The 576,716-nt window shown below is 43.0% G+C and overlaps 3 protein-coding genes and 1 pseudogene across 5 annotated transcripts; 3 read left to right on the forward strand and 1 right to left on the reverse strand.

Moving 5' to 3' along the window:
• Positions 1 to 44,277: 44,277 nt before the first annotated feature.
• Positions 44,278 to 45,261, forward strand: LOC141127950 (uncharacterized; annotated as a pseudogene).
• A 1,671-nt stretch (positions 45,262 to 46,932) lies between these two features.
• Positions 46,933 to 93,475, forward strand: HTRA3 (HtrA serine peptidase 3). Its single transcript, XM_073610765.1, has 9 exons — positions 46,933 to 48,286; positions 70,261 to 70,360; positions 76,564 to 76,786; positions 79,872 to 80,066; positions 82,491 to 82,523; positions 84,190 to 84,304; positions 86,607 to 86,655; positions 89,845 to 89,940; positions 90,955 to 93,475. Exons 1-9 carry the CDS (start codon positions 47,878 to 47,880, stop codon positions 91,118 to 91,120), a joined length of 1,386 nt encoding a protein of 461 aa, XP_073466866.1. The 5' UTR covers positions 46,933 to 47,877; the 3' UTR covers positions 91,121 to 93,475.
• Positions 93,476 to 121,915: 28,440 nt separating this feature from the next.
• ACOX3 (acyl-CoA oxidase 3, pristanoyl) lies at positions 121,916 to 317,377 on the reverse strand. 2 transcript variants are annotated; one of them, XM_073610777.1, is made up of 18 exons: positions 317,267 to 317,377; positions 284,990 to 285,158; positions 281,211 to 281,444; positions 281,044 to 281,118; positions 277,181 to 277,270; positions 273,961 to 274,104; positions 261,266 to 261,354; positions 234,444 to 234,540; positions 229,537 to 229,719; positions 227,200 to 227,322; positions 204,356 to 204,476; positions 199,958 to 200,080; positions 197,935 to 198,048; positions 155,298 to 155,413; positions 153,541 to 153,715; positions 137,228 to 137,295; positions 133,783 to 133,869; positions 121,916 to 131,539 (listed from the first exon to the last, which is right to left on the reverse strand). In XM_073610777.1, the coding sequence occupies exons 2-18, from the start codon at positions 285,149 to 285,151 to the stop codon at positions 131,420 to 131,422; spliced, it is 2,121 nt and encodes a 706-aa protein (XP_073466878.1). In that variant the 5' UTR covers positions 285,152 to 285,158; positions 317,267 to 317,377; the 3' UTR covers positions 121,916 to 131,419. The 2 variants fall into 2 exon arrangements, with proteins under 2 accessions (XP_073466878.1, XP_073466886.1); XM_073610785.1 differs by lacking the exon at positions 317,267 to 317,377 and adding an exon at positions 306,517 to 306,641.
• A 185-nt stretch (positions 317,378 to 317,562) lies between these two features.
• On the forward strand, positions 317,563 to 432,825 carry TRMT44 (tRNA methyltransferase 44 homolog). 2 transcript variants are annotated; one of them, XM_073610797.1, is made up of 12 exons: positions 317,563 to 318,013; positions 334,944 to 335,061; positions 348,721 to 348,940; positions 357,230 to 357,298; positions 365,161 to 365,268; positions 371,542 to 371,613; positions 379,119 to 379,225; positions 379,449 to 379,541; positions 386,275 to 386,458; positions 391,928 to 392,312; positions 407,743 to 407,859; positions 431,722 to 432,825. In XM_073610797.1, exons 1-12 carry the CDS (start codon positions 317,656 to 317,658, stop codon positions 431,970 to 431,972), a joined length of 2,082 nt encoding a protein of 693 aa, XP_073466898.1. In that variant the 5' UTR covers positions 317,563 to 317,655; the 3' UTR covers positions 431,973 to 432,825. The 2 variants fall into 2 exon arrangements, with proteins under 2 accessions (XP_073466898.1, XP_073466905.1); XM_073610804.1 differs by lacking the exon at positions 379,449 to 379,541 and having other exon boundaries at positions 317,564 to 318,013.
• The last annotated feature ends 143,891 nt before the right edge of the window (positions 432,826 to 576,716 follow it).

Below are 576,716 nucleotides of genomic sequence, written 5' to 3' on the forward strand. Positions count from 1 at the left end.
GGTGTCGTCTCATGGTGTATGACTTGTAGTGTTCCACAATTCCTTTGTTTAGACAAAATAGGGCCTAGAGATACCCTGAAAAGATTGAGGGAGTGAAATAAACTCCATTGGCCCCAGCAAGGTCAGTGCCAGCAATACCCCGAGCAAGTGTCAGGGCAAGTAATAACCCCCAGCAAGTGTCAAAGTAAGCAATAAATCCCAGCACAATGATAACCTCCAGAAAGTTTCAGGGCAAGCAATGACTTACACATAGGCCATGCATTTTGGGGTGGGGACCAGAAATCCAACTAGTCAAAGAGAAAAAGCACTGTGTGTCAGTCAGTCACAGCCAAGGTGCGATCTGTTACAGCCAGTCAGAGCCAAGCTGATCTGGTACCTTGTAGTCCTACAGACATGTGGACTGCTCCTACCTTGCTATGGCTGTGAAGCTAAAGCATTACCTGTAGTCCCATTGTCTGATGGACTGTTCTCACCTGACTCTTGCACTGGTCCGGTAGACTTATACCGCGTACACACAGTCGGACTTTCCGCCAACAAAACCGTGGACTTTTGTTCGAAGGATGTTGGCTCAAACTTGTCTTGCATACACAGGGTCACACAAATGTTGGCCAACAATTACGAACGTAGAAACGCTGTGATGTACAAGATGTACGACGAGCCGAGAAAAAGGAAGTTCAATAGCCAATGCGGCTCCTTCTGCTTGATTCAGAGCATGCGTGAACTTTTGTGTGACAGACTTGTGTACACACGACCGGACTTTCCGACAACAAGTTTTGTTGGCAGAACATTTGAGAACCTCCTCTCAAACATTTGTTGGCGGAAAGTCCGACAGCAAATGTTCGATGGAGCATACACACGGTCGGACTTTCTGACAACAAGCTCACATCCAACATTTCCCGTTGGAAAGTCCGACCGTGTGTACGCGGCATTAGACACCACCTGATTCCACCTGCTGTTTGATATAGGACTAGCCTCCGCCAAGTCTGGCAATCAGTTACTCTATTTAAGCTGTGCATAGATCAGCCTTCCTTGCCTAAACAATTTTTTTTTCTCACGTTGCTAAGCCCTGTACTTTGTGATGCCTTGGCCCTGGGAGTTCTGCTGTGCACTGTGCTTACCTATCCCTTAAAATCCAGCATGCAGAGCAGTACCCTGTACCTGGAAGTACCATTGTGCACTCTGCTCACCCTTCCCAAATAATCCTGCGTGCTGAGCAGTACCCAGTTCCTTGAAGTTCTGCGTTGCACTCTTATCACCTGTCCCTAGAAACCCTGCACATTCCTGAAACTTTGGAGCTGTCCAGTTCCCGAACTATTTTATTCACATCCCAGTGACCTGGTCATTATTTATATATAGTGGGGACACTAAAATCAGGCATTCAGGACAGGCCAATAGACCAATACACCACTTGGGTTGATGCTTTTTTTCCCTAACTCAGATGCACTGGTTACGTTTAGTACATTTGAAAAAAAAATCAGCCATAACACTTCAAATATTCTGTTGGAAATGTATTTGTACCATCCAGCACAGGAACTTTGACAAATCTGCGTAAATACCTCTAATGTCCAGTACACACAATAGGATTTTCCGCCAACAAATGTTGGATGTGAGCTTGTTGTCGGAAAGTCCGACCATGTGTATGCTCCATAGAACATTTGTTGTCAGAAATTCCGAGCTTGTGTACTTAAGTCCGACGCACAAAATTCCACGCATGCTCGGAATCAAGCAGAAGAGCCACACTGGCTATTGAACTTCATTTTTCTCAGCTCATCATACGTGTTGTACATCACCGCGTTCTTGACGTTCGGAATTTCCGACAACATTTGTGTAACCGTGTGTATGCAAGACAAGCTTGAGCCAACATCCTTCGGAAAAAAAATCCATGGTTTTGTTGTCGTGTGTACAGGGCATAAGAGTACACAACTTGCTATTACAGAAGTTTATTGGCATTAAGCTAATCATAACATAATAGATATTAATATTATATATAATGTTTTAAAAATGAGCCATGATATTAAAGAAAAAAAAATTTAAAAAAAGGTACTGTGTGCTTCTGCCATTTTTAGTAAAGAAAAATTAAAACTGTAAAAATGCATTATTTGTCAGCAAAGACCTGCCTTAAAACATTTGTCCACTAGAGAGCAGCAAAGGATTTTCCCTCTTGTATCTGGATTAAACCTCAGTTATATCTGCCACTCCAATTTTTGCAGAAAAGAGGGACCAGCAACAGAACGTGATACAATGGGAAGACACTCTATCAAATGTTAATTTTTGTGCTTATATTTACTCAATTGCCAAATGTTTAAACTGCAATATTTGCTAAAGAAAACTTCTAACAAACCAGAAAAATCAAGACGCAGTTAATGAGCAAAATGACCCATGCAAGCAAGGGGCTCAGTATACTACAATGCACTGTGCCTTTTTTTGTTGTTGCAAAATACAGTGGAATGTGGTCAGGGATGCTGTTAGAAATCATGGGGCCCTCTACAGTCTACCCTCCAAAAATATTAAATTATATTTTTGCCAAAATGCCACACAGCCTTGGCAGAAGTTGCACCCACCCCCATTCAACAATGTGATTAGCACTGCTATGCAAGCACCTCACAACCACGTGCAAAGCAGGGTTAAAGCAGGCGGTAACGAGGCAATATGCTTTGTCAAATACTAGCTGAAGAGTGATCCAAATGCTGACTGCTCTTCAGAGAGAAAAACACATTTGAACAACTCCTTATTTTTTCAAATTTTTTTTAGAATCTTAACTGCCCTGTTTGGGGGGCTTTGGTGAAATATCAGGGGCCCCCCTGTGTGAGCGCAGCAGCTGCCAGCAGGATAGGAGGGAAGCTAGTAGTGCTGCAGGCTAGGGGACCCACAGGGGGCCTGGACAGCAGAAGGATGCAGTGAAAAAAGGAGAAGCCGACAGCCGCTGCAGGGGGAGCTACAAGAGTCAGAAGTAAGGCAGTACAGCTGATCCTCCTGCTTGGCAAGTGCCCTGGCCCCGCTTTTGAACTGATGGGGCCTGGACCTCGTACAGGAGGGCTGGCTGTACTGCAATATCAGTGGCCCTGAATGTGATTGGCACAACAGTAGGCCTCTACTGGGACCTGTGTAGCCTGCCTGATATACACCCATATTAATTTAATTTTTCTTGTGTCTGATAGCTTCTGGGAAATACTCAACTTCAGCGACATATGGCATGCTTCTTTTTTGGGGGCCCATGTGCAGTGCATGTTCCCTTTCTCTATCCCAGCAATGCTGAACTGCTGGAGAGGGCAGCCTGTTGCGTGCACCAAGGAAAAAGATTGCACACTGCACACCGCCTGCTTTTGGAAAAGATGAGGCATCACCAGCACTTTGTTGCAAACTTATATATTACTTTATTAGTGCAATGTCACATCAGTCAAGCAAGCCAAGCCAACAATATACATGCTGTTTTTTTTCCATCTGTGTTCCATTGGGGAGATTTCCCTTCACTTCCTGTCCCACAGCCAAAACAGAAAGTGAGGAAATCCCTCCAAAGTGAGAAAATCTCTGATTGTCACCAGAACTGGTGTCCATCTTGAAAAAATTTCCCCTCTATTCCTGTTCTGGGGACAACCCAAAATTGGGGATATTCTTTTACTTTCACTTTTGCTAATAACGATAAACAGGACACATTGAGAGGGTGAATCTCACTGATGGGGCACAGGCAGCAATAAAAACCTGACAGGTGTTCTAATCCCTCTTCACTCTATCCAAAACTAAAAAAAAAAAGCTTTGTCTTTAGGTATATTTTAGAAAAGGGACGTAGCTGCAAAATGTTAGCTTGTTTGATTGAGTAGACATTGCACTTATAAAGAGTGTATATGTATACAATGGAGTGCTGGTGAAATCTCTTAATTTCCACTGTAGTTTGCACAGTGCCATCTACTGCAGTCATTAAGATCACCCATCTGTTTCCAAGGTTGAACACTAGAAGGAGTGCAGTCCTCATCCTCTGATTTATACTTTTGAAAAAGCGGTGCACTCACTAAAAAGAATAATAAACTGACGAGCGGGACAACCTTGTGGACCATACCTCTACCTTTCTACCCTTTTTCTTCTTTCTGTTTCCTTTTCTCCACCTTACGATTAAAGCTCATTATCAGAATTTATTTGACCTATATACACTCTACCTGTAAACAATATATATAGTAGGTATAAATCATTTAAATACCTACAAAAGTAACTAAGGAAATGATATATATCTTTAATTTAGGTTTACGTGAACCCAATGTTTAATATTTGAAATTTCATGATATTTACCTATATAAACCCTACTGTAAAACAATGAGCTTACTTTATAGATCCTTGTAAACTTACTTTATGTATCTTTATAATATTGTATACTCAATAAACTTCTTTTGACAAGGAAAAAGCGGTGCACTCAGCCATGACGCTGAGAACGAGGATCCAAGCTCTGCTGTGTCCCAGAAGCTATTAGGGACAAGCTAAGGTAAAGTTAAGGTAAACAATGGCTGGCCTCAGGGGTTCCAGCAGAGGTGTGTCAAGCACATTACACTATATTTTGCAAAAAAGGCACCACGGTGCATTGTAATATACTGACACTTTTGGCAGCTGCTGGCTCTCAATCCTGGCTGTTGTTGACATGACAGCTGGGGTCTGTACTGAACCACCAATCAGTGGTTCCCAACCATGCGATCATAGTAATCATATGCAGACTAAAGAATTCATTGATAAAAGCCTTCAGCCTGCAGATGAACACAATCATCCTCAGGTTGCAGTGTTGACGTGCATTGCCATATATTTAATATTGTAATTGTCAGATACAGTTACATTATTAAAAATAATAATATTATTTAAAATTGAAAAAAGTTGTTATTTTTCTTCACATTTTTGCACAGTTGTTAATCTATAATTAATACAGATTAGGATATTAAAAAAGTTTAATTCTCTCTTGAAAATTGTGTTTGTACGCCTATGTTAAAATTCTGTTTCTACTCAGGCTGTAGTATTAGCATATTTTTTTTTTCTGCTTGATACGTTGAGTTTAAATAATTTTAAAAACATTACTATGCGGTTGTTTTGCTGCATTACCAGAATGGCACACCCTCAGGTCTTCCATGTGCCAAGATAAATATTACAAAAATATTTCCAAAACATACTTTTCCTGAAGTCTGATGTCACTGTAATTTCACAATGCCAGCAGGAAACAGGTCTGAGAATATAGTAAACATGAGGTAATGCTAAGAGAGGATTGTCATGTCTATATTACCATGAACCCTGCCATGTACTCTATGTGGCTAACAACTGAGCTTATTCAGTAACCCAAAACTACAGTATCTCACAAAAGTGAGTACACCCCTCACATTTTTGTAAATATTTTATTATATCTTTTCATGTGACAACACTGAAGAAATGACACTTTGCTACAATGTAAAGTAGTGCGTGTACAGCTTGTATAACAGTGTAAATTTGCTGTCCCTTCAAAATAACTCAACACACGGCCATTAATGTCTAAACCGCTGGCAACAAAAGTGAGTACACCCCTAAGTGAAAATGTCCAAATTGGGCCCATTTAGCCATTTTCCCTCCCCGGTGTCATGTGACTCGTTAGTGTTACAAGGTCTCAGGTGTGAATGGGGAGCAGGTGTGTTACATAGTCGGTGAGGTTGAAAAAAGAAAGTTAAATTTGGTGTTATCGCTCTCACTCAAGATCAATATGGCACCTCATGGCAAAGAACTCTCTGAGGATCTGAAAAAAAAAAACTGTTGCTCTACATAAAGATGGCCTAGGCTATAAGAAGATTGCCAAGACCCTGAAACTGAGCTGCAGCACGGTGGCCAAGACCATACAGCAGTTTAGGAGGACAGGTTCCATTAAGAACAGGCCTTGCCATGGTTGACCAAAGAAGTTGAGTGCACATGTTCAGCGTCATATCCAGAGGTTGTCTTTGGGAAATGGACGTATGAGGGCTGCCAGCATTGCTGCAGAGGTTGAAGGGGTGGGGGGTCAGCCTGTCAGTGCTCAGACCATACGCCGCACACTGCATCAAATTGGTCTGCATGGCTGTCGTCCCAGAAGGAAGCCTCTTCTAAAGATGATGCACAAGAAAGCCCACAAATAGTTTGCTGAAGACAAGCAGACTAAGGACATGGATTACTGCAGGGGTGTCCAAACTTTTTTCAAAGAGGGCCAGATTTGATGAATTGAACGTGCGTGAGGGCCGCCAATTTTCCCTGACATTCTTTGAACCATTAAAATTCGGTCTTTGTGTTAGTTTGAGCACTAATACATTGCCCAACAAGAATTCTCTTGCCTTTGTGGCTGTGTGTGAGTAAAGAGATGATCTCGGGCGCGTTATTTGGATATACCGCATTTATTGGCGTATAACACGCATCTTCACTTTAAGAGGGAAGTTTCAGGAAAAAAACTTAAATTTTACATAAGGAACAATTAAGCAAAACAAGGGTCGGTGCCCATCTGCAGCCCCAGAATTGCCATGAATGCAGCACCACCATTGCCATCACACACCAGAACACAGTGCGGGAAAGGCTCTGTGCGTGTTTTCCGCACTTTATTTAAACACACTGCCCTTGTAATCTGCATGGGATATGGCTTAATGGCACCCCAAACGCAGATTGCAAACGCTGTGCATTTTTAAAAGTAGTGCAAGTACTACATTTTGCGTAGTCCATTCAAATGAATGGGCTGACAAAACGCACCGCATGGGAATCGCACGGAACGCACTCATTCTCTTGCGATCCTGGTGTGAAATTCTTAATGGTACCACCCACGCATCTGAAAATGCAGCACTTTTTCAGATACAGGAAACAAGCACTATGAGGTTTCCGTGCGGCTGCAATCTTAAAAAGGTGCAGGGACCTTTTTCTGCATTTCCTGCTGGTACAGTAGCCCATTCAAATGAATGGGTTGCTGTCCCTGTGCAAACATGGCACACAGGAATCTCATATATGTGAACCTAGCCTAAATCTTAAATATTGTTATGAAAGGCTTGCTTGCATTTCTGGCTAAAGTACATAATATCTAACAAATTTCTCATTAATTTAATTAAAATTGCCAGTAGCCTATCTTTAGATATCTTTAATGATGTGCAAATCATAGTTACATATGTGCTCTGTGGCTAATGAATGCTTGTCACCATGTTAAAAGCTTCACACGTTTGAGACAATAGAGTTTATGAAGAGTGGATCGCTGTAGCTGTTGAGTTGATGGGCACACTTGCTGCATTTGATGGGCAAAGTGGCTTCATATGATGGGCACAGTGCCTGTATATGATGGGCACAGTGGCTGCATTTGATGGGCACAGTGGCTGCATTTGCTGGGCACAGTGGCTGCAATTGATGACACAGTGGCTGCAATTGATGGCACAGTGGCTGCAATTGATGGCACAGTGGCTACATTTGATGGGCAAAGTGGCTGAATTTGGCACAACGAGGCTGCAATTGATGTTTTGTTTTTAAAGTATTTTTCAGAATTTTTCAGTTTGTTTGCGACCACCCCCCCCCCCCCCCCCCCCGCAAATATTTTGAGCACCAGCCGCCACTAGAACTCATTACAGTAAATTTGTGTCTATACGCCTGTCAAGGAGTTCCTGCTCTGAAGTTCAAATTAACCCTTCATGTTCAAGAGCATAGCTGCCAACTGTCCCTGATTTCGAGGGACTGTCCCTGATTTGGAGCAATGTCCCTTGGTCCCTCTTTCCCCCTCATTTGTCCCTCATTTTGGTCTGATCTATATAGTTGTATATAAAATGCACTTTTTATCTTTCAAAAGGTGTTTCCCAGTGCTAAATCTTTCATCCAATTTCTAAATTGCTGCATTTGTACATTTTAAAAGCCGATATAAAGGAATAGCAATGGTAAAAAAAAGCCCTTCTGGATTTAATTAACCTTTTTTTTGTTAATTCTCCTTTAAGGGGGTGCGGCAGGGGGCGTGTCCTATGCCTACATATGTTCGTCAGTAGGTGTCCCTTTTTCCCATCTGAAAATGTTGAGAGGTATGCAAGAGGCACCCTGAAGGAGCAAATCAGCATTAGTGTCCTCTGTTGCAGTTTTGTTAGTTGCTTTTGGAGTATCCCAAGGTTCATCCTTACCCCATTCAAGTTGATCCAGCAAATAAATTATAAAAAGACATGTGCATGGCCTGTTTTCTGACTCAAGTGACTGTGAACTACTGTGTGCCTGACTGCCATGTGCCTACCAGGTAATGCAACCAGGGACCAAAACAGCCAGACCAGTCCCAGGTCTGTGCTACTCTGTGTTCACATTAAAGATTAGAAAGCTGGTAGGCTGCCAGTTTACAGTAAGGAGGTGGAAGGAGGTTGAGTTGAGCTGCTGAAAGTGAAATTGCTTTTGATGTGACATTTTGGGAGTAATTATTCCACAGTGCCAGTGCCTGCAGCTACAGAGGTCAATAAGGACTTGGTTTAATATGTAAATATCCATATCCTTGCCACAAATGCATTCCAGTGCTAAAGTCTGAGATACAGAATCTGGGGAGTTTTCACAACTGCCCATAGTTAGTGATGCTCTTTTTATGTCAACCAACTTTTAGGTGGGTGCTAATTAGTTAGTTAGGATAAGTGTTAGGTTAATTGCCAGTGTTTTACTCTGTTTGTTTAGGCCTGGTTGGTTAATTTGGTTGGGGGATTTGACAGAGTAGAAAAAGGGGGGGTGTGACCACCTGCATTCTATCCTGAGAGATACCCTATCCGTCCAGTGAAAAGTTCTGGAAGGAAGGTGGGTTGGAGACAAGGGTGCAGGCAGTTTGTATGCACAGCCCTGGACCAATCATTAATTTGAGTGGGCAGGGGCGGGACACATATATAAACTGGGGTCACATGCTCCTGAGGGGAGGAAGGATGGGAAGTTTGGACGGAGAGGGAAGAAAAATGTAGTCAGCATGGAGCAGGCTTGAAGGCCTGGTTGTGCCGAGACCCCAGTGCTGGATAGCAGGAACTAAAACTGAAGGCCTGAGGGTTCAGAGACCTCAGTTCTGGATGGTTCAACAACACTAAATCCATTAAAAGAAACATCCCGGCTTGGATGATTCTAGCCATGCGAAGCGGGAAGTAGCTGCCAACAGGATGGAGTAGACCAGGATGTTATCCGGACTTTCCTGAACTGACCTGGGGAGGATCGCAGGCGGCAAGATGGGCAGGTGAGGCCTGGGACTTCCAACATCCATTACCAAGGTGCTTTTCAGAGGGGCATTGGTCAGTTCACTGAGGGAAAGGGACTTAGCTACTCTAAGGAATCAGAGACCAAGAGGCAACTCATATTTCCCGGGGAGATTATGGACCACACTACAAGCAAGCAAGCAAAAAAATAGAATAAAGTTCTGTTTAAATGTTACTAAACTGTCTGCTGATGTGATTCATGCAGGGGTGGAAGAACGGAATCAGTTAACAGAAAGGTATGAACACACCCAGCAGCTTCCAAGGGAGTAGTGAGCTACATATGGATAAGGGGAAATTCTGCCCTTTATTCAACATCTATGTTGAAGTAGGAACGGGGGTCAGTTTATATGGCCATAGTTATGTGTGTAGTAAGACTGATTTAGAATTTCAGCTAAGAATCATATTTCTTGTATTTCATGTTGAAGCTACTTGTGACTTCCCCATCAATTTGCTACATTCCTCTTTCTGTGCAAAAAGCTTGCTTGCTGACATCATTTAAGACAGATGAAGGAACCGCAAGAGCATACTGCAGAGAAACAAGTTTTGTATAAAGCTAAAAATATATATGGTTTTGCGGAACTTGTCTGAGTTAGGATGCATAGGTTGATTTTTAAAAGGTTAGAATGTCTGGTAAAACAGAAGTGTACCGCCTGTTCGCTTGTGACGCAATATGCTGCAAATATATATCTACACTGTATTCACTGTACCTGACACTCTTGACGTGTAGACACGAGTCAGGTCAGGAGTGTCCATTCTTTTCTGGCCAGAAAGATGGAATAAATCTCCCATACCAGAGTTCTTTGTCCAATAATGTCATTACCGATATTCTGCTACTTTAATGTGAGATATAAACCTAGCTATAGCTAGCTGAGTAACATTTAAATTTTGTGTTGTTGTTGTGTTTCCACTTACATGTGTCAGGCTAAAACTGGGTATACACTGATTGTTTTTTGTTTTTTTCTTTTAGCAGTGCTGAGTGAACAAAATAAAAATGAACATATCCCTGTATCCACACAAGGATGGATGGGGTGAGGTGGATGCAGGAATCTCCCCCGCTATGCTTTTTTATTCTGGGAATACTTAGCATACACTAATCAGCACTGGAGCGGATTGGCTGCAAGCCACTGATTGAGCAAGGTGTTCCAGCAGGACAGTTTGACAGAGCTGATCCATTGATCTGCTTTTATCAAACAGAGAGGGCTACACACAGATTGAAATTTGGCTGCCCGAATATCGATCCACATGTACCCAGCTTAAATGCTTTTATCGAACGCCTGGTGTCTTTCAAATCATGCAAGAGAAGCCTGTCCACCATAGAATGACTAGGAGGTGAGTAGGCATGTAATGAGGCACCAAAGACACGGTTTCTGGAGACTTCTAGGAATTGTGGGCTGAAAGCCGAATTTCTTCACAGTCTAGCTACAATTAAACTACAGAGTCCATGAGCAATCACCAAGGGGTGGGAGGAAATAAAATAAAAAGCCTGGGAAGACACAGGGAAGTAGGAGAGAGACTTTGCAAGAGGAAGGAGTGTATTTGAGCTTTTGTTGAGTGCCGTTTTGGAGTGGCCCGGGTTGAGCCGGAGAGTACAGAATAGCTGGAGAAGCTAAGAAAGAGACTGTTAGGCTGAACACTGTGAGTAAAGAACTGCTTTGGGGAGACCTTCCAACTGCAGGAGTGTGTCACATGCACCACTGACACATTTCCAGTCAAAGGGGCCTCCCATCATAGAACAACCGTCACTTCTCTGTATTGTCACAGAAGGACTGGTGAAAGGGTCGCTGGCCCACGCATTGTTGCTATCATTCAATTTTAATTATTGTTGCCAGCCAGCCCTATTAAGGGAATCTAACAGTGACATATATATCACCACAGCCTCACTGATTCAAGCTGCCATTCCTTGTTTGCCATTGTGGTTACTACAATCAGGTTGCTGAACTTTGCTCCCTGCTAGGCCGGAGTGCATCCACTTCTGCTCAAGCAATTCAAAGAGGGGGCTTTTGCTATGTAAGTTCAAACTCACCTTTTAAAGTGGAACACGCCTACCCCCCTTCTTAAAATGACTCTTGCCCACAACTCAATAGCTTAAAGTGACCCTTCCCAACAATTTCACATTTTAAAGTGAACTGTGCCAACCACTTTGCTTCTTAAAGGGAACTATCCTGATTCTTCCATATCTTAAAGGAACTGCATCTTTCATCGCGTGACAACATAAGGGCCCCAACTAAGCTGGCAGAAGAACTAAACTTCAGATTGTTTATACCCAGAGTTTTTTCTTTCAGAAGTATTGGTGTGCAGGAAGTCTAACAGATTTTGCCCGGGATTAAGCCTAGACTTTCCTGACTGAGAGCCTACAAGTGAGCTAGCCCATTCTATGCATGAAGGTAAAAAACCTTCTCTGTACAGCAGTCCCCCCAGCCCCCCCTAATACTTACTTGAGCCCCATCTTGATCCAGCTATGTGCACAAGTGCCTTGGCTCTCAGGGGACTCTCCCTTCTCATTGGCTGAGACAGCAGCGGGAGCCACTGGCTTCCGCTGCTCTAAATCACAGCAAGTGAGCCAATGAGGAGAGAGAGGAGGCGGGGCTGAGCCATGGCTCTGTGTGTGAATGGACACAAAGAGCCATGGCTCAGGAACGAGCCTGCTTGAGTGCCCCCTGTGACGGACTGTCTGGCACTCTGCCTGGGTGCCTCCACCAAACAGTGCTGCTTCCTCAGCGCTGGAACACAGGAACCAAGTATTATAGCTGGGAATTGCACCCAACAACTAGTCAACACTAGCTTAGGTGCAAACAAGAACTCTCTATATTGTAAATTCAAACATAATTTATACCACACAAAATCAGATAAGAGCTTGATCACATTATCCTAAACAATGCAAACCTGTAAAAGTAATATCATTAGTAAATCTAACAGTACATCTAATGAACAGCTAGCAGCTAACAGTAACCTAATTAAACAGTGGCCTAGTTAACAGTAAGCTAATCAACAACCAGGCACCCAGACCAGCTTTGATTAGACAGGGAGCCCACCCCAGACAATCCGGCAACAAGTCCACAGCCGTGGATACAAAAAGTACATTACACATGCTGTCTTTCAGGTGTTTGGCTTTCCACTAGAAAAGCCATCATAAGGAAAAACTCATACAATGTTCCAGCAGTCTAAAAATGTGGAGTTCTTTATCTTCATAGATTATGTGAAGGAGATTGTTGATAAAGGTTTCTATCCCAAGTGAAGCAGCTTCTCCAACCCAGTCTGCAAGAGGGCCACCATACTTCCTTTGACCATTAACCTATACAAGATTAATATTACACCTTTCCATCCACTCCAGAAAGGAAGCTTTGTCTTTATTCAAGAATTAGTCCAAGCCTCGCTCTCATTGTTTATCACGTTGTTGTCCATCATTAGAGAATGATCTGCTCTCTCCATGGGATTAGAGGCCAAACTGAGCTCTTTTCCATGCTCTGACTGGGAGAAGTAGAGAAAATCCCCGGTCTCCTCCATGGGCCATAATCAGTGTGTGGAATACTTGCCCCTAGTCCCCTCCAAAAGCCCCTGTCCCAGTGGGGTCTGTCAAACCCTCATTGCAAGCTGCTTGCTCTGGGGCCACTCGGCAGGAGGGAGCGGCCAAGAGCACCAGTGAGGGACCTGAGAAGGAAAGGATCGGAGCTGCTCTGTGCAAAACCATTGCACAGAGAAGGTGAGTCTGACATGTTTGTTATTTAAAGAAAAAAGAAAGCCTTTAATATCACTTTAAGAGCTAGCCAGTCTGGAGGAAAGAAGGAAAAGGGAAGAAATTATTGAAACAATCAAATACATCAAGGGGATGAATAAGGTTGAGGAGGGCAGTATTCAATATGAAACAAAGATCAAGAACACGGGGGACATGACCTCAAACTAGCAGAGGACAGTCCAAAATGAATCTTACAAAGTATTATTTTACCAAAAGGTTAGTTGATGTTTGGAGAATAAACTTCCAAGAGAGGTAGCGAGTCAATTAATAGTAAATGGATTCAAACATGCTTGGGACAAACACCTACACAAAAAAGTTAACTAAAAAAAGTTAAGTAAAAAAAAGAAAATGGGGCAGACTCAATGCTTGGTTTTTTGATGCTGTCACTATTTTATTTTTCCGGCAGCATGCAGACATGATGAGAGTGCTTCTTCTAAAAGTCAAACACTGATTATTACAAATGCTTATTTGAAAAAAAAAACCTTATTTGATTTTGTCACAATCATAGCAACACATTTTTAAAGTGGTGCAAATAAGAACCACTTGAATCTGTCACATATGCCATAAACTTGGAACAAAATTGTTTTGAGGCTTTCACAAATTAGTCGCAGCGTTTTAAAAAAACCATAACATCGGAAAAAGTGTCTTAAAACTTTATTCAATTGCCCTCTTGGAGCCTTTTCTGGAAATAAAAGCCTATCCCTCTAGCATAAAAAAAAAATCAATTTTAGTTCCACTCTAACCACTACTTTATCCGAAAAAAAAGGTTTTGCTTTTCATTATACTTTTTAAAAGTTGATATTTGTAGATCTGGTAACTTCAGCTTTCTATATTAGAGATTGCTTCGGCACACAGTAACCTCTACTTATTCTTTTATTCACCCTATGCTCAGCTTGAATTACCATATATATTACAGGCTTATTTACATTTTCCTGAATTGATCTATTTTTTGTCATATTATAGCTGCAAAAAAAGCAACACTGAATGTCTTAGGATGATGGGAGATTTAAAAAAGATGTATCATCAGATGAAAGCTGCACAGTTCAAATGAACTTGCATTGAATGAGTAACTTCCATCTGTTTTGCAGCAGCTTCTGAGCCTATGGAGTGAACTTTCTTCCTTTACCCATTAGACACATGTAGTGACTCATTCTTTCCATACACACTAAAAGTGCTTACTAGATCTGTGCTTATGGACGTGGTGAAGGAGCCTCCTAATTGACGCCATAACACAGAAAACACATGTACGATTTGAATATTTAATCGACCAATTCTCGTTCCACTCCCTGTTCTTAAGTGACATCTATGAGAGCCTACAGGCCAGAACTCTTTCTCACAGTTTCCAAAGTTTTCTGTTTATTTCCTAAGTAATAACTAAATTGTAGCAACTTGTGGTGGTATTATACAACATATGCTTCACTACATTTATACATTTAAAATAAAATAGAAATTAATATAAAGAGTGATGTAGCAATAAGTTATTGTTTTGTTAGCATGAAAGTGCATGGGAATGATTGGGCTCTGCTTATGTTCTGTGCTTCACGTGAAAAGAACAGCATTCCTGTTTTTCTGCACATTCGATTGGTATCTGTTACAGGTTTATTTAATTGCCCTGATTGGTTGACATCATTTAGGGAGGTGCATTTTGGAGGTTGATGGTACAGATGTCTTTATTTAGAAGAAAGTGGGGGGATGTACAGGCTTTTAGAGGATATCCCAATGGAATAGGACAGCAGAAGCAAGGATCAAATCTTAGATTGCAGCATAACATGCCAATCAAGATGTTCCTTCTGACTGTGTAAATTAATTCAATGGCCTATCCCACCCACCACTGATTTTTAAAAGGAAAGAGGGAATTCAGGTTTCAGGTTTAGACAAAATCACATTTTAATTGCTTGGCCTACCCAGTACTGGGCAGACTTTACATCTTATTAAGAAACAGAGAACTGTGTTTTCACTGGGCCAAGGATCAGGCTCTGAGACCAGTAGCTATAGCAGTAGAGAGACTCCCACTGACCAGCAAGATAGGTATACAAGCAGGTCACTTTAGCAGATGACACAGGCTCACCCGGGGTGCGGGTTCTAAGTACTAACCGGTATTCACCAGAGCTCATGATGGTGGAGATGGGTTTTGCTGCTTGATAGTAACAGGCCATGGTTCTCAGGATCTCCCCACCAGGAGGCAAGCTGGGGTCCAGTAGCAGATATAGCAGATTGGGATCAAGCAAAAGCATAGTCGGTAAACAAGCCAAAGGTCGGTAACAAGTGGTTGCAGGTTGGAATCAAGCAGAAGCATAGTCAATGAGCAAGCCAAAGGTCTATAGGTTGGTGGTGGTAGCGAAGGTACAGATGGCTGCAGGAATGACAAGAGTGAGTTATTGGCCTCAGAGAGCACAATAATCTGGCAAACAGGAAGTGCAGACGCATGGCTTAAATCAGGAGGAGCAAAAAGTTCATAGTTCAAGAGAAACAAGACATAAGGCAAGGTTGTCAAAGCAATCAGGTAGGGAGCTGTCCAGCATCTCAGGTGGCTAAACTAGAAGAGTTACCGCCAGACACAGCAGAGATCCTTGGTTCAGGCCCAGACCCTGACACCTGTTTATACCCCAAAACTTCTTAAATGTGAAAAAAAGTTAACCACTTCCCACCCAGCCTTTTGTCAAATGACAGCTGAGCGGAACCTTTGTCATTCACGGTGGACATCATATGACACCCTGCTGGAATGTGTCTCGCATGCACCTCATGGGCTGCAATGCAGTGCGATTTGTCACCGGCTGTGTCCACCGGACACACACACAGTCAATAACTGATCAGTGTACCGGCCCACTGCCAGTACCATATAATCTCTGTGACCAATCACAGAAGATGACATGACAACTATAAACAATGGATGGCTTTGATTCACGCAAGTCATTGAATACAATTGTCTTGCTAACTGTGATTGGTCACAGTGATCACATGGTACAGGCAGGGCCAATCACAGCCCATCTGTGCCATGTGATTAGCTGTGGTCAATCACAGCCAATCACAACAATACACACTGAATAATTTAATTTAATTCAGTAAAAATGTTTCCTTATACCAGTGAAAAAAAACAATTCTGATCACTTCCCCAGAGTAGTAAAATGTTACAATTGTAACTATGTTTTTCTCGTCAAAGTGTGTTGAAAAAAATCATTAAAAAAATGCAATAAGAAATAAAAAAATAAATTAAAAAAAAAAAATGATTTATTATTTTTATTTTTATACACCAGTCACCAGTCAGTGTCCCTGATAACACCGGTTATATGATGATGATGTTCTGCACTGGTGACATGTGTAAATAAAAAAGATTGTGAAAAAAATATTTCTTTAATTTAGTCATGTTCCAAAAAATTGTGACAAAAAAATATAGCTTCAAAAAACTCACCATGCCTCTTACTAAATACATTGAACTGTCTACCTTCCAAAAAGAGTAATTTGGGGGACATTTGTACTGTCTTGGCGTTTTCGGGCCTCGAGAAATGAGAGTGAGTACATCAGGATTGTTAAATCTTCAGATATATATACCATAGTTTGTGGACTATTTTCTCGAAAGAAATGTAACAGTATACATTTTGGTCTAAATTTATGAAGAAAGATTACTTAGTTGCAAAATTTTATAACAGAAATTAATAAAAATGCTTTTTTTTTTTTCAAAATTTTTCGGTCTTTTTTTTTTTTTTTAAGAAAAAATAAAAAACCCACTGGCAATTAACACCAATTGAAAGCCCTATTTGTGTGAAAAAAAAAAACTACAGATGGTTACAGTGTTGCATGACCGTGTAGTTGTCATTTTTCAAAGTACACTGAAAGCTGAAAATTGGCCTGGACAGGAAGAGGGTAAAAGAGACCAGTATTGAAGTGGTTAAAATGAACAATTATCCACCCCCCACCTGTTGGAGATTAAATGGCTGAGATGAACAAACTCACTTATGGGAAATTACTAACGGAAAGTGTGACCCATAAAAAAATGTAATTTTGATATGGTCTAGAGAGCAGCAGTTGGGTGGGGGCAGGATAGTCAATCCCCTTAATCCTGTTTCTTAAGGACTGATGTTTTTGGGGTGTGTGGATAGGGCGAGTATTGATCTAGCCTATTCTTCTGTTGTATGTATTTCCAGTGTGGACTCCTATGCAATTTTGTAATGCAACCTGCATGACATTTGTATGTGTGTATCTTTAAGTTAGGTTTAGACTTACTAAAATAATAAAATTACTTTCCTGCAAAATAAAATCTGATGGAAAAAAAAAAAAAAAGATTATCAGTACACTCTAATAATGAAACTTGGACTATGGGAAAAACAGCTATAAGTCAGGCATGCAAGACATGTATTTTGGATAGATTCACCATTGCTTATGAGCCCTCTCAACAAATGGACACTTTAAACTAAAGGCAGGGTGATCATATATTATTTTCTTTACTCCAGTTGATCAAAAGAAGGGGAAAGGACAGGGAAGTGGGACTTTGAGTGAAGCATATGATAACGATGAGGTGCAAATTTCAATTTAAAGTCCCAAGGGATGGAATATCGGCCTTACCAGGCCAGATGTCCATAAAGTCCCTAAACCTTTGCTTTTGCTGAAATATTAGATATAGGGGTGGAAGCATGTAACTACCCTTTTTTCTCCCTTTTTGCAATCTTGATCCTATGACTAATTTCCATTGATTAATTTCTATTGGCCCATACCGTATATTATAGTTATTTAACTACCTAACTCCTTTATTCTATTTTAATTTTAATATATTTTTCATGCTTGGTTTTGTACCCTACACCTCCGTATGTCATCACTGCCATATCCTGGTCCGTCTTGGCTGTGGATTGGGCCGTGTTGCTTGCCGTCCGGGCGTTCTCCTCCTCCGGGAGCTGTGACGTGCCTGATGGGCCTCCTCCCACCCTCGGCCCCTCTCATGCCTGGGGGGGTGGTGGCGCCGCCACCACACGTCAACGTCACGCATCCCGTGCTGGACGCCTGGCGCCCCGGTGCTCTGGCGCCCAGCGCGTGGTAGCCATGCTCGCGAGCAGTTCAGGGGAGTGGTGGTGGTGAGGGGTGAAGCGGTCATTGCCCGCCCTGCCTCCTCCCGCTTCCCCCGTAATCCTGTTACGCTGGCATGATGTCGGCGGCGTCCTCGCCGCGGCGCCTACTTGGGCGCCTTCCGGGTAGGTTCTGTCACTCAAGACTCCCTGCACACCCGCTCGCACGCCAGTCCAGGCTCTGTCTCTTCGGAACCTTTTCCATTCAATCAGGTACAGTCACTTCCACCACCGCCCCTGGTCTTTACCCTCACTCCTTTCACTGTTACCCACGGTCCCTTTTGGTTCACCCTTTTCAGTTGCACTCCACCTTGCTTCCAGCCCCCTTTGGCTGTCTACTTCACCTATACCTTCACTTCCTATCCTGGGTCTCTTACCCACTTCCTCACACTTGTCCCCCGGTACTAATTCCCTCACTCCCCTGCCTATTCCCACCCAGGTTGCCTTGTGTCCCTCTGCCTGCCATGGTTGTCGCCTGTGGGGCCGCTTCGGATGAGATGTCCGCCGTGGCTCCCGGTTGGGAGTATCATTTTGGATGGCTTTGTTGCACGGCACCACACCACCACCATACGAACCCAGTGAGTCCATTGATATTTAGATAGGGGGTTCCACCCCACTATTCTACATGTTTATTCACAGACCATCAATTGAACCAATCTTTTACCCCCAGATTCATCTTGTGCTTTCTCCTGACAAGTGACCTTCTAGTCACGAAATGCGTTGAGCTGCCACACGCTTCATTACCAATCAGTACCTTTGATACTATGTCTACCCTCTATACCCCCCTGTTTTGGATCTTGTGGTCATAGGCCGTGCAAGGATTATTATGTATTACCAATTTTTATCTTTACCTTTCTTGGTGAATTTTGGAGGTTTATTGCTTATTATACAATGTGATATGAACTTGTAACACTCTATGTTTTACACTATTATGCTATCAATGCTATGTATTGTATATTTGACATGTTTTATACTTGACTGTATCTCATGACAATCATTAAAACCCTCCAAATAATTTCACCATTTGCACCGCATCGTTATCATATGCTTCACTCAAAGTTCCACTTCCCCGTCCTCTCCCCTTCTTTAGATATACAATAGGGATGGAAATATGTGACCTTACCAGGCCACAATTTCAATTTAAAGTCCCAAGGGATGGAATATCGGCCTTACCAGGCCAGATGTCCATAAAGTCCCTACACCTTTGCTTTTACTCCAGTTGAGGTGTGGGATGTGTCTCATCTACAACAAGTAAAATGTGAGCTGCTGACATTAACAGTTTTAAGATTGATATGGATGTATCAGTATATTGATGGATCAATTGACTTGTAATTATCCTTTAGAAAGGAAACATGGTGGTTTTTAAGTATGTAATGGGGTGTTTATAAATTTTATCTAGTGGCAGATGTCCTTTAAAGAGTCAAGCCATGTATAATATTTCCACCGCACACACTCTTGGAGATGGCAAGAAGTAAATGGGTTCTGTAGCAACTACCAGCTGGAGAGCGGAAACACCACAAAGCAAATATCGCCAGCAAACCATCATATGCCTCACAAAGGGGTCATGCATGGCTCCGGAAAGGCTGCACCTCACCTCTATGATGTGAGCCTCTTGATAAACGTTTGGAGGATGGTAACTTGCAGAATTATGATTTGCTGGCGATATATCCTTTGACTTTGGGGGACCTTCAAGCATAAGAGAACCCTGGGAGATTGACTTGTTTCATGGTTTCTTGGGGCTTCAGAGGTGAGATGTCACATAATTAAAAAAATGTAATATGGCAGGGGGTCCTTGAAGGATAGGACAGGCTGGAGGGGCAGTCAGCTCCCGTGCATCTGATTGCAGTCAAATGCAGTCTAGGATCTAGGAACCCTATTTTTATTCTCCATTTATTTCTCAACATTTTACCCCAGTGGTACCCTTGAAGTAATTTTTAGGTCTTGGGAAACCTCTGCTAAAACCAATTGGTGGCTTAATGGGAAAAAATGCTTTTTACATTGGTGGCCATTGTGAAGAATGCCCTCTTACAGTGGTTGTCAGAATGACACCCTAACAGAAATCTAAAACGATTATTGGTGTCAGAAGAACCTTAGGAACTCTGGTTGAGAATGGTGGAACCAGAGGGTGCGTGTAGGTGTATCCTGCCCTCTACACCAAGTTGTGGGCGGGGCCACTCACCCTACACATGGGAATACCTTTCACCATGCACACACTCACCAATGCCCGGGATCAGGCAGAGACCATGTTCATGTGAAAGTCTAACATTAAGGCAGTTCCCGGCTTAGAGATGAGCCATGTCACTGTGTGCAGTAATAAAAGTAAAAAGTTCACCTTAAAGCATTGTCCCGTGTCACTACAAACTTTAGATGATGTATATTGTAATTAGGAGGGACGCTGCTGAGCCCTCTGGGCCAGCTCTGTTACTTCACTCCCACTAACAGAAAGGGGTCCCGCCATGCACCTAGCGCAAACTTCATGCGTGCTCTTGTTAACTCCTTTACTCTTGTACCCTGTGACCAGGTCACAGATCTCCGTCATTCGGGTTCAGTATTAGTTGCTACTGGAAACCGACCACTGGGGAGGGAGCAAGAACCTTTAACTCCCCCGCTACGGAAGGACGTGTCACCTACACCAGGTACCACACTTCATGATCAGTGTAATCAGTGTTACCAGATTGGGTAATCAGCCAGGCCAGAAGTCAGGAGCCCAAGTAGAGGAACAGCAAGCAGAGATAAGGAGCCAGAAGGGATGACAGCAAAGCCAGTCTTTAAACAGGTATGCAGGAGATGGTTTCTTGTGATGTGACCAAGGCGAAGGCAGGAATGAAGTGAGCTGGAGATCTTCAAGTAGGCGGGACTGACGAGCAGATCCACAACAGCTGGTTAACTGTGGAGAGAGATGAGAGCTGGCAATTAGCCAACTGCTGAGCGGCCAGCTCAGAGAAGGAAGGGCTGAGCCAGCCCATGACAAATATTTACACTTCAGGGCTCTAGTAGGAGATCCAACACAGTTTGGGTGGTGATTCCCCTTAAGTTGTCATCTTAAAAATAAGTGCATGTGGATGTGCTTTAATTTCAGTTCATTTTACCAGTAACATAATATTTGTAAAGTTATTAACACTTTCAGCACAGTTAATCAGCTTACTAGTCAGCATACCCTGGGGACCTTATAAAGCCTTATTAGCAGCAAGGAAGGCATGGCATTTGATAACATGAAAACCCAGAAATAGACTGACGCAAATTAAATCCACAGACAGAAACACCCAATATTGGTACCAGACCCTGAAAGCTATCTGCAATTTAAAATACTGTGTGCCTAATAAACATTTCTATAAAAATAATCCAAAATAAATCTTATGTGAGAGTTTAGTTTTTGGAGATTTTTGTAATCCTACTTTTACACAAGCTGCTCTGATGTTGACATGGAAATTAGTTTTCTGAAGTTGTCATCTTAAATTACTAGATATAAAATATAGTATGATCCAAAGTCTTTCCTTTTGGTCCTGTAGTGCTACCCCCCCAGGAGCTAATAAATAGAATGGGTCCTCTGTTCTTTGTCTCGATCTTCTCAAGAATCTCATGCATTCTGACACACCAGGCTAAGTGTACAAACATACAAGATCACAGGAAATCACTGAAAGTAATACTTAATATCCAATATTAGTGCTATGGGACCAGGCCTACTACCTGCCTGGAGTGGTGAGCTGAACTACGCTTCCTAAACTCATGCCACACACCGTTAACATTATAGAGACTGCTCTTACCTAGCAGCTCATATGTTACTCATCACCCACAATCCTAAAGGGATAGTGCACCACTGACAGAAGGGCCCCACTGAAAACCAGCTGCTATTGACCAATTAGGTGCCTTGTACATTAGTCAATTTCCGGGGTACCCCTTATTAGGTACCGTGAACCCACCAATTAAAGGGCTGCAAGCTCAGAGTGTACCCAAGATTACTAATATTGTGTTAGCTGATTCTGACTCTGCCCTTTACTAGTTACAAAATAAATCTTCTAGTGTGAGAGCTTATTTCTTGGAGATTTTTGGAATGCTAGTTTTACACAAGCTGCTGTGACATTGACACAGAAATTAGTGCTTTTATATTGTCATCTTAAATTACTAGATACAAATCAAGCATGATCCAAAGTGTGCAAATATACAATATCACAGGAAATCACTGAAATAATACAGTGGAACCTCGGATTACGAGCATAATCCATCCCAGGAGAATGCTTGTAATCCAAAGCACTTGCATATCAAAGCGAGTTTCCCCATAAAAGTCAATGGAAATGAAGATAATTCATTCTGCATTGACTTCTATTACACGCAATACTGCATGTGGCCAGAGGTGGGGGGCGCCGGAGAGCCTTGGAAATACTCAGGGACAGCTTGGCTGAACTCAGAAACCCTAGGAAAGGCTCGGAACGAAGTATTTCTGAGTGTTCTGAGTGTTTCCGAGTATTTCCAAGTGATTCAGAGTATTTCCGAACGGCTCCGAACCGTTCCAAGTGTCACCGGCGCCCCTGCACCTCTGGCCAAATGCGGTACTGCACACCACATCAGATTGAATTCTGCTCCTTTTGCGAGACAACACTCGCAGAGTCAGGGTTTTTTTAAAAAGTTGCCCGTCATTACCTTGTTACCTGCTTTACTCGTTAACCAAAGTTCCATTGTACTTAATACCCAATAGTAGTGCTATAAAACACTATACAACAGGCACCAAACCAGGTAGTGAGGGCCAACTAAATATATTATCTCCCAGTATGATTGGTAACTAGGCAAGCAAAAAAAGGATTAACAATCGTAATAACACAATTTAGCATACAAAGAGATTAATGCGCTGTACACACGGTCGGACATTGATCGGACATTCCGACAACAAAATCCATCGAATTTTTTCCGACGAATGTTGGCTCCAATTTGTCTTGTATACACACGGTCACACAAAGTTGTCGGAATTTCCGAACGCCAAGAACGCGGTGACGTACAACACGTACGACGGAACTATAAAAGGGCAGTTCAATACCAAGCGCGCCACCCTTCGGGCTCCTTTTGCTAATCTCGTGTTAGTAAAAGTTTTTTTAGTAAAAGCGTTTTTCTGCTGTTCAGTTTGTGCTTGTGGGTTTGTATCTGTTCTTCAGTGCGTGCAGTGAGTTCCCATTGATTTATCAGTGTGTTCTTGTCCGCTCGTTGCTGATTTTCAGGTCGCTCTTCACAGGCCTTGCTGTTCTTCAGTGCATTCTGTTACTCCGTTCTGACCAGCCGACCGTTTTGGGGTTTAGGGTTTGTCTTGTGTTGTGTCTTGCAGAGAAAATGGATGGCTTCAAGGATCACAACTTCCTCCCCCTGTTCATAGACAAGTACAGGGAGATGCCCTGTCTGTGGCAGGTCAATTACCCGCATTATAATCATAAACAAAAGAGGCAGGCAGCACTGGAGAAACTGCTGGAGTTGGTGAAGCCGGTGGTCCCCACGGCAACCATCCTCTATTTAAAAACCAAAATTGGTGGCCTAAGGAGCACTTATCTTAGGGAGTGCAAGAAGGTCCAGGATTCCCAGAGATCAGGAGCTGCAGCAGATGACATTTATGTCCCCAGGCTGTGGTACTATGAGAGACTTAGTTTTCTGTCAGACTAGACTGAAGTCAGGGAATCCCTCTCAACCCTACCTTCCACTCTTCCTTCCACCCTATCTTCCACCCCAGCTGAGGCTTCCGATGTCCAACCTGGGACTTCCAGCCAGAAAGAAGTGGAGGAGCCCAACTTGAGCCAGGTATAGCATTGTTCTACGGATTTCTTGGCAAAACATAAATGATGTTTACTAGACGTTATTATTGATCACTAATTACTGATTTAATACTTCCATACAGCGTGTATCATAAAAAGAGAAGGAGAAGGGGGGGGGAGGGAGAAGGAGAAGGGGGGGAGGTAGAAGGGGAAAGAATAGGGACACCCCCTCCTCAAATAAATGGGACTTTAGAGGAAAATACTGAGTATAGTAGGTGAAAATCAAACGATCTCCCTCCCCCCCCCCCCCTTCTCCTTCTCTTTTTATGATATACATTAACCAGGGATTGGAAAAATTATCTGAGATATCCCCTGATATAGTCCAACCATCTTCTTCTAATTCCATACAGCGTGTAAAAAAACTGAACATTTCCTCCTCCCCAGGGCCTATTTCCCCATCAGCCACAACCCACCTGGCCTAGCAGGCTACCCTTCTTGCAACCCCGATCCTGAGGTTTCTCTCTGCATCAAAAGCTTCTTCGATAAAGATAAGCTCTTGCCTTACAATGCCTTACTATCACATTTCCCTGATAGATCCATCCCTTTCTACACCTATCTCCAAATTAGACACTTCCTGAACAGCTCTAAAACTCTGACATCATGGCACAGAGATCTTACCCCTTTTGAAACACTATGCACCAAATCCGAACCCCAGAGAACCCCAGAGACACCTCATCTCCGCCGTATACTCTCTCATGTTCGCCAAATGTGACACCAAATGTAACAAAGTAAGTCAACAGTGGGAAACAGACATAACCTCAGTCCTCTAGGTAGAGGATTGGGAATGTGTTTTCTCCCACATCCACAAAGGATTTGAGGTGGTACAGAACCCCTATCAAGCTCCACAAATACTATCCTGCAACTTCCCCGCTTTGCTGGAGCTGTAATGCAAACTCTGGTTCATTACTACACACAGTAATTACTACACTGCCCGCTCATCCAACCCTATTGGAGAAAAGTGCACCGTCTCACTACAACTATCACATCCTACTCCCTAGATTACACAGCCACGCAGTATCTCCTTCACCACACTTCAATCCCCCAATTGGCGTATTGGAAGTCCTTGACCCTCCACTTAATCAATGAGGCCAAAATCCCAATGCATTGAAAAGACACAACCCCCCCAACAATAGCAGAATGGCTGCAACGTGAAAAACTTTGTAAATGAAGGATTTGGTACACCAGGCCCATGAGACCCCCACCAAATTCTGCAAAACCTGGGCATGCTGGCGGAACTTTACAGAATCAGCAGAATTCATCAGGCTTATGAAAGTTGAAAACCCTAATAGCGTACAGGAGTTTGACCCACGCTGGAATAAAGAACCTAGGAACATGGGAGCTTGTCTCTAGGCTCTTAGGACTATACTTGTCATACCGGACGAACATTGTTTATCGGGACTTACACCCTGACAACACCCTTAATATAACACATTTAGGGGAAGAGAATTGAGTACTGATCACCTGCCCAACACTACTTCTCTCCATCCCTCCTTGCTTCTTTTTTTCCCCTCTTCCCCAACACTACTTCCCTCCCACTTAGAGGGGCCTTTACGCGCCTTGCCATACCCAAGAATGTTGCCTCACCCATAGATCTAGGACCGGTCCCTCCCCAAGAAGGACCGTTTGATGTAATACAATTCTTGATATACTTGAGCTACTTATGGAAACAACGTTTTCAATACATTACTGGTTTCAGCCAATCTAAACGGCATTCAATGTTAAATTACAGTTACGATTACGGTAATGATTAAGCACATTTCTGTTGTGTGAAATGTGTCTACCTTAACCACTGCTGGTGTCCTCTGGTGTCATTTTGGATATTTTCATATTCCAATAAACTTTACTTGGAGCCCATGTGAGGTGCAGCCATTTCTTATTTTGACATTTTACCATGGAGGCGAGCCAGGGCTAGCACTCAGGTGTGTGTTCCAGTGGGCGTATTAGGAGCGGTAAGTTCTTTTCATTTCATATTGTGCTTGTACTTTGAAAAGCTTTAATAAAATTCTTTGAAATTAACCCCCTAAGGGAGTACAGGTCACTATCAGTATAAGGAATCCTGTGGGACAGTCAAGTGCAGCCAGCAGTGTGTGGAGAGCAACCACAAGCGCTGCCAGTGTAAGGCACAGGCAGAAGTTGAGGAGTACTCAAGTTTGTTCCAGTTACAGTTCACCAGGGGTATTCCGTGCTCCCTATTCCCATCCAAGTTCCTGTTCCAATACAAACCCTTAAAAGAACCCTTAGACTGTTTCCTGAGCCAGTGTAAGAATGAAGAAAATGCTGTGTGACTGGCTGTGTGTGCTACAAAGAGGGAAGTAGGACAAAATGCACTAGTTAGGGGGTGAACTATACTGAAATAGTTAATAATGTGTTCAGAGAAGTAGTAGTGAGACCTAGTAGTGAGACCTTTTCTAAAACCATGGAAAATAATAGCAGTATGAATGCTGATGCAGTGTTCCAGGTCACAGTCACATTAAGGTAGATGCAAACCCTAACTGGATGACATTTAGTTTGCTAAGCATTGAGGTGGATTTACTAAAGGCAAAGTTTCACTTTGCAAAGAATATCCAAGCACCTGCAAGGAAAAAACAAAACAGCATTATTGCTTGCGCATGATTGGATGATGGAAGTTAGCAGGGCTTCACCACGTTCGCTAAGCTATGGAGCAACTTCACTTGCAAAGTACACAGTCCAATTGCCTTAAGTAAATTCAATCCAGTGTCTAACATAAATAATTACCATGTTCTTTCTGCTCTATAAAATGTTTCTTTCTATAGTTTTTCATCCTCCCGATCTTCTCCTCCAATTTATTTCAGCCACGTTCTGTCTAGATGCACTCTCTCCAGTGTTGGCTGCACGTCATCGACCTGATGCCCAATAGTGACCTCGCCAGGGCAAAGTGTAAAAGCACAGCTACTAATAGTCTCAACCAGATGGTGGCACCAAAGGAGCACAATTTGAAGACAGTTGTCACCCAAGAACAAGAAGTGCCAGAACAAGGATCTTCACGGCAGGATCACCAGGTCTTCTATAAACCCCTTCTCATCAGCACCTGAGGACTATAGCTTCAATTGCTCAAAATACCAGAAAAAGCTTCTATTTTTTAAATTCATATGAATCAAATAATTTCATAGCAGTAGCCCTGCATTGGACTTCAAGGGCTAGTCCATTGCCGGAGCATATAGGAGTGCAATCTGCTGGGGAGCAGTGGATCGAGTAAGCAAAAGTGCTCTTATTGTTCCCTAAATTAGAATTTTTAGGTTTCCTGGATTTGGGCTTTAAACATAGCAAAGCATAGGGGAAAAGTAAAACACCACAAGCTGTGAATTTTGAAAGAGACTTACTTTATAGTCCACACCCACCTTTTGGCCATGCCCCACATATTCATAGGCGACATGCAATTCTGCTTTTTGTTTTTCTTAAACTTTTCAAGGTTTGCTTGATAGTAGCTTCCACTAGGATATAATACTTGCCTTTCCATGCTCCTTCACTGCTGCAGCCACTTAAACGCTCAGTGCAAGTTAAAATTCAATGTCTATGCATAAATAAAAAACAAACACAAGAGGGTGCCTCCATCTAGGTGTAGCGATTTAATTAAAAAGGCAAAAAAAACTATTAAAATGCACTCACTACATATAAAGTAGATCAAGGATTGTCATAGACCTATATAGACCTTCATAGGATCACCATGAGGCTGCAGAGCCTAGCAGGCATGTGGCTGGTTGAAGCAGAGTTCATGAAGGAAGTGCAGCGGTCAGACTTCAGGCTGGAACATAAGCATCAGCAGCTTCCAGAAGTGGCAAGATGGCTGTGGCTCCAAAACAGCACCTCTCTCGGCTGGGTGATGACAGGGAGTGGAGGGGATGTGGCTACATGTTCCAGGGAGGAAAGGAGGGCCCCTTTATCAAATCATAGGAAGGAGATTGGCCAAAGAACAAGTCTTTATATGCTGTGACGAGTGGGAGGCTTGTTCTTCAGACAATCTCCTTCCTATGGTTTGATGAATGGCCCTCCTTTCTGCCCTGAAACATGTAGCCACATCCCCTCCACTTCCTGTCTTCACCCTGCCGAGAGAGGTGCTGTTTTGGAGCCGCAGCCATCTTGCCACTTCTGGAAGCTACTGATGTTCCAGCCTGAAGTCTGACAGCTGCACTTCCTTCAAGAACAACCACATGCCTGCTGAGCTTTGCAGCCTCACGGTGATCCTATGAAGGTCTATATGGGTCTATGACAAGCCTTGATTAGTGGCGGCTGGTGCGCAAACTTTTTTTTTTGGGGGGGGGGGGCGCAAACAAACTGAAAAATACTGAAAAAAAACATCAATTGCAGCCTCACTGTGCCCATCGTCAGATGCAGCCACTGTGCCATCAATTGCAGCCACTGTGCCCATCAAATGCAGCCACTGTGCCCCATCAAATGCAGCCACTGTGCCCATCAAATGATGCAGCCACTGTGCCCATCAATTGCAGCCACTGTGCCCCATCATCTGCAGCCACTATGCCTATCATATGCAGCCACTGTGCCCATCAAATGCAGCCATTGTGCCCATCAAATGCAGCCACTGTGCCCATCATATGCAGCCAACTGTGCCCCATCAAATGCAGCCAACTGTGCCCCATCAAATGCAGTCACTGTGCCCCATCATATGCTGCCACTGTGCCCATCAAATGCAGCCATTGTGCCCCATCAAATGCAGCCTCACTGTGAAGCCCCCCCCATGCGCACGCTCGCTGTCTGACCGGCACTTACCCCATCTTGGTAGCAGGTGTGGGATGCTTCCCGTGCATCTCTTCTTCCCTGGGTGTCCAATAGGATCGCCTGTGCCTTCAGCCAATTAGGTGACGGGTATTGGACCCACGCTTCCTGATTTACAGAGAGGCGATTCAGTGTTAGGAAAGCAAATATTCATTTGCTTTTCTAAGACACCTGGGTGGGCTCCGAGCACAGTGCTCTGCTCTCCAAGTCCACCTTTTTTGAAGCCTGTTAGAGCCTATGGCTCTAATCAGGTGTTTCAAGAAAAAAAACCTGCCGCTGTAATTCAGGCTCCCGGCGCCCGAAAAGGGGCAAGTCGCCTGAATCTACGCATGAATCTATCCATTCTACATATAGGTGGGTGGTATGATAGAGGGGGCCGCGCCCGTGCGCCCTAATGGAAGGGCCGCCCCTGGCCTTGGTCTACTTTATATCTAGTGAGTGCATTTTAATGTTTTTTTTATGCCTTAAATTAAATCGCTATACCTATATGGCGGCCCCTTGTGTTTGTTTGTTTTTTATATTTGCATTAGGATCTCAAGATCTAATTTGAGAGGAGCTGCATCCATTTTACCCGGTGTTCCCTACCACTCTCTTGGCCCTTTTATGTGCCCCGTTCAATGACAGCTGGGTTCCAGTCAGCGCAATAGCTTATTCTTTTTTCTTTAATGTCTATGCATATACAGTTGTGCTGATAAGTTTACATACCCTGGCAGAATTTACAATTTCTTGGCCATTTTTCAGGGAATATAAATAACACAAAAACTTTTCTTTCACTCATGGTTAGTGTTTGGCTGAAGCCATTTATTATCAATCCACTGTGTTTACTCTTTTTAAATCATAATCACAACAGAAACTACCCAAATTACCCTGATCAAAAGTTTACATACCCTGGTGATTTTGGCCTGATAACATGCACACAAGTTGACACAAAGAAAGCAAAAAAATTGTCAAAGGATCTCCGGAAAAAGGTAGTTGAACTGTATAAAACAGGAAAGGGCTATAAAAGATATCCAAGGAATTTGGAATGACAATCAGCAGTGTTCAAACTCTAATCAAGAAGTGTAAAATGAGGAGTTCTGTTGAAACCAAACCACGGTCAGGTAGACCAACTAAAATTTCAGCCACAATTGCCAGGTAAATTGTTTGGGGTGCAAAGAAAAACCCACAAATAACTTCAGGTGAAACACAGGACTCTCTGAAAACATGTGGTGTGACTGTTTCAAGATGCACAATAAGGAGGCACTTGAAGAAAGATGGGCTGCATGGTCGTGTCGCCAGAAGAAAGCCATTACTACGCAAATACCACAAAGTATCCAGTTTAGAATACGCCAAGCAGCACAGAGTCAAGCCTCAAACCTTCTGGCACAAAGTCATTTGGAGTGATGAGACCAAAATGTTGCTTTTTGGCCACAACCATAAACACTACATTTGGAGAGGAGTCAACAAGGTACACCATTCCTACTGTGAGGTAGATCACTGATGTTTTGGGAATGTTTGAGCTACAAAGGCACAGGAAATTTGGTCAAAATTGATGGCAAGATGAATGCAGTATGCTATCAAAAAATACTGGCGGAAGATTTACATTCATCAGCCAGGAAGCTGCGCATGTACTTGGACATTCCAACATGACAATGATCCAAAACACAAGGCCAAGTCAACCTGTCATTGGCTACAGCAGAATAAAGTGAATGTTCTGGAGTGGCCATCTCAGTCTCCTGACCTCAATATCATTGACCCACTCTGGGGAGATAACAAACGTGCAGTTCATGCAAGACAGCCCACGATTTTACAGGAACTGGAGGCTTTTGCCAAGAGGAATGGGCAGCTTTACCATCTGAGAAGATAAACAGCCTCATCCACAAATACCACAAAAGACTTCAAGCTGTCATTGATGTTAAAGGGGGCAATACACGGTATTAAGAACTGGGGTATGTAAACTTTTGATCAGGGTCATTTGTGTAGTTTTTGTTGTGATTATGAATTAAAAAGAGTAAACACAGTTGATTGATAATAAATGGCTTCAGCCAAACACTAACCATGAGTGAAAGAAAAGTTTTTGTGTTATTCATATTCTCTACAAAATGGCCAAGAAATCATAAATTCTGCAGGGTATGTAAACTTGTGAGCACAACTGTACCTATTTCCCTCAGTGTCCTGGCTCTTGGCTGCTCAGTTGACAACTGGCTAGTAAAAGCGGGATTTGTTACAAATTTTATCAATGCAAAAAATAGATTGCATGGTTACAAGCAAAGCATAGTGTCTCATGTCCTCCTTGCCAGAAGCAATGCTGTGGTTTGGGATGGTGGGGAATGCAGGAAAGGTAAGTATAAATTCCATTTGATGCCTGCCTGCTATCAAGTGAACATGTAACTTTGTCTAATCCAGACAAAGTACAGGTTAACTTTATATTCTAATTACTAGTTTTCATGCTATTCAGGATTAACGCTGTCTGTAGTACTGAGAATCTAAAACCACAGGGAAGCCAGTAACCACTAGACACTTTGTGAGATGTTTGAACAGGCTGACATTTTATACCACCATATAAAGCAAACATGTCTACCATTTTAATTATACAGAGAGACATTTGGTCTTATTTATGAGAGAAGAGCTGCCCAACAGAGCTCTGGAAAAAATATACAGATCAATTCAGAGAGTTCTAAGGTCACTAACGCCATACTTGTTTCTGGTCAATGACGCAAGTATTGAAGGCACTTAATATTATCATCAGCATAATAGCCATCATCAGTGTAGCACCCTTCTATTTAGGTGCTATCTAGGTTAGGTCAATCTAATTCTTTAACCCCTCTGTAAACAGAATAGCAGCATGTGATTGCTTTTGTCTGCTCTGAGTTTCACTGGCTGTGGGTTTGACTGCTTTGCAATTTTCTGGAGAGTTATGGAAATTAGTGGGATGGGAGAGTCAAATCTACACTTGGAATATTTATGTGGCCCCAGCCAATCCCTGGGGGAGGGTGCCCAGTAGGTGGCTGTAAGAGTGCATAAATAGTTGGAGGCCTAGAGCAAAGGGGTTCTTATCCAGGAGGAGAAGTTTCCAGCCTAAAGAGGTGCCACCCTTCTGCACAATCCATCTCTGCTTTTTCATTTGCTCATCGAGGTCCCAGTTGTATTAGCTGGTCGGACTAATCTTCTAAAATTTTGCTGGAGCTGACTGAGGGATTTACCTGGGGATCTGGTCTGAAGAGCTCACAGGAGGGGCTGATATTGGAAGGGGGCATTTAAATATCCACTGGTCTGGAGTACAGACCAGTGAGTGAGATCCCAATGTCTGTGTGCTGCTGCTATCCCTCATACATCAGTTCCAGCCTATGTTGAAAGGTTGACATTCTTTTCCCTGTGTGGGTCAGCCCATTATTTGTTGCTACAAGGACTGAGCTAGGAATCTTTCAAAAAGATATCCCACAGTTACCCTGCACCCATCCAAGTTCACGTTTTATAAAGCATCAGAATAAAAGGTTACCCCTAGACTATTCATTGAGCCAGAAGAGTGACTGAAACTATGTGCCTGGCTGCAAATACCCTAGTTTGGGAAAGAAGGGAAATAATCTTGGGACCATTCAGTGGGCCTTTTCTGGGGTGAGCGCTACATCAGAATAAAAGCTAGTATAAACTAGTATTGTCATGCACAATGTAGGAGGTAAGTGTGTGTGGCACCCTCCTGGATATATGCTAGCTTAGGTAAATTTAGTTACTGGCTCACTGTAATCAGTTGAGCTGCATCTGATTGTTTTGGTCTGTTCTGTGTTTCACTGGCTGCAGGGTTGACTGCTTCTACCTGTCTGTCTGGAAAGGGTCTGGAAGATAGTGGGCTAGGAGAGTCAGATCAGCAGCTGAATATTTATGCAGCCCTGGCCAATCCCTGGGGAAAGGTGCCAAGATGGTGGCTGGGGAGTAGCATAAATACTCTAAAACCTGGAGCAGAGGGGTTCTTTTTCCTAGAGGAGGAGATTCTAGCCTAGAGGGCTGCTGCCCTCCCAGGCAGGCTTGCCATGTGTCTGCTGTTCATCGGGTCCCAGCTAGGCTAGAAGTGGGGCCTATTCTTCTGAAAGTTACTGGAGCTGACTTAGGGACTTTCATTTGGGGATCTGGGCTGGCATCACTGGAAAAGGTGTCCGGAAGGTATTGGAAGGAGGCAGGGGCGGACAGGGCCTGGGGGCTGGGATGCATTTGCCCCCCGGGCCGCTTTGATGGCATGTTAAAAAGCTGTGGTGGCACTATTTTTTTCTTTTTGGCTGCTTAACCTCAGAGGGCAGAAGCGATCACTGATGCTTTTCCTGTCAGTGCTAATACAGTTACTAGTTTTCCCGGGAGTCGGGCTGTATCTTCTTGTCGACTGTCTTGTCGCCACTGTCTTTCTAGCTCCTCCCTCAGTTGGCCACCTGTCCAATCCAATACTCTTCCCATTTGTTTCCGCCCAAACCCTGCCCACACTCCAGCCTCTTGCATTCCTGCATTCAACGCTCAGCCTACCTGTGGAGACCAGCCTGAAGCTTAATTGGCGAGTGAGCTATCTGCACCCTGCACAACCCCCCTCTCTCCTCTGGCCTCTTTTTGCTTTGCCTCTTCTTAATTTCCTTTTCATTTCTTACTCCCCCCTGTGGAAACTGGGGGGGGGGGGTTGTGCAGATTAGGGGAAGAGGGGATTGTGTAAACTGAGGGGGGATTGTGCAGACTTGGGGTAGGAGGGATTGGGCAGACTGGGGGGGTGCAGACTAGGGGTACGAGGGGTTGGGCAGACTGGGGGGGATTGTGCAGACTGGGGGTAGGAGGGATTGGGCAGATTGGGGGGGGAGATTGTGCAGACTGCACAGAGGAGGAAACTAAAACTCCCGGTCTTTGAGGCAGGCAGAGGCAGGGCATGCCAGGGAGTTGGGACGCATGTGACTGGCTCAGGCTGTGGGGCTGTATGCTGGCTGCAATAACTTGACCCCAGGACCAGGAGCATCACCCCCCCAGTGAGGCTGCACTGATGGACACTGGTGAGGCTGCATTGATGGGCACTGATCAGGCTGCATTGATGGGCACTGATCAGGCTGCATTGATGGGCACTGGTGAGGCTGCACTGATGGGCACTGGTGAGGCTACACTGATGGGCACTGGTGATGCTGCATTGATGGGCACTGGTGATGCTGCATTTAAGGGCACTGATCAGGCTGCATTAATGGACACTGATGAGGCTGAGCTGATGGACACTGATGAGGCTGCATTGATGGGCACTGGTGAGGCTGCATTGATGGGCACTGGTGAGGCTGCATTGATGGGTACTGGTGAGGTTGCATTGATGGGCACTGGTGAGGCTGAGCTGATGGGCACTGGTAAGGCTGCATTGATGGGCACTGGTAATGCTGCATTGATGGGCACTGGTGAGGCTGCATTGATGGGCACTGGTGCATTGATGGGCACTGGTGAGGCTGCATTGATGGGCACTGGTGAGGCTGCATTGATGGACACTAGTGAGGCTGCATTGATGGGCATTAATCAGGCAGCATTGATGGGCACTGGTAAGGCTGCATTGATGGGCACTGGTGAGGCTGCATTGATGGACACTGGTGAGGCTGCATTAATGGGCACTGGTGAGGCTGAGCTGATGGGCACTGGTGAGGCTGCATTGATGGACAATGGTGAGGCTACACTGATGGGCACTGATGAGGCTGAGCTGATGAGCACTGATGAGGCTGCATTGATGGGCACTGGTTAGGCTGCACTGATGTATTATTTATGTTAAACCTCCTTTGTTGCTATTAACATTAAAGTGCTACTAAACCTAAAAACGTTTTTTACCTTAATGCATTGTTTGCATAAAGGTAAAAAAACGTTTTCAGTTTCTGTGTGCCCCCCCCCTCCCCTGTGTATAAAGTAGGAGAGGAGCTGCATCTATTCTCCTCTCTTTTCCTCTTTACACAGCACTTGAGCAGCAGCAGGAGCCATTGGCTGTGGCTGCTGTCAATCAGATGCAGTGAAGAGGAAGTGGGGGGTGGGCCTAAGTCCCGCTGTGTAAGGCTATGGAGTGCAGCTCCATAGACACACACAGGTCGAGAGCGCGTATACTATTCTCTCCTCCCCATAGCCAGCGGCTGGCTATGGTAGTCCCTTAAAAGAATAGGAGGAGCCGAGATCGCCACCAAGGACCCCAGAAGAGAAGGATCGGGCTGCTCTGAGCAATACCACGGCAAAGAGCAGGTAAGTATAACATGTTTGTTATTTTGATTAAAAAAAACATTTTTTGACTTTAGTAACACTTTAAATGATGTTACCACATTGTATCATATTTGACTTGCTTCATAACATCAATGTCCATTATAAAACCAGGTGGGCATGGATGGTGAGCTGATTCGGTCCAATATCCAAGGAAATTACAGTAGTGAGTATGGACTGGAGAAAGAGATGCCTGAGACTGTGTGCTGTTGCTATCCCTTGTAGTGCTAGAGTCAGCATTGCTTAAAAGGGGACATTGTGTTTGGTGTAATGCTATAGCTCAGCCAGCTAACTGCTTGTGCAAGGACTCGGCTCACAATAATAGGAGGAAGATTAGTGTCCTCAAGTTGCTACTAGAGTTACTGGAGTATCCAACAGTTACTCTACTCCTATCCAAGTTTAAGTTCTGCAATAAAGCATCGGAAAAGCGTACCCATAGACTGTTCATTGAGCCAAAGGATTGATTATGACTGTGTGCCTGGCTGAGGGTGCAACTATGGGAAAAGACCCTAGGGACCTTAAACTGTGGGCTCCTGTGGGAGCGGTCGCCACGTGTGCCATAATGTGCACTTAATGGCAAGAGCCATTAGTGTATGCTGTGCATTTTGTGGTAAGAGTTCTGTGGATCCTTAAAGTTGTACTATAACATGTAATTACCTGAAGGTTAGGACCTGAGTATTCATGTCTGTTCACCTGTACTGAATTTGACATTCATTTACAGTATCTTTATCATGAATGAACTACTCCACAATGCCAGTCAATAAACCACCATGTGTTGAGTATAAAAAGCATAAATTGGTGCAATCAGCTGATCTCAGAGCACTGGTGGAGATTCTAGACATCATGGAAGACTTGGCAGGGAATTAAACTTCACCCCAGTTAAACTAGAAATCTGATTGAAATGAAATAACTGTTTATAGTGCTCTTTGTGCACATCAGTTTGCTATAGTTTTCCAATCCATTAACACTTCATTCTTGAAAGGGCTTTCCCTCAAATGGGCAAAATGTTTAAAATTATAAAATAATGGCATTATATGATCCTGATTCATCAGTTTCTATTTTCTGTGTTACTTAATGTAATTTAATAAGATGTCACAAGTTAAGAATTGGTTAGGGTGGGATGGTATACAGACATTTACAACATAAAACATCCATCTGCTGGAATGTCTTTAGCTACTAATAACTTCATTACAAGAAGAAAAGAATATGTAAATGATTACGTCATAGAGTGGATCGCCCAATATGCTCCTCTAGAGGGACCGCTTATTAGTCAGCTCTGCTCAGAAGCAATGGGCAGGATAGAAGTTTTTGTGTCTAAATATCTGGAAAAGGACACTGGATAAAATCTATTCTGGTTAGGTCATTCTAGGATTCCAGGCAGAAGATGATCTGCAAAATATGCAAATGTTAATGAGAACACCACCCTCATTTTTGGCAGTCTTTTCATTGGTATGATCAGAATTTTCCCAACCTCCATCTCAGACAGCTAGAACGATTGGCAAGCCTTTAGCCCCATTGCCTCCCCAATATGAATACACCATCCTTAAATATAACAATCCTTTTCTTTCTTTTACTCATTAAAGTTACTGTGCTGCTAGGTCTTCTATAGCTATGCTTAAAGGGGTTGTAAAGTATAAAATGTTTTTACCTTAATGCATTCCTTGAATTAAAGTAAAAAATGTTTAGGTGTCAGCATCGCCCCCTCACCCCCCCCCCTTTACTTACCCGAGACCTCATGCGATCCAGCACAATGCACATTTACAGATCTTTTCTCCCCTCACTTCTGGGTCTCGCTGGCTTTGTGGGAGCCCTTTGGCTCCCAGTGCTGTCAATCAAAGCCAGTGACGAGGAAGCAGGGAGCGTGGGCGAGTCTGTGTCAATGGACAATGGACAGCATGGGGGCACTGGCCAGAGAGGAGGGACCAGGAGTGCCACCGGGGGACCCAAAAAGAGAAGGTTCCCAGCCGCTCTGTGCGATTCCATTGCACAGAGAAGGTAAGTATCAATATGTTTGTTATTTAAAAAACAAAAAAAAGTACCTTTTCAACCCTTTTTAAAGTCTAAGTACGGCCAAAATAAAAAAACACAAAAACCAGTGCAAGGGACATAACTTACAGTCAGCAGGATGTGTTCCTTGTGCTGATACCTCTTCTGTTAGGGTATAGTCGGGTACTCTGGATGTGAGCCTTTGAGATCTCCCACAATTTATTTGACCTCTGTGCACTGGGAGATTATGGCAAAGGGGCAACATTGATGGAGGAAAGTTTTATCTAACAGAAGAGGCATTAGCACAAGGGACACATCCTACTGACTGTAAGTTATGCCCATTGATTGTGTTGATTTTAGCATTATTAATTTGGCCTTATACACACAGACATCTAATGGCTGCAAAGCTTTCTGATGTAAAATCCCTGGCACTTTCCTGCACCTGGGGAGCTGCATCCAGATAGCAAGTTTATGTGCTGCAAGTTTGAAAATGATTTGCTAAGCTATTGCTAGACTTGCCAGGCTTCACAAATTTGTTGCACAATTGCAGCAAGTCTGCACTGCATGACTCCATATCAACTTTCTTTGCAAACACTCTGCAAGTCTGCTACAAGTTCTGGTTCAGTTATGTTGTGTAATAGTCATCCCACCACAGGGAGTCACTGTGGCTGAATTTTCATGCTGTAGACTTGCAGAGCTCTTGCTGTAGACTCACCACTGCAACTTCACTCTTGCTAGAGACTTGCCACGCAAATTTGCTACAAATTGGAAAAGTGTCAACTAGAACTTGTGCTTCAAGTGCTCTGCAAGTGTACAACTTGCCACTGAAAATGTGCAGCAAGTAAACAGACTCACAATTCAACACTGCCAAAAACTTGTGGCAAGTTATCCTTGCTATCTGGGCAGGCACTGCGTACAGCCACCCATACAATGGCTATACTCATGTAAACACATCTTCTTCATTGGTATTAACAATGCAAGAGCATATGGCATATTTCCCTGAAAGTACCACTTTCATGTTTTGTCAAATATGCCGTCACATGCTCAGGTAAATGCTAATGCAGAAACCTTCTGAGTTTACAAGAGTATGGCTGCGTGCAGCATTTCACTTGAATGGGTGGCTGTGCAGGACAGAACAGAGTGTCAAAGTGAGGAGCTCCTCAGTGAGCTGATTCTCATTTCACTGTCCATCACAGGCTGGGGGTGCGGAAGATACCTGTATATGAACGCAGAGAAAAATCAGATCCCCTCCCCTGCCAGATATGACTGTGCTGTTTGGCAGAACTGTGCAAATTTTAGGATTAAATGGACAGAAACTCAAATATTTTGTCAGATAAAACTTCTCTCATAGATGTTATCTGTGTATTTAGCTGTTTTCATGAAGTTCAGTTTTAAGCCCTTGAGGTTGATTTGTGTTTATGTGTTTTTCAGTTTGTTTCAATTTGTTTCAGTAAACTTTTATTGAAGTTTTGCAAGTTACAAAACAACAGCTGACCACAAAGACAACAAAAGACTTGGTGTTGGCCAAGAGTGCAATCACATGGCGTGGTACATTAACCTCCTTAGCGGTATTTCTGAGTTTGGCTCGGGGTGAATTTTCAGTACCAAAAGTGGTAACCCCGGATCCGGGCAAAGTTACTTACCTTGTCCCCAGGATCCTGCGATGTCTCCCCGCTGTGTGTGCGAGCCATGTCTCCGCTCGATCTATCACAGTGCCTAGCTCTGTTCCCTGCAAGCGTTGCAGCGCACGGGGACGGAGCACAGCGCCAAATTCAAAAAGTTAAAAACACATTACACATACAGTATACTGTAATCTACCAGATTACATAATGTAAATAGATGACTCCCGCGCTGTCTATTAACCTAATCTAAGGGGCACTGCTGCAAACACCTGTGAATCTGATCCAAACAGAACAAATAGTAAATGGGTAAATGGTGATGTTTGAGCTGTGTGAAAAGAAATGTGTCCACTGGACACAGGAAAGTGATACTACTAATGTATGGAGAGTAGGTAATATAAAGTAATGACAAATAAAATCTCATAAACGTGATACAATCCTAGTGCATCAATTAACATAATCAAGTGAATAAAAATAACAAAAACGTAATGCACATAAAACTTGATAATTCCTGATAGCAAAACAAAAGCAAATCCAAGTCCAATAAATGTCAAGTCTAACAAATCAATACAGTCCAGTGAAAGAAAACATCCATATATAGAATAATACGGTGATAGGGGAAAACTCAAAAGCATCCGTGTAAAACTGTAATCAATGAGTCCCACCACCAGGAGGCACAAGTGCTGAAACGAAAATCTTCAGTGATGACACCTGTGTATCTGCAAGCAGCTCACCTTACTGCCGTAAGGTATACAGCATGGGCTGGTCACAGATGCAGATAAAGATGGCAGATGCAAAATGTGATAGTCCCCTCTTGGCTGTGTTAGGTTGCTTGACTGGTCTTAAAAGGCAGATTTTTAAAGCATATGGAGAAACATGAAAGATAAAATTCATAGCATAACTCTGTGAGATGGACGCAATGGGACAAGAGCAGATCAAAAAGTGATGCACTTACTTTTAAATAGGGAGCATAGGCGTCAATCTACGAACACCAAGTTCGCAAGCCCCTTGTATGTAGTCCTTAGTCTGCTCTTGCTCAAAAGCGATTCAAATAGGAACTCAATTGATGGTATTAAGCATATGGAAAGACAGATGCTCATAGCATAATCCCGCATATAGAATAATTTATTGTAATAAAAATCATAGAGAACAAACTCACATTTGTAATGACACGCAGTGTAAACATCCACGAGCGCCGAGCTCGTCTACTACAGTGAGAATGTGAATATGCCTAGTGCGCCAATCCCGACGCGTATCGTCACATCGCATGACTTCATCAGGGATCGTGATGAAGTCACGTGATGTGACGATACGAGTCGGGATTGGAGCACTAGGTATATTCACATTCTGACTGTAGGAGACAAGCTCGGCGCTTGTGGATGTTTGCACTGCGTTTCATTACAAATGTGAGTTTGTTCTCTATGAATTTTTATTACAATAAATTATTCTATATGCGGGATTATGTTATGACCATCTTTCTTTCCATATTCTTAATACCATCCATCGATTGGATTGCATGTTTGAATAGGTTTCCTCCAGGTACTTTTGTTTTCTTCCACACCCGAAACATGCTGGTAGCTTAATTGGTTCCTGTCCCAACTGGCCCTAGCATGTGTGTACAAATTGGCTTTGCATATGCATTATCATATTCTGCATGCTATTTCCAAGCCTGAGCAATTGGGGAGGGTAAAGGAAAGACCAGGCGACCTATCTTGTTAAAAAATTTGGCAAGAACATTACATGGAAAAAATGCTCTCCTGCATTTCAGACAGGGTGCCCAGAGAGTCGGCCCACAGAATTGCCACAAGCTGGATATGCCTGTATGGTTATAAAATATATGTACATTGGAAGAAAAATATATACCAAAATATAACCAACACTGTTATGAGATTACATGCAGTGGCTTGAAGAGTAAGGGCGCCTGCACATTGGCCGCAGCCTGAGTGCAGCACAGTGTGAAAATTGGTGTGTAAAGGTCCTGAGGGGGATCAACAGCGCAAAACACTAGTAACCCTCTGTGTAGATGGATAGAAGACAATCGGCAACTCCTTACATGCTCTTGAAATAAGTCCAAATTTATTGTAACCATATAAAAGATGAATATTTACAGCAGATATTAATGCTTTTCAGCCATAGTGGCCTTGTTCACTGCCCTCTGTGTAGGCATTAGGGAAATGACAAACACAGTCACAGTAGAAATACAAAAATGAATGCAGAGAATAAAGTGAATGGGTAGCCCAAGTACTAAACATCAACTAACTGATCTGACTAAATGGGTGATGCAGCCAAGCCAAAGGGGAAGGCACACCATCTAGATTGAAAACAGAAGAGGGGGGATACAGCGCAAACACTCCATGGTGTAGTAAATATTAAAACATAAAATTTTTAAATCAATATAACTGCACCTCACAAAAGTGACTAGGAGAAGGCGAATATTAGTAACTCCGATAGAATCAGGAAGCCGGCACTCTTAGATGAAATGCATCTAGCCTTGGCCACAGGCATGGGAAGGGGGAATGGAGCCAGGTACCAGTACTGATGTGGGATCTCTTTTACAGCATCTGAAACCCAGAAGTGCAGCTCCGAGCCTGGAAACCTTCTCTGCCTGCCGTAACTCCTTGCACATGCGCAGTAAGGACTGCGTTGCACATGGTTGCAGGTAGTTGCACCGTGGCTCCATCAAATTCAACATGTTGTGTTTGTGGCAGCACTGCCCGACAAATGTGACAGAGGGCATGTGTACAGCTTGGAGCAGCTGCATGCCCTTGTTCAGGTGGGCAGTCAGGGGGCAATAAAACTGTTGCTCAACCACCTGCTTTTACTGAAATTTGGCCACATGACTGAATGAACTCTTACTACATTTTCATCCAGTCTCCAACTTGTGAAATTTTTTATTTTAAAAAGTCTATTCTGACTCTGATTGTTGTGAAGCGCATAGGCGTGCGCACAGGGTGTGCCAGGGCACACCCTAATCGCCTTGTGTGGTGCATATTCCCCCCTGTTTAGACCACTGATATTTCATCCCAAAAAAAAGGTTACAAAAAAAAATAATTTAAAAACAATAAAAATAAAACTACTGACACTGTCCACTGCCCTACTGACACCATCAGTACATATACACATGCATTTGTATTTGAGCTTTGGGGTGCACACCCTAATGCAAGAGGCTCCGCACACCTATGGTGAAGCGACTATCCCTTGTGAGACCTCTATGCCTGGCCTGTATTAGATATAATCACTGAGGACAAACCTCATCAGATAGTTTGATCTCACCAAATACTGATTCCATCCACAAGATGCTGTTATTCTGAACATCAGGTTACAGCAGATGACAGGATGCAAACAGATGAATAGGTTGTAGTATTTATGCGGTCAAAAGATGATATTGTTTGTAGCTTACAATGCAGAATACATGTGCCCTGCTACATGTGGCTTGTTAGCTGCATCCATGACACAGGAAGTACAAACTCAGGAAAAAGGTTGGAGCATTACATACAAAGGAAGTGTGTCATAACATAAGGGAGAAAGAACATAAGAAACAAGTGCATTACCACAAAAGGTCACTAGATGGCAGCATGTTAACTAAATATAAAAGTCCATAGAAAATGGTTAAGGAACAATCTATATAAATTCTATGCCCCTTTGGGGCAGCACAAAGTCACTAAGGAAAAGTATTTGTGAAAGAAAGCTTTGATTTAACCCAAAGTTTTGTTTATTGAATTTCTGGTAGTTGGTGTTACGAGGGGGCATGGCACGGCCTTGTCCTCTATCCACAAACCTAATAAACAGTGTTCTTGTTGCTCACCTCAGAAAATCGGGAGTTATTCTCATAATAAACATAAATGTTTGTACTTGTCTCTTTGTATTGAAGAGACATACATAATCCTGTCTTGATACACCAAGGCACCTGATAATAAGCTGCTCTTATAGCACAGCTTGAATAATATTAATAAGTATTGGGCCTAGTTTGAGTGGTATATCTGGGTATTTAAAAAAAAAACATTTGGGATGACAACTGAGACTTTTCATAAGATGTGTCATTTACATCTATCATGAAAGCACATTTCCTGGTATTGTTCAGAACAGACAGAAACAAAGACACACTATCTGCTATTTGGTGATAAGTGTCACCCACTAGGCCCCAAGGCTGGCCAGAAAGGGATGCCATTGAAATTTCTAGATAAGGAATTTTGCAGATAAGAAGAGAATGTAAATGCTACTGTCCATATAAAACCATATACATGTTATATATATATATATATATATATATATATATATATATATATATATATATATATAATTTCTATGTGTTGTCATTCCTGCTGTATGTAGCACCAGCCTCTATACAATGTGAAGAAACACAGAGGCATAAAAACATATACTGTACATGTGAAATACACAATAGAATTATAACTCTACCCAACACACTACATTTTGTAGTAATCATTAATTTCCCTTAGGATGCAGGTTTCTGTGCTTTCCCATGCAGGCAATCTCATTTATGTTAATTGGGACTTACCAGTTGCACGGACAGAGCCACTGCTCCCAATATGACAGCCATGTGGATATGTATTGCAGTTGGTGTCTCCTGCTTTGAAAAGGGTTAATTGTACTGCCTATTTCCCAGGTGTTCATAATACAACCCCCTGTTGGTGGACCTTAAATACAAGGGGAGGCAACTTTATGGGAAGTCTCTCCGTGTATGGGAAGGAAATAGGGAGAATCTTACTGCCTTGTAATCGAACTTTGTGCTCTCCTCTCCTCTAATGGCGGGAACCCATTTGGGGTTCCTGAAGATGGACTTTGTGGTCAGATAGAATGGAGTTTCTAATTACTAACAAGGCATGGTCTACTATTGGGTAGGGGCATCGGGAGGCACCAGGGTTAGAGTGATGTTTTGAATATTACTTTGATGTTTGTTGGAACTCTAATGGAATTCCAGTTGTAATGTCTAACGAGCAGGGCCCTCTGATTCCTCCTGTATTGATTTGTATTGTAAGTGTACTGTCTGCCCTCATGTTGTAAAGCGCTGTGCAAACTGTTGGCACTATATAAATTCTGTTTATTATTAATAATAATAATAATAATGTAGGAATTCCTTCACTAAAGAGAAATTCATTGTAAAACGATATTTCCTTGGTCTGAAGTTATTCAAAAATCCACTAAAGGAGTGCATGCATGGTGTATTACAAAACATGGTCACACTAAGGTGAAAGACATAGTAAGAAGAAGATCAACGTATTACAGTACAAGTGTTAAATTATGGATAGCAGTCAGCCGGCCAGAAAGCTGAGGTGACTTGGCCTAGGTGACGGAGGTCCCTGGTAGGGAAGGAGCATGCATGCTTGAGTTCCTTCCCTAGCGATCGGTCGGTACCCTAGCTTGGGATGGATTGGGGTATGGGGTGTCCTAGGGATGTGATTTGAGAAGTCATGGAAGACTGACCGAAGCTTCAGGAAATAAAGCATGGTTTTGAGCTTCCTGTTGATTATCTGTTACTGTGTCATGTCATGGGGGATATGAAGAATGCGAAGAGTAGGAGCAAAGAGATTAATACAGATCTTTTGCTTACATGGGCTACCCAAGGTGATTGTCTCGGACAGGGGTAGTCAGTTTGTGTCCCGGTTCTGGCAAGCCTTTTGTGCACAGTTGGGAATTCAGCTTGCTTTGTCCTCTGCGTATCACCCGCAGTCTAATGGGGCTGCAGAACCAGCCAATCAGTCCTTGGAGCAATTCCTACGTTGCTATATTTCTGACCATCATAACAACTGGTCAGACCTATAACCGTTGGCAGAGTTTGCTCACAATAGTGCCTTGAATTCTGCTTTCTGATTGTCCCCGTTTATGGCAAATTATTGTTTCCAACCTTCCATGTTGCCTGACTTTCTACGTTAGAGGAGCATCTCCGTGGTTTTCGTTCCACTTGGGCACAAGTCCAGGAGGCTTTGCATTATGCTCATGATAGGTACAGACTCCATGCTGACCGCAGATGCCTGCCTGCGCCTTCCTACCAGGTTGGGGACAGGGTCTGGCTGTCATCTCGCAACCTCCGACTTTGTGTTCCGTCATTGAAGTTGGCACCTTGATTTATTGGGCCTTTCAGTATTCTTCGCAGGAGTGACCCGGTGGCTTACGCATTAGGCCTTCCTTCTAATATGCGTATTTCAAATGTATTTCATGTCTCCTTATTAAAACCTTTGGTCTGCAACCGCTTTACCACCTCGGTGCCACGTCCTCACCCTGTACAGGTTGAGAACCATGAGGAGTATGAAGTACAGTCCATTGTTGACTCCCGTAGGTTCCGTGGGCGCATACAGTACCTGGTGCATTGGAAAGGGTACGGTCCGGAGGAACGCTCTTGGGTCTCATCCTCGGACGTACATGCCCCTGTCCTCCTCTGTGATTTCCATAGACGTTTTTCCCTCAAGCCTGGTGGTCCTCCGAGGGGGAGGGGTCGTTGAGGAGGGAGTACTGTCAGGGCTAGCCTCAGCCCTTCCTTCTCTGAGCTGGCTGCTCAGCTGTTGGCTAATTGCCACCTCCCATCTCTCAGTTACTCAGCTGTTGATCCTGCTCATCAGTCCTGCCTACTTAAGTCGTCCAATCCATAGGAGCTCTGCCTTCGCCTTGGTCACATCACAAGAAACTATCTCCTGCGTTCCTGTTTAAAGACTGGCTTTGCTGACATCCCTTCTGGCTCCAGATCCTGCTTGCTGTTCCACTACATTGATCCTTGACTTCTGGCTTGGCTGACTATCCATTCCGGTTACTGAACTTTGGCTATGTTTTGACTATTTTTGTTCTTTTTACTTTTATTATTAAACAAGTGTGATTTAACTATACTTCTGTCTCGGTCTGATTTCATGGTTTCTGACAGATATACAGAGAAGGCCATCTGACTTCCAAGAACTATCAGTAGAACCTGGTAACAGCTGGTAAGTGGAGACCCAGTAGAATAGGTACTCAATAGGAACCTCTGAGCCTATGATCTGGTTCTGAGCAGGAAACAGATGTAGGTAATCCCAGTAGCAAAAGAAACTGGAAGGAGAAGAGGCAGAAATCATAGAGTGCAGGTAGTTTAGGTAGAAGGCAAAACATCTTCAGATGTTAGAGTTAGTGGTAGAAATGGAAGAAGCACCGGGTTTGCCCCAGAGCAACTAAAGATGTGCATCAGATATTTTCTGCAAAGTTTCTTCTAGGATGCAGCCCCAGGTTTGCTCCACTGGGAACAAGCAGAAGTGAAATTACACAACCAGAAGTGGGCATAGGTAGAGGTGAGAAAAACCCAATCTGAAGGCAAGATCAGACCCAAGCTAGGAATCAGGACTAAGTGTCACCAGAGTACTGAAGCAGGAGACAAGCCATGGTTGAGTGGTTGAGGATCAATGCATGAAGAAGTACACATTCCAAACTGAAAGCAAATGAGTCAAAGATAGAGATATCAAATCAGATGAAGATGGAGACTTTCCCTTTTTAATTGAATTGTTAAATTTTGGAAGAAAATTGAATAAAGAATAAAGTAAAAAATAAAAGAGATATCAAATCAGAGACATAAGCTAGGACAAGGCAAGAAAATAGTTTAGGTTTAAGAGGAATATGAAATCAGGTATAGTCAGATTATCTAGCAACATAGAAACATAGAAGGGTGATGGCAGGGAAAAGACCCAAGTGGTCCATCAAATCTGCTTAAAGTCTGTTCCAAGTATCAACTACTGGTAAAATAATACTTTCTATGGTAACTTTCATTCTGCTAGTTTATAGACATGCCCTTGTGATCTTGATCTTAGCTTCATATACTTCAAATACTGCCCTCCTGAACCTTATGCACACACTTAATATATCAAAAGGTTTCAATCATGTCTCCACTGTCCCTTGCATATTTCAGTATACAGTATATTCTATTCTTCTTCAATTGTTTACCATCTTATATTATTATCTTTAGAGAAAGCGGTGTATTATTTGCACTTTGGTAGTTTGATTTTCTATTTTCAATCTGTGTTATTTATTCTATGTTGTATTTTATTAGTATGGATGTTTTATTAGAGTATAGTTTTAATTTGTTTTATTTGTACTAATTTCTGTTATTGGTAATTTTATTGTTCTGTTCTGTGCTTTGTTGTGTTCATTATTGTGATCTTGTGTTGTCTTTGTTAAATGTAGCTGTATCACAATAATTTCCCTTTGGGATTATTCAATTACATCTGAACATCCTTTTTTGTGGAAATGTTCACAATATGTTGTATCGACTTTATTAAAATGTCTTGTCATAACGTAATGCAGACTTCTGACTTGCGGGTGATTTATCATGTAATTAATGTGTCAGCAGTTTGGTGTCCTGTCACTTCTTATATTTTCCTAAGATCAGTAGCTGTAATGTATTTTTTATCTGTTAACTCTGAGAAACAAACTGGTGGCTAAAATTCAAATGACAGAAGAGTCTGGTGTCACTGAGGCACACTGCTGGCATGAAGTAGGAAATGTCACTGTCATCCTCTCCATATAGTGAACGCCAGAGCAGGAGAATGGGTGGGGAGGAGGTGGTGAAGGCTGAGTTTTAAGAGATCCTACACATCACTGCTCCAGCCCACGTTACTCCCCTCGGCTTACACACAGCCTCTTACAAAACTCTGCAATAAAACATAAGTCACACTCAGATGCTTACTCTATACACTGTGCAATAGGATCCTAGCCATCCCTGCCTGACTCCAATGCAGAAAGAGCACAGCTGCAAGCAGCACCTTGGTACCCTGTATCATCATACTGGCTGCAGGGTATAGAAGATAGAGTGCCCACAGGAGTCAGATCCAGCCTGCTGAGTAGAGGGGGCAGACCTCAGTGACCACAGAGGAGGGAGCTCCAGCCTGCAGGGTACAGAGGATAGACATCAATGCCTATGTAGAGGTGAGCTCCAGCCTGCAGGGTAGATAGAATAGACCTCTGTGCCTACAGAGGAGGGAGCCCCAGCCTGAAGGGAAGAGAGGATAGACCTCAGTGCCATTAGAGGTGTGAGCTCCAGCCTGCAGGGTAGAGGGGATAGACCTAAGTGCCAATATAGAATAAGCTTCAAACTGTAAGATAGGATAGACAGACCTCAGTGCCCACAGAGGTGTGAGCTCAGTCCTGCAGAGCAGAAAAGATAGCTTTCAGCCCCCAAAGAAGAGGTAGTTCCAGTCTAGAGTGTAGACTGTAGAATAGTGTAGGGTGTAGAGACCTCAGTGCCCAAAGAGGAGTGAGCTCCAGTCTGCAGGATAGAGAGGATATATCTCAGTGTCTATAGTTGAGTGAGTGCCAACATTTAAGGTAAGAGGATAGACCTCAATGCCCAGTGTGATCCAGCCTGCAGAGTAGAGAGGATATACCTCAGTTCCTACAGAGCAGTGAGCTCCAACCTTTAATAAAGAGAGGATTGAGGGGATCTCAGTGTCTACAGGGAAGTGAGCTTAGCCTGCTGGGTACAGTGGATAGCCCTCAGTGTCCAGTGTGATCCAGCCTACAGAGTAGAGAGGATAGACCTCAGTGCCCAGTGTGATCCAGCCTGCCCACCCGGTGCCCAGCATGAAGGGGTCTACCAGCTGCCCACTCATGCTCATCCTTACTTCCCTCTCCCTCCTCCGTGGATCCTCAGCCTGTCCATCCCGCTGTGATGTCACGAGGTGCCCGAGCCCGGTCTGCCCCAGCGGGTACGTCCCCGATCGCTGCAACTGCTGCCTGATCTGCGCTGCGGGGGAAGGAGAACCATGTGGCCGGGAAGGAGACCCACCATGTGGGGATACTCTACACTGCAAGCCACCCACTGGCAAGAGGGGCACCAAGGGAACATGCCAGTGCAAGCATGACTACCAGGTGTGTGCCAATGATGGGCAGACATACGACAACCTGTGCCAACTGAAACTTGCAAGTCGGAGGGCGCTGCAGCAAGGGCACCCCCCAGTGGTGCAGGTGCACAAAGGAGCCTGCCAATCGGGTAAGGAGGGGCATGATATGTGGGGGGAGACCATGGACAGAATTATGAGGGGGTGCTGGTACTGATGTGTAAGACTGTGTAGAACTACATGTCTCTGCATACCTTGCGTGGCAATGTCATTTCTAAATTGAAGAGTTAGCCCAAGCTCTGGGGATCTGGTTTATGCATTGCTATCTTTACTTACTGTATATCGTCTACCTGTATATAAATCATATCACACCCAGGGTATTTTTTAGTGCAATGAATTATGATACATCCTTGCTGTATCTATATCACATTTTATTAGATTAGGAACTTTAAGGTGTATACATAGAATCTCTGTCTCCCTATTGGGGATATTTCTGTCCAAGTAACAAAATTTCATGCAACATTCTGAGTTGATGCCAGATCTGAAATTGTTCCAGTGGGGACACATATTTGAGTGATAACTGCCTGAAGCTGGCCATACACTAGTAGAATTTCAATCAAAATGTTCTCATTCATACTAGCGGTTGAGGGGCAGTAAAGCCCAGTGGTTAAGCCATGTTTTTTTGCCCCACAACTGCTCCCCCTTTAGCTGCAGAGCCAGCAGGTGCTTTGCTTTGTTGGCCACAGCAGGAATTATACCCCCTGTCAATTTTGGCAGGTGTAGCACCTGAGGAGGACAATCTATTCAAGTGAATAATGGGGTGCTCTGCAGGTGCCCCGCAACCACATGCAATGCAAGCAATTGAGGCACGCTACTGTGGGGTTCAAGGGGTTAAAGTAGGCGGTGTCGAATCCTCTCTGAAGAGCGACCTGAATGCGGATATTTACTTACAGTCCAAAGCACGTGTGAATGAGATGTTAACATTTGTTCAATTGTCTAATTGTTATTGGGTCAAATCAACCGCAGTGACGAGAACATTTTAAGCAGCAGAAACTTTTTCTCCTAATGGAAGAATTTCTAAAAGTGAATGTGTTTTTGGTTCAGGAATTTGAACGTTAAAAGCAAGCTAAATTTAAACGTACTTTAAATGACATTCGTCAAGTCATTGAAAGCACTGAGAATTGTCATACGTATGTCTGTATGAATTTTGGTATGTACGAAAATTTGCTGGTATATGGACCAGCTTAAAGCAGTATTAAACCTTAAAGTAAACATTTATTATATTGTAGCTTGTCAATTTTGAGATGTGATGGTTGCATTCGTTTTCTTTCTTTTATTTTCATCTGATGATCCTGCCAGTAAGTCTGTTTTTTTTCCAGCAGAACAAGCTCACCTGCAGATGTAGTAGTTAAAGTGTTGAGGCAAACCATTTACCACTGCCAGACGTGCTTACAAATTTACAATGATCAGCTTGTATTTATTTATGTAAAACCTTTATCCTAAAAGGAAACACAACTGTTTGCTGTACCTGCTTATAAAGTGTGAGCTGGAGTTTGGCTTCAGTTTATTAGTGGTTCTAAATCTACTAATACATTTACCCCCCCCCCCCCCCCCCGACTGCTGTCTGCTGTGCCTCCTATGCTCATTCCACAGTGCAGTTTTGGTAAGTGCTTTACCAAATCCCTTGACTAAATGAGCAGTTTGCCCTTGCAGTGAGGTCTTTTGGGTTTCTCAGAGTTCATCTTTTAATGCTTGTTTATGTCTGGTATGCACTATTACTTACCCAATCCTCTTATCCTGCAGGCTCCCTCCATTCTGGGTGGAAGGGGGGGGGGGGTGGGCACAAAAAGCACTATTACTTACCCTATGCTTTGCTCCTGCAGGCTCCCTCTTTGCTGCTAGACCACTCCCTTCAGCCTCCTCTCCCCTACGCTGCAGCGCTCGCATGCACCATGACGTCGTCAAATACAGCGCAGGGCCCATAGCCCTGAACTGGATGTAAGGACACCAAGGGACATTCCACAAGCTAGAGTGTAGGGGCTCAATGGCTGCCAGGGGAGGGGGATCAGGTAGGTAAAGCTGCTTTTTCTGGTCCCCTAGACATAAATGAGCATTTACTCTGGCAGTGCGAGGGCCCACTGCAAGGAAGGATTGCGCTCCAGATGTACAAAGCAACTGACACATTCTTTGCACATGAGAACGCATGACAATCCTGCGGTTAAAAAAAACGTATGAAGCTCAGAAAGGTGCATGAGCTTCTTTTCCATGTTTGTTGCGCCCTATGCACATAAAACACACATGCCTACATGACGGGACAGTAGTGTGAAGGGGGCTGATAATACGATCTGGTTTACAATGGATGGCCCATTATTATTACATGGGAAAGTGAGTTATTATACAGCGAGGACTGGAACTTGTTCCTGGCCGTCTTCCAGAAATTGTGTCTGGTTAGTGCAGACAGAGCCTCATTGTATAATATTAATGGCAGCACTCTGGGAATGGTAAACTGGATCCTAATTGCTGTTGTTGACTATGTAAGCAAATCATGTTATTCATGTTCAGACAGCACTGAGAGTGATCATAATACATGACCTGAAAAACAAAGCGACTTTCTTTTTATGACGTGAAGCTTAGAAGACACATGCTGCTAGAATACTGTAACAGTTTACAGAACAACACATGCCTAGTGCTTGTTTACATGGTGGAGAGCTATTAGTATGTCTTCCCAGACTGCCTCTAGATGGCCGTTATTATTATTATTATACGCGGGTCATAGACATTGGATGGCAGCTGGGCAGGAGGTACAATTCAAACACTAAGCAACAGTTTTTTTTTCTTAATTTTTCTAAAGTATAAATATGGGGATTGTCATTGATGACCTGTTAATGAAAATGCCTGTTGCCTGGCTTTTGTTATGACAAACAGGTTCTGTGGGGCTGATTTACTAAAATTGCAGAGTGCAAAATCTGGTACAGCTTTGCATGGTAGCCAATCAGCTTCTAACTTCAACTTGTTCAATTAAGCTGTGACGAAAAAAAATCTAGACGCTGATTGGTTTCTATGCACAGCTGCACCAGATTTTGTACTCTCCAATTTTAGTAAATCAACCCCAGTATGTCTAGATACTTGTTCTAAGTTAGTGACCCAAAGTTTTGGAACTGGAGGGTAGGCAAGACACTGGGTGCGCCATGAATACAGAGAGTGCTGTGCTCTCATCATCACATCATTACGGCCCGACAATTACAGCAGGAGAGCGCAACAGCAGGAGAGCGCAAACCTGGAAAGAAGACCCGGTGAAGATGGGAGTACCAGGAGCAGCGACAGTGCAGCGCTGGAGGGCCGCGTTTGTCAGGCAAGTCTGCCATAATATGCTAGTATGCGGGGCACACTAGGACATTATGGCATAAACTTGCAGGGTCCATTAACCTCTTTGCGCCGGCACCTCACAGCCCTTTAAGATATTTATGACACTGGGAGGCGGAGCTAAAGATCACGTGACCGCTGTGATTGGCTGTCATGACAGTCACATGATCTAGAAATGCCTGATCGCAAGCAGCTTTTGGTTAGGTGCTGGTAACTGTGCCAGGAGCACGCAAAACACTCACTCTCGGTACAGCTGTATTGACAGAAATTCACGCAAATATGTGGCTTGGCACCGAGAGGCCGCATATTTGCGTGCGACCAGTGCCAAAGGGTTAAAGCGGTTCTAAAGGCAGATTTTTTTTTTTTTTTATCTTAAAGCATTAAGATAAAAAACCTTCTGTGTTCAGCAGCCCCCCCCCCCCCATACTTACCTGAGCTCCCTCTTGACCCAGCTATGTTGCACGAAAGCCACGAAGTCCAGGGATACTTCTTCCTGATTGGCTGAAAGACAGCATTGGGGGCCATTGGCTCCTCTTGCTGTCAATCAAAGTCAATGAGCCAATGAGGAGAGAGAGGGGGTGGGAGCATGCCTCGGCTCCGTGTCTGAATGGACACACAAAGCAGTGGCTCGGCTCAGCTGCCTCTATAGCAAGCTGCTTGCTGTGGGGGCACTCGGCAGGAGGGAGGGGACAGGAGCACCGGCAAGGGACCCGAGAAGAGGAGAATCTGGGCTGCTCTGTGCAAAGCCACTGCACGGAAAAGGAAACTATGAAATGTTTGTTATTTTTAAACCAACAAAAAAAGAAAATAAGACTTTAGCATCACTTTAAGAAAAAACAAAACACAGGAGAATTTACTACCGCTTTAAAGTCCAGCTCCAGCCAAAACGTTATACTCTTGTTTACATGGATGGCAAGGGGATGGTAAAACAAGCATTTTTACTGCCCCCCCCTGACCTCCCAAACAAAACAATAACATATGACCCAGAGAGGGCTGTATGCATACTGTGGTCATGGCAAATTCAATGTGGCTTGTCGAGGGTGGGGATAACTCCACCAAAATATGGTTCACAACCCCTGAACTGCTTGGTTTTCCTAGTATGACATGGCCCAGCTATGGAAACCCATTGAAAGCTCACTCTCAGCCATGAGGCAGATCTCTCCAGGGTCCTGAAGAGCTGTAAATACCCAGAAAAGGGTGATAAGAAAGTCCAGTACTGCCTACTTGCTAGTTGGCAGTCTGTATGGAAAGCTGGTGCTTTAGCATGGAGCTTGAGATGGGGCTGTATGCTTTCTGTCTGCATTAACTTAATCTGGACTTGATTTGAAGTCAAGACCTTGTTTACAGTCTTTATCCAGGACTAATGTGCTTTACAGAGGTACTTTCAGGTCTATAAGGTGCCTGCCTGCACACCAGCACTTGTGTTACTGTTTACAATTTTGGGATCAGCTCCTATCAACTTTAAAGAGTAAGTTTACCTTCATCAAAAAGCATACTATGCTTTTACATATGCTTAAAGGCAGGGCCGCTAATAGGGGGGGGACCACCAGTCCTCTTGTAGAGGGCCCAAGCACACAGGGGGGCTCACACAGGGGGGGGATTAGTGATGGACGACAATCGTTTCTCATCCTCCAGCAGCTGAAAGCTGGTCTCTCCCCCTCTCCCTGCTGCCAGCTTTTATCTGCTGAGAAAAAGACAGTCGTCCCTCAGTAATCTCCCTCCCTGTGCACCCCCCCCCCCACAGCTCTGGCTCTAATGTTAGCTTAAAAATCGCTGCTTCTACAGGAGTTTTGTGCTCTGCCTGTAGAAGCAGCTCAGTGTTATCCTATGTGTCCATACACATTAGGACGATTAGAGGCATATTTTGAGCTCAACGTTTAGAGGCAGGAAAAAAAAAACCCTTTTGGTTTGCATTTCTGATTGGAGCTTACTCACTGATTGGGTGTCCGGGAGCCCGCATACATACAGGTGACTCCCACAATTTCATTGTATTGTAAGCGAAATATAGCTTCAGAATGGGTTCACAATGCAGACGGATGGCTGACAGCAGGGGGTCTGGTGCATCCCTGTTCTCCGTTTCAGGGACGAATCAGGACTGAATGTATGCCTGAATTCGGACCTGAAACGGAGCCAAAGACACACAGGACTCCTGTGCATTCCGCTCCACAGCCGCTCCGGAGATGTGTGAACCGGCTCCATTGAGAGCCAGTCACAATCTCCTGTCATGCAAATTGGATGCGGGGGAACCCAGCCTCAATATTTTCTTAGGGGGGGGGCCCTGTCCAGACTACTGGAATTTCTATCAGCAGCCCTGCGTATAGCAGACGTTCCAACCTACAAAAACTAATTTCAGGGAGGTGGCAAACTCATTTCAGGGAGGTGACACTTCGCGCCAGCGCCAACCCTGTCGGCTGGGCACACTTTAGGACATGGGGCACACAGCAGGGCATAGGGCACACATCAGGGCATGGGGCGAGTTGCGCATGTGCAGTAGGGAACCAGGAAGTGAAGCCACAAGGCTTCACTTCCTGATTTCCTTACCGAAGATGGCAGCGGCAGCACCTGAGGGACAGATTGGCTTCGGGTGCCGACATCGCGGGCGCCAAGGATAGATAAGTGTCCATATTTTAAAAGTCAGCAGCTGCAGTATTTGTAGCTGCTGACTTAAAAAAAAAAAAAAAACGTCGGAACTCCGCTTTAAAATCATCTACAGCCTGTGATAGCTCTGTTTAGTTTAGTTTTGTAGCCAGTTGATTTTGAATTGCTTGATCAGTTACGGTGACCATGAACTCATGGCTGCCCTCACTGGCTCCTAGTATTCACTGACCTTTTGCTTAAAGTATAAGCTCTTCTTTCCCAAAAGGCAGACTATGCTGCCCTATATAGGTGTAGCAACATAGTATGCTAAACCTACCTTCCAGCCTGAGCTCTCTTTCAGTTCAAATAATGTAGGCACAAACCACATTAAAGTGACTGAAAATGATCAAACAAATACAAGGAGATTTCCAGGCTCAAACTTATCAACCAGCCAGTGACCAACTGAATTTACCTTTCTAACATTATGCGTTCAAAACAGAGGTTTAGTCTGCACACTTGCAAATACATGTGTGAGCTACAGGTCCCGTTAAGGCACCCTATTTTCTGTAGTCCCTAACCCTGACTTTTGGGTCTCCACAATGAGAGCACATGCATTTTATGTTCTCATTCTTAATGTGGTCAGTTTTTAATAGGAAAGTAGAGGGGCAGGAACACCAGGGATTTCACACAAACAAAGCAATACAAAGAAAACAGGAGACTTTTTCATACAAGTACATGGTACAGCAGGCACATATCAGAAATAGGAAATGCTGGGGTAACAAATGCTTTCAAAATAGGCCTTCTTAAAATCTTCAGCAGCCTGTGGTTGCTTCGTCCCAAGTTATTGTAGGGATAGAGCTTCCATTGGGACAAGCACCCCCTAGTTCCATTGTAGGGAGCGCCAGCATGTTCCTTTGCATACTGTCTGCTTTTACCCATGATGAGCTCAATGGCTGCAACAGGAGAGAGTACACAGTGTGCATGTGTGGCCTGAAAAAACATGGTGGTATCCTCTACCGTTGCACCAGGGGACACTGGTCCAAACCGCTGTTCCATTCCTAAAGAAACTCAGGATGGAGCAACCACAGACTGCAGATGATTTAAAAAAATGTTTTTTTTTATATTGGGTTTGGCCTATATTCTTTAAACTGAAAGGGAGCCTAGGCTGAAAAGGTTTAGCACACTATGCTGCTATAACTGTACAGGGAAACATAGTCTGCTTTCATAGATCTCTCCAGGGGAGGATATTAGCATACACCAACAGGTGTTGGTCCACTGTGGATTGATGCATCTGATGCTGCGATGTATATGGCTTTCAGATTAGTCAAATGCTGTACCCTGGCTTATCCAACCTTCTAATTAAGCTGTGACCACTGATGCTAATTTAGCCATTGTGTGAACCTTATTCAATGGGAAAGTCATTCTATAGGACTCCATGTGCCCCTAGAGGCCCAATTATTTCGCTCTATATGCCAATTGTGGACCCTTTGTGTTCCTCGTAGTATTGTGTTATCCACTCAAGAAGATCTTTTGCAGGCGCCAGTGCATGCCCGGATCAGTGAAACCTGTTCCTATACCCCCCAAATGTGTGTCCTGAAGAAGCGATCAAGCGAAACGCATAGACGCACAGGGGCTCATGAATTCTCTGATGTCACACATCATTTTTCCATTTGGGTATATGTAATGTCCTCTCTATCTGGCCACTCCTTGGCTACTAGTGGACACATACCTCTATATATATTATAATTTTATATCTTATATGTTTACATGTTTATACTTAATAAAATACTTTTAAATTATACTATTGTTCCAATCTGCCTCTAAAGTCCGGCCAAGTGGGGGAAATAACTTTTTATTTTCCAAATGATCCATACAGATATGGCATATGAGTGATCTACCTTAAATTATTGGTAATAAATAGCTAACACTTTAGTGTCATTAAGCCCACATCATTAAAAACTTTTAATAAATGCTGTATTACAGGGCTCAAAATTTCAAGTCCTGAGCTACTAGCCAGGCCTTAAGAGTTACTCGCCACAAGTTGCCCCACCCAACCCTTACCCTGCTCCGCCCCTAAACACGCCACCATAAATAATCTTATGAAAGGACACTGTTAAATGTTTTATGTAGTATTAAGTTACAAAAATAAATATTAACAACAACAACTTTAACATAATAATATTAATATTAACATAAAGCATATCAGTACCCATTAGCGCAGGCTCACGAGTGCCCATCAGTGCAGCCTATCATTGTCCATTAGTGAAGCCTCATCAGTGTCCATCAGTGCCTATCAGAGCAGCCTATCATTACCTTATCAGTGCAGCATCATCAGTTGCCATCAAAGCCACCTCATCAGTGGCCGTCATTGCTACCTCATCAGTGGCACCTCATCAGTGCTGCTTCATCAGTGGCCATCAGTGCAGCCTCGCCAGTAGCCAGCAGTGCCTATCAGTGCAGCCTATCAGTGCCCATCAGTGCAGGATATCAGTGCTGTTTTATCAGTGCAGCCTCATCAGTGCAGCTTATCAGTGCACATCATTGCCGCGTCATTAGTAATCATCAGTGCCACCTCATCAGTGGCCATCAGTGCAGCCTATTAGTGCCCATCAGTGCAGCATATCAGTGCCCATCAGTAAAGCATATCAGTGCTGCCTTATCAGTGCAGCCCCATCAGTGCAGCTTATCAGTGCTGCCTCATCAGTGGCCATCAGTGCCACCTCATCAGTGCCCATCAGTACAGCCTTATGAGTGCCCATCAATGCAGCCTTATTAGTGCCCATCAATGCAGCCTATCAGGGTCCATCAGTGCAGCCTTATCAGTGTCCATAAGTGCAGCCTATCAGTGCAGCCTCATCAGTGGCCATTATTGCCACCTCATCAGTAGCCATCATTGCCACCTCATCAGTGGCCGTCATTGCTACCTCATCAGTGGCGCCTTATCAGTGCTGCTTCATCAGTGGCCATCAGTGCAGCCTCACCAGTGGCCAGCAGTGCCTATCAGTGCAGCCTATCAGTGCCCATCAGTGCAGGATATCAGTGCTGCTTTAACAGTGCAGCTTATCAGTGTCTATCATTGCTGCGTCATTAGTGACCATCAGTGCCACCTCATCAGTGACCATCAGTGCCACCTCATCAGTGGCCATCTGTGCAGTCTCAGCAGTGGCCATCAGTGCAGCCTATTAGTGCCCATCAGTGCAGCATATCAGTGCCCATCAGTAAAGCATATCAGTGCTGTCTTATCAGTGCAGCCCCATCAGTGCAGCTTATCAATGCTGCCTCATGAGTGGCCATCAGTGCACCCTCATCAGTGGCCATCAATGCCACCTCATCAGTACCCATCAGTGAAGCCTCATCAGTACCCATCAGTGCAGCCTTATTAGTGCCCATCAATGCAGCCTTATTAGTGCCATCAATGCAGCCTATCGGGGCCCATCAGTGCAGCCTTTCAGTGCCCATCAGTGCAGCCTATCAGTGCCCATCAGTACAGCCTCATCAGTGCCCATCAGTGCAGCCTATCAGCGTCCATCAGTGCTCATCAATGCAGACTATCACTGCATGGGGATCACAGGGAGGAATCGGGAGGACAGCTGGCCAGATCACACAGAGAAAGGATCTCCAGCTATGACACAGCTTGGATCTGAAACGCAAGCCGCAAAGTCCCATCTCCTGGACTGCATCCTAGAATAGACAGCTCACTGATTACATTTCCCAGCATTGAACCAGTGTACTGTCTATCACAGAAGCCAGTTCCGAAGGTGGGACTTTGTTTGACAGCGGCTGGCATTTTAGATCCAAGCTGTGACACAGCGGGAGATCCTCCCCCTGTGTGATTCAGCCGGCTCTCCTCCTGACAGTTTCCTGGCTGACCGTTTCTGGCAGAAGCAGTGCAGCCTTTTTTTGTTCATACTCACTATGGGATTAGTTTTCAGTATTCTGCAAAAAAACTGGTTGATCCTGCTGTTCTCTATCTCCCTTCTGTCCATGTCTCCACTGCAGTTGGGGATTTTGCAGATCAATGTTGGCAGCTAGTGCACATGCTGAGTTTTCCGTGTATTTTCTACCCTGAACAATTCCTCCCTGTCACATCTGAGCAGTCCATGTGACTATAGAGTCACACGTGTCGGCATATACACACATGTAAATGACAGCCCACTCCTTCCCTTATCCGTGCCCAATAACCAGCTAAACGCAATGGGGGTGGGATATTACATCTTGATTGATGGAGGCTTCACCTCCCTGTTATTCTAAGACACAGGCTGAAGGGGTGTGGCCCAGCCCACCCACACCATGTTATTTCCATAAAATAATAAAGATGTAATTTCAAATATATTTGTGTGATGATTTAAAACAGTTTACTGATATTAATTATTTATTTTTACTCTGTATTTCAAAAACAGTTTTTTTTTTTTAACATGTGACCAGCAGCAGGGGACTAGGAGCTCCTCTTGCTTATGTTTCCCTGTAGACAGGCTGCGAAAGATCTGGGTCATGTGACAGCTGTACATCGAATAGGAAAAGATGATTTTTTTTTTGTTTCTTTTTTAAAATTACAGTGCCATCATCCACATACAGGAAGAGAAGGGACAATGGAAATTAAACAGTGTGTGTTTGGTATCAATTTTAGTAAAATGTCTTTGAAAACTAGGTGCCAGAGAGGGCAGCCATGAGTTCATGGTCACCATAGCTAATCAAGCAGTTCCAAATCAACTGGCTAAACTAACCTCTGTCCTTTTTTCCTGTGCTTACATGGGGGAATGCCTTTTTTTGCGTGACAACAAACCACAATGTCTACTTTTCCTGTAAGCGTGCTAAGTCGTCCAGACTTAAAAATGGAAAATAAACATTAATCTTCCTAACCTTTCCTACAGTATATGAGTCGAAACACATAGTCAATGAACTATAGCTTCACATCTGCAGTTCCCCCGGTATAACCGGTAGCTGATGGGTTTATTGATGTTTGCACTGAGGCCCATAATATAGAATTTTATGGCCATGCGGTTATAAAACATGTGAAGGTGCCATACATCGAGGTGATGAGTGAATAGCACAGACATCTTTTCTTAGCTATGTCAATGTTCCTCCAGGGAGGGGTAGGCATATAGCTCATGCTATACCTATATATTTATTTACAACCATTAGCTGGTCAAGTGTTTTCTTAGGTGTCTCTGTAAAGATTTAGCAGAGTCTTTATAGGGATTCCGACATTCCTAGCCTCACTTTACGTAATGGCAAATTTACTTTTTTTTCTACAAATATTTTGCATAATTTTAGCATGAATGAGAACTACTACAGGCGATTTATAGGTCGTATTTTTCTTTGCCCTATTTTTAGCCTGCAACTTTAGATACCTATGGGTCATGGCAAATACAGGATTATTTAATAAAAAAGACAAGTATGAAAAGTACATAAACCCATAGCAGACAGCATACAAGCTCAATGTACAGTGGGAACGGAAAGTATTCAGACCCCCTTAAATTTTGCACTCTTTGTTATATTGCAGCCATTTGCTAAAATCATTTAAGTTCATTTTTTTCCTCATTAATGTACATACAGCACCCCATATTAACAGAAAAACACAGAATTGTTGACATTTTTGCAGATTTATTAAAAAAGAAAAACTGAAATATCACATGGTCCTAAGTATTCAGACCCTTTGCTGTGACACTCATATATTTAACTCAGGTGCTGTGCATTTCTTCTGATCATCCTTGAGATGGTTCTACACCTTCATTTGAGTCCAGCTGTGTTTGATTATACTGATTGGACTTGATTAGGAAAGCCACACACCTGTCTATATAAGACCTTATAGCTCACAGTGCATATCAGAGCAATTCTGTGTTTTTCTGTCAATATGGGGTGCTGTGTGTACATTCATGAGGAAAAAAATGAACTTAAATGATTTTAGCAAATGGCTGCAATATAACAAAGAGTGAAAAATGTAAGGGGCTCTGAATACTTTCCGTTCCCACTGTAAATATAGCAAAATTTAAACTCTAATCCATACCTTCTCTGTCCAAATATAAAAAAAAAAAAAAATGTCTTTGTACTTATTTTCTGGTCAGAATTTATCAAGCTTAAATTGATTGTAAACGATCACCTTGTAAAACAACCCATTCAGTGTAAAATAGAAATGAAATGCAAAACATGTTTGTTTAGACAAACATAAATAAGTGATCACATTCCCTCTGTTCTCAGCTGTATAAGAGCTGGGGGGAGGAGAAGCAGCAGCACACTGAGCTTCTCAGTTAATGGCGTTGCAGCGTGCATGCACGCACGGGGGGTACAGGACAAGTCTGGTTACTGGAAGAGAGCAAACTGTGCTCCCAGAATAGCTAGAGAACTGACCATGGTGTGCTCTCCTGCTTAGTGTGGTCAGTTTTCATTAGCAAAGCAAGGGTACTAGCAGGAACACCGGAGATTTCACAAAAAGGAAGCAATACATGAAGCAATACATGTACATGCAGTACATGATACAGCAGGCACATATCAGAAGTATAAAGTATCGGGGTAACAAATGATTTAAGGTATACAAACTAGTGCTTACACAATAACAAAATTGTTTGCTTTTAATGCACTTTAAGATGCCTTAAGTGTTCCTGCATCTTGATAAATCAGGAATGGCCTATTTTAAAAATGTATTTAAAGCGGAGTTCCACCCAAAAAAAAAAAAAACTACATTAAAAATCCTAAAAAAAAAAATAAAAAAACATTTGGATATTTTTTTTTTTTTACTTACCTCTAAATGCCTGTTGCTAGGTGGTCCCTCGTAGTCTGCCTCTTCCAGTGCCTGGGCTGGTGACATCACTTCCCCCTCGGTACAGGAAGGGCTCAGCTCTGCTCCCTCCCTCCTGTCAATCATCTGGGACCCATTACAGGTCCCAGGTGACTAAGCGGCCAATCACAGCGCGCGGCACCGTTCGCGCATGCGCAGTGGGTGCCAGGCTGTGAAGCCACAGCCCGGCGCCCACAGTTGCAATGCCGGCGGCACTGAACGGAGGGGGAGACGAGCGGGGCTTCGATCCCCCGCATCGCTGGACCCAGGGACAGGTAAATGTCCAATTAAAAGTCAGCAGCTGCAGTATTTGTACCTGCTGACTTTTAATTTTTTTATTTTTTTGACTGGACCTCCTCTTTAAGCATTTCAGTGGTTATATTTATATATTTTAAGGCATCACAATGTTATTTCACTGTTGTTCATCAGCTTTAATGTTGCATAAAATCCCTCTAAAACAAATAATAAGTGCGTTTTCTATTATTTGTTAATGAACCATGAGCTTTTAATGTTTCTATACTACACATTAAAGACAGAATGCTGTTTTATAAAACTTACCTATTTCCAACCAAGCCCCAACAAAACAATAAAGCAGCTGAAGAGCTTTAAAATAAGCCCTCACTGACCTCTGCAGTTGCAGGCACTGTGGGGAAATGTGACTTTTTTACAAAAGTTTTGTAAAAAGATTTTTCTGGCAGCCTGCCACCTTTAATGTAAATAAACAATACTTTAACCACTTCATGATGAAGATAAAACAATTCCTAATGCCTGAACACAATTTTGCAACTTTGACATGTGTTAGTAAAACTGTACATACAGTATCATCACAACTACTTGCGTATCTAGGTGACTTATACCCCATAAATGGTAATGGATATCTCCTGATTTATTACTAAGAAAAACTTGTGTAAAATATAAGAAAAATATCGTTTTTATATGAATAGCTGTATTTTTCTTGAGACTGCCATAATCTACCTCCAAAGAACTTAATGCCAAATCTCATCACAGGATGGTCTGTGGAGACTTCATGGGTAGAGCAGTGCCAACATCCTATGTCTACAAATTCTCAACGCTACACCAAAGGTGTGAAAAAAAATGGACTTTGTAGGCACCAATCATAAAATTAAATACAAATATTTTATTATACAGAAAATACAAAAAAACAAAAAACATACATATTTTAAAACATTGCAGTGTATTACAGAGCAATGACTAATACTCTCTCACATATACATCAAAGCATATAGAGGGGTAACCCTTAAAACAGGGGGGAAAAAAAGACCACCACCCTCTATTAGACATAAGAGACATCAAACTAGTATAACTCTACATGTTTCGCAATTGAATGCTTCTTCAGGAGCCTGTTTGAGTCATCTGTAAAAAGGGAAGGAGAGAGGACAAACACCAAAATACAAAAAGTTACTATACATTTGAAACCATATTAGTAAAGCGTCTCAGTCAGTATCCGTGAGCACCAATAGGGGGCCAGCCAATGAACCCAGCAACCAATCACATGCGGGGACGTGTCTGGTAACAAGGTTGTAATAGCAGTAACTCCCGGGAAGATGGTAGAATAAAGAATCTACCATCTTCCCGGGAGTTACTGCTGTTACAACCTTGTTACCAGACACGTCCCCGCATGTGATTGCTTGTCACCTTATGCTGGTTGGTTGCTAGGTTCATTGGCTGGCCCCCTATTGGTGCTCACGGATACTGTCTGAGACGCTTTACTAATATGTTTTCAAATGTATAGTAACTTTTTGTATTTTGGTGTTTGTCCTCTCTCCTTCCCTTTTTACAGATGACTCAAACAGGCTCCTGAAGAAGCATTCAATTGCGAAACATGTAGAGTTATACTAGTTTGATGTCTCTTATGTCTAATAGAGGGTGGTGGTCTTTTTTTTCCCCCCTGTTTCAAGGGTTACCCCTCTATATGCTTTGATGTATATGTGAGAGAGTATTAGTCATTGCTCTGTAATACACTGCAATGTTTTAAAATATGTATGTTTTTTGATTTTTTGTATTTTCTGTATAATAAAATATTTGTATTTAATTTTATGATTGGTGCCTACAAAGTCCATTTTTTTTTCACACCTTTGGTGTAGCGTTGAGAATTTGTACCTCCAAAGAACAACTCAAAATACATTTTCCTGCTCCTGACAATCACAGAAATATCACCTATGTATATGTTAGTTATTGTTTGTACCCGTATTAGGGCCGAGAAACAATAGTGCACATTTTGCCTGATTTATCCTACCTAAAACACACTGATACTAATTTAAAAAAAGCTTTTTTTTAAAAAATCCTACCTAAAATATGCTGACGTTGATCTTTGACCTTTGACCCTGACTGTAACTCTAACCCTGACACTAACTTTAATCAAACCTTCATCTAACTTTTTTTCATTTTATTATAATTTCTTTTAAACACACTTTTGATACAATGTATCTTTCTCTCCATTCAGATGAGAAAGCACACACGGGGACGGGCTTTATAGTGATTGGTCACTGTCATAGCCAATCAAAGACTTTTCACATTGATCAAGGCTTTCCCTTTCCCGATCGATAGTACAGGACCCAGGGGCTCTTGCCTAGGACCCAGTCCCTGTGCTAGGAGAGCACCGTGCAGCACGCTCCCAACACAAAAACATTTACACATATATGTAGCCTCACAAAGAAGATCCACTTTAGTGATGCTTCATATATGTGTACACGTGGTGGTAAGGGGGGTTAAACAAGGTGATTAGCCCTGGTATGAATGACAGCAGTGGAAATCAGTTGGATCCTGCAGCTGTTTTTCCACCTGTGAGCAAAGCTGTGGCCACTAAGCCTGTTTACTTCAATGACAGGTCATCGTCAGGGTGAATTTGATTTAAATCAACTCAATTTAAAGCATAATTTTTAAAGAGCAACTGTCATCTCTGTCCCATAGCGGCTCCTCCTTTGACCCGCTGTTGACTCACCGACAGTCTCATTCACTTTAATGGGATGGCTGGTGATGGGGATGTGACACAACAAGGTGAGGGACATGGCGGGAGCAGATGAGTGGATGCCCGCTAACAGGCGCTGACATGATGGATCTGAAATGACAGGTGCTCTTTAAATGTAAGGACTCATTCTTGCTGGTAGTTAGAATCTTTAATATTTGCAAACAAAATGAAGGTTTCCTATTTAGTATAATAAGCTGGCAGGTTAGTAAATATTCCCAAACTGGGTCTCTTTTTATACGGCCTGTTGCTATTTTGCTCCTCAAGGGAGGAATAAAGCACTTCAAGCTTTGTGCAGAAAGATCACAAGGTTTGTAAGCTGCTTAGGTGGTTTCACTTTCTTTTTTTTACTGCTTGCCCTTTCTCCTCACAATTAGAGCCTGGTACAGATGCATTTCTCTTCAAACAATCATACAGTTTGTGATGTACATAGATTTACAAAACAATGGGATAGAGGAATATTCCTGAACTTTGTTTTATCTCATGGTTACTGTGAAATTGTGTGAATGTATCAATGCAGTGCATGTTATCTCAGCTTGCAGAGCTTGGATTTATTGAATGAGTTTACCAAAAATGAAAATATTTCATAATATACAGCCTCATGCTACATAACTAAGCTCCATTTCATGCTGAAAAAACTAAATGATTAATGTATCTTAATTAGAAAACTATCTTTGGATGGATTTTTTACTCCAAAAGTATTTGATTAAAATGAATTTGATAAAAATAAAAAAATCTGATTTAAATAAATAAAAAAAAAAAAAAAACAATTTTTATCCTCCCTGGTAAGCGGCAGCCACCACAGCTACAGTATCTGTTGTTGTCCTCACAGCCAGTGTTTACCTGCAGTGATCACTGCTGGACACTAACCATTCACAGGTGGCAAAAGCAGCTGCAGGAATCTGCAGGAAGGTTTTTGCATCTGTCATTTGCATCGGGGCTAGTTGCCTGTGCGAATGTAGCATTAGCAACTGAATAAAACCCAACTTCAAAGCCTCTCTTGTGATCTTTGAGTTTTAAAAAGTTTTTTTTAAGATTTGGATAGAGTGGTAAAGGGTTATAACCCTTGTCAGTTTTTATTACTGCCTGTGCCCCAGTTAGAGAGATTTGCCTTTCTAATTGTCCCAATCACCATTGTCACCAGGGATGAAAGTGAAGCTAACTCCAAAATGTTGCTTTCTCACCAAAACAGGAACAGCTGTCTATATACTTTAATTACTCCAGAGTGCCTGCCGCTACAGAGGTCAGTGAGGCTCTATTATTGCTTGTTACAAATATGTACACATTTGAAAGCAATATTGATTGATATATATATATATATATATATATATATATATATATATATATATATTACAGTTGTGATCAAAAGTTTGCCTACCCTGGTAGAAATTGTAAGCCATTTATTATCACATAGTTTTTTTGCTCCTCTTAAAATCATAATGATAACAGAAATCACCCAAATGGCCCTGATGAAACGTTTACATACCCTGGAATGTTTGGCCTTGGTAGAGACACAGAAGGTGGCACACACAGGTTAAAATGGCTATTAAAGGTTAATTTCCCACATTTGTGGCTTTTTAAATCGCAATTAGTGTCTGTGTATAAATAGTTAATGAGTTGGTTAAGTCTCACATGGATGCACTAAACAGGCTAGATACTAAGCCATGGGGAGCAGAAAAGAACAGTCAAAAGACCTGCGTAGCAAGGTAATGAAACTTTACAAAGATGGAAAAGGGTACAAAAAGATATCCAGAGCCTTGAATATGCCAGTCAGTACTGTTCAACCATTTAATAAGAAGTGGAAAATTTGGGGATCTCTAGATACCAAGCCAAGGTCAGGTAGATCAAGAAAGATTTCAGCCACAACTGCCATAGGAACTGTTCGGGTTACAAAGAAAAACCCACAGGTAACCCCAAGAGAAATACAGGCTGCTCTGGAAAAAGATGGTGTGTTTGTTTTTAAGGAGCACAATACGATGATATTTGAACAAAAAAGAGCTGCATGGTCAAGTTGCCAGAAAGAAGCCATTACTGCACAAGTTCCACAAAAAAGCCCGGTTATAATATGCCCAACAACACCTTGACATGCCTCATTGGGCTTTTTTGTGGCACTGGCGCAGTAAAGGCGGAAGCCATGGCAGCCATGGCAGCTCAACCATGCAGCTCTTTTTTGTTCAAGTATTGTTGAATTGTGCTCCTTAAAAACAACCACACCATCTTTTTGGAGAGCAGCCTGTATTTCTCCTGAGGTTACCTGTGGGTTTTTCTTTGTATCCTGGGCAATTCTTCTGCCAGTTGTGGCTGCAATCTTTCTTGGTCTACCTGACCTTGGCTTGGTATCAAAGGAGCCCCGAATTTTCCACTTCTTAATAAGGGATTAGACATACTAACTGGCATATTCAAGGCTTTGGATATCTTTTTATATCCTTTTCCATCTTTATAAAGGTCCATTACTTTGTTACGCAGGTCTTTTGGCTGTTCTTTTCTACTTCCGCATGGCTCAGTGTCTAGCCTGCTTAGGGCATCTATGTGAGAGATAACAAACTCATTGACTATTTATACACAGGCACTAATTGTGATTTAAAAAGCCACAAATGTGGGAAATTAACCTTTAATTGGCATTTTAACCTGTGTGTGCCACCTTCTGTGTCTGTACCAATGCCAAACATTCCAGGGTATGTAAACTTTTGATCAGGGCCATTTGGGTGATTTCATTATGATTTAAAAAGAATCCAAAAAACTATGTTATAATAAATGGCAGTCACATTTTCAATATTAATACCAAAATTTCACAATTTCTGCCAGGGTATGCAAACTTTTTAGCACAACTGTATATACAATATATATATATATATATATATATATATATATATATATATATATATATATGGAATTGGTGTACTTGGAAAAGAAGGGACTAAATACTTACCTTTCTCGTAGCCAGGGTCAGTTTGGGGGGGGTTTATTAAGGTACTCATAGACCAAATATTATTGTTGTCCTGTCTAGTCAATAGTTGGTTAGATCAGGACACAATCATAACTCTGTACACAGAAGGGTTGGTTGTTCATGAGGTTTTTTCCGATCTATGCTATTTGTTCCAGATAAAACTAGCACCGTAGGTGTCTTCATTTGGCATGAACATGCAGACTCGGCTGGTGCAGTTGTGGAGATTTTTGTCATAGTTTTAAACCCCCCAAAAAAATCTACCATCTAAAATTATGCATGTTTTACTTTTTTTGCTACTGTAGTTGAGAGACAAATACTAACTGAGTTGTGTGTTTTTCTTCCAAAGTATGTACATAAAGCATATTCCAATTCATAAACCAATTTATTTCATCCACGAGTGCTGTGTATTGCATGCCATCAAGTACAATACCAATTGATATTTTATATCAATTCAAAGTATTAGCATACCAGTTCATCTCTGCCGAATGCTTGACATTGTCAGTGGAATAGCTTGTTCATCTAATCACTTGGCATTGGGCCAGGATACCATTCCTTCTCAATCCAGCCCAAGCATATTGTCTTCTCATTCTATACAAATCCCTAGTGTAGGTGCATCTGGTATATTCAAAAAGAACCACTCGTGATGTCATCTCAAGACAGTCTTCTCTATCTAAGCAAAATATAGTTACAAAATTACAGTTTCATGAAAACTCTGAATATTTGGAAATTGGAAAATGAGTTATATTACAAGAGCATTATGAGGAGGACATTCAAATATTTGTTCTGTATGCCAGTTGTGGGGATAATTATGACACCCATGACAAGCCCAGGGGTGGGAAATGAATAAACAGACTTGGAGTACATGTTGCCATAGCTTATGATTTTGTTTTCTCTAGCAATATTGTTTATAAAATGCCAGATTTTGGAACAAATTATGATAAAATAGTAATAGATAGGTTGTGTTGTTCAGGCTAATGAGTTGCTGGCATGTATCACCAAAAAAGACAAAACTATTTAGATGTTTGTAAAATGGGCATATCTGGTATTAGTGATCCTAGTTTTTCCTTAAAGGTGCCTGAACATCCTTGGATGTAGGAGGTCAAGGCAAGTTGTTGACATTCGTTTTCATATGTTTTTCTCTATGACAACATATTCTTTGCATTGTGCAATGCTTACATTTAAAGGATAAGTAAAGCACCTCTAAGCACACATATGGGAACTTCCGCTGACTACCATTCTAAATATAGTAAAACTATTACTGTGGTGAATATTACAGAACTTACTACAATTGATTGATTGGATTTATTTCTGAAGTGACAACAGCTTTTTCAGCGCTTAACAGAGCCATTCATTACTGTTCCTGTGCCTAATATAGTATATAACTTGGATATTTCCAGGATGTGTGTACTTGGAATTTGTATTTTTAACTCTGAGCAACAGAAGTGATTGCAATAAGGATAGATGGGAAGTACCCTGAAGATTAGAGCCAAATATTCAAAAGTTCAAACAATCTTAATGGATTGGTAATTGTTGTACAAACACGGCCAATGCCAATGGAGTTCTTCCCCTTCTTCGGGGCTAAAAGCTTAAGACCAATATCTATTGTGCAAAGCTGGATGGGATGGTGATGGGATGTCTTCAGTGGTGTGGAGCTATTGCTGTGTTCAAACTACCTCTTCTTAGCCCTGAAGAGGAGGGCAGAAAACCCTGTAAAATGTTAGTTGTATTTGTACATATGGTAACCAATAAATGAACGTTTGTAAGCAATTGACAATTTTGTCTGAATAAGGCATAATTTCATGCTATCATCTTAAACTTTTTGGAGCATATTTTTTTTTTACTTATTAAAACAAGAAAGAATAGTAGATAAACCACGTACAGTATTTATTACTGATCTTTCTGGTGCTTTTTTGGGGAATTTTCTTTCAAAGTTCCTTATTTTTCAATAAAATAATATTTTTTATGAGTAATTGTCAGTATTATATCAAAGTGACTGTAGGGGTTGCATTTACCATTGGTCTCCCCCTTACCTTTATCCTTGAGTTCAGGGCCCTGGAGTGATATTTCAGTTATAGGCAAAGAATCATATAAAGAGTCATTCCCTAGCTTCTTGTATGCCTTGAGGACTCAAGTGATACGATCTTCCTGCCATAGTTCCTGGCTCTATTTCTGTTGACCTTGAGTTCTTGATGATAAAAAAATAAAGCAAAAATGCAAAAGAAAGTGTTAAAAAAACACAAACAAGTGTCTAGGCACATAAATGATAGCCCAAATAGGTAAAGGAAATAGTCAAGCTGAGGCAGCTGCTCTTCCCAACTCATGGACCAATGAGACGAACAAAAAAGACCAACAAGGGAAGACAGCGCTGGACCCCAGTAATAAAATAAGACCAGGCCTCTGGTAAATAAAAAACAAATCTTTTATTCCATAAAGGTGTGGGACTGGAGTGCCGTTTATACAGCAGCCTGAGTAACATTGGGGTAGACCAGAACTCTAATCACCTGGAGGCTGGGGCCGCGTGGATGACAGGAAGGCTCAGATCGAACACAGCTGGGAAGCAGGGTGACATGACACATCAACACTACAGACAGGAGGATCCAGAAGTGCAGTCTTAGTTTATTACTGGGGTCCAGCGCTGTCTTGCCTTTGTTGGTCTTTTTTAAAAGAAAATGTTAGACTAACAAGTAAAGGCTATGGCATGCATACAGACCTTAATACTAAGGTGCCAAAATTTTGTAAGCCCTGTTTAAGAGAAATATTCAGAAAATTGCTTTTTGATTTTTGCTTTCCAGCATCAACCAAAAATCAAAATATGGCCTTCGGTTAGACTAACCATTGACCACTGGTATGTCGTGATCTGCCCAGTAGCTCTTTGACATGGACCAATTTGTATTTTTGGTTTAGAGGAACCTTAAATACTAATATTGAATTTTTTTTAATCTTCTTGAAAATTTCAATGTTAAGATGATACGGGTGGTTAGGAACCACACAAAACTTCATTGCTCTGCATGTTTGGGAAGCTTGTTACATAAACACCACAGTCTGATTTCAAGTGGACCTTTCATGTGGTCATCCACAAGTAAATATATTTAACCGCAGTGCGTCGGGACACAGAAGAGGCTATAAAACAAGTCTGGGACATAGAGTTGTGTCTGGAATTCTCTGTATACCATAGAGCTGAAGCAATAAGGATCTGTGTCAATACACTTTGTAAGTAAATAAGAGCATCGTTGGTGGAACAAATTACGTCAAAGTCTCCTTCAAAGCTCTTTAAATCTTATATTATTTTTATCACAGATTGCTTATTTTGAGAATAATGGGGTCAGCCAAGAATATGACTTTGCATGAGCTTAGTAGTCAAAGTCTAAAGCCAGAAGTTAAAGCTTGAAAACTGTAATTAACTTAATCCTGACTGTGTTTAGGAGGATTCATCATGGAATGTTCCTACTAACATACCCAATTTTTTCTGCCAGTATAGGTCACCAACATCCCAACAGTCCGAGGTACAAATTTAACTTCATTGCTGATGTGGTAGAGAAGATTGCCCCAGCTGTTGTTCACATTGAACTTTTTTTGAGGTAACATCAACTGTTAATTTTTCAGACATAATGTGAAAAAGTTGTAGAATTTCTCTTTGTATAGAGTGAGGACCTTGTATTATCACATCTTTACTGTGTGCCCTGTTGATGTTTACAGGTCCTTGAGCCCATTTTGGGGAAGCTTGTGCCCTTCAGTGTTTTTTGCAGCACAGGGAGGATGTCAAATATACCAATTCTGCTTGTACACTGCTTGGGGGAAACTTTCAAAACCACAAAGTGGACATAGAATGACCACGACTAAGGACTTCAGCCAACAGACATATTGTGAAAGAATGCATCTCAATGAGATGCACTGCTTGCACTAGAACAGGGCATGGTTATGATTTATAAAAAAGCTTACCCAATTCATAAACAATTATTAGCCTAAGAAGAAAGAAAATAGTGTTTGTGAGAGAGGAGAGGATTTTGAAAAAGTAAAATTTTAAGGTTTCTGATTGGCAAAACAAGATTAAATGGTGGGTATTGGCAGCTCGTCTCTTCCATTGGTCTTATATGTGTTTCCAACCAAAGTTATGGTATGTTATGGTATGTCAAATTTGAAATGGAATCCAGTGTCATCCATTCCAAGAAAGGTACTCGCTCTTCTCCAAAAAAAATATATATATTTCATAGTAGGGTATTGGAAGGAAGATTATGGGGGGAACTTTCATGTTCGGGTGAAGGGAAGCTTTTAAAGGACTTAATCCAATCACCATCAACATCTACACATTCCATGGTAATTATATTAAGGTGTTTTAAGGTCTGGATATAAATGACAGGGTATCTTCTTGTAAATTGTTGGAACTGAACAAGTAGCTTGGATATGCTAAGAAACATCTTTAACTTTACATAACACATCCAGCTGAATGTGACTGACTACTACCAGCTACTATTATGACAATTGGAAGGTATTTTTAAGCACCCATACCCCCCCATGCAAAAAAAGCAGAATTGAACCAAAAAGTTCTACGATCTGAAAAGCATCAATACCAGCAGGGTTTTTTAGCAATGAGCTCTGACTTTCATATACTGTCCCTGCGTGTACTGTACTCCCCATATACCTCAAACCCCACGATCATGTTGAATGCAGGCTGTTACTGTCTTCTGTAAATGGAGACCTGTTCACAATTTGCCTGAGACTGAATTCTGGAACTTCACATATTTGTTTATATAAAGTACATTCAGTCTCTGAGAGACTAGGAGTCAAAGCCATCTACTGCTGTTGAAAGACTGACTGCTGTCTCTTTATATTTTTTAGGTTGCTATATCAACTCATATTGTCTAAATAAGACTACACAAAGGCAAACCCACAAAACACAAACCAATCTAAAAAATGTAACCTGTTTACTGTTACTCGCGTAACTATTGCAAAATTTATGAAACCTAACAGCCGCAATAGAAGCTGAGAGTTTGTTTATTTTTTTAGGACCAGGCTGATAACTGTTCTTCCATCTCTCATGTTAATTATGAACTCTGAAGTGCTCAACTTTGAGCATTTCAAGACTCAGAGCTCTAAGTTCCTTGATCACATTTCTCAGTGCAGGGGATGTCTTCATTAAGAGTAATTGTTCCTCTAAAAGTGCTATTACATAGAGTGCTTATCTGCTTCCTTGAGATAGCAATAATGTTAAGTACAAAAATTAAAAAATGCAAAAAAAACGCTTGTATACCGAACACACGTCCACATAAACAACAACACCTGTTGGAATGAAAGAAATACGTCTAGGGCCATCATTTAATGTTCATTTTTAATTGATGATGTGTAAAGGGCTTTAAAGGTTCGCCCTTCGACAAAACTTTGGGCGGCAATTTTTTCACGGATGTATGCAAAATTTGGTATCTATTTATTCATCTTTTATTTTTTATTTGAACATTCTATTGTGTTTATGTGCACTAAAATTAATTTTTACTGAAAGTATAGGTGGAATAAATAGATGCAATAATATCATACAACTTACAAAATTGCTTTTACAAAATTGTTTAACATATTGGTATTTCGAGTGTGTTTTTGTCAAAAAATACACATTTTAGTATGTGTGTGCAAAATAAAAAAAAGGCCCTGTCAGCAAAATAATAGACCATAAATAACTTTAAACCACCATCATTTACCCTTCCTTCTTAACTACAACTCAGTATGCTGAAATGGCAAGATCAATATGTATTATTTTTGCACTTATCAAACACACAGAGTTCATTAGGGTTTACATACCCTTTAATGTTATTTACTTGAGGAGTTGTTACATTTTCATAAGTGTGATTAGCTGATTTAGGTTTTATTAGGATGGAGATGCAAATGCCCTTTGTCTTTGATTTAGTACAATGAGATTGTTTGCAATATATCCAACATTGCTCATTCTAGAATGGGCACACTTTTGCAAGTTTACTATTTTTGTTTCTTTATTTATGTAGGGCTTATATTGACAAGCATTGTTTGAATGCATTTGAACATTGGGCAACTTAAAGTGTGTGCATTTAAATGCAAGATCCAGCAAAAGATTCTTTTGGGTTGCTTTATCAACAACCTTTATTATCCTAAAGCTGAAATCCAGGCAGGGAAGCCACACGGCATGGGACCCGGAGGCCAGCTGCAGTCACTGTAGTGTAGTAGAGGTGCCTATCCAGCTTCCAGAGGGATTGGCTTCATATAGAAAATGCATACTTACATTGGGCAAGGCTGGACCAATGTAACTATGCAAAAATATCCATATCTGGAATTCATCCTTATTAGGTTTGCTGATTTTTTTCTCTAGATACAGTTTATTGACACTTGAAACACAAATTAAACTACGCATTGTTCAAATGTAAAAATGCAGAAAGAGATTTTACAGTCCTGGAAACAAGCAGCCTTCCAGGGAAAAGAAATCCCAGAAAGTATTCATCAGATGAAATTATTCCTGGAGATGGGGTACAGTTAGCAACCAGGTCATCCAGTGAATTGATACATTTCTGTTTTGATGAATGAATTTGTTATGCACAGTAACATGGCCAGGTGCTATACAGTATAATATGTCTTTTTGTAAGAGTTAGAAATGTTTTGAAAAGCATGAACAGAGATAAATTATTTAAACCTGGCAGCAAAGGATGCAGTCTACACCACAGTGGTAGAATAAAATGATTATCTGGCATTATTATGGGGAGCCAGATACGAGATTGGTTTCACTCATTAAAAATTTGAAGCCACAGAATAACTGTGTTGAATCTGTTTAAGAGAAAACGCAGCAAGTCATTTTTATTCTGCAGAAAGTGTCTGTGCCAAGATAAATTATGGCCTCCCGCAGCTATAAAAATTCTTCAGTTCTTACCATTTAGTGGGACCTGCTCAACCATTTATAAATCTGGGTCCAGGAATGCTGTGACCTGAAATGACTCGAAACTAGATCAAGGAGAAGAGAGACTGAGCTCTCAATGGACTTCATAGCGTTCATTAAAACATCAACCTTGTTTATTAAAGGGGGATTACTAGGCTGCTGGGTGGCAGAAATGAGGGCTGCACAAAAAGGGCTCTTTAAGGGTTATTCAGGTAATAGAGCAAGAAGTGACTCATAACAAAAAGTCAGATATGGATAACAGGTCAGTCCTAATTAAACTGTAATGTCACATTTTGGCAGATGCTGGACAGTTAAACTATCAAATATTTACTTTCGCTTACTGGTATTTTAGTGGCAAGATGTCTGCAAACCTTCCATGGCTATTGATAGGGGGAACCACTGTCCTTGGTGAATTTTTAACTTGTTTAACATTATAAAGAATGTACCAATAAGTCTTAAAAATAATAAAGATAATTGCAAAAAAAAGTTGTCTACCTCAAAACTGCAAAATATTACCCATGCCCACTTTGCATTCAAAAGCAGTTTCTTGCCTATATATTCATTAAATGAAGGGTTGTAATGCAATCTTTGAGGGCTCATTTCCAATTTTGCTGTGCAATAACGCACATACGTTAATGAATGTAACAATATCTGAAAGATGATGCTGTGCTGTGGTTCAAATATAGCTGCTAGCACACAAAGGGTCGATATTCAGGCCGAAACAAATTCATACAATTATTAAAAAAAGGAAAATCTATGACATAAAGTGCAAAAACATATCACAGGTCTGTAAAGTGCTTCCCTATCAAAATAAGTGTCCATAAAAATCCCAACACTTCCGTGAGTCACGAATCCTCCACCAACACAAAAAATCAAATGCCTCTGTGTACATGTTATTGATCTCTCTGTGTATGAATCTTCAAGCCACCACCACACCACCACCTTACAGAGTGAACACTCACCAAAAGGAGATGCTACAATACATGTAGCAATTACAACATGTTTCTCACATCAAGTTAATCCCAGGCAATGTGTATATCAATCCTTGGTCCTCTCCTTTCAGTAGTGCCTAAAGTCTGGTCTTGGCTGTGTTAAATAAAGCTTAACCAGGAACCAACAGATCGCAAAAATAGTGTAGTATTTATTGTAATGTTGGATATATACAAAACTTCTAGTGTAAACAGCTGACCGAGGCTATTAAAAACAAGTACAATTCACATAGAGAGCCGCTGCAATCCTGGGTCATGCAGCCCCGTGACGTCAGCACAGAGTCTCCGCCCCAATGCGTTTCATCCACTTGGACGTTCTCAAGAGGGCTTCAAGTGCTAATTTCCACCATGAATGTATTGTTGCTCATTAATGTGCGGTACATCAGGAAGGATGTGCTGGAACTGGAGATAGTCCAGAGAAGGGCAACAAAACTAATAAAGGGACTGGAGGACATTAGTTATGATGAAAGGTTATGAGCAATGAACTTATTCTCTCTGGAGAAGAGACGTTTAAGAGGGGGTATGATTTCAATGTAATAAATACCGTACTGGTGACTCCACAATAGGGATAAAACTTTTTTGCGAAAGGGAATTTTATAAGACACGCGGCCATTCACTAAAATTAGAAGAAAAGCGATTTAACCTTAAACTGCATCGAGGGTTCTTTACTGTAAGAGCAGTTAGGTTGTGGAATTCTCTTCCACAGGCACTGGTTTCAGCGGGGAGCATCAATAATTAAAAAAAACTATTAGATAAGCACCTGAACGACCATAACATATAGGGATATACAATGTAATATTAACATAAAAGCACACACAGAGGTTGGACTTGATGGACTTTTTTCAACCTGCCTACTATGTAACTATACTTTTTTTTGCAGTGCAAGGTAGGTGCGTTACCTTAGTGCATTGGGGTGCACTGCAGCGCTGCAGCGCATGTAACATGCAACACATGTAACTTACCGCAATACAAAAGTGTAGACTGCCCTTAAGGTCAAGTAATACCTTGTAGCTGTTCACACTTTGATGAAAATGGAACAATAGGGAAAATAAAAATGATGAATAATGCAGCCTTTCAATAACATTAACACAATGGGGGTTATTTACGAAAGGCAAATCCACTTTGCACTGAAAGTGCACTTGGCAGTGCAGTCGCTCTAAATCTAAGGGGTAGATCTGAAATGAGGGGAAGCTCTGCTGATTTTATCATCCAATCACGTGCAAGCTAAAATGCTGTTTTTTATTTTCCTTGCATGTCCCCCTCGGATCTACATCTACAGCGACTTTACTTCCAAGTGCACTTGCAGTGCAAAGTGGATTTTCCTTTAGTAAATAACCCCCAATAGCTTTTGTTTTTCAGAGCCCCACCCCCATGTAATATTTTCATTACCTATTGATTCTGTCATCAATAGATTCATTATTTTTCCACTTTAAATAAAAAGTCAAGCTGTCCAGAAAAAGTGACAGACAGGGATTGGGACAAGCCATATGACACTGGTAGTGTTGCTTATAATAGTTAGTCTTTATATGTGGCTTCAATTTTTTCCCCTACAAATGCTGTAACTACTTAGAGACTATTGGCTTTAGTTTTTATGTTGATTACTTAAATGCTATTTAATACTACATGTCCACGTAAGAATGCCCTATTCATGGGGTGACAGTGGTTTCATGTGATTTCACTGTGGAACAAACAACGTTGTCACCCTGCTAGAGGAAGTAGAAACATAACAGATCTACTGGTGGGATCGACAGGTACTAAAACAATGTGTTGGTACTAAAATTGCTGTGTTAATGGTAGTGACAGCATGTATGTAATTTTTTATTTTTCCAGCAGTTCTGCTTTGAGGGTTTCAAACTTGCTTCACCTCCCCAATTTGTAGTAAACTACTTTCCTTATTTTTCTCCAGGCATCCGCTATTTGGACGTAACGTACCCTTGTCCAGTGGATCAGGTTTTATCATTTCAGATTTGGGGTTAATTGTGACCAATGCCCATGTGGTGTCAAGCAGTAATACTGTATCGGGTAGGCAGCACTTAAAGGTACAGCTGCATAATGGGGACACCTATGAAGCAACAATAAAGGATATTGATAAAAAATCTGACATTGCTACAATCAAGATTTATTCAAAAGTGAGTATAAGCTACATATAGGCAACACTTCAGTAAGACTTGTTCGGTGAGAAATATGGAAGCTGTCATTACTGAACATTTTTTAAAAATGCTAGTTGTCTGGCTCCCTCTGGTTTCAGTATTTAATGATTCGCGGATTAGACAAATATACAAATAACTTCTTATCGTCACACTTGTTCCTGGTCAGTGGCTACAGAAGCTATAGAATCAATAGTTTTTTTGGGCAAGTTTGTAGTTTGAAAAAGGAATGTTATAAATGGCAATGCAGGTTTATTGTAATGCTTCTCTTAATGTGTTTCATGGACAACGCTTGCCACGCACAGTTATCTTTTTAATGCAATTTTTTTCACACAAGTTACCAATCTGTAAAAACAAATAGGAGTCATTATTTTATAGCCTGAGGACATAGCATGGCACTAGGCAGGTAACATGGAGCATTTGTCAGACTTATGCCGTGTACACACAATCAGAATTTCTGACAACAAAACCGTGGATTTTTTTCCGAAAGATGTTGGCTCAAACTTGTCTTGCATACACACGGTCAAACAAATGTTGTTGGAAATTCTGAACGTGAGAACGTGGTGACGTACAAAACGTACGATGAGCCGAGAAAAAGGAAGTTCAATAGCCAGTGCGGCTCCTTCTGCTTGATTCCGAGCATGCGTGAGCTTTTGTGCAACGGACTTGTGTACACACGATCGGGCTTTCCGACAACAAGTGAAGGTGGCTGAAAATTTGAGAACCTGCTCTCAAACATTTGTGGCCAGAAATTCCAACAGCAAATGTTCGATGGAGCATACACATGGTCGGACTTTTCGACAACAAGCTCACATCTAACATTTCCCGTCGGAAAGTGCGACCGTGTGCGCGGCTTAAGTCTAGGTTCACATCTATGTGCTATGAGGTTGATGCATTTTTCAGGCACGTTTTGCCATGTGTTTTGTGTTTTTAAATCCACGTTTTTGGTGCATTTTTGCAGTTTTCATGCATTTTAAGTTTTTGTGTTGTGTTTTTTTTTCCTTTAAAGTGGTTGTAAACCCTCTGGGACCACTTTAACCTACAGATAAGCCTAGATTAAGGCTTACCTGTAGGTGCAAGAAATATCTCCTTAATCTACACGGTTAAGGAGATATTTTACAAAAACCGGGCATCGCTGTCTACAGCGCATGCGCGCCGTAGACAACGGCGCAGGCACACTGAGCATGTTGTTAGTGAAGGCGAACATGCCATCACTGACGGCCCCGCATGCATGCGTCGGAGTGGCGTCATCGCGGCTCCAGCCAGTCACAGCGCCGGAGCCGCGATATCCGAAAGTCACTCTGGGATAGATGGCAACGGCGGAGGAGGCGAACAAAGGTTGCTTCGGGGGCTTCGATCTGAGGTAAGTTGCCATGCATACTAGCTCATTATGACTTTGCCTTGCAGAGTGTATTTTTTTTTTTTTAGGCTTTACTTCCTCTTTAAAAACACTGTATATAGCTGGTTGCCAAGGAGCAGGCCAGGAAGCCAGCTGCCTTCACCTTAACAACCGATGAGTCATCAGCTGACTCATCAGCATACCAGACCTACGGGTCTGGTATGAATTTGGAGGGGACCCCCACGCCAAAATGAAAAAAAAAGGCATGGGGTCCCCCTAAATCCATACCCGAAACTTATCCGAGCATGCAGCCCGGCAGGTCAGGAAAGGGAGGGGATGAGCGAGCGCCCCCCCCCCACTCCTGAACCATACCAGGCCACATGCCCTCAACATGGGGGGGTGCCCTGTACTTCACCCCAAAGCAGCTTGTCCCCATGCTGATGGGGACAAGGGCTTCTACCCCACAACCATGAACTGTGGTTGTGGGGGTCTGCGAGCAGGGAGCTTATCAGAATCTGGAAGCCCCCTTTAAAATGCCCCCCATGTGAATGAGCATGGGGTACATTGTACCCCTACTCATTCACTAAAAAAAGCGTCACATAGAGAAAAAAAACATAAACACAGGTTTTTGACAATTCCTTTATTAAAAAATCTAAAAATAATACCAACTGATATAGATCCATTGTCAATCACGCTGCCCACCGGACCCGAAAAAAAAGGAAAAAGCTCTGCACTCATCGAAGGCTAACCACCGACTGATGGGAACCCCGCTAACAGCTGACAACTCATTGATTGTTAACGATGCAGGAGCCGGCTTCCCAGCCCGCTCCTTAGCAACCAGCTATATACAGTGTTTTTAAAGGGGGTACCCCCCACCACAAAACACATAAAAAATGCAACACTTGCATTTCTGGTGCAACTCCATTGAAGTTTATTACATGCAAAACACAATCTGCTTCGGAAAAGGTTGCAGTTGATGTATATTATAGGTGCATTTTGCATTTTTCAATACACACTTTGGTTCCATGGAAGTCTATGGAACCAAAGACACAACCTGCTGGTCCGTGGCCTTTTCCATAAAATGTGAACATGACCCATAGGAAACCATGTTAAATGGACTGCAGTTTGTTTCTGCAAAACTGAAAAAGCATTAAAAAATGCATAGGTGTGAACCAGGCCTAAATGGACTGTAGTGCATTTCTGCAAATTGCAAAATGCACCAAAAAAACACACGAGTGTGAACGTAGGGTAACTTAACATTACTATGGGATTGAGATTGACTTGCAGCTCTGTGATTGACTGATGAAAAATATTTGCTACTGTCCGTGTTCTGTGTTGTGTTAAGAAATGACTGGGATATTTGATGCTGGAACATTTTCATTTTGAAATAATATACATTTAGCCTCATGTAGTAGCAGAGCTGGGACTTTCTTCAGCAGTTTTGCATGCCATGTCTACAGTTTCAGAATAGCAATAAGCAAAATTTAGATATTTCTCAAGGGAGTTCCTGATACTACAACCAAAACTCATCTGGATACATAATAAATACGGTTATTTGCCAAACTTAGATCTAGTGTCAGTTGGCTGTGTTATTCATGGTGTGCCTATGCTCTATGTAATAGAGATTTTTTTTTTTGTAGAAATCTAATGTAAATTTGTTCAGATACAGGAGTATGTACATTGTTCCTTATCTATATAAACAAATGTAACACTTGTATTCCACTTTAGAAAAAGCTACCAGTCCTAACACTTGGCCATTCAGCAGATCTAAGGCCTGGAGAGTTTGCTGTGGCTATCGGGAGCCCATTTGCCTTACAGAACACAGTGACCACGGGAATAGTGAGCACAGCTCAGAGAGATGGAAGGGAGCTGGGCTTGAGAGACTCTGATATGGATTATGTGCAGACTGATGCCATCATTAATGTAAGTTAACTTCCTAAACCTCTTTTGTAGATGAAAGTTGCTTGTGTTCTTTATGCTGTGGACCAGGGGCGTTGCTAGGTCTACAAAAGATCTGGGGCTAGAACCCATAGCAGCGTAGTAAAGAAAGTCCGCTTGGGCGGGCATACACATGTATATACAGTAATACACGTGTGTGTGTGTATATATATCCCCAGAGAGCCCCCCACTTACATCAGGGTCCCCAGAGAGTCCCCCCTTACATCAGGGTCCCCAGAGAGCCCCCCTTATATCAGGGTCCCCAGAGAGCCCCCCTTACATCCGGGTCCCCAGAGAGCCTCCTCCTTACATCAGAGTCATCAGAGAGCCTCCCCCTTTCATCAGGGTACCCAGAGGGCCCACTATTTACATCAGGGTTCCCAGAGAGCCCCCCCTTACATTAGGGTCCCCAGAGAGCTTCCCCCTTAAATCTGGGTCCTTAGAGAGCCTCTGCCTTAAAATCAGGGACCCCAAAGAGCCTCTCCCTTGAATCAGGGTCCCCAGAGAGCCCCCCACTTACATAAGGGTCCCCCAGAGAGCCTCTCCTCCCTTTTGGGGACCCCTGCAGAGACTCTGGGCTATTGGCCCTAGATTCGGGGCTATAGCCCCAAAAGCCACCCCCTAGCGACGCCCCTGCTGTGGACCAACATGTTAGTAAGTAGAGTATAGATTTCTGGTTGTTTGGACCCTAGATATCAGTTTCCCAGTTGCTTTGAGACTTACAATACTAATTTCATAGTGCAACTTTAATACATTAGCATTTGTTACCTGATAGCGATAACATCTACTGCAATGCTCTGTAAAGTACATGGAAACATTCAATCAGCTCCTGTTCTGAAAAATAGCTTACCAAGTAATGCCCCACCACATTCATTCAAGCACACTCATACACTCGTACACTAGTCAACCTAAGATTATGGATCATGGAGGTAAAGCAGAGCACCCAGAGAAAACCCATGCAAACATCAACTAGACAGAGCCCTACTAGAGTTCAAATGTGGTATCAAATTATACAAGACAAGAAAGCTTACCACTTGCCTCTTTAAACACTAAGGGAATCCATAAACATCATATGGTGACCTCATTTAGATTTTGGATGAAATTATAACTTGTGGAACTTCACAGTCCTCACCAAAAAATGCTAGTTTGGTTTTCTACACCAAATTTGCCATTCTAAAGGAATGTTTCTTGCTTCATTGAAATTTAATACATATGTCTGACCTTTCAATTTAGAAAGGAAAATATTAAAGTCCAACCTCACTGACATAATCATAAACAACATGGAAGCAGCTCAGCTGGCTAGGCAATCATTGTCCCAACCTCAGCAGACAGTGCTCGGCAGTGCTTCTCCCAAAGTGCATCCATGATTCCTGATTTTGGCTGAAATGCATTAGAAGAGGAAACCTTTGTTGTAGCTTGATGTGTCAATAAATATCGTTCTATACATTTGTTGCAATTATGTAATGCCTTTGTTTATATATTTACTTTGTTATTAATATTTTAAAGTATATCTATAGCCCAAACTTTTTTTTTTTTTTTCATTTTGTATAGAGTGGGAAATGGTTAGAAAAACCTGTATTTTTTTTTAACCAGCTGTATCCCAATCAATAGATATGCCTTCATTTTTTTCCCTCTAGACACAACAATCTAGAAGGGAATATCCCATTGCCTCTTGGAGGATCAGGAAGGAATATTTTTCCGCTGCTGGAGCAAATTGGATCATGCTTTGCTAGGGTTTTTTTTGTGTTACTCTGGGTCAACTGTGTTTTTTTTTTTCATTTTTTTTATTGGTTGAACTAGATGGACTTATGCCTTTTTTTCCAACCAGACTAACTATGTAACACAAAGTGATCCAAAATCTTCTTTGTGACACTTGCCACCAGAACAACTATCCACAATGGTAGATTTCCTTTCAATACCTGTTTTGGTGTCACCTCAAATTTTCAGTCCCAGCAACAACAGTCACCAATGTGGTAGTAAAAACTTAACTCTATCAAAAACTGAAAAAAAGTTTTGTCTTTGGATACACTTTATTTATACTGAGTGTATGTACACATACGCTTTGCATACTCAAGGTTCCCATTCAAAACTGGGAACAACCACAAGTAAATTAGGAAAAAGTTAGGATGTTATGAACTACCTACAGGCTTGCACCAGTCTTTTCATGGAAACCATGGGGATACTCTCTGTGTACCTTTCTTTTCAAATATTTATTGAGAATAATCCAATAAAAGAAATCATACAATGAGTTTGTAATTAAACAAGGTGTACAAATATGTGAAGTTAGGCTTCTCAATATCTTTGTGTAACTTTATGCACTTACACTGATTGTTAGAAGATACTTTTTGGCAACAAGCATTTAGGCAAGCACATTAATTTGTATGCTAAAATGTTTTTGCTTTTTTATAGTATGGAAATTCTGGGGGTCCTTTAGTAAATTTGGTGAGTGTATTTACATATTTATTGTACTGAATGATAAAGTGTAGAATGAGTCGTGTGTGTGGACATTTTAATTTTTATTCAGTTTGATGTACTGTATGGCGTGATTGTTCTGTATCAAAACTGCAATATAGTTGGACATTGATGGAGCACTTATGAAATGTAGGGAAATGTCAGGCAATGTTTTCTGGGAAACTCAGTAAATGTTTCTCCCTTTTTAAAGGTAGGTACACTATGGCTGAAAGTTTGTAGGCACCTGACCATCAAACCTATATGAGCTTCTTAGATGTCTCATTCCAAAATCATGGACAGTAGCATGGATTCCCTGTAGAATGAGAGGATTTTGGGACTTTATATGAGGCATGGGTAGGTGCCTCCATCCCTATTTCAGATACATACCAAGGGGAATTTGGGACCTTGTATGAGGCAATCGGAATGCAGAGGTGAGAATAAAAGGGTTTTAATTGTAACATAGTAAAAAATGAATTGCATATATACATACACAACTGTATTTGCACAAAATGTAGGCATAAATAGGACTGCATATAAATATCATATGTCATAATAAGTACATAATAATAATGAAGTTAAATGGATATTATACAATGGCATAGCCTGTAGGTACCAGGTAGCTAGCCCAACACTGCATCTGTGATCGTAATGATGTAAAAGGGTAAATACATAACGGGTGGATTGTACCATCGGATGTGACTTATAGCTCAACGCGTTTCATGAATACCTTTCACTCATCAAGAGCAGATACATTATATTACCAAAGCAGCAGTGAATACGGCATGTGGTAACCTGTACGAGGTGCATAGGAGGCATAGATCTCGCCGCGGGGGCTGAGGTGGCGTGCATATGGGGTTGCAGCAACAGATGGTGTGGGAAAGTACATAAGTGCATGTAGGGTGTCCATGTGGCAGGGGAGGTGATGTAGCTCGTCAAATGGGGTATCCAAGGGCTGCATCCAATGCAATACCAGTGAAGAATTTGTTGGTATGCAGGAAACCCCAGGAGGAGACCGGCCGTGCATTCCGATTGCTTCATACAAAGTCCCAAATTCCCCTTGGTAAGTAGCATGGGTTCCCTTCCCTCCTTCTTTTTGTAGCTGTAACACCCCAGGAAAGGTTGACTCAAGATTTTGGAGCATGTATGCAAACATTATTATCTAATTAGCCAAAAAAGCATTTGTAAGATCAGGTAATGATGTTGAACAAGAGAACCTGGCTCTCAGCCTAAACATTCAAATTCACCCCCAAGCGGTTCAGTGGGGCTATGGTCAGGACTTTGTGCAGGTTACTCAAGTTCCTCCACATCACACCCCCAGCTTTGTCCACGGGGCACATACATTCTGAAACAGAAAACTGCCTTTACCAAACTGTTGTTACAAGGCTGCAGGCACAGAGTTGTCTAAAATGCCTTTATATGCAATAGCCTTAACAGTTCCTTCAGTGTAAACACCTGAACTCAATATTTTGGAGGGGTGTTCACATACTTTGGCGATATAGTGAAGGTGTGATGGTCAGTTGTCCATATACTTTTATTTATATAGTGTAGTCCTTGGCAGCCATGTAATATTCCTCACCCTGCCATCGGCCTATATAGACTATTTATTCTCATCTATGAGGATGTAGTGATATCATTATGTCCTTGTTTATCTCTACAGGATGGAGAAGTGATTGGTATCAATACTCTAAAAGTTGCAGCTGGAATCTCTTTTGCAATTCCCTCTGACCGCATCACAAAATTCATGACTGATACACATGACAAAAAATTTAAAGGTAAAAGAAAAAAAATGCTTCTAGAAAATTGGTTGTTGAAACTGTTGTAGAAGCCCTTAGCAACAGAACTGAACACTGAACATAATGTTTATTGCTATTCTAAATTTAGCCTTCACCCAAAACTGTTCTTTTACATGTGGGTGAGACTAGTGGGAGACTTTTCTTCAAAGTATACTTTTTTTTGTTCTGCTCTGAGGGTCAGATTCTACTGCACCCCCCTTCTGTGTGTTTAAGGATTCCATTTTAAGGTCAATGAGGTGACAAACTGTATATTTCTAACATGGTGAGGGTTGCCAGAGTTAGTTGACAAAGTTGGACCTTCATATAAGGCCAGAATTCTTATGCCCCGTACACACGGTCAGACTTTGTTCGGACATTCTGACAACAAAATCCTAGGATTTTTTCCGACGGATGTTGGCTCAAACTTGTCTTGCATACACACGGTCACACAAAGTTGTCGGAAAATTTGATCGCTCTAAACGCGGTGACGTAAAACACGTACGTCGGGACTATAAACGGGGCAGTGGCCAATAGCTTTCATCTCTTTATTTATTCTGAGCATGCGTGGCACTTTGTCCGTCGGATTTGTGTACACACAATCGGAAATTCCGACAACGGATTTTGTTGTCGGAAAATTTTATATCCTGCTCTCAAACTTTGTGTGTCGGAAAATCCGATGGAAAATGTGTGATGGAGCCTACACACGGTCGGAATTTCCGACAACAAGGTCCTATCACACATTTTCCGTCGGAAAATCCGACCGTGTGTATGGGGCATAAGATGCTGTCTCACTATCTCCACATTAAACCCCGCTCACTGCCACCATTGCATGCTTCCTGCTACTATGTTATCTACAGAAACAGCACACAAATGTAGATGATTTTACGTTCTTGTACTCTGGGTTTTATTTAAAGAAAAGCTGTGAATAATAATTCCCTTTAATAAAAGTATTATTGTAGATTCTTTTGACACTTCTCAGAGGCCCTCCTCACCTTTAGCTATGATTTACACACAATTGTTTGTATGTGGCCAGAGATGGTAATAATACAAGAAGAAAGTAAACACAAATGTTCAATATGTTTCTTTGATGAGGCTCTGTTCTGCTGTCCTTTGAACAAACCCAAAAGTTCCTATTGGAACTTGTGGGCACAAACCAGGATTTGTAGTGGATCTGGTTAGTCTTTGGAGAACATCCAATTGCTCAATTAACCAATCTGCACAGTAAACTGGTAAAGGAGTATTTTGGACCCCTATCCAGCTCACTGCTATGCTACAAAGTGTGCAAGTGGTCACTTCTCCCATTCATTCTTCTGTATAGGACACAATCCTTCTTTCATCCTTGCCAAGCAAAGACAAATGGACCAATAGGTGATTGCATTTTATAATGGTGGAATGGCACACCTACATCAGCAATGGTGTTTGAGGGATGTGAACTTTAGAAGGCAGTACAGGTGGGAGGGATACTTGTACTTTAAAGGCTAAGCAAGAAGGGGTCCAAAGAATGCTTTTATCAGGGGCGACAGCAGCAATCAGCAGTGAACACTCTGAAAGACAAAATTGCAAGTATGGATTTACTAGATCATCAGAAGAGCAAAGCCACAAACATTGCTCATCACCAGTAAATGTAGCCCTGCCTATACTATTTTCCCAGGACATATACCAGCAGGAGGTAGCTAATTTGACCATAAATAAAGTTGAGATCCTCATTCTTTGCTTCTACTGAAGGGTACTCTCTGAAAAAAAAGTAAAAAGAATCCCACATACAGGCTATACATATTGCCAGCCACCCAAAATTAAATTAATCATTATTATTATACAGGATTTAGAGCCGACAGTGTACACAGCGCTTTAAATAATAGTTTAGATTGAAGATCTTCTTTAGGATAACATATCCCTTGTCTGTGTTTAATAGTCAAACAGCAACAATCTGATGTTTAAAGCTCAAACCATACATTCAGTATTGCTCCATGATGACCTTCACTATAAACACAAGACTTTTATTGAATAATGTAAATTGAGCACATTGCACAATAAGGCAAATATTTGTCAGTGATGTACATATTATAGTATATGTTAATCTGCTGTATATTTTCCCAGTGCAAAGGACGCAGTTTGCACGTTGTAACATTTCTGATTTTGCTCTCTATTTGTTTATGTTATGTCTGAGAGACACGGGGTGGGAGACAAGGGATCTGAAGGAAGTCAACAATGTTCTTATAAAATCCAATTCCTGTATTTATTCTATTGTGGTCTAATATTAATATCCCCAATCTAACCGTCTTGTCGCTGTTTGTTTCTTCAGACGGGAAGAAGCGTTTCATCGGGATAAAGATGCTGACTATAACTCCTACGTAAGTCAAGAAGAGGAAATTGTCTACATGCCAAAAATGTTTTTTATTGCCTGACATGGAGAGGTTTGAGCTGCAGTGTTTGAAATTTTTACAAAATACATTTCTGGCTAGAGCCTGTGTACACACAGAAAGGATTAATGTTTTGGAAGGAACATAAATTGCTTTTGGTTTTTATCTTCTTTTTAGTTGCCATGTGAACTTTGAGATTTTTTTATTACTATTAGACATGAATACGTGTAAGATTTCTTTTTGACAATGGGAAATGTTGCCCTTTCCTTAAAGCTGTACTCAAAGCAAATGGCTATATACCAATTTAAAGTGGAACTAAACTTCCTCAATAAACATTAACTATTTTTAAAGTGGTTGTAAAGCCTTAAGGTTCTATGCATTAAGGTGCAAAGCCTCCTGTGCTGCAGACCCCCCCCCCCTTTTTCTTACCTGAGCCCATCCGATCCAGCGATGTGCACGAGCGCAGCGGCTTCAGCCACTGTTGCTCTCCTTATTGAACAGATTGTTAGCAGCAGGAGCCATTGGCTCCTGCTGCTGTCAATCAAAAGCTGTGACACAGGAGTGGGGAGCAGGTCCGAGTCCCGCTGTCTGTGTCAATGGATGCAACGGGACTTAGGAGCGAGCCCGTACGGGTGCCCCCCATGGAAAGCGACACTCCATGGGGGCACCTGATGAAGAGGAGGGGCCTGGAGCGCCAGCAGGGGACCTCTGAAGAAGAGGATCGAGAATGCTCTGTGCAAAACCTTTGCACAGAGCAGGTAAGTACAGGCATGTCAAAACCAGTGAAAATTAACTATGTATACCAAAATGCATATGTAGCAAAATTCACAGTAGCGCAACAATAACACCTAATTAATTCAGTGTTCAATGCAAAAATGTAATGATTGAATATATATATAATATTCCATGTGCAAAGAACATATAAAAAATATAAAAGATAATAAAATTAAAATGTCATAAAAATAAAAACAAAACAAGCATCCAATAGCAGTCCTCTTTAAACAACGAAAAAAATGTAATGATATTCCCAGTGATATCCTAATTAAGAAAGTAAGGTATCCACCACCATATGTGTCACATCAGACCCGCTCCCATCAGGTGGAAACTCACCAAATTGATTTGCCTACCACTCTCATGGTTAGGCTAGTAAGCCATAAGAATCAGTTGTTCAAAGATTCCTTAACCGCTTACAGACCGCAAGATTTGGCTGCTTAATGACCAGGCCATTTTTTGCGATACGGCACTGCATCACTTTAACTGACAATTACGTGGTCGTGCAACTTTCTTTTGATGGCATTTGATCACCTCTGCGTTTTTTTATTTTTTTGCGCGATAAAAAAAAAAAGTGAGACAATTTTGAAAAAAAACATTTTTTACTTTTTGCTATAATAAATATCCCCAAAAATGTTTTTAAAAAACACATTTCTTCATCAGTTTAGGCTGATATATATTCTTCTACATATTTTTGGTAAAAAAATTGCAATAAGCGTATATTGATTGGTTTGCGCAAAAGTTATAGTGTCTACAAACTATGGGATAGATTTATGGCATTTTTATGGCTTTTTTTTTTTTTTACTAGTAATTAGCGATGATCTGCGATTTTTAGCAGTACTGCGACATTGCTACGGACAGATCGGACTATTTTAAGATATTTTTGTGACCATTGACATTTATACAGCGATCAGTGCTATAAAAATGCACTGATTACTGTGTGAATGTCACTGGCAGTGAAGGGGTTAACCTTAGGGGCCGATCAAGGGGTTAAATGTGTGTTCCCTCAGTGTGTTCTAACTGTATGGGAATAGGACTGACTAGGGGAGGAGACATACTTTGTAGGAAAAAACGATATGTCTCCTCTCCCCTGACAGCACAGGGATTCGTGTGTTTAAACACACAAGTCCCTGTGCTGGCTCTCATGCACGCGATCGCGCATGGCCGGCGATGGTCGTGCCCGCCGGCCACGTGCATCGGGCCCCCCAGGCGTGTGTGTGGCCGCTAAAGGGAAGGATGTACCCATACGGGATTTTGCCCAGGAGAGCCATTGTGCCGCAGTGAATCTGCGTGAGCCGGTTGTGAACCGGTTAATAAGCCAATCCACTTCTCCACAATTCCAACAGGGCATCGTCATGATGAAAAGTCGTGTACAAGGAAGACACATCCGCCGCTTTTGTTTTGTTTTTCTTTTTGGACATTTTAATTTTATTATCTTTTATTTCTTTTATATTTTCTTTGCACATGGAATATTATAAATATTCGATCATTACATTTTTGTATTGAACACTGAATTAATTAGGTGTTATTGTTGCGCTACTGTGAATTTACCTATATATGCATTTTGGTATATATATTTCATTTTAACTGTTTTTGATATTTATGTTTGTAAGTAGCAGCATTGGTTATCATTTTTTCTTTGTTATTTGGAGCACGGGAGATCACTATTATATACTAAGTATAGGCATGTTTGTTATTTAAAACAAAAACAAAGTGAATGTCTACAACCACTTTACTCCGTATGCTGAAGGTATATCATATTTACCGGTACTTTGTTTTAATGCTAGGGGCTGTTTTTCAAAGTGATTTCTCAACAAAATAAAGATATATACTGTATATTAGCAATTAATATATAAAACTACTAACAGGTGTAAAGCATTTATAGGTACACATCCACAGCAACTTTCGGTGCCTCCACTCTGCCCGAATGTAGCACCATTCTGTACAGCATTTCTTGGTAATGTCAAAGTTTGCCTGTTCCTCCCTGCCTCCCATATATTGCTATTGGAAAGTGAGACATTTTGAAGAAGTGAGCTGGTAAACCCTGACACTACCAGGATGTGTTGGGTCTGTGTGTAATCAGAACACCCCTATATTTAAGTGGAGTTGGGGCACTGAATGCTAAAGCAGGAATGTATACCTGTAGGTGGCTCTTACTACCTAAACAGTAATGCCTTATTACAAAAAAAAACAATGTGCCCACCTCCAAAAATGTATTTTGTATTTTAATGGCAAGATATTTTGTATTTTTTGACAATGGCAATATGTATCTTTCACTCCAACAAACAAAATTATTGATAAAAAGCCAAAGTGCGCTCATGCCCTCACCATAATTTGGTGTACAAATAAAATAAAGAATAATCATATTAAGGATGAAGGGCTAATAATATTCTACTGCTTTGGTTTTAGACTTGTTCAAGAACTAAAACTAAACAATCCAGATTTTCCTGATGTTAGCAGTGGAATATATGTCCATGAAGTGGTGCCTAATTCACCAGCTCAGAGGTAAGAATCCAAAACTATGTTGTGATGGCTCATTTAGAAACATGGCCTGAGTCTAAAATTGGGTTAATTAAAAACCCCATTGCAGTTAGAACTTTTTTCTTATTTGTGATAGAACTGGAAAGTGGTAAACCTTTGGCGGGTTTTTATTGCTGTTCTGTTTTCCCACTAGGAAGATTTTTCTCTCTTTCCTTTTACAGTGACACTGTAAAAGGAAGTGAAGTGGATGGTGGTGATTGAGTAACTTAAATGCCTCTCAATTTTTGCACTCTACCATTTGGCAAGAATTGATATGGGATTATATGTCCTGTTATTATAGTCTTCTGTCAGAGATCTATGATGATAACATTGGAAAGGCTCTTGCCTACTCCCAATATAGGCTGCTAGCACAAGATGGGTAGAGGATCCTTCACTACTTCTGCACTGTTCAGATTAGTAAGGGAAGATTTTTATTTTTTTTTGACAGGGTGATAAGGAAGATATTTCTTGGCTAATCATGTACCTGATTATAATAAATGCCATGACATACACTGTAGATTCTCTTCCTTGAAACTGTGAAACTGGAGGATGTTTGGTCAGGTGGTACCACTACTAGCAGTAGGCATCACTGAAAACTAAGGCAAGACTGAGGTCTAAAGCTGTCTGTAATGGAATTTATCTTTGTACCCTCCTTCGTGAACCACCTAGTATATCAGCCACAATAAACCACTTTTGAATGCATTGATATGGTGTCTTCTCCATGTAATGCTGTACCTGAGTCAGTGTTGGGACTGATCATAAAGTATATTCAGAAAGTTTTGATTAGTGATATGAGTATTGTTATGTGCTTTCTAAATAATTATTTAGCTCTTTGGATCACTGGAAACTAGTAAACACCATAACCCAACCTTGTGGTCTAACGACAACATTATAGGGTGTTCTCAATAGAAAGACTGATAAAGGCTAGGTAGGCCTATCAACTATTACAAATGATGAAGTTTATAGTTTAGTGATTAACCCATTTTATCATTTCATCAGGGGTGGGATCAAAGACGGGGACATCGTTGTGAAGGTTAATGGGCGACCACTGATGACATCTACTGATTTGCACACTGCTGTAATGAATGAATCACCTTTACTACTTGAAGTTAGAAGAGGGAATGATGACCTTCTGTTTAACATAGAACCTGACGTTTCCATGTAATGAAAAAAGAAATAAAACATTTATACAAGTCAGAACATTAAGCTCACAAAGTCAATATCCACCTAGATGTTCTTTTGAGAAGCATAAGACATGTTTTCCACTGAAACACTCGGAAATACAGCTGATGCCAACTATGGAAGGACACTGTCTGGCAAGAGAACTGTCTTTTTCTGGTTTTTATTCAATGGACATGGAGTAGTTGCAGTAAATGTTCTGCACAACAACAAAAAATACCTCTTATGGAGTCAGTGACTATATTCCTCCTGGTGGGTTAATTGACAATTTGAGCTGTGTCTGTACTGTACGTCATGAACGAAGAACTTGCAGGTCAGTTGAAAATTTCAAAGTTTTTTTTTATCATAAAAGGTACAGAGACAACTAAGGAGTAGAAGAAGTGTGGATACATATGACTTTCCTTAGGCTGTAGAATAGATGTTTTCTATAAAAAAAATATATAAACACCACTGTACAAAATTAAGCAAAACACCAAAATATAACATTACATAAAACATCTTTAATTCAATCCAATAGATAGATGTTAGTATACCAACTGGTTACAAGACCTAGTCTTTAAGACATGCAAAGCAAAAAATATGCTTGTTTTAATGCCCTCTCCGCAGCAACATACGTTCACCTTTCCTTCTCTTACCCGCTGGTACAGGTGTGACAAAACATATGACTCACTCCTCTTCCTCTCATATCACAATGTTGGTGAAAGACGATTGACATGATATTCGAGGATGGGGAGAGGAGTCCTTAGCCCCATGTAGCCCCAAATTCAGAAACGTGAAACGTACACAAGGTTTAGTCTATACAATATCCCACCTTTTAAATGCTACCACTCCAGTGGCCCTCCATTAAGTTTAGCAGAAAGAAAATACCTTTTTTTGCTATGTGGTCATGTGATCAAAAAGCTCCATCTCTTCTATGTAATGTAGAGGTACAACAATGGAGCTGAATTGAAAAGAGCATTGATGCCACCCAGTTGCATTCACTGCTTTAGGCATTGCCGGAGAGAATGGGTGTTCCCTCTGACCAGCCGAACATTTGCACAGAAGAGATGGAGCTGTGCATAGAAAGACAAAAAATATTTTTGCTAAAATGTATGCAGGACAATGGGGAGCACTGGGGAGACAGAATTTAAAAGGCGGTGTGTTGTATTGCCAAACTTCTACTTCCTCTCTCTTGGTGGCTGAATGGATCAAAGAAAGGTGCATTTGTGTTGCTGGTTCATCTTCTGACTGGGCGATAGTGATCTACAAAGTATTGTATATCTTATTTAAAAAAAACTTTTAGAAAAAAGAAACAACTATTTGTTTTATTCTTTAACACAATACCACAAAGTCTTTATTGATTTAGCCTAGAAATGGCTGCCTCCTCTGTTTTGCAGGCAACACAAATAGTTTAACTAGTACATATTGCCTATCCCTTAGAATTTTGTAAAATCATGTGAATCAGGATATCAAAGGACAAGTATTCTATTGTTAACCCTCTTATAAAAATTTCTAAGAAAAGTTACTACCCTGAGTAATGAATATAACAGGTATTAAAAATAAGAATCAAAAATAGCTACTGTACCCTCATAAACTTTGGATGACCAAATGTGGAAGCACTCTTCATGTGACAACTGTTAAATGGAAGCTTTAGCGTCCATGCACACTGGGCTTAAAAATCGCTGCTTCTACAGGAGTTTTGCGCCTTTGCCTGTAGAAGCAGCTCAATTTTATCCTATGTGTCCATGTACATTAGGATGATTAGAGGCATATTTTGAGATCAGCATGTAGAGGCAGAAAAAAAAAACTCACTCTGGTTTACATTTTTGAAAGGAGTTTACTGGCAGAAAAAAAAGCTAAATGCTCCTAAACATCTGTACAAAAACAATCAGAAAACAAAATAGAAACGTTTATCACTTCTATGGCTAGCCATACCTTTAGAAAAAATAAAATGGCATTTTTAGATCTGGCCAATCCACCCAACCCCACATGTGTTAATCTGAGCTTAACGATCTAATAATTAGTATTAGCGCTATTTTTGTAATCTACTGATGTGATTATTGGTGCACTTGGGTAAAATTTCTACAGCTATCAGGTCCACTTTAAATAAATAGGTACTTTGGACCATATGCTATTGAAATTCCATCAGAATCTAGTCTTTCTAGAATATATTGCATAATTCTTATAGAATTAATGACTTATAAATGCGCAGTAAACACATCTTGTGCAAAGTCATATGGGTACCCATCAGTGCCTTGATCCACAGGAAAATCCTTCTACTTTATGCAGGTAATTTACTATGTATTTTGTGTACTGTATATATTTCTGCTGTAAAAAAATAAAGTTTATATACTGTATAAAAGTTTGTCATGTGATTTTTTGAAAACCATGTTTTTCACTGTAAGTATTGTTAGATGTCAAATTTAGGATGCAGATGGCCAGATTACTGACACAGGCTGGTGTGGATCCAGTGTGTCACCAGTTGTAGACATAAAGCAAAAGTCTAAGCAAAAGTCTAAAGGGAGTTTTCTTGTCCCTAGGAACCTCTAGCATTGGAATTAATGCAAAGCTGTTTGGCACTGCCAAGTTGCAGCCCTGATGTCTGCCCCACTCAATAGAGTTGAAGAACTTACAGGGAACCGGGCATAGTCCTCATGCAAGCCAAGGTCATGGTTGAGGCATAGTCGTAGTATATAGACAATGGCCAGCCATAGAAAATGAACCAGAAAAAGCAAAAAACTTTATTATGGTATAAGGTCAAGGTATCAGAAACCAAAACGCAGGATTAGTCCATACCAGGATAACATATAAAGATATGAGATGCAGTACATAGGTTGTATGACCAAACTCAGACATTATAAAACTGGAACCTTTGCTAAGGTAGGGTGCAAGTTCACTGAACTGACAGATGATATCTGCCATACAGCATTTGTGCCAGGATCAGGTGTAAGTGTACATCAAAGAGCATACAGTACCTGAAATCACAAAAAAGACACACGGAGAAGGAGTTGAGTTGCCACACAAGATGTCAGCACTTTTTTTGCAGTACTTTTTGAAAGCTACAAGTTATTTTTTCTTAAACTCTAAGTGCTATTCAGAACAGCCAAGCACTTTTTCATTTAAAATGGCAAATAGCATTTCCCCATGATAACAAAAAAAAAGAAAAAGAAAACATACTGCTTTTGTTTTTTCCTGATTTACAAGAACTGGAGAAAGTAAAATGAGTAACAACTCCACTTTTGTTCCAGCTTTCTCTTCTCTCAGTTTGTGAGGGTGTTGGCTGTTGAAGAGCTGTTCTGCTTTTCCACTGAAAGAAAAGGATGCAAATGCAATACATTGTATTTAGTGTTTTCAGAGGCTCCTTGTCTCATAACATCCTGTTTTTGATGAGATCAGTGGTCATCAGCAATAATAAGAAAAAAAATCATACGTAAATAGCACATGAGTTGGGCAGAATTAATGAGGTCTTTGTTACATGTCCTATAAGTGTAAATTACAACTTGGTTTGGTAACGATTAAAAAAATTTTCACAAGTAACCCACTGGGTGCTGTGGTTTTCCTTCCATCCTCTACATTAGGGGTCTTGCTGGCCACATCTGGCATGTTAGAAGGTTTTACCCATCCCCCAGCTAGGTTCAGTGGTGTATCCTCAATGTTCACTGATTGAAAATTAAGGTCCGCAGGGAATTTCTACGGTCTCTGCTTCTAATCTAAGGGTGGATTCTGATGGGGAACCTGATGTAAGGAGGAACTCTGATGGGGACTCTGACATAAGGGGGGCTCTAATGGGGAACTTGATGTTTAGGGGGGTCGCTAATGAGAAACCTGATGTACAGGGGCTCTAAAGGGAACAATGATGTAAGGGCGGACTCAGATAGGGCACCTGATGTAAGGGGGACTCTGACAGGAATTTTTTTGATCTGTAAATCTGTTAAATATATAATGTGGCCTTCATAGTAAAAATGTTGGAGACCCCCGCTCTACATCATTGCAAGATGCAGGGGTCAGTGGAAGAGACCATTTTTTTTTTTTTGGGGAGGTTTGCAGTGTTTTTTTTCCTAAACTTTGATTGGCACTTTCCAAACTAATGTAACTGTAGTGTAATGGCAGACAACAAAAACCTACGACGTTGTATTTCTGTGAAACAAGTACTGTTCATTGAGTCCACATTCCCTTTAATAGTTATACACACGTTGAAAGCAAGAATAAATAGTAGATGTATCTGGCTAATTCTTCAAAGCATGGCATATCTGTCCATTTTAACAGCAGGCACAGACATAGTATAGTTTCCAATTATAATAAAGTAGGTAGGACACCAGCAATTTAACCTAATCGTAGAGTACAGGACACAGGCTGGATATTCATAGACTTTGGATTATAGGCTGCTACCTTCAAGTGATTGGACACTGACAAAGCTTTTGGACATGCCCCCTTTGGGCATAACCCTATAACCATACCCCACTCAATGAGACCCCAATTTTTCTGCTAGTGTCCTTAGGTGATGGACCTCCTCTCCCCTCTCCCTTCTCCCTGGTCTCCCTGGTAGTATGATTATGTCAGATTTTTAACCTCAAAGCGGTACATCGTTTTGCATAGAAATTTGGTGTTTTATATTATAGCCCTGTAATTCTTAGTAATAACACACTTAAATCTCTCCAAACAAGAGTCTAGTAGACATCCCAGGTATGATAAAGTTTGAAACATGAAATCATAAATTATAATATAATAAATAACTATAAATAATTATAAATAATAATAATAATATAATAATAATAATAAAATTAATTTCCCCATGAATCACTATCGCTCAATTCTGCAAGTGTTCTAATTTACTATCGCTGTTTTCAAGCTTGTCTAAAACCACTTTTGATGTAAAGGGACACTTTTTGGTTGCCATGGACAATCTCAAGTTTCCAGGCAGAAAGAACAGTATATATAATATAAAACTGCATGCAGGGCACTGGACAAAGCAATATGGACAAAAGGGAGGTGAAATGATTTGATGCAGTAATGTAATCTGTAAGATTACAGTGTACTGTATGTGTTATGGTTTTAGTACTTTTTGAATTTGCTGTCAGGCTCCGCCCCCATGCATTGTGACGCTAGCAGGGAACGGAGCCCGGCATGCAGAGCATCCGGCAAGGGACATCGCAGGATCCTGGTGACAAGGTAAGTAACCTGGACCGGGATTCTGCAATGCAATTCCGAGTGTGGCTAGGGGTTACTGCTAATGGTAGTGAAATTTAACCCCGAGCCACACTCTGGAATACCGCCAGGAAGGGTTAATCAACTCTTCACCGCCTTCCACCATAACAATAGAAGCAATGCATCCAGATCAGTGTAACCCATAAGTGTGCACAGCCTATTGCATTAGGGTGTGCACCCCAAAGTTGAAACACATTTGTGTGTGTATATAGTTATATATAGATATATAGATCTAATATAGATCTAATTTGATGCAGTGTGCGGCATATGGTCTGAGCACTGACAGGCTGACCCCACATCCCTTCAACCTCTGCAGCAATGCTGGCAGCACTCATACGTCTATTTCCCAAAGACAACCTCTGGATATGACACTGAGCACATGCACTCAACTTCTTTGGTCAACCATGGCGAGGCCTGTTCTGAGTGGAACCTGTCCTGTTAAACCACTGTATGGTCTTGGCCACCGTGCTGCAGCTCAGTTTCAGGGTCTTGGCAATCTTCTTATAGCCTAGACCAGGGGTCTCAAACTGGTGGCCCTCCAGCTGTTGCAAAACTACAAGTCCCATGAGGCATTGCAAGGCTGACAGTTACAAGCATGACTCCCACAGGCAGAGGCATGATGGAAATTGTAGTTTTGCAACAGCTGGAGGGCCACCAGTTTGAGACCATCTTTATGTAGAGCAACAATTCTTTTTTTCAGATCTTCAGAGAGTTCTTTGCTATGAGGTGCCGTGTTGAACTTCCAGTGACCAGTATGGGAGAGTGAGAGCGATAACACCAAATTTAACACACCTGCTCCCCATTCACACCTGAGACCTTGTAACAATAACGAGTCACATGACACCGGGAAGGGAAAACGGATAATTAGGCCCAATTTGGACATTTTTACTTAGGGGTGTACTCACTTTTGTTACCAGTGGTTTAGACATTAATGGCTGCATGTTGAGTAATTTTGAGGGGACAGCAAGTCTACTTTACATTGTAGCAAAGTGTAATATCTTCAGTGTTGTCACATAAAAAGATATAAATAAAATTTACAAAAGTGTAAAGGGTGTACTCACTTTTGTGAGATACTGTATTTATATATCTATATATATATAGATATATAAATATATGAATACAATATATTACAGAAACACACAGTCTTACGGGTGATTAGGGTGTGCCAGGGACACCTGGTATGCCCCTGCGCCGCCTATGGTGAAACCTCAGTAATACCTTGGCAACTGGACCGGAACCCCATGATATGAGGATGGTGTGTAATGTTGCTTCAGGCACTGGATTCTGCTTGGGTGCTCACCTCAGCACTGCGTGCATCAGGAAAGTTAGCCATTTGTAAGGTAGTACATCTCCCAGCTGCGCTGTGATTCTGTCTACACCTAAAGTACACAGTATTGACATAGGGTTCAGTGAGAGGAACCACAGTGCACAGTGGTGGACCAAGATTTCGACATACCTGGAAGTGTCAAATGCCAAGATTCTGCTTGAGGCCATAGCTCATGATGATGGAACCAAGAACTTGCTGCCCACCAAAGAGGTAAGTAATAAGAATCTTCTTCTGCAGGCTGTTTGCTTTCCCATTTTAATGTAGGCTGACAAACAGGGATTGCCCTGGAAATCAGGGACAACGGGCTACAAATCTTTACTTCTTATAAAGCTTGCAGCATCAATGTTAGAACAAAGTTTTGCAACAGTCGTGGGTTTGTGGGGTGCAGCCACCCTAGCAGTTGAAGGAGTCTGTGCCTTTTCTACATAAACAGTTAAAGGTCGGAAAAGTCACACCACGTTCTTTCATGCAGCTGTCTTCTACCACAGCTGTGCAAACATCTGCAGACATGAATGAAAAGGTTATGGTGAGAGGAGACATATAAACAAACTGAGTTTAGCCAAGGTGCAGAATAGATGTATTACTCATTCTTCCTATTCTTCCTTCATTCATCAGTTTGGTTGCAGGATGTGCACCAAGTAATGTGCATCACATTTACAGGATTACTGTTAAATGGGTGGGCAATCCTTCTTTAACCACTTCATGACCACCCAAAGTAGATTTACATCACTCTTCATTAAGTAGGCTGCCATTTTTAAAGCTGGACTCCAGCCAAACAGCTAAATACCCATATAAAGTACATACAAGGTTGCTGTTTTACATGCCAAATTATTTGTTTTACTGTTCATAAAGTGCTGAGATTAACACAGCTCTGCCTCACAGCATAGCCCTGTAGGGCAGGGCAGGAGTCCTGATTTTTCTTTGCTGAAGTTAGGCAGCATTTACAGGTCTAGTCCATCCCCCAGCAGGTGACTGGACAGTGAAAGGAGAAGCAGCAGACTGATTAGCTAGTTATTCTGTCACTCTGCTTTCTAATCCTATCAGCATGTCCCTTGTTAGCACATAAACACTGCAACCAATTGGCTCCTTGTACTGCTTCTTCTGCCCCCAGTCTGAGCTCTGCTATACATGAACTGCAGGAGGATGATACCAGGTCAAATTTAGGTGCGTACAATGCTTGCATTAAAAATATATTTTAGTTTTGTGTTAATGGTCACAGAGCTGCATTATGTAACTTTTATATCTGGCAGGCATTTAGCTTTATTAGCCAAAACTTCCTTAAAGAGGAACTGCAGTCTGCTCACATAATTTGTAATAAAAACATCTTTGCCATTCTGAAGCTTCCCTCCAACCACTTTGCATATTATTTTATATATACTGTGATTCTGTACTTGCCAAATATGCTTCAGAAATCTCCCTCCACTGAGTCTGGCTGCAATCATTTTAACTGTGGGCAGCTGAAGCTGCTGCCTGTTCACTTCCTGGATTTACACACACACACAGAGGCACACCTCCTTGTTCTTTTTTTTCCCATGATCGTTTAATCCTTAAATATCTAAGTGTAGGGGTGTGGTTCGGACATGTTCAGGTGAAGATGTATAGCACCTGAGCTCCCGGACTTCCAGCAGCCTCACTAACCACATCAAACAGCAGCAGTATGTCGGCTAAACGCCGGACAAGAAACTCTTGTAAGACCCCTAAGAGCGGTGGATCTAGGAACGAGATCCAGCATTTTTTTCCCACTACACAGAGGCATAATCCCGGGACTAAGATGGCAAAAGTACGCTGTCAAGCATCTGGGGTACGCCGGTACCTCAGATGTCTTCGCTTTCCTCAGTCAGCTCAGATGGAGCTTTGGATGTCCCCCGGACACCGGGGACAGAAGGAGAGTCCCCTGCCTGGTATACAGGTGGGCTACCATCACGGCCGGTTGAGGAAGACACTCATACAGGCACTCCCTATGAGGGAAGATATAGAAACACTTATTAATCGAGTGGAGGATGCCCATCGTAGGGAGTTTCAGCTGATTCAAACAAAGGTGCAGGTATTGACAGAATGTCTCACAGCAGATGAGATGGTAACCTAAGCTCTGGGCAGCGGGTAGCAGCCCTGGAAAGAGATTGAGACTTTCAAGAGATACGGCTATAATGTTGCAGTTGCATTTGGAGGACTTGGAGGACCGGAGCCGTCAGAGTAACTTGCGGCTCCGAGGCCTCCCTGAAACCACAGGACAGGAGAATTCATGGGATATAGCTACAGCTATCCTGGGTAAGGTCCTGGGTGACATCACAATGGCCAGCTTGTAACTAGATAGAGCTCACAGAGTGCTGGGACCTAAATCTTTGGATCCAAAACGCCCCCAGGATGTGGTTTGTTGCTTTCTTTATTATAAGCATAATGAGGCTATTCTTTGGAAGGCTTGGGAGGCAGGCATGGTGTACTTTGAAGGAACATAGATTAAAATACTACCAGATGTCTCCTGAGCCACTCTGCAGCACAGAGCTTTTCTTCGCCCAATATTGGAGTGAATACATCAGTTGGGACATACCTATAGATGGGGATTTCCTATATCGGTTACGGTATGGAAAGGATCTTCCTTATTTACACTTCACTCGCACCGACCTACAGGATTTTTTTCCTTTTTGGAGACTGAAACTTCCCTGGTTACTAACTGGCTTCAAATATTCCCCTTTGGATGCCAGGCCGTACAGGAGCCAGATTCCCTCAGTATGATCTACATACATGTCCACTTAGAGCTCGATGTTGGTCAGGAACAACGGTTCCGGAGGGGCTGCGGGAGTCTGGACTACCTACAGGTCTGTAGTTCTATGAAATCATCTAGACTATATATGGACCATGTTGTTTAAATACTAAATACCCTATAGTCACATTGTGTGGAAATGCTTAATCCCAATAGACTGTTACTGGAGCTTGTATCATCATCATTTAGGAAACAATATCTAGGAATTAACCACTTCAGCCCTGGAAGGAATTGCTCCCTTCCTGACCAGGCCATTTTTTGTGATACAGCACTGCGTTGCTTTAACTGACAATTGCGCGGTCGTGTGATGTGGTACCCAAACAAAATTGATGTCCTTTTTTCCCCACAAATAGAGCTCTCTTTTGGTGGTGCTTGATCACCTCTGTGGTTTTTATTTTTTGCGCTATAAACAAAAGAAGAACGACAATTTGAAAAAATATATATATATATTTTTTGCTATAATAAATATTCCCCAATTTTTTTTTAAAAGCAAATTTCTTCATCAATAAATAAAGAAGCTGCGCTAAAAAAGATAAAAATAAGTCCAAAAAATATGAATATCCAATGGAAGCACTTAGAGTCTTGTAATCACCATAGTGTACACACACAAACAAGGTAAAGTGCCTGGCCACCGTAGCTGTAGATTAAGCTTACCAGACAGCAAGCTTTAAAGGCGGATGGCTTTTAGCCCAGCCCAGGCCTCTAAGCTTGCAGATGATCACAATAGGAATGATGACTCGGATGATGGAAATCACTCACTTATTCCGGCTATGGTATCCATTCTCTCAGTATATATCCCAGAAGACAAAAGAACTGGCCATAGTGTAATACATTCAAGATAGCTTTAATAAAATATAGTATTACACTTACAGTTAAGAAGTAGTAATATCACATGTATAAAAAAGCTGGCAGGCATAAAAACAAACGGAGCCCGTCCTCCTCATCCAAACGCGTGGTAGCGGCACTACGTGCCTTCCTCCAGACGCGTTTCGTCATCAGCAGACGTCAATGGAGAACCATTAACAACGTCTGCTGATGATGAAATGCGTTTCGTCATCAGCAGACGTTGTCAATGGGGAGCCATTAACAACATCTGGATAGGACATCTGGATATCCTTTCAGTGGAGCCCTGATCCAACAAGCGCTTTGTGACCCCCCTGAATAAGGGTGGTCGCTGACTTTCTGGTAAGACTTTTTACCTCACCCCTATTTTATCCTTTTTTCCCTTTCTTCCCTTATCCTTTGGCCCCCCCTTTTTTTTTGTATCTTGTTTTTTTGAATAAAGAGAAAGGTTGGGCAGTCAGTTTTATGCTTTACTTAGTTACATAGTTAGTCAGGTTGAAAAAAGACACAAGTCCATCTAGTTCAACCATAAAAATAAATAAATAAATAAATAAATAAATAAATAAATAAAATAAAAAATATCATACAATCCCATATACTGTTCCCAATCCTATACCCACAGTTGATCCAGAGGAAGGCGAAAAAACCCCTAGAAAAGCAGGATCCAATTTGCTACAGCAGGGGAAAAAATTCCTTCCTGATCCCAGAGAGGCAATCAGATTTTCCCTGGATCAGCTTTACCTATAATTGTTAGTACCCATTTATATTATGTACATTTAGGAAAGAATCCAGGCCTTTCTTAAAGCAATCTACTGAGCTGGCCAGAACCACCTCTGGAGGGAGTCTATCCCACGTTTTCACAGCTCTTATGCCCCGTACACACGATCGGATTTTCCAACGGAAAATGTTCAATGGGAGCTTGTTGTCGGAAATTCCGACCGGGTGTAGGCTCCATCGGACATTTTCCATCAGAATTTCCGTCACACAAAATTTGAGATCTGGAAGCCTTTGTAACCCAAGGCAGGCATCAATTATTTTACAGTCAAAAATGGTGGCCTGAGGAGTCCTTATAATAATGAGCACAATCCGGTCCAGGACTACAAGAGATCAGGAACAGCAGCAGATGACATATATGTCCCCAGGCTGTGGTCTTACAACAGCCTGCGTCTTTTGTCAGACCAGACTGAACCCAGGCCATCACTTTCTTGTCTTCCTTCCATGCTTCCTTCCACGTGTGCTTCCAGGCTGTGGCTCTGGTGTTGTAGTTGTGACAGGAGGTGGAGGAGGAGGACCATGGTTGAACTCACAAAATGACTTTGGCTTGTGAGTTCGCCTCAACCCCTTGTTTAGGGCTTATAAGCTAACTTCCTCATATAAGAGGCGTTGACCCTCCTCCATTTCCTGCATTTTGCAGGCTGCCATGTAGGCATAGTCCTCTTGAATATTGGGGGGGGGGGTTCTGAGGGCCGCAGTAGCCTTCCGAAATAGGCCAAGTGTTGCCTCCTCCAGGTTACTCCCCTTCCTGGGCCTTTTTTTTTGGAAGGCGGAGGAGAGGGACCTGGGATTCGGGCAGGCTACTGGGCCCGGACACCTCCTGGCTGCCACTTACTCCTGCCACCTCCTGGTTGCCACTTTCCACAGTGTCCTCCTGGCTGAGACTTTCCTGTGTATGAAAAAGGGACATAGTTTTAGTTTTTGGTTCATCAATTACACACAATTTTCAGCTCATGACTGTTGCAAATTGAATGTTAATAAATAGATAAGACTATCATTCTGACCCCAGCAGTTTTCATTCTTACCCCAATCATTTGTGGCCACTACTGTCTATTGATATGTAAAACACTTTGTAAAATCAGAAATTACTGATCAATAATAACATCTAGTTAACATCATTAATTATTTGACAAGAAATATGTTGAACAATGCTATACCTGGCTCAAGCTGGGCTCCTTCACATCTTCCTGGCTGAAAGGCCCAGGTTGGACGTCGGAAGCCTCAACTGAGGTGGAAGGAAGCCTTGAAGGAAGACTGGAGAGTGCTGGCCTGGGTTCAGTCTGGTCTGCCAGAAAATGCAGTCTGTCATAGTACCACAGCCTGGGTACATAAATGTCATCTGCTGCAGCTCCTGATCTCTGGGAATCCTGGACCTTCTCGCACTCCCTATTATAAGTGCTCCTCATGCCACCAATTAGGGCCTTCAAATAGGGGATGTCTGCTGTGGGGATCACTGGCTTCCCAAATTCCAGCAATTGATCCAGCGCTGCCTTCCTCTTTGTTTGATTGTTAGAAAAGGGGTGGTTTACCTGCCGCACACAGGGCAGCTCCCTGTACATATCAATGAATATGGGGATAAAGTCCTGATCATTCAATAGATCCATTTTCTCTGCAAGACACAACACAAGACAAACCCTAATGTCAGGCTAAACTCTCCTAATCTTGTCCCAATATAGGCCTCAATCTATAAGTAGTATAGGCCACTGATGCACCAATTTAAAATTGTACTTTCGTTCTAACGATCAGCGATTCCTATACTCCTTCCTCTTCTCACAGATCGTACATACAACGCACGCCCCTTGTCTATCGGCGCAGTGGGAAAGCACATGGCGGAGAAAGAGCAAGTGCATGCAGAGGAGAGCAGCAACAATGAAAGCCTGGAGCCTCGAATGTCCCGATACCCGGAGGAGATTTAAGACCTCAAAAATGCCCTTTATAGAGATGGTGAAGATGGTGGACATCTTGAAGAGGGCCGACTATGATGGGTAGCATGGACCCTCCCCAAACCCAAATGTCAGAAAGGCCAAGATCATGGCTAAAGTTGTGAAAAGTCTGCACAGGAATTTTGGGGTACAACGATCCAAGGATCAGTTGAGGAAATGCTGGTCAGGCCTGAAATTGAGTACAGAGAGACCTGTGTTCCTATTATTATTATTACTTGCATGCTGCTCCATGTGCTTTTCTTTACTGTTGTACAGGTTAAAATGGCAACTTTCAGGTTCGTGGGCACAGTAATCGTTCGTAGTAAACATTGTTCGTTCGCCCACTAATACAATGTTTTTGGCAGCTACAGGTTAACTACATTTGTTCAGGCCTATTTCTATTAAAAGAAGTTTATGACATTGCTGTCTAGATGGGTTTGTACTAGAATGAAATGCAAACTTGATTCAGTGTAAGGAGAGGACACTCAGCAGCTGTTTACACATCTGGACTCAGGAGCACTAGTGTGGGACAGCAGAACAAACTTTTTAGGGTGTCCCACACAGGTGCTCCAGTGGATACTAGGGGTGTCTCCATGTGTGAAAATTGTACAAAAAAGGTAAGTATTCCAGCTTTAGAAAGGGAAAAAAAATGTCTTCAGCTTGGAACTCTGCCAAAAAAGACAATTGTAGGACACTTCCAAGCAATGTTTCATATTACTATTTCTGTCCTCAAATATCTGTGTGCTAAGTATACATTTTTTTATTCACATAGGGGAGAAAAGACTCAGGACATCTGAGGACACCAGGGACCCCCCACCTCCAAAAGAAAAGCAAATCCCCACACCACAACGAGAAGATGTGGAGGAATGAGAGGTTTATGAAGTGGGTGAAATAGTGACCACAACAGGTGAGTGTCTGAGACCACAGCTTCAGGTAATAGATGGATGCCTGCATATTTATAATACATGGCGTGTTTTTTAATTTTAGGTGAAGTGAATGTTGTGGAAGAAGATTCACATTTCACAAGTGCTAGTGCACCTGTCCTCATCGGGGAGATCATGGTGTGCAATCGTAATTTACAAAAGATCAAGGAAGACATCAATGATATTGAAAAAAGACTCAAAAACATCATTGATGTTTTAGGGCAAATCTAAAAAACACCTAAAGTCTTCATTTTTTTATATTTTTCACCAATTTTTTAAGTATCTTGAAAGCCAAATTTTGAAGATGCACACAATGTGTCAACATGTGCTATCTGCCATCACGGGATATCAATGTACGCGTTTGGTGGGCGCAACCCCTTGCTCGCAACTAAAGTAGCTGAGAGGAAGGGGTTGCACCACCGAAACATGTCCATTGATCCCCTATGATGGGAGCTAGCACATGTTGACATTAGGCATAAGATCAGGAGGGAAATCCCCATTTTGACTCTCAATATGTGCGCATCTTCAAACTTTGGCTTTTTACAGAGGTGACATCACCTCATCTAATGAAGGCAAGATCAACACAGTTTGGACATACTAATGTCTGATCTTGCCTTCATTTTTTCAAAGTTGAACTTTGTAAGTTCCTGAGCTGGGTATTGTTTTATGGTTTTAAACATGCCTATTTAACACAAAGTTAAACACAGACGTACAGAGCATGCGTGCTCCTTTCACTAGACCTTGGCCTTGGGAAAGGAGCGCGTATGTTCTGTACGAGCTTTGCTCATGCTCTGAAACACGTTGTGCTTTTCCCCTCACCCCTGTGACGTCACACGCCTAGTGGCGCTGCACTCCAAGCTGATTCCATCAGACTTACCCGGAACAACACAGGACTTGCTGGCCTTTTGGCAAACAAACTGCCTCCTGCTACAGCCAAATATTTCAATACTTTGATTCATCAGTCCAGAGCACCTGCTACCATTTTTCTGCACCCCAGCTCCATGTTTTTGTGCATAGGACGTGGAAACAATTCTAAGCGACTCAACATAGAGTTATTTGCAGTTTCATAAGAAGGGAGTATAGCACTTCTCTTACTAGGAGGCTGGCTGATAGCTCAGGTATCTGGCTACAGGGATTTCCAGAAAGGCTCCAACAAGGGGCAAGGTTGAAGGTTGTTTTCCTAATAACTCATTTGGCATCAAGTTTGGGTCACATGAGAGGACTACCCCCAGGTGGGTTCTTCTGGGCTGCGCTAGGCACTTGGGATAGGGTCAATGCATTACTCATGGGGTACCTTTACTCTTTATGATTTTCATCAGTACCCTGGAACAAGGCTGAGGCTGCCGGGGGGAATACTTGACCTTAAGGCGGGCTTCTACTTTTAGAGATTAACGTACACCGTGTACCCTTGCACTGTAACTGCTCTCCAGTTAACTCTCAGGTCCCCATGACAATGTACACCTTTTCTGTAACTTGCATTTAGGAGGGACATGCTGAGCCTTGTCCACATCCACCTGTCTGGCGCATTACCGCTACCTCACTCACAGTAACAGTACGGGGTTCCACTGTGCACCTAGCATGGGCTCCATGTGTGCACTTTACTTCCTTTAACTCTTCTGTACCTGTTACAGGCTTGGGACCTCTGTGGCGTGAGTCTGCTCTAGTTGCTATTAGACACAGACTGCTCATGAAGAGAGTGCCGACAACAATTCCCTCCTGCATGAGGCTATTCCACCTGCCACATGCACACACTTCACGACAGGCTGCTTAGTATATATCACTCATGTAACCACTTGTATCTGCACACTACATCCACTTTAGTACTGAATATCTTCATATCCCAAAGTACCTCAGTGTCCCAAACTGTAAAAAGGTGTCAGTTACTTGCATTACAGCCCTTGAATAACTTCAGTCCAGGCTGGAACAAGGTTTCAAAGCTTTACTTAGAAAAGTGCAAAGACATCTCAGAGTCCAACATGAAAGAACAATATTGCTCCTACATCCCTTATTCTAACTAAGGCTTTGTGCTGCCCTGGCATACCTGCAAAAAGGTAGAGTCCATGTACGATCAAGAGATCCAAAAATGGCATTTTCCAGTGTTGGTTTCTTCGCGGATGAATCCCAGGGTCTAATGACCTTCTACATCATGGCAGTAGCAAGCAACACTCTACCACTCCTCCTGGGTGCAGTTCCTCGATCTTCTCCCTCATTTGTCTCTTACGGATTCTGTGCTCAGGGGGGACCTTCTGCTCCAGACCACTGTCCCTATGGTATATAACAGGACCAGTGGGTCAGACATAACCCACCAAAACCCGCCAAAACGAAAGAACCGGGAAAGGCATTAACCTTTATCCTCCTGCAGGACAGCACCCAACTGACATAATTTTAACCCGCTTACAAGGGTATGATTGGAGGAATCTTTGGTCTGGAGATTCATGTGGCTGAAGACAATGCCACCCCACTGGAAGTGCACTACAGGGCTGGCATAATGTCCACCACAGTAAATAGGGCTTGAGCAGCAGCAGCTGGATGCTCTTGCTGGATGCTCTACTGGCTGCCCACACAACAGACATAGCAATGAAAGACCCAGTGACCCATTGTATGTGGTCTCTCTGAGCAAAGAATGGCAGGAGGGGCTAGAAATTATATCCCCTGGGTGTGTCCAGATGTTTGGGGAATGATGTGAGCCCAGAGATTCTGTTGAATGGAGATAAAGGAGCCTACGCTCAGCACTGAGGAAGGTGAGTAAAGGGGAACTCTACTACAGTGTCATCCTCTATAAAGTAGATGGCAAAACAGAGGGTCATAATTAGGATCTTACCAAGTGGAGTGAGACAAGGAGAGGAGAAAGTTTACCTCATCCATGTGCTGCTACACCTTCCAGTCACAAGCTGGGACTGTTCATGACCAAGCTCTATTGCTTTAACTTTAGTATAGAAAAGTGATGCCAGATTCTGACAGTGCCGTCTGGCAGGGATATCTGGATTTAAAAACACATAATTGGCAGGCTATAGTTCACACTTACACATTTTGACTATGAATGAAGTGGTTTGTCTTCTCTTACAATTTTGGGCTACTTTATATGATGATATTTATGATGTTAAAAGCAAAGGTGGGAGCAAACATTCCTGACCTTCAGAATACAGATACAACTGTCCTTTAATATATTGCATAATACCCTTACAAAATGCTATAATTCAGTTGTCTGTTTTATGTTTCGTAATATTGAATTATCTCTCTGAAAAGCTCTTAACCTTAAATTGGAAATTTATATATTTTATATTATGCATACAGAGTTATTCAAAACTCCTGCTGGGAATATTTATGTATGTCAACACTAGAGCTGATTATCCATAGAATGTTTACGGAAATCAGATAAAACCTATTAAATTTAATTGAATTTTACATGGTCAAGAAACATTCTTTTTTTTATAAATATTGAAAAACTGATAATACTATTTTTGTTTTAAAATATCTTCTTCTCATGCTATTTCTGTTGGATGTGAAATAGTATGATAAAATATGACAGTTAAGCTGGCTAGAGATCGGTCTTTTTTTGTTGGTCAGCCAGAGGGCCAATAAAAAAAAGCTAAAAGATTCCCCCATCTACACAAGCTAGGTGGATAGAGGAATTCTCTACCCTGTGTTATTGTATTCTGACAGTGGGGACTCCTCCTGCAGCTGATTGGCTTCTGCTGCTGACTGAATGAAAATTTTCAGCAAAAGTTCTTGTGTCAAGTGGGAAAAGTCATAGTCCATGCTGAACTGGCCAAATTTCGATCCACGGCCAACTTTAGGCTTCAAGCACACTGGCTGTTTTTACCACTGATACTAGGGGCATATGACAATATTTTTTTTCAGCCTCTAAACACTGTGTCCATGCACATATGAGAATTTAGAAGAGTTTAGAGGCAGAAAAAAAATAAGACTACCAGCGTGTCTAGTAGCAACAGCGTTTTGGCAGAAAAAATGCTTGACACATGTAAATATGTGTAAACGCATTTAAGCGCACGTTAATGATAGGCACATTTAGTGCTTGAGCATTAATTCATTTCAATGGACAGAATAAATTATTTATCTGGGCAAAAATTAACACCCAAGCTTTTGAGATGACAAAAAGCGTACACATGTGTACAAACGTGTTTTTTTCTACCAAAATGCCTGTGGCAGGAGAAAAGGCATCTAGGAGAGCTCGGTAAACGCCCTGTGTGCATGGGGCCTTAGACTGATACACATGGCCTTGAATGTGAACATGGCTTTTGCCCACCGTCAAATGGTAGATGTGATTACCTGCTTGTCATTATAAATCATGCCACTGTGCTGTTTTTCAAGGGTTACTTGAGGGTAAAAATATTGAGAAAGGCTGCATTATATTGTAAGTTCCTACACAACAAATGTGAATGATCCTAGGTCAGTGATGGCGAACCTTGGCACCCCAGATGTTTTGGTACTACATTTCCCATGATGCTCATGCACTCTGCAGTGTAGTAGAGCATCATAAATGAATGAATGAATGAATGAATGAATGAAAGATTTGTATAGCGCTAACAAATGCGAACTGAATCGCCACAAAGCGCTTTCCGTCCTGTGTTGTCCAGCTCCTTAGAAGAGGTAGGTCATTGGAAATGTAGTTCCAAAACATCTGGGGTGCCAAGATTCGCCATCACTGTCCTAGGTACTCAGTAAAACACTGCCTAGAACATTTTGGACTTAAGGAGAATGTGAACATAAGAACACACCACCATCTATACACAGTTACATAGTACATAGTAGGTGAGGTTGAAAAAACACACAAGTCCATCAAGTCCAACCTATGTGTGATTATGTGTCAGTATTACATTGTATATCCCTGTATGTTGTGGTCATTCAGGTGCTTATCTAATAGTTTCTTGAAGCTATCGATGCTCTCCGCTGAGACCACCGCCTGTGGAAGGGAATTCCACATCCTTGCCGCTCTTACAGTAAAGAACCCTCTATGTAGTTTAAGGTTAAACCTCTTTGGAAAGACTGCGCCAATACATCTGGTCAGGTCTCCTTTATCTCCAAACTGTGGCCTACGGTCCAAATGCAGTCCTTTATCTGGCCCTTGGGGTACTATTTCTCTAATATAGGGCTCTATTCTTCTCACTAACACCAACGATGAAGCACTATTCCCTCCACCGATACCAATGATGTGGAACTATTCCTCCCACTAATACCAATGATGGGGAACTATTCCTCCAACTAATACCAATGATGGGGCATTGTTTATTCCCACTAACCATGGACCATTTTCTACTTCCAATGGTCAGAGTCTGGCCCCACTAAGTCTGAAGGACAGTAAACTTACAGTTTGTTTGGAAAGAATGGCCTGAAAATATGTCTCTCTGCTGCCGTACACACGAGCAGAATTTTCGAGCCGAGAAAATGAAGTTCAATGCTTCTGTGCATGCGTCGAATTGTTTCCAAGCATGCGTGATTTTTTGCGCATCCGAATTGCATACAGACGAACCCATTTTCGAATAGGAACTTTTTCTGACCGAAAAATAGAGAACCTGCTCACAATCTTTTGCTGGCTGGAATTCTGCCAGCAAAAGTCGGATGGAGCAAATACACGGTCAGAATTTCTGACCAAAAGCTCACATCCGACTTTTGCTGGCACAATTTCTGATCGTGTGTATGGGGCATTCAACGGTATTACTTCATTATGTGTACATTGAGAACTTATCATAAAAAATACCAGTTTAAAGCTGAATTCTAGGCAGAAATAAAACACAGAAATTGATGAAGCACTGTCAACATGAATATATCATTACATGTATTTTTAAATGCAAGCAGTGTAAGTACCTGACTTTGACCTGATGCAAGCATGCTTATAGGAAAAAAGAAGCGTGACAGAGAGAGAGATGAACTCCCCACTGTGTTGCCTCTCCTTTTACTGTCTAGTCACAGGCTGGTGTTGGTCATCAGCATTCTTGAATCCATCCACTGTTATCACTCTTGAATCCATCCACTATTAGCAACTCATGAGATCAGAAATATATAATTCATTTTAGAGTGTGAGTGATAACATCATTCGTTGTGAGTTATTTTTCCTGGTAATCTCATTGGAATGAAGGCAGATGCTTTTCATCTTGAGCTGTCTGCCCACCAACATGCAGAACAAAAGTACTAAATATTAAATTACGATATATGAAAAGGCAAGGCTACCCTCAAATACAATGGTTTTGAATAAGAGCATTTTCCCAATCATAGAAGGACTAGACAGGGATGTCCCATGTCCCTCATATTGTTCATACTCCTTTTAAAGCCTCTAGTAATGTGCATTTGTTAAAGGCCTGGAGCACGGAGGCATCACACATACATTTTGCTATGCTTTACACAACCCCATGTTTTGTTGCTTAATCTTATGGCCATTCCTTCCTTAATGCAATTAAGATTAATTTTTTGCCAAAGTAGCTTTACAAGTACTCCTTATACTGATTCCAACTAACATCCTGAGATGTATAACAAGACACTGGTCACCGCCCACACCCATAACTGGCCTTCACAGTAAGGAGCACATGGAGGGCATATACATACAAGAAAAAGACAATTCCATAGCTCAACTCACCAACCAGTCTGCTGACCAACCAAATTTACCTGTCTAACCGTATGTTAAAAGCAGGGGTTTAGTTAGCACACATTTGCAAACGCATGTGAAAGCTGCAAGGCCTCGTCAAGGCACCCTGTATTACTTGCAGTCCTAACACTAAATTTATAAGTGTCTCCACAGTGGAAGCACATGCATTGAATGGATAGGTGTGAGACAGGTGAGCCAGGAGGCCGCCCTAGCCCCCTTAAAGGGACAGGACACACACTGGACACCCAGCAGTAGCAGCAGAGGCGTCCAGTGTGTCCCCGACCCAAATATACAAACGGTAACAAGACACTGGTCACCGCCCACACCCATAACTGGCCTTCACAGTAAGGAGCACATGGAGGGCATATACATACAAGAAAAAGACAATTCCATAGCTCAACTCACCAACCAGTCTGCTGACCAACCAAATTTACCTGTCTAACCGTATGTTAAAGGCAGGGGTTTAGTTAGCACACATTTGCAAACGCATGTGAAAGCTGCAAGGCCTCGTCAAGGCACCCTGTATTACTTGCAGTCCTAACACTAAATTTATAAGTGTCTCCACAGTGGAAGCACATGCATTGAATGGATAGGTGTGAGACAGGTGAGCCAGGAGGCCGCCCTAGCCCCCTTAAAGGGACAGGACACACACTGGACACCCAGCAGTAGCAGCAGAGGCGTCCAGTGTGTCCCCGACCCAAATATACAAACGGTAACAAGACACTGGTCACCGCCCACACCCATAACTGGCCTTCACAGTAAGGAGCACATGGAGGGCATATACATACAAGAAAAAGACAATTCCATAGCTCAACTCACCAACCAGTCTGCTGACCAACCAAATTTACCTGTCTAACCGTATGTTAAAAGCAGGGGTTTAGTTAGCACACATTTGCAAACGCATGTGAAAGCTGCAAGGCCTCGTCAAGGCACCCTGTATTACTTGCAGTCCTAACACTAAATTTATAAGTGTCTCCACAGTGGAAGCACATGCATTGAATGGATAGGTGTGAGACAGGTGAGCCAGGAGGCCGCCCTAGCCCCCTTAAAGGGACAGGACACACACTGGACACCCAGCAGTAGCAGCAGAGGCGTCCAGTGTGTCCCCGACCCAAATATACAAACGGTAACAAGACACTGGTCACCGCCCACACCCATAACTGGCCTTCACAGTAAGGAGCACATGGAGGGCATATACATACAAGAAAAAGACAATTCCATAGCTCAACTCACCAACCAGTCTGCTGACCAACCAAATTTACCTGTCTAACCGTATGTTAAAAGCAGGGGTTTAGTTAGCACACATTTGCAAACGCATGTGAAAGCTGCAAGGCCTCGTCAAGGCACCCTGTATTACTTGCAGTCCTAACACTAAATTTATAAGTGTCTCCACAGTGGAAGCACATGCATTGAATGGATAGGTGTGAGACAGGTGAGCCAGGAGGCCGCCCTAGCCCCCTTAAAGGGACAGGACACACACTGGACACCCAGCAGTAGCAGCAGAGGCGTCCAGTGTGTCCCCGACCCAAATATACAAACGGTAACAAGACACTGGTCACCGCCCACACCCATAACTGGCCTTCACAGTAAGGAGCACATGGAGGGCATATACATACAAGAAAAAGACAATTCCATAGCTCAACTCACCAACCAGTCTGCTGACCAACCAAATTTACCTGTCTAACCGTATGTTAAAAGCAGGGGTTTAGTTAGCACACATTTGCAAACGCATGTGAAAGCTGCAAGGCCTCGTCAAGGCACCCTGTATTACTTGCAGTCCTAACACTAAATTTATAAGTGTCTCCACAGTGGAAGCACATGCATTGAATGGATAGGTGTGAGACAGGTGAGCCAGGAGGCCGCCCTAGCCCCCTTAAAGGGACAGGACACACACTGGACACCCAGCAGTAGCAGCAGAGGCGTCCAGTGTGTCCCCGACCCAAATATACAAACGGTAACAAGACACTGGTCACCGCCCACACCCATAACTGGCCTTCACAGTAAGGAGCACATGGAGGGCATATACATACAAGAAAAAGACAATTCCATAGCTCAACTCACCAACCAGTCTGCTGACCAACCAAATTTACCTGTCTAACCGTATGTTAAAAGCAGGGGTTTAGTTAGCACACATTTGCAAACGCATGTGAAAGCTGCAAGGCCTCGTCAAGGCACCCTGTATTACTTGCAGTCCTAACACTAAATTTATAAGTGTCTCCACAGTGGAAGCACATGCATTGAATGGATAGGTGTGAGACAGGTGAGCCAGGAGGCCGCCCTAGCCCCCTTAAAGGGACAGGACACACACTGGACACCCAGCAGTAGCAGCAGAGGCGTCCAGTGTGTCCCCGACCCAAATATACAAACGGTAACAAGACACTGGTCACCGCCCACACCCATAACTGGCCTTCACAGTAAGGAGCACATGGAGGGCATATACATACAAGAAAAAGACAATTCCATAGCTCAACTCACCAACCAGTCTGCTGACCAACCAAATTTACCTGTCTAACCGTATGTTAAAAGCAGGGGTTTAGTTAGCACACTGGTTGGTGAGTTGAGCTATGGAATTGTCTTTTTCTTGTATGTATATGCCCTCCATGTGCTCCTTACTGTGTAATTTTAATGATTGGCCATGTGTCTTGTTAAACTCCCTTCCGTGAAAATTTTTTATCCCTATTGTGGGGTCACCAGTATGGTATTTATAAATTGAAATCATATCCCCTCTCAAGCGTCTCTTCTCCAGAGAGAAAAAGTTCAGTGCTCGCAACCTTTCCTCATAACTAATGTCCTCCAGACCCTTTATTAGCTTTGTTGCCCTTCTTTGTACTCGCTCCATTTCAAGTACATCCTTCCTGAGGACTGGTGCTCAGAACTGGACAGCATACTCCAGGTACGGCCGGACCAGAGTCTTGTAGAATGGGAGAATGATTGCTTTATCCCTGGAGTTAATCCCTTTTTTAATGCATGCCCATATTCGATTTGCTTTGTTAGCAGCAGCTTGGCATTGCGTGCCATTGCTGAGCCTATCATCTACTAGGACCCCCAGGTCCTTTTCCATCTCTAGATTCCCCCAGAGGTTCTCCCCCCAGTGTATAGATTGCATTCATATTTTTGCCACCCAAATGCATTATTTTACATTTTTCTACTTTAAACCTCATTTGCCATGTAGTTGCCCACCCCATTAATTTGTTCAGATCTTCTTGCAAGGTTTCCACATCCTGCGGAGAAGTTATTGCCCTGTTTAGCCAATGTAGGTGGTCATTCACACTTGCAGGAAAAGAAAAGTTTCATCCCATAACTCAATGTATTTTAGGGGCTACACCACAAAAGACACAATGTACTATATTTGGTGGACCTGTCCCATAGTGCAAAAACTATAGATACATGTGTACCACCTTATTAGAACACTATTGGACCGAAGTCTGCACAAAGAAACTTGGGAAGACCTTCTACACAAACCCATTATCATTCTCTCCCAGCCCAAACATAAGCTGATTTTCTTCATCTTTTGTAGATGAAGGAATTTGCCCACCCTTAGATATAATGACATTTTACAAAGACTTACGATGGGTACCATGTTATATGAAAACATGTCAGGACTCTCATGACAAATGTTTGAAAATTTGATCCCCCTGGATAGCTTACTCTTGACCAGCTGATGGGTATGGGTCCCCCTTCTAGCTCTCCACCGTCCTATCCATCCTTAAAGTGCAGAAAGGGGGAATTCAGTTCTCCTTTCACATACTGCACTGCCCCCCCCCCCCCTTTTTTTTGCTCATACTACCTCTCCTCTCTTTATTCTTTTTCTCTTTCTCTATTTTTTCTTTTTTCTGTTTTATATAATGTTAGCTATGCAACTTGCCATTAACTACTCTTTAATCCCACACTGTTCAGATCTTCGTCTATATCTAAACCTAATGCATTAATAGATCTGCATATGGAGGTTGGAAACATAGTACCCCACCCCTATATTTTTTTATGCAAACTGGGATATGCATTAAAATGTAGACCTGTCACATTTAATTATCAAGTGCTTCAATATTTCATTGCATGAATCTAAAAGTGATGTAGGATACCCCTTTATATTTTCAAGAGTAAAAAATGTATTAAATTAATCATGCTAAATCTTGAACAGACCTCCTATATTTGTGACTCAGAGCACTGTATCAAATCTTCTTCACGATTCAATAGTGACATTAATGAAACCACAGATATTGACATTATCTCTATGATCTGGCACCTGGCTAATGTTTATGGCTGAGTCGTACAGTCCCGCTGTGCTCACTGGTACAAAGCAGTACAGAGAGTATTCATTCCTTCATGATTCAGTATCTGGACTCAGTCCAGCTGTCAAACATCAGCATAGAGACTGAAACACACTGATGACAAATGATCCGCAGTAATTGTGCAGTCACTCAACATTATTGGGCTGATTCAAAGGTACACAATTCAAAATTCAAAATTAAAAAGAAACCATGAAATGCATACAGAGCCAGAGCTTCTGCTATTCAGCAAGAAATTTCTATAGTGGAACAGACCTCTACGCTGCTTAAAGTGAAATCAAACCCTTATATAGTTTTCAGCCAAGGAAACTGCCATCTTGGCCTCTGATCTTCAACTGCCATGATGGTGCACATCATGTGATCAGTTATGACACCAGCCATTGGATGGTTTGACAGTTTGGTTGAAAGCCCAAAGAAATGTGACAGTTACATTTCTGGCATGTGTCGGGATGTAACTGTTTTTTGAAACTGTTAAATGGATGGGTTTAGTTCTGCTTAAGGCCCCTTTCACACTGGAGCGGTGGGTGCGTCGGCGGTAAAGCGCCGATATTTTTAGCAGCACTTTACTGTCAATTTTGCGGGGCTATTAGGCCGCTAGCGGGGCACTTTTACCCCCCCCCCCCACTAGCGGCCGAGAAAGGGTTAAAACCACTGCAGCAGCTCTATGCCGGCAGTATAGCCGTGCTGCCCTATTGATTTTAATGGGCAGGAGCGGTTTAGGAGCGGTGTATACACTGCTCCTTCATCGCTCCAAAGATGCTGCTAGCAGGACTTTTTTTAGCGTCCTGCCAGCGCACTGCTCCAGTGAGAAAGCCCTCGGGGTTTTCACATTGAAGAGACAGCAGCGGCTCTTTCAGGGCGCTTTGCAGGCACTATAGCGCCTGCAAAGCCCCCCAGTGTGAAAGGGATCTTAGAGACACCCTGATTCTTGTAACATTCTGTTTTAAGAACATCAGTTAAAGAGCTATGATTATGTGCATGGTGGGTACTCCCAGCACAATACCCTCCCTTACCGTCCTTAATAAGTGACACATTTGCTTCTCCCTACTTCATCGAGATATGCATTTAGCCTGGTAAGTGGTGTAATGCTTCTACATAAAGATGGCAACCACCCCCAAACTATAACTAACCTTTGCAGTAAGGTTCACATGGAAGGGCAATAAGCATCACGAATAGACAAAATTTCCCAGCACGACTACCAGTCAGCTTGCAAAAAAAACGCCAAAAAACAAATTGACCCTGGCTAACAATTCACGTTAATAACAGAAGTTTTAGTTGCACACATTTGCAAATACATGTGGAAACCGCAGTGCTCACACCAAGGCCCCACTGTATACTGTGGTCCTAACTCTATATTTTTGAGAGTCTCTGGAAAGTTTGTATTCAGGAGTAGGATCCACTACTATTCAAAATGTTTAAAGTAGAACTATAGGCATTTTTTTTTTTCATTTTGGATAGAATAAGGGAGGGTTATAACCCGTCACATTTTTTTTTCACCCTCTGTGTTAGCCAAACAGGAAGTAAGAGGAAATGTCTGCAAATTAAGGGAATGCATTGGGGCCCCCATGGTCACCAGAACTAGATTTCCCCTCTATTACTTTTCAGGGGACAACCATAAATGTTGGATTTTCTTTAGTTTCACTTTCAATGATAATGGTAAACAGGACAAATAGAGAGGGTGAATCTCTTTAACCAATTGCCAACCGTATAATGTACATATACAATTGCAAGGCAGCTCTGCTGTGCCGGATCACGTACTAGGTACACTCCGGGCAGGGGGGTGCGCATGTGCGCCACCGAGAGCCCGCTCTCGCTAAGATTATACACAGTGCGAGCTGATCTGAGGGTACCGTGGACTTGATGTCTGCCGACACCCGCTGACTGTTAGGCAGAGAGCCAGAACGGCGATCTGCCTATGTAAACAAGGCAGATCGCCGTTCTGACAGGAGGGAAGGCATGGATCCTGTGTCTCTGCAAAGCAGGGACTAGGATTCATGTCTTCCCCTTGTAAAAGCACCTCCCACAGCACACTAAAACACTGGCAAGGAACACAGTTAACCCTTTATCACCCCTGATGTTTAACCCCCTCCCAGGCAGTGTCATTAGTACAGTGACAGTGCATATTTTCAGCACTGATCACTGTTTTAGTGTCACTGGTTCCTAAAAAGTGTCAGTTAGGGTCTGACTGTCCACCGTAATATTGCAGTCCCCCTATAAGTTGCTGATCGCCGCTATTACTAGTAAAAATAAATAAATAAAAATATCCCATAGTTTGTAGACGCTATAACTTTTGCGCAAACCAATCAATATACGCGTATTGGTATTTTTTTTTACCAAAAATATGTAGCAAAATACATATTGGCCTACATTCATGAAATTTTTTTCTATTTTCTTTATTGGATAAAAGCAGAAAGTAAAAAATATTTTTTTTTTTTTTTTTTTTTTTAATTGTCTGCCTTTTTTTGCTTATAGCGCACCAAAAAGTAAAAAAAATGTTTTATTTGGGTACAGTGTTGCATGATCATGCAATTGTCAGTTAACCACGGAAGGATTTACCCCCTTAATAACCAGGCCATTTTTTGCAATAAGACAATGCGTTACGTTAGCTGACAATTGTGCGGTCGTGCGACGCTGTACTCAAACAAAATTGATGTCTTTTTTTTCCCCACAAATAGAGCTTTCTTTTGGTGGTATTTGATGACCTCTGCGGCTTTTATTTTTTGCGCTATAAACAAAAAAAGGCTGCCAATTTTGAAAAAAACAATATTTTTACTTTCTGCTATAATAAATATCCCCTAAAAAAATCTGAAAAAAATGTATTCATCAGTTTAGGTCAATATGTATTCTGTTACATATTTTTGGTAAAAAAAAAAAAAAAATCGCAAAAGGCGTATATTGATTGGTTTGTGCAAAAGTTATAGCGTCTACAAAATAGGGGAATGATCTAAGGAATTTTTTTTTTTTTTTACTAGTAATGGCGGCGATCTGCGATTTTTAGCAGGACTGCAGAAGTGGACGAATCTGACCCTAAGTGACACTTTCTGATGACCAGTGACACCATTACAGTGATCAGTGCTATAAATATGCACTGACTCCTGTATAAATGGCACTGGCAGGGAAGGGGTTAACACTAGGGGTGATCAAAGGGTTAAGTGTTCCCTAAGGAGATGCTTTCTAACTGTCAGGGGGACAGACTGACTGGGAGTATAGAGAGATCGCTGTTCCTGATCACTAGGAACAGCTGATCTCTCTTTCCTCTCCTGTAAGAATGGGGATCCGCCTTGTTTACATAGGCAGATCCCGTAGTGCACAAACCGACGTACCCGTACGGCGATTCTCGCAGTTGAGCCACCTTGCCACAGTATAACTATGGTGGCTGGTCGGCAAGTGGTTAAAGTAATGCAGTGTCCTGTGTCAAAAAATAGGCTGATCAGAAAGGTAGTAAATCTTCCAGAGGTCAAGTGGTTAATGGGGGTACAGAGCGCAATAAAAACTGACAGGTGTTCTAATCCCTCTCCACTCCATTCAAAACTAAAAAAAAGTGTTGCACTTAGTTATATTTTAAGATGAGACTGTGTAGGGTGGCCATTTACAATAGTGAGGACAGGTAATCTCATTGGAATTAAGGCAGATGCTGTTCATCTTGAGCTGTCTGCCCACCAACATGCAGGACAAAAGTAAGTGCTGGAGCAAGAATCAGTAACAGTCATTCTGAATGGTCATTCTGCGCTGTGCTGCCTAAACATTGTTGATGTTACATTTCCCCTTGGTCCTGAATGAGTCATGGTCTAGGCAGTGGCGATGGCGCATACGGCCATGTCCATTTACATGCTACATGTGTAAACATTTGCACACACATGAGCACCGCATAAAAAACAGTCAAAATCGGACTGTGGACGCAGAATTTTTTGCTTTAGTTTCATGCGGCTCATTGCTATACATACTGTTTATAATGCAGCTGTGTGAATGGGATAATAGCATACAAAAAATACTGTGTTCTTATCCGTATAAAACTGTACACAGTACAGAACACAGCGTTTTTTATGCCTGCTGTGTACAATGGGGAAGGCATGTCTGCTCATTATATATGCATGCATTAATGAAAATATGAACCAGCATATGAAAACTGTCCATTCAAATATAAATGGCCCTTTCTGGGGATCCTGTCACTTTATAGAAAGCAATTCTTGGAAACCAATCTGTGAGCGAATCAGATGCGTTCCCATAGAAGAATATGTGCCTGCAATTCGCACCACACTGCCTAGAAAACGCACACGTTTTTTGGGCAATGCGGAGTGTGAATGCAACGCACATATGTGAACCAGACTGTTTGAAAGTAATAGATTTTAAAATGTTCTGCGAATTGGATGCGGTGGAATCCGCATCCAATTCACACAGGTGTGAACCCAGCCTCAAAGCAGGTATGAATCTGCCTGGTATCGTTTTTCATATCACACTTTCTGTATGTGGGAGACAGCAAGTAGCCTGCAGTGGAGGTGGGAGAATCACAAGGAGAAGTTTTCAGTTAACCATATTCCAAACAAAAGGGAGTAGGGTGGACAGGAACTGTACAGGAATGCCTATGAGAGCAAGAGAAAGATTCCTGGTACAGGTCAGATGTTCTCCCTCTATGCAAACCAAGGGTTAACACGCAATGTGACTCCAATATCCCCTAAAGGCTAACCAAACCCAAAAACCAAAATGTAATATATTGCAGACTACCTGTCCCTAGATGTGGTGGCTGCAGTAGTTTTCCTTTTTCAGGCCAATAACATTTTTAACGCCTACAGAAAATTCTTAGCTGGCTAGAAATGCGGTGTCCATTTACCGTCCTACAAATTGAACTGAAAACATAAACAAACAATGTTATCTTACCTCTATAAACCACTAATCTGCTCATCCCGGACATAATAGACATGAACAAAGACAGACTGTACAAGGTGTACGAGGGTTGTCGGAGAAGTTCACGGTCCGACATGAAAGAAGTGACCACACAGACATGAAACTGGGGCTGAAAATGGCGCATGCGTGCTATACGGTTTTTATCCGGTCTTTGCAAACAGTTGGCACCCTCTGTAGTCAAGTTGAAAATGGAGAAAGTGGAAGAAGGCAGCTCAGAGTGTTCCATCAGTGGTCAAAGTGATGGCAACAGTCTTCTGGGATTCCGAAGGTTTGCAGCATCAGTGCAGAAGACTGATGCCATCACTTTGCCCACTGATGATACACTTAGAGCCGCCTTCTTCCACTTTCTCCATTTTCAACTAAACTACAGGAAGTGCCAACTGTCTGCATGGAGCTCATGAAAAACCGTATAGCGTGCATGCACCATTTTTACAGCTGAACATCTGGAAGAGTGGCTTGGTGCAGTGATAAAGTTTCATGTCTGTGTGGTCACTCCTTTTTATGTCGGGCCCTGAACTTTTCAGAATACCTTCGAAATCCAGCCTTCGAAAGAACCATGGCTCCCTCCAAGGATACAGTGGAATGGATGAGAGTTGTCACTCTAGCACAGGATGTGTGTTATTTGCAGGATTACCAGGTGAAAACCAAGGGAAAAAAATAAAAATAAAACAAATGCAGGAACTTCATCTAAGGAAAGGTAAGATGAAATCTACTACAGTTTTATGTTAGGTTTAGATGTACTTTAATGCAAACACAATTCACATTTATTAGAAATATATTTTATTAACAAATTAGGTAACAATAGAAGACTTGGTGTATTCCACAACAAAAAAAGCACATTTCACTGTTTTATTGGTTATATTTTAATGTCCTCTTGGAACATAAAACAGGGCTTTGGTACTTCCAGCAGTCTGGCTCAGTTTTAGGGACATTTACACACAGTTGAGTTGTCCTCATATATGGAAAATGCAAGGATAGAATTTCTGAAACAACCAACCAGATTTTAACTGACATTTTCTGTGGTCCAAGTGAACTTTTGACCAGAGGGATCCTTGGAAACAGCAGAAACACAGCACGATGCAATGTATCCTATGAAAACCGGTTAAAGTATATTACATTGCACATGACGTAATGCATACATTCGCTTTTAAATGCCTAGGTAGGACCTGGTCCAAGTCTATTATGTAATAGTTTGCTTACAAATGCAGTAAAGATCTCTAAACAAAAGAGTAATAAAAGCAAACACACACACAAACCATTTTATTGTAAATTATAAAGATTTATTATGGAATGGACTATAATTATGGACAGAATTAGAAATCACATTTGTTTTCTAAACATACATTATGCACAATAAGTAGACTGACAACTCTTAACTGTTCACTGTGGTTTTCAGGATGGAGTTAGGTATAGGAATGCAGCCTGAAGAATGAGGTCACATGACGTAGTCCTAAAACACATTTTTGGGGCCCCCACATTGCTTTACACTATATGCATTCAATAATTCAATTACCATACATTCAATAATGTTCCACTGAGAAATGGAAAATAGTAATCTGAAAGTGCAATAAATTGATAAACTGATATCAAAGATTTCAACATATAAAAAGTTGTGTACATCTGGTTTACTGAATAGAACTGTAAATTCAAATCCCACTACATGCATGAAGTTTGTCTTGTCTACGTGAATTTCTTGCCCATGTACAGTTGTTTGGTTTCCTCCCACAAATCAAAAATGTCAGTAGCTTAACTGGTTTCTTCGTGTGCCTGTGTGATTGAGTCATTGGACTGAGAGATCCTCTGGGGTGGGACTAATGTAATTCGTTTACATGTGCTCCAGAATATGCTGGTGCTATTTCTCTATATTTAAATTTAGGATAAAGCGGGGAAAGGTTGGAACCTCTGTTGTATTTTTTTGTTTGTCTCTCCACTCCACTTATCCAGGTAAACACAAAGAAAATACACATAAATGTCCCTCTAATCTCTAACAGAAACAAATCAAAACCCCTGTGAGGTTCTAAACCTTCCTAACTTTTTAATGATTTTTGTGTTTCTGTTTGAAAGTTTTTATACCAAATCTTAGCAATGGGAATAGAGAAAGCATCAAGTACCAAGCTGAGAATCTGACCCTTCCACACTCTGACCAAAACAAAAAAAAAAGAAATGTTGTCTGGAGTTCATTTTGAAAGGGAATATTTCAGTTCCATTAGTAATTTGCCTAGTTGGCCAAATATGAAGTAGATGTATCGTACAACACTGAATCATTTCCCATTCATACCCCACCCAGTGTAAAAATTTAAACAGCAGTCAATTGTTACTTATTAGCATAATATGTAATGGCTTGAATGTTGGCAGTGAGCTGCATGGAACCATTCATAGCCAATCAGTAGTCAGTACTTCCAGCAGGCTGTATCTCATAAGCACAGTGAGCAATCTATCTGTCATTTTACAGTGCACAATGTTTTACCGTACCAAGGAGCAATAATTCTGATCAAATAATTAGATTCACAAATCCGCCATATGGAATTTATGACCAATAGTTTATAACCATAGGAATTGCACTTGTCTTTGTTATATAAGCCCTCATGCTAAACATACTGAAAGTGTATTTAGATGTCTAGAAGGTGTTATGGCTGCATTTGTTTACTTTTTTAAACTACCGTACATACTCGAGTATAAGCCGACTTTTACAGCTCATTTTTATGCTGAAAAAGCCCCCTCGGCTTATAGACGAGTGAGGGTCTCCCGCTGTGTCATGCAGTCTTAACTGTTCGGCGGCCGGCCACTGTAACAAAGCCCCGCCTCCTCCTTGTCTGTGATAGATGGAACACTGATACAATGCTGAAAAACTGAATCAGTGTTCCCTCTATCACGGACCAGGAGGCGGGGCTTTGTTACAGTGGACGGCCGCCGAACTAAGACTGCAGTTTTGTGACACAGCGGGAGACACCTGCTGTTTGTAATCAAAGGTACAGGTGGGCATAGTGAGGCTGCAAATGGGCACAGTGAGGCTGCAGATGGGCACAGTGAGGCTGCAGATGGGCACAGTGAGGCTGCAGATGGGCACTGATGATACAGGTGGGCAGAGTGAGGCTGCAGAGGGGCAAAGTGAGGCTGCAAATGGGCACAGTGAGGCTGCAAATGGGCACAGTGAGGCTGCAGATGGACATTGTTTACCAGTAGCTGCTGCATTTCCAACCCTAGGCTTATATTCGAGTCAATACATTTTCCCAGTTTTTTGTGGTAAAATTAGGTGCTTCCGCTTATATTTGGGTTGGCTTATACTCGAGTATATACAATATTTGTTTTTTTATTTTTACCTGGTGATCATACCAGTAACATACTTTCTCTCCTAGGGTAAAAATGTTACTATGGGGGAGCAGCATTTTCTTCCTAGGCTGTTCTCCTGCAGACACCTTCTCCACTTCTCATCTCCATTATATAGGATGGGGAGATGTTCTGTAGTTCCACAGAACACAACTGGGAAGGTTGATAACATTTTTTGGGTTTTCAGCTTAGTGGACAGTAAAGCTGGCCATGAATTATGCAATTTTCTTGCCTTCAACCACCGGCTAAAGGAAAGAAAATTGTTTGATTCTCTCATCAGCACAGTCAGTGTTGTTGGGGGAATCCCTCTCGCTGCGCTATTGTAATCTGATAGCGAGAGGTTTCACTATCATTGGGATACAATTAACTGCTGGTGGCTATAGCTGCCAGCAGTGATCGTACCAAAATAAAAAAAAGCCAGCAGGCTTGTTGTACTGAAGTCGATCGAAAGACTGACTTCAGTAAAACCAGCCTGCCCATAGATGGAACAAAATTCAGCTGGTTCCTGCTGAACCAGTCAAATTTCGCTCGTCTGTGGCCAGCTTAAGTGACAAGGACACTGCATTTCTGGCAGGATCAGAAAACGTACATAGCCTGAAACGAATGCCATCTCATTTAAGGACTGGAAAGCTGCAATATGGCACATGTACAGTATGTCCTTGGATTCACATATACTTGAAGTTTGCAATAGTAGACGTTCCCTTTAAACAGAATAGGTCACAGCAACTTGTATTGCTTGTTATTATAACAAAGTGAAACAAGCAGTTTATCCCTGAGACCATCTTACTAGAATAAGTGTTTCAGGAGAACAATGTACCGTCTGTTCTAAGATTATGATAGGACTGATTCATGGCAATCTTATCTCTGCACTAAGTCATACCCTGTGCTTTTTAAAAAGATATTTGTATTCCTACATCAAACCATTTGATAAATAATATTATCAATATTTGTTCAAGAACACAGAGATGCTGAGACAAAAACTTCCAATTATCCTATTCATTTGCCCTCGAAAAATATAAATCAGCTTGTTTGTCTTTGGCACATATAAGTAAGGTTAACCATATACTGCCTTTTGAAAGAAAATTGACTGATTCCTCCACTGGCCGTCTATTGTACTCAGACAGCAGCAGCACCTGCAGCTGCCTGAATACCTGAACAGTGACTGCGTCTGATTGGATACAGTCGATGTTCGGTTGACAATTTCCTACCCAAATCATTTGATTTTCAATCGAGTTCTGTCTAGCCAGGTGATGCCAAAAGGGCCAAGAAAACAAACAACAGAGGGCGCACCAGCTTAATGCATTATCCCAGGGGGACTTTATTAAATAAAGGTCAAAAACATCCTCACAAACAGTGAAGATGTACAGCATATCAAGCCACCATCTCGTGGCACGGTGGATAGTGGGACCCCAAATAGTCCAACGCCAAGAAGACGAAGTCTGGGATCCAAAAATGGCCTAAGGATTTTGAAGGTAAACCCTCTTCATCAGAGCCCACAGCTCAAATTTCAGCAGGAATGAGCGAAAATTTGAGGTCAGCTTAAAGTGTTACTAAACCCACAACAGTAAAATCAGTCTTTATATGCAGTAAAGCATGCTTGTTATACTCACTGTGGAACCTAAGGGGTTAATCCTGTACAATGTGTAAAAAGGCTGTTTGATCCTGTCTTCTCTGATCCTCCCCCTTCTTGCATTGCCCCTAAAACATGTCCGAATAAGACAGAGCTACTGGAGTCAGGCTGCACATGCTCAGTTGGGTGTGTATTGCTAGAGAGTTTTTTTTTTTTGGGAGAGCGCATGTGATCAGCTCAGGGCCAATCAGCACTGTCCAGACAGAAAGTCAGGGGTCCTGCATCCTGATAGGTCAGCCAGTGCAGTATGAAAACTCCTCCTACAAGATTTAACTAGGCACTCATAGAATTCACAAGACTGATATATACTGCTGATGAGAAAAGGTATTTAGCAGTTTATATTTACCAAAATAATTACATTTCCATGTTCTGTGTACCTGATATAGTGAATGCAGGGTCCTGGGCTTAATAACACTTTAAATCAGTGATTTTCTGAAGTTTGCATTCGCCACTGTGTATTTGAGCTTTGTATTTATACTGCCAGTAGACAGCAGGGATCCCACAGTAATGCCCACAAACCAAACACTATCTCCTAATCACGTGATCACTCAGACTCTGGCATGGTTGCCAGCAAAAACGGGGTTAAAACAGGTGGGGAGGAAGCTCCTCACCATCTGTCAGTAGCCTCCGAAAAAGGAAAGGGAAGCATGCTGATGGGAGGAGAAAGCAGAGTGATAGAGAGATGATCCATCACTGTGCTGCTTCTCTTTTCACAGTCCAGGACAACCTGGGCTCAGAAGAAGTGATTTGAATGATGTCAACGATTAGACTGAGGACATCTAGCCACAGAGAAAACTACTGTGGGGGAAATCAATGGATTGAAGATGAATATTACAGAAAAATCTGGTTTTGTTATTATTTCTTTAATGGCCGATTTATTTTATCTTGTTATTTTTGGTTGGATGTCTGCTTTAAACTTACAGAAGGGATACTATGATCACTTACATACTGTATGTACTTAGCTTGTATGCATGTAACATGGGAAATATAACTAAAATTATGTGAGCATGAGATTTCTTAAAAAAAAGTTCCTGGCAGTCAAGGTGTTACCCCTGTGATGTTCACACTGTGACATTTCATGTACACAGCTCCTTGCTGCAGTGTAGTTGTACTAGATAGATTATATTATGAGGCGTTAGACACATGCAGTTACATTCATTTGTACAAATTCTAGTACTGAAACAATCTGAAGTTCAGCACATTTTGTGACTGTGATTCATCAGATAATAAGTCAAGCATGAAACAAAAGTACCTGCCAGTAAAGTAATTAAAAGCTGGCATTGATACTGAGCGGATATGGATAAACAGACTAAATGTAATGTTTCTTTTTCCAAGGTAATTCCCAATAAAATATCTTTAAAGGAGAAGTACAGTCAATGCTTGTTTGGTTGTACTTTTGTGGATCACAGGAGAGCTGCACTCCTGTGACCAGTTTTCAGCCAACAGTGGGCTAAAGCCCCCTTTCATCTGATGTCACAGAGGCAGTCTAGGCTGGGGAAAGATTGTACCATATGATCAGGAACCTACCAGGAGTCTGGACTGGTACCTAGCTCAACCTCTCAGTGAGCCCCTGAGAGGCTGAGCTGGCAGAACAGAGAGTGGTGACTGACATTGCATTTTAGTGTAAATATGAGATGTGAGGTCTTTTTGACCCCAGATCTCTTATCTAAGAGGTCCTGTCATGCTTTTTTATATTACAAGGGATGTTTACATTCCTTGTAATAGGAATAAAAGTGACACCATTTTTTTATTTTTTTTTTAAAAGAACAGTGTAAAAAAAATAAAATAAAAAGTATCGCGTGCAGAAGCGAATGCATGCGTGAGTAGCGCCCGCATATGAAAACGGTGGTCAAACCACACATGTGAGGTATCACCGTGATCGTTAGAGTGAGAGCAATAATTCTAGCCATAGACCTCCTCTGTAACTCAAAACATGCAACCTGTAATTTTTTTTAAACGTCGCATATGGAGATTTTTAAGGATAAAAGTTTGTCGCCATTCCACGAGCGGGTGCAATTTTGAAGGGTGAGTAATTTTCTAGCAAAAAAAAATGATTTTAACTTGTAAACAACAAGTTTGAAAAATAGGCCCGGTCTTAAAGTGGTTAAAGCACCACTGGTCCAAGCTGTCCAATAAAAATGCTGCAGTGGAGGCACTCCTCTCACTGCAGTGTCATAGAAGGGGGCATGTGTCTAAAAGACAAAATTCTCCCTTCCAGCCCAGCCCTATTAACTACATGGAAAAAACATGGGTTTATGGGTATGAGGTTTGCCTATAATCCCATGTTTTTCTCACACAGTTAAGAGGGACAATCTGCTGCAGCTGAAAATGTACTTTTTAAATCAAGCTAAATAACATATTATTATGCTATATGTTATAACATTATAATTTAATATGTATCTATTTACTGTGAAATTACTGGTTTGAAGTTATAAATTCAAACGTCGGTAATTTGTCCGTTAAGCCCCCTGCTTGAGTACAGTTTTTGAAAATATAGCAAATTATCTTAAAAACAATATATAATAATTATTTGTATATTATTTACTTATGGTATATGCCAATTCTGACACTTCTCTCCTACATGTAAAAATCATCATTTTTTTGCTAGAAAATTACTCAAAACCCCCAATCATACCCCCAATCATTATTTTATATATATATATATATATATATATATATATATATATATATATATATATATATATTTGGCAGACACCCTAGGGAATAAAATGGTGGTCATTGCAACTTTTTATGTCACACGGTATCTGCGCAGCAATTTTTCAAACGCTTTTTTTTGGTTAAAAAAAGCGGTTTCAGAAATAAAAAAAAATACATGGTTTCCAGCATCAACAAAAAGGGTGACTGAAAAACATCTTAAAAGGACAGCGTTTGTAAATATTTTCGTTTATTGAGTATAATTAGTAGAACTGCAATCGCCTACATAATGAGAACCGAATACGTAACTTGTGAATATGTAACCTGTGTGTATCTGGCTCGGACACTAGCCAGTGGCTCACCAGCCACCGACCTCACCACACGTCCCTGCTGCTATTTCATTTATTCCCTCACCCATCCTATACTATGCCTCCAATTTTTCATTGAGGAACATTGCAGTAGGCAGAATTCCACTCTCACATGCTTCTGTTTCCTCTGCTTCTGCCTTTGGTGCTGTGCTGCTCTTTTATTTCCTTCCCGACCCCTCCACACGGTATACCTCTGAATTTTCATTGAAGATCATTACAGCAGGTACACTTCCTGTCTGTGGATGCTCAGCCCCCCCACTGACTATTCTAGACACTAGGATAACTCCTGTAATAAAAAGTGTCACCCACAACTGGTGTGTTCTATGTGGTACACACAACTTCCACAAGGCCAGTTTCATCTGTATGTGAAAGCGTTACAACAAAGTCAGCCCCCCCCCATGCGCACTGAATACTAACTAGAACTTGTAATGTAAATTGTTGTGTTGCTCTTTATGTGTAATTGTGTTGTGGTTTCTCAGTGAGTACAACTGACTTGCAATGTCCCTTGCTGTATTGAACGATAATGTATGCTGCATTATTCACCTCTACAAGATCAGTAAGAACTACGGATGGAGGGCTCAGACTATGTCTTATGCTGTGCAATGTAATCTGGACTGCAAACACATGTAGCACAAAGAGTCCAGCTTACTGTCTTGCACTATTTACATTTAGGCAGGGTTCATATTTTTACATTTCAGGAACACGCATTCCGTTTTGCAGGGCACCCTGCTAAAGCGTTTTGTGTCCCAAAACACATGGTACCAAGGTATCATCCATTTTGGTGCAGCACACTTTTAAAAAAAAGGGTCATACACTTTTTTGTGCACTTTTTGAGCGTAGAGAAACCCAACATCACACCTGCATACAAGTGATTGGAGCCTTAGGGAAAGCTCTGTGTATTAGTTTAGATAAGCATGATGTCTGTTAAACGTCAACCACTGTTGAACAAGAGGAAAAGAACAAGAATGGCATGTGACCTCATTTTTAAGGTAGAAACCCATAGATAAATGTTAAAATAAGGGAAGAATCTGTATTGCATGCATGGGGAAATCATAGACAGTAATTGTATTTTTTTTAAATATAGTGAGAAGAAAAGTCAGGATGGGCAGGAAGGTTATTTTAATAAAGATAAGATGAAAAATCCTTCTCCTTCTATTATTCTGTCCCCTTTATATTTATGGGCCAAATATATGGAGACCATTCCTGAAATGACTTATTCCTCCACCCCAGGCTTGTCACATTCTCTTTGCTTTTAGGCCATACCAATGTCTGCTGCATCATGAAAAAAATATTATACTTCAGAGACGAAGGATTTTCATACCTTGGAGCTCTGTGTGAAGATAAAGGAAGAGCGCGCTACAAAGGATTTACATGTAGTGATCAGCACTTCTAAAAACTTAGACTTGACAACTGCAGCGGGGGAATGGAAATATATGTCCATTTAAAATAAAGATATAAATTATGTTCTGACATTTCCAGAACTTAAAACATTTAAAGGAAATCTACAGAAATAAGAAAAAAAAATCTCAGGCTGATTTGTAACATATTGTATGAATTAAATAGTAGTTGTTTTTAGTCTTTTACTTTTAATGACAGTGGCAGTTGGTGAGTCATATGGCACATTCACCTACCAACTGCTACATGATGGCACATGGGAGGGGTGAGGCACACAAAGCCAGGAGGACAGAATTAGCAGAGAAATAATTGAAATCATTCTGCATTGTCTGTAGCTCCTAGTCACATTCTAATAGTCCTATCTCCAGTGCATTTTATACAAATGGACATCCTCTGATTAATATGGACAGAATCAATCTAATACTTACTGCCCATTGAGCAGTAGGATATCCAAATGGTGCTGCTAAATAGAGATAAAATGTCACTCCTCTTGTATTATAGAGTATTGTTATAGCTCCAACAGTTTTCACAGCACTTCAAAATATAAATGGCGACAGTATAGTTACAATCCAATATAAGACCAGAGCGTTAGATTGTAAGCTCTCATGAGCAGGGCCCTCCTAACGGGAGGGGTAAGTGATACAAAAGGTATACTGTGAGGGGATAAGTTGATGGAGAAAGTCAACTTCAATTATTAGGTAGGTGTGGGATAGGCTGCCCTAAAGGGTTTTGTTTTCAGGGACTGCCTAAAGTATGTAGGAGATAGGTATATAAATTGTTGTAGGGAGTTCAAGAAAATGGGAGAGGTTCGGGAGAAGTCCGGGAGGGAAGCATGGGATGAGATGAAGAGGGAGCTAGAGAGCAGGAATTCTTAGGAGGAGAAAAGAGGTTGGTTTGGTGATATTTTGAGACCAGAGTTCTGGATGGGTTTGTATGTGGTTTTCTATTTGCTAGGCAAAAAGGAGCCAGTTGAGGGATTGGCAGAGAGGGGTGGTGGAAACTGAGCAGCTGGTAAAGTGGATGAGTCTGGCAGCAGCGTTCATTATGGGGAATAGGCTGTGTAGAGGCAGGTTAATGTGGAGGGAGTTACAATAGTCGAGACAGAATCAAGGGGTTAAAACTTTACAGTGCACAGAAGGCATATTCAATAAACAAAGCTTTAGGAGCAGAATGCAGAACAACCAATCAGAATCCATCTTGCACTGATCTGTTTTCAGTTAGGTGTATTCTGATTGGTTGGTGTGAAATCCATCTTGCTCTTGATTTCTTGCCCTGTTTATTAAAGCCCATAGTTTGTGCATGACGGACTATTTTAGATATTATCATTTTGACACATTGTACCCTTATTGGATGCAACATTCCTTGGCATACACACACACACATCAGCTCACAGCTGAGATCTCAGTCTGCCAATTACAGGTTTATCAGCGCAAAAATCTGTCCACCAAGATGGCCGCTCCAGCACTTTCTCTCCCTGCAGAACTGCGGACCAGAGGTTCTTGTACAGCTGCAAAACATCACCAGAGTTAGACTGTAAACAGATGTCATACAAGAAAAAGCCACAGCTCAAGTGATACCTTTTACTGGCTGTCCAGCAGTTTATGGAGGGATTGCTCAATATGCACAGTCCAGATGAAGTATAAGTTTATTTTAAAAAAGATCATCCAAGATGCTCATATAATTAGGTATCATGGTTAATGTCATCTAAATAGCTAAAAATAGGTATATTTTGTATTTGTCAACAGTGTATTGTTCTGGAAAATAATCATTTTGCTCGTTATCACTCAGGAATTAACCCCCACAAAGTCTGACTGTTTACAAACATGCTGAAAATAGTTGGTCTAATTGTAAATAATACAAACACAAAGTGCATAAAAGCCAAAAGGGCTGGTTCACACTGGAACATGTGCGTTCAAACGTTTACATTCCTGTGCGGTCCAGCTTTGACAGCCCATCCATTTGAAAAGGGGCTGCAAAACAACTGGAATGCAGAAAAAGCACTACTTTATCAGATTGCACTGCACCAAACTGCATGGTACTGCAGTACCTTGTGACTTGGTGTCTGGAAACACGCTGCAATTGCGAGATGCATTTGGTGTGCCATTAATAAGTATGTCACAGTCAGGCTCGGAGACTAGTAGCTATAGCAATAGAGAAGCTTCCACTGACCAGCTGAAAAAGTACACAACCAGGTCGCAATGGCAGATGACATGAGTTCACACGAGGTGCCGAGTCTAAGTACTAACCAGTATTCACCAGAGCTCCTGATGGTGGAGATGGGTTTTGTTGTGTGTTAATACCAGGCTGCGGTCCTCTGGATCCCCCCACCAGGAGGTGAGCAAGCCAGGGTCCAGCAGCAGATACAGAAGGTAGGGTTCAAACATACAGAAAAAACACAGGGGATGGTGGCGCTGTTACTTGGTATTAGATAATAATAAATGTCCATCAAACATGTCCTTGTAATAAAATTCTCAGTGCAGGATGAAAAGGGTAAAAACTAAAGGGAAGGGTTAAAACATAGTCAGTGTAGATAGTAAATAAGCCAAAGGCTGGTAACAAGCGGTTGTAGGCTGGGATCGAACAGAAGCATAGTCGCGGAACAAGCCAGAAGGTCAGCAACGAGTAGTAGTGGAGATAAGGACAACTGCAGGTATGCAAAGAAGCAAGCTATCGGCTGGAGAGAGCAAAATAATTTGGCAAACAGGAAGTGTAAAAACATGGCTTGGGAGGAGCAAAGTGTTCAAAGTTCAAGAGAAAAAAAAACACAAGGCAAGGTTGTCTAAGGCAGGGGTCTCCAAACTTTCTAAACAAAGGGCCAGTTTACTGTCCTTCAGACTTTGAGGGGGCCGGACTGTGGCCAGTGTAAGTAGAAATGCCCTGGTTTTATTAGGAGTAAGCAATGCCCCATCATTAGCATTGGTGGGAAGAATAATGCCCCATTGTTGGTATCAGGGGAAAGAATAATGTTCCATCATTGGAACCATTCCAAATCCATTGGAAGTAGTAGTGCACTATCATTGGTGTCAGTGGGAGGAATATTTCCCCAAGGGCCAGATAAAAGCAAGCAAAGGGCCGCAGTTTGGAGACCACTGGTCTAAGGAATCAGGCAGGGAGCTGCCCAGCATCCCTGTTGGCACACCAAGAAGAGCTACTGCTGGACACAGCAGAGGTCGCGGGTTCAGATCTCAGTCCTGACAAATTAATTGGCACCTGCGCACAGCTTGCAAAGGCAGTGTGTTCACTTGTGGTGCAGGAAACATGCATGAAACCTGCGTTACCTGTACCATGTTAGTGTGAATGGGCCCTTAAGATTCAGATTCAAGCTTTCTTTGCCCAGCTGTGATATTCTAGTGTACATTGGAATCTGATTTATTGGTATGGGTTGTCTGAAACAGCTCTTCCCACCAACAGTTAGGATTAATTAGGGCTTGGGCTATGCTTGTGACTTTGGCTGTGCTCTGGATCTTATTAGGACATCATCCTACTGAAATACACAGCGTGTAGCAAAAACAGCCAAACATATGTGTACACAGTGGAATTGCTGCTCACTGGGTTTAGTGGACCTTACAAGTGGTAGGTGGGGTTCTCTGGGTCCATACTGAGCGCAGCCTGATGCAGGCGAGATTCTGACACCCTCCTTAAAAGATGGCTATCCCAATCTTGTGAATATAGCCCATATTCACAACTATTTTTGTTCACCTTTGTAGAAAAGAAGCACATATTCTACCAAATGCTGTGTAATAAATATACCTCTCCATCCGCTCTGGCAATCGGTACATTTAAAATGAAGTCTGGAGGTGCGATGGCATCCACTAGAGACACTGCATCATCTTTCAACTGTGTGAGAAGGACAAAAAAGTTGGCAGGGGATTCTACTTTCCATAGTAACAAAGACATAACATAGCAGGAGTAAACGGTTGCTACAAATGAAACATAAATTGTAATGTGAGCGCTCACACTTGCAGAGCTCTATTAGGGGGATCACAGAAGTCTGTTTTATTGTCTCAATGCCAATCATCTGCCTTTTAAACACAGATTTTCCATATGTCATCCCTTGTTATGGGAGAGAACTATCCTCACCACTTGTTAGCTGTAAAACCATAGGTAGCAGTATAATTATACAAGAGGACTGTCTGATTAGTGTGTGTGCATGGTATTTCATGCTGTTGTTTATTGCAACATCTCTACCTCTTTTACATGTATTTATTTTATTTATTACAGGTACTTACATAGCGCCGTCAATTTACACAGCACTCTACATATACATTGTACATTCACATCAGTTTCACCCTCAAGGAGCTTACAACCTAAGGTCCCTAACTCACATTCATACATATGCTAGGGCCAATTTTAGACAGGATCCGATTAACCTACCAGCATGTCTTTGGAGTGTGGAAGGAAACCAAAGTACCCGGAGGAAACCCACGCAGGCCCAGGGTGAACATGCAAACTCTATGCAGATGCTGTCATAGTTCGGATTCTAACCAGCGATCCTTTTTGCTGCTAGGTGAAAGTGCTAACTACTACACCACTGTGCTGCCCACATTCAGTAAACGGTTTCTCACACGGTTTCTCTGCACACCGGGATAGATGCTAATTCAGAGTGAATCTGGCAATTTAAAATAATCTGTTTTTGGTTATACGTAATATCCTGGACTCTCATTAGAAGTGTAGTGTTTACGTATGTAGAATCCATTCAGAATAAAAGGTTAATCTGCAGCAAGCTGGAGGAATAAACTGTACATATACTGTAAATGTTGTTGAACTGTAGATGAAAGGACAATGCATGATGTAGGTTTAATAGCACTAACAACAGTTTTTGTTTTCTAAACCCCCCCTGCAACATGGATTTATTACCTGTCAGGCTTTATTCACTTGGGTACAAAGACTTGTACCTTGGTGCAGAGAGCTGTGTTCATGCGCCAGGGGAACGGCAGGTGCTCCAGGAAACCGCATGCAGTCAAAATCAATAACAACCTGACAAAGCATCTGTAGGGATCTTCCCGCACATGCCAGTGTTTACATCTGTACAGGGACAGACACATAGCTTTGGATGCAGTAAACCCTGTATAGATGTACACACTGTTGTTTGTGGGAAGATCCATGCAGCTGTTGCATCTCTCAGGCTGTCATTGATTTTGACAGTCTGGCTGTACAGAACACCTGTCATTTCCTGGGTGTATAACATGACCATTTGCACAGGGGTTTGGGTCCAGTCCGCACTGCTAGACTGTTCCCTGCTGCCTCTTCTCCCCTGCACACCCCTGTGCATAGGCTCTAAGGCTCTCTGACATAATCAAAACTAATGCAGAGCCCGGAGCCCTGCATTTGACGTGAGGACGCTGAGAGACAGATCACTGCTGGACCTCAGGGAAGAGCTGTTTGTGGAGGATCAGGTAAATAAAAGTGCTTTTTGCGTCCCCCAAATTAAATGACCAGTTAACCCTTGCAGTGTAGGTGCAGCTCCACTGCAAAGGAGGACTTTTTACTTCTCCAGAGTTTAGTTTTAATACTAGTGACAGGCTGCATCATGATGACATATTTTATTTTCCCATTGCTACACTAGAACATCTGGCTTTTATCAGCAGATAGAACTGTACTTGTGTGCAGCACTAGACTAAAGTATAACTAAAGGCAAAACTTTTTTTAGTTTTGGACAGAGTGGAGATGGATTAGGACACCTAGGTTTTTATTGCTGTCTGTGTCACAGTAGGGAGATTCACCGTTTCTATTTGTCCTGGTTACCATAAAGGTTGAAAGTAAAAGAAAATCTCAAATTTTGGGTTGTCCCTAGAAAAGTGATAGAGGGGAGATCTTCCAATGGGGACACTAGTTCTAGTGACCTGGGGGTCCCCAAGAAATTCCCTTAATTTTCAGGGATTTGCTATTACTTCCTGTTTGGCTATAGAACAGGAAGTGAAGGGAAATCTCCTCAATGAGGCAAAAATGGCAAAAAATAACCCTTACAGGGGTTTTAACCCTCCCTTACTCTATCCAAAATGAAAAAAATGCCTATAGTTCTACTTTTGGTTAGCTATATATGGCTCAAATTTTGGATGATTCCTGCTAAATTGAATGAAATATGAGGCATAGGTGGCCCTGCAAGCTCCAGAAAATTTGATTTAAAAATCAACTAGGCTGGGTGGAAAACTATCAGCCGAACAGTGATTGTAAAGCTGGCCATGGATGTGCATTGCAAACCTTACATTTACTATTATATGAGATCTCAGACCTGTAAACAAACCTCTCAAAGACATTTTGCTGAAACCTTACTTTTATTTATGAAATGTGCAAAAAAAAGTAAAAAAAAGGCTAATAACAGTCATTCCCAGCAAAATGGAAAATACGTGCAACTTTCCCCTGCTTGTTCTCGGTGGTTGGTTCCTCATTACTTTTTAGAAGTATTTGAACTTCAAAGTGAACCTGTCATGTACATTAAACTGGTAATGTAATAGTTTTTCTAATGAGTGGGTAGTAAAAAGCATATTTCATAGTTAGCACTCTCTATAAAGCTTTAGATTTAGGCCTGAGATTGCGCTCTCCTATACCACCCGCTGTCCCTCTATCCAGTGCAGATGTTTCTTCACTGCAGGTGTGGTATAATGATTTTCTTTGGGGCATTTAAAGTTTGCTGATGATCTCAGTTATTCAGTGCAAGCTGGAAAGAGAAGCAAAGCCAGAAAAGAGCATGAGGGACCAGAATTTAGAACTAGGGAGATGATGTTGGCCCCTATAAAATTTTAGGAAACAATGAAGAAAATAGTGCCTCCATTGCAGGACAATCAATAGAAAAGACTCTGTGGAGGACACAGATTAACCTAGCTTGAAGTTACTGACTAGGTATTTTCAATTTTCATTGTCTGATATGACTGGCCATCATACTAATTAAAGTAGTAAACAAGGAAAATCCTGTAGATGGGACAATTTCATGGGAATGGTAGCTGCTGCTAGGAACAATGCTTGCAAGTAGAAACTACGGATGGGATAATTTTTCACAATAAATTGGTTGCAAGATACTGTATATGATAATATGCTAAGTGTAGTACCGTAACTCATACCAACCAATCATCTTTTACTGTTCTGATTCAAAACAAAATTTCACTACTATACGTTACTGCGCTTTTTTGGTCATTGCTGCTCTTTGCACAGTATAACTGAATAACTCTACTCCCTTATGATATTATTTAATTTGTACCTCTGTGCACAGTTCCAGGACAGCATCTTGTATGATTTTCCCTGGCCGTTCCCCAGCACAGTATCCTCCTGTAAGAAAGGCATCATTTAACCATTATGAAAAGCCAAGCTAATACTAGAAACAGTTATCATAAACAACTCCTTAACCAGTTCCGGACCAGCCGCCGCAGTTATACTGTGGCAGGTTGGCTCGGCTGGGCAAAGCGTCGTAGCTGTACGGTGGCCGCAACGACCGGATTTGCTTCTGAACCGATTAGTCCCCAGGCCCAGGTCAATGGTTTCTGGCCTGGACCTGGTGATCGGTTCTGGCGAATGAAATCCTCGGCTGCCTGTGTAAGTGTAAACACAGCCAGGGGAAGTGATGTCATCTCCCCTCGTGGAACTCTTTTCCGTTCCAGAGAGAGGAGAGAAGACATTTCACAGTAAGTTGCACCAACACTACACTGACACAGTACACATAGGCACACTTGTCACCCCCCGATCATCCCCCCCAGTTAACCCCTTCACTCCTTGTCACTGTGTCACCCAGTGCAGTGTTCATATTTTTTTTTTTGATCACTGTACTGGTATCCATAGGCGTGCGCACAGGGTGTGCCAGGTGTGCCTGGGCACACCCTAATCGCCTTGTGTGGTGCATATTCCCCCCTGTTTAGACCACTGATATTTCATCCCCCAAAAAAAGTTACAAAATAAAATAATTTATTTAAAAATAAAATAAAACTAATGACACTGTCCACTGCCCTACTGACACCATCAGTACATATACACATGCATATGTATTTGAGCTTTGGGGTGCACACCCTAATGTAAGAGGCTGCGCACACCTATGCTGGTATCATTTGTGACAATAATCATTTGTAACAATAAGTACTTGGTGGTAGGCCCAGATAGGTCTAGGGACCCCCCCTAAACCCTCCTAATCAAGGTTTAACCCCTTGATCACCCTCTGTCACCAATGATCACCATACTAGTGTCACGGGTGACACGGGTTAGCTAGTTATTTCTTTATAGCATCAGGGCACCCGCCATATATTACCTAAATAAAGGTTTAACCCCCTGATCACCCGGCAGGTGATATCACACACCATACACCTCCCTTAGTAGTATAGTATCTGAAGGGATCAATATCTGATCAGATCTATACTAGCGTCCTCAGTAGTTTAGGGTTCCCAAAAATGCAGCGTTAGCGGGATCAGCCCAGATACCTGCTAGTACCTGCGTTTAGCCCCTCCGCCCAGCCCAGCACAACCAAGTGCAGTATCAATAGATCACTGTCACTTACAAAACACATAACTGCAGCATTCGCAGAGTCAGGCCTGCTCCCTGTGAACGCTAACAGTTTTTTTGGTAGTGTTTGAATCAGTCGCTGACAGTCGGGTGCTTTTTTTCCTGTGAGTCTCACTAGTGTACCAGTAAATTTAGAGGCCACAATGTCCAATCAAAGGTGCACTAGTGAAGAGGTCTACACGTTTCTGAGCCTGACAGATGAGAATGAAGTCACTCATCTGTCCGATTCTGGCTCAGAATACAAACCAGTAGAGAGCAGCGGCACCCTGACAGATTGCTCTGACAACGGAGTAGTGGTACCTGTCAAGGTCAGGTGTACCCAACCCCGTTCTTCTGCTGTTGTTGAGAAGAATCGCAGGGCTCTCGCATGGAGCAGAGAGGCAGTACTAGCGCCGCTCATCTTTCTGGTGAACTGGCAAGCACCAGCGGCCTAGTACATCCTGGTCGTACATCCAGCACTGCAGTAACACTTGGTGACGTGGCGAGTCCCATAAGTGCAGTTCAAGCTGGTGAGGTGGCTTGCACAAGTAGTGTCCTGCAGACACCAAAAAGAAGACAAACACAGGCCCATTGAGCCCATAGCGCCCTTCCTGCTGCATTTGCCAATTCGAATTAGGAGCCCACCACTTCTGCAGCACCCGTACTTCCACCATTCACTGGCTAACCCGGAATTCAGGTGGAAACAGTTGATTTTACATCACTTGATTTTTATTTGCTGTTTTTCAAGGAAGATCTCTATAGATCTATTGTGGACCAAAGCAATTTGTATGCTGGTCAATTCATCACCTCTAATCCCCAGTTGACCCTTGCCAGAGACTGGAAGCCGAATTTAAGACATTCCTGGGCCTATCCCTCCTCATGGGCATAGTTAGAAAAAGTGAGTTGCAGTCATATCGGTCCACTGACCCAATTTACCATATGCCAGTGTTCTCTGCCTCCATGGCTAGGACACAATACGAGCAGATCTTGCGGTTCATGCATTTCAATGACCCTGGATGCGATCGACTCCGCACAATTCGGCCCCTCGTAAACCACTTCAACCAGCAGTTTTGCAGCCTTGTTTACTCCCGATCAAGTTGTCTGCGTTGATGAGTCCCTGATTAAGTTTTCTGGCCGCTTGCCTATCAAACAGTATCTTCCCAGCAAGCATGCCAGTTATGGGGTCAAGATGTATAAGCTCTGTGACAGGGCAACAAGCTATACATATAGTTTTATGGTTTATGAGGGAAAAGATAGTCACATGGAGCCGGAGAACTGCCCATACTACATAGGGAGCGCTGGTAAGATTGTGTGGGACATGGTGGCACCCTTATTTGGAAAGGGGTAACACTTGTATGTGGACAATTTTTTACACAAGCGTGCCACCTTTTTGATTGTGGAATTGGCGCATGTGGCACTATGCAATCTAATCGTCGGGGCTTCCCCCAACGGCTTGTAGAGTTCCGACTTAGACGGGGGGGGAGAGCCTGCTTGAGATGTAATAATTTGTTAGCAGTGAAGTGGAGGGAGGGATTTACGGAATGTTTTTGTTCTGTCCTCCCTTCACGCAGATATGACAGTCCAAATTCCTATGGTGACTGGTGTTGTGGAGAAACCCCTCTGTGTCCACGAATACAACCTTAACATGGGAGGGGTGGACCTCAACGACTAGTTGTTGGCGCCGTACCTAATTGCTCGTAAGGTCAGACGCTGGTATAAAAAAGTGTCTGTATTTATTCTAATTGGCTCTGCTGAATGCTTTTGCGCTATACAAAGCTTCAGGACGAACTGGATCCTTCCTAAAATTCCAGGAAGAGATCGTTACAGCCCTTTTGTTTCCAGACGGTGCTATGCCCAACCTTCCCAACGCAAATGCAGTGAGCTGGCTGCATGAGAGGCATTTTCCGTATGTCCTCCCTAGTACCCCTGCCCAAAGAAAACCCCAAAGAAGATGTCGTGTCTGCAGAAAGTGCGGATTTAGCGTGACACCCGCTTTTTTTGTCCCTCCTCTCCTGACCAACCTGGTCTGTGCATTGGTGACTGTTTCAAACGCTACCACACACTAGTGGAGTATTAGCGTAGGGTACAGCACTACACAGTCCTAGGGCACACTTTCACAGGGTCTCAAAAGATGAGATGGCCATCACATTTTGAAAGACCCTAATCTGGAACATTTACAGTTTGTATAAAAGTGCAAAAAAAACAAAAAAAAAAAAAAACAAAAAAAAAAACACAAAAAATAAATAAAAAGCCAAAAATAGTTGTGGTTTTATTTTTCTTCTCTCTCTATTGTTCTCTCTCTTATGTTTGCTCTCTATTGTTCTATATCTATTATTCTTTCTCTATTGTTCCTGTATTTTAGAACTGTAATGTTTTATTTTTAAATTAATTTTTTTTTATTTTGTTACAATGTTTTATTTTTACTGTTTTATTGTATTTGTTTTGCAGGTATGGTAGGTCTTACTGGTATACTGTAATGTTACTTTGTTTTATTGTTAACCATCATTTGCTTAGCAGGTATGCCATTCAGCTGCAGCATGGGTTTATTTATTCTGACAGCAACAGCTTTGCTCCCACCATACGTAAAGCCGTGACTCCAGCGATGTAGGAGGTGATTTCACCATCACAGTTAAAAAAAAGAGCATATATGCCGAAGCATGGGGGGAGGGGTGGAGAAGCGATTTGCTCCTAACATTAGGCGCGGAATGCACCCATGCTTCAGCATATATTTTTTAGGCACAGATTGAGTTAAAAAAATGTTTTATTTTTACTATGTTTTATTGTATTTGCTTTGCAGGTATGGTATGTCTTACTGTTATACTGTAATGTTACTTTGTTTTTATTGTTAACCATGATTTGCTTAACAGGTACGCCATTCAGCTGCAGCACCAATTTATTTATCTTGACAGCAACAGCGTTTGCTCTTACAATATGTAAATCAGTGACTCCAGCGCTGTAGGAGGTGATTTCACCACCACAGTTAAGAAAAATAAATGGTGCATGTATGCCCATCATTAGAAGTGGGTGGATGAAGGGCAGTATTCTAATGGTGGGCATACACACCGATCAATCTCTTTTTTTCGTTCAGCCCACAGGCTGCATGAAAAAAAAGAACATTACAATATATGCCCAACAACGACCAGCAACATAATGGTATGTTGCTGGACTTTGAGTGGTTATACCAGAATGATGCATGCAGGTTTAGGTATCATCTTGGCATCATTTTTTTCAGCCAGCGGTTGGCTTTCATGTAAAAGCAATCCTAGTGGCTAATTAGCCTCTAGACTGCTTTTACAAGCAGTGGGAGGGAAGTCCCTCCGTCTTCCATGGTTTTCTTGGGCTCTCCTGTCTCAACAGGGAACAGTGCATGCAGCCGGTGGTTCCGCCAGCTGACCAACGAGCTGGTCAGAGACCAGAATGGCTCCAATCATCTCTATGGTCTAAGAAACCGGAAGCTACGAGCATTTCATGACTTAGTTTTCGCCGGATATAAACAGTGCCATTGGGAAATTGGGAAAGCATTTTATCACACCGATTTTGGTGTGGTCAGATGCTTGAGGGCAGAGGAGAATTTTTTCAAATAAGAGTACCTGTCACTACCTATTGCTATCATAGGGGATATTTACATTACCTGAGATAACCATAAAAATGATTAAAAAAAAAAAAATGAAAGGAAAGGAACAGTTTAAAAATAAAATAAAAAAGCAAAATTAAATAATAATAATAAAAAAAAAGCACTCCTGCTTGAGGTATCGAGGTCAGATCGAGGGCAGTAATTTTAGCAGTAGACTCCCTCTGTAAATCTAAAGTGGTAACCTGTAAAGGATTTTAAAAATGTATGTAGTTTGTCGCCGCTGCACGTTTGTGCGCAATTTTAAAGCATGTCATGTTTGGTATCGATGTACTCGGCATAAGATCATCTTTTTTATTCCGTCAAACATTTGAGCAATATAGCGTGTTTTAGTGCATTAAAATTAAAAAAAAAGTGTTTTTTTCCCCCCAAAAAATAGCATTTGAAAAATCGCTGCGCAAATACTGTGTGAAAAAAAATTGCAACACCCACCATTTTAATCCGTAGGGCCTTTGCTTTAAAAAAATATATATAATGTTTGGGGGTTCAAAGTAATTTTCTAGCAAAAAAAATTGGATTTTTATAACAACTTACCTGTAAAATCCTTTTCTTGGAGTACATCATGGGACACAGAGCCTAAGTAATAACTTAATGGGTATATAGGCACCTTCAGGTGATGGACACTGGTATACCCAATACCCAATAAAAATCCTATTTTATTTATCGTACATCATGTGACACGGAGCCTAAGTAATAACTTAATGGGTATATAGGCACCTTCAGGTGATGGACACTGGTATACTTAATACCCAATAAAAATCTTATTTTCTTTATCGTACATCATAGGACACGGAGCCTAAGTAACAATTTAATGGGACGTCCCATAGCAATGCTATTTGAGGGGAGGGAGACGCAGGCGATATCCTCATACTTCCTTACATCCACTTGATAAACAGAACAGATCTGAGCCATGGAGGCCTGGTGACATACTGCCCAAGAAGCACTAACCGACCTGGTAGAGTGCGCTTTGACTTGAAAAGGGGGAATCTTACCCCTTAAATTATAAGTCTGAATTATAACTTGCCGAATCCACTTAGCGACAGTGGATTTCCATGCTGCCTGTCCTTTCTTAGGACCCTCTGGAAGAATAAATAAGACATCAGTCTTCCGAATCTGAGCAGTTGTCTTTAAATAGACTTTGACCGCTCTCACCACATCAAGACAATGTAGTGACTTTTCTTTCCTGGAACATGGTTTTGGAAAAAACGATGGCAGGATAATGTCTTGGTTCAGGTGGAAACCTGAGACCACTTTTGGTAAAAAACCTGGACGAGGGCGCAACACCACTCTGTCCTCATGAATAATCAAATATGGCTCTTTACAAGAAAGAGCAGCCAATTCCGAAACCCTTCTTGCTGAGGATATAGCAACCAAAAATACCAACTCCCTTGTCAGAAGGACTAATGCCGCGTACACACGACCGGACTTTTCGGCATCAAAGGTTCAACGGAACAAATCCGTCAGACAATTTGATCGTGTGTGGGCTTCATCTGACCTTCATCGGACCTTTCCTGGCGAAAAATCTGACGGACTTTAGAAATAGAACATGTTTCAAATCTTTCCGATGGACTCGAGTCCTATCGAAAAAAATGTTCATCTGTATGCTAGTCCGACGGACCCAAAACGATGCAAGGGCAGCTATTGGCTACTGGCTATGAACTTCCCTATTCTAGTCCGATCGTACATCATCACATTCAAAACGATCGGACTTTGGTGGGATCATGTGTAGGCAAGTCTGTTTCGTCGGAACTCCGTTGCAAAGTATTTCGGAGTTCAGTCCGACAAGAAGTCCGCTCGTGTGTACACGGCATTAGGGAATATGTTGTATCGGTTCAAATGGCTGTTTAATAACACTGACAAAACTAAGTTCAAGTCCCAAGGGTTCAAAGAAGGCTTGACTGGCGGATTAAGCCGCATCACCCTTTGCATAAAAACCCCCGGACTAAAGAATGTGTAGCTAGCGGTCTTTGAAATAAGACCGATAAAGCTGACACTTGGCCTTTAATAGTACTTAAGGCCAACTTCATCTCTACCCCTAATTGTAGAAAGGCAAGAATTCTGCCTATGATATATCCCCGAGGGTGCCAATCTTTGGATTCACACCAAGAAACATAAGCCCTCCAGACTCTATAATATATAGTTCTGGAAGCTGGCTTCCTTGCATTAATCAAGGTAGAGTTAACTGACCCGGAAAGCCCAAGTTTCTTCAGAATGTGGGTTTCAATAGCCAAGCCGTTAAATTTAGTGTTCGTAAGGTAGGATGGAATATCGGCCCCTGTGAGAGTAGGTCTGGCCGTAGTGGAAGGGACCATGGATCTTCCACTGCCATCTTTACGATTTCTGAATACCATGACCTTCTGGGCCATGCAGGTGTTACCAGAATTACTGGCTTTCTTTCCAGCTTGATCCTGCAATGAAGTCGAGGCAGAAACTGAATAGGGAAACGCATAGATCAGTGAGAACTGATCCCACGTGGTCACCAACACATCTGTTCCGCATGCGAGTGGATCCCTTGTCCTGGACACAAAGTTGACTAGCTTCATATTGAATCTGGACGCTAGAAGATCTACGTCCGGAGACCCCCATCTTTGCCAAACAGCCCGAAAAATGTCAGGGTGAAGAGACCATTTCCCCTGGAATAACTGCTGGTGACTCAAGTAGTCCGCCTGCCAATTCTCTACTTCTAGAATGAAGACTGCTGATAGGCCCAAGTTAGAATATGGTTCACCTCTCTCTGCGCTGAGAGACTCTTGGTGCCCCCTTGGTGATTGATATAGGCCACAGCTGTGGCATTGTGGGATTGGATCCTGACTGGACAATCCCGTAACCTGGAAGTCCAGGCCTTCAGAGCCAGACGCACTGCCCGAATCTCTAAGATATTGACGGGCAAGGTTCTTTCAGCTCTTGACCACTGTCCCTGGACAGTTGTCCTCTCTAGTACTGCTTTCCCGGCCTGAAAGGCTGGCATCTGTCATTACCACTTTCCAGATAACAGGTCTGAAGGATTTTCCTTTCAGCAGATTCTGGGTCAGTAATTGTTTTGTTCCAAGTAGACAGGATACTGTTTTGCAACAGTCTTGAATGGAACTGGGCATAGGGAACCGCTTCGAATAAAGCCACCATCTTTCCTAGCAACCTCATGCAAAGGTGAATGGAGGGATTGCCTTTTGACCTGACCATCCATACCAGCTCTCTTTCGGAGTTGATCTTTGCCTGAGGCAAGAACACCTTTTTGTGGGCTGTGTCTATGATCAGACCCAAGTACTCCAGCCTTTTTATTGGTTTTCAGGAAGATTTTTCTAGGTTGAGAATCCAACCCAAACTTTCCAGGTAACTGGTTGTAATGTGCACACTTTGCTCTAAACGAGCCACCGACTGGTCTATTAGCAATAGATCATCTAAGTACACCAAGACTGTTATGCCCTGTGCCCTTAACCTGGCTAGAGGTGGGGCCAGGACTTTTGTTAACACCCGGGTTGCTGTAGCTAGCCCGAAGAGCAAGGCTACAAATTGGAAATGCTGCTGTTCTACCTCGAACCGCAGAAACCTTTGGTGAGCGGGAAATATAGGAACATGCAGATATGCATCCCTGTTGTCGATAGACGCCAGAAGCTCTCCTCCTAGTAGGATAGAAACTACTGACCTGACCGTCTCCATGCAAAAGGATCGGATCTTCAGGAACCGATGGAGATTCTTTAGATCTAGAATGGGTCTGACATCTCCATTAGGTTTTGGTACTGTGAAAAGGTTTGAATAAAACCCCAAACCTTGCTTTTCTGTGGGGATTTGCATGATCACCCCTGAGCCATTAATTGCTCTAGTGCCCGAAACAGAGATAGCCTTTTTCCTGGATCTTTGGGAACGTTTGACCTCAGGAAACGATACGGTGGAAAGTCCCGAAATTCCAGCTTGTAACCCAGAGTTACCGTGGAAATGACCCATCTGTCCTGAATTTCCTGTTGCCAGACTTCTGAAAACTGCAGAAGTCTTCCCCCCACCCTGGTGAGAGGGGGTGCCTCTGCATGATGAGGCTTTAGGATTCTGCTTTGCAGGTTTCTGGCCCAAGGACTTCTTTCTAGCCTGGGCCTGACCCTGAGGTTTTCCTCTAGAGTCTGACGGCAGAGGCAGTCGCCACTGCCTAGAGGCAGAAGCCCCTGGCACAGGAGAAAGAGCACGTTTAAATGAGGGGCATTTATACTTTCTTTTGACAAGGCAAAAGAGTACTTTTCCCACTAGAAATTGTTTGGATGTATTTGTCCAAATCATCCCCAAATAGCCGATCCCCATGAAAAGGAAACCCAGTCAGGAGCTTTTTACATGGTGCTTCGGCTGACCAATTTTTTAACCACAGGATTCTAGCATAAGCGTAAGGCGGGATGCCTGGTGAATAGAATCTTTAATGGCATCTATGGCTATAATGCTTTTGGTAATTCGGCCAATTCCTGGGCCTGTTGTGCAGGAACTTCTTTAAGGGCCTTTAAGGGCCTGTCTAAATTGGTTTTTTTAGGGATTGACAGACGCCTATTGCAGCGACTGCAGGCTGAGTAACGGCACCCGCCAAGGAAAAAAAAAATCGGATTTTAACAGGAATTCCAACCTCTAATCTGTTGGATCCTTAAGCATTTATGCATTGTCTACTGGCCAAGTTAGACTTTTATTCACACTGGAAATTGCAGCGTCAACTGCTAGTACCTTTCATTTTTTGGTGAATTTCTCCTCCGTGGGATAGAGAACTGAAAATCTCTTTGGAGGAAGAAAATGCCGGTGATCCCATTCAGCATAAATAAGCTGTTCTAGTAATGCATGGACAGGAAACGCATGCAAAGGCTGCAAAGGTTTTAAGGAACCCAAGGAAGAAATCAAGCTTTCAGCTGACTCCGTTAAGGGTAGCATGAAAGTAGAACGAACCATCTCCGTAAGAGATTGTATCAGTAACTTCTCAAAAGGTTCATCTACCGTTGTTTCCATCACAGAGGAGTCATCGGTTTGTCTTTCCTCCTGATCGCCTGAGGGTAACACCTCATCCTGTGCCCACTGTTCCCCTTGCAAAGGGTCTAAGGTGGGGGAGGGGGATCTAGCATGCTTCCTATCCATTTGAATGGAGGATGCGATTAAAGCCGCTAACTTTTCTTTCAGGCCCTGCAGGGTGGAGGAAAAGACATCTTCAGTCACGTATACAGGGGCTGAGATGTGAGAAGCAGCTGCACCGCCAATTTGTTCCAATGGCTCACCCTGGCTTGCCATAATTGGTATTTCAGGCGAGGATAACAATGTGGAGACACGACTGGAGTTCCTAACGCCTGGGGATGAAATCTTTGTTTTTTTGGTATGCATAGTCCTAAGCACAAAAGCAAAGGCACTATAAAATTGCACTAATTGCTGAACATAGTCAAGACGGAATGATGCCGCTATTAAGTTCAGCCTAGTGCTGGTAAAAAATGTCCTTCCTGTATTAGGAATGCCACTTGCAGCCCTTACGCGCCCCATCGCTCCTGTGTCCCGTGTGCAGCCTGCTTGCTCCTCCTCACTATCAGCCGAGGAGAGATTGCTTCAGCTGATTCTTAAGTGTGCTGTTTTTTTGTGCATCCTCGTGGATGTTACACGGCGCCGTGCCTAGGCCCCGCCCCCTTCGTAAACCCGCCCCCTCCTTTCGTTTGAAAAATATTCTCGCGCACGGGCGGCTTTTGGGTCTGCAGACCCAACACAAGGAGGGGGGAAGAGGCAGAGCCCATGACACCAGCCAGCAGAAGAAAACAACAGTTGAAGCAAAATTCGTGACCTCCACACCCCCCACGGCCTGGGGGGTATTACAAGGTGGGTAGACCGCTGATGTTTCCCTAACCCTCTGGTCCCTTCAGGGGGGGAGAAAAAAGCATCGGCAGATCTCTTACCTGAGAGGAATCCCCCTGTGCAAGCTGCTGTGGCCACACACAGACTGACAGTGAGCTTTACAGTGAAAACAACAGATTAAGCTATGTGCATAGACTCCCGCTAGTGGAGAATTAAGGCATGACAAAATTTTTTTCCTTAAACAAGAAATCATAGGTGGACTTTTTAGTTCCTAAATTTCTTCCCTTACCTTATTCCCTTATAAGGATTTAACAGTCAATCCAACCTTCACCCATCACAGCGGACTGCGTTTAGCAAACCTTCAAGGACTGAGTCCCTTTTTATCGGGGTTCCACTCCCTTGGACCTGTAAAAGCACCCCGCCAGGAAAAGCTTTTAGGTAATCTAGCATGACCAAAGCCCTGGGTCCCGGGGTCCAGCCCTGCAAAGAGGCGTTACAGGCAAAACCTTGCGCTTCATATACAAGGCCTGGGTACCATCCACTTTGGCCTCAGTGGCACTTTGGATGGATCCGGTCTATGGAGGCTATTTAAATCCAGCAAGGATCCCTCCTGGAGCTCTTTAGAGCACATCTTCACTCGTGACCAACACCTTAGACACTGGCAAAAAAACTGAGGTACACCTGGAAGGAGGAGGGGTTATATAGGGGAGTGAACTTCCTGTATTGGGTATACCAGTGTCATATACAAGGCCTGGGTACCATCCACTTTGGCCTCAGTGGCACTTTGGATGGATCCGGTCTATGGAGGCTATTTAAATCCAGCAAGGATCCCTCCTGGAGCTCTTTAGAGCACATCTTCACTCGTGACCAACACCTTAGACACTGGCAAAAAAACTGAGGTACACCTGGAAGGAGGAGGGGTTATATAGGGAAGTGAACTTCCTGTATTGGGTATACCAGTGTCCATCACCTGAAGGTGCCTATATACCCATTAAGTTATTACTTAGGCTCTGTGTCCCATGATATACGATAAAGAAATGGTGATTTCACTTCCTCACTACCTATCACAGTTACAGAGGCTCTGAAATGTCAAGATAGCAAAAAACCCCCACAAATTACCCCATTTTGGAAAGTAGACACCCCAAGGTATTTGCTAAGAGGCATGGTGAGTATTTTACAGCTCTCATTTGTTTTTGAAAATGAGGTAAAGAAAAATGTATTTTTTTTTCTTTTTTTCAATTTCCAAAACTTTGTGACAAAAAGCAAGATCTGCAAATTACTTAACATGCTTCTCAGGAAACAGCTTGGGGTGTCTACTTTCCAAAATGGGGTAATTTGGGGGGTGGGGTTTGTGCTATCTGGGCATTTCATGGACTCCGAAACTGATAGGTAGTGAGGAGTGAAATAAAAAATTTATGCCTTAGAAATCCTGAAGGCGATGCTTGGTTTTTGGGGTCCTGTACGCAGCTAGGTTCCCAAAAAGTCCCACACATGTGGTATCTCTATACTCAGGAGAAGCAGCAGAATGTATTTTGGGGTGTAATTCCACATATAACCATGGCAACCGTGACCGTGACAACATTGTGTAATTTTTATAAATGTTTTGTCATTTTTCAATCACTTGTGACAAAAAAAAAATATGCAATGAGCTCAACGTGCCTCTCGGCAATTTCCTTGGGGTGTCTACTTTCCAAAATGGGGTCATTTGGGGGGGGGGGGGGGGGTTGTACTGCCCTGCCATTTTAGCACCTCAAAAAATGAGATAGGCAGTCATAAACTAAAAGCTGTGTAAATTCCAGAAAATGTACCCTAGTTTGTAGATGCTATAACTTTTGCGTAAAATAATAAATATACGCTTACTGACATTTTTTTTTACCAAAGACATGTGGCTGAATACATTTTGGCCTAAATGTATGACTTTATTGGATTTTTCTTATAACAAAAAGTAGAAAATATCATTTTTTTTTCAAAATTCTCTGTTTTTTTATGTTTATATCGCAAAAAATAAAAATTGCAGAGGCAATCAAATACCAACAAAAGAAAGCTCTATTTGTGTTTGGGTACAACATTGCATGACCGCGCAATTACAAGTTAAAGCAGCGCAGTGCCAAATTGTAAAAAGTGCTCTGGTCATCGAGCAGCCAAATCTTCTGGGGCTGAAGTGGTTAAAGTCTAGCTCTGGGCTTACTTTTACTTTAAATAGCTAGGCCCAACAAACTCATTACTTTACAAATAGATGTGTCCACTGTCAGCAATGTATAAACTGTACGTAGCATCAGCTACATGCAGCTACATGCAGAATACAGAGGTCTTTTTCAGTAGCGGTGCAGGGACATCCTGCCTGCTTCTGGAGCAAGATTTCATCAGGCTGAGTGCTGCTCAGCCATTCATAGCAAGCCTTGTATTTTGTATCAATGAATCCAAGTCTTCAAGGCTGCAAGACTGTAAGTCCCCGCAATGCTGCCGGAACACAGTGCTGCATATTGTATGTGCCTGATGCTACCTACAGTTTTACAGCACTGACAGTGGGCACCACTATTAGTAAAGGAAATAGTTTGTTTAGGCAGGCTTGGTCCAAACAAACTATTTCACATAAAAGTAAACCTTGAGTTAGGCTTTAAAGGACACCTTTCATGAGCAAAACATTGGGTCTGTTGGTCAGGGAATCCCTGTGAGATGTCTGACGCGTGGGCATTCCCATGGTGTTTTGCATACAATGGCGACCAGGCATGCGCATGCACGCGCACATCCACAGTTACCGCAGGTGCCAGCCGACCTATTTAAAGGATGCTCATGACCATGCTTAGTGCTGGCCGATCTAGAGCTGTTCCTGTGTCCTGCTTGAATTCTGTGTTTAATCTCTGTTGTTGACTTGGCTTATTAGTGACCTGACCCTGGATACGGCTTTCTCTTCTGTCCACCTGTTCCTAACCTCAGTTCTGCTCTTGACTACGTTCCTGCCTATGCTTCTGTACCTTGTTGCCCGCTCACTGCCCTGGCTACCCCTGTGACCACGTTTTTGTTTCCAATTTGGCTCCATATTGCTTCTGAGTGCCTGCCCCGGCTGTCAGCTACATCAGCTGTAATCATTACAACAAGTTCATGTCATAAGCTTGCTGGGAGCCCTGACAAGTCACACGATCAGAACCTGTGGTGCATACGGACCTCGATTGGCTCATCCTGTACAGCCTCTGTTTCTGATCTGGTGTCCTGCCAGACCTGCAGGCCTGCATTTCCTACTGCAAGTTCTACTATTAACAACTGCCAGAACTTGTATTCCTCCTGTCCCTCGGCACCATCTGCTCCACCTTCAGTGGGGCCTGAGCTGGGGATACAAGAGGCCAACCTCGTCATTTCATTCTCCTACCAAATACGTGACACTGCCATTGTTAACCTCTTCTGAAAATGCCAGTTCCTTGCCTGTCATGGTGAACAAATGGCTTCACCAACCATCTGAGCCACTGACCTGAAAGAACTGCAGTGAGTATGCTCAGAGCAATGTCAGGACAACCTACATCTGCATAGTTGCTCCACATCATCATCAGCACGGCAGCAAAGCAAAAAGAAAATAGCAGGAGCCAACCATAGCAAAGGCAGCCTATATAATCCTTTCATGACAGATTTCCTTCAACGATTGGTTGCTGTGGGATAGTGCACACCACTAATCTTTAGCCCTAATTTAGCTTGTAAAAAAAGTTATCACTTTACTAATTTGCACTGACAAATGTTTATATATTTCAGAATATCTTAAATAAACCAAAGATCACAGCTTAAGTCATTGACTTGTAACAAAAAATTCAGTCTCCAGCTCAGAAAATGTAAGTGTAAGATTTGTCCTATCCTACTAGGGACTATGTAATTGTTTTACACAACACTTTTATAGCACATTAAAAAAATTGCTGTAACACAATCTGCCTGAATACTTCCATTCTACGGATTCCTGTAAATGCACAGCATATCAAATCTTTAAGTTTAGGAACTTCTTCACCCTCTCATATGCAGATGTGCATGGGAGTGTGTATATGGTATTGTTTTTGTTAGCACACCTACGAGTACACAATGAACCAGTTGGCATTTACTGTATATGTAAAAACGCATATATAAACAAACCCAGCCACATCATAAACAATAGCAGTGTGCTAGTTACCTTGTCTTTTTAAACATTTTGGATATAATATGATGAATATCATGATCCTGCCAATTGCAGTAGGGTGGTGGAGCACTATGTCTAGTAGCATGTCTTATATAAAGTAGCTCAGAGCAGTACTAGGGTATTACAGTAAATCTATGAACTACAGACCTCACCAAATTACATACGAAAAAGAGGCTGAAGCAATTAGGATAATATGTAAAAAACATGTCTTATTCACCCATCATTGTGAAGTTTTAGACCTTTACAAACTTCCCCAACCCACAAGACATGGGGATAGAGATACTGGCCAGACTGGATCCTATAGTCAATAATTATCATTCCCAACAATATCATACTGGCACAAAGGATGTCTGCTGAAACCACAGGCTAACATGTTCATTATAACAGTTCAATTATACTCTTCGCTAAAAGTATTCAAGTACTGATATGGTCATACATAGCACCTAGAGCAGTGGAGGTCAATGTATGATGCATAGGGAGCCTCAACTGCAACCCCTGACATCACTACGGGATTGCACATAATATTCGGCGTATATACTGCTAAAGAAAACTGTAAACTACAGAATGTATTGTATAAGAGATGGTCAGAAAGAGGGCACATGCTATAGAAGTGATTAGAGACTTGGAGTATACTGCAGTGTATAGTCAGAGATTGGGGACATGTTAATGAAACTGCAAGAGTTTATTGTCTTTACAGCCCCTTTACAAATTAGGGTTTCCACTCCTGACTGTTGGGTTTCAAGGGCCACACAGCAAGTAACCAAGGGCTGCATGCAGTTCCTTGATTGCAGGTTGGGCAACAGGGACCCAGAAGCTCCTTCAAAAGATTCTTTTCCAGGGGTGGGTAGTGGTGGCTGCGCAACTACTCACCATGGTGATGTAAACATTAATCTACAGTTCTCAGTATCTGTTTGAAGGATGCCACGGTGAAGGCTGTTCTAGGGGTTTGGTTTGGGGTGAGAGGGGAGTGTAATATGCCCCTTCTATTCCCAGGCTTATCCTCACAGCAGCGTGAAGATGAGCAGGGATTAGCCTGTTAAAATGGTAGCCAAACTGAGCATATATCATTTTAAGTACAGCTAGTGTGAGGGTCTAATCTTATTTTAGGGATGATTCAGTTACAAAGATATAGTCATTGCTGCACTGGATGTGTCCAACCACAGGCCCCAAACTTTCAGAAATTTATTAGGGTGGCCTCACTCTCACTAATGGCTTGGCTGCCAAGAGATGGTGTGGGGGTACAGTTTTTTCCCCCAATCCTTGGCTATAGCTTTTCTGGCAAAAAAGTATAGGTCAAAATGAGTGCACTCTCCATTAGTTGGAGCAAGGTCTGTTACCGAACCCAGTAGGCAGAATTTACATTATATTATTCTTACCTTGATAGAGTACCCTTACTATTTTACTCTTACCCTGATAGAGTACCTCAACATTTCACTCTTACTCCAATAGACTACCTCAACCATTTAACTCTTACCCTGATAGAGGACTGCCATGTGTTTGCTTAGGGACCACAGGCCATACAGAGTGCACAGCTTCCTCAGGACAGGCTGCAGGGAGATGGGAGTGCTGGAGTCATGGGTGTAATCATAGTATCTCTGTAGTACTGTGTGTTCGATGAATGCCAGGGCCAATGATCGACAGTAATAGACCTAAAAGAAAAAAAAAACAACACCAGTTTGAATGGTCTTGCTGTAATTGGTGAGAACATTCTAAATCACAAGTCATGTAAAAAGCGAAGTACAACTATTTGCATAGGACATCTAAAAAGACAAATAAATATCAACCTTGGGTGTAATCTTTGAGATGTACTGTATAAAATGGGAAATGAAACATGCAAGGCCAATATAGTTTATATGGAAATGCAGTTATTGTAACTTGTGTAACATGTGTCATGAATGGAAATGCTCTGAATAAAGTTAGAAGTCTTACATAATTTGGTTCAAGAAATGATACAGCTGAAAATATATTGCAATAAGATTAAGACACAAACAGTGCAAAGTAAATGCCAGTAGGACATCCACACTGCCTGCACAGCCTGTCTTGCTGTACAAAGAACCCAAATGGATATGAAGGAGCAGCCACATATCGGGCTGTAAGGATAGACAACCCACTTTCAAATCCTGATCAGGAGGTGCCTCTTTATAAGGACCAGATCCCCAAAAGAATTAAATGTTTAAAGCTATACTCTAGTCAGACATGAAAATGTTGTAGTTCAACTGACTCAGTAAGGAAAACCTACCTTCTGAACAGGCTAATCCCGAAGCAGAGGAATTTGGGTAACCCCTGAAATTTAACTAAAAAGAAAGAATGGATATTACTATATCTGATCGTCTTTCTAATCCATCCCTTTGGCAAACCTTTATCTATTGCCCTTAAAATAGAACATACTCCAGGTATAAAGTGCAGGAATTTTTTTTGACCGATTCTCAATCAAATGCAGGGAATGTTCAAATAAGCTCACTAACTTGGTGAAGCAGCTTCCAGAACAAACAAGCCTCCCTCAAAGGTACCAGAAAATAACTAAAATTTTGAGCAGACAGGAATGGGCACTAAACCATGAGGTAAAAAATTCCAAAATTATTAAAAAAAAAAATCGACAAATCAACTATAAAAATACATTTTGGGGGCGACAACACTTCTGTTTCATCAGAGCTTAGAACAAAGGAATGAAGTCTTGAAAGGGCTCAAACAATAACTTTAGGTACTGCGGCCTGACCACAGTGTATGCCCGGAGTTTAAATAGACTATCAGAGTGAATGTAGTTACTTAAACTAGATCCCTCTAGTTCTAATTTGACGTTTGGGTCCTTTCAGCTTTTCATTTCTATGTCCCAAGCTCTAATGAATATGGAGTGCTGCTGCCCTCCAAAACACGTTAGCTGTCTTTTATGGCTGAATTGTAAACTATTAAAATCTTTGTGGACTCTTTCACCGTATGGTGTGGCACTCTTGTGTATATTTATATTTTGTGGCATTTGGACATGGCAATTAAAGCAAGAGACGGCACAACATAGGTAGGTAAATATGTGGTGTCATCAGCGTACATGTTGCAGTAGAGAAGGATACCAAGGGACCAATTCAAGAATTATGAAGGAGAACATGAGAGGGTAGTATCTGTAATGTAATTACAAAGTTTGCGATAGCAGAGGGTAGTCAATAGTGTCAAATCCTGACGAAAAAAAAAGAAGAAACCAGGACAAGGAGGGATAAGAATATTCACACTAGCTACTACCTGACTATTGTTTCTTGCATCAAAATCATTGGTGGCTTTCTGCTTCTCTTGCTGGAGTTTATGATAACTCTCCCGAAGAAGGTAGCACACCAGCCACCTGTAAGCTGCCAAAGGAACTAGAAAATAAGAACACAAATCGTTATAAATCGACAAATAATATGTAAATCTATAGGAAAAAACTGTAATTTTTGATAATGCTACACAAAACCTTTAGGGTTCGTTCACATGCTGATCGCACTGCCACTGGTGTACACTGGGAGCAAATGGTTTTGGTGCACCAATCGTTTTCTTTTTTTTTTCTATCTTTTTAAATGTGCATCTTTTATTAAAATTGTGCCTTCTGATCTTGACATCCTTGTTCAGGGAATATCTAATGGGGCGAAAACTGCTCCTGCTTTCTTACCCTGCCCCATGTACCCCTGGTGGAGACTACAAGTGACTATGTCAACAAACATTGTGCAGACACAGTCCACTGTTGACATTATTGGGAAGCCACTTCAGATTAGAGCAATAATGCATAGCTGACACTGGAGCAAGTGCATGTAGACAGGAAGGGCCTAAAAGAGGCTGCTGGAGATCAGCAGCATGAAAACTGATAAAAGTATAATATGAAAAAAAAACCTGTTTGTGATACAGTTATTTAGCAAACTAAATTTCATCCAGGTAAAGGTTTAGCTCTATAGTAAAGACAAATTCCAGCCTAAACAGAACATTCTGTTGCTTGGACACTTCTAGGGTGAGTGTCAACTATGGATTCTTTGTTTCTCGCAAATGAAGATGGCAAGGTCACCCCTATATAGTTGTGGCTCTGTTCTGTATACAATCCCAAAGGTGTAAATCTCTGTGAGCTGGTGTGTCGCTCAGCCTGATGCATAGGTCAGGAACTATAGCTGGTGAGTGTTTTTTTCTACCTTTAGCAGCCCCTATTTCCTTAAGGCAAGCGCAGGTCTATGGCTTGCTGTCAAGTCTTAGTTCACAATGCTATAGTTTCTGCCCAAACGGCACCCTGACTTAGTGTAGAGAACAGGCAAGGGTACATGTAGTCTAGGCTGGTCAGGCAAGGGTCGAAGGGCTGAAGCTGGTTGCATAATGCAGAGAAGGTCAGGGCAGGCAAGGGACAAGTGTGATCCAGTAAACAGTTCTGAGGTCAGGGCAGGTAGCAGGAAAGCGTAATCCAGTAAACAAATCTGAAGTCTGGGCAGGTAGCCAGCAATCATAATCTAGTAAACGGTCCAAGTCAAGGCATTTTTATTGATAGGGCAATTGTAGTCCAGTAAACCGCCTAAGGTCAACGGTGGCAGCAATCTGAAAGAGTAATCCAAGTTCAAGGCAGATGTTCCCAACAAGGAAATCCATGACAGATTGACAGGCAGGCACACACAAGGTACAACTGGTAGAGAACCGGGAATCAAGAAGCTATCACAAGCCCAGAACGCTGGGTTTCTGATGCTCAAATAGAGGGCTGCAGCACTCCAGCCAGTCAGTCTAGAGAGGTAGGCACCAGGACCCTGTGGAGGAGGTGCCGCGCCACCGGCCAATGAAGGAAATGACGCCCACAGATCTGGACCCACTGCACCACAACAGAGATGCCAGCCAGCCAGGGAGAAGACTACTTCTGACTCCTGTCATAAAAAATAGAGCCCAGGCAGCAGGCAACAGAGTAGGGTCATGAGCCTGACTCATGCTCCTGACAGCTGCACATTCCGATTATTTGTTGATTCTGTAAAAGAAAGGATTTATTGCAGAATGTAAATTTCCTTTTAGTTTCACGACAAGCACACTTGGTTCACAATTGGGAATTCTTGTATTTTACCCCTGAAAAAAAAAAGAAATAAGCAACCAGCCAGACTAAAAGTCTCTATATTGAGGCTGAATATTGCAGCAAAAGCAGTTTTTTTGTATTTTGTGCAAAATCTGGTACAGCTCTGCATAGAAACCAATCAGCTTCCAGTTATTTTTGTCAAAGCTTAACTGAACAATCTGAAGTTAGAAGCTGATTGGCTACCATGCACAGCTGCACTAGATTTTCCATTCTCAATGTTTTTTTATATTGCTAGTAAGCATAAGCAGGCTTTGTCAGATATGGTTGACTACAAACTATAGACCCTTTACATTCTCTGATAAAGTCATACACATACAATTTACATGGTAGCCAGAAACCATGTTATTTTTGCTTAGAATGTAAGTGACATTAATGGAGTTTCGAGTAATGTTTTTATTCATGGCACAAAAGGGTGCCTGCTTTTTACTTAAAATAGCAGTGTTATTTGGTAATGCTGATGTGTGCCCTTTTGATTTATTAGAAGAGTGATTTTTTATGATGGGCCCCATTAAAGTTTGCCTTGTGTAGACACAATGAGTGAGTCACATGCAATGTTTACATCTTGACTCCTTTGACTTCAGCTCTGAACTTTATTTTTCTACTAAGTATAATCGGTTTTTAGGATTAAATCTGTAGCGTGGAATGACTTGTTAACATCTGTGATTCCTTAAATAAATGTTAGAGAAAATGATAGTCGCAGTGTATGCCGATCTCCTATATGTGAACTAGCACTTCAAGGAACACCAAACTGTTCATATTATAGAGGTATTAATCATCATTAATTGAAAAATGGAAAAGTATGGAAAAATAGTTCTGGCCTACTGAGGTACTATTTGTGAAAGAGCATATTCTATTAATAAGTAGAACTGTAAATAGTAATTTGATCATTTATACAGTACAAACATATTCTTTATAAGTTCAAAGAAACAGTGGAAGGTTTACAACAATCCCTGTTGAGTTTGCAGTATTATGCCTCTAATGGAAAAGCAACACAAGGTCTCATTGATTTTGGCTGCCCATGCTATCTGGCAGGTGTGCCTGGATCACAAGACTTACTGAACAGAATAATACATCTTACATCAGGTAAGACACATATTTATTTCACTGAGTATGTGGCAGTTTGCCAGGAGTTATGAATGCTTGTGAATATTTCTGAACTATCCTCAATGCATAAATCTACTGATACCAGGTTTTTTTGGGTCCCAGAGAGGGGAAAATAGGTGGCGGGTTGATTCACTGATTCGTTTATAACTGTTTCCCCTTTATTGGGTTATTGCACATTTTGTGAACAAGAATGAGAAGAACTGTGACTCTCTTACAACCTTTAACCTCATGGGAGATCGGTGCACAAAAGATATTTTATACAGAGCAAAACATTATTTCTCATCTGCATAATACACTAACATCAAACACGGATAAACTGTAGATGTATAACTGAAAAAACCTTAAAGTGTCATTGAACCAGTCTATGAAAAACTCTCATGACAGGTTACATAACAGAGTGTGCATACTCACAAAGCCACTAATGCATTCATTTTGTGTAGAGTGAAATATACCGGGTTGATCCTGCCTTCAGCTATCCCTCCCATCTTTTCTGTGTCTCCACTGCAGACTGAGATCACTGTATTAGTGTCACGAGTGGAGCCAGATGGTGTTAGCATCAGTTAGCATCAATCCCTGACAGTGTCAGATTGCCCACCACATATTCACTAATACATTTTAATCCTTTGATTGTCAGTAACACTACCACACACACACACTATACACATTGGTGTATTTAGACTTTGTGCTGTCCTAGGCCTAACTAAACTTGTGCACCCCCTAATTTAAATATGACCCACCCCTTCCTGTTAATGCCACATCTCTTCCTGTTTAGAATCTACCCTGTCATCTTTGAGGGAGGAGGACAGAGAGGGACGCTGTGGGAGAAGGACAGAGGGAGGCCGTGGGATGAGGGCAGAGGGACGCCGTGGGAGGAGGACAAAGGGACGTCATGAAAGGAGGCCAGAGGGATGCCGTGGGAGGAGGACAGAGAGGGACGCCGTGGGAGGAGGACAGAGAGGGATGCTGTGGGAGGAGGACAGAGAGGGACGCCGTGGGAGGAGGACAGAGAGGGACGCCGTGGGAGGAGGACAGAGAGGGACACCGACGGGAGGAGGACAGAGAGGGACGCCATGGGATAAGGAGAGAGGGACGCCGTGGGAGGAGGACAGAGAGGGGACGCCATGGGAGGAGGACAGAGAGGGACGCCATGGGAGGAGGACAGAAAGGGACGCCATGGGAGGAGGACAGAAAGGGACGCCATGGGAGGAGGACAGAAAGGGACGCCATGGGAGGAGAACAGAAAGGGACGCCATGGGAGGAGGACAGAAAGGGACGCCATGGGAGGAGGACAGAAAGGGACGCCATGGGAGGAGGACAGAAAGGGATGCCATGGGAGGAGGACAGAAAGGGACGCCGTGGGATAAGGACAGAGGGACGCCGTGGGATAAGGACAGAGGGACGCCGTGGGAGGAGGACAGAGAAGCGCCGTGGGATAAGGACAGAGGGACGCCGTGGGAGGAGAACAGAGGGATGCCATGGGAGGAGGACAGACAGACGCCATGGGAGGAAGACAGAGAGGGACGCCGTGGGAGAAGGACAGAGGGAGGCCGTGGGAGGAGGACAAAGGGACGCCATGAAAGCCAAATGGGTATGAACACTGACTGTGAGAAAGGCCTACTCAACCAAAATAAAGGTTAACTTCACTAATTCTCTTGTGGCTATATGAGAGCAAATTCTACCAGCAATATTTGAACATCGGGAAGGCCTTCAGGGAAGAGTAATGGTTAATATGAAGTTACCCAAATGACCAACTTCATCCCAATTCCTTGGGTTTCTAATGAGTTATTGGATAGGTTGAGATCTCACATGTTGGGTCTATGTGTCAGGGAAATTGTAGATATAGGATATTTGAAGGAAGTGAAGAAAAACAAATTACAAAACTGACCACCATCACTAGGACACAGAATGATAGGAAATCCAAAATTTCACAGCTGTCAGTGGAATAAGGAATTATCCCTTCGAGGATACCTGTGACAACTGTCTATGAGGAAATTTCATCTCAAAGTGCATATATGTAAACTCATCTCCTATTGTGTTTCTGTACTGAAAATAAAGGGTAATCATACTAACAATACATAGACAGCAAAAGAAAAAGGTTTTGGCTTAAATGTATTTTAACATTACGCCTGAGGTTATTTTTTTAACAGATATGTATATAGATAAAAAGCAGAAATATGTCAGAAGCTGCCATGATTTTTTTTCTGGAGTGTAGAGGTGAAATATCACTTTTAATAAAGTAAAATAAAAAAAGCAACTCCAAAAGATAAAATACAGTTATTCATAAGACTTGTTATTTCGCCTCTTTAAAAATCATGAATTTAACAGTCTGAGAGGCTAGGAAAAATCATCAAAATTATTCTGGCAAAGAAGGTCACAGAATGAAAAACCATCAGCACATAACAGGTTATAGGAAATAATAGAATGCAAAAAAATACAAAAGGAAAAAAGAATTTAAAAAAATATCTAAGATATTGGTAAGTGCAGCTCCCCAGCTGATGGCCAACTAGCTATGGCTGGTTCATAGATTAGTGTTAGAACTGTAACAAGTAATGTGCTAATGGAGAATTTTACATAATTACATATGATTATATAAAGCACATAATAAAAAAAAAAACATTCCACAGGCTTTACTAACTGCAGAAAACTGAATAAAATGGCAACTAAGTTTGTGAAAGAAACCTGAAGAGGTTGGATAGCTTCATCAATTTTTATAACACTGTTGAAATAAAAACATATAAAGAATTTATAAAAAAGTCAGAGCTTATTCGGTCCAAGTTTTTTTTTTTATTGTCAGCACTGCCTGTGCAAGCGTTCCAGTGATGTCATTGCAGAAGTCAACAAACTAAGTGCTATACAATATGGTCACTAGAATGTAATGAAATTAGGCTCCCAGAGTTTCCATCAAAACAAAATAATAAGGATGCACAGAAGTTGCAGTGTTAACCGTGAAAATGTGACGTGATTTAATATGACTTGACATGAGCCTTTATATGTATAAAACACGCCTATAAAGTTTAGTGTGGGGTGCTGTCATCTCTGCTTTGTACATTATGTAATCCCAATGTTTTCTCGAGAGCAAATACAGGTTCTTTGTTTAAGCTGTGTGGTAAGAGCTGTGAGTTACTAAGTATATGGATTAAAATATTTCCTTTATGAAATTATTTGGGGTAACCTTAGATTTATACTAGGGATTTGTTTAAGTACAAAATGGAATAATTATATCAAACGTTCAGCAGACCATAGCGACCAGCACACATAATTATGATTGCGTTGCATGGGTTACAGTTCACTAGCTTTTGCCACATTACATATAAATCCAAATACAGATGTATGACTGCTATATTTAATGTACATATTTACATTTAATATATACCTTTTTTTATTTACCTCTTCAATCTAGTCCAGTGATGTTATCCTTCTCCTCTGGCATTGATAATGGGTGGATGTTAGGTTCTGCAGAAAGAGGCACCATGTAATGACGTGGTACTACTCTCTGCAGCATTTTCTTGTGGACCCATGGTGGCTGGATGATGTAATCCCAGGGGGTGGCCCCTTGATGCCCTGGGCTTACAGAATATGTGCTAAATGACACTAGGCATCATTCAACCCAGATTAGAAACAATATCTATTAGTGGTGGAAAACACCTACTCCAGTGGACGGTCCAGAGGTAGGGTTAGTATTACATTGTGAGTGGAATTTTTTATTTTTTTTTTTTCATCTGTGTTACATTTTGGAATTTTCCTTTACTGTGCATTACTATCCTAAACAGATAAGGGAAATGAGGGATATGCCCTCTTAGACAGCTGCCTCTAGATGAAGAGTTTGCATTGGGCGATTTCATCTCATTTAGTGTTGTTCTGGTGACAACTCTGAATTTTGAAATTTCCATCACTGTTCGTACCAGTGAAAATGGTGACCAGGACAAAAATAAAAGGTGACAGTAATTAAAACTTGCACCAAAATTAAAGAAGCACCAGACCAACTGATAAAAATGAATGCATTTATTGGTTTGCTTTCCTATGTGAATCTATCTAGGGGTGTAAATTGCTCAACTAGGAGAGTTGCTGGCCAGCAGCATCTGTGTGAGTAATGAAGATAATGCCTTACATTGATTGCTCACACGTTAGATTGCCTATGTGGACCCCAATATGCACTGGATGTTTTTTAGTTCAAACCAATAAATTTATTTGAACTGGCGTTCCTTCTGTTGGTGCATGTTTTTTTCTGGTAACCTGCTGGGTACCCACTGGAGGGTAGCCCTGTTTGTTGTGAACAGCCTAACCTGAGGCAGTGAGCTCTTTGAATGTTTTTGTCCTCTGACTACTTTCTATGAACTCACATCAAAGTCCCAGCATCTCTTAGATGCTTTTTTTCTCATTGGCGCAACCTAACTTGACAAGGGTACAAACCCTTCCATACTCTATCCGAAAAAAAAAAAAAGAATGTTGGGTTCTAGATACACGTTATTGTTAACTGAACTCTTTTTAGCTTTCTCTCCATCTGTCTTAGGAGGACACAACAGCAATAAATATGCTTTTTCTTTATAATTTGGGGTAAAAATAGAACAGCTGATATGTGTCCCTGTTGGAGATGTGCCTTCACGTCCTGTTCTAGTGACAATGTTTTCATTATAAAAAAAATGAGGATATTTCTCCCCAACAAAGCTACAGACAGCAAGCTGATAGAGGTAGAAGCTGTAATAAATGATAACTGAATTCAAAATAATTTCCTAACAGAAGGGCACAATCCTATACATATGGTGGGACTGTCTGATACTGCAACCTTTTTGGTCATCGGTCAGTAAACATGTCTCTGATGGTCTCGGTGTAGACCTCCCCGATTCCCTGATGCAGTTCTTGCTCCACATCCCCCCATGCCTGTATTTCGCTTTAAACAAAGTGCTCTACCCCACCTTTTCAACGCGGCTAAACACCTTATACCAATGTACTGGAAAAGCTCACGCATTCCAAATGAGACGGAGTGGATTGTAAAGTTGGGGGAGATCATGGCGGTGGAGGAGTGGCTCGCCACTTGTAGTGGTACTCAGAAAAGGTTTGACGCCACCTGGGCATCCTGCAGAGACCACATCTCGTACACAGCCTCAGCCTCTTTTAGCTTGGATATTGCCTTGCCAGCTCTGGTTGACCCCCAAATTAAACAACTGGTCCTGGCGAACCAAAATTCCACGAAAACAACCATGGTTGCTGTTAATAATTAAGTATTGGGATCCCCTACTCTATTCCTGTAGGAGGAGTGGTTATGTCCACAGGGACCAATTGTCCAGGACTTAGGGGAACCCTTATAGATCTTACAGTGTTGATATTGCTCACTGTCTTCGTTAATATTTTTCTGTATGTAAAATGATGACTATTTTTCATGGTTTTATTTCATATTTTATAATTTTACATATGTTTTGTATAGCTGAAAACTTTAAATAAAGGTTATTACTAAAAAAATAATAATTTCCTAACAGAAAAATATATTTTTAGTCTAATATACAGTATATTGCAGACCACCGTGTTACCCATGGTCTTACTATAAAATTGTACAGGTGGTAGTGGCACAACATAGGAAGAGACTGATGCTGCCAGCCAGAACGGAGACTGATGTTTCACTTGACCACACTATGCCTCTATAAAGAAACCTCCATGTGAGTCTTTTAATGTATCTTGTTCATTAAAATTATACAGTTTTACTTAAATGACGCCTTTTTTCTCTGTTTCCTTTTTTACTACAAAATTGTATCTGTCAATGCTTGTATGTAAAACTCAGACTATAGTTTTTTTTAAAAAAAAACATGCCTTTATAAAGAGTAACCAAAGGTACAAGGCCTTCTGCCGAACATAAAATTCAGTTATCTACACGAGTACTGTCTTATCCAAAGATCCCAGCAGTCATGGATTTTTTTATGTTTACCCAACACTGTATATATGCCATATTCTGCTTACTTGGGTATGAGGCATCTACATGTATGATAACAACTAAAATTGTTAACCTGGCTGCAAATAAAATATGCATGACAATGGTTCTCAACAACAGAGAGAAGCACTCTACATCCATGCTAAGAATTACCATTTTCAGAGTGAGTTTAATAATGTGGCTTGTTTTTCCAGAAATGAGTCGAAACACCATATTCCAAAAGCTCAGATGGGGACAGGTCCAAATCATATGTTGTAGGGTACCCATTTGACCACATTCTCCTTATATTTTAACTAATACATTATACTTACTGATATGATCTTTGTACAAATGTATAATGTGGGGAAGTGTGTTACTATAAATGTATTCATAAGGCTGAAGAACCCCGTGAATCTGTCAGAAGTACTCCTTGGGGTACAGAATCCACTGTTTGAAAAACTGCACTCTAAAATATCACAAGATCCAAAAAACAGTCAGTAACTACATCACACAATGCTACTGAGCTCACTTCAAACATTACAATATTACACTCCACCCTTCCATGTATATTTGACTGCTATGACAGATCCTTCAGCTTTGCCAAATATTTATTCTACCTCACAGCACGTCAATTATTTTTCCAACTAAAAAGTGTAATCCAACTCTTTAAATGTTATTAAAATCATTGGACATACATGCTCTAGAATGAAAGCTGGATTAAACACAAAATGTATTCTTTTTTAGGCCTTCCATGTGTTTTGCATTGAGAGAATCAGTTGCGATCCTTGGCACAAGCTCATGCATTTGGTTTACAGAACTGAACATAAAAGAACTGGGCCATTTTCCCATTCTAGTAGAGACAGCAAAGGCATATTTTGACCCAACATTAACTTTGAAGGAAAGAGATAAACTATGAAGAACACTATACAATACAAATGGACTTTGCTTGAAAAAGCACCTTGATAGTGTTGAGAGTCATATACCTGTACACTCCCTGGCCACTTTATTAGGTACACCTGTTCAATTGCTTGGTAACACAATATGCTAATCACCCAACCACATGGCAGCAACTCAATGCATTTAGGCATCTAGACATAGTGAATACGACTTGCTGAAGTTCAAACCGAGCATCAGACTGGGGAAGAAAAGGGGATTTAAGTGTCTTTGAATGTGGCATGGTTGTTGGTGCCAGACTGGCTGGCCTGAGTATTTCAAAAACTGCTTATCTATTTTTCCACGCACAACCATCTCTAGGATCTACAGAGAATGGTCCAAAAAAGAGAAAATATCCAGTGAGAAGCAGTTGTGTGGAGGAAAACGCCTTGTTGATGTCAGAGGTCAGAGGAGAATGGGCAGACTGGTTTGAGATGATAGAAATACAACAGTAACTCTAATAACCACTCGTTACAAATAAAAGTATGCAGAATGCTATCTCTGAATGCACAAAACATCTAACCTTTGAAGCAGATAGGCTACAGGGGCAGAAGACCACACCAGGTGCCACTCCTCTCAGCTAAGAACAGGAAACTAAGCCTACAATTTGCACAGGATCACCGAAATTGGACAATAGAAGATTGGAAACATGTTGCCTAGTCTGATGAGTCTTGATTTCAGCTGCGACATTCAGATGGTAGGGTCAGAATTTGTTGTAAACAATATGAAAGCATGGATCCATCCTGCCTTGTATCAGTGGTTCAGACTGGTGGTGTAATGGTGTGGGGAATATTTTAGTGGCACACTTTGGGACCCTTAGTACCAGTTGAGCATCGTTTGAATGCCACGGCCTACCTGAGTATTGTGGCTGACCATGTCCGTCTCTTTATGACTACAGTGTACCCATCTTCTGATGGCTCCTTCCAGCAGGATAACATACCATGTCACAAAGCTCAAATCATCTCACCACTGGACAATGAGGTCACTGTACTCCAATGGCTTCCACAGTCACCAGATCTCAATCCAACAGAGCACCTTTGCGATGTGGTGCAAGAGGAGAGTCACATCATAAAAGTGCAGCCGACAAATCTGCAGCAACTGAGTAATGCTATCATATCAATATGAACCAAAATCTCTGAGGAATGTTTCCAACACCTTGTTGAATCTATGCCAAGAAGAATTAAGGAGGTTCTGAAGGCAAAAGGGGGTCCAACCCTGTACTAGCTAGGTGTGCCTAATAAAAGTGGTAGGTGAGTGTGTATACAGTGCCTTGAAAAAGTATTCATACCCCTTGAAATTTTCCACATTTTGTCATGTTACAACCAAAAACATAAATGTATTTTATTGCGATTTCATGTGATAGACCAACACAAAGTGGCACATAATTGTGAAGTGGAAGAAAAATGATAAATGGTTTTCAAACATTTTTACAAATAAATATCTGAAAAGTTTGAGGTGCATTTGTATTCAGTCCCCTTTACTCTGATACCCCTAACTAAAATCTAGTGGAGCAAATTGCCTTCAGAGGTCACCTAATTAGTAAATAGAGTACACCTCTGTGTAATTTAATCTCAGTATAAAAACAGCTGTTCCGTGAAGCCTTCAGAGGTTTGTTAGAGAACCTTAGAGAACAAACAGCATCATGAAGGCCAAGGAACACACCAAACAGGTCAGGGATAAAGCTGTGGAGAAGTTTAAAGCAGGGTTAGGTTATAAAAAAATATCCCAAGCTTTGAACATCTCACAGAGCACTGTTCAATCCATCATCTGAAAATGGAAAGAGTATGGCACAACTGCAAACCTAATAAGACATGGCCGTCCACCTAAACTGACAGGCCGGGCAAGGAGAGCATTAATCAGAGAAGCAGCCAAGAGGCCCATGGTAACTCTGGAGGAGCTGCAGAGATCCAAAGCTCAGGTGGGAAAATCTGTCCACAGGATAACTATTAGTCGTGCTCTCCACAAATCTGGCCTTTATGGAAGAGTGGCAAGAAGAAAGCCATTGTTGAAAGAAAACCATAAGAAGTCCCGTTTGCAGTTTGTGAGAAGCCATGTGGGGGACACAGCAAACATGTGGAAGAAGGTGCTCTGGTCAGATGAGACCAAAATTGAACTTTTTGGCCCTAAAGCAAAATGCTATGTGTGGCCGAAAACTAACACTGCACATCACCCTGAACACACCATCCCCACTGTGAAACATGGTGGTGACACCATCATGTTGTAGGGATGCTTTTCTTCAGCAGGGACAGGGAAGATGGTCAGAGTTGATGGGAAGATGGAGGGAACCAAATAGAGGGCAACCTTAGAAGAAAACCTATCGGAGTCTGCAAAAGACTTGAGACTGGGGCAGAGGTTCACCTTCCAGCAGGACAACAACCATAAACATACAGCCAGAGCTACAACGAAATGGTTTAGCTCAAAGCATATTCATGTTAGAATGGCCCAGTCAAAATCCTGACCTAAATCCAATTGAGAATTTGTGGCAAGACTTGAAAATTGCTGTTCACAGACGCTCTGCATCCAATCTGACAGAGCTTGAGCTATTTTGCAAAGAAGAATGGGCGAAAATGTCACTCTTTAGATGTGCAAAACTGGTAGAGACATCCCCAAAAAGACTTGCAGCTGTAATTGCAGTGAAAGGTGGTTCTACAAAGTATTGACTCAGGGGGGCTGAATACAAATGCACGCCACACTTTTCATACATTTATTCGTAAAAAAGAAAAAAAAAATTGTAATTTATCATTTTCCTTCCACTTCACAATTATGTGCCACTTTGTGTTGGTCTATCACATAAACTCCCAATAAAATACATTTACATTTTTGGTTGTAACATGACAAAATGTGGAAAATTTCAAGGGGTATGAATACTTTTTCAAGGCACTGTATATATATATATATATATATATATATATATATATATATATATATATTTGAAGGGCTAGGCCTATGGGACCTCTGTTTTTTGTGTCCTGTAGAAACTAGATTTAAATAACAATTCCTTTTGTTATTAAATTGCCTTTTCTTCTTATGCTGTGCATTTTGGCTGGCTATAAGTTAATGAGCTGCTTCCCACTTGTTCCCTTGATAAAGAAAGTGTAGCTGCTTGTTGATTTACAACTGTCAGCTCATTAAAGCCCAAATCCACTCAAAATTATATTTTGGCTTTTGCTTGTTTTCTGTCAAGGCTGTTTTTTTTTCTCTCTTAATCTAGCAGTAAGATATCCCAGCCAAAATTCACAATTTTTGCCAAACTGCCATGGCAATTACAAGGCTGATGATTTCTCCATAAGATATTACAAACAAATGTGAAATCCAGAATCCAACATTCAAGCTTGATGCTGCAAACACTGCAAATAAGTAATTCTAGCAAATAATAATAGCTTTTTTGCTTGCTTATGGGTTTGTCAGCTTTTTACGGGCTAAGTTTACCTTAGGAACATGTTAAAAGTTCCATCCCTATTTAGAGTGGAATATGTAATATTCCCGATACCCCATTCCCCATGACAGCGGTTGGGCGTTTTCCTCCCTGCACCCACTGTCACTTTTTAAAAAGAGCGTGGCTGTGAGGGGCTCCGCCACACAGCTACATCATTCATTCACAGATTCCTGTGAATTAATAAACTTCAAGTACTGTCTGCCACCACCGGGGTGAAGAGCGCTCTTGTAGTCCACTGAAATGTCCTCCAGCTTTCAAGCAGAAAGCCCATGCAGAGGTACAGGCTGAAAGCTGGAGGACATGTCTGCAGGAGCCCAAATTGCACCCGTGATTTACTGACCATCTACTGATCGCGGGTGCAATGCTTTCCAGGCTCCTGCAGGAAAAAAATAATAAATGAACATTTTTTTCCTGCAAAATATAAGCACTTGTTATTTCTTCTGTAAAGGTGAACTTCTCCTTTGAGTTTTATTTGTGCCAATAGAAAAAGACAGAATCGGGTTCCATATTTGAACAATGAAAAATAAAGTTTGGTTAATGGCTGTGGACTGCACACTCCTGTTTTAATAGACCACTATCTAGAGATGTTTGGTATCACTTCAGCTAGGTCAAAAGATATCAGAATATAGCTTACATACTGGAAAGTACCGTATTTCAAACAATAAGCACTTGGCATTGCTGTAAAGTAAACCTTTTTAATGTTTTTTAAAAACTTGAAACTATTTTGATGTCCCAGGGAATCCCTGTCAAAAATATTAACATACACTATTTTGTCAAAAGTTTCGGGACACCTGCCTTTACATACGCATCTTAATCCGCAGGGTTCAGTATTGAGTTGGCCCACCCTTTGCAGCTATAACAGCTTAATCTCTTCTGGGAAGGCTGTCCACAAGGTTTAGGAGTGTGTCTATGAGATTGTTTGACCATTCTTCCAGAAGCGCATTTGTGAGGTCAGGCACTGATGTTGGACGACAAGGCCTGACGCACAGTCTCTGCTCAAATTCATCCCAAAGATGTTCTGTCGGGTTGAGGTCAGGACTCTGTGCAGGCCAGTTAAGTTCCCCCAACCCAAACTCGCTTATGCATGTCTTTCTGGACCTTGATTTGTGCACTGTTGCAGTCATGTTGGAACAGGAAGGGGCCATCCCCAAACTGTTCCCACAAAGTTGGGAGCATGAAATTGTCCAAAATGTCTTCCTTTGCTGATGCCTTAAGATTTCCCTTCACTGGAACTAAGGGGCCAAGCCCAACCCCTGAAAAACAACCCCACACCATAACCCCCCCCTCCACTAAACTTTACACTTTGCACAATGAAGTCTGGCAAGTACCGTTCACCTGGCAACTGCCAAACCCAGACATATCCATCGGATTGCCAGACAGAGAAGCGTGATTTGTCACTCCAGAGAACACGTCTCTGCTCTAGATTCCAGTGGCGGCATTCTTTACACCACTGCATCCTAGGCTTGGAAACCCATTCCATGAAGCTCTCTACACAATGTTGTTGTACTAATCTGAAGGCCACATGAAGTTTGGAGGTCTGTAGCTGTTGACTCTGCAGACAGTTGGTGACTTCTGCACACTGTGAGCTTCAGCACACGCTGACCCCGCTCTATCATTTTACGTGGCTGAGTTGCTGTTGTTCCCAGGTGCTTCCACTTTGTTATAATACCACTAACAGTTGACAGTGGAATGTTTAGTAGGAAGGAAATTGCACAGATGGACTTATTGTACAGTTGGCAACCTATCACAGTACCACACTTGAATTCACTGAGCTCCTAAAGAGCGACACATTCTTTTAATAATGGTTGTAGAAGCAGTCGGCATGCTTGGGTGCTTGATTTTATACACCAGTGGCTATGGAGATGATTGGAACACATGGAGCCAATGATTTGGAGGGGTGTCCCAATACTTTTGGCAATATAATGTATGTAAAAGTAGCAAATATAATGGCCAAAAAGATACTTAGAAATTGAAAATTGTAGTTCCCCCTCTCATTTCTGCTTAGTGGAGAAATGCCCCCTTATACAGTACTAGTGGTCAGAGAGTAGAACACACTCACATCATGAATCGGGGGGAAGACTGCCCCCTTACAGACAGATGAAAAAGCTCATTAAAGAATAATTCCTGGCATCAATATGTTATGCTCACTGAACTGCAACTTTATTTATAGCATTTGTTTTTTCTGGATTTTTGGTTGATATTCTGTTTCTATCATTTACAATACACATATGACAAAAATTATATCCCTTCATTTCTAAGTGGACAAACTAACACAATCTAATAATCAAATAATTATTTTCCCCACTGTATATATATATATATATATATATATATATATACACACACACACATCACATACAGTATCTCACAAAAGTGAGTACACCCTTCACATTTTTGTAAATATTTTATTCTATCTTTTCATGTGACAACACTGAAGAAATGACACTTTGCTACAATGTAAAGTAGTGAGTGTACAGCTTGTACAACAGTGTAAATTTGCTGTCCCCTCAAAATAACTCAACACACAGCCATTAATGTCTAAACTGCTGGCAACAAAAGTGAGTGAATATGTCCAAATTGGGCCAAAAGTGTCAATATTTTCCAGCACTGCCTTAACCCTCTTGGGTATGGAGTTCACCAGAGCTTCACAGGTTGCCACTGGAGTCCTCTTCCACTCCTCCATGAAGACATCTCGGAGCTGGTGGATGTTAGAGACATTGTGCTCCTCCATCTTCCATTTGAGGATGCCCCACAGATGTTAAATAGGGTTTAGGTCTGGAGACATACTTGGCCAGTCCACCACCTTTAGCCTCAGCTTCTTTAGCAAGTCAGTGGTCGTCTTGGAGGTGTGTTTGGGGTCCTTATGTTGGAATACTGGTCTGGGGTCCAGTCTCCGAAGGGAGGGGATCATGCTCTGCTTCAGTATGTCACAGTACATGTTGTAATTCATGGTTCCCTCAATGAACTGTAGCTCCCCAGTGTCAGTAGCACTCATGCAGCCCCAGGCCATGACACTCCCACCACCATGCTTGACTGTAGGCAAGACACACTTGTCTTTGTACTCCTCACCTGGTTGCCGCCACACACGCTTGACACCATATGAACCAAGTAAGTTTATCTTGGTCTCATCAGACCACAGGACATGGTTCCAGTAATCTATGTCCTTAGTCTGCTTGTCTTCAGCAAACTGTTTGCAGGCTTTCTTGTGCATCATCTTTAGAAGAGGCTTCCTTCTGGGACGACAGCCATGCAGACAAATTTGATGCAGTGTGCGGGGTATGGTCTGAGCACTGACAGGCTGACCCCCCCCCACCCCTTCAACCTCTGCAGCAATGCTGACAGCACTCATACATCTATTTCACAAAGACAACCTCATGATATGATGCTGAGCATGTGCACTCAACTGCTTTGGTGGACCATGGTGAGGCCTGTTCTGAGTGGAACCTGTCCTGTTAAACCGCTGTATGGTCTTGGCCACTGTACTGCAGCTCAGTTTCAGGGTCTTAACAATCTTCTTATAGCCTAGGCTACCTTTATATAGAGCAACAATTCTTTTTTTCAGATCCTTTACAATCACTTTAAGGCAGAAACTGTGGTCCATTCGCTATTTATATAGTATGGTAGGGATCGGCCTAAATAAATCTGGTACTATCTGAGCTGTTTTATCCATTTGAAGCTTAATTACATAATCAACATTACAATAAACATGTCTGAAGACGTGATCTTTCATATTGCAAAAATTTAAACAAAGTATTTTAATTAAACTTTCTTAGGGTCCTCTATCAAAATGACCGAAAACATTAAGAAAAAGGGTCAATCCAAATTTACCAGGTTGTTCATGGGCATACATTGATTTGATAAATGTAATAGACACATTAGAGATGACTGCAAACCTACAATTAACTTCCAGGAAGAGAAAGAAAAATATTGGAGCCTTTTTTTTAAGGGGGGTGGGGGGAGATAAAGAACATCTGGTGTTAATTCATCGCAGTTGTTCCCATGACTCACAGCTGTGCCCTGCCTCACTTACATTGTTTGCAAATAAACTTTGATTGCTTGAAAAAGAAATGTTGTGTAATTTTCCCAAGTACTGTAAAAAAAAAAAAAAAAAAAAAAAAAAGCGTTTGTCGTTCTATGTCTGATGTTCACAAAGCTGTAAAATGCATGAATTCAAAGCACCGTGTACAAATCACTGACTTCATTTAAGTTAGCTAGGGAGGTACAAGGAGGGCCAGTTATAATATTATGGAAAGCGGACAGCTTTTGATAAGCAGCTCCAGACATTGCTTAGTGTCTTTTGGCGTTTAAAATATCATTATGCTTTCTGCAAGAGAGTCTGACTGTCTTATAAAGTTTTTGAGACTCCGTATATAAAAATCCAAAATTGTCTTTTGATAACTGGCACAGAATAACTTGAATGAAGGGATTATTTTATACCCATAAATTGTCAAAACCTGATTTTCATTTCAGATTGAGTAGTACAAACATGTTATAATCACGACAGAGAACCTTAGGCGATTTCAATCAGAGGAAGCTAAATCCAGTAGTATCAATTTCTGAAAGTCTTAAAGCGTAACATGACTGTGCACGTTTCTAGCTTCATTTTTTATGCGTTTCTTCAGCAGTTGGGATTTTTCAGCATACACCTGCTATGGAAGATTTAACCACTTGCCGACCGCACTATAGAAGTTTTACTGCTACAGGGCCACTGCACTGTGCAGGATCAAGTGTATATATATATATTATATATATATATATAATATATATATTATATATATATATATATATATATATATATATATATATATATATATATATATGTGTATACCGTATTTATCTGCGTATAACACGCACAGGCGTATAACGCGCACATTCATTTTAAGAGGGAAATTTCAGAAAAAAACTTAAATTTTAAATAAGGAACTTTGAAGCAAAATAAGGGTCAGTGCCCATCTGCAGCCTCACAAGTGCCATCAATGCAGCCTGATTAATGCCCACCTGCAGCCTCACAAGTGCCATCAATGCAGCCTTATTAGTCCACATCAATGCAGCAGCCTCACCATTGCCATCAATGCAGCAGCCTCACCATTGCCATCAATGCAGCAGCCTCGCCATTGCCATCAATGCAGCAGCCTCGCCATTGCCATCTATTGACTTCCTATTACAGAGGCCGCCAAGTAAACAGGAGATTCTCACTGTATGTAATCTGACGGCACTCGTCCCGTTCCGCCCCCCCCCCATTGCCTCCAAGGCAGCTGGAATTGAAGTATTGGTGTATAACACGCACACGCTATTTGCACCCGATTTTCATGGTGAAAAAGTGAGTGTTATACGCCAATAAATACAGTATATATGTATATATATATATATACACACAGTGGGGCAAAAAAGTATTTAGTCAGCCACCAATTGTGCAAGTTCTCCCACTTAAAAAGATGAGAGAGGCCTGTAATTGTCATCATAGGTATACCTCAACTATGGGAGACAAAATGTGGAAACAAATCCAGACAATCACATTTTTTTGAAAGAATTTATTTTGCAAACTATGGTGGAAAATAAGTATTTGGTCACCTACAAACAAGCAAGTTTTCTGGCTCTCACAGATCTGTATCGTCTTCTTTAAGAGGCTCCTCTGTCCTCCACTCATTACCTGTATTAATGGCACCTGTTTGAACTTGTTATCAGTATAAAAGACACCTGTCCACAAGCTCAAACAGTCACACTCCAAACTTCACTATGGTGAAGACCAAAGAGCTGTCGAAGGACACCAGAAACAAAATTGTAGACCTGCACCAGGCTGGGAAGACTGAATCTGCAATAGGCAAGCAGCTTGGTGTGAAGAAATCAACTGTGGGAGCAAGAATTAGAAAATGGAAGACATACAAGACCACTGATAATCTCCCTCGATCTGGGGCTCCACGCAAGATCTCACCCCGTGGGGTCAAAATGATCACAAGAACGGTGAGGAAAAATCCCAGAACTACACGGGGGGACCTAGTGAATGATCTACAGAGAGCTGGGACCAACGTAACAAAGGCTACCATCAGTAACACACTACTCAGACTCAGACTCAGGGACTCAGATCCTGCAGTGCCAGACGTGTCCCCCTGCATAAGCCAGTACATGTCCGGGCCTGTCTGAGGTTTGCTAGAGAGCATTTGGATGATCCAGAAGAGGATTGGGAGAATGTCATATGGTCAGATGAAACCAAAGTAGAACTGTTTGGTAGAAACACAACTCGTCGTGTTTGGAGGAGAGAGAATGCTGAGTTGCAACCAAAGAACACCATACCTACTGTGAAGCATGGGGGTGGCAACATCATGCTTTGGGGCTGTTTCTCTACAAAGGGAACAGGACTACTGATCCATGTACATGAAAGAATGAATGGGGCCATGTATCGTAAGATTTTGAGTGCAAACCTCCTCCCGTCAGCAAGGGCATTGAAGATGAAACGTGGCTGAGTCTTTTAGCATGACAATGATCCCAAACACACCGCCCGGGCAACAAAGGAGTGGCTTCGTAAGAAGCATTTCAAGGTCCTGGAGTGGCCTAGCCAGTCTCCAGATCTCAAACCCCATAGAAAACCTTTGGAGGGAGTTGAAAGTCCGTGTAGCCCAGCGACAGCTCCAAAACATCACTGCTCTAGAGGAGATCTGCATGGAGGAGTGGGCCAACATACCAGCAACAGTGTGTGACAACCTTGTGAAGACTTACAGAAAACGTTTGACCTCTGTCATTGCCAACAAAGGATATATAACAAAGTATTGAGATGAACTTTTGATATTGACCAAATACTTATTTTCCACCATAATTTACAAATAAATTATTTCCAAATTAGACAATGTGATTGTCTGGATTTGTTGAGGTATACCTATGATGACAATTACAGGCCTCTCTCATCTTTTTAAGTGGGAGAACTTGCACAATTGGTGGCTGACTAAATACTTTTTTGCCCCACTGTATATATATATATATATATATATACACACACACACACACACACACGTGACCCTGCACTTTTGGGTATCAGGCGCAAGTGCGCACCGCCAGCGGCTCGCTCCCGCAGACCTGATGTCTGCCGGCACCCATTGATTGTTCGGTACACAGGCAGAATGGCAGATCGCTGTTCTGTCAGAAGGGAAGGTATTGATCACGTGTTACAGGAACATAGATCAATGCCTTCACCTAGTAAAAGCACCTCCCCCTTGTTAGAAAACACTGGTTAGGTACACATTTAACCCTTTGATCGCCCCTGATGTTAACCCCTTCCCAGCCAGTGTCATTAGCACAGTGACAGTGCATAGGTTTAGCACTGATCACTGTGTCACTGGTCCCCAAAAAGTTTCAAAAGTGTCAGTTAGGTGTCCGCAGTCTCGCTATAAGTCGCTGTTCGCCGCCAATACTAGTAAGAAATAATAAAAAAAAAAAATTCCATAAATATATCCCATAGTTTGTAGACGCTATAACTTTAGCGCAAACCAATCAATATACGCTTATTGGGGTTTTTTATACTAAAAATATGTAGCAGAATACATATTGGCCTAAACTGATAAAGAAATTGGATTTTTTTAGTTGATATGTTTTATAGCAGAAAGTAAAACATATTGTTTTTTTTTTCAAAATTGTCGGTCTTTTTTTGTTTATAGTGCAAAAGATAAAAACTGCAGTGGTGATCAAATACCACCAAAAAAAGCTCTATTTGTGGGGAAAAAAGGACATACATTTTATTTGGGAACAGCATCGCATGAACACGAAATTGTCAGTTAAAGAAACAGTGCCGTATTGTAAAAAATACGGTGATGAAGGGTGGTCATGAAGGGTGGTATATCTTCCAGAGGTCAAGGGGTTAAAGTGTCCATTTTTCAGGAAAAAAAATTAGAAGACTAATTTCTGTATCTGTTGGAGTGTTGAGGTTATCCATGAAAACTGATAAATCTTCAGTATCCAGGTGTCTTTCTGATGGCAGTTAGTTTCCTAAGTTTAGAGCCTGCCTTCCGAAACCTTTCATTGGGATGACGGCACATGTGCAGTAACTGCCGGTAAACAGAAAGTGGTTGTAAACCTATACATATACCCAGTGAAGAGACTGGGATCAGGTGATACACAAAGAATGAAAAAAAAAACCTCTACATAAGGTGTATCTGTTTATCTACAGCCATATTCCCCTTACATTCATTCAAAGTGCAGAATTTACACAGGATCTCTCAGTTCTGAAAAGCAGGGGGCAGACAGCTGAAGCTACATCAGTGAGGAGTACTCTGAGAGTTGATTGGAGGAAAGGGACATGCCCCCTTTCACACAGCACACATGAACAGAGAAGAGGCTGTCAATCAGCTAAAGCTCCCTCCCTTGTCACCTTTTTTCTCTTGGTGTCAGGAAAACTGGTCAGAAGTGACTTATGCTTATAGCAGAGGAATGAGGAAGCAGGCAGAAATGACACATAGTGTTCTGGATTGAGAGAAATACACATTATAAAGGGATATGCTTTCTTTGTATATTCACATCTGAGATTTACAACCACTTTAAAGGAGAACTAAACCATCCTATCCTTTTTAGCCAAGGAGGCTGCCATCTTAGCCCCTGGTTGATCTGCAACTGCCATGGTGCTGCACATGTGATCAGTTATGACTCCAGTCATTTGATGGTTTGACAGTTTGGTTGAAAGCACAAGCAAATGTGACAGCTAGCATTCCTGGCATGCTGGGCATGTAACTATTTTTTTTTAAATGGTTAAAGGGGTTGTAAACCCTCGTGTTTTTTCAGCTTAATGCATCCAATGCATTAAGCTGAAAAAACTTCTGACACTGACCGGCCCCCCAGCCCCCCTGAGCTCACCTGAGTCCTTCGTTCCCTCTGCGAAGACACGCTCACCTTCTCTGCCCGGGGTTCTCTGCTCTTGATTGGATAGATTGATAGCAGTGCAGCCATTGGCTCCCGCTGCTGTCAATCAAATCCAATGATGCGGAGGCAGGGCCAAGTCCAGCATTTTGTGTCTATAGACGCAAATGCTGGACTCAGGAGCGCAACTGCAAGGCAATCCCCAGGGAGAGTGCTTCTCCCAGGGGGTTTACTAATGCGAGGAGGAGCCCCGAGCACCGCCAGGGGACCCCAGAAGACGAGGTGCGGGGCCACAAAAAACAAAACAAAAAACAAAGCTTTACTGTCACTTTAAATTGATGGGTTTAGTTCTGCTTTAAATGGGGCCATACCCTTCCTGCTCAGAACTGGCCAATGTAGGGGAAGATTTAGCGTATTGAGGCAGTATCTACCAAAGAAGGCAGAACATAGATGATGTAATTTTCTCCAGGCTGTGTGTGTGTGTGTGGGGGGGGGGTGTGCTATCCCTGCCTGGAGCACACAGTCACTATTGCTAGCAGCTGTAGCTGCTAGCAAAAATCGCATGCTGAAATGCTAAAAATCTGACATGCTGGTTATACCCAAGTCAACCGATGGATCGACTTGGTACAATCAGCCTGCCCATAGATGGATCAAATCCCAGAAGCTCCCTGCTGAACTGGCCGTGATTCGATCCATAAATGGATGGCTTAAAGTGGTTGTTAAGCCACTATATTCAATTTATACCACCCTCTCTGTTTAACAATGCTGTGTGCCTCTGTGTCTGATAAAAATAAGCAGTTTTATACCTGATTTCAGAGCGCTGCTCGGCACTCATTTGACCGGCCGCCTCTCTGCTCTCCCCGTCTGACAGCTGCAGCAGGCGGGGCAGAGAAACCCCTGCTGATGTCAGTCAGGAGGGGAGGAGAAGAGAGGCGGCCTTTCACGTGAGCGCTGTGTGGTGCTCCAAATTTAGGTACAGAACAGCTAATTTTTATAAGGCACAGACACAGCATTATTAAAAAGAGAGAATGGTATGAAACGTTTAATGTAACTTCAGCAGCAGGAGGGGAGGGGAGGGGTGGGCACCTGCACAGAGCTGACAGGCAGGGAGGGAGGACAGAGGAGAGACAGGAACGCTGTGGATGATGGAGGCACGTAAACTGACCACGGTGTCAGGGCTCAGCAGCTATGATAAACTGTGGTCAGTTTACAGGGGGGAGGGTATAGCCAGGCAGGATGAGCCAGGTATTTCAGGTGACACAATGGGCCTTTAACCACTTCATCCCCGGAATATTTTACCCCCTTCCTGACCAGAGCACTTTTTGCCATTCGGCACTCCGTTGCTTTAACTGACAATTGCGCTGTCGTGTGACGTTGCATCCAAACAAAATTGATGTCCTTTTTTCCCACAAATAGATCTTTCTTTTGGTGGTATTTGATCATCTCTGCGGTTTTTATTTTTCGCGCTATAAACAAAAAAAAGAGCGACAATTTTGAAAAAAAAAAAAAAAAAAACACAATATTTTGTTCTTTTGCTATAATAAATATCCCCATTTTTTTTTTTTTTTTTTAACCACTTGCCGACCGCCTCACGCATATATACGTGAGCAGAGCGGCACGGGCAGGCAAAATCACGTACCTGGTACGTGATTGCCTTCCCGCGGGCGGGGGGTCCGATCGGACCCCCCCCCCGGTGCCATCGGCGGTCGGCGTTTGGCTGGGAGAGTTGAGAGACGAGGGGGAGACCATCCGATCGTGGCCCCCCCCTCGCGATCGCTCCCAGCCAATGAGAAACATCCCCTGCCTCTGTATAGTACACAGAGGCAGAGGATGTGATGTCATCTCTCCTCGGCTGGCCAGTTTCCGTTCCAGCACCGAGGAGAGAAGACATGTAAGTGCACCAACACTCACACAACACAGTAGAACATGCCAGGCACACTAAACACCCCCGATCCCCCCCCCGATCGCCCCCCGATCCCCCCCAATCACCCCCCCCCCCCCTGTCACAAACTGACACCAAGCAGGTTTTTTTGTTTTGTTTTGTTTTTTTCCTGATTACTGCATGGTGTCAGTTTGTGACAGTTAGCAGTGGTAGGACAGTTAGTATTAGCCCCCTGTAGGTCTAGGGTACCCCCCTAACCCCCCCTAATAAAGTTTTAACCCCTTGATCACCCCCTGTCACCAGTGTCGCTAAGCGATCATTTTTCTGATCGCTGTATTAGTGTCGCTGGTGACGCTAGTTAGGAACGTAAATATTTAGGTTCGCTGTCAGCGTTTTATAGCGACAGGGACCCCCATATACTACCGAATAAATGTTTTAACCCCTTGATTGCCCCCTAGTTAACCCTTTCACCACTGATCACCGTATAACCGTTACGGGTGACGCAGGTTAGTTCGTTTATTTTTTTTAGTGTCAGGGCACCCGCCGTTTATTACCGAATAAAGGTTTAGCCCCCTGATCGCCCGGCGGTGATATGCGTCGCCCCAGGCAGCGTCAGATTAGCGCCAGTACCGCGAACACCCACGCACGCACCGTACACGCACCGTACACCTCCCTTAGTGGTATAGTATCTGAACACATCAATATCTGATCCGATCAGATCTATACTAGCGTCCCCAGCAGTTTAGGGTTCCCAAAAACGCAGTGTTAGCGGGATCAGCCCAGATACCTGCTAGCACCTGCGTTTTGCCCCTCCGCCCAGCCCACCCAAGTGCAGTATCGATCGATCACTGTCACTTACAAAACACTAAACGCATAACTGCAGCGTTCGCAGAGTCAGGCCTGATCCCTGCGATCGCTAACAGTTTTTTTGGTAGCATTTTGGTGAACTGGCAAGCACCAGCCCCAAGCAGCGTCAGATTAGCGCCAGTACCACTAACACCCACGCACGCACCGTACACCTCCCTTAGTGGTATAGTATCTGATCGGATCAATATCTGATCCGATCAGATCTATACTAGCGTCCCCAGCAGTTTAGGGTTCCCAAAAACGCAGTGTTAGTGGGATCAGCCCAGATACCTGCTAGCACCTGCGTTTTGCCCCTCCGCCCGGCCCAGCCCAGCCCACCCAAGTGCAGTATCGATCGATCACTGTCACTTTTTTTTGTAGCGTTTTGGTGAACTGGCAAGCGCCAGCGGCCTAGTACACCCCGGTCGTAGTCATACCAGCACTGCAGTAACACTTGGTGACGTGGCGAGTCCCATAAGTGCAGTTCAAGCTGGTGAGGTGGCAAGCACAAGTAGTGTCCCGCTGCCACCAAAAAGACAAACATAGGCCTGTCATGCCCATAATGCCCTTCCTGCTGCATTCGCCAATCCTAATTGGGAACCCACCACTTCTGCAGCGCCCGTACTTCCCCCATTCACATCCCCAACCAAATGCAGTCGGCTGCATGAGAGGCATTTATATGTCCTCCCGAGTACCCCTACCCAACGAACCCCCCCAAAAAAGATGTGTCTGCAGCAAGCGCGTATATAGACGTGACACCCGCTATTATTGTCCCTCCTGTCCTGATAATCCTGGTCTTTGCATTGGTGAATGTTTTGAACGCTACCATTCACTAGTTGAGTATTAGCGTAGGGTACAGCATTGCACAGACTAGGCACACTTTCACAGGGTCTCCCAAGATGCCATCGCATTTTGAGAGACCCGAACCTGGAACCGGTTACAGTTATAAAAGTTACAGTTACAAAAAAAAAGTGTAAAAAAAAAAAAAAAAACACAAACAAAAATAAAAAAAAATAGTTGTCGTTTTATTGTTCTCTCTCTCTCTATTCTCTCTCTGGTGTTCTGCTCTTTTTTTACTGTATTCTATTCTGCAATGTTTTATTGTTATTATGTTTTATCATGTTTGCTTTTCAGGTATGCAATTTTTTATACTTAACCGTTTACTGTGCTTTATTGTTAACCATTTTTTTGTCTTCAGGTACGCCATTCACGACTTTGAGTGGTTATACCAGAATGATGCCTGCAGGTTTAGGTATCATCTTGGTATCATTCTTTTCAGCCAGCGGTCGGCTTTCATGTAAAAGCAATCCTAGTGGCTAATTAGCCTCTAGACTGCTTTTACAAGCAGTGGGAGGGAATGCCCCCCCCCCCACCGTCTTCCGTGTTTTTCACTGGCTCTCCTGTCTCAACAGGGAACCTGAGAATGCAGCCGGTGATTCAGCCAGCTGACCATAGAGCTGATCAGAGACCAGAGTGGCTCCAAACATCTCTATGGCCTAAGAAACCGGAAGCTACGAGCATTTTAGGACTTAGATTTCGCCGGATGTAAACAGCGCCATTGGGAAATTGGGAAAGCATTTTATCACACCGATCTTGGTGTGGTCAGATGCTTTGAGGGCAGAGGAGAAATCTAGGGTCTAATAGACCCCAATTTTTTCAAAAAAGAGTACCTGTCACTACCTATTGCTATCATAGGGGATATTTACATTCCCTGAGATAACAATAAAAATGATTTAAAAAAAAATATGAAAGGAACAGTTTAAAAATAAGATAAAAAAGCAAAAAAATAATAAAGAAAAAAAAAAAAAAAAAAAAAAAAAAAGCACCCCTGTCCCCCCTGCTCTCGCGCTAAGGCGAACGCAAGCGTCGGTCTGGCGTCAAATGTAAACAGCAATTGCACCATGCATGTGAGGTATCACCGCGAAGGTCAGATCGAGGGCAGTAATTTTAGCAGTAGACCTCCTCTGTAAATCTAAAGTGGTAACCTGTAAAGGCTTTTAAAGGCTTTTAAAAATGTATTAATTTTGTTGCCACTGCACGTTTGTGCGCAATTGTAAAGCATGTCATGTTTGGTATCCATGTACTCGGCCTAAGATCATCTTTTTTATTTCATCAAACATTTGGGCAATATAGTGTGTTTTAGTGCATTAAAATTTAAAAAAGTGTGTTTTTTCCACAAAAAATGCGTTTGAAAAATCGCTGCGCAATTACTGTGTGAAAAAAAAAAATGAAACACCCACCATTTTAATCTGTAGGGCATTTGCTTTAAAATAATATATAATGTTTGGGGGTTCAAAGTAATTTTCTTGCAAAAAAAAATAATTTTTTCATGTAATCAAAAAGTGTCAGAAAGGGCTTTGTCTTCAAGTGGTTAGAAGAGTGGGTGATGTGTGACATAAGCTTCTAAATGTTGTGCATAAAATGCCAGGACAGTTCAAACCCCCCCAAATGACCCCATTTTGGAAAGTAGACACCCCAAGCTATTTGCTGAGAGGCATGTCGAGTCCATGGAATATTTTATATTGTGACACAAGTTGCGGGAAAGAGACAAATTTTTTTTTTTTTTTTTTTTTTTTTGCACAAAGTTGTCACTAAATGTTATATTGCTCAAACACGCCATGGGGATTTGTGAAATTACACCCCAAAATAAATTCTGTTGCTTCTCCTGAGTACGGGGATACCACATGTGTGGGACTTTTTGGGAGCCTAGCCGCGTACGGGACCCCGAAAACCAAGAACCGCCTTCAGGCTTTCTAAGGCCGTAAATTTTTGATTTCACTCTTCAATGCCTATCACAGTTTCGGAGGCCATGGAAAGCCCAGGTGGCACAAAACCCCCCCAAATGACCCCATTTTGGAAAGTAGACACCCCAAGCTATTTGCTGAGAGGTATAGTGAGTATTTTGCAGACCTCACTTTTTGTCACAAGGTTTTGAAAATTGAAAAAAGAAAAAAAAAAAATTTTTTTTCTGGTCTTTCTTCATTTTCAAAAACAAATGAGAGCTGCAAAATACTCACCATGCCTCTCAGCAAATAGCTTGGGGTGTCTACTTTCCAAAATGGGGTCATTTGGGGGGGGGTTGTGCCATCTTGGCATTTTATGGCCTTCAAAACTGTGATAGGTAGTGAGGAGTGAAATCAAAAATTTATGCCCTTAGAAATCCTGAAGGTGGTGCTGGGTTTTCGGGGCCCCGTACGTGGCTAGGCTCCCAAAAAGTGCCACACATGTGGTATCCCCGTACTCAGGAGAAGCAGCTGAATGTATTTTGGGGTGCAATTCCACATATGCCCATGGCCTATGTGAGCAATATATCATTTAGTGACAACTTTTTGTAAATTTTTTTTTTTTTTTTTTTTTTTTGTCATTATTCAATCACTTGGGACAAAAAAAATAAATATTCAATGGGCTCAACATGCCTCTCAGCAATTTCCTTGGGGTGTCTACTTTCCAAAATGGGGTCATTTGGGGGGGGTTTGTACTGCCCTGCCATTTTAGCACCTCAAGAAATGACATAGGCAGTCATAAACTAAAAGCTGTGTAAATTCCAGAAAATGTACCCTAGTTTGTAGACGCTATAACTTTTGCGCAAACCAATAAATATACGCTTATTGACATTTTTTTTACCAAAGACATGTGGCCGAATACATTTTGGCCTAAATGTATGACTAAAATTTAGTTTATTGGATTTTTTTTATAACAAAAAGTAGAAAATATCATTTTTTTTCAAAATTTTCAGTCTTTTTCCGTTTATAGCGCAAAAAATAAAAACGGCAGAGGTGATCAAATACCATCAAAAGAAAGCTCTATTTGTGGGAAGAAAAGGACGCAAATTTCGTTTGGGTAGAGCATTGCATGACCGCGCAATTAGCAGTTAAAGCGACGCAGTGCCGAATTGTAAAAAGTGCTCTGGTCAGGAAGGGGGTAAATCCTTCCGGGGCTGAAGTGGTTAAAAAGCGAATTTTTTCTCAGTTTAGATCGATAAGTATTCTTCTACATATTTTTGGTAAAAAAAAAAAAACAAAAATCGCAATAAGTGTATATTGATTGGTTTGCGCAAAAGTTATAGCGTCTACAAAATAGGGGATAGATTTATAGCATTTTTATAATTTTTTTTTTTTACTAGTGATGGCAGCGATCTACGATTTTTATAGTGACTGCGACATTATGGCAGACACATCGGACAATTTTGACACGTTTTTGGGACCACTGGCATTAATACAGCGATCAGTGTTATAAAAATGCATTGATTACTGTAAAAATGTCCCTGGCAGTGAAGGGGTTAACACTTGGGGGCGATCTAGGTGTTAACTGTGTTCCCTGGGAGGTGATTCTAACTGAAGGGGGAGGGGACTGACCAGAGGAAGTGATGGATCATGGTTCCTAGCTAATAGGAACACACGATCTGTCACTCCTGTCAGAACAGGGAAGTGTGTGTTTACGCACACTCCTCCCTGTTCTGCGTTTCCTGCTCACGATTGCTCGTGGCCGGCGGTCATCGCGACCGTCGGCCACGAGCATCGGCACCTCCACTGTGCAGCACGCGTGTGCCTGCTATCCAGGCCCCGCGAGCCGACATATAGCTACGACGGCTCGCGCAAGGGAGCCACCCTGCCGCAGTGTAACTGCGGCGGCTGGTCGGGAATTTGTTAAAGGGCATGCTTTAAAGGAACAGGATCAATTTTTTTTCTTTTTTTTAGGTTAACAAACACTTTAAGATAGATAGTGTTCAAATCTAGTACAACTGATGAGATGATATCTGCTCTCTAAAGTACAGACAGCATTAATTATGGTAAGTACAGCTTCCCAGCCCCCCCTCATAACATCGAAAACTAGAACTTTTCTCTGCTTTATGTTCCAGAAGAGGAAATCCTAAAAAAGTAAAACAGCAATTTTTATCTTTATTTTTTAAGTTCTGCTATGTTAATGAGACATGCTTCAAGTTATTATCCCAATCTGTCTGCAAAAGTGGAAATACCCTTTAGGAGTGGGCTCCAGGATAAGAAAAAGTGGAACCAAATGAAAGCATGTATGTGTTCAGATAAGCTAATCCGGTCTTTCTACTTTGTGTGTATACTTTATTTATTTTGTTAATATGTTTTAATAAAACACATTAGCCCAGCAGTATGAAATATCTAAATAATACAACTTAATATTGACACCCATGTGTGTAAAGAATATGAACTGCATATGGCAGATTTCCAGTATAAATAAATCTTTTTTGCAGCTTTAAACTATTTAATATCTGAAAATATAAACAAATTAAGTGAAATTCATCATCATCCTAAAGTTAAAAGTTTGTTTATAATGCCTAGCAACGTATGACAGGCATGAGACGGAAACGCAAGCCGTGGCATCGGATACGGTGCCGAAGAGTATGAGACCAGACAGTCAGGGTGTGGAACTAACAGTTGCTCCTCAAGAGTCACCGGGGAATTGTTTACTTTGGCTTTTCCATAGTATATCAGACTGACCTACATTCTAGACATACTTATGTTAATGGTCACATTGTTCGGGAACTGTGGAGGTACAAGATGTAGTGTATCCACCCAGAAAACACAGCTGGATACAGGCACGTTTTTCCTTGTCAGTGGTCCCTTGTGTCCTCGACAGATTGTTCATTACTTAATATTTAAGCAATATTTGGGGCACACTACTGTGTAGAGGAGAAAGAATGCCCTAGATCCGGTACAAAAGATGGACAGTAATCTATGGAAGGTGTGCATAGCAGTTCATGTAAAGCAATGTAAGATTAGCTAACTAGGACCAATTTACGTACACTATTCCATTCCTAGCCCCCCCCCCCCAGCATATATGTATCATTTGACAACATAAAACATAAAAAATATCACTTAGTTCATTTATGTATCTTTTTAAAAACGCCATAGTATTATTATTCAGTTCAGCTAGAGGTATAGTAATTGCCTGAACTTTTTTTGCAATATGATCTTGAAATAAAAAAAACTTACTTGCCGGTTTCCCTTAGTGAAGAGGCCGGCGCCTGCACCTGAAGCCGACTTAAACATTGGCTTGGGGTGCCGACATTGCTGGATCCCTGGACAGGTAAGTGTCCTTTTGTAGCTGCAGTATTTGTAGCTGCTGACTTAACTTTTTTTTGCCCAGACTGGAGCTCCTCTTTAACTACTTCCTGACCAGCTGGTTGGCTCTCCTGCGCAAATGGCCGTCATTGTACGTCGGGCGCATGCATGGCGATCTGTGGGCATGTGCGCGTGCCCATTCGCTAGCGAGGAGCCAATCAGCGCGTCGCTCCACAGAGAGGCAGAATAGGGATCTTCCAGTGTAAACAAACAGATCCCCGTTCTTTCAGGGGAGTAGAGTGAGATTGTCTGTTCCTAGTGATTAGGAATAGCGATCTCTCTTTACTCCCCGTCAGTCCCCTCCCCCCACAGTTAGAAAGCACCTCCCTAGGAAACATTTAACCCTTTGATCGCCCCTGGTGTTAACCCCGTCCCAGCCAGTGTCATTTATACAGTAATCAGTGCATTTTTATAGCACTGATTGCTATATAATTGTGACTGGTCCCAAAAAAATGTGAAAGTGTCCAATCTGTACACCACAATGTCGCAGTCCTGCTAAAAATCACAGATCACTGCCATTACTAGTAAAAAAAAAAAAAAATAAATAAAAATGCCATAAATCTATCCCCTATTTTGTAGACGTGGTAACTTTTGCGCAAACCAATCAATATATGCTAATTGGGATTTTTGTTTATCAAAAATATGAAGAAGAATACATATTGGCCTAAACTTATGAAGAAATTTTTTTTTTTTTTTTGGATATTTATTATAGCAAAAAGTAAAAAAATATTGTTTTTTTTTTCAAAATTGTCGCTCTTTTTTTTGTTTATAGCACAAAAAATAAAAACCACAGAGGTGATCAAATACCACCAAAAGAAAATACCACCAAAATAAAGCTCTATTTGGATAGGGATGGCTGAGTATGGATGGGGATGACTGAGCATGGATGGGATGGCCAAGTATGGATGGGGATGACTGAGCATGAATGGGGATGGCTGAGTATGGATGGATGGATGAGGCAGGAATGGGCACAGAGCAGTACTGTGGGCACTACAGATCCAGCCCACAGTGCTATTGTACCTGATCTCTAACCCTCTCCTCTCACACTGTACCAATCAGTACAGAGAGGGGAGAGCTAAACCGCGCATTCGCCGGGTTGTTTACAACCGATCGCTCCATTATTTGATGGAGCAATCTCGTTGTAAATGGCCGCTGTCATCAGCCATTTACTGTGATCCGTGATGTGGACCCTGCGGTCACGGATATTCCCGAGTGCGTGCGTGAACGCGATTCTGGGAGGAGGTCATAGTACGCCTTCCCAGCGTTATCGAGCTGCAATGTAGCCGTCATTCGGCTATGGTGCAGTTGTTAACTGGTTAAAGCTTAAGTGCAGCCAAAATCACAAACAGAAAAATTGGCATAAGGTATATAACTTACATCAGTAGGATGTGTCCCTTGTGAAGATTCCTGTTTTGTTAGTGAAAATTATCCTTCATCTTGTCCCCCTTCATTCGTTCGGCCGCTGTAATCCTCCACTGTGGCAGGGGTTAATACAACTATTGGGGTGTCACAGGCTCTCAGTGAGACACCCCGGCTTTGCTCGATCATTCCACCCAGTTGCTCCATTCATAGAAGCCATATTACTTATGATCTAAGAGGACAACTGAATGATTGATAGCATCACCCCCTCCATTCATAGATCCTGTTTCAGGGGAAGGGGGGCATGAAGAGAAATCAGCACAAGGGACACATCCTAATGTCCCTTGTGCTGATTTTTCTGTTTGTAGTTTTGGCTGCACTTAGGATTTTCCGTCCTATCCATGTATTTTTTCAGACTGATGTTGGCTCAAACTTGTCTTGCATACACACGGTAACACAAATCTTGTTGGAAATTCCGAACGTCAAGAATGCGGTGACGTACAACACATACAACGAGCCGAGAAAAATGAAGTTCAATAGCCAGTGCGGCTCTTCTGCTTGATTCTGAGCATGCGTGGAACTTTGTGCGTTGGAATTGTGTACACACAATCGAAATTTACGACAACGGATTTTGTTGTCGGAAATTTTGAGAACCAGTTCTCAAATTTTGTGTGACGGAAATTCCGAAGGAAAATGTCAGATGGAGCCTACACACGGTCGGAACAAGCTCCCATAGAACATTTTCCGTCGGAAAATCCTATCGTGTATATGGGGCATAAGGCCAACTTTTTTTAGTTCAGGTGTTTCCTGTGAATGTGAAGGGTACTTTTTATGCTACCTGTTAGAAAATTACACACTTCTAACCTTCTGGCAAAAGTCTGTGGAAGGCATTTTTCTGTTCCCCTGTGCAGTTTTCCATGCCACTGTGCACAAAGCCAGCTCCATAAAGACATGGTTTAATGAGTCTGATGTGGAGGAACCTGAGTGGGCTGCACAGAGCCCTGATTTCACTCTACTGAACACCTTTGGAATTAATTGGAATGCCAATTATGAGCCAGAACTTCCCATCCAATATCAGCACAGGACCCAACATAAATTCTTTAATCTGAATCAGCACAAATTTCACATATACACTCCAAAATCTTGTAGAAAGTCTCCCCAGAAGTGTGGAGGCTGTTATAGCAGCAAAGGGGGCTGGGGCAATTCCATATCGATACCCATGGGTTTGGAATGGGATATCCAACTATCCACAAACATTTGGCTATATACTGTAATAGGCCTCATAGGTGAGAAAAGGGAGGTACTTAAGTTAGTATTGCCAGTAGGTAATTTTTACCTCTAGTCTAAAGACAAAGCAGGAGATTAGTTAGTTGAAGTGCTAAATGCTCTGCAATACACTGTCATCCTCCTGATACAATGCAGCCATAAACGCAAAACAGGTCTAGGTGGATCAAAATGCATTACACAGACCAGATACAATTGCAGGTCTAGTTCTGTAAATGTTTAGGCGTGCTGGCCTAAATGGAATCCATATCGAGACAATTTTGTTTTTATTTCCAAATTTTATACAACTGATGTTTTATATATACATTGTCAGGTATAGAGGGGATACAGGCATCCGCAAAAGTTTATCATATTAAAGTCCGCTTTATTGCTCTGAAAACAAAAAACAAACACAGGCTTTTCATTTGGCTTCAATGCAAACACAGGTAGCAGCTTCTAGTCTGTGCAAGACACAGTCTTTAAACAGAGGTAGACACGTGCGCAACACAAATGAAAAATATAACAGAGCAGCCTTACCAACTAAAAAAGTCCAAGACACACACATCTTTCAGTGAGCCCAGTCAGTTTATACCGGGATCCAGTCTTCATACAGCTCTATGCAATTTACGCAACAGGAGCTCATCTGTTTAATAGGTAGGGTTGCAGGGGATGTATATGCTCTCCACAATTAACCAACATATATTTATATTTATTTATAATATACAGCTTTGAAAAGAATTTATAAAAAAGAGAAAATGACAGAAGCAGTTTGCTTTCAGACTATCTCTCACTAAATGAAAATACGTGGAAAACCATACAGAGCAAAGCAGGGGTGGAGAAAGTAACTTTTCTGACTTTTTTAGTTGCATGTATAGTATGAGCTTGGTCAAATGTGCTCTGCAATCAACATGTGTTTTTTCTAGTAAAGCTTTAAAGTTAGCCTGGTACACATCTAAAATAGAGCACAGAACTCTTCCTGCTGGCTGGAAACAAAAGAATTTTAGAACTCATCCTAAAATTCTGTTCTCTAAGTTCTCAGAGTTACACAACTGGATTGATTATGTGTGTGGGTTTATACTAGCACACACCCAATGAATCCATCCAGCTGTGTCTCTAAACAATAAAGAAAAGTAAATACGAAATATTTATAGGCATTATTTTTTTATGTACCTGAATAAAAAATGAAAGCATGTTTTTAACAAATGTTTTTTAGTACTGAGCATAAAGAAGAAATACTGTATACACAAAGACACTATACATTAGCTTTAATCCTTTCCAGTTGGTGGGAGCTGGCCCTTCAAAGTTTGCAACATTGAAGGCGTCAGTCAAAATGATCAGGAGCCCAACCCATCCGCTTCCTTTTGTAAATAATGACCAGGAACTATCTGTGACATCGCGGTTACTGTGCAAAGTGAGCATGTACCCAGCACAAACAGGTGGTGCCGTCTGTATACATATATATCCACTATATTGTCAAAAGTATTGGGTTGTTTGCCTTTACATGCACATGAACTTTAATGGCATCCCAGTCTTAGTCCGTAGGGTTCAATATTGAGTTGACCCACCCTTTGCAGCTATACCAGCTTTAGCTCTTCTGAGAAGGCTGTCCACAAGGTTTAGGAATGTGTCTATGGGAATGTTTGACCATTCTTCCAGAAGCGCATTTGTGGGAGATGTAGGGGAAACCGAGGTGGTCGGCGTCCATCTTCAGCTCCAGTCGGCCACGCCCCCCCCAGAAGCGCATTTGTGAGGTCAGGCACTGATGTTGGACAAGAAGGCCTGGCTCGCAGTCTCCACTCTAATTCATCCCAAAAGTGTTCTATCGTGTTGAGTTTGTGGCTCTGTGCTGGCCAGTCAAGTTCCTCCACCCCAAACTTGCTCATCCACACTATATTGCAAAAAGTATTGGGCCACACCTCCAAATAATTTGGTGGACGGGAGATTATGGTGTTGGGTTGTTTTTCAGGGATTGGACTTAGCCCTTTAGTTCCAGTGAAGGGAACTGTAAAGGTGTCAGCATAGCAAGATATTTTGGACAATTTCATGCTCCCAACTTTGTGTGAACAGTTTGGGGATGGCCCCTTCCTGTTCCAACATGACTGCACACAAGTGTACAAAAGCAAGGTCCATAAAGACATGGATGAGCGAATTCGGGCTGGAGGAACTTGACTGATCTGCACAGAGTCCTGACCTCAACCCAATAGAACACCTTTAGAGTGGAGACTGTGAGCCAGGCCTTCTTGTCCAACATTAGTGCTTGACCTCACAAATGTGCTTCTGAAAGAATGGTCGAACATTCTCATAGACCCACTCCTAAACCTTGTGGACAGCCTTCCCAGAAGAGTTGAAGCTGTTATATCTGCAAAGGGTGGGTCAACTCAATATTGAACCTACGGACTAAGACTGGAATGCCATTAACCAGTTACCAACCGGCCCATAGTCAAATGACAGCTACAGGGTGGTTGGATAACTCTGGGAGGGCAAACACTGACGTCCTCCCAGAAAACTACTCCCGCGTTCCCCCCCGGGGGCGCGCACATGGGAACATCCATGTTTGCCGGTTTCACGGGACCCGGCGCAGCACAGATCGCTGTACAGGGCCAATGACAGCGGCCCTTTACCATGTGATCGCTCCCGTCCAATGACGGAGAGATCACAAATGTAAACAATGCTGGGTCATCAGGAGTTCATTACTCTCCTCTTCTCACACCGATGAAGCGTGAGAGGAGAGGAGAGCTATACGGTGCCAATCTGTGAGTTTTTTATATATATCTGTGCCCAGCAGTGCCCAACAGTGCCACAGCAGTGCCCAACAGTGCCACAACAGTGTCATCTGTGCCACATCTGTGCCACCAGAGCCACACCAGTGCCACTACAGTGCACACCAGTGCCACCTGGGCCGACCAGTGCTCATCTGTGCCACCTGTGCCCTTCAGAGCTCACCTGTGCTCATCAGTGCTCATCTGCGCCACTGCAGTGCCACATCAGTTCCAGCCTGTGCCCACCAGTGCCACCTCTGTGCCACCAGAGCCACACCAGTGCAACCAGAGCCACACCAGTGCCACTACAGTGCACACCAGTGCCACCTGTGCCCATCAGTGCTCATCTGCACCACTGCAGTGTCACATCAATGCCGTCTGTGTCCACCAGTGCCACCAGAGTCACACCAGTGCAACCAGAGCCACACCAGTGCCACTACAGTGCACACCACTGCTCATCTGCGCCACATCAGCCTTACCAGCCACCAAAAAATGGCAAAAAAATATTTTACGACTGAGGAGGCCTACCAGCGTCTAAGCATGACTGATGAGAGCAGCGGGGAGCTCTCTGAGTCTCAGTCCCATTCGGATTCGGCCTATGAACCCGTGACAAGCAGTGGGTCTGATACAGAATCGGAAGAGGAACGTGTGCCCGTGAAAAGAAGCATTTCTGGCATGGAGCAGCAGCCTACTACCAGCAGCAGCGCAGGGTCATCCACCTCGAACGCAGTGCTGTCCACCTCAAGAGCAGTGTCGTCCACCTCAAGCGCAGTGCCACTGCAACAAAGGCCAGGCACCTGTAGGGTGTCATCTCAGCCCCAAAGGGATAGGGGCCATGCCAGCCTTCCCTATGCCCTTCAAAACCCCCTATTGCTTCCCCCTAATTACGGAGCAGCAAATATTCCCCCTTTCATCACCCAGCCAAGTGTCTAGGTGAACACCAATGATTTTGTCATGCTTGATTTTTTTCATTTGATTTTCACCGAAGACATACTATTGTCCACTGTGGCCCAGTACAACCTCTATGCACAGCAGTACATAGTAAGCAAACCTGCTGGCTCTAGATATGCCCAACCCTTTGAGTGGAGAGAGCTTACCATAGAGGAATTAAAAATGTTCTTAAGCCTAACTTTTAATATGGGACTCACAAAAAAAAAAAAAAAGAAATGAACTCATACTCATACTCACCAACCCCATCTACCACATGCCACTCTTCTCATCGATTATGCCAAGATCAAGATACCTTATGATTTTGCGCTTCCTCCACTACAATGACAACACCCAGTGCCCTCCCCGAAATGACCCAACTTTTGCCAAATTATTTAAAATTCGGCCACTCCTAAATTATTTCTCTGAAAAATTTCCCCAGTTATAAACTCCCGAACAGAATATCTCCGTTGATGAGTCCCTTGTAAAATTCTCAGGCAGGCTTGGCATCAAACAGTTTATGCCCAGCAAAAGGGCCCAATATGGGGTTAAAATGTGTAAACTTTGTGACCGAGCCACAGGGTACATTTACGCCTTCCGGGTGTATGAAGGGAAGGACTCCCAACTGCATCCCCCTGAATGTCCAGAGTATATTGGAGCCAGCGGCAAAGTTGTCTGGGAGCTTGTTTATCCACTCCTTAGAAAGGGCTTCCCGCAAAAACTGGTTAATGAAAGGCTATGACGAGGGGAGACCACGTCTTTGCGGAGCCAGGAGCTATTTGCTGTCAAGTGGAGGGACAAACGAAACGTTCACATGCTCATGCCAATTCATAATGACACCTACGTGGAAGTCTCCAGAAGAAACGGCCCAGTCCAGAAACCAGCTTGTATCTATGACTATAATTTGTTTATGGGGGAGTGGACTTCAATGATCAGATGATTGAACCCTACCTTTCCACAAGAAAATCCTGTCATTGGTATAAAAAAGTGTCCATTTATTTTTTCAGTTTGGCCATGTATAACACTTGTTATTTACCAAAAATCTACTGAGACCCCCATATCTTATCTGCACTACCAGGAACAAGTAATCTCCACCCTTTTGTACCCTGTACCCTGAAAGCCCACCAGAAAATATTCGCTCTGATTCCGTGAGCAGACTCCACGAACGCTACTTTCCTGACAAAATCCCCCCCAGCCCCCCCCCCCCCCCTTGAAATGAAATGACAAATAAAAAACCCAGAGGTGATCAAATACCACCAAAAGAAAGCTCTATTTGTGTGAAAAAAGGGACACAAATTTCATATGGGTACAATGTTGCATGACTGAGTAACTGTCATTCAAAATGTGAGGGCACCGAAAGCTGAAAATTGGTCTGGTTAGGAAGGGGGTTTAAGTGCCCAGTGGTTCAAGTTTATGTGCATGTAAAGGCAGGTGTCCCAATACTTTTGACAATATAGTGTATACAGTATATGGCAGCTCAACATTAAAGCTCACCACCATGCTGCAATGTATGTGTATGGCTGGCATAAGGGGTTAAATGCTGGAAAAAGCAGGCTCCAGAGACTCAGAGCTTTGTTTTTGATAATAATCCACAGGATTGTTTTCTGCCAATGGATTGTCTCTGTGATGTATAATCTATAAGACTACATTTCACTTCTGATTTTCCTTTCATACAGCACGGCTCATTTTTCAGAATATGCAACATGACCATATGTATAAATGACAGCTACAGAAGCAAAACAATATCGGATGTGAAGATTTCTAAATGGTAATGGGCAGCATAGTCTGTGAGACATCAGGGTTGATTTATCAAAAGAAAACAGACTGTTCAATTTGCACGGGAACTTGCCCCAGAGCTTAGTGAATGAGATGGAGCTGTGCTGACATCCAATCAAGTGCAAACAAAATTGCTGTTTTTTTTTTCTATTTTTCTTGCAGGTGATTAGGTATCCCTTCCAAATGAAGCTTCTTCACATTCACTAAGCTCTGGGGCAAAGTTCATTGCAAAGTACAACTTCCCATGCAGAGTGAACAGACTGTTTGCCTTTAGTAAACCAAATCCACCATATGAGAAAATGTAGGCAAGTGCTTGCAAATGGCCATGAGAAGAAAATTTACAAGTGTATGAGGCAGAATACAGAAATTAAGGTCAAATTTGGATTTTAAATTTGCCATGTGTTATATTGAACATGCAGCCAAAACACTTGCTAGAAACTGAAAACATAACTTGGATCAGTAACTGTTTTCATCAGCGCTATGTGAAAATAGATGGAACACCTTCAAAGTATTCCGGAGCTCTCAGGCTGACTATAGAAAACTGTAAAAGGGAATGCATTTCACTCCACACATTATTCTGCAATGTAAAAGCAGCTGCTCTGGCAGCAATGCCCTTTCAAGTGCAAAAAAGAAACAATACTAGATGTAGGTTTGTTTTAACTTGAAAGAATTTTACTATTTGAGAAAACTTCTGTAGTCCAGAAACCACCCAAACGTACCATATGAAGAAGATATTTTGGCCAAGTATCTGAAGAAGTGAAATTCAACCATCTTTTTAAAATTAGGGCCAACGTGGCAGTGTCTAGATACTAAGCTACATATTTTCCAAAACGTCATTGCCTATATATTCATTTTTATATCTCTAAGAAATTATAAAATATAAATAGACAGGAAAAAGAGTGTTTTCATACAAGTTATTGTAATGGCAGAATACTATCATTTACCACCTCCTGGCAGCTGGAAATACCAGTTTCCCCTGCAGCATGCTGTAGTTCCTCCTACTTAATAGTACATCCTGCAGTGATTTACAAACCAGTGGGATTAAGCACAGCATGTGGCAGGGAAACAGGTATTCTACATACCCAAAATTGTAAAATACTTAAAGTAGTCAGAGAGCAGCAAAGACATGACCACCGGAGAGATAAGTATAGTCACGCTTTTTTTTTAGCAGGTATACTTTTATACACAAGTGACCCTGGCATTGAAACTGTGTAAACAATATACTTTGATGTCAGAGGATGCTATCAACAGTATACTAAATACTTTTTTGCAGCAGGCACTTGATAAGGGTGAAGTTTATATAATTATATTTTATAGTGAATAAACCATTTGTTTTCTAACAATTACTTTTTTCATGGAAAAGTATATGTATACATGAAACATGTTACAGAACAAGCTATGCATGTTTATCTAATACCCACTAGGACAAAGCCCCAGGAAAAATGTTATATACTGATCAACCATAACTTTATGACCACCAAACTAATATTGAGTAGGTCCCACTGTTGCCACCAAAACAACCCTGACATGTCAAGGCATGGACTCCACTAGACCTCTGAAGGTATGCTGTGGTATCTGACACCAAGCCCTCAATAGAAGATCCTTTAAGTCCAGCAAGTTTTGAGATGGGGCATCCATGGATCAAACTTGTTTTTTCCAGCACATCACATAGATGCTTGATTGGATTGAGATCTGGAAAATTTAAAGTCGTCACCTCCAACTCTTTGTTGTGTTCCTCAAACCATTTTTGTAATGTGGCAGGGCGCATAATTCTGCTAAAAGAGGCCGCTGCCGTCAGGAAATACAGTTTCCAGGGTAAACAACAATGTTTAGGTAGGCGACTCGTGTCAAGGTAATATCCACATGAATTGAAGGAGCCAAGGTTTCCCAACAGAACATTGCCCAAAGTATCACACTGCCTCCACCGGCTTGTCTTCTTTCTATATAGTGCATCCTGGTGCTATGTCTAGCACAGGTAAATGATGCACATGCACCTGGCCATCCACATGTTGTGAAAGTAATTCATCAGACCAGGCCACCTTCTTTCTTTGCTCCATGGTCCAGTTATGATGCCCCCCTGTTAGATGCTTGTGGCTGTAGACAAAGGTCAACATGGGCACCCTGACTAGTCTATGGCTACGCAGTCCCATATACAACAAACTGCAATGCCCATTTTTTTCTGCTTCCAACACATCGACATCAGGGACAACATATTTACTTGCTGACTAATATATTCCAACTTTCTGATGCCATTGTAAAAAGATAATCAATGTTATTCACTTTATCAGTCAGTGGTCATAAAGTTAAGGCTGATCTCGGTGTAATCGTTTAATCTCACACACTCATAAAATGCCGAAGGACAAACAATGTATGTGGATTGTGGTATTTATATAGCTTCCACACCTCTGAAATGTAGACCACTAATAATAAGTATAACAATCACAATGACACACAACTACAGCCCTAAAATAATCTATGAGTGGTCCAGTGAGTGTTGTAAATGAGATGTAAAATCTCAGTTCAAGTCATTGAAGGTTAGTACATAAATGCATTAGTAGCATATGCCTTCTAAGTTTTGTCTTTGCTTATATTTCCACAATATTTTTTTAATCGAAGCATGATCGTATAATTATCAATTACCTTTATTTACTGGCAAAACTGGGAGCACCCCTAAAGAAGCATGGCTACCTGCACGCACCAGGAGAATTAAACATGGCAACTTTGCTTCAATTTTGGAAACATTAAACAGATTTCGATTAAAAGCTTGGCTACATGGAATTGAAGACTCCACTGCTAACTGCCACTGCCCAATCCCAATAACTGCTGTGCACCAAATGCTATTCTCATGCATACAAAAAAATCAATTATGATACAAAACAGTACAGCACTTTATCTATATAAATACTTAAAATTCAATATAAACACATCTAATCAATTATGATGATCTCTCCAATCGTGCCAAATCATTTCACACCAAATTGAAGTTTGTATTTCACTTTACTCCTGTTATGTTTCCACCATCAGAACTGTGCCACCGTCTACGTTCATTCCAGTTGAATTTTGAGTATTTATATAGAGTAAGCGTTGCACTGTTTTGGATTATAATTACACTTGCAGTTTATATTGTTTACATTGGTTTTATGAGGCCAAATGATAAAAACCAATTGAAAATGCCATTTGACTGGCATTATGATGTCTTTGATTGATTTCCCCTCCAATTCTCCAGTAGGCTGTAGAGTGTAGAGATGTAAAGTTGATGGAAACCTTCGAAATTTACCAACAAAAAATGGTGGACATTAGGGTGTCTGCAAATGTGATTGAATTCTTATGATGTGTTAACGGCTGAAATAATTAATTCATACCTTTACCTTGAAAAAAAAAACAAATCTGTGCACATAAACTAAAGTCTTTGCAAAGACTGGGTGTTGCAAATGAGATCTAAGGGTGGCCATAGCCTCCTGGGAGTCAGATGAAAAATTATTCAGCCAAACAGTGACTGCATCCTATCAGATGCAGTCACGGTTTGGGCATTCGGGCAGCCACAGGTGCTGCAGCTGCTGAATACAAAAGCTAGAAGTAGAGTTTCCTCATCCATGGTGTTTAGCATGGATGATAAATCCATCCATGGTCTGAACAAGAGAAAAATCAAGCCTTGTACTTAAGATTACTTAAGTAATAAACAACTAGTAAGCAATTACCTGTACATTCCAGACATTCTCTAGCTGTGCGTGCTGTGAACTTGTTAGATAGAATGTTCTTAAACTCATTGAGGAAGTGTATAGATCCAAGAGGGGATTCACAGGGAATGTTACCTGTTAACATAAAGGATAAATACTGAGTACTACGGATGCAATGATCTAACATAGCTCATAATATATTCAATTCCATTTTTGCATTTATAGTCTCTGGCAAGCTGCAGACTTTTCTTGGTCTACCTCTTGAAATGGGTGCAACACTTCTCTTTAAAGAGGATCTTCAACTTAGAAAAAAAAGGTAAAAGTCAATTTTAATAATAGGACACTTACCTATCCAGGGATCCAGCTCTCCTCATCCGGGTCAGTTCTTCTTCAGTCTTTGGGTCCCCCAGCGCCGGTATGTTTGCTAATGGAAGCCGGCTGTGAATCTTTCCAGCCGGCTTCCCACTGCAAATGCGCAAGTACTGTGTGAATAGTCCAGCAGCCTTTTCAGACCTGTGATGTGTCGCAGAAGGCTGCTGGCAAAGAGAGAGAGAGAGGGGCAAACTTCTGCTCAGATCGTCTAGGTGGCAGCGGGTACCTTTCAAAACTAGGTGCCCTCCCCTCCAAAAAATGAAGATGTGCAAAATGTGGCGTGGTGGTGGGGGGCAGGTGAGAGGACATAAAGCGGAACTTTCCCTTTAGGCTGAAGTTACGCTTTAAGTGACTTTGTAGTTTACAGTAATAGCAAATATAATACTATAAGAAAAGCTGAAAATGTAGGCGCCATAATTGATACTTCACATTATGAAACATTCTGGGTATTTTCAGTTTCATTACTGTTAAAAGGGAAAGATAGATTAAGAAAGTGGTGCAAGTCTTTTCACACGGCTTTAAAACTAAATTTCTTCTTCCACTTTATTGAATTCTATTCTGGCCTTTTTGCCTCTCCAAAATAATAAAAGTTACAGATAAAGTGTATGTCAGAGCAAAATACAAACAAAACATAGTACATCTGTCTAATACTTTCAGCTTTTCGCTTAAAGACTTTAAAAAAATACAGAAAAATATCTGTTGATGTGGCAGAAATCCAGTGTGCTCTGAATTCCCCATATAAGCCGTAAACACAATGTGGGAGATTTACTAAAACTGATTAGTACATTAGTTGATCTTTTTCTTAGCCAAACAATGCTGCTGCAGTCAAGACTCCAAGGAGCCCACCTACACGCTCTGTAGGAAACAGGGCTCTTGGAAGATGTAGCTCTGGGGTCATGCCTATGTCCATAGGAACTGAAATATCAGCAGAAGACCCTGCAAGACATTTTCAATCTTAAAAGTGATATCACGATAAGTATAAGAATCTGTTTCTTGCTACGGGTAATAATAAATAAATTGCTGGGACATGCTAGAGGGGTTGAAAGATGTTTGGGGGTTAGTTTGTTTATGCCTGGACATACAGTACACTTTAATGCCCCGTACACACGGTCGGATTTTCCGACGGAAAATCTGTGATAGGATCTTGTCGGAAATTCCGACCGTGTGTAGGCTCCATCACACATTTTCCATCGGATTTTCCGACACACAAAGTTTGAGAGCAGGCTATAAAATTTTCCGACAACAAAATCCGTTGTCGGAAATTCCGATCGTGTGTACACAAATCCGACGGACAAAGTGCCACGCATGCTCAGAATAAATAAAGAGATGAAAGCTATTGGCCACTGCCCCGTTTATAGTCCCGACGTACGTGTTTTACGTCACCGCGTTGAGAATGATTGGATTTTCCACAACTTTGTGTGACCGTGTGTATGCAAGACAAGTTTGAGCCAACGTCCGTTGGAAAAAATCCTAGGATTTTGTTGTCGGAATGTTTGATCAATGTCCGACCGTGTGTACGGGGCATAACTCTACTGCAATGCAGCCTCCCAGAAATGCCATGCTGGAGACCACACACAAAAGTAACAGGGTTTTCCATAATACTCTAAAACAAACCTTCTGATTGCATTGAATGGAAAACAATTATTTCAGCATGAACATTACAGATACCTACCTTCATGTATGGAGTGGACAATACTTAGTAAATAATTGCTGGTTTGTTGAAGTAGGACATTGTTGTCCCCTTCATATGTGCAGTTTGGATCATTGTCATTGCGGATGTCACCTAATCGGTTCACTGTAATAAAACAAATTTATGAGAGTAAAAACATTTATCATGAGAAAGGTTTCAGAAATTCTCCTGGCTATATGTATAAGGGAGGATCATGTTCACTAGGCTAATAGTAAACTCTGGCATCAGCAAATTTCCAGAATTCAGTACTTTCCAACAGCTCTAAAAAATCCATCACTACAATAGCGAGTCTGTCACTTCTGAATTATCTTATTCATAAATTATTTTAATGCAAGTTAGGATCAAAAGAAAGAAAAATAGTACCGTGTCAAAAATAAAATGCATAAGTAAAGAAGGTAAGAACTACTGTCTAAGACTTTAAATTATATGTATCAGTGGCCAAATAAAACATATAAAAGCTGAAATTGCAGAATATAAATATACCGTATATCTGAAAAAAAGGGCATAAAAGAAAAGGTCTGGTATGTGACAGTACCACTGGACTTCAGTGTGAAAATGTGTGTGAGCCTCCCATCTTCTGTTTGTACATTAGAAGTGTTAGTTTGTTAGAACTGTTTGTGGATGATATTCTTGGTTTAGGAAGGAATTCAATAATGAATGAAGCTCTCCACATCTGTCCCCCAGGACTGAATAGACATCCACCAGCTGTATATACTGATTTTTTATGTGCTTTGGATAAAAAAATGGTTATGTCAACTCAAAAAGGTAGATGTCAACTCAAAAAATTAAAAATTTGCCATGTTTAAGGGAACATCTAGTAATAACTGTGCTTCAAGGATAAGTGCGCTTTTGCAAAAATAAATAAATAAATAAATAAAATGCACATTTTTGCAGGTAAAAAAACATGCATTTGTTATTTGTTTTTGTTAGGGATCTGTAAAGCATTGCACCCGCGATCAGCAGATTATAGGTGTAATGCCACGGTCCTGCAGACTGTCTGTGTAGCTGCCCGTCCCTCTAATACGAGCAGGCAGTTACACTCTGACAAGAAGCTCAATGAACTTCCAAGAGCGATCAACAGTGCCATGGTAGTTCTTTGAGAACTAGAAGCCGACAGCCACAAAGGCAGACAGGACTTGTAGTTTTTCCTTTCACAGAATACTGTGAATGAATGACATGGCCAGGTGGGCGGAGCCCCACCTGGCCAAGTCTTTTTAGTTTGTGACAGCTAGTGTGTGTGTGTGTGTTTGTGGGGGGAGGTGATGGCCGATGCATTTGTTACATGTTGTAATATGGGTGTAACATGTTACAAAAGGTGAACTTATCTTTTAAACAAGAAGTATAACCAAAGCTTTTTGGACCCTTCTTCTCCTATGGATCACAGGAGTGCAGTTCATCCTTTTCCTCCAACAGTGGGCTAAAGTCCACTGTCAGCTGACGTCACTCAACCAGTCCAGGCTCTGGACCGGCAGCTGGCTCATTCTCTCAGCGAGCTGCTGTGGGACTGAGCCAGCTGCTCCTGCACAGCCTGGCACGCCAGTGAGCGCTGGAGGGGCAGAGCAGAGAGTGGTGACTGACAGTGACGCCTCTCTGCTCAGAATGGAGGGGAGAACTGAGAGATCAGCAGTGTTTGATTGCTCAGTTCTCAGTACAGGGGGACAGATTTTTTTTTTTACACGTATCGAGATTTTTTGTTAATAAATGTTCATTTAGGAGGTGGTTGCATTATGTTTCTTTACTGATAGCGCCCATCCTCTTAATATATTATGTAAGATAATAATTTTTGAATCTTTCATTTTTCTTCTTTTGATTTTTGATCAGGGACAGTATCTTGAGGGTCCACTACTTGAGTGTGTTTCTTTGGATGCTGCATTTACCTAGATAAATATAATTTTTTTTTTTTTCTCTTTTAACCACTTTAGCCCCGGAAGATTTGGCTGCTCAATGACCAGGCTATTTTTTGTGATACGTCACTGCGTCGCTTTAACTGACAATTGCGCAGTCGTGCAACGCTGTAACCAAACAAAATTGACGTCCTTTTTTTCCCCACAAATAGAGCTTTATTTTGGTGGCATTTGATCATCTCTGCAGTTTTTATTTTTTGCACTATAAAACATAAAAAAAAAAAAGACAATTTTGAAAAAAAACCACAATATTTTGTACTTTTTGCTATAATAAATATCCCCAATTTCTTTTAAAAAAAAAGCTATTTTTTTTTCTCAGTTTAGGCCAATATGTATTCTTCTACATACAGTATTTTTGGTAATAAAATTTGCACTAACCGTATATTGGTTGGTTTGCACAAAAGTTATAGCGTCCACAAAATAGGGGATAGATTTATGGCATTTTTATTATTATATTTTTTTTACTAGTAATAGCGGCGATCTGCGAATTTTATTGTGACTGCGACATTATGGCGGACAGATTGGACACATTTTTGAGACGATTGACAATTATACAGCGATCAGTGCTATAAAAATGCACTTACTGTATAAATATCACTTGTAGGGAAGGGGTTAACACTAGAGGCGATCAAGGGGTTAGCTTTGTTCCCTGACTGTGTGTTCTAACTAGGGGGGAGGGGACTGGATATAGGAGATGACAGATTGTGGTTCCCAGCTATTAGGAACTCACGATCTGCATCTCCTATCCTCACAGAACAGGGATTTGTGTGTTTACACACACACGTCCCTGTTCTACCTCTCGTGGCCGCGATTGCTCGTGACCGCCGGTCAGGAGCATCGGCACCTACGCAGTGCAGCGCGCATGCGCCTGCTATCCCGCTTAAAGGAGCCGACCTACAGCTATGATGGTTCGTGGGATCATACCGACCTGCCGCAGTATAATGATAGGGGCTGGTCGGCAAGTGGTTAAAATGTACCCCTAAAGGTCAAGGACCTGACTGCAGGGTCTGGCAGGGTCCCTAAATTCTAAGACCCCATACACACTATACAGCTTTTGTTATCTGATTTCCTTTAGATTTACCAAAACCATATAGTGCAAGGGCCTCTCTGATTGCATGTACTTCGATGTACATCGGCAGAATGGCACGGCTGGGCAAATGGGCGTACAGATAAGTCCCATTGCGTGCGCGCCGGCGGCGCGCGGCGGCTGGAGGCTCCGTGAGTCGGGTCGCGGGTCCCGCGGACTCGATTGCCGTGGGGATACCCGCGATCACCTCACGGAGAGGACGAACGGGGAGATGCGGATGTAAACAGCATCTCCCCATTCTGCTAGTGAAAGTGTCATTCGATCTCGGCTCCCTGTCATCGAGAGCAGAGATCAGTGACGTGTCACAGCTAGCCCATCCCCCCTACAGTTAGAAAACACTCCCTAGTACTGACTTAACCCCTCCCCGCCCCCTAGTGGTTAACCTCTTTACTGCCAGTGTCATTTACACATGTGTCAAAAATGTCCGATGTGTCCGCCATAATGTCGCAATCACAATAAAAATCGCTGATCGCTGCCATTACTAGTAAAAAAAAATTATTAATAAAAATGCCATAAAACTATCCCCTATTTTGTAAACGTTATAACTTTTGCGCAAACCAATCAATAAACGCTTATTGCGATTTTTTTTTACCAAAAATATGTAGAAGAATACGTATCGGCCTAAACTGAGGAAAAAAAAAATTTTTTTTAATTATTTTTTGGGGATATTTATTACAGCAAAAAGTAAAAAATAATGCGTTTTTTTCAAAATTGTCGCTATTTTTTTGTTTATAGCACAAAAAATAAAAACCGCAGAGGTGATCAAATACCACCAAAAGAAAGCTCTATTTGTGAAAAATAAAGGATGTCAATTTTGTTTGGGAGCCATGCCGCACGACCGCGCAACAGTTAAAGCAACGCAGTGCCGAATCGCAAAAAACTCACTGGTCAGGAAGGGGGTAAATTCTTCCAGGGCTGAAGTGGTTAAGGTTTGACCTCATATTATATGGTTTTGGTAAATCTGAAGGAAAAAATCTACAGAAAATTGTATAGTGTGTATCCAGCTTTAGACTGGCTGAACAGAAACAGGTTACGATTTTTTTTTATATATGAAGTTCAACCATGTATTTAGCCTGAAATTCCCAGCACAAACTCATCTGATATACAAACTAAAATAGAGATTTCAAAGACAGATGTTTCCACTTTCCATATCCCCTGCAGCAATAGTCGGTAACTAAATATTGTTTGTTATGAAAAAAAAAAACAAAAAAAAAAATTTGTCTTATCAGTCAGCTATCAAGTGGACCTGACTTTCTGGAAACAGGTTTCTTAATCCCTAATAATTTCCTGGAATTTTTCTAGACTGACTGATTATTGGGTGGATATAAAACAGTGGTGTGATATCTAAGCATCATTTTTTTGACAGTAATCCTCTTTCTGGTCACTTACTAGCTAGAAAGCCATGACCTCCACATGCTTCTCGGCATTCCTGTGCCCCCTGCTGTGCAGTCCATGAGGCCAGGGGCTTACCGGCACAGGACAGAGCATGGATCTCCTTGCCAAGTTCAGCCTGAAATCAACAATACACATGATAAAATCACAGAAAACATTCTGTCCTTCATTTAAACCACAACTTTAAACAATGCTGGCCAAGGTCGTAGATCATTTTTTTTCCTGGGGGTGGAGAATAGTTAGGCAGCGCACACAGCGAGCTGTGGTGAACTGTGGGTATGGCAAAATTGTGCCAACAGTGGAAGGGCTTAAAACTTGAACGTACTCGCTCTGCATATGGTAACATTTGCAACTGTACCCAAAAAAACATCCTTCAATTACTATGCCACAAAATGTATCATTATTGGAAATTTCATCTGTGGAGGTGTATTGCCCCAGGCTCTCCTCAGATTGAACTTTGTTTTTAATTGCTACTGCACTCACCAAACATCTTAGAAACACTCATGTCCTTTCTGTCAGTTTGGCTTTTCTTTGTTTTTATTTCTCTTTGATTTTTATTTATGCTCGTTATATAATTTGTTGATTTTTAATGAAACGTGCGGACTATGACTGTCATGCACCCAGCATTAAAGACAACTCTGTATTACCATTGGTCATAGTTGAAAAAGGAGGTGGGGCCTCTGAAATGTGTTGTACACGCCCCTCCACTCCCCTGATGCTTGCTACCTTGGTTCAGGGAACCTGTAGACGCCGTTGCCTTTCCATCTCTCTGGCGGGTCCCGAATTTCGTGCATGACAGCTACTTGCCGGTTGCACTGCACAGCTCTCCTATTGTTCCAATGTCGTTTACCTAGATGTAAGTGTATACCTGTGCTTTGTAATAAATGGATACATGCTTTTATTAATATGTGCACTGTGTACAATATAGCAGTGGTAAGAGCGTAGTGGTCAGGAGAACGAAGTACACAACATAATGTACGAGGGTTCTTCAAAAAGTTTTTTGCATTTTTTTAACTCTATTAAACATAAATTGCAGAAACTTTTTGAAGACCCCTTGGATGTAGATTGCACAGAATTACTGTATTATGTTTTTTTTTTCTTAATGAGTTTTGACTGTTGTATTGTTTTGCTATGCTGCCCTTCAGAGCTGGTACCTCCTGAGAGTTAAGGGTTAACTCTGCTGGTCAGGTTTTCCCATGCTTTTTGGGTGCTACTGCCCTCTACTGGAGCCACTGTATAGGTAGAGGGAACTGCCTCCATGATAGATAGGTTGCTCCATGCATGGGAAGGGAACAGGAGCTGTGCTAAGTATGTGATTGCCACCTTGCATGATATCATACCTTGGCAGGAACCCAGTTAGGGTTCCAAGGACATGGTCTTGTCTTATCCATCTAAGGACTGAAAGGACTCTAAGGACTTTCTTCTATTTACAAGGTATGACTACCTCAATGGGCAGGGGCACCAAAGAACACTGAAAAGGCACTTTGTGGAAAGGGTTTATGAAGAAGCTCTAATTGTTTATATATACCTCAACAACTTGAGAAACTTCAAGCTCAAGAAACATTTTCTTTGACTTTGTCTCATCTGAAGTTACTGAAGGATACAAATAAACGGGTACATGCATGCATGGAGTATCACACATATGGTTCACACCAGGGGACAAAATAATACAAGAGAAGATGCAGTACACAGGACTAACACGCAGTGGAGATATTCATGTAAGGCTCTATTGCCATTGCCAAGGACTACAGTACTGGTGTCTAGGTGCATAAAGCAGCCAGCCAGTCGGAAAACGGAGGTGACCTGGCATAGGTGGCTGAAGGTCCTGGTGGTGAAGGAGCTTGTGTTTTAAGGCTTCTTCCCTAGTGACTGGTACCCCAGCCTTGGGTCTTATTTGCGGTACGGGGCATTCTAGGGACCCAGCCTGTATGTCACAGAAGGTGGAGTAAGGCCTCAAGGAAAATAAGCATTGGTTATGTACAGAGTCAAGCTTCCTGGGATTGAAATTTAACAGCTGTGCTGGTTGGGTCCAGTACCTGCTCGGTGGCACTGGCTCAGAAATACTGCATGAAAGAGAGAAGTGTAATATTAACTGTTATTCATAGTGTACTGAGTATAAAGAGTTAAGGAACTACGCCACAGCTTACAAGGAGTTAACCAAAGTCTGTGTGGAGAAGTGCCTCTTAAATGGACAGTAATGCCTTAAAGGCATATCCGTACATGGACTGTCAGCCTCTAGGAGCACTAGCGAGCATTCCTCCCTATCCCCAGTCTGGACATCGCCCCCACACACAGCATTCAATAGTACGAAATGTACAGAGCAAAGGGGTACCTAACACACAGAGCGCATTGGTCAGGAGTGCATAACCAGTACAGATCTTCCCCTTAGAATAGCTCCACCTCTGTAGAGTTCAATCCTTCCCTTAGTACAGCTCTCCGCAATATGGATATCCCCTAGAATCCCTGCACGATACAGCTCCCCCTAGTACAGATAACGCACCCCTCCCCATACAGATTACCCATCGCTAGTACTGTTCCCATAAGTACAGATCTCCCTTCCCCATTTGTACAGCTGTTTTTCAGCAGAACAAGCTCTCCTTCAAGTTTATCAATTTAGAGTCTTCAAACAAACCATTTGCCACTGACAGAGGTGCTTACAATGATCAGTTTTTATTCATTAAGGTAAAACCTTTATCCCAAAAGAAGAAAAAACTATTGATGTAACTGCTTGTGTAAATGCAGTGTGAGCAGGAGTTTGGCTTCAATTGGTTAGTGTATTTAAATCTGCTAGTATATCTAACCCTCTCCTCCCCCCAGGCTGACAATACTGCTGTTTGCTGTGCCCCCTGTGCTCCTTCATTCCAGAGCGTAGGCACTATAATACAAAAGGGGTGTTACAGGTCAGATCACCAGGTGAAAACAGATGTGATAAAAGCCTTAAAAAAAGAAAACTGATGCAGCCACCACATCTAAGTATTGGTAAGCTGCAACACATTACATGTTTGGTTTTAGGGATTAATACCTCTTTAAGCTTATAAAGATAACATAATTTAAAAATAGCTGTGTAAAAATAGATTTGAGTTTATTTTTAAATTCTCTTTAAAGCAAAAATTCCACAGCAACATAGCCAAGTGCAAACAATTTGTAAACTAAATTGAGACATTTTAAGACAAAAGTAATGTGGAAGAAGACTCAAAGGAAAATTGGATTTAGAATTCAGACAGCTAAAAACAGACTTTGGCACATTCTGGAGAAGAACAAATTCAGACGCTTTTTAACAGAAACAGTCTATGAACCTGATAGTGTCCTGAATATGCTGTGTTTAGAGGGCATTGCCAACATCGGGACATGGGGCCAGTGATACTGTTGTTTTTTTTAAGAAGTTAGTGTTACTAAACCCAGGACCCTGCAATCACTATATCTGGTCTCCCACAGTACACAGAACATGGAAATGCAATTATTTTAGTAAATATAAACTGCTAAATAACTTTTCTCATCAGCAGTATATAGATGCCTTGTGACTTTTCTTAGTGTCTGGTAAAGCTTGTTCTATAAAGTCTGCAGGGCCCCTGACCCTATGTCTGGACAGTGCTGATTTGCCCTGTGCTGATCACATGCATTCTCCCAAAAAAAAAAAACCTCTCTAGCCATACACACCAAACTGAGCATGCACAGCCTGACTTCAAACACTCTGTCATATCCAGACATGTTTTGGTGTCAGTGGAAGAAGGGGAGGATCTGTTCATATAGGATCAAACAGCCTTTTTTTTTTTTTTTTTTTTTTAACAAAAGCAAGCTTTATTGTTGAATTTAGGACATTTATACATCGACAGTACTTAAAATTGCATGTCAAGAGTTGGTCGAGAAAAAGAGGCAAAAAAATAAGGAGTAGGGGGGCGTAATACATTGCTTATACATATGTATGCTTGTTGAAGAAAGATACAACGTCACATCAAATCATGCACGATTACAGCAACATCAATAGCAATTCCTATCGGATAGAGTGGTCATAAATAGCAGTCCCTTCCCTTGGTTTAGAAGAGTATGGTAAGCTAATCCGTACAGGTGCTTGTCTTATCTAGCCATATATCCCATACTTTATGGAATTTAGTTGGGCAGCCTCTGTTTTTGTACATCACCTTTTTATATGGTAGTACTATATTAACTTCTCTGATCCAGGCTTGTAGAGTAGGGGGTTCTGCTCTCATCCAGTGCTTGGCTATTAGTTTCCTAGCACTAAATAGTGATTCGCTTAGGAGTGTAATCAGGGATCTGTCTGTGATGGCGTCTGGGAGTAACCCAAGAAGGCATGGCCTAGGGTCAAGTTGAACTGGTGATCCCATGTGGTCGTGAAGGAATTTTATGATTTGTGCCCAGTAGCTTTGTATTTCTGGGCATGACCAGAGTAAGTGGAAAAATGAACACGGGTTGCTGGAGCATCTTGGGCAGTGTGGGTCCTGATGTGGGGAAAATTTAGCAATTCTGGATGGTGTTAGGTATGCTTTGTGTATTATATACAGCTGGGTTAATCGGTCAGAAATTTTAGGTGACGTGATTTTAACGTTTGATAGTATATCTTCCCAGTCAGAGATGTCTATAGGCCCCACATCATCCTCCCATCTAATTCTTGCCGTGTCCACGATTCGTGCTACCGATTTGGTACGGAGTGTATTGCAGAGGTTGGATATGAGCTTTTCTGGGTTTGTCCCTGTGATTATGTCTACAAGTGGTAGTACTTAGGGGTTGGGAAGCCCGTGCCCGAACTGGGTTTGGAGCGCGTGCCTCAGCTGTGTGTAGCTAAATTGCATCTGGGGGGAGATCAAATTCCTCGCAAAGTGTCTGGAAGCTTCTTATTCCAAAGACAGTAGTAATCTGGAACAAGAACACTATTCCCTTGGCTGCCCATCTAGTGGCACCTGGTAGAGAGATCAATTCCCTCAGTTGGGGGTTGTGCCATAAGGGTGTGTGCGAGTGATAGTAGTCAGCTCCAGATAGTTTAACTGCTTTTTCCCACACATGTCTATGCTGAGATAGTAATAGGTCTCGGTCTTTACGTTTGTTATGTTTACTGGCTTTCCTGAATATCACCTGTAATGGGGAGTGCATATCGCCGTTTGGTCTTTTGCATATTAAGGCTTGGTATCTAGTCTCGTCGGTTTTATGGATATGGTAAAAGTGCGAAAGTTGTGCCGCAACGTAGTATGTGTATAAGTCCGGTAGGGCCGCACCTCCCGAGGTGGTTGGGTTTTTGAGTATGTTCCAGGCTAGCTTATGTCTGTTGGGCCCCCATATAAAGGAGTTAACTATTTTGTCAAGAGATCTAAAGATACTAAGAGGGATGAGTACCGGGGAGTTCCAGAATATATATAGGAATTTTGGGAGCAGTATCATCTTAAATAAGTTGATCCTGCCTGATATGCCCAGGGGGAGTCTTGCCCAAGTTTGTGTACGGGATTTTAAGTGTAGAAATAATAGTTCAATATTGTTGATAATGTAATCTAGCGGGTCTTTGGTAATCTCCACTCCCAAGTACTTAATAGAGGAAACTCTCTGCAAGGGGAGTGAAGCTGCAATTTGTGGCGGGGGCGATACGTCAAGAGGGAGGATTTGGGATTTGGACCAGTTCATGTTTAGGCCTGAGTGTTTTCCGAATTGTTCAATGGTCAGTAAAGCTGCTTGAAGGGATGGGCCCGTGTCCTCTAGGTAGAGGAGCATGTCGTCTGCATATAGACTTAACGTCTCAGTCAGAGATCCTATGCGCAACCCACGTATGTCCGGGTTTGTCCAAAGGGTAATGGCAAGGGGCTCCACCGCAAGGGCGTACAACAGCAGGGACAATGGGCACCCCTGACGAGTTCCCCTTTTCAGAGGAAAGGGGTCAGACATCCATCCGTTCACCACAACCCGGGCCATAGGGGAGCAATACAGCAGTTGTACCCATTTTATGAAGTTTGGGCCGAACCCAAATCCTTTTAGACATTCCCATAGGTAACCCTACTTCACAGAGTCGAACGCCTTTGCGGCATCGAGGGTCACGATCGCTCTATCTCCCATGTGGTCATGTTCCGCCTGGACGCTCATGTGAAGGCGTCTTAAATTCATGGCTGTGTTTTTCCCCGGCATGAACCCCGTCTGGTCAGAGTGAATAAGCGTAAGGATGCTGTTATTGAGGCGCATAGCTAGTATTTTAGCTAATATTTTAATATCGGCTTGAAGAAGCGAGATTGGGCGGTAGGATTCAGGTAGGCGGGGATCTTTTCCTGATTTGGGAATTACTATAATTACCGCTTGGGGGAGGGTTTCAGGAAAGGTCTCAGTGTCAAAAATATGTTGGTATAGTGCCAGTAATTCAGGGGTCAGAATCTCCGAGTATGTTGCATAGAAGTCTAATGGAATGCCATCGCCTCCAGGCGCCTTAGCAGGGGCAAGGGATGCTATGGCAAGAGCTATTTCATCTACTGTGAGAGGAGATTCCAGTTCTTCCACTTGGGATTCTGAGAGTTGTGGGAGGGGGATGTTCTGAAGGAAGGTCCTGGTTTCCTGAGGGGTAACCTCAACCTTGGAGGAGTATAGATCGAGAAAGCTTCATTATGTGGGCCAGCCAGGGTTACCGTTACTGGGGGGTGTGACTCTTGTCGGGCTAAATATGCTAGTAACTTCCCTGCTCGCTCTCCCTGCTCAAATGAACGCTGTTTCAGAAAGAAAAGTTTCTGTTTAACTTTCTCGTAGTGAAGTTGGTCCAATAGGCGGGTGTGGAGTTTGAGTGCGGCTGCCCTGTCAGGGGAGGGGTCATTTTGAAATTCCCTTGTCAGTACGTCTGCTTTGGCTGAGGCTTGGTGAAGAGTTAAGTTAGAGGAGGTTTTAATTCTGCGAATTCGTGAAGATAGGATAGTGCGGACACTCTTTGTATATGTCTTCTTGGTCTTTCAACAGTGATAACCAGAAGGGATGGAGACGCCACGCAGGGGGTCCCATTTTCGGGTTGAGCTGTAAGGTCGCCCAACATGGAGAGTGGTCAGATAGGGTTCTAGTATGGTAGCCCGAGTCCGAAAGGCGGGGAAGCAATGTGTTGGACACCAAAATCAAATCGATTCGGGACATAGTGGAGTGGGTTGCTGAAAAGCATGAATATGCCTGAGAGGTGGGATGTTTGTAACGCCATGTATCTGTCAGTGAGAATTCTTGTAGTGTCCGTCCAAGTCGAGTAGTGTCAGGGAGGGTTGTGTTTGGGTTTGTCTGTGTTTTATCTTTTTGGGGGTTTGGGACCATATTAAAGTCGCCCAACCATATGGCTGGTATGTTGGGATGTTGTGCCATGTATAATAGGCCTTCCGTGACTAGATTAGATTTGTATGGTGGGGGTATATAAAATGCCATTATGAGGTATTGTGAGCCATTTAAGGTGCAGTGTAGGAAGATAAATCTGCCTTGGAGGTCAGTGCGTATGGTGATGACTGCAAAGGAAGTGGTTTTGGCTACGAGGATTGATACCCCCCTCGAGTGTGGAGAGTGGGTGGCATGAAATGGCCATCCTATCAATGGTCGCTTCAATGCGAGTTGAAGTTGGCCAGTGATATGTGTTTCGACTAAGATTGTTATATCTGCACGGTATGTTTTAAGGCAGGCAAAGACTGCAGCACGTTTAATTTTATCACGGATCCCACGGATATTCCAAGTGAGAAATTTTAGGTTAGCCATAATGGTATGGTGTTTGATTGTATTTGGAGGGGCATGTGCAGGGTATTTACATGGGCCTGAGCCATCACTCTCCACACTGAAGCAGGTCCACCCCCACCCCACGTCCTGACTGATTGCCTGTACATGTTCTCATAACGTTAGTCCTCAAGTTATAACACGTATTCTTCATCTTAACTTTTGCTTTAACATTTCCCTTGCCCTCCCTCCCTGCCCTCAGTCGCCCCAACTTGACTGGGGCTTGCATCCCAAAACGTGTGCAACATATATAAACTATTTCTTGCAAGTTACTTGGCATAGAAAGAAAAATTTCTTGAAAAAACAAAACCAGGTGCACATTGAACCAATCAATTGCGGCAGCTGTCTATAGGACAGTGCCAGTATTGATATGACGGTCTCCCGTCGAGGACGAACAGATTCTGGATATAAATTCAGCGATAGAGTAACGCTGCTACGTTTTCGCTCCAACGTGGCGTTTAGAAAAATGAAGATCAGCACATTTCGAATTAGCCTAATGTGGCTGTGTGAAGTGTGTGTTCTTTCCCCTGTGCACCTCCATAGCATGGTGCAAGTTCGAGAAGAAGTTCAGGAGGGCAGGAGGAGAAGGCGCTGGCACAGTAATTCCGGGTGTATGGCTCTTCACGCGGGAAGTTAACAACAGCAGAGGGAGAGTTCCCCGGGGGGAGGGGAGAAAGTAGAAACGAGGAGCAATGGGGGAGAAAGGAGAACATGTGTATATGAGCTCATGGCAGTTCAGCAGTGAAGAGGGGCATAATAGGAAGTTCCAGTCAGCAGAAGGGGCCTTGGTGCCTCGTTGTTATCTGCCATGACCGCAGCATTGTGGGTGGTTTAGGATCGGTATACATTTTGTAATGGTCACTTGCGGCACAGGTAAAATGGGTAAAGGGCATGTAGAAAATTAAGAGGAAGCACTTACGGTAAACGGCCGGTATGTGTTTCAGGCAGGTCGATTTCTTTGTGCGTCCAGGTGGTCTACCCATGTCGAGGCCTGACCAGGGTCTTCAAAAAAATGCACTCGATCCTCTCCTACTATGCGCAGGCGAGCCGGGAAGAGCATCGAATATTTAATGTGCAGTGCTCTCAGGCGGCACTTGGTGTCAGAGAAGCGCGCCCTCTGCCTCTGGACCTCCGCCGAGAAATCCGGGAACGCTGAGATGAAGCCAGATCGAAATGGAATGTTACCCTTTAGTCTGGCTAGTCGCAGAACCGCGTCCCGGTCTCTGAAGTTTAGCAGCTTTGCAATGAAAGTACGTGGGGGTGCACCCTCAGGCGGGCGACGAGCCGGCATGCGGTGGGCACACTCCACCACAAACGTAGTCGAGAAAGCATCCCTGCCATACGCTGTGATTAAAAGCTGCTCCAGGAAGGTGGCTGGGTCCGTGCCCTCGGAGCCCTCCGGTAATCCAATAAACCGGAGATTGGACCGGCGGGCACGGTTCTCCAGATCGTCATGCTTTTGGGCTAGTTGTTGTATCTGGCGTTGTAATTCGTCTTGTGAGTGCTGCATGGGGTGTAATATGTCCTCCGCCTGCCCAATCCTAGTTTCAGCCTTGGTTACTCGCTCCCGGAGTTTGGTCATATCATGCCTAATTAGTGATATATCCACCTTCACCTCCTCTATCTTTGAGGTCAGTGTGGATTGGCATAGAGAGATTGCCTCCAGTACCTTTGCTGTGCCATCCGGCTCGGGCTCCAAGTGTGAGGCCGCGTGAGGTGCTGCCGAGGCGCCATCTTGTCCCTCCGGGTCTCGCTCCGTCCGTCTGTAGCGGTCGAGAGATGTGGAGGCCGCGCTTCTTTTCGGCGGGGACATGGTGATCTGAGGTCGCAGCGTTGGATCCCACAAAGACAGGGGGATAAGACAAATTTTTAGGGTGCAGGATGTGTAGAAAAGGATCTGCCACGAGCGGAGCTACAGACACGCACGTCTGCTCACATCGCTGTCCAGGCCACGACCCGATCAAACAGCCTTTTTACACAATGTGGATGATTAACCCCTTAGGTTCCACAGTAAGTATAACAAGCATGTTTTACTGCATATATAGACTGATTTTACTGTTGTGGCTTTAGCAGCCACAACAGAATGACCCACTCTTAGCTTTAAGAGTGGGTCATTCATTATAGATAATGTATAGTCTTTTTTTTTTTTATACGAGAACCCCTAACGGGGCTTTAAAGCAGCCAATTCAGTTTTATTAGTACAAAAAACAGGAAAAGGGAGGGGAGAGAAGGAAAGAAAAGGGGGGAAAGTGGGGTTAGGGGTGATGGAGGGGAGGGTGAATTGGAAGGGTGGAAAAAGGGTGTGTGACAGAGAGGGACAGGGGGGGAAAAAGGGGAAATGTGTAGGGGCTGGAGTGAAAAGAAACCATATTAGACAAACGTGCACAGTACAATCATCAAACAGTGAAAGTGACAAACGATGTGAAAATGCAAAGGTAGTGTCGGAGCTAATTACCTAATTCAGCAGAACTGAACAATAAAACTGAAATGTTCTGGATACTGAAAAATTAAGATATAAGTAAATCATGACAGGGTCAGCAATGATTTAAAAGGACCAAGTCACTAAAGAAATATCACAGTCATTCCGTGTGTGCTTACCAGTATTTGCTGTCAGTCTGTGTAGCCTGTCTCCAGATTAGAAAAGATCCAATAAATATCCTCTGAGAATTCCCATATTTATAGGAAGTGCCAATTGGCTAACTCCCTTCAGGTGTCAGTATGCCTTGCGTCCTCCCCCCTCCCCCTCCACTGGGGTTAAAGAGCAGCCCCGCTGTGCGCCCTAGTGTGATCCCCCCGGCGTTCCGGAAAGGAAGACACCTTCGGGCGTCCCCGTCACCCAAAATAAAATAATCCACGATGCTTAAACTGAACGCAGAAACGTCAGAATTCCTATAATAGGTAATTATGTGATCCAGGCAATTTTAGTAGATGGTGCACATATATAAGTTTGGTACTGTTGGATTTGTCTGACACATGTTGACCTTTTCACAGTGGACAACCATCCTCTGAAGAGGACCCGGGAAGGGTCGAAACGCGTCAGAATTTACGTATACAACTTCTTTTGTTCCACATATATGTACTGTATTACCCTCATTTATAGGCAATATCTGTTGCTACTTATTTTAAGGATCTAACATTTAAGACAACCTTGGTCGCCCTTTAATGCATTGTGCCTGGCACTTGGTTTAACTGTATGCTTTGTTCACTGTAATGGTATGTCAGATTCAGGTCATGTCTTGACTCGAATAGTCAGTACTTATCCTCAGCGATTTTTATAATATGCCATTTATATATTTTTTGTACTTAAAAAACTGAATTTTTTCAACTATTGATATTGTACTTCATTGGCTGCTTTAAAGCCCCGTTAGGGGGTTCTCGTATAATTTTTTGCACTTTATGGGGTGTGCGGCCCACCTGTCTACACTCATGTGAGTGCCCATGTTGTTTGTTATGTATAGTCTTTTTTATTTAATTTTAGCCCCTGCTTATAAAAGAGGTCAGTTTGATGTAAATAATTGTAGTGCTAACACCCCCTCACCACCACCAGCCGTTCCTGGTTCGCCCTATTCCTGCATGGCAGGAAACATGCATTTCCAACTTGCATCCAGACATAAGAAATCCGTCTATGGGATTGTTTTATTAGGGAAACAACTTGGACAGGGTATAGGGATTATGGGATGCCCAACATGACTTAAAGAACAGATGAGGACAAATTTCCTTTCCTATGCACAAGAATGAAGATCCTGGACTGTACTCCCTCCGGAATAAATGCAGTCTCTATGGATCAGTGATAGGATTTTTGATGGATCAGGAGCTCTCGGTTCCCTTTGGAAAAATAGCACAAAGTTGCAAACTGTATGCAGAGGTATCCTGTCTCCTTTGTAGAACTTCACCCAGTCTGATGCTTGTGGATACTACCAGCTCACCTGGCTGAAGAACTCCCCAAGACAAGGGATCAGGATTTAATACAACACTGTCCTTGGAAAGTATGCTACCTCTGGCAGTCTTTCCCCTTGTATGGCCAAGGTACTCACACTGTCTTTTGATCCCTGCTGCACTGGGCAAGACTCCTGTTCAGGCCTCCAACTGACCAGATCTTCCCATCCCAGCCCAGATGTCCAAAGGTAATGGAGACTCCTCTTTTAGGCTTCCTCTCCTTCCTTTCCTCAGATACTGTCTGAAGGCAGAGCCTCTGACCCAGGCTTTCCTCTCAGGCCACACGACAGCAACCTCAGCATTCCATCTTCCACCCGCATCTCTGCTGCTCAGGCTCCACCATATTTATGGGCTGGTTCAGCCATCTGCCAGGCCTCCTGCCCGGGGATTGGCCCAAACTCCCATCAACATTCAGACCCAGCCTCTTCACCTCCGCCCACTAGCTTCTAGAAGTTTCCAGTTACCTCCAGAACCAGGAGGAGGTGATATGGTACTGGTCTGCAGAGCCTTCTAGCCTGACCTGAATCTGAACCCTGACCCAATAAACAGACTCACAAAATGTATTTGTAAAAAATGTGTAGCACCAAAACAAGATGACAATAAACAATGAGCGAACAAAAACCAAGTCCAAAATAGTTAAAATAAAGTCCTCACAGCTGTAAATGAAGAGAACTCATGCACAATATTTACTTTTAGATGCTGCCCCAGGCGTTTCCTATGGACAGAAGCAAAGTAGGCCTCACGATATCTGCTTTCGGAGAGAGCCTCGGCCTGGGCAAACCCTCTGTGGGAGATGCAAAAGCCCATTATCCAGAGTTAACCAGAGTTTGTGGCTTCCTTTCTGATGTTTGCCAAACAGGGTACGAGAACAGTTGCCGATTACACCATTGAGTTCGGTACTTTGGCAGCAGAGGTTGCTTGGAATAATGAGGCCCTCATGGCTGCTTTTTCTCATGGTCTGTTGAATCACATCAGAGATGAAATAGCAGCCCGAGACATACCCACGGAGCTGGAGAAGTTGATCACATTTGCCATCCTCATTGACTCCAAACTCGGAGAGAGACCCTCTTATGTAGCACTTGCGGAAGCCTCCTGTACATTTGGCTCCGAGCTTTGGAGTCCCACCCTTGCCTCCCATACCTCCTGGTACCGAGTCTGCAAGTGCGGTAGAACCCATGCAGTTGGGCTTCACACATCTCTCTGCAGATGAGAGGGCCTTTAAGAGGAGGGAGAGATTGTGCCTTTATTGTGGCCAGGCAGGTCACTTTTTGAAGTCTATTCCTACCCGTCTGGGAAACGCCCGCACCTTGATGTCCTGTAGGGGACAGACCTTAGGTGGCGTTTTTTCGTCCCCAGTTATCCAGAAGGTTAATCCCCTGGTACCGGTTACCCTTTCTTGGTCTGAGTCGTCCATCGAGATACTGGCTCTACACGACTCTGGGGCTGCAGGGCTGTTCGTAGATGGTGCCTTTGTGTCCAAGCACTTGATTCCGCTGCAGCTTCATGCCACTCCACTTGTCATTGTGGCTATTGATGGGAGACCTCCACAGCCTGCCCATGTGACTCATGAGACTGTTCCGTTGACCATGGTCGTAGGGGCTCTTCACCATGAGATAATCCAATTCCAAGTCATTTCCTTACCTAATTTTCCGGTGGTTATTGGTTATCCTTGGTTACAGAAGCACAACCCCTTTTTTGATTGGCCTCATGCTGAGGTTCTTTCCTGGTTGCCACAATGCAGGGAGACATGTTTTTTAAAGTGGCTAAGGTCTTGTGCACCCCTTCTCTCTCCACCCGGCCAGAGGAGTTTTATAAATTTTGCGATGTCTTTGACAAAAGGTCAAGCCGGTTGTTTGCCTCCGCACCGGTGGTATGATTGCGCAACTGACTTTCAACCTGTTGCCATACACCCTCGTGGTCGGGTCTGTCTTGGAGGACAAAGCCATGGAGGAGTATGTGGCTGATGCTCTTTCTCGAGGATTCATCCGCAGATCCTCCTCTCCTGCTGGTGCTGGTTTCTTCTTTGTGAAAAAGAAGAATGGTGAACTGAGACCTTGTATTGATTATAGGGGTCTCAATCACTTAACGATTAAGAACGCGTATCCGATTCCTTTGATTACGGAGTTATTTGACCGCCTCAAGGGAGCAAAGGTTTTTATGAAGCTTGATTTGCAAGGGGAATACAATCTCGTGAGGCTGAAGGAGGGAGACAAATGGAAAACTGCGTTTAATACCAGAACAGGCCATTATGAATACATCGTTAAGCTGTTTGGTCTTTGCATTGCTCTGGCAGTTTTCCAGGAATTTATCAATGATGTCCTCGGAGATTTGTTGCAGCTATGTGTGGTGGTTTATCTTGACGATATTCTCATATTTTCCAAGTCCCTAGAGAGCCATCACACAGATGTCCGCCGTGTGCTGCAGAGGTTGAGAGATAATAACCTGTATTGCAAATTGGAGAAGTGCAAGTTTCTTTGTGAACAGGTTAAATTCCTGAGTTATGTCATTTCCACTGCTGGTTTTTCTATGGACCCAGAGAAACTTTCGGCAGTACTACAGTGGCCCTGACCTGTGGGTTTACGACCATTGCAGCGTTTTCTTGGCTTTGCCAATTATTATCGGAAGTTTATTTGTAACTTCTTGTCTCTGGTCAATCAAACCCCTGACTGATATGACCAGAAAGGACAATAACCCACAGAATTGGTCTCCAGACTCCATTAATGCCTTTGAGAGACTCAAGGCTGCCTTTGTTTCTGCTCCTGTTTTGGTACATCCTGATCCTACGGTACCTTTCATCCTTGAGGTTGATGCATTTGAGACTGGAGTTGGTGCCCTGCTGTCTCAACTGCCTACCTCTGAGAGCGCTATGCATCCTTGTGGCTACTTTTCCAGGATATTATCTCCTGCGGAATGCAATTATGAGATTGGGGACAGAGACTCCATTTTCCCTCATTAAAACTGGCACCACGGCATTTCCGTAGTCTCCGTAGGATTAACCCAGTGGCTTACGCTTTAGACTTTCCTTCTAATGTGCGGATTTCAAATGTATTTCATGTCTCCTTATTAAAATCTTTGGTACGCAACCTTTCACCACTTTGGTACCATGTCCCCTCCCAGTTCAGGTTGAAAACCATGGGGAATATGAGATGCAATCTATCATTGATTCCTGTAGCTACCGTGGGCGCATACAGTACCTGGTTCATTGGAAGGGGTAAGCTCTTGGGTCTCATCCTCTGACGTACATGCTCCTGTCCTCTTCCGTTCCTTTTGTGGACATTTTCCCCTCAAACCTGATGGTCCTCCGAGGGAGAAGGGTCGTTGAGGAGGGGGTACTGTCAGGGCTGGGCTCAGCCCTTCCTTCTCAGAGCTCTGTGCTCAGCTAACGGTTAATTGCCAAAGACTCTTCCTTCCACAGTGACTCCCCTGGTCTTCGTTTCCTGCTCGTCAACTAGAGCTGCTATTTATATAAACTCCTTGGATCCGATCTTCTGTGCCTTACTCTTGGTCAACATATCCGAACTCTCTCTGCTGTGTTTTCCTGTGAAAGACTTTTGCTTGGCTTACTTCCCTTCTGGTTCCTGATCCTGTTTGCTGCACCCGACTTCGCTGATCTCTGGACTCCTGTTTCTCTGGCTTGCTCTTACTACCCGTCCTGGTTACCGAACTCTGGCTATGTTTTGACTACGCTTGCTCTGTTTATACCATTTTATTAAATAGTTTTACTGCACTTCTGTCTCAGTCTGATTCACGGTTCCTGAAAATAAGTCATGCTAGCGTTCAAAATAAATTAGGCTCCTTTATCAGACGTCTGAAAAACATTCATGTTGCTGACGACAACTAATGTGATTTGACAGCTGATATTTTCATATCACTGGGATTAGAGTAAGTGATCCACATTTTTTCAAACATTATCAGCTATTACCAAGTTCACTGGAATATACCGAGACATGTAGATAGTTAAGTCTTGCCTACCTTGTTTTTCTCCCTGCTAAGGCATGTTGACTCAAATTATACTGTAATGCAAACTGAAACACAGTTTGGTATGTGGTTAAATCTAATTGCACACTTGGGTTGATGGATCATTTTCTAAATGTATCTATTCAAGAAAAACTGCAACCTTATTTGGTAGTCATCGAGTTACTTTGACATGTTTATTAAAACCACACGCTAAAGAGAAAGCTTGCAGAATTCATTGTATCTCATAGAAATTCTATTCTCTCAATATGATCATTTACGTGCATAATGTATACAAAGAACACTGGAATACAGGGCCACAACTGATAAACCTGTGTTTTAATCTGAAAGGTTGAATAAGTCATTGGGCACCAAATACCAAGATTTCACTTACTTTAAAACAAATGTGCAGACCTAGGACTTTAAGAGCAGATATCTCATTAATAGAATCTGGATACAAGGGGGTGTGGGGGTTGGGCAGTGAGCAAGAAACTCACACCCGCTCCCCTTCTGAACCATTGCAGGCCATATGACTTCAACACTGGAAGGCCACCTCGATCTACTATCACAAATAAATTATCAAACGAGGGTCCATTGGTGGCACCATGGGCACTCATTACCCCTAATAGTACAACAATGCCATAACTGGATACTAATATTTCTAGGTAAAGTTGATCCAGGTAATATCTGATTGCTTCTTGGTGGATTAGGAAGGACTTTTTTTCTACCGGTGGAGCAAATTGGATCATGCTTTACTGAGGTTTTTTGCCTTCCTCTGGATCAACTGTTGTTATTGGATAGTGTATATGGAAGTTTTGGTTTTAGAGTGTGTTGATTTCCTTTTTTTTCTCTGTTGGTTGAACTGGATGGACTTATGGGCACCATCAGACGCTGATATATAAAAAAAAATACAAAACTATTGTAGCAAGGTCCCAGGCCTTCTTTAGTCTAATGAGAACCTCTGAGAGTTAGGGATAGCTAACATCCTTCTTTGTAAAGTGGGTTACAAGGCAAGGTGGGTGTAGTGCAAGATAGATTCATGGGCACCAGACACTTCTTGAATGCAAAGAGATTTATTGTCTCTTAAAGCGGGGTTTCCATTTTAAAAAAAAAATTAAAAGTCAGCAGCTACATATACTGCAGCTGCTGACTTTTAATAATTGAACACTTACCTGTCCCAGGGTCCAGCGATGCGGGGGTTAAAAGCCCTGCTCATCTGCCCTTCCGCTCGGCAGCACCGGCATTTTAACTGTGGGCGCCCGGCTGTGGCTTCACAGCCAGGCACCCACTGCGCATGCACGAGCCACGCCGCGTGCCGTCACTGGCCGTGCAATCATCTGGGACTGGTCACGTGTCTCAGATCATTGACAAGAGGGAGGGGGGAGAGGCGATCTCCCTTCCTGCGCCGAGGGAAGTGACATCAGGAGCCCAGGCACTGAAGGAGGCAGACTACAAGGGACCCCCTAGCAACAAGCATTTAGAGGGGAGTAAAAAAAAAAAAAAAAAATCTCCAAATGTTTTTTTTTATTTTTTTTAAGCACATTACTAATTTTTTTACTTTAAACAGAACTGTGGGAGAGAGGATCCAGGGCCAGGACACCCTTTAGTAGTTGCAATGTTTATTAGCAGACTCCGAGACTTCTATAGGTAGACTGCCATGCAGGGAAAGACACCCAGCCGGACACCACATTTGCATGTGTAGACACGATGTCTCCTATGGCTACAATCTTGAACAGTTTCTAACAAAGGTTGCAATGAACACTTTCACTTCTCCTACAATAACTTCTTGTAGGTTCTCAACCCACTGAGCTCCCAGTCTCTCTCACTAGACTTGCTGGTTCACGGCCACTGAACCCCGAGAGCTCTTCCAGTCGTCTTACTTAGTATCTTCCTCAAGCGTCACCCCCGATTCCCTGCTGGGTCCCTGGCTTGGCACTTCAGATACTCCTCAACATCACCCCACTGGCTGGGTCCCTGACTTGGCACCTGCTGAAGTTTTCTGATGCTTCACCATCACCAGTTGGTGAGAACACTGCACCGATACTTGCTTTAGCTACTCACTGTGGTCCCTGGCAATAAGGTGGTTGGTCCCTTAGTGGCGACAGCTTCCCCTCTACCTCCGACCACGACGGTTCTCCAGTTGACAGAACTGTCACTTCTGGTTGGACTGCAAGCCGCAGTCCCAACCCTATGCTGTTCTCTTGCTTCTGGATAGGCCCTCAGACAGCCTAGCAGCCATATGTACCCGGGATAGGCCCAAACTCCGGCCTAGCAGCCCGGGCAGCCAAGAACACGTCCACCCAGACAGCCGTCCAGGTGGCACAGAATCCTGATCACCTGACGCCACCCAAATATATAGGTTCTCCCAGCAGGCTAAGGGGCCAAGAAAACCCCTGCCCATTGGCTGAGACACCCCATATACTCCTAATCTGTCCTTGCATCACCCTGGTATTATCTAATGTCACCAGGTTCCCGGCCACCCAGCGACAGAAGAGAGAAGTGCAGCAATTCCAGACTTAGGGTAAGATCAATTGATCCCTAACAATTGGCCAAGGCAACTATACCTGGCAGGTAAATTTACTAGCAGCCCTGCATCAGGGTGCTACACTATATTTATGCACAGTAAATTCTTAAGGCCATAACATATTAAATCACAGCAGCATTCTGCACCCTATGTGGATGAGGGTAGTGGCCAGGTACACATGTAACAATGTGATAATTGCACACTGATTGGCTACCATGCACAGCTGCACCAGATTTTGCACGCTCCAGTTTTATTAAATCAACCCCACCACTTCCTTCTCTTAATACCTTCATTTTTATACTACATTGCAGTAGAAAATGTCCTGTCTGTTGCGCCTTTGATGTGGTTGGATGTGATAGGGTCTGGGATTAAAAGTACCATTTCAGTGTTTGCAGATGACATCAAGATATGCAGTGGAATAATGGCAAATGGGGTTTAATGTTGATAAATGTAACGGTATGCACTTGGGGGCCAAGACTATGCATGTATCATACATACTAGGGAAGTACAACTGGGGGGGATCCATAGTGGAGAAGGATCTGGGGGGTTTGGTAGATCATAAGCTTAATAATAGCATGTAATGCTGCGTAGTATGGTATGGACTCCAGAGAGAGAGATATAATTTTGCCCCTGTACAAATCATTAGTAAGACCTCATCTGGAATATGCAGTTTAGTTTTGGGCACCAGTTCTCAAAAAGGATATGGGGGAACTGGAGAAAGTGCAGAGAAGGGCAACCAAACTGATAAGAGGCATGGAGGAGCTCCGCTATGAGGAAAGATTAGAGAAACTGAATTTATTCTCTCTTGAAGAGGAGCTTAAGGGGGGATATGATCAACATGTACAAATACATAAGTGGTCCATATAGTGAACTTGGTGTTGAGTTATTCACTTTAAGGTCATCACAGAGGACAAGGGGCACTCTTTACGTCTAGCGAAAAAAAAAGATTTAAATCTCCAAATACGGAAAGGTTTCTTCACAGTAAGAGCTGTGAATACAGTGCCTTGAAAAAGTATTCATGCCCCTTGAAATTTTGTCATGTTACAACCAAAAACGTAAATGTATTTTATTAGGATTTTATGTGATAGACCAACACAAAGTGGCACAAAATTGTGAAGTGGAAGGAAAATGATAAATGGTTTTCATCATTTTTTACAAATAAATATGTGAAAAGTGTGGCATGCATTTGTATTCAGCCCCATGTACTCTGATACCCCTAACTAAAATCTAGTGGAACCAATTGCTTTCAGAAGTCACCTAATTAGTAAAAAGAGTCCACCTGTGTGTAATGCAATCTCAGTATAAATACAGCTGTTCTGTGAATTTTTTTTCCCCGCTGTAGCAAATTGGATCATGCTTTGCTGGGGTTTTTCACCTTCCTCTGGATCAACTGTGGGTGAAGAATTGTGTATATGGGATTGTATGATTTTTATTTTTTTATTGGTTGAATTAGATGGAATTTGTTCAACCTAACTATGTAACTATGTTTCCAGTAAAAAGTGCACTAAATAAAGTGTAATGGGAAAGTATGTAAAACTTTTCACAGATCATCCTTCCAGTTGCAGCCTCTCACCTTGCCACAAAGTGTCTTGACTTGTTGCAAGTTACAAAAAGGAGTAGTAGAGCCTAAGTTTATGAAACAGTAACATATGGTGTAGGTACCATAAATCCCGAGATTGTATAGTGGTTGTTGCAAGTTACAATGTCAAAGTCTAATCACTGGGGGAGAGGAGACTAAGGAAATGCTTGCCCTTGCCAGCAGCAGACTGATGATATTATTCTCCCAGTTTGCCCCTCTAAGCTTTTTGCTTATTAGGTAAATACAGATGTGTGCTGAGACCTGTCTTCTGTGCTGAACCACTTTTTGCTGCATGTGCATCCACCTCGGAACTGTGTGCAGGCAGTCAATAGAAGTGGATGCAGGTGGAGCAGCTTGCACAACCACGGTCGCATGTCAAAATATGACATGTGGGCATGAGAGGGTGCACAGATCCAACCGCAGACACTGTGGGGTTAAAACTAGAGGTTGCAAAATCTGGTGCAGCTATGCATGGTAGCCAATCAGCTTCTAACTTCAGATTGATTAAGCTTTGACAACGAAACCTGGAAGCTGATTAATTAATATGCAGAGCTGCACCAGATTTTGCATTCTCCAGTTTTAGCAAAGCACCCACTTCTGTCCGCATGTCAGATTTTGACACATGACTGTGTCCGTGCTTCTGCATCTGCATCCACATCTTTGGGCTGCCTGAACACAGGAACAAGGTGGATGCACACACAGTGAAAAGCGGATCAGCATGGGAGCCCTAAGTTGTAAAAGGTACAACTCTTCCCAAAAGCATACGGTTTGTGTATCTGGTAACACGCCAGCAATTACTCAGCCATCAGGTCCAGGTTATTGGTACTTCTCAATGAATCTGTGATTGCAGTATGACTAAATTATTTTTCCAGGGATATACACTGACATTTTCCAGCTTAAAATTGTTACCATTTAAGTATATAGTTGTGGTTACTTTGACAACACACTCAGGAGTATTCACCACTGATTACTGGGATTTAGATTTAATCTCACTTGATAAAGAACCTGAGAATGATCCAAAAACCTGTCAATGTACTGTATGCACCACACTAACCATTTACAGCACTAGAAGGTTCCTGCTTTCCAGGTACAAGACACCAAGAGGAAGGCAGAGAACATTATAGTGTCACACACATAGGTATCATCACCGGACGTTTCCTAATGAAATGATAGCGAATACACATCTAGATCATTTCACAAGAACAAGCAGATACCAATTCACCAACAGGATTATAGGACACTAAAAAAGACAAAGAGAAGGACAGCTGAAGACAGACAAGGACTAAAGCAGCCCATAGATTATGCCATTTTTTTTTCCTTCCATTTGCTCGATTCTGACTGTGTTGATGGAGGAATTCCTCCTGCAGCGCTATTGTGTTCTGCCGGCGGGGAGCCTTCCCTGTCGGCAGAACACATGGATCACTTCTGGCGGCTATACCTGCCGGCAGTGGTTGCATGAAAAAAATTTGACAAGCTGGTTGTACAGAAGGAGATTGATGGATCGACTTCAATACAACCAGCCTGCCCATAGATGGATTGAATCTCGGGCGAACCCTGCTGAACCAGCCGAGATGCGATCCATCTATGGCTGGCTTTATATGTTATCAAGAAAGGCTGTTTTGGGCCTCATTTACAAGGGAGTTCTGTCCATACACCCATGCAAAGAGCCATCTTTACCTGTATGGGAGCCAGGGCTGTTATTAGAAATCATGGGGCCCCATACTGCCTACCTGACAGGGCCCCGCTACCCCCCGGCCACAGAGAATCAATTTATGTTTTCGCTAAAAATACACTAAAATCATTATTATATGACATGTTTAACGGCCCCCTCTTCTACTGTCCATCCTGAAACATCCCCTTGTGTGCCCGCAGCAGCTGCCAGCAGGAGAGGAGGGAAGCCAGTCGAATTGTAGGGAAGAGGGTGCCTGGAAAGCAAAAGGATGGGGGCACGGATGCTAGAACTGATCGCCCTGCAGCACAGCTGGAGGGAGGGAGCGGAAGAAAAGCTGGCAACGCTGCAGGGGAAGACAGACGAGGATTGGGGTCTACAGTAAGGTAGCACAACTGGCCCTCCTGCTCAGCAGGTGCCCGGGCCCCCTTTGGAACTGATGGGGCCTGGGCCCAGTACAGGAGGGCTGGCTGTACTGCCTTATCAGCAGCCCTCTCGGGAGACAAAAGTGTTCCGCACAGTCGGGTGCAGAAAGCTTGTTAAAATCAATGAAAAGTGAATGGTTGCACAAATGTCCAAGCACATCTCCAAGTGTGCATACATGTGGGACCGATGCACAGATCAGACCACAGACAGACAGTACATCGGTCCTGTGCGGATATCCACTCGGGGATGTGCAGCTTTCCACTTGTCACTGATATTAACAGGCTTATGTTTGGGTAATGGCCCTTATCTTTGTAGTCAGGAAAATCTAAATATGACAGAATTACAATTCCAACCAGCAGATGATGCTCCAGGTTCATTTTTGAATATTTATTAGACTATCGTTTGTTGCTTTAATAAAAAAAATACTGCTAACATAACTCAAGGTAATTTTTTTACACACCCCTAAATGAGTCAGGAGTGACTAGTCCCCTCCACTTTCAGATGGGCCATATGGAGTTTTAATTCAAGAGAGACTGTCTGAAGGAAAACAGCTTCTGTTGTACCTTCTCTTTAGAATCCTGCACTGTTCTGAGTATCCTGTGTCATAAGTGCACCTGTATAAAATGGTTCTGACACTTCCTGGAACTTCTGGATATAAAGGACCATAGGAAAGTGCCTGAGCTTAGCAACAAAAGCAGCCTAGCAGCTAGGCCCAAGCACTGTCACTGCTTCCCCCTGGTTGATTCTTGTGCTGGCTGCGGCTCAGGAAGCAATGGCAAGGGAGTATAGGCAAAGTGAGTAAAAGGGAATTTTGGGAATTGGTGGTGACTTTGCAGAGATAATGTCATTTTGCTTTCCATGGGCAAGGTGACTGTGTCTAAATAATTAAATAACCCAATTTAGGTAAAATCATGCTTTAAAAAGAGAATTAAGGACAGATGATTACATTATAAATGCACACGATATTGTTTGTTCAAGGGAGTAAGGAATTAGGGTCAGAATACTTTAAGGCATTAACAGTTTATTATATAGTACCTTACCTGTCTGGGGCTCCTGTCTTTCATGAGGACCCCAATCTGAAGCTCGATTAAATTCATGAAGAAGCTCTTCGAGAAATAATCCAGAGCATAGGCAGCCGCCAGGTAAGGGATCAATCTCCATTGCTATAATTAAAAAAAAAAAATACAACAGATATACACCATGACATTAATAGGTACGTGCAATAAATAGGATGCGTGTAGTCCTTAAAGTGTTACTAAATCCAGGAGCCAGCATTCACTATATCTGGTCTCCCACAGCACACAGAACATGGAATTGCAATTATTTTAGTAAATATAAACTGCTAGATACCTTTTCTCCTCAGCAGTATATAGCAGTGTGGTGACTTTTAGTCGTGCCTGGTTAAAGCTTGTAGGAGGAGTTTTCATACTGCACTGGCTGTCCTAACAGGATGCAGGGCCCCTGATCCTCTGTCTGGACATGCTGATTGGCCCTGTGCTGATCACATGCACTCTCCCAAGAAAAAAAAAAAAACTCTAGCAATACACACCAAACTGAGCATGTGCAGAGTGACTCCACTAACTCTGTCTTATCCGAACATGTTTTGGGGGCAATGCAAGAAGGGGAGGATCTGAGCATATAGGATCAAACAGCCTTTTTACACAATGCAGGGATTAACCCTTTAGGTTGCACAGTGAGTATAACAAGCATGCTTTACTGCATATACACTCTGATTTTACTGTTGTGGGTTTAGTAACACTTCAAAGGGATATTCTATTTTATGTTTGAGACTCTCGATAGTTAAAATATTACAATTCTTTGGCCATAGATTGAATTTCAGCTTATTCAGCCAAGGGTGTCTCTGCAAGCAACACTTGGCTTGACAAAAGTCAATTTAAAAATCAACTGAGCCCTGTGGAAAATTATCAGATGCAGTCTCTGCTGAAGCATTCAGGCATCTGTGGGTGCCGTGGTTGCCTGAATACAAAAGCCAACATTGGAGATTCCTCTATCCACACTGTTAGCATGGCTGGGGGAATCGACTGATCTCTTCTCGTTCAGCCTGCCATGTATAAGGCTGGTCATAGAAAACTGGGAGAAGACAGCATAAACAATGTTATCTCTCTTTAATAACTACTAGTCCCATCAATCCATGATGTGATGGAGATGGACAATGGCATACATGTTTAAATTTGAGCATGTGTGAGAACTATGGTTTCTTCCAGCTCACAGTGGGAAGGTTTAATTAACAAAGGCAGCAATGTCAATCAAGATAGCAGTGGCTAGGACTTGGTCCGGCCAGGTGTAGACTGACAAGCTACAGGCTTGTGAATCAGCAGTGACAATGGTAACAGCCATGCTTCTTGCACCTTTTTTCATTCCACTATAATGCAGGCCTGGGCAGCCTAGATAAGAGTGGCAACTCTACTCTGAATTTAGGAGTAGTGCAGCATTGTTGTCACCCCATCACAGAAGAGCTCAGACTGGGAGAGAAAGAATCAGAACTAGGAGTCAGTTATGCTGCGGTGTAATGAGCAGGTTGAAGAGACCGCAGAGTGATAAATAAGCTCACCAGTGTGCTGCTTCATTACCCAATCACAAGCTGGGGCAGGGAGAAGACATATAAATGTTAATGAACTGCAAAAGAAAAAAAATGAGGTCTCCTATCCCACCATACAGGGCTGTGCTATGTGGCAGAGCTGTGTCAGAAGTGGATGGACAGAACTACAAATCCTTTGCCAGTTAAAACAGCCTGCCTAAATGTATATCCTTTGTGTATTTACTGTAGTTGTTTGCCTGGAGCTCAGATTTAAAACAATAAGATTCTAACTGCTATCTACAAAGAAAATCATCCTGTAAACATCTTTTTCTCTACACAGTATGAGACAAATGCATGTTTGCCCGTATCGACCTATTCGATTGTATATGTTATTTTAGTTTATCTGTTGTGATTGGATGTTATTGACTGCACATACAGTTTTCTTCTCTCTTGCTTTAGTAATAGACACATAGCTGGAAAATTCTGTAAAACAATAAAGAGAGGGCGCCCCAACCTTGCGCATTGCCCAAGTAATATTTATTAAAATCAAAAGGAAGGAAACATACACCCAAGCAAGTGGAATATAAAGACATATCAGAGTCCACAATGGACAAAAAGCAACCAGGTCACCAGGACTGTGCAAGGCTGTAATGCGCAAGGCTGATGCGACCTCTCTTTATTCTTTTACAGTGTTTCCATTGGGTATTCCCTAACCCTTGGAGGGCAGCAAGGCCTGTGCATGTACTGGGAGCCATAGGAATTCCAGGCTTCTTCCATTGCCATCGCACTACTGTTGAGTGCAGGAGATTGTGTTTGACTGTGATAGCTGGATAATTACCTGTAACTGATACTCAAGAACTGGTATTTCTTCCTTTTCCGTTGGTCCAAACTGACGCCGGGTTGCAGAGAATCGGATAGCGATGGACACAGCGAGTTTTAAATTCACCACTGTCATTCCAATGATTGAGACTCTGCCACTGGAAAGTGTACCGAGAGATGCTCCAAGACGCTGCTTTGGATCCTAAAGGAGGACACACAACAAACAGATGTAGAATGCATAACGTTATAGTGAACCTGACATGGCCCAACACATTTTACAGGCTTATTTTACACGGCAGCGATAAAAGTTAGCGGATGAGACGTGGTTTTACCACCCCCAACTGCCCAGCCGTAAGTTAATATGGCCATTGGCCATGCTAGTACACAACAGGTTGTGCATGGTGGTCAAGTATCACCTCGTCAATGTATGGTAGCCACTGCTCTACTACTCTCAACATTATCAAAGCTCCACAAAGATCCCAACAAAAACTCTAAATATGGCTTTAAGGTCCGGTTCACACTGATGCGACAATCGCTCTGACTTTGGAGCACTTGTCGCATCAGAAGTCGGACCCCATTCTGTGCAATGGAACCATTCTAATCAGTGCGACTTGAGTCACTCTGACTTAGAAAAAGGTTCCTACTACTTTTGGTCTGACTTGCATTGACTTTTGTTACAGAAGTCACATGCCAGCTGTGCCAAAGTCACTCGACTTTGGCACAACTGGCATGCGACTTCTGTAACAAAAGTCAATGCAAGTCATCCCAAAGTCGGACCAAAAGTAGTGCAGAAACCTTTTACTAAGTCGGGTGCAGTGTGAACCTGGCCTCAGTCTGTTTCTGAAAGCTTAGAAACAATAAGTGTTTAGATTAGAAGGCTGGCAGGATCCCAAGATCATGCTATCCAGAGCAAATAGCTGAGATTTCAGTGCATCTGTTGTGAACATTGAATTTCACCATAATGCAGAAAACTTGCTTTACCCGCTTTATCAGAACATGTAAATAATTTAATGTGCATATTTGTGCACAGGCTCACTTTAAAGCAGTGTTAATATTTATATTTAGTTTTAGTCATAGTCTTTTGACTAAAATGACATTTTTAGTTTTAGTCGTATTTCAATCATTCAAATCATTTTAGTGGCCTAAAATCTCCAGTACATTTTAGTTGACTGGAATTTAATGGGTTTGATAAAATTGCAATTCATTATTTAAGAATTTCTCTAGAATTGCCAAACTCATTATATGCTAGTAAAAATCTAATAACATGTAATTATTTATGGTATTAAGCTGGGTTCACACATATGCAGCCGCAGTTTTAGTGCGGCAGTCCAGTGCGGTTCTGTTCACCAATTTAGGTGCGATTCAGGTGCACATTTTTACCTGAAATCGCACCTGAACCGGACCCAAAAACGCACAGGCCTCTTTTTAAAACTGCAGCCACCCCGCACACGTGTGAACTGGCTCCATTGAAAGCCAGTCCAATTCACAAGTTATGCGAATTGGAAGCGGTTAAAAATGCATCTAATTTGCATATTTGTGAACCCGGCCTTAAGGTTTGAACATGCACTACAGGACACAGATTTAGCCGTTGTGATATATAACGTCTTTATAATAAAACCAAGTTTCATAAACAAACAAAAATATTGTTTTTTGACAAACAGAAGTGCAACTTTAAAATATAGAAAAATATATCAAAAAACGGTAAACTCCATTGGCTGTAATGCTATTCCAATATTACCTGAATATATTACCAACATTACATTTTAAGAAAAAAAAAAAAAGAAAAGCCTTTTTCTTAATTTCTTTTTCTTTCAGCAGCTTAGTAGATGCTCCCCACTTCTTATGTGGTAGTACAAAACATGTTTAAACCTTAAAGAGGAACTGCAGTCTGCTCAAATAATTTGTAATAAAAACATCTTTGCCATTCTGAAGCTTCCCTCCAACCACTTTGCATATTATTTTATATATTCTGTGATTCTGTACTTGCCAAATATGCTGCAGAAATCTCCCTCCACTAAGTCTGACTGCAACCATTTTAACTGTGGGCAGCTGAAGCTGCTGCCTGTTCACTTCCTGGATTTACACAGACGCACAGAGGCACACCTCCTGCTCTGCAGCTTTCATTGGCCCTCTTATGAGTCATCCCCCCTCCCTTCCTGGCAAACTCTCAGGAGAGAGAGAGCTGTGCATGATGTCATAAGCCTAGGCTAATGACCAGACAAGAAACAGGAAGTGGGCTGTATAAGGTATTTAGTGGCAGAAAAAAAATATTTTTACTATTCAAAGTTAAAACAACAAGGGCAGAAGATTTAATAGATGGAAAGATGAAAAAATGACTGAAGTTCTGTTTTAAGACCCCTTTCACACTGAGGCCGTTTTCAGGCATTTTAGTGCTAGAAATAGCACCTGTAAAATGCCTGAAAACTGCCTCCCATTCATTGCAATGAGTGCTTTCACACTGGGGCGGTGCGCTTGCGGGACGTTAGAAAAAGTCCTGCAAGCAGTATCTTTGGGGCGGTTTAGGAGCGGTGTATACTGCGCTTCCAAAATGCCCCTGCCCATTGAAATGAATGGGTAGCGCTTCCTAAGCGCCACAACACAGGAGTTTTTAACCCCTTCTTTGGGGTTAAAAGTGCCCTGCTAGCGGCCGAAAAGCGGAGCGCAGAAGCGCCGCTTAAACAGTGTTAAAGCGCTGCTAAAGCGAGCAACGATTTACCGCTAATGGTCGGCGCTTTCAGTTTGAAAGCAGCCTAAAAGAGAAGTATGGGTTTAGGGGTTTTTCCTCCATTGTACTTACCTAGGTGGATGCTGCATCTGTCCCCTGCCGCTTCTGCACTGAAAAATGAGCGATCGAACATCTCTGATGGCTCGGTTCTCACAGCTCCCCAAGCAGAGAGAAGCTGACAGTCAATCAGCAGCTCTCCGCTCTGCTCCTACGTGCTCATTGGAGCGCGGAGCTGTGGAGGGGCAGGGAGTGGCTGTCTCAGGCTCTCAGCGGGTCGCTGAGAGGCTGAGACGGGTGTCAGTCCAGGCACCTGGCGAATCCAGACTTCCATTGTCGGGATTGACTGATTTCTGTAATTTTCTGCTGAAAACGGGTCACAGGAGTACAAAACAATTTGCACTCCTGTGACCCATAGGAGAAGTCCAGCCAAACGAGCTTTGGCTGGACTTCTCCTTTAATGGCTGGACTTTTCCTTTAATGTGCTATTAATATAGACTGGGGATGGAGTTGTGTTGCTGATTTAGAAAAGGCCAGCAGAGGGTTCCAAAGCAATAGTGTGAATGATTGTAATATGTGGAACTTCATAGGAAAGGGAAAGGATTGATGGGAGCCTGCGTCTCTCAGCCAATACAGCTTGCCGATAGAGTCAGGGGGAGCTCTGAGGAAAGCGGAAGTTCAGATGGGTAAAAGTCCCTCCCACACATTTTCATCTGTGTTTTGTTCCATGACGAAAATTGGAATTAGTTTTCCTCAATTGACTTGATTCTAATTTTATTTTCGTTAAGTTTTTGTCACTGAAAACCTGCAGCTGATGAAAACTATACGTAAAATATTTTTGCCGCCAAAACTAACACTGCTTTAACTACTTGCTGCTCGCCCACCGTCAAATGATGGAGGAGCGGTGCAGCTCTCGTTCTGGGACGTCATATGATGGCGTTCCAGAACTGCCGCTCGGGGGCGTGCGGCGCGGCGTTTGCGGCCGCACCGTGTTGCTAGGACACGGCGCGACCCCGATCTGTGTAAAGAGCCCTCTTTAACCATGTGATCGGCTGTGTCCAATCAGAGCCAGCCACATGTAAACAAGGAGATGCTGGTAATCAGCTATCCTCGCCTCACACTGACAGAGTGTGAGGACAGGAGAGCCGATCAGCGGCATCTCCTCACAGGGGGACATCTAGGGATGTAATCAGGGCACTGATCGATTACAATATAGCCATACAGTGTCACAAAACAGTGCCCACCAATGCCAGCATATAGTGCCCACCAGTGGCAGCAATCAGTGCCCACCACTGCCCACAAGTGCCACCAATCAGTGCCCATTAGCGATGCCAGTCAGTGCCGCCTATCTGTGCTGCCCATCAATGCCCATCACTGCTGTCGATCAATGCCCATCAGTGCCACCCATCAATGCCTATCAGTGCCCATCTGTACCGCCTATCCGTGCCCACCAGTGCCGACTATCAGTGCCCATCAGTGCCACCCAACAGTGCCCATAAGTGCGGAATATTAGTGCCTCCTCATCAGTGCCGCCTCATCAATGGCCACCATTTCAGCCTATCAGTGCCCAACAGTGCCACCTCATCAGCGCACATCAGTGAAGGGGAAAATTAATTAGTTACCAAATTTACTGACAGAAAAAAAAGTAAAAAAACTTTTTTTTTCAAAATTTTTGGTCTTTTTTTTTGTAAACAATAAAAAAACCCAGCAGTGATTAAATACCACCAAAAGAAAGCTCTATTTGTGTGAAGAAAATGATAAAAAATTAGTATGGGTACAATGTAGCATGACCGCGCAATTGTCATTCAAAGTGCGACAGCGCTGAAAGCTGAAAAATGGCCTGGGCAGGATGGGGGTGTAAGTGCCCGGTAGGCAAGTGGTTAAAGAGAGGTGTATTACAAAGGTTTATCATGAGATGGCTGCAAAACCCTGCCACCCTAGTTCCACCCTGGTCCACCCTGAGAACCTTAGAATTGTATGTATATTTTGGGGGATTGGGAATATTATGTAATTTATATACTTTAGGAATGTCATGTATATGGTGATCTTGGAATGTCATGTTGTCATTTTGTGTCTTTTTTTCTAAAAATTCAATAAAAATATTTTAAACACAAAGTTTTGTCATATGATGCCATTGATAAACTTTACAAACAATAAAAAAGATGGAAAATGGGCAAGGACCTATAAAAATGTAGAACTTTTACCTTATATCTACTTGTGTAGGTCCCGCTAGAAGTAATGTCTCCAGTGCTATTTAGAAGGTTTTCCTGTGGTATCCGAACATTGTGAAACATTGCAAACCTGTGGAAAATGAATAGATTACACATAGTTTTGGTCTCATTAGGATAACAAATAGTAGGCCCTAAAAATATCCAGTTTTATAAAAGCCCTAGATCAGGGAAGGGTACGTTGTTGTACATACTCATTTGTGAACAAGTAGGAAAACCCATTTCATAATTGTTCAGCTATGCAGAAATAATGTTTGGGTCTCTGTGATGAGAATAACAGGTAGAGTTACTACTTAAACTTGTAGAACAACAGACATTTTTTAGGCCATGTTCACACTTGTTTTGACACGAAAGTCACACGACTTTTGCTTTGACTTTGCTCTATGACTTTGGTCCAACTTCCATGCAACTTTAATGAACAGGATCCGATTTTGATCCGACTTAGAGATGAGTGTGACTGGTCCTTTCACCAATCAAAACAATTCCTTTGGTTCCGCAATGGATGAAACCTCACGTCAAATTTATCACAAAAAAAAAAAAGGCATGCCCCCCCCAAGACCATACTAGACCCTTATGGATTTTAAGGGGAATCCCATGCCAAAATGAAAAAAAAAAATCCATACCAGACCCTTATCCCAGCATGCAGCCTGGCAGGTCAGGAGAGGGGGGACGACGACGAGCGAGCGCCCTCCCCCCTGAACCATACAGGATACATGCCCTCAACATAGGGGGGGTGCTTTGGGGCAGGGGGGCTCTGCCCCAAAGCACAAGGACCTCTTCCCCACAACCCTGGGCTGTGGTTGTAGGGGTCTGTGGGCAGGGGGCTTATCGGAAGGGTCTGCACAAACCGGATACAACCAGCCCTTTGAGGGAAATCATACTGCTGATGCAACCTGCGATGAAATTGAGTTTGACACCCCTGGTCTATATGACAAAATATTTACTCTGTGACTTCATTTGGGCTTTAATCTTAAATTTACCGGTACTTAAAAGAAGTTGTCCTTTATTGTGTTCCCCCTCAGTGTGACCCACAGAACGAAAATGCTTACCTTCAACCCTGCTCCACATTGCAAAACAGTCCCAGCCGTGTCCTGTACCTACTGTACATAAGACCACTTGCCCCATTTATAACTATGACTAGGACTTTACTCCTCTGAACACTCTAGAGATAAATAAATCCATGGTACATACACAGTAGTTGGAGGTATGCATCTGGGGCTTTTGTTCATCAAATTGTGTGCAGCAATGTGCAGGACCATACAGTGAAAAATCTCTGGATCAAGGCTGTATTCTGCTCTGTGGGTTACACTGAGAGGGAAGCAGAAAAGGATAACTTTCCAAATTGTGAAATTGGGGGGGGGTTAGGGTAGTGGGAAATATGCCTTATACATTGGTGGTCAGCAGGTAGAATGTCCCATTTACAAAAGTCAAAAAGAGAATTGGCATCTTGCTACTGACTTTGCCAAAAGGTGTTAGTCCTAGAAATATGCAGGAGCCATCAAATGGGAGGTCAATTAGCCACAGCTGAAGGGATTCCTAGCAACCACTGGAGGAACCATGGTTGTAGGAGATTGCTGGTATAGCCTGCTAATATATCATTATATCATATACAGTTGTGCTCATAAAGTTTACATACCCTGGCAGAATTTATTATTTCTTAGCCATTTTTCAGAGAATATGAATGATGACACAAAAACTTTTCTTTCACTCATGGTTAGTGTTTGGCTGAAGCCAATTACTATCAAAAAACTGTGTTTACTCAATTAAAATTATAATGACAACAGAAACTACCCAAATGACCCTGATCAAAAGTTTACATACCCCAGTTCTTAATACCATGTATTTCCTCCTTTAACATCAATGACAGTTGAAGTCTTTTGTGGTATTTGTGGATGAGGCTCTTTATCTTCTTAGATGGTAAAGCTGCCCATTCCTCTTGGCAAAAAGCCTCCAGTTCCTGTAAATTCTTGAACTGCACGTTTGAGATCACCCCAGAGTGGCTCAATGATATTGAGGTCAGGAGACTGAGATGGCCACTCCAGAACCTTCACTTTATTCTGCTGTAGGCCATGAAAGGTCGACTTGGCCTTGTGTTTTGGATAATTTTCATATTGGAATGTTCAAGTACGTCCCATGTACTGTTTTCTAGTTGATGAATGCAAATGTTCCTCCAGTATTTTTTGATAACATACTGCATTCATCTTGCCATCAATTTTGACCAAATTTCCTGTGCCTTTGTAGCTCACACATCCCCAAAACATCAGCGATCCACCTCCGTGTTTCACAGTAGGAATGGTGTACCTTTCATCATAGGCCTTGTTGACTCCTCTACAAATGAAGAGTTTATGATTGTGGACAAAAAGCTCAATTTTGGTCTCATCACTCCAAATGGCTTTGTGCCAGAAGGTTTGAGGCTTGTCTCTGTGCTGTTTGCGTATTGTAAGCGGGATACCTTGTGGCAGTTGCATAGTAATGGCTTTCTTCTGGCGACTCGACCATGCAGCCCATCTTTATTCAAGTGTCTCCTTATTGTGCATCTTGAAACAGCCACACCACATGTTTTCAGAAAGTTCTGTATTTCATCTGAAGTCATTTGTGGGTTTTTCTTTGCATCCCGAATAATTTTCCAGGCAGTTGTGGCTGAAATTTTAGTTGGTCTACCTGGCCGTGGTTTGGTTTCAATAAAATCCCTCATTTTACTTCTTGATTAGAGTTTAAACACTGCTGATTGGCATTCTCAATTCCTTGAATATCTTTTTATATCCCTTTCCTGTTTTATACAGTTCAACTACCTTTTGCCACAGATCCTTTGACAATTCTTTTGCTTTCCCCATGACTCAGAATCCAGAAACGTCAGTGCAGCACTGGATGAAAGATGCAAGGGTCTGTCAGGAGTCCAGAAACTCATTGACCTTTTATACACATACACTAATAATAAGCAAACAGATCACAGGTGAATATGGTTACCTTTAATAGCCATTCAAACCCCTTTGTGTTAACTTGTGTGCATGTTATCAGGCCAAAATCACCAGGGTATGTAAACTTTTGATCAGGGTCATTTGGGTAGTTTCTGTTGCGATTATGATTTAAAAAGAGTAAACACAGTTGATTGATAATAAATGGCTTCAACTAAACACTAACCATGAGTGAAAGAAGTTTGTGTTATCATTCATATTCTCTGAAAAATGGACAAGAAATCATAAATTCTGCCAGGGTATGTAAACTTATGAGCACAACTGTACATGGCATCTCTTTGATTTCAACCCCACTTCCAAAAGCAGAAAAACCTTGGCATTATGCCCCAGCACTTAATGCTCTCTACCCATGAGCTGAACATATCTAGCAGCAGTAGGGCGATGGCTTTCTCCAGTAATGCAAATATTATTTTATAAGTGTAGAAAAGAAATCAAACTGACAAGTGTGTGGGTAACGTTATCTAAAATAAAAACCTTGGCTATACTTCTCATTTCTCGGCTTTCACTTCGAGGAAAAGCTGTCTGTTTGTATTATTTTGGCATCCACGTGTTTCAAAGTTTGTAGAATATTTACTGCAATTATAAATATTTATGCGGCCACCAGAGTGAATTCATCCATGGATACATTATTTCTAACCACCCGAGCAGAGAGCTTTTGTATTAGGAAGCCGATAGCTGAAATCGCCATAAACAGAGTGAAGTTATGTTACACCAGTACATCCCTCTCCGGTAAGTCAGCTGACTTGTGTTCATTTTTGGAACAAGATAAACTGTCAGATCAGACACATGCCAAAATAGTATGTGCTACAAATACTAGCTTTATAGTGGAATTTCAGCCTAATAATAACTATGCTTTAACCGCTTGCCGACCAGCTGCCGCAGTTTTACTGCAGCAAAATGGCACGGCTGGGCGAAACAACGTTACCCTACGTCGCTTCGACTTTTGGCCTCTAGGGGCGCACGTGTCGTCGGAGGCAAGTGCCCTCAGCGTGTGCCCGGAGCCGATGCAAGTGCCCGGCCAAGGATGACCCCAGGGCTCCCGCGATCACTCGTGACAGAGAGAGAACCGGAAATCTGTGTGTGTAAACGCACAGGTCCCGGTTCTTTCAGGGGAGTAGAGACAGATTATGTGTTCATACTAAGTATAAATACTGATCTCTCTCTCCTCCTAGACAGTCCCATCCCCCCCTACAGTTAGAACACACCTAGGGAACACAGTTAACCCCTTGATCGCCCCCTAGTGTAAACCCCTTCCCTGCCATTGACATTTATACAGTAATCAGTGCATTTTTATAGCACAGATCGCTGTATAATTGTCAATGGTCCCAAAATAGTGTCAAAAGTGTCCGATATGTCCGCCGCAATATCGCAGTCCTGATAAAAAAAAAAAATTGCAGATTGCCGCCATTACTATAAAAAAAAAAAAAAAAAATAATAATAATAATAAAGATGCCAAAAATCTATCCCCTAGTTTGTAGATGCTATAACTTTTGCACAAACCAATCAATATACGCTTATTGCGATTTTTTTTTACCAAAAATATGTGGAAGAATACATATCGGCCTAAACTGAGGAAAAAAATGTGTTTTTTTGATAAAAAATGTGGGATATTTATTATAGCAAAAAAGTAAAAGATTGTGTTTTTTTCAAAATTGTCGCTCTTCTTTTGTTTATATTGCAAAAAATAAAAACCGCAGAGGTGATCAAATACCACCAAAAAAAAGGACGTCAATTTTGTTTGGGTGCAATGTCACACGACCGCATAATTGTCAGTTAAAGCGACGCAGTGCCGTATCGCAAAAAATGGCCTGGTCATTGAGCAGCCAAATCTTCCGAGGCTGTAGTGGTTAAAATCGCTAAAGTATCATGTATAGATTTATTGAAGCAGCCTGATATCATCAGCCACTGGAGTCCCCAAAATACATTACCAAAAGTATTGGGACGCCTGCCTTTACACGCACATGAACTTTAATGGCATCCCATGCTTAGTCCGTAGGGTTCAATATTGAGTTGGCCCACCCTTTGCGGCTATAACAGCTTCAACTCTTCTGGGAAGGCTGTCCACAAGGTTTATGAGTGTGTCTATGGGGTTGTTTGACCATTCTTCTAGAAGCGAATTTGTGAGGTCAGGCACTGATGTTGGATGAGAAGGCCTGGCTCGCAGTCTCTGCACTAATTCATCCCAAAGGTGTTCTATCATGTTGAGGTCAGGACTCTGTGCAGGCCAGTCAAGTTCCTCCACCCCAAACTTGCTCATCCACACTTTAGTGCCAAAAGTATTGGGCCACCCCTCCCTCCAAATCATTTTGATTATGGTGTCGGGTTGTTTTTCAGGGATCGGGCTTGGCCCCTTAGTCAGCATACCAAGACATTTTGGAAAAATTCATGCTCCCAACTTTGTGGGAACAGTTTAGGGATGGCCCCTTCCTGTTTCAACATGACTGCGCACCAGTGCACAAAGCAAGGTCCATAAAGACATGGATGAGTGAGTTTGGGGTGGAGGAACTTGACTGCCCTGCACAGAGTCCTGACCTCAACCCGACAGAACACCTTTGGGATGAATTAGAGCAGAGACTGCGAGCCATCACTGCCTGACCTCACAAATGCGCTTCTGGAAGAATGGTCAAACATTCCCATAGACACACTCCTAAACCTTGTGGACAGCCTTCCCAGAGAAGTTGAAGCTGTTATAGCTGCAAAGGGTGGGCCAATGCAAGTGCGTGTAAAGGCAGGCGTCTCAATACTTTTGGTAACATAGTGTATATAAGATGCCAATGTGTGGTTCAACCAGCAAAAACATGAAACAAAATTATATTTGTTTTGTAGAATTTGCCCTTTGTTACCCAGGGATGGAACTGTCATTGTTAAAACCAGGCAGCAGCTTTACGCCAATATACAAAGGACTGGACTGCTGAAACGCATAGTGTAGACTTTTACTGATCCCTATGCAGATATGTGTGCAGAAAAGTGAGATACTTAGCAGACTGGGTGAAGAAATAATGTAAGAAACCTGAATGACTGATGATTTTAGAAACAGTAGGTGACACCTGCATTTATCAGTATACAGTAACTGTTTAATATTATTCCCATGCTATATAAAGGCCGTTTAAAAGTGTTTTAATGTCAGCTTACTAAGTTGAGTTATACTTACTAAGTATATTTCCTGTATATGTTTACTAGAGGAGAGAATACAATTAAAGTGTATATACAGTACAGCCAAAACTTTTTGCTGTAGTTTTGGATAGAGCAATGGTTCCAACCCTGGTAAGTTTATCTTTTAGTTGTTTGTGACCTTTCCGGAAGATTTCCCCTCAATTCCTGTCCTGGAGACACAACAGGGAGTTGTAGGAAATCTCTACAAGAGAATTTCCTCTCCTAAGCCAGGCATCCATGGGTCGAAATTTGTCCGGTTCAGCAGGGACTGGCTGAATTTTGATCCATGTATGGGCAGGCTGGTTTTGTACAAGTCGATAATTATCAATCGATTTGTGTACAACCAGCCGGTCGGGTTTTTCCCACATGATCAGTTCCGCCGGCTACAGCCAGCAACACTGATCATTGTATTCTGACATTGGGTCCCGCTGTCAGAATAAAATGCCACAGTGGGAGCGATTCCACCATCCACCTCAAATACGTGGATGGGGAATTGGATCTTTATTTTCCGTTCAACCTGAATTACTGGAAATGTGTTTCTTCCTTACAGTTCAGATGTCACTAAGGCCCTTTTCACATTAAGGCGCTTCTAAACTGCCCTTAAAACACTGAGCGCATTTTGAGTCGCTTTTTGGGCGCTTCCTATTCATTTCTATGGAGAGGAATGTTTTTAAGGCGCTTTTTTTTTTTTTTTTTTTTAGCTCTCCAAACATGCCCCTGAGATGCTGCATGCCCAAATTTTTTCACCGCATTGCCAGTGCACCTCCCCAGTGTGAAAGCATTCATTGATTTTAATGGGAAGCATTTTTCGTGAGCTTTTCAGGCGCTTTTTTTTAACAAAAACGAAAAACTCCTCAGTGTGAAAGGGCTCTAAGGACAGTCCAAGCGGGGATGTGGCCATGGTCAGGAACAAATATTCAAATGTCCGCAATGAACCTGACAACAAAGTTCTAGAAATGTAATAGTCATTTAGATACAAACAGTGCTTAATGGAAACTCTATATAAGTAAAAATGTTTAAAATGTGGAACACGGCGTATTCCACGTCTACTGTTTTTCATTCCAGGAACATTTATTTTTCTAGATCTTCCTGTATAGGAGAATCAAGAGTTTCAAAAGCAGAACTATGCAGTTCAAGCCCTTGCTGGCTGTGTGAAGGGTTTACGACCCAGTCAAATACGTTCTAATAAAAATAAATGAAATACGTGCTACAGCATGACCCGTGATACCTGCTCTGACCATAAAGAGACAGTAAACAAATAGAAGTCAGACTGGAAATAGATGTTTAGCATGTATGAAAATTATCAGTAAAATGAAAACATAGCAAAGATGCTTCTGACTACAGATGAACTTCAGCTAAATTGCTTTTGCTGCTAAATTATTCATTTCTCCAATGTGAATTTTTTGTAACAAAATTATTCTACTCCTTTTTTTATTTAGTGTGTTTTTTTGGGGGGTGTATTTTTTGCTAGAAAAATTACTTAGAACCCCAAAACATTACATAGATTTTTTTTTTTAGCAAAGACCCTAGAGAATAAAATGCAAGTCATTGCAATATTTTATGTCACACTGTATTTGCGCAGCGGTCTTTCAAACGCAATTTTTTTTAGAAAAAATACACTTTCATGAATAAAAAAAAAAAAAAAAACAATAGTAAAGTTAGTCCAATTTTTTTGTATAATGTGAAATGTTACGTTAATGATGTTACGAGTAAATAGATACCCAACATATCATGCTTTAAAATTGCGCACACTCATGGAATGGTGACAAACTACAGTACTTAAAAATTTCCATAGGCGACACTTTAAAAATGTTTTAAAGAGGAAGTAAACCCTAATGGGTTTACTTCCTCTTTGTTTCCCTGCAAAGGTAAAGCATAATGGGCTACTATGCGTGCCCATTATGTGTCACTTACCTGACACAGGAGCCTACGATGTCACCGCTGTCCCCTCTGCTACGGAGCGTCCATCTTCTTTCCGGGTACCGTCGATCTGGTGCTGTGATTGGCCGGAGCCGCGATGACGTCACTCCCGTGCATGCACACGGGAGCCGCCACTAATGGCATATCGCCGCTAGCAGCGGCATGCTCAGTGCGCCTGCGCGCCGATGTCTACGGCACATACGCCGTAGACAGCGGTGCCTGTCTTTTTGCAAATATCTCCTAAACCGTGTAGGTTTAGGAGATATTTCTTGGACCTACAGGTAAGCTTTAATCTAGGCTTACCTGTAGGTCAAAGTGGTCTGTAAGGGTTTACAACCACTTTAACGAGTTACAGATGAGGTCTAGTGCTAGAATTATTACTACTGTAGTACTCCGTATTACCATCGCACACATTCCTGGATAAAGCTCTAAAAGATTTGGGTGCTGCAGGGAAAAACTACCATCTGGAAACTGGTTCAGAAAGTCACAATAAGGATATTTGCCAGCACACCATGAATCGAAGAGTAGCATCCAAACTGATTTTTTATTGAAGTACGATCACATCACATATCGGGTAGTGCAACATTTCAGAGTTACTCAGGACCCTATCAATCAGTTTGGACGCCACTTGTCGATCCAAAAATCAGTTTGGACGCCACTTGTCGATCCATGGTGTGCTGGCAAATACCCTCATTCTAGAATTATTGCTCTCACTCCAACGATCGTGGCGATACCTCACATGTGTGGTTTGAATACTGTTTACATTTGCGGCCGCAACTTACATATGCATTCACTTCTGTGCGAGAGCACGGAGGGATGGGGCGCTTTAAAAAAAATTCTTATTTATTTATTTGTTTATTTTTTACATGGTTCCTTTACATTTTTTTGGATCACTTTTACTCCTGTCGCAAGGAATGTAAACATCCCTTGTAACAGTGATAGTCATGTGTCAGGTATTTTTTTGGAGGGATCCCAAATCCCTCTCCTTTGCACTTAAAAGCATTGGCTGTTTTGAATACTGTTTTTTGTTTAATCTGGTGCCTTTAAGTGTTACTAGATCTGAGACCCGATCAAAGCCAATACTGGCTTTGTTCGGGTCTCTGGCCAGCCGCCGGATGTGATGGCTGGTTGCTTGGGCCTCCCGGGGGGGGGGGGGGGGGGGGCCTGGGTGTAGCCGCATCAGTTGTGATCACAAGCAAGCCGACTGTCGGCTCTAAAAAACAGTACCAGGGTGATGCCTGCAGCTGGCATCACCCCGGTACAACCCCTTGAAGCAGAATGACGTACAGGTATGTGATTTTGCGGCAAGTGGTTAATTTCGCTTTTGGCCTAATGCACACTGGACACCAGGGGGGAGATTTACTAAAACTGGAGTGTGGAAAATCTGGTGCAGCTCTGCATAGAAACAGCAATCAGCTAATAGGCTTTATTGTCAAAGCTTAATTGAAAAAGCTGAAGTTAGAAGTTGATTTGATACCATGGGGAGCTGCACCAGGTTCCGAGTGATCCTGTTTTAGTAAATCAACCCCTTAGTCCCTGTGTATGAGATTTCATCGTTTTTTGGGGAGGCAGAAGGCAAAGGCGCATTGTCTAGCTCTGCTTCCGGTTACATGTAAAGTTATAGTTGCATTTCCCTGCTTAGTATCAGGTTTTGAATAAGCCAGGCAGGCAAAGCATAAACAATAGTGCCCCCACTAATCAATATAATGGCTCCAGGAACCCCCCCCCCACTCCAATATGTAACAGCAAAGATAATCCCTACAATTTACCAAACAGTATCAGTATTTTGCGCCTTAGGCAAGACCAGCTACTTGCACTTCTCCAGCCATGAAAAAAATAAAACTTCTACATTTTTATTAAAGGGGAAGTAAACAGGGGGGCGTGGAGTAGGTCTTCTATCGTGGTGATATCTGAAAATTCTGTCTCCATCGGGTCTCGGTCTTCAGATAGATCATGATTTAGCCCAAGACAACCACAAAGGCCGCTAATCAACTCGCCAAATTCCATCGGCAAGACAAGGACCAACAGGCCGAAGATGGCGCCGGCGCCTCCTCTGACTCAGAGCAACACGTGGCGGATACTGCCAAAGTACTGGAGGCTATAGCTGCATTGCAGAGCACTCTCACAGCGAAAATAGATGGAGTAAAAATCGACACCTCGCTTGTACGTCAGTACCTATCCAAGATGTTATGCACCCCTTACAACATGCCACCAAAGGAGTACAGAGGCAACTACAACAATTAAGCGCCAAGCATGGAAAATCGCCTTCGCAGAGGCAATCTCCGGTTTATTGGGCTCCCAGAGAGGGCAGAAGGTAATGACTCTGAATTTCTGGAGAACCTCCTTATTAATACCTATGGAAAAGATGCGTTCTCCGTTCTCCGTCAGGGATAGCGATAAAATGAGATGCCTTACTAGAGAAAAAGGCAACATCCCTATTGGAAACGTTCCCTTGGCAGTTTTCCTGGACTTTTCTAATGAGGTACATCGGCGGAGATCACAGTTTCAGGAAGTCAAACGGCACATGTGCGCCGTACATCTTAAGTAGGCCATGTTATTCCCTTCAAGGCTGCGGGCGGAGGAGGATGGTCGGTACAGTTCTTCGAGGACCCGGATATGGCCTCTGCCTGGCTGGATCGACGCAACCGCCCTGCTTAGCCATTCGTCACTCTCGTTATTCTGTGAGTACGTGTTGACAGACTACTTGAAATTTCCTCCCCTTGTTTGGAGGCCATGTAGTCTTCCTAATAAACTTGTTCACAGAGGGACCTTGTGTACCTAAATGGGACATTGACTCCTATCCTTTCTATTGCTTACTCATATGGAATATAAACTTGAACTGTTTTGATGCCTTGGATCCTTTAATACATACTCAGTTCTCAGGAGACTCTGATGCCAGACGATTCCTGTTCATTTCCCCTGTACTGTTGCAAGTGACCCCCCACAGGAGTTTTGTGGGGGGCTGATCTCCCTTCACTATCTCACCACGCATTGATCAGTGGAAAAGTCGCCCCCTTAGTGGTGTTCTCTTTCTTTTCTCCTAAACTTTGGCTCGGAGTTACATCACTGTTTACAATTTTTGACTCACACTCCTATAACGCAAGCTGTATACCTCCGGCATGCTCCTCTTGCCGGATGACCAATCAACTACTTTGTTTTAGGGACTATATGCTCTCACCAGGTTGGGGGGGGGGGGGGTGAAGAGCGTGGAGGGATGGGTACTGTTCAGGTTGAACAACTGAGGTTTGGTTAGTTTTGTTTTTTTTCTTTTCTATGTTTATCGTTTGATCGCACATGGTGATTCAAGACAGTACTTATTATATTACATATTAGAATCTATATTTCTAATGGTATATGTTTACAACTGTGTTGCTGCCCTGCTGCTCCAACTTGATAAAAATTCTTCTATATGGTATGCTCATACCAAATGACGTCTCCTAAATTCTAGACATGGAATGTCGGGAGTGTGCAAAACAAAATTAAGCGTACAGTAGCCCTTACATTCCTTAGGTCACAAAAAGCTAACATTATAGTCTTGGTCGAGACCCATGTTACGGGACACTTACAAGCTGCCCTAAAGCACCCCTGGATAGGATGGGCTTACCATAGTATACGCATTTGTCTAGAGGGGTATCTATCCCCTTTGTAAAATCTGCTCCATTTGAATTTATATCATTACAGTTGGACCAGCAGGGTAGATTTATATTCCTGCATGCTACATTGGGTGGAATTCCACTTTTACTGTTGGTCGGCTATGTCCCCCTCCATACAGTTCAGAAGTTATTACCAAAGGATTAGCCTTCATGGCCCAATACCCAACAATCCCGGCTGTGTGGATGGGTGACTTTATTATGACTATGACCCCTGCTCTAGACCGTGCTGTACAAACTGAAATGCACACTGACTTACCATGACATACCTGTTTACAGAGGTGGGGGACTCGAGTCACATGACTTGACTCGAGTCACCTGTTTGAGGACTTGCGACTTGCTTGACAAAATTAAATAAATGACTCGACTTGACTTTGACTTGTCACTAATGACTTGCGACTTGACTTTGACTTGGGCTATTTGACTTGCAATGACTTGGCACCACCAGTGCTGTGTCTTGGCCTAGGCAAAAGCCGCCCCCCCCACAAAAGAAAGCTCCCCCCGAGTCCCGGCTTCGGGGTAGATCAGTATTTTGACTTAATTTGTGACTTGACCAAAATAAATGACTTGACTTGACTTGCTTGACTTCTAGCATGGACTCGACTTGACTTGCTTGCTTTTCGCCACAGCAACTTGGGACTTGCTTGTGACTTGAAGGTTAAGACTTGAGACTTGCTTGTGACTTGCACATGTGTGACTTACTCCCATCACTGCCTGTTTATAATCGCACACTGAATAAATTTGCATTGGTTGATGTCTGGAGGTACAAGCATCCTACCACTAGAACGTATACCTGTCATTCCACCAGCCATAACCCTATGTCTCGAATAGATTTGATTTTAATCTCCAAGGCCTTTTTACCTAAAGTGACAGGGATGGGTTTTGCCACTAGAATCTTATCTGACCATTCCCCCTCCTGGATGACGGCCTCATTGTTAGTGTCATCCCCTACTCCCTTGTGGAGACTTAATCCCTACTGGCCGTCAATCTTGCCAGACCGAAACTGAAATCAAGTTCTTTGACAATCAACCAGGGTACATCTACATGTGACATAGTGTGAGACTCATTTAAATTGCATGCGCGCATGATTTTATCCACACGGATAAATAGGTCCAATCGTTTCTCTAAACGAATAATTCTGAAGTCGTCGGATAAATTACAAGAACTGGAAGAGGCATTTAATGGACACCCTTCCCATGAAAACCTTGACAGAGTTAAACTGCAAGCCCGAGATGTCACACGGTTATATACAGAAAAGGCCAGACAACGGCTTTTCTTTTGTAAGCAAAAAGTTTTCGAAAATGGTGAGCGTTCTGGAAAACTGTTGGCCTACCTAGCCCACTTAGATAACAAACCGCCAGTAGTCGTTTCCTTACTGGATTCAGGTGGAAATATTCCTACTGACCCCCCCAAAGTGGCTGCCAAACTTAAAAGTTTTTATAATACTCTTTATACATCACAGAGTCTACATTCCCCACAAGACATAAGGGACTACCTCCAAACTATACAGTTTCCCCATCTCACGGCTGATCAACTGAAAATGCTAGAAGCACCCATCACAACAGATGACATTACTACTGCATTGTCACAATTAGCCAAATCCAAAGCTCCAGGTCTAACCCTAGAATTTTATACTGTGTACTCAAATTCTCATTCTCAAATTGAGAGCCCTATATGAATTTATATCCTCCCATCTTCTATGCAGGAAGCTCAAATTATAGTTCTCCCCAAACCAGGTAAAGATCCCCACTATCCTGATTCATACCACCCAATTTCATTGCTGCAAGTTGACATTAAAATCCTGGCCCAAATTCTTTCTGCCCGGTTAAATAAAATAATAATCTCCCTAGTCCACCACGATCAAATCGGGTTTATGCCTGGGAAAAATACCGCTATGAACATCAGGCGTTTGTTCATCAACATCCAGGATTCACACGAGAACTCTGGGACTAGGGTCATAGTGGCTTTGGATGCAGCCAAAGCCTTTGATTCGGTTGAATGGCAATACCTCTGGGAATGTTTGCAAAGCTTTGGATTCAGCCCTAAATTTATTAAATGGGTACAGCTCCTATATCAGTCACCTAAAACCTGGGTATACATTAACGGATGGTTATCGGATCAATTTCCCCTAGAGAGGAGCACACGTCAGGGGGGTCCCCTTTCTCCTCTATTATTTGCCCTGGCGGCTGAATCGTTGGTTTTTGCCATCAGAGCAGAACCTAAAATATATGGCCTTAAAGTGGATACTAATTTAGAAAAAATCGGCCTTTATGCAGACGACACTATTCTCTACCTAGCTGACCCAGGACCTTCTTTACAAGCAGCACTATATTATAGAGAATTTGGGTAAATTTTCCGAGTTACGCATTAACTGGGACAAATCCCAAATTCTACCCCTCGATCAATTTCCCCCATCTCCTATACACCCCTGTTTACCTTTATCATTAACAATCAAATATCTGGGAGTGGAGGTTACTAGGCATGTTAGAGACTATATTCATCTTAATATGGAACCCTTATTTACCTTAGTTAGCCACTTCAGCCCTGGAAGGTTTTACCCCCTTCCTGACTAGAGCACTTTTTACAATTTTGGCACTGCGTTGCTTTAACTGGTAATTGCGCAGTAATCCAATGCTGTACCCAAACAAAATTTGTGTCCTTTTTTCCCTACAAATAGAGCTTTCTTTTGGTGCTATTTGATCACCTCTGTGGTTTTTATTTTTTGCGCTATACACAAAAAAATGAGTGACATTTTTAAAAAAACAACAATATTTTTTACTTTTTGCTATAATAAATATCCCCAAAAGTGTTTTTAAAAAACACATTTCTTCATCAGTTTAGACCAATATATATTCTTCTACATATTTTTGGTAAAATGAAAAAAATAAATAAATAAACAAAAAATCGCAACAAGCATTGATTGGTCTGCGCAAAAGTTATAGCGTCTACAAACTATGGGAAAGATTTATGGAATTTTTATTATTTTTTTTTATTTTTTACTAGCAATGGTGGTGATCTGCGATTTTTAGCGGTATTGTGACAGACAGATCAGACACTTTTGACACATTTTTGGGACCAATGACATTTATACAGCGATCAGTGCTATAAAAATGCACTGATTACTGTGTAAATTACATTGGTAGGGAAGGGGTTAACACTAGGGGGCGATCAAGGAATAGATGTGTGTTCTAACTGTATGGGGATAGGACTGAGTCAGAGAGGAGACATGTTGCTGTTCCTACATAGTAGGAGCAAACGACATGTCTCCTCTACTCTGACAGCACAGGGATTTGTGTGTTTACACACACAAATCCCTGTGCTGGGGTATGGCCGCCGACGATCGCGACCGTTGGTCACGTGCATCGGGTCCCCCGCCGTGCAGCGGGCGCCCCCTCTGGCGGCTCTTAAAGGAACCCCGTATATATACGGGGTTTCACGCAGTGGCCGCAGTATATGTAAGCGAGCCGGTCGGGAACCAGTTAAGGGTAAAACACAAACATGGGCTAGATTACCACTGGGGGTAATGGGACGTACAAGTCTAATCAAGATGATACTCCTCCCTAAGATCTTATATATGATGTGGCATGCTCCTCTCTACATACCCCTAAAATTCTTTAAGACGATGGAACCTATTCTAAACTCATTTGTATGGGGGCATAGACACAAATTAGCATGGCCACTCCTTAAAAACCCTAAAACCCTAGGAGGAACCACCCTACCTGACCTACAAGACTATTACCTAGCCTCTCATTTTTACTATTTTAATAAATCAGAGCTACAACGTTGCCAATTTATGCTTTGCTATGGCTCCAGTCATTCAGCCCATACTCCTCTTCAAGCCATTTTACGTGGGAAAATATATCAATGAAATCCTCGTTATATTGATGGAATGCTTTCGCATCACCATCATATATGGGAATTAGCCTTAAAAAAGCTCAACATCGGTCAAATTCACTCCCACACCCCTCTACTGTTTAACAACCATATGCCGGAACTGCTCACCATTCCGGACCCTATATTATTGGCTGCATATGGCATAGTCTACTTATACCAGGTCATGACTACCTCAGGGCCTAAAACATTCCAGACACTTAAAGACAAATTTTCCCTTCCCAACCATTTACTTTTCAGATATCTACAGCTCCGCCATGCGCTACAGACCCAATTCAGGAATTTAAATGTCTCCCTGGTCACCCACCCTGTCCTGGATATTATTCTAGGTACGGAACCTTCCAAGCTTATTTCTAATCTGTACTCCACTATCCATCTTCCCACTGTCACGGCATTGGCTTATAAAGCTAAGACCGCACAGGAACTTGATATTGGGGCTATTGAAGATAAAGACTGGGGGGAAATTCTGAAGGGTACTAAAACAGCATTCCCCAAAATGTTGGATAGACTAATGCCTCGTACACGCGATGTGACTTTCTGACAACAAAACCATGGATTTTTTTCTGAAGGATGTTGGCTCAAACGTGTCTTGCATACACACGGTCACACAAATGTTTGCCCAAAATTCCGAACCTGACAACGTGGTGACGTACAAGACGAACGACGAGCCGAGAAAAAGGAAGTTCAATAGTCAGTGCGGCTCCTTCTGCTTGATTCCGAGCATGCGTGACCTTTTGTGCGACGGACTTATGCACACACAGTCGGAATTTCCGACAACAAAGTGAAATTGGCGGAAAATTTGAGAAGCTGCGCTCAAACATTTGTGTGCGGAAATTCCGACAGCAAATGTTCGATGGAGCATACACGCGGTCGGACTTTCCGACAACAAGCTCACATCCAACATTTCCCGTCGGAAAGTCCAACCGTGTGTACGCGGCATAACACAATTATATATTATACATAGAACTTACCTGACACCACAAAGGCTGGCTCGTTTCCAACCAATATGAAGTCCACTATGTCCACAATGTGCTTCAAAACCTGGCACGTTTTACCACTTGATATGGAACTGCCCAGCTATACAAACATACTGGCTTCAGGTGATCCATTTCCTGCATGACAAGATGGGCTCCCCTGCTGTACTAGACCCGAAACTATACCTGCTGGGCTTACTGCCGGACGCAGACGTAGATACATTTTTTGCTACTTTTATGTATGAAACCCTCTTCTTGGCACAGAAGGCATTGGCCCGGAACTGGATGCAGGCACTACCACCCACAATCCAGAGATGGAAAAAAGAGGTTAATGACACTCTCCCATTTTAGAAACTGATCTATACTCATAGAAGTTGTCCACTTTAATACTCCAGAGTGTGAGATAGGTGGTTAGGTGATGGTGAAACCTGCACTTAAATACTGTACATATTTAGGTTGGGAATATTACCCCCCCCCCCCCAGTGATAATACGCTGGATAAATATTAGACTACTCCTTTTGTTTTAAGCTATAACATGATCACTGAAGTCAAAAACCATGTATTACCTTATCTTATTACCATATCTACAAGTTTCTATATTTTTGACAATTGTTTCTAAGAATGCTGTAAAAAAGTGCCTTCTTTCAATAAAGTTGGTTTTTCCAAAAAAAAAAAAAAAAAAGGGGTAAACTCTGAATTTATTTTTTTACCCTTCCCTGCAAAGTAAAGGCATAATGTACTAGTATGCATTGCATACTAGCACATTGTGTGACACTTACCTGCAAACAAAGCCCGCTTCGTCCCCGCTGCAGGCTGCATCCATCTTCGTCCGTCTTCCTTCCGTGGCCGCAGACTCCAGCCGTGTGACTGGCCGGAGCCACGTGACGTCCCTCCCGCGCATGCGGCGGGAGCCGCCGGTAACGGCACGCGCTCCTGAAGAAATGGCACAGGTGGCCGTTCCTTCATCGGCGCAGTGTACAGTACATATCACCTAAACGTGAGCCGTTTAGGAGATATTTACAGTACCTATAGGTAAGTCTTATTCCAGGCTTACCTATAGGTACAAAGTATACAGGGGGGGGGTATACAACCTCTTTAATGTTTTTTTCTTATTTCACTGTATGCTCTTATAAAAATATATACCATTATATTAAAAAAGCATGTGATTTGCAGTCCAAACTCGTAAATTTCTTAACATATCGGCAAATGCAACCTGTGCAGGGATGCTTTCTCACCTCCTTGCCAATGTTATGTCTGTGTGGAGATTGACTGGGGAGTTGGGAGGAAGCAATGTTTTGCCTGCAGCACCGCTTGTGTGGCATCTAAAAGGCTGGATACCCCTTCTTCATGGATTGGCTGAAGTTTGCAGGAGACGGCTTTGTCTTCAGCTAACATCATCTAGTCTTGCAAGTGGTATGCAGAACGTTGGTGCAGTGTGTGGGGAAGCCAGCAGAGTGTTAGGAAGCCGGCGGAGATTAGGGAAACCAAAGGCTGGGACTGTGCCCTAGGCAGCTGCCTAGTTCACCTAGCTGTAGCTCTGGCTCCGCCTAGTATTGTATTTCAATAGAGTGGCACTATGGTTTTCAAAGTAACACCTTGATGGATAAACAGCATAGTGTAGAGTGAGAAGCCAAGATTTGTATCCAGGGAGCCAATACCTTTAGGCCTCTTACACACAAACTAAGGGTCGGTCCACATCGGAAATGTGCGATTCACATCAGGAATGTGCGATTCACATGCGGATCAGTAAGGTGCTATTCGAGCCCATACATTTCATACAGTGAACATGCTCTACTCCTTTACTAGACCAACCAATTTGTCCTATTTACCATTATCATTGAAAGTAAAGAAAAATGCCAAATTTTGGGTTGTGCCCAGAAAAGTAATAAAGAGGAAATCTTCCAATGGGAACACTAGTTCTAGTGACCTGGGGGTAATCAAGCGATCCCCTTAATTCCTTAATTTGCAGGGATTTCCTCCCACTTCCTGTTTGGCTATGGGACAGGAAGTGAAGGGAAATCTCCAAAATTAGAGACAGATTGTAAAAAACAAAAAAACAAAAAAAAAACTGACAAGGGTCATAACCCTTCCTTACTCTATCCAAAATAAAAAAAATAAAAAAAAAAATAAAAAAAAAATTTGCCACTAGTTCTACTTTAACACTGGTTCTGCCTAGCAGAAAGTTAAATATTATGGGAGTTTTTAACATGAGGTAATATTCAGTCCAACTATAATTAAAGCAATACACTGAGATTATAGGTCACATTCCCACACACAGGGGAATGAGAAAACATATGGTATAATAATTTTCAGACGCTTAGTAACTAGAGCACCTGAGGCAAGCTATGGAGCCCATAAAAACATACACAGAATTCAGAGGGATTCAGTCAGGCTGTCAATATTGTGTATTAAAAATTAACATTAACTCCAATGGATCTTATGTAGACATATAAACAGCAGTTGTCACATTGAAGAGTTAATATGCCTTAATGTGATAATTTACTAGTGAAAAGGGTACGTAAATTCTAATTTCACAGACCAATTGTGCTCAGCAGGAATATTTTAGAGCTGATTTCATGGCAAACTGTCTGTAAATGCTACTTTTCTTGTATCATTATAAATCTTGGTTAGGAATGTAAATACTGTGAGATTCATACTAGTGGGTGGATGTTATGGGCTGTGCAATGCATGCCTGCTGATGGCTGTATATACAGTATGTATATATATATATATACATATACACACACACACACACACACTCACCAGCCACTTTATTAGGTACACCTGTTCAATTAGAATTGCATGGTAACTCAGATTGCTAATCAGCCAATCACATGGCAGCAACGCAATGCATTTAGGCATCTAGACGTTGTGAGGAGAACATGCTGAAGTTCAAACCGAGCATCAGAATGGGGAAGAAAGGATTTAACAGACTTTGAACGTGGCATGGATGTTGTTGCCAGATGGGCTGGTCTGGGTATTTTAAAAACTGCTGATCTACTGGGATGAGATGATAGAAAAGCAACAGTAACTCAAATAACAATTAATTACAACCAAGGTATGCATTCTCTGAAAGCACAACACTTTGAACCTTGAAGCAGATGGGCTTCAGCAGCAGAAGACCACACCGGGTGCCACTCCTATCAGCTAAGAACAGAAAATTGAGGCTACAGTTCGCAAAGGCTCACCAAAATTGGACCATAGAAAATTAACAATTTTTTTATTTAGATAAAGCCTGGTGTCTTTTTCGTAGACTTTGGATAGAAGTAACAAAAATTGGCCTTTGGTTGTTGGTGGTGCCTATACACTGTAACCTTCTAGTTCGGTGGTTCTCAACTCCTGTCCTCAGGACCCACTAACAGGCCAGATTTTAAGGCTACTTTCACACTGTGGTGCTCAAAAAATGCCTGTAAAACGTCTAGCGCTATTCTGATGTTTTAGTCGCGTTTTACCGCGATGGAGCTAAAATTAGCGCTAACCCACATGCGTTTTTAGGGTGTTTATCAAACGTTTGATTTAGCTTACAACCACACCCCCCTACATCACATCCTGTGCACTTTCTGGAATTTCGTGGGTGAAGAGTGAGAACACAGAGAAGATGGAGTTTTCTGAGCTGCTGTTGCTGTTCGCGCTAATGTACTGGGAAAATATCCTTAACCACTTCAGCCCAGACGGTTTTACCCCCTTCCTGACCAGAGCGCTTTTTACAATTTGGCACTGCATCGCTTTAAATGGTAATTGCGCAGTTATGCAATACTACGCCCAAACGAAATTTGTATCCTTATTTTTCCACAAATAGAGCTTTCTTTTGGTGCTATTTGATCACCTCTACGGTTTTTATTTTTTGCGCTACGAACAAAAAAAGAGCAACAATTTTGAAAAAAAAAACAATAATTTTTACTTTTTGCTATAATAAATATCCCCAAAAATGTTTTTAAAAAACAAATTTCTTCATCAGTTTAGGCCAATATATATTCTTCTACATATTTTTGGTAAAAAAAAAAAAAAGGGGGGTTAAATGTGTGTTCCCTCAGTGTGGTCTAACTGTATGGAGATAGGACTGAGTAGGAGAGGAGACATATCGCTGTTCCTACTTACTAGGAACAAACGACATGTCTCCTCTCCTCTGATAGCGCAGGTAATTGTGTGTTTACACACACAAATCCCCGTGCTGGCGCTCATGCACGCGATCGCGACCGCCGGCCACGCGCTTCGGTTCCCCCGCCGTGCAGCGGGCGTGCGCCCTCTGGCGGCTCTTAAAGGAAACCCGGTACGGGGTTTTGCGCAGGGGTGTCATTCTGCCCCAATAAATGGACGTGAGCCGGTCGGGAACCAGTTGAACAGAGGCAGCAACGTCGATATAGGGTTCATCCCATCCTACAATCCCACGGCTCAAGCAGAAAATTTGTCTTGCTTTATCAAGACTTGAGAGAGCACCCTATGAAGTTCAAAAATTACACACAGATGAGCATTGCAACGTAAGTCAAAATCCCTGTCTACCCAATCATAATCACCCAACCTCAACCCTAATCCCAGCCTATCTAGTCCCAATCGCCCAACCACAACCCTAATCCCAGCCTATCTAGTCCCAATCCCCTAATCCTAATCCCAACCTATCTAGTCCAATTGCCCAACCACAACCCTAATCCCAGCCTATCTAGTCCCAATCCCCTAACCCCAGCCTACCTAGTCCCAATAACTTAACCCTAACTCTAATCTGTGCCTATCTAGTCCCAATCACCCAACCCTAACCCTTGCCTTTCTAGTCCCAATCACCCAACCACAATCCTAATTCCAGTCTATCTAGTCCCAATCCCCTAACACTAATCCCAGCCTACCTAGTCCCAATCACCCAACCCTAACCCTTGCCTATCTTGTCCCAATCCCCTAACCCTAATCCCAGCCTATCTAGTCCCAATCCCCTAACCCTAATCCCAGCCTACCTAGTCCAAATCACCCAAACCTAACTCTAATTCCTGCCTATATAGTCTCAATCACCCAACCACAACCCTAATCCCAACCTACGTAGTCCCAATCACCTAACCCTAATCCGTGCTTATCTAGTCCCAATCCCCTAACCCTAATCCCAGCCTATCTAGTCCCAATTACCCAACCACAATCTAATTCCAGCCTATCTAGTCCCAATCCCCTAACCCTAATCCCAGCCTACCTAATCCCAATCACCCAACCCTAATCTGTGCCTATCTAGTCCCAATCCCCTAACCCTAATCCCAGCCTACCTAGTCCCAATCCCCTAACCCCAGCCTATCTAGTCCCAATCACCCAACCACAACCCTAAGTATTACCTTGGGGAGATGCAAACTAGAATACTGCAATCAATGAGCAGCAAATTATTTTACCTGTGATGTATTTCAGTTAGCTTGCAAACCTGGCCTGTTAGTGGGTCCTGAGGACGGGAGTTGAGAACCACTGTTCTAGAGGTAATCTTGATGAAAGCAAGAATTGTCCTTGCTGTAAAAAAAATTGAAATTTGACGCCCGTGTCACACAGTTGCGGAAAAATTGGTCTTTGGGAGTTGGTGGTGCCTTCACTCCGTAACATTCTGTAGCGCTCCAGTTGTTCAGGAACTACAATTCCTATCATGCCTAGTCATGTCTGTGAATTTCAGAGTTTTACAATGGCTCATGAGATGTGTAGTTCTACAACAGCTGGAGGGCCGTAGTTTGGAGATCCGTGTTCTAGAGGTACTCTTGATGAAAGCAAGAATAGGCCTTGCTGTAAAAAAAAATGTAATTTGATGCACCTGTCAAACAGGTGCGGAAAATTGGTCCTTGGGTGTTAATTGTGCCCATGAAACCTATGTCAAAAACTTACTTCAAGATGAAATCAACACCCACAAAGTTAGGCAGTCTAGACAGTCTTGCAGAGATTGGAGTTCCCAATAACACTTAATTAGAGACATCGGCATCAGGGGCTTGATAGCTGCTTCTAATACAGGACTGATTCCTTTTGCCAAATGTCAGATCTTTTATCTGTCACAAAACCTCCGGCAGCACTGCCCGTTCGGAAAGCATGCTGGATGCAGACAGCCCAGCAGCTCAATTGCATACTAGGCAAGTTCTGGCCAGTTGTCTATTCTCATGAAATCCAGTGGATCAACTACTGGAAAGCTCTCCATGTCTATTTCCACCCCTAGATAATCTGCTACCATATGATGCAGACGCTGCTGATGGGATGTGGAAGCTGACAGCCCTTGGCGCTGAGGACTAAGACAATTTTGAAATGCATCACTGAGGTGACCCCCCTCTCAACCGCTCCTCCGCTGACCAACAGAAGCTTGAAAAATAGCTTTTCCATGAGACTGTTACTTACCAGAGTCTGAAAAGGCGTTACATAAAACTCCTCTTTAAGGTGTCCTGGAGTTATTTCATCTTCTGCACCCTCTGTGGGGACGGGATGAGTTCTGACACTTTCCCCTTGTACCGGTGGTGAAGGAGGGTTGCCCTTCTCCTTGATGCCAGGAAATCTTGGGTCCTTTCACAGGCTTTAAAGAATCATGGAGCCCATGCACCGCAAGAGTCCTTGGGTTCATTGAGGATTACACTATCTGGAACTGCCTCTTCCCAGCCATGTACTCCAAAGGTTTCTGAGGACTGAAAACCATCTCCTAAAGGTTGATGTATATCATCCTCTGCTTCAATGCCTCCAAAACTTCCAGAATCCGCCTCCTCTTCCCTCTCCTCTTGTGTGTTCTGTGGTGTCGCAAGAATGGTGTCTGCATAAAGCGGGCCTTGAGAGGAAAGGAAGTCCTCCTCTTCCTCCCACTGCTCTGTCTTCAGTGCCCTGCCCATAATGCCACACAGAGTATGCTGCAGCAGGAACACAAGAGGGATTGTGTAACTGATGCATGCACTGTCAAGGCTCACCATCCTTGTTGCCTCCTCAAATGGTGACAGTACAGTGCATGCATCCTTTATCAGCAGCCATTGGCATGGAGAAAAAAAGCCGAGCTGCCCTGAGCCCCTCCTTGAGCCATAGTCACACAGGACTCGTTGATGGCCTTCTGCTACATGTGCAGCCATTACAGCATTGACAAAGTTGAGTTCCACCTGGGGGGCATGTGACAAATCAGGCGGCTTATGGGCAGGTGGAATTCCTACTGAATTTCAGCCAACCAAACACTGGCTGTGTATGACCGCCTGGAATGGCTACAGGCTCTTCTGGCCTGCTTTAGAAGATCTTGCAAACTTGGATACCTGTTTAAGAAATGCTGCACCAAATTCAGGACATGTGCCAGACATGGCACATGTGTCAACTTTCCTTGTCGAAGGGCAGACAGAAGGTTCGTCCCATTATCACACACCACCATTCCTGGCTCAAGCTTCCATGGAGTGAACCACCTCTGGGCCTGGGCCTGCCCCTGGAGAGCTGAAAGAATCTCTGCTCTGATGTGGCTCCTGTCCCCTTGACAGACCAGCTGAAGCACTGCATGGCTTCTGCTAGCCTGACTTGTTAAATAGCCCCTTGAACGGTTTCCTCTGTTTTTTCCCCCACACTCCAAAGAAGATGCTGGTAGGTTAATTAGTTCCTGTCTAAATTAGTTCTAGTATGTATACACATGCACGTTAGATAGGGACTGTATGTAAAGGGTAGATATGTAAACTGCACTATAAAAAAAATAACTGTAAAAATGAAAAAGCCTCCGAAACGTACAAAGCCCACAATGGTGACTCCTTCAGACTACACTGTATATTCACTTGAGATAAGGAGTAAAGGAGAAGCTGGTGCTGAAATTTAATATAATGTAATGGCGCCATCTAGCGGTTAAACAAGGAACAGACACAGTAACTAGGAATGGATCAATATTTATAAACAAAAAACTTACTTGCAGTATATTACCAAATTATAATGGGGAGTATTTATGCTTCATGACAAGTTACTGTATTTAGAATTTAAAGTATTTTAAAATAATGTAAATGATTCAGTTCAGATTCAAGCAATAAGTATATATGCCTAAGACAATCCCCGGGTTCTAATTAATCTCCACTCTATCCAAGACAAAAGAAAAAGCTTTGCCTTAGGTTATAGTTTAAAATACATACTGTATACCACTGGGAACAACAGCAACTCAGCCCCGAAGTAGTAGACCATGTAAAATGACAGAGCAGGGTCAGCGCATGCGATGCGCAGAAGTCGCCAACTGTCTGCAAAGTCAATAGCTACAGACCACAAAACTTCATGTGGTCTTCAGATTAGCACAACAACAGTGCGTAAAGAGCTTCATGGAAAGGGTTTCCATGGCCGAGCAGCTGCATACAAGCCTTACATCACCAAGTGCATTGCAAAGCGTCAGATGCAGTGGTGTAAAGTATGCTGCCACTGGCTTCTAGAGAAGTAGAGACGTGTTCTCTGGAGTGACGAATCACAGATGGATGAGTCTGGGTTTGGCGGTTGCCAAGAGAATGGTACTTGCCTGAGTGCATTGTGCCAAGTGTAAAATTTGGTGGAGGGGGGATTATGGTGTGGGGTTGTCTTTCAGGGGTTGGTCTTGGCTCCTTAGTTCCAGCGAAGGGAATTCTTAGAGGAAGTAACCCCTGATGGGTTTTTTCTTTCCCTGCAAAGTAAAGGCATAATGTGCTAGTGTGCATCGCATACTAACACATTATGTGACACTTACCGCGCATCCATCTTTGCCCATCTTCCTTCCAGAGCAGCGAACTCCAGCTGTCACACTGGCTGGAGCCGCGTGACGTCACATGCGCGCGGGAGCCAACGTTAACAGCACAGGCTTCTGAAGAAAAACGGCACAAGCGGCCGTTCCTTCAGAGCGCATGTGCGATTACATCATCAGCGCAGTATACAGTAAATACCTCCTAAATGGCGCACATTTAGGAGATATTTACAGTACCTATAGGTAAGTCCTTTTCTAGGCTTACCTATACGTACAAAGTATACAGGAAGGTTTACTTCCTCTTTAAGGCGTCAGCATACCAAGACATTTTGGACATTTCATGCTCCCAACTTTGTGGGAACAGTTTGGGGATGGCCCCTTCCCATTCCAACATGACTGCGCACCAGTGCACAAAGCAAGGTCCATAAAGACATGGATGAGCGAGTTTGGGGTGGAGGAACATGACTGGCCTGCAGAGAGTCCTGACCTCAACCCGCTAGAACACCTTTGGGATGAACTAGAGCAGAGACTGCGAGCCAGGCCTTCTTGTCCAACATCAGTGCCTGATCTCACAAATGCGCTTCTGGAAGAGTGATCAAACATTCCCATAGACACACTCCTAAACCTTGTGGACAGCCTTCCCAGAAGAGTTGAAGCTGTTATAGCTGCAAAGGGTGGGCCAACCCAATATTGAACCCTACGGGCTAAGACTGGGATGCCATTAAAGTTCATGTGCGTGTAAAGGCAGGCGTCCCAATACTTTTGGCAATATATCTATATATACACTCAAACATACAGTATATCTGTTCGGGGGCCCTTAAAAACCTTTAGCATCGAATTTTCTTTGAGGTAGGTAACCACCCTCAACCCTACCTATTTGCTTTGGCTTGGGACACACATACTAGGGCCAATTTAGGTTAATTTGGTCATGTCTAACAGTATGCCTTTGGAGTGTGGGTGGAAACCGGTGTGCCCAAAAGAAACCCATGCAAACAGAGGGAGAACATGCAAACTCCAAGCAGATAATGTCCTGACCGAGACTCAAAACAAGGACCCCAGTGCCTGCACAACCACTGTGCCACCCCACTCAGTGTTGTAACCCATGTAGAGCTATGCCGCAGGCCCACTTCTCAGATCTTGCTGACCTCCTATGATTGACTTGATACGACAATATCCGGTTATTGTGCTTGCTGCATAGTGATTTATGAATGGCTATGCAGAGGGAGTATTATGCACTGCAAACATGTTCACACTGTTGACTGATATAAAAAGCAGCAGAGTGAGTACTGGCCTTTCCTCTCCCAGTCAGAGCACTACTGCGCAGAGGACTGCAGGGAACTGACATCAAGACAAGTTCACATATTTATGATGGTTATATGTAAAAATACACTACATGTTTTAATAAATGCATACAATAATTGTTTTGTTCCATCAGTCTAGATATAACTTCAGATTTCACTGGCAGGTTTAATTGTTTTCACAGTGAGAGCCTGGCTGGTTCTTCTGCCCAATAGACAGCTCAGCATTCAGACACCTTGATAAATGAGGTTGAGTGTGGAGAATACATATATCCATTTCTCAATACTCAGGCATTGTCACTCACCCGTTGTCTAATCCATTTTGACCCAGTTTCTTGCCAATGTCACCAACCATCACTCCTGGCATCGGAAGCAGAGTTTTAGGGTCACGTATCTGTTTATGACACAAAAAACAAATTGTCTACATATTTAAAAATTGATTGAGGTGCAGGTTTCAAAAATATTACATTTAAAACGAACCTACTAACAAGAGACTGGAAGTGTCATCTCAGTTCTTCTTTATAAAGGTGCAACCAAAATGGTAGACTTAGGTCACCACATTATAAAGTTTATGAAACCACAATAACACGTTTCATTTTAAATCAGCTAAATGCATCTAGATGGATTTAAAAAAGGTACACAAAGTCTTAAGCCTCATGCAAACTGGGAATCAAAAATGGCGGAACAAAGGCCAAACACGCATAAATGCGCGTTATTGCTAGATGCTAGGCTTGTCCACACGCATTTTAATGTATTAAATAAATGTATTTTCTGGCCAATAGAATGCATTACAACTAAACGCTCAAAGACACATAAACGCACCTGAACATACATTAACATGCATGCAAAATGCGGCTTTAGGCAGGTTTTTAAGCTGTGTTTTCCTACCCTGGAGCAAAGGCGTCCAGGAAAGAAAAGTAAAATGTCCTGTGTGCATGAGGACTTAAGCAGCCCATAGACCATGGGTGGAAGGAAAAAAAAATGACTTGATTCCTCCATCAACACAGTCAGTGTTCATGGAGGGAATGGCTCCTGCAGCTCCGTACCATCCCCTTGTCAGAACACAATAGCTCAGCAGGGGACAGCTTAAGTTGAGCCTGATGTTAGTACAGCGGCTCCAACTTAAGCTGTCAGGTTTTTTTTTTTCGTTCAACCTGCTAGGTTGAAAAAAAAAAACCTGATAGTGAGTACTAGGCTTAACTTAGCAGGGGGCAGGTTGAACCTCTGGCACAGAGGCCATTGCTTCCAAACAAAGAGAAAGGATTCTTCCTTGAAGCATTCTGGCAGAATCCAGGCTTTTCAAAACAGGCTATGGCTGCTTTCTTAAAGAGGAGTTCCCATTAAAAAAAAAAAAATTAAAAGTCAGCAGCTACAAATACTGCAGCTGCTGACTTTTAATAATCGGACACTTACTTGTCCCACGGTCCAGCGATGCGGGGGGCAGAAGCTCAGCTCATCTCCCCCTCCGTTCGGCGGCGCCGGCATTGCAACTGTGGGCGCCCCACTGTGGCTTCACAGCCGGGCACCTACTGCGCATGCGTGAGCGGCGCCGCGATTGGCCGCTCAGTCATCTGGGACCTGTAATGTGTCCCAGATGATTGACAAGAGGGAGGGGGCAGAGCTGAGCCCTTCCTACGCCGAGGGGAAGTGATGTCCCCAGCCCAGGCACTGAAGGAGGCAGACTACGAGGGACCCCCTAGCAACAGCCATTTAGGAGGTGAGTAAAAAAAAAAAAAATTCCCAATTTTTTTTTTTAGGAACATTCATGCTTTTTTTTTTTTTTTTCGGTGGAACACCACTTTAAGAAATCAGACTGTAAGACTTTGCATAATGTTTTATGCACCTAGAATACATTTATGTAATTTAAACTGAAAGTTCACTTCCGTTTTATTAAACAGGTCCAAACACAAGGTCAAAGCTAAGTAGAGCAGAGAGCAATGATGAAGTGCCATCAGAATTCAATTTAGTAGAGTGAAATAAATGGACTATGGCTGTGAGGTTGTGCTGAAGGGTTACTGCACTTATCCTTACTAAAATAAGTCTGAAAAGCTGTGCAATTCTCCCCAATTCTCTGTACTTATTCATTAATCCTTCTTGAAGGACATAACACTATCGGTTAGATCCATGTTTATTATTTATTTCAAAAAGCAATGTGCAAGAGATTTTCCATTTTGTAACTTTGTCATACAGCCTTTCTCTAAGTCGCTGCAACTTCAACAAACTAATAAATAAAATCATACTATAAGGAAGGCCTAAAGCCTAAGTTTAGTCAAAAATCTTTATTTTTTAAATCAGGGATTATAGTTAAAATCAGTGCACACTGTCCCCCGTGTTGCTGGCTGCTGCTTTAGCTGAAATCCAAAGTCCTCTGATCCCCCTACTCCCGCAGTTGTAATCTTCTGATGCTGCGGGAGTTAATATGAGCCGAGGGACCTGTCACAGGCACTGTCAATAGTGCTGACTATGCCGCCTTTTCCGCCCCCCTCCTCCATTCAGAGATGCTGTACTATAGCTTCCATGAAAGAAAAGCGGACTGCGAGACTGCTATAGTACAGCAATACAGCTTCTATGAATGGGATACCCCCACAGTACCAGAAGATCATGATTGTGGGAGTAGGTAGGAATCAGAGGACTTCAGATTTCAGCAGTCAGCAACACAAGGGACACTTTGCATTAAACGTTAGTACTGCCCCTTGTGCTGATTTTATTTTTCTACATTTTTTAGTAAACTTAGACTTTATTGTGGACTGATTTTTAAAAATGCACACTTCACATAGTTCAATAAAGTAAATGTCAGCATTAACAAACTATTATAAGTCATTTTAAATGTAATGTGCAGCACTACTAAGCAAGAAGCAGTGTCTATAATAGGCAACTAGAGCTGTCACCCGTTCTCAAATACTCTTATGCCCCGTACACACGGTCGGATTTTCCAACGGAAAATGTGTGATAGGACCTTGTTGTCAGAAATTCCGACCGTGTGTAGGCTCCATCACACATTTTCCATCGGAATTTCCGATACACAAAGTTTGAGAGCAGGCTATAAAATTTTCCGACAACAAAATCCGTTGTCGGAATTTCCGATCATGTGTGCACAAATCCGACGCACAAAGTGCCACGCATGCTCAGAATAAATAAAGAGATGAAAGCTATTGGCTACTGCCCCGTTTATAGTCCCGACGTATGTGTTTTACGTCACCGCGTTCAGAACGATTGGATTTTCCGATAACTTTGTGTGACCGTGTGTATGCAAGACAAGTTTGAGCCAACATCCGTCGGAAAAAGTCCATGGATTTTGTTGTTGGAATGTCCGAACAAAGTCCGACCGTGTGTACGGGGCATAACAGTAGTTGGTAGTGCTGAATAAAGACATTAGTCCAGCCCGTTCAAGCTGTGTGGAAGTGTGCAAGTTCATGTCAATAATCATTTCCCATATCCCTGAATATTGTGTTCACCAAGATGCTTGCCCAAGAGTTTTTTTTTTTTTTAAAAACAATTAATACTTCTTGCTGACACCGATTGTGGAAGGGTGTTCCACATCCTGACGGCCCTGACAGTGAAAACCGCCTACACAGCTTAAGCTTAATAGCAAACTACGTATATATGGTGCAAATGTTTAAAGTGTATGTAAAGCCAAATCATTTTCTTTCTTTTTGTCTGAGTCACTTTGAGATTTCCCTTCACTTCCTGTCCCAACGACACATGATGAAGTAAGAGCAGATCTTTCTGTAAAGTCTGAAAGGGGTTGTAAAGCCAGAAGGTTTTTTATCCTAATGCATTCTATGCATTAAGATAAAAAGCCTTCTGTGTGCAGCAGCCCCCCCCCAACACTTACCTGTCTGTCCAGCAATGTCCATGAGTGTCTCGGCCTTCCGAGATTCTCTTTCCTGATTGGCTGAGACACAGCCGCGCCATTGGCTCCCACTGCTGTCAATCACAGTCAGCTAGCTAATCAGGGAAGAGAGGAGACGGTGCCGGGTCGGGGCTCCGTGTCTGAGTGGACACAGGGAGCTGTGACTCGGCTCAGGTGCCCCCATAGGAAGCTGCTTGCTGTGGGGGCACTGAACAGGAGGGAGGGGCCAGGAGCACCGAAGAGAGACTCGAGAAGAGGAGGACCCAACTGCATAAACATGTTTTTTTTTTTAATAGAAAAAAAACGAGCCTTTACAATCACCCTTTCCTTCCCTCCACATCAATACTGACACGGCAGATAAGGTACATGGGCACAGTGAGGCTTGCAATGGGCACAGTGAAGCTTGCAATGGGCACAGTGAGGCATGCAATGGGCACAGTGAGGTTGAAAATGGGCACAGTGAAACTGAAGATGGGAACGGTGAGGGTGCAGATGGGCATTGTTGACCCTCTTTTCAACTTACAGTAGCTGCTTCATTCTCACCCTAGGCTTATACTCGAGTCAATAAGTTTTCCCAGTTTTTTGTGGTAAAATTAGGTGCCTCGACTTATATTCGGGTCGGCTTATACTCAAGTATATACGATACATTTATTAAATGTTTGCATTGAGGCCTGCATATTATTGTAGCCATGATCAGTATGTTCTGGATGCAATGCCCAGGCTCCATCATTGTTTACATCCCAGCCCTAGGTCTGTATTGGGGTACAGACCTACCATTATGGGGCTGGAAGAAAGAAGCAATTAACATCACCACATTTATGTTCCTTTGAGATCTGTGAGTACCCCTGCTTTGGTGGCAGATGGGGCTTGTAGTCATCTGTAATGAATAAAGACATGTGTGCTGGAAGAGCCATGCTAAACTAAAAATAAGCAGACCACTGTAGGGAGAAGCACCCTGTGATTCAGGGATTGGGGAGTGCAACCACGTTTCATGTTAGGCCTCCTTCACATTGGTGTACTACAGCGTGCAGGGCTGTATTTACCTGCATTAGGACACACAGGTATTCAATGCATCCCTGTGCAGACAGTCCCAGTTATGTCAGTTGGTACACAGCTGCTGCTTCTAATCATCTAATCATGCGGGTGTGGGTGCATTGTTCTGAACACAGACTGCCTGCGTTTGGGGGCCCTGCACTCGTACCCACACAGATGTCGAATTGGAAGCAGCGGATGTGACCGTGCAGCTGCTGCATCCCAATTAACATGAGTTGGACTGTCTGCATGGAACACCTATGCATCCCTTTGCTGGAAAACATGGCCCTCACACAAGTGTACACTGTAGTACACTCATGATTTACACTCTAACTATGGGTGTAACATGAAACATGGTCAGAAAGATGGAGTATGCTTTTAAAATTCAGTTGCTTTAGAATGTATGTAAAAAACTAAGGCTGCAATAAAATAAAATAAAAAATGGAATGTAACACCAACTGTCAAAAAACATTTAAAAAGGTAACTGACAATGCTAAGGCAATCAGGGGATCAGCTGTCATCTAAAGAGTGACAGATAGTGGCCTTTCCTCTGACTGCACACACACTCTAGCTTCTCATTGTGCTGTGTGTAAAAATATATATATTGTACATTTACAGTATCTCACAAAAGTCAGTACACCCCTCACATTTAAAAAAAAATGTATTATATCTTTTCATGTGACAACACTGAAGAAATTACACTTTGCTATGCTTACAATGTAAAGTAGTGAGTGTACAGCTTGTATAACAGTGTAAATTTGCTGTCCCCTCAAAATAACTCAACACACACAATTAATGTCTAAACCACCGGCAACAAAAGTGAATACATCCCTAAGTGAAAATGTCCAAATTGGGCCCAAAGTGTCAATATTTTGTGTGGCCACCATTATTTTCCAGCACTGCCTTAACTCCCTTGGGCATGGAGTTAACCAGAGCTTCACAGGTTGCCACTTGAGTCCTCTTCCACTCCTCCATGACAACATTGCAGAGCTGGTGGGGTTTAGGTCTGAAGACATGCTTGGCCAGTCCATCACCTTTACTCTCAGCTTCTTTAGCAAGGCAGTGGTCATCTTGGAGGTGTGTTTGGGGTCGTTATGTTGGAATACTGCCCTGCGGCCCAGTCTTCGAAGAAAGGGCATCATGCTCTGCTTCAGTATGTCACAGTACATGTTGGCATTCATGGTTCCCTCAATTCACTGTAGCTCCCCAGTGCCAGCAGCACTCATGCAGCCCCAGACCATGACACTCCCACCACCATGCTTGACTGTAGGCAAGACACACTTGTCTTTGTACTCCTCACCTGGTTGCCCCCTGCCCACCCTTGACACCATCTGAACCAAATTAATTTATCTTGGTCTCATCAGACCACAGGACATGTTTCAGTAATCCATGTCCTTAGTCTGCTTGTCTTCAGCAAACTGTTTGTGGGCTTTCTTGTGCATCATCTTTAGAAGAGGCTTCCTTCTGGGATGATAGCCATACAGACTAATTTGATGCAGTGTGCGGTGTATGGTCTGAGCACTGACAGGCTGATCCTCCACCCCTTCAACCTCTGCAGCAATGCTGGCAGCACTCATACGTCTATTTCCCAAAGACAACCTCTGGATATGACGCTGAGCACGTACACTCAACTTCTTTGGTCGACCACGGCAAGGCCTGTTCTGAGTGGAATCTGTCCTGTTAAACCGCTGTATGGTCTTGCCCACCGTGCTGCAGCTCAGTTTCAGGGTCTTGGCAATCTTCTTATAGCCTAGGCCATCTTTATGTAGAGCAACAATTCTTTTTTTCAGATCCTCAGAAAGTTCTTTGCCACGAGTTGCTGTTGAACTTCTAGTGACCAGTATGAGAGAGTGAGAGCGATAACACCAAATTTAACACACCTGCTCCCCATTCAAACCTGAGACTTTGTAACACTAACAAGTCACATGATACAAGAGAGGGAAAATGGCTAATTGGGCCCAATTTGGACATTTTCACTTAGGGCTGTACTCACTTTTGTTGCCAGCAGTTTAGACATTAATAGCTGTGTGTTGAGGGACAGCAAATTTACACTGTTATACAAGCTGTACACTCACTACTTTACATTGCAGCAAAGTGTATTTTCTTCAGTGTTGTCACATGAAAAGATATAATAACATTTTTAAAAAAAAGGGGTGTACTGACTTTTGTGAGATACTGTACATGAGTGCCTGTCCTCAAGGAGCTTACAATCTATGGTCCCTAACTCACATTCACACATACACATAATAGGGCCAATTTAAACAGGAGCCAATTAACCTATCAACATATCTTTGGAGTGTGGGAGGAAACCAGAGTACCTGGAAGAAACCCACGCAGATAATGGGAGAATATGCAAACTCCAGGCGGGTAGTTTCGTGGTTGGAGTTTGAACCGGTGATCCTAGTTGCCTATCCTAGATCCTATCCATTTAATGTATTTTATGGATGTTATTTACCTTTAAAAGCCTCCCATCAGACTGCTGATGAGTGCCCCATCTTGGAAAGATGTCAGCAGGCCCAGCAGACTACTCAGAGCTGTCCTTCAAGTGACAATCAATACTATACTCAGCAGCTACATTAAAAGAGGTCATGTAGGGAGGTGAAGGAATTGGTGGAGATGGGCCAGCACAGACAGTAATTAGATACTGCCAAATTTGCCAGTAAGCCCAGAGGAAATGTTGCAAGTAAATACAAATCTGTTTATAGGAAAAAAACACTGAAAATAAGCATTTAATGCACTTGATATTTCTGTAGTTTTACCCGTAATTTAAAGTGGCGATATGTTCTCTTTAAATACCATTCTATTGCAAAGTTTTTTTTTTTTTTGCCACAATGTAGTACAACAAGCACTTATGTCACTTATGTCAAGAAAATACATCCAGTAAAAAGAATAGGGTAAAAGATTCACTGCAGCTTGAATCCTATTATAGGCTATACAAGTGTGAGAAGCAGCATGGCGGCAGCATACCTGTGGCTGGGATTTAGAGGAAGGTTAATTGCCGTGACTGCTGTCAGCCAAACAGCACCGGGGACACAAACTGTGTGGCTTAATTAAGCAAATAAACATTTCACAAGCCATTTGCTTTAATTGCTTTTGTAATTAAAAATTTAGGAATAAAATATAAAGCTTATGCTGCATTATAAAAAAAAAAAAAAAAAAAAAAAAAAATCACATTTAAAGAAGGGCTCTACTAAAACACAACTTATATCTATACTGCAAACCTAACATAAGCCAGGTGTAATTTTGTTTAAAACATCAGTGACTCTAAAGTTTCATTCACACCGTCATAAAAAAACACATATACAAGTGTTTTTTTAATTACAGATCTGAATACAGCTGCGTTGTTTTCAATGGAGCTATTCACAGAGGTGCATAAACATGAGGTGTTCTCAGATCCTTAAAGTGGATGTAAACCCTCACATACACCCAGTGAAGTGAACAGCTTAAGATGATACACAGAGATGAACAAATCTCCCTACATAAGTTTTACATGTACAGGTATATCTTCTGTCTTTCCCTTTCTATATTCTTTAGAATGTGAACATCATGGTAGAATTTTTACTTCCTCTTTCAGCTGTGGGAGTGGAGTCTTGTCATACACTGTGTGAGAGCTGATTGGAGGAAAGGCACACACACAACCCTCCACATAGGCAGAGCAAGGAAGATACATGCAGAGCTGTGCTGTGAATAGACCAGCTCTCTGCTAATCTATTTATAGCAGCCTTCCCAGCACAAATTTCCAGCTGCTTTTATCTCCTGTGTCAGAGAACTTGTCAGAAGTTATCATGCTGATAAGAGAATAACGGAGCAGCAGAAAGACACGGGACTCAGGGCTTTGGAGAGAGAAAAGTAAAGCCCAGGTCAGATTTCATGAATCAAGTTTACATCCACTTTAAGGCTGCAAAACGCAGTGCGATTGACAAAATCAACCTATGCAATCCCATTTATGTATGGGAAAAAAATGACAAATGAATGGCTCAAATTGCACCACATCGCATGTGATTTGCACAGTAATGTGGTGTGATTCCTGTGCAAATCACATGTGATGTGTCACACCGCATATATGTGAACCGAGACTAACACAGATTGCAAAAAGAACATGTGCTTACACGTATATACTCATGCATACGCGTTTGTAAGTGTGTAAATTAAATTTAAACAAGGGGGGAAAAAAATGATCATAAAAAACAAGTTATGCATTGGTCTTTACGCTTTTAAACTTATGTATACACAAGTATTTTACTGGTCATTACGCAGAAACGTTTCGCTTAGAAAACACGTGTACTAACACCAGTAACTTTATTACAGCTGTGTGAATGAGGCATAAAGCTGGCCATACACTGATTGAATTTGGGCTGGTTCCTAATTAACTAGGAGAAATTTGCTTAGAGGGTGGTACAATCTGCCCCCTCCTGTCCAATACCCTTCAACTGGAAAACTGAAAGAGCAGATGTCCAGGTGTTCTGACAGCTGCCACCAGTGGCTGTCAGAATTCAATAACCCAACAGGGAGATCTGTCCATCCACACTATATAAAGGGATAGAGGAATCTTTTTTTTTGTACTAGCCAGGCAACTAGCATCTTCAGAAGGGGATTGGCAATGGACCCCATGAGTCTCTCAAGAAAGGCTTTTGTTAAATTAGCACAGGAACAGGCCACAAATTATGAGTTCTACATACACTCACTGAGCAAATTAATAGGAACACTATACAGTACTAATGCTGGGTAGGTCCTCCCTTTGCTCTTAAAACAGCCTCAGTTCTCCGTGGCATGGATTCCACAACATTCATGAATCATTTTTTGAGATTCTGGTCCATGTTGACATTGCACAATTACAGTTTGTTCGCTGCACATTCATGCTGCAAATCTCCCATTCTAAAACACCCCAAAGGATGACAGGAGTGGAACCCAACATGGTCCTCAGCTCTTGTAGCCCATCCACCTGAAAGGTTGAATGCGTTGTAAATTCTGAGATGTTTTTCTGCTCACCACAAAGTTAGGAGGGTTATACGAATTACCATAGCCTTTCTAGGCCATTTTAAGGTGTTTCCATCCACCAAACTGAAGCTCACTTGATGTTTTTTGCTTTGAACACCACTTGGAGTAAACTCTAAAGGCTCTTGTGCCAGGATCTGAATCCCGGGTTTACTGCTGTACCTGGCATTGGCTCTTCCTAATCACAGCTCTGGATAGCTTCTTGTCTGATCCTTTAGTCCAGGGGTCCCCAACCCCTGGGCCACGGACTGGTACAGGTCCGTGGCCCATTGTTGACCAGGCCGCACAGTGGGAGGTGAGCATCAACAACGGTCCAGACAGGGCTATCACAGGTTGCGGTCACCGCTCACCTCCTGCTTTGTGGGCATGCCTGTGTCTTCTCTCCCAGCTCTCCTGGCGATCTGCATGGAGAGTGAGAGTCTTTTCATATTAACAAGCAGGTAATCACCCTATTTTTAATATGATAAATTGCAGCATCTCCTGCCCCTTGCCATGCTAATAGGGTGACATCATCTGTGGGGCAGGAGACCCTGGAGAAGACACAAAGGTTGAATCCTGCCTCTGCCCTGCAAAAGGTAGGAGTAAAAGGGAGCACTGTGATTGAAGAGAAAAGGGGATTGGAATGACTGAAAGGGACAGTGTGATTGGAGGGGGGGGTGATGTAAAGGGCCACTTTGATATAAAGGGGACTGCACTCTAAAGGGGCACTGTAATCTTACGGTACCCCTTTACAGTGCAGTTCCTTTTACTGCTTATCACAGTGCCCATTTACAGTGCAGTCCCCTACCGATCACAGCCCCCCCCTTTACAGTGCAGTACATGTTACATTAATGTTAAGGGGACTGCACTGTAAAGGGGCATTGTAATGTAAAGGGGACTGCAATGTAAAATGGGGAGTGTGACGTGGGGAACTGAGGGCACTGTGGGACTGCTTTAAAGGGCAACTGTGTACACTGATTTAAATGAGGGACTGTGCTGTAAAAGGAGGCTGTGCTGGGGGTCTGAGGATCCACTCCGTGAATATCCAGTCACCTCCCCGAACCCTGGAAAAATTGTCTGTCACTAAATCGGTCCCTGGTGCAAAAAAGGAAAAGTTTGGGGACTGCTGCTGCATAACCAGTGAAGTGATACACAGAGATGAAATAAAGAAAAATCCTCCTACACAAGTTGTACCTGTTTATCTGCAGTCTTCTCTTCTCTACATCCGTTCAAAGTCCAGAATTTATAAAGATTGTCTGAACTGTCAGAAAAAGGGGACGAAGAGCTGAAATTACACTCTTCAGAGCTCAGCGAGGAGAGCTCTGACAGCTAATTGGAGGGAAGGGACATCCCCCCCCCCCCCTTCACACATCACACAGGAACAGACCTGAGGCTGTCAATCAGCTGGAGGTTCCTCTCCCCTGTCACCTTTTTTCTCTTTGCGTCAGGAAAACTTGTCAGAAGTGACTCATGCTTATGGCAGAGGAATGAAGCAGCAGACAAAAATGTCACTTAGTGCTCTTAATTGAGACAAGTACACACTATAGAGGGATATGCTTTGTTCATAATTCATGTCTGAGGTTTAGAACCACTTTAAGCCATTTCTCTGCACTTCCTGTTTGCCAGATTCTTGTGCTTTTGCCACCAAGTTACTCTTCTTGCTTCTGCTACACACCACTTATGTACGGGCCCTTGGCTGTCAATGCATTCTTTGTTGCTCTCCATTTCAAACCTGAAACTTTAGACTACGGATGTTAACCCTTTAATCTCCGACTATGCTTCTGCCTTGCTTCCATACTGCTACCACTATTTGTGCATCAAACTTGGCCTGTTTATAATCACAAATGTGTCTGTGGTTTCAGCTACTGAACCCGGAGCCTGATCCTGGATTGTGACTTGTTGGGCGTGAAAATTCCTGAAGACTAGCGATTATAAAACTCATACCAGTCAATCTGGCACCAACAATCACTAGGATTCCATTTTCCCCCATTCTGGTGTTTGATGTGAATATTAACTACTGAGCACTTTTACCCCCTTCCTTGCCAGGCCAATTTTCAGCTTTCGACGCTATTGCACTTTGAATGACAATTGCGCAGTCATGCAATGTTGTACCCAAACAACATTTTCTATCATTTTTTGAGACACGTAGAGCTTTCTTTTACTGGTATTTTATCACCACTGGGTTTTTTATTTTTTGCTAAAAAAACAAAAAAAAAGACCAACATTTTTGAAAAAAATGTTTTTCTTAGTTTCTGTTATAAAATTTTGTAAATAAGTAATTTTTCTCCTTCACTGATGTGTGCTGATGAGGTAGCACTAATATGCAGCACTGATAGGTGGCACTGATAGGCAGGCTCTGATGGGCACTGAAATGCAGCATTGACTGGCATCAATGATGGGCACTGATTGGCATCACTGCTGGGCACTGTTGGGACTGCACTGATGATCAGTGCCCTGATTCTCTGTGCAGATCTCCCCTGTGAGGAAATTCCACTGATCGTCGCTCCTCTCCTCACACTCTGTCAGTGTGAGGACAGGAATGCTGTTAACCGGCATTTCCTTGTTTACATTTAATTAGCTGTAATTGGACACGTGGCTGTAACGCTGATCACGTGGCTAAAGAGCCTCGTCATCGGCTCTTTGCTGAGACTGGTGATGCGCCATGTCCCAGGGACAGAGTGCACCACCAATCGCCGAACAAGCGCCCCTATGGGTGCACAAGCACAGCGAGAGTGGGAAGATGTCATATGACATCGTCCCAGAACAAGAGAACCACCTTGCGCCCATCATTTCACTATACGGTGGGTGGGAGGTGGTTAAATAAAGCAGGAGCAGAGCAAGGTGAGATTACTGTTTTTAGTAAATTATTAATGGAAGTATATATAGGGAGAATTTGTAGGTCTGTGATAGAAGCACTCTGCCTTAAAAGACGAGCTCTCACACTGTCACAGATGTGTTGGGGATTGGGCAATGTCTTCCCAACAATGTCCTAGACAGCAGAAAAACCTGACATTGGTTTCACACATATTCCACTGAACTTAAAAATAAGTAAAAATAAGAACTTTTTTGTATCTGCTTCATTTAGCAATAAAAAAGATGTTATCTATAAAATTAAAAATGTGAAAAGGGAAGTTCCCTCACCTGCATGACAAAGGAGTGTAATCCATGGCACTGTCCATCTGATGTGTACAGCTGAGCATACACCACAGCATGGGTGGCAGTCTTCCCCATATTACCTACCCAGAATTTAGCTGCTTCAAAATCTGGGGAGTTTATTATAAATTCCTGGAAAAGAAAATAGAGTTAAAATACATGACATAACAACTTAACATTATTGTTTAAAAAAAAAAAAACAAAAAAAAAAAAAACACCACAATTATTGTATTCAGTTCTCAAAATTGTTATTCAAGGCAGAAGAAACCCACCCATTTAAAGTGACACTAAAGCCTATGTTTTTTTCCGTAATTTTGGTGTAATACATTATGTTATGCCTCTTGATGGGGTTGATTTACTAAAACTGGGGAGTGCAAAATCTGGTGCAGCTCTGCATGGTAGCCAATCAGCTTCCAGTTTTTTTTGTTGTTGTTAAAGCTTAATTGAACAAGCTGACGTTAGAAGCTGATTGGTTTCTATGCACAACTGCACCAGATTTGGCACTCTCCAGTTTTAGTAAATTAACCCTGATACAAACATATTTCTTCCACCTTATAAAGGCAGTGGCTTTTCCTATTCACTTGAAAAAAAACACGACAATTATTGTATTCAGTTCTCAAAATTGTTATTCAAGGCAGAAGAAACTCACCAATTTAAAGTGACACTAAAGCCAATCAGCTGCCAGTTTTTTTTTTTGTTAACGCTTAATTGAACAAGCTGAAGTTAGAAGCTGATTGGTCTCTATGCACAACTGCACCAGATTTGGCACTCTCCAGTTTTAGTAAATTAACATATTTCTTCTCAGCACTGCTGCTTGGGTGTTTGGTGATGCTTTCTTTCAGTTTCCATGGTGTAACTCTTGCGTGCACACTCCATTCACTACCATTACCTGGAGTGGCTAGCCACTCCTCTTCCCCCCTCCTGTGTCCTTCAGTGCGCATGCTCCTGCCGTCTCCTGTCTCCTTGGGGGTTCTAAAATCAGCCAGGAGAGAGCAGCGGAGAACATGGAGATTAAGTGTTGGGCACACACTAGGGGAATTAAAAATTACTGGAGCATGTTTTACTGCTTGTTAGCAATACATTATTTAAAAAAAAAATGGAGCTTTTGGTATTACATTAAGGGCTTTTTTACATGGGCAATCAGGGGGCAGTTGATCTGCGGTTTTATCGCCCCCTGTCCACCCACCTGACAATACAAAGGACAGTACATCGCAACAGTCGCAATGCTTTACGGCCGTTGCAGTTTTAATTCAGGCTGCAGAGTTTGACAGATGGCACTGCCTGTCAAACTCGCCCTCTAAGATTAATGGGGCTACAAACATTAGTGTGCATCTAAATGCCTGAAAAAAATGTAATGTATTGCAACTTACTAGTCCTTAGATGTGGTGGCTACATTAGTTATCTTTTATCGGGTTATGAATATGTTCTGCGTGTTCAGATACACACCTGTTGATTCTACCGGAAATGTAGTGTCCTTGAAACCTCCTGTGCACTGAACTGTCAAACAATATTAATACACTTTCCTGTGGTATTCTGTAAACTACAGGACACTTCACCCTTATAGGGTGAATAATGGTGAAAAGGGGAGGTGTTCTGTGCTAGGGTGACAATGCTGCTCCTCTTTAGATACAGAAGAGGGAGTGTAGTCACCCTTACAAAGAAAATGTGTTATCTGCAGCAGTGGTCATCAACCATGTCCTCAGGGCCCACTAACAAGCCAGGTTTGCAAGATAACTGAAATACATCACAGGTGATATCATTTGCTGCTCAGTGATTGCAGTATTCTAGTCTGCATCTCCCCAAGGTAATACATAAAACCTGGCCTGTTAGTGGGTCCTGAGGACAGGGTTGATGACCACTGATCTGCAGGATTACCAGGCAAAATTAAAGGGAAAAAATATGGAAAAAATGCAGCAATCACATATAAAGACTGGTAAGCTGTAATATATATTACAATTCTATTCTTGGGTCTAAAAATGCCTTAAATGGCTAGGGAACAAACTACAACACTGCCAATGTGGCCTGAGCAGCTGCAGCACAGTTTTTCCTAAACAAAACTGGTTTGCATCACCGGAATGAAAGATGTATTTAGCTGTGATCCTACAGTTACTCTTTATTGATGTCATACAAAGTACAGGAGAAATGTGAAGAGAGAAGCCAATCAAAGCAATTCTTATAGAATTTGACTATATTTAACTAAAATCTGGTTGTTTTGGTTATTGTACTTTTTACAACTTAAATTTTTGCACTGCATTATTAAATAGACCCTGTCAGGGAAAAGCAACAATGTCTGTGTAAGCCCCCCAACCTATCCTACTGAAACTCATCTTTCCAGCAACCCCCTGCCACATGCAACCTCTACCTTCACATTAGGGAGGGAGTTCACCACCATTCCTTCAAGGCTCAGACACCAGCCAACATTAGATATTTTGGTGGAAGGATTGATGGGGCAATGCTGGAGAAGTGACAAGGTAAAGTAACAGTCTTTAAACAAGCCAGTGAATTTTTAGGCACTGCTTACACTTAAAGTATATTGTATGTGTAGTGGTTGTGTATATATTTTCTTTCTTTATTATGGGCAGGACTTAAAAAACAACATTTAGGAAAAAAAAAAGTTTTTTCTTTTGGTTAAGGAATTATAAAATATTGCATATGATCTGCTTTGCTGTTGATGCTTTGATGTAAAAAAAGATTTTTTGTTACAGAGTTCAGTAACTCAACCTATACACACACAAATAAATGACTCCCTGCTGGAACTCATCAGACAGATGTGTCTGAAAGAAGACAATTACTGCTTTCCATTTTAAAAACCTATAGTGCTCTGGGTATTAGCTGCATACATAATTTTCTTTCTTGACCTACAACCCATGAAAAGTCTCTTTTGCAAAAGAAAAAAAAAAAAAAAAAAAGAAACACCTTTTCCCCTTATGCTCTTAGCAATTTTGAATTTTCTCATGCACCCTGCTCCAGACATGCAGTAATGCGATAATAGAGCTGGGTGCGGTGGACGATGTATCTCCTGTACACATCCACCCAATGGAGAGGCACCCAAAGAGGAGCAATGCAAGACGTGAAAGAAGCAGTTGGGAAGTGGTAGTGAATGAAGCGGTGACTGCACAAGACAATTACTAAAGAACCTGAGCCAAAACCATTATATTTCCTTTTAACGCCAAAGTCAGCAGTTTGTTGAAAATCTCCTTCCGCGTACCTTTGTTGAAGCATCGAAGTTTGCAGTTGTGCGGATAGCCTTTGTATTGCTGCCATGGCTCAATTCTGTGAGTGCAAAGCATCCAAAAATCTAAATTAAAGCAATCGATTATTAGTGTAAAATCTAAGAAATATCATAAACAACAATTTAAATCCATAGCTTAAGCAGGAAAATTAATAATGAAAATGTAAAAGTTTTCGTGAGCAGGGCCAGGATAACAGGTGGCAGGGAGGGGCGGATACCCTGGGTGCAGTGCAGTGGTTTACTGTAGATATAGGGGCGCTCCTTTTGTTATAAGGCTGACAGGAGTAATGACAACAGCATCACTACTCCTGTCTGCCCAGAGTTGGGAGCAGCAACTCCTCCCTCCTGCCAGTGCAATGCTCCTGTATAAACAAGGTGGCGGTGTTCACAGACACAGAGGAGCTGCACCAGCAGAAAGGATGAGTGGGAGAGAGAGCACAGCCCGCACCACGGATCGCTGAAGTCCCCAGGAGAGCTCAGCGAGTGAAGGAGAAAGCCATGAGCGGAGGAGAGAGCCATCAACACAAGCATGTGCTCCATGTTAAAACCAAGCTGCACAGTGATTTTGACAAGCAATTGACTGCTAGGCGTAGGATACCCTAAGCTTGCACATCATAAATGGGGGGCAATTTGGCATCTTTGCCCTGGGCGCTAGATGACCTTGTCCCGGCACTGCTTGTGAGATACGGGTATTGCTCATATATGACCTGTTAAACAGTTTGTAGAGAAGGAAGTTTTAGTGGGGAGGGACAATAAAGAGTGATATGGTCTCACAATCTGCAATGCTCTATCCCTGTTCCGCAGTCATTTTTCAGCATTTATCCACAGTCCAGTTCAGTGGTATCCAGACAAAAAGGAACAAGAAAAAAGCTATAACAAACTGTCCACTTTTCAGTGTTGGTAGGGCCTTCCACCCCTTGCACGGTTTCCCCAGACACTGGCCAAAACTTGTCTTCCCAATCATACTAGCATGACCATATTGTGAAGTTTGGTTCAATTCTAACCTTGGAACCTTACATCTTCCTGTGGCTCTGTGCCCAAAATGCATACTAGAGCTGCATTAGCCACGCAACAGAGTATTACCAGGGTCTGATATACAGTATTAGGCTGCAGTTGGGATTTTTGGACACACACACCAGGGTCAATTTAGACATAAGTCAATTAAAAGAGAAGTAAGGGAATGTTTTTTTTTTTTTGTAGAATCATACTTACCTAGCTGGATGCAGCATTGCATCTGTCCCCCAAAGGTTTTAACACAGCCGGTCGCTCAGTTCTCACAGCTCCGTGAGCAGAGAGCTGGTTAATGTCAGTCACTGGTTCTCTGTCTGCTCCCCTTCCCACCGCGCTCACTGGAGCGCTGAACTGTGGAGGGGGCAGGAGCAGTCGGCTCAGGCACTCAGCGGATCTCTCATATGGTCGCGAACTTCCCCGAGCCTGGTCCGGCTCTGTGAGGACAACAGACAGCGGACTTCCGCCCACTGTCTGCTGAAAACGGGTGACAGGAGTGCAGAACGAACTGCACACCTGTGATCCACAGGAGAAATGATGCCAATCAAGCTCTGGCTGTACATCTCCTTTAACCTGCCAGGACTTCTTTGGAGTGTGAGTGGAAACCAGTGTACCCAGAGGAACTCGTACAAGTCGAGAGATAACATCCAAACTTTATGCAGATAGTTTCCTTGCTGAGATTAAAACCAAAGATCCCATTGCTGAAGGAATAACCACTAAACCACTGTGCCTCTACACCCACTTTTATAAAATGAAAAAAAATGGTGTGCACCGGCATGGAATGCGTGACTGATGGAAAACCCTTTCCGAGAGATGTTGATTTAACAACTTACAGTCCAAGTTATCTAACGTGATGCAGATTTACCTATTCCTATTTGTTTAATCACAATTGTGTATATTACTGCTTATCACAAGACAAGATGTACCATTTCTGAGAGATGTTGATTTACCAGCTTACAGTTTTAGTTTACTAATTTGATGAGAGATGAGGCAGCTGGCCTTTCTACGACACAACTGACAGGGACATGGGATTTCCTGCCAGCAGCACCTGTGGAGTTCAAAACAAACTTCTCCAGCTGAAGTGCAACTGGACAGAGGGTCCAAGACCTCTGCCCCACCCCCTGCAGTGAATGGACTCAGGAGAAAATGAAGTCATCCTCACTCCAAAGTGGGAGTCCAGGAGTCTGCGAGATGGCACAACCAGCTCATCTCTCCAGCGGCAGATCAACAATCTGGGAGTGGCGAAAGATGTCCTCCCTCCCCAACAGCCAGCCAACGGCAGATACTCAGTTCAGGAGAGAAGGTAGCCGTCCTTCCTCCCTAGCAGCAGACCCACAGTCTGGGAGTGGAGGGAGCCAGCTGCCCTCCCAAACAGTTAGCCCTGCTGGCATCAGGGCAGAGTGCTACCAACCTCTGCCCAGCACCGACAACAACTCTGGAGTTCAAGGAAGCCGGGCCAGTCGACCCCTCTCCCCAGCAGCAGACCGATACCCAGAACGGTAAAGACCACCTGACTGAAGCTCTGGCAGCCAGACAGAGATTCCACGACCTCTGACCCACACCTATGGATGACAACTATTCCCTGCAGACCATAATGGAGATCATATGGACCGACCATGTGGGTTCACTTTGCCCGACTAACGCATGCTCAGACTAGGTGGAGGTGTGGGACCTTGTTAGTATAATTTGATGGGGGGGAAAATGTGAAAGACCCAACCTGGACAGAGGCTTTTAGAGGGGACTGCAGGATAGCCTCTTGCCTACTAACTATGGGCCCATGCTTTCAGGGGAACACTATTCTTTGGGAGATGTGTGCCTGGGGGACCCTTGAAATGGTCTTGCTTTGGATTTAGGTTTATGTTTCCCCAAAACACACAGACTGGGAACTGTAGGACCCACATACATATTTGGGGTCTCTAGGCCCAAACCAGCAGTGACTAATTCAGACTGATACTCAAAGCAGATGTTAATAACATCAGCTCAATGCAACCTGATGCTGGGGGTCTCCTGATTTAATCTGTTTAAGGTGTTATGTGTTAATTGTCTACAACAACAATATTGGGCCCACGGGACTTTTAATGAGCCACACCTCAAACATGTATATAAAAAAAAAAGTAGGAAAATGTATTGACATACATTTAAAAACAACACATAATGCAAGAATTGATAAATACAAATACATAAGTAATACTCAATATTGAAACCTTTACATAGAATCTATACAGTCCGTATTAATATCCAACATCATGTGAGCATGTATATGTGTATGTATATGACCATATATGTATATATATTATTGTGCACATTGTACACTGGCTCCCTCCTCTCCTCACATGCTGTACTAATCGTCGTGAGGAGCAGAACCGGAGATGCTCTGGTTTGTTTACGAGTTATGACGTGGTAAAGGGCCGCTGTCATTGGCCCTTTACCCCGATCTGTGACACACCGGGTCTAGGAGATGGACATTCATGAGTGTGCGATTCTGGGAGCACCTTATAGTACGCCCTCCCAGAGTTATCCGACCGCACTGTAGCCATTTTTGGGCTATGGCCCGGTCGGCAAGTGGTCCCATAAATGAAAATGTGACCAATGAGATCTTCTCTGAATCCAAAGTACAGAAATGGACGGGTTATTACTGCAATGCAATGTGTGAACAAGTCCTTAGCTTTCAAATAATGGAAGAGGCGGTATTCAGATTGTAAAGTCATAATTGTGGCACACAGAGCAGCAATGTCTTGGGAACACTGCTGTATGCCTTGAAGGTGTTAAATGTTATTTAAATATTTCCATAATGTAGGAGCAGATTTGTATGACATCACAGATGAACCTACCTCCATACGCCTTATTTGATTTAGGAAGGTCTGGTGCTTCTCAGAGCCGCCACTTCCAACAGCACCCGCAAACACCTGAGATACAAACAAAGCAAATCACTGACACTTGTGCAAGAACAACATTAATTGGGAGACAGGCCTTGGTGGGGTCATAGTATAAGAAGTACCTGAGTATTCAGGAAATATTTAGCAGCAAGGGACCAGTCGTACATGCCCAGGCAGTTTATAAGCACCAGAAGTTTCTGAGGTTTCTCCATGGTCTCCTCGAAGGTCAGGAAATCATACTCGAAGATCTTCCTGCAGCGCAGAAATGTCAGCTCTCTGTACTCCTCCAGACCAAGCTCCTCTCCAGGTTGGCGATGGAAAAGTGGATCATTCTCCAGTGTGGAGAAGATTTTTTTCTGGAAACAGAATGCAACATTCATTGTATCACATATACAGAAGTGCAGGATTTAATTTAAACTGAATATATGATTTCCAAATGCAGTGTAAAGCAATGAGGTTCACTTTAGTCCAGACCTCCACAGATACATATACTTACCTTCCTTTTCCTCCCACACTTCTCTGTTCAACCACCATAAGTGAAAGAAAGGTGCACACTACAAGATGCTACAGCTGTAGCTTAATCACTTGAGATCCAAAAGATTTTACTCCCTTCACGACCAGGCCATTTTTTGCTATTTAGCACTGCACTACTTTAACTGGTAATTGCGCAGTCATGCAACGCTTTACCCAAACAAAATTTATATAATTTTTTTCACACAAATATAGCTGTCTTTTGGTGGTATTTGAGCACCACCTGTTTTTTTTTTTTTTTCCTCAACAATCGAAAAAAGACTGAAAATTTAGAAAATAAAATGTTTTTTACTTTCTGCTATAAAACATATCAAAATAAAAAACAAAAATTCAAATTTCTTCATAAATTTTGGACAAAATGTATTCTGCTACATATCTTTGATAAAAAAAATCCCAATAAGTGTATATTGATTGGTTTGCGTGAAAGTTACAGCTGTACATCTACAAACTATGGAATATACAGTGCCTTGAAAAAGTATTCCTACCCCTTAAAATTTTCCACATTTTGTCATGTACCAACAAAAACATAAATGTATTTTATTGGGATTTTATGTGATAGACCAACACAAAGTGGCACATAATTGTGAAGTGGAAGAAAAATGATAAATGGTTTTCAATTTTTTTTACAAATAAATATGTAAAAAGTGTGGCGTGCATTTGTATTCAGCCCCCCTGAGTCAATACTTTGTAGAACCACCTTTCACTGCAATTACAGCTGCAAGTCTTTTTGGGGATGTCTCTACCAGCTTTGCAGATCTAGAGAGTGACACTTTTGCCCATTCTTCTTTGCAAATTAGCTCAGCCTCTGTCAGATTGGATGGAGAGCATCTGAACAGAAATTTTCAAGTCTTGCCACAGATTCTCAATTGGATTTAGGTCTGGATTTTGACTGGGCCATCCTAACACATGAATATGCTTTGATCTAATCCATTCCATTGTAGCTCTGGCTGTATGTTTAGGGTCGTTGTCCTGCTGGAAGGTGAACCTCTTCCCCAGTCTCAAGTGTTTTGGAGACTCTAACAGGCTTTCTTCTAACATTGCCCTATATTTGGCTCCATCCATTTTCCCACCAACTCTGACCATCTTCCCTGTCCCTACTGAAGAAAAGCATCCCCACAACATGATGCTGCCACTACCATGTTTCGTGGCGGGGATGGTGTGTTCAGAGTGATGTGCAGTGTTAGTTTTCTGCCACACATGGCGTTTTGCTTTTAGGCCAAAAAGTTCAATTTTGGTCTCATCTGACCAGAGCACCTTCTTCCACATGTTTGCTGTGTCCCCCACATGGCTTCTCGTAAACTGCAAATGAGACTTCTTATGGCTTTCTTTTCAAAAATGGCTTTCTTTTTGCCACTCTTCCATAAAAGGCCAGATTTGTGGAGTGCATGACTAATAGTTGTCCTATGGACAGATTCTCCCACCTGAGCTGTGGATCTCTGTAGCTCCTCCAGAGTTACCATGGGCCTCTTGGCTGCTTCTCTGATGAATGCTCTCCTTGCCCAGCCTGTCAGTTTAGGTGGATGGCCATGTCTTGGTAGGTTTGCAGTTGTGCCATACTCTTTCCATTTTCGGATGATGGATTGAACAGTGCTCCGTGAGATGTTCAAAGCTTGGGATATTTTTTTATAACCTAACCCTGCTTTAAACTTCTCCACGACTTTATCCCTGACCTGTCTGGCGTGTTCCTTGGCTTTCATGATGCTGTTTGTTCACTAAGGTTCTCTAACAAACCTCTGAGGGCTTCACAGAACAGCTGTATTTATACTGAGATTAAATTACACACTGGTGGACTCTATTTACTAATTATGTGACCTCTGAAGGCAATTGGTTCCACTAGACTTTAGTTAGGGGTATCAGAGTAAAGGGGGCTGAATACAAATGCACGCCACACTTTTCAGATATTTATATGTAAAAAATTTGGAAAACCATTTATCATTTTCCTTCCACTTCACAATTATGTGCCAATTTGTGCTGGTCTATCACATAAAATCCAATAAAATACCTTTAGGTTTTTGGTTGTAAAATGGCAAAATGTGGAAAGGGGTATGTACATCATACATTAAGGCACTGTATACTGTAATATATATATATATATATATATATATATATATATATATATATATATATATATATTTTTATACTACTAATGGTGGTGATCAGTGTCTTATAATGGGACTGCGATAGCGCAGAGGGCAATCTGAGACTGATGCTGGGGGGGGACTGACTAACTGCAACTGACATCACCAGTGACATTAACATAGTGATCAGTAATAATATCATACACTGTCACTGTACTAATGACACTGGCTGGGAAGGGGTTAACATCTAGGGTGATCAAGGTGTTAAATGTGTGCCTAATGCCCCGTACACACGGTCGGACTTTGTTCGGACATTCCGACAACAAAATCCATGGATTTTTTTCGACAGATGTTGGCTCAAACTTGTCTTGCATACACACGGTCACACAAAGTTGTCGGAAAATCCGATCGTTCTGAACGCGGTGACGTAAAACACGTACGTCGGAACTATAACCGGGGCAGTGGCCAATAGCTTTCATCTCTTTATTTATTCTGAGCATGCGTGGCACTTTGTCCGTCGGATTTGTGTACACACGATCGGAATTTCCGACAACGGATTTTGTTGTCGGAAAATTTTATCTCCTGCTCTCCAACTTTGTGTGTCGGAAAATCCGATGGAAAATGTCCGATGGAGCCCACACACGGTCGGAATTTCCGACAACACGCTCCGATCGGACATTTTCCATCGGAAAATCCGACCGTGTGTACGGGGCATTAGTATGTGTAATGTGTATAATGTGTGCTGCTTTTACAAATAGAGTTTTTTATCACTATAAGCTGGGACTTGCTGACAGGTTCCCGCTGTGTACAATCAATCAATTTAGGGCTCACGCATGGGTGCCCCCCCCCCGAAGCAGGCAGGAACGTTGCTTTGCCTGTGTTGGGCCACCTGTCCACAGTACACTGCACGCGGGCGGTCCACAAGTGGTTAAAAATGTCACTAGCCTGTTAATAAAGGGGGAGGGATAAAACAGGGAAGGTAAAGTATAAATTGATTAAGCTTCAGCTTTAATTGATTGCAACAAATAAAAGCCATGTGTCAGAAGGTTTGCCCTGAATAATGTGCATGTTGAAATAATAAAGAATACAAAGAAAATGAAGTAAGTTAATTCATGCATATTATCTAATATGTCTTTGGGCTTTTGCTAACTTAATTCTACTTAGTATTACAGCCTGGAGCTCTCCTTTAATGTAAGTGCTGAAGTTAACTACCTTTCACTTTTCTCTGCAAATGTAATTGAATGTAATTGACAATACTTAGGACCGCTAGGGAACTCTCTTTAATAACTTACTTTAAAAGCAATAATGTCTTCATCATCCAGAAACATCACCATATCCTTCCAGTTGAAGGAGGCCTTTCTTCTGTATCCCGAGAGTGGTCCATTAGGCAGATCTGGCAACAGGTTTTTAATGGATGTTGCTGGTGGGGCATCACAGTTTTTGGCAGCAATCATTGTAAGTCTGCTTAAGAAAACAGCGTAATGTTATTCTTTTTTTATTACACAGGAAGAAACATACTACAATGCTATACACAAAATGAATCAGTCTTCAAACTGAAAAAAAGAGGGAGGGGTTCAAAGTTTATACCAGTCTGCTTTAAAGCTCATCTCTAGCTAAAATGTTTTATCATGCTTTGAATAGAGCAACGAATAAAGCTGAATTTTGAGCTAGACAGATATTGTCAAAATAAAAGCTTTAAAGCCCACACACTGCTCATATGGATGGCTGAGGCCTCATAGACATATCTCAGTCTCTAGTCATGATCAGTAGCCAGAGGGACACCTCCCGATCATGTGACTACCATGACAGCCAATCACAGTGATCAGAATGTCCATCCTGCCCCCCGAGCGTAAAGGCCCAATTAAAAAGGGACGATGGGAAGGGGTTAACCAGCACACAGGTACCACTTTCTATTATGTAAAGTTGATAAGCAAGTGAAATACATGTTTTTAGTGGATATTGATTTACATAAAACTTAGCAATAGCTTTTATGGTATTATGTAAGTGTATAGGTAATCACTTCTGTGTACACTGTATGCACAATTATTTGGAAAGTTGCATTTTTGATGATTCATTTCATTATTGAACAATTACAGTGCTCTTGGTCAATCCGAAATATTAATAAACTTCAAACCTTCAAATTTAAGGAAGTAAAAGTAGGGGGGCGTGGCCTGACGAGGCATGTGAGCAGACCTGCTGCACGGAGCTCCCGCTGAGAATCCTGCCTAATATCCTTTCCTCACCACCGAAATCGCCCGTTTTTGCCCTAAAGAGCTTCCTGATACCTCCTGGAGACACCCGGTACTGACAGGTGATCGTTTAGTGCTGATGATGACCCGGGGGAACCGAATGGAGACCGAGGCCTGGGAGTCCCAAGCTGACCAAGATGGCGCCGGCCGTTCTCAGCCTCCTAAAGCACAGCGCGGCCTGGAAAAGAAATCCGAACAGGGGGGTAAGTCCAGTAAACTCCCTAAAGGCAAGGAACAACCCAGGGACATGCTTTATTATACCCAAAAGCTGGCCGGACATTCTACTTCTCATATACCTGACTCCCCCCAGCCTAACAGGGAAGATACAAGCATGCTAGATGACACAGTGCCATTAGATCTGCAGCAGGATCTCATGTCTGACCCATCTGACTCCCCCTCAGAAGACAGTATACAGCCTTCTTTGAGTGAAATCCTGCATGCTGTGCATAAATGTACTGCCTCAGTTGATGATTTGAAGGAGAAATTTGGGGGTCTGAAAGAAACAGTATCCCTTATGCGCCAAGATCTGCAAAAAATCAGGGAAAGAACCACAGCAGTGGAGGGCCGGGTGAGCGACGTGGAGGACCAGTTGCCCCCCCTTAACAGAGATGTCAGGATGGCCACACAAAACGCCTTTCAAGCCCTTAATAAAACTGACGAAATCGAGAACCGTCTGCGACGCAACAATGTGCGCATAGTGGGACTCCCTGAAAAAGTGGAAGGACGTGACCCCACTACTTTCATTGAGGAATGGCTGCAGGAAGTCTTTGGCAAAGAAGCTTTCTCTCCCATCTACACAGTGGAAAGGGCCCATAGAGTGCCCCCACGCCCTCTCCCCCCTGGGAACCCCCCAAGATCAATGCTGGCCAGGCTCCTGAATTACAAGGACCGTGAGGTGATACTGAGACTGGCCAGGGAAAAAGGCAGCATTAAACACAATGGCACTAAAGTATCCTTTTACCCGGACTTCTCCGCCGAGGTACAACGCAGGAGGTCAAAATTTATGGAAGTGAAAAAGAGGCTACAAAGGCTGCAGCTATCCTATGCAATGATGTTCCCGGCTAAGTTGAGAGTAGCGGCAAACGGACAGAACCACTTTTTTGAAAATGCGCAAGATGCAACATCCTGGTTAGACCTGAATGAGCAAGCTATACGCCACCAGGGTCGAGATGAAGGAGCCGGTTAAACCAGAGAAGACAGAAGAAATGCGAGAAAAAGCAGGGCGTCCATTTTCCTGTTCATGTTTTTCATTCAGAAGAGGAACTTTACCAATTGCTTACGCAGCGAGTGACTACCACTGGAAATATTGTTATATTTTTTTCAACCAGTTATTTCCACTTGCAGCACAGACCCTCACAGGGGAAGTCACTGTGCAGAAAAAGTAGAAGATGTTTGAAGCCATGGGATACATGGCTAATGCTGTATTGCCCTGTTGGCATTCACAATCAAGACAGACCACGTAGCCCGCAGTTTCGGGACGGTTCTGGAGGTATGCGCCACAGCGTGGCAGGACCCAGGGCCCTCAACACAGTCTGTTCCTACTCTTGTTTTGTTTTTTTTCACTGTTTTGCCGCGCAGTTGCGCGAGATTATCCACCCTTCAAGAACACCTAGCTTCCATTGGGACAATTTTTCAATGAAAAAATGTTTTTTGATGAATCACATTCTAATTCTCATGGGTAACCATATAACCAGATCAGCTCTGACTTCCAGAAGAATATCCTTTAAATGTATCTTTGAATATTTGCAATGGAATCCACGCCCATAGTATCATGGAATGTGCGCGGAGTGAATGACCCCTTAAAAAGGGTCATGATCTCCTCTGGTTTGCGCAAATTCCATCCGGCTATTATTGCCCTCCAGGAGACACATCTCCTGGGGGATAATGTGGGCTGCCTGCAGTATGCCTGGGTGGGCAAATCTTATCACTCCACTCACACCGCCTACTCTCGTGGGGTGAGCGTATTGATACACAAAGCTCTGGCATACCAGGAACTGGACTCACTGGTGGATGGTGCTGGTAGATATGTTTTCATTTACTGTAAAGTGTACACCTTAACACTGATTATAGCCTTTATATATATCCCACCCCCGTTCTCACGGGAGGTGCTACAGCTTTTGTTGATGTACCTGGCGGGCAAACCTGATGTCCCACTGTTAATCATGGGAGACCTTAACTGCTACCTTGACCCAAAATTGGATAGGCACCCCCCAGTCCATTCTCCTGGAGGTGGGAGGGGCACGGCGCTCAGCCGCTTAGTTACGGAACTGGGCTGGACAGATTTCTGGCGCATCCGTAACCCTAATACAAAGCAGTTTTCATGCTTCTCCAAAACTCACGGATCCCTATCCCGTATAGACCTTAGTATAGGCACTCCTAATTTGCTAGAATATATCTCTAAGATAGAATACTTCCCTCGGGGAGTATCTGACCATTCACCTGTGGCTGTGTGGCTGAGTGCCCAACCCCCTACCTCACTACCTAAGGCGCCATGGAAACTCAATGCCTTCTGGCTGAAATTATTTAACTCCCCAGAACGAATTTCTAGTCAAATAGAATTATTTTTCAACTCTCATAAACACTTAACAGATACAATTCAAACCTGGGAAGCCTTTAAGGCCTACCTCAGGGGAATATTTATTGCTGAAATAGCCATGGTCAAGAGAAATTCCTCGGTACTATTGGAACAGGTTGGAGATCAGGTGCGCCAGTTGGAGCTTGCCTATGTTACTGACCCCACGGAGTCTGCGAGGGAGGCGTGGATTTCGGCCCAGGATTCACTGGACCGCTTGAGATCCTCCGCCGCAGAACGCAAAAGGTTCTTTAGCAAACAGGCATTCTATGAAGAAGGGGAAAAAACGGGACGCCTACTGGCAAAAATAGCCAGGTCCCAGCAGCTGTCTCCAGCGGTTGGAGCAATTCGCACGGCCAGTGGAAGGGTGGTTAATGGCCTGGATCAGGTTCTATCAGAGCTAGCATCCTTCTACAAGGATCTCTATGTAGCGAGGGATGATTACACTGAGAATGAGCTAGAGGCATACCTTGCAGGGATTGATCTGCCCTCTCTATCTGAGGAGGCTAGGCAATCACTGGAAGCACCCCTGACATTGGATGAGCTACAACATGCGGCATGTTCCTTCCCTACGTGCAAGGCTCCTGGGGAGGACGGTATCCCCATGGAGGTTTTCACCCAGTATGGTGAGTGGATAATGCCACAACTACTGGAAGTGTTTAATGACTCGCTTAAAAAAGGCAATTTGCCGACCTCCATGACTAGAGCCAATATAATTTTATTGTTGAAACCTGGTAAGGATCCGGTTGACCCGGGCTCGTACAGGCCTATTTCACTATTGCAAAGTGATGTTAAAATACTGGCTAAGGCCCTGGCGCTTAGGGTCAACCGGATCATTGAATCCATAATACATCCCGACCAGGCTGGATTTATGCCGCATAAGTCCACTGCCACCAACCTCAGACGCCTATTTTTAAATATGCAGCTGCAGCCAGATAATAAAGGAAGCAGGGCACTGCTCTCCTTGGACGCCAATAAGGCGTTTGACAGTGTAGGTTGGAGATACCTGTGGGCGGTACTATCAAAGCTGGGGTTTGGAAGTCGGTTTATAGCATGGGTCAAACTGTTATATGCTTCCCCAAAGGCGACTATTAGGATGTCAGGTAGGATGTCACATGCATTTGCTCTGGGCAGGGGCACAAGGCAGGGATGCCCCCTGTCCCCCCTGCTCTTTGCCATCGCTATCGAGCCGCTGGCGGCTGCGGTAAGAGCAAGTCAGCAGATTACGGGCTTTAAATATGGGGACCTCCACGAAAAGATTATGCTGTACGCTGACGACATGATGCTTTTCCTGGGGGATACCACAACGTCCTTAGCGGAGGTGACAAGAATCATCACTGGGTTCGGCTATTTTTCTGGCCTGACAATTAACTGGTCTAAGTCGGCTTTGATGTTGCTAGACGAGGGGGGTGAGGTGAATCTACCGGATTCCTGCTCGGTTCCGGTAACGTCATCATTTAAATACCTAGGCATACAAATTTCACCTAAAATAACAGAATACTGCCCCCTAAACATATACCCCTTGCTATCCAGATTTAGAGACAAAATCAACACATGGAACAGGCTCAAAATGTCACTAGCGGGCAAAGCAAACTTAATAAAAATGATTTTAATGCCGCAATTACTTTACTTTTTACACAACTCCCCAATAGTAATACACTTAAAGATTTTTAGGGTGGTTAACACTCTCTTCCGCAAATTGCTGTGGAATTCAGGCACACCAAGAATTAAGCTGGAACAGCTACAAAACCCTAAGGACAGCGGAGGGCTGGCAGTACCCAACCCTTGGTTGTACTACATAGCAGCTCAGTTGCAGCAGTTGGTGGGCTCCATGAACCGGGACCCTCCTGGCTCATCGGCGCAGTTAATGCTGATTGGGACAGGAGCGGAAACAATCCCGCTAGGCCTTGAGGCACAACTGTTTCACAAATCCAATAAACTAACGCCCACTCTTACTTTAATACAGAAAGTCTGGAACAAGGGAAGACAGCTGCAGGAGGTAACAGGCTTCACAGAATACAGCCCAATATGGGGGAATCTTTCATACGTAGAGCTAGCAAAGCTGCAACAGGGCCCCAGATGGCGCTCATTTGGTGTTATCCTTTTATCACACATATTTAGCAATGGCAGGCTGCTGACGTTCTCAGAGCTACAAAATAAATACAACCTCCCAAATAACATGTATTATTCATATATCCAACTCAAACATGCGGTGGACACACAAGGTAGTGCTACTCCCTGGACATTGTCCAACACCCCTATCTTTCATCTGATACAGTCCAGCACAGAAACTAAAGGTTTCATTTCATATTGCTATCAAATGCTACTGATGCAACTCTTGAAAGCACACCCGACCAGGGCACCATCCCTATGGGAGCAAGATGTAGGCCCAATTACGGGAGAGCAATGGGAAGAAATCTTACAGTCTATTAATATATGCTCTCTCAACGTGGCCCAGAAGGTATCCCAACTATATATAATACTTAGAGTGCATTACACCCCACTTAAACTATACAAGATGGGTAGGAGGACTGATCCTTTATGTGGCAGATGCGAGCGGCACCAGGGGGACCTCATCCACCTACTGTGGAGATGTCCGAAGCTCCATAGGTATTGGAGTGGGGTCATGGAAACACTCAACCGAGTGTTCCAGACCACCATTCCCCTTGACCCAATTCACTGCATCCTAGGAGTCCTAGAGGATACGGTCCCGGAAGAGATGACTAGAATAGCACTCACTAGGGCACTGTTCCAGGCACGCAAGCTTATACTGCTTGGCTGGAAATCGACCTCTCCACCTTCAGTGAGATCATGGATTACTCATATGGGCAACACTTTGATTATGGAAAAGCACATTTACCAACACAGAGGCAGCCCCAATAGATTCGAGAGGATCTGGGCACCATGGTTAGACACCCCTGGATTGAGTCCTAGGGAGCTGGTAATGTCAAGACTATTGCAATGTCTCGGGGGGGGCCCATGAGGTTTTATTGATGGTTAGTGACCATAAAGTAATAGAGCATTGAAATATTTCAGGATGATTGGAATGTAATAGTAAATAATGGTATGTTGTTGCACGATGTATGTACAATGGAAGCTATGTATGGAAATTTGTTCAATAAACACCTTTTTGATTTAAAAAAAAAAAAAAAAGGAAGTAAAAGTAAGGTTTTGGCTTTCTTAGGAGAATGTCTATGTGCGCACAATTATTGGGCAACTCTTATGCCCTGTACACACGGTCGGACATTGATCGGACATTCAGACAACAAAATCCATGGATTTTTTCCGACGGATGTTGGCTCAAACTTGTCTTGCATACACACGGTCGCACAAAGTTGTCGGAAAATCCGATCGTTCTGAACACGGTGACGTAAAATACGTACGTCTGGACTATAAATGGAGCAGTAGCCAATAGCTTTCGTCTCTTAATTGATTCTGAGCATGCGTGGCACTTTGTGCGTCGGAATTGTCCACACACGGTCGGAATTTACGCGAACTGATTTTGTTGTCGGAAAACTTTATAGCCTGCTCTCAAACTTTGTGTGCTGGAAATTCCAATGGAAAAAGTCCGATGGAGCTCACACATGGTCGGAATTTCCGACAACAAGCTCTGATCGCACATATTCCGTCTGAAAGTCCGACCGTTTGTACAGGGCATTAGTGTGCAGAATTATTATGCAACCAAACCTCCTTTCACAAAGGGCAGATCCATTTTGACGGACTCCGCTTTGCTTAGCGGAGATCGCTCCATTCATCCCCACTGAGCAGGCAGATGACAGGTCTGTTTCCACTCACTGTGCTGAGATGGACCTGCCAGAGTCCCGTTCTATGGGGAGATCAGATGAACACAGACTACCTGTCCATTTTCATCCGATCCGCCAGAAGGACGGTAAAAAGGACCATCATCCATCTGGATTTGGCGGAAAGGATCGGATATTGGCGGATGTCAGCGGACATGTGTCCACTGACATCATCTGCTCCATAGGGCTCAATGGGTTGTCCAATCAGGTCCGCCAGACGGACGGTAAATAGGACCATCATCCTTCTGGATTTGGCAGAAAGGATCGGATATGGGCGGATGTCAGCGGACATGTGTCCACTAACATCCAACGCTCCATAAGGCTCAATGGATTGTCCAATCAGGTCCACCTGAAAAACGTGTGAAAGGGCCCTTAATGAAGAACGAAAATTTCCCATCTCACTTGTTTATTTTCATCTGTTAGAAAGTGAGACTATTAAACAACACAAAATTTACAGATAAACATAAAAAAAAAAAATCAGTGAGAAATATAGCCATCCTTTTTTTCAATAACAGTCATGCGCCTTCCATTCATGGAGTCTGACAGTTTCTTGATTTGATGACAATTAACTTTTTGTGCAGCAGCAACCACAGCCTCCCAGACACTGTCCAGAAAAGTGTACTGTTTTCCTTCACTGTAAATCTCCCGTTTAAGAAGGGCCCCCAATTTCTCAATAGGGTTTAGGTCAGGTGAGGAAGGGGACCATGTCATTCTTTCATCTTTAAGGCCTTTACTGGCTAGTCACACAGTGGAGTACTTTGATGCATGTGATGGAGCATTGTCCTGCATAAATATCACGGTCTTCTTGAAAGATGCAGACTTTTTCCTGTACCACTGCTTGAAGAAAGTGTCTTCTAAAAACTGGCAGTAGGTTTGGAAGTTAATTTTGAGTCCATCTTCAACCACAAAAAGGTCCAACTAGCTTATCTTTAATAATAACAGAATAATAGCCAGCCCATACCAGTACCCCGCCTGCACCTTGCAGGCATCTGAGTGGAAGTGGAGCTCTGTGCCTGTTACTGATCTACCCACAGGCCCATCTATCTGGTTCGTCAAGAGTCACTCTCATCTCATCAGTCCATAAAACCTTTGAAAAATCTGTCCTCAGATATTCCTTGGCCCAGTCTTGATGTTTCAACTTGTGTGTCTTGTTCAGTGGTGGTCAGGTTTCAGCCCTCCTTACCTTGGCCATGTCTCTTGAGCGCTGAACACCTTGTACTTCTGGGCACTCCAGGTAGGTGGCAGTTCTGGAATATGACAGCACTGGAGGATAATGGGTTCCTAGTAGCTTCACGTTTGATTCTTTTCAAATCTTTGGCAGTTAATTTGAGTTTTTTTCTCAATATGTTTCTTGTGACCCTGCTGACTATTTGCATCAAAATGTTTGATGGTTCTGGGATTACGCCCCAATAACTTAGTAATTTCAAGAGTGCTGCATCCCTCTGTATGACTTTTTATAATTTTTAACTTTTCAGAGTCAGTTAAATCTTTTTTGTCCCATTTTGGGAAAAGAAGCCGCCTATTATGCACACCTTGATATAGGTTGATCTGCTTAGGCCACATCCTCCCTCATTACACAAATACACATCACCTGATATGCATTAATACAATATTTTTTTTTTATTGGATGTGTTTTATAGCAGAAAGTAAAAAAAATTGCTTTATTTTCAGAATTGTCAGTCTTTTTGTTGATAGCGCAAAAAAATAAAAAACACAGAGGTGATCAAATACCACCAAAAGAAAGTGGAAGGAAAATTATAAATGGTTTTCCAAATTTTTTACAAATAAATATATGAAAAGTGTGGCGTGCATTTGTATTCAGCCCCCTTTACTCTGATAGAGAAAAGAGGATGATGGCGCAAAAACCAACTGGGTAATGAATAAAAACGAATAGACAATAATAAAAAATGAATAATCACAATAAATATGGATGGAGATAAAATTCAGTGGAAATAAAAACAGTTACAGTTCCAATTTCAGATACACTGACGGCTGCAACCCTGAGAGTGGAAGCACAACTCTAAAAAACAAAATAGGTTACCATTAACCTGCCTCATTAGTTCAGCCTACAGCCAGCCCCTTTTTGCTATTTAAACAGCTTAGCTCATTTCCTCCTTGCCCTTGCTTGGTCTATGATCTCTAATGCCGCGTACACACGGTCGGACTTTTCGTCTACAAAAGTCCGACAGATGCCGACGGACAAAATACGGCTGACAATCCGATCGTGTGTGGGCTTCCCTGGACTTTCAGCGGACTTTTCCAGCCGCAAATCTGACGGACTTTAGATTTGAAACATGCTTCAAATCTTTACGTCGTAACTACGCCGGACCCAGAAATCCGCTCGTCTGTATGCTAGTCCGACGGACAAAAACCCACGCTAGGGCAGCTATTGGCTACTGGCTATCAACTTCCTTATTTTAGTCCGGTGTACGTCATCACGTACGAATCCGTTGGACTTTTGTGTGATCGTATGTAGGCAAGTCCGTTCGTTAGAAAGTCTGCCGCAAGTCTGCCAAAATCCGTCGAAAGTCTGTCGGACAGGCTGTCGGACTTTTGTAGCCGAAAAGTCCGACTGTGTGTACAAGGCATTAGACCCCTTTCACACTGAAGCGTTGCAAAAACGGCAGATAAAATGCCGGTCGTTTCTGCTGCGCTTTTGCAGCGATTTTGAGGCGCTAGCGGTGCGCTTTTTAATTTCAGTGGGCAGGGGCATTTTTTGAGGCGCTTTTTAACTGTCATTTTTGCCATTTCATTAAAGGTGTGATTTCTGTCTCCGTCTAATTTATGGTTCCTGACAAGGACTAATTATTTGCCGGTTTGTAATTATCAGTAGCCTTGAACCTATCAACAACTTACCCAACACCAACCATAAAAAAAAGGTACATATGCAAACCATCAATATTGATTTATTATTAGTATGTGGGTGATAACATCATGATCAGGGTGGGCTGTATTGCTAAAGTCTACAGGCTAAGGCAGCAATGAATTAGGAGTATCAAAACAAAATGTGTGCAAGTCTCATAGCTTGTCTTTCTTAGAAAGCAGCCACAGCCACAGGAGTAGAAAAGTCTGTCTCCTGCCAGCGAGTGTTCATTTCCTCAAAAAAAATATTTTCGTCATAGCTTTCGGCAGCTGCATGATTTCAATGACAAAAACTAAACGAAAATAAAATTCAGTTTCAATTCAGATGACTAAAATATGACTAAAACTAAAATGGCATTTTAGTCAAAAGACTAATGCTGCGTACACACAATCGGACATTCCGACAACAAAATCCTGGATTTATTAACGATGGATGTTGGCTCAAACTTGTCTTGCATACACACGGTCGCACAAATGTTGTCGGAAGTTCCGAACGTCAAGAACGCGGTGACGTACAACACGTACGACGAGCTGAGAAAAATGTTCAATAGCCAGTGCAGCTCTTCTGCTTGATTCCGAGCATGCGTGGAATTTTGTGCGTTGGAATTGTGTACACACGATCTGAATTTTCGACAACGGATTTTGTTATCGGAAAATTTGAGAACCAGCTCTCAAATTTTTGTTGGCAGGATTCCCAACAACAAGCTCACATCGAACATTTGTTGTCGGAAATTGCGTGTGTACGTGGCATTAGACTAAAACTAAATCAAAATTTGACGTCAAAATTACCAGTGGTCAAAAAGTAATATTCTTGTTTATTTACGAAATTTTATTTTATTTATAAATATGTTACTTGAAGCTTGTTTTCATTATTAACAGAGAACTTTTAAAGTTTTTATATTCAGGTAAAATGTGCAATGGCATTACAGCCAATAGAGTTTACAGTTTGTTTGTTTTTTAATATTTTATAGTTGCACGTCTGTTTGTCAAAAAGCATTATTGTTGTTTGTTTATGTTAGTGGAGATGACTAAAATATGACTAAAACTAAAATGCCATTTAAGGGCATATTCACACTTGACTACATTTCTAACACTTAGTGATTGCAAAGTCTAATTTTTTTTCCTTTAAAATTAAAAAACATGTTATACTTACCTGCTCTGTTGCAGGGGATTTGTACAGAGTAGCCCGGATCCTCCTCTTCTCGGGTCCCTCTTCTGTGATCCTGGCCCCTCCCTCCTGTTCAGTGCCCCCACAGCAAGCAGCTTACTATGGGGGCATCCGAGCCGAGCCACAGCTCCCTGTATCCATTCAGACACAGAGCTCCAGAGCGGTGCAAGTTTAGGAGATATTTACAGTACCAACAGGTAAGCCTTATTACAATGCCTTGAAAAAGTATTCATACCCCTTGAAATGTTCCATATTTTGTCATGTTACAGCCAAAAACGTAAATGTATTTTATGTCATAGACCAACACAAAGTGGCACATAATTGTGAAGTGGAAGGAAAATTATAAACGGCTTTCCAAATTTTTTACAAATAAATAAATATCTGAAAAGTGTGGCGTGCATTTGTATTCAGCCCCCTTTACTCTGATAGAGAAAAGAGAAAAGAAGATGATGGCGCAAAAACCAACTGGGTAATGAATAAAAACGAATAGACAATAATAAAAAATGAATAATCACAATAAATATGGATGGGGATAAAAGTCAGTGGAAATAAAAACAGTTCCAGTTCCAATTTCAGATACACTGACGACTCTAACCCTGAGAGTGGAAGCACAATGCTAAAAAACAAAATAGGACAAAGACAAGGTGCGCCAGACTCAGTGCAGTATTAAAGTATTCATTTAATAGGGCAACACAAGCCAAATGGCTACTCACAAAAAGGAAATGATATCAGGCACATGAGTAAAGCGTCTGGGGGTCAGGGTCACTTTGCGCTCTGAGCTGCTGTCCGTGTGGTAAGAAGCTGGCTTGGTCACAGTTGGATGGTATGCCGCTGGAGGATAAAGTGGCGGCGAAGTGGCGGTGAGGCCTCTGTGAATGGCCGGGAGCTTGGAAAGCCAGTACACTGCAGTTCTCTATGGAAGGCATGACAACCGGAACCCGGAACTGGAAGTGCGTGTCAGCATGGAACAAGATCTGATGAAACAGTGGAGACTGTGAAACGCGTCATCTGATTGGCCACCGAAAAACGTAACTTCCGGTTCGCGTAGCTTGTGCTCCACACACTTCCGGTTCCGGGTTCCGGTTGTCGTGTTTTCCATAGAGAACTGTGACCAAGCCAGCTTCTTACCACATGGACAGCAGCTCGGACCGCAGAGTGACCCTGACCCCCGGACCCTTTACTCATGTGCCTGATATCATTTCCTTTTTGTGAGTAGCCATTTGGCTTGTGTTGTGTCTTATTAAATGAATACTTTAATACTACACTGAGTCTGGCGCACCTTGTCTTTGTCCTATTTCCTTTACTCTGATACCCCTAACTAAAATCTAGTGGAACCAATTGCCTTCAGAAGTCACCTAATTAGTAAATAGAGTCCACCAGTGTGTAATTTAATCTTAGTATAAGTACAGCTGTTCTGTGAAGCCCTCAGAGGTTTGTTAGAGAACCTTAGTGAACAAATAGCATCATAAAAGCCAAGGAACCCACCAGATAGGTCAGGGATAAAGCTGAGGAGAAGTTTAAAGCAGGGTTAGGATATAAAAAGAATCCCAAGCGTTGAATATCTCACGGAGCACTGTTCAATCCATCATCCAAAAATGAAGAGTATGGCACAACGGCAAACCTACCAAAACATGGCCGTCCACCTAAACTGACAGGCCGGGCAAGGAGAGCATTAATCAGAGAGGCAGCCAAGAGGCCCATGGTGACTTTGGAGGAGCTACAGAGATCCACAGCTCAGGTGGGAGAATCTGTCTACAGGACAACTATTAGTTGTGCACTTCACAAATTGGCCTTTATGGAAGAGTGGCAAGAAGAAAGCCATTGTTGAAAGAAAGCCATAAGTCCCATTTGCAGTTTGCAAGAAGCCATGTGGGGGACACAGCAAACATGTGGAAGAAGGTGGCCTAAAAGCAAAACGCTATCTGTGGCGGTTTAGATCAAAGCATATTCTTATGTTAGAATGGCCCAGTCAAAGTCCAGACTTAAATACAATTGAGGATCTGTGACAAAACTTGAAAATTGCTGTTCACAGATGCTCTCCATGCAATCTGACAGAGCTTGAGCTATTTTGCAAAGCAGATTGGCAAAAACGTTACTCTCTAGATCTGCAAAGCTGGTAGAGACATCCCCAAAAAAGACTTGCAGCTGTAATTGCAGTGAAAGGAGGTTCTACAAAGTATTTACTTAGGGGGGTTGAATACAAATCCATGCCACACTTTTCACATATTTATTTGTAAAAAATGTTTAAAACCATTTATCATTTTCCTTCTACTTTGTGTTGGTCTATCACATAAAATCCCAATAAAATACATTTAAATTTTTGGTTGTAACATGACAAAATGTAGAGAATTTCAAGTGGTATGAATTTTTCAAGGCACTGTATAGGCTTACCTATAGGTAACAATTAATAGGTATTAATTAATACCTTAATTAATAGGTACAATTAAAGAGGAAGATTTTATTTCCTCTTTAACAAACACTCCTTTAGCAATAGTATGGGCGTTAGACACGTGTTAATAAACTTTAGTATTGGCGATAGACTGTTGTTTTACAAGTGTTAATGAAGAGTTAAAAACACTCCCCAAACGCCCTATGGGCAGTTTTGAAGCGTTTGATGAGCGTTAAGGAGCACTAAAACTGCTCCACAAGCGGCTATTCCATTACAGGAAATAAACTAATCGTAACGCCCCACAACCGCACCGCAAACGCCAGCCAGAGCACTTGCGAAGCGTTACCATAGACTTGAATGGGAGGCTTTGAAAGCCTTCAAACGCCTCCTGACTAAACATGAGGCTTCAATTTTGAAGTGATGCCACGCTAACGTTTCATGTTTCGATAGTCAAGTCAAACTTCATTGTCATTCCACTACATGCAAAGACATACAGTAGAACAAATTATTGTGTCTCACAGGACCACGGTACTACATACTAAATTAAAACAGAATTATAAATATACAAAAATAAAACACAACGAAGAACTTAAAAGTAGGAAATTATTGACCTATACACATCTGGGAACTATAGAACTGTACATACAGTATCTCACAAAAGTGAGTACACCCCTCAAATCTTTATAAATATTTTATTATATCTTTTTTTATGTGACAACACTGAAGAAATGACACTTTGCTACAATGTAAAGTAGCGAGTGTACAGCTTGTATAACTGTAAATTTTCTCTCCCCCCTCAAAATAACTCAACACACAGTCATTAATGTCTAAACTGCTGGCAACAAAAGTGAGTACACCCCTAAGTGAAAATGTACAAAATTGGGCCTTAAGTGTCAATATTTTGTGTGGCCACCATTATTTTCCAGCACTGCCTTAACCCTCTTGGGCATGGAGTTCACCAGAGCTTCACAGGTTGCCACTGGAGTCCTCTTCCACTCCTCCATGGAGACATCACGGAGCTGGTGGATGTTAGAGACCTTGCACTCCTCCACCTTCTGTTTGAGGATGCCCCACAGACGCTCAATAGGGTTGAGGTCTGGAGACATGCTTGGCCAGGCCATCACCTTTACCCTCAGCTTCTTTAGCAAGGCAGTGATCGTTTTGGAGGTGTGTTTGGGGTCATTATCATGTTGGAAAACTGCCCTGCAACCCAGTCTCCGAAGGGGGGGGATCATGCTTTGCTTCAGAATGTTACAGTACATGTTGCTATTCATGGTTCCCTTAATGAACCGTAGCTCCCCAGTACCGGCAGCACTCATGCAGCCCCAGACCATGACACTCCCACCACCATGCTTGACTGTAGGCAAGACACACTTGTCTTTGTACTTCTCACCTGGTTGCCACCACAAACGCTTGACACCATCTAAACCAAATAAGTTTATCTTGGTCTCATCAGACCACAGGGCATGGTTCCAGTAATCCATGTCCTTAGTCTGCTTCAGCAAACTGACTTGTGTATCATCTTTAGAAGAGGCTTCCTTCTGGGATGACAGCCATGCAGACCAATTTGATGCAGTGTGCAGCGTATGGTCTGAGCACTGACAGGCTGACCCCCACCCCTTCAACCTCTGGAGCAATGCTGGCAGCACTCATATGTCTATTTCCCAAAGACAACCTCTGAATATGACACTGAGCACATGCACCAACTTCTTTGGCTGAGGCGATGACACCAAATTTAACACACCTGCTCCCCATTCACACCCAAGACCTTGTAACACTAATGAGTCACATGACACTGGGGAGGGAAAATGGCTAATTGGGCCCAATTTGGAAATTTTCACTTAGGGGTGTACTCACTTTTGTTGACAGTGGTTTAGATATTAATGGCTGTGTGTTGAGTTATTTTGAGGGGACAGCAAATTTACACTGTTATACAAGCTGAACACTCACTACTTTATATTGTAGCAAAGTGTCATTTCTTCAGTGTTGTCAAATGAAAAGATATAATAAAATATTCACAAAAATGTGAGGGGTGTACTCACTTTTGTGAGATACTGTATACCAGGAATCTTCAAACTACGGCCCTCCAGCTGTTGCAGAACTACACATCCCATGAGGCAATGTAAAATTCTGACATTCACAGACATGGCTAGGCATGATGGGAATTGTAGTTCCTGAACAACTGGAGGGCCGTAGTTTGAAGACCCCTGCTGTATACTCTGAATAAATAACTACCGTATATATAAGATTTACAATATTACTGTACATGAGATTGTGGAAGAGGGATATTTCAGGGCAGTCAGTGCAAGATGATTTATAGTGTACTGCCTCAAGCACTACATATTTCTTGTTGATTTTTTGTAGCAGCAAGTGTTTGTAAAAGTGTCTAGTGCATATGGAAGAGTAAGTAAAAAAAAGGAGGGGAAGTGAGATGTTCCTGGTCACGGTATATGGGTTGTAAAAAGGGTTTCAGAGGGGATTAGAGTTGAGGGCTCTCAAAGCCTGGAGGAAAAAGCTGTTGAGCAGTCTGACAGACCGGGTTTTGATACTCCGGTACCTTCTACCTGATGGGCAGAGCTGAAAGAGACTGTGGGAGGGATGGGTGGGATCCTTCATGATTTACTGGAGCATCGTGTGATAATATGAACAGCCCTAACCTTAACCCAGCCCCTCAAACGCCTGCTTTTAATGCCAGTGTGAACTTAGCCTTAGTCAAAAGACTATGACTAAAACTAAATCGAAATGTGACATCTAAATTAACACTGCTGCCAGCATACTGTAGAGAAGTATACTTGCTCTCTGTGTGGAAGCAGTGGTCTCTCTGCAGAGGTCCAACACATTCTCTGCTAAGTCAGACCTAACGCCCTGCAATCGGCAAACACATGCTTCCTTATGATTAGAAAGCTCTAGCTTGGACCCAGGGGGTGTGCTGGACTTATGCTTCCACATAGAGAGCAAGGGTTTTGCTGCATGAAAATTCATTAGAAGTAGAAATCCCATTCTTCCATTTAAGGGTGCTTTACATCTACTGTGCTGCAGTTTAGAGTGAGTGAAAGAGAAACCATAGGGATTCATTCACACCTACTTGTGTACATTGCCACACATGTTTCAAAACACATGGAACAATGCAAATCCAGTTTTAGACCTGGTTTACACTGGTGCGGCTTTGAAATCGCGCTACTTTAGTGCGATTTCAAAGCCGCAGATCAGTGCAATTTGCGCCACCGACTTCATTGCGGCTTGCAAATTCATTTAAAGCAGAGCTCCACCCAAAAAGGGGAAGTTCGCTTGAAGGTCTCCTCCCTGACTCCTGTTTGTGAAACAGAGCTTGTTCTGTGACTTTGGGACAAGTCACAGAGTGCAGCGCCGCTCATGCATGTGCAGTAGGCACCCGGCTGTGAAGCCACAAGCTGTCACAGCCCGGTGCCCATAGTAAAGATGCTGGTGCTACCCAGCGAGGACATGGAGAGGACACGGCAAGGGTGAGTGCACTGCTGGATCATGGGACAGGTGAGTGGCTGTTTAGTAAAAGTCAGCAGCTAAACTTTTTGTAGCTGCTGACTTTTAATAAACACAAAAATGACTGGAACTTCTGTGTAACAGAAGTCTATGCAAGCTGCAATGAAATCAGCAAAAGTAGTGCAGAAGCCTTTTTCATAATCGGTGCGCGCCGAGTCATATGAACGTTTCCATTACCGGCAATGGGGTGGGACTTGTAATGCGATTTGGAACTGTCAAATTGCATGACAAATTACACTGGTATGTGTTTTAATGTATATCAACACATATTGTATACACAAGGTAGCCATTTCTTTCAACTGGAGTGGTTCATAAGGCGCACTGCAGAAAAAAGTTCTAAAAAAGTCTATTTTTTGATGCATTGACAAACATCAAGGAACTCATTGTTGTAATTTTACACTCATTTTCATGTACTGTCATCACATTATTATTATTATTCACGATTTATATAGCGCCAACAGTTTACGCAGCGCTTTACAATATAAAAGGGAGACAATACAGTTATAATACAATACAATACAATACAATAGGATTAAGAGGGCCCTGCTCAGAAGAGCTTACAATCTAATAGGGTGGGGCAGGTGGTACAAAAGGTTGTAACTGTGGGGAATGAGCTGGTGGAAGTGGTAGGAGATTAGTTGGAGACGTGATAGGCTTTCCTGAAGAGATGAGTTTTCAGGGATTGCCTGAAGGTAGCAAGAGTAGGGGATAGCCGGATAGATGGAGGTAGCGAGTTCCAGAGGATGGGAGAGGCTCTGGAGAAATCCTGGAGACGAGCATGGGAGGAGGAGATGAGGGAGCTTGAAAGCAGGAGGTCTTGAGAAGAGCGGAGAGGTCGATTTGGGTGATATTTGGAGACAAGATTAGTGATGTAGCTTGGGGCAGAGTTGTGAATGGCTTTGTATGTTGTGGTTAGAATTTTGAATTTAATTCGCTGGGTGATTGGGAGCCAGTGTAGGGATTGAAGTAGAGGGTTGGCAGACACTGAGCGGTTGGTAAGGTGGATAAGTCTGGCAGCAGCATTCATGATAGACTGAAGAGGGGATAGCCTATGGAGCGGTAGGCCAATGAGAAGGGAGTTGCAATAGTCAAGGCGAGAGATAACAAGGGAGTGAATGAGGAGCTTGGTGGTTTCATTTGTTAAAAAGGGCGAATTTTAGAGATGTTACAGAGGTGAAGTCTACAAACTTTTGACAGTGATTGGATTTGAGGCTGAAATGACAAGTCAGAATCTAGGATTACACCTAGTACCCTGGCGTGAGGGGAGGGACTGATGGTTGCATTGTTGATTTTGATGGAAAAGTCATGGAGGGGGGCACGGGCGGGGGGGAATATTAATAGCTCAGTTTTAGAGAGATTTAGTTTAAGGAAGTGGTGCGACATCCATGCTGATATGTCAGTTAGTAAGTTAGTAATGCGAGAGGAGACTGAAGGAGTGAGGTGAGGAGTAGACAGATAGATTAGGGTGTCATCAGCGTATAAGTGGTATTGGAAGCCATGGGCAGTTATTAGGTGACCAAGGGAGGAGGTGTAGATAGAGAAGAGAAGGGGTCCAAGAACCGAGCCTTGGGGGACCCCCACAGAAAGGGGCAATGGAGAGGAGGAGAACAATGTGCAATAAAAACAATTCACAACGTGGCATTTAAGGCTGCATTCACACTACAGCCTTTTGAATCACGGGCAAGAGGTGTCATTCATTTGAATGACACCTCAAATCGCGGTTGGGTCTGCCATGATTGTCGCGCGATAAAACGTGCTGCAATCACGGCAACCCACATCGCGGGACACATGTCGCCCAAAAATAGTTCAGGAGCTACTTTGGGGCGACATGCGTCCCGCGATTGCAGCACGTTTTAGTGTGCGACAATCGTGGCAGACCTGAACTGCGATTTGAGGTGTCATTCAAGTAAATGGCATCTCGAATGCGAGTCCCGCATTTTGCCATTCACACCTCGACGCTGTGAAATCACGGGCAGATCCGTGGTAAATCTGCCCGCGATTCAAAACGCTGTAGTGTGAATGCAGCCTAATGTAACGTATACACGACCGGACTTTCTGGGAAACTAGGTCCGCCGGCCTTCCCGCCGGCCTTCCAACGGAGTTACGGCGGACTTTCCGAATGAACGGACTTGCCCACACACGGACAAGTCCGTTCATTTTGAACGTGACTCGGGTACGGCGGCACTAGAAAAGGAAGTCAATCTCGCCGCTATTATCGGCGAGATTGACACCTTGCAAGCCCCATCGCAGGGCATACCAGGCCCTTAGGTCTGGTATGGATTGTAAGGGGAACCCCCTACGCCGAAAAAACGGCGTGGTGTCCCGCCCAAAATCCATACCAGACCCCTATCCGAGCACGCAGCCCGGCCGGTCAGGTAAGGGGGTGGGGACGAGCGAGCGCCCCCCCCCTCTTGAACCGTACCAGGCCGCATGCCCTCAACATGGGGGGGGTGGGTGCTTTGGGGGAGGGGGGCGCCCTGCGGGCCCCCCACCCCAAAGCACCTTGTCCACATGTTGATGAGGACAAGGGCCTCTTCCCAACAACCCTGGCCGTTGGTTGTTGGGGTCTGCGGGCGGGGGGCGTTTTAAGGGACGTGGTCACCAGGTGATGTTGGCCACGCCCCCTTAAAACGTCATAGTCCCAGCATGCCCAGGGACTGTGACGTCTTAAGGGGACGGGGTCACCGCCTATATAAGTCATAGCGGAGCGCTCAGAGAGCATTACAGCCAGAGAGAGCGTCGTATCAACATCGGAAGAAGAGAAGAGGGAAGAAGACTAGAAGGCAGAAGGCAGAAGTCCGGGCCACCGCTAGCAAAAGAGCGGCAGAAGATAGCGGAGGAGCCGGCAGAAGAACCGGACGCCTGGGGAAGAGGCCGGAGAGACCCCTGAAGTCAGAAGAAGACCCCCGGAGCTGGAAGAAGACCCCCGGAGCTGTCTAATAAATTACTTAAAAAAATTGTGTAGTGTGTTTTTTTATTGACACTTTTTCCCTAGGTGAATGGGTAGGGGTACCATGTACCCCATACTCATTCACACAGGGTGGGGGGCCGGGATCTGGGGGCCCCCTTATTAAAGGGGGCTCCCGGATTCCGATAAGCCCCCCGCCCGCAGACCCTGAAACCAACGGACAGGGTTGTCGGGAAGAGGCCCTTCTCCTCATCAACACGGGGACAAGGTGCTTTGGGGGAGGGGGGGCGCCCTGCTCCCCCAAAGCACCCCCCCCCCCCATGTTGCGGGCATGCGGCCTGGTACGATTCAGGAGGGGGGCGCCCCCTTTCCTGACCGGCCAGGCTGCGTGCTCGGATACGGGTCTGGTATGGATTTTGGGGGGACCCCACGCCGTTTTTTCCATACCAGACCTAAGGGCCTGAAATTTGGTATTTGTTTTTCCTATTGCAGCAAGCGCGAGATCCAGTACCCTGCCCTTGCGTCGTATCTGGTCCGTCGGACCAGCATACAAACGAACGGGCTTTCCGTCAGGAACGGAGTCCGGCAGAGTTACGACGTAAAGATTTGAAGCAAGTTTCAAATCTAAAGTCCGTCAGATTTCCGACCGAAACGGTCTGTCGGAAGTCCGATGCAGCCCACACACGGTCGGATTGTCCGCCGGATTCGGTCCGTCGGACCAGTCTGGTCGGAGAGTCCGCCCGTGTGTACGCGGCATAATTGTTAACAATTACTCAAAGCCTATAGGTAGATGTGAAATATGAAGTGAATGCCAGATGATTTAAGTTTATGTCTGAATGGGGCATAACACAGGCGTACTACAGAATGCCCTGAATGCACCCACACAAATGTCAAATCGGAAACTGTGCCAGTGTCTCTGTCTGTGTCTGTGCAGCCACTGTATCCCAACAGACATGAATGGGGCTGCCTGCATAAGGATGCAGGGAACACCTGTGCATCCCCATGAAGGTAAACACAGCCCTCACATGGGTGTTTGCTGTAGTATGCCTGTGTGAATCACCCCTAAGAAACATATTGCAAGGTAGAAAGCAAAACTGCTTGGAGTCCTAAAAACATTTGCACATGCAATATTATTAATGCTATATTTTCCCCTTAAATTTCAGAGAGAAAAAAAAAATTCTTATGCACTAAATGTACAAAAATCTATCATGTTTGTTCCCTGTAGATCTTGTGTTGACATACGTTAGAGAAGCAGTACGACGTGTCATTGGAGCAAGAACTTTGTCATACAACTTCATATCATACGATTTAATAGAAAAACAAGCAAGAGCCATAAATAACATTATACTTACTAATAAGGGCTTTCTAGAATTGACAGACAGCAGTCCGGCAGGAGCTGAATACACGCAGATATCAGGAGCACAGCACCACAATGATTACTCTTCACCTGAATATTATTTGCTGACAATGATCATATTGATAAAGCCTGGACTTAGGACTCTATCACTGTACGGGTTAAAAGTCCTTCCCCACTTCTCCAAACTGAGACAGATTGATTCATTTACATAGATTTGCTGAGATAGCTGTGAATATTAATGTGCACATGAAAAAATAAAAGCAGCATAACCTAGCTGCACAGAGAATGCAATGGAAGCATGAATATTTAAATAATAAATATTTTATTATAACCTACATTAAAACATACTTGTGATTTTCCCATGCAGAAAAAGTAACCCCCCCCCCCCCCCCCAATCCAGTGGTGAAGCATTGGTTGTCAGCAAGTAATTTGTGCTCCCTAACCGCCTAACCGTGGACTTTTATATACCCCCACCCCGATCACACTACCAGATACACCCCCCTACTCTGATCACACCCCCAAATACCCCCCCACTCTGATCACCCTCAGATATCCACCCACTCTGATCACACCCCCAGATACCCCCCCCACTCTGATCACACCCCCAGATACCCCCCCCCACTCTGATCACACCCCCAGATACCTCCCCACTCTGATCACCTCCAGATACCCCCACCCACTCTGATCACACCCCCAGATACCCCCATCCTGATCACACCCCCAGATACCCGTCCCCCCACTCTGATCACACCCCCAGAAACCCCCTCATCACACCCCCCAGATACCCCTCCCCCCACTCTGATCACACCCCCAGATACCCCCCCCACTCTGATCACACCCCCAGATACCTCCCCACTCTGATCACCTCCAGATACCCCCACCCACTCTGATCACACCCCCAGATACCCCCATCCTGATCACACCCCCAGATACCCGTCCCCCCACTCTGATCACACCCCCAGAAACCCCCTCATCACACCCCCCAGATACCCCTCCCCCCACTCTGATCACACCCCCAGAAACTCCCCCATCACATCCCCAGATACCCCTCCCCCCACCCTGATCACAACCTCCAGATACCCACACTCTGATCACACCCCCAGATTACCCTCCACACTGATCATATCCCCCAGATACCCCCTCCCCATCCCACACACACACACAATCCCCCCCCCACATCCCACCGGTCCTGCAGCACCAGGGACAGGAGGATTAGCTGTGTCCCGTACAGGCAGGAAAATATCTCCAGCAGGAGTTCCGGTGGTGGCGGCAGCTGCAGCAACCAGTGGGGAGCTTCCTCCACCCTGACCTCCTCCTCCACCGGCACCCCTGGCCTGGCCCCCTCCACCCTCAAACCCCCCCCCCCCCACACACAGAGCGCTCACTTCCTGCACACACTCTGGATCAGGATCCGCGGTTGCCTGGGCTGCCTCATGGAGACACCGGCCCTGTCTGGGCTATTCTAAATGTTGCGCCTGGAGCGACTGCATAGGCTTCCCCCTCCCCATGCTACACCACTGACCACTTCATTTCCAGCAGTGTATACAGACAGTAACTTTCCTCCCCATCCATTCTATTCTATATATAACTTTTCCTCCCCGTCCATTCTCAGACATCCCAACCTGCAAAAACTCATTTCAGGGAGGTGACGCGCCCCCCCCACAATTAAATGCAGCCTGATCAGTACCAATTAATGTTTTCCATTTTTTGACATACACAGGCATTTTGTGTGTTTTATTTTTCTTTTTTACTAGTAAGGCTGCTTTCACACTGAGGCGCTTTACAGGCGCTATAGCGCTAAAAATAGCGCCTGTAAAAAGCCTCTCCTCTCACTGCAGTGTGAAAGCCCAAGGACTTTCACACTGAAGCTGTGCGCTTGCAGGACAGTAAAAAAAGTCCTGCAAGCAGCATCTTTGCAGCGCTGTAGGAGCGGTGTATACACTGCTCCTAAAGTGCCCCTGCCCATTGAAGTCAATGGGCAACGCCGCCAAACCACCGGCAAAGCACCGCTGCAGCGGCGCTTTGTGGGCGGTTTTAACCCTTTTTCGGCCGCTAGCAGGGGTTAAAAGCACCCCGCTAGTGGCCGAATATCGCCGCTAAAACGACGGTAAAGCACCGCTAAAAATAGCGACGCTTTACCTCGACGCCGCCAACGCCTCAGTGTGAAATCACAACTAAATGTTTTTTTGAATGAGTACTGTCTGCATTAGAGAGAAGGGAGAGTGTAAAACTAAGTGCTGGAACATGGAAGCTTCAAGTTAAATTTGCAATAAAATGTATAATGTCATATTATGTTCTCCTCCCCAGCAATCAGCTCTTCACAGAGGAATCTGCTAGGACTGCCATTGTAACATCAAACATTATAAAGACTTTTGGCATAATCTACGGAAAACTTCTATTTGCAATATACATTCGCAAACAGTGGCCTACCTTAGGGTGTAGGTAGGACATGAAGAACCTCAAGTAGAGCAAACTGGGGATGCTCAAAAATCACATTCCAATTCACCTGCATAGACAAGCAGCCCCCGGTGCCAGGTAGGGAGAAGTGCATGTCTAGAGGGAAGCCAGGGGTGCTGTCTATGTGATAACACTGAGAAGGGAAGCGGCAGCATGTCAGCTCAGTAACATTCCGCCGCTTGGGCTGCTCTGCCTTTCTGAGTGACAGGCTCAATCGGGAGATCGGTGTCCGTGAGCCAGCATCCAAATGCGGGAGACTTGAGATGTCTGCATTCTATTCAGTCAACACAGGTGGCAATTCCCTCAGCACCTCCACCATTCATAAAACGTTGTATATTTATTTCAATGAGTACAAGGTGTTCTCTGATTGGACAAGGTTGTGTGTGTGTGTGGGACTGGGTGATGTCACAACATCCATATTGTCCAATTAGAGAATGAATTGTATTCATTGAAGAAAAATACAAGGTATTCTATGAATGGAGGAGGTGTCGAGCGACCCTCTCTGGTCAGAGGGAAAGCTGTTTGCACAGAACTTGGAAGATAGTCGCTGTCACTGTATGCAGCACCAGTTACTAGAGTGATATACAGCATCCTCAGTGGCCCTCCAGATATCACACACTACATGCATATTGTACTTATAACAAGCCAAGCTGGCCAAATGTAAGTATGCAAAAAAAAAAAAAAATCTTTCTGGAGTTCAGATTTAAACACTGATTACTGAAAGATGTAGCAAAAGGTCCGGCAGACCCCTCTCCTCATGGTCAGCTGAAGCCGAGCAACGAGTACTAAGTTAGGGGCTCTCCTGAAGAGAGACCCCCCCCCCAAGGCTGAGGAGGAATGAACCTAACGGTCGCACATCCTCCCGATAGATTTCAGGGTAGGTGGAGGACCCACACCCTTCATCCAGAGTGAAAAATGGAACACAAATAAGTGTAGGTGACATACATGTAGAGAGGGTCCTGGTCTTACAGGTATACTACCCTAAGAAGCCATATTAGGCCTGATTCACACCTAGGCATTTTTAGTGCATTTTGCAGATTTGCACTACAGAACGTGTTCCATAGGAAACCACGATAAATGGACTGTAGTGCAAATCTGCAAAATGCACTAAAAATGCCTAGGTGTGAATCAGGCCTTACAGTACACTTTTACAAGACAAGGCACTTGCTCCGAAAGTACTGCTTAGGCTCTGTTCACACCTATATATGGTACTTTGTTTGTGCGCACACTGTTACGTACATGGGGTGCCAATAACGATAAATGGCACCGCTGTGCTTTTGCAAAATGGCTGCGCATTTTTGTGCTTTCCAGGAAAGCATGCACATTTGTACACATTCTCACAAAGCACAAATGTGAACCTGGCCTTAGACTGGGATTCCTATGATAACTGCATCAGACTAGAAAAAGGGATTTAGAGTGGTTCTTAAAGCAGCACTTTACCTATAAAAACTTTATAAAAGAAAAAAAAATAATAATGTTCTTTAGCCACTTCAGCCCCGGGAAGCATTTACCCCCTTCCTGACCAGAGCACTTTTGCGATTCGACACTGCTTCGCTTTAACTGACAATTGCGCGGTCGTGCGACGTGGCTCCCAAACACTATTGACGTCCTTTTTTTCCCACAAATAGAGCTTTCTTTTGGTGGTATTTGATCACCTCTACGTTTTTTATTTTTTGCGCTATAAACAAAAAAAGAGCGACAATTGTGAAAAAAAAGCATTATTTTTTACTTTTTGCTATAATAAATATCCCCCAAAAATATATAATTTTTTTTTTTCCTCAGTTAAGGCCGATACGTATTCTTCTACATGTTTGTGGGAAAAAAAAAAAATCGCAACAAGCGTTTATTGATTGGTTTGCGCAAAAGTAATAGCGTCTGCAAAATAGGGGATAGTTTTATGGCATTTTTATTAATATTTTATTTTTTAACTAGTAATGGCGGCGATCAGCGATTTTTATCGTGACTGCGACATTATTGCGGACACGTTGGACAATTTTGACACATTTTTGGGACCATTGGCATTAATACAGCGATCAATGCTATAAAATTGCATTGATTACTGTAAAAATGTCACTGGCAGTGAAGGGGTTAACCACTAGGGGGCGGGGAGGGGTTAAGTGATTGTAACTGTGGGGGGGGGATAGGCTAGCAGTGACATGACACTGATCGCTGCTCCCAATGACAGGGAGCAGACGATCGGTGTCTTGTCACTAGGCAGAACGGGGAGATGCTGTTTACATCGGCATCTCCCCGTTCTTTAGCTCCGTGACACGATCGCGGGTATCCCAGCGGTGATCGAGTCCGTGGGTCCCGCAGGATGGTCACGGAGCTTGCGGCAGGCGCGCATGCGCGTGCACGGCGAGAAATTCAAAGTAACGTACAGGTACGTTACTTTGCCCAGCCGTGCCATTCTGCCGACGTATATGTGCTGACAGCGGTTGGCAAGTGGTTAGCAAGGAACATACATTCTACATCAATAATTATGTTACCAAAATTAGTGTGTGATGTAAATTGGAGGCTGCCATTTTTCTGAAGCACAGAGGCCCCAAACAGCAGTAAATCATAAAGTGGAACTAAACCCATCGATTTAACAGTTTCAAAAAAGTTACTTTCCTGGAATGCCGGGATTGCTAACTGTCAACATTTTATTATGTGCTCAACCAAATCGTCAAAGCATCAAATGGCTGGTATCATAACTGATCACATGTGCAGCGCCATGGTAGTTGCAGATCAAACAGGAGCAGCTTCCATGACTGTAAAGATAGGAGAGTTTAATTCCGCTTTAAGCCTGTAAAAATATCGGCCTCTACAAATTCGGCAATGCCTAAAAATAGAGAGCAACTGAGCATGTGCAGAGCAGGGTGAGACAGCATATTACTGGATTTTAAACAGAGTTTCTTTTTACCTTAAAGCGGTGTTCCAGCATCCCCCCCGGGAGCTGCTCACTTTTAATATCCATTGATGTCGATGCCCCAGCTGATGTTTCTATCTGCACTTGGGTGCTGCCGCCGTATCTGAATGGCCTGACGGCGGGGGAGGAGGAGGGGGCAGAACTTCTGACGTACCTCGCCGCGGCAAGTTCTGACAGAAGTGGGGACAGGGTACCTGTCAAAAACAGGGGGTTGAGAAGACAGATAAGTGGAGCTTCCACTTTTGGGTGGAACTCCGCTTTAAAGCGGGGGTTCACCCACACCGCCAAAAAAAAAAAATATTAAAAGCCAGCAGCTACAAATACTGCAGCTGCTGACTTTTAATACATGGCCACTTACCTGTCCCAGGGTCCAGCGATGTCGGCAGAACCCCCTCGGTTCTCGGCAGCTGCCGCCGCCATCCTAGGTGAGGGAATCAGGAAGTGAAGCGTTGCGGCTTCACTTCCCGGTTCCCTACTGCGCATGCGCGAGTCGCGCTGCGTGTCCCTAGTGGTCCCCGCTCTCTCCTGGGAGCTGTGTGTTCCCAGCAGACAGCGCGGTCGGGACGGGAAGAGGCATAGACTCCCATGGGAGTCTATGCCGGAAGTAGGTGCAAATACCTGTCTTAGACAGGTATCTGGGGGGGAGGGTTCCGAAAAGCAGAAGTTCCATTTTTGTGTGGAACTCTGCTTTAATGCATTCCTTGCATTAAGGTAAAAAAAAAACTCCCCACTAACTGTACCCCCAACACTTACCTGAGCCTGTCAGTGATCTAGTGCCTGGATGCAGCTCTTCCTTCTTCCTGGTCTCACAGAGGATTCTGAGAGTAGCAGGGGCCATTGGCTCCAGCTGCTGTGAATCAAATCCTGTTGATCCAGGGAAAATCCGGTTGCCTCTTGGGGGATCAGGAAGGAATTTTTTCCCCTGCTGTAGCTAATTGGATCATGCTTTGCTGGGGTTTTTCGCCTTCCTCTGGATTAACTGTGGGTGAAGGATTGTGTATATGGGATTGTATTTATTTTTTTTGGTTGAACTAGATCACAGCTGTCAAACACAAGGCCTGTCAGCCAAATCCAGCCCGCCAGACCTCGCTAAGTGGGCTGACACCCGTTAGTTTTTCTCACTGCCAAGTCTCCCAAGAGTAAACATCCTCCTCCACAGTCCCGCAAGCGGCGCCAGCTTGTGTCAGCGCCCGTCGGCCTCCAAGGAGACAAGAATAAGCCTCCCCTGCTCTCCCTCCTCAGTCCCTTCAGTGGCGTCGGCTTTTTGTGAGCTGAACCCAGCATTGCTGTCAGGAAACTCCACCACTGACAGCTATGCCGGGCCGACAGGCTATGTTTTCTTTTTTTTTTTTTTTGTTTATTTCAGCAGGCTGAATCCTGAGGGTGGGCTTTTTGAGGGCTGTGGAGGAAGATGCATGGTAGTGGGATGGGAGGAATGTGATGGTTGCAGAGGTCAGAACCCAGGAGGAGGGGTGGAAAGGTTATGTTGCACACTGTGCATAGCGCGCTCCTGAACCCGGCACTCTGTACGCGGCCCACTCCTGATCCTAGCACTCTGTACGCGGCCCACTCCTGATCCTAGCACTCTGTACGCGGCCCGCTCCTGAACCTGGCACTCTGTACGCCGCCCGCTCCTGAACCCGGCACTCTGTACGCGGCCCGCTCCTGAACCTAGCACTCTGTACGCGGCCCGCTCCTGAACCCAGCACTCTGTACGCGGCCCACTCCTGATCCTAGCACTCTGTACGCGGCCCACTACTGAACCCGGCACTCTGTACGCGGCCCGCTCCTGAACCTGGCACTCTGTACGCGGCCCGCTCCTGAACCCAGCACTCTGTACGCGGCCCGCTCCTGAACCCAGCACTCTGTACGCGGCCCGCTCCTGAACCCAGCACTCTGTACGCAGCCCACTCCTGAACCCAGCACTCTGTACGCGGCCCGCTCCTGAACCCAGCACTCTGTACGCGGCCCGCTCCTGAACCCAGCACTCTGTACGCGGCCCGCTCCTGAACCCGGCACTCTGTACGCAGCCCGCTCCTGAACCCGGCCTGCTCCTGAACCCGGCACTCTGTACACCGTGAGCTCCTGAACCCGGCACTCTGTATGCAGCCCGCTCCTGAACCCGGCACTCTGTACACTGTGAGCTCCTGAACCCGGCACTCTGTATGCAGCCCGCTCCTGAACCTGGCACTCTGTACACCGTGAGCTCCTGAACCCGGCACTCTGTATGCAGCCCGCTCCTGAACCCGGCACTCTGTACGCAACGCGCTCCTGAATCTGGCACTCTGTACGCAGCGCGCTCCTGAACCCAGCACTCTGTACGCAGCACGCTACTGAACTCGGCACTCTGTACGCAGCGCGCTCCTGAACTCGGCACTCTGTACGCAGCGCACCCCTAGAGTAGATACATAGTCCTACAGATATAACCAGCCTTTTGAGGGCAACCATACTGTTGATGCGGCCCCCGATGAATTTGAGTTTGACACCCCTGAACTAGATGGACTTGCGCCTTTTTTCAACCTGACTATGTAGGGAGGGAGTGGGAGACGGGGCCGAGCCATACTGTGTGTGTCTATGGACTCACACAGCCCAGCTTGAGAGCAAGCCTGCATGAGTGCCCCCTGCACACAGGAGAGGAGGAGTGGACAGCGCCAGCATGGCACTCCAGAAGTGGAGATAAGGGACCGCTCTGTGCAAAACCATTGTTGTTAAGCCACTGTACTATAAACATCCCATCCTCTGTTAGCTATCATTATCTATCCCAGTGTCTGTGCTGCAAAAAAAAAAAACAATGCAGATTATACCTTATAGTAGAGCATCTCCCGTGGCTCACGTGACTCCTCGGCTCTCCTCTGCCCGGCTGACAACTATAGTAGTGGGCAAGGCCGAGCACTGCTTCTGATGTCAGCCAGGGAGGAGAGAGATCTGAGGAGTCACGTGAGCCTCAGGAGACACTCTGCTATAAGGTATAATTTGCATTTTTTTTTTGCAGCACAGACACTGGGATAGATAATGTTAGCTAACATTACTACATTGTAGTACAGTTATGAAAGCAGCAGGAAGGGAAGGGACGGGGAGCATAGTGGCACAGACTAGCTGACAGGCTGGGAGGGGAGGGGGGAGATAGGACAGAGGAGAGACAGGAGAACTGCAGATGATCTAGGCACGTAAACTGACCACGGTGTCAGGGCTCAGCAGCCATGATATATTGTGGTCAGTTTACAGGGGGGAGGGTATAGCCAGGCAGGATCAGCCAAGTTTTGTAGGTGATAGAAGGGGCCAAATAACACATCACAAACACTGTGCTGTTATGCATGCTTTAAGGGAACAGGATCTGTTTTTTTTTTTTTGGGGGGGGGAGTCCACCTAAAAAAAGATTATTAAAAGCTAGCAGCTACAAATACTGCACCTGCTGACTTTTAATAAATGGACACTTACCTGTCCTGGAGTCCAGCGATGTCGGCAGCCAAAGCCGATCAATCGCTCGGCTCTCGGCTGCTGCCGCCGCCATTCTCTGTGAGGGAATCAGGAAGTGGAGTGTTGCGGCTTCACTTCCCGGTTCCCTACTGCGCATGCCCGAGTCGCGCTGCGCGTCCTAAGTGGTCTTCGCTATCTCCTGAGACCTGTGTGTTTCCCAGGAGACAGTGGGGGGGGCGTCTATTCCAGGAAGTGGGTGCAAATACCAGTAGTAGACAGGTATCTGCACCCCCCTCCCCCCTGAAACAGAATCAGATGAGTGGAAGTTCCACTTTTGGATGGAACTCCGCTTTAACTGTAATGTATGCACCGCTAAGCTAGAATATGCATAAGACCTAAATTATAAAAAATGTCTGCTCTTAATGTGATATCTATCCTGCCAGGAATCCAGTTCAGACTTAATGGCTTTTTTATTTTCTGCTAAGGTTGCAAAGGTTCCAGCTGTGTGATGTGGAACAGTGCACAAAGAAAAGCTGAATTCCTGCCCAATGTAACTGTGCATAGTTACATTGGGCTGGATTTACTAAAGGCAAACAGACTGTGCATTCTCATTCTGCAAGCGCATTTGCTCCAAAGTTTAGTAAATGAGCAGAAGCTCTGCTGACCTCCATCATCCAATCATGTGCAAGCAAGAATGAAGGGTTTTTTTATGAGTATTCTTTGCAAAGTGAAACTTCAACACTTTTACTAAGCTCTGGTGGAAAATGCTCTTGCAGAGCGCAATTGCACTTGCAAAGTGTACAATCTGTTTGCCTTTAGTAAATCAACTCCGTTGCTCCAGCTTAGACCTGTGTAGGTACACATATTCCATACCCTGCCAATCGCTGTGGAAGCCGCCATTACTACAGTGATCGCCTCTGTCTTCCGAGTCCCATGCCAAGCAGCTGCCCTGATGCATAGTAACTGCGGGGGGGGCCACGCTGTTGGAATGGGTGACATTCAGACAATGCCCTGTATATTACTCAATGAATGAAAAGCATTCTCTGATTGGATAAGGTGGAGATTGTGACATTACTGCCCCCTCAATGTGAATCCCAACCTGGACACTACCTGCTTGGAGTTTGCATGTTCTCCCTGTGGCCAGGTGGGTTTCCACCGGGTGCTCCGACTTCCTCCAACACACCAAAGACATATACTGGGAGGTTAATTAGCTCTAGAGATGGGCTCCGGTGTTCTGCCGAGAATTCCTCTCGGCGGATAAGGACCCCCTCTACTGCGCAGGCGCAGCGCTTGCACAGAAGGAGCCGGCGGAAATAGCCGAAGCCAAGTAGAATAGAAATCAGCTGTACACGACGCCTGTAAGAGGGCCCCTCGCGGGTTCGCTTTGCTCGCCACGCTTTGGGCACGGCCTTGCTGCGCTCGGCACTTTTTTATTCTCCCTCTAGGTCCACTTGGATGGTGGGGCTTGAACCTGGACCCAGGGCGCAGGCGCCGTGTACAGCCGATTGAAATTTTTCAGCTTCGGCTATTTTCGGCGGCTCCTAGTCATTCGTACTGTGCAGGCGCAGCGCCTGCGCAGTACAGGGGGGTCCTTATCCGCCGGGGGAACTTTCTCGGCAAGACACCGGCATGTTTGAAACCCCACGTGGAAGCTGACATTGCCCGCGGCTAATCACAGGCAGTGAGACATTTCCCGATGTGTGCAGCTGCGTGTTTCGAACACGCCTGAGCCCATCTCAAATTGGCTCCTGTTTAAAATGGCCCTAGTATGTGTATGATGTGACAAGGTATATGTCAAGTGCTCCATTCATTGTCAGCTCTATATACATCTGTGACTATACGAAAAAGTACCTGTAAATACAAACATTTTTGCAGCAGTGGCGATTTGAGAAGTAGCTTCTGATTGGCTGCTCTGAGTTTTAGCACTTTACCTTTCTGCACCCTCCCCCATACTACTCACCCGTACACAACACAACCTCTGCCAGTACCAGTCAGCTGCTAGGACCTGACTCCACGGATAGTTCCTGTAGGCGGAGCCTAGTCCGCCATCTTTGATAAGGGAAACAGTACAATCACCAATCGTTTTTTTGCAGGTCTTTAATTATTTATTTCTCATTTGCGTTTCAAACGCTTCTGTACACAATGTTACATAAATTTACAGCGAGTTTATTAAGGACTGTGTGGTTGCGTGATATTACTATGGTAATGGGCATCATCACCATGCGCCTGCTGAGGGAGAATGCGCGGCGGCCATCTTTGTGTAGACCAAATGTTCTTATTCCTAGAGTGAGCTCTGTATTGGAGACTGACAGGCGCACAAGTTACCTCTCAGCGCCGGTGGTGTTCGGCATGCCGGAGTTGAGCCGTGTGTGTGTGCGGGATGCCGGGGGCTCGGTGCTCCCGGGCGGGTTCTGGGCGGCGGTGTCGGTGTGGCTGGAGAAGGCTCAGGTGCTGAATAAGAGGCTGTGCGGATCGTGTATAGAGCGGAGCTGGAGGAAGGAAGAGGAGGAAGGGGATGGGACTCTGCTGGAGCTGCTCCCCCTACTGGCCGGGCTGAGCTGCCCCGGAGGAGATGAGGAGGTGCTGAGAGCCATCAGAGCCAATGAGGAGCCAGGAGATGGCAGGCTCCTCCTCCTGAGGACCCTCATCCCCAAATCCAACCCCCATTACACCTCCACGGACCCCCAGAGGGAGCTCGTCATCAAAGGTCAGCGGTGTCCCCCCGTGTGTAATGGTGTCACCCACTCTGCCATCCAATCACAGGCAGGCTTGGGGTTCTTTTGGTTGAGGTCTTCAACGTTCAGGGCAGTCCATCACGATGCCCATTGATATTCAATACAGAAGTCCTCAATGCAGTGTCCATTATCGTGTCCAGAGGTTTCATTGGTGTGACTTAGAGCTGCACGATTCTGGCTAAAATTAGAATCACGATTTTTTTTTTTTTTTTAGCTTAGAATAAAGATCACGATTCTCGCGGTGTAACATCTTTCACATTATACAAAAAAATTGGGCTAACTTTACTGTTTATTTTTATTCATTAAAGTGTATTTTTTTTTAAATTGCGTTTGAAAGACCGCTGTGCAAATACAGTGTGATGTAAAATATTGCAACAACCTCCATTTTATTCTCTAGGGTCTCTGCTTAAAAAAAAAAAAATCATGTTTGGGTGTTCCAAGTAACTTTCTAGCAGAAAATAATGATTTTTTACTTGTAATCAAGAAATGTCAGAAAAGGTTTGGTCTTTAACTGGTTAAACTTCCTTCATTTACACGCTGGTGTTCTTTCGCATGTTGTAATAAAACTTGGCAGGCTGCCCAGATTTTTTTTTTTTTTCAGCAGTGAGAACTCTCTGCACTTATTAGAATCGTGACATGCTTATTTGAAGATCGGGAAGAGAAAAAGATAGCGATTTTGGTTCTTGCAGCTCCTAGTGTGACTCCAGATGAAGTGTGTGTGTGCATTTTGTTGCAGCGTGCTTCACTTTGACACACCAAGGCAGGATTGATCCCTTTCTTTTTTGCATTTTTTTTTTTTTTTTTGGTAGTGGATATTCTGTTCTGATCCCTTTCACCCCCGACACCGAGGCTGTGTCCACATCTAGTGATATTAAACGCATTGGGCAGCCCACTGATTTCAATAGGCCACCCTACGAGTGGCAAAGTATTTTACCACATTCCGGTTTGCACTTTTTTTTTTTGATACGTTTTGTTGCACTTTTTTTGTGCACGGCATTTGCTTCCCATGTGCGGGTTGCCATTAACACTTAATGGCATCGCAAGCGAGACACGTGTTCCAGGAATGCGCATGGAAACGTGTGTTCCCACAATCCACAGATGTGAACGGAGCCTGAGCTGCTAAGATTTGATTGATACCAATATAATTTTTAAGCACTTCAGCCCCGGAGGATTTTACCCCCTTCCTGACCAGGCCATTTTTAGTGATTCGGCACTGCGACGCTTTAACCGACAATTGCGCAGTCGTGCGACATTGCACCCAAACAAAATTGACGTCCTTTTTTTTTCCCCACAAATAGAGCTTCCTTTTGGTGGTATTTGATCATCTCTGTGGTTTTTATTTTTTACGCTATAAACAAAAAAAGACCGACAATTTTGAAAAAAACACTAAAATTTTGTACTTTTTGCTATAATATCCCCAATTTTTTTTTCTTAAAGCACATTTTTTCTCAGTTTAAGGCCGACTTATTGTACTCTTTCTTAAGGTATGACTTACTGTATTCTTCTACATATTTTTGATAAAAAAAAAAAAACGCAAATAAGCGTGTATTGATTGGTTTTGCAAAAGTTATAGCGTCTACAAAATAGGGGATAGTTTTATAGCATTTTTTTTTTATTATTTTTTTTTTTTTTACTAGTAATGGTGGTGATTCTTTTTTTTTTTTTAATCAGGACTACGACATTATGGCGGACACTTTTGACACATTTTTGGGACCATTGTCATTTATACAGCTATCAGTGCTATAAAAATGCACTGATTACTGTATAAATGATAAATGTCAACTGGCAGGGAAGGGGTTAACATTAGGGGGCGATCAATGGGTTAACTGTGTTCCCTCATGTGTGTTCTAACTGAAGGGGGATGGGAGTGACTAGAGGGGATGACAGATCGTGGTCCCTAGCTATTAGGAACACACGATCTGTCACTCCTCACAAAACAGAACAGGGATTTGTGTGTTTACATTACACACATACTCGTCCCTGTTCTGCCTCTCATGCTTGCGATGCTCGTGGCTGACTGTCAGCCACGAGCATCGGCACCCCCCGCAGTGCAGCGGGCGCATGCGTGCGCCTGCTATCCCGATCCCGCGAGCCGACGTATAGCTACGACGGTTTGCAGGATCGTGCCGACCTGCCGCAGTTAAATGACAGCGGCTGGTCGGCAAGCTGTTAAAGTGTTCACCTTTTTAGGCCCCTTTCATGCGGGCTGTCCGATGAGCTCCGCCTGTCAGTTTTTCAAGTGGATCTGTTCGGACGCTCCATTTTCCCCTATGGAGAGCCGGGTGTCAGTGGTGACACATCCACTGACGTCCGCCGATATTCGAACCGATCCTGTCCACCACATGCAGACGGATGGTGGTCCTATTTACCACCCATCAATCGGATGAAAAGGACAGACGGTCCGTTTTTCACCCAGTTTCCCCATAGAGGACGGTGGGACTATGCCTGTGTCAGCACAGTGAGCAGAGACGGACCTGTCATCCACTGGCTCAGTGAGGATCAACGGATCGATCCCCGGCTGAACTAGTGGAGTCCATCCAACGGAGGCGCCCGTGTGAAAGGGGCATTGGGTTCTGTTCACATCTGCACATTCCAGGAATGCACACAGAAATGTGCGCTCATGCGTGCGCCGTGCTTGCAGTGTCATTCATTGTTAATGGCACCCAAGACACGGCAAACAGACGCGCACAAAATTGCACAACAAATGTGACTGCGCACAGCAACACGTGCAAAATTGAACTTTGCAAAAGGCTATGTGAGCTACATCGCTGTGTGTAAGGAACCCCACCCATTGTATTGAATGGGCTGCCCTTCTGTATGCCAAACAAATATGGGTCAGCATGGGCACCCTGACTGCAGGTACACAGCCCCATACACTGTGTACAGTACTGCGTGTTCTGACACCTTTCTATTGGAAACCAGCATTAACTTTTTCAGCAATTTGGGCTATTGGGGTTTGGGCTACAGCAACTCTTCTATTGGACGCGGGTCTGCCTTGGCCGCCCATGACCCCCATCGCCAGTTTACTGGTTTTCCTTCCTTGGATTACGATTGGTAGATCTGACCATCGCAGACCAGGAACATCCTGTAAGAGCTGCAGTGTTGGAGTTGCTCTGAACCAGTCATCTAGCCATTACAATTTGGCCTTTGTCATAGTCTCTCAAATCCTTACGCTTGCCAGTTTTCTTTTTTTTTTTTTTTCTTTCTGCTTTCAACTTAACTTCGGGGACAACATGTTCACTTGCTGCCTAATGTATCCCACCGATTTTCAGGTGCCATTTGTTACAAGATAATCAATGTAATTCACTTGAGGCTGGGATCACATTATTGCCGCATGTGGCTCACAGCAGGGGTCCGGTGCGTCACCGTTCCAAGTCCGATTTCAACCCGAACTTTTGTCTGAATTTGGACCTGAAACAGGCCAAAAGACACACAGGACCCCTGTGCAAATTCGCACCGGAGCCGCTCTGGAGATATGTGAAACAGTTCCATAGAGAGCCGGTCAAAATCTCCTGCTATTCCCGCATCCAATTCACAATAGCGTGAACACAACCTTAAGGCATATATATCGCATAACATGGGAATCAGACCAACTTTCAATGGAGCCGGTTCATACATATCCGGGCCGGCCGCTGTCTGTTTCTAAAAAGGGTCCTGTGCAATTTTGGTTCCGGTGTAGGTGCAAATTCAAGTAAAATTTTGCACCAGAACCAGTGAACAAAACCACACCAGACTGCAAACCGCAGCCGGACGTGTGTGAACCTAGCCTGTCAGCGATCATAATGTTATGGCTGATTGGTGTATATGTGTGTGTGCTTATGTTGCCACCAATTTCATATCTGTATATTGTATTCACTGAGAAACACATCTAGTAGGTTTTTGGAATTTATCTAAACTCCCCACAGATACCGCCACATCCTTTCTGCTCTAACAGTAAAGAACCCCTTACTCAGTTTAACTGGTTCCCGACCGTGTCACACAGATATACTGCGGCACAATGGCTCTCCTGGGCGAAATCCCGTACGGGTACGTTCTACCCTTTTTTGGCCAACAGAAGGTATGCACGAGCGCCAGCACGGGGATTTGTGTGCGTAAACGCACAAATCCCTGTGCTGTCAAAGGAGAGGAGCCATATAGTTGTTCCTACTTGGTAGGAACAAACGATATGTCTCCTCTCCTAGTCAATCCTATCCCCATACAGTTAGAACACACTGAGGGAACATGCCATTAACCCCCTTGATCGCACCCTAGTGTTAACCCCTTCCCTGCCAATTTTTATAGCACTGATCGCTGTATAAATGCCAATGGTCCCAAAAAAAGTGTAAAAAGTCTCCGATCTGTCCGTCGCAGTACCACTAAAAATCATAGATCACCGCCATTACCAGTAAAAAAAAAAAAAAAATAAATAAAAATGCCATAAAAATTCCATAAATCTTTCCTATAGTTTGTAGACGCTATAACTTTTGCGCAAACCAATCAATATACGCTTATTGCGATATTTTTGGTAAAAAAAAAAATGTAGAAGAATAAATATTGGCCTAAACTGATGAAGAAATGTGTTTTTTTTTTTTTTTTAATTTTTGGGGGGATATTTATTATAGCAAAAAGTAAAAAATATTGTTTTTTGTTTTTTTTCAAAGTTGTCGCTCTCTCTTTTTTTTTTTTTTTTTTTTGTTTATAGCACAAAAAATAACAGCAGAGGTGATCAAATACCACGAAAAGGAAGCTCTATTTGTGGGGAAAAAACAGGGCGCAAATTTTGTTTGGGTACAGTGTCTGTCTGAAAGACCACGCAATTGTCGGTTAAAGCGGCGCAATGCCAAATTGTAAAAAGTGCTCTGGTCAGGAAAGGGGTAAAATCTTCCGGGGCTGAAGTGGTTAACCACTTCAGCCCCGGAAGTATTTACCCCCTTAATAACCAGGCCATTTTTTGCGATACTTTAACTGAAAAATGTGCAGTCATGCAACGCTCTACCCAAATAAAGTTGATGTCCTTTTTTTTTTTTTTTTTTTTTTTTCCCCGCAAATAGAGCTGGTGGTATTTGATCACCACTGCGGTTTTTATTTTTTGCAATATAAACAAAAAAAGACCTCCAATTTTGAAAAAAAAAATTTTTTGCTTTCTGCTATGATACATATCCAAAAAAAAATAAATACATAAAAAAAAAAAAAACAACTTTCTTCATCAATTTAGGCCAATATGTATTCTTCTACATATTTTTGGTAAAAAAAATCCCAATGAGCATATATTGATTGGTTTGCGCAAAAGTTAGTGTCTGCAAACTATGAGATATTTTTATTAGTAATGGCGGTGTTTTTTAGCGAGACTGCAACATTGCAGTGGACAAATCTGACCCTAAGTGACACATTTTGGGGACCAGTAAGGCTCGGTTCACACTAGAGGCGGCACGACTTGCAGGTCGCCTCACCGAGGCGACCTGCACACTACAGGGGCGGCGACTTGCAAAACGACTTCTATATAGAAGTCTATGCAAGTCGCCCCCAAAGTAGTACAGGAACCTTTTTCTAAGTCGGAGCGACTTGCGTCGCTAGAACGGTTCCATTGTACAGAACGGGACGCTACTTGTCAGGCGACTAGGTCACCTGACAAGTCGTCCTAGTGTGAACCGGCACTAACGCTAATAGTGATCAGTGCTATAAAAATGCACTGATTACTGTATAAATGACACTAGCAGGGAAAGGGTTTTCCAGGGGCGATCAAAGGGTTAACCTTGAGTTCCCTCAGTGTGTTTCTAAAGCCCCATACACACTATTAGAATTTTCTGCAGATTTTTGCCTTCAGATTTATCAAAACCATATAATATGAGGTCAAGCCTTAAGATTTTCAATTTGTATGCAATCAGGTAGGCCCTTTCACTAAATGGTTTTGGTAAATCTGAAGGCAAAAATCAGCAGAAAATCTAATAGTGGGTATGAGGTCTTACTGTGTGGGGGAAGTGCTGACAGAAGAACACGGAGAACGCTCTTCCTGATCACTATGAACAGCAGATCTCCATGTTGTCACCTGTCAGAACGGGGATCCGCCTTGTTTACATAGGCAGATCCCCGCTCTGCCTCTCAGTACCACGATTGCGGGTGGCCAGCGGACACGCACCTCAGCTCTTCCTCCGCCCACACTATCTATTGCAGGAAACCACATACAGGTACGTTGTTTGGCGCAATAGAGCCGCTCTGCCGCAGTATGTGGGCGGTCTTTAAGTGGAACTTTAGTCAGAAAATGAAGTCCTGCTAGATCACTTCATACTGCTCCACTCCAAAGATGCTGCTAGCAGGACTTTTTTTCCCGTCCTGCTAGCGCACCGCTCCAGTGTGAAAGCCCTCGGCTGTTTCAGGTCGGTTTGCAGGTGCTATATTTAGCGCAATAGCGCCTGCAAACCGCCCCAGTGTGAAAGGGGTCTAACAGCCAAGGAAGCGTCTTCTGTTTGAGCTGCAACTGCCATGGTGCTGCACACGTGATGCACATGATCAGTTATGACACCAGCCATTTGATGTTTTGACAGTTTGGTTGCGGACACAAGCAAATGGGACAGTTAGCAATTCCAGCATTCCGGAGTTTAACTCTTTTTTGAAACCGTTAAATCAATGGGTTTAGTTCCGCTTTATGATTAAGGCTGGGCTTACACTAAATTTGCACGCAGCTCACAGCAGGGGCCCGGCGCATCCCTGTTCTTCATTTTAGGGGACCTGAATTCAGACCTGAAACGGAGCCAAAGACGCACAGGACCCCTGTGTGATTCGCTCCGCAGCCGCCACGGAGATGTGTGCACCGGCTCCTTTGGGAGCCGGGCACACTCTCCTGTCACGTGAATTGGATGCAGGGAAACCCGCATCCAGTTCGCACTAGTGTGAACCCAGCCTAAGGCTCAATTCACATCTATGCATGTTGTTTTTGAGCATTTCTGCAGTGCTTTTTGCTGTGCTTTCTGTGTTTTTACGCCGCAATTTGCGGTTTTTTTTTTTTTTTTTAAGGGTTTTTTTGGGGGGGGGGGATTTGTTGTTGGGCAGATTTAAAAGCGCAAATTGTGGCAAAAACACATTACATGCTTATCTGCAGCTTCTCCATTGCAATCAAGTGAACCAAAAAAGCAACGTTTTGCATTTAAAAAAGTCCCTGACCTTTCCAAAAACGCAGAGGCACAAAAATGCATTGATGTGAACATGTTCCATAGGTTCCCATGTTAAAAAAAAAAAAAATGTCCTGGATTTCTACAATTTAAAGCATGAAAAAACGCATTAGTGTTAATCAAGCCTAACTGCTGTTCAGGGGCTCTGAGCAGCAGTAAATAATAAAGCGGCAGCCTCCAGTAAGAAGAAACAGGAGCAATGCTGGAGGCAATTTACAGCACACATTAATTTTGCTAGTATAATTATTAATGTAGAATGTATGTTCCTTGCTAAAGAACATTGTTTTTTTTTTATCCAGTTTTTATGGGTAAAGTTCCGCTTTAAGTTTGTCCAGTTTAGTTTTGTGGCCACGTGTCCTCTCCAGAGACCTTAGATTAAATCGTTTTCTCCCAACATTACACCGATGTAAATGTCAGAGACCGATACATGAATTTTATTGGAGGCATGGTACGGGGTGGCACTGAGGTGTCACTGTCCTAATCGTGGACACTGCTGTCCTCAGTGCATCTTCAACCCCCGGCAGCACAGAATCATTAGTTGCTTGGACTCCATCGGCTGTGCAACCGACAGTGTCATAGCAACAGTTACGCTACCCTGGCCCTATTCTGCTGCTAGCTGGAAGATTCCTGCCATTACCTGGTATTTGGGTAATGATGCCAGAAAACATCCCAGCCCCCTTGTTTACATTTATCTCTGGACCGGGGAATCCCCTGGCTGTCTGATTAATGGTATGGGAAACAAGATATATAAAATATATATAGTGTATATACGTATGTGTGTGTGTGTGTGTGTGTGTGTGTGTGTATATATATATATATATATATATATATATATATATATATATATATATATATATATATATATATATATATATATATGTACATACATATACACACACAGTGGGGACGGAAAGTATTCAGACCCCCTTAAATTTTTCACTCTTTGCCATTTGCTAAAATCATTTACATTCATTTTTTTTCCTCGTTAGTGTACACACAGCACCCCATATTGACAGAAAAACACAGAATTGTTGACGTTTTTGCAGATTTATTAAAAAAGAAAAATGGAAATATCACATGGTCCTAAGTATTCAGACCCTTTGCTGTGACACTCATATATTTAACTCAGGTGCTGTCCATTTCTTCTGATCATCCTTGAGATGGTTCTACACCTTCATTTGAGTCCAGCTGTGTTTGATTATACCGATTGGACTTGATTAGGAAAGCCACACACCTCTCTATATAAGACCTTACAGCTCACAGTGCATGTCAGAGCAAATGAGAATCATGAGGTCAAAAGAACTGCCTGAAGAACTCAGAGACAGAATTGTGGCAAGACACAGATCTGGCCAAGGTTACAAAAACATTTCTGCTGCACTTAAGTTTTCTAAGAGCACAGTGGCCTCCATAATCCTTAAATGGAAGACGTTTGGGACGACCAGAGCCCTTCCTAGAGCTGGCCATCTGGCCAAACTGAGCTATCGGGGGAGAAGAGCCTTGTCGAGAGAGGTAAAGAAGAACCCAAAGATCACTGTGGCTGAGCTCCAGAGATGCAGTCGGGAGATGGGAGAAAGTTGTAGAAAGTCAACCATCCCTGCAGCCCTCCACCAGTCGGGGCTTTATGGCAGAGTGGCCCGACGGAAGCCTCTTCTCAGTGCAAGACACATGAAAGCCCGCATGGAGTTTGCTAAAAAAACACCCGAAGGACTCCAAGATGATGAGAAATAAGATTCTCTGGTCTGATGAGACCAAGATAGAACTTTTTGGCCTTAATTCTAAGCGGTATGTGTGGAGAAAACCAGGCACTGCTCATCACCTGTCCAATACAGTCCCAACAGCGAAGCATGGTGGTGGCAACATCATGCTGTGGGGGTGTTTTTCAGCTGCAGGGACAGGCCGACTGGGTGCAATGGAGGGAAAGATGAATGCGGCCAAGTACAGGGATATCCTGGATGAAAGCCTTCTCCAGAGTGCTCAGGACCTCAGACTGGGCCGAAGGTTTACCTTCCAACAAGAAAATGACCCTAAGTACACAGCTAAAATAACGAAGGAGTGGCTTCACAACAACTCTGCGCCTGTTCTTGAATGGCCCAGCCAGAGCCCTGACTTAAACCCAATTGAGCATCTCTGGAGAGACCTAAAAATGGCTGTCCACCAACGTTTACCATCCAACCTGACAGAACTGGAGAGGATCTGCAAGGAGGAATGGCAGAGGATCCCCAAATCCAGGTGTGAAAAACTTGTTGCATCTTTCCCAAAAAGACTCATGGCTGTATTAGATCAAAAGGGTGCTTTTACTAAATACTGAGCAAAGGGTCTGAATACTTAGGATACTGTGATATTTCTATATAATACCATTTCTTTTAATGTTGATACGGAGGAATGACAAGGAGCAACATTGTGTATGAAGGTGATCTGAGATATCTAAAAGTCTGAAATGGTTACCAGTTCAGTTTTGTCTTCAGCAAGTGAAATGTATGCTCAGTCAGATTCAGGTCAGGTGATTGACTTGGCCTTTGCATAACATTCCACTTCTTTCCCTTAAAAAAGTCTTTGGTTGCTTTCGCAGTATGCTTCGGGTCATTGTCCATCTGCACTGTGAAGCGCTGTCCAATGATTTCTGAAGCATTTTGCTGAATATGAGCAGATAATATTGCCCGAAAGACTTCAGAATTCATCCTGCTGCTTTTGTCGGCAGTCACACCATCAATAAATACAAGAGAACCAGTTCCATTGGCAGCCATACATGCCCACGCCATGACACTACCACCACCATGCTTCACTGATGAGGTGGTATGCTTGGATCATGAGCAGTTCCTTTCCTTCTCCATACTCTTCTCTTCCCATCACTCTGGTACAAGTTGATCTTGGTCTCATCTGTCCATAGGATGTTGTTCCAGAACTGTGAAGGCTTTTTAGATGTTGTTTGACAAACTCTAATCTGGCCTTCCTGTTTTTAAGGCTCACCAATGGTTTACATCTTGTGGTGAACCCTCTGTATTCACTCTGGTGAAGTCTTCTCTTGATTGTTGACTTTGACACACATACACCTACCTCCTGGATAGTGTTCTTGATCTGGCCAACTGTTGTGAAGGGTGTTCTCTTCACCAGGGAAAGAATTCTTCGGTCATCCACCACAGTTGTTTTCCCATGGTCTTCCGGGTCTTTTGGTGTTGCTGAGCTCACCTGTGCGTATTTTCTTTTTAAGGATGTTCCAAACAGTTGATTTGGCCGCACCTAATGTTTTTGCTATCTCTCTGATGGGTTTGTTTTGTTTTTTTCAGCCTAATGATGGCTTGCTTCACTGATGGTGACAGCTCTTTGGATCTCATATTGAGAGTTGACAGCAACAGATTCCAAATGCAAATAGCACACTTGAAATGAACTCTGGACCTTTTATCTGCTCCTTGTAAATGGGATAATGAGGGAATCATACACCTGGCCATGGAACAGCTGAGCAGCCACTTGTCCCATTACTTTTGGTCTCTTAAAAAGTGGGAGGCACATATACAAACTGTTGTAATTCCTACACCGTTCACCTGATTTGGATGTAAATATCCTCAAATTAAAGCTGAAAATCTGCAGTTAAAACCCATCTTGTTCATTTCATTTCAAATCCATTGTGGTGTATAGAGCCAAAAAGATTAGAATTGTGTCGTTGTCCCAATATTTATGGACCTGACTGTATATAGAACAGGCAGCTGATCACTGCCTGTGAATTTCACTTACTCTTTCTGTTTCTTCAGAATCCATCCTGCAATCTGTAGTGACGTCAGCAGTGCCCGCGCAGTCCATAGCTTCTTTAACGATGCGCTATGTGTGCCGTTTCATTATCCTCTGCATGCCAGGTTATTTACTTGCATTGAGAATGGCACAGAGGAAGCCTCACAATATTGTACTCTCCTCCTCTTCTTCCTGGTTATCCCCTTGTGACTGTATAAGACGTCGCACACGGGGATTGAAGCATAGCTTAGAGATAGAGGCTTGGTTTAGACACGAACGCACATGCGTGAAGTTTAGACAGGGAAGAAAAGATGGGCGGAAATATACGTCCACACAAGAGCCAGCAATCACTAGTAAAGATGGCGGCGGCCAATACAGGAAAGAAGAGAAAAGGAGATGCAAGGGCCTGCAGGAGGCGCGGTGTCTGTGTGCCCGGGGTCTGCTGGCATGGCTCTGGTGGCTGGGCGGGTGCCGCTGCATGTCCCGCTTGTCGGTTCCGGTGATGCGGCTTACTGTGGGGGCATGACGTTAGTGGTTCCAAGCGCCTGGAACACATGAAACTAGGGGGGCCGGTCTGTAGACCAGTCCTTCCAGTTCCAGCCCTCGTTGATGACGCTGAGGACCGGAGAATTTAAAAACCAGATGGTTTCTCAGTACCCCGCTGCATTCTCTGCCAAGATGGAGGAGAGACCGACAGCTACGGCGGAAGCAGGTGCCCCAAGCACCAGTCAGGCCCAGGCAAGAGGGGTACAGTGGTGCCTTTTATTCTGATCCATATGGGCTTATGTTTTGCTGTTTTGGATCCTTCCTGCGGGGAGCCTCTAGCTGCATGGTCAGAGGTTACTTCACTCGGACCCTGCAGTATGGACTAGGTGATTGCAGTTGGGATTACACTGCTCGGGGCACTGTTTCCTTTCTGTCTGGTGGTGGTCTAGCTGTGCACTAGGGGTTGGTAAATTGTGTTGGGGGTCCTAGGTGAGTTTAATTTTTTTCTCATTTCAAGAAAAAGCGTTAGGAAAGTCCAAACATTCAAATACACCAAGTCAGAGGAAATGTCCCTCCTGCAAGAACCCCCTTAGAGATTCATGGCAGAAGGCAATGTGCAGGTCCTGTATTAAGGATTTGGTTGAAGAGGAAACGTCCCAGCAATACAAGTACTTGTTCTCTTCAGTACAGGAACTTACTAACTCACTGGGTTCAGTCAAGTCCGTGCTGGTACAGAGCCCGGCAGTCCAGGTTGAGCCCCAGCATCCACCATCCAGCCCGAGGGCATCCTCCTCCAGAGAAGTGGAGGTCATGGACTCAGGGGATGAGAGGGCAAGTACTCTTCCCTCCCTCAGGGATTCAGATGAGGAGGAGGAAGACTATAGCTGAGCCTCTAAGTACAAGCTATCTTTGGAGGAAGTGGACGACCTTCTGCGAGCAATCTACACCCTCGAAATCCAGGAGGAGAAGGTGCAACTGTCAGATCACGACAAAATGTACCAAGGATTAGATGACACTAAACATAGTGTTCCCAGTCCATAGAATCCTCTGGGAGACGGTGCAGAAGGAACGGAAGGACCCTTGAAGAGGCCCCTTCTTTTCCAAGACCCTTAGGAGAAGGTTTCCCTTCGAAGATAAGGAATCAGAGGTATGGAATAATAAACCACGAATAGATGCCGCATTCTCGTATGTTTCCCAGCGCACAGACCTAGCATTCGAGGACATGGGTGTGCTGAAGGATGCAATGGATAAAAGAGCAGACTCTCCTGAAAAAAGCATGGGATTCCACATCCGTCAGCCTCAAACCTGCTATGGCTTCCACGGTTGTTGCAAGGAACCTTGAATGCTGGGCAGAGAAGCTGAAAAGCCACGTAGAGGCAGGCACATCACGGAAAGATCTTTTGGAGTCCTTTCCATTGATACTGAAGGCAGTAAAGTACATGGCTGATGCATCTACCGAATGAGTTAAGATGTCAGCAAGGTCGTCAGAGCTGGTGAATTCAGCCAGACGTACTTTATGGCTAAAAACTTGGTCGGGTGACCCAGCTTCCAAGATTAAGCTGTGTGGCCTACCTTTCTCGGGTGATCTTCTTTTTGGTCCAGACCTTGAAACAGTCTTGGACAGGTCAGCTGACAAGACAAAGGCTTTCCCTTCCAAGAAGAAACAACTGATCAAAAAGAATTTTCGTGCTGTTCGACAGCCCCACAAAAATAGGGCTCGAGACCACAAGAGTCGCTGGGTTTCCCAAAGGGGTAAGGAAAGAGGAGGAGTTCTCTTCAGATCTCCCCCAGACCAGCCCCCTAAAAACAAATGACAGTCTTACCCCAGTAGGGGGAAGATTGTCTGTCTGCCTTTCACCTACAGTGGAACAAAACTACAAGCCTGTTCGCTCCCAGAGATGACAGTCTTTAGTTTTCAGAGCCACCCCGAACAGATTCTATGTTACGGCCTTGCCAAGGGATCAGGAAAAAGCTTCCACAATGATGAGCCTGCTGCAGGATCTGATTCAACAGGAGGCGATTATCCAGGTCCCAAAAAATCAGGAAAGCAGAGGCTTCTATTCCCACATCTTTTTGGTGAAAAAGCCTTCAGGGAAGTATTGGTTGATTCTGAACTTAAAGATCCTGAACAGATCGATCCGCCACAAACATTTCAGAATGGACACGATCAATTCAATTACGAAATTACTGACTCTCAAGACTGTTTCATGGCATCCCTAGATCTAAGGTAAGCCTACTTGCATGTCCCGATAACTAAGGCTTCCCAATGCTTTCTATGTCTGGCCCTAAACTTGGGGACTTCAGTCTGGCATCTCCAATTCAGAGCTATATATTGGCAGAAGCTCTGGAACCTTTGAAGCTAAGAGGGATTTCAGTCATCCCATATCTGGATAACCTGTTGTTTTTTGCAGACTCCAAAGAACAAGTCTTGACAAATCTCCAGGTGTTTCAGGCTCACCTCAAAGACTTAGGGTGGCTCTTGAATCTAGAAAAATCAATTCTAGAGCCCACACAGGAGATGAAGCTCCTATGCTATACTATAAACTCAGTGCTTGAAAGTTTTTCTGCTACAGGAGAAGATGGAGAAGATCCAATCTGCAGTGAGACGGGTTCAGACCAATCTCTCAGTATCAGTCAGATCAGCCATGGCATTCTTGGGCCTTCTCACGGCTTCAATCCCAGCTATTCAGTGGGCCAGATTACATTCCAGACCCCTCCAGATGAATATCTTACAAAGATCGTCACACCAAGATTCCCTAGAAAAACAGATCAAACTTACCTCCAAACGTAAAACAGGCGCTCTGGTGGAGGAATTCAACCAGCCTGGCAAAGGGTCTTTTCTGGGTTTTTCCCCTAGACAAGCGTCTTAACAGACGCGAGTTCTTGGGGCTGGGGAGCCCACCTGGACGGGGGCCTGGTCCAAAGCGGAAGCCCGAAAGTCCTCAAATTGGTGGGAACTGAAGGAGATTTTTCTTTGTCTCCTAGCCTTTCAACAAGTGGTAAGGGGACAACATATTCAGGTTCTCTCAGACATTACAACTGCAGTAGCTTGTGTTTGAAACAAGGAGGAACCAGGAGCAGAGGGCTCCTAGAACTGGCCAGTCAGCTACTTACCTGGGCAGAACAGAATGTGGCCTCGTTGTCAGCAGTCCTTCTGAAGGGATCCCAGAATCTCCTAGCAGACCTATTAAGCAGAAGGAGACTGGTGGAAGCAGAGTGGAGTCTGAACCAAGAAGTTTTCTTGATGATTTCCAAAGCTTGGGGGCAACCTCAAATAGATCTGTTCACCAGCCAACAGAACTCAAAAGTGCAGAAGTTCTTCTCTTTCCACCAAGAAGACCAGGCAGTGGGCATAGATGCTCTTGCCCATCCATGGCATTACCAGCTGTGCTACGCCTTTCCCCCCTTTCCCCTGATACCACTGGTTCTAAGGAAATTCAGGGAGGAAAATACCAATCTGATCCTGGTCACTCCCTTCTGGCCAAAAAGACCCTAGTTCGCGACACTACTAAACCTGGCTGCAGAACCTCCATGGAAGCTGCCGCCCAAAAAGGACCTGCTAACGCAGGGGTCGGTGAACCATCCGGAAGCAGACCGACTATCTAACTGCTTGATGTCTGAGGAAGACCTCCTGAAAGCCAAGGGACTGTCTGATAAATTAGTGAAGACCCTACTTTCCAGTAGAAAAGAGTTAACTCAGGCCATATAACTGACAGTTTGGAAAAAATTAAATTCCTGGTGCACTTCTAAGGGCCTCCAGGTCAAACGTTTAGTGTCAGTCTTAGAAATTCTCCATGATGAAATGGAGAAGGGGCTGGCAGCCAGCACCCTGAAAACCCAGGTGGCGGCTCTATCTTTTTTTATTTTATTTTTTTTTTAGCGGACTCCAGAGAAGTCTTAATTTCAAGATTTTTTAGGGCACTTGCACAAAATAGGCCAGTAGCCTTTAAAGTTTTTCCCAGTTGGGATTTGTCTGTTGTTTTTACAGGGTCTCACGGGAGCTCCGTTTGAAGACTTACAGGAAGCATCCTTACAGAACTTGGTTCTTAAAACAATTTTTCAGATAGCCATCACGTCAGCAAGAAGAGTCAGCGAGCTTCAGGCCCTGGCATTCACAGAACCCGTTCTAAAGGTTTTTTTTCAGACAGAGTGATCCTCAGAGCGTTTCTACCCAAGGTTTCTTCGACCTTTCACTGCTCACAGGAAATAATCCTGCTCGTTTTCTCTTCAGTTTCTGCCAATCCAGGAGAAGAAGCTTTTTACACACTGGACGTGAGGAGATGTCTGCTACACTTTCTAAGTCACCAAAGAATTCAGAAAGTCAGACTCTCTCTTTGTGATATTCTCAGGCTCACGTAAAGGGGAGAAAGCTTCCAAAAGCACGCTGGGCAGATGGCTTAGATTGGCAACCACGGAGGCCTACAAAGCAAAGGGAAAAATACCCCCTCAGGTATTGCTGGTCATTCTACGAGATCAATGGCGGTTTCCTGGGCCGAAAGGGCCAGTGCTACGCCTGAACAAATTTGGAAGGCTGCCACTTGGTCCAACTACTCGACATTTCTCCAACATTATAGGTTGGACTTACTGTCTGCCGCAGATCAAGGCTTTGGCAGGAAGGTACTGAAGGCATGGTCCCACCCTAGTGTAAGTTTCTCGGTTATCCTCTCCAAGGTTGTCATGAAAGGCAATTTGAGAAAGACTTAGTTAGACTTACTGGTCACTGTATTTCCAAGAGCCTTTCAGGACAACCACTACTTCCCTCCCTTGTTTATTTTAGAAGTGGTTTAAGTGTCTATCATGGATGTTTAGTGGTTTTCAGTGCTTTGTTTTCCAGTATGTCAGAGACCACACAATAACTGAAGCCATGGTGGAAGAGGAGGGATTTAAAGGCTGCATGTGTTTCCTGTAAAATGGGCGGAGCTGCTCTCTCTCCAAGGTTGTCCTAAAAGCCTCTTAGAAATACCATCATTGGTAAGTCTAAGTATTTTCTTAACTGTGCCTATTTACAAGTTGTTCTGCTGTAAATTAGCAGAAATATGCTAGGCCTTCTTGGTCCCTTTTTCATAGCTTGCCGTGTAGAACTTGTCGGTTGAGTGACAGTCTCTCGTTGTTGTATTCCCCATGTTAATGACTAATCATCCCTCCAGCACAGGTGGGGATGGGGAACATCCTCTGAGATTTAGGATGCAAAGGCGACCGGTCTCCAGCTACGCCAAGCCACATGCATATGAAAGTTTATTCACATCTCATTTGTGATCCCAAATATACCTTTTGCAGAAAAGGTTGAAATCCACCATATGTTTCACGGGAGGTGTAATATTCCATGCTTATGAACAAATTCCTAATCCCTATAGAATGCTTGTTTTCACCGGCTGATATAACGCATAACTGTTATACATGCAGACAGTGCTCCTGATTTTTTCTTTGCTCACACCAAGACAATTGAATGTTTTGAAATGCAAATAAAGGTGCTCCGCAGTGATAAACTGGAAGGTAAGTGAAATAATAGAAGATAAGTCATGTACATGTTTTCTGTCTTCCTCTCCAGATGCCTCCAGCAGAGTGGTGACATTTATACCCCTGGAAGAGTCAAGCCAGGGACATATTCAGGTCAAGAAAAACAACATTTATCAAATCCGTCTCGCACACGTCGCGGATGATGAATGGTGAGCAGAGCGGCGAGAGTTTTCTGCGCTGCATATATTAGCATTAAGTCCCAATCTCTGCTGCATGATGTATGGCATGCTTTCCTCACCAAGGTGGTCACTGGAAGCTTTTCATTTCTTAATAGTACTGGTTTATTCTCTCCTTTTTTCATATGCAGTTTTCTGTCACATGCAATGTCACCACTAACTTCTATGTATTGACTAGTTTATTAGCAGTGTGACAATATTTCACCTGTTATGTACAGCACTGAACCAATGAATGCCCCCAAAGAGGATTACCGCTCATAGCCAAACTGCTAAATACACAGAGAAGCTTGTTTCATGTGGCATTCCAGTAGTCCATTTTTGACCCAAAATTACATGGATTAAAAAGGGACTGCAAATGTATCCCTGTATGTGGTCAGACTTCAGCAAACGTGTGCTTGCTTGTATCCGTCCACATGTAGGTCTGTCAGGTTTGTTAGACTGAACACAATGAGTTTGCTTTCAGATCCACGTTTACTAACCTGACCGGATGTGGATAGATATAGGCAGACGCACATCTAAGTACATCTGGCCACCCATAGGGATTACATGGGTCCATTTTAAATCAGAACAGACACAAACAGGTTAGTCAGCATAGCTCAAGGGTACTGAATAAAAATTCACGGATGTCCGATCAGTAAAATGTTCTTCCAGCCAAGGTCCAAAGGGCATATTTGTGCAATCCTTTACATCACAGCCCCCCGCCTCTTCGATCACAATCCCATTCTTAAATCCGTGTCCTCTGTCCCCCTTCCATATCACAGTCCACCACCACCCCCTTTACATCACAGTTCCCCATTTCATGTCAGTTTCCCCTTCACAGGGGTGTCTTCTGCCTCCCTTCACATCACTCCCCTTTCCCCCCACAGCGGTGTCCTCTGTTCCCCTTTCGCATCACCCCCCCCCCCCCTACATGGGTGTTCTCTCCCCCATCACATCACCCCACCCACAGCGGTGTCCTTCTCTTCCCCATCACATCGCCCCCCCCCCCCCTACAACCACGTCCTCTGCCCCTCCACAGCGGTGTCCTCTGTCCCCCTTTCACATCAACACCCCCCCCCCCCACAGGGGTGTTCTCTCCCCCATCACATCCCCCACCCCCCCCACAGCGGTGTCCTTCTCTTCCCCATCACATCACCCCCCCCCCCACAGCGGTGTCCTTCTCTTCCCCATCACATCACCCCCCCCCCACAACCACATCCTCTGCCCCTCCGCAGCGGTGTCCTCTGTCCCCCTTTCACATCAACCCCCCCCCCCCCACAAGGGTGTCCTTCTCTTCCCCATCACATCACCCCCCCCCCCCCACAGCGGTGTCCTTCTCTTCCCCATCACATCACCCCCCCACAACCTCATCCTCTGCCCCTCCACAGCGGTGTCCTCTATCCCCCTTTCACATCAAAACCCCCCCCACACACACACACAACCATGTCCTCTGCACCCTGCCACAGCGGTGTCCTTCTCTTCCCCATCACCCCCCCCCACAACCACATCCTCTGCCCCTCCACAGCGGTGTGCTCTGTCCCCCTTTCACATCACATCCCCCACAACCATGTCCTCTGCGCCCTTCCACAGCGGTGTCCTTCTCTTCCCCATCACATCACCCCCCCACAACCTCGTCCTCTGCCCCTCCACAGCGGTGTCCTCTGTCCCCCATTCGCATCACCCTCCCTCCCACAGCCGAGTTATCTGCCCCCTTCACAGCGGTGTCTTTTGTCCCCCCATTACATCCCCCCCCCATGATCACGTGCTCTGCCCCACTTCACAGCGGTGTCCTCTGTCCCTCTCTCACATCACCCCCCACAGTGGTGTCCTTCTCTCCCCATCACATCATCGCCCCCCTCCGCGGCAGTGTCTTCTGTCCCCCTTTACACACTCCCCCTCAACATCGGTGTCCTCTGCCTCCTTTCACATCATCCTCCCCACAGTGGAGTCCTTGTCTCCCCCATCGCATCACCCTTCCACAGTCACTTTTTCTGCCCCCTTCACATTGCCCCCGTGTAGTGGCGTTCTTCTCTCTAATTTCACATCGCACCCCCCCCTTCAGCAATGTCCTCTGCCTCCCTTCACTCTGCTACTACCTTATTCTTGTACACAGAGTTGAAAGCAGGGTGCTGGAGTAATCTTTTCATATTACCAAGTTGGTGATCGGTTGCTAGGACCGCCCTGCTTGTACGAGACGAGAATATTTGTACGAATATGCGTACGAAAATTCTTTGTACATTCAATGAATGGATGAATGTTGCAGTATGGGAAGAAGGCAAGCTGGTGCAGGCAGTGGGTTGCTTTGGGCAATGTTCTGCTGGGAAACCTCAGGTCCTGCCATTAATGTGGATATTACTTGTGTTTTTATCAAAGAATACAAGGCTTCCACCCACCTTTCCACCCCAGCTAATTAGAGGAGGCCTTGTATTCATTAATAAAAATACAAGGCTTCCTGTGAATGGCTGAGAACAGCCAATGGAAAGGCTGCCGAGATGCTGCTGGAACACAGTGTCACTAAAACCCCCTTTGCACTGGGGCGGGCGTTGACGGTAAAATGCAGCTAGTTTTAGCGGCGCTTTACCGTCATTTTAGCGGCGCTTTTCGGCCGCTAGTAGGGCGCTTTTAACCCCTGCTAGGGGCCGAATAAAGGGTTAAATGTGCCTGTGTAGAGCCGCTGCTGAAGCAATTTGCAGGCGCTTCAGCAGCAGTGCCCATTCATTTCAGTGGGAAGGAGCGGTGTATACACCGCTCCCCCACCGCCCGAAAGATTCTGCTTGCAGGACTTTTTCTAACATCCTGCCAGCGCATCGCCCCAGTGTGGAAGCACTCGAGCTTTAACACTGGGACTGCAGGGGAGGTGTTTTTCAGGCGCTATTTTTAGCCCAAAAGCACCTGAAAAATGCCCCAGTGTGAAAGGGGTCTTACTGATACTACATACAATGCTTGCAACAGATGCTAAACGGCCAAACACACCCCATTGTGTTTGGCTGGTTAGTGGGCATGGAGGAGGAGGGAGGGAGTGAACTGTCATTTTCCACTGTGTATACACCCTCATGTGTGACTCTAGTCACGTGGGCTGCTCAGATTTAATAGGGAGGAAATGCTCAGCATAGAAACTCACTAAAAACTGAGCATGTGCAGAGCTACCACCACAGCTGCAAAATCTAGATGAATTGGGGACATGAACAAAAGGGGGAGATAGAAAGCAGCAGGATCAACCAGTGTTTTTGCATAATACAGAAAACAAATCTCACAGCAAGTATGAACAGCATTTAATACACTAATTATTGACTGTTTTATTATGATGTGGGTTTAGAGATACTTTAAGACCCCTTTCACACTGAAAGTGTTTTCCAGGCGCTTTTGGGCTAAAAATAGCGACTGTAAAGCACCTTAAAAACGCCTCCCCTGCAGCCCCAGTGTGAAAGCCCGAGTGCTTTCACGCTGGGGTGGTGCGCTTGCAGGATGTTAGAAAAAGTCCTGCAAGCAGCATCTTTTGGGCGGTGCGGGAGCGGTGTGTACACCACTCCTCCACCTCCCCTACCATTGGAATCAATGGGCACCGCTGCCAAAGCGTTTCGGCAGCGGCGCTTTGCGGGTGCTTTTAACCCCTTATTTGGCTGCTAGCGGGCGAAAAGCGCCGCTAAAATTAAAAAATTTTAAATTTGTCGCGCTTTACCGCTAAAGCCCGCCTCCCCGCCCCAGTGTGAGAGTAGCCTAACTGCTAATTTGGGTGATAATTGCTGCTGTCCCTCTGCATTTTTCTTTATCTTCTTTCATAATTTGGAGTGCTTTTTGTTTGTGCATCTGAAATACTTCTGTAGGTATAAGGTTTTAGGCATAGTCCATCTTTTATGCAAAAATGTTATAAACACACTAACCACACCAAATATGTGCTTTTATTATTTTTTTCATTTTCATCCTGCAAAGCATTACAACCACAATTAGTGCATTATGTGTGCAATGCATAGACTTCTACATTTACATCCCAGCTCCAGGTCTGTACTGAGGTGCAGGCCTTCTGTTATGGGGCTGGAGGAATAAAACAATTGGCACAAATGCAGTATCATCACTGTTGTGTTGGCGGATTGAACACCCTAAATATGGGTGTAACATGAAACATGGTCCCAAAGATGAACTATACCTTTAACTAATAGAACAGAGTTATATCCATCTACAGCAAAAGCAGTGTATACACTTTCTTTTCATTGCATTATGGTTTTAGTTTTTTTTACTTTGTTTTTTTAAGCAATTTAAAAAAAAAAAAAAAAAGTTTTATTAAGCATATTTTAACAACAAATAATGCGAGTAAATTATTGACAAAAAACATCTACATCGGTAAAGCTAGTTACAATTTAAACTTCGTATGGATACGAATTATAGCTGAAACTTATCAAATATGAAGGAACAATTTTTCGCATATACTGTATGTTAGATTTTTAAATCCTTTGGTGGGTAACACAGATCTCATGTATATGTTTCAGCTATGTATTTAGGTGTTTGCCTGGAGTTCGGTCACACCGATTGCGGCTTTGAAATCGTGCAGCTTCACCTGAAATCGCACGATTCCTAAGCCGCATATTAGTGCAACTTGGAAGACATATGTGCGACTTCATGCACAGATGTCTATACAAGTCGCATTTGAAACTTGCAAAAAGTAGTGCAAGAATTACTTTCAAAATTGGTGCAACTCCCATGGAGTCGGAGTCACGACGATTTGACCGCTTCCATTGCGCAAAATAGGGTGCGACATGTCATGCTATTTGAAACTATCAAATTGTATGACAAGTCACACCAGTGTCCCTGGGGGCTAAAAGATGATGGCAAGTGGCTTGCTAGGGAGGGGACAGGAGTGGCAGCGGAGGATCGGGGCTGTTAGGAGCAGGTAAGTATAACATGTTTGTTATTTTTACCCCTTCACGCTGACTGTAAGCAAATATGCGGCCTCAGTTTTTGAAGGGGTTGTAAAGGAGTAATGCATGCAACTGCACGCATCACCCCGATACCGTGTTTTTTTTAGATTAAACGGTCGACTTTCTTGGGATAACAATGAATGCAGCTGGCAGACACTTGGCTGTTATCCCAAGGAGCCATGGCTCACCCGGGCTCTCCTGTCCCACCCGGAGGACTGAGCGACCAGCCGACTCGCCCGCGGCTGGCCGGAGACCCGAACAAAGCCTGAAACGGCTTCGATCGGGTCTCGGATCTAGTAACCCAGAAGCGATGTCATGACATCACTTCCAGTTTACTGAAGGCGCCAAATTTTAAAAAATGACAGACAAACTTGGCATTTTAAGTGCAAAGGAGTGATTTTTAGAGTCTTATTAGACCCCAGATCTTTCCATAAAGAGTACCTGTCACTGACTATTGCTGTCATAAGGGATGTTTACATCCCTTGTGACAGCAAATAAAGTAATCAGAATTTTTTTTTTTTTTTTTTTTAAAGAGACAGTGTAAAAATAAAATAAGAAAAAATATTAATTTTAAGTACCCTGTCCTTCCGTGCTCTTGCGCATATGTAAGTCGAACCCGCAAATGTAAACTGTGTTCAAACCACACATGTGAGGTATCGCTACAATCATTAGAGCAAGAGCAATAATTCTGGCACAGGACCTCCTCTGTACCTCTAAACTGGTAACCTGTAGACATTTTTAAACATTGCCTATGGAGATTTTTAAGTACCGTATTTTGCTGCCATTCCACAAGTGTGTGCAATTTCAAAGCATGTCATGTTGGGTACCTATTTACTCAGCGTAATGTCATCTTTCGCATTCTACAACAAAATCGGGCTAACTTTACTGTTTTTTTTCATAAATTAAAAAAAAAAAAAAAAAAGTGTTTTTTTGCCAAAAAAATAGCGTTTGGGGCTGCACAAATACCATGTGACATATCGCCATTTTATCCTCTGGGGTCTCTGCTAAAAAATATATATGTAATGTTTGGGGGTTCTAACGTAATTTTTTTAGGAAAACAAATGTCAGCAACAAATTTCAGAAAAATACTTGGGCATGAAGGGGTTAAAATTTATTTTTTGCCTCTTTAAAATGACTTTATTGGCCCCTTTTTTATTTTTAAGAACACACCGTGCGCACAAATAACCGTGACGGAGCTCTTTCTGTTTTGCATTGCTTTCTAAAGGAACTTTGATTAAATTACTTTGTTTTGTACATTTCTTAAAATACAAACTGTTCAGCATGAAAGTAATCCCCATTATCGGCTCTTTTTAAACCCTCTTTGGTACGTCTTTGAATCTCTGTAGCCACATTATTCTGAAGCATTGCTTGTTCATCAGTATAATTCATTAGAATGTTTATCTCCCTGGAAGGAAATGCATTCATTGGCACTTGCCGTAATCGAGTTTCTCTTTACTTTGTTGAAATTTAAATTACATTCACGCGCTGTTATTTTGTTATCAGACATTTTATCTTGTCTTTTGTAAGTCATTAGGGCTGTTTTTTTCACATTTAAATTGCATGCTTTATGAGGAATTGGGCACTTCTAATGCTCCCTGCGTATCTGCTCTGGTTTTCTGTAAGTTGTTGATTAACGGGATGCAGCCAGACAGGTTAAGTTTTTTTAATTAACCCCTAGATGTGCATTACCAGCAGAACAACTGCTTTTTATTTTTATGAGTATTTGAGGTTTACTTTATTAATATAGCAGACAGTGTTTGTAGACCTGTCAAGAAACCCATCTTCAGCTTGACATCTTTATTACCTGCAGAGTAGAAAATAGCCTTTGTAAATCTGACCAGTTTACTAAACCTAACCCTTACTTGACATGTAAATAGTCGTTTAAAAATTGTCACCATAATTAAAGTGACCTTTGCTATTCCTTATGCCATCCCATCATACCTATGCATTGAGGCTGTTACATGATCTTTATTCCCCTTCTTGCCTATAGCTTTCTAGCAATTGCTACACCACAACTGTAACACACTTTATATCTTCCGTAGTCGGATAATTGTGAAGTAGAAGGAATAAGTGATTTTTCAATTTTTTTTTTTTTACAAATCAGTATGTGAAAAGTGTGGCCTGCATTTGTATTCAGCCCCCTTTACTCTGATACCCCTAACTAAAATCTAGTGGAACCAATTGCCTTCAATTAGTAAATGGAGTCCACCTGTGTGTAATTTAATCTCAGTATAAATACAGCTGTTCTGTGAAGGTTTGTTAAAGAACCTTGGTGAGAAAACAGCATCACAAAGGCCAAGGAACACACCAGGCAGGTCAGGGATAAGGCTGTGCAGAACTTTAAAGCAGGGTTAGGTTATAAAAAAATATCCCAAACTTTGAACATCTCAGGGAGCACTGTTCAATCCATTGTCCGAAAATGGAAAGAGTATGGCGCAACTGCAAACCTACCAAGACATGGCCGTCCACCTAAACTGACAGGCCAGGCAAGGAGAGTATTAATTAGAGAAGCAGCCAAGAGGTCCATGGTAACTCTGATGGAGCTGCAGAGATCCACAGCTCAGGTGGGAGAATCTGTCCACAGGACAACTATTAATTGTGTACTCCACAATTTTGGCCTTTATGGAAGAGTGGCAAGAAGAAAGTCAATGCTGAAGGCAAGCCATAAGAGATCTCGTTTGCAGTTTGCGAGAAGCCATGTGGGAGACACAGCAAATATGTGGAAGAAGGTGCTCTGGTCAGATGAGACCAAAATTGAACTTTTCTTACATTTTCTGATTTCTTACATCACAGGACACAGAGCCGGTTATTATAATAACTACTTGGGTTATACGTCACCTATATATGAATGGACACTGGTAGATCAATCGGAACAATCAAACAGGAAGTCCTCCCCTAAATAACCCCTCCTACACAGGAAGCACATCATTTTTTTTCGCCAGTGTCTGTAAGGTGGTGGTCACTGATGTGATGCATGTCCTCTTGGAGCATACTTGGAGGTCTGGACGGTTCTATTAAGAATCATGGACTTCAATCGGATCCATTGGAAAAAGCTATCAGCCAAAATGGATGGTATTCGAGCCTCATTGGAAGGAGAGAAGATTCCTCAAGGCTTTGCCTGTAATGCAGCCTTATGGCGCTGGACCCTGCATAATGGAGCCCTGTGCAGTGTTTGTTCTGACCAAGGTGCATTCCTGCAGGGTGCTATACAGGTCCAGGGGAGTGGACCCCACATTAAGGGGGACCCAGTCTCTCAAGGTCTTTTATGACAAAGCTCCCCGTGATTGGTGAAGATTGAACTCCTGCTATGTTCAGAGTCCTGCAACAGGAATGGTAAGTCTGCATTTGTTTGCAGTTTCTCTTTAAAAAAAAAAAAAAAAAGAGAGATCTAACTGTCTGTTGTCCTGTGTATCACTGGGGGCAATGTGCTGTTTACCTCTTAGTTTTGTGGGCTGCGGTTTCTCCTCCAGCCACTAGAGGGTGCAGGCTCGCTCAGTATGGCCTATTTTTATATAGGCAGGAAGTGGAAGGGCAGCCATGTTGCCATGTGGTCAACAGGTCAGCAGGGCCTCTGGAGACATGACAGCATCCCATGGATACTAACAAAGTGTGAGTACTTACTATGGGAGAACAGTGTGCACAAGTCATGATTTATATGCTGCATATTTACTGCTTACTCCGGGGGGGGGGATTCAACTGTAAGTCAATACACCCCTGGACAGAAAGTGTCTTTTTTTTTTTTTACTGCTCAGAAGGCAGGTGCAGTGTAGTATACATGCTTGCAAACTTGTTGCTTAAAGGCATGTTTAAATATACACGTGTTTGGAAAAAACATGGGCATGGGAGCACTTTAAGGAATTGTCTCCAGTATAGTGTGCGTTTTGTTCTTCTTTTTTTTTTTTTTTGCTGTTCTGAAACAACATAGAGACTGCATTGGATGCATATGTGCTTGGCTAAATCCTACAGGACTAGTATGGGGCCAACTGCAGTTAAGCAGGTGCATGCTTGCAAACTAGCTAAAACGCACGGTTGCTGAAATGCATGGTTGCTGAAACACACGGTTGCTAAAGATACATGTTCGCATAAGGATACATGTCTGCACAAAAATACATGTTTGCATAAATATCCATGGCTATACATGATTGCCTAAAGATACATGGTTGCGTAAGCATGTATGTTTATACATGTTTGCATAAATACACATGGTTATTCATGGTTGCATAAAGATACGTCTGCATAGATGTGTGTTGTATAATGTTGCATAAACACATTTCATAAACGCATGCTTTCTTATTGCGTAAGTGCATGTTTCCATGAGCACGTATTGTATAAATGCGTGTTTACAGGGATGCACACTTTAATGTTTTGACTAAATGCATAGTTGCACATGCTTACATGCTTCCATAATTGCATGTTGCTTAACCACTTCAATACCAGGCACTTAGACACCTTCCCGCCCAGCCCAATTTTCACCTTTCAGTGCTGTTGCAATTTGAATGACAATTGCGCGATCATGCTACACTGTACCCAAACAAATTTTTTATCATTTTGTTCCCACAAATAGAGCTTTCTTTTGGTGGTATTTGATCACCTCTGCGGTTTTTATTTTTTGCGCAACAAATAAAAAAAGACCGAAAATTTCGAAAAAAAACAAGTTTTTCTTTGTTTCTGTTAAATTTTTTTGTAAATAAGTACGCTTTCTCCTTCAATAATGGGCACTGATATGGCTGCACTGATGGGCACTGATACGGCGGCACTGATGGGCACCGATGAGGTGGCACCAATGAGGTGGCACTGATGAGGTGGCACTAACGGGCACTGATGATGGGCACTGATAGGCGGCACTGATGGGCACTGATAGGTGGCACTGATAGGTGGCACTGGTATGCGGCACTGATGGGCACTCATAGGTGGCACCGATGGGCACACATAGGCGGCACTGATGGGCACTCGTAGGTGGCATTGACTGGTATATATGGGTGGCACTGATGGGTACTTATGTGTGGCACTGATGGGCACTGATAGGTGGGCACTGATGGGCACAGATGGGCACAGATGGGCACTGACAGGTGGCACCTATGGGCAATGACAGTTGGCACAGATGGGCAATGACAGGTGGCACTGAAAAAAGCATTGCTGGGCAGATCTGGGCATTGCTGGGCAGATCATGGATATAATAGTGCCAATCAGTGCCCATTTGTGGGCACTGATTGGCACAGATTGGGCACATGTGGATGGCCATGGGGTACATACCTGGCCATCCACTTTGCCCCTTCCCTGGTGGTCCTAGTGGCATCCCTGGTGGTCCAGTGTGGTGATCTGAGGGGGGGCTGCGCTGATAAACAATCAGCGCAGACCCCCCCTGCCAGGAGAGCCGCCGATCGGCTCTCCTCTACTTGCGTCTGTCAGACGCGAGTGAGGAAGAGCCGATCAACGGCTCTTCCTATTGACAGCGTGATCAGCCGTGATTGGACACGGCTGATCACGTGGTAAAGAGCCTCCGCCGGAGGCTTTTTACCAAGATCAGTGTAGCGGTGTGTCAGACTGACACACCGCTCCACCGATCGCCGCGATGCGCGCCCCCGGGGGCGCGCTGCGGCATGTTATCCTGCTGGACGTCATATGACGTCCAGTCAGGATAACACAACCACTTCCCGGACGTCAATCCGCTATAGGGCGGGCGGGAAGTGGTTAAACACATGCTGGCATGTTTTCATTTGTACTGTATATGTTTATTTACATTAAGCTGTATACATATGTACTTGTTTTCCTGGGTTTACATACATATGTACTTATTTGCCTAGAACTACATACATATGTGCTTATTTGCTTAGGACTACATACATATGTGCTTATTTGCTTAGGACTACATACATATGTGCTTATTTGCCTGGGACTACCTTCCTATGTGCTTATTTGCCTGGGACTACATACAGGTGTGCTTGTTTGCCTAGGGGTAAATATGTGCTTATTGGCCTTGAACTGCATACATAAATGCAGGAATGGCAAGAATACTTGTATACCTACATGTTTGCATACCTAGGTACTGACATAACGGCATACTTGGGTACCTGCATACTTGCATACCTAAGAGGTTACATAGCGGTAAATCAACATTGTTTTAGGCCTGCATCCTTGGAGGACTGTATATTAGGTTGGCTAATATAGTTGCTGCGTTATTTACCTGTTATACCATTTAAATGGTTCCAGAAAAGAGAGGCAGCCGGGGGAGGCAGGTGCACCGCTCTCAGGTTCAGGGATCTGGCGGTGTCCACATCTCCCGATGGACAGTGGTGTCAGGTGCATCTGAGCCACTGTGGTGTTTGCTATTGCAGTGTTTCCTGACGCATTCATTTTTCATCAGACTGCGGCCGCATCACCTTGATTATGTCTGATCTCGGTTGATCGAAGCCTAAGCAGGATCAAGCCTGGTTAGTGTATGGATGGGAGACTGCCCGGGGATACCAGATGCTGTAAGTTTTTCCCCACCTGGATGAGGGAGGCATCTGAGGCTGTTGTGTTTTGGGAGTATCTCAGACCAGAAGATCTTAGGGCAGTCTCTGAGGTGGTTTGTTCCTTCTTTAGCCGGCAGAAACCTTGAAGGTTAAGTGCACCTCTTGGGACTGTCTGGGTCTGCGACAGAGTCGTCAATCTTTTGCCCTGCATTTGCTCTTGGAGCAGAAGTTATGGGATCGTTATTGTGAAACAATTAAATGGTAACAGATTCAAAACCAAATAGGGACATGGTCGATCTCAAGCTGCTGAACATCCTTCTGTTTTCAGATAGGCTAGATCTGTTCAGTGATGACCTCTCTGCAAGAGGTAGATTTCGGGGTCAATAACCATCTGTAAACACACGTTTCCAGGCTCATCAAGGATTTCTGTATTTGTAGCGGAAAGCCGTTTTGTTTTTGTTCTTTTTGTGAATCTTCCCTTTGGGTCCTCCACAGCTCCGGAGGGTTCACAATGTGTCTAGCCCAAGTGCTGGGCTTGCTGAAGACACCTCAATACTCATTTCCTCAATAATCTTTGCTCAGGAAGCATTTGATTCCAGGGGTTCCTTCGATATATTTCTACAGGAGGAAGCTGTTTTTAGGTTAAAGCATGTTCCCTACATACAGTCCTACTCCAGATCTTGGTAGAGGATCATTCTCTCTGTCTGTAACTTGAAGATCCAGGCATTGTATTGCCAGAAGGCTCTGTTCCCAGGGTGTTGCAGAGCAAAAATTGGTGGTTGATATTCTTCCTTTTCAGGAATTTAGGGAATAATAACCATTGATGCCAGTCTCTCCAAGTTGATTTAAGGCTGGCTACAGTTCAGGGGGCTTGGTCTCCACATGAGAGCATATTGTTCATCAATATCTTGGAATTTTTGTCCAGTACGTCTTGCTTCTAGATTATAGGACTAAACAGTTGTAGGTTCAATCTGGAAATGCTTCTGCAGGCATATATATATCAACCACCAGGACGGCACCAGAGGTCATGCGACTCAGGGAGGTGTACCACATTCTATGTGTGGCAGAAAACTAACACTGCACATCACTCTGAACACCATCCCCATGATGGTGGCAGCATCCTGTTGTGGGGATGCTTTTCTTCAGCAGGGACAGGAAAGCTGGTCAGAGTTGATGGGAAGATGGATGGAGCCAAATACAGGGCAATCTTAGAAGAAAGCCTGTTAGAGTCTGCAAAAGTCTGCAGAGACTGGGGCGGAGGTTCACCTTCCAGCAGGACAATGACCCTAAACATACAGCCAGAGCTACAATGGAATGGTTTAGATTAGTGGTTCTCAACTCCAGTCCTCAGGACCCACCAACAGGCCAGGTTTGCAAGATAGATGAAATACATCACAGGTGATATCACTTGCTGCTCAGTGATTGCAGTATTCTAGTCTGCAACTCCCCAAGGTAATACTTAAAATCTGGCCTGTTGGTGGGTCCCGAGGACTGGAGTTGAGAACCACTGGTTTAGATTAAAGCATATTCATGTGTTATAATGCCCCAGTCAAGGTCCAGACCTAAATCCAATTGGAAATCTGTGGCAAGACTTGAAAATTGCTGTTCAGGCGCTCTCCATCCAATCTGACAGAGCTTCAGCTATTTTGCAAATAAGAATGGGCACAAATTTCACTCTCTAGATGTGCAAAGCTGGTAGAGACTTCCTAAAAAGCTGTCATTGCAGCGAAAGGTGATTCTACAAAGAATTGACTCAGGGGGCTGAATACAAATGCACGCCACACTTTTCACATATTTATTTGTAAAAAACTTTGAAAACCATTTATCATTTTCCTTCCACTTCACAATTATGTGCCACTTTGTGTTAGTCTATCAAATAAAATCCCAATAAAATAAATTTATGTTTTTGGTTGTAATATGACAAAATGTGAAAAATTTCAAGGGGTATGAATACTTTTTCAAGGATAGACACACACACACACACACACACACACACACACACACATATATATATATCTATATGTATATATATATATATATATATATATATATATATATATATATATATATATATATATATATATATATATATATATATATATATATATAGTGTGTAAACTCATGTGGGGGTTCAGATATACTTTAATACATATATTGGGCAGATAGGTTGGTAATTTAAAATTACTGGTATCTTTAGTTTTTCCTCATATTTCGGTTTCAAAGTCCTTTTTTTAAATCTCCTGCTTCTTCCTTTTTTTTTTTTTAATTTATTTTTATTTTTTCAGGTCCCTCTCCCTCATTACTCTCTATTCGGAAGGCTGGGAGTCTGATGGCGTTGTATACCCTAAAATCTCCTGGATGAAAAATGAGCTGCTGCCAAAGCTGGCAAAGTGGTCCACAGAGGACAGGAGATGTGACTTTAAGAGCACCCTGTCTCTTATTGCTGTGGATAAATATAGCAAGCTGTATCAGAGCCTGAAGGAGAAATACAAAGATTTGGTGAAGGTAGCTGGCATTCATCCATCTTTTCCTTCCCAAACTGTTCATTTATCAGCAGAGGGATTAAAATGAAATCGTAAGAATGAATTGTTTCCCAGGCGTGCGGTCTGTCATTATAAGCCACATATCATTTTCCAGCTGCACAAATCATGATATGATGGGTAAAGCATCTTGGTTAAATTTCACTCTAAGTATGTTCACTCTAGCTGCATATTTTAAAGTTGCTTTAAACTGTAAAGGTTTTTTCTTTCTCGAACATCACGGGACACCGAGCCACAGTAATTACTGATGGGTTATATAGGTATCACTGGTGACTGGACACTGGCACACCCTATCAGAAAGTTCAACCCCCTATATAATCCCTCCCCTTTCAGGGATACCTCAGTTTTTTATGCCAGTGTCTTAGGTGATGGACGTGTAAAGATGTCCTGTGCTGAGCTCCAAAGGGGATACTCTGATATCCTATACTGGGGCAAGCCAGGCGAACCGGATCCATTCAAAGTGTCCTTTCGTGGCCGAATTGGATGGTACCCGGGCCTCGTGTCCGAAGAAGCTAGGTTTTACCTGTAACGCTTCTCTTTTTAGAGAGCTGGACCCCGCATATTAGAAAATGTTTTTTTAGCCTAATTTCCAGCCGGGTGCTTTACAGGCCCAGAACTGTGGTTCTCCCTATTCGTAGGGGGCCCCAGTCTCTGACGTTTTTTTCAAACGGAGCCCACCATGAGAGGTGAAGATTGGGTCTGTATAACAGAACCCTGCGGCTGGATAAGGTAAGAGGAGATTCCACAGAATTTTTTAATTCTAGTAGGTTTTCTCCTTTAAGGTAAATGCATGCTATGCCTATTGTGACCACCGGGGGCTGCCAAGAACACATACCTTGTCATGCTGATGTCGGTCTCAGTGTTCTCACGCTGCACAGCGTCTCCAGCTGGCTCCAGGTAGGATGGGATGGGGGGGTTTCTCCTGTACGAATGTTCCCCCCAGGCTAGGGGGAGGCCACAGGTGTCTGTAAAGCGGTTGTACACCGCTCGAGCACCGCCGCCATTTACAGGCTACAGGCCCATCACTACCGGCCTCTCTCCTTCCTCCCCCTCCCCCAGCCTTCCTCCATATTGTTTCCAGGGGGTTGGCCAGCGCGGGAAGCGCTTGTTTTTTTTAAATTCGAGGGGGGGGGGTAGAAGGGGGGGGCGGGGCGTCAGCACAGCATGCTCAGACGCCCACACAGGCCAGCTGCAGGCTATTTAAAGCACTCTGTACAGGTGCACACAGCCTTTGGAGGGACACAGAGCTGACGGTCGCATGTAAGGTGGGACACAGGCATTCTCCTAGGCAGCATTTACTAAGGTAACACCAGACTGGGCATTTGGTAGCAAGGCTTTTAGCCGGACTACATTGCTCAGCAGTCAGTGTTCATTTTGTGATACCTCCACCTTGTTGCTTTGCACTATGGGCAGAAGAGGTTCAAACACCCCAAGAACCAGAGACTCTAGGGGATCTCGTTCAGGTTCTGAGGACCCCTTTCTGCAGCATCCTCCCCCCCTGAGGGGCCAGGGACGGCTAGCCAGAGGGAGCCGTTGGGGACAGGGGCTATACCTGCCTCCGGCACTTCAGCCCCTGTATACATTACACAGGAGGTTTTTTCCTTAACCATTAGTGGTTTAGAGGAGATATTAATGGCCGTGATTACATCTTCACTCGGTGGAAGAAAACGCACTAGGCCTTCCTCTGCTTCCCAAGACCCTCAGGAAGAGGAGCTCTGGGATAAAGGAGACAAATCCCTTTCAGAGGATCAGGATGGGACAGATGATTCCTCCTCTGAGGAATCAGGCGGAGAGGGACCCTCTGCGACTTTCCAGGAGGAGAAAGTCTTAGTGCAGATCCTTACTGGATTGGTCCCCTCTACATTTAAGTTGCCCGTATCTGAATCAGTTAAAGAACCCTCTTCTTCTTTGGGATCACTGAAGCCTCCTCAAACAGCACATGCTTTTCCGGTTCATAATTTACTTGAAAAGCTCATTTATTCTGAGTGGGATCACCCAGATAAATGTTTTTTTCCGCCGAAAAAGTTTTCTACACTTTATCCGATGGAAGAAAAGTTTATTAAAATGTGGGGAATACCGGCCATTGATGCCGCCATTTCCTCCTTAAATAATAGTCTGACTTGTCCTGTAGACAATGCTCAGATGCTCAGGGATCCTGTAGATAAAAAGATGGAATCCCTATTGAAGGATGTTTTCTCCTTGGCAGGTTCAGTGGCTCAACCTGCAGTTGCAGCGATTGGAGTCTGTCAATACTTAAGAGACCATGTTAAGCAGGTTATCAAAGTTTTACCTGAACAGCAGGCCCAGGGGTTGGCTAACCTTCCTGCGGCCTTATGTTACGTTGTTGACGCTATCAGAGATTCTATCGTGCAAACCTCTCGTCTTTCACTGGGGTTGGTGCATATACGTAGAATCCTATGGTTGAAAAATTGGTCAGCCGGAGCACCATGTAAGCTACTGGCTGGGTTTCCATTTCGTGGTGCAAGGTTGTTTGGAGAGGACTTGGATGACTATATCAAGAGAATCTCTGGTGGGAAAAGTACTCTCTTACCTATCAAGAAGAAGAGTAAGCGTCTCTCTTTCAAGCTGACTCTTTCCCCAGCCCCAGGGGCTTCAGCCTCCAGGCAGTCTCGACGGCCTCCTCCGTCTGGGTTAAGTAACAAGAGTCAACCCCAGGAACAAAAGTCCTGGGGAAAGAAGCCTACTAGGAAAAACACTAAGACCTCTTCGTGAAGAGGCGCCCCCGCTCGCTCGAGTGGGGGGAAGACTGCAACAGTTCTCAGAGCTCTGGCAGAAGGACTTCCAGGACAGATGGGTAATCTCCACAGTAACCTTAGGGTACAAGCTGGAGTTTCAGGAATTTCCCTCTCCTCGGTTCCTCAGATCAAGTGTCCCCAGAGACCCAGAGAAGAAGCAGTCGCTCCTTCTAGCGTTAGAGCGACTTTTGTCACGGGAGGTCATTATGATGGTTCCCGCAAAGGACCAGGGATTGGGCTTTTATTCCAACCTTTTTACGGTCCAAAAACCAAATGGGGATGTCAGACCCATTCTGGATTTAAGGGATCTGAACCGATTCCTAAGGATTCAGTCCTTCCGCATGGAATCAATTCGGACAGTAGTCTCCACTCTGCAGGGAGGAGAATTTCTGGCATCGATAGACATCAAAGATGCATATCTGCATGTGCCCATTTTTCCTGCTCATCAGAAATTTCTGTGCTTCGAGATAGGAGGGCGCCATTTCCAGTTTGTGGCTCTGCCTTTTGGGATAGCCACTGCACCTCCAGTGTTCACAAAGGTCTTGGCCCCTCCTCTGGCCAGATTAAGGGCTCAGGGTATAGCTGTCATAGCATACCTAGACGACCTGCTACTGATAGACCGGTCGGTAGCCTCCTTGAACAGGAACTTGAGAACCACAGTCAAGTATCTGGAACACCTAGGTTGGATCCTCAACCTAGAAAAATCTTTCCTAAAACCAGTAAGAAGACTGGAGTATTTAGGTCTGATCATAGATACAAGCCAGGAGAAAGTATTTCTACCTCAGGCAAAGATCACTGCTTTAAGGGAGCTGATTCTGGCAGTCAGGACCAAGAGGGGTCCTTCTGTCTGCCTTTGTATGAGGCTGCTAGGGAAGATGGTGTCTTCATTCGAAGCAGTTCCTTATGATCAGTTTCATTCAAGACTGCTGCAACACAGTATTCTGTCAGCCTGGAACAAGAAGGTTCAGGCATTAGACTTTCCGATGCACCTGTCTCATGCGGTGCGTCAGAGCCTCAATTGGTGGCTCATTCCCGAAAACCTGCAGAAGGGGAAATCCTTTCTGCCAGTTACCTGGACGTGGTAACAACAGATGCCAGTCTTTCAGGTTGGGGAGCAGTTCTGGAACAGTATGCGGTTCAGGGGGTATGGTCCAAGACAGAGAGGACCTTACCCATCAACATTCTGGAAATCCGTGCGGTATGTCTAGCCCTAAAGGCCTGGACTATCAGGCTACAGGGTTGCCGGTCAGGATCCTAGCCGACAATGCCACAGCAGTGGCCTATGTCAATCATCAGGGAGGCACCAGGAGCCAAGCTGCTCAAAAAGAGGTGAACCAAATCTTAGCCTGGGCAGAGAGGCATGTGCCATGCATATCGGCAGTTTTCATTCCAGGGATAGAGAACTGGCAGGCGGACTATTTAAGTCGCCAGAGGTTACTTCCAGGGGAATGGTCTCTACATCCCGATGTCTTTTGGAACATATGCCAAAGATGGGGGGTCCCAGATGTAGATCTCTTTGCATCCCGATTCAACAAAAAGATAGACAGATTTGTGGCAAGAACAAGAGATCCTCTTGCATGCGGGACAGATGCGTTGGTGATTCCGTGGCATCGGTTCTCACTGATTCATGCATTCCCGTCTATTCTGCTACTGCCGCGACTTCTTCGCAGGATCAGGCAGGAAAGGAAGTCAGTACTTCTGGTGGCCCCCGCTTGGCCCAGAAGGACGTGATATGCGAAAATAGTAAGGATGACGGTGGGTTCCCCGTGGACACTACCGGTACGTCCAGACCTGTTATCTCAAGGTCCAGTGTTCCATCCTGCCTTACAAACGCTAAATTTGACGGTTTGGCTATTGAGACCCACGTTCTGAAGAGCCGTAGGCTTTCAAGTTCTGTGATATCTACCTTGATCAATGCAAGGAAGCCAGCTTCTAGAATGATTTATCATAGAGTCTGTAAAACTTATGTATCCTGGTGTGAATCCAGGGGTTGGCATCCCAGAAAATATGTGATAGGTAGAATTCTTGATTTTCTAAAATCGGGTTTAGAGATGAAGCAGGCCTTGAGTACCATCAAGGGCCAGGTCTCGGCCTTATCAGTAATATTTCAACGGCCACTTGCTTCGCGTTCTTTGGTCCGAAACTTTATACAGGGGGTGGCGCGTCTTAATCCTTCGGTTAAGGCGCCCCTAAACCCCTGGGACTTGAACTTGGTTTTGTCTGTGTTACAGAAACAGCCTTTTGAACCAATAAGTCAGATTCCTTTGGTCTTGTTGACAAAGAAGTTAATTTTTCTGGTAGCCATTTCTTCTGCTAGAAGGGTATCAGAATTAGCAGCCCTTTCCTGTGAGGAGCCTTATTTGATTGTAGACAAGGATAGAGTGGTACTACACCCTCATCCTAGTTTTTTACCAGAGGTGGTTTCTGATTTTCATTTAAACCAAGACATTGTTCTGCCTTCCTTTTTTCCAGATCCCTGTTCTCCGGAAGAGAAATCACTACATTCGTTGGATGTAGTAAGAGCAATCAAGGCCTTTCTCGAGGCAACTGCTCAGATTCGCAAAACGGATGTTTTGTTCGTGCTGCCAGAGGGTCCCAATAGAGGACAGGCAGCGTCAAGAGCTACCATTTCTAAATGGATTTGACAGTTGATTATTCAAGCTTACGGTTTGAAACAGAAGATTCCTCCGTTTCAGATCAAGGCACATTCCACAAGGGCTATTGGTGCTTCTTGGGCAGTGCATCACCGGGCCTCTATGGCTCAGATCTGCAAGGCCACAACCTGGTCTTTAGTCCATACAGTCACCAGATTCTATCAGGTGGATGTGAGAAGGCAGGAGGATATCGCCTTTGGGCGTAGTGTGCTGCAGGCAGCGGTACAGGGTCCTCAGGTCTGATTACACCCTACTTGGTCGTGGTTGCCCCCCATTAGATAGCATTGCTCTGGGACATCCCATCAGTAATTACTGTGGCTCTGTGTCCCGTGATGTTCGAGAAAGAAAATAGAATTTTTTGAAACAGCTTACCTGTGAAATCCTTTTCTTTCGATGGACATCACGGGACACAGAGGTCCCGCCCCTCTTCTAATACACTATATTGCTTGGCTACAAAACTGAGGTATCCCTGCAAGGGGAGGTATTATATAAGGGGTTGAACTTTCTGATAGGGTGTGCCAGTGTCCAATCACCAGTGATACCTATATAACCCATCAGTAATTACTGTGGCTCTGTGTCCCGTGATGTCCATCGAAAGAAAAGGATTTTACAGGTAAGCTGTTTTAAAAAATTCTATTTTTTTCCCCTGGCTTGTAGGGTGAGTGTTGCACAGTATATAACCACCAGCAAGGTAATGCCGACTCATTGTGCTGCCTTTCATGCTTCCATCTGGTTTTTTTTTTTTTTTTTTTTTTTTTGTTCAGCCGAGCGAGCTGAAAGAAAATAAAAAAAACTGAGGAGGTTGCTGTACTAACTATGCAATGTTAGTACAGCAGTCTCCCCTCTGTTCTATTGTCTGCCCCCACTACAACACTTCAAGCGCTGATTGGATGCTGATGGCTTCAAGCGCTGATTGGATGCTGATCAGGTGCTGGTTTTCCAGCATGCTTGTTCGGCAGAAGCCAGTTGTGAGATTCTGTCCGACAAGTAGCTGTACACATGGGCCGATGTTGGCCGGTTTCTACTGTACTGTCTTATAACATACATTTAACATACAGCCACGGGTTGAAATAAAGAGAAAATTGATTAATTCTCCCATCAACACAGTCAGTGTTGATGGGGAATCCCTCCCGCAGCTCTATTGTATTATGCCAGGCAGGAGGCCTTCCCCACCAGCAGAATACTACGATCACTGCTAGTGGCTATAGCTGCCAGCAGTGATCGGGTGAAAAAAGGACAGGCTGGTTGTCCTGAAGATGGGATCGACTTTAGTACAACCAGCCTGCCCATAAACGGATCGAAATTTGGCTGGTTCCTTGTGAACTGGCCAAATTTCGATTGGTCAATGGCCGGCTTTACTCTTCTTGCCACTCACACACTCTACCCATAGACGTAAGACAGAGGTCTGAAAGAACAGGGGATTTTGGGTTAAATATCTGAGCCCAGGAAGTTGGCTCACGCAAAAAAAATTATGTAGAATAGAAAAATGGATCTGTATTCCTGTTTTTTTTTCTGGTCATTTCAGTAGATGAGATTGATGCTTTTGATTGTCTGTACAAAAGATTATTCCAAAGTCTGGAGAGTGCCCTCTTTATCTTATTGTTGCTTTACTACCTCTGTCATGGTTAGACTTTATGCCACTTCATGCCAGAATCTCAGGGCCTCAGTCACTTACATGGGAGAGTTAGACATGTGATGCCACCTGTCAAACTCGGCATGTAGCATTAAAATTGTGGTACCATAATGCAAAGGATCATGGCCATGGCATTGTGTACTCATTTGAGTGCCACCATGTCGGCTTGTAGATGAGCGGTCAGGGGGCAGTAAAAACGAAGATCTAGTGCCTATTTTTACCACCCCCTGGCCTCCCTTTTAAAAGGAGTTATCCATTGTACTACATCTTGTACACTTCAGGCTGTACAAGTGCAGTATGTATGACAAGCTTTCAAAAATGCTTGCAAATCGCATTCTTCAGGCATCTTTGCTTAAGTGAATCTGTGGCCAGGCTATTGACATTCTTTACATTTTTCACAGTGTTCCCCCAAAGCATCCAAAAACTCCATATAGAGGTATGTGCTTTTGCACAGGAGAGCTGCCTTGCTTCCGTATATGTACTGTATACAATCGGCAAGCTATTAAGAGTAAAGGCAAAACATATTTTGTGTATAGATATAAAATATAAACACTATAAATACCTTTTGTTATTATTATTATTATTATAAGTGATCACATTCCCTCTGTTCTCAGTTGCATAAGAGCTGGGGGGAGAAGAAGCAGTGGTACACTGAGCTTCTCAGTGAATGACTGTGTAGGAGGGTTTTGTCAGGGCAGGTCTGATTATTGGAGGAGAGCATACTGAGTTCCCAGCATGTCTACAGAACTGACCATGGTGTGTTCTCCTGCTTAGTGTGGTCAGTGTTAATAGGTAAGCAGAGGGGCTGGCAGGATCACCAGGGATTTCACATAAAGGAAGCAATAAAAAGAGAACTGGATACTTTCTCATACAAGTACATGGTACAACAGGCATATATCAGGAATATGAAGTGTAGGGGTGACAAACGCTTTAATAAAAGACTGTTACAAGAAGAAACGTGTTGGCCTCTCTTACCATAGGTTTCCTGGGGCTACTAGACTTTGTGTCCTTCCACTATACTTTCATGTCAGTTATTTCAGGATTATAGGAAGTAGGACGTCACTTGTCCTATTATCAGGGTACATGTTTTAGTTAAGCAGTGTTTGCCTTTGTAAAAACTATACCAATCTACATGACTCTTGCATGAGAAATCAATAACTGCTTTAAAAATACCGTAATCTCTATTCTTGTTCTTCCTCCCTCCCCCCCAGGTCTGGCCTGAAGTGACAGACCCTGAAAAGTTTGTGTATGAGGATGTCGCCATTTCAACCTACTTATTAGTAAGTCGATGCGTAAGTCGGGAGCAATTTGCCAGCTTAAGGCTGAAATGCTTGTATTTTGTATTACACATGTTCTGACCTGAATTAATTCCTCAAATCTCCATTTAGTGTGCTGGATTGTCTGTGAATTTAGGAGCCCTTTCACATTGACAGCGCGTGGTGTCAGTGGTAAAGCGCCACTAGTTTTATCTGTGTTTTAGAGGTGCTTTTCGACCGCTAGCTGAACGCTTTTAACCCCCGCTAGCGGCCGAATAAAGGGTTAAAAGCACCCGCAAGGCACCGCTGCGGAGGCGCTTTGCAGGTGCTTCGGCAGCGCTGGCCATTGATTTCAATGGGCAGGGGCGCTTTAGCAGCGGTGTGTACACTGCTCCTAAAGCGCCTCAAAGAATCTGCTTGCAGGACTTTTTTTGACGTCCTGCCAGTGCAGTGCCCCAGTGTGAAAGCACTTGGGCTTTCACACTGGGATTGCAGATGAGGCATTTTTCAGACGCATTATGGCTTTTTTTAGCGCTAAAGCGCCTGAAAAATGCCTACAGTGTGAAAGGGGTCTAAAAGTCTTCCATGGGAGAAGGTGATTCAAATGTCATTCATTACACACTTCTGGACTGTTCCTGGAGTACTGTTGTGTGAGTCTCTTCTATCCACACGTCTGTATGTCTTTGGAAATCCAGTTGAATTTATTAAAATGACTCTGTCACTTCCAAGAAAAATTAAAGCCCAACATTTAAAGGAACACAAAGGGGTCAATTCACTAAGTTACAGTACTGTAAAAAATGGCTAATAAAATGTAGTAAAATACCACATACGGTAACAATTGTGCAAGTGTTCAATTTATTTAGAATTTTGCGTTACATACCGAATGCGGTATATGTTCGATTAAGCGGTAATTACCGCATTATTTAATGCAGCAATTTACTTCATTGAGTTGGTTGCTAAGGAGCGAGTCGGGAAGCCAGCCTCGAAGTCCTTAACAATGGATGACTTGTCAGCTGTCAGCGGGTGTTCCCCGCTAACCGCTGAATGAGAAAAAACAAAACATGGTGACAATCTAAAAGATATGAAAAAAAAAAATAAAACAGAGTGGGCCTCCAACTCCCCCCCCCCCCCCCCCCCCAATGCATACCAGGCCCTTCAGGTATGGTATGGATTTTAAGGGGAACCCCACATCAAAATAACATTTAAAAAAAAACTGCGTGGGGTCCCCCCCAAAAATCCATAGCAGACCCTTATTTGAGCATGCAGCTGGTGGTTGTGGGGGTCTGCGGACAGGGGGCTTATTGGAATTTGGAAGGGGGCCCCCAGATATCAGCCCCCCCCCCCCGAACGAGTATGAGGTAAACCGACCCATACACTAAATAAGTATAGAGGTGAAATAAAAACAGGAGGCAATTTTTGACAATTCCTTTATTAAAAAACAAATATCCCCAATGTAAATCCATCGTCAATCACCCCCGGCCGCACTGCCGAGCCGAAAAAAGAACAAAAAAAAAATCCGCTCTTGCTGAGCTGCCTACTCCGCCGTGTGCCAGGTATTATATAGGAAAGGGGCGGGGCCTCTTTGTGACATCATTGACCCACCATGCAACGCAGTTTTTTTTTGTTTTTTTTTTGGTACCGCAAAATTGTCATAGCATGCGGTAAACGTTAGTGAATTGACCCCAAAGTGTACCGTATATACTCGAGTACAAGTCGTTCTGAGTATAAGTCGAGGCCCTAATTTACCACAAAAAAATGGGAAAAACTTAGTGACCCGAGTATAAGACGAGGGTGAGAAATGCACAGCTACTGTAAGTGGAAAAGAGGGTCATCAATGCCCATTTGCATGCCTCACTGTGCCCATTTGCAGCCATAGGTCCCCCGAACTTCAAACTCGGTAGTTAAGGGTTCCTGGATGCCCTCTAGCTGCAGCCAAAATTTGGTGTCTCTGAACCCAAATGGTCCCGAAATGACATTGCTGCAGATGGACACAGTTGACCGAATTTGGGGCCCCGTATCTTGGGGCCACTTAGTGCTAGGAACCCCAAATTTGGTATGCAAACGCAGTGGAACTAGCACCATAAAATATCCAAAGCTGGGGTTTCTAGCACCGAGTGTCCCCGAGATACAGGGCCCCAAATATCGGTTCAGAAAATGTCAAGCACTTTTCTGCAGCAGAGAATGAAATTTTCTGAACCGGCCACGTATCTCGGGGCCACTTGATCCTAGGAACCCCAGCTTTGGATATGTTGTGGTACCAGTTCCACTGGGTTTGCACACCAAATTGGGGTTCCTAGCACAAAGTGGCCCTGAGATACGGGGCCCCAAAGTCGGTTTGGAAAATGAAATTTTTTGCTGCAGAAAAGTGCTTGACTCGAGTATAAGTTGAGGGGGGCACTTTCAGCACAAAAAAATGTGCTGAAAAACTCGACTTATACACGAGTATATACGGTATGTAAAACTTAATTCTATTTTTCAGTATGTTTGACCTCATACCTCAATATATACAGTTTTCTTACACATTTACACAAGAAGAGCACGTATTGTTAGGCTTCATGTACACTGCTGCTGGTAAATGGACATTTGGGAGCAGTTGGGTGTTTTTTTCAGCTGCCCCTGAACTCTCCTCTGTGTTATCTTATCAGTACATGTACACAGGGTCGTTAAGACCCCTTTTCCACTGAGGCGTTTTTCAGGCGCTAAAGGGCTAAAAAATGCGCCTGAAAAACGCCTCCCCTGCCACCCCAATCTGAAAGTCCAAGTGCTTTCACAATAGGGTGTTGCGCTGGCAGGACGTTAAAAAAAGTCCTGCAAGTAGCCTCTTTTAGATGGTGCCCCTGCCCATTGAAATGAATAGGCACCGCTGCCAAATCGCCTGCAAAGCGCTTCGGCGCTACACGGGCACGTTTAACCCTTTCTTCGGCCGCTAGTGGGGGTTAAAAGCACCCCGCTAGCGGCCGAATAGCGCTGCTAAAACAACGGTAAAGCGCCACTAAAACTAGCGGCATTTTACCGCTAGCGCTGCCCAGTGTGAAATGGTTCTCATAGTCGTTTCTAGGTTGAGTTTAGAAACATTTTTTGGAAAGCAAAAAAATGCGTTCAGGACGGATGTTTAGAGGCATTTGAAACACCAAATGCCTGTAAAGGCTTGTAAACGCGTTTAACCACGTTTTAGTTTACCGGCGTTTTTAATTTTTGGCTATTTGGAAAAAAACTTTTTTATTTATTTTTTTTTTAAATGCGCCAAAACGCCGCTAAACACAGCAAAACTAACGCTTTAACCGTCGGTTACTATCTGTCAAGTTAAATCGTTCAGGAGAGGTTGTAAAAACGTCCTGTGTACATAAGCCTTATGCCCCATACATACGGTCGGATTTTCCGATGGAAAATGCTCGATGGGAGCTTGTTGTCGGAAATTCCGACCATGTGTAGGCTCCATCGGACATTTTCCATCGGAATTTTTGTCACACACAATTTGAGATCTGGATCTAAAATTTTCCGACAACAAAATCCGTTGTCGTAAATTCCGATTGTGTGTACACAATTTCGACGCACAAAGTTCTGCGCATGGTGGACGTTCGGAATTTCCAACAAGATTTGTGTGACCGTGTGTAATGCAAGACAAGTTTGAGCCAACATTCGTCAGAAAAAAAACATGGATTTTGTTGTCGGTATGTCTGACCTTGTGTACAGGGCATTACAGTTGACAACGCTAAGGCCTCTTTCACACTCGGTGTACTACAGAATATGCCCATGCAGGCAGTTCCATTGATGTCTATAGGATGTAGCCACTGCATGGACACTGGGCTGCTCCCAATATGATATCCGTGCAGGTGCGTATCCCCAAACTTTCGGGGACAGCTCAGCATCTGTGTCTGTGCAGTCACTGCATCCCAATGGTAATGCATGAAACGACTACAGTGGATATAAAAAGTCTACACACCCCTGTTAAAATGACGACAGGTTTCTGTGATGTAAAAAAATGAGACAAAGATAAATAATTTCAGAACTTTTTCCACCTTTTTAACCGCTTGCCGACCAGCCGCCGTCATTATACTATGGCAGGTCGGCACGATCCCGCAAACCGTTGTAGCTATACGTCGGCCCGCGGGATGGGGATAGTAGGCGCGCGCATGAGCCCACTGCACTGCGGGGGTGCCGATGCTCACCGCCGCCCACGAGTGATTGCGTGCTTGAGAGGCAGAACATGGACGTGTGTGTGTGTGTGTGTGTGTGTGTGTGTGTGTGTGTGTGTGTGTGTGTGTTTATATGTAAACACACATATCCCTGTTCTGTTCTGAGAGGAGAGACAGATCGTGTGTTCCTAATAGCTAGGAACCACGATCTGTCATTTCCTCTAGGTCAGTCCCCTCCCCCTACAGTTAGAAACACACACAGGGAACACAGTTAACCCCTTGATCGCCCCCTAATGTTAACACCTTCCCTGCTAGTGACATTTTTACAGTAATCAGTGCATTTTTATAGCACTGTTCGCTGTATAAATGCCAATGGTCCCAAAAATTTGCCAAAAGTGTCCGATGTGTCTGCCATAATGTCGCAGTCCCGATAAAAAAAGCAGATTGCCGCCATTACTAGTAAAAAAAATAATAATAATAAAAATGCTATAAATCTATCCCTTATTTTGTAGACGCTATAACTTTTGGGCAAACCAATCGATATACACTAATTGCGTTTTTAGTTTTTTGTTTTTTGTTTTCTTTTTTTACCCAAAATATGTAGAAGAATACATATTGGCCTAAACTGAGAGAAAATATTTGCTTTTTTTAAAAAAACAATGGGGGTATTTATTATAGCAAAAAGTACAAAATATTGTGTTTTTTTTTTTGTTTGTTTTTTGTTCAAAATTGTCGCTCTTTTTTTGTTTATAGCGCAAAAAATTAAAACCGCAGAGGCGATCAAATACCACCAAAAGAAAGCTCTATTTGTGGGAAAAAAAGGACGTCAATTTTGTTTGGGTGCAGTGCCGCACGACCGCACAATTGTCAGTTAAAGCGACGCAGTGCCGAATCGCAAAAAATGGCCCGGTCATTCAGCAGTCAAATCTTCCGGGGCTGAAGTGGTTAATGTGACCTATAAACTGTACAACTCAGTTGAACAACAAACTGAAATCTTTAAGGTGGAGGGAAGTAAAAATAAAAAAAATAATATGGTTGCATAAGTGTGCACACCCTAAAACTAATACTTTGTTGAAGTACCTTTTTGAGTTTATTACAGCACTCAGTCTTTTTGGGTATGAGTCTATCAGAATGGCACATCTTGACTTGGCAATATTTGCCCACTCTTCTTAGCAAAAACACTCCAAATCTTTCAGATTGCGAGGTCATCTCCTGTGCACAGTCCTCTTCAGATCACCCCACAGATTTTCAATGGGGTTCAGGTCTGGGTTCTGGCTGGGCCATTCCAAATCTTTAATCTTCTTCTGGTGAAGCCATTCCTTTGTTGATTTGGATGTATGCTTTGGTTTTTTTTGTCATGCTGAAAGATGAAGTTCCTCTTCATGTTCAGCTTTCTAGCAGAAGCCTGAAGGATTTGTGCCACTATTGACTGGTATCTGGTATTTCTGTTCATAATTCCCTCTACCTTGACTAAGGCCCCTGTTCAAGCTGAAAAAAACAGCCCTTAAGCATGATGATGCCACCACCATGCTTCACAGTGGGTATGGTGTTATTTCGGTGATGTGCAGTGTCGTTTTTGCGCCAAACATATCTTTTGTAATCATGGCCAAAAAATTCAACCTTGGTTTCAACAGACCATAACACATTTTCTCACATGCTTTTGGGAGACTTCAGATGTGTTTTTGCAAAATTTACCAAGGCTTGGATGTTTTTCTTCATAAGAAAAGGCTTCCGTCTTGCCACTCTACCCCATAGCCCAGACATATGAAGAATACAGGAGATTGTTATCACATGTACTACACAGCCAGTACTTGCCAGATATTCCTGCAGCTCCTTTTAATGTTCCTGTAGGCTTCTTGGTAGCCTGCCTGACCAGTTTTCTTCTCGTCTTTTTATCAATTTTGGAGTGATGTCCGGTTCTTGGTAATGTCACTGTTGTGCCATATTGTCTCCACTAGATGAGGACTGTCATCACTGTATTATATAGTATATAATGCCTTGGGAATTCTTTTGTACCCTTCTCCTGACTGATACCTTTTAACAGTGAGATCCCTCTGATGCTTTGGAAGCTCCCTGTGGACCATGGCTTTTGCTGTAGGATGACTAAGAAAATGTCAGGAAAGACCTACTAGAACAGTTGAACTTTATTTTTGGTTAATCAGAGGCACTTTAAATGATTGCAGGTGTGTACTGACCCCTATTTAACATTAGTTTTGAATGTGATTGCTTAATTCTGAAAACCGCTACATCCCCATTTTTAAGAGGGTGTGCACACTTATGCAACCACGTTAATTTGTTTTTTTATTTTTACTCCCCCCTTAAAGATTTCAGTTTGTTTTTCAATTGAGTTGTTTATAGGTCACATTAAAGGTGGAAAAGGTTCTGAAATGATTTATCTTTATCTCATTTTTTTTACATCACAGAAACCTGACATTTTAACAGGGGTGTGTAGACTTTTCATATCCACTGTATATATCCCTGTGTGGGCAAACACAGCTCTGCGTGGACATATGCTTTTTTTGCTCCCCGTGTGAACAAGGCTTAAGCCACTGCGTCACTATTGGCAGCCTACCATGCATGCTAAAATTGTGTTTGTATTCCCTGTTAACTGTCCCTGTATGTAAATAAAAAAAACGTTACTAGTCCATGGAGTCCAAAGTTGTCTTCCTTCCGGCCTAAAGTCATTTTTCATTGATCTGCTCCTGTGCTGCCATCTTAAATCACGAGCTTGCACATTTGCAGATATGCTGTGGGCCTCCATCTGTCTCTGGGTACTGTCAAGGACCTGCTGATACATCACAAGCCAATGCACAGGCAAGATCTTGTGCTTGAACACTGAAATACTGACGTAGATATCACAGGAGGCAGTGGGTGGTTGGACACATCATCCTTGCCTAGGCAAGGCTTTAGGAAGTATGTCCAAGCCAAAACTAAATAAAAAATGGTATTTGCCCAGAAAAATAAAAATCCAGTTATATAAGAGGCAGGAGAAGGAGGCGGAATAGATAAAGTGGCATTTAACAAATAAGTGCCTATACTGTTTAAAATCCAGTAAGGCTCTGCACAGCTTCAGTTGTCCTGTATTCTCAGCACCAATAATCAATGAGTCTCTAGAGGCCAGTCTGCTGACAGCCTCAAGATTTACTGCTGCTAAGGGGGGAGAGAACAACAGGAATGAAACAGACTGTGCCAAGATAGGACAGATTAAGAGAGGGAAAAGAAAAGCAGGAGAGTTGACAGGACAAACTCTGCTGCCAGAGAGACACAAGAGTTAAACTTAGGATATGCAATAAGACACTATCCTTTCTCCCTCAGCAGGGAGCTGTGAAGGTCAGCACTGTAGCTTCTACAGCCTTCCCCTCTACTTGAGCCAAGACATACAATCAAGGCTGGAAATGCACACATTTTAAATGCAGAATATGACATATAGTTTTTGAGACCAAGGAGACGGTTAGAGTTCTCAGGAAGGAAGTGACCGCTGTGGGCTTTAAGAAAATGGTGGCCTCCAGCGAGAAGAAACAGAAGCAAGTCTGGAAGCAATTTGCAGCATACATTTACTTTTGTAGCAGTATTATTAATTTGGAATGGATGTTCTTTTATTAAAGAACAATTAATTGTTATAAAACGGTTATGAGTAAAGTTCTTCTTTAACTGTTTGAAAAGAGCACAGTTTGTTGCAAGAGGTTGTGTTGGAATTTTATTTTTTTTTTTTTATCATAACTCCTTAGTATTGCTTTTAATGTTTTATAGGTTTTATGGGAAGAGGAACGATTTGTGAACAATTCAAAAAAGAAGCAATCTTTCATCGACTTGGGATGTGGAAATGGACTCTTGGTTCATATTTTAAGCAATGAAGGGGTAAAATAATATATATATATATATATATATATATATATATATATATATATATATTTTTAAAGAGAAACAATGCATTTTACATTCTGTTCAGCTATTCACAATAGAATGAATAACTAGAGTACATAATTAATTATGTGTTCTTTGTTCAAAAATTGTTTTGTAAATCACATATAGTACAAATTTAGAAGAGCTGGATTTGTTTTGTCATTTCAAAACTATGGCCCTCTCTATCTTTGCTGTTTTTGTCTGTCTTATTAAAAAGATAGCCAGTGCCCAATCTCATGTCTATGGATGGCATCCCAAGAAGCAGACAAGCATTTGAGATTGACCTCACCCTTAGGTTATGGAGATGAGAGGGGAAGGTGTTCTGTAGTCCAGCAATGAAACTCCCAGGCAGAGCTGATCACACAGCTTTAAATTTTAATGCAGCAGAAGCAATGTTGTCAGTGCACTACAGGAAGTTAGGAGCTCATTGGCTTCTTGGCAGGTCATGACAGGTCAGCGGGTATTTTTCTGTTCTTATAGCATTGTAAGAGACTAAACTTGGGGACATGTCTATGTATTGCATTGTTTTTTGTTTTTTTTTTACTCGGGCATACACTTTAAAGTTACGGGTATTTGAAGGTTACACCTTCTTGTTTTTGAACATTTTCTTTATCGTACATCATGGGACACAGAGTCTTAAGTAATTACTGAATGGGTTATAGGCCACCTTCAGGTGATGGACACTGGTATACCTAATCCAGGAAGTTCGCTCTCTATATAACCCCTCCTCCTTCCAGGAGCACATCAGTTTTTAGCCAGTGTGTAAGGTGTTGGTCACGAGTGAAGATGTGCTCTGAGGAGCTCCAGGAGGGATCCATGCTGCATTTAAATAGCCTCCATAGATCAGATCCATCCAAAGTGCCACTGAGGCCTAAGTGGATGGTACCTGGGGCCTCATATCCGAAGAACAAGGTTTTGCCTGTAACACCTCTCTTGTGTAGGGCTGGACCCCGGGACCCAGGGCTTAGGTCTTGCTACATTACCTAAAGCTTTCCTGGTGGGGTGCTTTTACAGGTCCAAGGGAGTGGACCCCCGATATCAAGGGACCCGGTCCTTGAAAGTTTGCTAAACGCAGCCTGCCGTGATGGGTGAAGTTTGGTTTCTGTTACAGCAGTATCCTGCAGCGAGGAAAAGGTAAGGGAAGAAGCCTAGGAACTGTAAAAAGTCCACCTATGCTTTTTTCTTACATAAGTAAAATGTTGTCATGCCTAAAGTCTCCACTAGAGGGAGTAAATGCATAACTTAGTACGTTGCTTCTCTGTCCCAGCTAAACCGCACGTGTGTGGTCTCAACAGCCAGGGGGATCCTCATCCAGAACATTTCCCCCCTGGGGGAAGGGAGGTACAATTGTAGCTTGTATTCCCCCCCCCCCCCCCCCCGGGGGGGGTGCGGCAGTGGCTTTCATATATTGTTTTTTTTCCTCTTTCCCCTCAGAAGTTTTTAAACTTCCCACCTCCCTTGTCTCCCCCCTCACTCAAGGAGTGTATCAAATGCCGTCCGCGCGTGCGCAGACTAGGGCTAGTTATACAGAGGGGAGGACGTGTGTGATTGACGGAGGGGGCGTGCCTAAGGTGCAGCGCCATGTGTGGGACGTAAGTACACGAGGCGCACACCGCGCTGGGGATAAGAGACCGACGTTCACAGCTAACAGCTGGAGTCGGACACACAGGACACAAGAGCGCTGGGGGCACGTAAGGTTGATGCAGGCATTTCCAGTACAGGAAATCACATTTAGAACAACACTAAACCTGAATTTTTTTAGCATTGTCTTTTGCTAGACTATTTTGCTCAACGAGTTGTGCATTTACTTGGTGCCTCTGCTTTTTGTGCTCAGCACTATGGCTCCCAAAAAAGACACCACAAAGGTACCAAAAATTCCACCCCCAGGCGCTGGGAACTCCAGTCATGCCTCCACACTGTCATCCTCACCTGAGATACCAGATATGGCAAGCCAGGGTGAGTCATTGGGACCAGTTGGTGGTGCAGCTGCTTCTCACATTTCAGCCCCTGTATACGTGACTGAAAATGCGTTTTCCTCCGCCCTGCAGGGCCTAGAAGGAAGATTAGCGACTTTAATCGCATCCTCTATCCAAAAGGATAGAAAGCATGTTAGATCCCCCTCCCCCACCTCAGACCCCTTACCAAGGGAACAGTGGGTAGAGGATGAGGTGTTACCCTCAGGTGATTGGTCAGGAAGAAAGGCAAACCGATTACTCTTCTGCAGAGGAAACAACGGTAAATTAACCTTTTTCAGCCTCGCACTCTAAGAAATTGCTTTTACAGAGGTGATTTGTGCCTTTTTTCAAGCTACCTCTAGCAGAGTCAGCTGATAGTTCTATTTCTTCTTTAGGCTCCTTAAAACCTTCACAGCCTTTTCATGCATTTCCTGTACATGCATTAATAGAAAAGCTTATTTATACTGAATGGGATCACCCAGATAAGCATTTTCTCCCTCCAAATAGATTCACAGCACTCTATCCCATGGAGGAGAAATTCACCAAAAGATGGAAGGTACCAGCAGTTGACGCTGCGATTTCCAGTGTGAATAATAGTCTAACTTGTCCAGTAGACCATGCACAAATGCTTAAAGATCCAACTGATAAAAGATTGGAATTTCTGTTAAAATTCTCTTTTTCTTTGGCAGGTGCGGTTACTCAGCCAGTTTAGACAGGCCCTTTAAGAGGTCCCTGCACAACAGGACCCTGATTTGGCCGAACTACCAAGGGCACTATGTTTTGTCATATACGCCATAAAAGACTATTCACCAGGTGTCCCGCCTTGTGCTTCTGCTAGTACACATGCGTAGGACCCTGTGGTTAAAAAAATGGTCAGCCAAAGCACCTTGCAAAAGGCTTCAGACTAGTTTCCCTTTTCATGGGGATCGACTATTTGGGGAGGATTTGGACAAATACATCCAAATTGGGGAAGAGTACTCTTTTGCCAGTCAAAAGAAAGTATAAACGTCCTTCATTTAAACTGACTCTTTCCCCTGTGCCAGGGGTATCTGCCTCTAGGCAGTGGCGACGGCCTCCACCGTCAGACTCTAGAGGCAAGCCTCAGGGTCAGGTCCAGGCACAGAAGAAGACCAGGGGCCGGAAAACTGCAAAGCCGAATACTAAAGCCTCATTATGAAGAGGCGCCCCCCTCGCCAGAGTGGGGGGAAGACTTCTGCAATACTCAGAAGTCTGTCAATAGGAAATTTAGGACAGATGGGTCATCTCCACGGTGTCTCTAGGATATAAACTAGAATTTCAGGAGTTTCCACCGTCTCGTTTTCTGAGATCAAACGTTCCCAAAGATCCAGGGAAAAGGCAATCTCTGTTTCGGGCATTAGATTGATTACTGGCTCAGGGGGTGATCATACAGATCCCCATAGAAGCGCAAGGTTTGGGGTTTTATTCGAACTTGCTAATAGACCAGTCGGTGGCTTAGTTGGAGCAAAGCGTACGCATTACAACCAGCTACCGGAAAATCTGGGTTGGATTCTCAACCTAGAGAAATCTTCCTTAAAACTGCTAAAAAGGCTTAGAGTACTTGGGTCTGATCATACACAGCCCAGAAAAAGGTGTTCTTGCCTCAGGAAAAAATCAACTCCATAAGGAAGCTAGTCCGGATGGTCAGGTCAAAAGGAGATCCCTCCATTCGTCCTTGCATGAGGTTGTTAGGAAAGATGGTGGCTTCATTCGAAGCGGTTCCTTATGCCCAGTTCCATTCAAGAATGTTGCAAAACAGTATCCTGTCTGCTTGGAACAAAACGATTCATGCTTTAGACTTGCCAATGCGACTGTCCCCAAGGGTGTCACAAAGCCTCAGTTGATGGTTACTAATCCAGAATCTGCTGAAGGGAAAATCCTTCAGACCAGTTATCTGGAAAATGGTAACGACAGATGCCAGCCTTTTAGGCTGGGGAACAGTATTAGAGAAGATAACTGTCCAAGGACAGTGGTCAAGAACCGAAAGAGCCTTGCCCATCAACATCCTAGAGATTTGGGCAGTGTGTCTGGCTCTGAAAGCCTGAACTTTCAGGTTATGGGATTGTCCTGTCAGGATCCAATCCGACAATGCCACAGCTGTGGCCTATATCAATCACCAAGGGGGCACCAAGAGTCTTGCAGCGCAGACAGAGGTGAACCATATTCTAACTTGGGCAGAAAGGAATGTTCCGTGCCTATCAGCAGTCTTCATTCCGGGAATAGAAAATTGTCAGGCGGACTACTTAAGTCGCCAGCAGTTATTCCCAGGGGAATGGTCTCTTCACTTCGACATCTTTCGCGCTGTTTGTCAAAGATGGAGGACTCTGGACATAAGATCTTCTAGCATCAAGATTCAACATTAAGTTAGTCAACTTTATGTCCAGGACATGGGATCCATTCGCATGCGGAACAGATCCGTTGGTGACCCCGCGGGATCAGTTCTCACTGATCTGTGCATTTCCCCCCCCCCCCCCCATTCAGTTGCTGCCTCGACGACTTTGCAGGATCAAGCTGGAAAGAAAGCCGGTAATTCTGGTAGCACCAGCATGGACCAAAAGGTCATGGTATGCAGAAATCGCAAAGATGGCAGTGGAGGATCCATGGTCCCTTTCACTACAGCCAGACCTGCTTTCACAGGGGCCGTTATTCCATCCTACCTTACGAACGCTAAATTTAACGGCTTGGCTATTGAAACCCACATTCTGAAGAAACGTGTGCTTTCCGGGTCAGTTCTCTCTACTTTGATTAATGCAAGAAAGCCAGTTTCCAGAACTATATATTATAGAGTCTGGAGGACTTATGTTTCCTGGTGAGAATCCAAGGGTTGGCACCCTCGGAGATATATCATAGGCAGAATTCTTACCTTTCTACAATTAGGGGTAGAGATGAAGTTGGCCTTGAGTACTATTAAGAGCCAAGTCTCAGCTTTATTGCTCTTATTTCAAAGACCATTTGCGTCACATTCTTTAGTTTGGCGTTTTATGCAAGGGGTGATGCGGATTAATCCGCCAGTTAAATCACCTTTGAACCCTTCGAACTTGAACTTAGTTTTGTCAGTATTACAAAAGCAGCCATTTGCACCGATACAGCATACTCCCTTAGTCCTTCTGACAAGGAAGCTGGTGTTCTTGGTTGCTATATCCTCAGCAAGGAGGGTTTCGGAATTGGCTGCTCTTTCTTGTAAAGAGCCATATTTGATTATTCATGAGGACAGAGTGGTGTTGCGCCCTCGTCCAGATTTTTTGCCAAAAGTGGTCTCAGTTTTTCACCTGAACCAAGATATTGTCCTGCCATCGTTTTTTCCAAAACCATGTTCCAGGGAAGAAAAGTCACTACATTGTCTTGATGTGGTGAGAGTAGTGAAAGTCTATTTAAAGACAACTGCTCAGATTCGGAAGACTGATGTCTTATTTGTACTGCCAGAGGGTCCTAAGAAAGGACAGGCAGCGTCGAAATCCACTGTTGCTAAGTGGATTCAGCAAGTTATAATTCAGACTTATGATTTAAGGGGTAAGATTCCTCCTTTTCAAGTCAAAGCGCACTCTACCAGGTCGTTTAGTGCTTCTTGGGCAGTGCGTCACCAGGCCTCCATGGCTCAGATCAGTAAGGCCACAACATGGTCTTCAGTACATACTTTCACTAAATTTTATCAGGTGGATGTAAACAACTATGAGGATATTGCCTTTGGGCGCAGTGTGCTACAGGCAGCAGTATAGGTCCTCAAGTCTGGGGGTACCCTACGGGTTGTCTCTCCCTCCCCTCAAATAGCATTGCTATGGGACGTCCCATTACGTTAACAACTATATGGCTCAGTGTCCCATGATGTATGATAAAGAGAATAGGATTTTAATAACAGCTTACCTGTAAAATCCTTTTCTTGGAGTACATCATGGAACACAGAGGTCTCTGGGGTTTAGGTATATTGCTTTGCTACAAAAACTGAGGTACTCCTGGAAGGAAGAGGGGTTATATAGAGAGTGAACTTCCTGTATTGGGTATACCAGTGTCCATCACCTGAAGGTGCCTATATACCCATTAAGTAAATAACTATGGCATTGTGTCCCGTGATGTACTCCAAGAAAAGGATTTTACGGGTAAGCTGTTATAAAAATCCTTTTTTTTTTTTTCTTTTTTTTTTTTTTTTTTTTCATATTTTAGTTTTGACAAAACCTTTTTCATTTACATGCTGTGTATGACATGACCTTTAGCGCAGTTCCAAAATTAATGCTCTGCATTTCATCTAAATATTAACCAGCACCCAGGCCGAGGCATTGATGTCCGAAGAAGAAAAATATGGGATATGTATGGACCGCAAACCGTTTTAGAGGTAAATTAAAATTCTGTTCTAGAGCTAAGCCCATGCTTTCGTTTCTCTGGTGACATTTTAAACAGGCGATAGCTGTATGCTTCAACACACACAATGCCCAAGAGGCTCACAATGAGACATTTGAATATTAATCCGCATGTTTTTCATTTCAATTGTTTATTGCTTGACAAGAGGTCTTTCTAGGTGAAGTGTTTTCTTATTATTTTGAATAAAGTCCCTTTAGCTAGTTTTGCGTGGTAAATAGCTTTTGAATGTGTATTTAATGTGCTTAAAGATAAACTGTAGATTTTTGTAGTTTTCTTTTCTTAGCTGTGTATTCAAATATGCTCAGCTTAAATCCCAACTCATGGCAATGTGTTTTTTTTTTTTTTTCCTTCTTTTTAAGTTTTAGTTATAGAAAGACAGGCAGTGAAGGGAAATGTATTTTATGGGCTTGCAAACCCAATAAAAACATTGTGTCAAGTCTGTTTTATGACTGTCTGCTTCTCCTCAGAGGGGAAATTCATAGTAATCCTAGTAGTGGGTACACTAAAATAAATAATCCTTATCCGTAAGTGTAAAAGTATATGGCAAGCCAAAAACCTTTTTCTTGTTTTGTATTCAGTATGAAAGGATGAGTGTCCCATCAGCTTTTTCTTATAACTATCTAGTGTTCCATTCGAGATTTACCCTTCCTTCCTGTCCTTTTGATAATGGTTTCACAATGGAGGAGGGAAGTAAGGGAAAATCTGCAACTGTGATACTGACAGAAATATAAATTTGACAGGGGGACACTGGCAAAGCCCTCCAGCGGCCGGCCCACTGTCACCGTTTACGGGGCTTCCGTCTTCCTTCCGGGTTAGCGGGCTCTGGTCCTTTGATTGGATGAGCTGCGATGACATCACTCCAGTGCATACACGCGGGAGTCACTGTTTACGGTGCAGGCCTGGGTATGCCATTTCTTCAGAGCTCATGCGCCATTGATGTCACCGGCGGCTTCACAAGTAAATATCTCCTAAACAGTGCAATGTTTGGAGATGTAGGAGATATTTACAGTACCTACAGGTAAGCCTTTTTCTTTCTCGAACATCACGGGACACAGAGCCACAGTAATTACTGATGGGTTATATAGGTATCACTGGTGATTGGACACTGGCACACCCTATCAGGAAGTTCAACCCCCTATATAATCCCTCCCCCTTGCAGGGATACCTCAGTTTTTACGCCAGTGTCTTAGGTGATGGACGTGTAAAGATGTCCTGTGCTGAGCTCCAAAGGGAATATCCTAAGATCCTATACTGGGGCAAGCCAGGCGAACCGGATCCATTCAAAGTGTCTTTTCATGGCCGAATTGAATGGTACCCGGGCCTCGTGTCCGAAGAAATGAGGTTTTACCTGTAATGCTTCTCTTTTTAGAGAGCTGGACCCCGCAGATCAGAAAATGGCTTTAAACTTCCTAATTTCTGGCGAGGTGCTTTACGGTCCCAGAACTGTTGGATCCCCCTACTGATGGGGGCCCCAGTCTCTGACGGTTTTTTCAAACGGAGCCCACCGTGAGAGGTGAAGATTGGGTCTGTGTAAACAGCACCCTGCGGCTGGATAAGGTAAGAGGAGATTCCACAGTTTTTGAGTTCTAGTGGCTTTTCTCCTTTTAAGGTAAATGCATGCTATGCCTATTGTGACCACCGGGGGCTGCCAAGAGCACAAACCTACACATGCTGACTGACTGTCTCGGGTGTTCAGTGCTGATTATGTCCCAGCATCTCAAAGCAGGCTGCAAGCAGGTAAGGTGGAAAGGGGGATTTCTCATGTTTGAATGTTCCCCCCAGGCTAGAGAGGGGCCACAGGGGTCTAGAAAGTGGTTATACCACCCGGGCTCTGCGGCCTAATGGCCACCATCTCTGAAGATAGCCGTTCAGGCAGATCTTGTTACCAGCCTCCCTCCCTCCCCCCCCCATCCCCAGCCTTTTCTCCAGAAGCATGACAGGAGAGTTGGCAGTGCGGGAAGCGCTCGTTTTTTTCAAAACTCGAGGGGGGGGGCGGTAGAGGAGGGGGCGGGACGTCAGCATAGAGTGTTTAGACTCCCACTCAGGCCAGCTGCAGGCTATTAAAGGCACTCTGTACAGGTGCACTCAGCCTTCTGAGAGACACAGAGCTGACGGTTGCATGTAAGGTGGGACACAGGCATTCTCCTAGGCAGCATTTACTGAAGTAACACCAGACTGAGCATTGGGTAGCAAGGCTTTTAGCCAGACTACGTCGCTCAGCGGGCAGTGTTCATTTGTATACCTCACACCTTGTTGCTTTGCACTATGGGTAGAAGAGGTTCAAGCACCCCAGGAACCAGAGACACTAGGGGATCTCGTTCAGGTTCTGAGGGCCCCCTGTTGGCAGCATCCTCCCCCCCTAAAGATGGGCCAGGGACGGCTAGCCAGGGAGAGCCATCGGGGTCAGGGGCTACACCTGCTTCTGGCACTTCAGCCCCTGTATATATTACACAAGAGGTTTTTTCCTCAACCATTAATGGTCTAGAGGAAAGATTAATGGCCGTGATTACGTCTTCACTCAGTGGAAGAAAACGCACTAGGCTTTCCTCTGTTCCCCAAGACCCTCAGACAGAGGAGCTCTGGGATAAAGGAGATGAATCCCTTTCAGAGGATCGGGATGGGACAGATGATTCCTCTTCGGAGGATTCAGGTGGAGAGGGACCCTCTGCGACTTCCCAAGAGGAGAAAGTCTTAGTGCAGATCCTCACTGGATTGGTCCGCTCCACATTTAAGTTGCCCATACCTGAAACTGCTAAAGAATCCTCTTCTGCTTTGGGGTCACTGAAACCTTTCCAAGCAGCACATGCTTTTCCTGTTCATACTTTACTTGAAAAGCTTATTTATTCTGAGTGGGATCACCCAGACAAACGTTTTTTTCCGCCGAGAAAGTTTTCAACACTTTATCCGATGGAAGAAAAGTTTATTAAAATGTGGGGAATACCGGCTATTGATGCCGCCATTTCCTCCGTAAATAATAGCCTGACTTGTCCTGTAGACAATGCTCAGATGCTCAGGGATCCTGTAGATAAAAGGATGGAATCCCTATTGAAGGATGTTTTCTCCTTAGCAGGATCAGTGGCCCAACCTGCAGTAGCAGCGATTGGAGTCTGTCAATACTTAAGAGACCATGTTAAGCAGGTCATCAAAGTATTACCTGAACAGCAGGCCCAGGGGTTTGTTAACCTTCCAGCGGCCTTATGCTTTGTGGTTGACGCCATTAGAGATTCTATCGTGCAAACCTCCCGTCTTTCACTGGGGTTGGTGCATATACGTAGAATCCTATGGTTGAAAAATTGGTCAGCCGAAGCACCATGTAAGAAGCTACTGGCTGGGTTTCCATTTCGTGGTGCAAGGTTGTTTGGAGAGGACTTGGATAACTATATCAAGAGAATCTCTTGTGGGAAAAGCACTCTCTTACCTGTCAAGAAGAAGAGTAAGCGTCCCTCTTTCAAACTGACTCTTTCCCCAGCGCCGGGGGCTTCAGCCTCCAGGCAGTCTCGATGGCCGCCTCCATCGGGGTCCAGAGACAAGAGTCAACCCCAGGGACAAAAGAAGTCCTGGGGAAAGAAGCCTACTAGGCAAAACACTAAGACCTCTGCATGAGGGGGCGCCCCCGCTCACTCGAGTGGGGGGAAGACTGCGACAGTTCTCAGAGCTCTGGCACGAGGACTTCCAGGACAGATGGGTAGTCTCCACGGTAACCTTAGGGTACAAGCTGGAGTTTCAGGAATTCCCTTCTCCTCGGTTCCTCAGATCAAATGTTCCCAGAGACCCAGAGAAGAAGCAGTCGCTCCTTCTAGCGTTAGAGCGACTTTTGTCGCAGGAGGTCATTATGATAGTTCCCGCAAAGGACCAGGGATTGGGCTTCTATTCCAACCTTTTTACGGTCCAAAAGCCAAATGGGGATGTCAGGCCCATTTTGGACTTAAGGGATCTGAACCGATTCCTAAGGATTCAATCCTTCCGCATGGAATCAATTCGAACAGTAGTTCCCACCCTGCAGGGAGGAGAATTTCTGGCATCAATAGACATCAGAGATGCATATCTGCATGTGCCCATTTTTCCTGCTCATCAGAAGTTTCTGCGCTTCGAGGTAGGAGGGCGCCATTTCCAGTTTGTGGCTCTGCCTTTTGGGATAGCCACTGCACCTCGAGTGTTCACAAAGATCTTGGCTCCTCCTCTGGCCAGATTAAGGGCTCAGGGTATAGCTGTCATAGCATACCTAGACGACCAGCTCTTGATAGACCGGTCGGTAGCCTCTTTGAATGGAAACTTGAGGACCACGGTCAGGTATCTAGAACACCTGGGTTGGATCCTCAACTTAGAAAAGTCTTTCCTAAAACCAGTAAGAAGACTGGAGTATTTAGGTCTGATTATAGATACAAGCCAGGAGAAAATATTTCTACCCCAGGCAAAGATCACTGCTTTGAGAGAGCTGATTCTGACAGTAAGGACCAAGAAGGGTCCCTCAGTCCGCCTTTGTATGAGGCTACTAGGGAAGATGGTGTCTTCATTCGAAGCAGTTCCCTATGCTCAGTTTCACTCAAGAATGCTCCAACACAGTATTCTGTCGACCTGGAACAAGAAGGTTCAGGCATTAGACTTTCCGATGCACCTGTCGCATGCGGTGCGTCAGAGCCTCAATTGGTGGCTCATACCCGAAAACCTGCAGAAGGGGAAATCCTTTCTACCGGTTACCTGGACGGTGGTAACAACAGATGCCAGTCTGTCAGGTTGGGGAGCAGTTCTGGAACAGGCTGCGGTCCAAGGGGTATGGTCCAAGACAGAGAGGACCTTACCCATCAACATTCTGGAGATCCGGGCGATACATCTAGCTCTAAAAGCCTGGACTATCAGGCTACAGGGTTGTCCGGTCAGGATCCAGTCCGACAATGCCACAGCAGTGGCTTATGTCAATCATCAGGGAGGCACCCGGAGCCGAGCTGCTCAAAAAGAGGTGAACCAGATCTTAGTCTGGGCAGAGATGCATGTGCCATGCATATCGGCAGTTTTCATCCCAGGAATAGAGAATTGGCAGGCGGACTATCTAAGTCGCCAGCAGTTACTTCCAGGGGAATGGTCTCTGCATCCCGACGTCTTTTGGGCCATATGCCAAAGATGGGGGGTTCCAGATGTAGATCTCTTTGCATCCCGATTCAACAAAAAGATAGACAGATTTGTGGCAAGGACAAAAGATCCTCTTGCATGCGGGACGGATGCGTTGGTGATTCCGTGGCATCGGTTCTCACTGATTTACGCATTCCCGCCTATTCTGCTACTACCACGACTCCTTCGCAGGATCAGGCAGGAAAGGAAGTCTGTACTTCTGGTGGCCCCCGCTTGGCCCAGAAGGACTTGGTATGCAGAAATAGTAAGGATGACGGTGGGTTCCCCGTGGACCCTACCGGTACGCCCAGACCTGTTATCTCAGGGTCCAGTGTTCCATCCTGCCTTACAAACGCTAAATTTGACGGTTTGGCTATTGAGACCCACGTTCTGAAGAGTCGTGGGCTCTCAGGTCCTGTCATATCTACCTTGATTAATGCAAGGAAGCCAGCTTCCAGGATGATTTATCATAGAGTCTGGAAGGCTTATATAACCTGGTGTGAATCCAGAGGTTGGCATCCCAGGAAATATGTCATAGGTAGAATCCTTGATTTTCTACAGATGGGATTAGAGATGAAGCTGGCCTTGAGTACCATCAAGGGCCAGGTTTCTGCTTTATCAGTATTATTTCAGCGGCCACTTGCTTCGCATTCTTTGGTCCGAAACTTTATGCAGGGGGTGATGCGTCTTAATCCTCCGGTTAAAGCGCTCCTAAACCCCTGGGACTTGAATTTGGTCCTGGCTGTGTTACAGAAACAGCCTTTTGAACCAATAAGTCAGATTCCTTTGGTCTTGTTGACAAGGAAATTAATTTTTCTGGTGGCCATCTCTTCTGCTAGAAGAGTATCAGAATTAGCAGCTCTTTCCTGTAAGGAGCCTTATTTGATTATACACAAGGATAGAGTGGTACTACGCCCTCATCCTAGTTTTTTACCGAAGGTGGTTTCTGATTTTCATTTAAACCAAGACATTGTTCTACCTTCCTTTTTTCCAGATCCCTGTTCTCCGGAAGAGAGATCTCTACATTCGTTGGATGTAGTAAGAGCAGTTAAGGCCTATCTAGGGGCAACTACTCAGATCCGCAAGACGGATGTTTTGTTTGTGCTGCCACAGAGGGTCCCAATAGAGGACAGGCAGCGTCAAGAGCTACCATTTCTAAATGGATTCGACAGTTGATCATTCAAGCTTACGGTTTGAAACAGAAGATTCCTCCGTTTCAGATCAGGGCACATTCCACAAGGGCTATTGGTGCTTCTTGGGCAGTGCATCACCGGGCCTCTATGGCTCAAATCTGCAAGGCCGCAACCTGGTCTTCAGTTCATACATTCACCAGATTCTATCAGGTGGATGTGAGAAGGCATGAGGATATCGCCTTTGGGCGTAGTGTGCTGCAGGCAGCGGTACAGGGTCCTCAGGTCTGATTGCACCCTACTTGGTCGTGGTTCCCCCCCTCAGGTAGCATTGCTCTGGGACATCCCATCAGTAATTACTGTGGCTCTGTGTCCCGTGATGTTCGAGAAAGAAAATAGGATTTTTTAAAACAGCTTACCTGTAAAATCCTTTTCTTTCGAAGGACATCACGGGACACAGAGGTCCCGCCCCTCTTCTAATACACTATATTGCTTGGCTACAAAACTGAGGTATCCCTGCAAGGGGGAGGGATTATATAGGGGGTTGAACTTCCTGATAGGGTGTGCCAGTGTCCAATCACCAGTGATACCTATATAACCCATCAGTAATTACTGTGGCTCTGTGTCCCGTGATGTCCTTCGAAAGAAAAGGATTTTACAGGTAAGCTGTTTTAAAAAATCATATTATAGGCTTACCTGTAGGGAAAACCTAAACAAAAGGAATTTATTACCACTTTAAATCCTTTCTCACTCTGTATAAAATTAAAAAAAATGTTTGGCTATACATACACTTTTTAATGAGGATTAGCAATCTTCAATAAAACAGGCCAGTAGTCACTGTTTAGGGGAAATGGGTGTAACTGACATGAAGAAGCAACTGTACCGTTTCCCTGTTAAGTTTTTTATTGCTGTCTGTTCTTCCCTGGGGAGATTCACCCTCCTTTTCTTTTCTTTTTTTTTTTTTTTTTTTTTACCCCGATGACAGTTGCATTCAAGACAAAAGTGGTATGAAATCCAAAATGTTTCACTTGCACCAGAGCAGGAGGAGGTGAAGGAAAATCTTTCAATGGCAACACCTGATTTATTTATTTTTTTTTTTTTTTAGAGAGATTATCTAGCACTTTGTGTTGAGTCACTGGGACAGAAATTGACGGGAATTCTCCTTAATGGTTCTGGTCAAAAGGCCATATACCAATTGTCACTAAGAGGCTGTTTTAAGTGAATACTCCTTTTTCTGTTTTAGGAGTGTGCCATCACCCCAAGCGATGAGCATTTGTTTCCAGATGCAGACTGGATAATTGGCAACCATTCAGATGAACTTACACCATGGCTTCCTGTCATTGCAGCCAGGTAATGAGGCAGGGAAATTACCTCTCCTGTAATTGTTTTGCTAAGAGAGTGTTGTCACAAATTCTGGTTAGTCGATCTTAATCTGATTTCGCAATAAACAAATGCACTACAATTCACAAAATACTTCACTTGAGGTGGGTGGGTCTGCTTTCTGAATCGGTGTTGTGTAACATCCTTTCTCTCTTTTCTTCCTGTATGAATCTGATTGATGAGAGACCTCCAGTCCTGACACCTTGATACATTGCTCTGTATGTGAGAGGCAGTATGGGACAAACAGCGGGTTTGTTTGGAAATGCCTATCCTGCGTTAGAAACAGGTCAGCAATAAAGAGTTCCCAGATCTCCATTCACCTTTACTGCCATGGCTCCTTTATATTAAAGCCAGAATGAAAAATGCATTTACTAAAAAAAGGTGAGCTGTGCTCTGCAAGGTCCCATTCAAACCAGGATGATCAGTTGTGGTGCATTTAACATGCATGTGTTAAAGTGTTACTAAACCCAGTACCCTGCATTCACAATATCTGATTTTCCCACAGTACTCAGAGCATGGAAATACAATAGTTTTAGTATATATAAACTGCTAAAATACTCTTTCTCATCAGCAGTTAGAGCAGTCTTGTGACTTCTATCAGTGTCTGGTTAAAGCTTGTAGGAGGAGTTTTCATTTTGCTCTGACTGTCCTATAAGTCTGCAGGACCCCTGACCTTCTGTCTGGACAGTGCTGATTAGCCCTGTGCCGATCACATGCCCCTCCCCCCAAAAAAAAAAAAACTCTAGCAATACACGCTAAACTGAGCATGTGCAACTTGTCCCCTAGCCTCTGTTCTATCAGCAGATAGATTGGAGATTAAAACAGCCTTTTAACACAGTGCAGAGGATTAACCCCTTAGGTTCCACAGGGAGTAGAGCAAGCATGCTTTACTGCATATACAGACTGATATTACTGTAGTGGGTTTAGTAACACCTTCATGTTTGTTATGTTGTGTGTTAACATGCATTGGGTTGTGGCAGCCTACTTTATTTTGAATGAACTGCCAAATACACCACAAGGAATCTAAAGTAACACCTGCTGCATTTTTGGGCAATGTAGCCCACTGCAATTCCTGGTGGTGCATCAACATGCTTTTGCAGGTGCATTGGGGTACCATTGAAAATGAATGACACTGCAGCACACCAAGGCATGCACCTGCAAGGTATGTACAATTTACGTTTCCAGTTTTGTATACCAAAGTACATCTTTAAAACCAAATGGTTGCAATATTGTATTTTAAAAGTATAATGATATAAGTATTGGACACACTTTCAAAAACAAATCATGTTCTGCTTTAGGCACCACACTAGGAATTAGGTAGGATTGACCATGATGCTTTGTGCAAGGATCGTTAAAAATAACTTTTATTGTTAAAGTTGTGCTCAAAAAAGACCAGTGGAGGGAAAATGGCCTAGTCACCAGTGTTGTGTGAGGTCCCTCTGCAGCTATTCTTTTCCCCCATTACTGATTTACCTTACCTTGTTCTACTCTCTGTGTGAAGAAGGCCATCTTGGTAGAGCAGGAACTTTCTTCTCCATGTCTTCTGCCCCTTTGGTGCCTTGTATTTGATGACTGGAGGGGTGATGATCATGAAGGTGCAGAAAGCACACAAAATCCACAAAATGAATCGATCAAGAGCAGGGAGATCCTTAAACTGCAAGTCATCAGGTACAAAGTCCTCTCCAGCAGAATCCATGAACGGTGTCATAGTGGCATCACCAAATCTCACTTCAAATCTACAGAGACTAGCAGTCAGAGGCAGCAGAGTCTTGGATTTACACTGCACATATACAGCAATGATGTTGCAGAACACAAGTGTCTAGACATAGGACGTTCACTATTATTTTTAGAAGATATTCAAGGCAAAAGGTAGATTTGTTAGGGTACTGGTGCACGTCACATTCTTCCCTTTCCCCTTTGACAAAAGTTATTGCAATTGTTCACAGAATACAGCACATTTTGTGAATGGAGGGGGAGGCAGATGAATGACAGGACCCTCTCCCACATTCAGAGGATGTGTCTACATTCTGTGAAAACAATTCAAGGACTTTTCAGTGGAGTAGAGGACAGAACGGGGTGGGCACTCATTGGAACGTTCTTTAATGTACGGCAATGTTAGACCCAAAGCTATTACCCCCACAGAACTGTAATTTCAGCACTGTGAGGAGGGCTGTGAACATCACTGGAGGGAAGATTTCTACAGGGACGATCAGCCTGCAGGACATGGGACATTAAAGGATAAGTTCACCTTTGGAACATTTTACATGTTCCACCGATATTTAGGGTGAAACATGTAACATGTTCCAGCTAATATCTCCTCTGCCCCCTGAACTCCCCCCCCCCCCTCCCGATCTCCCCCTCTCCCCCTCTCAGTGACAGCGGGTGGGGGTTCCCTGTGCATTTATTTTTTTTCTGCAAGGGTTAACTTAGTATTTAAAGGTAAGTACCTGCAGCTGTGAGAAAAAAAACAAAACTTCAGCTTTAGCATTTCTACAGCCGTGACCAAACGTTTTGAGAATGACACAAATATTAATTCTTACAAAGTCTGCTGCTTCAATGTTTTTAGATCTTTTTGTCAGATGTTACTATGGTATACTGAATTATAATTACAAGCATTTCATAGGTGTCAAAGGCTTTTATTGACAATTACATTAAGTTTATGCAAAGCGTCAATATTTGCAGTGTTGACCCTTCTTTTTCAAGACCTCTGCAATTCGCCCTGGCATGCTGTCAATCAACTTCTGGGCCACATTCTGACTGATGGCAGCCCATTCTTGCATAATCAATGCTTGGAGTTTGTCAGAATTTGTGGGGGTTTTTTTTGTTCACCTGCCTCTTGAGGATTGACCACAAGTTCTCAATGGGATTAAGGTCTGAGGAGTTTCCTGGCCATGGACCCAAAATTTTGATGTTTTGTTCTCCAAGCCACTTATGCAGCGTACACATGGTTGGACTTTTCGACCGAACTGGTCCGACAGACCGAGTCCTGCGGACAATCCGATCATGTGTAGGCTTCATCGGATCTTCAGCGGACTTTTCCAGTCGAAAATCTGACGGACTTTAGATTTGGAACATGCTTCAAATCTTTACGTCGTAACTGCGCCGGACCCAGAAATCCACTCGTCTGTATGCTAGTCCAACGGACAAAAACGGACGCTAGGGCAGCTATTGGCTACTGGCTATCAACTCCTTATTTTAGTCCGGTGTACGTCATCCCGTACGAATCCGTCGGACTTTGGTGTGATAGTTTGTAGGCAAGTCCGTTCGTTAAAAAATCCGTCGGAAGTCCGTCGAAAGTCCGTCGGACCAGTCCGGTCGAAAAGTCCACCCGTGTGTACACGGCTTTAGTTATCACTTTTGCCTTATGGCAAGGTGCTCCATCATGCTGGAAAAGGCATTGTTCGTCACCAAACTCTTCTTGGATGGTTGGAAGAAGTTGCTCTCAGAGGTTGTTTTTGTACCATTCTTTATTCATAGCTGTGTTCTCCCTTGGCTGAGAAGCAACCCCAGACATTAATGGCTTCAGGATGCTTTACTGTTGGCATGACACAGGACTGTTGGTAGTGCTCACCTTTTCTTCTCCGGACAAAGTTTTTTCTGGATGCCCCAAACAATCGGAAAAGCGATTCATCAGAGGAAATTACTTTACCCCAGTCCTCAGCATTCCAATCCCTGTACCTTTTGCAGAATATCAGTCTGTCCCTGATGTTTTTCCTGGAGAGAAGTGGCTTCTTTGCTGCCCTTCATGACACCAGGCCATCCTCCAAAAGTCTTCTCCTCACTGTGCATACAGATGTACTTACACCTGTCTGCTGCCATTCCTGAGCAAGCTCTGCAGTGGTGGTGCCGATCCTGCAGCTGAATCAACTGTAGGAGATGGTCCTGGCCCTTACTGGACTTTCTTTGGTGCTGTGAAGCCTTCTTCACATTTGCAGAGGAAATGTTTTTTTATGGGATTAAGTTCATTTTCATGGCAAAGAAGGACTTTGCAATTTATTGCAATTCATCTGATTACTCTTCATAACATTCCGGAATATATGCAAATTGCCATCATAAAAACGGAGGCAGCAGACTTTGTGAAAATTAATATTTGTGTCATTCCCAAAACCTTTGGCCACAGCTGTAGATGTTCCCTCTAATATAGCAACATTTCATTTTCAAATTCAGGTCAACCTTAAGACATTTCATTTATAGTAATTACTGTACATTAAGAGAGACAAGGGCATGCCTTTAGGGAAATGTCCCTGGCTTGATTCTGTAGCAATTCTAGAAACCAGTAGGTGTTTCAGGTGACACCCACCCGCAGTACTGATCATTTTAGGTGGATGGGCCATTTAAAAGAGATCCTCTGTTAGATACATTGCTCTGTCTCTGGTAATCGCCCAGTGATGGCTTTGGACCCAGGTGGAAATAGAGCTTTTTTTTGTATGCATCAGCAGATGGTTTGCTGCTAACAGATGGTCCTGACATTTCCTTATGGTCTCAGTTTATATATTATTTACATTTTAAAGGATTCAGCACAACAGTTATTTATACATTTACAACAAATCTTAGTAGTTCTTCAGTATCAGTCAGCATTATATAATGTCCCCAAAACTGCTGCTGATCTTCCGGTTTTTATTCTAAATAAGTCTTTGCTTACTTACACCCCGCAGAATAACATAGGCGCTTCTGTGCATTGATCTTCCTTCTGGAAAGCATATATTTCACCAGTTTGATGTTTTTTATTGCTTTTATCAAAAAAGCTTACAGTTTAGTATTAACCTCACTTTAAAGGTTGTATTAAACCTGAAATCTTGGAATGATTTTATTGGCACAATTTAAAGTGGTTGTAAACCTCAGACATGACATTTGAACAAAGCGTATCCCTCTATAATGTGTACTTGTCTTAATACAGAGCACAAAATGTAATTTCTGTCCACTGCTTCATTCCTCTGCTATCAGCATGAGTCACTTCTGACAAGTTTTCCTGACACCAAGAGACAAATGGTGACGGGAGGGCATAATCTGTGATTGACAGCCCCTCAGCACTGTTTATGTGTGAGGGGGGTTGTCTCTTTCCCCCAATTAGCTCTCAGAGATTTCCTCATTGATGTAACGTCAGCTCTCTTCCCCCTGCTTTTTAGAGCTGAGAGATTGTGTCAATTCTGCACTTTAAATGGATGTAGAGGAAAGAGAGCTGTAAACAAACGGTACAATTTGTTTTATCTTTGTGTATCACCTGAGGCCAGTCATTTCACTGGGTATATATAGGGGTTATCAACCACTTTAAATATGTGAATCTTATGCCTGATGGACCACTGGAGAGTTTGAAAACCACTGTAGTGGTCAATGCTACTACAATAATATCCATGACCTTCTGGATCCCGCTCAGGTTCTATGCGACTAGCTGCCCTACTGTAGACTTCCACAGGGGATCACTCGCTTGTCACCGCCGCCATTCGTGGTATGACTTGTGGTTTTTTTTAAGTCAGCACATGGTGTTCTCTGTTTGGACGAGGTGAGATAGAGGCAGTGACATCACCATCTCCTCCTTTTTTCATCATAAAATGCCTTGTTTTAATTGAAAACAAAATTCAAGACGTTCTAAAAAATGTCAGAAGTGCTGAGTGGGCAACTATCCTATAGTTAATGTGCAGTAGGGTAGCCACTTGTGTAGAACCTGAGCAGGACCAAAAAGATCACCATTATTATTGTAGTAATGTCGACAGTCCATCAGGTGTGAGTAATGCATACTTACATTGTGCCAAGCTAGACCAATGTGTGTATGGAATATAGATCATTCCTGAGGTCAACTCAAACACTGTTTAAAGTATAACTAAAGGCAAAACTCCTTTTTTCTTTTGGATAGAGTGGAGATGGATTAGAACACCTATTAGGATTGTACTTCTGTCTGTGTCCCCGTTCGCAAGATTCACCCTCTCTATTTGTCCTGTTTGCCATTATCATTGAAAGTAAAAGACAATTTCACATTTTGGGTTGCCCCAGAAAGTAATAGAGGTGAAATCTTCTGATGTGGACACTAGTTTCGGATGACTCTGGTGACACCCTGGGATTCCCTCACTTTGGAAGGATTTCCTCTTCCTGTTTTAGCTGTGGGACTGAAAGTAAAGTGAAGTTTCCCCAATGGGACACAGATTGCAAAAGGAAAAAAACAGACAGGGGTTATAATCCTTCCTTACTCTATCAAAAAAACAAAACACAAACGGAGTGAGACAACATGAAGTGAGAGGAAATCTACCCCTAGGAAGGGAAATTCACTCCTGTAAGAGTTATCATGTGAAAAAAGGTTTCTCTACTGAAGCTTTTTCCACGACATACCAAATTTTTCAAAATCCAATTGTCACAGGGACAGAAAGTGAGGTGAACAGCAAAAAAATTGTTAGAGGTGTTAACCCTTCCCTATGCTATCTGTCCAAAACTTAAAAAATGTACCTGTTCCAACTTGCAGAAATTCAGCTTAAGAACTAACCTACAGAACCTTGTTTGTAAACCGGGACTGCCTGTAGTTCTACTTTAAAGTGATTCTAATTGTATTTTTATTTTTTTTATAACAAAATTGTCCTACTTGCCACTGATTGTGGTTGCGATGCTTTGCGGGGTCTTTTTTTTTTTTTTTCTGCAAATATGGGTGCATTTATGATTTATGGAAAAGCTTGAGTTTGCCTTTAAAGTAAACCTGTCAAGTATGGAATATGGAGACCACCACTACTGACCCCTTTCTAGTTCCCTGCAGTTTATGCTGATCCTCTGGCTTTAAATAGTGTCTGGGGATAAGTGTGCAGGTTGCAGAAGTAATTCTTATCTCTATGCTTATTCTGTATTTGGTGATTTAAGGCATTAAAGCAAGATGGCGAGCATGGAGGTTAGTCAACTGGCAACTAGCATTTTCCTATCCGGTCAGCAATGGCAGTTTACAGAGTCCGGGTCAGATTGTCTCCTAAGGACAAATGACCTCACTTTTGTGTACATGTACATTTTAGATCTTGTATGGCTTCATTTAGCATTTATTCCCCTAGGTCCTCCTACTCCTGCCGCTACTTTGTACTACCCTGCTGCTTCTTCAATTTCTATGGCAAATACAACAGAAAGTCCAGTAAGAAGACTCAGTACAGAGAATACCTGGATTTTGTCACCGATATTGGAACTCATTGTGGCTTTAGTGTGGAGGAAGATTGTCTGAGAATTCCATCAACCAAGAGGGTAATTGTTAAAAGAGAAATATGGGTTCTTGTTTTTTTTTTTTTTTAAGGATCATACTTGCCTAAGTGGACCCATGCTGCATCTGTCCCCCAAGCCTCTAATGCTGAGAACCGAGCGGTCAAACACCGCCGATCACTCGGTTCTCAGAGTTCCCAGAGCTGACAGTCAGTCAACAGCTCCCTACTCTTCCCCTCCACGCTCACTGTAGTGCTGGGCTGTGGAGGGAGCGGCTGGCTCAGGCTTGTGGGCCCAGGCATGTGGGCGGATCCCGACTCCATTGTCGTGATCTTTCTCAAGCCTGGACTGGCTCTGTGATGTCAGCAGACAGTGGACTTCAGCCACAGGAGAGCTACAGCCAAACAAGCTTTGGCTGTACTTCTCCTTTAAGGCAGGCTTCGACAACCTTCTCATTCAAACAGTGCTACACATTTCATTGGAAAATGATAAAGCACTTAGGGCTTGTTCATACCAGTATCATTAGTCTGGTTTGCCAAACGCAGTCCTAACAGAAGAGCAAGGCAATTTGCCTTTTATCGCATGGTGTTTACACAATCATGCTGCTTTGGTGTGCACTGATTGAAAAAAACAAAACAGACATGTTGGATTTTTGTGAAGTACGTTCCAACATGCTATTGCAGCAAAGGCGTACTGACAATTAAAGCACTTAAAACACAACATCAATCATGTGTCATTCATAAAAGCAAACCTGTGCGATGGAAGCATGCATGTGTCAGTATTGTTAGGGTAAATGAGAGCTTCAGATTGAGGTCTGATGTTGGCAGGAGTTGGGACAAGAGACCAGTCCACTGTGGCCACCCAGATCAGTATTATCAGTTTTCCTAGCAAAGAAAAGCCGTAAGCATAAAGCGATGCACTGAGATCAGTGTTGCCAAATAGACACCATTCTGGGTTGACTGTATTGGGATATTAAACTTCTGAGAAATGAGTTCAGTGACTTGTGACAAGAAGTGTTCAAGTATGGCACCATTCCATACCATATGAAGAATATTTAACTTTACTTTTATTGTAGGTCCAATTTGTTCCATTTGAACTGCAGATCGTCTTAGCTGCCATTGCAATACCTAAGTTTGAAGAAAATGTGCTGACAAAAGTTCATGCCTTCCCTTAACCTACTTAACAAAAGAATTTTTATTTCTGCACGTGTTGCTCCCTTTCTGTCTCATTAATAGAGAAAAATGCCACCGCATTTATATCCACACAGGTAGCACCAACATCTTGATCCATCTGCCTTTTCATGGAATTGGATTTAAGCGAAACTTTACCCATAACAATTTGATAAAAATAATGTTCTTTAGCAAGAAACCTATATTCTACATTAATGATTATGCTAGCAAAAATAGTGTGTGCTGTAAATTGCCCCCAGCTTTGCTCCTGGTTCTTTTTGCTTGAGGGTGCCATTTTGTTGAAGACCAGAGCCCCTGAACGACAGCAGATCAGCCTCTACAAGTTCAGCACAGTGCCTAAAAATAGAGAGCAACTGAGCATGGGCAAAGCAGGGTGTTTATTTTTAATATTTTACATAGCTATATGGTACATGCAAAATAGTCAGCCTGAAGTGATCTAGCATGACTTAAAGTGGTTGTAAAGTCAAAGAAAAATTACTGCCAGGCCCTCTGTTCTACTAAGCTATACTACACAGTGTACATGTTCATATAAAATTATGCCTTTAAATACTTTCGTTCAGATCTTTTCTGGTCGGTCACTTGACTTCCGGCCGCACTCCTCTCCAGATCTAAGGACTACAGCGGGAGGGGCTGAGATCTCCCTCTGATGTCAGCCGGGAGATCATGTGACCGCTGTGCTGTCTGCTTAGCCCCGCCCGCTGTAGCCCTTAGATCTGGGAAGGAGAGCGGACGCAGGTCACGTGACCGACCAGAAAAGATCTGAAAGAAAGATCTGAGGCTTTAGTAGGTATTTAGCTTAGTAGAACAGAGGTTCTGGCAGTAACCTTTCTTTGACTTTACTGCTAGCTACTAATAGCGGCGGGAGGGGAAGAGATCACTCACAGCCTCACACACAGGAGCTGACAGGGAGGGAGGAGAGCAGCGGCATGACGGAGACATGTACACTGACCACGGTATCATACATAGAGGGAAAAGGGAACAGGCAGGATCAACCAGCTTTTTTTACAGCAAAGACAGGGACTGATTAGACAGCACAAGCACTATGCTGTTTAACCGCTTCAGCCCCGGAAAATTTTACCCCCTTTCTGATCAGAGCACTTTTTGCGATTCGGTACTGCATCGCTTTAACTGACAATTGCGAGGTCGTGCGACGTTACACCAAAACCAAATTTACATCTTTTTTTTTCCCACAAATAGAGCTTTCCTTTGGTATTTGATCACCTCTGTGGTTTTTATTTTTTGCGCTATAAACAAAAAAAGAGCGACAATTTTGAAAAAAAATCAGTATTTTTTACTTTTGCTATAATAAATATCCCCCAAAAATATATAAAAAAACACATTTTTTCCTCAGTTTAGGCCGATATGTATTCTTCCACATATTTTTGGTAAAAAAAAAACGCGTATATTGATTGGTTTGCGCAAAAGATATAGCGTCTACAAAATAAGGGATAGTTTTATGGCATTTTTATTATTATTATTTTTTTTTTTTTACTATTAGTAATGATGGCGATCTGCGTTTTTTTTTTTTTTTTTTTTTTTTTTTTTTTTTTGGGACTGCGACATTATGGCGGACACATCGGACACTTTTGGCACAATTTTGGGACCATTGTCATTTATACAGCGATCAGTGCTATAAAAATGCACGGATTACTGTGTAAATGAAGGGGTTAAGTGTGTCCTAGGGAGTGATTCTAACGGGGGGGGGTGGTCTACCACTGACATGACAGGGAGCAGTAGGTCCCTGTCATGTCACTAGGCAGAACAGGGAAATGCCTTGTTTACATAGGCATCTCCCCGTTCTGCCTCTCCGTGACACGATCGCGGGACATCGGGCACGTTCACCCTGTACGCGGCGGATGCGCACCGACTAGCCCCGCCAATTAAAGGGGCCGTACAGGTTAGAGGTCGACCGATATATCGGCCGATATTTGGCTTTTTTTACTTAATTGGCATCGGCCGATTGTGCTGATTAAAAAAAGCCGATTCAGCGGGACTTGCAAATGACTTCTGTAATAGAAGTCAATTGCAAGTTGTCTGAAGTTTTCTTCTCTCCTCCTCTGGGCAGCCTGCCAAGTCTGATAAGAAGATACATTGTATCTCTTGCAGGTTCTTTTATCAATAGACTGAACTCCTTGGAGAAGTTCTCAGTTTAACCATTTAAAGACTAAATCTTTTCTGACACTTGTTGCTTACAAGTAAAAATCCTGTATTTTCTGCTAGAAAATCACTTAGAACCCCCAAACATTATATATATTTTTTTTAGCAGAGACCCTAGGGAATAAAATAGCGGTTGTTGCAATATTTTATGTCACACGGTATTTGCGCAGCGGTCTTTCAAACGCAATTTTTTTAAAAAAAAATACACTAATGAAATTAAAAAAAAAAGCAGTAAAGTTAGCCCATTTTTTTTTCGTCCAAAAGTTTTGATTACCTGTTTTTGTGTATTTAATATTTAAGATATAGTTATTTTTTTTTAATCTAAATTCTACATACAAGTGAACTGATTGGAGGTTTGTTTTGTTTAATAAATGTTTAAATATAAAAAATTTTCTGTATCACTTATTACTTAAGGCTGCTTTCACACTGGTGCGGGCATGCGTTGACGGTAAAACGCTGTTAATTTTAGCGGCGCTTTACCATAATTTTAGCGGCGCTATTCGGCTGCTATCGGGGCGCTTATAACCCAGCTAGCGGCCGAAGAAGGGGTTAAATGCGCCCCTGAGGCGCTGCTGCCGAAACGCTTTGCAGGCACTTCGGCAGCGGTGCGCATTCGATTCAATGGGCAGGAGTGGTGGAGGAGCGGTATACACACCGCTCCAAAGATGCTGCTTGCAGGACTTTTTTTTAACATCCTGCCAGCACATCGCCTCAGTGTGAAAGCACTCGAGCTTTCACACAGACTGCAGGGGAGCCATTTTACAGGCGCTATTTTTAGCCCAAAAGCGCCTGAAAAACGCCCCAGTGTGAAAGGGGTCTAACTGTTAGATTTTATGAGATGAAGGGGTAAAAAAAAAAAAAAAATCGGCCTAATATATCGGCCCAAAAAAATTGGCATCATATATCGGCCATCGGCCACCGCGATTTCTAAATATCTGCTTTGGCATCGGCCAGAGAAAAACCCATATTGGTCGACCTCTAGTACAGGTACGCCCATTTTCCCACCGCTGGCATTGTGCCGACGTATATCGGCAAGTAGTTAACCTGCTATAACCGCTTTCATTTTCTGACTAACGTTTCACTTTAAGGTGTCTGTGCTACTTGTGTAGATATATTGTAGATGCTATGGTATTTTCCTGATATTTATTAGAACTGAAAGCCCATCTCCAAGAAAGCCGAAAATTCTCTCTGCACATGTACTGCAAGGGTTAACTGCTCGTTTAGGTCAAGGGGACATGGAAAAGTAAATTTACCCGCTTCTCTGCTCCTCCACTTTGTTAGACCCGTCCCTGCAGCATCTTCTCTGTTCTCCAGCAGGTCCAAGGTCCTGATGATATCAAGACCAATGTAAGATCCATATCCATGAGAATGCCAAGGGACAGTCCACCACCAGAGCATGGGGGAATGGAGAATCGGGTAAGGAAAAGAGCTTTTACTCTTCCTTAGACCTAAACGAGCAGTTTGTCCTTGCAGTGCAGGCAAATACAATAGATTTTATCAGGGAACTTGTAGTTTAGTTATTAGACTATGCTTTCCCTTTCAGTAAATGGCAGATTGTTTTTGTTTTTAATTGTTTTATGATGTGAAACTATGTTCCAGGAGAATGAAAGCGTAGAAGTGAAGGTAAGAGCCAAGTGTTCACAAACCTCAGAGTGTGTTCCCCCAAAATAAATTGAGTTGCTGGGCAGTTAAGCCTGGTACACACACAGTTTTTTTTTTCACTCAACCCAGCGGCTGAACAAAAAAAAAGGGGGTCGCTGTACTAGCTATGCAATGTTAGTACAGCAATCTCTATTGCGTCCTGACAAGGGGACTGCCCCCCACCCTCCCACCCACCCACCCACCCACCCACCCACCCACCCACCAGAGGACACTGGTCAGTGCCCGCAGCCATTGGCTGCAAGTGCTGATCAGATGGTGATTGACTGCTGGTTTTCCAGCACACTCGTTCGACAGAAGCCAACTTCTGTCATATGAGGGAGCTGTGTACACACAGGCCGAAAGCCGAGCCGGTAACTGCCAAACCGTTTCCAGATGATTAATGCCCCGTGTACCTCCATGATCTATTTAAACCGTTATAAAGTTGTGGTAAAGTAATATAACATCATTGTAAATTATCACCTGTATATATTATACTTTTTGTTTCGATTTAATGACTTGATCACAGGTGTGCCTTATTGGAAAATCAAGAAATTACCCACCAGAGAAGGAAGAACAGATTGATAGGGAGAGGAAGAAGTACATAGCCAGTCATTCTAATGATACATCAGACTCTGCATGTACCAGAGAAGATGATGAGCTCTGTGATCACTCTACAAATGGAGAAGAAAGCTCCAATGTTTCCCCAGATGATCCAGAAACGGGACATGGGAAGTGGCTGTCATCGTTCCAGCCCAGGGACAAAGTCGAGCAGATTAGGAACTGTGTTTTGCTTCCCAGAGACTTCATTGATAAAGTAGTTCTGCAAGTGGCAAAGTTATTACTACATCTAAACAATGAGGAGAACCCAGAGGTCATTGATAAAGGAACACAGGCAACATGGAACAGAGGCAGTAAGTGCCTATTTGTCTCATTCAAAGTGATTTTTCCCTGAATAGTCTTATTTGTACATAGTGCTTTTATTTCATAACATAACAACATCTGTTTATTTTGTACATTTTTTAAACTGCGGTTTAAGGCCCCTTTCACACATGCTGTCCGATCACGTCCGCCTGTCTGTTTTTCAGGGGGACCTGATCGGCGCTCAGTTCACCTCTATGGAGTTACGGATTTCAGCTGGGATATGTCTACTCACATCCGCCGATATCTGTTCCGGTCCGCCAAATCCATACAGATGGTGGTCCTATTTTACATCCATCTGGCGGATCGGATGAAAATGGACAGGCGGATCCATTTTCATTCGATCTCCCATAAAGGACAGCGGGGCTCTGACCGGTCCATCTCTGTGCAGTGAGCGCAGACGGACCTGTCATCCGCCTGCTCAGTGGAGATCAACAGATCAATCCCCTGCTGAGCAAAGCGGACTCCGTAAAAAATGGACGTGCCCTGTGTGAAAGGGGCCTAAAGTGATTGTAAAGTCTCGTTTTTGGGGTTTTTTTTCTCCTAAAAATAACAAACATGTTATATTTACCTGCTCTGTGCATTTTGGTTTTGCACAGAGCAGCCCAGATCCTCCTCTTCTCGGGTCACTCTTCGGCTCTCCTGGCCCCTCCCTCCTGTCGAGTGCCCCCACAGAAAGCAGCTTGCTATGGGGGCACCCGAGCAGAGCCACAGCTCCCTGTGTTCATTCAGACACAGAGCCCCTGTTCGGACCTGCCCCCTCCCCTCTCTTGATTGGCTCCTGCTGCTGTCAAAGTCAGTTAGCCAATGGAGTTGCCGCTGTGTCTCAGCCAATCAGGAGGAGATTCCTGGATGGCCAAGAAACTCGTGTACATCGCTGAAGAGAGATGGGGCTCAGGTAAGTATTAGGGGGTGCTGGGGTGGCTGCTGCACACAGATTTTTTTTTTTAATCTTAAAGCATTCCAGCCTGAGCTTGTTTGACTGGGCTTCTCCTATGGGTCACAGGAGTGCAATTTGTTTTGCACTCCTGTGATCCATTTTCAGCAGAGAGTGGTCGGAGGTCCACTCTCTGACATCTCTGGAATCAGTCCAGGCACCACGTCATCGCGACAAAGTCTGGATCCGCCAGGTGCCTGGACTGATGCGAGCTGCTGAGAGCTTGAGATGGCCACCCTCCGCCCCACCACAGCCCAGCACTCCAGTGAGCGTGCGGAGCAGAGCGGAGAGCTGCTGACTGACAGGCAGCAGCTCTCTGCTCGGGGAGTTGAGAGAACCGAGCCATCAGTGATTTTTGGTTGCTCGGTTCTCAGCGTAGAGGCGCAGAGGGACAGATGCAGCATTGGTCCGATGCTGCATCCACCTAGGTAAGTATGATGGGTAAATAAAAAAAAAAAACATACTTCTCTTTTAATGCATAGAATGTATTAAGATAAAGAAACCTGACTTTAAAACCAATTTAAAATAATTATCTGTATATATAGTAGGTTGCAGTGATGGAACATTAATATCTCATATTATATCTTTTGGTTTCTTGGCTTTGGAAGTACTAATTACTACTTGTTACCCTGATAGCGGAACAGGAAAAGCCACCCCTCATAAGCTCACAACTGTTCGTTTTCCTGGAGGTGCAGGTGGCAGCTGGGTAGATCATCCATGCTTCCTGTATCTCAATAGCAAAAGATCAGCCACCTACTGAAGTCAGAATTTTATAAAATGTTATTGTTCCAGAGACCAGCCCGGCCCAGGACCCCCTCACTTTGACGCACTTCACCCAGAATAGGCTTGAAGAGAAATTAAAAGCAATATTAAAGCCTTGTGTTTGTTAGTTAAAAACAAAACATGTTATACTTACCTGCTCTATGCAGTGCTTTTTCACAGAGCAGCCCGGATCCTCCTCTTCTCGCATCCCACGTCGGCGCTCCGCTCACCTGCCTCCTGCCAAGTGCCCCCAGAGCAAACAGCTTACTATGGGGGGAGGGGGGGGATTCCTCCACCCATCCTCTTCTGCTGTGTAGATGAGGGAATCCGTTTCGTTTTTTTTCTATCAGTGACCGCCAATGTAACTATCATTTATTCCACCGACTACCACTGTAAGGAGCATTTTAACTACTGGCCAAGGTAAAGGGCTCCTCTTCCACTGATTATCAATCTATGAGAGCCTGTCTCCACCGACTATGTAAAGGGGCACTTCAATGACCCAAAAGTATTAGGGGTACAACTCAACTGACATACTGTTCATGGCAATGTGCCATCAGTTGTAGATACAGCGATGATCAGCAGGGCTTTCCATGAGACCTTAAAGTTATTTCAAGGGTTCCTCCATGCTTAGAGGTTTAGAAAGGCTGCTCCAGGCTCACATTACAAGGAAGTGGTGTTTGAATTTTTGGACAGTTTTATAAAATCTCAGATTATGGAATGGCAACATTCAGTTAAAAAATGGCATACACTCACCGGCCACTTTATTGATTGCTTGGTAACACAAATTGCTAATTGGCCAATTACATGGCAGCAACTTAGTGCATTTAGATGTGGTGAAGAAGACCTGCTGAAGTTGAAACCAAGCATCAGAATTGAGAAGAAAGGGGATTTAGGTGACTTTAAATGTGGCATGGTTGTTGGTGCCAGGCGGGCTGGTCTGAGTATTTCAAAAACTGCTGATCTACTGGGTTTATCACACACAACCATCTCTAGGGTTTACAGAGAATGGTCCGCAAAAGAGAAAAAATATCCAGTGAGCTGCAGTTGTGTGGACGCAAATGCCTTGTCAGAGGAGAATGGGCAAACTGGCTCGAGATGATAGGCAACAGTAACTCCACTTACAACCAAGTTATGCAGAATACCATCTCTGAACGCACAACAAATTGAACCTTGAAGCAGATGGGCTACAGCAGCAGAAGACCTCAACGGGTGCCACTCCTGTCAGCTAAGAACAGGAAACTGAGGCTACAATTTGCACAGGCTCACCAAAATGGACAATAGAAGATTGGAAAAACATTGCCTGGTCTGATGAGTCTCGATTTCAGCTGCGACATTCAGATGGTAGAGTCAGAATTTAGTGTGATCAACATGAAAGCATGGAATCCATCCTTCCACCTTGTAATGGTATAGGAGATATTTTCTTGGCACACTTTGGGCCCCTTAGTACAAATTGATCATCATTTATACACCACGGCCTACCTGAGTGATGTTGCTGACCATGTCCATCCCTCTATGACTACAGTGTACCCATCTTCTGATGGCTCCTTCCAGCAGGATAATGTCACAAAGCTCAAATCATCTCACCAATGGTGTGTGTGTATGTGTATGTATGTGTATGTGTGTGTGTGTGTGTATATATATATATATATATATATATATATATATATATAATTTTTTTTTTTTTTTATTTGAAAACCAAGTTCTTACTCTATCCAGTCTAACCGTCTAACGGGCCAATTTTGACATTTCTCATATTCATGTTAAAATCAACAGTTTTTTGGGCTAGAAAATTACTTATAACCCCCAAACGTTTTATATTTTTCGATGGCAAAGACCCTGGAGAATAAAATGGTGGTTGTTGCTTTTATTTATGCTGTATGATATCTGCACAGCCATTTTTCAGATTTTTAGGAAAATATACACTTGCATGAATTTTAGTGCACACAAACACAATAAAATGCCTAAAAAAAAAAAAAAGATCCATAGGCAACGTTTTAAAAGCTATTACAGGTTATCAGTTTAGAGTTAAACATAATTATTGCTGTCACTCTGACATTCGCGACAGTACCTCATGTGCGGTGCAACCACTGTTTACATATGCGTGCGGGACCTACCTGTGTACATTTTTTAAATTTAAGTATTTTATTTAAAGTTTATTTTTTCACATTTTTTTTCTATTCAACTTTATTGCCATCACAAGGAATGAACATCATCCCTTGTGATAGCTGGGACAGTGACAGCTACTCTTTATGGATAGATCTGGGGTCTAATAGACCCCTGATGCCCCCGCTCGCCCTCCAGAGCAGCCAATCAAACTGTGACCAGTTTGATTGGCTGCTTCACCGTTTATAGCCAGTAAACAAAGAATCGAAACCAGAGGTTACCAAATCCTCATTGCTTCCGGCATCATCACAGTGGAGGGGGATGAACTTATGTTCCTTCTCCTCCTCTGTCGGCAGCTGGCCTGACAGTTCTCAGCAGTCCCAGTGGAACAGGAAAGTCTGGGACACTTGTAAGAAGGTGATCTAGGTGACTATAGAGACATTCGGATCACTTTTACATAAAAACTGATCGCTGGCTGAAAATTTTGATAACCACCATAATCACCCAGGACATATGGTGTATATACATAGACTAGGCGGCAAGTGGTGTATGGATGTAAATTTTAGCATAGAGCAAATAAACATCTTGTGTTTACTCTCAGAACTGTATGATTCTTTGGTGGCTTTGGGTCTTGTACAATGAGGGAAAAAAAGTATTTGATCCCTGCTGATTTTGTACATTTGCTCACTGACTTAGAAATGATCAGTCTATAGTTTTAACGGTAGGTTTATTTAAACAGTGAGAGACAGAATAACAACAAAAAAATCCAGAAAAACACATTTCAAAAAAGCTATAAATTGATTTGCATTTTTAAGAGTGAAATGAGTATTTGACCCCTTCGCAAAATATGACTTGGTACTTGTTGGAAATCAGAGATCAGACGTTTCTGGTAGTTGGCCACCAGGTTTGCACACATCTCAGGAGGGATTTTGTCCCACTCCTCTTTGCAGATCCTCTCCCAGTCATTAAGGTTTCGAGGCTGACATTTGCTAACTTCAGCTCCCTCCACATTGTTTCTATGGGATTTAGGTCTGGAAATTGGCTAGGCCACTCCAGGACTTTAATGTGCTTCTTCTTGAACCACTCCTTTGTTGCCTTGGCCGTGTGTTTTGGGTCATTGTCATGCTGGAATACCCATCCACGACCCATTTTCAATTCCCTGGCTGAGGGAAGGAGGTTCTCACCCATGGTCCCGTCCATCGTCCCTTTTGATGTGGTGAAGTTGTCCTGTCCCCTTAGCAGAAAAACACCCCAAAGCATAATCTTTCCACCTTCATGTTTGTGGGTGGAGATGGTGTTCTTGGGGTCATAGGCAGCATTCCTTCTCCTCCACACACGGCGAATTGAGTTAATGCCAAAGAGCTTGATTTTTGGGCTTATGTGACCACAACACTTTTCACCCAGTTCTCCTCTGAATCATTCAGATGTTCATTAGTAAACTTCAGATGGGCCTGTACATGTGCTTTCTTGAGCAGGGGGACTTGTGGGCACTGCAGGATTTCAGTCCTTCACAGCGTAGTGTGTTACCAATTGTATTCTTGGTGATTTATGGTCCCAGCTGCCTTGAGATCAATGACAAGATTCTCTCGTATAGTTCTGGGCTGATTCCTGACCGTTCTGATGATCATTTAAACTCTACGAGGTGAGATCTTGCATAGAGCCCCAGACTGAGGGAGATTAACAGTTTTGTGTTTCTTCCATTTGTGAATAATCACACCAACAGTTGTCAACCTCTTACCAAGCTGCTTGTCGATGGTCTTGTAGCCCATTCTAGCCTTGTGTAGGTCTGCATTCTTGTCCCCTGACATCCTTGGACAGCTCTTTGGTCTTGGCCATGGTGGAGAGATGGGAATCTGATTGCTTCTTTGGACAGGTGTCTTTTATACAGAAATTAAGCTGAGATTAAAGAGGAGGTCCTGCCTGGGTAAAAAAAAAAAAAAGTCACCAGCTACAAATACTGTAGCTGCTGACTTTTAATATTAGGGCACTTACCTGTCCAGGGAGCCCGCGATGTCGGCACCCCGGCTGATCTTCGGATCGACTCCAGGGTGATGCTGCCGCCATTCCTGGTAAGGGAACCTGGCAGTGAAGGCTTTTGGCTTCACAGCTGGTACCCTACTGCGCATGCACGAAGTGCACTGTGCTTTCTAATTGGCCCGATGGCGGGGGTAGGAGGAGGGGGGCCAAACTTCTGGGAGATCGGGCCGCGCCCCTGTCTCCGGAAGTGGGGAACAGGTCCCCATTCCCCCCTCCCCCCCGAAAGGTGCCAAATGTGGCATCGGAGGGAGGAGGAAGCGTATAAGTGGAAGTTCCACTTTTGGGTGGAACTCCGCTTTACGAGCACTCCCTTTAAGAGAGTGCTCCTAATCTCAGCTTGTTACCTGTATAGAAGACACCTGGAAGCCAGAAATCTTGCTGATTGATAGGGGATCAAATACTTTCACTCCTTAAAATGCAAACCAATTTATAACTTTTTTGAAATGTGTTTCTTCTATTTTTGTTGTTCTTTCTCTCTCTGTTAAAGTAAACCTACCATTAAAATTCTAGACTGATCATTTCTTTGTCAGTGGGCAAACGTACAAAATCAGCAGGAGATACCTTCTCCCCTCACTGTAGACCTATTCCTTTCAAAGTTCTCTCCACTTTACAAGCGCCTTTTGATGATGTAGGGAGCTATGCTCTCTGACATTTTGTGTTTTTTTTTTTTTCTTTCTATTTCTAAAGGAAAGATCCGATACTTTTAATGGTCTGTCTGTTTTTTCCTTTTGTTAACTGCCTTTTTTTCAACATTATAAGAGACATACACTACTTTCTGCTGTGCAGTATTGCCAAGTAATGCTTTTAGAGACCGATGGATAGTAATGCCGCGTACACACGGTCGGACTTTTCGTCTACAAAAGTCCGACAGCCTGTCCGACAGACTTCCGGCGGACTTTCGGCGGACTTGCAGCAGACTTTCTAACGAACGGACTTGCCTACACACGACCACACAAAAGTCCGACGGATTCGTACGTGATGACGTACACCGGACTAAAATAAGGAAGTTCATAGCCAGTAGCCAATAGCTGCCCTAGCATGGGTTTTTGTCCGTCGGACTAGCACACAGACGAGCGGATTTCGGGGTCCGTCGTAGTTACGACGTAAAGATTTGAAGCATGTTTCAAATCTAAAGTCCGTCGGATTTGAGGCTGAAAAAGTCTGCTGAAAGTCCGGAGAAGCCCACACACGATTGGATTACCAGCCAGCTTTAGTCCGTCGGCGTCTGTTGGACTTTTGTAGACGAAAAGTCCGACCGTGTGTACGCGGCATAAGTAATGAACAAAAGCTGAGAGGCCAGTAGGAATTTTTAGTTGCAACTTCCATTGCTGCAGAAAAGCCTTTTCTTTATCGTACATCAAAGGACACAGAGCCGGTTATTATATCAACTACTTGGGTTAAACGCCACCTGTAGGTGAATAGACACTGGTAAATCAATTCAGAACAATCTAACAGGAAGTCCTCCCCTATATAACCCCTCCTACACAGGAAGCACTTCAGTTTTTTGCCAGTGTCTGTAAGGTGGTGGTCACTGATGTGATACATGTGCTCTTGGAGCATACTTGAAGGTCTGGACGGTTCTATTTAGAATCATGGACTTCATTCGGATCCATTTGAAAGAGCTGTCAGCTAAAATGGATGGTACCCGAGCCTCATTGGAAGGAGAGCAGATTCTTCGAGGTTTTGCCTGTAATGCAGCCTTATGGCGCTGGACCCTGCGTAATGCCCTGTGCAGTGTTTGTTCTGACCAAGGTGCTTTCCTGCAGGGTGCTATACAGGTCCTGGAGAGTGGACTCCACATCAAGGGGGACCCAGTCACTGAAGGTCTTTTATGACAAAAATCGCTGTGATGGGTGAAGATTGGACTCCTGTTATGTTCAGAGTCCTGCAGCAGGAATGGTAAGTCTGCATTTGTTTTATAAAAAAATCTGACTGTCTGGTGTTCTCTCAGTAGCCCCTAGGGGCAGTGTGCTGTTTGAAATCATGCTCTGTGTACTTCTTAGGAGTATGGGCTGCCGTTTCTCCTCCGGCCACTAGAGGGTGCAGGGGCCTATTTCTATATAGGCAGGAAGTGGAGGGGTGGCCATGATGTTGTCCATATGCTCAGCAGATTCAGCTGGGCCTCTTGAAACATAACGGCAGCCTATGGATACTAGTGAAGTGTGAGTATTTACTAGGGGAGAATTGTGTGGCCAGGCAAGTCATGATTAAATACTGCATACTTACTGCTTAATCCGGGGGGCCTGTACAACTGTAAGTCGATACACCCCTAGTAGTGCACTTTAAATTGGTGTGTCTCCAGAATAATGTGCATCTGACACAAAATTAGTATGGGGCCTGGTGCAGGTGCATACTTGCCAACTGAGCTAAAATCTTATGTTTTGTTAAAAGTATATGCTTGCCAGATGCTTGCTGAAAGCTCATGCTTGCTAAAAGTTTGCGAAAAGCTTATGTTGCTAAAAAGCTTATGTTTTTTTCTAACAAACGTATGCTTGCTAAAACTCATACTTGCTAAAAGCTTATGTTTGTTGAAGGCTTATGTTTTCTACAAGCACATGGTTGCTAAAAACATGTCTGCATAAAGCGCATAGACTCAACTCATATCTGCATAAGGTACATGACACATGTCGCATAGACTCGGCTCATATCTGCATAAGGCACATGACACATGTCGCATAGACTCATGTCTGCGTAAGGCACATGACACATGTCGCATAGACTTGTGTCTGCGTAGACACGTGACATTATATATATATATATATATATATATATATATATATATATATATATATATATATATATATATATAAAATTATATACACATGATTGCACATAAACGCATGTTTTGCATAAACACATGCTTACTTGCATAAATGTTGAATAAACACATGCTTTGCATGAGCACGTGTGCATAAATTCATATTCTATAAACGCATGTATAAATATGTGTTTTTTTACATTAAACTGTATAGATAGGGTTTTTTTTTTTTTTTTTTTGCATTTTACTGCATACGTAAATGCATGAACAGCAAGAATACTTTTATACTTGCGTGTTTGCATTCCTAGGTACCTACATAACGGCTTACCTGGGTATCCGCATACTTGCATATCTACTGTGTTGTATAGCGATGGACCAACGTTGTCTAGGCCTGCATCCTTGTGGGACTACATATTAGTTTTTGTCTAATAAAGTCACTTTATTATGTACCTGTTAGACTAGCTAAATGACTCCAGAAGGGAGAGGCGGCTGGGGGAAGCAGGTACACCACCCTCAGGTCAAGTGATCTGGCGGTGTTCATGTCTCCTGTTGGACCAATGGCATCAGGGGTATCTAAGCCACTGTGGCGCCTAATCTCGAATCAAGCCCGGTTAGTACTTGGATGGGAAACTACCCAGGAATACCAGGGGCTGTATGTTTTTTTTTTTTTTCCTGAAAAGAGGCATCTGAGGCTGCAGTGTCAGAGTATCTCAGACCACAGGTTTTTAGGGCAGTCCCTGAGGTGGTTTGCTCCTTCTTTAGCCAGCAGAAACCTGGTAGGTTTAGTGCACCTCTTGGGACTGTCTGGGTCTGCCATAGAGGAGTCGGTCTTTTGCCTTGCATTGGCTCTTGGAGCAGAAGTTATGGGCTCATTATTGTGAGGCAATTAAATGGTAGCAGTTCCAAAACCAAATAGGGACATGAGGTCTATCTTAAGATCTCAAGCCGCTGAACATCCTTCTGTTTCAGATAGGCTAGATCTGTTAAGTTAAGACCTCTCTGCAAGAGGTAGATTTTGTGGTCCATAATCATCTGTAAACGCATGTCTTCATTTTGCGGTTTGTTTCCAGGCTCATCAAAGATTTCTGTAATTGCAGTGGAAAGTTGTTTTTTTGTGAATCTTCCCTTTGGGTTGGCCACAGCTCCGGAGGGTTCACAAAGCATCTAGCCCCAGTGCTGGGCTTGCTGAAGACACCTCAATACTCATTACCTCAATAATCTTTGCAGAGAAAGCAGTCGATTCCAGGGGTTCCTTCAATATATTTCTATAGGAGGAAGCTGTGTTTAGGTCAAAGCACGTTCCCTACATAGTCCTACTCTAGGTCTTGTTAGAGGATCATTCTCTCAGTCTGGAACTTGAAGATCCAGTCATTGGATTGCTGGAAGGCTCTGTTCCCGGAGTGTTGCAGGGCAAAAATTGGTGGTCGATATTCTTCCAGATTCAGCAGTGGGACCTAATGGTCTTGAGTCCTGTATCTGAGCACTGTTAAGCCCCTGCAAGCCAGTTCGGGGAACTTCAATTACAGGACTTGAAAATATTTTTTTGCCTGAGGTGAAGCCAGGAAGTGGCACCCGCAGAAATATGTGAGTGGAGAATTTTCTTTTTCTTTCTCCAATCGGTAGGGGAAAAGAGGTTGGCCTTAAGTACCATTAAGGGTCAGAGTTAGTCCCTATCCATTCTTTTCCAGAGGACATTGTTTCTCACTCCTTGTTTCATACATGTCTCTTACAGCATGTAACTTGAAAAGTCCCGCCTGTCAGGCCATTCTTGTGTCCTTGGGACTTGAATTGGATCTTGACTGTCCTTGCATGAGGCCACTTTTTGAACCAATCGGGGGATTCTGTTGGTCCTTTTATCTCGGACGGTGGCTTCTTTGGTTGCTATCACTTCACTAAGTGGAGTGTCAGAGTTGGTGGCCCTTTCATGCAAGGAGCCATTCTTGGTCTCGCATCGTAAGGTGATGTTGCATCCTCATCAATTTTTATTGGCTAAAGTGGTTTCTAGTTTTCACTTGAATCAGGACAATGTCTTGCCTTTTTATTTTTCTCCTAATCTACAGTGGGCAGCAGAAAGATCGCTACATACTCTAGAGCAGTGGTTCTCAACTCCCTGTCCTCAGGACCCACTAACGGGCCAGATTTTAAGTATTACCTTTGGGAGATGCAGATTAGAATACTGAAATCACTGAGCAGCAAATTATATCACCTGTGATGTATTTCAGTTATCTTGCAAACCTGGCCTATTAGTGGGTTTTTGAGGACAGGAGTAGAGAACCACTGCTCTAAAGGTTGTTCAGGCGCTCAGGATCTACTTGAGTTGTCGACACAGGTCAGGAATCCTGGTTTGTGCTCACAGAAGAGCCCAGGAAGGGCAGGCGGCATCCAGGTCGAATGTTTAGCTGTGGGTCTGCCAGTTTATCAATAATGCCTATGGTTTAAAGGGCAAAATCCAATTTTTTTATCCTGGGGAGAGATTCTCTACCAGGTGTGGGGGAGTATCATGGGCCATCAATCATCTGTGGCCCAGGTGTGCAAGACCACTATTTGGTCTTTGGTTATACATCTACAGGATTTTTACCAGGTGGATGTCAACATGGAGGATACTGCCTTTGGCCTCCAGCGTATTAAAAATAGCAGAGTAGGTCCTTCTCTGGTGGCAGTTTCTATGATGGTGTCTCCCTCCCCTCAAGGATATTGCTTTGAGACGTCCCAAGTAGTTATTATTATAATAACCGGCTCTGTGTCCTGTGATCTACAATAAAGAAAATAGGATTTTTTCATCATACTTACCTGTAAAATCCTTTTCTTGGAGTACATCACAGGACACAGAGGTCCCTCCCCTCTTTTTGGGAATTTATTGCTTGCTACAAAACTGAAGTGCTTCCTGTGTAGGAGGGGTTATATAGGGGAGAGCTTCCTGTTTGATTTGATTGATCTACCAGTGTCCATTTGCCTATAGGTGGCGTATAACCCAAGTAGTCCTGTGATGTACTCAAAGAAAAGGATTTTATAGGTAAGTGTGACGAAAAATAAAATCCTATTTTTTTGTGTAACTCTAAAAGCCACATTATTTTTAAGTTTTTGGAATTATAAAGTTTATTTATAATTTATCTTTTAGCAAAGGTGGAGTGCAACCAGTCCAATCACAATAGAAGCAGACCTAAAGGGGAACTAGTGTCTCTGAATCTCCATTAGGCTTTGCCCACCCTCATATGTTACCTTTTTAAAAAGAGCCAAATACAAAATAACAATCTAATGATAAAATATGTTTGTAAAAAAATGTGCTGTCCTTGTGCATGCTAGATTCATGACCGATCTGAAGCTCGCATATCTGATATTTTTAAACCCAGGAGAAATGAATAAATTGTTTTGGAGTCTCTTCCTTTTAGCTGTAGTTAACAGAGTAAGATCTTTGTATTAAATATTAAGTATTTTTTTTCATCTGTCCAAAAGAGGATAAAAAGCATATAAAGGGCAAAATGCATTCTTGTAAAAACCAATATATAGCATTTTGTCCTCAATGAAAGGCCATTTATCAAGAAACTGCTCACCTACCGACTGACCCAGGAAGTAGTGGGTCTTTAGGCTCCACCCGACCACATCTCCCCAGTGCCCCATCTTTGTTACCAGTACTAATCCAAGTGGGAGGGGGGGCTCACACTGTCCTGACTGCATCCTTCATGATATGAAATAAGTGAATCCTTGTAGTGAGAGTGATACATAAGGGGATTGGAAGAAGACGTGGGAAATATGACATGTAAGTAAAAGGAGTAGATTTATAATCCAAACAGAAAAGTACATTATCAGAGTAGCAGTGAGTGAGTAGCCTCTTAAGCTGACCACACATATTACAACTTGATTGTACAATCTCCTTTAAGTTGGCCATACACTATACACTCTGTATAATGTCCTTTTTAGATCTGTCAACCATTATGTAGCATAAGGATCTGTATTATTGCTTACAAAATGAATGGATCATTTAGAGTGGCTGTAATCCCTTAAATATTCTCACTGAAGTTACTGGCCTAATGTGATACAAAGAGATTAACCACTTGCCGCCCGCCATATAGCACTACAGTGGAACCTTGGTTTATGAGTAACGCGGTTAACAAGCGTTTTGAAAGACGATCAACAGTTTGCAAGTGTTGTCTCTCAAAATGAGCAGAATTCAAGCTAATGGGCGGTGCTTTACTGCATTTGGCCAGAGCTGCGGTGGTTCCGGAGACACTTGGAACGGTTCGTAGCCGTTCGTAAATGCTCGGAAATACTCAGACACACTCCATTCCTGAGTGTTTCCGAGTTCAGCCGAGCTGTCCCCGAGGCTCTCTGGCGCCCCCCACCTCTGGCCACATGCGGTATTGCACGTAATAATAGTCAATGCGGAACTAATTATCTTCATTTCCATTGACTTCTATGGGGAAACTTGCTTTGATGTGAGAGTGCTTTGGATTACAAGCGTTCTCCTGGAACGGACTATGCTCGTAATCCAAGGTTCCGCTGTATGAAGTTGGCAAAGTAATTGCGATATCCTGAATGGACGTCGCCAGGATATCAAACCGCATCTCGGTGATCGTTGTTGCGATTTTTCAGTCTGACAAACCGCAACTCCGATCTAGGTAAAGAGTCTCTGACAGAGACTTTCTACCACGTGATCAGCCATGTCCAATCATGGCTGATCACGATGTAAACAGGAAGAGCCGTTGATCGGCTTTTCCTCACTCGTGCTTGACAGACGCGAGGTGAGCCGATCGGCTGCTTTCCTGACGGCCAGGTCTGTGCTGATTGTCTATCAGCACAGCTCCCCCTCTGTGCCCGCCCAGGACCACCAGGGATGGCCACCACACTGGACCACCAGGTATGCCACCCTAGACCACCAGGGAAATGTCAATCAGTGCCCAGGCAGCTGCCAATCAGTGCAAAAGTAAAATGCCTGCCAGTGATGCTTATCAGTTAAATCCATCAGTGCCCAGCAGTGCTGTCTATCAGTGCCACCCATAAGTACCCAGCAGTGCCGCCTTATCAGTGCCCAGCAGTGAAGGAGAAAACGTACTTATTTACAAAATGTTATAACAAACACAAAGGGAAAACCTTTTTTTTTTTTTTTTTTTTTTTTTTTTTTTTTAATTTTTGGTCTTTATTCGTTTTAGCAAAAAATAAAAACCGCAGAGTTGATCAATACCACCAAAAGAAAGCTCTATTTGTGGGAACAAAATGATAAAAATTTAGTTTGGGTACAGCGTAACATGACCGTGTAACATGTCATTCAAAAAGTGAAAGCGCTGAAAATTGGCCTGGGCAGGAAGGTGCGAAAGTGCCCTGTATTGAAGTGGTTAAACAAATCCTCCTACATAAGTTGTAACTTTTTATCTGGGGCACTCTCTCTTCTAAAGACTTGCAGCTGTAATTTAAGCGAAAGGTAGTTATACAAAGTATTGATCCAGGGGGGCTGAATACAAATGCATGCCACACTTTTCCAATATTTATTTGTAAAAAAAAAAAATTGGAACTATTTATAATTTTCCTTCCTCCTCACAACTATGTGTAACTTTGTGTTGGTCTATCACATAAAATCCAAATAAAATGCATTTATGTTTTTGGTTGTAAAATGACAAAATGTGGAAAATTTCAAGGGGTATGAATACTTTTTAAGGCACTGTATGTGCCTTGTTTATTTTTGATTTCAGAGGTTTCCAGACGCCTTTTTTGTCTTGCATAGTCTTGGTAAACTTAATGAGATTTTTTTTTTTTCTTGTTTGAGGACACAGGAATTCAGAGACTGTTGGGTTAGGATTTAGCTTGAGTATTTAGACAATAGCAACTGAAAATACAGTGACCCAGCAGATTATAACCCCTCCTGCTCCCAGCATACCACTGATTTTTGCTAGTGTCCTTTACTTTCTCAACAGCTATGTGGTGCATTTCATATTGAATTGGGTGTTAAAGACAACAAAACATCTACCCTTGCAGTATGGTTAAATGCTCGTTAGGTCCAGGGGAAGATGAGAAGGCAATATTACTTGCCTCACACCCACTCTGCCTGGTTCCAGCATGCTCCTCCTTTTCTTCCAGTTCTCCAGGCTGTGGGCAGTCCCTTGGTGTCACCACCTACAGTGCAGAGCTATTAAACCTGCATTGTACGTGGAGGAGGCAGGAGGGCAGCAATGACCAGGAACACCTTCGAAAAGAGACTTTTTCTGCTGGAGGGACCCTGCCGGAGTGAGGGATAAGTTATTACACCTCACTTCTGTCCCCCTAGACAGAATATGTAGTGGGGAGGGACCTGCTGCAATTGTAGTTCTTGTTTAATTCCAAGAGTTGGGCTTTCAAACTGGTTGGACAATCTCCTTTAGCTTTACCAAAACTGTGCTTTTACAGAAGCAGCCCATTTGGTTTGTACCCAATCAGGCAGCAGCACTTGCACTATATAGTCACTGGTATGTAAAGGCGATTGTACAATTCGATCATGTATAGTTAGCTTTACATTACATAGCTGTTGGTAAATGTTATGGAGATCGTATGATGGGGTTTTGAGATTTTTTGGCTAGCTTCAACTGTGCCACTTTTTAGAAGAATGATTTCTGAGAGATACAAAGCTAAAGTATGAAATCTTCTTTCCATGGGTTCATAGCAAACCCCTCATCATATTCCATCTATTGTTGTCACCAATTTCCCTTACTGACTATGATGACAATTCTATTTTGTACCCAAATGTGCTACTCAACAATGTTTTTCTTTTTTGTTGTTTAAAATCTTAATACAAAAGATGAAAATGTATAACAAAAAAACACTAAATGGCAAGGATAATTTTCTCTTATCTTTCCAACAGGATGTCTTACAATACGAGAAGTAGCTGATGTCCTGGGCAAGGAGACATTACAGAGTCTGAAGAATGAATGTGGAGGCCTACAGACACTACTAAGAAACCATCACCAAGTCTTTGAAGGTAATAGCTAGAAAAGTAAACCTGCATTTTGTAGCATATAGTACGGAGGAGGGTGAGGACAAGGAAGGTAAACATGAACTTGTTTTTCAGTTCTAAAGGCCTTCATGCGCTTTGGAAGGTTGATGTTACATCCCACCTCCTCTACCCTTAAAGTGTTTGTAAACCTCAGACATGAAATATGAAGAAAGCATATCCCTCTATAGTGTGTACTTGTCTCAATTTCTGTCTGCTGTTTCGTTCCTCTGCTATCAGCTTGAATCGCTTCTGACAAGTTTTTCTGACACCAAGAGAAAAATGGTGACAGGGGAGGGACCTCCAGCTGATTGACAGCCTCAGCTCTGTTCTTGTGTGTTGTGTGAAGGGGGTGTGTCCCTTCCTTCCAATCAGCTCCCAGAGCTCCCTTACTGAGCTCTGCAGTGTGTAATTTCAGCTCTCCACTCCCTCTTTTTTTTTTTTTTTTTTTTTTTTTATAGCTCTACAAGCTTTATAAATTCAGCACTTTCAAGGGATGTAGGTGAGAGAGGATTGGAGATAGACGTACAAGGTATATAGGATAATTTGTTGCATTTCTGTGTATTACCTGAGGCTAGTCTCTTCACTAAGTATATGTAATGCCCCATACACACGGTCGGATTTTCCGACGGAAAATGTGTGATAGGACCTTGTTGTCGGAAATTCCGACCGTGTGTGGGCTCCATCACACATTTTCCAACGGATTTTCCGACACACAAAGTTTGAGAGCAGGCTATAAAAATTTCCGACAACAAAATCCGTTGTCGGAAATTCCGATCGTGTGTACACAAATCCGACGGACAAAGTGCCACGCATGCTCAGAATAAATAAAGAGATGAAAGCTATTGGCCACTGCCCCGTTTATAGTCCCGACAGACGTGTTTTACGTCACCGCGTTTAGAACGATCGGATTTTCCGACAACTTTGTGTGACCGTGTGTATGCAAGACAAGTTTGAGCCAACATCCGTCGGAAAAAATCCTAGGATTTTGTTGTCGGAATGTCCGAACAAAGTCCGACCGTGTGTACGGGGCATAAGTGTTTACAACAACTTTAAGCCACATCCCGTTAATATATGCATAACTGTAGGGTGGTGGGAGAGTTAGGTGGTATTTACAGTGATACATGAAAAAAACTATGGAAAGTAAATTAGTGCAAGAAAGTTGGTGAAAACACCCTCCTCAGTTTCTCAAAAAAGTCTTTTTTCTAACCTTTGACAAACAGATACAGTTAGGTCCAAATATATTTGAACAAAGGCACAATTTTCAGACTTTTGGCTCTGTTATGCCACCAGAATAAAATTAAAATGAAACAATCCAAATTAATTTGAAGTGCAGACTTTCAGCTTTAATTCAAGGTGTTGAACACATTTTTGTACAGTCCCCCCCCCCTCATCAGGGGCTCAAATGTAATTGGACAAATGAATATAATCATAAATAAAATGTTCATTTTAAATATTTTGTTGATAATCCTTTACTGGCAATGACTGCCTGAAGTCTGTAACCCATGGACATTACCAAAGACTGGGTTTCCTCCTTTCTGATGCTTTGCCAGGCTCTAACTGCAGCTGTCTTCAGTTGTTCTTTGTGGGTCTTTCTGCTTTTAGTCTTGCCTTCAGCAAGTAAAATACATGCTCAGTTGGGTTGAAATCAGGTGATTGACTCAGCCATTGCAGAATATTCCACCACTTTTCCTTCAAAAGCTCCTGGGTTGCTTTTGCAGTGTGCTTTAGATCATTGTCTATCTGTACTGTGAAGCGCCGTCCAATTAACGTTGCTGCATTTGGCTGAATCTGGGGTGATTGTATATCTCTAAACACTGCAGAATTCATCCTGCTGCTTCTGTCTTCTGTCGCATCAATAAACACCAATGACCCAGTGTCACTGGAAGCCATGCATGCCCATGCCATCACACTGCAAGCTCCACAATGTTCTACAGATGACGTTGTGTGCTTTGGATCATGAGCTGTTCCAAGCCTTCCTTCCTTCCTGCTTGGAACATTCTTGCCATTTCTAATGTGTTTCCTGTTTTTCTTTCCTTGTTGCTGCTGCTATCTGCAGGAGAAATGGTAGACTGCGATTACCTGCAGTTATGTGCAGATAGCTGCAATAAATTGATCCTGGACGCAGTCAAATTTATTTTTTCTAACCACACAAAACCCCATGTAACGAGACCGTTGCTAAATGCAGTGTGTGAATGGGACCATAGGAAAGCATTGTTTAAGTTTAGCTGCGGTAGATAACTTGATCTATCCGCAGCTAAAAGCTGAAATCTATCCGCCCGTGTGAAAGGGGCCTTATTTTGTGCTAGAAAGTTTGTTTTATAACACATTAATAATACAGTGGAACCTTGGATTACGAGCATAATCCATTCCAGGAGAATGCTTGTAATCCAAAGCACTTGCACATCAAAGCGAGTTTCCCCATAGAAATCAATGGAAATGAAGATCATTCATTCCACATTGACGTCTATTGCATGCAATACCGCATGTGGCCAGAGGTGGGGGGCACTGGAGAGACTCGGAAATACTCGGAAACCTTCGGGAATGGAGTATTTCCGAGTATTTCCGATGGGTTCCGAACCGCTCCGAGTGTCACCGACGCCCCCGCACCTCTGGCCAAATGCGGTACTGCACACCGTAGAGGCTTGAATCCTGCTCGTTTTGCGAGACAACACTCGCAAACCGAGTCAGGATTTTAAAAAAATAATTGCTCGTATTGCGAAACGCTCGTTAACCGCGTTACTCGCAATCCGAGGTTCCACTGTAGCTGGTTAGGAAGTTATGACCTTAATGTAACTTGGAACAAAGAATAATACTTTTTATTCAAAGGTGAACTCAATGCAGATATTGCAAAAAATATACTGTATATTCTATGCACTTTTATTATGTTCAAGAATAACATTTTTAAAAATGTTTTCATTTATAATTTAATATAATATAATGAAAAATAATCGTATTTCATACATAGCTTTACAGCTAGCAGCTAGAGCTGCAGGCTCATTTCCACATTTTTCTGTTCTTAGCTGCTCTGCTGGAAGAAAAAAGCCTTATGTTTACAGAGCTCAAATGCAAAAACAAAAATCCAAATAAGTATATATTGGTTTGTGTGAAAGTTCTAGCATCTACAAGCTATGGGGTGTTTGTGTGTGTGCTTCTAATGGGACTGTGATAGTGCGGCAGACAATCTGACCCTGACATCACCAGTGACACTAATACAGTGATCAGTGCTAATGCTATACACTGTCACTGTACTAATGACACTGGCTGGGAAGGCGTTAACATCTGGGGCAGTCGAGGGGTTAACACTGGGCCTTACAATATTTACTGTGAGCGTGTTCTGGCCATAAACCATTGGGCGGGACCCGCTGATCGGCTTGTGCTGTAGCAAATGATGATGGCACAACCTGGATGGCGGGTGGGCATGTGCACGCCTTCTACCCAGAGCTGCAAAATCACATACATACATGTGCACTGTAGGGCCGCCCTGCCACAGTAGAAGTGCGGTGGGCGATCCTGAAGTGATTAAACAGCTGAGGGATCAGAGGAATGATGGAATTGCACAGAGCGGCCCCATACCTCCTCATATCGAGTCTCCTGCCGGTGCTCCTGGCTCATCCTCTGGCAATGCCTCCTATAGAAAGCCCTCTTTCTTTGGAGGTACTCATGCGGGCTTGCTCCCAAGCCTCAATGTGTTACTGTCTATAGACAGCATGACTTGCCAATGGCTCCTGCTGCCTCAGAAAATCCAGTGTCACCAGCAAGTGAGGGGAGAGAAGAGCTGCAAATGGGCACAGTGCTGGATCGAATGAGGGCTCAGGTAGGTAAAAGGGGTGAGGGGGAATACTGCTGCTAAACATTTTTCACCTAAACACAAGGAATGCATTACAGTGATTGTAATGTCTCGTGTTAAAAAAAAATAAAATGCTTACCTGCCCTGTGCAGTGGTTTTGCACAGAGCAGCCCGAATCCTCCTCTTCTACGGTCCCTCTTTGCTGCTCTTGACCCCTCCCTCCTGTCAAGAGCCCCCAGTATGTCCATTTAGACACGGAGCTGCGGCTGGGCCCCAACCTTCTCTCCTGATTTGCTAACCGACTTTGATTGACAGCAGCGGGAGCCAGTGGCGCTGCTGCTGTGTCTCGGCCAGTCAGGAGGGAGAGGTGGCCGAGGGACACATGGACATTGCTGGACAGAGATGGGCTCGGGTATTAGGGGGCTGAGGGGGGCAGCTGCACACAGAAGGCCTTTCATCTTAAAGCATATAATGCATTAAGATGAAAAAAAAACTCTGACTTTACAACTACTTTAAAGTGGATGTAAACCCGATTTTCATTAAATTTGAGCTGGGCACATATATCTGCAGTGTTTTCTGATCTCTCTTCAAAGCACGTAGCTGTCTCCTGCTCCGTTCTTCTGTTATCAGCCTGATAACTTCTGACATGTTCTCTGTCAACTGGGATAAAAGCAGGCTGAAATTTGTGTTGGGGAGGGTGTTTTAAATAGATTAGCAGAGCCCTGAACTATTCAACTAACAGTTATGAAAGTCTCTACCTATGAGGAGAGGGGGTGTGTGTCTTTCCTCCAATCAGCTGTCTTGGCTGTATGCCCACACTTCACTGCAGTGTTAAACAGGAAGAGAAAATCTCCTAACACTGTGTGCACTTTCTAAAGAATATATAAAGCTGAAGACAGCAGATATACATGTACAACTTATGTAGGGAGATTTGTTTCAGCCCTGTGTATCATCTGAGGCTGTTCACTCCCCTGGATTTGTGAGGGTTTATATCCACTTTAAAGAAAGCGAGCATGCGCTCAGAGAAAATCCCCTAGCTCTCTGTCACTATGGCCCAAGTTGAAGGCGGGGCTAATCTGGAATGGGTCACATGTCCTCTGACGTAACCTCATTTTCTTCCAATTTCTCCTCCCAGTCTGTGTAAAGTCGATTTTAATTGTCAGTCAAGTATGTCATCCACCCAAAGGCATTGGTGGTTGAATTGGATCCTTGACGCCACTCCTTTTGGGAGGAGGGCCTGAAAAAGCTGAGGCGACATCACAGGACATGTAACCAGGCCATGCTGCAGCAATAAAAGAAAGAGTTATGCGGCCCAAATTTAATAGGCTATAATTTGTTGCTTTTATTTCCGACGTGCTTCTCATGTGAATAAATGGCTGTTGGTGTGCACTATTAATTAGACCAGTGGTTCTCAACCCTGTCCTCAAGTACCCCCAACAGGCCATGTTTACAGGTTTTCCTTTACCTTGTATAGGTGCTTTAAATCCGAGTCAATGGCTTGGTATTATGGACAGCTATTTTATCTGAGCGAAATTCCCACAATATGGCCTGTTGTGGGTACTTGAGGACAGGGTTGAGAACCACTGACTTAGACATTGTAAAAAGTATCACAGTTGAGGCCCCTTTCACACTTGTGCAACTTGTCCTGCAACTTGGGACTGCAAAGTCGCAATGACAAGTCGTACCCCATGATTTCCAATGAGTACCATTTATATCTGTGCGACTTTAAAGTAGTCCCTGCATAACTTTGATCTGACTTGATGTCCATAGATCTTAAGATTACACAGGCTTCAGTTCGTGGCAAAATCGTGCAACTTTCAGGTCGCACAAGTGTGAAAGGGGCCTGAGAATCGCGTTAACTGTATTATATATACAGCTAGTATTCGCATGAACATGAGTGCTTATTGTAGTTGTTTTATAGAAATACAAGTCAAGCATTGAAGGGTTTATTGTTTTGTCTCAGTACTGTCTGCTCTTCCTTCCTGTGTGCATGTGCACAGAGTCTATTGCTGTGCTGCAATATGGTCTACAGGAGGCCCAGGCCCAGACTAATGTCAAGCAAATGTGCTTGGGTTACAAGACTGGCTGAACAGAGTTACAAATGCTTGTACAGTTAACCACTTTCCGACCAGCCGCTGCAGTTGTACTGAGGCAGAATGGCACAGCTAGGTGAAACGACACTATGTAACGTTGCGTCGCCCTGTGGCTGCCCCCGGAGACGATACGAGTGCCCAGTGGTCGTGATCACCGCCGGGCTCCCGCGATAGCTCGGGGCACACGGAGAACCGGGATCTGTATGTGTAAACACAGTTTCCGGTTCTCTGAGGGGAGAAGTGACAGCTCATCTGTTCATACAGAGTGTGAACAGCGATCTATCTCTTCCCCTACACAGTCCCCTCCCCACTTCAGTTAGAACACACACTAGGGAACACTTTACCCCTTAATAGCCCCCTAGTGTTAACCCCTTCCCTGCCAGTGACATTTTTACAGTAATCAATGCGTTTTTATAGCACTGATCGCTGTAAAAATGCCAGTGGTCCCAAAAATGTGTCAAAATTGTCCAACGTGTCCGCCATGATGTCGCAGTCCCAATAAAAATTGCAGATCGCCGCCATTACTAGTAAAAAAAAAAATTTTATAATAAAAATGCCATAAAACTATCCGCTATTCTGTAGACGCTATAACTTTTGCGCAAACAAAAGAAAATGTTTTTTTATATATTTTGGGGGGATATTTATTATAGCAAAATGTTTATAATATTTATATAAATAAAAATAAAAACCGCAGAGGTGATCAAATACCACCAAAAGAAAGCTCTATTTGTGGGAAAAAAGGACGTCAATTTTGTTTGGGTGCAACATCGCACCACTGCGCAATTGTCAGTTAAAGCAACGCAGTGCCGAATGGCAAAAATTGCTCTGGTGAGGAAGGGGGTAAAATCTTTCGGGGCTGGGGCAGTTAAACTAGCTTTTTTATTTTATTTGTGTTTTTAGCGGATTGCCTGGAGTTCAGCTAGAACAGGTTTTATTGCATTGTACTGTTATGGTTAGTTTCCTATTGGAGATGTTTCATTGCCCTTGTTTCTTCTTCTTTCATATAAAATAACATTCTAATTCCTGCCTTTGTAAGCCCTTAATACAAGTGTGGGTCAGAATAAATTGCTGTTCTGACCTCCGCTTCTCTCCATTCTCCCAGGTAGACAGACCCTAAGGCTAAATGTAAACTTATTTCCCTTCTTGGAGAAAACAGAATGACCATTTTTAGCTTTCATGTAAACTGCAGCCTTTGTTGAATATCATCTGTCTTTTAACTTGAACAAATAGCTTTAGAGAGTGATATCAGTGTGGGGCTGCTAAAATGGAAATGACAAATACAAATGATTATACTTAGAAATGTCTTAGTAAATAGTAATTTCTCAGATGCCTACTGTTAGAGCTGGAGTTCCTGGCTGATGTTAAACTGTAATTATCCGTATTCAACATATTTTTTTCTGGTTCACCTAAAGGACAGTACAGTTCGTCTAAGCTGGGTCTGTCTTAGGCAGGGGTCTCCAAACCTTCTAAACAAAGGGCCACTTTATTGTCCTTCAGACTTTATGGGGGCCGGACTGTGGACATTTTCCTGTCATCAGTGGGAGTAAACATCACCACAATTGGTATTAGAGGGAGGAATAGTGCCCCATCGTTTGTATCATTGGCAGGAATAATTGTTGGTATCAGTGAGAGAAATGGTGCCCCATTGTTGGTGTCAGTTGGCAGAATAGTGTCTAGTATCAGTGGGAGGAATAATGCCCCAAGGGCCGGATAAAGGCAAGAAAAGGGCCAGATCTGGCTGCTGGGTCGCAATTTGGAGACCACTGGTCTTGGGATTCATGTACACTAGCAGCTCCTAAACTTGAGTTTAGGAACTTTTGGCATTCTTTTGCCAAATCTCCTAAACTCAACTTCATAAAAGGTGTCTGTCTATGTACGTTTAGGAGCTGCTGTGATTAGGGAAGCTTCAATCTCCCTCTTCTGAACATGGAAGAATCGCGTTCAGGAAGGAAACGTTTTGACCACCAGCCGCAGGAAGACGCAAACTGCGGCAAAATCGCGCTGGTTTCCCGGGGACGGCGGTCAAAGTGGGCAGTGTGAACATGAAGCCTTAGGGTTAGTCCTGATCAGTTTTGCATCATAACTTTATATATACAGTGGACCTCGGATTGCGCGTAACGTGGCTAACGAGCGTTTCGCAATATGAGCACTGTATTTTTAAAAATCATAACTCGGTTTGCGAGTGTTGTCTCGCAAAACGAGCGAGGTGGGGGAGTGCCGGAGCAGAGCAGAACGTTACGTTCGAAAATGCATGGAAAGGCCCGAGTGTAGCGCGGCTGACCTTGGCAAATCTCGGGTAGGAAGTCTTTCCGAGGTTTGCCGAGGGCAGCCGAAGTGTCCTCTGGCCTTTTCGGCTGTTTCCGAGGCTCTCCGCCCCCCCCCCCCCCCCCCCTCTGTATTTATGCGAAAACTTTTTTGGTGCTGATAAGTTGCAGTTGGGCAGGAGTTGGGTTTTGCATGTTTAAGTACAACTAAAGGGAAAACTTTTTTTTTAGTTTTGGATAGAGTAGGGAGGGATTACAACACCCATTAGGTTTGTAAGAACCCTTTCACGCTTATATGACTTGTCCCACGATTTTGGACTGCAAAATCGGATGGCAAGTCATTCTCCATGATTTTGAATGACTACCATTCGTATTGGCACGACTTTATGTTGGATAAGGGTCTGGTATGGTGCAGTTTTTCTGGCGTGGGGATTCCCCTTAAAATCCATACCAGACCGAAGGGGTCCGGTATGCTCCTGAAGGGGGAACCCATGACATTTTTTTTTTTTTAATTGGCGTGGAGTTCCCCTTTATGCACAAGTCGCATGCCAAAGTCGGAACAGTTAATACGGATCCGACTTCAGAAAAAAATTAGTGCAGGAACTACTTTGAAGTCGACCAATTTTCAGATGTTTTTTACTTCACATGACTTTTATCTTGTTTGGGGGATTAAGATGCATAATTGTACTCGCCCATGTCCCATGGTTGTATATACATAGATTTATTGTCTATATGCGATTATTTTATGTCTAATGTAGGCAATGCGTTTTTATGCCATGTTGATCATTGGTCCTTAATAAACATACATATGTTTGCACCTCTGTGAGTGTGATTGGGCTGCATCATGCGCACCTCATTTAAAGTCCCAACCTCCCCCTCTCTTTTTCAACGCTAGTACAAGAGCTGGAAGACGATAGCGGAGGAGCCCGGCGGAAGGCATCAACATGGGGGCAAGGTGCTTTGGGGCGGGGGGGGCGCTCGCTCGTCCCCACCCCCTTTCCTGACCGGCCAGGCTGGTGTTCGGATAAGGGTCTGGTATGGATCTTGGGGGGGACCCCACACCGTTTTTTCGGCGTGGGGGTTTCCTCTTAAAAACCATACCAGACCGAAGGGCCCGGTATGCCCATGAAGGGGGAACCCATGCCGGTTTTGTTTTTTGTTTTTGTTTTGTTTTTTTTGTTTTTTTTTTTAAATTGCTGTGGGGTTCCCCCTAATTATTTGGTAATCAAAGTCGCGTTGCTGCTCATTGAAGTCATACTTCAAGTCGTGGGGCAAAGTTGGATCCACAGTCCTATGACTGACTTGTCAAAATCGCGTGACTTTGGAGTAGCACAAGTGTGAAAGGGGCCTTAAGGAGATTCACCCTCTCTATTTGTCCTGTTTACCATTATCATTGCAAGTGAAAGCAAAAAAGAATCCCACATTTTGGGTTGTCCCCAGAAAAGAAATCTTCCAATAGTGACCTGGGGGTCACCAAGGAATTCCCTTAATTTGCAGAGATTTCCTCTCACTTCCTGTTTGGCTATCACTTCCTGTTTGGCTATGGGACAGGTGGCAAAAATCAACCCTACAGGGGTTATAACCCTCCCTTAATCTATCCAAAATGGGAAAAAAAAAAGTTTTGCCTTTTTAGTTCAACTTTAGGAATTAAAGTGAAGCACAGATATACTCACAGGAAGAATGCGGTATTCTTTAAGCACAAATAGTTGAAATTATTATTAATATTTTTTAATAGACAGTTGGATGGACTTTGATTTTATTCACTTGTATGATTTGTCTTACACAATTTATTTTTCATTTCTAAACGGAAAACATACATATGATTGTTTTATGCCATTATATAAGGAGGATCCTTTTTTTTAGAGAGGTGAGAGGTGTAGGGTAGCTGTGGGATACTCTAGCAAGGTAACAGAGCAACTTGTGGACACTTTCCTCATTCTCAGAGCCTTCTAGCACAGTCCTTGCAGCAGCTAATGGATTGAGCCAGCCAAGGACACCATAAGGAATATCCACCTTTCAGCAAGGCTGACACTATAGCAAGAGGGAAAGTAGCAGCACACTGTCAGTGGGATCGCTAACAAGGGTCTGCACTCACAAATGCCCCCGGACATGTGCCATGTAGACTCTTCTCACCAGATCCCCACATAAACCCCTTGATCAGGTCCAGCAAAGTTAGGGCTCTTTCACACGGAGGATCCGTATGTCTGTTTTTCATCCTTCCGTTTTCGGATGGAAAAACGGACATACATGTATCCCTATGGAGCGTCGGATGTCAGCGATGACATGTCCGATGACATCCGACCCGCTCCGATCCGAAAAGTGTAATGGAGGAAAACCCTACTTTTCCATCCGTTATCGGATCGGGTGACGACGGACTCTACGGTCCGTTATCATTTTCCTGCTCAGCGGGGATCGGCGGAGCGATCCCCGCTGAGCAAGCGGGTGTTCACGGGGCGGATCATCACTGATCCGCCCCGTGTGAAAGAGCCCTTAAGTAGAAAAGGTCCCCCAGCTATCCCAGCTGGGACCTTGATGAGCAGATGAAAAGAAAAACAGCTGAACTGCCCTTTAGGCTGGGAACTTCTCCTTCTGGACAAGAACCCTGCTGTTCCAACAAAATGTGCCAGCATAGGCCTGGTCTTCAAGTGGTTAATGCAATTGTTTAGCCTATGTTTCTGTGTAAAAAGATATAGTAGGAGTTAAAGGGGTTGTAAAGTCAGAAGGTTTTTTTTATCTTAATACATTCTAAGCAATAAGATAAAAAGCCTTCTGTGTGTAGCAGCCCCCTCAGCCCCCCTAATACTTACCTGAGCCCCATCTCTGTCCTGCGATGTCCATGAGTGTCTCGGCCGGCTGAGACTCTCCTTCCTGATTGGCTGAGACACAGCAGCGGCACTATTGGCTCCTGCTGGTGTCAATCAATGTAAGTTAGCCAATCAGGAGGGGGGGGGGGGCTCCGTGTCTGAATGGACACAGGGAGCTGCAGCTCGGCTCGGGTGCCCCATAGCAAGCTGCTTGCTGTATGGTCACTCAACAGGAGGGAGGGGCCAGGATCACAGAAGAGGCACTCGATTTGCATTTGCTTTGTGCAAATCCACTGCACAGAGGGGGTTAAGTATAACATGTTTTTTATTTTTATAGAAGAAAAGACTAGACTTTACAATCACTTTTATTTCACATTCAAATGTTTTTTTCTTGGATCTTTTCTTTGAGACTCTGTTGCATACTTATAGGATTGTTCCCAAACTGAAGGGCTAGAAAACATTTCTGTTCTGTATGTGGATATGATAAAAGCCAGAATTGCTTTGGTATTTGACACCTGCACGTCAGCTGTAAAGCACAATGCTAGGGTTATATATATAATTATATGACATGTGTTAAGAACATCACATCTCACATTAGAAGTGCACAAAGGAAGCCTAAGTGGAGTACCTTAAATGCCCCTACAGGGTATAGAGCAATCCGTATGGCTTGCATGTAACTGACTGTTGGATTTTTTTTTCAGAATTTCTTGTCCTTTTATTAGGACCCCCTTCTCCCTAAACATAATGACTAAGATGTAATAATGTAAAGAGGATTACATTTACTCATATACTGTCATTGTATCCGTAGTCTATGATTCATCAGCACATGGCTTTACATGTGAGGTCAGCAGAACAGCAGAACAAGTCACACAGGAAAGAGACCAAAACTCTGATGTGCTGCATGTGTGCCGACCTGTGATCGCTGGACCTCCTTAAAGTTGAACATCAGATTTTTTTTTTTTTTTTTTATGGTCCGTGCATGCATGCACGTGTAAAACTTTAAGGCATATATGACTTCTTGGAGATCATAGTACATACCTGACATTGCCTTCAGTTGATTTTCTCTGCAAAAGGAGATCTCCGGGTAGATATAAAAGACACAAATGAATACTGATCTGTAACCATTATAATGTCAGTACGTGTATTTTTAGATACAAGCCATGTAAGTACCTGAATTTAACCTGGTATCATCCTCTAACAATCCCCATACTGTACAGTAGAACTGGAGTGAGGGATACAATAGAAGTGCAAGGGGCCAATCAATTTGTTTGCTTCCCAGAAGCATGCTAATAGGAGGAAAGGGGAGAGTGACATAGAGATGGGCTCATCACTGGGCTGACTCTTGTTTCACTGCCCAATCAGAGCCTGGGGCGGGTCCAGGACAATCTGGGCTTGGAGGAAGTACTTTGAATAGTGCTAGCCATCAAACTGAGCACATCTAATAGCAGAAAAAGCTACTGTGGAGGTAAACTCCAATTGAAGCTGAATATTCTAGAATTTGGAACATGTTCCAAAGGTGAACTTATCCTTTAAGTGCCTGCATTTTATACTTATGGTGATGATGGAGTAGCTAGCAGCTGCTCATTTACACATGATTTTTGGTGGAGGGGGGTTGCGGTAAACCCCCACTGTTGGGTTGCAGTTTAACTGCAGCTGCTTTAGTTACAGAGGCAGATGCTTTGTGGCTGCGGCAGTAATTGTGCCCCCTGTCATTTTTGGGCAGGTGCGCGGTGCCTGCCAAGCACGGCCTGTTCATGTGGCTGGGGCTGCTCTGCAAGCGCCCCTTAACCATGTGCTCTGCAAGCGCCCCTGCTCTGCAAGCGCCCCTTATTCAAAACGCCTCCTTACCGCCTATCAAATGCTGTCCAAAGAGAGATCCAAATGTGAATTGCTTTTCAGAGAACAAAGCATGTGTGAAGGAGCCCTAATCTCCAGATCTAAAATACATTCCTGTTTCAAGTGTGACAACCATCCAGCGCCCAGCTTGGGTACCTCCGTCAAGATACAGCTTCCTCCATCCTGGAACCAGGAACCGGTTATTGTAGCTCAGCATTGCACCCAAGAACTAGATGACACTAGCTTAGGTGCAAACTGGAACTTTACACCGATTATATACCATGCAAGATCAGATAAGAGTTTGATTACATTATAACCTAACCAATGCAAACTGTAAACAGTACATCTAAGGAACAGCTACCATAAACATAAGCAGTGATCTAATTAAACAGTAAGCTAGTCAACATAAACATATAACATCCCACAATAGCTCGGTAACCAGATAAAGTGGACACAATATAAATCACATCTTCAAGAGATGAGCAGACAGACAGAAACAGTAGGTGACTCACTTAACCACCTAAGGACCGAGCCTCTTTTTGAGATGTGTTGTTTACAAGTTAACCACTTCCGGACCGCCCACCGTCGTTCTACTTCGGCTATTTGTAGAGGAGTATTGTTGTTATGGCAGCAGCTTGCAGCCATAACCCCGGTATCTTCTTCTTCAGTGAGTGGCCCGGTTTCAGTTAGGACAGATCAATCAACTAGGATCATGTACCAGCAAACAAATACATTATCCAAATGAAACCTGTGTCAAAATAAATTATACATATATGCTGAAATAAAAACACAGAAAAAAGTCCATAGAGTGTGCTAAAATCCAATATAGGATGCTGATCGAAAACCCCCATAAAGTCCTTTCCAGAATGGGAACACACTGTAGCCAGCAGATGATAAATAATAGGGAATGCCAGATGGCTGCTTACCAGAACCGTTGGGACCTCTGTTACGGAGGTCTAATGGGCACAGACAGGAGGAAACACTCAGGTGAGGGCGGTAGGTTTACATATCCATCCAGCTTCACTCCTCCAGCAGTAAACACCTGGCTCTACTAAGCTTCGTAGGACCCACACAGGCAAGCAGGAATGGGGGCTTCCAGAATGTATATCATAGGAACAAAGAGGAGGGCTTCATAGTGCAGTCCATTTAAATGAAAAATCAATTTATTAAAATGCCGACATGCATATAGACAGGCAGACTCTTCAAAAACGAAAGGAAAAACACAGTCGCGACTCACGCCAGCTGACTGGTATGCAGTGACGTCAAATCCTCTAGCTCCGCCCAACGCTGCGTTTCTCCGTACAAGGCATCTACGGGGAAGGAGGCTAGGATGAGACGTCACTCACTAAGCTGCATATGTACCTTGGCAGGAACGGGACACCCGAAGCCCGATTAGAGGAAATCTCCAATCAACCTCCGGTGTATATAGGGCAGAAAAACACCTGCTTTCAACGAGAGTGACAAAAACAATCACCATCCCATAGAATGGAGAATGTTCCTGCATAGTTAAATCAACTCAAGGATACAATAATGTATATAAAATCAACATATAATTCATAAAATACAAATTCATATAAGTGATAAATAATTATACAATAAATATTAAAAAAAAGTTTATAAATTAATGAATGATAAAAACAGAAACAAAAATTGGGTCATTATTTTTATCTCAACGACTAGAAATCTCATATGTTGTCAAGGGGTGATACCATCCATTATTTTATGAGTATTTTATGAACAGCAATCTGACTAAAATATGAATACCCCTACAACTAAAAAAGGGAGGACAAAAGGGGGATAAGAGACCAAAAAGGAGAAGATTAACCCCATCTTCCAAAAACATAAAGGGGAAGGAGGGGGACCACATAACTCATTTGTCAGGAGATGGTATACAGTACAGGAGATTCTTTATACTGGGAACCCCTTATCTATTATTAATGTAACAGTTTATATCCCACTCTATGTTCAGGCCTAATGGGCTATAACAACGCATGTCAAAGATCCATTTAGTTTCACGGCGTGAAATATGTCTTTTTAGGTCATCGCCTCTCCGATGGGGAACAAATTTCTCTATAGCAATGACCTCTAATAGTGAAGGGTCTCGATTGTGAAATTGGTGAAAGTGCCAAGAGACACTATGGCCAATTAAACCTCTTCTTATATTGGAAAGATGCTCCCCTATTCTGGGTGGTCTGGGTGGTCCTACCAATATATTGGAAGCCACACGGGCACCGGAGCAGGTAAACCACACCTATAGTCCCGCATGTAATAAATTCGGTAATGAAGAGAGTCCTAGAAGTGACACTTGAGGAAAAAGTGGAGGTTCTAATGGTTTTAGAAGTAGCACACATTGCGCACTTCCGGCACGGAAAAAAACCTTTGAGATTACCAAACATACTGATCCTTGGAGGAGGATCTACAACACTAGGAGCCACTAAATCTTTAATGGTCTGATTTTTTTCGATAAAGGACCTTAGGTCGTTCTGGAAGCTGCGGTCCCAATATTTTATCGCTTTTCAATACCTGCCAATGTTTTTGTATCGTTCCATTTACCCACCAAAAATGTGAAGAAAAGGTAGTCACAAAAGACCATTCAAGATCCTTTTTGTTTTCATCCATATTTTTCGTTTTAGGGATCAGTAGGTCCTGTCTATCTAAAAGGGCAATTTCCCGCATCTCTTTATCCAAATCTAGTGGTTTATATCCTTTCTCCACAAAACGATTTTTTAGGACACTCGCCTGGGCCTGGGACTCAAAGTCCTGAACCCGTGAGCAATTACGTCTAATACGTTGGAATTGTCCTCGGGGTATGGCTTTAAGCCAATTTGGATGATGGCCACTATCAGTTGGAATATATCCATTTCTGTCGATAGTTTTGAAAAAGCTTTTGGTCAACAAAACTCCCTGTTCTTTAAAAATTACTAAGTCCAAAAAATTAAAGGATGTAGTACTGAACCCATAGGTAAATGTAATACCCCAATCATTGGTATTGAGAGTTGTCATGAAGATATTCAATGATTCCTCATCTCCTTTCCATAAAAAGAATGTGTCATCTATATAACGATCTATATAAGGGGTTCTTCCAGAGAAAAGAGTCTGTCATTCTCCCAAAGGGCCATGAACAAACCAGCTAAGCTGGGGGCAAATTTAGCCCCATAGCTACGCCGGTAACCTGTAAATAAAATTGACCTCCATAGAAAAAATTGTTATGTTCCATGGCAAAACGAAGCAACTTCATGACAAACTCCAATGTAGACGAGTTTTTAGAAAGTTCTTTATTAAGAAAAAACTTAGCCACCTGGTAGCCTAACTCGTGGGGTATAATGAGGTGACGTCTGCTGTTACAAGCAAAACATCCACTGTAAATTCAGATATTTCCCTCATGATTTGCATAGAGTCTTTCAAAAACGCTGGTGCTTTGGTAACCACAGGTTGAAGAAAATGGTTGACAAATTTCTCTATTTGAGAAGTAAGGGAGTCGATGCCACTTACTATGGGGGAAAACTGATTATGTGAATGAGATGGAACGCTTATTGTCAGACAGAGATACATATACGATCTTAAAAATGATTCTATAAATGTATATAAGAAATCTCTGAATGGCATCGTTCAAGATGGATACAAGAAGGAATTGGATTTTCTTATCCCACTAGCACCACGAACCCCAATCATCTACTATATCCCAAAAGTCCATAAGAATCCCAGTCAACCCCCAGGCCGCCCCATAGTAAGTGGCATCGACTCCCTTACTTCTCGAATAGGGAAATTTGTCGACCGTTTTCTTCAACCTGTGGTTACCAAAACACCAGCGTTTTTGAAAGACTCTATGCAAATTATGAGGGAAATATCTGAATGTTTTGCTTGTAACAGCAGACGTCACCTCATTATACCCCACAAGTTAGGCTACCAGGTGGCTAGGTTTTTTCTTAATAAAGAACTTTCTATAAACTCGTCTACGTTGGAGTTTGTCATGAAGTTGCTTCGTTTTGCCATGGAACATAACAATTTTTTCTATGGAGGTCAATTTTATTTACAGGTTACCGGCGTAGCCATGGGGGCTAAATTTGCCCCCAGCTTAGCTTGTTTGTTCATGGCCCTTTGGGAGAATGACAGACTCTTTTCTTTGGAAGAACTCCGCCTCCTCCTATGGCGTCGTTATATAGATGACGCATTCTTTTTATGGACAGGAGATGAGGAATCATTGAATATCTTCATGATAACTCTCAATACCAATCAGTGGGGTATTAGATTTACCTATGGGTTCAGTACTACATCCGTTAATTTTTTGGACTTAGTCATTTTTAAACAACAGGGAGTTTTGTTGACCAAAACCTTTTTCAAAAGTACGGACAGAAATGGATATATACCAACTGCTAGTGGCCATCATCCAAATTGGCTTAAAGCCATACCCCGAGGACAGTTCCAACGTATTAGACGTAATTGCTCACGGGTTCAGGACTTTGAGTCCCAGGCGAGTGTCCTAAAAAATTGTTTTGTGGAGAAAGGATATAAACCACTACATTTGGATAAAGAGATGCAGGAAATTGCCCTTTTAGATAGACAGGACCTACTGATTCCTAAAATGTAAAATATGGATGAAAACAAAAAGGATCTTGAATGGTCTTTTGTGACTACCTTTTCTTCACATTTTTGGTGGGTAAATAGAACTATACAAAAACATTGGCAGGTATTGAAAAGCGATAAAATATTGGGACCACAGCTTCCAGAACGACCTAAGGTCCTTTATCAAAAAATCAGACTGTTAAAGATTTAGTGGCTCCTAGTGTTGTAGATCCTCCTCCAAGGATCAGTATGTTTGGTAATCTCAAAGGTTTTTTTCCGTGCCGGAAGTGCGCAATGTGTACTACTACTAAAACCATTAGAACCTCCACTTTTTCCTCAAGTGTCACTTCTAGGACTTTCTCTATTACTGAGTTTATTACATGCAAGACTATAGGCGTGGTTTACCTGCTCCGGTGCCCGTGTGGCTTCCAATATATTGGAAGGACCACCCGGGCGCTTAAAATCAGAATAGGGGAGCATCTTTCCAATATGAGAAGCGGTTTCGTTGGCCATAGTGTCTCTCGGCACTTTTGCCAATTTCACAATCGAGACCCTTCACTATTAGAGGTCATTGCTATAGAGAAATTTGTTCCCCACCGGAGAGGCGATGACCTGAAAAGACATATTTCACGCCGTGAAACTAAATGGATCTTTGACATGCGTTGTTATAGCCCGTTAGGCCTGAACATAGAGTGGGATATAAACTGTTACATTAATAATAGCTAAGGGGTTCCCGGTATAAGAATCCTCTGTACTGTATACCATCTCCTGACAAATGAGTTATGTGGTCCCCCTCCTTCCCCTTTATGTTTTTGGAAGATGGGGTTAATCTTCTCCTTTTTGGTCTCTTATCCCCCTTTTCTCCTCCCTTTTTTAGTTGTAGGGGTATTCATATTTTAGTCAGATTGCTCTTCATAAAATACTCATAAGATAATGTATGGTATCACCCCTTGACAATATATGAGATTTCTAGTCGAGATAAAAATAATGACCCAATTTTTGTTTCTGTTTTTATCATTCATTAATTTTTAAACATTTTTTAAATATTTATTGTATAATTATTTATCACCTTTATGAATTTGTATTTTATGAATTATATATGTTGATTTTTATATACATTATTGTATCCTTGAGGTTGATTTAACTATGCAGGAACATTCTCCTTTCTATGGGATGGTGATTGATTTTGTCACTCTCGTTGAAAGCAGGTGTTTTTCTGCCCTATATACACCGGAGGTTGATTGGAGATTTCCTCTAGTCGAGCTTCTGGTGTCACGTTCCTGCCAAGGTATATATGCAGCTTAGTGAGTGACGTCTCATCCTAGCCTCCTTCCCCATAGATGCCTTGTACACAGAAACGCAACGTTGGGCGGAGCTAGAGAATTTGACGTCACTGCATAACACTCAGCTGGCGTGAGCCGCGGCTGTGTTTTTCCTTTCGTTTTTGAAGAGTCTGCCTGTCTGCTTGTCTATATGCTTGTCGGCATTTTAATAAATAGAGTTTTAATTTAAATGGACTGCACTATGAAGCTCTCTTCTTTGTTCCTATGATATACATTCAGGAAGTCCCCATTCCTGCTTGCCTGTGTGGGTCCTACGGAGCTTAGTGGAGCCAGGTGTTTACTGCTGGAGAAGTGAAGCTGGATGGATGTTTAAACCTACCGCCCTCGCCTGAGTGTTTCCTCCTGTCTGTGCCCATTAGACCTCCGTGATAGAGGTCCCACGGTTCTGGTAAGCTGCCATCTGGCATTCCCTATTATTTATCATCTGCTGGCTACAGTGTGTGTTCCCATTCTGGAAAGGACTTTATGGGGGTTTTCAATCTGCATCCTGTATTGGATTTTAGCACACTCTATGGACTTTTTTCTGTGTTTATTTCAGCATATATGTATAATTTATTTTGACACAGGTTTCATTTGGATAATGCATTTGTTTGCTGGTATATGATCCTAGTTGATTGATCTGTCCTGACAGAATTTTTGCACACATTTGATTTTCAAAAAAATTTCTTTTGGGTTGCGCATCTACTTTCTCACACTTCACCCTTGCTGGGCATGGAGACGAGTGAGGGGAAGATGGCCCCCACCCATCTCCATAACAATGCAGGGCAGAAGCGACGTCAAAACGTCACTTCCGTCCCAAAGCTCTTCCAGGGTCATTTTTTTTTTAATTATTATTTTTAGATGAATTTTTTTTTTTTTTTAATTGCATTTTAGTGTAAGTATGAGATCTGAGGTCTTTTTGACCCCAGATCTCACTTTTAAGAGGTCCTGTCATGCTTTTTTTCTATTACAAGGGATGTTTATATTCTTTGTAAGAGGAATAAAAGTGACACAATTTTTTTTTTTTTTTTTAAGTGTAAAAATAAAAGGTAAAATAAATAAGAATTTTTTTTTTTTTAAACGCATCCCGTCCCGACGAGCTCACGCGCAGAAGCGAACGCATAGGTGAGTAGCGCCCGCATATGAAAACTGTGTTCAAACCACACATGTGAGGCATCGCCGTGATCGGTAGAGCGAGAGCAATAATTCTAGCCCTAGACCTGTAACTCAAAACATGCAACCTGTATATTTTTTTAAATGTTACCTATGGAGATTTTTAAGGGTAAAAGTTTGTCGCCATTCCACGAGCGGGTGCAATTTTGAAACATAACATGTTGGGTATCAATTTACTCGGCGTAACATTATCTTTCACAATATAAAAAAACAATTGGGCTAACTTTACTGTTGTCTTATCTTTTAATTTAAAAAAGTGCATTAAAAAAAAAAAAAAAAGTGCGCTTGTAAGACCGCTGAGCAAATACGGTGTGACAAAGTATTGCAACGACTGCCATTTTATTCTCTAGTGTGTTAGAAAAAAAATGTATCATGTTTGGGGGTTCTAAGTAATTTTCTAGCACAAAAAAAAAAAAAAACTGTTTTTAACTTGTAAACAACAAATATCAGAAAGAGGCTTGGTCCTTAAGTGGTTAAAATTTTTTTTTTTTTTGCTAGAAAATTGCTTAGATCCCCCAAACATTATTATTTTTTTTCTAGCACCCTAGAGAATGCAATACTTTCTGTCACACCGTATTTGTGCAGTAATAGCATAAAAGCATGACATCCCATTCACCCAGCTAATTTAATTTCAAAATACTAACCACAACATACAAAGCCATTCACAACTCTCCCCCGAGCTACATCACTAATCTTGTCTCCAAATGTAACCCAAATCAACCTCTCCGCTCTTCTCAAGACCTCCTGCTTTCAAGCTCCCTCATCTCCTCCTCCCATGCTCGTCTCCAGGATTTCTCCAGAGCCTCTCCCATCCTCTGGAACTCGCTACCTCCATCTATCCGGCTACCCCCTACTCTTGCTACCTTCAGGCGATCCCTAAAAACTCATCTCTTCAGGAAAGCCTATCACGTCTCCAACTAATCTCCTACCACTTCCACCAGCTCATTCCCCACAGTTACAACCTTTTGTACCACCTGCCCCACCATATTAGATTGTAAGCTCTTCTGAGCAAGGCCCTCTTAATCCTCTTGTATTTTGTTGTATTATAACTGTATTGTCTCCCTTTTATATTGTAAAGCGCTGCGTAAACTGTTGGAGCTATATAAATCCTGTATAATAATAATGACAGGACCTCTTAAATATGAAATCTGGGTTCAAAAAGACCTCAGATCTTATATTTACACTAAAATGCAATTTAAAAAAATGTCATTCAAAGAAATAATTTTAAAAAATGTCCCTTTAAGAGCTATGGGCAGAAGTGACCTTTTGACGTCGCTTCCGCCCTGCAATGTTATGGAGACGGGTAGGGGCCATCTTCCCCTCACTCAGCTCCATGCCCAGCAAGGGTGAAGATCTGATCACCTCCGCCGCTGCTGACGGCTCCGGTAAGCGGTGGAGGGCACCAGAGCACGGCAGGAGGGGGGGCCCTCTCCCGCCGTCGATAAAAGTGATCTTGCAGAGAATCCGCTGCAGAGACCACTCTTTATCGGAAAGCGGACCGCCGGCCGAAAAAGAGGATACCTGGGTTATGGCAGCTAGCTGCTGCCATAACAAAGATATTCCTCTTCAAAATAAGGACGTATATCGGCGTGCGGTGGTTAAAGTGGTTGTAAACTCTGTTACACCATTTGTACCTACGGGTAAGCCTGCGCTCTGAAGGACCGGCTTACAGTGCCGAACCTTCAGAGCCCATGCCGGAAACTGCGGCTCCAGCCACTCACAGCGCCGGAGCCCTGTGAATGGCTGGAAGAAACACCGGGGGAGGATGTCAGCCATCACACCAGCAAGCGGGTCCCGCTGGAAGGGCTTCGTTCTAAGGTAAGTATTTCATAATGTGCTAGTATGTGATGAATTCTAACACATTATGCCGTTGTCTCACAGGTATTTTTTTAATTCTTCGTCGCTTTAACAATGGGAATTCACACATAGGAGGCACACAATAGAGAAATGATAAAATGGGAAAAAGACACCTTAGTAAACTGATTAGAGAAGGAGACCCCAGTATCAGGTTGTTTTGAGCTGATTGTATTAGCATCTGCTCTGAGTCTCCGTCTAAAGCAGTCTTTGCTGGTTTGGGCACAAAGGCCCCAAATCCGTGTGTTTCGGGGAGACCTGGATCCGGAGACCACTCCAAGAGTTCTCCAAGGCACACACCTCCCAAAGTGTAGTGCTCCCTTTAAAAGCCAGGGCCCATAGTCAGTAGGCAAGAGGCCACCCTGCAGTCCCCTCCAAAAGCCACTGTCCTGGTGGGGTCTGTCACAAATAGTTTTTTTTTTTTATTGTTTTCAAAAAAGAGAGGTAAGATATTTCAAACATGTGGCTCAGTTTTAAATCAATAAGGCCCCCAGGTGCAGTAGAATACATTCTTTAACATTAAGCCTCAGTTCACATACAGGCAATTTGAAATTGTGGTCAGAATTGCCACAGTTCTGCCCACAATTCCAAATCGCAGCAAAACCCGCAGTGTGTGTTTGGCTGCAATTCATTGCGAATTGCACCCCAAACATGGCACAATTATGCCACGATTGTCACAGCAACAAATGTGCACAGGGAAGCCCTTTAAGTGAATGGAATGCCGAATGCACAACATTTGCTTTTTTTCGTATGTGAATCGCGCTTTTTAGATTGCTAGCAATCCTAAAGGCCAAGAATGCCTGGACCAAAAATTAGAACAGCAATTCTTACATGTAATTAAATTTTACTCAATGTGCATTTCCACTTTTGCAGCCAAATTGGAATAAAACCTGCTTTATATTTGTTACATGCTCACATTAGCATAGGATAACTTAAAAATTAATGTTAAAATGACTGATTACCTTTTTAAGTGCTCTTTACTTACCTAAAAATCCCTACGTGCTCTCCCTGCTTTGTAATGTTTAGGAGGGGGCTTTGCCGTAATGTTTACCCACTTGACCTCCGGAAGATTTACCTCCCTTCATGACCAGGGCACTTTTCGTGAAACGGCACTGTGTTACTTTAACTGACAATTGAACGGTCCTGCAAATAATATTTATGTCATTTTTTTTTCCCCACATTATAGAGCTTTGTTTTGGTGGTATTTGATCACCAATGCGTTTTTTATTTTTTGCACTATTAACATAAAAAGACCGAAAATCTTGAAAAAAAAAAAAGTTTTTTACTTTCTGCTATAAAACATATCCAATGAAATAAATCTAATTTCTTCATACATTTTTAGGCCAGTATGTATTCTGCTACATGTTTTTGGTAAAAAAAAAAGAAAAAAAATCTTAAGTGTATGTTGATTTGTTTATATGAACATTATAGCGTCTACAAACTATGGGATTTATACTGGAATTTAATTTAAATTATTTTTATACTAGTATTGGCAGCAATCAGCGACTTATAGAGGAACTACGATATTGCGGCAATCGGGCACTGACACGTTTAACACTTTGCGGGAACCAGTGACTAGATACAGTGATCAGTGCTAAAAATATGCACTGTCACTGTACTAATGACACTGTCTGGGGTTAACATCTAGGGCGATCTAAGGGTTAACTGTGTGTCTAGCCAGTTTTTTGTGTTTACTATATGTGCTGCTTTTACTAGTGGAAGAGATGGATTTGAGTCCCTGCTTTGCCCCCCAAAGAAAATGGAACTCTGGCCTTTTTACGTAGGCAGTGCTCTGTTCTGAGCCCCTGCCCAATGATTGGCGGGTGCCAGCGGACATCGAATGCCCGACACCCGCATATCGGCGTCTGCTGTGGATAATCACAGCAGAAGCGGTGCGCCCCCCTGCAGGCGGAAATGCGGCATCACATATATATACGTGATGCGGTGCACATCTGCCCTGTAGCAGTAAAACTGCTATAGGGCAGTCAGCAAGTGGTTAATATAACTGACCCTGTCTGTACATATAACAAACATAAAGTGGGGTTTTCTCAAATAAGACTGCAAAAGTGGTAATACCCTTTAAATGAATTAAAGCGTTTTTTTTCTGTGTGCAGTTTTAATTTTGTTCGTATATTGTCTTTTATCCTGCAGTCATGAATTCCAGCGTATCTATACGGGATTGGAGCCAAGATGAGCAAACGCCATCAAACAAAAGCAAAGCAGAAGCCAAAAAAAGACTTTTGCCCAACGTTTTAAAAACAAGACTGTGCTGGTTTTATGTAAACCACCCCAACGGCTGCCCTCGTGCCGCCTCCAAGTGCCCTTACGCACATGGGCCCGTGGAGCTGCGGCCAAGTACACTTCCTGGCAGGAAAAAACACAGACCCCACGAATCCCATTAAAAAACAATAAACCTAGCAAGTTGTTGTTTTCACCCATTACTATTTGTGGTGTTTTCCTTGATTTTTCCTAATTGTTACATTTATCGAGCCAAAGAACAAAAGAACAATTTCTGTGTTAATTGTTTGACTAATTAAGTTGGAAATGTAGTTAGCGCTGTGATTCATTGGGCTTTTTGTTCTTGACATTTGTCACAGTTGGTCTGTAGCACCTGCCAATGCCTTGCTGCAAAAATTATATGTAAGGTTTTTATAAATCTATATGACAACTGTTATTATTTTTATTGCAGTCATTATTGTTATTGAGATATTGGAGTTTTTTTTATGCAAGTTTGTAGTTGATGCTAAGAATAAGTAATGGCAGTGTTAAATTCTTTTGTTGTCTCTCAGAAGAGTTGTTGCGTAAATTATAGTGATTTGTATTCTGTGTGAACCCTAGTTTAATTAATTGAAACAAATTGTAACAATTTAAACATACAGAGACATCACAAATAATCTCTCTCCCTCTCTGTATGTATATACAGTGCCTTGAAAAAAGTATTCATACCCCTTGAAATTTTCCACATTTTGTCATGTTACAACCAAAAATGTAAATGTATTTTATTGAGATTTTATGTGATAGACTAACATAAAGTCGCACATAATTGTGAAGTGGAAGGAAAATGATAAATGTTTTTCAAAATTTCTTACAAATATCTGAAAAGTGTGGCGTGCATTTGTAGTTGGCCCCCTTTTACTCTGATACCTCTACCTAAAATCTGTAGGAGCAAATTGCCTTCAGAAGTCACCTAATTAGTAAATGTACCTGTGTATAATTTAATATCAGTATAAATACATGTGTTCTGTAAAGCCCTCAGAGGTTTGTTAGAGAAATTTGTTGGACGTATGTTAGAGAACACACCAGGCAGGTCAGGGATAAAGTTGTGGAGAAGTTTAAAGCAGGGTTAGGTTTAAAAAAAATATTCCAAGCTTTAAACATCCCACAGAGCACTGTTCAATCCATCATCCCAAAATGGAAAGTGTATGACACAACTGCAAACCTACCAAGACATGGCCGTCCACCTAAACCGACAGGCTTTAGAAGGAGAGCATTAATCAGAGAAGCAGCCAAGAGGCCCAAGGTAACTCTGGTGGAGCTGCCGAGATCCACAGTTCAGGTGGGAGAATCTGTCCATAGGACAACTATTAGTCGTGCAAACATGGTGGTGTCAGCATCATGTTGTGGGAATGCTTTTCTTCAGTGGGGACAGGGAAGCTGGTCAGAGTTGATGGGAAGATGGATGGAGCCAAATACAGGGCAATCTTAGAAGGAAACCTGTTTGAGTCTGCAAAAGACTTGAGACTGGGGCGGAGGTTCATCTTCCAGCAGGACAACAACCCTGGTCGCCGTCTGCAACTCTTCGATAGTTAGGGGGGCATCTAGCATCGCCCTAGATTCCGCCGTTAAGCTGGGCAACTGGACAGTGTCCAAATATTCAGTTAAAGAATCTGATGAATATGTTTGGATTCGTAGAGAGAAGAGTAAAATCTCACAAGTTCTGACAAAATTTGGAGTTGGTTAGCCCACCAAGGTGGGTACGTAGTGCCCCAATAGAGGGGGAGGTTTGATGGGAGTGGGCAATAGTTGCTAACAGGCATCCAGCGTGCTCAGCCTCCTCATAGAATGCGGCTTTGTGAAAGAATCTCTTTCTCTCCGCTGCGGATGCCGTGATCCGGTACAGCGCATCTTGCGCCGAGAGCCACGCGTCCTTATTAGTCTGAGTTGGATCTGCAATGAATTTACTCTCCAAGTCCTCCGCCATGCGTTCTATTCCCTCCCTCTGAGCATTTGTCTTTCTTTTAATAGCTTGAATTTCAGTAATGAAGAGGCTCCATAGGACTGCCTTAAAGGCCTCCCAGGTCATGGCCACCGATTCGTCGGCGGCATGAATGCGCCAAAAGTCTATAACATGAGATTCTATTTGCTCATGGGAAGGGAAGAGATTCAACCAGAATGCATTCATTTTCCACGGAGCCTTGGCCACCGTGGAAGGAGGGCATACCTCCAGGGTCACAATCAGCGGGGAATGATCCGATACACTCCTGAGAGCATAAGCCACCTCTGAAATGTATCGTTCAGCCACATATGAACATAAGCATAAATCTATCCTTGACAGTGATGAGTAACTCTTGGAAAAGCAAGAGAATTGCCTCACTCCTGGATTTTTTGCCCTCCACCCCACTTCCTCAATAAATTTCAGAAGGGCTGTACAGTTCACCCCCCCCCCTCCCGCCCACTACAGGTGGATGTTTGTCTAATAACTGATCCATATAATTATTGAAGTCTCTGAAGGCATACAACGGTATCCCTGGATGCTTCACTTGGTATGCAACCAGAGCTCTCAATATCTGATTGTTATACGGGGGGGGGGGGGGGTACATAAACAAAGGCTAGTATACATTTAAAGGTAAACAATTTGCATAGAAGAAAAACATATCTCCCATCCTCATCAATCTCGGAGCCTAGTTCCTCGTAATCTATGGAGCTATGTATCAACACACTCACGCCTCTAGAATATGAGGTATGATTGGAGTGATACGCCTTGCCCACCCATCTAAAATTGCGACATGACACAGAGTCCGCCGTGAGGTGGGTCTCTTGCAAGGCACAGACAGCTGGCAGGTGTTTCCTTAGCAGAGACGATACCATGGTCCGTTTTAGAGGGTCTTGCAACCCCCTAACGTTCCATGACAGCACTGTCACTGTCGTCATTGAGTGTTCAGTAAATGTCTTACAGGGGAAAACCATTTCTTGCCCCTCTTACTCCCAGATAGGTTGGGGAAAGGGGCTTTCCTGTCATACATGAAAGGTACTGTCAATTGGTGAGTCAACCAAAAAGACAGAAAAGAAACTGCAGCTCCACTTGTCTGGTGGCATACTCTGACCGCTCTGGAACAAACGTGCAAAGGAGTAACTTAGAATGCACAACGGTGCGTTAGCCTACACCAGATGAGGCATCTATATTTGGTTATCTGCCTGTATGGACTCGACACACAGAAGGGCATACACTCTTTGTAATCCAGGACCCTGATGTGTTGGTGGGAACATCAAAACTTTGTGGGACAACAGGTCCCTCCATAACCCCCAACAGGGTCCTGAACAGCAATAGCATATTTCCTGGTAAATATTAAGTACATTAGCACGATCCAACACATTTCCGAACTCACATTGTATGAAAGAAATCAGTGTAAGTTTCCGGCACTGCTCTCAGCCGAGGGGGGGGGAGGAAGAGCACTGGGCTGGTGTTAGACGTGTCAGTCTATCTCTGCCTCAGGTCTCTGAGCTTGGTGGAGCGCGTTTTCGTTGGCATCCAGCCAGTCTGAGGCCTCGGCTGGGTGTTCAAAAAAATGCGCCTGACCCCTCAGGGTAACTTCTGTAGGCGTTTTTTAATCTCAGAGAACCATGGACGACTCTTCTGGACTGCGGCCGAGAAATCTGGGTAAAATGAGATCTGCGTGCCATTGTATTGGATGTTCCTCTTCTCTCTGGCCAGCCTCAAGATAATCTCTCTGTCCTGATAATTTAGGAGGCGGGCCAGTATCGGGCGAGGGGGGCTTCCTGGTGGGAGAGGCCTTGTAGGTACTCTGTGGGCCCATTCTACAGCATATAAATGGGTAAAAGCCTCCTTGCCAAAAACATCAGCCATCCATTGTTCTATGAATTGCGTGGGGTCACGTCCCTCCACCTTCTCAGGCACCCCCACTATACGCACATTATTACGCCTGAGACGATTTTCGAAATCCTCAGCACGCGTATCAGTGGCTCTCGCTAGACGTGTGGGGCTCTCGCTAGACGTGTGGTGGACTGGGATTCTCTGATCATCATAGGGAGTTTATCTTCTATTTCACTTATTCTTCTTTCCGCTGCAGTGGTTCGTTCTCAGATTTTTTGGATATCTTGCCTGAGCAGACTGACCTCTTCTTTCAAGCCACCAAAACGTGCTTGCAGGTTATTTACAGAGGCTGTACATTTATTCACTGCTTTTAAGATAGCAGCCAGTGTAGGCTGTTCACTCCCCTCCTCATCAGGTTCCTCAGGGTCCTCCGCGATAGCACTGCTGTCATCTGCCTGAGCCATCATGGCGCCTGCTCCCTGCTCCCTTTCTCTCTCCTCCCCTTCAATATCACTAGGCACAGTGCAATCACCCAGAGGCTGCGCTACGGTCAGGCCTGACTTCTCGGTCATTTTGTGGGCATAGTACCTCATATCTTTAGGGTGATCACCGGAGCCATCTCTGGGGCATTTCAGCTGTTTATTCGCCCCCTCCTTTACCTTATCTGCGCCGCGCTTCTGTGCGTAGCGGCGCCATTTTGGGAAATCATCCGTGTGCCATCTCCTCTCTGTCCTCGGGTCATCATACCCTCCGTGTAAACCGGGATGTCAGCGGGGTGTAGAGAAGACGTTCCCAGGGCAGTCCAGCGGCAATCGGGCAGTGTAAAGTGCCCGAAAATGGATCAACTCAGGATGAATTCGGGATCGCTGTGATAAGACGTCTGTTCACATGCCGTGCTGGCCACACCCCCCCCACAGGACAACAACCCTAGACGTACAGCCAGAGCTACAATTAATTGGTTTAGAACAAAGCATATTAAATGTGTTAGAATAGCCCAGGCAAAGTCCAGACCTAAATCTAATTGAGAATCTGTGGCAAGACTTGAAAATTGCTGTTAACAGACGCTCTCCATCCAATCTGACAGAGCTTCAGCTATTTTGCAATGAAGAAGGGGCCAAAATGTTACTTTCAGCTGTAATTGCAGTGAATGGTGGTTCTACAAAGTGTTGACTCGGGGGGCTGAATACAAATGCATGCCACATTTTTCACATTTATTTGTAAAAAAAAATTGAAAACCATTTATCATTTTCCTTCCATGTCACAATTTATTTGCCACTTTGAGTTGGTCTATCACATAATATTCCAATAAAATACATTTATGTTTTTGGTTGTAACATGGCAAAATGTGGAAAATTTCAAGGGGTATGAATACTTTTTCAAGGCACTATACATATAATAGGAATTCACATGTTCTCCAGTAGAGAAAAACTTGGAGGCGCCACACTTTCTGCTGTATGCAGTGGATATAAAAAGTTTACGCACCCCTGTAGAAATGCCAGGTTTTTGAGGCGTAACAAAAACAAAAATCACACAAAAATCTAAAAAATTATACACTTCTGAATTTTTTCCACCCTTACTGTGACCTATAATCTGTGCAATTCAATTAAAAACAAACTGAAATCTTTAACTGCTTGACCTCGTAAGGTTTTTACCCCCTTCATGACTAGACCATTTTTTGCTATTTAGCACTACGCTACTTTAACTGGCAATTGCTCAGTCATGCAACACTGTATGCAAATGAGTTATATCATTTATTTTCACACAAATAGAGCTTTCTTTTTGTGGTATTTGATCACCACTGGGTATTTTTTTAATATAGAAATAAAAAAAGACCAATTTTTGAAAAAATTATATTTTCCACTTTTACATTTTTTTATAAAACATCTCCAATAAAATCAAATTTCTTCATAAATTTAGACCAAAATGTATTCTGCTACCTGCCTTTGGTAAACAAAATCCCAATAAGTGTATATTTAATTGGTTTGTATGAAAGTTACAGCTTATACAAACTATGGTGTGTGTGTATATGTGTATATATACTGGAATTTACACCACTTTTAACGCAGCTCTAACTTTCTGACTGCCTATTACATTTGAAGTGTGGTGGGCAATCAGGGACTGGTGCTGCTAGAAGGGACACTAATTGACACTATCTGACCCCGCTAGTGACACTAATACAGTGATCAGTGATAATACTGTTCTATGTTGCTGACTGGGTGACGGGTGATCAGGAGGGCAATCAAGGGGTTAACTGTGTGCCTAATAAGTGTATGTGTACTGCATTCACTCACAGATCTGCTTGGCTTTCCTCCCTAAATTTCAATTCTGAATGGTAAGACCATTGCCCCAAGCACCAAAGTCAAAAGTCTTGGAGTCATTTTTGACTCAGAAATGTCAATGTATGCACAAATTGGATCAGTAGTCAGCGGATCTCACCATCTTCTTCGCCTGCTACGCAGACTTATCCCCTTCATTCCAAAAGAGGACAAAGTGGCAGTAGTTAGAACTATCATTAACTCCCAACTTGACTACGCAAACTCCCTCTACACCGGACTACCTAAATACCAGATTGCACGCCTACAACTCATCCAAAACACCGCAGCAAGACTGATAACAGGAAAAAATCCCTGGGAATCCATTTCCCCATCCCTGAGGAGCCTACATTGGCTAACCATAAAGGGTCAGATCACATTCAAGACCCTCTGCCTCACTCACAAATGCCTACATGGAAATGCGCCTCAATACCTATGCGAGAAAATAAAACGCCACGTGCCTAATCGCAGTCTTCGATCAACCTACCAAAACCTATTCCATGTTCCCAAATCCCGCTACAAATCGAAAGGGAGAACGAAGATTTGCAGTCCAAGGACCATAGCTATGGAACACTCTACCGACCAACATCCGTATGGAAGAAAACCATCAGGCCTTCAGGAAGAAACTCAAGACCTACCTCTTCTAACAAGCTGGACCCACAGGATGGACCAAGCGCCTTGAGGCGATTCAGTTTGCATTTGCAGCGCTATACAAGTCCATTCATTCATCTGGCTTGTATGTTTACTAACACACAGGTCTGTGCTATGATTGCCCACAGTAATCAGCAGGTTCACAGCCAAAATCATTGGTTGTGAGCCTGCTGACGAACTCATGCTGTGTCCATTCACAGCACAAGAGGCAGGGGCCACGTGCCTGTAAATCTTGAAATTCGGAGCGATGTACAGGTATGTCTCAGAGCCCGGGGGAACTGCCCACCAGTAGTAAATGTGCTGTTGGCAGTGGACAAGAGGTTACAGGGGAAAAAAATAAAATGATTAAAAACTCACAATACCGTGGTTGCATAAGTATAAACACCCTCAAACTAATACTTTGTTGAAGCACCTTTTAATTTTATGACCGCATGCAGTCTTTTTAGGTAGAAGTCTATCAAGTATAGCCCATCTTGCCTTAGGAACCCTTGCCCACTTTTCCTTGCAAAAGTGCTTCAAATCAAATTGGATTCAGGTCTGGTCTCTGGCTTGACCTTTCCAAAACGTTGATCTTTTTATGGTGCTTACAAAGCATCAAAGGGATCTCATTGTTGGAAGGAATCAGTCAGGAGGAGGGTACAAAAATTTTTTTTTGTTTTTTTTGTAGCAAAATTTCCCTCCCTACATATCCCCCTTCCAACCCATTACACCCTCCCATATGCTGTAATTGTGCCACAAGGAAGTAACTGAGGTAGTGCAACCCCCTCCTTCCTGTCTTTGTAGTTGTAGAGTACGCACGTGGATTATTGCCGGACCACCTTTCCAGATTGATTCTCTAAAGATACCATCTAACTTTTGGAACCACTTTTTGTATACCCACACTGGGGAGTTATGTAATGCATACAAAAGCTGTGGCATCCATAGCACTTAATCAAGTTACATCATCCTAGTACTGATAATGGGAGACATTTCCATCTTTTAATGTTTCCCCTAAATTTTTCCAAAAGTGGGGCGATATTTATATACTGTTTGAGGTCTCTTGTAATCTTAATTCCCAGATATTTCATTTTGTCCACTATTTGTATATTAGCAACCTCCTCAGGCAAGGGACCCTCCAGGGGGTCCAGTGGTAACAATGCAGATTTTTCCCAGTTTATGATATGTCTGGAAAATTGACCAAAGTTTGTAATTATTTCCATTGCCCTCAACAGGGAGGTCTGTGTGTCCCCTTGAAATAGTAAAAGATCATCCGCATATAATGAAAATATAAAAAAGCCTTCGCGCTACTAAAATGTGCTGAATGTGAACTCCTATAAACTAAATAATTAAAATACAATTAATAAATAAACTATTTAAATCACAAAGTACATGTAGTGCATTAAAGTGCAGTGAAATACATCAAAGACAGCTGTCTGCAGCAGAACCTTTCAGTGTATCACAATCCACTCTCACTAAATTAAACCCATAACGTGATCCCACGCTACAGCAGAAATATAAAAAACTTTTCACTAAATAAATAGGTGAACCTGAAGTGTTTCTAGTTCAATAATTAAAAAACCACAGTGCGAGTGCAAAAAAAGATAAATCCATAAATAGATAGATCAATCTCGGGGCATATGATTCAGGGTGATGGTAGTCTCTTAATTAGGTCATCTAAAACTGTCCAAAAGAAGGAATTCATGCATAAGTAGTTCCAGCAGAAACAGTGGACAGGGAGAAGTTAAAATCCAAAGCGTGAGCTCACAGAACCCTCACCTTCATATCTTGATAAAACAGCATGTAGTAATAAACGGGGATCTGTTCCGTTATTCAAACTTCTACCACCAGGGGGTCCTCCATTCCACTATATGCACGACCACCTGTAGTACCAGCATATACCAATATATAGGAAATAATCCCGTTGTATTGATATCCACCACTAGGGGGTCCTCTGCTCCACCAAGTGCGTCACCTGTACTAGACTTCACATCCAAGTCCTCATATGGCCTCGTCACCTCCGCAAGGGGGGAGGGGGGGAGGAGGACAAGGGGGGAGAGGTAAATAAAGGTGGGAGAGAGAAAGAGCTCCAATAGTGTAGTATATTAAAGCATAAAGGTTTATTTCAATAATAAAACTGGACCCTTACAATGAAATGTTAAAAAACAAGCATAAATCAGTTGCTAAGGCATCTGGACGCCACTCTCACGTCATTTCCGGTGTAGTTCAACCTCCGGCCACTCCCTACGCGTTACGTCATCACGTGACTTCATCAGGGGATGCGGATTGGCTGTGGCGATCATGTTTATATCTCGAAAAACCGGAAATGGGACAGCGGCCATTTTGTTGTGGTCCGCTCTACTTAACAGCAGTGGCCATTTTCTTATAGTCATTCTCGTGTTTTTACAGCGGCCATATTATAGAAAGATACTCCTCTGCTGACACTTCTAAAGAAGAGTTCTCCTGTATAAGCGGAAACTGAGAATCACCGTAGGGTCTAATTGCTTTACAACCCATGACTCATCAAGCAAAGTTGCCTCTTCCGTTTATGGAAAAGTTAATCTTCAATTCTCACTTCTCTTTCTGGTGTAGAGAGTGTTGAGGTAGATTGCGTTGGTTCCATTTTAGTCAACACTCTCTACACCAGAAAGAGAAGTGAGAATTGAAGATCCCACAGGATCGCATCCTCCGGATGGATTGAGGTGGGAAAGAAATAATGAACAATACCAAACACCCAGACCCTCATACGATCAACAACATATGGGTCAGATCAATACTCCAAGATCCCAATATGATCCACGAGATGGAGCCCATTATATGGCACCAAGGCCATATTACGACCAAAGAAACACAGGCCAGTATGTGCAACAGACCCCCAAAAGGGGATGGAAAAAAGGTTATAAAAAACCCTTCAGAAAACCATTTAATAATTGGCACCACAATCAGAGAGATAATAGAAGACACCCCCAGCATTATGACTATCCAGCAAGATATGATAGGAGTCCTATACCCACCTACAATCGGTTTGACCCTATCAGAAATCATCATGAGGATTATCGTGAAGATGAGAATTATTACCACAGCTAACGAGAAAGGGACACTCAGAGACCTTTTTTAGACAGGGAGAGGAGGGACTATTCCCCCAGAAGACATCCTCAAGAACCCTATCGTTCTCCCAGAAGAAGACAGGAAGAGGACAGGACAAGACACAGCCCAGAAAAAAGAGAGGATACAGAGTGGGGAAGAGAGTCCAAACGCAAAAGAGAATAGTGGGAGAAGGAGTGGTGAATATAAGTGGAAAAACTATCACTGCACAAGAACTAGCTGTATTAGATAAAGGACTTAAACATGCTCCAGTGAGGAATCTCAACAAATTCAAAACGTACATAGGAATTCAGAAGTATATTGGGAAGATTAATATCAAAAAATATCTTATTGGCAATCCTCCGAAACGGATGCATGAGGAGAGACAAAATCAAGAAACACCTATACATAGCACATTACGTAATAATTCCATTTTTAATCCCCAAGTTTTAAACAACCAACATGTTGAAGTATTTAAGAAACTGGTCTTGCAAGACTTAGAAATGTTGAAACCGAAGCGAGTGTCGGATCCGATACATGTAAAGAAAGGGATAAAAAAGCTAACTGAAAGGCAAGATATTGTGATATGTCCAGCCGACAAGGGAGGAGCTGTAGTTATACAATCAAAGGAGCAATATTTACGGGAATTGGATCGGCAACTACAAGATGAAGAGACCTATATCAGACTGCCAAGTAATCCTACGAAAGATTTTAAAAAACAACTGCAATCAGTAGTAAATTTAGGTATGAACAAGGAGATATTGAATGTAAAAGAATCCAAGTATTTGATACCAGAATCATGCAGGATACCAATAATATATACCATCCCGAAGATTCACAAAAATCGAGAAGAACCACCAGGCAGGCCGATTGTGAACGGCATAGATTCACTTACTTCTAGAATGGGTGAATATATCGATCACTTTATTCAACCGGCTGTTCAGAAAACAAAGGCATATATAAAAGATACCAAGCACACTCTACAATTATTGGATACGGTACCAGTATTAGAGAGTAGGACCTTGCTGGCTACTGCAGATGTGTCCTCATTGTACACCATTGTACAGCACCATGAAGCATGCACAGCGGCGAAATGGCTTTTGAGGACATACAGTACATTGGTATGCAAACAAAGGAAATTTTTAATAAAATGCCTCGACTTTTGTTTAAAACACAACTATTTTTGGCATGACCAATTTTATTACAGGAAAATAACAGGCATAGCCATGGGAGCGAAGTTTGCTCCCAGCATAGCTAATGCTTTCATGGCATATTGGGAAGAAGAAGCTGTGTACAAGAATATGCCGGCCGAGTTGACCCTATATGGAAAGTATATAGATGACATTGTGATCGTCTGGAATGGTAATAAGGATGCATTAGAAACATTTTTAGAGGGACTCAATAAGAATGAGAAGAGGATCAATCTGGTATGGAAAATAGATGAAAAATCTGTTGACTTTTTAGATCTCAATATCTCTCTACAGAAAGATAAAGTGATTACTAAAACTCACTTTAAGAGTGTAGACACCAACAGCTATCTGTCCATCAACAGTTGTCACCATAAGCCTTGGTTATACAACATCCCCAAGGGACAATTGGTCAGAATCAAGCGCAATTGCACGCATGAAGAGGACTATAGGATACAAGCTGAGATGATTGGTAAGAGATTTAAAGAAAAGGGTTACGATGGTACATGGATCGACATGTAATCAAATACAACAGGTTAAGGAAATGGATAGGACTGTAATGTTGCAAAGCAATTCGAAGAAGAAGACATATCAGGATGAGGCACCATGTCTTATATTGGACTATAATGTACAGCATAAGGAGGTAGCCAAGCTCATTAAACGACATTGGCATGTATTGAAAAATGATAAAGATCTAAAAGATATTCTGCCAGATACACCCAATATTGTATATAAAAGAGCTCCTACCCTGAAAGACATGATTGTCAAATCTATAGTTGAACCTCCCCCGAAAAATAGCTTTACGTTCTTTTCTGGAAAGGGCTTTTACCCTTGTAGGAATTGTTACGCCTGCCCTCTCACCAAAAAACTTCAGAAAAAGAGGTCAGAATTTACAGCAACTACCACGGGTCAGACCTATGAGATCAGGGACTTCATAGGTTGTCATACTGAAGGTGTGGTGTACTGCCTTCAATGTAGCTGTAATTTACAGTATATAGGCAGAACTAAAAGAGCACTTAAAGTCAGGATGAAATAACATGTGCAGAACATTATAAATGGCTTTCACAAACATAATGTTTCAAAACACTTTGACGCAGTGCATAATCGGGATCCTTCACAGCTACAATTCTGGGGCATAGAAAAGTATAGTGCATCATGGAGAGGTAGCCATAAGATCAGAACGATAAGCCAGAAAGAGTCAAGATGGCTATACACTATGAAAAGTTTAGTGCCGGGAGGCCTAAATGTCGAGTTTGACCTTAATTGTTTTTTGAGTAACTTTTAATGTATTAGGCTATGTATATTTATGTGTGTTGGTTTACTGTTGATCTGGAGTGCGGTTCTTACTTCATTTCCGATGTGCAGTAACCATTTTTAACCACCTCCCATACACTGGTCTGCATTATTGAGCCAGAATAATTATGGCATTTTTTAATTCCTATTTTAAATTTTAAAAAATAATTTTTTAATAGATTTCGCTTTTAATCATATATGGTGCATAATAAAGGATAACTGGTACTTTAGGGATTCGTGCTACAGTCCAACATTTATTTTTATTTTTATTTCTTATTTTTTATATTTTATATATATATTTTTTTTTTATTCATAATATTTTTTTTCTCATTCATATTATTTTTTATTATTTATTTATTTTTATTTTTATTTATTTTTTATTTTTTTTCTGTACTTTATTTGGTTTTGATTTGGTTTTTTATTTGTATTTTTTTATTTTTTTATTTTGATTTTTATTTTAATATTGATTTATTATTCTTATTTAACTATTTCTAATTTTAGATATTTTTTTCTGTATTTTTTCTTTTTTTCTTCTATATTGTTAGAACTGCTAGCAGTAATTCTATCTGAATTGATTTTAATACCCTGTGCAAATACATTCATGGCCGGATATATTAACTTTGTTAAAATGTTTTAAGTTTTCCATAAACGGAAGAGGCAACTTTGCTTGATGAGGAGTCATGGGTTGTAAAGGAATTAGACCCTACGTTGATTCTCAGTTTCCGCTTATACAGGAGAACTCTTCTCTAGAAGTGTCAGCAGAGGAGTATCTTTCTATAATATGGCCGCTGTAAAAACACGAGAATGACTATAATAAAATGGCCACTGCTGTTAGAGTGGACCTCAACAAAATGGCCGCTGTCCCATTTCCGGTTTTTCGAGATATAAACATGATCGCCACAGCCAATCTGCATCCCCTGATGAAGTCACGTGATGACGTAACGCGTAGGGAGTGGCCGGAGGTTGAACTACACCGGAAGTGACGTGAGAGTGGCGTCCAGACGCCTTAGCAACTGATTTATGCTTGTTTTTTAACATTTCATTGTAAGGGTCCAGTTTTATTATTGAAATAAACCTTTATGCTTTAATATACTACACTATTGGAGCTCTTTCTCTCTCCCACCTTTATTTACCTCTCCCCCCTCATCCGCCCCCCCCCCCCCTTGCGGAGGTGACAAGGCCATATGAGGACTTGGATGTGAAGTCTAGTACAGGTGACGCACTTGGTGGAGCAGAGGACCCCCTAGTGGTGGATATCGATGCAACAGGATTATTTCCTATATATTGGTATATATAAAAGGAAAAGGTTTGCTCGGGCCTGCAGCACACCACTCAGTGCCAGATGGATAGATCAATGTCTAAAAAGAAGAGAGCAGAACTAGAGAATGGGGGAGGTAAAAACACTCAGTTTCTACACTAAGTGATCCAAAAAACAGCAGCCGTTTAAAAAATCATAAAATTGCAAAATAATAGTATATATAAACAAAACGAGTAAACATACACTACAAACAGCGCTATTGTTGAGCAAAAACATAAAAGTAAAAATCATGCGGCCAACAACGCACAAAAGTAATTAAACAGAGAGGTATAAAGTCTGTGAAGTGATCAGGAAAATGTCCATAAGTGATAATATAGCTGAATCAAAGTGTGCGCCTTCCACCGGTCAGTACGATTTCACCCTGTGTTGACACTCTCCCCCTAGGGGGTCAAACTCACCAAATCTGCAAGTTAAATAAGCCTCCAAGAGAAAAAGATCTCCTTATCACATCACTCTCAGTACCACTCCAGGGGGTTCAGGGGGGGTCACAACTCCAAACAAATAGATAACAAAAAAAGAGAAAGTGTGCACATAGCGTAATACTGTTTATTAAGATGAACCCCACAATCTTTCACAAAACACCCCTCAACCAATATACGTACAAAATAAAAGCAGTCAATCAAGCAAATAGAGGTACTGCGTATCACCGTTCCGAAGATCAGCCGGCTCGGTATCCAGGGGAACGAATCACTTCCTGGTTGTGGATCAGGCTGTGGTGGAGCGCATACCTCACTTCCGGCGTCGTGTAAGCCACGCCCTGACGCGTTTCGTCATATCCTGACTTCGACAGAGGGCGTGGCTACACGGCGTATTGAGAGGTTTATATCGCCCGCCCCAATCCTAACCACCAATCACAGAGCATCCAGCCCGACGTCAGGCGCACGACGTCAGACAGGGAACTCAGCGGTGGCTCAGTACAAGGAAAAAAAGGGGGGGCGTACTCAACCTCACTGCACATCTCAAATGACAATGACGATGTGCCAGGATCCATGAGCAATCGCTCATCTCATAAACCCACACAAAGCACATGCCTATAAAGTCACCAGCCGGCATACGAAATATTAAACTAATGGATGCCGCTGCAGTTGATTAAAATAGACATGGTTACATGCACTATAAAGAAAAAACAATAATAAACATAATAAGATCATAATGGTGTAATAGACGCTTGCAAACTATGATTGCATAGATATTTTCAAGCGTAAATCATTGAGCAGTATGTATTAAAAAACACATCCTCATAACAAGGTATGTAGGTCAAGTTTAGACTGATTAAGACAAACTAAAAAGCATTTAAAATTATGCGTAAATAAAAATATATATATCATTCGATAATGACAAAATATCACACACATAAAAATTAAGCATCATAATGGGGGTCATAAAAGATAATTGATATTATAAATAAATAAATGACATTAGTTAAAAAACTCTATTTCAAGAGATAATCATTGCTCATATAATAGACACTGTCACCGTTAAGATTACTACAGAAAAAAAAAAAAAATCAAAAAAAAATGTAATTTAAGAATCACTAATAAAACAATTGATGTCTAGGTCAACGTTTAACCCCTTTGGCGATAAAGTGTCCACCAAAAATATCCACTGGGTCTCTCTTTTTGAGAGATCACGGACCAGATTGGAACCCCTCCATTTCGGTTTAAGATGGTCAATACCCCAAAACTTAAGACCTGACGGGTCCTGATTGTGCATAAGCTTAAAATGGAGAGACACGTTGTGGTCTTTAAAGCCCAGTTTGATATTGGCTATATGCTCTGCAATTCTTATTCTCAAAAGCCTTTTTGTGCGTCCAATATAAATCAGACCGCACGGACATTGCAAAGCATAGACCACATGCGAAGTATTGCATGTGATGAATTCACCAATAGTGAATTCCCTACCATTAGAAGTCGACATAAAATTTTCCGACATAAAATTTTCCACAGCCCTAAGGGGCCTGTTGACCTCTCTGCAAGCCCGACATCTTCTACAGCTAAAAAAACCTTTTCTATCCCAGAAAGTGGGCAACCTAGACGGAGGGTCAAGTACTTTCTGCACTATTTTATCGGCAAAACTTAGCGACCTTCTATAAATAAATTTGGGTCTATGTGGCAAGACTGAATGAAGAACTTTATCCATCAGCAAGACATGCCAGTGGGCCGAAATGATGTCCTCCACCTCCCTATACTGGGAGTGGAATTCTGAAATAAAGCTCCATTCATGACTTTCTCTAGCCGTTGAAAGTGGAGCTTCATCCAGCAAAGTAGATCTTGGTTGTAGAGCTAATTCATGGATAATGGAGTCCAACACCCTCTCTTGATACCCCTTCTTCATGAATTTTTTCTGACGAAACGCGTCAGAGCGTGGCTTACACGACGCCGGAAGTGAGGTATGCGCTCCACCACAGCCTGATCCACAACCAGGAAGTGATTTGTTCCCCTGGATACCGAGCCGGCTGATCTTCGGAACGGTGATACGCAATACCTCTATTTACTTGATTGACTGCTTTTATTTTGTACGTATATTGGTTGAGGGGTGTTTTGTGAAAGATTGTGGGGTTCATCTTAATAAACAGTATTACGCTATGTGCACACTTTCTCCTTTTTTGTTATCTATTTGTTTGGAGTTGTGACCCCCCCTGAACCCCCTGGAGTGGTACTGAGAGTGATGTGATAAGGAGATCTTTTTCTCTTGGAGGCTTATTTAACTTGCAGATTTGGTGAGTTTGACCCCCTAGGGGGAGAGTGTCAACACAGGGTGAAATCGTACTGACCGGTGGAAGGCGCACACTTTGATTCAGCTATATTATCACTTATGGACATTTTCCTGATCACTTCACAGACTTTATACCTCTCTGTTTAATTACTTTTGTGCGTTGTTGGCCGCATGATTTTTACTTTTATGTTTTTGCTCAACAATAGCGCTGTTTGTAGTGTATGTTTACTCGTTTTGTTTATATATACTATTATTTTGCAATATATTGGTATATGCTGGTACTACAGGTGGTCGTGCATATAGTGGAACGGAGGACCCCCTGGTGGTAGAAGTTTGAATAACGGAACAGATCCCCGTTTATTACTACATGCTGTTTTATCAAGATATGAAGGTGAGGGTTCTGTGAGCTCACTCTTTGGATTTTAACTTCTCCCTGTCCACTGTTTCTGCTGGAACTACTTATGCATGATTTCCTTCTTTTGGACAGTTTTAGATGACCTAATTAAGAGACTACCATCACCCTGAATCATATGCCCCGAGATTGATCTATCTATTTATGGATTTATCTTTTTTTGCACTCGCACTGTGGTTTTTTAATTATTGAACTAGAAACACTTCAGGTCCACCTATTTATTTAGTGAAAAGTTTTTTATATTTCTGCTGTAGCGCGGGATCACGTTATGAGTTTAATCATCCGCATATAATGCCACTTTTTCTTCCACTTCTCCCCTGCTAAATCCTCTTACCCCTGGGGAGGACCTGAGAGCCACTGCCAGAGATTCGATTGCGAGGGCGAAGAGCAGGGGGCACATAGGGCCCCCCTGTCTCATCCCCCTCAGCAATCAAAATTTGTATTCGCCATTCACTTTCACTTTTGCTTCTGGCACTTTGTATAGCAATTTTATCCAATTGATAAAGCCCGGGCCAAATTTAAACTCAGCGAAGGACCCTCCACAAATATCGCCATTCAAGGCTGTCAAAGGCATTGGCGGCATCCAAAGACAGAATAGCTCTCGATGCATCCCCATCAGCTGGGACCTGTAAATTCAAATACATGCGTGTTATATTTATACTAGTAGATCTTCCAGGGATAAATCCCGACTGATCAGGGTGGACAAATTTCTGAATGACTCTATTTAGCCTTGCCGCGAAGACCTTCGCCAGGATTTTTATATCTGTATTTAATAAGGAAATGGGTCTATATGAAGATGTATTAAGGGGATCCTTGCCCTCCTTATGTATCACAACTCTGGTGGATTCCATCATCGATGTGGGCAGTTCACCCTCCGTCACTGACCAGTTTAAGACCCTCAGCAGCTCGGGCAATAACACCTTCCTGTATCGTCTATAGGTCTTCACCGGAAGGCCGTCGGGTCCTGGGGATTTCTGGCCTGCCATCTCCCTTGTGGCCCACTGTAGTTCCTCTAATGTTATAGGTGAATCCAACTCCTCCCTTTCCGTTTCAGAGAGGGCTGGGATAGCCAGACGCCTAAAGAAAGCATCCATTTCTTCCCTCATCTCCCCCTGCCGGGAGCTATACAGATGCTCGTAATATTCTTTAAACTTATTTACTATGTCCGGAGTATGTGAAGAAACCCTGCCCTCCCCTATACTAATCGCGGGGACCATAGATAGGGGTGCGTTTGCCTTAACCAGGTGGGCCAGCATTCGCCCCACGCTTTCCCCCTCCCCAAAGGTATTCTGCCTCTGAGCGTCCAAAAGTTGTTTGTTCTCTGCTTTCCTAACCATTAGTGTCCTTTAAGTCTGTTGTTCCTCTGACCAAGCCCTGAGAGTATCAGGGGTCGAGTTGCTCACATATTGTTCTTCCGCTGTTGCTACCCTCTCTCCAGCTACCCTTTCCCAGTCCTTGGTCCGTTTTTAAATTTTTGACACTTGCTGTATCATTATGCAACAAAGGAAGGCCTTCAAAATGTCCCAAATTACCCTTACAGGGGCAGTCCCTTTTTTTTTGCGGTGTCTCCCAACACCCGGACATTCCAAGAGCATAAAATTAAATTTTTTACCTGCAAAAAATTAGCCATTTAACCACTTAGTGTTAGACAAATACATGTAATTCAAAATACCCAGTCCTAATTGTGTGATTTCTTTAGTACCCAATACCCATTCTTTAGTACCCAATACCCATTCTTCTCATTATATTTCTTCTGTGATAGTTTTGTGCACTTACTCTTCATTCGTCCCCACATACACCTTTCCTACCTATTGCACCATCCGTGTCTCGTTCCCATTCCACTCACCGCCCCTTTAGGTCCTCTCTGGAGGCTTCCAAAGTGACCTTCCCATGTGCTCAAAATTACAAATATTATTTCCTTTGTGTATAACCGCCCCCCCCCCCAAAAAAAAAAGCTCATGTAGGTAACAAAAAAAAAAGGGGAAAAAAAAGAAAAAGTTCTCCCAAATCTCTTTGAGAAAGGGGGCCATATACACATTACTCCCCCTAACCTAAAGGCAACCCCCCACCCCAGTTTCTTAATGTGCCAAATAAGTGATGAGCTGTGCTTTTAAATCACCCATGCAGTTACTATACTTCTATCTTTGAAACGTTATTTTCCGGTTCCTCTATAATTTCCCCTTATGGGATGCCAACCATCCCGTCACCCCCTCTGGGGAATCAAAAAACAAAGTCTCCACCAAGGCGGTCACCCGCAGTGACGCTGGATATAACAGGACATAGGATACTTTCAGTTGTAGTTTACGTTTAATTTCCAGAAACGTAGCCCTTCCTTTTTGCAGTTCCGGTGAGAAATATGGGTAGATGGATACCCTTGCACCTTCATAGAGAATATTGCCCATTTCCCTGGCCTTCTGTAATATAGTTACTGTCTTTACAAAAAAGCAATTTTACCAGGAGAGATCTTGGGTAACCCCCTGCTGGAGGAGATCTAGAGGGCACCCTATGAGATCTCTACATTGCAAAAATGGGTGTAAAAGTGTCCTTTCCAAATAGTTCCTGGAACCATTTTTCAAGAAATACCACCGGGTCGGGGCCCTCATTACGTTCAGTGAGCCCCACGATCCTTATATTTTTCCTTCGCATCCTGTTTTCCATGTCGTCCATTTTTATCTCATAATAAGCCATTTGTTCTCTAATACTTTTTATCTCCTTCTTAACCACTTGCTGACCGCCTAACGCAGATATACTGCGGCAGAATGGCACGGGCAGGCAAAATCAAGTACCTGGTACGTGATTGCCTTCCCGCGGGCGGGGGGTCCGATCGGTCCCCCCCCAGTGCCCGAGGCGGTCGGCTTTGGTCTGGCAGCGATCAGAGATGAGGGGGAGGCCATCCATTCGTGGCCCCCCCTCGCGATCGCTCCCAGCCAATGAGAATCGTCCCCTGCCTCTGTGTAGTACACAGAGGCAGGGGATGTGATGTCATCTCTCCTCGGCTCGGCAGTTTCCGTTCCGGCGCCGAGGAGAGAAGACATCTGAGTGAGTCGCCCCCCGATCACCCCCCAATCACCCCTCCCCCCCCCCCCCGTCACACTGACACCAAGCAGTTTTTTTTTTTCTGATTTCTGCATGGTGTCAGTTTGTGACAGTTAGTGTGTTAGGGCAGTGAGTGTTAGCCCCCTTTAGGTCTAGGATACCCCCCTAACCCCCCCTAATAAAGTTGTAACCCCTTGATCACCCCCCGTCACCAGTGTCGCTAAGCGATCATTTTTCTGATCGCTGTATTAGTGACACTGGTGACACTAGTTAGAGAGGTAAATATTTAGGTTCGCCGTCAGCGTTTTATAGCGACAGGGACCCTTATATACTACCTAATAATGGTTTTAACCCCTTGATTACCCCCTATTTAACCCTTTCACCACTGATCACTGTATAACCGTTATGGGTGACGCTGGTTAGTTCATTTATTTTTTATAGTGTCAGGGCACCCGCCGTTTATTACCGAATAAAGGTTTAGCCCCCTGATCGCCCGGCGGTGATATGCGTCGCCCCAGGCAGCGTCAGATTAGCGCCAGTAGCGGTAACACCCACGCACGCAGCATACGCCTCCCTTAGTGGTATAGTATCTGAACAGATCAATATCTGATCCGATCAGATCTATACTAGCGTCCCCAGCAGTTTAGGGTTCCCAAAAACGCAGTGTTAGCAGGATCAGCCCAGATACCTGCTAGCACCTGCGTTTTGCCCCTCCGCCCGGCCCAGCCCAGCCCACCCAAGTGCAGTATCAATCGATCACTGTCACTTACAAAACACTAAATGCATAACTGCAGCATTCGCAGAGTCATGCCTGATCCCTGCAATCGCTAACAGTTTTTTTGGTAGCGTTTTGGTGAACTGGCAAGCACCAGCCCCAGGCAGCGTCAGGTTAGTGCCAGTAGCGCTAACACCCACCCACGCACCGTACACCTCCCTTAGTGGTATAGTATCTGAACGGATCAATATCTGATCCGATCAGATCTATACTGGCGTCCCCAGCAGTTTAGGGTTCCCAAAAACGCAGTGTTAGCGGGATCAGCCCAGATACCTGCTAGCACCTGCGTTTTGCCCCTCTGCCCAGCCCAGACCCAGTTCACCCAAGTGCAGTATCGATCGATCACTGTCACTTACAAAACACTAAACACATGACTGCAGTGTTCGTAGAGTCAGGCCTGATCCCTGCGATCGCTAACAGTTTTTTTGGTAGCGTTTTGGTGAACTGGCATAGTCAAACCAGCACTGCAGTAACACTTGGTGACGTGGCGAGTCCCATAAGTGCAGTTCAAGCTGGTGAGGTGGCAAGCACAAGTAGTGTCCCGCTGCCACCAAAAAGACAAACACAGGCCCGTTGTGCCCATAATGCCCTTCCTGCTGCATTCGCCAATCCTAATTGGGAACCTACCGCTTCTGCAGCGCCCGTAATTCCCCCATTCACAACCCCAACCAATTGCAGTCGTCTGCATGAGAGGCATTTTCTTTATGTCCTCCCGAGTACCCCTACCCAACGAACCCCCCAAAAAAGATGTTGTGTCTGCAGCAAGCGTGGATATAGGCGTGACACCTGCTATTATTGTCCCTCCTGTCCTGACAATCCTGGTCTTTGCATTGGTGAATGTTTTGAACGCTACCATACACTAGTTGAGTATTAGCGTAGGGTACAGCATTGCACAGACTAGGCACACTTTCACAGGGTCTCCCAAGATGCCATCGCATTTTGAGAGACCCGAACCTGGAACCGGTTACAGTTATAAAAGTTACAGTTTCAAAAAAAAGTGTAAAAAAAAAAACACAAACAAAAATATAAAATAAAAAAAAATAGTTGTCCTTTTATTGTTCTCTCTCTCTCTATTCTCTCTCTATTGTTCTGCTCTTTTTTACTGTATTCTATTCTGCAATGTTTTATTGTTATTATGTTTTATCATGTTTGCTTTTCAGGTATGCAATTTTTTTATACTTTACCGTTTACTGTGCTTTATTGTTAACCATTTTTTTGTGTTCAGGTACGCCATTCACGACTTTGAGTGGTTATACCAGAATGATGCCTGCAGGTTTAGGTATCATCTTGGTATCATTCTTTTCAGCCAACGGTCGGCTTTCATGTAAAAGCAATCCTAGCGGCTAATTAGCCTCTAGACTGCTTTTACAAGCAGTGGGAGGGAATGCCCCCCCCCCACCGTCTTCCGTGTTTTTCTCTGGCTCTCCTGTCTCAACAGGGAACCTGAGAATGCAGCCGGTGATTCAACCAGCTGACCATAGAGCTGATCAGAGACCAGAGTGGCTATGAGCATTTTATGACTTAGATTTCGCCGGATGTAAACAGCGCCATTGGGAAATTGGGGAAGCATTTTATCACACCGATCTTGGTGTGGTCAGATGCTTTGAGGGCAGAGGAGAAATCTAGGGTCTAATAGACCCCAATTTTTTCAAAAAAGAGTACCTGTCACTACCTATTGCTATCATAGGGGATATTTACATTCCCTGAGATAACAATACAAATGATTTAAAAAAAAAAAAAATGAAAGGAACAGTTTAAAAATAAGATAAAAAGCAAAAAAATAATAAAGAAAAAAAAAAAAAAAAGCACCCCTGTCCCCCCTGCTCTCGCGCAAAGGCGAACGCAAGTGTCGGTCTGGCGTCAAATGTAAACAGCAATTGCACCATGCATGTGAGGTATGACCGCGTAGGTCAGATCGAGGGCAGTAATTTTAGCAGTAGACCTCCTCTGTAAATCTAAAGTGGTAACCTGTAAAGGCTTTTAAAGGCTTTTAAAATGTATGAAATTTGTTGCCACTGCACGTTTGTGCGCAATTTTAAAGCATGTCATGTTTGGTATCCATGTACTCGGCCTAAGATCATCTTTTTTATTTCATCAAACATTTAAAAAAGTGTGTTTTTTCCCCAAAAAATGCGTTTGAAAAATCGCTGCGCAAATACTGTGTGAAAAAAAAAAATGAAACACATTTTAATCTGTAGGGCATTTGCTTTAAAAGAATATATAATGTTTGGGGGTTCAAAGTAATTTTCTTGCAAAAAAAAATAATTTTTTCATGTAATCAAAAATTGTCAGAAAGGGCTTTGTCTTCAAGTGGTTAGAAGAGTGGGTGATGTGTGACATAAGCTTCTAAATGTTGTGCATAAAATGCCAGGACAGTTCAAACCCCCCCCAAATGACCCCATTTTGGAAAGTAGATACCCCAAGCTATTTGCTGAGAGGCATGTTGAGTCCATGGAATATTTTATATTGTGACACAAGTTGCGGGAAAGAGACAATTTTTTTTTTTTTTTTGCACAAAGTTGTCACTAAATGATATATTGCTCAAACATGCCATGGGGATATGTGAAATTACACCCCAAAATACATTCTGTTGCTTCTCCTGAGTATGGGGATACCACATGTGTGGGACTTTTTGGGAGCCTAGCCGCGCACGGGACCCCGAAAACTAAGCACCGCCTTCAGGCTTTCTAAGGCCGTAAATTTTTGGTTTCACTCTTCACTGCCTATCACAGTTTCGGAGGCCATGGAATGCCCAGGTGACAACCCCCCCCCCCCCCAATGACCCCATTTTGGAAAGTAGACACCCCAAGCTATTTGCTGAGAGGTATGGTGAGTATTTTGCAGACCTCACTTTGTGTCACAAAGTTTTGAAAAAAGAAAAAAAAAACATTTTTTTCTTGTCTTTCTTCATTTTCAAAAACAAGCGAGAGCTGCAAAATACTCACCATGCCTCTCAGCAAATAGCTTGGGGTATCTACTTGCCAAAATGGGGTCATTGGGGTGGGTTTGTGCCACCTGGGCATTCCATGGCCTCTGAAACTGTGATAGGCAGTGAAGAGTGAAATCAAAAATTTACACCCTTAGAAATCCTGAAGGCGGTGATTGGTTTTCGGGGCCCCATACGTGGCTAGGCTCCTAAAAAGTCCCACACATGTGGTATCCCCATACTCAGGAGAAGCAGCTAAATGTATTTTGGGGTGCAATTCCACATATGCCCATGGCCTGTGTGAGCAATATATCATTTAGTGACAACTTTGTGCAAAAAAAATAAATAAAAATTTGTCACTTTCCCGCAACTTGTGTCAAAATATAAAATATCCCATGGACTCAACATGCCTCAAAGCAAATAGCTTGGGGTGTCTACTTTCCAAAATTTGGTCATTTGGGGGGGTTTTATGCCATCTGGGCATTTTATGGCCTTCAAAACTGTGATAGGTAGTGAGGAGTAAAATCAAAAATTTACGCCCTTAGAAATCCTGAAGGCAGTGATTGGTTTTCGGGGCCCCGTACGTGGCTAGGCTCCCAAAAAGTCCCACACATGTGGTATCCCCGTACTCAGGAGAAGCAGCTGAATATAGTTTGGGGTGCAATTCCACATATGCCCATGGCCTGTGTGAGCAATATATCATTTAGTAACAACTTTTTGTAATTTTTTTTTTTTTTTGTCATTATTCAATCACTTGGGACAAAAAAAATGAATATTCAATGGGCTCAACATGCCTCTCAGCAATTTCCTTGGGGTGTCTACTTTCCAAAATAGGGGCCTTTGTGGTGGTTTTGTACTGCCCTGCCATTTTAGCACTTCAAGAAATGACATAGGCAGTCATAAATTAAAGGCTGTGTAAATTCCAGAAAATGTACCCTAGTTTGTAGGCGCTATAGCTTTTGCGCAAACCAATAAATATACACTTATTGACATTTTTTTTACCAAAGACATGTGGCCGAATACATTTTGGTCTAAATGTATGACTAAAATTGAGTTTATTGGATTTTTTTTTATAACAAAAAGTAGAAAATATCATTTTTTTTCAAAATTTCAAATTTTTTTTTTCAAATTTTTTTCCGTGTGACACATTTTAGGAGCCTAGCTTCATACAGGTGCCCAAAGTCAAATGAGTACCAACAGGCTTTTAAAGGACGTAACCTTGTGACAAGAAAATGAGATCTGCAAAATACCATGCCTTTTATCAAATACCTTTTGAAGTGTCTACTTTCCAAAAAGGGGTCCTTTTGGGACGGGGTGATATTACTATCCTGGCATTTTAGGGCCTCCGAAACTGTGATATGTAGTCAGGAAATCAAATGCGCAAGTTACCCCCTTTGAAAGCCTGAAGGTGCTAATAATATTTTGAGCATCCGTGCATGGCTAGGCTCCCAAAATGTCTCACACGCAGTATCACCATACTCAGGAGAAGTAGTAGAATGTGTTTTGGGGTGTAATGCCACTATATATATATATATATATATATATATATATATATATATATATATATATATATATATATATATATATATATATATACAGTATCTCACAAAAGTGAGTACACCCCTCACATTTTTGTAAACATTTTATTATATATTTTCATGTAACAACACTGAAGAACAGGCACTTTGCTACAATGTAAAGTAGTCAGTGTACAGCTTGTATAACAGTGTAAATTTGCTGTCCCCCCAAAATAACTCAACACGCAGCCATTAATGTCTAAACCGCTGGCAACAAAAGTGAGTACACCCCTAAGTGAAAATGTCCAATTTGGGCCCAAAGTGTCAATATTATGTGTGGCCGCTATTATTTTCCAGCACTGCCTTAACTCTCTAGGGCATGGAGATCACCAGAGCTTCACAGGTTGCCACTGGAGTCCTCTTCCACTCCTCCATGACAACATCACAGAGCTGTAGGATGTTAGAGACCTTGTGCTCCTCCACCTTCCGTTTGAGGATGCCCCACAGAAGCTCAATAGGGTGTACGTCTGGAGTCATGCTTGGCCAGTCCATCACCTTTATCCTTAGCTTCTTTAGCAAGGCAGTGGTCGTCTTGGAGGTGTGTTTGGGGTCATGGGTATTGTTGTGGAATCTCATATTAGCCAATGTATTTCATATTATATATATTGATTTGCATATATTTTATTGATAATTATTATTCATATTATTATATAGTAGTGGTTTTATCAATATTATTATTCAATAAGTAAAGCAACAATTATTAATCTTTAATATGTATACTGTGTTTTCCAGATTTAGAAAGTCTTCATTTTTAAGTGTTGAACTTTAAATGACCTCTGCTTTATGACAAATACTTGTACACGGGTGTTCTCGAAAATGTATTAAGATAGTCTACTGGGTGAAAGTTCATTAGAATAGATTCAAGTTATATAGAATTGTCTCAAGTCTGAAATGCATATAAATCAGACAGATAAAGATAAGAAAACAGGTGGTTTAGAAATAATTAAAGTTATGTACAGTACATTAAATTAAGTATGACAGGGTCAAACAAAGGTCTGCTTGTGCCCTCATTAAAACTATTAAAATACATACATATAGTGAAACATATAACACATCTGGTGGGGTTATTGAAAGTTCATTGTCTCAAAGTCGTAAATCTGCAAATCCTTGAAGCTAGTATCAAGATGAGAAGAGTTTGATAACAGCTGGGTGCCAGACTGTCTCTATACAGGTGTTTTTAATTGGACAAAAACAGTTATAAATCACTTTAATGAACATATAGGAATTTTGGGAATAATTAAGTTTATCTGGTTGTAGAACAGGTGTCAGATTTATGGTTGGTTACTTTGACGTAGATCTTAGCGACCAATCATATGTAAGAGAGATGGTTGAGATAAGACTTGTAAAATGGTATATAAATGCAAGCTCTACAATTGTTAGACAGACAAGTCAGATAGGAGCTCATAAGGCTGAACTCTGTGTATGCTGCCCTATTGCACGGGTCATAGAGGTCAGAACCAATGGGCAAGTATCTGTCCTAACTTGTCTCCTCGTACGAGTCAGAGAAGACTTCTTAACTTGTTCCTGAGTGTGGTCTCAGGTGAATTTCCCTCACAAACTTGGTCGAGCTGGAACCCAGAACTCTGTGAGGGGACCAGACCACTGGCCGATTGACTGGTCCCTATCAGGTGACGGGTTCCCAAGAATTGGCAGAAAAGACTCATTCTGGTGCAAGGTGAGAACAATTCACAATTGTTTCAATTTGGTTAGAGGATAAGAATACCTATATCTAATATGCATGCATTGTAAGAAACTGTATAAATTAGACCTGTATCTTGTAATACTTTGAACATAAACCTGTATGTTATCAGCTGTTAATAAACCTGCATTGCTGAAGTTCTGCCTGGTTCGATACTTTACTATTCTACTTCAGGATCATGTTGGAATACTGCCCTGCGGCCCAGACTCCGAAGGGAGGGGATCCTGCTCTGCTTCAGTATGTTACAGTACATGTTGGCATTCATGTTTCCTCAATGAATTGTAGCTCCCCAGTGCTGGCAGTACTCATGCAGCCCCAGACCATGACACTCCCACCACCATGCTTGACTGTAGGCAAGACACACTTGTCTTTGTACTCTTCACCTGGTTGTCGCCACACACGATTCACACCATCTGAATAAGTAAGTTTATCCTGGTCTCATCGGACCACAGGCCATGTTTCCAGTATCCTGTTAAACAGCTGTATTGTCTTGGCCACCGTGCTGCGGCTCAGTTTCATGGTCTTGACAATCTTCTTATTGCCTAGGTCATCTTTATGTAGAGCAACAATTATTTTTTTCAGATCCTCAGAGGGTTCTTTGCCATGAGGTGCCATGTTGAACTTCCAGTGACCATTATGAGAGAGTGAGAGCGATAACACCAAATTTAACACACTTGCTCCCCATTCACACCTGAGACCTTGTAACACTAACGAGTCACTAATTGGACCCAAAGTGTCAATATTTTGTGTGGCCACCATTATTTTCAACACTGCCTTAACCCTCTTGGGCATGGATTCCACCAGAGCTTCACAGGTTGCCAGTGAAGTCCTCTTCGACGACATGTCATGGAGGACATGTCACATGACATCGGTTAGGTAAAATGGCTATTTGGGCTCAATATTGGACATTTTCACTTAGGGGTGTACTCACTTTTGTTGCCAGTGGTTTAGACATTAATCGCTGCCTGTTATTTTGAGGGGACAGCAAATTTACACTGTTATACAAGCTGTACACTCATTACTTTATATTGTAGCAAAGTGTAATTTCTGCAGTGTTGTCACATGAAAAGATATAATAAAATATTTACAAAAATGTGAGGGGTGTACTCACTTTTGTGAGATACTGTGTATATATATATATATATATATATATATATATATATATATATATATATATATATATAAATATATATATGCACAGGCTGTACACCTTACAGCTGTAAGGTAAGCGGCTTGCAAACACGGAGGTGTCCTCACTGAAGATCCCCCTTCACGATTGGAATTGTTTTGTGTTTCTCATCACGAGTTTTTGTTTTTTGGACTGGATGATAGAACTAATATTCATGTTTGCCCTAGGGATTTGTCACTTGTAGTCCACCAGGATTTGGCAAGTTTTTGCTAATGGGGCACTAGCCCACATATATTTTTCTTGCATTATATATATATTTTTGCATTGTGTCATTATTCATCCTATTTGTGTTAGTATATGCAATTTTGCTTTGCTATATTCAAGCAGTCACTGCTTCACAATTACCTTTATATATTAGGCTTTGTCTGCCCGCAACATTATAGTCATGTTGATTAGCTACGTTGCACTGCACTGCATCCCCACCATGTTCTTTTAGCATGTAGGATCCATTCATGCATTGGCCCGTTTCTGCTTTTTTAGTTGACTTTGCCACTTTAGTCATCTTTGTAGCCCCCCCCCCCCCCCTCATCACAGCGCAACTACCATCTTCCCCCACTTTTGTCTCATTTGTCCTGCCTTGGATCAGTACTTAGGTGTTGCAGCAGTGTCCTTTTAGCGTAGCCCCCCCCCCCCCGACAGCGCAGGAGTTTCCACTTTCCAATGTGACTCGTTAGTGTTACAAGGTCTCAGGTGTGAATTGGGAGCAGGTGTATTAAATTTGGTGATGGTCTAGGCTATGAAAAGATTGCCAAGACCCTGAAACTGAGCCGCAGCACAGTGGCCAAGACCATACAGCGTTCCACTCAGAACAGGCCTTGTCATGGTTGGCCAAAAAAGTTGAGTGTACGTGCTCAGCGTCATATCCAGAGGTTGTCTTTGGGAAATAGACGTATGAGTGCTGCCAGCATTGCTGCAGAGGTTGAAGGGGTGGGGGGTCAGCCTGTCAGTTCTCAGACCATACACCGCACACTGCATCAAATTGATCTGCATGACTGTCATCCCAGAAGGAAGCCTCTTCTAAAGATGATGCTCAAGAAAGCCTGCAAACATTTTGCTGAAGACCAGCAGACTTAGGACATGGATTACTGAAACCATGTGCTGTGATCTGATGAGACCAAGATATACGTATTTGTTCAGATGGTGTCAAGCGTGTGTGGCGGCAACCAGGTGAGGAGTACAAAGACAAGTGTGTCTTGCCTACTGTCAAGCATAGTGGTGGGGGTGTCATGATCTGGGGCTGCATGAGTGCTGCCGGCACTGGGGCGCTACAGTTAATTGGGGGAAAGATAAATGTCAACATGTACTCTTATATACTACAGCAGAGCATTCATGATCCCCTCCCTTTGGAGACTGGGCCGCACGGCGGTATGCCAACATGATAATGACCCCAAACGCACCTCCAAGATGACCACTGCCTTGCTAAAGAAGCTGAGGGTAAAGGTGATGGATTAACCAAGCATGTCTCCAGACCTAAACCCTATTGAGCATCTGTGGGGCATCCTCAAATGGAAGGTGGAGGAGCCCAAGGTCTCTAACATCTACAGCTCCGTGATGTTGTCATAGAGGAGTGGAAGAGGACTCCAATGGTAACCTGTGAAGATTTGGTGAACTCCATGCCCAAGAGGGTTAAGTCAGTGCTGGAAAATAATGGTGGCTGCACAAAATATTGACACTTTGGGCCCAATTTGGACATTTTCACTTATGGGTGTAATTACTTTTGTTGCCAGCGGTTTAGACATTAATGGCTGTGTGTTGAGTTATTTTGAAGGGGCAACAAATTTACACTGTTATACAAGCTGTACACTTACTACTTTACATTTCAGCAAAGTGTCATTTCTTCAGTGTTGTCACATGAAAAGGTAAAATAAAATGTTTACAAAAATGTGAGGGGTGTACTCACTTTTGTGAGATACTGTATATATACATACACACATATACATAAAACATACACATAAAACGCCCTGTGGTGATCAAATAGCACCAAAAGAAAGCTCTATTTGTGTGGGGAAAAAAAACTGATATAAATTTAATTTGTGTACAGTGTTGCGTGAATGAGCAATTGCCAGTTAAAATAGCGCAGTGCTGAACAGCAAAAAACTATCTGGTCCTAAGGGCGTAAAATCTCCTGGTCGTCAAGTGGTTAAAAGAGAAAGCTTGTCATCCTTATCCTTTCTCTGCTGCTTAGTCAGCAACATTCTGAACCACTGATCAATTATGCCAAGCTGGAGTTCAGACTTACTTGACTGCATGTGGTCCAGAGCGGTGTGGCACCTTGTACTTGTGATAATTTTTTCATGTTCTGTCTAGCCTGGACAAAGCTTGGAGTCCTGGATTGTTAGATCTTACGGATGTGGTCCATTGTTTCTGGTGGAAGGAGAATTTACTTTTTATTAGATGCATAACACATTCTGGCTCCATGAGCATTAAAGCCAAAGAGAGCTAGGATATTAGCATTTTTTGGGTACCATTGTAGACTTGTTTCTAAGGTCGTGTTTGCACTTCTTATTTTGGATTGTCACTTGATTTTTCAATGCTGCCCGAGATTCTGATTGCGAAATACAGCAGATATGCATATGCTTGTTGAATTTATTAAACTGCTAAATACTGACGGAAGAATAATGATGCCAACCCTGGAGCTTGCACCTTTAAAAACAAACTATCAGTGCCAGCTCCTGTTTTTCTATACTGACAAACCAACTGGTAGCCCCTGTACTGACAGTTTTTCACATAAGCCCAGTCTCTAAACCTAGCCCAATATGTTAGTTTAAAGTAGAACTATAGGCAAAACTTTTTTTTTTATTTTGGATGGAGTAGGGGAGGTTTAAAACCCCTGTCAGATTTTTTTTTTTTGCACCAACTTTGTCCCATTGAGGAGATTTATCTTCACTTCCTGTCCCATAGCCAAACAGAAAGTGAGAGGAAATCCCTGCAAATGAAGGGAATCTCATGGGGACCCCCAGCCCACCAGAACAAGTGTCCTCATTGTAAGATTTCTTATCTATTACTGTTCTGGGGACAACCCAAAATTTGGAGTTTTCTTTTTCCTTTGACTTTCAATGATAATGGTAAACAGGACAAATAAAGAGGGTGAATCTCCTTAATGGGGCCACAGCCAAAAAAAAAAAAAAACTGCCCAGGGTTCTAATCCCTCTCCATTCCATCCAACACTAAAAAAAAAAGTTTTGCCTGTAGTAGTTATACTTTAATACATACTGTAGCTCCCAACTATAATCAAACCCTAAAAAACCTAAACGTAAAACTACTTTTACACCTTTACATCTTGTAGAATATCCACAATAAACAGCCTCGTATTTCTCTCCTATAACCTTGCAGGTTTGCCATAATGAATACTATCCCACAAAAATACACTCTACAAATGTGATGAAAAAATATTTAGAGAAGAAACCTAATGAAACATTTGTATTTATCGCTGGTCTTTTCATTCTGTTACTAGAAAATTGGTATACTTTTTTTTTTTTTTCGATCTATAACCATGAGGAGAGGAATATGGGTACAAAATGATGGAATGAGAATATAGCAGTGGAAAAAGAAGAGGAATCCTAATTATGATAATCACCAGAGAGAAGGGCATATATTACTGTCAGCGGAGGTACATCTAAAAGAGCAATCACGTTATTGTAGCTAAATTAGAAAATGAGAAGTAGACTACAAAGGAAAGAAAAGGCAGAAAAATTCTCCAGTGATAGAGATAATGGGAATAGAGGGTTTTTAGAATTCCTGCTCAGTGCTTGTATAACCGGGGAGCAGCTGTTGTACAACTGCTTATTCAGATTATGGGTGCAATGCAAATTATAAGAGACAAACAGATACTATAGGGCCCAGTGCTATCTGGTTTAGTAATGCTAAATGAGCCAATTTGACAATAAATGTAATCTGCTGAGTCAAAGGGGGACACTAGGTATTTGTGGAGTATATACACTAGGTATTTGTGGAGTGTATAATGTGAAGTATTAATGAATGTAAATCAGAATGGAGCATTGTGCAGTATGTATTGTATAGCACAATGTACAGAGAGGTGTGGAGTATGTACTGTACAACACAATGTAAGTAGTGTATAGCACAATGTAAAGAGTGCTGCGGAGTATGTATTGTACAGCATAGTGGAGTGTTTTGAAGTTCATATTTTACAGCACAATATACAAAGTAGCAATGTGAAATATATAGTTGAAAGAGTTGAGCAGTGTGCAACATAGAATATGATTTAGGTAAAGTTAAATCACACTTGTTTAACCCTTTCATGACTAAGCCTATTTTTGACATTTGATGTTTACAAGTTAAAATCAGTATTTTTTGCTAGAAAATTACTTATAGCCCCCAAACATTATATATATATATATATATATATATTTAGCAGAGAATCTAGAGAATAAATCGGCCATTGTTGCAATATTTTATGTCACGCGGTATTTGTGCAGCGGTGTTTTAAACGCAACTTTTTGGGAAAAGGGACACTTTCATGAATTTAAAAAAAAACAAACAGTAAAGTTAGCCCAATTTTTTTGGATAATGTGAAAGATGATGTTACGCCGAGTAAATAGATACCAAACATGTCATGCTTTATAATTGCATGCACTGGAATGGCGACAAACTACGGTACCTAAAAATCTCCATAGGCGACACTTTAAATTTTTTTTTTACGGTTACCAGGTTAGAGTTACAGAGGAGGTCTAGTGCTAGAATTATTGCTCTTGCTCTGACGATCGAGGTGATACCTCACTTGTGTGATTTGAACATCTTTACATATGCGGGCGCAACTTCCGTATGCGTTTTCTTTGCTGCGCAAGCTCGCGGCGACTGGGGTGCTTTAAAAAATTTTTTTTTCTTATTTATTTAATTTATTTTTACATTAATAAATCGTGTTTAAAAAAAAAAAAATTTTTTTGATCACTTTTATTGCTGTCACAAGGAATGTAAATATCCCTTGTGGCAGTAATAGGTGGTGACAGGTACTCTTTATGGAGGGATCGTGGGTCTAAAAGACCCCCGATCCCTCCTTTGCACTTCAAAGTATTCATATTGCCGTTTTCGAGGGATGAGGGAACTAGAGAGCAGGAGGTCTTGAGAGGAACGAAGAGAACGAGTAGGTTGTTTTTAGAGACTAAGCTAGTGATGTAGCTGGGGGCGAAATTGTGGATGGCTTTGTACGTAGTTGTTAGTATTTTGAATTTAATTCTTTGGCCGAGCGGAAGCCAGTGGAGGGATTGACAGAGAGGAGTGGCAGACACAGAGCGATTGGTAAGGTGGATGAGTCTGGCAGCAGCATTCATGATGGATTGAAGAGGTGATAGACCATGTAGAGGTAAGCCAATGAGAAGGGAGTTGCAGTCGTCGAGGCGAGAGATGACCAGCGAGTTAATTAAGAGCTTTGTTGTGTCATTGGTTAGAAAGGGGCGAATTTTGGAAATGTTGCGGAGATTGAGGCGGCAGGATTTGGACAGTGATTGGATGTGTTGCTTGAAGGAGAGTTCAGAGTCCAGGACTACACCTAGAACCTTGGCATGTGGGGATAGGCTTATAGTTTTGCCATTGATTTTGACAGAGAGATCAGGGGAAGGGGCATATGGGGGAGGAAAAATTATAAGTTCGGTTTTGGATAGATTGAGTTTGAGGAAGTGGTGTGACATCCAGACTGATATATCTGATAGTAGATTAGTGATACATGAGGAGACAGAGGGAATGAGCTGAGGGGTAGAGAAATAGATTTGGGTGTCGTCAGCGTAGAGGTGGTATTGGAAGCCAAGGGAGGCTATCAGTTTACCCAGGGAGGCAGTGTAGATTGAAAATAGGAGAGGTCCAAGAACAGAACCCTGGGGACCCCAACAGAGAAAGGAAGAGGAGAGGAGGAAGTAGAGTTGTAAGAAACGCTAAAGGTGCGGTTGGATAAGTAGGAAGAGAACCAGCGAAGAGTACAGTCACGGAGACCAAAGGCGTAGAGTTTTTTGAGGAGGAGGGGGTGGTCAACCGTATCAAAGGCAGCAGAGAGGTCCAGGAGTAGGAGTACAGAATGGTGTTGATTGGTTTTGGCCGTTAGTAGATAGTTTGTTTGTTTTAGGAGAGCAGTTTCTGTGGAGTGTTGAGGACAAAATCCAGACTGAAGGGGATCAAGAAGGCTATTATCAGCGAGGTGGACGCTCAGTCGGTTGTAGACAAGGCGTTCGAGGAGTTTGGATAGGAAGGGGAGCAAGGAGATGGGGCGTAGGTTGTTAAGATTGGGTGGGTCCAGTGAGTGCTTTTTAAGTATGGGTCTGACAAGTGCATGTTTTAGAGAGTTGGGGAAGATGCCAGAAGAGAGGGAGAGATTGAAGATGTGGGTTAGAGAGTGTAGCAAAGAGCCAGAGGGTGAATGTAGCATTTGTGAGGGAACAGGATCTGGAGGGCAGGTGGTAAGGTGGACATTAGCAAGTAGTTTAGCAACTTCATCTGTAGTGGTGGGGTTGAAAGAGGGAAGTAATGATTGTGCCTGTGGGCATGAAGTGTAAAGCGTGGGGGTATCGGAACAGTAGAGATCTCAGCGCGAATTGTATCAATCTTCTGTTTGAAGTGATTGGCAATCTCCTAGGCAATGAGTGAGTTGGCAGGTGGAGGCGGTGGAGGACGAAGTAGAGAGTTGAAGGTAGAGAAGAGTTGATGGGGACGGATGATAAATTGCTAATGAGATCGGTAAAATACGTCTGCTTGGCAGAGAGGAGGCTGGAATTGTATTTTTGGAGGGCAGATTTATATTGGTTGAAATCTCTCTGAGACTTGGTCTTACGCCACAGGCACTCATGAACATGACTACGTTTTTTTAGACTTCTAGTATCATCTGTTTGCCAAGGTTGAAGAGGTCAGGGCTTGATTCTGTGTGTAGTGAGGGGGGGGCAGTGAGTCCAGTAAGGCTAGAAGTGAAGCGTTGTAGACAGAAGTGGCTAGGTTGGTGCAGGATAGGGGTGAGATTTTGTTGTAGAGGTTGTCGATAGCAGAGTAGAGAAGAGAAGGGTTGAGGTGATGTAGGTTTCTGCGGGTAACTTTAATACGGTTGGAGGGAGAGGAGGTGAAGGAGAGGGAGAGAGTGAAACTAATAGTTTAGAGAGGTTGAGAGTTAGAGAGGTTGCATGGAGTGCAAAGGTGAGAGAAAAGGAGGTCAAGGATATTGCCTTTGGAGTGAGTAGGAGCATGTATCCACTGCTTCAGGTCAAAGGAGGAGGTTAGGCTGAGAAGTTTGTAAGGGGCAGGAGTGTTAGTATTAATAGGGATGTTGAAGTCCACGAGAATGATTGTGGGGATTTCAGAGGAAAGAAAGTAGGGTAGCCAGGCAGAGAAGTCATCAAGAAAGGTTGATACTGGTCCAGGGGGCCTGTAGATCACAGCTATCCTTAGAGAAATTGGAGTGAAAAGACAAATACAGTATGCTTCGAAAGAGGAGAGTGACAGAGAGGGAGGTGGCTGAAGTACCTGAAAGGTGCTATGTGGGGCTAGAAGGATTCTGACACCTCCTCCCTTACGTCCACTGGATCTGGGGTAGTGAGTCCAGAGAAGAGCAGCATTGGATAGGGCAGAAGAAGATGCAGTGTCAATTCGTGGAGCCAGGTTTCGGTAATGGCGAGTAGGTTAAATGAGTTGGCGATAAAGAGGTCATGGAGAGAGGTGAGTTTGTTGCAGACAGAGCAGGAGTTCCAAAGGGAACAAGAGAAAGTGAGTCTGGTCTTGGGAAGAATAGAAATGGGAACTAAACTGTGTTGATTGCGGCTGCTGCCAGAGGGTGCAGGATGACAGGTGCATGGGGTACAGTTAAATGATGGAGGCCCAGGGTTTGGGGATATGTCTCCAGAGGTTAGGAGAAGCAAGAGGGTGAGGGTATGGGAGTGGGATTTATATGAAGGGACATGGCCCAAGGTCTTGGAGATTTTTAGTGTGTGTGGATTTAGAATTAGCAGGAGTTGGTGGGTGCAGTAATAAGGAGAGGACAGAAGTGAGGGTGATATATATATATATGCTGTGGGGGGGTAGAAGAGGGGTGAAGGAGAGATAGTTTTAGGAATGGCTATTAAAGGTACCCATCCTCACCTGTGATCTGTTTGCTTGTAATTAGTGTGTGTGTATAAAAGGTCAATGAGTTTCTGGACTCCTGATAGACCCTTGCACCCTTCATCCAGTGCTGCACTGACTTTTCTGGATTCTGAGTCATGGGGAAAGCAAAAGAATTGTCAAAGGATCTGTGGGAAAAGGTAGTTGAACTGTATAAAACAGGAAAGGGATATAAAAAGATATCCATGGAATTGAGAATGACAATCAGCAGTGTTCAAACTCTAATCAAGAAGTGGAAAATGAGGGGTTCTGTTGAAACCAAACCACGGTCAGGTAGACCAATTAAAATTTCAGCCACAACTGCCAGGAAAATTGTTCGGGATGCAAAGAAAAACCCACAAGTTGTCAGAAACCATGAAATCAGACCTGAGACAGAAGTACAGTTAAATCACACTTGTTTAATAATAAAAGTAAAAATAACAAATGTAGTCAAAACATAGCCAAAGCTCAGTAACTGGAAGGGATAGTCAGCCAAGCCAGAAGCCAGGGATCAACGTAGAGAAACAGCAAGCAGGATCTGGAGCCAGAAGGGATGTCAGCAAAGCAAGTCTTTAAACAGGAACGCAGGAGATCATCACTGTGATGTTTACCAAGGTGAAGGCAGAGCTCCTCTGGACTGGTTGGCCTAAGTAGGCAGGACTAACAAGCAGGATATCATCAACAGCTGAGTAACTGTGGAGAGAGATGGGAGCTGGTAATTAGCCAACAGCTGAGCAGCCAGCTCAGAGAAAGAAGGGCTGAGCCCAGCCCTGACACAAATAACATCAGTTGAAATACAGGACTCTCTGAAAACACGTGGTGTGGCTGTTTCAAGATGCACAATAAGGAGGCACTTGAAGAAAGATGGACTGCATGGTCGAGTTGCCAGAAGAAAGCCATTACTACGCAAATGCCACAAAGTATCCCGCTTACAATACGCCACAGAGACAAACTTTTTGGCCACAACCATAAACACTATATTTGGAGAGGAGTCAACAAGGCCTATGATGAAAGGTACATCATTCCTACTGTGAAACACAGAGGTGGATCACTGATGTTTTGGGGATGTGAGCTACAAAGGCACAGGAAATTTGGTCAAAATTGATGTCAAGATGAATGCAGTATGTTATCAAAAAATACTGGAGGAACATTTGCATTCATCAGCCAGGAAGCTGCACATGGGATGTACTTGGACATTCCAACATGATAATGATCCAAAACATAAGGCCAAGTGGACCTGTCATTGGCTACAGCAGAATAAGGTTCTGGAGTGGCCATCTCAGTCTCCTGACCTCAATATCATTGAGCCACTCTGGGGGGATCACAAACGTGCAGTTCATGCAAGACAGCCCAAGAATTTACAGGAACTGGAGGCTTATTGCCAAGCGGAATGGGCAGCTTTACCATCTGAGAAGATAAAGAGCCTCATCTACAAATACCACAAAAGACTTCAAGCTGTCATTGGTGTTAAAGGGGGCAATACACTGTATTAAGAACTGGGGTATGTAAACTTTTAATCGGGGTCATTTGGTTAGTTTCTGTTGTGATTATGATTTAAAAAGAGTAAACACAGTTGACTGATAATAAATGACTTCAGCCAAACACTAACCATGAGTGAAAGAAAAGTTTTTGTTATCATTCATATTCTCTGAAAAACGGCCAAGAAATCATAAATTCTGCCAGGTTATGTAACTAATGAGCACAACTGTACATACAAATAAAATCCAATGATCTGCAAATCTCATAAATCTGTATTTTATTCACAATAGAAAATATATCAAATGTTTAATCTGAGAAAATGTACTATTTTAGGAAAAAAATCTGGTAATTTTGAAATTGATGGTAGCAACACGTTTCAAAAAAGTTGGGACAGGGACATGTTTACCATGGTGTAGCTTCCCCTCTTCTTTTAACAACACTCTGTAAACATCTGTGAACCGAGGAGACCAGTTGCTGGAGTTTTGGAAGAGGAATGTTGTCCTAATTCTTGCCTGATATAGGATTCTAAATGTTCAACAGTCCTGGGTCTTCTTTGTTGTATTTATAGAGGTGTAGGCTGGACTTCTTGCATTGTATGTTAATGAGGACAGATTCACTCTGATATTGTTCAAAACACCTTGCAGTCAGCCATGTCATCTTCTTGTGAGAAACATCTTAAACGTCAAAAATACTTTTTTTTAGGTATGCTATGAAAGATAAACATAAACATATACAGTAGTGGGGTTTTCCCAAATTTCAATGCAAAAGTGGAAATATGCTTTAATGCAGCTAACAATAAAGTTTTTTTTCCTTGTATATAAATAACCCTATTTTGTATTATGGTTTTCTTTAGTTTACAACATGTTGATTACAATATGGTACATTTGGCAGTTTTGCTATGTTTGCAAACAAGTCGGAATTCCCCTTAAATCTTGCAGATTTCTGGAGCCCCTTGAAAAAGTTTTCTGGCAAAGCTGAAACTTGAGCCATTACGAGGAAATGTCAGAGATGGAGCAGAACAAATCGAGGCTGATGTGACAGCCATACAAAGTAATCATCCCTGCACATCTAAAGCGAGGAATTATTTATGACGGTAACATTTGGATGAAAGCAACTAGGCTGGGTACATGTTCCTCTAACCCTCTCTCCACCAACAGGGAAGTGTATTTAATTGGAAGAGATTTGTTGAAGAGAGTGTCAGCGGCGATGACACAAGGCAGGGGGTAATCACTGTGTACTCCTCATGACATTGGTTTATGGATTGGGGAGTGTGTGGGAGTGCGGAGAACATAGGGAGATCTCCTCAACCATGTATCAATTATACATGAAGGAAGAAAAGTTACTGACAGCAAGAATATTAGGAAGATGTCTGGCTCTTTTTTTTTTTTCCTTTCTGTGTCACAGCTGAGCAGGCTGTCACATATTGGTATCTTAAAGGAAGGCTAATATTCAGATAGATTGCAATGTTATGTGAAGGAGCAGGTTGTAACATTCACAAAAGTACATGTTAGACGACGACTCTGAAATGAAGATAATCATAGATAGGTTAAGAGGTTTCTTAGTCGTTCTGCAAACAACATTTTGCTCTTTGGCTGTTCCTAGTGAAAGCAGTCTGCATAATTGAAGGTTTTTTTTTTTTTATTCATTTAAAATCTGAACTCTGTGGAAAGTCAAAATTATCTTTTGCAGTGGGACTGCCCCTCGCACTGCAAGGTTTAAAATAGGAGTGTCCAACCTGCGGCCCAAGATGGCTATGAATGCGGCCCAACACGAAATTGTAAACCGTACTTAAAGGAAAAATACAGCCAAAACTCATTTGGCTGTACTCTTCCTATGGATCACAGGAGTGCAGTTTGTTCTGCTGCATCCTCCTATGGATCACAGGAGTGCAGCCCGCTGTCTGCTGATGTCACAGAGCCGGTCCAGGCTCGGGCAAGATTGCAACAATGGAGTCGGGATCTGCCCACGTGCCTGGACACGCACCCAGCTCAGCCTCTCAGCAAGCCGCTAAGAGCCTGAGCTGCCGGTTCCCACCCCCTCCACAGCCTAGCACTCCAGTGAGTGAGGAGGGGGCAGAGCAGAGAGCTGGTAATTGACAGCTCTCTGCTCACAGAACCCTGAAATCCGAGCGATCAGCGGTGTTTGATCGCTCGGTTCTCAGTCTTAGAGCCGGCGGGGGACAGATGCAGCAATGGACCGATGCTGCATCCACCTAGGTAAGTATGATTCTGAGAAAAAAAAATCCCATACATCTCTTTAAAAATTTAGATTTTTTTACACTTAGCAAACACATACGGCTGAAGAAAAATTTTACAGCGTCTTTTTACTGGATGTTTATAAGTTTTATCTCCCAAAGAAAAATATCCCACTCTTCACAATCACGTCTTATTCATGTCATCAATTTTCATCAGCACCTATATTTGTGAGCAACTATTTTAAAGCACGAGATGGGCATAATTAGAACCATAATTTCTAATGAGCACCTTAAGAATTCATTGAGAATTGCTACTCCATCCATCCAACCAGACATTGATGCGTTCGTTTATCAAAATCAAATGAGTCAAATATTGCACTAGTTTTGTTGCCCTCTTTTACTTTTACAATAACAAAATATTAGCAAAAAAAAATGTTTAATTACTTAAATTGGTACATTATCTATAACAGTGATCGATAACTTGTGATCTGCCTGACTTTTTCTGCTCATCAGCTATCCTTATTGTTATGTGTGGCCCAAGACAATTCCTTTTCTTCCAATGTGCCCCAGGAATGTCAAAAGCTTGGACGCTTCTGGTTTAAATGCTCATTTACATCTAGCTTTTGCAGGCTTTCCCTGAGCTGCAAGACTGCTCCACACAGTCCCTCCTCCCCTACGCCCCCTGATGTCATCAAGACCAATGCAGAGCCCATAGTGGCCCAAAGCCCAAAATTGGTAAAATTGGTCCTGAATGGTCTCCTGCCAACCTAAAGTAGTGGCACAGTGCCAACTTCAGGTCGGAAGGTAAACTGCAGTCCTGCCTCCAAGAACATACACATTTATCATCTTTGGACATCCAACAAGATGAAACATTGGTTAAACCAATCACCTCATCAGGTTACAGCTACATGAGTGATTTTAGGTGTTTAATTGTGCTGCTAAAAATGCTAGAATCTTCAGGTTAAATTGGCTAAATACATTCCAGGTGCATTAAAATGAATGGCGTGCAAAGCAGTACCGTTTGTTTTCTTTCTAAAGCAACTGCAGCATGAGTAGAAAAGCCTGTCCCTCACCAGCAACTACAAAGGTTGGACCCTTTGGACTTTTGATTGGGCTTTAATGAGTGCTTAGAAAAAAAGTCGTGCTAGTAAAGTGTAAAACAAAACACAGATAAGTGCCACAAACTTAAATTATATAAACACTGAAAGACCCAAATGGTGTTATAGTACACCTATGAGCCAAACACACGAACACATATAATATTTAGAACAATGTCCATCCAATTGGTCCGCAACAAAGTGACATAAATTGCAAAAATTATACTAGTCCCGTGACCATGTCCACTTGTGACGAAACGACGTAGGGAGGAGGAGCCACGTCCTGACGTCACCGCTATTCGTGTAGTCCCAGAAGCTACGGGCTGATTTTGGAGCCGGCCGGCTTTTCTTTTATGCTGTTATTTATCTGCTGATCCGTAAGTGTTCATTTGGCATAAGTTTTATTCAATAAATGTCATATGGTTTTACGCTATGTGGAGCATTTTGTTGTTTCTTATGATAAACACGGTACTCTGCATTACTCTGCTGGGATATATGACGTGGAGCCTGTTGGACGTGATGCCATCTAGTGCCTGTCTGTGAGATCCTGGGCTGGGGTTACAGCCGTCTGCTCAGTGCGGTCCCTTGTAATCAGGGACCAACTCCCTCTGGTAAGCGACAGCATTTTCTTCAAGGTGGAGGTCCCATCTATGCACTTTTTGTTCACTGCAACGAGAACTTTCATCACTTATCACCTTTGGGGATATTTTTCATGTTTTTTCAATTTATGGACTAGTATAATTTTTGCAATTTATGTCACTTTGTTGTGGACCAATTGGATGGACATTGTTCTAAATATTATATGTGTTCGTGTGTTTGGCTCATGGGTGTACTATAACACTATTTGGGTCTTTCAGTATTTATATAATTTAAGTTTGTGGCACTTATCTGTGTTTTGTTTTACACTTTACTAGCGCGACTTTTTTTCTTATTATTCTGTTTTGTGCTGTATAACACTTTAGTCGCTGCTCCAACATTATTTTATTTAGATTGTTAGCGCAGTATTTTATTTACATTTAATGAGTGCTTACTAGTTATTTAAAGTGATACTAAACACACACTGTTTAATTTGCATTATCCATTTTCTTTATGTATATAAATGAGGGTACTGTATTTAAAAAAGAAATAAAAAAAGTATCCCTTTTTTCATAATCGATGTACAGCTGTGACCCAACTGCTTCCCAGCCCATCTGCAGGGAACCATCAAAGAGCAGCTTCCAGTCTTCTGCTGCTGATCACATGTTCAAAAAAAACTTTTGGAATACAGAGGAAAAATACATAATTAATATCAGAGAAACATTTTAAATTGCCATATATATACATCGGGTAAAATAAGTATTGAACACGTCACCATTTTTCTAGGTAAATATATTTCTAAAGGTGCTATGATTAAGCACTGACTACAGTGTGAAACGCGTCAGCTTTCCTGCTTTGTGATGCTGTTGCATGTATTTTTATGATCATATTTAAATAAAGATCGAAGATTACTTTTGACGGCTGTCCAGGGTTTCTCGTTTACCTCTCAACCACCGGAATTCCGCTCAAGCTGTCTTGCATACACACAGTCACACCAAATTCCAAATGTCAAGAACGCAGTGACGTACAACACATACGACGGGACAATATGTACGATGTCTCGTACTTCAGAGCATGCGTCATTTTTGTTGGAACAGCATACAGGCGAGCGGTTTTCCTGATAGGAATTTGTTCCGTCGGAAAAATATAGAACATGTTCTCTATCTAAGTCCGGCTGAATTTTCAACGTAAAAAGTCCGATGGGGCATACACATGATTGGAATATATGATGAAAAGCTCCCATCTGACTTTTTCTGTCGGAAAGTCCGACCGTGTGTACGAGGCAATACAAAATCCATTGTTGATAATGACTGCTTCAAGACGCCTGTATGGAGAAACTATTTGCATGCATTGCTCAGGTGTGCTTTTGGCCCATTCTTACACGCAGTCTTCAAATCTTGACAATTCCGTGGGCCTCTTCTATGAACTCTGATCTTTAGTTCTTTACATAGATTTTGTATTGGATTTAAGTCAGGTGATTGGCTGGGCCAAGTCTAGCAGCTTTATTTAGTTTCTTTAAAAACCAATTGAGAATTTCCTTGGCTTTGTGTTTGGGATCATTTGTCTTGCTGAAATGTCCACCCTCATTTCATTTTAATCATCCTGGTAGATGGCAGCAGATTTTTATCAAGAACGTGTTGGTGCAGTTTTCCATTCATCCTTCCTTCAGTGACATGAAGTTTGCCAGTACCGTATGCTGAAAAACATCACCGTTATGTTCCCACCTCCAAATTTCACTGTTGGTATGGGGGTGTTTTTGGGGTGATGTGCAGTGCTGCTTGACCTCCAGACATGGTGTGTTTTATGGCATCCAAAGAGTTGAATTTTGGTCTCATCTGACCAGACTATATTATCCCAGTATTTCACAGGCTTGTTTAAATGTTGTGTAGCAAACTTTAAACAAGTTTCAACATGCTTTTGCTTTTTCTTTAGCAATGGAGTCTTGCGTGGTGAGCGTGCATACAGGCCATGGCGGTTGAGTGCATTGCTTATTGTTTTCCTTGAAACAATTGTACCTGCTTATTCCGGGTCTTTCTGAAGTTCTCCACAAGTGGTTCTTGGCTCTTGGACAACTCTTCTGATAATTTTTTTCGCTCCTCTGTCAGGAATCTTGTGAGGGACACCAGGTTGTGGCTGGTTTATTGTGAAATGATGTTCTTTCCACTTCTGGATTATGGCTCAACAGTGCTCTTTGGAATATTCAGAAGTTTAGAAATTCTTCTGTAACCAATGCCATCAGTATGTTTTGAAACAATACGGTTGCAAAGGTCTTGGGAGAGCTCTTTGCTTTTACCCATCATGAGATGACACCTTGGTAATGAGACACCTTTTTATAGGCCATCAGTTGAGACTGAACCAGCTGATAATTTGCACTGACAAGGGGTAGGATTGCTTTCTAATTACTGATAGATTTCAGCTGGTGTCTTGACTTTCCATGCCTGTTTGCATCCCCTTTCTTCATGTGTTCAATACTTTTTCCTGTGTCATTCCATTTTATTACATATAACTTAATTTCTGGACTTATTTGTTTTGGTTTCTTTGTATGTATGGATTGCATGGAATGTTACTGACATGTGGTGAAAATTGCATGTCAATAGCACCTTTAGAAATATATTTACCTAGAAAAATGGTGACATGTTCAATACTTATTTTACCCAATGTATGTTTTTGAACTCAAATCTTCATCATTATTGTGCAAAAACATGGTGTGGGCTATCTAGAGTGAGCGTCTGCCAATCACAGTTGGTTTAATGCCTCTCAAGCTTGTGTCTTTTGTTTGTATATACTTAGAATTACAGGGATGTTATGCCTCCATCAATCAACATATAATATCCTGCCCATATAATGTACTGCTGTTTAGTTGGCGTTGAGGAGGGAGTGGGCTGTCATTTATCTGGAGTTTATACGCCCATTATATAGTTCTATAGTCATGTGGGCTGCACAGATAAGAAATAGGTGGAAATTTACAGCTTAGAATAGAATTGAAACTAGAGCATGCTCAGTAGATGTGGAAACAGCTGGGTTACACCATCTCTGGCTGCAGCAGGGACACAGACAGTGAACAACAGGATCCACCAGGTTTGTTTGCACCTGTGTATAATTTAATCTCAGTATTAATACAGCTGTTCTGTGAACCCCTTAGAGGTTGTTAGAGAACCTTAGTGAACAAACAGCATCATGAAGGCTAAGGAACACACCAGACAGGTCAGGAATAAAGTTGTGATGAAGTTTAAAGCTTTAGGGTTAAGTTTTTAAGGGTTAGGTTATAAAAAAAAATATCCCAAGCTTTGAACATCTCACACAGCATTGTTCAATCCATAATCCGAAAATGGAAAGAGTATGGCGCAACTGCAAACCTACCAAGACTTGGCCGTTCACCTAAACTGACAGGCCAGGCAAGGAGAGCATTAATCAGAGAAGCAGCCAAGAGGTCCATGGTAACTCTGGAGGAGCTGCAGAGATCCACAGCTCAGGTGGGAGAATCTGTCCACAGGACAACTGTTAGTCGTGCACTCCGCAAATCTGGCTTTTATGGAAGAGTTGCAAGAAGAAATCCATTGTTAAAAGAAAGCCATAAGAAGTCCTGTTTGCAGTTTGCGAAAAGCCTTTTGGGGACACAGCAAAGGTGGAAAAAGGTGCTCTGGTCAGATGAGACCAAAATTTAACTTTTTGGCCCAAAAGCAAAACGATATGTGTGGCAGAAAACTAACACTGCACATCACCCTGAACGCACCATCCCCACCATGAAACGTGGTGGTGGCAGCATCGTGTTGTAGGGATGCTTTTCTTCAGCAGGGACAGGGAAGCTGGTCAGAGTTGATGGGAAGATGGATAGAGCCAAATGCAATCTTAGAAGAAAACCTATTACAGTTTGCAAAAGACTTGAGACTGGGGCAGAGGTTCGCCTTCCAGCAGGACAACGACCTTAAACATACAGCCAGAGCTACAATGGAATGGTTTAGATCAATGCATATTCAAGTGTTAGGCTCAGTCAAAGTCCAAACCCAAATCCAATTGAAAATCTGTGGCAAGACTTGAAAATTGCTGTTCACGGATGCTCTCCATCCAATTTGACAGAGCTTGAGCTATTTTGCAAAGAAGAATGGGCAAAGATTTCACTCTCTAGATGTGCAAAGCTGGTAGAGACATACCCAAAAAGACTTGCAGCTGTAATTGCGGGGAGAGGTGGTTCTACAAAGTATTGACTCAGGGGGGCTGAATACAAATGCACATCACACTTTTCAGATATTTGTTTGTAAAAAATTCTGAAAACCATTTATCATTTTCCTTTCACTTCACAATTATGTGCCACTTTGTGTTGGTCTATCACATAAAATCGCAAAAAAATACATGTACGTTTTTGGTTTTAACATGACAAATTGTGGAAACTTTCAAGGGGTATGAATACGTTTTCAAGGCACTGTATGTGCTATCATGTAATTTGCAGCAACTTATTTGACTCCATGGACTTCTTCAAACCCCTCACCAATGTAAATGGAGAAGAAGTCACTCCGGACCAACAGTGGCCTAAAAGTTACGCCAGCATCTGAAACAAAAGTGATAGAAAGCAAAAAGAGTAGAGAAAGAGGCAAAATCTAGTGGAGAGGGGGAAAGAACAAAGTACGAGACATGCACCTGCTGTGTTGTACCAATAACCCTCCGTCCAGATTAGGAGGGTCCTGAAAGGTATTTTATCCAGGGATCCCACGTTTTCTCAAAATAGGCCAGCTTATCCTGGAGAATAGCTACCATTCATTCATTGATTATGATCCACATCAATTTGTCCTCTAGAATGTGCAATGAAAAAACCTTACGATAGCTGTAAGTTTTAAATAAGCACTTTAAATAAAAGAATATAGAATTTGGCATAACTTGATTATTTGGCACTGATTATTATGCAGTCCTTCCTTGCTCTATACATTGTGGAGAGTCAGCCTGGGGCAGGGTTAAGAAGGGGTTAATTGAAGAGGGCAGGTGCTTCCCCTTCAGACCTGCTTATTTCCAGCTGAGTTGAAAATGTCGGCTGAGGAGAAGTGTGTTTGGAGAGAGATGGCTGCTATCAAAGCTGAGAGGAGCTTGAAGCTGGAAGGACCCCTGTTACCTATGACTTGATCCTGCTGGGTGAGCTTGCCTGAACTGAGACTTTGCTATGTTATATGCTGTGGCTGAGATGCTGAGCATTATTTAAAAGGACTGTCTTATACGGCTAAGAAGAGTTTTTGTGTTGTTTGAACTGCCTATAAAGACAGCCTGTCAATTTTCTGTTGCTTTTTGCTGAATAAAGCCTTTTAAGTTGACTGAACTGTCTGAGCCAGCTTGTCACCCCCTGATCCCTTACAACATGTATAATAAGCTTCATAATAAATGAATTATAATGGCTTTGCTCTATAAATGAATAAACATTAAAATACATGAATAATAATGGCCAGACAAGAAACAGACTGTAAAAATTGTCTTCTTACACTAGTTATCAGTAAGTGTCACCTTACATTAGAGGAGAAATAACCACCTTACATTGGTGGTCAGTGGAGAACTGCACAATGCTGATTGCGAAAAAAGCCCCCATTGCAATGGTGGCCAATGTAGAAGTGACCCCTTACATAAAATTTCAGTGGGAAATTGCCCCTTACATTGATATGTGTAGTTAGGAGATCAATTTATTGCTCAAGGAACTCCTAGCAAACTCCAGAGGAACCCTGGGGTTCCACAAAACTCTGGTTAAGATAGCCTCCTCTTTTATTATACCATCAATTCAAGAACAAAAAAAAAGATTCTAGAAGATGGATGTGGGTCCACTTGAAGATGATGAATGGGGCGAGGCACTTACTGGCCATGAATTTGACCCTTATGGCTCATTTACACTTGTTTTGACTTTAACACACATTAAAGCGCCTTCCGCTTAAACATGCTTTTTTGATGTGTGTTTGATGCTTTGCTGATGCTTTTTTTAAGCTTTAATAAAGCTTGGCAAATGCCATGTGTGCATTTGATTTTCTATTTGTTTTAAAGGGGCCCAGTAGAACCCCAGCTCAGTAGTACCCCTGTTCAGAAGATCCCCAGCTTATTTGTACCCTTGTTCAGCAGTTCACCTGCTTAGTAGTAATGCCAGCTCTGATGATGCCCCACACAGTAGTAACCCCTAGCTCTGCTGATCCCACTCTCAGTAGTAACCCCCAGCTCTGCTGATCCCCCCCCCCATTTAGTAGTCACACTGATCCTCTGGTTTGCTTTTCCCCCCGTCTCTCTGGTCCCCACTCACCTCCCACTATATTGCTCTCACGCTGCGCAGCATGTGTGACATTACTAGTTTCTCATGCTCTAGTCCCCCATCTCTGCTGATTCCCTGCCACTCAGTCCTCTCTCTCCAGTCTCGCTTACCTTTTGCTATAATGTTCCCATGTTGCACACCATGTGTGCTGTGTGCACCCCTTGGGTCCGGACCCCGCTCACCTTCCTGTTGCTCACCACATGTGACGTCTGCACTAGACACTTGCAGAACATATACGCATGAACCGGAAGTGATTGCTGATGACATCTTTCCGAGAGCCAGCCGTTGTCATACAATATCAGAAACAGAGGGGTTAGTGGCAACATGCCTATGATTAGGAATGGGATGTTTAAAAAGATAATCTAGGTATTATGCTCATATTGTATATGAGCTAGAAATATACAGTTGTGCTCATAAGTTTACATACCCTGGCAGAATTTATGATTTCTTGGCCATTCTTCAGAGAATATGAATGATAACACAAAAACTTTATCTTTCACTCGTGGTTAGTGTTTGGCTGAAGCCAGTTATTATTAATCAACTGTGTTTACTCTTTTTAAATCCTAATCACAACAGAAACTACCCAAGTGACCCTGATCAAATGTTTACATACCCCAGTTCTTAATACCGTGTATTGCCCCCTTTAACATCAATGATGGCTTGAAGTCTTTTGTGTTATTTGTGGATGAGGCTATTTATCTTCTCAGATGGTAAAGATGCCCATTCCTCTTGGCAAAAAGCCTCCAGTTCCTGTAAATTCTTGGGCAGTCTTGCATGAACTGCACGTTTGAGATCTCCCCAGAGTGGCTCAATGATATTGAGGTCAGGAGACTGTGATGGCCACTCCAGAACCTTCACTTTATTCTGCTGAAGCCAATGACAGGTCGACTTGGCCTTGTGTTTTGGATCATTGTCATGTTGAAATGTCCAAGTACGTCCCATGCGCAGCTTCCTGGCTGATGAATGCAAATATTCCTCCAGTATTTTTGATAACATACTGCATTCATCTTGCCATCAATTTTGACCAAGGCTGGGTTCACACTGGTCCGACAAATGCTCCGACATTGGGAACTCATGTCGCATGACGTGTGAAATTTAATGTTTCCCTATGGGAGCCGTCCTAACTGGTCTGACACAAGTCGTTCCGACTTTAGAAATGCTCCCTGTACTTTTGGTCCGACTTTGATCCTACTTCAGCCCATTGACTATCATTGAAGTAGGATCAAAGTCGGATCCTTGTCCTAACCATCCGACTTTGGCATCTGACATTGTGTTATTTCCTGCCCCCTGCTGTAGCCCCTCCCATTGTGTGTTAGTACACTTGTCCTTTGACCAATCAAAACTATCTGAAAAGTCGGATCAAAGTAGTATCCTGTTCATGAAAGTCGGATGGATGTAGGACCAATGTAGGACCAATGTAGGACTGATGTCGCAGAGCAAAGTAGGATGAAAGTCGTACTACTGTCGTGTAGTATAGTGTGAACCCAGCCTCATACACACACACTAATTACAAGCAAACAGATCACAGGTGAGGATGGTTACCTTTAATAGCCATTCAAACTTTTGATCAGGTCATTTGAGTAGTTTCTGTTGTGATTATGATTTTAGAAAAGTAAACACAGTTGATTGATAATAAATGGCCTCAGCCAAACACTAACCATGAGTGAAAGAAAAGTTTTGTCTTCTCATTCATATTCTCTGAAAAATGGCCAAGAAATCATAAATTCTGCCAGAGTATGTAAACTTATGAGCACAACTGTATGTTACATTGCTTCTGAAAGTATGACCTGTTATCCAGTGAAAAGGGAGACAGAATACACAGACAGAATAGCCTTTTATATAATATATATATAAATATTGCATTTATTTCCAATATATTATTTTCCTCAGTAGTACACAAATTTTGAAATGAAAAGTCCATCAGTGGCTCTATTCGCTTTAAACCTGGAATGCCCGTAAGTCAGAAGCAACGAAGCCTGTGAGGCAGAAGCGCTGTGGTGCACTTCGAAAACGCATTAAAGTACTTGGTAAGCGGCCAACATGATGAGGAGGAGGATTGAATGGACTGAAAGCCCAGTACAGCAGGAACATGGGAAGCAGCCTTGAGTGCGGTAAATTATAAATCGGCACTTGCACTCTGTTTGGATGCCGCAAATTCCACATAGTCTATTCAGACATTCTACACACACTCCATGCATGAGATGTTATTTTTGTGGAGCTGAGACAAAAATAGGACTGGAAGCATCTGTTAAAAAAAAGACAGACTTGCATACACATGACCATCATGGCTTTCCCTGACTTGTCTAAAGCCGAATACCTAAACACAGCATTAACTATCAGCTTTGATATATTCTAGCTGAAGATTGCTGCAAACCAGTAAATGCCTCTTTTGCCGCTGCCTTGCTCTGCTTATCTCCACCTTAATTACTTACTTGCTTCTGTCAAGCTGTTAAGTTCCACAAACACTGCTTATTCATAGGCTGACAGGGGAATCTGTTTACATAGCCGCTTTCTATGGGAGTGAGGTGCTACCATTGAAATAGCCCCATGATTTGGGTTTGGATGAAATGAAGCAACATCTATAAGAGGACTATTATTGCCCCGGGGCTCCATTAACAACCCCTACTAACACATACTCTTCTGATTTGTTGGGGATATGAATCTGTGCTTGCCCATAGTGATTGAACTGAAAGGCTCAACATAGTGGCTAGGAAAGATTATTGGTGGACCTACAGCTCCAGCTCCCGAGGGCTTCATGCATTTGGGCTGACACAAATCCTGCTATTGTCATTTTGTTTAAATGTCCGTATTGCAGCCATAGCTGCAGCTTAACCCCTTGTGTGAAGATACTTGGCATCCGGACAACTTGGTAATTGCTTACAGTTGTGCTCAAAATTTTGCATACCCTGGCAGAAATTGTGAAATTTTGGCATTAATATTGAAAACATGACTGATCATGCCAAAAAACTCCTTTATTTAAGGATAGCAATCACATGAAGTCATTTATTATCACATAGTTATTTTGGATCCTTTTAAAATCATAGTGATAACAGAAATCACCCAAATGGCTCTGATAAAAAGTTTACATACCCTGGAATGTTTGGCCTTGGTACAGATACAGAAGGTGGCACACACAGGTTAAAATGACAATTAAAGGTTAATTTCCCACATTTGTGGCTTTTAAAATCACAATTAGTGTCTGTGTATAAATAGTCAATGAGTTTATTAGCTCTCACTTGGATGCACTAAGCAGGCTAGACACTGAGCCATAAGGAGGTAGAAAAGAACAGTCAAAAGACCTGCGTAACAAGGTAATGAAACTTTACAAAGAAGGAAAAGGATATAAAAAGATATCCAGAGCCTTGAATATGCCAGACAGTTCAATAGATTTTAGGTCTGGAGACATGCTTGGCCAGTCCATCACCTTTACCCTCAGCTTCTTTAGCAAGGTAGTGGTCATCTTGGAGGTGTGTTTGGGGCTGTTATCATGATGGAATACTGCCCTGCGGCCCAGTCTCCGGAGGGAGGGCATCATGTTCTGCTTCACAAGTTGTCACAGTACATGTTGGCATTTATGGTTCCCTCAGTGAACTGTAGCTCCCCAGTGCCAGCAGCACTCATACAGCCCCAGACCATGACACTGCCGCCACCATGCTTGACTGTAGGCAATACACATTTGTCTTTGTACTCCTCACTTGGTTGCCGCCACACACGCTTGACACCATCTGAACCAAAAATGTTTACCTTGGTCTCATCAGACCACAGGACATGATTCCAGTAATTCATGTCCTTAGTCTGCTTGTCTTCGGCAAACTGTTTACAGGCTTTCTTGTGCATCATCTTTAGAAGAAGCTTCCTTCTGGGACAACAGCCATGCAGGCCAATTTGATGCAGTGTGAGGCTTTTTGTTTTAAGCACTGACAGGCTGACCCCCCACCCCTTCAACCTCTACAGCAATGCTGGCAGCTCTCATATGTCTATTTCCCAAAGACAACCTTTGGATATGATGCTGAGCACGTGCACTCAACTTCTTTGGTCGACCATGGCGAGGACTGTTCTGAGTGGAACCTGTCCTGTTAAACCTCTGTAAGGTCTTGGCCACCGTGCAGCAGCTCAGTTTCAGGGTCTTGGCAATCTTCTTATATCCTAGGCCATCTTTGTGTAGAGCAACATTTTTTTTTTTTTTTTCAGATCCTCAGAGAGTTCTTTGCCATGAGGTGCCATGTTGAACTTCCAGTGACCAGTATGAGAGTGAGAGCAATAACATCAAATTTAACACACCTGCTCCCCATTCACACCTGAGACCTTGTAACACTAACGAGTCACATGACACCCGGGAGGGAAAATGGCTAATTGGGCCCAATTTGGATAGTTTCACTTAGGGGTGTACTCACTATTGTTGCCAGAGGTTTAGACATTAATGGCTGTGTGTTGAGTTGTTTTGAGGGGACAGCAAATTTACGCTGTTATACAAGCTGTACACTCACTACTTTACATTGTAGCAAAGTGTAATTTCTTTAGTGTTGTCACAAGAAAAGATATAATAAAATACTTACAAAAATGTGAGGGGTGTACTCATTTTTGTGAGATATTGTACATGTGTGGTGAAACAAATATAGTAAAGTGCATAGTGCTAATACATAAATCAAGATAAACAATTTATAATATTAGTGATACATTCATAAATCAAATAATCAATCCAAAGTTCATTAGTATTTTTAGTGTTGTGAATCTTATCCTTACACCATCACCAAGGCAAATCTTTGTGAATATCACCAGATGAGTGTGAGTGAATTGCCTACTCGCCAAATGGAAATGACCTCTTTAATTAAAAAGAAGGTCACATCAGGCTGTTTGTATATATCAGTGGGCTTGCTGGTCTGCCAATGGAGCTGTAGCTGGAAACCTTTATAATCCTCCTCTCCACCATAGCTAAACCGTTATAAAATAAACATAAAACGGGACCATAGCATGATACAGTTTATTAAAAATAATATATAAAAACAATGCCAATTGGCTGCTCACGTTTTAGGTTGCCTTGTCCCGGACCTGGGGTTAACAGCATGTAACACCAGGTATGAGGTCCGCAGACGCCCAGCCTCCGCTCGGTAACTGGTGCACCACCACCGTGGTATTGAAACCTGGAAGACGATTACCGGAAGTGACGTAACCGGGTTGCGCCTCAACGTACTTTTTCTTTTTACTACGTCATCAGGACGCAGGTTCGTAAAGCGAGCTTTGTTATAGACTTCTGTGGAGGCTTCTGAGACACTTTCAAGCACAGAGAAAGCGACATAGGGTATAATTTTTTAAGCAAAGTAAAAGCAATGTGTAAACATGACTGTAAGCTAACTATTTTAGATAGTGACAGGTGCTTTGATTGGCATTCAGAGCTCTTTAAAAAAGCGTGTCCGAAGCCACATTTTGAAGCACGTGTAATCAAGCCCTTAAGGTATTTGACAAGCTCACTATGTGGTGCGTAGAGGCTACCTTTCTCCAATTCATATTTCTAAATAAAAGCTACATTACAATCCCTATTGTCCTAAATGTTAGTGGGTTCCAGGAACCTTTTTTACTTGCCGTGGACTTGCCTAATCGTCCAGTTATACTGGATACAAATTTTAAGTTCTTGCGTGGCAAAATGGGACTAGACCCAAAAGTCTTTCTTCACTCTTTCTCTAAGACCATCTTAATCTAGACCAGGATACAAGAATGTTTATACTGGACACTTTGTATTTTTCTAAAAAATTGATAGCCTCAACTTGGATGCAATCTCTATGCCCAACAGTAGCTCTTTGATTAAAATGTATTAACGATCCGCTACTAAAGTGACTTATGAACACAAAATGTACCCAGCCAAATATGAAAACATTTATGGTAGGTGACTTTCTTCCTCTTCCATTTTGAACACCCTGATAATAATTCTTCTTTGATTTTTTTTTTTTTTTTTTAATCTAGACACGAGATGAGGTTTGCAGACAATGGGGTTCAAATTACTCCTGATAGAACATAGAACAAGAGCTGAATTCACTATGGTATGGATATTGCCCTTAGAGACCTAGCACTCCATTTATTTAATATTTTATGAACATTTATTGTTTATTCACTATGTTGTTTTTGGATGAAACCTGCAGTTGGTGGAACAGGTAATATCATATGCTACAGCTACATTCTGTGATATGCTTTAGTCCTATACGCTCTGGTGGCTTATGCATCCAATCCAATGGTCATATTAATGGCTTTATATGTCTATTCTGAACAAAAGGGTGAGCACTTGGTGCTACTGTTTCCACTTCTGAACGCATGCCATGGCAAGTATGAACAAGTCCCACTTTTTTGTGTTGTTTTACTGTATAGGTAATGCAAGAGGAAAATCCCCCCAGCATCCCCTACCTGTAGTAGGAGTGAGTCTGCCAAAATTGGATGAATAAAATACCTGGCACTTCTGTCATGTGACATAGTTGGTGATTTGCCCAGCACTGTCACATGGGGATAAGGAGATGTTTTTTTGCCCAGTGTAACCTTTTAGATCAACCCTTATGCTATGCTTCCTAGCTGCTGAGGAGGGTGGCATTCATAGAAACATATTGCTTTGCCCAGAACAGGTTGCTTTTAAAGGTGAACTCCGCACAGGAATGGAAGACACAAACTGATGCTACTAGATATTCCCTAAAATGATAACATGCATTTTTAAATGAAACTAGTTTTACTTACTGAATTTGACTTGGTATTACCCTTTTGCCACCTCTATACAGCACCACTCAGACAGCCCTTCAGGTGTGCTGAAAAAGCATCATGATAGGTGGAGAGTGCACAGTGAGCAGAAAAATAACTTTATTTACTCTTTTACTGTCCAGTCAGTAGGTATCCCTTATACTGTACAATCTAAGACTATAAGGCTAGGTTTACACTTGTGGGTTAGGGGGCAGAGGCAAAAGCAGGTGGTTAAGCCACATTTTCATTGCCTCAAATGCTCCCTCTTAAGCTGCAAATGCAGGGGATGGGGTGTGCACATTAGGCGGAGGTCACATATTGCCCCCCCCTAGGGGCCACTGTAGACATTGCAACCATTTAGTGCAGACACTAATGCTTTCCAGGCCAATAGAAACTGAACACTTAGGGGTTTATTTACTAAAGGCAAATCCACTTTGCACTACAAGTGCACTCACTTTAGATCTGAGGGGAAGATCTGAAATAAGGGAAACTCTGCTTATTTTATCATCCAGTCATGTACAAGCAAAAATGCTGTTTTTTATTTTCCCTTGCTTGTCTCCCTCAGATTTACAGTGACTGCACTTCCAAGTGCGCTTCCAGTGGACTTGTAGTGCAAAGTGGATTTGCCTTTATTAAATCAACCCCTTAAAGTGTTTGTTACCCTAGAAACAAAAAAAAAATGGATCCTGTTCCGTTAAAGCATGTTATACAGCACAGTGCTTGTGCTGTGTAATTTTGCCCCCTCTATCACCTGAAATACCTGGCTGATCTTGCCTGGTTCTGCCCTCCCCCCTGTAAACTGACCACAGTTTATCATGGAGAAACAAGGAATTTTGCCCGTGGGACTTTAAATGAAGTGTCCATGGTGATCACATATGAATAAAAAGAGTATAATAGTAACAAAATTTATTGGAATATATAACATCCAGTATAGATCATACACATAGGTGACAGTTACATAGAAACAACAACATGATAAAAAGGTCCAAAAAACATGGCCATCATGACATAACATCAAAGTATAAAGAGTACAGATATACATGATACATCTCTAACCCGACGCGTTTCGCGAGCTCTCCTCGCTTCATCAGGGGCTGATGTGTATATCTGATGTCTGTAATAACAAGTAAAGAGTATATTGAAGTATAATATGTAATTGAACAATAACATGAAGTCAGAGCTAGTAATCCGATACCTACTTGTCAGGTACTTGACCCCAAAGAGGGCGGCCCCAGGTAGGGGGCGGCGGGAATGCATCTCCCCCGGGAGCTGAGGGGGAGGAGACCACGACGCGGGGGTCCAGGACAAGGCACAGGGCAGGCATGGTAAATACAAGAAGAAAAGAAAGAAGAAATGGACCCGACTGGCACCCATAATAGTTGAAGAGCGTACCCACTGTAATAAAGTATAAACAAAAATCTAAGATAGTGGCAATAGCCATAACCAAAAATGTATGCAATAATATGCTTGAGTATGGTGGGTGCTGGGTGAACAGCAGGGCATAAAAAAGAAGAAAGAAGAAAGTAAAAACAGAACAAAAAACAGGAAAAAAGTAAAAATGATATCAGCCCACGTGTAACCCATGAATCTAGCAGGGCAAACTCTCTATAATAAAATGTATAGATGTAAATATATTAATTAATTAAGGTCTACTTAATCACCTGAAAGTCCTACGTAGCATATATATAGTACTAAGGTACATGAATAAGTATATTTAAAGAATTTAAATGGTTGATGTCCCATTGTAATGAAAGTATAGCATAGTAGGCTAGGGTACAAGAGATGCAGGAGTGTCCTGCAGAACATGGGGAAGTGTAGTGTGAAGGGAAAGGAAGTGAGAAAGAAAAAGTGGGGGGGGAAAAAAAGTGGAAGAAAAAGAAAAAAGGGGGAAAGAGAACAGAAATAAGAAAAGAGAAGAGAAAAGAAAAATGAGAGAAGTAAGCAGAGAAAGGGGACAAGAGAAAATGCAGAGGTGAAGTGGAAAAGGATACAAACAAACAGTGAAGTGAAAAGAATATTAAATATTATATTAGGTGAGCAGAAATAAAGAATTAGCAAGTGATGTATTCAAAGTGTACCTATGAATAATGGGTGCATTGGTGAAGTAACATGTATAGATATGGATATAATAGTGATGCCTACCAGTATGATCTCTCACCAGTGCACGAAGGGAGCCAAGCAAAGAGAAGACTGACCATGCCAGAACCCCCGCCTAAATACCCGGACGTCCGCCGCTGCCTCCACCCCCAACGTCATACAAACGTCGGTGGGGAGGAAGCCGCTCCCACCGCGCCCGCCAGCGTGCGGCGGAACACAGCAGAGGCATCCGCCCACCATCCGGATGTTAACAGTGCTACGGAAGTGGGGACATCGCAAATGCGGAAGTCTCTCACAGAAGCACACGGCATGACGCCGATGCACTGGTGGCTCCGCCCCTTCTGGGATGGAGAGGCGGAGACAGCAGGGGAAAGTAAACCCCATTTGTGCATCGCAGCTCCCGGGGGAAACGAACCGCCACCCCCAAGCCCGGAGCCACACACATGGAGCCAGGTCCGCAGGCAGAGAAGGGGGGTCACCTATGAATAAACATGTCATATTGTAAATGGGTCGTCAAGTATATATGTATATTTATTAATGTATTCATAAACTGGATCTAGGAGCAGCAACAGACTGAGGGCATGTGGTGTCTTCCACCTGGGTTCAATAGAAAAAAGAGAAAGTCTGAGAGCTGCTCCCTGACATGAGACACCTCCATCCCTATATTGCATAAAGAAACAAGGAATTTTGCCCGTGGGACTTTAAATGAAGTGTCCATGGTGATCACATATGAATAAAAAGAGTATAATAGTAACAAAATTTATTGGAATATATAACATCCAGTATAGATCATACACATAGGTGACAGTTACATAGAAACAACAACATGATAAAAAGGTCCAAAAAACATGGCCATCATGACATAACATCAAAGTATAAAGAGTACAGATATACATGATACATCTCTAACCCGACGCGTTTCGCGAGCTCTCCTCGCTTCATCAGGGGCTGATGTGTATATCTGATGTCTGTAATAACAAGTAAAGAGTATATTGAAGTATAATATGTAATTGAACAATAACATGAAGTCAGAGCTAGTAATCCGATACCTACTTGTCAGGTACTTGACCCCAAAGAGGGCGGCCCCAGGTAGGGGGCGGCGGGAATGCATCTCCCCCGGGAGCTGAGGGGGAGGAGACCACGACGCGGAGGTCCAGGACAAGGCACAGGGCAGGCATGGTAAATACAAGAAGAAAAGAAAGAAGAAATGGACCCGACTGGCACCCATAATAGTTGAAGAGAGTACCCACTGTAATAAAGTATAAACAAAAATCTAAGATAGTGGCAATAGCCATAACCAAAAATGTATGCAATAATATGCTTGAGTATGGTGGGTGCTGGGTGAACAGCAGGGCATAAAAAAGAAGAAAGAAGAAAGTAAAAACAGAACAAAAAACAGGAAAAAAGTAAAAATGATATCAGCCCACGTGTAACCCATGAATCTAGCAGGGCAAACTCTCTATAATAAAATGTATAGATGTAAATATATTAATTAATTAAGGTCTACTTAATCACCTGAAAGTCCTACGTAGCATATATATAGTACTAAGGTACATGAATAAGTATATTTAAAGAATTTAAATGGTTGATGTCCCATTGTAATGAAAGTATAGCATAGTAGGCTAGGGTACAAGAGATGCAGGAGTGTCCTGCAGAACATGGGGAAGTGTAGTGTGAAGGGAAAGGAAGTGAGAAAGAAAAAGTGGGGGGGGACACTCCTGCATCTCTTGTACCCTAGCCTACTATGCTATACTTTCATTACAATGGGACATCAACCATTTAAATTCTTTAAATATACTTATTCATGTACCTTAGTACTATATATATGCTACGTAGGACTTTCAGGTGATTAAGTAGACCTTAATTAATTAATATATTTACATCTATACATTTTATTATAGAGAGTTTGCCCTGCTAGATTCATGGGTTACACGTGGGCTGATATCATTTTTACTTTTTTCCTGTTTTTTGTTCTGTTTTTACTTTCTTCTTTCTTCTTTTTTATGCCCTGCTGTTCACCCAGCACCCACCATACTCAAGCATATTATTGCATACATTTTTGGTTATGGCTATTGCCACTATCTTAGATTTTTGTTTATACTTTATTACAGTGGGTACGCTCTTCAACTATTATGGGTGCCAGTCGGGTCCATTTCTTCTTTCTTTTCTTCTTGTATTTACCATGCCTGCCCTGTGCCTTGTCCTGGACCTCCGCGTCGTGGTCTCCTCCCCCTCAGCTCCCGGGGGAGATGCATTCCCGCCGCCCCCTACCTGGGGCCGCCCTCTTTGGGGTCAAGTACCTGACAAGTAGGTATCGGATTACTAGCTCTGACTTCATGTTATTGTTCAATTACATATTATACTTCAATATACTCTTTACTTGTTATTACAGACATCAGATATACACATCAGCCCCTGATGAAGCGAGGAGAGCTCGCGAAACGCGTCGGGTTAGAGATGTATCATGTATATCTGTACTCTTTATACTTTGATGTTATGTCATGATGGCCATGTTTTTTGGACCTTTTTATCATGTTGTTGTTTCTATGTAACTGTCACCTATGTGTATGATCTATACTGGATGTTATATATTCCAATAAATTTTGTTACTATTATACTCTTTTTATTCATATGTGATCACCATGGACACTTCATTTAAAGTCCCACGGGCAAAATTCCTTGTTTCTTTATGCAATATAGGGATGGAGGTGTCTCATGTCAGGGAGCAGCTCTCAGACTTTCTCTTTTTTCTATTGAACCCAGGTGGAAGACACCACATGCCCTCAGTCTGTTGCTGCTCCTAGATCCAGTTTATGAATACATTAATAAATATACATATATACTTGACGACCCATTTACAATATGACATGTTTATTCATAGGTGACCCCCCTTCTCTGCCTGCGGACCTGGCTCCATGTGTGTGGCTCCGGGCTTGGGGGTGGCGGTTCGTTTCCCCCGGGAGCTGCGATGCACAAATGGGGTTTACTTTCCCCTGCTGTCTCCGCCTCTCCATCCCAGAAGGGGCGGAGCCACCAGTGCATCGGCGTCATGCCGTGTGCTTCTGTGAGAGACTTCCGCATTTGCGATGTCCCCACTTCCGTAGCACTGTTAACATCCGGATGGTGGGCGGATGCCTCTGCTGTGTTCCGCCGCACGCTGGCGGGCGCGGTGGGAGCGGCTTCCTCCCCACCGACGTTTGTATGACGTTGGGGGTGGAGGCAGCGGCGGACGTCCGGGTATTTAGGCGGGGGTTCTGGCATGGTCAGTCTTCTCTTTGCTTGGCTCCCTTCGTGCACTGGTGAGAGATCATACTGGTAGGCATCACTATTATATCCATATCTATACATGTTACTTCACCAATGCACCCATTATTCATAGGTACACTTTGAATACATCACTTGCTAATTCTTTATTTCTGCTCACCTAATATAATATTTAATATTCTTTTCACTTCACTGTTTGTTTGTATCCTTTTCCACTTCACCTCTGCATTTTCTCTTGTCCCCTTTCTCTGCTTACTTCTCTCATTTTTCTTTTCTCTTCTCTTTTCTTATTTCTGTTCTCTTTCCCCCTTTTTTCTTTTTCTTCCACTTTTTCCCCCCCCCCACTTTTTCTTTCTCACTTCCTTTCCCTTCACACTACACTTCCCCATGTTCTGCAGGACACTCCTGCATCTCTTGTACCCTAGCCTACTATGCTATACTTTCATTACAATGGGACATCAACCATTTAAATTCTTTAAATATACTTATTCATGTACCTTAGTACTATATATATGCTACGTAGGACTTTCAGGTGATTAAGTAGACCTTAATTAATTAATATATTTACATCTATACATTTTATTATAGAGAGTTTGCCCTGCTAGATTCATGGGTTACACGTGGGCTGATATCATTTTTACTTTTTTCCTGTTTTTTGTTCTGTTTTTACTTTCTTCTTTCTTCTTTTTTATGCCCTGCTGTTCACCCAGCACCCACCATACTCAAGCATATTATTGCATACATTTTTGGTTATGGCTATTGCCACTATCTTAGATTTTTGTTTATACTTTATTACAGTGGGTACGCTCTTCAACTATTATGGGTGCCAGTCGGGTCCATTTCTTCTTTCTTTTCTTCTTGTATTTACCATGCCTGCCCTGTGCCTTGTCCTGGACCTCCGCGTCGTGGTCTCCTCCCCCTCAGCTCCCGGGGGAGATGCATTCCCGCCGCCCCCTACCTGGGGCCGCCCTCTTTGGGGTCAAGTACCTGACAAGTAGGTATCGGATTACTAGCTCTGACTTCATGTTATTGTTCAATTACATATTATACTTCAATATACTCTTTACTTGTTATTACAGACATCAGATATACACATCAGCCCCTGATGAAGCGAGGAGAGCTCGCGAAACGCGTCGGGTTAGAGATGTATCATGTATATCTGTACTCTTTATACTTTGATGTTATGTCATGATGGCCATGTTTTTTGGACCTTTTTATCATGTTGTTGTTTCTATGTAACTGTCACCTATGTGTATGATCTATACTGGATGTTATATATTCCAATAAATTTTGTTACTATTATACTCTTTTTATTCATATGTGATCACCATGGACACTTCATTTAAAGTCCCACGGGCAAAATTCCTTGTTTCTTTATGCAATATAGGGATGGAGGTGTCTCATGTCAGGGAGCAGCTCTCAGAGTTTCTCTTTTTTCTATTGAACCCAGGTGGAAGACACCACATGCCCTCAGTCTGTTGCTGCTCCTAGATCCAGTTTATGAATACATTAATAAATATACATATATACTTGACGACCCATTTACAATATGACATGTTTATTCATAGGTGACCCCCCTTCTCTGCCTGCGGACCTGGCTCCATGTGTGTGGCTCCGGGCTTGGGGGTGGCGGTTCGTTTCCCCCGGGAGCTGCGATGCACAAATGGGGTTTACTTTCCCCTGCTGTCTCCGCCTCTCCATCCCAGAAGGGGCGGAGCCACCAGTGCATCGGCGTCATGCCGTGTGCTTCTGTGAGAGACTTCCGCATTTGCGATGTCCCCACTTCCGTAGCACTGTTAACATCCGGATGGTGGGCGGATGCCTCTGCTGTGTTCCGCCGCACGCTGGCGGGCGCGGTGGGAGCGGCTTCCTCCCCACCGACGTTTGTATGACGTTGGGGGTGGAGGCAGCGGCGGACGTCCGGGTATTTAGGCGGGGGTTCTGGCATGGTCAGTCTTCTCTTTGCTTGGCTCCCTTCGTGCACTGGTGAGAGATCATACTGGTAGGCATCACTATTATATCCATATCTATACATGTTACTTCACCAATGCACCCATTATTCATAGGTACACTTTGAATACATCACTTGCTAATTCTTTATTTCTGCTCACCTAATATAATATTTAATATTCTTTTCACTTCACTGTTTGTTTGTATCCTTTTCCACTTCACCTCTGCATTTTCTCTTGTCCCCTTTCTCTGCTTACTTCTCTCATTTTTCTTTTCTCTTCTCTTTTCTTATTTCTGTTCTCTTTCCCCCTTTTTTCTTTTTCTTCCACTTTTTTTCCCCCCCCCACTTTTTCTTTCTCACTTCCTTTCCCTTCACACTACACTTCCCCATGTTCTGCAGGACACTCCTGCATCTCTTGTACCCTAGCCTACTATGCTATACTTTCATTACAATGGGACATCAACCATTTAAATTCTTTAAATATACTTATTCATGTACCTTAGTACTATATATATGCTACGTAGGACTTTCAGGTGATTAAGTAGACCTTAATTAATTAATATATTTACATCTATACATTTTATTATAGAGAGTTTGCCCTGCTAGATTCATGGGTTACACGTGGGCTGATATCATTTTTACTTTTTTCCTGTTTTTTGTTCTGTTTTTACTTTCTTCTTTCTTCTTTTTTATGCCCTGCTGTTCACCCAGCACCCACCATACTCAAGCATATTATTGCATACATTTTTGGTTATGGCTATTGCCACTATCTTAGATTTTTGTTTATACTTTATTACAGTGGGTACGCTCTTCAACTATTATGGGTGCCAGTCGGGTCCATTTCTTCTTTCTTTTCTTCTTGTATTTACCATGCCTGCCCTGTGCCTTGTCCTGGACCTCCGCGTCGTGGTCTCCTCCCCCTCAGCTCCCGGGGGAGATGCATTCCCGCCGCCCCCTACCTGGGGCCGCCCTCTTTGGGGTCAAGTACCTGACAAGTAGGTATCGGATTACTAGCTCTGACTTCATGTTATTGTTCAATTACATATTATACTTCAATATACTCTTTACTTGTTATTACAGACATCAGATATACACATCAGCCCCTGATGAAGCGAGGAGAGCTCGCGAAACGCGTCGGGTTAGAGATGTATCATGTATATCTGTACTCTTTATACTTTGATGTTATGTCATGATGGCCATGTTTTTTGGACCTTTTTATCATGTTGTTGTTTCTATGTAACTGTCACCTATGTGTATGATCTATACTGGATGTTATATATTCCAATAAATTTTGTTACTATTATACTCTTTTTATTCATATGTGATCACCATGGACACTTCATTTAAAGTCCCACGGGCAAAATTCCTTGTTTCTTTATGCAATATAGGGATGGAGGTGTCTCATGTCAGGGAGCAGCTCTCAGACTTTCTCTTTTTTCTACAGTTTATCATGGATGCTGAGCCCTGGCACAGTGGTCAGTTTACGTGCCTCTGTCATCGGCAGCTCTCCTGTCCTCCTCTGTCCTCCTCTTCCCCCATCCTCTCCCCCCTCCCCTCCTGCCTGTCAGCTCTTTGTCAGTGCCCGCCCCCTCCCTTCCTGCTGCTGAAATCAGTTACATTTTACACTATCCTCTCTGTTTAATAATGTAAGCTGCCCCTGTATATGTGCTTTATAAAAATGAGGCACTATATACCTGATTTCAGAGCGCCACTCAGTGCTCGTGTGACCGGCCGCCTCTCTCCTCCTCCCCTCCTGACTGATGTCGGTAGGGAGGGTTCTCTGCCCTGCCCGCTGCAGTTGTCAGGTCGAGAGAGGTGGCCAGTCACGTGAGCCCCGAGCGGCGCTCTGAAATCAGGTATATAGCTGAATTTTTTTACAAAGCACAGACACTGGGGCACCTTTTATTATTAAACAGAGAGGCTAGTGTGGACTGAATATAGTGGCTTAACCACTTTAAAGGCCCCCACCACTTACAAAAGGACTGCATCCCTTCTTCAGCTAGGTCTGTTTCTACCCACCCTGATGGACGTTGCATTTTGGGAAAGTAATACTGAGTATGTACTCAATCCTAGCAGCCTGTCTCACATCTTCACTTTAAACTTTTCTTTACATGTTCCACCATTAGGTACACAGAGAAGCCATTGTACTTCAGTCTGTAAGACCTTAAATCTCGTGACTCTAGACTCAGCCCCCAGGCAGACCTTGTACAGGAACGGGCCAGTGGGAAACATGAAGTACCACCTGATCCCTCACTACCAAGGCCCCCATCACCTGCCACTGTTACCGCTTCCACTGTCAGCTGGCTGTTAAACCTTTGGGTTACTCACCCTTACTCTCCAACCTTAACGGTTGACTAGAACGTTCACTTGTAATACATAACCACAAGGGTTAACTTAGTTGCACTTGTTGCTGTATAGATACTGTTTTCTTTAACATGGAAGCTGAAATAGGGCTTGCTTCCAACTCCCAATTCTTTGTGAATACACCAAGAGTACACTCCAGTAAAAACGTAGGACCCTTTAAAGTAATTGTAGTCGGGTGCCCGGCTGGCCAGAGGAAATAACTATAAAGACACTGTGCTGCATCTGCTCTTGCACTCATACAGGGAAGTTTAGCCTCCATCCACCAGTAGGAGTTGGTGGGAGTTGAAGAATTTAAAAGACTCTTTGTGCGGACAAGACTGGACTATGGGAAATGACTCTGTTTTGGAGGTGAAAAGGATGACAAACCACAATTCTTATAGGGAAATAGGGGAAACACACAAGGGGAGGTGAGTGAGGAGGTTTCCGGAGCAGTGAGAAAAAGGACTTCTTTGTGCTGCGAGGGGAGTGGAGGAGACACATCTCCGCTTGTTGTGTACAGCTGAGATGCCTCATCCCTTGGCCAAATACTGTGGGCTGAAAGTCACAGCAAGGAGCTTCACAGTTAGGGCAGCATCAGGAGAGTTCCTGTTTGTCAAGCATCTGGACCAGAGTCTGCCGAGTGTACAGTAATGGTGGGTGGCCACATGTTCTGTTCACTTTGCCACTGTTAGCAGAGGGAGACTGATCTTTATTAGAGCATTATCCACTGCATGCAGAATCCTAAAGGAACGGTATCCAATTGCACCACCTTAAAGAGTGGGCCCCAACAAATAGCTGGCAGATTATTGATATCAAAGAGCTGTGAACCATTGATTGCAGTTGGAGTGATCAATGTCCAGAATTCCCCATAACTGCATAGCTAGAGACACCTTCCCTAGGCTACACAGAAAGTGCACTTGTGGACATGCACAGGCTACTTCCAGGCAAAGAAAAAGGAAGAGAAACTGTTCCACTACTGCTTAACATTCTGATACTGTTTTTGCTGATAGGGTTCTTGCTTAATATTCTATGTGGTAAAATGTTTTATTTTTGAGATGCATTAACCCTGTAAATAACTGTCATGCAGTTCAGAGTTTTTTTTTTTTTCTCAGTTGCTTACTGCTAACTCTTGACAAACTTTACTCACCGCGAGCCAGTTTAGGGTCAGTTCCATGTGCCTTTCTCATAATTGTGTGCAGGGTATTCATGTTTGTGCTTGTATAGGTGTCTACCGCCATCCCCATACCCAGCCTGGTGTGTCAGAAGGGACAAAGCTGCTCATGGAGTTGTGGCACCAGAACAGAGAACAGAATATAGCGCCTCCTCTGGGGGTAAGCGCTACATAATTCAGACCAGGCACCTCTTCTTAAAATAAAACAAACATTTTTTGTAATTCCTTTATTTGTATATAGAGTCATGGAAAATACAGACATTACCAATATACATCTGAGTACATCATAAAAAGAATCTCTAACATAAGAACAGCTAACAGAGATCACCAGGACAACAATCCCAGAAGAGATGTTTGATAAAACAATCCAATACCACGACTAAAACATAGATAGTACTGCTTACTTATTTTGCAGGGGAACAAACATCAAGTGGCCTTGGAATGACAAAAGGCACCAATGGCAGGATCACGTAAACAAATTGACCATCGCACTCAGTATACAAACTGAGCGATGTTGCCAGTATTTGGTGGAAAAGAAATTAAGGAAAATGCAGCAAAAAAGGGGGAGATGGGGGGAAGACCTTGAACGAGCATGGGGGTTCAAAATAAAACAAAATTGAATGAATAACCTTCTTTACATGTTGAGACAACTTCACAGTAAACAGCATACCCTTTTTAGACAGAATAGATCTTTCTCTTCTATACAGAACATTTGGCTGTGCTGCTACAATCTGCTCTCTGCTCCCTCTCGTGGTGCTACCCATACCTCATGCAAAGTCCATTTTGTTCATCAGTCTATGCTCCTTGAACCCAAGATCAAGTCCTGCTGTAGGGTAGGATGCTGACAAAGCTGATCATATTTTTAAGACAGGTCCTCTCTCATCTATTCCCGTGCCCGAACAGTGACTATGAGGCAGAACTTTCCTAGTGTATATGCCCTCACCAGAGACGGAGACACATACACAGGGGAAGGTTAAAATGTACTTATAATAATCTGAACACCGTACAGTGCTAACAGTAACTTAAAGGTGCGGAACACAAAATGCAATTCAGCAACAAAACACTTGACAAAGAAGGCACCTGCATGCACACATGCAGCAGCCACTCTGCTTTGCAATGTGGCAAAAACAATCCCCTCTGTTGCAGTACCGCCAGCCAAACGTGACCCATTCAACTACATGGGGCCACACCGCAACCACTTGCAACATACAGTGGTTTATAATAGGGGGAATTATACAGGGAATTATAGAGGTTAAAACAAGCAGTGAGGAGGTGGCATTATAACTCATTACCGCCTGTCAAACACCAACCATAGATCACATTTCAGAGGGCACCTCTACTGTAAACGAACCCTAACTGTGGTGTCCTACATCTGGCTATGCTATGTAGCAGAGCTGTGCAAATCTCCAGACAAAACAGACAGACTCACAAATCATTTGGCAGGTAAAACATCTTCCTTATAATGTATCTTATTTGCTCTGTGTTTAGGTATTGGCTTGGAGTTCAGAATTAAAGGATACGTTCACCTTTAGGAGAATGTTGCATGTTACACCTATATTTAGGCCTCATTTAGGCTTGCAGTTAGAGGGCAGCAAAAATGCACGATTGAGATGCGTTTTTGCTGCCCACCAAACGGCCCCCTTAAGCTGCAATAGACCGTGGACCAGGGTGTTTACGTGCTGTGGCAAAGTTGACCCTACCTGTATCGCCCGCCGAACGCTACACATTCAAATTAATGGGGAAGCACTGCAAACACTCAGTTGTGGCAAGTTTTTCAGCCAAATTGGGGATAAAACAGGTGGTAAGGAGACTTTGTGTCAATTCCTCACCACCTATCAGTAGCCTCTGGATCGCGATCTGATCATGGATTGGGCTTCAGATGCAAGGGAGATTTAGACGCACATTCTTATCTACCCTCAGGGTGTAATATGTGACATACGCCTATGCACCCGCTGCCAGGATCCCCCTATCTGTAACAGTGAGCGGGATATCTTCTCTCCCTGCACCAGCTGTCACTTTTTGAAAAAAGTATGGCTGTGCAGGGCTCCGTCCACACATCCGCGTCATTCATTCACAGTGATCTGTGAATGAAAAGACTACAAGTCCCGTCTTCCACGGTGGCAGACGTACTTACAGTTTGAATGGGCTATGAGCACACTAATCGGTATGCTCATATTTCATTTAAATCTTCCTCTAGCTTTGTAAGAGAAAGCCCTATAGGGATATGGGCACAAGGCTAGAGGAAGACTGTGCAGGAGCCTTACATTGCAACCATGTTCTGCTGATTGTGGTTGCAATGCTCTGGAGGCTCCAGTATAAAAAACATAATAATACATGCACATTGTTTTAGCTGTAAAAATATGTTCATTTATTTATTTTTATTTTTTTGAAAGGTGAACTTAACCTTTAATAAGTGATTTTGCAGATAATGTGGGTATTATTATGTGATTTTTGCATTGAAAATTTTTATGATTTAGGATTCCATTTATGATTTTTTCTGTGTGAATTTTAATATGTTATATATAGCCAATATTTTGATAATGGCGTGCCTTTAAACACATATTTTTGCAGTATTATCTGCTAACAGCCATGTGATTTGAGCTGCGGGCTAAAAAGAGTGTCCTAGTTAAATGCGTATTTAAGCAGTGCCTCCTGTCTCAGCTGTGGTATTTGGATTTGAAGATATAATTAATTTCTCCTCTACTAGTCACTATATCATTCACCTTAATCTCTTGGAACAAACAATTATTAGTTAATGGATTTGACAGAGCCTTGGCTTTTACACAGAGGGACATGTGTGTTTTTGGAGAGGATACAGTGCAGGCAGTTCTATAAGAGATTTCGTAAAAAAAACAAAAAAAAACCAAATCAATATTCTTCATCAGTGTATGTCCTTTCACCTCGCTGCTTGTAAACATTGCACACATTTTTCTGCTGTCACTTATAATTACAAGGTAACAGCTGAGAGAGCTAAAGAAGATGAGACATTTGATGCAAATATCTTTTTTTAATGAATGTGATATTAGATGTTAGTTAAGTTTATATTCAGATGTGTCTACAGTGCGGTCTACATGCATTCATTAGAGGCAGGAAGGGCATGTCAATAGCTTGAACAGCACAAGACCAAAGTGAAATCTAAACTCGAACCCAAAAAATGTTGAAATAATATATTAGTCCGATGATTTTTTTTTTGTGTGCAAGCATATAATCTTCCTTCTTCTATTTGTGGGCAAAGAGAGAGAGACATCCGTTTTTCTTTCTTTCTGGTGTCATCAGGCAGTTGATCTGTGCTATGTGCTGGGAGGCAGATTATATCAATTACTAGGTAAGAGGGGTGGCACTGGCCATGATATAGGAGTGACAACACGTTAGAGAATTGAAATGGCTGCATACAGTGTTGTCACCCTTTAACAGAAAGCAAGATCAGTTCACTAAAACTGGCAGTATCAAAAGGTATATTTACCACTAACACTATGGACAAAGTAGATTGATGCTTATAAAAAGGGAAGAGCTTTCTTCTGACCAGTGCTGGAGGAGTTGTGGACAGAAAGGAACATTAATCCACATATGGTGGGAATGCCCCATACTGAGACCTTCCTGGTTAATGGTCAGTGTGGACATCCCTGAATTGCCGAGTCATTTCCTCCTCCACATCCCCTCCATGCACTTAACGCGTTATAAACAAAGTGCTCTCCCACACCTAATTCCAATTTACTGTAAAAGCTTGCGCATACCGAGTGAAGTGGAATTGATGGGGAAGGTGGGGGAGATCATGGACGCAGAGGAATGGCTTGCCACATGTAGGGGTAGCCAGAAATGGTTCGACTCCACTTGGGCATCTTGAAGAAACCACATCTCTGGGTTGCTTTCAGTCTCTAAAAATCGCACTACTAGTAAATTTGCGCTTACTCTGAAACAAGTCCTAAAAGTTGTAAGCAGCTAACACAACAACTAGAATCGTTGCCCAACAGATAAATAATTATACAAAAATGTGTAGCGCTAAAATGACAAGATACCTTAAAACTAATAAGTATAAAGGCCTATACTTAAAGTATAGTGTGCATATAAACATACATGTAGAGTATGACTAAAAGTCCAAAAGAACAGTCAATACGTTGGAATTGAGTGGGTTGCTACCTCGAACGTGAAGTGAGGAGCGCCTTCACCAACATATAATAGTTTCAAAAGGTAGCGTTCTTTGGTATATATGAAGTTTCATCAATGCATTGAATAGTCCATTTTATAATTAAACTCATATCCCACACCACTGTGTCTTCAAAACATGCAGTGCACTTGAATATTATAGATGGAGGCTTACCGGAGGGTTTGAACCCAAAACAGCATATACTGTGAGGGTCAAACCAGCTTTTATTGCACCCTGGCAATGGTGGGAAGATCTTTGTGGCCTGAGGATAGTGAGAAGGTCTTTTCTAAAGATGTATCCTATCCACACGTGATGCTGGATCTCACCAACCCGGGTTCATAGAGGGCACAAAAAAGGGACTACATAGCGTGATACCGTAGACACCGTAATTTATTAAATAAAGGAATACACTTACATGATAAAGTTGATAAAAAGCGCTTGTACATAAAAAGGGGCGGCAGTGGAGTCCTCCCGACGCGTTTCGTCTAAGTAGACTTCGTCCTGGGGTGCCCTCCACTGCAGCCCGACTCCCTAATATAGGAACTGTAATCATCCTGATATGAATCCATTGAAAAAAGGGGGGGGATTGGGAAATTGGGACTTTAATTGAGGCTAGTATGGCTGGGTAGAACCATGTGCCTCCATCCCTGTCAACTAGAACAAGATATACACTGAAGCGGCCAATACAATAGGGATGGAAGCTCCTGGTGACATCTACCCATATATTGTTATGACCTGTTTTCTGCAATCAGCCTTACTGGCTCATTAGTCCTCTTCCCTTGACCACCATTTTATCTATCCTACTCCTTACCTATAATTTGGAGGTTGTGATGATATGTTATATAATTTATTTTTATTTTTGTTGTATCCTGCACCGGCCACTAGATGGCTCTGGCCTGACGGCTGCCCACGTCTCAGTGCGGGAGCCGCGATGCGCACTGGTGCCCCTCCTTCCCCCGCCCGTCATCTGACGTTCGGGGGGTGGCCACGCTACCACTGCGCATCGACGTCACACACGCACACCGGATGTGCGGCGTCCTTTGACGCGGCTGTTCCGATGTTTGCTATCCATCTGCGCGAGCAGTGGGGGGCTATAATCCGGCGCCGGCTAGCGGGCAACTTTTTGCCTGTGCGTCGGCGTCTGGATGCCCCTCCCTTCACGCTCGCGTGTGGTGACGTTGGGGGCGGATCCTTGGCGGCGGTATATGCGGTCAGCGGCCCTGGCGTGTTCCAGTGCTCTCTGAGCTCCCTGCCAGATAGGCTTCACACTTAGGTTGGATGGTTTGTCCCTTCCTCCCCATCAGGTACATTTCCTAGTTTTTCCCCCTCTTTCTCCTTCCCTTACACTGGGCGTTTTGGTGTTGACCTTCCACCATGGTCTCTCACCCTCACTCCTGGTTGACCACCAACCACCCTTTCTGCCCCCCCCCCTTCCCATTCTTACTTTCTCACTGTTACATCACATGTGTTTGTTTTGTTCACATTGTCCCACACGTATAGGGTTTTTCAATCATTTTTCTCACACCAGGTGAGCCTGGGAGCGATGGTCTGCTGTGCTCGTTGTCTGTGTTGCCTGCCGCCATTGGACGCGCCCTCTCGGTTCCCGTTACTGACCATGGGCTGGCCCACGGACCTGAACGTCCTGTGTCCTGGTGCATATACCCAGTAAGTTTATATGCCCTACCCGGGCTTTGGGTGGAAGGTTACCCATACTCCCCCAACTGGGTTATTGATTTTCTATACATTTTATATTACAGACAAATCGCATTTCTGCTCCTGAAGAGCGGCATAAGCCGCGAAACGCGTCGAGCTAATTTATGTTGTGAACCATATATATACCCATTATATTATGCAATTTTTACATTTTTACTGATGAAGGATCTGAGAACTTTTGACTGTGCAGTTGCTATCTTTTGAAATGTTTTTACACTCTATGAACACTAGTGGACTCCCCAAATTTTATCATTATTATACAGGATTGTAAACATGTTGTTACCAGTTGTTGCTACTATAGAGTCTGGCGCCTAGTCATGGGTGCAGCCTCATGTATGTACAATTTTATGTTGGTTGAATATGTCTTTATGCAATATTAAAACCATTTTCTATCGTCCACCACTGAGTTCATTTTGTCACCATGAGCTTCAATTAAAGTCCCACCTCTTTTGTTACACTTTGCTGCCTTGGCCGCTTCAGTGTATATCTTGTTCTGATATGAATCCAGCCCAATCGATTCCAAAAAGCAGCACTTCCGGGTTGCCCAAGATGGCGGACCCGCGTGCGTTCCAAACCTCGTTTTAGTGGGTGTGTCCATGCGTTCCACCCTCCAAAACAGAAGTCGGAAGTTCCCCATATTCTAAAATAAAGAGCCATCATCTTATTATAATAAAACAAGACTTGTGTTTCAGTTTAGCTGGTAATTAGAGCTGATTAGTAATGTTTCCTATCGTCGTTCGAATAACAGCGAGATCCCGCCGTATCTCGCGATATAATGCTATAGCGTCACGACGCTGAGGGGAAAGTATCCACAAGAAGCGTCACGACGCTAAGGCGGAAGTGCTCTCGCGGAACACCTCGCCTGCGTTCCACTGATGGTTAACCAGAAGTCCGCGGATCTCAGCTAATCTCGCGATATCGCGCTGTGACACCACAGCGCAAAAAATGGAATTAGTTGTATAGGTCAACCACTTGCGTTCTACCTATGATTAAGGTGGAACGACAGGTTGAGACTAGCTTCACTTAAGTGGCTTATCGGTCGATATCTGAATAAAAAACTGGGGACCAATAGTTACTCACATAATGTGCACCACAAGAGGGTGATGTGGCGACAACGTAAGCAACTCGGTGTCATCCAGTTACAATCAAACTGAAAAAACAGAAATAATTCGTATGACTCTGAACTCATATGTTTTAGTTTGGCAGAATCAAGTGAGCTGGATGCACACCGGTGTGCCCATTTTAAAGCATATATGACATATATAGCTCTACAGAGGGTACCAGCCGCATATAAATACATCCAAAATGCAGACATAGAGATAAAAAATATAAAAATAAAAATAAAAAATAAAAAATGTACAGAAATGCATACTTGGGAATGGATATTATATCCCTTATGACTCGTCCAGAAAGGCATTAACATCAACCTCTACGTTGAGCCCCAACGGGGCAAAAGTTTTTAGCTCATATGCCCAGAACATTTCGAGGCGTGACACACCCCTTATTCTGGCACCCCCTCTCCAGGGTGGTGTGTATTTATCAATAATAACAAACTGTGATCCCTCTGGATTTCCACCATGGAATTCTTTGTAGTGCCTAGGGACCGTATGTTTGGGGTCTCTGCTTTTAATTAGGGCAATGTGTTCACCCACCCTAATCGAAAATGTTCTGGTGGTGCGGCCAATGTACTGTTTAAGGCATGGGCAAGTAATGAGGTACACTACAAATCTCGTGCTGCAAGTGCAGAATGGTCTTATCGTGTATCTCCTTCCAGTCACTGTAGAGGCAAATTCAGATACTTTACGTGTTCTAATGTTGTTATGCTGACACACCGTACATTTCCTACACGGAAAGAAACCTGTCCAATTATGAAAGAACTGGGGACGAATGGGAGGGTTTATAATATTGGGGGCTATCTGTCCTTTTAGGGAGGGTACACCCCTGAAGATAACATTGGCTTCCTCTGGGATAATTGGGCCCAGAATACTATCTTGCTTCAGGACGCCCCAGTGTTTCCTCATGATGTTTTTAATTTGTCTATGCTGAGTTGAGAAAGAGGTTAGCAGAGCCCATCTAAATCTCCCGTCAGATTCTCTTTTAGGTTTAACTTCCAGTAAAGATTTCCTGTCAATATTGACAGCTTTTTGAATCTCCAGGTTCAAGTCCTCAGTGTTGTATCCCTTATCCTCAAACCTGGATTTCAAAATTTTGGCCTGTTCCAAAAATGTCTCCTTTACAGTGCAATTTCGTCGGAGTCTTAAAAATTGGCTCAGAGGGACCGAATTTAACCACGAGGCATGGTGGCAACTATCAACGGGAATAAACCCGTTGCGGTCTGTGGATTTGAAATAAGTACTGAATCTAAATTCATTATTGATGATCTCTATCTGTAAGTCCAAAAAGTGAATCTTGGTCTTACTGGCTTGGTACGACAGAGCTATACCCCTGTCATTATTATTCAGACACACAAAGAACTCTTCCAACGTTTCCATGGTGCCATTCCATAGGAGAAGGATGTCGTCTATGTAACGGGTCCACAAAACCAGGGACCTGGTCTCGTGGACATAGACGACATCCTCCTCCCACTTGGCCATGAACAGGTTCGCGAGGCTAGGCGCGAATTTCGCCCCCATGGCCACCCCCCGTTGCTGGAGATAGAAATTGTGGTTAAACCAAAAGTAGTTGTGTTTTGCCGCGAACTCTAATAGTTCGACAAGATACTCACACTGAAAAGAGGCCAAAGAGTGTTCCTGAGATAAGAAGTGTTTGACGGCATCGATACCCTTATCGTGTGGTATGCACGTATACAGTGACGCCACGTCCGCCGTGGCCATGATGTAGCCCTCCCTTAAAGGGGTGTTCTCAAGAAGTCTAATCGTTGAGCTAGTATCTTTTAAATATGATGGTGTTTTCTTTACTAGGGGCTGCAGAAAAAAATCTATATATTTGCCCATTCTGGCCGTAATGGAATTTATGCCACTTACAATTGGCCTACCGGGGGGGCAAACTGGATCCTTATGGACTTTGGGCAAATAGTAGATAGTAGGGATTCGAGGTGCTGTAGGAATCAAAAATTCTTTCTCTCTTTTGTTCAGGATCTTTGATTCATATCCTTTTAAAACCAGTTGTTGTAATTTTTGTTTAAATATGTGTGTAGGATTATTGGGTAGCAGCTGATAAGTCCCTGGTTCGCTCAAGATACGATGCATTTCTGCTTTGTACTGGCACTTGTCCAAAATCACTATCCCTCCACCTTTGTCCGCTGGACGGACCACCAAATCTTTACGCGCACATAGAGATTCCAAACCATCTCTTAAAAATGGAGGATGGTGAGTGCGTTTATTGGGCAGTGAAGCTAAATCCTGTAAAACAAGGTCCCTAAAGATTTTTACAGCAGGGGCTGTGGGGACTGGGGGAGAGAAGAGGGAGGGGTTCGATAGGCCGGAATGAACCGTTCCTGATGTGGATGCCGGGTAGTCAGTATGGACCGGGTTGGAAACCAGATACCTCTGTATGTTGACCTTACGGATGTATTTGTGTACATCCATGAACGTATGGAACTTATCAAGTTTCTTAGGGGGGGCATATTTAAGGCCTTTGTCTAACAAAGATAATTCTGCCTCCGTGAGGGTTTGAGAGCTCAAATTATAGACGCCTTGGCCTTTTACCGTCTTTGCCTTTTTTCTTCTTTGTACTCTCCTACCCCCTCTGCATCCTCTCTTTGGTTTGGGCCTCGCTTTCTTGAGTGAGGGGCCTCGCGAAAAAACTGGTTCCCATGTGTGTAGGGATTATGTATGTATGGAGATTGATCATACTCATCTTTCCTGCGTTCAGGGCTGTAAATCTCCCTGAGGGGTGAGAACCTATTGTGGGTGCGTATAGGGGAGGGGTAGTGATGATAGGTTCATCCCTCTGTTGAGACTCATGACCTGATCTATGATGTCTGGGGGAAGGATGGTATGTGCCATATTGGGAGCGGGTATCGGAATATTGTGCCCTGCCCAAGGTATTGCCTCTACCCCCCCTCCTCCCTCTTGTGTTGTTTCTGCCCCTCCGAGGGGTTTGAGGGCTATAATGTTGCACCTGCGACTGGGAAACATGAGATGCTCCACCACGTTTGTTTCCACCCCTCTGTACACCATGACCACGAGAATAAACACCCGTGGGCTGAGAATGTACAGTGGTGGTGTTTGGAGTAGGAAGGCCACCTGTTGAAAGTGTGCCGGCCGTGGTGTCAGAGGAGACCTCCATGGGTGGGGTAACCTGCAACAGTTTTTGCCACCCAAACACTGTATGGTCCTTATAGTCACCTACATCCCTAGAATATTTCTTTTGTTTCTTTATCCTTTGGTCTCGTTCCTCCTTCTCTAAGTGTCCCAAAAGGTTAGAGGAAAGGGACTTATATTCTTGAGAATTTTTATGAACTGAAAGTTTATCCTTTAGATCCTTGATTTCTCGGTCTATCGCCTGAAGTCTCACATTTTTCTTGGATATAAGAAACTGTAAGAAGTTTATGCCTGCATCATTAAAGTATTTGAACCATGTTCCCAAGTCAGTTTCCCCCTGTTGGGGTTGGACTTCCCAACGGAGGCTTCTAGGGACCATTTGTTCAGTGATGTATTGTTGCAAGAAAACCAAATCCCATTGCAAATGGAGTTCAGTTGTCATTACATTTTTAAGTCTGAGGAACAGACCTCCAATTTCTGTGTTACTACTTAGTGTTATAAATACTCCCTCAGGGTTGACCTTGCGTGAGGCTCGGTAGTCGAACACATCCATAGTAGAATGATTCCACAGAGCAGCAGCAAAGATAATAATTCTAAATGTATAAACCAAAAATCGCACTACTAGTAAATTTGCGCTTACTCTGAAACAAGTCTAAAAGTTGTAAGCAGCTAACACAACAACTAGAATCGTTGCCCAACAGATAAATAATTATACAAAAATGTGTAGCGCTAAAATGACAAGATACCTTAAAACTAATAAGTATAAAGGCCTATACTTAAAGTATAGTGTGCATATAAACATACATGTAGAGTATGACTAAAAGTCCAAAAGAACAGTCAATACGTTGGAATTGAGTGGGTTGCTACCCCGAACGTGAAGTGAGGAGCGCCTTCACCAACATATAATAGTTTCAAAAGGTAGTGTTCTTTGGTATATATGAAGTTTCATCAATGCATTGAATAGTCCATTTTATAATTAAACTCATATCCCACACCACTGTGTCTTCAAAACATGCAGTGCACTTGAATATTATAGATGGAGGCTTACCGGAGGGTTTGAACCCAAAACAGCATATACTGTGAGGGTCAAACCAGCTTTTATTGCACCCTGGCAATGGTGGGAAGATCTTTGTGGCCTGAGGATAGTGAGAAGGTCTTTTCTAAAGATGTATCCTATCCACACGTGATGCTGGATCTCACCAACCCGGGTTCATAGAGGGCACAAAAAAGGGACTACATAGCGTGATACCGTAGACACCGTAATTTATTAAATAAAGGAATACACTTACATGATAAAGTTGATAAAAAGCGCTTGTACATAAAAAGGGGCGGCAGTGGAGTCCTCCCGACGCGTTTCGTCTAAGTAGACTTCGTCCTGGGGTGCCCTCCACTGCAGCCCGACTCCCTAATATAGGAACTGTAATCATCCTGATATGAATCCAGCCCAATCGATTCCAAAAAGCAGCACTTCCGGGTTGCCCAAGATGGCGGACCCGCCATCAGTCTCTTCCAGTTTGGTCACTGCCTTGCTGGCTCTGGCTGACCCCAAATTTAAACAACTAGTTATGGCCAACCAAACCCCCCCTTCCCCGTGTGTGTCAACTCGGGGCTATGATGTCCAATCAAGCAACAAACCAGGTGTGAACATCAAGTTTGCATGTTGTGAAAAATAACTTTGAGTCAATATTTCTCTGGTCATCAGTATAACCATTGTGTTGGTAAGGATTTTGTTAGAAATCTTATACAACCAAGTGTATTGCTAATATGTGATGCAAAAATAAAAAAAGAATGAATGATGCAATAACACATGCAATAAAGAAAAAAATTCAAAAATTAGTGTTGCATGTTAGTGAATGTCCATATTAAATACACAAAAAGTCCTTCATAGTATAAACCCTTAAGGTCACCATGTGTATCGACAAATAAATAGTGACAAGACTGTCCCAAAATTGAATAAAGGCGTGCGATAAACAAAATTGTTGCGATAATGATGAACACCAAACTATATGACCAAACTATAAGTAAAATCCGATATGTGTTGATATACACTTGTGCAAAACCACCACCTGAATGACTGGAGGCTTACCAGAAAGTTGGGACCCACAGAGCGTATGGGTCAAACAGGCTTAAGTTGCTCACTGGCAGTAGAGGTAGGACACCAAGGGTGGACAGAAGGTGGAATCCTAGCGGTTCTTTCCCAGGGGCATCTTCTCCATATAGAAGCTTAGGCGTCCTCGGACATAACCCACATGAAATGAAGAGGGGGCTAATAGTGTAATTCCGTAAACCATAAAAAGTTTTTATTTAAAGAGAAACGCTTACATCTCAAGGTAAAAAAACATTTTTTTAAAATGGCGGCAGTGGAGTCCTCCCGACGCGTTTCATCACACAGAACTTCATCTGGGGTACTTACCCACTGCAGCCAGACTCCTTTATATAGGGACAAGGACCCCTGTAATGAGAATCCAGCTCCCTGGCTCCTTGCAAATTAGCACTTCCGGGGTCCTCCAAGATGGCGGACCCGAGTGCGTTCCAAGCCTCTCTTTCGCATGGTACAACCCCCTAGGCCTCGTGGTATAATGTCAGTATATGGAATCAAAGCTGTGACCTCACGTCACAGCATCCGGAACACACCGCACATCTCCTATATAAACCACAAGAAGTTCCGAGGAGCGCCACGCTCGTCCGGAACTGACGTAGGGAGAAAGTGAGGGGGAGGAGTAGTACACCGGAAATAGTAATACACCGACCGGAAACACAACAAAAGTGGCTAGACACCTAATTCCAATTTACTGTAAAAGCTTGCGCATACCGAGTGAAGTGGAATTGATGGGGAAGGTGGGGGAGATCATGGACGCAGAGGAATGGCTTGCCACGTGTAGGGGTAGCCAGAAATGGTTCGACTCCACTTGGGCATCTTGAAGAAACCACATCTCTGGGTTGCTTTCAGTCTCTTCCAGTTTGGTCACTGCCTTGCTGGCTCTGGCTGACCCCAAATTTAAACAACTAGTTATGGCCAACAAACCCCCCCCCCCCCCCCGTGTGTCAACTCGGGGCTATGATGTCCAATCAAGCAACAAACCAGGTGTGAACATCAAGTTTGCATGTTGTGAACAATAACTTTGAGTCAATATTTCTCTGGTCATCAGTATAACCATTGTGTTGGTAAGGATTTTGTTAAAAGTTAACAGGGTCCTCCTCCCTCTTCCTGTCAGGGGGAGGGGGGGGGGGGGGTTGTGTCCAAAGGGACCGATGGTCTGGGACACAGAAGGACTTTACTAGTTTTATAAAGCGATGACATGGCTCACTGTAATACAACATTGTTTTTCAAAGTCATAGATGATGACGAATACTTTGCTTCTTTCTATGCTTTATATTTTACTTTATTTTTTCCTTTTATGTGTTTTTTTTTTATTGCTGACTTGTTCTGATGAAAACTTTAAATAAAGATTATATATAAAAAAAAAAGTGAAGAGCTTTCTACCTGCTATAGATATATCTTAAAGTGGTATTAGGCCTGATTCACACCTATGCATTTTTAGTGCTTCTTGAATTTTGCAGATTTGCACTACAGAACGTGTTCCATGGAAAGCCATGTTAAATGGACTGTAGTGCAAAACTACACAATGCAAAAAGAACTAAAAATGCATAGGTGTGAATCAGGCCTAAGGCCTGGTTCACACCTATGCATTTTTTAGTGCATTTTCAGTTTTGCAGAAGCACACTACAGTCAATTTAACACGGTTTCCTATGGATGTAGTTCACATCTGTGCATTTTTATGGAAAGGGCCAGGGACTTTTTTCTGGTTTTTGGTTCCATCGACTTCAATGGATCAAAAGGGTGTATTGAAAAACGCAAAATGCACCTGCAATATGCAAACTGCAACCTGCAGAAGTGTGAATCGGGCCTTAAACTCAAAACCAAAAATGTAATATATTGCAGCTTACTAATAAATGTGGTGGCTTCATTATTTTTCTTTTCTTTGGCTCCCCCCCCCTCTGTTTTCACCTGGTGATCTGGCCAGTAACACCCCTCCTGTATTAGTGAAACATATTTCCATATGGTTGAGCACAGGAGGCACAGCAGAATTGTCAGTCTTGGGGGGGGGGGGGGGGGGGGAGTGTCCTGTTAAATGTATTAGCAGGTTTAGATACACTACCAAATTGAAGCCAAACTCCAGCTTAGACCTTATAATTAGTTGCAACAACAAAAAATTCCTTTTGGGATATAGGTTTTACATGAAAAAGTAAAAGCTGATCATTAAAATCATGAATCCCTGCAAATGCTAAATGTTTTGTCTCGTTCATGTAAACTGATACATTTTGCCAGAAAGCTTGTGCTTTTGAAAAACAACAGATTTGCTGGCTGGATCACTAGATGAAAAATAGAAGAAATCAAGCCTAAAAAGGAAACTAATGCAACCATCACATCTAAGAACTGGTAAGCTGAAATATAATAAATGTTTGCTTTCGGGTTTAATACTGCTTTATTACGTGACTGGACATACCCTTTAATCTAGGATGCATGTGCATCATTTTATTTTAGATACTGTTGAATTTTTTTTATACTATTTTTTTTTCTAATCGATATTGATACAGGTTTCTAACCTGTCCAAACAATTGTCCCCCTTTCTACTGGTAAGGTCAGTGGGCATCCCACAGATATAAAGATTGTTACCCAATTTGGCCAAAGTCATTCAAAGTCTATGTCTTGTTTATATAAGATAAGAAGAAGCTAATAAGACCTTTATTGTCATTGTAAAATTAATTTACGAGGTTACAATGCTACTTCGCAAATTATAAAAAACATAAAAACAATATTTTATACACACTTCAAACACATATATGCAAATGTAAAATTAGCCCTGATGTGGAGGATTCAACTGTTGCTCATGAGGGTAAAGGAGATTCATCATTGTAGCTATTCGGAGGTTTCTAGATCAGATATCTATTTTTTGTCTAGTAATGGTTTGATTTTTTCCAAATTCCACTTTGTACTGAAAATCTCTTGTGTTATTGCATAATAATATTATATATAAATAATATATGCCTGGCTACCCTACTTTCTCTCCTCTGAAATTCCAACAATCATTCTTGGTGACTACAACATCCCTGTTAATCTTAACACTCCCGCTACTTCTAAGCTGCTGAGCCTAACCTCCTCTTTTGACCTAAAACAATGGACAAGCGCTTCTACTTACTCTGTTGGCAACTGCCTTGACCTCATATTCTCCTACCTATGCACTCCGCACACCCTCTCCAATATTCCTTTTCCTCTTTCTGATCACCACCTTATTAGTTTCACTCTCTCCTTGTCTGCCTCCTCCTTGCCTTCCAACTACCAAACTATTACCCGTAGTAACCTTCGCAATCTTAACCCTTCTCTTCTTTTTCTGCTACAGATTGTCTCTACGACAAAATCTCATCCTTGTCTTGCCCCAACTTGGCCACTTCTGTCTACAACAGTTCACTGTCATCCACCCTGGATACCTTCGCCCCCCTCACTACACACAGAATCAGGCCCCGACCACTACAACCCTGGCAGATTAACAATACCAGAATCCTTAAAAAACGTAGCCGCGCTCTTGAGCGTCTGTGGCGTAAAGATTTCATACAATATAAATCTGCCGTCCAAAAATACCATTCCTGCCTGCACACTGCCAAACAGACCTACTTTATCACTCTCATTAACACCCTCTCACGCAGTCCCCATCAACTCTTTTCTACCTTTACCACTCTACTTCGTCCTCCATTACCCTCACCCACTAACTTACTCACTACCCAGGAGATTGCTAATCACTTCAAAAATAAGATTGAGACAATTCGTCTCGAGATCTCTGCTCTATAGACATCTCCCTCACTTTACACTCCTTGTCCTCCTGCACAATCAATACTTCCCTATTTTAACCCAGCTACTATAGAGGAGGTCACTAAACTTTTTTCTAATGCCCACCTTACCTCCTGCCCCTGGACCCTGTTCCTTCTCAAATACTACAGTCACCATCTGACTCAATCCTACACTCCTTAACTCATATCTTCAACCTCTCACTCTCTACTGGCATCTTCCCCAACCCTCTAAAACATGCGCTAGTCACTCCCATACCAAAAAAGGCCTCAGACCCCACCAATCTTAACAACCTAAGACCCATCTCTTTACTCCCTTTTGCCTCCAAACTCCTTGAACGTTTAGTCTACAACTGGCTGAGCAACCACCTCCATTTAGAATAACCTTCTTGATCCCCTTCAGTCTGGATTTCGCTCACTGGACTCCACAGAAACTGCCCTCCTAAAACTCACAAACGACTTACTAACAGCCAAAACCAATGGCCATTATTCCATACTCTTACACCTTTCTGCTGCCTTTGATACAGTTGACCACCCCCTCCTCCTCAAAAATCTCAATTTGCTTGGTCTCCATGGCTGCACTCTCCGTTGGTTAGAACCTTACCTATCTCATCACACCTTCAGTGTCACTTACAACTCCACTTCATCTTCTCCAACTCCTCTTACCGTTGGGGTCCCCCAAGGTTCTGTACTTGGACCTCTACTATTCTCGATCTACACGTCCTCCCTGGGTCAGCTGATAGCCTCCCATGGCTTTCACTACTATTTATATGCTGATGACACCCAAATCTATCTCTCTGCCCCTCAGCTCACCCCGTCAATCTCCTCAGGCATCACTGATCTACTAACAGACATATCAGCCTGGATGTCAAACCACTTCCTCAAACTTATTCTATCTAAAACCGAGCTCTTAATATTTTCTCCCCCACGTGCCCCCTACCCTGACTTCTCTGTCAAGATCAATGGCACATCTATTAGTCCTTCCCCACATGCCAGGGTGCTAGGGGTAACCTTAGACTCTGAACTGTCCTTTCAGGCCCACATACAATCCCTGTCCAAATCATGCCGCCATAGCCTCCGCAACATTTCCAGAATATGCCCCTTTTTTAACTCATGACACCACCAAGCTTCTAATTCACTCCCTGGTTATCTCTCGCCTCGACTATTGCAACTCCCTCCCCATTGGATTACCTTTACATAGACTATCCCCCCTTCAGTCCATAATGAATACTGCTGCAAGACTCATCCACCTTAACAACCATTCAGTGTCCTCCACCCCTCTCTGCCCGATCCCTCCACTGGCTTCCACTCACCCAATGAATAAAATTAAACGAATAAAAAGTACTAACAATAATTTACAAAGCCATCCATAACTCTGCCCTCAGCTACATCACTAACCCAGTCCCAAAATACCAACCAAGCCGCTCTCTTCGGTCATCCCAAGACATCCTGCTCTCTAGCTCCCTTGTCACCTCCTCCCATGCTCGCCTCCAGGATTTCTCCAGTCTCCAGCTTCTCCCATTCTTTGGAACTCCCTACCCCAATCTGTCCGACTGTCCCCTAATCTATCCATCTTTAGGCGAACCCTGAAAACCTCCTTCTCTTCAAAGAAGCCTATCCTGCTTCTAACTAACACTGTTTTACTTCCTCCATCAGCTCACCCCCCCCACAGCTATTACCTTTTGTATCAATTGACCCTTCCTTTTTAGATTGTAAGCTCTAACGAGCAGGGCCCTCTGATTCCTCTTGTACCAAATTGTAATGTAACTGTAATGTCTGCCCTCATGTTGTAAAGCGCTGCGCAAATTGTTGGCACTATATAAAACCTGTAAAATAATAATAATATATTAGTATTATTAAAAAACAAAATAACGAAATACCCTGCTGTACTTCCAGAGCACTAGATGGAGTATAGAACACATAGCAGTTTTCTGATGATGAAGTCTGCTACAAAATTCGATCTCTGCAGGTGTGTTTGTAATTACCCATTGCTCTGCACAGTGTTTCTACAATTATTAGCAGCTTTAGTGTTGTATTTGCTCTGACCTAACCTGTACCTTAGATCAATATAAACCAACAGAATTTCTACTTGTGCAATTGATTGTGGAGAGATGTCTGGATTTTCCGCTGTTCTGACACACATATACCTGGGAAACCATTAAACCTTCCAATGCTATATTAACTTGCCAAATTCTGAGTATTGTAGCATTATTTTGATGCACTTGCATTTCATGTAAGCCATCATGTGCCTTCATAATTGCCAGCCCCAAATAAGTGGTCAATCCATGAAAAATATGAACTAATGAAAGCATAAGAGCAGTATAAATATTATTTACAGTTATATATATATATAGTTATAATATCATTTTGTTGAAAACGATTCAGGAACGAAATTTGACTTCTCCATCTGCAGAGCTTGAAAGTTGAAATTAACTTTTTTTATTGAGGTGAAATCTGCATTTTCCCCATACTCCAGTAAATTACAATTTTTTACAGAAGAACTGATACATTCGTGGGTGGGCACTGGTCATACAAAAATGTATTTGTCATTGCTGTTATCCTCCTGTTGCTGAGGCTGTAGTAAGGGTGTTGGTTAGGAATGTTATTAAAAATTGCGCTCCATGGGCCTAGTGTCTGGTCTCTACAAGATTCTGACAGACTCAGTTAGCCACGGAAAACTATCCTATAGAGAGAAATGGTAAAGAGACTTAGGCAGCACTCCTGACCAAGAGGACTGGAACTACATATGGCAGGCCACCGCCAAATGCTTGCTTTATAATCTGGCTGAAGAAAATGCTTATAAACTGGTCTTACACTGGTACATAACCCCTGACTGTCTATCTAGATTTGTCCCCAAAGTCTCTCCTCTCTGTTTTTGAGGATGTAACGAGTGTGGCACTCTACTGCATATCTGGTGGTCCTGCTCCAAGGCCCCCCCTCTTCTGAAAACATGTTTACAATATGCTGCAGTCGGTCCTGCACACTAATTTTGTCTGTAGCCCCTGGGAAGCTCTCCTAAACAAATCAGTCCTGCACCTAGATAGGTATCAGAAAAAAACGGGTGGGTTTGTGTTCCTGGTAGCCCGACAAACACTAGCTAAGGCCTGGAGGCCACTGTCCGTTAGCTTTGCTGAAATTAAACAAAGACTTATGGGGACAATAATACATAAATATCTAACTTCCATACTGGCCTTCTTGCGCTGTAACTGACTACGCATTCCAGCATAGCTGTCAGTCGGGCCTCCCGGGATCTCTTGCACTTCTCCTTCCATCTCCTCCTCATGGTTTTGTCCCCTCACCGCCCCCACCCATATTCCCCCTCTCTCCCAACCCTTCCCTCTTCTCACCCGTGTCCCTCCTGTATTGTCTTCTACACAGGCCTGTGAACTCCTATCTTCACCATATTCAATGCCATTGGTCGGATAGTCAATGAGAAATCCTCATGAGACTTTACACTCAGTTTTTGCTTATTAAACCACCCCTGTACTCCCTCTGGTTACAATGTTTTACATGTTTAATAAAGTTTTTTTTTTTTACATTTTGGGAGATTCCTCCCCACTATGTATAACACAATTATTTGTTTTCTCTGTATCCCATGTCTCATAAAAGAGTTCGCTGTATGTCACCTAACGAAAATTCAATACATTTTTTGTGAAATAAAATGCAATTATTCTTTGTGGTTGTCAGTATAGCCTGTGCAAAAGCCTGATGTATAAAACATTTTTTTTCCTAAAACAGTCTACCTGTCCATCATATGCCTGTGTCATATCTAAGGCTAGTGCACAGCTGAAAAATAATTAGGTAAAAGTCTTGAAGATGGCAAAGTTAATTTGGTGGGAGCCTTGCACAAGAAATTGTTCATTTGGTGGGAACCTTACACAACATAGCACTTCTTTCAGTGGGAGCCTTACACAAACCAGCTTTCATTTGTTGGGTGCCTTACACAAGGGAACATTCATTTGATGGGAGATTTACATAAAGGAATATTCATTAGGTAGAAGCCTTGCAAAAGCAAATGTTCATTTAGTGGGAGCCTTACACAAACCAGCTTTCATTTGGTGGGAGCCTTACACAAGGGTATATTCATTATGTGGGTGCCTTACACAAGCAAATGTTTTTTTGGTAATATTAATTTGGTGGACGCCTTGCACAAGCAAGTGTTCATTTGGTGGGAGCCTTACACAAGGGAACATTCAACTGGTTCGAGCCTTACACAGGGGGAACATTCATTAGGTTGAAGCCTTGCACAAGGGACCATTCATTTGGTGAAAGCATTGCACAAGTGAACATTTATTTACTGAGAGCCTTATACAAAGGAACATTCCTTTGGTGAGAGTCTTGCACAAGTGAAGGTTTATTTTTTTTTGCAGGGAGCCTTACATGAAGGGAATATTTATTAGAAAGGGAGCCTTACACAAGGGAATATTTATATGGTGGGAACCTTGCACAAGTAAACTTTAATTTGGTAGGAGCCTTGCACAAAGGGACATTCATTTGTTGGGAGCCAGCACAACTGAATACACAGTATATCTATGAATCAGAGGCATTCACATCTTTTTTGGTGTTTTACATAACTCTAATGCCCCGTACACACGGTCGGACATTCCGACAACAAAATCCTAGGATTTTTTCCGACGGCTGTTGGCTCAAACTTGTCTTGCATACACACGGTCACACAAATTTGTCGGAAAATCCGATCATTCTGAACGCAGTGACGTAAAACACGCACGTCGGGACTATAAACGGGGCAGTAGCCAATAGCTTTCATCTCTTTATTTATTCTGAGCATGCATGGCACTTTGTGCGTCGAATTTGTGTACACACGATCGGAAATTCCGACAACGGATTTTGTTGTCGGAAAATTTTATAGCCTGCTCTCAAACTTTGTGTGTCAGAAAATCCGATGGAAAATGTGTGATGGAGCCTACACACGGTTGGAATTTCCGACAACAAGGTCCTATCACACATTTTCCGTCGGAAAATCCGACCGTGTGTACGGGGCATAAGAGGTTTCAGCTTGGCATACTTTTATTATGTCCCACACATTTGTTGTCTACTACAGATCTTACCAGTCATCTATGCTATAACTGGACTTTCTCTCTGGAGAGAGAAAAAAAAGTTTTTTTCAGAACTATCAAATGCATTTTTATGCAATCATTTGATATTATAATCACTGATATTATAAACAAGTTCTACTATATATACATGGTGTCCATCATGCTATTGCTTGAATTTATGTATGTAATTCAAGAACATACCACTGTGCTTATGTATGTCCATGAAGGGCATTCCATCCTACTGTATCCTCACCTTTCCTTGCTCCCTTGTGGCTCAGAATGCCTTCTTGGGAATACCCAGTTCTTCCAGGCATGGAGGAACTCCTCTTGCTCTCACAAAACATTAAAAAACACACAAGAGGGCACAACTCCTTGTGCATTAAAACCATACAATTTATTAGATATCAAATAACAAATGGATACTCACAAGCATAAAAGATCAACAGGCTTATAACTTGTATGCTTCAGCCTTGGGCAGGAGGTCCCATCACAAAATCATATGGAAGAGCTAACACGTTTCGTGGGTCATGCCCCCTTCCTCAGAGCCCCCTTCTGTATGACCCCCAAAACGCATTATCTCTTCCATCTGATGATTTTGTGATGGGACCTACTGCCCAAAGCAGAAGCATATGAGTTATAAGTCTGTTGATCTTTTATGTTTGTGAGGAACCCTTTGTTATTTGGGATTTAATAAATTGCATGGTGGTAATGCACAAGAAGTTGCACCCTCTTGTGTGTTTTTTGAAGTTGATTAGAGATTTACATATCTGTGGAGGGCTGTATCTGAAGAAGCATTGCACACCTTGTTACTGTCTCCTGGAGTACTGTAGATGAGCACTGGAGTGTTTATTTTCTGGTCTCACAAAACAGTGCTTGGTATCTGAGTAGCCAATTATTATGCTGGCTGTCACATGGGGATAAGGTGAGAGGTCTTCGCTCAGACCAGAACAACTTGGAGCTTACACAGGACTTCTTTTCTTCAATCCTTTGAGCAGTGGGGAATTGAAGGGTAACTAGAAGCAGCTGGGGATGGCGGATAAAGCCCAGGGACCATAAAATTCCCATTCCCTGGTGGGAATTGAATCCAATACCCTGATGTAAGAAGATAAGCTAATTCCTGTTCATTTGGGCATTACTGGGCAAGGGCCATCCAATGACTGCTACGCTTTGCCTGAGGATTTTTGTAGTATATTTGAAAAATAAAAAAATCTCTCTGGGTACCTCTGGTAATTGTAAATTCTGGTAGTTGAGTCCGTTATGGTTATCTGATTCTTTGGTTGCGGCTAGGTACCAGACTGAGAAACTCGTACTGGCTGTCAAAAGCCCTTAGTGCCTCGATCCCTACCACTTGGGGCGCTTTTTTGGTGACTATGTGGGGTTCTTTTGCCCTGGCTATTAATGTAGCCCATAAGGCCTCTAGGTCCAAACAAGTGGATACAGAAATTGATCTTTGCACCGCAGAGCAACAATACTCTGCAAATCCCACCCCTGGCACCTATGCCACATGTAAAGATAAAGCTAGAATATTAGATCTGGTTCTTCTGGAACATACCCAGAAGAAGTTAACTTACCAAAACCAGAAAATATTCCAATTTGGGGACAAAAATAGTCACTTACTGGCGTACCTGCCAAAACCGAACAGTCAACCTTGTCCTTTTCCTAGAATCATAGACTCTACTGGCAGCCTAGTTGTACAAACGAAAGAGGTAGTACAGACGTTTTTGGACTTTTACACTGATCTGAACACAACAAGCGCACACCATACTATAGTTGAATTAGATGACTATTTATATCATATTGACCTACCTAAACTTTCTCTGGCCTAAGTATCTTTGTTGGAAGCTGCCTTAACGCCAGATGAACTTGAGGTTGCCATGCTCTCATTTGTTCATAATAAGACACTGGGATTAGATGGTTTTCCCAAATAATAGGGTATTCAGTATAAAGAGATTTTGATTCCTTATTTACTTTAGGTCTTCACTCATGCCTTTGAGGCCCTCATTCCCAAGCCTCACAAGAACCATTTTTACTGTACATCCTATAGACCTATTTCATTGATAAATTCAGATGTCAAGATCCTGACCAAAGTTTTGGCACACAAGCTTAATGGGATGATTTAGTATGCTCTGTTCAGATGGGATTTATCCCCTGTCGATTGACCTCCATAAGCTTATGTAGACCTTTTACATATTTGCAGGCTACTCATGAAACTATGGGTTCCAGAATTGTACTGGCTCTGGACATAAAGCATTTAATTTAATAGAATGTCCATACCTGCAATAGCTTGTGGCGAAATTTGGTTTTGGGCCCTCTTTCCTTCAGTGGGTGCAATTTATTTATTTAAGGTACTTATATAGCTCTGTCAATTTACGCAGCGCTTTACATATGGGCGGCACAGTGGTGTGGTGGTAGCACTCTCGCCTAGCAGTAAGAAGGGTCGCTGGTTCAAATCCCAACCACGACACTACCTGCCTGGAGTTTGCATGTTCTCCCTGTGCCTGCGTGGGTTTCCTCCGGGTACTCCGGTTTCCTCCCACACTCCAAAGACATGCTGGTAGGTTAATTGGATCCTGTCTAAATTGTCCGTAGTATGTATGAATGTGAGTTAGGGACCTTAGATTGTAAGCTCCTTGAGGGTAGGGACTGATGTGAATGTACAATGTATATGTAAAGCGCTGCATAAATTGACGGCGCTATATAAGTACCTGAAATAAATAAAATAAATAAAATAAAACATATACATTGTGCATTCACATTAGTCCCTGCCTCAAGGAGCTTAAAGATTTCTAACTCACATTCATACATACACATACAAGGGGCAATTTAGATAGGATACAATTAACCTACCAGAGTGTTGGAGGAAACCACTGTGCAATTGCTGTATAACACACCCCAGGCCTGGCTACGGGTAAATAATTATATATAAGCTCTCTTTTCTGTTTCCAGATATTTTTAAGATGATTTTTTTGCCGTGCTTCCTCTATACACTTGGTAACTCTCCAAGGAGTCACTTCAAAGCCATTGACTCCTTGCTATTGTCCTTTTTTTGGGAGGATAGGCCTGCTAGAATAGCTAAAGATACTTTGCAACTATCACCCTCGGAGGGAGGTTTATTGCTTCTGAGCTTTCCCATGCTCACTGGTGGTTTCACCTAAAGACGAACAATGTGGCAACTGCACTGGAGGCAGCAATTCTTTCGTCCTATGAATCCCTGCAAAATCTTGTCCACAGTCTACCCAATTGCGAGAAGGTACCAAAATAGCTTTGTATCTTTGCTTGGTTTTGTTTTATTTTTTTTGTATGTTAAAAACATGAGGACATTTCAATAAAATGTACCCTTACAAAAAAGAAAAAAGAAAGAAAAATAAAATAATCTAAATAGAGGAACAATGCGGAAGAGCTTTTAGTGAAAGCATAAAATAGCCTAGACATGAAGTGGTGAATCAACATTCAATGTGCAATAAATATGAATGCCAATCTGTTCTGTTACTCTATTTTATATGATCCATGTTTGTAAAGATTTGACACATTGTTAAATGCTACAAATTATCTGACATTAAAATGAGATGAGAGCTGCAGGCAGTCATACTCTTATAATACATAAAATAATACAGACTTTGCAGCTTCCTGGCTTACAACGACGCATCGTTCATTTGATCAACTTACATTTATCCGGCAGATATATTTTGGTGACATATTGCATTATCAATGTCAGACATTAGTCTTATCTGCGCTTAATGCAGATTGTCATTTTATTATATGTGTATATCAGCCTCCCCTCCCCGCCCTCCTACTGTTTTTCAGCTGTGCCAGAATGGCTTTGAATTAAATGCAATGCAATTATTAATAATATCACTCCATATAGATTGTGACTGAGAATCAATAATAAACTTTAAATGGCAGTGTTTGGCATTTAAACATGTACAACCGCGGTATGTGTGATTAGACACAGTGCATATGTTCAGAACTATGTGTCATTTCCTGATATTGCTTGTCAATTAACCTGCCATTGAATTAGAAAAGCTCATTTTTTTCTTGAGATTGAGAACTGTTTTTAGTATAGTAGACATGCAGCATGAATCTGATTATTTTTTTTCCTTCATTTTCAGGTTTTACATTAACTGCCTAATGGGGTTGTGGCACCTTAGACACTAAAGCAAGTTATATACTCTATAATCTATGGTGTATTTTAAGTCAGTACGTGATTTAAGTGTAGCGCCCACCACCTTTAGGTGGGTGCTAGTAGGTAAGTTTTGGGTAAATTGCCAGTGCCTTACCCTGTTTGTTCAGGCCTGGTTGCTTAATTTGGTTGGGAGATTTGATAGAATAGAGGAGGGTGTGGCCACCTACACTCTGTCCTGAAGGATTTCCCTTACTTTCCCTGAAATGTTCTGGAAGGTAGGTGGACTGGGCAGCAGAGTGGAAGGTAGTTCATGAAGACCGCTCTGAGCCAATCATTGTTTTGTTTGGACAGAGGCGGGACCATATAAAAACTAAGGTCACGTGCTTCCTGGGAGTTGGAGATGGGAACTGAATCCAGAGAAGCAGCAGAAATGTAACCAGAAAAAAGCAGGCTTGAAGGCCTGGAGGTGCAATGCCTCCAGCGCTGGACAGCAGGAACAAAACCTGAAGGCCTGAGGGTTCAGAGACCTCAGCGCTGGATGGTTCAACAACACCAATTCACCACAAGAAATTCTGGGAGAAGTGGACCGGGCATATCAACCTGGGATGCACCAGACCATGCGGAGCACGAAGTAGCTGCCAAAAGGAGGGAGTAGACTGGGATCGGCTTTCTGTGGCAATCATGGACTGTCGGTGGGAGAGAGCAAGGGAGTGCAACCCAGCGGTACTCAATTCATCCAGAACTTTCCTGAACTGACGCGGGAGGACTGCAGGAGTCAAGATAGGCAGGTGAGGCCTGGGGCTTTGAGCGTCCACATACCAGTGTCTTTCAGAGGGGCACTGGTCAGTTCATTATAGGAGAGGACACTGGATACACAAAGGAACCAGAGACTGAGAGGCAGCTCATATTTCCCTAAGAAATCCTGTAACACACTGCAATCAAGCGAATAAAGTTCTCTGTTTAAAAAGTTATTAAACTGTCTGCTGATGTAATTCGTGCAGGGGTGGAAGAACGGAAACAGTTAACAGAAAGGTATGCACACACCCAGCAGCTCCCAAGGGAGTAGTGCTCTACATAAGTTATTATTGTATTTTGTGTTGTTATATACACATTTTATTGGCATGCTCAAAAAGCAGGTTTGTCATGCTATGCACTTTTAATTTAGCAAGGCAGCAAACACTGTTTAAAGTGGTTGTAAAGTCTAAATGGTTTTCTACCTTAATGCATTCTCTGCATTAAGTTAAAAAAAACACCCCACTACCTCTACTATCCATCCCCACATCTAAATACTTACCTGGCTCCTGGCTCTTCTCCAACGCTGTCTCGGCTCCAGCACTACTACCTTCACTTCCTGCTTTCACAGGAGAAACTGAGGGCAGCAGAGTCATAGGCTCCTGCTGTTATCAATCAAACTTCTTTAAGGTTCTGTGTGTGTCTATGGATGCACACAGCCTGGCTCGCATAGGTGCTTCCTTAGCACCTGGCTTGCTAAGGAGGCACCCGGAAGAAGGAGAAGCAATATTGTTGCATGGAGTAGGTAAGTATTACCTAAAAATATATATTTTAGTATCACTTTAAATGCAGGAGGGCTTTGTACACCATAAAACAAACAAAACATCTGCTTGTCTCAACCACTAACTAAACTCATGTCAGTTCCTGAATCCTGACTAACAGGATGCCTGAAATGGGTTCCCCAAAACAAATAGGCAACACTTTTTCTTCTATTTTTAGTGTTTGGTCAGCGCTCAGCCTTTTCACCCACAGCAGAGAGAGTGAGAGAGAGATCTGAGCATCAGTCAGTTTGCATATATATTAGGGTCCGTGCACAGCTGAGACTAATGCTGGCCATACACTATTCGAAAAATTGGCCGAACCCATTTTCAAAAAACGAACATTCGGCCGTGAGAGCAAACTATAGTGCCATCATGTAATGACCGATAAATCATTCAGTGGGCATAAATGAATCAATTTTTTGTTAATTCTTTTTACATATACCTAGTACAAACAGTTTGGACAGGAAACACATTATCCTTTCAATTTATCGTTCGTTCGGCAGAAAATTTCCAAACTTGTCCTTTGTTTTTTCGGCTCAACGTTTATCAATTTTGCGCCTATTAACTGTCTAAATGACTGAATTTCTGACGATTTTTCGTATAGAGTATGGCCAGCTTTAGACTCAGCTGTGCACAGACCCTTATACATGCAAACTGACTGATGCTCAGATCTCTCTCTCACTCTCTCTGCTGTGGGTGAAAAGGCTGAGTGCTGACCAGGTAAGATGTTGACCTAGGAATGGAGGCTTTATCTCTCCCAGGGCTCTATAAAGCATCCAGGCTCCAGGACCCAGAACCAAACCTATTAAGATTCTAGGAAAATCAAAGTTTGTTTTCTCCACATTAGCCATAAACCCTGGAGTCTTTCACTCTGAGTAGGTGAAAAACCTAGAGGCGAAAGAAGGTTTTAGAGCTAGGTTGCTGGAAAAATTAATTATTATAGCGCCACATCCCTTGAATATGTATAGAATATAGAAAGGTTATTTTGGGACTTTTTAAGCGCATATGGGACATAAATATAGAAAAAAATAAATTTAATAGATTAAAATTTTAAATTGAATACATAAAACATTCATACATTCGATCAATAGAATTTACAGAGGAAGGTGCACATCTGATTTATCTCTACATGTTTCGCCTTTTATTGCTTTTCCAGGAGATCTTTTACAGCAGGCACTGTATATAAGATGATCTAAAATGGAGTATCATAGAGAGGGACAGAAAATGCTAGGAGGATATACCATAGGTCCATCTGTATGGAACAATAATAAAAAATATATCTGAGGAATAATTCTTTTATGATTGAATGCAAGGGACAATTAGTCTAGGAGGAATTGCCTACCTTAAACTGCCCAAACAGAATACATGGAATAGGAGAATAACTTTAAATCCTTGTCAAAAATGGAACCAACAGGAAAGAAGATATTCCCTGAATGCCTTGGCATTGATATCCCGGATGTTCCTTGAATCAAACAAGCACAGATTAAAAAACTGTGTCAGAACAAAACATAGGAAGTATCGATCAGTGATCCAAATACCTATTCATCACAGGAGCGCACCTCCAAGGTTCCTATCCTCACGAGGACCAGACACTGAATGGTAAACGCTTCATGTTATATCCACCTCCAGTTCATCTGGCGCCAAATCCTTGGAGCCAAAAATGAACTGAGGACACCTGTAAAGCTGAACGTCAGATCCCGCTGCACCGGAAGTGACATTCAACGTCAACGGGCGCATCGGAGGTGACGTGGCAGCAGCCCAAACAGGCGCCAGAAATGAAGAGGAGATCTATGCGATGTCTCACTTCTGAACAAGAAAAAAATGGAAACACCAATCAGTACATGGGACTGTTTCATGCCTTTGATGTTTCCAAAATTAAATTCTTTGCTCTAGAATATGTACCTGATTTTGATAGAGGTGGAGATATTGATAGGGTGCTCCTACAACGTGAATCCAAATGGATACATACCTTATCTGCTACTATCCATCCAGGCTTAAATGAATCTCTTAGCTTTAAGCCATTTCTTTAGTTATATAGCCATTGTTCATGGGGACTTTATTCTCCTAGATAAAATTGTGTATTTCAAACTTTAATAATATTTGTAATTTAATAATTGTTAACGGACTGGATAGTTTATTAATACTTTTGATGCCAGAGTCTGGACCATAGCCGTGTTAGGTCAACAACAAAAATGTAAATATACTTCATAAATTTTCTGTATATTCCTTTGCCCCACCACTGTAACCCCCCCTGCACATCTGCCCCACCACTGTACATCTGCCCCACCACTGTACTAAGGTGATAAATTATGTAGTACTAACAAATAAACACGGTGTAGAAAACATCAAAGATGGTGCATCATCAATAAGGAAGAGAAATGTGTATGCTCTTACCAGAACAGGCATGTGAAGAAAAAAATTGCTTCTTTGCTGCCACTTCCAGTGATGTCTCCTCATTGGAGAGGAGACATCACTGGAAGTGGCAGCAAAGAAGCAATTTTTTTCTTCACATACCATCCGGATGAGAGTGGCTCTGCTGTCCACTTGATCTTTACCACCAAGATCCAGCCTCGGTGCTCTTTCGATCGGAGGTCCATTTGGAGGTCATCTACTATCCCCCTGGATTCCATTGCTGAGGTCCTGGACCCTTTTGGAGTTCCATACATTTTGCCGGTTGCGGCATCCTGCCTGTATGACTCTATGTCATTGACATTTGAGTCCACCTGTTCCAGTAAGAGCATACACATCTCTCTTCCTTATTGATGATGCACCATCTTTGATGTTTTCTACACCGGACAGTGTTTAGTACATTCCCCTCTTGATCTTCCATCATCTGGTGTTGGACATTCAGGCTCCTTTTTTCCATTATCTCCTATGTTGGACAGTACCATACATTTTTTCACTTTTTGATTCATTATCTTTCAGTGGTTGGAGGTTTTGGTTTGTTTCCACAAAATATTTCTCTACAGGTTGGACTTTTCATAGTTCTCCTTCACATGTCATGTAATATATTTGGTTTCTTATTTGATTAATCATCATTACTTTTTATTATCTCACTTATATTATTATATTTGTGTTTACTTGTTAGTGCTACATCATTTATCACCTTTTATGTTTGTCACATGCTTGTTTTAGGGTATTTTGGGTTAGCGCAGTAACACCCACATTTTCATTATCTCTTCCCCACCACTGTCTTACCCTGCACATCTGCCCCACCACTGTCTTACCCTGCACATCTGCCCCACCACGGTACCCCGCTGCTCATCTGCTCCACCACTGTAATCCCCATGCTCATCTGCCCCACCACTGTAACCCCCTGTACATCTGCACCACCACTGTACCACCCTGCTCATCTGCGCCACCAATGTACCCCCTTTCTCATCTGCCCCACCACTGTAACCCCCTGCACATCTGTCCCACCACTGTACTGCCCTGCACATCTGCCCCACCTCTGTACCCCCTGTTCATCTGTCCCACCACTGTAACCCCCTTTCTCATCTGCCCCACCAATATTCCCCCTTTCTCATCTGCCCCACCACTGTACCTCCATGCACATCTGCTCCACCACTGAACCATCTTCTCATCTGCCCCACCACTGTAACCCCCTTTCTCATCTGCCCCACGACTGCACTCCCTGCACATCCGTCCCACCTCTGTTCTCCCTGCTCTTCTGCTCCACCCCTGTAACCCCCTGTACATCTGCACCACCACTGTACCACCCTGCTCATCTGCGCCACCAATGTACCCCCTTTCTCATCTGCTCCACCACTGTAACCCCCTGCACATCTGTCCCACCACTGTATTGCCCTGCACATCTGCCCCACCTCTGTACCCCCTGTTCATCTGTCCCACCACTGTAACCCCCTTTCTCATCTGCCCCACCAATATTCCCCCTTTCTCATCTGCCCCACCACTGTACCTCCATGCACATCTGCTCCACCACTGAACCATCTTCTCATCTGCCCCACCACTGTAATCCCCTTTCTCATCTGCCCCACGACTGCACTCCCTGCACATCCGTCCCACCTCTGTTCTCCCTGCTCTTCTGCTCCACCACTGTAACCCCCTGCTCAAGTGTTCAACCAACCTACCTCTTTCCCCTCTGCACATCTGCCCCACCTCTGTACCCCCTTCTCCTCTGCCCCACCACTGTAACCCCCTGCTCATCTGTCCCACCAATGTACCTCCTTTCTCCTCTGTCCCAACACTGAACCCCCCTGCTCATCTTCCCTACCACTGTAACCCCCTTCTCATCTGGCCCAACACTGAACCCCCCTGCTCATCTGTCCCACCATTGTAACCCCCAGCTCATCTGCCCCATCACTGTACCCCTCTGCTTTTCTGTTCCACCGCTGAACCCCCTTCTCATCCTTCCCACCACTGTACCTTCTGCACATCTGCCCCACCACTGTACCCCCTTGCTCTTCTGTCCCACCACTGTAACCCCCTGCTCATCTGCCCCATCAATGTACCTCCTTTTATCATCTGCCCCACCACTGTACCTCCCTGCACATCTGCTCCACCGCCATATCCCCATGCTCTTCTGTCTCGCTACTGAATCACTTTCTCATCTGTCTTAATACTGAACCCATCTGCTCATCTGCCGCACCACTGTAACCCGCTTTCTCATTTGACCCACCAATGTACCTCCTGCACATCTGTCTCACCTCTGTACCCCTCTGCTCTCCTGCCCCACCACCGTAACCCCCTGCTCATCTGCCCCACCAATACACCTCCTTTCACATATGCCCCACTGCTCTACCCCCTGCTTTTCTGCCCCAACACTGAAACCCCCTGCTCATCTGGCCAAACAGTGAACCCCCCTGCTCATCTGGTCCATCACTGTACCCCCCTGCTCATCTGGTCCATCACTGTACCCCCCTGCTCTTCTTTCCCATCACTGTACCCCCGTGCTCTTCTGTCCTACTGCTGCCCCCTTCTCATCTCTTCCACCACTGTACCTCCCTGCACATCTGCCCCACCGCTGTACCCTTCTGCTCTTCTGTTCCCCCTCTGAACCCCTCCTGCTCATCTGCTCCACCGCTGTACCCGCTTCTCATCTATGATATGCGTGATATGCAGAGTGGTTAAAGGAAGCAGAGATGAGAAACATCTACCTGTCCTGGCACACTCATCCTGCTGATCCAACTCTCTCATCCAGCCCACCTGCTTGTATGTGATGTATGGGATGTATGTGATGTCACATACAGGCATCTGAAATGGATGCGCAATGATGAGCTCAGGTCAGGGGCATTTTCTGAAAGCAGTGGGCCTGTGTGCAGGATCATAAGTTGGGCCCCCGCAGATGAGAAAAAGTGTGGCTCCCTGCGCCACAGCAAAAGTTGGGTGTGATTTTCATTGCGCTGAATACTGGCTGTGGCTTAAAGGGACACAGAGTGCAGGGGTTCAGTAGAAAGTGACGCAAAAGTTCAGGAAAAAATTTCAACCAAGTTCCCAGAAGCTCAACAGTAATTCCCCAAACTGTCACCTGATTGTGGTTTTCTCAATCACAGTGAAATACCCTTTCTGAGATTGGTAGTGGCAGCCAAGCGAGTTATCTTCCTCCAGATGGTGGACGGGGCTAGTAGGACTGTGATTGGCTTTAGCAGTGGCCAATGACAGAGCTCCTCCTCCTGGAAACAGGGACCACCACCCCTACCAGAACTGCACCCAATCTCTTCTCCATCACAAAAGCTGACGATCACAGCTACAGCAAAGTTAGAGAACCAAACAATGTTTCCCATCTTTTACAATATGTGGGGGCACAGTGCCTCCCCCTCAGTGAAGGTGCGGTGTGGGGAACTCTGAAATTGGAATGCATTAGTGTCTCACTGACATCTTCCTGTGCTGCCCTGCTGATGGCGAGGGAGTCGAGTGCCGGTGTCTTGTCGAATACTGTCCCCCATCGGATAGTGTTCGCCCTGTACTGCGCAGGCGCAGTACGGAGGACAAACGAGATGCAGAAAGTCTCCGAAGTTCAACAGCTGATTGTCAGCTCTACACGGCGCCTGCACACTTATCCTGCCCTGAGTCCAGGTTCATGCCCCACTATCCAAGTGGACATACAGTTAGATTAAAAAGATGCCGAGCGAAGCGAGGCTGTGCCCGAAGCGTGGTGAGCGAAGCGAGCCTGCGAGGGGCCCTGTTACAAAGCGTTGACTATTAAGTGCCCAAGCGCCGTGTACATGGTCAGCTGGTCAACTTCGGAGACTTTCGGCTCTCCTTGTCCTTCGTACTGCGCAAGCGCTGCGCCTGCGCAGTACGGGCGGACACTATCCTATAGGGGGACACTTCTCGTCAGAACACCGGCAAAAGAGGCTTCGCGTGCTGCTTGCGGCACCAGTGTCTGGGGTTACCTACCCCTGATCTAAAAGAACCAGATGATATAATGTTTCTTTTTATATTAGAACTGAGCAATGTTGTGTTAAACTTTGCCAACTGTTTTTTTTTTTTGAAAGCTGTCAGCTGTGAGCAGAGAACGGCTCTGCACTGAATCGTGGAAATGCCAGATTAAGATTGTGAGGGGGGTTGAATCGAGATCGCAATTTTTTTAATGATTAATCCTGCAGCTCTACCATATACAAATAGAGTCACTGTATTTGTATAATAACTCCATAACAAACAGGGCTCTTTGGTGTCCAAACCATTACTTCCAGAACTCCTTGTTCTTCTTTACCCAGAAGATAGTTCTTAATGACATGTGTTGCTGATTGTTGTAGGAAATTACGCATTTCATTGTGTGTTACTGCAGCGCTTAAGTGTAAAGCTGGCCTTAATCCAGAGTGTTTTTCTTCTTTACTAATGTTGCTGCACTACTGTTGGATTCCAGTTATCTCCTGAATAAATAAAAAGTAATTTATTGCAGTAGAAGTATTTCACTCACACCGCACAACATTTAATTTGACATCTCCAACATTCATTTGGATGTTCTGTATTTTATAAGGTTGAGCTGTATATTAGGCAGGCATTAAATATTACAGTAGATAGAATTGAGAGAGACATACAGTATGTTACCTAAAAGACTGGCAGCTCTTTCGACATTATAGAACAATATCAAACTAGCTGTCTGTGTAGCCCACAAGGCAATCGACAAGTCAGCTAAAACATCTGCTGATATAAAATCAGGGGAAACTATAAAGAGTCCATTCTTTCATATCATTCTGTATAGACTAAAGCTGGTCATACATGGTTTGATTTTTGTTTGAAAGTTCATAGAAATATTGTAACACCATTCTTTCTTGCCATTTTTGCGTCAACTAATGTAACGTGAATGCCCTTTGAGGCTAAATTCATATATATGTGAATTTCTCCGCATCCAATTTGCATGACAGGCAAACGTGACCGGCTCTCAATGCTCTCACACATGTCCGGGGCAGCCGCGGAGCACATTGCAAAAGGGTCCTGTGTGTGTTTGGGTCCGGTTCAGGTGTGAATTCAGAATTAGGGCCTGAATCGCACCTGAACCGGTGAACAGATGCGCACCGGACCCCAGGCACGAACCCGCAAAAAAAAAAAAAACAGAACACGTTACAGTATGTTCAGGGAAAAATTTCCAACCTGCCAATTTGAAGCACACATTGATTTGATCCCCCTAATCATTAGAAAATCAAACAAACTTTTGAAAATTCAATTTTTCAAACAAAATTCTACTGGTGTATGACCAGCTAATTAAACTTGTGAGAGAGCGGAACAGCAAATTACAACCACTGCACATGACTAATAACCATAAAGCCACACCATGAACATACTCCTCTTTATCTGGCAGTGGCTGTAACACTTGCAAAATGAAGTAAATTGTTTCTTCCACACACCAGCCAAGCCTTTCCCTTCTGAGACATCTCTACAACTGGACTCCTGTTCCAGATCAAACTTACTAAAGGAATGGTAAAGTTACTCAGCCAAAGACACCTGGAAAAAAAGGTAATAACACATTTTTTGTTGTCACGGGTGCAGAGATGCTTGACTGATGCTGGCGATGATGGCATATAAGCCTTAAGTTAAACTAATGCCGCGTACACACGACCGGACTTTTCGGCATCAAAGGTCCGACGGAACAAATCCATCAGACAATTCGATCGTGTGTGGGCTTCATCGGACCTTTTCTGTCTAAAAATCTGACGGACCTTAGAAATAGAACATGCTTCAAATCTTTCCGACAGACTCGATTCCTATCGAAAAATACGTTCATCTGTATGCTAGTCCGACGGACTGAAAACAACGCAAGGGCAGCTATTGGCTACTGGCTAAGAACTTCCTTATTCTAGTCCCATCGTACGTCATCATGTTCGATACGATCGGACTTTGGTGTGATCATGTGTAGGCAAGTCCGTTTCGTTGGAACTCCATCGGAACTCCGTTGAAAAAACTTTCGGAGTTCAGTCCAACGAAAAGTCCGCTCGTGTGTACGTGGCATTAGGCCCCTTTCACACGGGCAGCTGTTCTGCTGCTGTTAAAAGCATGTTTTGGTATTTTCAAATTCCAAGACTACAAGCACAGCGATCACTTGCATTTGTACAATGCGATTAACTGCATTTACTTGCGTTTACATGTGGCTGCGTTTACAAGCGGCTGCGTTTAGCTGCGTTGGAACATTCTTGCCATTTCTGATGTGCTTCCTGTTGTTTTTCTTTCCTTGTTGCCGCTGCTATCTGCAGGTGAAATAGCACACTGCGATTACCTGCAGTTATGTGCAGATTGCTGTAATAAATCAGTCCTAGACACAGTCAAATTTATTTTTTCTAACCGTACAAAACCCCATGTAACAAAACCATTGCTAAATGCAGTGTATGAATGGGGCCATAGGAAAGCATTGTGTGAGTTTAGCTGCGGTAGATAAGTTGATCTATCCGCAGCTAAAAGCTGAATTCTATCCGCCCGTGTGAAAGGGGCCTTAAAGTGTTACTAAACCCACAACAGTAAAATCAGTCTGTATATGTAGTAAAGCATGCTTGTTATACTCACTGTAGATCCTAGGGGTTAATCCTCTGCACTGTGTAAAAAGGCTGTTTAATCCTGACTTCTTTAAACATCCCCTTCTTCCACTGTCCCCTAACCATCTCCTGATAGAACGGAGCCTTGGGGGCACTCTGCACATGCTCAGTTTGCTGTGTATTGCTAGAGAATTGTTTTTTTTTTCTTGGGAGGGTGCATGTGATCAGCACTGTCCAGACAGAGGGTCAGGGGTCCTGCAGCCTCATAGGACAGTTAGAGTAGAATGAAAACTCCTTCAACAGGCTTTAACTAGACACTGATAGAAGTCACAAGACTGCTATATACTGCTGATGAGAAAAGATATTTAGCAGTTTATATTTACTAAACTAATTGCATTTCCATGTTCTGTGTACTGTGGGAGACCAGATATAGTGAATGCAGGGTCCTGGATTTAGTAACACTTTAAATAAAGGCTAGAACTACCAGTGATTATTATTTTATTTTAATCTTTATTTAAGAGAAATGTTGGATCAGTGTTCACAGTACAAGGCTATAATTGCAAAGCAAGGCACATGAACTACATTCTGAAATACAGAGATAGGTACGCCATACATTGTGCAATTTTTTTTCCTTCAACCAAGGGTTGAAGAAAAGAAAATTGCTCAATTCCCCAGTCAATGATGATGGGGTGTAAAAAGAGATACTGCGCTATAGGGTGTACAAAGAGATGAGCTGCAACTAAAAAGTGTTATACGACACTAAACAAATAAACAGAGCAAAAAGTCGCGCTAAATAGTGAAATGATGAAATGACATATGCTACCTAATGCTAGGTGCCAAGAAGCCACACTAGGTGACAAAAATAGAGGTTATAAGGAACCCAAAACAAAAGTGCAAAATTGGGTGCGTCAAAATGTATGTAAACAAAATATGAATACAAATATGTGATAATCAAAAAATGGAAATAAGTAAATAAAGAGATCTAATTATAAAAAATTATCAAATGACTAAGTGAAAAATGAAAAAAACAAAACAAAAAATCAATCCATACTGAAAAAGAATAAGTCCATATCATAAAAAGTCCAAAAATGGTGTTGATCCTAAAATGATGTATCGTGAAATTCCACACTGAAGTGACAAGTGAAAAATATCCTCCACCACAGAATAGGCTGCCGCTTACCAGAAATCGGTGGTCCCTTATTACAGGGGACCACACTGGGCGAGTGGCTGTAACCCCAGCCCGGGATCTTACTGGCAAGTAAAAACGAAGGATGTAAATGGGCAAGATAGGCATAAAAAGATGAGCCGGCCGGCTTCCAAACAGCCCGTAGCTTCCAGGACTGGACGTGCAGCGGTGACGTCAGAACGTAGCTCCTCCTCCCTACGTCGTTTCGTCACTAGCAGACGTGGTAACCCCGGGCTGGGGTTACACCCACTCACCCAGTGTGGTCCCCTGTAATAAGGGACCACCGGTAAGCGGCAGCCTTTTCTGTGGTGGAGGATATTTTTCACTTGTCACTTCAGTGTGGAATTTCACGATACATCACTTTAGGATCAACACCATTTTTGGACTTTTTATGATATGGACTTATTCTTTTTCAGTATGGATTGATTTTTTGTTTTGTTTTTTTCATTTTTCACTTAGTCATTGGATAATTTTTTATAATTAGATCTCTTTATTTACTTATTTGCATTTTTTGATTATCACGTATTTGTATTCATATTTTGTTTACATACAGTTTGACGCACCCAATTTTGCACTTTTGTTTTGGGTTCCTTATAACCTCTATTTGTGTCACCTAGTGTGGCTTCTTGGCACCTAGCATTAGATAGCATATGTCATTTCATCGTTTCACTATTTAGCGCAACTTTTTGCTCTGTTTAAATGATGATGGGGGAATCCCTCTCACAGAGCTATTGTTTTCTGAGGGCGGGAGGATTCCCAAACGTCAGAATACAATGATCACTGCTTGCGGCTACAGCTGCCAGCATGGATTGAATGAAAAAAAATAACAGACAGGTTGGTTGTGCTGAAGTCGATTGATAGATTGACTTCAATACAACCGGCATATAACTGGCATGTCCATACATGGATTGATTCTGCTGGTTCCTGCTGAACTTGGTTGGCTTTAGTACCTGGAAAATATGTCTGTGAATCACTCTTCACACCCAAAATTACAATAAAAAAAATTAAAAAACTAACAAAGTAACTTGGGGAGAGGAAAAGGTGAAGTGGGGAAGGGTAATGGGGGTGGGGAAAGACGATTTAAGGACCACCTACTTCCTATGACGATTTATCTGCTTTTCCTGTATTTATGTAAACACAGCTGCTGGCTTTTTAATACCCCATCCAGGTCTCGGCTTCGGCAGCTCCCCCCGTCTCATCCCGGGTTCTGGCGGTCGCTTCTCCTTCCGGTCAATCGGGACTTAGGACTTGCAGCAATTGGGCCTTAGGACTTCCGACCAATCGGGTCTTAGGACCCGCTTCCTGATTGACCGGGAGGAGAAACAGGAAGACATTAGCGAATATTACTTCTCTAATGTCCCACAACTGGGTGGGCTTGGGGCGCAGTGCTTTGCGCCCCGAGCCCACCCTTTTTGAAGCCAATTAGAGCCTCAGGCTAAAAAAAAAAAAATTGAAATTCATGCGTCTGGCACCCTGCATGTAGTTTAGGGGCTGGATCCATGGATTAGGGTGTGGCGCCCCTGCGCCCCATATGAGCGGCCGCTACTGCCCTACAGCAGAAAATGCGGATAGGGAATGGGTAAGCAAACCCTGCACAATCCCAATATGACAGCACTCCTGTTAATACAAGGATGGTGGTGCTGTCCCAAGTTCTCTCCCAATCTGACAGCACTCCTCGCCAGCTTGCCCAGCAGCAGCCTCTGGGGATCACTGGTATGAATGGCATTGGTTATCTTCAGACCTGTTCACAATGTACAAATGGGTTTAAAGGTAAACAAATGGTGACTAAGCACTGTACTCACTTCAGACATCAAAACTACAAACACAAGACTATCAGGTTCACACATGGTGGGTAAAGTGAGGACAATGGTGACTATTGTAATTACTTCAGAGTTCAGAACTATGAGAATGGAGTTCTTTACAAACACACATCCATTCATAAATGTGGGAGTGGGATTCCAGTTGCAGAAGATGGTTGGGCTCACATACTGTGGGGAAGGGTGTGCAGTTTGGGATGTTTGCCCTGTGCACTGGATGACCTTGTACTAACAAGGCCTAAGATACATAAGGAACTTTGCACAAGGAACATGGGGATCTCATACCAGAAATGTGGCTTGACTACACCAAAAAAGGACATTTAAGATTTGTGGAAATATTCATTTGAATCTTCTAGTTAAAAGGAAAGTCTCCCTTACGCACTCACACTGATCAGCCATAACATTATGACCACTAACAGGTTAATTGAAAAACATTGATTATCTCATTACAATGGCACCTGAAAGTGGGTGGGATATATTAAGTAGCAAGTGAACATGTTGTTCCATAGTATGATGTGTTGAAAGTAGAAAAAATGGGCTGGTCTAAGGATTTGACTATGACAAAGGCCAAATTGTAATGGCCAAATGACTGGATCAGAGCAACTCCAAAACTGCAGCTCTTGTGGGATGTTCTCAGTCTGCATTGGTAAGGACCTAGCAAAAGTGGTCCAAGGAAGGAAAACATGCAAACTGGTGGCAGGGTCAAGGCCGACCAAGGTGCATGTGGGGAGTGAAGACTGGCCTGTGTAGTTTGATCCAATAGAATAGATACAATCCAATAGAAGAGCTACTGTTGCTCAAATTGATGAAAAAGTTCATGCTAATTCTGATAGAAAGGTGTCACAACACACAGCATATCGCAGTTTGTTGGGTATGGGGCTATGTAGCCGAAGAATGGTCAGGGTGCCCATGCTGCCAGAGGCTCTAACTGGCTTCAAAAAAGGGTGGGTTCGGGGCACCCTGAACCCACCCAGTTGTATGACAATAGCAAATTAATATTCTCTATTCTCTTCCTGATTCTCCTCCTAGCCAATCAGGAAGCTGGTCTTAAGACCCGATTGACCAAGAGGAGACGCGATTGTATTGGCCGCTGAGGGAAGGAAGAGGGAAGCCGGAGACGCAGGGTGAAGCCGTAGAGGAGGAAGCTGCCGACATGGGGGAGGAGGAGACGCTGGAGGGACCCGAAGCTGCTAGATGGGGTAAGTGCAGGACGAGCAAAGGAACAACAGATGGACCGACCGACCAAACGGAGGGGGTGATGACGGGTGCCTTGTTTGCAGCCCCCCCAAAATATACAGCACCAGCCACCACTGATTAGATGGGTGTTTATAATGTTATGGGCTTTAGTGCCAGGCAATATGTAACAGTGGCTTGAGTCACTGCTACACTTGCATGTTGCAATGAACATAGTGTAATGTCTTTATCCCACCACTGGAGGCTCCGACATTTCTCCTGTGATGTCTTTATCCCTCCACTGGAGGCTCCGACATTTCTGCAATATTCTTATCTTTCCACTGGGAGCTCTGATATCCCCACAAACTCTGTCGCAGATTGATGACGTCACAACGACATCACCTGCTCCTCCTCTTGTCCCTACTTAAACAGCCGTCGCCATTTGCTTGACGTTCGTGCTAAGAACCTGATGCCAGGTAAAGATCTCCAACAGAAGACTGCCGTCATCCCTCTCTATTGGGCCGGTCAGAGCCCCAACTATGATCTCTCTTTTGGTCTTGTCAGAGCCCCGACTATCATCTCTCTTTTGGGCCGGACAGAGCCCAGACTACCATCTCTCTTTTGGGCCGGTCAGAGCCCCGACTATCATCTCACTTTTGGGCCGGATAGAGCTGCGTCTTCCACCTCACTTTTGGGCCGGACAGAGCCCCTCCAATTTCCACTTGCTGGGCCAGACAGAGCCCCTTCCTCTAGTAGTCAGAGACTCTCCTCTGCCCTACCCACAGTCTACTTACTTTGCCCGAAGAAAACCTTACCTGTTCCTTTCCACATAGGAGACCAGTACATCTCTCAAGAAGCCACTGGGTGACCCCATCTCCAGGAATCCACTCACTGCAAGTATCTTTACGTTTCCTATAAACTTTATTCCTGTGTAGTGCTACTAAGCTTAAGTTGCCTCTGAAGCTCCCTGTCGTGGCTGCGTATTACCACTCTAAATAAAACCAATTGTATTTCCAAACTTATCTGAGTCTTCCTACCTGATAGCTGTTAAGGCTAAAGTTAACTGTTAAGAATATAGTATTCATAGACTTTCGAAGCTGTGATCCACACGATCCAACATAGTTCACTGCCTGAAGCATTACACACAGGTTCTCTTTACAGAAATGCCATCACACTCAAGAGCATGCATTATATGCCCCAATTGATTGCATTATTTTGCAGACATTAACAGCTTACATAGGTCAGGTCCTGACTACGGCAATGTTAAAGTACATTTGCTCAAAGTTTTGTGACAGTCTGCCTTATTTTCCCTCTTGTATCAGAGCAGAAGAGAAAATGGCAGAGCCTGCCTAATACTTTAAACTCAGATGCTCAGTGGGATCAGGATCCTGTCCTTTTTTTTCCTATGAACTGTGTGAAACATGAATTGAGGGCAGGGAGGGGAGAGAGTGGGGCAGGCATTGGTGCATGCTGCCATTTTGGTGGGTGAAGTTTGAGTGGAATACACTGTAGACAGAACCCTAACAAATCAGAAATCCATAATTGATAGAATGTGTGCGCTCATCTAAATGCAGAACAACAGTTAGGCTTTTCCTGACATCCAGTCACAATAAAAGGATGTGATTTTCTTTCTCTTTCCAATGCTCATTAGGTATGTGTAAAACAAAATAGAACAGCTCATTCAAAGTGAATTGGGCTAAATCACTGGAGGAAGCAAATCCTGGGATTTTGACAGCTACAAAATATCCTTGCCATTTTCGTTTGCATATGTACAGTTTGCAAAATTATTGGGCTCCCCCACGGTAACGAAGCAGCTAATTTTCCAGGGTTGTGTTGTTAGGCATTAGTCCCTTTTAAATACATTTATACATTTTTTACAGGTAGTTATATAGCGGCAACAATTTACGTAGCAATTTTCATATTGTACAGTCACATCAGTCCCTGCCCTCAAGAAGTTCACAATATAAGGTCCCGAATATCACATGCATACATAGGTCCAATTTAAACAGGAGTCAATTAGCCTACCTGCATCTCCCTTTGTTGTAAGGTAAACTATGCTAATACTGCTAGGCAAAGAGGCAATATATGTACTCCACTATTCCAGTTCATCGTCCTTACCTGTGTATGACTTATATTTCTCCTGAACTTTGCCTTTGCTCCTGCATTAACCTTGTTCATCTGATCTCTCTGACCTTGGCCCGTTTACTGGGCCCATCTTTGTCTGCTGATTCTGTACTGCACTGCCCGGTTGTTACCGAGCTTGACCTGCTTCCTGGACTTGCTCTGCCTGCTGACTCTGTCCCTTGTTACTCGGCTGCTGCTGGTCGCTGCCTGCAAACCAGCTTTGCTTCCATCTCCTGCTCTGGTGCCAAGATGCTTCAGTATCCTGTTCTTAGGACTTTGACCCCCAGCTTCATCCACCTAAGAGTGGACTTCACCAGCCAGCTACTCCGACACTCATGCCACTCAGTGCCCTCACGCTCTCTGTCTCCGCGTTCACGAGTGTTGGGCAGGAGGCACAAGAGAGGCCTCCACAACATTCCAGGTACGTGATAAGAGTCCATGGGTACACTCTTTCTCACAGCATGCTGAGCCTAGCAGCTCACAACAATGCAGATCTGGACACCACAACTTCAGCAGGGTCCTACATAAGCAGGGAAACAATCTTCCTCCAATCGCAGCACACAGTCCTCCACCCACACCCTTATAGTTCCCTCTCCTCTGTGCCCACACAGCAGTCACCACATAGCAGCAATCTCTGGGTAGGTGCAGCAGGTTTCTCTGCAGCAACACAGCAGAGCACCAGGGTATCTCAGCAGCATCAGAAGCTTCCCTCAGCACAGAAGCCTCCTCCAACTCTTTACGTGAGACTATCTACAGCTGTGTGGGCTTTACAGTCATCCCTCCCTGCTCCAATGCACCATCCTACTGGGATATGTAAATTGTTGTGCTCCCCCTTACAGTCCAGATGACAGAAATGGTGTGGAGGTAGGTGGGCGTTTCTCCAGCAGCTTTTTCCATCAGTCACAGTTCTCCTCTTTTCCCATACGACCGCACAGTCCATGTGTAACTGCATTACAGTGGCACAGGCCGTGCTACATACGTCAAAATGAAACATTCATCCTTGAACAGGGTTGGTGGTCTTCAATGACATGACATCTGAACTTCACGTATAATGCAGTTATCATCTCTACCCCAGAGATTTGACAACAATTTTCACTTTTAGCCATGTAAATCAAAGAACTAACACCTGTGCAGGCTTCATGACACCATCAATAGTATTATGTGAGTAGAATAGAAATTTTACTTAACTAACATCCTGCTCTTGTAAAATCAAAGTCTACATATTCCATGGTGATTGGATTAAGGTGTCTTAAGGTGTGGATATAAATGCTGGAGTAACTTTCAGGCACTCACTGGAACTAAGGAAGGCTTGTGAATAACCTATAAAACATTACAGAGCAAGACAAAGGGAGAACATGCAAACTCCATGCAGGTAGTGTCCAGGTTGGAATTTGAACTGAGGACTCTAATGCTGCAAGCCAGGAGTGATAACCAATAAACAAAACAAAGCTCAACACATGAGCACACTTTTGCTAGTGTATGAAAAGAGCTCACTCAGCATTTTCATTGCAATGATGCTGGATTAATTTCATACATTGCTACTGATTATTCCATTATTACACTGCACGAGTTAGGGGAGTGTCTTCTTTTTTCACTTTCCATACTTTATCACTCATTACCATCTGCTGAATTTTATATTTCCTGTCAATGCTGTTGTTGTCCAAATAAAATAAAAAAAAAACAGATCAGCAAGGGAATATATGGTATTTAACTGTACAGGTTACATCTATTCAGGGTATGGCCCCATACCCCTGTTTTCTTTGTTGTTCAGTTCACAACTGTCCAGGCGTGGTGGCCAGGCACTACACCATTGTGTATAAGACCTGGGGGCAACTGAGTACTGGTAGGAATGCTTTCCTTATGTGAAAGTGGGCTGCTATAGATAAAGAACACAGAAGCTAGCTATAGTGTTTGACCACCTGTGTTAGGGATAATTGTGACATGTATGTCTTGACATAAAGCACTTCCATGTCAAGTCCCAAAGGCCATAGATGAAGTGAGGGGAGGGAAAACATGACATATACACACTGTTACCTCCTCTGAGGCACCATCTATAGCTTCTGAGATGAACAATTTGCCAGTGACTCCAGGCTATGTCTTGGAGCACCAAGTGGGTTCTCTAAGCATAGGCATCCAAGACTCAAATCCATCCTTTGCAGATGTGTTCTGGCTTTTACCAATGGGTATTACTGCTCAACATGGGAGTTTACTAGCCTTTCTTTTCGAGGAGTATGCTCTATTCTAACTCCACACACCAGGCTCCAGAACTAAGAAGCATAAGTGGCAGTACTGCCGGATACACTTTATGCTGCGAAAAGTTTATTGAAATCTTCTTAACATAGAACTTTGCATCTTGATCTTTATATTAGGCACTCCCAGCTATAACATTACTCAAATTTGTTTAGTGTCATATAACTTTCCTTCTCCACAAGAGTCTCTTTAAGCAATCCCTGGTGGAACACAGACCTCACCCTGTGTTCCACGCAGGATGTGGGCGATAGGAGTGATCACATCGCAAGTCTAGGTGTTTTCATCATGCAGTGAAGGGTGTTACTCAGTGACTGCCCCCACTGAACGACCTTCAGCAACCAGTGCCTAGTCTCCTGAAAGAAGGAATGTTTCCTTCACTCATAGAATATTACCTCTAAATTGGCAATACTATGGCAGGGGGAATGGAACAAAACTATGTAACACCCCTTACAATCTCATGACCCTGGACAGTATTCTGTCTTTCTGCACCATTTTCTCCTTAAATGCTCCAGCTACAATTAATCCAAAATACATGTATGACTTGAAGAAAATGTAACTGATTTTATTTTCTCTCAATGATTCTAGAGGAGAACAAACTCTGTTAGATAATGTGATGGACAAGTAAAAGAAGATATGTATATTTAATGTGTATTTACTCTTGCTTACTTCTATGGACACAATTACTTGTTGTTGCATTCCCTGTGGATCCTTCTTCTGCTAGAGATATACGGGTAAGGTTAAACCCTTCTGTGCTTCAGAGGTCTCCTTGCTTCAGGCCGTGATATCGCTAAAAGGTCTACACATGCAATATTTACCGCACACAGGAAGCTTTCTTCACCCTTTTTATATTTAATGGTATCATCCATTATTTTCATTGTTGTTGTCTCCCATCGATAATGCAATACAATCTTTAAAATAAAGGATCTAACAAGAGGCATTTAAGATTAGTGTGCCATTATGAGATTAATTAGAGACACACCAGAAATTAATCATTTACTTTTGAGTGGTTAATTTAGTTTTGGGTGAAGAGCATTTAAAGGAAAACAGTAATAATTTACGGTCTTTTTTTTAACATATTTGGATTGTTTACAACTTTGGGAGCTGGTCTTTACCATTATTTTCCCATGAATGGTATAAAATGTATACAGTACAGTACAAATAGACATTTAATATACTACTATAAATACTGTAGAGTGCTTACATAACAGCATCAAAGCCTGCTTGTTGTTTCTAATACAAAATACTTACCATCTACTAATTATTGTTCTCTCCTTTTAGACGTAAACAATAAAAAAAGAAAATGTATATAAATTACTTTAGACTGCCTTTGACCCTTTCGTATCCAGAGGCTATTGGTATCTAGATACACAGGCCAAATTAAGCCGCTTAAGTTTTCATCAGTTAATGTGACAGTAACTGTTTGATTTGCATTCCTAAACCATGTGTATTTATTTTTTAAGAGCAAATAAGACTTTTATTTGTTATGCTGTTAAAAAAAAACAACCCTTTTCAGGCATTTGAAAAAAAGCACAAAAAAAATAAATCAATTGATTATTAGTGGACATAGTGATTACATTATCAAGAACTGCTCTGACAGGTTCCCAGTCATCAATGGGCACTTAAAGTGATTGTAAACCTCAGACATGAAATATGAACAAAGCATATCTCTCTAAACTGAGAGTAGTAAGTGTCATTTCTCTCTGCTGCCCCATGCCTTTGCTATCAGCATGAATCACTTCTGACAAGTTTTCCTGACACCAAGAGAAAAAAGGTGACAGGGGAGGGAGCTCCAGTCTGGTTTTCGCGCATGCGCGGGGCGTTGCCGGCTTCTGCGCTGTGTGGAGGCGGGGTGCAGTCAGGTCTCAAGGGGCCCGTCGTGGACCTCTGACGTAGGCATCCTTTTCCAGCTGATTTCAATGTGAAATCAGCCAGGGCTGGATTAGCAGGGCTTTAAATAGCTCTGCTTTTTCATTATCCAGCATGGCTTTGGTGATGATGGTCTTAGGGAATTCTGGCTGGAGTATAGATCATAGTAAGTTAATTATACTTTTTTATTGAAATTGTTATGGACATCTCTTTGACCGTTGTACTAACATACTGGTCTTGGTTTTGTCTTTCCCTTTTTTCCTCCACATACATTCTGGCTGCCTCCCTGTGCAATGATGGGAATATCACAGTGCTGTTGGGGTAAATTTCCCTCACATCATTCATGTCAGTGATTCTCACCATCCCACCTGCCGGTATATGCGGATTTGTTTATTGATAGGTAGGTTGCTATCTTCTGTATAGTAATTCTTGGACTGCTTTTGGCCTGGCTTTAGCCCTGTGAATTTGTTTTTGTGCCTTTCCTTAGGTTTGCACCTTGGACCCCAGCTCACATACAGGAACAGCGCCCAGGCCAGGACGAGGCTTCCTTTGGATGCTACTAGGGGACTCCTCTTAGTCCCCCCTTGGCATGTCGTGTCTGTTACTGATACACATTATGGGCTAAACCAGCAGGGCATTGCATGCGGGGAGCAGGACGCGAGGTTGCATATCTTTCATTTTAACTTTGTGGATGCTTAGGAATGCAATGTAACTAATCTTTTTTGATGTAATTGATCTGGGACAGAAATCATTTTGTATTTATGTTGATTATTAATTATTGATACTCTACGTATCCCCAGATATGAATCTCTCCATAAAGAACCCTGACGAAGGAACTGTTTTCTCTGAAACTCGTCGGTTCAAGGAGTCATGTTGATTCACCATCTCATTGGTTTCTTCATTTTTGTATTCATGTTGATATGCATCCATATATTTTATGTTTCATTTTTTTTTCATACCATTGTCTAAATAAATAATTTATACTTAAATTTTTTGCTTTGTGGTAGTGCCTTTAAAGTCCCATATTTGGGTTTTTTTCTGTTTTTTTTTTCTGGTTCGGGGAGGGACCTCCAGCTCATTGACAGCCTTAGCTCTGTTCCTTTGAGTTGTTTGGAGGGGGTGTGTCTCTTCCCTCCAATCAGCTTTCAGAGCTGTCCTCACTGAGCTCTGCAGAGTGTAACTTTAGCTCTCCACCTCCTTTTTTCTGAACTCTCAGACAAGCATGAAAATTTCAACACTTTGAACAGCTGTAGAGAAGAGGGGACTGCAGATGCACAGCTACAACTTATATAAGAGGATTTGTTTCATCTCTGTGTGTGCATCACCTGAGTCCAATCACTTCACTGGGTATATGTAAGGGCTTACAACCACTTTAATCAGACAAGATTGAGAGCCAGCGCCTGCACAAAGTTTCAGCTGCTGGCTTTCAATAGGGGGATATTTAATAACATATAAACAGATTGTGGGCGGAAAAGGGTTGAAGAAAATTGTATGACATATAATCACACACATAGGCTGGACTTGTATCTTTTTTCAGCCTCACCTACTATGTAACTATGTATGGAATGTAACCTCTACATCTGTTGCCTAATTGTACAGCTATATGCACCCCCTCTCTCTATGCTCAGGTTACTCCCTTCCACAACCTGGGAACCAACATCAGAGCCTTCAGATCGCTGCGCATCCTCCAGAAGCATGTACCCAACACTGTGGTCGAATAATTTTGGAGACTCCTCCGTGCATGATGGTGGGGCTACGGAAGGAGTGACTGTGGACAAGGAGCCGGTGAAATAAGCCACTTTGGCAGCTGCTTTGGAAGGCAAACTACTCTGAGCCTGGGTGAATATATATATATATATATATATATATATATATATATATATATATATACACTGCCTAAAGTGTATTAGAAACAGTACACCACAGAATGCACTGTAGATATACTCTACACTAGATGCAGAGTGTATATATATATGTGGCAAAACAAAAAAAACATCATGTCCGAAGGCTACCAAAAAGAGGCAGACGCTCACAGGCCACTAAAAGAGGGCAAGCAGCCTCTATGTCTACAGTCAACAGTGGTGGTCATGGACATGGTGCATCTTCTGCAGGTAGCGGTGGGGCACGCTTGTCCTTTTTTTCTGCTGCTGGCCATCCTATTGAGCCACAACATGCAGAAGAGTTGGTGGAGTGGATAACAAAGCCATCCTCATCCTCCTCATCCTCTGTCACCCAGGCTCAGAGCAGTTTGCCTTCCAACGCAGCTGCCAAAGTGGCTTATTTCACCGGCTCCTTGTCCACAGTCACTCCTTCCGTAGCCCCACCATCATGCATGGAGGAGTCCCCAAAATTATTCGATCACAGTGTTGGGTACATGCTGCTGGAGGATGTGCAGCGATTTGAAGGCTCCGATGTTGGTTCCCAGGTTGAGGAAGGGAGTAACGTGAGCCTAGAGAGAGGGGGTGCCACAGAAGGAAAATAAACTGGCAGTCGTGTTCCCCCAGCTGCAGCATACTGCCAAGTTTATTCCAGTGATGAGGAGGGAGGGGATGATGAGAGAAGAGAGGAGGAGGAGGCACAATTGCAACGAGGCAGGATGTCCTCTAGGGGGCAGCCACCCTATTGCATCACACCGCAGATCTCCGCAGGTGCAGGGCGCTGCTTACTCCCCGCTGACTTTTAAAAGGTCCTTGGTGTGGGCCTTTTTTGACATGTATGCAGCAGATCACACCGTTGCTGTTTGCAACCTATGTCTGAAGCGGATCAAGGATCGCCAGAACAGCAGCCGATTGGGCACCACATGCTTGACCAGACATATGATGACAAAAGCACTTGAAAGGCCCACATCATAAAAAATCCCTCATCTGGGATCTCAAACCCTACTATACCTCCAGTCCTCTCAAAAACCTGCACTGAGGAATGAAGGTATAGCAATAAGTGTCCCAAGTACTTGTAGCCAATCTGCTAGCAGTACCGTACACCACCAATTGATTTTAGCAGGCAAATTTCCCTACCCCAGTTGCTGAACCATAAAAAGAAATTCGGTCCCAGCCATCCACATGCTCAGCATCTAAATGCTAGCTTGGCCAAATTGCTAGCACTGCAACTGTTGCCTTTTCAGCTGGTAAATTTTCTGCCCCCTTTCGTGAATTGGTGGAATGTGCTGTATCTCAGTGGCAGGTTCCAAAATGCCATTTCTTTTCACAGAAGGCCATTCTGGCTCTCTACTGGCATGTGGAAGGCAAAGTTTTGGCCTCGTTGGACAGGGCAGTCAGCGGTAAGGGTCATATTACCGCTGACTCATGCTCCAGCAGGCATGGGCAGGGACGTTACCTTTCCTTCATGGCGCATTGGGTAACTTTGCTGGCAGCTGGGAAGGATGCAGGACAAGGTTCAGTGTTGTTGGAGCTTGTTCTGCCACCACGCCTCCAAAATGCTAGTGGTGATTCTGCCGCAGCTCTCTCCTCCACCCCTCCTCTTCCTCTTCCTCTATGGACTCTTCTGCAGATTTGTCCTCTGAACCAGCGTTACTCCGTAAGCATTTAAGGGGCTACGCAAGCAGTCAGGCTAAAAGATGCCATGCGGTGCTTGAGTTGGTCTGCTTAGGAGACAGGAGCCACACTGGGGCAGAGATTCTGTCAGCTCTGCAGGGGCAGGCTCAGAGGTGGTTGACGCCACACCAGCTTCAGCCAGGAATGGTTGTATGTGGCAATGGCACCAATCTTCTCTCTGCCCTCCAACAGGGACACTTGACCCATGTTCCATGTTTGGCACACATTCTGAATTTGGTGGTGCAGCAGTTCTTGACCAGGTACCCAGGCTTACAGGATCTCCTGAGGCAGGCCAGAAAAGTCTGTGGTCATTTCTGCCAGTCACACAATGCCAGTGCTCGGCTGGCTGACATTCAAAGGGAATGCAACCTGCCCACTAACCACCTCATTTGTGACATGCCCACCAGGTGGAACTTAACGTTGGCAATGCTGCAGCGGCTGCACACAAAGCAGAGGGCCATCAATGTGTACCTGTGCGAGTATGGCACCAGGACAGGGTCAGGGGAGCTTGGCTTCTTTTTGCCACACCAGTGGCTACTGATCAAGGATACATGCACTGTCCTGTCACTATTTGAGGAGGCCACAAGGATGGTGAGCAGTGACAATGCATGCATCAGTGACACTGTCCCTCTAGTCTTCCTGCTGGAGCACACGCTTCGTGGAATCATGGACAGGGCACTTGAGGCAGAACAGCGGGAGGAGGACTTCCTTTCCTCTCAAGGCCCCCTTTATCCAGATAGCATTTCTGCGGGCCCGCCAAACACACAGGAAGAAGAGGAGGATTGTGTCAGCATGGATCTAGAGGATAACACTCAGCAGCAGTCTTCAAGGGATGGTTTTCAGTCCCTAGAAACCCAAGAAGTTGCACGTGGCTGAGAGGAGGTAGTTACGGATCATGTGATCTTTAGTGACCCAGAGGACTCAGAATCGAATGCCTCTGCAAACTTACGCTGCATGGCCTCTCTGATTCTGCAAAGCCTGCAAAAAGGACCCTAGGATACGTGGTATCAAGGAGATGGATCATTACTGGCTGGCAACCCTTCTTGATCTATGTTACAAGGGTAAGGTTGCAAAACTCATCCTGCCTTCGCAGAGGAAGCAGAGGATGAAACATCTTCAGGAGGCCTTGAAGAAAGGTTTGTGCAACGCATTTCCAGACCCTGGGAGTTTATCATTTTCTGGTGCTGGACAATGTGTTGCTGAGGATTCATTCAGTCAGAGGAAGAGCGGTGGAGAAGGTTGCTGTCTGACCGATGCCTTTAAACAATTTTCAGTCCTCAGCGCCAAGGTCTGATTGGTTCAAGCAACCATCACCAGCGTCTGCATTATATGATGCAGGAATATCAAGGGGCAAGAGCAGACTTGGAGACCTTTCCAACAGAGCATCCACTGGGTTACTGGGTCTTGAGGATGGACCACTGGCCAGAACTTGCTCAATATGCACTGGCCAGAACTTGCTCAATATGAGCTACTGGCCTGTCCTGCATCCAGTGTGCTTTCTGAATGCACATTCAGTGCTGCTGGAGGGTTTGTAATGGATCAAAGAGTGTGCCTGTCCACAGACTCCATTGATAGGCTCACATTCATAAAAATGAATCAGTCTTGGATCAGCAGCTATCAAGCACCTGATGCTGATGTAACTGATTGAATTTGCTATGGATGTGGGATTCCTTGAAGACTGCCTATGCTGACTATCCTTTTCCTCCTCAATCTTTATGATGCTAGCTTCCAACAATATTTTTGGTTTAGGGCACCACCACCCAAGGCCCAATTTTTCTGCCCCTGTTTAACAGGGGCATGTAATTACAATTTTTTATATAATATTTCACAGCAGGGCCCATTCCTGTGCCCAACAAGAGTAACTGTGAGGGCTTACAGTGTTCTGATACCACCAACACCTAAGGCCCAATTTTCTGCAGAGTATATAGGGCAGGCCGTACAGTATATATATATATACTGCTATTCAGAGTATATAGTGCCTGGGGGACCCCCACGCCATTTTTAAAAAAAAATTGGTGGGGGGTTCCCCTTACTATCCATACTAGATCTTTTTTGGTATTTTTATCTATATTGCCGGGATCCCACAATACATTACAGCTGCGAGCAGTTTTAAATGACATTTTTTTTCCTTTAGAAATGTAATTTTGCTGTGGCACTGTTATAAACATGGGAAAGATGTTCTATGTTACAGGCATACTAAGGACACCGCCCCAGGCCCGATATTTAAAGGAATATTTAATTTTTATTGTTTCACTTTAAGCACTATTAAAATCACTGCTCCCAAAAAACAGCTGTTTTAAAAACTTTTTTTTGTATTGATACATGTCCCCTGGGGCAGGACCCGGGTCCCCAAACACTTTTCATTGCAAAATCTTGCATATAAGCCTTTAAAATGAGCACTTTTGATTTTTCACGTTCGCGTCCCATAGACTTTAACGGTGTTCACACAAATTTTTTGCCTGTTTGCATGTTCTGCTGCGAACCGAACTGGGGGGGTGTTCGGCTCAACCCTACCCCTTACCAATAATATGCTTGGTAAGGGAAGCATTGTGTATTATTGTATGCTTTACTCTAACTGCCTAACAGCTGATTTCCGCACTGGGAAATAATTTCTAAGTAATTGAATTTCCTGCCACACATTAGATTGTAATTGGTTTGATTGCAGAAGAAAAGTTGGTACATAAAAGGCTAAGCACTCCAAACTCAAAGACTTAGCAATGAGTGCCAGAAGCAACTCTTTTGCAACTGGAAATCTCAAGGAGAGGTGGTCTTTGTTATTTTTCAGGGTCTCCTGTAAAGCTATTTCCTTCTAACTGTGCTTGTCATTTTTTACAGCTGAACTCAAGGCAAGCAGATAAATACACGATTGAAATACATATATCTGAGCCTTTTTACCTGCCATAGCATTTATATTTTTGTCCAAACTCCCAAGAATTTCACAGTTTTACCAGATAGCACGGCTTTGTGACCTGACTATTCTATGCCGCAGTTTGCAACGCAGCTAGGTCATCTCCCTTCCCCTAGGTTGTAATTGGATAGGGAGGGAGCAGCAAGAGAGTAATCTCTCTGCTCTCTCTTCTTATCAGAATGTTTCTTGTCAGCACATGATTGGACCCAACTACTGAATCTCCCTTTCATGTGTGAATGCTGCAGATATGATTAAAGAGGAAAAAATTAAGTCAGATTCAATACTTATACAAGATGGATATAAAATACTTTTAAAGATTTTTTAAAATAAACACATAACTGCAATAATTGACTTTTTTAACAGTTGTTTGGAATTTTAGCTTTACGCTGCAAATACACTTTAAAATTATTTTCTTTAAGTTTGCCCCCACCCATCAAGTGTTTCCCATCTGGTATTGTACTTGAAGCTGAAGGTAAGTTTAAGACCAGACAGGCAGCCCTTAGGTATGTGGGTGGAGTAAACTAAAATAAAAAAAAAAAATAGACAAGGAAAATAGAGTTGTACTGTTTATTAAAGACTGGGCATTCTGAAACCCACTATTTGTAGGCCAATTGCTGTGTTTCAGGAAGCAGAAAAGTTATACAGCCCAGAATCATGGGTCAAGAACTTGCACTGATACCAAATAATATATTTATACTGTATATTGTGATCTTGGGGGACATCATTAGCTCAGGGGTAGATGTGTTACATTAGAGCTTCCTTACATTAGGGTCCCCTACATTAGGGCTTCCCACACAGGGGTCTTCACCATCAAAACAGACACAGTCCAAATAATAATGAGCCACCTGGCTCTTTCTTCAACAGGGCTGCTTCTTAGGCCCCAATTCTTTTGAATGGTCCCTAAGAGCATCCCACCCAACTCTCCTGGCTCCCTGGGTTCTCTGCTTTTAGCCTTGTAGTTGCAGCACCCTGCTGCATGGACCCACTCCCTGGCCTCTCAATAGGGTTCTCCTGACACCCCGGGCTCTCTTACTCCTTTGAGACTTCCAGATTTCCCTAGTCCCCTGGACTTGCCTAGTTGTCTTGACCCTTCTCAGTCTCTCAGACTCTCCCAGACTGTCTCAGCCATCTCAACTCTCTCTCCCACTCACTCCCAGCTCTATGAAAAAAAGATCTCTCCTCCAGTATGTAGTACTTTATGTTGAGTATAGCACCTCTGTCTCCAGGAGCACACGCCTGTCTCCATACAGGAGCCCTGAGCTTTGTCCAAGGCTATCATTATAAGGGCTGTGCACACCTGGAAAAACACCCTGCTAGTCTTCTGCAAGACCTGGACATTGGGTTGGAGATTCCTTCCCTCCCAAAGCATAGGTGAGGTTGAAAAAAGACACAAGTCCAACCTATGTGTGTGATTATATGTCAGTATTACCTTGTATATCCCTGTATGTTGTGGTCATTCAGGTGCTTATCTAATAGTTTTTTGAAACTATTGATGCCCCCCCCGCTGAGACCACCGCCTGTGGAAGGGAATCCCACATCCTTGCCGCTCTTACAGTAAAGAACCCTCTACGTTGTTTAAGGTTAAAACTCTTTTCTTCTAATTTTGATGAGTGGCCGCGTGTCTTGTTAAACTCCCTTAAACCATTATTACTGTTATTATATTATTCCTATTAAATTTTTTTTTAAATATAACATTATTATTAACAAAGACTACAGTTTAAATATCATATACATTTTTTCACTCTGATTTTTTTTTTCAATAATTCTGTCCTCAAGGTACATGCTGGGGTGCTCTTTAGGATCACCTGTCAGCTGTATTGTTACATTTGTTATTTCTTATACATTTGCAACCATTGTGGGAGCACTTCTGTGTTCTCCTCAGGAGAATCATAGTTGCCATGTCTTCCTATGTCCATTTGTCCTCTCTTAGTTTCAAACTGCTATAGCGCCATGTGTTTTTTTTTTCTTTTTTTTGCAATATTTTTATTGTAATTTTCAAAATTCAATAACAAAAGAATAAAAAAAAAAAAAAAAAAAAAAAAAAAAAAGAGAAAGAAAATACAAAACAAGATAAAGAAAGAAAAAAAGCAACATAGTTTTGACATAATACATAGTCATTGACCATTCATAGTTGGTGTACAATGTATACGTCCAGCATCCTGTGAATCAAAGCTTCTAATAACAGTACATCAACTTAACTAGCTTCTTTTACAAAATATATTATTACCCACTTTGCTTTAAGCATGGATGAAAAAAATATCTCCCAAACCGAGATTTGACTTTCAAAACTAGAAGTAGCAATAAAATCTAGTAAACACAGTAAAATAAATATTCATTTAAAAGAATTTTTATTGGACAAAGCTTACATACATTGTAAAGATAGTTATACTTAACAGAGCATGTTACATTCAATCCTGAATCAGTCCAGTTTAACCGTATACAAAGGAGGCTATTGGAAGTGGCTCAAAAAAATGATGTTAAAGAAAACAAAACAGGTATTACATAAAAAGGAAAGCCTTCATTGCTGTCATCAAAATATAAAGTCATGGCTGTCAGGGGGTCTATAACGAAGAGATTAACAGCGATGAAAATAGCTAGACCCCCAGAGGCAGGCGCCAGTCGGTCCGAGAGATCCATACACACCACCCCTTTGGGAACTCTCTGTGGGTATGTACGGAGCCCCCCCGGGGGCCCACGACCACCTAAATGGAGGTCAATCTTGCTCGAATGGAAAGGCTATAAAAGCGGAGCCCTCCAATTGCAAATGTGAGTCCATGGCGTTTGTCTCTCAAATGTATAATCATGAGGATGAGTCCCTCCTGACAGCCAGACCTGAAACTACTAACAAATCTCCCGTAATGGTGACAACAGGTCTTTCTGCCCAGTAGGAGAGCGAGGGAGTAAAATAAATATTAAACCAAAAATCAATAGATATATCATATAGGAATAATTAAGTGGAGTATAGCTTGCAGAACAAATTAAAGGTTACATTTATGCTCTCAGGAATATACAGTACATCAAAAGATTATTTGGGGATTATTGTATTTACGTTTCAGTCTAACTAAAGAATTAGATAGGAATGGTTACATTAACTGAGATATTTTGGAATCCAATAGTGTATGTTCCTTGAAGAGTTTCCATTTGTTGAAGAAGCAATTCGTAGGGCCAAATGCTTGAACTATTTTACCCAATTTTTCAATATACATTAGGGATTTCAGTTCCTTCTTCATCAAGGCAATTTTAGAGTCCAAAGGTGAAGTCCACACCCACTTTAAAATAACTCTATGAGCCGTAAGCAGACATAGAAAAATCCAAGGAGGGATGGATATTAATTTTGATAGTAAGGTTGGGTCAAAATGTCCATAAGATCTTTATCAACATGCTGTGATGTAAGTCCTTGAACTTAGGACTTGATCCTAAAATGTAGAGATAACTTGACAATTCCACATTCTATGAATTAATGTGGGATGCAACGTGCTACACCAGGATCATGTAGAAAATGTTGGATCTGCTTTGTTAATCAGAAATGGCATAAAAGCCCTATCTATTAGTTTAAATTGAGTCTTCCTCCAATGTTCACTTTATATTAATTTGCATGTCTTCTGAAATCCCTTGAGGAGTTTATCAGCCAAAATATCATCTGGAAATTCCTTTTACCAATTTTTTAAAAGTTGGTTACATTGCAGTCTGGTGAACTGAAAACTGAAGGGTGAATAGAGATCAGAAATTGACAACAACTGACGTCATATTGCTTGATCTATTAGTGAGTGTAGAAAGGGATCCTTTTTGGGTTGTAATACAATTTCATATATTTTATTGGTTGTAAGAAGAAGCGTGACAACTGGGTAATTGAAACTCTGAAGATATTTCATTAAAAGTTTTAATCCGTGAAGAGTTTAGATGAAAAATATATGCCACCGTTCCTAGCCCTTTGAATTTCCAAGTAATAATAACCTCAGAATCTATGGGGGAAAAACAAAGAGAAAGATTCTCTTAAGAGGGTCAACAAAGAACACATGGATCGATACAAACCAGCTTTATTAATATCCAAAAATACCAAAATAATAATTACAAAAAATGAAAAAAGCAATTTAGATAAACGGCTAACACAGGCCTAATTAAAATTGGACAACGTTGTCACGGGGATAATAAAATCAAGGGGAGCCGCGGCTGTACACCCACACATTCACACCAGGCAATCACCATCCGCTCATAATATGATATACTAGTATGTTGTTGGTAGGTTCAAGCCTTGGTGGAGATTCATAAATAGGTAATTATTCTTGCAGAGAAATTCCCAGCATGGTTAGAACGATCATTATTATTATTATTATTCAGGATTTATATAGCGCCAACAGTTTACGCAGCGCTTTACAATATAAAAGGGAGACAATACAGTTATAATATAATACAATACAATACAATAGGATTAAGAGGGCCCTGCTCAGAAGAGCTTACAATCTAATAGGGTGGGGCAGGTGGTACAAAAGGTTGTAACTGTGGGGAATGAGCTGGTGGAAGTGGTAGGAGATTAGTTGGAGACGTGATAGGCTTTCCTGAAGAGATGAGTTTTCAGGGATTGCCTGAAGGTAGCAAGAGTAGGGGCTAGCCGGATAGATGGAGGTAGCGAGTTCCAGAGGATGGGAGAGGCTCTGGAGAAATCCTGGAGACGAGCATGGGAGGAGGAGATGAGAGAGCTTGAAAGCAGGAGGTCTTGAGAAGAGCGGAGAGGACGATTTGGGTGATATTTGGAGACAAGATTAGTGATGTAGCTTGGGGCAGAGTTGTGAATGGCTTTGTATGTTGTGGTTAGAATTTTGAATTTAATTCGCTGGGTGATTGGGAGCCAGTGTAGGGATTGAAGTAGAGGGTTGGCAGACACTGAGCGGTTGGTAAGGTGGATAAGTCTGGCAGCAGCATTCATGATAGACTGAAGAGGGGATAGCCTATGGAGCGGTAGGCCAATGAGAAGGGAGTTGCAATAGTCAAGGCGAGAGATAACAAGGGAGTGAATGAGGAGCTTGGTGGTTTCATTTGTTAAAAAAGGGCGAATTTTAGAGATGTTACGGAGGTGAATTCTACAAACTTTTGACAATGATTGGATGTGAGGCTGAAATGACAAGTCGGAGTCTAGGATTACACCTAGTACCCTGGCGTGAGGGGAGGGACTGATGGTTGCATTGTTGATTTTGATGGAAAAGTCATGGAGGGGGGCACGGGCGGGGGGGGAATATTAATAGCTCAGTTTTAGAGAGATTTAGTTTAAGGAAGTGGTGCGACATCCATGCTGATATGTCAGTTAGTAAGTTAGTAATGCTAGAGGAGACTGGAGGAGTGAGGTGAGGAGTAGACAGATAGATTTGGGTGTCATCAGCGTATAAGTGGTATTGGAAGCCGTGGGCAGTTATTAGGTGACCAAGGGAGGTAGTGTAGATAGAGAAGAGAAGGGGTCCAAGAACCGAGCCTTGGGGGACCCCCACAGAAAGGGGCAATGGAGAGGAGGAGACAGAGTTGTAGGTGACACTGAAGGAGCGCTGTGATAAATAGCCAGAGAACCAGGATAGAGCAGAATCTCGGAGGCCAAGGGAATGTAGTTTATTGAGAAGGAGCGGGTGGTCAACAGTATCAAAGGCCGCAGAGAGGTCAAGTAGTAGGAGTATGGAGTACTGGCTGTTGGTTTTAGCAGTTAGTAAATCGTTAGTGAGTTTTAGTAAGGTAGTTTCCGTGGAGTGCTGCAAGTGAAAGCCAGACTGTAAGGGGTCAAGAAGGTTATTTTCATTGAGGTAGGAGCTAAGACGGTTGTAGACTAAGCGTTCTAGAAGTTTAGAGGTGAATGGGAGTAATGAGATGGGTCTTAAGTTGTTCAGGTCGGTAGGGTCCAGTGAGGGCTTTTTAAGAATGGGAGTGATCTGTGCATGTTTTAGAGGGGAGGGGAAAATGCCACTAGAAAGGGAGAGATTGAAGATGTGGGTGAGGGAGCATAGGATAGAAGAAGAGGGTGACCGTAGTAGTTGTGAGGGAACAGGATCCAAGGGACAATTGGTTAGGTGGGCATTCGAGAAAATTTTTGTAACCTCTTCCGTAGTAGCCAATTCAAAAGAGGAGAGGGTTGAATGTGCTGCTGGGCAAGGTATGATGGGTGGGGAAGATGTACGCACAGTGGAGATGTCCTCACGAATTGCATTGATCTTGTCTTTGAAGTGATTGGCAATCTCTTGGGCAGTGAGTGAGTTAGTGGATAGAGGGGGTGGTGGACGAAGCAGAGAGTTAAAGGTTGAGAAGAGCCGACGGGGACTGGATGACAAGGAATTAATAAGAGAGACAAAGTAGGCTTGTTTGGCAGCATGGAGGCATGAATTGTATTTTAGAAGGGCAGATTTATATAGGGTGAAATCTTGCAGGCATTTGGTTTTACGCCACAGTCGTTCAAGAGCACGGCAATGTCTCTTGAGATTTCTAGTGTTGTCAGTTTGCCAGGGTTGTAACGGTCGGGGCCTAATTCTGCGTGTGGTTAGGGGAGCAAGTGCATCTAGTGATGATGAGAGTGAACTGTTGTAGACAGAAGTGGCCAGGTCAGGACAGGACAGGGGAGAGATTATATCATATAGGTTGTCAGTAGCAGAATAGAGAAGAGAAGGGTTAAAGTGGCGAAGGTTTCTACAAGTAATTGTTTGCTGCTTGGAGGGATGGGTGGTTGGAGGCAAGGATACAATGAAAGTAATGAGGTTGTGATCAGATAGAGGAAAGGGGGTGTTGGTGAGGTTGCCAGGGTTGCAGAGATGGGAGAATACAAGGTCAAGGGTATTACCACTGGAGTGAGTGGAAGTATGTGTCCATTGGGTTAGGTCAAAAGATGAGGTTAAGTTGAGAAGTTTAGCTGTAGTTGGGCTGTTGACATTGACAGGAATGTTAAAGTCACCAAGAATAATGGTGGGTATTTCAGAGGAGAGAAAGTAGGGTAGCCAGGCAGCAAAGTCATCAATGAAGCGCGATACCGGTCCTGGAGGCCTATAAATTGCTGCAATCCTCAGAGAAATGGGAGAAAACAGACGAATACAGTGCATCTCGAAAGAAGAGAGTGATAGAGAGGGAGGGACAGTAAGGACTTGGAAGGTGCTTTGTGGGGACAGAAGGAAGCCAACTCCACCTCCTTTCTGTCTGTTGGGTCTGGAGGAGTGAGTCCAATGGAGACCACCATGGGAGAGGGCAGCAGGAGAAGCTGAGTCAAAATTTTGCAGCCAGGTTTCTGTTATGGCCAGTATGTTCAAGCCATGAGAGATGAAGAGGTCATGTACAGATGTTAGCTTGTTACAGATGGACCGGGCGTTCCACAGGGCACATGAGATTGGTGGGGTGCTTTGAGGAAGTAGGGGGATAGAAATTAAACTGAGTGGATTGCGGTGGTTGCCAGAGGGGGAGGGGTATTGGATATGTGGCTTGCATTTGGAAAATGGCGGACCAGGATTAGGAGAAATATCACCTGAGACTAGGAGAAGGAGGAGGGTGAGGAAGGCAAGGTGGGAGTGGGATGTGCATGAGCGCACGTGTCTAGTGGCCCTGGAGTTTATGTCAGCATGTGGGTGCAGCAAATGCAGGAGATGATGGGTGCCATAGTAGGGAGAGGGTAGGAGTGAGGGTGATATGTGCATGCTGCAGGGAAGAGAGGAGGGGTAGAGTAAAGATAATTTGAGGATAGAAGACACCAATGTGAGAAGGAAGAGAATAAGGAGCATGTTAGTGGATAGAGAGTGGGAAACTAACCTAATATAAAATAAATTTCAAAGTTGGTTTGCTTGTCGTCTTGCAGAGTGGAGCAGAGTTCCTGTTCATGCAGCTTTAGTTATCCTGCTTTCGTTAAACTGCGTCGGTGAAACTGCGCATCACTCGTGACAGAGCCACTCGGGAAAGAGCCATGATGTCTGCGCCATGCCCCTGTCTGCGCCACCCCATAAGCTGCCATAAATTTATAGACAGCCTAAGCTGGGATGCATTTCTCAGTTGGTCATTATTGGGTCTGATGTGAGACACCTGAATATGGGGAGGAGATGGCCAGGGCCAGGCCAGACACAGGCTGGGGTCGTAAAGCTAATTACCTCTCTTGATCACTCAAGCCACATGGAGCTGAGAATCAATCACCAGTAATATTGCTATTGCAGTGTGTTTGTTATAGAGCTAGCAGTAAATATGGAAGTTTAAAGATATGGCAGCAGGAGACAATTACCAAAAATATTAATAGCAGACTCAGCAAAGCCAGTTCAGTAGGGATGTACAGTTGGATAGGAGATAGGAGACAATTACCTGTAAAAGAGCAGAGAAGACATGATCAGAATTGATAACTGCGTCGGTGAAACTGCGCATCACTCGTGACAGAGCCACTCAGGAAAGAGCCATGATGTCTGCGCCATGCCCCTGTCTGCGCCACCCCATAAGCTGCCATAAATTTATAGACAGCCTAAGCTGGGATGCATTTCTCAGTTGGTCATTATTGGGTCTGATGTGAGACACCTGAATATGGGGAGGAGATGGCCAGGGCCAGGCCAGACACAGGCTGGGGTCGTAAAGCTAATTACCTCTCTTGATCACTCAAGCCACATGGAGCTGAGAATCAATCACCAGTAATATTGCTATTGCAGTGTGTTTGTTATAGAGCTAGCAGTAAATATGGAAGTTTAAAGATATGGCAGCAGGAGACAATTACCAAAAATATTAATAGCAGACTCAGCAAAGCCAGTTCAGTAGGGATGTACAGTTGGATAGGAGATAGGAGACAATTACCAAAAATATTAATAGCAGACTCAGCAAAGCCAGTTCAGTAGGGATGTACAGTTGGATAGGAGATAGGAGACAATTACCAAAAATATTAATAGACTCAGCAAAGCCAGTTCAGTAGGGATGTACAGTTGGATAGGAGATAGGAGACAATTACCAAAAATATTAATAGCAGACTCAGCAAAGCCAGTTCAGTAGGGATGTACAGTTGGATAGGAGATAGGAGATAATTACCTGTAAAAGAGCAGAGAAGACATGATCAGAATTGATAACTGCGTCGGTGAAACTGCGCATCACTCGTGACAGAGCCACTCAGGAAAGAGCCATGATGTCTGCGCCATGCCCCTGTCTGCGCCACCCCATAAGCTGCCATAAATTTATAGACAGCCTAAGCTGGGATGCATTTCTCAGTTGGTCATTATTGGGTCTGATGTGAGACACCTGAATATGGGGAGGAGATGGCCAGGGCCAGGCCAGACACAGGCTGGGGTCGTAAAGCTAATTACCTCTCTTGATCACTCAAGCCACATGGAGCTGAGAATCAATCACCAGTAATATTGCTATTGCAGTGTGTTTGTTATAGAGCTAGCAGTAAATATGGAAGTTTAAAGATATGGCAGCAGGAGACAATTACCAAAAATATTAATAGCAGACTCAGCAAAGCCAGTTCAGTAGGGATGTACAGTTGGATAGGAGATAGGAGACAATTACCAAAAATATTAATAGCAGACTCAGCAAAGCCAGTTCAGTAGGGATGTACAGTTGGATAGGAGATAGGAGACAATTACCAAAAATATTAATAGCAGACTCAGCAAAGCCAGTTCAGTAGGGATGTACAGTTGGATAGGAGATAGGAGACAATTACCAAAAATATTAATAGCAGACTCAGCAAAGCCAGTTCAGTAGGGATGTACAGTTGGATAGGAGATAGGAGACAATTACCTGTAAAAGAGCAGAGAAGACATGATCAGAATTGATAACTGCGTCGGTGAAACTGCGCATCACTCGTGACAGAGCCACTCAGGAAAGAGCCATGATGTCTGCGCCATGCCCCTGTCTGCGCCACCCCATAAGCTGCCATAAATTTATAGACAGCCTAAGCTGGGATGCATTTCTCAGTTGGTCATTATTGGGTCTGATGTGAGACACCTGAATATGGGGAGGAGATGGCCAGGGCCAGGCCAGACACAGGCTGGGGTCGTAAAGCTAATTACCTCTCTTGATCACTCAAGCCACATGGAGCTGAGAATCAATCACCAGTAATATTGCTATTGCAGTGTGTTTGTTATAGAGCTAGCAGTAAATATGGAAGTTTAAAGATATGGCAGCAGGAGACAATTACCAAAAATATTAATAGCAGACTCAGCAAAGCCAGTTCAGTAGGGATGTACAGTTGGATAGGAGATAGGAGACAATTACCAAAAATATTAATAGCAGACTCAGCAAAGCCAGTTCAGTAGGGATGTACAGTTGGATAGGAGATAGGAGACAATTACCAAAAATATTAATAGCAGACTCAGCAAAGCCAGTTCAGTAGGGATGTACAGTTGGATAGGAGATAGGAGACAATTACCTGTAAAAGAGCAGAGAAGACATGATCAGAATTGATAACTGCGTCGGTGAAACTGCGCATCACTCGTGACAGAGCCACTCAGGAAAGAGCCATGATGTCTGCGCCATGCCCCTGTCTGCGCCACCCCATAAGCTGCCATAAATTTATAGACAGCCTAAGCTGGGATGCATTTCTCAGTTGGTCATTATTGGGTCTGATGTGAGACACCTGAATATGGGGAGGAGATGGCCAGGGCCAGGCCAGACACAGGCTGGGGTCGTAAAGCTAATTACCGCTCTTGATCACTCAAGCCACATGGAGCTGAGAATCAATCACCAGTAATATTGCTATTGCAGTGTGTTTGTTATAGAGCTAGCAGTAAATATGGAAGTTTAAAGATATGGCAGCAGGAGACAATTACCAAAAATATTAATAGCAGACTCAGCAAAGCCAGTTCAGTAGGGATGTACAGTTGGATAGGAGATAGGAGACAATTACCAAAAATATTAATAGCAGACTCAGCAAAGCCAGTTCAGTAGGGATGTACAGTTGGATAGGAGATAGGAGACAATTACCAAAAATATTAATAGCAGACTCAGCAAAGCCAGTTCAGTAGGGATGTACAGTTGGATAGGAGATAGGAGACAATTACCAAAAATATTAATAGCAGACTCAGCAAAGCCAGTTCAGTAGGGATGTACAGTTGGATAGGAGATAGGAGACAATTACCTGTAAAAGAGCAGAGAAGACATGATCAGAATTGATAACTGCGTCGGTGAAACTGCGCATCACTCGTGACAGAGCCACTCAGGAAAGAGCCATGATGTCTGCGCCATGCCCCTGTCTGCGCCACCCCATAAGCTGCCATAAATTTATAGACAGCCTAAGCTGGGATGCATTTCTCAGTTGGTCATTATTGGGTCTGATGTGAGACACCTGAATATGGGGAGGAGATGGCCAGGGCCAGGCCAGACACAGGCTGGGGTCGTAAAGCTAATTACCTCTCTTGATCACTCAAGCCACATGGAGCTGAGAATCAATCACCAGTAATATTGCTATTGCAGTGTGTTTGTTATAGAGCTAGCAGTAAATATGGAAGTTTAAAGATATGGCAGCAGGAGACAATTACCAAAAATATTAATAGCAGACTCAGCAAAGCCAGTTCAGTAGGGATGTACAGTTGGATAGGAGATAGGAGACAATTACCAAAAATATTAATAGCAGACTCAGCAAAGCCAGTTCAGTAGGGATGTACAGTTGGATAGGAGATAGGAGACAATTACCAAAAATATTAATAGCAGACTCAGCAAAGCCAGTTCAGTAGGGATGTACAGTTGGATAGGAGATAGGAGACAATTACCAAAAATATTAATAGCAGACTCAGCAAAGCCAGTTCAGTAGGGATGTACAGTTGGATAGGAGATAGGAGACAATTACCTGTAAAAGAGCAGAGAAGACATGATCAGAATTGATAACTGCGTCGGTGAAACTGCGCATCACTCGTGACAGAGCCACTCAGGAAAGAGCCATGATGTCTGCGCCATGCCCCTGTCTGCGCCACCCCATAAGCTGCCATAAATTTATAGACAGCCTAAGCTGGGATGCATTTCTCAGTTGGTGAGAAATGCATACACCAACAATGTGGATGCTGGTTATGTGGGTGAACGATCTGGCATTAAAGTCTATTGTGGTAATAGTCAATGCAAGTGGGTCATTCAAATAAAGATGCAGACCATAGGCGTAATTGAACGATCAAAGATTCCAGCTTGTGAACCAAACAGCATTACAGGGAAATTCCGTTTTACAGCAAAAAAGATTGGAAATAAGGTGCAGAGGCAGTGAGATGTAGTCCCGTGCAGACAACAGGAGGGGGATGCTATAAATTATATTGACATGTACTGCAAGTGCTGAGTGGGGCATAAAGTTCTTACCAACCACACAAGTTGTAGCACACCTTGATCCATAAGTTGCTGTGTCTGCAAGTATCACTTCATACTGGCCAGTGGATAGAGACAAATAGGGAGTCGTCCCTCGCTGTAAAACCGCTGCCTCCGTGTTGTTCGTGGCTGAAGGGGGGAGCAGCCGTCAGCTGTTGGTTCTGTGTATAGACACACCAGATCCTGCGGCGCGTGGCTCCCAGTGACGTGCTGACGTCACACAGCTGACGCGTTTCACCAGCCAATGGATGCTGATTTCTTCAGAGCAAGGAGGAGTCGGCAAGGTAGACTTAAATAGATAGTAAAGGGTGCAATTACTGCCTATACCCACTAGATGTCATCCAAAACAACTCATATGCAGGACATTCAGCAGAAGGAAATAAGTACTCAATAAGTGTATTAATAGAACAATAAGAAAAAGAGGGGAGGGGGGAGAAAAAACTGACAAGGACCCCATTTCCCACCTTAGTGGACACTCTGAATACCAAACTCAAACTAGCCATGGAAGCTGGCCTTCTTACTAAAAAGGATTACCTGTATCTCAGAGCTGAAGATATTACTGTCCCAACCTTCTACATAATCCCCAAACTACACATTCCCTAACTAACCCCCCAGGTAGGCCTATTGTCTCCGCCATCAAGGGTCCCCTGGAGAAAGTTGGTAAGTTTGTGGATTCAATGATCAAGGATATGGTAGTCAACTTTCCATCCTTTGTTCGTGTCAGTAGAGATATACTTTCCAAATTATCTCATTTTTCCTTGATGCCCTGCTAGTGGGGATCGATGTTGAGAGTCTATACACATCGATTCCCGTGACTGGGGTACTAAAGCCACAAAATCTTTCCTGGATGTTCACTACCCACTACTGGGAGCCCACAATGAATTCATTGTTGAATTACTCGAATTCATGCTGGACAATAATTTTTTCCAGTTCTTAGGGAAATTCTATCAACAGGTGAGAGGCACTAGTATGGGTGCCCCATGGGCCCCCTCCTATGCCTGTATCCATCTTGGTCTCTGGGAGGAGGAGGTTGTGTATAAGTCCTCGATGTACCTCAGCCACTGTTCATTATGGCTAATGTACATCGATGACGTGCTTATGGTATGGGAGGGATCAGAAGAGCAACTTTTGGAGTTTCTGTCTCAACTAAATATTAATGAAAGAAATATGCATTTGACTTACTCCTACCATACTGATACCCTCTCATTCCTTGATCTACAAATCACTAGATGTGAAAATAGGATTGTAACTAGCACATTTCGAAAAGAGACAGCAGCTAACATCCTCCTTCTAGCAGAGAGCCACCATCACCACAGGTCAATTTTTAAGGATCAGACGAAACTGCTCTGAAGATGAACAGTTTCAGACTGAAGCATATGAGACATATCAGAGATTCAGACAAAGAGGATACTCGCATCGTTCCCTTAAAAAACCTAAAAATAATGCACTAGGGAAGAAACGTGAAGACCTTCTGGTTACACAGACGAACTCCCAAAATCTTGATAAGTCAGAACAGGATTTTCCAAGGATCATCACCAGGTTCGGCTCCTAATGGACTAAGGTTCAGGAGATTCTTAATAGACATTGGCATATTTTAAAATCTGCTCCACTAATTGCCAACATAGTCAGTCCCAGACCATTACTGACAGCTAAAAGGGCACGTAATTTAGGTGATGTTCTAGTCCATTCTGAGTATACGCGAACTATTAGCAAAAACTGGCTTACTGGGTCAAAACTACCTCCTGGCATGCATGTGGACATTGTACCATATGCAAATATGTACACCATACTGATGTGTTCGCCAATCCAAGAAGAGGCAAGGATTACAAAATTAAACAGTTTATTAACTGTTCATTTACACGTGTCATATATATGCTTACTTGTCCTGCAATAAAAATTATATAGGAAAAACCAAACGCCAACTCCATATCAGGATTGGCGAGGACATCAGTGGTATTAAGAAAAAGGATGATGATCGTCCGATCCCTCTACACTTTGCCAAATTTCATAATGGTGACCCAAAAGGCCTTACAGTTAAAGGGATTTACGTGTTGAATCTGCCCCCCAGGAGAGGCCATTTTGACACCATTCTCCTTCAAAAAGAAAAAATGTGGACGTATTACTTGGACTCTTTAGTACCCAAAGGGTTAAATACTGAATGTAGTCTACATCCCTCTTTGGAGAAGTGATAAGCTTTCCCTTGAAGTACTGTAGGTAAACTAAAAGTAAAATTAATTTACGAATGAGTAAGTCTTATCACTCTTCCCATCTTTGCCATCTTTTTTAATTATTAAGTCCTTTTCCATTTTCTCCCCCCCCCCTCTTTTTCTTATTGTTCTATTAATACACTTATTGAGTACTTATTTCCTTCTGCTGAATGTCCTGCATATGAGTTGGTTCGCATGACATCTAGAGGGTATAGGCAGTAATTGCACCCTTTACTATCTATTTAAGTCTACCTTGCCGACTCCTCCTTGCTCTGAAGAAACCAGCATCCATTGGCTGGTGAAACGCGTCAGCTGTGTGACATCAGCACATCACTGGGAACCGCGCGCCGCAGGATCTGGTGTGTCTATACACAGAACCAACAGCTGACGGCTGCTCTCCCCTTCAGCCACGAACAACACGGAGGCGGCGGATTTACAGCGAGGGACGACTCCCTATTTGTCTCTATCCACTGGCCAGTACGAAGTTGTATCTGCAGACACAGCAACTTAGGGATCAAGGTATGCTACAACTTGACGACGGACCTTGTGTGATTGGTGACAACTTTATGCCCCACTCAGCACTTGCAGTACATGTCAATATCATTTATAGCATCCCCCTCCTGTTGTCTGCACGGGACTACATCTCGCTGCCTCTGCACCTTATTTCCAATCTTTTTTGCTGTAAAACGGAATTTCCCTGTAATGCTGTTTGGTTCACAAGCTGGAATCGTTAATCATTCAATTACGCCTATGGTCTGCATCTTTATTTGAATGACCCACTTGCATTGACTATTACCACAATAGACTTTAATGCCAGATCGTTCACCCACATAACCAGCATCCACATTGTTGGTGTATGATCGTTCTAACCATGCAGGGAATTTCTCTGCAAGAATAATTACCTATTTTTGAATCTCCACCCAGGCTTGAACCTACCAACAACATACTAGTATATCATATTATGAGCGGATGGTGATTGTCTGGTGTGAATGTGTGGGTGTACAGCCGCGACTCACCTTGCTTTTATTATCCCCGTGACAACGTTGTCCAATTTTAATTAGGCCTGTGTTAGCCGTTTATCTAAATTGCTTTTTTCATTTTTTGTAATTATTATTTTGGTATTTTTGGATATTAATAAAGCTGGTTTGTATCGATCCATGTGTTCTTTGTTGACCCTCTTAAGAGAATCTTTCTCTTTGTTTTTCCCTATATGTTATTAGGGCAATTAGAACTGCATCCAGATCTCTGGTCTGTATGATTGATTTATACTCACCTGCTATTATAGCCAACTATTAATTAATTTGGTTGATCCTGGCAAAACCCTTTCCTATTATTTATTTAACCTCAGAATCTATGCCAGGCATACAGTAAGTATTGGATTATCATGTAGAGGGAGATATTTTGAGACTGTCAATGGGTGCCCAAGGGATATCTGGATTGTGCGCCAGGTGACGAGGGTATCTAGCAAAAGTAATTTGAGCTGTAATTTATTTGGTAAGGCCTTAGGACTGCAATGTAAAATGGCTGGCAAATTAAAGGGAGACACCATTGCAGTCTCAAGCACATTATTAGTGTACAGTAAGTCAACTCCTCCAAAATCCAATCAATACCTATTCTTAATAAACATGCCAAGTTATACCTTCTAATGTTTGGGAGGCCCATTTCTCCTTCACTCTTCAGGAGATAATGTTTAGATAGAGCTGTTGCTTGGCATTGAGTAGTTCTGCTTTATTTTATCCCTATGTTGTTTTGGAGTTCTGTTTTCTACAGCTGTATTGCATTTAATGAATAGGTGGCAATGCTATTACTTTCACTTGCCATGTTACCATTGTGATTAGATCCTTCATTAACCTGCCAATATCATGCAGAGTTTTTAATATTTCTATATTATTTTGTGCAAAAGGCAAAAATATAATTACCTTCTATTCTCTACATGTGGTCGTAATAAAAAGAATTAGACCTTAGACAACAGTTAATAATATATCACACTGCTAGCATTACATTCCATACACACCAACCCTTTAACTTCCATCAAATAATAAGGTATTTAAAACATCCCTATATACAGTATATGCTTATATATATCCATCTCTAGTCTTCTTCTCTATATTCCCCTGGAAACATATGAAAGGCTTCTGGATAATGCCATGTTTTGCATGGCAGACCTGTAAGTGAATGGCCTAGCCTTGAGATGTTTAAAGTTATAATTTCAGTCAGGGAATCCTTACTCTCTACAAATAATACCCCCAACTCCAATGCCCTTCTTACTTACCTAAATCCGTGGTCGTGTAACACCTTGGGTCCCAAGGTCCTTGGAACCTGAAGATGGTCCTTCTTCAGGTTCCCATGTCACTGTCTTGGTGATGTGGACATTTCCTATTGGCTGTTCAGTGGCAGGGTTTACTTAAGCTCCAGAAGACTGCAGCTGTGTGATAACATTATGATGAGAGGACCAGTTGGATTTGCAGTCTCCACCACTGGAAGAGGTGCTGGTGAGGGATACATTTGGGTGGCTTCTGATAAAAAAAAGGTTCTACAGGTTTTTGTGTAGAAAAGGTAGGTAGATAGATGGGGGTTTGCATTTCCCTGGAGATGCAGTTTAAAGTATATGTAACCCCAAACAATTAACTTCTCTTAAATGTTACATTTGATCTGTTAAGTATACCAATACACTCATTTTTTGTGAATAATAAAGTATTCTGATTTTGTTATATCTACAGTGGTGCAAAAAAGTATTTAGTCAGCCACCAACTGTGCAAGTTCTCCCACTTAAAAAGATGAGAGAGGCCTGTAATTGTCATCATAGGTATACCTCAACTATGAGAGACAAAATGTGGAAACAAATCCAGACAATCACATTGTCTGATTTTTGAAATAATTTATTTGCAAATTATGGTGGAAAATAAGTATTTGGTCAATATCAAAAGTTCATCTCGATACTTTGTTATATATCCTTTGTTGGCAATGACAGAGGTCAAACGTTTTCTGTAAGTCTTCACAAGGTTGTCACACACTGTTGCTGGTATGTTGGCCCATTCCTCCATGCAGATCTCCTCTAGAGCAGTGATGTTTTGGGGCTGTCGCTGGGCAACACGGACTTTCAACTCCCTCCAAAGGTTTTCTATGGGGTTGAGATCTAGAGACTGGCTAGGCCACTCCAGGACCTTGAAATGCTTCTTACGAAGCCACTCCTTCGTTGCCCGGGCGGTGTGTTTGGGATCATTGTCATGCTGTAAGACCCAGCCACGTTTCATCTTCAATGCCCTTGCTGATGGGAGAAGGTTTGCACTCAAAATCTCACGATACATGGCCCCATTCATTCTTTCATGTACACGGATCAGTCGTCCTGTTCCCTTTGCAGAGAAACAGCCCCAAAGCATGATGTTGCCACCCCCATGCTTCACAGTAGGTATGGTGTTCTTTGGTTGCAACTCAGCATTCTCTCTCCTCCAAACATGACGAATTGTGTTTCTACCAAACAGTTCTACTTTGGTTTCATCTGACCATATGACATTCTCCCAATCCTCTTTTGGATCATCCAAATGCTCTCTAGCAGACCTCAGACGGGCCCAGGCATGTACTGGCTTAAAGTGGAGCTCCACCCGATTTTATGACAATAGCTGTAGAGGATTACCGCAATGTCCTAATGAAAAAATGGCACTTTTTTTTCCACTGTACCTTTGTTGTTCAGATCATCTTTTTGTGTTCCAGGATGTACAGCCTGCGGATATGGGCGGGTTTAGTGTGGCTAACTCGTCATTTTCTATTAGCCGCACTGGCTCCTGGGAGCTTGTGTCATTGTTCCCAGGAGTCAGTGCGGTGGCCTGGCGCGAGTTATCGCAATATTTCAATCCTGGAAGTGGCCCTGAGCTGTTTACGGCGCTCCGATTTATGGTTACTGCGCATGCGCGAGATTGGGAATACAACGGGCAGTGCATGCTGGTCGAACAGCGGCACAATATCCCGGAAGAGGATGCCTGTGGGCTTCCCATGCCCACAGGCAAGATGAGAACCGTCATTAGAAATGTTTAAAAGTTCATTTTTTGGAAGAAAACTGACATCCAAAAGTAACAGAAATGGAAAAAGTGAGTAACATATTTCAATTATATAATCTTTGTCATTTTCCAAAAATAAAAAAGTTGTAGACAGTGGAACCCCGCTTTAAGCAGGGGGATACGTCTGGCACTGCAGGATCTGAGTACCTGGCGGCGTAGTGTGTTACTGATGGTAGCCTTTGTTATGTTGGTCCCAGCTCTCTGCAGGTCATTCACTAGGTCCCCCTGTGGGGTTCTGGGATTTTTGCTCACTGTTCTTGTGATCATTTTGACCCCACGGAGTGAGCTCTTGCATGGAGCTCCAGATCGAGGGAGATTATCAGTGGTCTTGTATGTCTTCCATTTTCTAATTATTGCTCCCACAGTTGATTTCTTCACACCAAGCTGCTTGCTTATTGCAGATTCAGTCTTCCCAGCCTGGTGCAGGTCTACAATTTTGTTTCTGGTGTCCTTCGACAGCTCTTCAGTCTTCACCATATTGGAGTTTGGAGTGTGACTGTTTGAGGTTGTGGACAGGTCTCTTTTATACTGATAACAAGTTCAAACAGGTGCCATTAATACAGATAATGAGTGGAGGACAGAGGAGCCTCTTAAAGAAGAAGATACAGGTCTGTGAGAGCCAGAAATCTTGCTTGTTTGTTGGTGACCAAATACTTATTTTTCACCATAATTCGCAAATAAATTCTTTCAAAAATCAGATGTGATTGTCTGGATTTGTTTCCACATTTTGTCTCTCATAGTTGAGGTATACCTATGATGACAATTACAGGCCTCTCTCATATTTTTAAGTGGGAGAACTTGCACAGTTGGTGGCTGACTAAATACTTTTTTGCACCACTGTAGATGTAACAAAATCAGAATACTTTATTATTCACAAAAAATTAGTGTATTGGTATACTTAACAGATCAAATGTAACATTTAAGAGAAGTTAATTGTTTGGGGTTACATATACTTTAAACTGCATCTCCAGGGAAATGCAAACCCCCATCTATCTACCTACCTTTTCTACACAAAAACCTGTAGAACCTTTTTTTTATCAGAAGCCACCCAAATGTATCCCTCACCAGCACCTCTTCCAGTGGTGGAGACTGCAAATCCAACTGGTCCTCTCATCATAATGTTATCACACAGCTGCAGTCTTCTGGAGCTTAAGTAAACCCTGCCACTGAACAGCCAATAGGAAATGTCCACATCACCAAGACAGTGACATGGGAACCTGAAGAAGGACCTAATATAGTGTTTTATATTGCAGAGATGAAGAGAGTAGGAAGGATTGAATTGTTTAGCAAAGAAAAAACTGAGCAGGACTGACACCACTCAGTCCACAAAATTTCTATGTGTTGGAAGCCCACGACACAACACGATTTAAGAGCTGAGTGCATTTCTGTCAGATCTGCACTTGTCAGATCCTTAAAGTAATAAAATAAATAGAAATGTGTATGTACTGTAGAGCTGTACTGCATATACAGTACACAGTATCTATACAGTATATATGTACTGTAAAGGAAATTAGTAAATTCTGTATAAAATTGTATTCTATTTTATATGTTTACCTATATATTGCATACTGCACTCATTGTGCACACGGCACTACTAATGTTTTCATTATATGTTTGCATTCTTTTGAGTCCTCATTAGAATTAGCCTGCCTATGTTATGCCCCTTGTTACCATAAAAATACAATTGTAATATTAATGTGATACCTACGTAATCAGGTGTATAAAAACCTTCAATTGCATCAAATAAAACAGAACAGATATTTTGGAAAGATGCTGAGTGTATCTTGTGTCTGTTCCCTACTACAGTAATTATTATTTGGAACCACTAATCAATATGAGGATAGGAGTTACCTATCTATAAAATTTCCAGAACAGTTGGCGAGCTTTGCCTAGGAGGGGATTTTCAGGAGACCTCGAGAATCCGAAATGAGGAGCTTGAGACGATCTGGGAATTTCTGGTATTCAGCATCGTTCCCTGGCGGTATGATTATTTCAGATTTTTGATGCTCAAAGCGGTACACTTATTTTTATAATGTAATCAAATCAAAAACACTGAAATTTGCTCAGTTGCAGAATTGTCGCTGTCATTACTATTTAGTGTTTGATGACGGATCTCCCCACAAATCACCATCGCTCAATTCTGCGAGTGATTCTAATTTATTATCGCTGTTTTCTAGCTGGTCTAAAACCACTTTTGATGTAAAGGGACGGTTTTGGTTGCTATGGACAATCTCCAGTTTCCAGGCAGAAAGAACAGTTTTTATAATATAAAACTGCATGCAGGGCACTGGAGAAACCACTAGGGACAAAAGGGATGTAAAATAATTTCATACAGTAATGTAATATGTAAGATTACAGTATACTGTATGTATTGTGTGTGTTTCACTTATTGAATTTGGCGGCGTTCTCCATCCCCGTGCGTCGCAAGGCCCGCAGGGAACGGAGCCCGGCTCTGTGATGAATCGAGCGGAGGATGAGCCGCTCACACTACGGGGAGACATCGCAGGATCCAGGGGACAAGGTAAGTAACCTCTTCCTGGATCCTGTGATGCAATCCCGAGTCTGGCTCGGGGTTACAGCTTTTGGTTCTGAAATGACAAAAGTTGCATTTAATACAGGGATAAGTTCCCTTGTGTTTGTTCTGACCTCCCATCTTGGATTGATGGTGGCTGTGGACCAGACTAGCTCTAAGTGACCTGGATTTTCTAAAAGTTATTTCAGGGTAGGTTTAGATATTTTTTGATACAGTTTCAGCAAGTAATAGGTACCAATACTTTGGCATTATGATATGGACTTGTTTTTGTTGTCCCGAGAAACGGGTGATCATTATTACCCCCACCTTGGGTATTTGGGGTTTCTTATCATGAATGAGCTGCACCCTATGCTGATTTCTCGCATGACTGTATGCCTTTTTGGGGCATTTTTTACTATTTTACTATTGCCTCTTTCAAATAAGTGCAGTTGTAGAGACTTGGCCTCTTTTTCAAAATTAGCATCCCTACTGCAATTTCGCTCTTAAATATTGACTGTAGAGGATATTAATCACTAGGGGTGATGGATGGGAGCTATCAGTATGTAAGATAGAGTTTCCTGCAGAGGATTTGCAAAATAAAGTAGAGCCAAGGCTGCCATTAGGATTAACAAAAATTTGAACATCTAAAAAACTCAATATATGCTCATGATAGTTTATGGTGAATTTTAAATTGAAATTGTTAAATTTCAAGGTTTCAAAAAAGGTAAGTAACTCATTCTGTGAACCCTTCCATATCAGAAAAATGTTGTCAATAAAACAATGCCATATCAAGACCTTACTAAAAAATTCTTGCATGTCCTCCATGAAAAATAGGTCACACTCCCACCCCCCTCCCCAGGTACAGGTTGATGTATGACGTGCACTCCTGGCCCCCATCGCCACACTATGCACCTGGAGATAATGGGAGCGCCCAAAAAGAAAAACATTATTAGAAAGTATAAATCATAACAGGTCTAAGATAAATTTGTTATAGGGTCCAGCTGTTCGGTCTTGCTCCTGAATGAAACGTGCCCCCCCAAAACGTGAGCAGGATGGATCAAGAGTGACAGACAAATTAACACTAGACATAAAGGGACATTTTGATGTTAAGTTCTTTGTACATCTTGCCGCATGTATGCGTTCCTTGATCATCCGATCGAGGGCGAATACTGCTGTGCAAAATGTAAGCACATTGTTTCCCTGGAAGCCCAGGTTCTGAATCTGGGGAAGCAACTGTCAGCACTGAGAAGTCCCTCCATACTAAAGGTGAGCCAGGAACGTACACGGCAGGTGCCGGCAGGGGCCAGCACAGAGGCGGGTGGAGACAAAGAGGTGCAGGCACTAGCAAAGAGTAGATGGGTGACAGTCAGGAGGGGTAGAGGGGGAAGTGCCAGAGAGGCCGATCCAGGACTGGAGCATCCCAATAAGTACACTCCATTGAGTGACATTGGTGAAACCAGTCAGGGACCAGCACTGCTGGAGATGAGGGACTCTCCTAGCTGCCAGGGGAAGAACTCCTCCAGTGAGAGTGGGGGGGGGCAGCAAAAGGAAAGGAAAGACAAGACAGATTCTGGTGGTAGGGGACTCAATTCTTAGAAGGACAGAGAGGGCAATCTGTAACCAAGACCTGAAGCGCCGAACAGTATGTTGTCTACCGGCGCTCAGGTTCGGCACATCACGGATCTTGTGGACAGATTACTGGGAGGGGCTGGGGAAGACCCGGCTGTCATGGTGCACGTTGGCACCAATGACAAAGTCAGAGGCAGATGGAGTGTCCTAAAGAACGATTTTAGGGACTTAGGTGCTAAATTGAGGAAAAGGACCTCCAAGGTAGTATTCTCAGGAATACTACCAGTACATCGAGCCACACTAGAAAGGCAGAGGGAGATTAGGGAAGTAAACAAGTGGCTGAAGAGCTGGTGCAGTAAGGAGGGGTTTGGGTTCCTGGAGGACTGGGCCGACTTCTCATTCGGTAACCGGTACTATAGAAGGGACGGACTGCACCTAAATGAGGAGGGTGCAGATCTGCTGGGAATGAAGATGGCCAAAAAGTTAGAGGGGTTTTTAAACTAGGCGATGGGGGGGAGGGTCCAGAGACAGTGATAGCCAGCGCGGAAGATATTCCAGAGGGTAGTATTGGGGGCATTAGTGGTAGGTTAACCAAAGCACAAAAACACAAGGTGAGTATAGTAGCAAGTCCTAGTTGCAATCTTGAAACACCCAATTCGAGGACAATATGCGACCGGTCTAAACTATGTGGCATGTTCACCAATGCCAGGAGCATGGCCGACAAGATGGGTGAACTAGAGATACTGTTGTACAAGGAGGATTTGGATTTTGTGGGAATTTCAGAGACCTGGTTCAACAGCTCTCATGATTGGCTGGCAAACATTCAAGGGTATACCCTATACCGCAAGGATAGAGAGGGTAAAAAAGGGGGGAGGGGTATGCCTATATATCAAGAATAATGTACAAGCGAATGTGAGAGATGACATCACTGAGGGAGCTAGAGAGGAGGTGGAATCCTTATGGGTAGAGCTCCAAAGGGATAAAGCTAAGGGGAAAATAATACTGGGAGTATGCTATAGGCCCCCTAACCTGAGGGAGGAAGTGGAGACGGATCTCCTATCACAAATTGGATTAGCAGCAAGGATGGGAAGTGTTATCATAATGGGGGATTTTAATTATCCAGACATAGACTGGGCGGAGGGAACCGCGCATTCATTTAAGGCTCGCCAGTTCCTTAGTGTCTTGCAGGACAATTTTATGGGTCAGATGGTAGACGCACCAACTAGAAATAAAACATTACTGGATCTACTGATTACCAACAATACAGACCTGATCACAGATGTGGAAATACTGGGCAATTTAGGTAACAGCGATCACAGGTCAATTAGTTTCAGTATAAATCACACAAATAGGAAAGAGAGGGTAAAGAAGGGAAGCGCCACCTGAGTGCAGTATTAGTGAATACTTTTAATGACACAAAGTTTAAAAACATTTACAAAAGACATAATTAAAAAGGGCTCATCTGTAGATGGATGATCCTGGTGGGTTCCTGGTGGGGATGATCCTGGTGAGTTCCTCGAGCTCCAGTCTGGGTGTTGTATCAGCGATGTAAGGCTGTTAGAGAAGCTTTTCAGCAGATGGTTCGTCCTGTGGCCATCAGGGGGAGGCTGGGGCCGGCGTGGAGCACACAGAAGGTGTGCATGACGTCACGGGCTGTTCAGCGGCTTCCGGCTTCCGGGTACATTCCAAGGGGAGGGCTCGCATGGAGGGAGGATACTAGCTGTGAGGGAGTCTGTGGATAGGCTACGCGCTCGGAGCAGCTGCTCCTTCAATAGGCCTGAGGGGGCAGTGTGTAGATGCTGTGCTATTTATATGCTGGCGCTGTGGGACAACAAGGCTCAGCGCCGGCTGATAGCACAGCGCTGTGATGGAATAATACAGTGCGGTGGGCTAAAGGGGGGGAGGAGAGGGAGGGGATGTGAAATGTGGTTTGTGAAAGACCGTACTGAGGTGGGGGAGGGGAAGGAACACAAATAGAATAACACATGGGAGGAGGGCGCATGATGGCTAAGAGAATGTTGATGCATATCACATATAAATAGATTAAGTCAACAATCAATTATGAAAAAGTCAATAAAAAAATTCAATAAAAAATTCATGAAAATCAAATAAAAAGTCAATATAAAAAATCAATATAAAATTCAGAAAAAAGGAAGGGGGGGGAGGGGGAAAGGGAAAGGAATCATGTGTATGGAGGGAATAGTCATTATGTGGAGCTGATATGTGTTACAAGCATGCATGCACACACGCATGCATGGATGTACACGTACACACATCTTTGTTATATAAGATACAAAAATGAATTACCCTATACTTAAAAGATCTCATATATACATTAGTGTAAAAACAAAAATAAGGGCAAGAATATATATATAATATATTTAAGTAGTATGCATGTGCCTGCGCACGGTGTCATATGTAAATATATAGGAAAGTACAAAGTTTAGAGAGGGATAAACTGGGGCATGGGCAAGTTGGCAGGGCGGGGGGTTGCAGGGGGGCGGGAAGCTGGAAGGGGGGGGTTAGGGGGGGGTTTTGGGGGGGGGAGAAGGGGGGGAGGGGAGGAAAAAGGGGGAGGGACGTAGGGAAGGCTGGATGGGGGGAAGGGGAAAAGGAAGGGGGACGTGGGGAAGGCTGGATGGCAAAGTGGCTCATAACAGTGTGTGAACCTCGATTTCTTCGTTAAGCCCACCGGGTGTAAGGGTGCCCAAGGAATAGATCCAGTAGGTTTCTTGTTGGCACAGGCGTTTGAAGCGTTCAGCTGTAGGAAATGTAGCAGGGATGGACTCAATGACCCACACGCTTAGGCCTACAGTGGACCGGCCGTGGTGTGTAAGGAAATGTTTGGGGACGCTATGGTGGTCACGACCCTTTTCGATAAAGTGCCTGTGTTCCCCAAATCGTGCTCTGAGTGCCCTTATGGTGCGACCAACATAGAATTGTCCACAGGGACAGGTCAGGCAGTATACAACAAAGTCCGTAGAGCAGTTGTAAAATTCCTTGAGGGTATAGCTTTTGCCTTTGACGTTGAAAGTTTTCTGACCATGTTGCACGAATGGACAGGTGAGACAGAGGGGTTTTTTGCATTGGTACATCCCTCTGAGGGGTATAAGGACAGGTTGCAGGGGAATGGATTGGGATGACTTGATTTTACTAGGTGCGATTTGACTCTTAATATTCCTAGACCTCCTATATGTTACTTTGGGTTTTGTCCCAACTGTAGCTTTTCCAGAAGAATGGACCAGTGTGACTCTAGTATTTTTTCCATTCTTTTATGTTTGTCGTGGAACTGTGTGATGAAACGGGTTGGTTGTTTGGCAACGGGAGAGGAGTTATGATGATCGTTCTGTGGCTTGCGGTAATTGTTGAAGGCTGCCTCTATGAGAGGAGCAGGATATCCTTTTTCTTGAAATTTTTTTGATAGGAGTAGGCCATGGGCTTCGTAGTCTGAGTCTCTAGTGCAGTTTCTCCGGAGATGGCAAAACTGGCTCCGGGGAATATTGTTCACCCATCTGGGATGGTGGCAGCTCGTATAATGTATGAAGGAATTGCCCGCAGTAGGTTTGATGAAATTTTTGGCATAAATGGTTTCATTGTCATGGCAAAGTTCAAGGTCTAAGAATGCCAGGGTATCAGGATCAGCCACGTGGGTGAATGATAGGCCTAGGATGTTGGTATTACAATACTGGACAAAGGTAAGTATGCCATCGAGTGTACCATCCCAGATGATAACTATGTCATCAATATATCGACCATAGTATATTATGTTTGCGGCAAAGGGGTGGTCTGCTGCGAGGTACATATGTTCCCAGTATCCCATGGTGAGATTGGCGTAGCTGGGGGCAAAGTTGGCCCCCATAGCTGTACCATTGATCTGAAGGTAATGTGTACCCTCTGACTCAAAATAGTTATGTTTGAGGCAGAAGGTTAGGGCTTCTAATATGAAATTAGCTTGCCGGGGGTTAATGAGGGGATCGTAGGCCAAAAAATGTTCGACAGCCCTGACTCCTATATCATGGGGTATCGATGTGTAAAGTGATGACACATCGAGTGAGAGCCACCAGTAGTTCTTATGCCATGTATAGGGTTTGAGCATCTCGAGTAAATGGGGTCCATCCCGTATATAGGAAGGGAGGTTCTGTGTTAGGGGTTGGAGGAATTGGTCAATATATATGGAGAAGCCACTAGTGACACTCTCCATGGCAGCTACTATGGGACGGCCTGGGGGACAGGTGAGATCTTTATGAATTTTCGGTAGATGGTAGAAGTACGGAACTTTGTGGAAGTTTTTCTTTAGGAACGAAGCTTCAGATTTGGAAATGATTTGGTCAGTAAGGGCTTTATTAATGAGTGTAGCTGCTTCTAATGAAAACTGGGATGTGGGATCACTGGGAAGCCTAGCATAGGTGTTGATATCAGAAAGCCACAGAACGACCATCATAACTCCTCTCCCGTTGCCAAACAACCAACCCGTTTCATCACACAGTTCCACGACAAACATAAAAGAATGGAAAAAATACTAGAGTCACACTGGTCCATTCTTCTGGAAGACCCCCATTTAAAAGCTACAGTTGGGACAAAACCCAAAGTAACATATAGGAGGTCTAGGAATATTAAGAGTCAAATCGCACCTAGTAAAATCAAGCCATCCCAATCC

This window comes from Aquarana catesbeiana, linkage group LG01, assembly GCF_042186555.1.
Source record: "Aquarana catesbeiana isolate 2022-GZ linkage group LG01, ASM4218655v1, whole genome shotgun sequence".
Taxonomy (NCBI): domain Eukaryota; kingdom Metazoa; phylum Chordata; class Amphibia; order Anura; family Ranidae; genus Aquarana; species Aquarana catesbeiana.

Coding starts and splice junctions, on each gene's coding strand:
- HTRA3 (XM_073610765.1), top strand. CDS start 47,878: ATGAAGGGGTCTACCAGCTGCCCACTCATGCTCATCCTTACTTCCCTC. Junction 70,361..76,563: donor CACATTGAACTTTTTTTGAG/GTAACATCAACT, acceptor ATTTTTCTCCAG/GCATCCGCTATTTGGACGTA. Junction 82,524..84,189: donor GGGGTCCTTTAGTAAATTTG/GTGAGTGTATTT, acceptor TTATCTCTACAG/GATGGAGAAGTGATTGGTAT.
- ACOX3 (XM_073610777.1), bottom strand. CDS start 285,151: ATGATTGCTGCCAAAAACTGTGATGCCCCACCAGCAACATCCATTAAA. Junction 229,720..234,443: donor CCTACACAAGTAGATATAAG/GTAAAAGTTCTA, acceptor GTCCTCCTTTAG/GATCCAAAGCAGCGTCTTGG. Junction 204,477..227,199: donor AAGACAGGAGCCCCAGACAG/GTAAGGTACTAT, acceptor TGTTGATTTCAG/GCTGAACTTGGCAAGGAGAT.
- TRMT44 (XM_073610797.1), top strand. CDS start 317,656: ATGCCGGAGTTGAGCCGTGTGTGTGTGCGGGATGCCGGGGGCTCGGTG. Junction 365,269..371,541: donor ATATTTTAAGCAATGAAGGG/GTAAAATAATAT, acceptor AATATTAACCAG/CACCCAGGCCGAGGCATTGA. Junction 371,614..379,118: donor GACCGCAAACCGTTTTAGAG/GTAAATTAAAAT, acceptor TTTCTGTTTTAG/GAGTGTGCCATCACCCCAAG.